Raw genomic sequence first — 486,180 nt, forward strand, 5'->3', positions numbered from 1 at the left:
AAGCAAAGAAACAAGTCCCCACGGTTACATAACTGGATGGGAACAAAAACAAGTACGGTATTGGCGCTCCCGTCTTTGAAAAGAAACACATTGATTTTGGGTCTCATTCAGGCACAAAACTGGATTGCTTTTAAAATTCTCCAGCTGAGAATATTTCACAAGGCTGACACCCTCCTGTCTGCCCTGGGAAAGTCAATGAGCATGATAAATATTCTATAGAAAGTGCCAGCCCAGCCCATACAATAAACCGCAGATACATTAACCATCACCATGGTGTCGGGCTTTTAGGCAGGGAGACTTTTATTCACATCTGTACCTTTTTTCATCATCAAGATAGTATGTACATTCAATAGAGGCAAGGATATTTGTGCCGACATAGTTTCTACAAGTCTTACAAAGATAAAACTGTTACTGAATAATCATCAAAACATAGACAACCTTGAGTGTTAGAAGTGGGAGAGGCACACAGAGCAGTCCTGACTGCAGTGTTTAACTTCAGAGCCTTGTCTTACTTGGAAACAGACTCAGGACTTTCTGAGGAAGGGCTATATCAAAGAAGTTTGATAAACAAAGCAATTCATGTATTTTTCTCTGTTGGTGTTACGTCTATTTTTCAGAATCGTTTCTTTCTGGCTTAGAACAACTTTAGACAGTGCACAACTAATCACATTGAAATAAACTGAAAACTGAATGGTTTTGATGCAAGACAGTACCATGGCAACTCGTCCAATAGCTTAAAGTAAAGCTCTTAAAAAGAAATGCTTTCCACAGTTTACATTAAAATAATTACCGATTTTCCAGATGATGTCTTTTCAGAGCCTAATTGTGAGTTATCGTGTGTAAGGAAACAAAGGGGGCTTTTATTTCGTCCTATATTAAAGATACAGTTTTTGAGCATATGGAAATAAGGGGTAGAGCTTTCCACACAGTGGCAGAGGAACAAAAGACAAGGCACATTAAAGAGCAGGCCTCCCAGCACCTAGTAAACAATAAACAAAAGCAGCTGACACCGGAAGCCCACATCCAGGAATGAATGGGAAATCAAACACTGCTGAACCTTCTCCCCACACCAGCAGCAAAGAATGTGTGCCCTTCTTTCTCCTCAGGACTGTGCACTGCCCCAGGGGAAAAAAAGTAAGAACATGAAGCACTCTGCCATCAGGTGTTCTAGATACCATAGGAGGGTACTCCATGTGGGGACTGGCCTAGCAGTTCAAATGCAAGTCCCCACGGAGGAATGCCTGGTGTGACTCCCCAGTTGAGCTGCTCCTTCCAACTTCCTGTTGATGCAGCCCCTGGGAAGTTGGGGTGATGGCTCACATAATTGGGTTCCCATGTGGGAGACCTGGTTTGAGTTCTCTGCCTTTGCGCGCTGAGCTGCCTTGGACCTTTGCAGAGTGAAGCAGAGGCTGGGAGTTCCCACCACGTTTCTGGGTGTCTGCCTCTGCTTCTCAGTTCTTTTATTATTATTTTCTTAAGCAGAGTACTTCAGATAACCTTTAGAAAAATAGAATTGAAAGGCCAGTTTATTTTATTGCATAAAATTCTTGAAATCCACACATACTTTTTGGGGTAATATGTTTTTTCCATGTTCTTTTGGAAGTCTCTTTACAGAATTTCTCCTCTATAAAATGTTGCTGAAAAGAGAACTGCTGATATAATTTCCTTCTGTCAAAAAACTTAGTTTACACACAATCTATTGGCATTTCATTTTCAACTCTGAAGGCAATATTCTTGAGTTTGAAAAAGCTTTACTCATCCAAAGCATTTGCCTCAGCTCCACGAGCATGCACTTGAGACCTCTGAGTGTGACACAGCGCCAAGAGCTAAGGGTCGGAGAGATCCTAATCATGAGGCAAGTATTTCTCAAGTAGATGATGGACCATCACCTTACCGTTATCCAAAGTCTAATGAAAATGAACAGTCCTGTCCCACCCCAACTACATTGAAAGAGGACCTCAGAGATGCATACTACAAATTCTTACAATGTCCCCAGAGAGCTGTGTGTGTGTGGCTCTGAAAAGGCAAGCTCTGGTAAATGCTTTTGAAAGGGGTAAACAAGATATGAGGGAAGGCAGCAGAAAGAGACACATTTTAATCGTGCCCGATCTGATTTCTTTTTTTTTTTTTTCTGATTTCTTATATTTATAGTGTGGCCCATCTTCTGTGTCTCTACCTGCTTTTCAACATCGCTGATAATTAGGGAACAACTTCGGAACACCATGTAGTGCCTTCTGCCAGGACCTCTTGGTGTCTTCTGTAGTCCTGGCTGGAGTTCTTAATTCCTCATCAAAGACACAAGAGCATAAGAAAACAGGGCTGAGTATCTGGAAACCTTCACTTTGATGGTAAATAAGGTCTTTCATAAACTCTGAATGTGTTGTATCCCTCCCCACTTGCTCTATTGAAACTTTAGGCTCTGTCTGCCAGGAAAAGGAAAGCAACAACTAGAATGATGGACAGGATCCAGGTTCTCCTGAAATACTAATGAGGCTGAAGTATCTGGTGAAAAGGAGACGAGAGAAAAGAGGATAGAACAGGCTAAGTCGTAAACCAGCTCAGCCATTAAATTTATTTCATATGCACAAGCGTACTGTGGTTAGAATCTATGATTGCAAGGTTCAAAGAACCAAAGCACAGTGCACAGTAGGTTTCTTTTGGTCAGGCTCAAAAGACATCTCTTGGAAGAAAAGGCTGAAAAGACCAAGCCTGCTTCTTTGCAAGAAGAGAAATCTCTGGTCATATTTCATAGAGAGGCCATGCCATTTCAGTACTATTATTTGTCCTTTTAAAGCATCAGATCAAGTAGAATGTTGAAGATGCACCACATGAGAAAATGGAATGATTGCTTTATTACATGGCCAGCTCATTAAATAACGACCTCTAATTGTCAGACTGTTCTTTATCTTTGAGTAAAATTGATTCTATTATTTCCTTCACTGCTCTGTCTTATAATAGATGAGCTTTGATTATATTGGTATAGAAAAATATTTTACTAATATTAGAGCTGTATTAACGTACATAAAAGAATCTCAAACAAAAAAGAAGTTCTAAAAATATGTATTAATTTACTTTATAATTAATGTGAAAACCCTCAGTTATTTCTATTTAATTTTGGTGGCAATTTAGTCATAATAAACAGATATTCTGGAACATGCTATTAATATTTTTCATGACAATGTAAAAATTTTAGAACATGTTATTGTATAACCAGACAAAGCAGTGTTCATTAACTATGGTTTGATTTCTAATATAATGTTCAATGACAAAAAAGGAGTTAATATTAAGAAAATATTCTTTTAGCAAGACTAAAATTCTTAAATATGTGTCATTTCCAGACTAGTTTGAATAAAACTAAATCATTCTCATAGCCATAATAAACAAGAAATCAATGGATAATGAATTTCTGATTATGAAAACTTAATACACAGCCATCCTTATAAAAATTAACACATTTATGTTGATTTTGAACTCAGAGAATACAATTATTTCAGTATCTATCTGCCTATCTAATCTTCCTTCTTATCACTTCCTTAACAAATCTCCTCCAACTCCACATACCTTTAATGAGAATGTGAAACAGACATTGGGGTTCAGTGGGTGAAGCTGCCACTCAAGACCCCACATTCCAACCTGGGATGCCTCGGATGAGCTATGATCTCCTCCCCTTCTAGTCCAGCTCCCGGCTAAGGCATCCGGGAGTTAGCAGACAAAAGGCTTAAGTATCTGGGTCCTTGCCATTCATGTAGAAGATCCGGGTTAAGTCCCAGATGTCGCTTTGACCTGATCCAAAGCTGGATGTTGCAGACATCTGGGGGATGAACCATTGATTATAAAAGATGTAGCTTGCTCTCTCTCCCTTTTTGTCACTCTAGCTTTGAAAAAAAAAAAGTTTGTTTTTTTTTTTTAAATTAGGCCTGCTGCTATAACTTAGTTGCTAAAGTCCTCAAATTGAACTCTCTGGGATTCCATATGGACACTGATTCTAATCCCAGAAACCCTGCTTACAATCCAGCTCCCTGTTTGTGGCCTGGGAAAGCAGAGCAGGATGGCTCAAAGCCTGGGAACCCCGTACCCACATGGGAGACCCAGATGAGGCTCCTGATTCCTGGCTTCAGATTGCGTCAGCTCCAGCCATTGCAGCCACTTGGGGAGTGAATCAGCAGATTGAAGAGCTTCCTCTCTGTCTCTCTTCCTCTCTGTACATCTGACTTTCCAATAAGAAATAATAAATCTTTTAAAAAAATGGAGAAGCTATTTAAAGTAAACATACCTAAAAATTTAGAAGAAATATCTCATAAAATTCAACTCTGTGGCCATAGGAAACTGTAAAAGTTAGACAATAGGCTGATTTGTTACAAGATAAAAAACTATTATATTCATATATATGTGTGTGTATATATACCTATATATATATATATATTTGTCCCTTTTGAGTTATCTCTGCTTTTTCACAAAATGTACAAATTACATATTTTCCTTCCACAAACCCCATGTTCTCAAAGAAGATCTCAGCTACTAATGATGTTTTCTATAATTAGTCTTATATCTTACAAGGTTTTAATAATCTTATAAGGTTTTATTTTCAGAAAGTTTTTTTTTTCTTTTATTTCTTGGTTTAGTTTAGTTTGATTTGATTCATTGATTTTTAGAGATCTCCTATATGGACAGTGATATCCTTTATGAACAAAGTTTTATTTATTTATTTCTTCACAAAAATTACACACCTTTGCCCTACTCAGTTAGCTAAGACTTCTGGTATGATGCTGGATGTGAGTGTGGCGAGCTGACATCTTGCTTAATTAAACTGGATTAGAGAGAAAGCATCTAGCTTCTCACTGTAATATATGATGCAAGATGTTGGTTTTCATAGGTGCTCTTTAGTGAGTTAAGGAAGGTCATATTCAGGTTTATTGTTATAGTTTTTTATTGATTTTTATTTAATGCAAATACATAACACACCCTACGATTCTTTCTTTTGAATATGTAGGTAGTATCTCTGGGTTACTCACCAGATGACAGGAGACTATTAGCCATTTTTGCCTTTCTGCCCTTCACAACCTCCCATCTCTGCTTTTGAACCTATGCCTTTAGCAAGCTTTTAATGTCTACTTTAATAATACTTAGCTTGTGTCTGTAAGCTATCTGTAAGTAACCATCATTCTTTCTAGAAGCTTGAAATTTATGATCATGATATATATTACAAAATAATTTTATTAAGACTTGCTATAGAAATCACCAATGTGGGGGCCAATACCACAATGTGGTAGGTTAATTAAGCTCAGCCTGCACTGCCAGCGTCCCACATGGGTGCCAATTTGAGCCCTGGATGCTCCACTTCCTATCCAGCTCTCTGATGGAATGTTTGGGAAAGCAGCAGAAAATGCCTGAATTCCTTGAGCCCCTGTGTTCATGTAGGAAACTCACGGGTGGCCTCCAGACTCTTGACTTTGAGCTGGCCCTTCTCTGGCCATTGCAACCATTTGGAGAATCAATCAGCAGATAGAAATTTTCATTCTCTGTCTTAACCTTCTTTCTCTGCTCAATCTTCCTTTCAAATAAAAATAAAGAAATATTTCTTTAAAGAAGTAAACAACCAATGGGATAAGACTGAATCACATTTTTCTCAGAGTTCCGAAACAGAACCTTTATGACAATCAAGAGAATGCTTCTGGGCTGAATGATTTCTATTTCATAATAACGTCAGCTGTGACAGGCATGCATGGCATCTCTCAGCTTCCTTTACATCTGAACCATAACCTTATTACACAACTTGTTTGCTTGCATTCTGTTTTTGTTCTCCATATTTGGTGGACAGCCTAAGTAGAAAGCGGAAACATCCGTTCTTCACAGTCACTAATATCATCAAGCCCCTTAGGCTAGACATTTTTTCTTTTCGATTCCATTCCTCATTCTTCTTAAAGCCTTGTGAGTCCTTTCCCAATCTGGACAAATGGCTGTAGGACCTGACAGATAACTCTCATCCTGAAACCAAGGCCAAGGCTTCTGGGTGATTTCCATCATCCCTTATTTGAAAGTGTTTCCTCTTGAGGTATTAATTTCCTAGGGCTGTCATAACAAAATCCAAATGCCTCACAGTTCTGGAGGCTAAGAATTCAAGATCAAGTCCTCAGTCAGCAGGGTGAACTTCTGAAAAGTGTGAGGGAGAGTCTGTCCATTTCTTTCTCCTTCTCAAGGCTTCAGACATCGCTTATTTCTCCCCTTAAGACTGCACATCATCTTTCCTGAAAGGTGTATGTCTATAGGTACCAATTTCCCTTTTCTAGTAAGAATGGAATCACACTGAATTATGGTTCACCTTAACGATCTTAGAGTAAGTGATGATCTGCACAAACTTTATTTCCAAATACCCTTATTCATTGACACTGAGGGTCATGACTTCCATATTTTGGAATGGATACAGTTCAGTAGACAACACAGTGCTTCTCATTTTGCTGAAGTATCTCAAATATCTTCCTCAGGAAGAGTGCATGTGATATGCAATTTCTGAGTTGTAGTGTTTCTAATATATAACTCTCTTGCTGTCATGCTCTCTTACAGGTATAACTGTAAAAAAGCAAGGTTCCAAATTATTATTCATTAGAATGTTGAATGCCTGGCTCATCATTCCCACCATTCAGTGCTGGCAATGACAGTTGGCACTAGTTTCAGTCTCCCCCTCTTTTTAAAAGACCCATTTTATCTATCTGCCAGTGCTAAGAAATTTTCTTTTCATATTTTGTTTGTTTCATATTTTGTTTGCTACGAACTGTGCAAACTCCTTCAAAGAGAAAAGATACCTTCTGATCTCTGGGTGAATTTGCCATAGTATTTCTTTAAAATTTTGTCTCATTCCTTATTACATGAATACTATTTTGGACCTCCTGCTAACTGAATTGAACTTCCTAGAATTTTTCTTTGTTTCTCTTATCTGTTTCATTTATCTACTCCATTTTGTTTTGTTCTGTTGGTCTCCTTATTTTGTCTTCTGTATGTTGTTCAAAACTTGATTTATATTCTAGATCCTAAAGTTTTCATTTGGCCATGATTACATGTGAAGTAAATATGCTAATATGATGCCCCGTCGTTTCTTTCTCATAGCATTCTGATGTTTACACTGCTGTTACATGGGTCTAGTTTCTTGCTTGGTTTCATTCATTGGAAGGCTGACTTGGGACTTAATATATGTGTCCAGTCCTGTCTAAATAAAGTGAGATCTTCAGAAGGAGTAGTTACAGAGAAAATGTTTATGCTTGAAATTCCCAGCTGCCAAAATAAAAAGTACTGGCACCAAATGTTCTAATTCTGCCTATATAGATACTTAGGATGTCACCAGAGAAGAAACCTTCAGTATCCATGAAGATTGCTGCTTCCTGTCTTAACATCAGAGAGTACAGAGAAGGCATACAAAGACATGGTCAGATTCAGGGGGAAAAAATCACTAAGTTGCTCACCATATAAGCTTCTTAATTAATGCTGTCACCTTAACACCTACAGACTCTTCCCTGTTACAGCTCCCTCCCAACCACTTCATCACTTGGTGTTACCACTTCTCATTCTTCCTTGTTCAAAAGCTTCCATCCTCTTTTTTATCTTGCAGAAATTTGTTGAGGTCTGACTGCTACATGGTTCCCATTTGTTCATTTGAAAGTAATGGCTTTGTTCCGCTTTCTCCCTAACTGTTAACTAATGATGGTTGTGGCATGATTTGTAGGACCTAAGCAAAATACAGATCCTTAGTCCACTACTTTTAACCAACTTTAACTGTATGTTTCAAATGCAATATGCTGCAGCTACTAGTGAAGTATTTAAACCAAAGGATTTATGGCAGGGTTAAAAAAGCAATTTCTTCATTTCTTGATTAATGGTATGAGTACACGATTTAATATATAGTAGAACAGAACTCCACTTTAGAAGAGGATATAAGGAAAGCTACAAAGCACTATACATGGTAGAGTCCACATGATGATTTTTTTAAAGATAAAACTGGACAGTAAGTTATGCAATGTGTGATAATTTCACTGAATGATTTGCCTCACTTATTCATTGTAGATCAATTATGCCCCTTTGCAAGTTGACAATTTTGCTCCTCTTTGTTAAAATATTGAGTCTATTTGTTTTAATGTCTTGACATTTAATTAGCCCTTTAAGTTACTTTTACCAATAAAATATAATGGGAGTGATAATTAGCAAATTTCAAAGATTAGATCTTAAAAGAAGCTACAACTTTCCCAAATGTAGGCAACTGCCTAGGCTGTCTTATAGCTAGACAAGTTTAAGTGCTACACTTCTGGGAGAGAAGCAAGTGAACCTTCTCAGGTACTGATGCCTGTGTAGTGGAAAGCATGTCCAGATGCACACAGGGGATATGACAGCCAGCTCATCTAGGCCAGTAAGGATGTCTAGTGCCTCTTCAGAGGATGGAAAGCAAAACAGGTTGGACCACTCTCCAGGTGAAATTTTATAGCGTGTCCCTGGGTCTTCGGATGCAATAAAGTGTACTTGGTCAGCCAACAGACCTTGAGAATATTTTTTCTCAACTTTTGTGCGATGAAGGCAACAATGTCTCAGAACCCCCTAAATCACTCAAGTAACATCTTTGGAATATTCTTCCCTACATCAGGATCTCTAGGTGCTGATGTAGTTTGATGGCAAGGAGCAGTCCCTTCCCTTTCTCCCTCTGTGGACACAGAAAAGAACAAAAAAAAAAAAAAGAACTGAAACATTTGTTCCTCCAACATTCCTCCATAACTCAATTCTCCCCATCCTAATCGGAGGTCCATATGGGTGTACAAGCTACTCAACTATGTAGACAACATTGAAAATAAAATAAAAACTAAAGAACTTACATCTTCTACACACCCTATCTTGGAAACCTGAGACCACCATGCTAGGCCAAAAGCCTAGTGCAAGGCATGTAGAGAACCAAGGTATCCATTTCCAGACATGAGTGAGGGAATCTAGAAACTAACAGTCCCAACGAAACTTCAGATGACTGGACCTGGGTACACAACCCTGGACTAGATCAGAAGAACCATCCACATGGTCCACTCACACACTGAGAGAAATAAGTCATTGGCATTTGAAGTCACTAAATTTAGCAATGTTTTGTTCTCAAGCGATGGCTTACCAAAACATCTAAAGTAAGTTCTGCATTTTTGCCTGTCATTGGACCATTTTAATGGTTTGTGCAAAATCTTTGAGCAATCATTATGGCTTAAAGGAATTTCATGCCCTTGTTAGCATAAAGATAAATCCTGGCTTATCCTTAAGCTAATTGTTGTAGCAAGAGATTGCCATGTTTGACTTAGGTCATTCTATCTTTAGATTTAAGAGTAAATTTGATTCAACCCAAGCCAATGGGAAAGGGAGTTAAGTGGGTGCTACAAGGCAATGTGCATGACAGGTGGTTAAAATTAACAGTTGACAATGGAGAAATTTCTTTCCTGACTCTTATTCATCTGCTACTTCTCCAGAAGGCAACATTGTCATTGCGGAAGCTATTGCCAACCTTGTCTAATTATGATGGTAGCTGAGCTGACTATAGAGAGAGTATAAGCAAAAAGACAAAGCTGGAAAAACAGAATCGCAAGACAGAAGTCAGGGACAAAGGGAAGAGGGAAAGGAAACTACCCAAACAGGTTTGTTGCCACGGTAAAGAAATCATGTGTGACTTTTAATTAGGACTAACTTTAGGGTCCAGTGCAATGGCTCTATGTCTAAGTCCTCACCTTGCATGGGTTGAGATCCCATATGCATTCCTGTTCATATCCCAGCTGCTCCACTTCCCATCCACCTCCCTTCTTATGGCCTAAGAAAGCAGTAGAAGATGACCTAAAACATTGGCACCCTGGACCTGCATGGAAGACCTGGAAGAAGCCCTGGCTCCTGGCTTCAGATCAGTTCAGTTATGGCCTTGCAGCCATTTGGGGAGTGAAACAGTAGATCGAAGATCTTTGTCTCTTCTTCTCTTTGTAAGGCTGTTTTTTTTCCATAAAAATAAAATAATCTTTAAAAATTAGTATTAGCTTTAGAGATAGCATCATAAAGGAAAAGGAATGAAATGATATCTATTTTTCTAAAAGAACTGTAAAATAGACTTCTATGGTCAAGTTCCTCACATATCTTCATATGTCCAAATCACATCTTTCATCAAATATAGCATCAACTTAACAGATTCTTCTTTATATTTTATCTTGGGGGATATGCATCTATTTCACAAGAGCAGTAAATAAGTTGTTTCAATGCTTTTTTGAAGAAGTGGTGATGGTTTCTACCTGTTCCTAATGCTTGAGTGTGTGTCAACATCCTCTTCAGATTCCCCAAACCTGGCCTACACCACCACCAACAGCCCTTTCATCTAAAATGTCTCTTTAAAATATCCAGCTGATGATGTCATCCAATATACAGACAGCTTCATTGTCGAACAGTTGGGTTTATGAAGCAGACAACTCCACTTTCTGAGATTTTTCTGTGTGGTAACTGCTATGTTCGTAATCTACTATCTAACAAAGGCTATGTTTAAAAAAGTGAGGACACAACTTCTACTTCAATACATCATGGAATAAGAAGGACTGGAATTGGCCTCTCTTCTTAAACCATTAGAAAATCGGATTCTATGTATGCGACACGGTTTTCAGTCATTGGACTTCAGGAAGTACACAGCACTAAAAAAACAAGATGAGGCCTTTGAGTTGAGAAGCTTAGGACTCACATTTAAACTCAATTCAAGAGAACTTAGGTTCAGATGACTCCTGCCACCAGAACCATCGGATCATTCTGTGCAGAATGGTCGAAGAGGTTTGAGCCCAGAATGCTTGAGTGCACATGCTGGTCATCTCACTCAGACAAGGAACGCTTTCTGGGAGAAATTTCTAAACAACAGCCTGAGTGTTGAGAAAGGTTCAAAGAGGAAGACAGTGAGAGGGAAAAGTGGCCCGATTTAGGGGCTCTGTCATGGAATGCTTAAAGGCAAGAAAACGTGCTATATATTGTGCAAAGGGAATGCATCAGTGCTTAAAGGTAAAGAAAAGAAAGAAAAAAAAAAAAGTTTCCTGATGAAGAAGGAGGCGTAGGGTCCTTAGTATCACAAACACTATTAAAAAAAAATAGCTACATATACAGCTGAGATTCAATGTGCGCAAAAAGGGAGGTTTTTGGTTTTGATTTGTTTTATTCAAGAATCATTTAATTTTATTTGAAAGGTAGAGAGAAGAGAGCGGAGAGATACAGGAGAGAGTTTTCCATCTGCTCCTTGACTCTTCAGATGACTGTAAATGCTGGAGGCAAGTCGATCTGAAGCCAGGAGCCAGGAGCTTCCCCTTGGTCTCCCACATGGGCATTAGGGCCTCAGAACTAGAGCCATCCTCTGCTGCTCTCCAAGGCCATAAACAGGGAGCTAGGTCACACGTGGAGTAGCCAGTACACAAAATGGGGTTCATATGAGATGCTGGTGCTACAGGCAGAGGCTTAGCCCACTATACCATGGCCAGGGAGTTCATTTGATGGACTCTTTTTGAGCAAATTAGGATATGAATTTATTGGTTGGGTTGCAGTGTCAGAGGTTGAGATAGGAGAGTTGAGGATCCAGATGAGATTGCAAATAGTGTCTGCATAGACACCAGTCTGGCTTGTGTGTGATTTCCTGTAGTAACAGTATGAACACTACCCCCACCATATTCTCCTTTGTCACTTTTTCCTAAGAGTCCAGCAACACTTGTTGAGTGTTGCTAAATACTATTAAAAAGAAGATGGAGAGACAGATCAATCATTCTCAAGGTTTTCACATCAAAAAGAACTACAGAGTGTTTTGTTGTGGTCCTGGATTGGAATACTCCGTGTTTGCCACACTCCTCCCATGCATCTATCTCTCTTTTCTGGAAACAGACCAGATTCATTTAATCAAGTGTGTGCTCTCTGAAGCCATATTTCTTTGTTGCCATTAAATGTAATAAATAGCATTCTTCCCTCTTTCACAGATTTTCAGTCTAGCCCTGTAGCTATTTGTGCAACACTTAGAATGCTCCAAATGTGAGAGTTAGTGTGTGTCCAGAAACAGCATCTCATAGTATGTTTCATTAAAATATTTGTGCCACTCACTGAGCAGAATTCTGAATGTAATCACTGTGTTGACTTCACCAAGACATGTTTATCACTGAAGCATGAGACAGCGTGCAGGTTGCTAGGGAAACTCTGAATGAAAATGGACTTTCCCTATCTTCTCACAGAATAAATGTAATCAAAGAAAAATAGATGATTCAGCAGGGGTAGATGACATTTTAAACTTTGTGTTCATATTTCACTTCCACACAGAAGTTAAACGCAGAAAGTGATTGCACAACAGAAATATCAAGCAAAATCAAGGTGAGGAAAGAAGTTTCTTTCTCTTATTTCATCAACATGAATGTTTATCTGCTGTTTATTTAAAATTTAAATAACTATTAGAAATCAAAATTATAGCGGTCTCTCAAGCACCTGACACCTGTTTCAATCTCTCTTGGAGGCAAACCTGGAATCACTGGGGTTAGATTCAAGAAGGAAGTTTTGTTTGTTTTACTTAAATCAGAACTGAGAAGACAAATGTGGGCACACCACCAATGTTTGAAATCTGGATAGTTCTAACAGTTTCTGTGGTTAAGACTCAGAATCAGCAGAAATAAAAGTGGCCACCTTCACCATCCCCCTCCCCGTATATTGAGAATGTGAAGAATTCTACACAACGTTTAAAAAGCATGAGAGAATGGATTAAATCCATCTTATGATTTAATTTTATTTTATTATTTAATTTTATTTTCCCTAGAGGCATGATTAAATTTAGCATCTGATGTTGGCTCTTCGGTTCAAAAGAGCTCTCCGGGGTTGGGCTTTTGGAGCAGATACATTGTCACCACTTGGGGCACTGTTTAAGTCCCAGTTCCAATCCAGACTCCTGCTAATGCATACCCTGGGAGGCAGTGTCTGATGGCTCCAGCACATGGGGCTCTGCCACTCATGAAGGAGACCTTGCTAGAATTTTAGTCTCCTGGTTTCAGCCTTGCCCAGCTCTGGATGAGCAGGCATTTAGTGGACCAACAGATGAAAGATACTTTTCTTTCTGTCTCTCTGCCTCTATGACTTTCAGATAAAATAAAAATTTATTAGTAAAAGACTAAACAAATACAAAAAAAAAGGATTCTCAAGACAAAATATTACAACTTGTTTTACATATTGAAGGATTAAAAAGATCAATTATTTAAATAAATAGTTCAAAATTATTGGTTAACAGTCAATAATGTTCCTTAAATGAAGGGTTATTATCCACCAAAAAAATGCCTTTAAAATGATCTTTTACAACACTCTGCTCTGTTTACTCAAAATTTAAAGAAGCTAATATTTTTAGTATGCATAAAACAGTGCTGTACACGTTTTAGCAATGTGTAATGGTTGTCCAATAAAATAGAGTAAAATGAGTCTTCATCCATTTTATCAAAGATAAGAACCCTTTTGGTTCATTATAATGTAACCTCAACCGTTGATTCCAAGATCATAGGTTGCACTACTTTTAAGGAAAATGCTCTTATACAATAATTAGAAATTAAAATGTGTCTTGCCAGCTATAAGAAGAAAGACACTTATTTATGTTAACTTTAATCCCTGATCTTCATGAATAGAAAAAAAGCAGTTTTCATTTTAAGTTCTTTTTCTGAATTCAAAATAATCTATTAAAAAAGGACTACTTTTGGTGATTGGCGTAGTCTTTGAAACTTTAGTTTAAGGCATCAGAGAATGTCCATGAGCTTCTTTGGAGATATCTTTGAGAAATAGCTGATACATAGCACAAGCTTCTCTTTCTTTTAACAGTTAGGAGAAAATGCAGTCAGATTGAGTGTCATGGAAAACCCATCCCTTGGTTTTATTAGGAAATTTCCAGGATACCAACTTTCTTTTTTCTTTTAAAACCAGAATTTTATTTTTTAAAAAATATTTTTATTTTGAATTTTGAATATACATTTTTGTATAGGCTGTGGTTCCCCCCGAAACTCCCCCCACCGTCATATTAGGATACCAATTTTCATTAGACCTACTGCTCATGACATAGAAAAGATTTTTCAAAAATTCATCTTAAAAATGAATACTATTTTTGTTGGACTTTAAACTGTCTGGGAAGTTTAGGCCTGGGATTTTTCTAAATTGTATGTTTGTTTTTAACCAAAAATGAGGATGACTTATGAAGTTGCTCCGGGCGTTTTTCCTGGGTTTCTCACTAACACAAAGATGAAAGCATATTTGGGAAATTCAGATGATTTTGATTTTCAAAAACTGAGTAGCTTGGCTCACATGTCTGCTAGTCAAGGACAATGTTTTAGGCACTGAAAACTCTCATTTTTTACTTGTATCTCTTTCTTTTTGTATCATCTTTACAATAACTATAATCTTTGCATCCCCTTCCCCTCCTCCACGCTTTGGTATCTGCACATTCTCTGTTTTAAGCCCTATGGTTTGCAGTCACAGGTTTCAGCTGGTTCCCAAGCCTTTCCTGACCTACGCATCCCTCAGAGGAGATGGAAAGCCACCAGTGTAATTTTCTCAAGAGTTTTCGCCCAACTTGCATCACATTGATTTGCTTTAGGCTTTCTTGATTCACACCTTCCCTTGTGACACACACAAGATCCTTGGTTTCCCAGAGCTTGAAGTCCACATACATATATATATATATATATATAAAGGAATAAATAATTTTTTTTTATTTTTTCCAAGCCAACATCAATTGTATCATTGGTCATCCTGAGATTACTGCAGATAAAAACTGAGCAAACCATGCAACCTACAAATTAAATTTGCTACTCATATCGTAAAAAACTCTGGAACCAATGACCTACTTATCCTCTCAACATATATAACTCATAAACGTACTTGCCAATACTTAGAGCTATTATTCAAACTATACAGATGATTATGAAAACAAGCATTTGCAGCTCGTGGATGTATCTTAAGTTAAACATCTATCATGAAAGCATTTATTTCAGGGCTGGTGCTTGCCTACCACTGAAGTTGCTTCGCGTGCAGAGAACCTAGCTGATGCTTGACTCTGGCCCCTGACTTCAGCTTCTGACTAGTGCAGGCCCCAGGACTCAGTTCCAAAGGCCTAAGGGATGGAGCTCCTGCCGCTAATGTGGGAAACGCACATGGAGCTCCCAGTTCTGGCAGATATCTACAAGATAAGCCAGTACACGGGCGTGCTCTTTCTCTCTCAGTCTGTCAGTAAATGTTAAAAATTTAATTATAGCTATTTCATCTCAGACAAGCAGTTAATTCAGAATAGTGTTATTTACTAATGAATGTCAACTTATTAGGCCTTCAATACTTGTGTGTTACATAAAACCATTATTAACATTATCAAATAGAAAATATTTTTTCTATTTATCAGACACATGCACACACATATTTATAACTGTATAGATTGAAAATATGAAGTGAAATAAATTTGGATAAATTTGTCTTTCATGGCAGGGTGGCTTTTTGACATTAATTTTGAACAGTGTCATTCTTTTGCCCTAAGTCATGATAAACCTTTACCTTCCTTTGTGTTACCTTCTTAATGTTCAAATCTCTATTTTAAGATGATTTCAGGGCCCGGCATGATGGCTCAGGGGCTACAGACTCACCTTGCAAGTGTCAGGATCTCATATGGACACCAGTACATGTTCTTGCTGCTCCCCCATCCACCTCTGTGTTTGTGGCCTGGGAAAGCAGTTGAGGATGGCCCAAAGCCTTGGGACCCTGCACCTGTGTGGGAGACCTAGGAGCTCCTGGCTCCTGCCTTCGGATCGATCAAGTGCAGCTCTGGCTATTCTGGCCACTTGGAGAGTGAATGAGTATATGGAATATCTTTTTCTATGTAGCTCCTTCTCTCTGTAAATCTGCCTTTTCCCAAATAAAACAACAGCAAAAGAGAAAAGGTGAGTTCAGTTTATTCAAAAATTGTGTAAATGATGTTATTTAGGAAGGTTGGATTTAGAAGTTAAGATTTCTTAGCTGCCGTCTGTTGAGTTCATATTCAGAATTGCTATTAATAGGAGTTCTCAAATGCTACCATTCGTGAGCAAGCCCCATTCAGAGATGGCAGGAAGATGAATTTGGAAAATCTCAAACTCACTTTACGTTATTTTCCCCAATTAAAGGCTAAAACTGTGTCTCTGAGATGATGGATGTAGGACATAGCTTAAAGTGAGTAACCTAATTTACAGAAGGTGATAAGTATTTTATAAGAATAAAATTGTATCTTTATGCATATATGCCATGTAAAGGAAGTAAATGCATTAAAATATCAATTCATGGAAATGAGTTTCCCTTTGCTGGCAAGTCTACTGTTCAAAGAAAAACATTACGAAGGTATTCTTCCCTATGTGAGTAGCATTTTTTCCAATTAAAAACCTCTGACTCAAAATATTCTTCAACTTCAAAGACAGTGCTAGTCAGGAAATCCCTTTGGACTCCTTGCTGACACTTCTCTCTCTCTCTGTGGTTTTTTTTTTTCCAGTCACAGGAAATTACAATAACAGAATACAACAGTGTTAGCCACTTATGCAGTAGTACTCAACTGAGGCAAGATATGAATGTTGAAATCAGGGGTCAGAGGGTGTGACTCAAAGCAGAGGAATTCAACCTGCCAACTGAAACACCAATGTTAAAAATAGAAGAATAGGGACCCGCGCGGTGGCGCAAGTGGTTAAGGTCCTCACCTTGCACGCCCGGGATCCCATATGGGCGCCGGTTCTATCCCGGCAGCCCCTCTTCGCTTCCAGCTCCCTGCCTGTGGCCCGGGAAAGCAGTCGAGGACGGCCCAAAGCCTTGGGATCCTGCACCCGCGTGGGAGACCCGGAAGAGGCTCCTGGCTTCGGACCGGCATAGCATAGGTCATTGCGCTCACTTGGGGAGTGAATCATCGGATGGAAGATCTTCCTCTCTCTCCTCTCTGCATATCCGCCCTTCCAATAATAATAATAATGATAATAATAAGTCTTTTAAAAAAATAGAAGAACAGTGAAACACTACATTTTATTAGAGTTCATGTGAGTGCATTTGTATGTGTGGGTGTTTAGTTGGGCACAATGGTATTTATAAAATCGTGGTTGACTTCCTAATTTTTGTTTCTTCAAAATTCAACTCACTATTTTGAGAGAGAATTGAGTCACTTCACAAAAAAAGAGTAACTTTCCTATGAATGAAATCAGGACTAAAATATAAAACCTACTATATACTTAGTTTACTGAACATGAAGATGTAAGACCTTGCATTGGGAGAAACAACATTCTCAATGAAGCCTTCATCTTCAAACATTCCAAATGGCACCGATGACTACAATTTATTAGATACAGGCTCCTGACCCTGTGGCATGTGCTTTATAGAATCCTAGCAACAACTCCACATAGCAGTTACTGCGCCATAAGAATTGATTGCAGAGGTGGATTTTATTCAGATTTGTTTGACCTAAAGCACATTTCTTCCTCAATGCAAGACCTTTTCAAAGAGCAGTTTCCTAATGAAAAGCAATAGCATTACATTCATCTATTTAGCGTAACAGACTTTTCATATACTGTACAAGGAAATACCTAGCTGTAGAAAGAATGAGTACTAACTTATATAAGAGAAACACTAATTACTGGAGCCAGAAGGATGGTTCAACTGACTAATCCTCCACCTGCAAGCACCAGCATCCCATATGGTTGATGTCGTGGCTGTTCCACTTCCCACTCAGCTCCCTTATGTAGCCTGGGAAAGTAACGGAGGATGACGTAAAGCCTTGGTGCCATGGCACCCACACTGGGGATTCAAAAGAAGCTCCTGACCCTAGATTCTGATTCCAGATAAGCTCAATTATGGCTATTTCTGCTATTTAGGGAGTGAACCAGTTACTGGAAGATCTTTCTCTGTCTATCCTCTCTGTAAATCTGCTTTTGCAATACAAATAAATCAATCTTAAAAAAAGAAATAGTAACTTTTATGAGACAAATATTAAAAAATCATAGAAACCATTCAGAGCAATTCCAGTGTTTTTAAAGAAAAATGGTGTTCGATGAGATAACATGGACATACTACAACAAGTATAACCTTTATCATTACTGAAGTTTATCTAGCCAGCATTCCAGGAAATGATGCAGTCAATTTCTTCTCTCCCTGTATGCATGGGCCGAGTGACAGAAATGTTTGTTTCTTCTCCCTTTGTCAGAGGAAGCCTCTATTTCTCCTCCATTCTGCAGAATAATTCCACTAGATAGTTTTCCTTCAGTGCTTTAAGGAGCTTACTGGGTTGTCACCTTTCTGGCCTGGTTCCTGATAAGAAATCTATTGTCAATCTCATTGTTCTCAGCACCTGAGTCTTCTCTGTGCCCAATACTTTCTCTTTTAGGTTTTCAATAGTTTAAATATGATGGCTGAGTTTTTAAAAGTTTTTATTTATTTACTTATTTATTTATTTATCTTTATTTGAAAGGCAGAGCAGGGATGGAAGGAGGGAGAGACACATACACAGAAAGAGGTCTGACACCTGCTGGATCATTTCCCAAATGCCAGCAAGAACATTGCATGGTAAGGACCCAACACTGAGCCATCACCTTCTCCACGACAAAGTGCACATTAATAGGAAGCTGAAATTGGAACCAGAGCACAAACCCCAGCACAGTTACTCTAAGATAGGATGTGGGCATCTTTAGTGGTTTCTTAAGCACTTTACCAAACATCCGCCCCCTTTGAATTTCTGTTTTAAATGAACTTAGACTTCAGCTTGGCATGATGGCTCAGTGCTAAATCCTTGCCTTGCACATGCCAGCATCCCATATGGGTTCCAGTTCATGTCCCAACTGCTCTACTTCCCATTCTGCTACATGTTTGTGGCCTAAGAAAGTAGAAGATGATGGCCCAAAGCCTTGGGACTCATGTGGGAGACTGAGAAAAGGCTCCTGGCTTTGTATCAGCTCAGTACCATTTTTTTACAGCTACTTGGAGAGTGAACAAGCAGATGGGAGATGCTTCTCTCTGTCTCTCCATAACTCTGCCTAATAAAATTAAATCTAAAAAAAAGAAATAAATAAGAAATAAAGTTAGGATTCTTGGTATTTCCTGAGCCTATTATATCCATTCTTTAATGTTTGTCATTGATTTTGTAGATATTCAAGCCAATGTTTCTTCAAATATTTCTTCACCTCATTCTTTCTTCTCATTCTGAGATTGCAACTGTGCATGTATTATACTGTTTTAAACTAACTAGCAATGTTCTGTTCTACTCTTTTTTCTTGTTGTTGTTCAATTTGAGTAATTTCTGTTGACTTGTCTGCAAGTGTCCTCATTTACGTCTAGGCCATCTCCGATCTACCAAAAGACATCCTTTTCTCTTGATGTTTTTAATAGTTTTTTTTTTAATAATTTGCAGAGTTTCCATTTGATTCTTTCCTATACTTTCTCTCTCTCTGCTAAAATTATTGATATATAATAACATGTTTCCTCTTCCTTTTCTGGGGAGAGTCTTTAACAAGTCAATCATAGTTATTGTAAGTTCTCTTTCTGTTAGAGCAAAGACTGATTTGTCTTTTCATTTTTTTTCTTCGCATGCTACATATGCATTATGTTCCATGTTGAATTCTGGGATAAACACTGAATTACTGACATAAACACTTTTTTTTTCTTGCAGATGAGCATCCCTTTCCTTAGTCTAAGCTTTTGGAGTGGTAGTTAAATCAGAAACTGAGGTGAGTTTGAAGTTTGCTTTTGTTATAGGTTAAATCTTTGAATTCCTGCAGTAGTATTCCGTGTTATGGCAAGGGTTCATTGGTTAGTGAACCTTCTTAACACATGCTCTCTTGATTGGCCTTGTTTCTTTGTACTTGTTTGCTACAATACATCCAACTATTCTCTGTGTTCGACCCTTGATAATGTGATTTGGGGATAAGGAATCATTTTTTCAGTTTTCTGATTAAGCCTCAGTTGTCGGCTGAATCTACCTACCAGCTTATGGGTGTTTGGTGGTGATTGTGCCAGGTAAGACAATGCTCATCCATCATTTCTTCATGTTGTCTGTGTCTCCCCAGATTTCAAATTGTTGTTTGCCTGGTGACCTTAGCTCTCTTAAAGATTCAAAATATGTCAGTGGTTTGTTATTTTCCCTGTCTTTGTCTTGGAAGAAGGAGAGAGATGCTTCATCTAATTTTCTAGTTTCTGGACAGAAACCATTCTTCCCTTCTTACAAATCCTTTGAAAATTATCTTATCTTGTGGTTGGGTATCACCAATAGTGACAGTGAACTTATATCCTAATATTTTTAAATAAACTATTAAATATTAAATTTGTAAGGCAAAATAGAGAGAAAGAGAAAAGAGACACAGAGACAGAGAGACAGAGAGATATCCCTTAAGCAGTCAACATTGTAGGACGTCCAGACTAAAAGAATGCCAGATAGTCAGCTTCCAATAACTCTCTGTTAGAGCCCTAATCTCCTACATTAAAAAAATCCAGTCAGCTCAATAGAAAGTTAGGCAAGTCACTTATAGGAACCTAGGGTACAAAACGTGAGAGATAGACTTATATTGGAATAGCCGCCCCACCTGCCATTGACAACACCCTCATGCACACCACAATTAATAGTAGCAGAACAACCACTAAACTGAGTCCAGCCAATTCACAGAATCCTGAACAACAGAAACATGGGTGCAATTTTGTGCCACTAAGTTTTAGAGTAGCTTATTATTCCATACTATAAAAACAGAAACAGTGCTCAGTGGATATTTATGAAATTTTAAAAAATTATTTGTTTTTACTTTATTTAAAAGGCAGAGAGAGAGATTTTATCTGCTCGTATTGCTACCCAAATATGATTGCCTAGGTTGTTTTGTTTACATTTTTCAAGTTTGAAAAATATAATTTGTTTATTTCAAACAAAAAACACATACACACACAAAATGGTATCAGTTTTCACTGATAAAGTGAAATGATGTCCTAGGACCTTTTCATATTAAAAAAAAATTTAAAGGATTAGTGATGAACTGAGAGACAGACATCTTTGATCTACTGGTTCACTCCCCAAATGCCTTCTATATCCAGGGTTAGACCACACCAAATGCAGAAGCCAGTTACTTGATCTGAGTTTCCCTAATGGTTTCAAGAGCTTAATTACTTGAACCATAGTACTACTATGCTTCTACTGCCTCCCAGGGTGCACATGAAGCCACAATGGAGAGCAGAACTGACCCCTGAGCCCAGATACTCATAAATGAGAGTGGCCCATACATCTTAACCACTGTGCCAACACATCCACCGCTGAATCTTCTTTCCTTGAAAAAGCCTCAGGTATTGAGACTGGCTTTGTGTAGTGGATTAAGTGTTGGCCTGTGACATTAGTGTCCCATATGGAGGCTGATTTAACTTCAGGTTGTTTCCCTTCTGATCCAGCTCCCTGATGATCTGCTTGGGAAAGAAGTGGAAGATGGCCCTGAATGCCTGACCCTGCCATCTGTTGGGAACTCAGAGTTCCATTCTTTTTGCTTCGGCCTGGCCATTTGGGAAGTGAATCAGAGGATAGAAGTTCCTTCTTTGTCTCTATCTCTGTGTCTCTAACTCTGCCTTTCAAAAGAACAGAAACAATTTTTTTTTTAATAGAACATTAGCTATCTAAGCACAAAAGGCAAAGGATCAATGAGAGAAAAAAACATCTTGGAAATGAAAGCTACTATTATTCTCCCCAATTGCTCTCAGTGACAATTAAGAGTGGGTTTAGAGATGAGAGAGTAAATGTTATCTTGACCAAAGCATGCACGAAGCAACAAGCTGTAACACTAAGCTTAGTAATGAGTTTGCATTGAACTGAAATGCACTATTTTCCTAGATTAAAACTAAAGCTCCTTTAATATAAACTCTTAAAAACAATTCCTCATAGATCATGATTAAAATAAAATCTAAACAACATTTTTATAATTGTTTTTGTAAAATTGCCCAAATTTAGGGCCAAAACACAAACATTTTTACCAACTCAGAAAATAAACTACACCACACAATTAATGCTGTTCTCTAACCATCTTAAAACATCATTAAAGTATCACAAAGAGGGTCTAATGAGATAAATGAGTCAAAGACTGGCCAGGACAAAATAAAAATAAATTCCTATAATTTAGATAAAAAAGGCAAAATTCATAACTGGGATAAAATTAGAAATCTCTCTGGAGTATTATATTAGCTCCCTTATCAATAGTCCCTTAAAATAATTCCTCTTATATATCTACTCATATCATAAGAAGAAAAATTATAACATTAGAGTTATTAGTTTTGAAGATCATACTCCTATCTGCCTCACTTTGGGTTAAAGTGAATGAAATATTTTCCAACATAGACTAATTTCTACGGCTCCAGTGAAAGGGACAGCATACTTACTCCCTGGTACTGAGAATAAAAATTTTGGACTTTATATCTAGCTTCCTGAATTTGAGCTCTGAGTTCCCATTTCCTGCAGCTTAGTGCAGTTAGAGTGACCTGCTAGATTGGTGTGCGGCTCGGTCCGAGGCTGAAGAAGGTGAACCTAGCATGCAGGATGTCTCAGGGAGCGATAGTTCGAACAATGGCCAAAACAATGACAACAAGTGAATAGAGGTAGCTGTGAGAATTTGTGCTTGGAATTTCCTGTGGAAGTTGTAGATTTTTTTTTTTCTCTCTTTTTGTAGTCAATGGTTAAGCCATTGTTTATGTGTCATAAGGCTTCCTGTACAGGTGTAGCTGAAATTCAGGGAAGAACGTAAGGAGAGTGTGAATCTACCATTTATTTTTATTATTACGAATGGTTGTGTTATAGCTGAAATTTGGAATTACTTCTTGAAGAGAACAATACAAATGTAAATTTGGATCATGAAAGTCATTTTAGAGCCAGAAGTGATTGTAGAAGAAGAGAAGAAAAAGCACAATATTTCTCAAAATCGTTTTTGTAAGGTAGTTTTATGAAAAGGTAGTTTTGTAAAAAGGTAGTTTTCATTCCTATAATTCCTACAATCATCCAAAAATACACTGATCTCATATAAATATTTTTGAGAATTTATTTAAATTGTCAAAACAAAATTATGAGAAGAAACAAGTTTCTCTAAGTGTGTTATCTTAGTGACACTGCTGTGACAGGTAGGACGCTTCAGTCATTTATTCACAAAGCAAATATTGCATGCTCCTATATTCTTGGCAGATTATAAAACTCTCAGTAGATAAAGAACCAAACTGACACTTCTTCTCAGAGAGCTTACATTCTATAATTTCTGATGTTTATCCAATTTATTCCTGGTCAAATAGCTGATATTCATTCATTCATTCATTCATTCATTCAAAATGGTGATTTGAAAACCTACTCTGGGATTGGTGCTGTGGCATAGAAGCTAAAGTCGCTGCCTATGATACCAGTACCCCATATGGGTGCCAGTTGAAGTTCTGATTGCTCTGCTATTCATCCAACTCCCTGCTAATGGCCTTGGAAAAGCAGTAGAATGTGGCTCAAGCACTTGGGCCCCTGCCCTTCATATGGGAGGCCTACAAGAAACTCCTAGCTCCCAGCTTCGACCTGGTCCAACCTGACCACCTGTGAAGTTCTAAACTTCCCCTAACATGCCATCCTATAACTCATAAAGTAGTATAAAACAGAAAATTAGTAAAATATGTAGAAAATTAATAATAACTGCTAAAGAGACACACATAAAATGAAGGTGAAACAGCAGAAGGGTTGTTGTAGCCTCAAGAGTAGCCAGAGAAGTCAGCTCTGGGACATGACTGTCTTAGGTATGATTTCAAGGAAGTAAGCAAAGGAAGCATGAAGATATCTGGGCAAAGGCGAATCTTCTAGAAGAAAAGTGGAGCCAATGTTTAGTGTTTAGGGTAGTCATCAATGGCAGTAGATGAGGTTGGGAAATACAGGGACAGTTGTGCTGAGACATGTAGATCACAATGAGCCCTTGAGGGAATGGGGAGATTTTTGGCAGTGACTTGTATCACCTGCCCTGGGCTCATGATTGGTGCAATAGCACATACTCGTTCCAGAGTAATGCATGCCTTAAAGTGCACTCAATGCAGCACAATACAAAGGCCTTGACAAGGATTTACATGCAGCACAGATGGTGCTGCCTGAAGGAAGAATAAGCTAACTTCCCTTCAATGAGGTATTTCCTGTATTATTTTCAATCTGCCCATAGCAAGTTGGGGGCTTTGGGCCAAGGGATACAACACCAAGCACCATTTTTGGCAACTGCTTTATAAAGGGGGTGTGTATTAAATTATGGGACTAAGCCTTTTTCAAACATTGGGAAAATGGATCCCTCATCACTTCTCCCACCCCTCTAGGCAGCCTATTTTTAAAGAGTGAATCACTCAAAAAATAATTACCACGGAATATTTTTCCCAATGGGAAGAGGCCAGCCTGAAAATGGTTGCTATTCTAACTCAAAGCCATTTTATATGAGCTGAGAGCCTCACTATTAAGGTTGCTGTGGTGTCTTAAGACTCCAGGTTTTGCTGTTGATGGTAATATCAATTTCAATTTCCCAATTTACTCACTTGAGAGTTAGCAAAGGTAATACCACATCTAATTTGCAACACTTTCCACTCATGAGCATCTTTAGCACAGTAGGCACTGTGCCAGGAACTCCAATGTGTGAAGTGAGAAGAAGACAGATGTCCCATTAAGAAGGGAGAGAAAATCTGCATTTTGCGGTCATTCTGTGCAGGCTCTCAGTAGATCAGATGGTGCATTCCCACACAAACGAGGGAGGATCTTCTTTAGGCAGCCTATCAATCTAAAAGCTAGTATCTTCTAGAAACACCTTACAGACACACCCAGAAATCAGCTATCTCTGTCAGCTGTCTCAGTTTAAACTAACATGAAATTAACAATCACCCAATCTCTGAAGCACAATTTAAGAGGAGATTCTGGCTAATCTGATGCTCTGAGTTTTGAGGCACAGCCCTGGGAACTACTGGGTGATATGTGTAACGCTTCTGTTTTTGGAGGTAAAGAAATATTTTCATGATTTGAGGGAACTTGATGGATCTTTATCAGGATTTTTTTTTCTCTCTCTCTCTCCCTCTCTCTCTTTCCCCTTCCCTTCCCTTCCCTTCTCTTCTGTTTCTCTTTCCTCTCCTCTCCTCTCCTCTCCTCTCCTCTCCTCTCCTCTCCTCTCCTCTCCTCTCCTCTCTTCTCCTCCCCTCTCCTCTCCTCTCCTTTCCTTAATTTTAAGGAAATGAGACAGGGAGACTGATAGGGCCAGGCTCTGGGGTTGTGGCACAGCATGTTAAACCCCTGTATAGGATGTAGCACCCCATCAGAGCAGTAGTTTGAGTCTCCATTTCTGTTTCTGATCCAGCTTCCAAGTAATACACCTGGAAAAGCAGAGTATGATGTCCCAAGTACTTGGACCCCTGCCCATCATGTGGCCAAGTTCCTGGCTTTAGTTAAGCCCAGCCATAGCTGTTGTAGCCATTTGGAGAGTGAGCCAGTGCATTGAAGAACTCTCTTTCCCACTTTGTCATTCTGCCTTTCAAATAAACAAAACATCTTTTAAAAAATGAAAAGGACAATAGAGAGGTCTAATCTGCTCATTTGTTCCTCAAATACCCACAAGTGCCAGAATGATGCCAGGTCAAAGCTAGTTGCTAACAGAACCCTACTTGAATCATTATTTGCTGCTGCCTCTGGTCTACATTAATACAACACTGGAACTGTGAGCAAAGCTAGAACTGGAACCCAGACACTCAGATATGGACCACAGGTTCTCCAGCTGGCCCCAGAGGCTGGGCTATTGGAGATAATACTTTCAAAACCAGGTAGATATGTAAGTCCAATTTCTCAGGCAAACTCCAAAAGTTTTGAATTCTGTAGATACTCAATTTTTTTTTAACCTGCATCAAGAAAAATACATAACAAAAGATCTTTTTGTCATTATCCATCCCATATCATCTCCTTTCTGGAGATAATCAATGCTACTAAGCTTAACATCTTATCCCAAGCAATACTTAGAGATGAAATATCATGTGTGGAAGGTTTGCTTTAGCAATATTGAGAAAAGCTGGAAGACACACAAAATGACCGTTGCCTTGCAAGATTTTCTTTACAGTGTTAAAATTAAACCAGAGAGAGAGAGAGAGAGAGATTACGTATATCTATGAAATTATGCCAGCCAGTCATTCTAAAAAATAACAATGAAATGCTGATATAAAGCAATAGGCAATTTATTAATTTAGTAAACATTGGCTTTACACTTTCTGACCTACTTTGCACCATATATTGGCTCAAGAGAGATAAAGGGATTTAGTGAATTTACTGTCATCCTCTTAAGAACTTACTGAAGAAGGAAGCAAAATGACAGAGAAATATACAGGCTTTCAGAGACAAGGATTAGATTCAGGTAAGCACAACGCGTGCCTAAGGACACAGAGAGGAGACATGAGTCCCAGTTTGTGGATTCACAGATACAGGCAGAATATGTTACATCCTACCTTGCTGGGACAACAGGAGGTTGCCATGGCAAACGACAGAAGCACATGGCTTACCATTATGCACGTTTAGGGTGACGAACAGTGCTTCTCCAGTTCAAGCCTACACCAGAACACTGGGAGGGCTTGTGAAAACACAAGCTGTTTGTCTCCATCCCAAGTTTCTAACTCAATTTAGAGGTGGACCCCTGAGAAATCTGCATTTCCAACAATTATTAAGTGTTGCTGATGTTGCTGGTCAAGCAATCTTGCTCTGAAATCCGTCATTACAAACAATAAATGGGGTGAGTCATCGTACAGGTTATGTCTGAAACTATTCATTGGCCTTCTGTCTCTTCCCAAAGGATCTAAGGACACAGTGAAAGACAAAATTGTGGGTTGAAATAAATACAAATGATTACTCTGGGCCAGTGTTGTGGCATAGTATGTAAAGTTGCCACCTGATGTGCCAGCATCTCCAATAAGTGCTAGTTTCAGTCCTGGCTGCTCCATTTCTCTTGTTTGTTTGTTTGTTGTTTCTTTTGCTCCATTTCTGATCCAGGTCCCTGTTGATATGCATGGAAATATAGAAAGGATCCTTGGACTCATTTAGGAGACCCAGAAAAAGCTCCTGGCTACTGGTCTCAGGCTGTCCCAGCTCCTGCCTTATAGCCAATTGGGGAATGAACCAGCAGATGGAATATTTCTCTCTGTCTCTCTCCCATTGCCCCGACAACTTTGCATTTCAAAGGCCTTTCAAATAAATACATACTTAAAAAAAATTTTTTTTCATTCTTATTCAAAAAACAAATTTTTAAAAGGATGATGATTATTTTGTGGGTGAGCTTTTTGGACAGTCTGTATCCCATATTAGACTGCCTGGGTTCAAGACTTAGCTTTGCTTGTCACTCTAGTCCCACACCAATATGCTTCCCAGGAGGAAGCAGTTCCTGTACTTTGAGTTCCTGGCTCCTAGTTTTCACGCAGTCCAGCGCCAGTTTGGGGGGTGGGGTGTGAGCAATTTGGAAGTGAACCACTGGATGGAAGAACTCTCTAAAAATCAATTAATTGATTTTTTTAAATATAAAAATTATTATAGATGCATTGGAAGCCACAGATGAGAGAAAAGTAAAGCTAGCCATTAATTTGTGACTTTATAGAAATTCAGAGGAAAAAATGTGGTCATTGGAAGTAGAGGAGCTGTTTGACATTTCATAAGAAATCAGAGTCAGAAAAATGTCCAAACTGTGTACAGACAGGAGAATCTAAACTTGTCATCACATTGACTTTCTAAGAACAAAGGGACCAGGGAGAAGAAAAAGAGGCAGAGAGGACATATGGCCGTGGGAATGACTTCCACTCATTTTTTGTGTTCTATTTTTCCTCTTCTCGGCAGGGGCTGCCACGTTAAAATAACCAAGAATGAGTGGTCTTTTCCTTAAGGAAATCAGTAGTTTAGGGCACTTTGGGAGTCTGCAAATTATTGTTTGTGTGGGAGGGCTTCCCTGAGTTCGAAAAGAATGGTACAATTCAAGACAAGTCAATGAAACTGAAGCTGAACCAAGGTGACAAGTTGCCTACATCAATACCTAACTGTTTCTCTAATCTTTATGGGGATGCTGATATGATCAAAAGTGCAATTACCAAAGTGCAGTGCAAAAAGCTATTTGTGTTACCTGTAACTGTTTTTAGAGCATTTTACCCAAACCTGGGATCAAGGTGAGGTCTTAAATGAACAGGATGCAGTCATTAAGAGAGTCAAGGAACTGCCACTTCAATTAATCATATTAATATAATTGGAACCTCCAAAAATAAAACAACTGCCAAGGGTACTTTCCTTTTAAAGAATTACTATTAGCTGGAGGAAATAGGCTTTGCTATTTTGCATTGATTTTCAAACAATAACAATTACAACGCATGCTAAGATAATGCTGTGAGTCTTCAACACGGAGAGACATACATACATACATACACACACACAGGCTAAATAAAAACGTTCATTGCAATGGTGTGTTTCTTTCTAAGTGAATAGTGTATTAAGCATTCCACTGAAGAAATAAAGTTCCTTTAGAAAATGAGTTATTTATTTGGAAGGAAATATTATACAGAGAGAGGGGGCAGAGAGATCTTCTGCACATTGGTTCACTATCCAAATGGCCAAAACAGCCATCGCTAGGCCACCCCAAAACTGGGAGCCTGAAACTCCAGCTAGGTCTACCATGAGAATGAAAAGGGCGCAACAATTTGAGTCATCTGCTGCTGCTTTGTCAGGCTCATTCAGCGGGAAGCTGGAAGTGGAGCAGCCAGGACTTGAACTGAGACCCGTATGGTCTGCTAGCATCTCAGGCTGCAGCTTACCCTGCTGTATCACAGTGCCAGCACAGAAACTAAATTCTTAATACATTTTTCATCACCCATGTTCATTTGCATATGCACAAAATAACTTGCACAAAAAGAAAGCTTCGAGTCCTTGGAAGCTACAAATAGAAAAATAGTCATAAAGATCACATTTAAAATCCCCTTAGTGTTTAAAACTGAAGACATTTGGGAAGGAATAGAAAGGAAACCTTCATTTTCCAAAAGGTAAAAGACAGCTGGAAAATTGGGAGAAGAGCAATGTGGGACTGCCATTAATGCTAATGAGAGCTGAATTCTCATCAGGAGAAATATACACTCCATCACATGCTACAAACGAAACTGCAAGCACACCAAACATAGTGAGAAAAAAACAGAGCAACTTAGAAGATCTTCAAAACTGCAAATACTCACATTTTTCAATTAACGTAACAGGAGTGCCCAAAAGCCTTAAATCTCCATTTTCCTCTTTTCTGCTTTGCCTGTTTGCATTCTGTGCTACTGCCCTGTACTTGCAACAAAGCTTCTTGAGTAAGCTCTGGGCTCCAGTAGCAGGTTTCCCAGGTGCATGGACGCCTCCTGTGGCTGCATGGGTGATTGGGATCCTTGATGCTTTCTTGCTGAGCTTCTGGGCCATTTGGTGACAGCATTGTGCAGTGTGGAAATGGAAACTAATTCTTCACCCACTCACTTTCTGCACAAACACTGGCACATGCCAGGTCAGAGAAAGTTCTCATTTGCCTTGCAACAGACATGGGCTACACTGGGGAGACTAAAGAAAGATCACTAATTTGCAAGAGATGCTTAGAATCATGATGTTAGAAGGTCACTGTAGGCCCATTAATATTTTAACTGATCTGTATAAGTTTTCAGTGATACATAAAGAGCAAGAAGAGACAGTGAGTAGTTCAATGCCAAGGTGATCACAAAACTGAGACAAAAAAAAAAAACATATTTGACTGATAAATTTGGAAGGCCTCTGGTTCATGGAACAGTTTTGTAGTATCTATTTGTTTAAGCTGAAGTTTTGATTTACTAGGCCGATTCTAATATTTCATTTTGTTTTGTTTAAATTCCCATCCACTGGTTCATTTACCAAATGCCAGCAGTGACCTGAGTGGCAGGAATTCAGAGAATTCTCAGAGAATTTAGTCTCCCACATGGATAGTATAGGCCCAACTACTAGAGACGTCACTTTCTGCCTCCCAAAGTATGCATTCACCCGAAGTTAGACTTGGAAAATTTAGAAAACGGAGCAGAGACTCTAACCCCAGCACTCTGCTACAGGATGATTTACCTGCCACTCCCAACTGGTATCTTTTTTTGAAAAAAAAAAAGCAAATTTATTGTCTAGAAATTTACATATAACCCCACCACCACCAAAGATGCTACTCTCTCATTTCCCCATCTTCTTCCTCTTCTTCAACACCTCCGATATAAAGTACATTATTACACCTTATAAACACTTCACCCAGATGTCCAGATAATGCACCGTCTATGTATTCTTCTGTATTTGCAAGCTGCATGTTCATGTACCGTCCACGGACACCAGGTAGCCCTTGTACTCCATGCCGCATTTCAGCTTCACCATCACCGGCTTTCCCGTTAACCGTTGAGGAAAGGCTTGGGATTGAGGGGCAAACTCACCACGACTTCGGGTTCCTCGCCGCGGACGCAGAGCCAAGGCCATCCTTCGCCACCGGAGCAGCTTTCCCTCAAGGCCCCAAGCCGCGCTGCTCAGGGAGAAACGGCCGCCAAATCTCCCCAATTGACTTTTTTTTTTTAAAGATTTATTTTTATTATTTTTTTTTTTATTGGAAAGGCGGATATACAGAGAGGAGAGACAGAGAGGAAGATCTTCCGTCCGATGATTCACTCCCCAAGTAAGCACAACGGCCAATGCTATGCCAATTCGAAGCCAGGATCCTGGAACTTCTTCCGGGTCTCCCACGCGGGTGCAGGGTCCCAAGGCCTTGGACCGTCCTGGACTGCTTTCCCGGGCCACAGGCAGGGAGCTGGAAGGGAAGCGGGGCTGCCAGGATAGAACCGGCGCCCATATGGGATCCCGGGCGTGCAAGGCGAGGACCCCAACCACTTGCGCCACAGCGCCGGGCCCCCCAATTGATTTTTAAAAATGAATTCAGAGGCATGCTTAGAGAGCACCTGTCCATATTGCTTACTTAACGTATTCCATGACCTTATCAACTCATACAGGCTTGGAAGTTACCCTGTATCAATCGCACATGCTAATATGTAACTTCGTGAATCCTTTCGGCTTTCAGATTTGCTTCCAGACTTAAGCAAGCACTTCTGTCTAAATATATTCAGTCCCAATGCTAAAAGAATATTCACACAGTTTGAGCACAATGTTTGATAGCATCCTGTTTCTCAGGACCTTCACCTTCAGCAGCAGGAAAAAACGTGTGCCCCAGTGGAAAATTCTACACTGGGGAGAGTTTCAGTACCAACCTTTCAGGGTTGTTAGCTCTAACTGCAGTAGAGCCCTATGGTCATTGCTGTCTTTCAAGCTATTTTACAATTCTAAAGCAATGGTAGTGATGCAATAATTGTTAGATGCGTAAGGGGAACCCATCAGGAAAAGAAAGAAGCTAGAAGACAACAGACTGTTATACGGATCCTCCTCTTGAGATAAATGCCTCTGCTTTTTGTAACATTTCAGTTAATTGTAAAATAATTTTGATTTTTCACTTGATTCATAAGATAAAATTCTAGACACATGTTTATTTTATATTTGTACAAGAATCATATTTTTACAAAATTACTTCCTAACAGAACACTTTGATTTTTAAGTATTCACAGATCACAGTGACTGAAACTAATCAAGCACATTTTTTCATCTCTTGTTTTATTCTAATGCATAGTCTGATTCAAAACAAGAAGCCGTCTTACTAACAAGCTTTCAATTTCGGTTATGTTCTCGGAGGTTTAAATTTCTATGAAGTAGGCAGATGAGAAGTCAAGCTCTGTGGGTGTATGTGTGTGTTTGTGCGGATGGGAGTACACATTGGGAGCAAAACAAAAAATAAATCAATTATGTGAGATATTAAAAGCCCAAACACAAGAGGAAGATTTAATTTGGTATATTGAAATGATTAATTATAAATTATTCAACCAAATGTCTTGAGCAAGCACAGCTAGATTAAAGCATTTGGAACAAGACAGAACATAAACAGTCTTTTTTTTTTAAGATTTATTTATTTATTGGAAAGTCAGATATACAGAGAGGAGGAGAGTCAGAGAGGAAGATCTTCCATCTGATGATTCACTCCCCAAGTAAGCACAAGGGCCCATGCTATGCCAAGCCGAAGCCAGGATCCTGGAACTTCTTCCAGGTCTCCCACACGGGTTCAGGGTCCCAAAGCTTTGGGCCATCCTCGACTACTTTCCCAGGCCACAAGCAGGGAGCTGGATGGGAAGTGGAGCTGGATGGGAAGTGGAGCTGCTGGGATTAGAACCGGCGCCCATATGGGATCCTGGCGCATTCAAGGCGAGGACTTTAGCCACTAGGTCATGCCACCGGGCCCCATAAACAGTCATTTATATCTAAATGAAGTTATTTGCAAATCTAATAGATGACTTAGTACTCTAACTACGTCCTGGATTATAATTTGTATGGCAGATAAGTTTACTATTTCGTTATCTTGACTATCATAAGTAAGCAGTCAAAGAAATATTGGGCTTTTGTCACACCTCATCATCCTTAGATAGGCTCACCCATTTTAAATATTAAAATTATATTAAGGGCATGGCATCATGCTGAATATTCTCATAGTTCATCTCCATTTAATTTCAGCCTCTGAAATTAATTTCAAGTGCACTTGAGGGTAATATAGATGGTTATCTCAAGACGAAAGCTACATATGATAGATAAAAAGAATTACAAAATCAGGTTCATATTTTAAATAATATTATATTTAGTAGGAAACACAACCATTTCAGAAATCACAAGTTCCTCAAGTAAACTTTTTAGCCTGATTTGAATTGAGCTGTGTTATTTGGGGCTACCATATATTTTCCATACATTTTTCATTTAATTGTCACTATAATCCTATCATATATACAAGCTAAAACCAATGTAGGGTGTCAAATTGAGAATTAGGCAAAGTAAATCACCTTCTATATAAATATAGAAGAATATAAATATAGAATATAACTATATTAACAAAATATAGTTAACAGGTAGCTGAGTCAGTATCTGAACTGGGGCATGGTTAGTTCTCAAGTCCATGGCAGTCTACTACTCTACAATACTGTACATCACAGTGGGTGAATTAACTGACGTTAATATTCCTCAAAGCAACTCCTTCACATCAAAAATCAATTACGATGTGTTTCTGAACTTATTCAGCTGAGACTTTCAACCTCATTTGGGAACAAGTGGTTCCCGTAGATGAGAACTCCTTCACTGAGTGGAAATGTTTAAGTATTCACACATATACAGGGGTGGAAGAAACATTCTTAGTTAATTAACATTTTTTGAAATAATAAGTAGCCATCCATGTATTAAACCAATCTACCACATGATAATAAATTGCACTGTAGAGTTTTGAGGATTTTCTAGAATAAATGTTTTAAGTAATTCTTTCAATAGGAAGCTAATCTTTAATAAATAGTGCCTGGAAGAAGAAAGATTATTATCAAGGATTCTGATGATATAACTTATTTATAAGTCATATTATCAAAAAACTTGAAGTCCTTTTAAGAGGAAGTAAGCAATGGGGTTTGTTGTAATAAATGGCCCTTTGAAGCTAAAATAAGAACCTTAAAAATAAACCCAAGATACTTCCAGTGCTATCATACTGAGTCTTGAGGAAGGACACAATATGAATCCATCAAAATCCCTCATTTGAAAGCGCTGAAGGCTGTTAAAGAAGTCCTCGTTTTAATTATTCATCCTTGCAGGAATGGCAAGCCATCCGCTCCTTTCTAGGACTACTAGCCTCACCAGAAAAGGGACTTATCAGAACGTTGATTTCATCTTTGGTATTCAAGTCATTTTGGAGGAACAGATGGTCAGAAAAACCTCTACAAAAGTGTGAGTGTGTATGAGATTGTAAAATAAGGAATGCAGAAGAGCTCAACCCCTGGCAACTGTCACCTATAGCTTAGGTTGAAAAACATAAGTAATATCCAGGAAAGGAGGCAGGGAAGGAGTGACCAGAATATTTGGACCCACTGGATTGGGTGCGTATGTTACAGAAGGAAATTGTGGTGCACTGCACTGAATAGTAACACTTTTATCTCAACAAAGGTCACTGTTGACCTCATCGAGAGTCATCTTGGTGGAATGAAGCAGACAGAAGCCAGATGGAGGGTGTGGAAGAACAAATGAGATATGATGAGGCAGAAACAGTGAACATAGAAACATTTTTGTATGTTTGCCTATAAAATGTAGGAGAAATGTGGGAAGGTTGTAGAAATCAAGTATGAAGTCAACCTCTTGTTTCTGATGGAGAAAACTGAAGCAGATTGAAATGTAGATGGATTTATCAAAACTGAAAATACAGAGGAGAGATACCATGGGAAATCAAAGATGAGAAAGTGTGGGATCCCATGTACATGGGGCCACTGTGAACCCTGCTGATAAAGAAGACTGGAGGCAGAGACTGGCAAATCTGTTGCTGGGAAAGGGAAGGAATGAAGGGAGTTTCATCCAGTGGGTTCAGCTTCTAAAATCAGGAATGGGGAGTCCATGCTATCTGTCAAAAACGCAAGAATGAGAGAGTAAGTTCAGAACCAAATCATGTTTTTTATGCTTTATCAAAAAGTATCCTATGTGTAGGCTCCATTAATTAGCTGTGCTACTTAGCATTACCTGGAAATTGTTTAATAAAATTTTTTTAGCCCTTAAAAATTACTCATTTATTCAAAAGGCAGAGAGAGAAATGGAGACAGAGGAATTTCCTTCCATTCACTGGTTCCTTCCTGGGGCTGGGCCAGGCTGAAGACAGTTTGGATCTGCCATGTTGATGCAGGAACTCAGTTACTTGAGTTATCAACTGTTGTCCTCCCAGGGTGTGTCATAGTCGGAAGTTAGAATGGAAAGTGAAGCTGGGGTCCAGCGCAGTGGCCTATGGCTAAAGTCCCAGCCTTACATGTGCCAGGAGTCATTTCATATTCCAGCTGCTCCACTTACCTTCTGGCTCCCTGCTTGTGGCCTGGGGAAGCAGTAGAGGACAGTCCAAAGCCTTGGGACCCTGCACCCGCGTGGGAGATCCGGAAGAGCTCCTGACTATTGGCTTCGGATCAAGCTCAGCTCGGGCTGTTGTGGTTGGGGAGTGAACCAGTGAATGAAAACTTTTTCTCTCTCTCCTTCTCTCTATAAATCTGACTTTACAATAGAAACAAAAATATCTTAAAGGAAAAGAGAGAGAGAGAGACAGAAAGTGGAGCTAGACCCAAACTCAGGCAATCTGCTGTAAGAATATAAGATACAGGCATGCCAAGCAATATCTTAGCTACTGTGCCAGATGCCCGCACGATTTTTTCATTCCTTTTAGTGAATGGACATCTTAAAATAGGGTCATGAAAAACCATGTTTAAAGTAGCTCATTCTGTTTTAGGAATAGACTTGTTAATGGTTTATAATTTCCTGGTCAAGAATTCAGTTAGGTATCTTCAAAATATATGTGGGATTAGTTCAGAAAATAAAATATCCATTATCATAGACATGTTCTAATAATTGTTATAAAAAGATGCCGATCATTAAAGAACATTCTCTGACACTGAAGACGAAGAAAAATAAAATTACAGCTCTTGGTATTTGAAAATTTAGCTGTGTTCACAGAAATGAGTCCCCCCACCCTTTTTTAAAAATATTTATTTATTTTATATATATATTTTTATATATATAATATATATATTTATATATTTATTTTATTGGAAATTCAGATATACAGAGAGGAGGGGAGACAGAGAGGAAGATCTTCGTCTGATGATTCACTCCCCAATTGAGCGCAACGGCCGATGCTATGCCGATCCAAAGCCAGGATCCAGGAACCTCTTCCGGGTATCCCACATGGGTGCAGAGTTCCAAGGCGTTGGGCTGTCCTCGACTGCTTTCTCAGGCCACAAGCAGGGAGCTGGATGGGAAGTGGAGCTGCCAGGATTAGAAGCGGCGTCTATATGGGATCCTGGCGCGTTCAAGGCGAGGATTTTAGCCGCTAGGTCACGCTGCCAGGCCCATGAATTCCCTTTTGAATACTGATTTGATCAGGAGCAACGGGAAGCAGTGTCACCTCAGAGAGTCTCAGAACCAACACAGAAGTACCTCTCAAATTACTCTGTTAGAATCAGCAGAAAAGCAAAAGGGAAATGTATCTGCTAAAAATAAAATGATAGAGAATCAAAACAAGACAAGGAAATGGATGCCCAACTAAGGTGTCATTTTGCTCCTTTGCTATGAGAGATAGATGCCAAAAGACGATTTTGTTTTTTTAAGATTTACTTTTATCTGAAAGGCAGAGTTAGGAAAAGAGACGTCTTTCCCCTGCTTGTTCACTCCCCAAATGGTCGCAATAGTTGGAGTTGGGCAGGTCTAAAGCCAAAAGCCAAGAGTCCCATATGGTTTCAGAGACCCAAGGACTTGAGCCATCTTTTGCTGATTTCCCACGAACATCATCAGGGAACTAGATCAGAAGTGGGAAAAACATATGTATGTAAAATGTATGTATGTAGTGTGGTACATGAAAAATTACATAACAAAGTGGTACCAAAGGAAAGCTAATTTTTGTGCAAAAATATTTGGAAATTCTAATAATTTTGGGGGGTAATATGCATATTCCATCAGCTTTTTGCAGACTCTGTATTGTGTATGGGTTTTTTGAACCAAAATTAATGTATCTTTTAATTCCATTTGCTATGAACTTTTCAAAGTTCTAATATATAAATAACCATGTTTAAATTTAAAAATGTAAATGAGCATATAGCATTTAGTAGATAGGAATAAATGTAGTACATTTGTGACACATGGATTTTAGCATCACAAAGAAGGAAAGATGGCACAATGTTCATAGGGATCAGATTTTTCAAAAGCACTCTTTTATGAGGAATGGGTCTGAGTTTTTGAAGCCTGGGAAACTCACACATATTAGCACAGACACACACAAACCTCATACTATTCATCACATGTAATTAATTTCACACAAGGTTTTCTGAAAAGTAACTAAATGAAAACCAAACTGTGGTTGACTCTGAGTATGTTTTAGGTTAAAATAACGAGAAGGAATGAACCATTAAAGAAAAAGTCACACACAAAAGTTTGTCACGTTGGTGATGTGTTGCCAGAGTTGGAGTCTACATCCCACCTGGGCTCATGTGATTTGCTGAAATGTCACCAGGGCCAAGCTTAAGTTCTGTTTCCACAGTGTAGAAATTCAAGGCCTTCCCATTCCTGGAAGAAAATAATCTGGTGATTTTGTCTGTGCCTGGATTTATCTTTCTGGGCCTAGACACGTCTCTATTTAACACCTAGTTGCTTACATATCTGGAGATGGCATTTAACATAGTGATTAAGACTCCAATTTGGATACCTGCATCCCGTAATCCCCTGGGTTAGTGTCAGCTCCATTTCCAATGTACACTCCAAGGGCAGCAGGTGATGGCACAAGTAGTTGAGTCCTTGTCACCTACATGGGGGACCTGGATTGAGTCCGTAGCTCCCAGGTGCACTCTGCTCCAACCAGGACTAAAGTGGGTATTTGGAGGATGAATTTCCAGATGCATTCAAGCCCTACTCTGTCAATTATATAAATTTTTTAAAAATCACTTTTTCCTTCAAGCCAATTTGTGCACATATTTGTAACCATATGATACATTTTAGGACTAGATGTGGAACGGCACAGTGGAATAGTCCCATTGAATAATTTCCCTGTGGTTAACAGATGGCAAATATTCAAGCTTCACCAATCATTCTAGGAAATTCTTTGATCATCCTGTTTTTTTTTTCTCCCCACATGGACGGACTGATTAACCTCATATCATCCAACGCGTGACACTTTCCTCTTCCAAAGCTCCACTCTGCTCTCACTCGGCTTGGCTCCCTCATCTTCCCCGCACTTTCCTCTCTGAAGCAGAAGAAATTCCTCCAAAATTCTAACAAACAGCGACCTTGCTCTGTGGCTTTGCCAAAAATCATATTTCTCTCATCCCCAATTCTATCTAAGTGGTCAACCAAGACATTTTCTCAAAGGCAGTTTCCTCCTCAAAAGTACACTCTATCTACATTGTAAAGAAAATAAATTCAATATTTACATCACATAAGTATCAGTGTATATTAAACAAGGAATACAACCAATCACTTCAAAAGTACATGTCATGTAATATCAACATACTGTGATGAACAGAATAGATAAGATATGTAAAAGACCTTGTTAGCTTTAAGAAATACTCTTTAGGGCCAGCACAATGGTTTATCAGGCTACTTCTCCTCCTGTAGCACTAGTCTCCCATATGAACACTACCAGCTGTTCACTTTCTATGCAACTTCCTGTCTATGGCCCAGGAAGGCAGTGGAGGATAGGCCAAGACCTTTGACCCCTGCACCACATGGGAGACCAGAAAGGAGCTCCTGGCAACTGACTTCAGATTGACTCAGCTCTGGCCATTAGGATCAGATGAAAGATGAAAGATCTCTCTCTCTCTCTCTCTCTCTCTCTCTCTCTCTCTGTGCATATCTGCCTTTCGAATCAAAATAAATATTTTTTAAAGATAAGCTTTTTGAGACTGGCAGGCAACTCCAAGGAAGCCATCCAAATCATGAAGCAGTGAGAGCTGAATGTTGTATAATGTGGATGGGGTTGTTCTTTGCTGTGTAGCCTGAACATACCCTTCCAGGACCTTCCAGTTCTCCTCCGTGTGCCTCCATGGAGATTCAGGAATAAACAACAGCTGGCTTAGCTCCTCAAACCATAGGCTAAGGCCACCTTCCTGCTGGCAGGGATTTTAAATCATGTTTGTCAGCAGTGGAGTCACCTGACTCACTGCACGCCCTCCCTTTTCTTGCTATGCAGCCTTTGTGTTGCAATTTCCCTTCATAGACAGGGGAGTGTTTTAGCTCCCCTCACACCATTTAGATGTGTCCTTTCCTGGATCCCAAGGTTTCCACATAATATTTATAATTCCTGTGAGACTCAATAAGTCTATCTTTTGTATATAATCTCTTTTCTCTCTAGTCTTCTGAGGATTTTTTTTTTTTTGGCTTTATTTGCCTGTCTGGAAGATTTTTATGGTTGGACACTCAGTGAGTCATTTTGACTTAAAAAATTATGTCCTTCAGTTCTAAGAATTGTTCTTGTGTTATTTCCTTCTTGTTTGTCTTTCTCCATTTTCATTTGGAGGTTCTTCTTATTCGGATGCTAGCACTCTTACTCTGACCTTCTAAATTTGTTTTAACTTTGTCGTCCTATTTTTCATTTCTTTTCATCCATTTTCAGAAATAACCTTCCTTTTGATTATTTTATTTAACTTGTACTTTCAATATTGAAATTACTTATTCTTCTGCTTTGATGATTTAGTTTTTAGTGACATTCTACTTTGGTTTTGTGAGTATGATATAATTTCGTATCACTTTGAGGATATTAATAAAATTTTTTTGAGTTTCTTGTTCTTGGTTGCATTTGGAACTTTGCCTTAGTTGCTTTTTACATCTTCTTCTTTCTATATTTTATGGTAGGCATCCCATTGGCATTTGTCACTGGTAGATATCAACCAACAACAAGCTATCTCACTCATTGGAATATAAGAAAATATTGGTATCTTTGTCTTTTACCATGTGTCAATGATCTTGAAAAGAGTCTTTCATTTTATTCAAGATTACAGATAAGGCTGCAGATACTCTCTGTATTATTTTGGGAAAGATTCCACCTTTCCAATCGGCAATTGGAACCTTCTTATGGGAAGATTAGAGAAGATTCCAGGAGTCATTTTCCAAATTATGAACTGGAACTTATAACTCCCAAGTCCTTCAGGGTTCTGAGATTTTTAAAAAATTTAAAAACACACTTTTTTTCATCTATTCCTTCTTAACCTGCCTGCATTTATCTTTTCCCTTTTGCTGGACTGATAAGATATGTATTTTCAATCCTTTGAAAGCTTGTAGAAATTTCTCACCTAATGATGTTTCCATTAATTTCTTATGATTTCTAAATCCATCTGTTTTAATAAAAATCATCTACTGTCTTTGTATATTTTTAATTAATTAACTAATTAATTAATTAAAACAGATACATCCAGAAATAGAAAGAGAGAGAGAGAGATTTCATTTACTGCTCCACTCTCTAGGTTTCTGAAAGAAATGTGGCTGGGTCAGGTATAAGCCATTAACCAGGAATCCAATCTGATCTGCCACAGGGTGGCAAGGAAGCAAGTAATGGATCCATTATCTGCTGACTACCAGGTTTATATTAATAAAAATATAAAATTAGGAGCACAACCAGGAATCCAATTCAGCTATTCCATTTTGGTATGTGGACATCCCAACTAGTGGCTTAACTGCTGCTTCATACACACACCCCATTTTCTTGTCTTTTTAATGGTGTTAGGAAAATAATCAGCAGTTACCACTGGGGTGGGTCTTCAACCTAGAGTTAAAACACTGCTTGAGATATCCATTATTCCATATCAGTGTGGTTAAATTTGAGTCCTAATTCTACTCCCGATACCAGATTTCTACAAAGGTGCATCATGGGAAGAAGTAAGTGATGGCTCAGGTACTTGGGTCCCTACAATTCGTGAGGGAGATCCAGATCGAGGCCCTTTTACCTGATTTCAGTTTGACTCAGTCCAACTGTTGCAAGCATCTCTTTATCCCTCTGCATTTCAATAAAGTAAAGCAAATATTACTACTACTACTACTAACCTCTTTAGTAAGAATATTTTGTTAACCAGAAATACAGTCTTTCTGTCAATCTTTTTCATTTGGTTTCCATTCTTCTTCTGTAGTGAATTTATTTCCTGTTGTGGTCACAAACAAATTGCCACTCAATTCATCGGGAATTACACTGATCTCAATTTTTGATACTTAACCTAGTTACTCTTGAAATACAGTGGGGCTGGGGGGAAGTTTAACTGATAGAACATTTGTCCTATATTTCTATTTATCATCCATTCTTCAATCTTCGACGTTTCCCTAGGGTCTTTGCTTAACTGACCTCATGAAAACCACTTGTTTTCAGTATCACTTAATAACTCATGATTTCCAAATGTATGTGGTCAACTCAGGACTTCCTTTGTGGGCTCTGACTCTTGAAAAACAGTGAGAGCCACCACAAGTATCAGCTATGAACACTTAATATATATGGACTCTGTTCTAGAATTTATATTCATTTTATGTATTTGGAAGACAAAGAAAGATGAGGGGGGAGAGAGAGAAAGAGAGAGATATATTCCAAACACGGCTGCAACGGTCAGTTTTGAACTAGGCTAAAGTCAGGAGCCAGAAACTCCATCTGTGTCTCCCATGTAGCACAAATGTTTAGGTCATTCTACTGCATTCTCAGTCACATTAGCAGAAAGCTGAATTGTAAGTGGAACAGCTGGGACTTGATCCTGTGCTCAACTGGGATGTTGGTGTTGTGAGTGATAGCTTAATCTGCTATGAAACAATACTGTTCTATTATTTTTCATGAGGTATTCTAATTAACTCTACCAGTGATATGACTTTGAAGCTATTAAATAATCACATTTTGATAGAAAGAGTAGCTGAGACATGAAGAGGTTAAATACATGCGCTAGTAGGTTGAGTCAATGTTCAGCACCAGAAAATCTGACTCCAAAATTACACTCATCAAAATGGTGCTCTGGGATCAGCACTGTACTGTTGTACTCATCAAACAATCACTCTGCGTCACTTCACTTTTTCAGTTTTTTTTTTTTTTTAGCAATAGCAACAACAAGTAACTGCCTTATTGACGTTCTTGTTTACTACTTGTCTTCCTTTGACCGAATGTAAAGTCTACAGGGGACATGGGAAGGAGTCTACATCCCACATAGGAATTTCTGGGATCAACTTCTTCCTCCACTTCCAATCTGATTTCCTACTAACAGGGCTGGAAATCAGATTATTCCCAAATATTCAGTTTGTGCCACTATGTAGGAGACCCACATGCAATTCCTAGTTATGGCTTCTATAGGCACTTGAGGAGTAGAACAGTAAATGGAAGATCCTTCTCTCCCCAGCCCTTTCACTTTGCCTTTCAAACAAACAACTACAATTTCAATGTCTATGAAAAGAGAGATCTTATCTGTAGTACTTACTGCACTACTTCTGCATCTAGACATAACTTTGATCACAATAAAATAAGATTAAATATGTTAAAATCTTGTTACTCAACATAAAATATCAGAGAGAGAGAGAGAGAGTTCTTATAAGGAAATAACTTAGGTAATCATACAGGCTAAGTCAGAAGATCTGCATTTGACAAGATGAAGAGCCAGGAGAATTGATGCTGTCATACCATTCCCAAAATGAGCATACTCAAAACCCAAACAAGAGTTGATATTAAATTTTAAAAATTTAGGCAACGCAAAATAGTGGTGACTCAAGGAGTGCATCTCTGCCATGTGTATAAACCCAGGTGGAGTTACCAGCTCCCCAAATCTGCTGGCTGAGTTCCAGCCATTGTGAGCATTTTGGGTGTAAAGCATGCACAACAGGGGAAATATTCCTGTCTCTCTCCCCATTCTCAATGTGTATCTCTACCAAAGAAAGAGAGAGAGAGAGTGAGAGAGTGAGAGAGTGAGAGAGAAGAAGAAGAAGAAAGGAGAAAGAAGAAAGTGGGGGGAGGGGAGGAGGGCAGGGCAGGGCAGGGCAGGGCAGGGAAGGGCAGGGAAGGGCAGGGCAGGGCAGGGCAGGGCAGGGCAGGGAAGGGCAGGGCAGGGAAGGGCAGGGCAGGGCAGGGCAGGGCAGGGCAGGGCAGGGCAGGGAAGGGCAGGGCAGGGAAGGGCAGGGCAGGGCAGGGAAGGGAAGGGCAGGGAAGGGCAGGGAAGGGAAGGGAAGGGAAAGAAAACCAAAGAGAAAAAGCAAGTGTGATTGATCATCGGACAGCATATAGTGGAGTACATCTGCATGGGCAGAATGAGGAGAGAGTTTCAACCAATTTGATCCGCAGGAAAATGAGACAGATTCAACTGATTAGGAAAATACAGCTCAGTGGAGGCCCCTTTAGAGTGGCTACCAATAAACATGATATAAAAGGAAATAAAACAGTAACATCTGTTTCTATCAAATTGATTAATGAGTCCCCAAAGGACAAATTATCATGAAAACCAAAACAAACAAGAAAAGGATGAAGAGCCATTTCCTGAATTTTTTAGGTTTCTTCATTCATTTTTTATTTTGTCATTTCCTATTTCTATGTTTGCCTTTCAATAATTAAATTAGCATCCTAAATTCTCACCCTGATCATTCTTTGGCATTTTAAGAATAAAATCATATGCTTCTTTTGGTCTAAGAGTTCTTGTTTAGTAAAAGAGGGAAATTCTGCGCTTTGCTTAAAAGACAAAAGTAACCTGTGCTGCAGTGAAAACAACTTGTCAACAGGCCCTTGGATTAATAGCATCAGCCTAGACAGGTCCCATTTTTCATGTTTCTGTAGTGATAAAATGCAATTTAGCATCTTCATGTAATGAGAGGATACTATAAGGCAATTTTATTCTTTGTGAAGTAGTTCTATGACATATTTGTTCCTGTAAGTGACAAAAGCCTGTAGAAGTTAAGCTTCTAGAGATTAAGGGGCAGGGAGAGCAGGGAGACTAATTATGTAATCACTTTATTTCCAAATAGGAACAATGAAAATAGCACTCTGGCACGCAAGCCATCAGGGACTGCATGAAACCCTCTTGTAACCAAGCAGCATTTGTGCTGAGAAATGTGCCATGTTTTCCTTTCAAGTTGTCCTCCTTCCGAGCCAAAAATGAGCATCGTTCAAGAGAAGGCTCACAGGTCAGCTTGCTGGAGTCTGGACCTCAGCTCTGGCCCTGCCTCATCAGCACTGAACCCCTCAGAATAACCTAGTCCTGGGGTGAAATGCAGTTCGATGCTTACCACCATGAGAGAGAACACTGTTTTGGCAATGAATGGGTAGCATCATGAAGAAAGGAGGGCAAAACTGTGATATTTTCGGGTTTAGTGGGTTGGGGAATGGAGAGGCCTGGTAAGTACCACAATGGAATACTTCAGGACTGCAGGGTATAAAAACCCAGGGCTTCGTGGTAAAGATGTGGATGAAGCTCAAGGAGTTGTCTGGGGGCAGCAGTTGAGCTTACATCCTTGGCTCACTCGTGGTTCCAGTTTCTTGTTATTAGGTACTTTGAGAAGAAGCTGTTTGGTCACTACCACCATTATGGGAAACCTGGATTGAGATCCTGGCTCCTAGGTTGTTTGGGCTTTTGGGTTTTGGTATGAAACTTTAGCATCTTTATTATTATTTTTTTAAGATTTATTTATGTTTATTGGAATGTCAGATTTGCAGCAAGAAGGAGAGATAGTGAAAGCTCTTCCATTCACAGAGAAAGATCTTCTGTCTGAGGATTCACTCCCCAAGTAGCCACAATGGCCAGAGCTGCTCTGATCGGAAACCAGGAGCCAGAAACTTATGCCGGGTCTCCCACACAGGTGCAGGGTCCCAAGGCTTTGGGCTGTCTTAGACTGCTTTCCTGGGCCACAAACAGGGAGCTGGATGGGAAGCAGAGCAGCCAGGACACGAATAGGTGCCCATATGGGATCCTGGCAGATGCAAGGCAAGTACTTTAGCTGCTAGCCTACCATGCCAGGCTCATCATCTTTATTTTCTATAATTCAATTTCACAACAAAATAAGCACAACAAACAAACAAAAAATTGCAACATTCAACTGCATCATCAAATTAAAGAGAGGAAAGGGAGTGAGGCCATTATTTTCTGCCAAAGATACAAAATAGGAGAGGAAAAAAAAATTCCACTAAATCTAAGCAGAGGAGCCAGGTGGAAGGGGACCATGAGGACACTACCCAGAGAGCAGAAGGTTTGCAAGTGGCAGTTCCTAATCTACTTCTTCCTGCACAGTACTGACTGTTGTGTGCATCTGAGAACGAACCCGTAGAGGAAGATCTCTTTCTCTCTGTCTCCCTACTTTTATTTCTTTGCCATTCAAGAAAAAATATAAATAAGTTGTCTGATGTTAATCCAAGAGCCTATGGAACTGCACCATAAATTCATTAAATAAATTTAATATTTAAAAAGGAGAAAAAGTAAAAAAAAAAAAAGTAAAGTCAACAGGCTTATCTGTTAAAATGGATTTTTCTAGAAGTTCCTGAAAGTGCGATTAGAGTTATTTTTAACTTTTTTTATCATCCTAGACAGAAACTGTCTTGAAGTTGGAGAGTTGCCATGAAATAAACAGTGGCAGAATAAAATCACAATATTATGGATGGTAAGCAGTGTTTATGTGAGAGGGAGATGGGTAGAGAATTTTGAAGCTAAGTTTCTCATTTGCAAAAAAAGTAAAATGATAGTAAATTTATAACTGATGATACCAATAAATTTTCCTGAAGAAAAGTATATGTAATGGAAGGATTAAGGGTTTGGAGTTGGTCAAAGATTCTAGATTTAAATTTATGGTTCTAGATTTAAATATGAACCATTTTTAATAGGAATGGGCCTGTTCTGTTACCACAAGAGTGATAATCATTGTAATAGAGGTATTGTGAAAATAAAACAATCTATAAGAAAACAAGGTATGGAAAATACTTTTTTTCTTTATTTTTTTTTCTTAGTCAAGAGACCCACAGATCATTCAACTGGAAGAAGTTAAGAGAGTTTGATGAAACAATTAACCGAGAAATTAAGGAACAAACAGTATGGCAAGGCGACAGTAGAAATGAGATGAAAATGCTTTGGAGGCTTCTGTCTTGCTACCTGCTAAGATCTGTAACAATAGACACAAGCCACTTGAACACTGTCAAGGACTGAAGTCATGGAGAGAGGTAGGTACAAACAGCAAATCAGGCAGGGAGCATCAGGAGGGCACACCGCGACCCGCTCCACTCCTCACTGTTCAATTTTCTGCAACAATTAGAAGCTAGAGGGCAGATGGGCCTGTATATTTCAATCCTTCCAAAACAGCTCCTCCTAGGATAGGGAGCAGGCAATAAAGGCATCATCAGAAACACACACACACACACACACACACACACACACACACACGGAATAGCCGGTTCTAACAGATGTCTCAAATCTTTGGCTGTCATTAACTTGGGAATGAAAGCACAGTTGATACAGAGGTCCTTGCCAGTATAGTGCGAAAGATCTCTATAAGGTCTGTAATCATCCAGGATAATTTCTGCAATATTGATTGCTTAATGTAGAAAGGTTTTCTTAATGTGTCAGCTCATTCTGTAAGGGTACCATTATAGTATTTTCATGTTGGCACATCAAAATATAAGAATATTCAATGCCTAAGAGGCATCAAAACACAACCTTCAATTCAAGTACCCCTTCTTTCTTTCTCTCTTTACTTTTCAAACACAACTAACCAAATAAATAAATAATTCATCAGAGAATCCCAACTTTAAGAACATCCACAGCTTTATGCTTTTGAACTTGGAACAAAAATGGGTAGATTGAATAATCATGAGATCATTCTCTGAAACAAAATATTGTCGTGCACAATTAAAGTAGAAATATTACGTGTAAAATGCATTGTTAGGTGATTTTGCCTTTGTACAAACACCACAGAGGGTACATAGAGTATAGATGGTATATTTTACTACACACTTAGGCTATCTGACCTAACACATCCCTCCTAAGCTACAGACCTATAATACTGTATTGAATCCAGAAATACAACTGTAATACAACAGTAAGTTTTTCTGCATCTAAGTATCATTACATATAGAAAAGCTACTTGAAATATGCTATAAAGGACAAAAAATAAACATACACTGGGTATATACCATGAGGGGAGCTTGAAAAACTGGAAGTGTTCCGGATAAATCAGTGTGTAGTGAGCAAAAGTGAAGGCTTATGACGTGCTGCACACCGTTGTCCACTATAAACATGCTATGCTACATTTCATTTTTAAAATATTTCTTTAATAATAAGTTAGCCTTAGCTTACTTTTTAAATTTTTTAACTAAAAACTTTTTGAAAAGATTTATTCATTTTATGTAAAAGTGAAAGCTACAGAGAGAGACAGAAAGACAGAGAATCCTCCATCCATTGGTTTATTCCCTAATGGCCACAATGGTCAGAGCTGAGCTAATCCAAAACTGCAAGCCAGGAGCTTCTTCTGGTCTCCCACATGGATGTGGGGTCCACGTTCATAGCAGGCAGCTTAGGGGACTAGAACTGGTGAGGATTGGCCTGCTATGCCACAGTGCCAGCACCTACTTTAACAACTTCTAACTCTGTTAACCATTTGGTTCTTTTGTAACAATGCTTAGCTTAAAAACAAACACGTTACACAGCACTACAAGCTTTTTTTTCTATCTGTAAATCTTTTAGTTGATTCTTACGTTTATGTTTTGTTGTTAAAATGTTAGACACAATCACACTCATCAGTCTAAACCCACACTGAACCAGAATCATCAGTATCATCATCTTCCACGATCCACATCTTCTGCTCGAAGGGCCTCCGGAGCAATAGTGCATGGAGCCCCTTCTTTGAATCCTGGCTCTGTATTATTCTCAGTTACACTTTCCTCCCTTTATTTAATTTTTAATGATTTATTTATTTGAAAGGCAGAGTTACAGAAAAATGAGGAGAAATAATGCACACACACACACACACACACACACACACACACAGAGGTATCTTCCATCTGTTTCATTCCCCAAACGTTTGCAACAGTAAAGCCTGGGCCAAGCTGAAGCCAGGATCCAGAAGATTCATCCAGGTCTCCAAAACGCCTGGGTTTTCTGCTGCTGCCCTCTCAGGCACCTAAACAGAGAGCAGTATCCAAAGCTCAGCAGCCGGGATTTGAACCTTTGTTCATATGGGATGCTGGTGTAGCAGACACAGCAACAGTTAGGGCTGAAAAAGGGCTGAAACCAGAAACCCAGAACTCTCGCACAGGTAGAGACCAAGTACCTGGCTCAACATATGCTTCTTTGGAAGGTCCAATAGCAGGGAGCTGGATTCGAAGCACGGCTGCAGAGACTCAAACCAGCATTCTAACACGGAATGTTACCGCCACAAATGTTAACCCACTGAATCACAGCGTCAGTCCCAGTTTAATAGCCTGAAATCATTTCATTATTAATTCAAAGCCTCAAAGTCTCACTAGAGACTCAAGGCACACTCTTTTAATTGTAAATCCCTACAAAATAAAAACACAATTTCCGCATCTCCCCCACCCCTAAAGAATGATGGGACTGTAAAGGCGAGAAACAGGAATAACTGGCAAGAAGTAAGACCCCAAACCAGCAGGACAAATATAAATTTTGAAGGCTTGAGGTATGTCACCTGGGAAAGCTTGTGACAGTAGCAGCCTCACAGCTATGGTGCTGCAGGTCACAACCCACACGAATGGAGTGGCATGTTACTGCTGCCTCTTCCCTTCTGGAATCTTCTCTGACTCTCCATTCCCACCACTCTACTAGCATTGCCCCATCAGGGGCTCCACTCAGGGACTCCAATTCTGCAGCACAATTCTGTCTGGCTGCTGGGGTTTCCCAGGACACTTGTGTGGAACCCACTATGCTCCCACAACTCCTACACTCCATGCCCGCTAACCTAGGAGCACCGGCACCATATCAATGTAAGTAAAACTCCTAAAGTAAATAAATCAACACAGCTTGTACTTACAGACTAATGCGAGGAAGGTTTATTCATTTGTCAAAGAAGAATAAAAGATATCAGAGTGGACAGTGGGTGGTAAAGTGGTGAAAAAGATGCTCTCTGGAGAGCAGGTGCTTCCCTGCATGCAAATCCATACTTAGTTAAGACACAAAATTCTATCTTTAGGGCAAAACAGAGACAAAGTACCATGAGAACCCTTCGAAGTCCTTCAGAATAGCCCACGTAAATACCAGGCCAGAGACACTGCTTTTACATGCCTTTTCTTTCTTATACACACAAAGCAAAAGTTCTTGAGTGACATGCAAATGAAATTGCCTCTATGGTGGGCAATTTAAATTTCCTCCATATGCTGTTTTCTTGTTCTGAGAGAATTTAAGTGTGCCTTTGCCTGAAATCATAATGTTGAAATACCACTTACGGTGTGTTTATTCAGTATGTTTTGGAGGTGAAAATCTTGTTATCCTGGGGGAAAAAAGATTCATTGTCTGAAAAGTAGTATAGCTGCACAAAATATGCCACATTGAGAAGTCAGTAACTAACCACTTATCAAGGTGAAATAAGTTACAACATATTATAAAATATGTGCTTGAATCAACGAATGGATCAGCCAATAATACAATGCCATTCTTAGAGTAGCTTTATTAATTCGCTCAGAATAACAGTTAAGTGGGTGTATTGTTCCTAATTAAAAAATGGTTTTGATTGCAACAGTTAAAGTATGTTCCAAAATTTTAACTTCTAAATGCTATTTATCCCCTTCTCTCCATGGGATTTGAAGAATTCTTGGGCTATTGTGAAGTCCTTATACTGGACTCCAGCATTTTTGCAGCAGCAACAGGGGCAGCATAAATAGGAACTCTGATGGATTTTGAAGGTGAGGAGTTTCCTAATTCTATGGAGAAGTCGGAGTGAGCAAACGGGCTTCCAGAGCAAAGATTCACACAGTCTACTTACAGCACCCTGCCCTTGCAACGTGAGATCTCGAGTAAGGGCCACATTCTGTGTGATTCTTCCGAGAGCCTTCACTCTTTTGTACGCATTGGTCTTTTTTCATTCACACTTCTTTTATGCTTATCCTGTTTTCTTCCAGGAACTCATCAAAATCAACCTCCTGTGGTTAATATTTTATGACTATTGAAGCAATAATAAATCCAAAAATTGTACATTTCCATGAAAATCATGTATTACTCACTTATGAGTTTTGATGTTAATCTTAGTGATCATCCAGGTAAAACTCTGTATCTTCTGGTCAGCAGATCCTGATGCCCACTTGATCTTGAAATTGAGGCAGAGTCTTTTCTCTGACGTTCCTTTAAATACTCTGAGACCTGCTCTGTCAAGGAGTAACACGTTGTCTTCATCTTTCTTCCTGAAATGTCATTGTCCAAGGAAACTTAAGCTCACATCCCAGACGGAAAAAAAAATAATAATAAAATTTAAAAATTAAAAACCTGTGTCCAGTGCTATAGCGTAGTGGTTTAATTCCTTGCCTTGCATGCACCAGGATCCAATATGGTAGCCAGTTCATGACCCAGATGCTTCACTTCCCATCCAGCTCCCTGCTGGTGGCCTGGGAAAGCATTCAAGGATGGTCCAAAGCCTTGGGACCCTCCACCGGTGTGGGGGACCCGGAATAAGCTTCTGGCTCCTGGCTTCAAATCAGCTCACAAACATATTCATCCTGAAGGAGTTTAACAAGTCCAGTTTGGGGGAAATATCTGATGCTACCTTCATACCAAAACACAGAGTGGCTTTTCTCTTGTTCATCCTTCAAGACTGGTTTCAACACTTCTTTAAAGTATTCCTTGTTTCTCCGAAAAAAAAAAAAAGGTGTTCTTGTTTTCCTGGCTTGTGGAGACATTCTACCTCTCATGTCACAGCTCCCAGGTAGCTCTCTTCATATTTGGTATTTGGAGAGTGGACTGTGGAGTTGAACCTTCCCTTCAGAATGAACTGGAGAGAAAACTCACAGGTGACTGGTCAAGAAATAGGCAAAAAAGGAAAAGCAATCATGATTGCTGGCCTCTAACTGTCCGTATTTGCCACTTCCCTACTCAATAGCCAGCATCCGAGGAAGTAGCTGATATCCAACTCAAAAAACACACATTGAGCATGCACTATGGTCCAGACACTGATTTATTTATTTGAAAGAAGGGGGTAGACATACATATTCACACACACATACACATGCACATACAAATACGTACATGTATCAGAAATTCGGATTGTAGCTAAATAGAACATACATATCTCATGATGATTCCTCAAATATAACGGAAAGCTTGGGCCATCTTCCACTGCTTTTTCCAGATGATTAGCATAGAGCTAGAGCAGAAGTGAAACCGCCTGGGCTCGAGCTGACACCCATTTGGAATGATAATGCTATAAGGAATGGCTTAACCTGATATGCCACAGTGCCAGCCCCAATAAATAAAAAACATACATAACAGGACAGTCATGGCTTAAATAGAGAAATCAATGTTTACATGAAGATATTTCAAACATTCATAGAAAATGGAATTAAAAGTTATGTTTATCTGAATAGGGAAATCATTTCAAGCTTATTTAAGCTTTTTTCAAAATTTGCATCTTTTCAAAATATGCATTTCCATAGACTTTAAAAATATCCCTCATATGCATGATTTTTATATTATTTTGCACAAAATTAAACATATCTTTTAATTATATTTGTCATTAACTTTTTGAAGTGTATCTGTTTTGGGTATTTAAAATAAGAGAACAGCCTTATTCCCTGCCTGTCTCAATATGGAGCAATGGATTAATTTTTTAAAATCTGTGGCAGGAAGAGGAATAATGAGTTTTTTAAAGCTTTAACCCTTGTTAACAATGATAAAGTTGGATTGGCTGCACTGTGAAAAACAACATAAAGCTATTGAACATTCATTGCCAAGGATCTGAAGAAAGAGATGCTAGGTCAGAAATCTGATCCAATCGAGTAAGCTGGAAGGTTCTCTCCAGACCATCTACCTATTTGCTATTAAATGCTTCTCCTATACCACAGAAGAAACAACGGGAAGAACAGCCAGTATTTTAAACTTCGATTAGCTGCATAGTTGTTGATGGGAGTGTGGAGATTTAAAATCCTTTATGCATCCATTAGATAAAAATGTGTGAGCTGCAAGTCATTATCTTTCATTCACACAGGCTCAGTTCTATTTTACACCCCTGTCTGTTGGCCCAATTCCCTCTGTGAACCTGGGAATCATACAAAGATTGTAGTCCATAGTGACCCTTTGTACCAGAGGCTTTGCTGATTCTAGCAGGAAATTGAGTTTCCTTCACTTGATTACAGAGGACACTGTACATGACCTTCAAGTATGTTGTGACGCTTTTGTGAGGACGGCAGCAGGGAGGCAGCAAGATTTCCCAGAACTGGATAGGTGACTTCAGGCAGACACATTAGACTGACAGATCAGACACAACCTGGGCTCCCTGCGCTGGAAAGGAAGAATGGAGGTATAACTAGAGCTACTGCTTCTCTACACTTACAGCTTCAGCGGGCTCTAAAAGGTGGAAATTATTGGCTAGCCCAGGGGTATTATTTAATATGTGAGAACTGATGGAGTTTCCTCAAATTAATGCTAACCTTCTAATTCATGGGATACCTACAGACTTTGATAATGAAGTAATCTGTGTGTGTGTGTGTGTGTGTGTGTGTGTGTGTGTGTGTGTGTGTGTATGTCTGTCTGTCTGTCTTAGAAATTCTAGCAATCCCTGTACTTTTAAAAAATATTTATTTATTTATTTATTTGGGAGAGAGACATATAGACAGAACTCCCATCCACTGATCAACTCCTTAAATGCCTAGAACAGGCAGAGAGGGAGGTCAAAGCCAGAATTCAAGGGCTCAATCAAGGTCTCTCACATGTGTGGTAGGGATCCAACTATTTGAACCATCACACCACACCATGGTGTACATTAGCAGGAAGCTAGAATTGGCAGTCAGATTTGGGATTCAACCACATCGTCTCTAATACACTTTCAGGTGTCATAACTGCCATCATGACCACTAGGCCAAATATCTGTTCCTTACTGAATAAATTTAAATACTATTTTAGGAATAAAGGAGATGTTTGTATTTACATATAAAAAAGAGTGGGGAAATTTCTTCGTTGTGACTTAATTTGTGGAGCATAGAACTAGTAACCCATGGATTAAATAGAAGAAAGGATACTCAGCCTTCAAAAAAATAAGTCATAGCAGAGTCATACACAAAGCAGGAACCTCTGAAGGGCCAAATGATTGGACTTACATGGCTTCCCAAGCCACAGAGAGGAATAGAGGCTTGGTTAGGAAGTGTCTGTGGTGTCCTGGTGGGTGTTAGTGACACGCTGGGGGAGGGGAGATGCACCTGTGCAAAGGTGGTCTTATTCTGCAGAAAAAGCATCGCAGGTACTCTTTCATGGCTGCCCTCAGGAGTGATCTAATCTCTGTCTTTGTGGAAGCCTTGGCTCGGAAACTTCAGTTGTTTCATTCTTCAGTGGCTACTCTTCCCATTCATGAAAATTCCTAACAACTGTGTTCCTTTTTGGAAGGTGAGCTTCAGGAGAAAAAGAGGAGCAGGGTGGGAGACAAAACTCAAAGCTGCCTCTAACTCATTATCACCACACCACAGACTTCACAGTATTGTTTTCTGAGCTGCAGCAAAATGCTTTGACTACCCTCAGCCATATTTGCATATTTACTTGTTTGAGAAGTCATTTCTTCATAAATTTCCTTTTTTGAAACAGTTTCAATCGGGGACAAAGCAGTGCGGTGTATCTTGTCAAGCAAGTTGCCAGCAACTCTGGCAACCCATATGGGTGCTGATTTGAGTTCCGAGGCACCAGTTCCAACCCAGCTCCTTGTTCATGTGCCTGGGAAACCAGGGTAGAGTGAGAATGCTTGGATTCTGGCACTCGTGTAGGAGACCCAGAAGCAGTTCCTGGATTCTGGATTCCACCTGGCCCTGTCCCAGTTGGTGTGACACTTTGGGGAATGAACCAGCAAATGGAAGATCCCTATCTGCCCCTCCCTCTCTGTAACTTTACCTTTCAAATAAATAAATACATGCATTCAAGAAAGCTTTTTGTTGATTTTTTTTATTTTATTTGAAATAGAGGAGAGAGATTGTTGCAGTGTTCCTACTTCTTGAGCCATATCTGCTGCCTCCCAGGAAGCCAGAAGCCAGAGCAGAGATGGGACTCGAACCAGGCCTTCTGACAGAAAGATGCAAGACAGTGCAGGCAGCTTCCTAACTACTGCATGAAATGCCTGCTCCACACTTGCATTTTAAAAGAGTTTTTAGTTAAAAAAAGTAAGATGCTTGTTAGTAAAAATGAATTTTTAAGAGATATCTTGCAGATCAGGCGAAATCTCCCACTTCCTTAGCTGTATAACATTAAACAAAATCTCAAGTCAGTTTCTACAGAAGTCTGTGAGTCCCTAGTCTAGTTTAGCAAACAGAGGATTTCTATGCCTCAGCTGAGACTGAATTCTTGACTTCAAGACTATTTATGGGCTCTGTTGAATACCCAATGGACAGTTTCCAATCCCAGCAATCAACCAGATGTTTTGTGTAATATCAAGCATCCAGATTTTATTGGAGAACACATAGATAGTTGATTGAATTTTTCATTTGTCATCAGAATATTTGGCACTAAACACACAGAGTCCTTAGAAACCACAGAAGGAATTCATTCTGCAGGCATTTCTTGTAATCTGTATTACAATGTTGTCTTTCTGTTCTGAAAGAAAGTTCCACTGTCCACTGAAAGTGGCAGCAGTGAGGAAATCGGTCAACTAGAGAAACTAGATATTTAAGAGGCTGTTTTTCTTTTTTCTCTTTTGAGAAGCTAGTATGGGTCAAGGGCTGAAGTTTCACACTGTGCCATTTAGGATAGGCTAAGTTGTGATAGCCCAAATATCCCAAATCATTACCGGCATAGTTTGTTTTGCCTTTCTGTCACATGTCCTCCATGGACCAGCATGGCAGTGGGACGGGGGAGTGAGAAAGGAAGAGTGTCTACTCAGTAATTGCTCAGAGATCTAAATCACAGGAGATCTGCTCCATATGCACTCTCTTCTACATTTGCCCATAGGGAAGAGGCAGAGCCGGTGGGCTTCCTACTGGTATTTTGTAAAATCTAAAATATGAAAGGGTCCACACCTCTCTGTCACCATTTGACACAGGGACACATCTGATTTCAAATAATCAGGAGAGCACCTCAGGAAAAACACAGCAAAACAGAATTCTCTTAAAGCTGGACTTCCCCCATGGACAAAATCAAACATGTTTTGTTCCTTCAAACTAAATGTAGGATAATGATGCATTGACACATTACTATGTGGATAAGGTCATTGGAAACACACTTCATTGGAAGTTAAAATTTTATTTCTTCCTTTCACTTGGAAAAAAAGACAAATACCTAAAATTAAGGTGTCCCTGAAACTTCCATTACACAGATGTGTAGAGATATGGGTAATATGTAGATACAGGTGTGTAAATTTCATAAGAGACACTCTATTAAATTCACTTCAGTTTCCTTGGTGGCTGATATTATATCAACACATATACCACCCTTGAGGTCTTGACACAAATCTTATAACCTCTGTTCAATAAATAATTGTTATATATAAAATCACGCCTTCAATCAACTAAAATATAAATCTATAATGAATAAACCATGATTTAGTTTCCAGGAAACCAGGTGAAAGGTAAATTGAACAAAGTGTACAATTTGTGGGATAATTATCTCATGTCTTCCAGAAGAGTTTTTTTTTTTAACAAATATTTATTTAGTTTTTTTTTTTAAAGATTTATATATTTTTGTTGCAAAGTCAGATATACAGAGAGGAAGAGAGATAGAGAAGAAGATATTCCATCCAATGATTCGCTCCCCAAGTGACTGCAATGGCTGGTGCTGCACCAATCTGGAGACAGGAACCAGAAACTTCCTCCAGGACTCCCAAGTGGGTGCAGGGTTCCAAGGCTTTGGGCCATTCTTGACAGCTTTCCCAGGCCACAAGCAGGGAGCTGGGTGGGAAGTGGACTTCTGGGATTAGAACTGGCACCCATTTGGGATCCCGGTGCATTTAAGGTGAGGACTTGTGCTGCTAGGCCACCATGCCAGGCCCTTTTCACAAATATTTAATGACAAGATCATTTCTCAATTTCTCATCTTTAAAATGATGCTCATGAATGTGACAACTGTATAACTTGACTTCAGTACTTCTTACCAGTTTGAAAAATATGCAGAAACATTTGCCACATCTTCTTCATAACACATGCTGTAATTATGTGCCTCACACGGTTCTAAGTACTTGCACAAGTTGAATACTTTGAGACATGAAAACCCTTGGAAGGATATCTATTATTGTATCTCTATTTCATTTTTCAAATGATTTATTTATTATTCATCTAAAAGGCAGAGCAACAGAGTCATTTTCTATCTCCTAGTTCACTCTTTGAATAGCCACAATGGCAAGGGTTGATCCAGACCCCACCCCCCCCCCCAAAAAAAAATAGGAGTCCGATCCTTTGTTTCGGTCTTCCACATGTGCGGTAGAGGCCCAAGTACCTGGACAATCTTCTGGTGCCTTCCAAAGCGTTAGAGAAAGCTGGATTGAAAGTTGAGCAACTTGGATTTGAACCAGCATTTTGATATAGGATACAACTGTCCTAGACAGCAATTTAATCCACTGCACCACAATGCTGGCTCCCTACCACCTCCTTTTTGGAAGAGGAGGAAGCCAAAACACGCAATTGTAACTTCCTTGCCCTAGGTCACAAAGCTGGCATGTGAGGCAATGTTGCAGTTATGGACCCCAATACTTACACTACAACATACCCTTTCAGTGTTACCCTCCCTTCTAAACTATCCCCCAAACTCACCCCCACTCTACTCCCCTTATTGATCCTGTATTTCCCTCTACATTGGTAATCTACCCTGAATCCCAAATTGTCTTCTCAACTGTCCCCCACACTGTCCTGTACTTCCTTATCTATACTGTCCCTCACATTGGCTCCCACACTCTTTCCTATCACGTGACTCCATGACGTTCTTGCATTGTCCTCCACATTCTCCCCTGTGCTGTCACATACACTGTCGCCTCCCTTTCTGTCCACGTGGTGTAAACAGTCTCCACAATAGTATTTGTTTCTGTATTTGTTTTCTGCTTCTATTCCCCTCGTCTCTCCCCAATTCTGTATTTACTCATTTATTGCTAGAATCTTTTGCTTTATTCCCATGAAAATATTTACACTTATTGCTTTATAGTTTTTGTTGCTAATTGTGCTATATTGGAAATTCTGAGATTCATTTATATTGCCTGCATTTTATTTTATGTATCAGTTGCATATTCCTTCACATATATTTGAATTTTTTTATCATGAGATAGACATTATGATAGCTAAAAAATAGAAACTCCAGATTCTGCTTTTTAAAAAAATATATATATTTACTTTCATGGATATACAGAGACAAGGAAAGACAGATCTTCTGTTTGCGGGTTCACTCTCCAAGTAGCCACAACAACCAGATCTGCGCTGATCCAAAGTCAAGAGCTAGGAGCCTCTTCTGGGTCTTCCATGTGGTTGCAGGAGCTCAAGGCTTTGGGCCATCCTTGACTGCCTTCCCAGGACATAAGCTGGGAGCTGGATGGGAAACGGGGCCTCCGGGATTAGAACCAGCGCCCATATGGAATCCTGGCATGTGCAAGGCAAGGGCTTTAGCTACCTCGCTGTTCTCTACAGCCTGCTTTGCTCCTGTGAAGTGTTGGTACTTTCCCAACAGTGAATCAATGTGCTTTTACTCAAACCCCAATTTCTGTTCTCCCCATAGTGGCAAAAGTAAAATGTCACCTTAATAATTCACCTTCTTACTGCTATTCTTTCACTGGATCCCAGATTCTGCCTTGCACATGTGTACTAGTTCAAAGATCTGTTAATTATTTGCATTTATGTACGTACTTCAAAGTTTTGTGAAAATGGAATTAAAAGATCAGCATGTTTTGGTACATTGAAATCTGTGCCAATGAGCGAATCTTCAAAAAGTTAGAAAAAATGCATATTATGCAAAAAGCACATATGAATTTTTCTTAAATTTGTACCAGAGTAAACATCCTTTAATTTGATTTTCCGTGGACTTTTTGAGGCATCTTCATACATGTTACCTAGGTATTTGGAGACTGGTAGTTCCCTCCTTGCAAAAGTTCTGTAACTGACCAGCTACTCTGTAAGCCTGAAAATATACCGTCCAAGGACACAAGTAAGATTTGGGTCAGGTACAGATTATGAAGTACTTTGAAGTAAAATACTACAAAAACTTCCATTACTTATTTTAATGTCCATAAGTCCAAGGTTAGGCTGTTTCCCAGTTCTGATTCCTTTTGGGGAAAACATATTATGTTACATATGTGCTATACAAAGATTATAGATAAATTAGATAAATAGATAACTTGTCAATATTTCAATATTGTTATCTGTGGCAGTCAGCTCACCAACCTAAACCTCGATTATAGGAGATTAGAACCTCATTTTGTTTGTTTTGGGGATTTTAAATAAATGAAATTATATGGGTGTACATACTTCAATATTTTGCTTCATTTATACTGTATGACTTTTATCATTGTCTTTGATATTGGTGTTGATTACTCCTTTTAATTGCTTATATGGACATATTACAACTTATCCATTTTTATGATAATTATGTGTTTTTAAAGACTAAGAAATTTTCTGAATGTTGGCTGCACCAAGAAAACTGGGTGACTTAAAAGAGCAGTTGTTTGGAAAGTAGAACATAAAGCAATATGGAGTTATCAGCAGTATCTGAGCAGACCTTGCTTCCTTGCTTGAAGATTAACACCTTCTCATGACAAAGAGGAGAGACAGAAAGAAAGAGAGAAAGAGAGAGTGAGGGAGAATGAGAATGAGAGAGAGAGAGAGAGAGCTTGTGTCTCTTCATCAGAGCACTATGCATCATCACCTTCACTCTTAACATCCCTATTTTGGCCAAAATTCTGTACATGAATTTATGTTCTCCAGGCACCAACTTTTTGTTACCATTAATACGATGTGAGTACATGTTTATGATGCTTTGTCAAACTGAATAAATTTCCCTTATATTTTTAGTTTATGAGAATCTTCATCCTGAATGGATATTGGATTTTGACAAATGGTTTTTCTGTTTTTATTGACATAATTGTGTGATTTCTCTCCTTTATTCTGCTCATGTGATGGATTACATTCATTGAATTTTGAATATTCAATCAAACTTTCAGGCTTGGGATGTAGTTGTTATGGTACATAATTGTTTTTATACATTGTTGGAATTGACATACTAATATTTCATTGAGGATTTCTGTGTCTATATTCCTGAAAGATATTAGTATATTGTTTGTAATGTCACCAGTTTTGGTATTAGGACAGTTCTGGCATCATGGAATTCATTCAGAAATAGTCATTCTGCCTTTTTAAAAAAGAGATTACAGAAAACTCCATTAGTTTGTTCCTGAAATACCTGTATGGTACAATTTAGCATGCAGGAGAAGCATCAAGATGTTGGAGTGGGAAAAGGGCACATTTAAACAGATGGAGAATTACTAGCCCGTGTGTAGCAGAGAGGGCACAGTCCAGGAAATAAAAGAGGACAGAACGACAGCAGAGGGGAACCTGAGACTGACAGACACGGGAAAGCAGCGGACACAGTGGTGTGGTGTTACAGTGATCATACCCTTGCAGCAACACTCAGTGAGCAGTGATCTGAACTGCATCAGCAGCCAGGACTCCATCAGCAACAAGGTGGAAGGGGCATTCACCTTGAGCTCTGGAGGTGAACCCAAAGAACTGCCTGTCCTGCTGATCTATTTGATTTGACCAGGAGCAGAGACAGAACAGCGGGTTCCAGATGGGTGGTACAGGAATAAGGTGGATTTCACAGCCCAGTCTGCTCCCTAGAGTGAATCGGGCACCATTTTGTGTAGGGAGGCAACAGCTATGGTAGAAGACCGTGCATGCATTGAGCCGGGAGTGAACTCATTTCTGGCTCAGGGAACTGCAACAATGTGGTATCCTACAGGTTCCACCCAAGATAGATCTGGCTAGCCCTCAGACATGACAGACAGCAGATCAAGAACTCTAGTAGTGGCACATCAAGCACCATTCTGTATAGTGTGGCAAAGGCTTTAAGACTACAGGGACAACAGCGAGCTGTTTCTGCTGGCAGGTTTACATGTTTTTTACAGAGTGAAAAAAAATTGTCAGTCCAGGATAACGTACCCAGCAAACTTTCCTTTGTTTTTGAAAATGAAATAAAATTATTCCACAGTAAAGGAAAGTTAAAAGAATATGCTTCTTTCAAACCTGCCCTACAAAGGATACTTAAAGATGTTCTCTTGACAGAGAAGAGGAATAGCACACATCAAATACAAAGTCAAGTTTAATGAACATCCCAGTAAAATAGCAACAGAAATCTAAATCAGACGAGATTGGGCGCGTTCAGGGTGGTATGGTTGCCAAGTGAAAGCTTATTTGATCTTGTCTAGAAGCAACAGTGGTGAAAGAATTGTTCTATACTGCAGGACTGAGCACATCTTCCATTATTATTACTTTAAAGTTTCATTTGCTTTTATTTGAAAGGCAGATTTTTTTTTTTTTTTTTTTTTTTTTAGAGAGAGAAGAGGCAAAGAGAGACAACTGAGTCGCTCCCCAAACGGAAACATCAACTGGAGTTGAGCTGACCAAAAGCCAGGAGCCATGATCTTCTTCTGGGCCTCCCACATGGGTGAAGGTTCCCTAGGGCTTGGGCAATCCTCTGCTGCTTTCCCAAGACATAAGCAGGCAGTTGGATCAGAAATAGAACAGCTGATACATGAACTGGTACACATATGAGATGCTGGCACTGCAAGCGAAGGATTAGCTTGCTATGCCACTGTGCCAGCCCCTGCCATTATCAAATTTTAAAGATTTATATTATTGATTTAGAGACAGAGTGACAGATTAATTTACAGAAATTTTCCATCTGTTGGTTCTCTTCAAATGGCCACCCTGGCTGACATCAAGATACTGGAATTCCATCCTGGTCTCCAATATGTGTGACAGTGTCACAGGCACTGAAACCAGCATCTGTTGCCTTCTTTCATTCATTAATAAGGAGCTGGATTGGATGCAGAGCAACTGGGAACTGAACTGGCACTTTAATAAGTGAAACTGGCATCACACGTAACGACTTAATCCACCATGTCACAACATTGACCCTGTAACCTTCCTGATGATGGATATCCAGGTTCACAGCATGAAGTTCCAGAGTTTGAATCGACATTAGAAAAGATGTTTGACCTTATTGGGAGGCGTTCTTAATTTAAAAGGATTTCTAACTCAGTATACATGCAATAATGTCTTAAAAGACAACAGAGATAAGATGGTAGACACTGGAACGCAATGAGCACATAGTTGTTAGGATTCAGAGCTACACATACTAAACAAGTATTAATGGAGATGGAGGTGTATGTCACGAATGATGGACTAGCAGGGTGCAGCTAAAAAAATGCAGATAAAAATTGCCCATTGTTGTATGGGACTCTTGGGATCAGAACCCAGTGAGAAGTTGGGTTTCCCACAACTCAAGCTGCCAGTTCTTCATGGCACACCAAGGAAGAAGCATTTATAGTTTTCTTGCTCACAATTCCTGGGGCACCAAGACTGCTCTGTGAGCCCACCATCATTTCTTAGACTGTTAATGACTGGGCTCACTGATTGGGGTGTGGGTGAGAGATGAGGAGAGAGTTAACAATTCTTGCTGTCCTTTTCTATTTGTGTCCCCTCAAACTCAGTAACATCAGATGTTGGTATGCTTGGGGATAGGGCCTCAAAGGAGGTAATCAAAGTTAAGTGAGGTCATAGGGTCGAGGCACTAATCCCTTAGGATTAGTGGTGGTTACAGGGATGACAGAAAAAGGAAGTCTCCACCGTGAAATGGCTCCATAACTATGCAGATTTTAATTAATGACTGGCATTGAATCAAACGCCTAGGAACATCTGCTTGGAAATCACCCTCCCCCATCACCTCTGCAAGCATTTCTGGAATTTTCCTTCAGAGGCAAGTTTTTATCTTCAGAGATGACAAATAGCAAAACAAAATAAGACAAGGAGCAGACTGATTCTGTTTAGACAAGTACTTAAACGGAATTAGTGTGCTCACACCTCCCATCTTTTAGAGCCTTGGAATGAGGATTTTCGCCAAAACGGTACTGCTTCACCCAGTGAACTGTGTCCTCAGGGACTCCATCTGATATGCCACTCCATCAAAACCAGCTCAGAAAGAGAATAATATGTGCTAACATTTCAGTTCCTCATCTTTAAGCATGCAAATTCAAACAATGGGAAAAATTTTTCTCTTAAAAACAAAAAAAATTACTCATAAGAGAATATGTTCTGTGCCTCACAATCTCCTCACTGACAATAACCATGGTCTAAGGTAATGAAGCTCCCTCTGAATAACATGAATTTACCTTCATAAAATTGGAATTATGCCTTATATTTTATTTCCTATATTAAATATACAATATTACTGAAATAACTAAATAATTCTTTGAAATCATATTTATAGCCACATAATATCAAAATTAAAGAACATATCATTTATTCTGCCATTTCCTTTTTTTTAAAGATCTATTTTATTTTTATTGCAAAGTCAGATATACAGAGGAGGAGAGACAGAGAGGAAGATCTTCTGTCCAACGATTCATTCTCCAAGGGGCCACAATGGCTGGAGCTGAACCAATCCAAAGCCAGGAGCCCAGAGCCACTTTTGGGTCTCCCATGTGGGTGTAGGATTCCAAGGCTTTGGGCCATCCTCGAGTGCTTTCCCTGGCCGCAAGCAGGGAGCTGGATGGGAAGGTCTGCCAGGATTATGAGTGGTGCCCATATGGGATCCTGGTGCATGCAAGGTGAGGACTTCAGACACTAGGCTACCGCCGGGCCCAACTCTGCCATTTTCTTTTCGGATACTTATGCTGTTCCTAGGTAAATCTGCACTTATGATTATTTAATAAAGGATTCATTGCCTTGCCAGATTGTAAACTATTTTTTTTAAATGAATTAATTTTATTTTTGATGTTTACTTAGCTGAGAAGGATGTAAGCCCAAGCAGGCCACTGATTAGGGCAGACAAAGTTAAGATATGGGGGAAGTTGAATAAGACAATTGCTTTCATTTTTTTTCCTTCCTGTATCTGGGCAGTTGCGGGGAGGGGATGAGAAGGAAAGAAGGCCACTCCCAGCAGCCTAACCCCATCAGTTGCTGGGCATGGGGGATGGTCACCCAATGTTATCCCACAGACCCATGTGGAACATGTTCCAAAGGTACTGCTTAAGTGGTTTTGATAGCTCTGAGATGCTGTTGGTTTTATTGCTCCAAGGATGAAAAAATCCTCCTGAGGTCCATTGGCTGACATAATTCACCTTAAAATCTCCACTTGGCCCAGATACTGGCTGTCAAAGCTTGACCCGGAGAGCTTTCCAATTTGTTCTGCATTCCATTTTCTGCTAGGGTGTTAGATGTTCTCTGCAGGCCCCAGTGGACTGCCATATTCTCCATGTACATCTGGGCATGTTGTCCACTGCACAGGCATCAGCAACTGAGGAGGCCCAGTTCTGATACATGCCTTCTGATGTCAGATCACAGATCTTGTTATTTTCCCTGTGGTCACAGTTTTGAGTCTAATGATCCAGTTTGGGCAGAGGAGTCCCCAATGAAACTTCATCTGAGGAGTCTCCAGACCTGATTCTTGTGTGTGCCAGCAAGTACAGGTTCTGATTTAGTATGTTACCTGTATCAGCCTATACATATACAGGTGGTTGCACTTGTTCAGTCAGTTCTGTCCCCAGCCCCATCTCATACATAAAACAATGGATGCTGCAGCCTAGCCTAACCCTGCCCAGCACACACTCAGCTCTCATACACACCAGCAGGAACTGCAGCCTCGTTGGAGCAACGCCTGGTAACCCCCACCAGGACTGACCCCAGTCTTTCTTTGTTCCCGCACATGCTGGTATGTGCAGCACATTGGTCCAGTGGGTTCTGCATCCCATTCAACTCTCATGCACATCAGTGGGTACTGTTGCCTAGTCAGCCTAACTGATCCTGCTATTCAGACCACATGTATGCCAGTGGATGTTATGACCCATTCCAGCATGGCCCATCTTGCCTCAGCATTCACCAGCAGGCCCTACAGCCTGGTTCGGCTCCATCTGCCCCAGTTCCAGCTCATACTGTCAGGTGCTGCACCCTAGTCCAGCCTGGACTGACCCCAGTCCTGCCCCTTATGCAAATTGGCTGGTATTGTGGCTCAACCTGCCCTGTCCTATACTCTGTCCCAGCTCTCAAACCTGCCAGTGGGTACTGTAAACTGGCTCAGCTGGTCTGTCCCAAACCTGACCCACATGTGTGCTGATAGGAGCTGTAACCTGACCTGGTTAAAGCTGTTCCCAATCTCGGCTCTCATGTTCACCAGTAGGGAATATGTCCTGAAAAAGTAGTCCCCAAACTCCTCTATCAGGCCACTTCCTAGTTAGAGATCTTACATATATTGGTGGGTGCTTTGCCCAGCCTGAATTGGCTTACTTCTTGTCCCGGCATTCACCAGCAGGTACAGAGGCCTTGCCCAACTGGCCCACACACATTCTGGCTCTTACCAGTGGGTGCTACAGTCCATCCATGCCTGGCTTACCCCCAGACCCAGGGCTCATGTGGTTAAACAGATGTCATGACCTAGACCAGAGTGTCCTACACCTACTCTGGCTATTGTGAGCACAGCAGATGTTAGAACCTAGCCTAGCACACCCCAGGTCCAGCTCACACACACGCTGAGGGATGCTGCAGCCATGTCAAGCCCAGTCTACCAGTCCCATTCTGGCTTTCATGCTTTCCAGTAAGAACTGCAGCCCCGCAACTGAATCCGTAGCTCCCCATCCAGATTCATTTCCAGCCACAGATCTTGCACATGAAAGTGGTTGCTCCAATACAGCCTGGCCTGGCTTGATTCATTCCTCATCTTGGCCCTTGCCATCAAATGCTGCAGGACCCAGCCAGCCCCTAGTCCCAGCTCTCACTGGTGGGTGTTTCAGCCTAGCCATGTCCAATCTGGTCCCACCTCTGGCTCTCATGGAAATGGGCATATTTGTATTAAATAACCTATATTTTAATTCTTTTAATTCCACTATCCCAAAGACCCTTTGAAGTCCACTTGTACATACTAATGTATCTCTCTCCTAAAATTCTATATTTATTACAAAAATCTTGCTAAGCAAAGAAGAAAAACAATATTTAGCATAACTATGTGCCGGGCACTGTTGCTAGACAGTAGACTATTTTAGAAGAAAGCTATGTCAAAAAGATAGCACATCAAACTTGGAGGTCATTTAGAAAAAAAAAAAAAGATCCTTAAAAGCTTTAATGAAAAATATTTCCGGAACTCTTCACTGACATCATGACCAAGTCAACCCATAAAATAGTGCAAGAGTCCCTCTCCAAAGGAAATATTTGCTCCCTGTGTCTACAGACTACAAGGGTGAGGAAGCTTTTGTTCTGTGAAGGGCCATTCGGATAATTCCTTTTTTTAAAGATTTGTTTATTTTAATTGGAAATAGACAGAGAAGGAGCTTCAGAGAGATAGATCTTTCATCTGTTGGTTCACTCCCCAGGTGGCTGCAATAGCTGGAGCAAAGCTGATCTGAAACCAGGAGCCTCTTCCGGGTCTCCCAAGCAGGTACAGGATCCCTAGGCTTTGGGCCATCCTTGACAGCTTTCTCAGGCCACAAGTAGGGATCTGGATGGGAAGTAGAGCAGCCCATACACAAACCAGCACCCATATGGAATCCTGGCACATGCAAGGCGAGGATTTAGCCACTAGGCTATTATACTGGGCCCCCACTGGGATATTTCTAAAATCATTCACTGACCATACAAAATTATCAATTCAAAAGTGAAAGCTTTCTATAGATATGTTGAATTTTAAGTTCTATCTACAGTTGCCTTGGCAGAGCACAGCAAATGATTTCCTAAGCCTAATATGGCCTATAGGCTGGATGTTCCCTGCTCATGAGAGGACAGAACCCTGGGCTCAATAAAGCACAACAGAACAACTTTAGAGGTTGATTCCTGGGCTGAAAGTTGTGAGCCAGCAGTTCAGGAATGGAAAAACAGAATTAGCTCTTAGCACCTCTGATTAAGAGGGGTAGAGAGAAGAGAGCGAGCGAGAGATGAGGACTTTGTGTGATCCTCTACAAAGGAAACCTGAAGGGTGAAGAAAGCAGTAATCTGAGATGTCTTAGCTTTGTTAACAGGTAGTATATGTTCTCATGGGTGCCTGTAAAAACAAAACCATCATTTCTTTTATTCTCAAACTGCAAGCCAGGAATAAGAGTGATTAATCATTCAGTCAAGAAAACAGAGGATTCTATTTTGGATTTTTAAAAATCTCACATATGGGAGACATGAGGACTGTGACGTCTCAACTACCAAAAGTTAACTGAAAATAATACATTTATTTTCCTTCACATCATAAATTGTGAGTAACCCTACTTTGTGTGTCATAAAAACACATGTTTAAACAGCTGAGCATGCCCCTATTCAGTTTTCATAAATGATCCCAGTAAAATGCTGTTTGATTTACAATGATAAGACAATGTATGTGAGTGATGAAGGGGATAAGGTAGAAAAAGAGTAACAGGATTCAAACAGATTCAAGGTAAAGTATATGATATTTTTCAAAATGGAGGTGAAAACAGTGCCGGGGTCTTAGTGAAACACAGCAGGCAGCATTTCACATTGCTGTAGATGAAGCAGACACCACGAGCTCAGAATAACTTTTTCCTCCTGATTCTTAATTGTTAACTGGACACTCCTATCCCATTACCTCTGTGCTGTCCTTACCTCACCTTCCACAAGGAAAGAGGTCATGGTCAAATCTGAACGAAATACCCAAGATCTAGTTTCTTCAACATAGGTGACCCTTATCTTTCTACCCAATATTTCACCATCTTTTCTCAAGTCCAAGTCCCACCCGCCTGTGTGGGTGTATCTTAAAGGCTACTCTATAGACAATTCAAGAATACAAAAAATTTACCCTCCATGATCTGTAAAAACCGTTATATATACATATATGTATATGCATTTAACAGTTATAGGTATAATAAAAATACAAGTCAATTAGCTCATTAAAATAAACAGTTGGAAGATACATAGTAACATAAAGAGAACATTTTGTACAGAAATCCAAGGGCAGGTGCTCTACAGAATAAGAGAAATAACTGGAACTTTTTTTTCTTTTTGAAATCTAGGCTATACCAAATCCTTAAAGGCACCCTGACATTTCTAGCATGAGTGATTAATATCCCAATCATCTTACATAGGAAAATATATAGATGTATTATGTACACACCCAACTCAAAACATCGCCTTTGAAGTCAACATATTTACTTGGATTTATGCCTTAATAGCAAACTACTGGGATACAGAAGAATGTCTTCTACTTTAATACATGAATTTGAAATATACAAGAGATATTCCTCCTGAGAACAATACTCTACACTTGTTACCTTCCTTGCCTAAATTTTTGATGTACTGGGAGAGGAACAAGGAAAGTTTGCCAGTCTCTGGTTTAGATCTAGATTAAAGCCATAGTACTGCAGTGCAAACTTCTGCGTCTAAAGGAGCTAAAAGGTGCTCTCTCTCTCAGGCTATTCATGTAGGGTTTCATTCATTCAGCTTGCTATCTTCAGGGCAGTGGGGCTCTGTCTCCATCATATATCATAGGGCTTATAGAAGTTTAACATAACTTCAAAAATTAAGAAATTAACCATTAGTTATTTGTTGATAAGTTTTTTGGTTTATTGGTTTTGATTTGTTTTATTTTGGGAATCCTGGAAAATAAGAGTAAGGAAAGAAGGAAAAAGAAGAAACCTTACTGGATAGCAGAATTACTGATTATTAAGAATGTCATTATGGCACTGATTCTAAGTGGTCTTTTGATCAAAACTGGAGTCAAATTACCCTTGTTTTTTTTTTTTTTTCACATTCAGACTGTTAATCTGAATGCTCAAGGTCTTTCACCTACATTTTAATTAGAAACTTTTGGTATCAGATTCTAGGACTCAGTTCTGACCCTCATCCCAGGCCTTTTCCTCTGATTCTCTACTCTAAAATCATGGGAATTGAAGACATGCTCCCTAAGTTTCATGACAGCAGGCACCGTGTCTGCTTCATTCTGTGTGGAATCTCAATAACCATCTATCAAAGAAATTTTTTGTTATTCATATAGCTTCAAATCTCTGAACAAAGTCATACCTTGGCTTCCAAGTCATAGCAACCTCTGGAAAGCTTCATGCCAGTTTCGCTTGCACTTGTTGTATGTGTATTTATAAAGCAGCATTTGTTTAGAGTAAAGAAAACAAATGAAAATAAACAACATGTTGAGCGTCCACTAACTGTTTTTCAAGCAATATCACGTAGATTTGTGTTTTAATCATGAATAACTCAATAGAAGACATGGTAGAAATAAGTTTAGATATACAATAAACCAAGTGTCTGTTAATATGCTCTTTGCCAAATTAACTCAAGCAGTTGCAATGGATCCAAAGGAATAATGGGAAGATAATGTGCTTCAGAAACATGGCTCATAGTGAGCTTTAAAAGCACCACACTTTGAGATGATGCACCTGACTTCTAAAGCTTCTGTTTCTCTGTTGCTTCCAGGAGGAGATACTAAGTATGAATGGTATGCATTCAACACTAGGACCTCTAAGAAAACACACAGTTCCTTTTTATTATCCTGGTCCAGGGAGATGCTTGCACCCAGGGCATGTCATTTATAGGGCAATGTTTCAGGAGGTGGGAAATGGATTGGTGCAAGCTCCCTGCAAGGCAGGAAGCAGAGTAACTGTCTTTGTGGCGATGTGAATTTAAGAACTACCCAGAATAGCAGCAGTGGTTAGTCCGGCAGGAGCATAAACCCATCAGAGAAGAGTGGGAGAAGTGGTGAGTCAGGACACAGCATGAACAGGGAGCCTAGAGGAGCCATCTTTCAAGAGAGCTTCAGTTCCACCAGCAGTGAATAACCAATTACAAGGAGATGGTCAGACTTTGTCAAACACAGAACTGCTTTTAGGAAGTTGCTCTTAGGGCTGCCCTCAAATGCTTTCTTTTTCAGAGCCCAGCTGGCCTGGTGAGGCTACTTCTGTCTTTATCCCCTCCTTTCTCTTTAGGTAACCTGTAAAAGCCCAAGTACATATATGCAAATTAAGGTTACATCTGGCTCTACTATTCTAGAACTATACTGAGCATACCACAACTTCATTATTTCAGATCCCACTTTCAATTTCTAATTAGTTTTCGTGGCCTACACTAAAGCTTACTTTTCCCCATAGATTTCATCATAGATTTCCAAATTTTACCAAAGATAGTTCAAGTCACAAAGAAAATAGGTATAGAAATTGTCTTTAAAATTTCAGGAGATGGGCCTAGTGCATGCCTTAGTGGTTAAATCCTTGTCCTGCACCGACAGGGATCCTATTTGGGTACCAGTTTCTGTCCCGACTGCTCTGCTTCCCATCTAGCTCTATGCTTGTGGCCTGGGAAAGAAGTAGAGGATGGCCCAAAGCCTTGGATCCTACACCCACATGGGATACTGGGAGGAAGCTCTTGGCTCCAGGCTTCAAATCAGCTCCACTCCAGCCATTGCAGCCAGTTGGTGTGTGACCATCATATGGAAGATCTGTCTCTCTGTATGTCTTTCTCTCTGTAAATCTGCTTTTCCATCAATAACTTCCTATTATCTGTCACCACCACCCCTCTTCCCAGCATCTAATAACCATTTATATTTTCCTTCTCTATAACTTTGACTACTTTAGACATGTCATATAAATGGAACCTTATTATATTTGTTTTTTGGTGTTAGGCATGTTTCACAAAACATAATGTCTTCCATGGTCATTCATGGTGCTCCCTGCTTCCACCAACGAACAGTGTTGGTGTACTGGTGGAGAGCACATGATTAAAGCTATAAGGACATGTTTCTGATTTCCCTACTATCTATGCTCTATCTTTCAGGAGAACGCTAACTAAAACACCATGTAATACTATTCTTTATGTGATAAATGGTAATTTTAGATCCAACCTACTAATTGACAATCTTCTATTCCTTTGTTCAGAAAAGTGAATATATAAGCTATGAAAGTGAAAACTTTTAAGATATTAAACCTCCATACAATATTACTTGCCTCTGAAAGGTTGAAAACAATTCAAACATATACATTTATACAAGTACACTACTAAATTAGCACTATTATCAATCAAAAAATATTTGAAGGACAAATTTTTAAGTACCTTTGCGACTCTATAGACTTTATCTGTCGTGTTTGCAGAAGTCTAAACAATTCTTACCTTCACCGGAAAGGGGAAAATCAATACCAATTTACTTTGTTCTGTGCCATTCTGGATTGAAATACATTTTCCTTTTTCTCTAATATGATGGAATACTCTCAAGGGTGCACAAGGTTATAATGGAAATCATTGAAATGATAATCCTCTCTTAAATTATACCAGAATAAGAAGCCATTTTAAAATTCAGCTAAAAATCAAAATACCCTGCAGTTATGCCAAAATCATTTCCAAACCCAAACTATATCTAGAAAGATGCTCAGCACTCAGATGTTCTGTGGTCTTATTTTTATGTTCTGTGGCTACAGCTATTTTTATTCTTTGATAGAAACTTTTCTATACTTCCACACTGTCCAATTTTCAGTGACATTTTAGTAAAACCAAACTCAAGATAAAAACCTCATAATAACATCTTTAAACTTGATCTTTCACTCTGCAAATTAAAACAGGGTTTTAAACTCTGATTCATGCAAACTAATAGGGCATTAAAACATTAAATGTCCTTGAATATTTGCATTGAACATAAATTAGTTTCTAAAATGATTAGTGAGGGCCTGGCATGGTAGCTCAGTGATTAAAATCCTTGTCTTGCATGTGCCAAGATCCCTTATGGGCACCATTTCATGTCCCAGCTCCCTCGCTTCCTATCCAGCTCCCTGCTTGTGACATGGTAAAGCCTTGGGACATTGTGTCTGTGTGGGAGACCCAGAAGTGCTGCCTCCTAGCTTCCTATCGGTTCAGCTCTGGCCATTGAGGTCACTTGGGCAGTAAAAATCTTTATCTCTGTCTCTCCTTCTCTGTAAATCTGACTTTCTAATAAAATTAATAAGTCTTGATAATAATAATAATTAGTGAAAAAAGTGATAGTCAGTTATGCCTACTTCATATTCAAAAATTAAAACCTCAAAAGATATCATAAAACTTTTACAGTATCTCAATAATGCAATGATAGACACAATCATCTATAAAAATGTCATCATAAAGTCATCAAAGTTATTTGCTGTATCTTTTCTTCAATTTTTTTGCAATTCATAAAATGTATTAAAAAATTAAAGACATACAGTACAAATGAATATTCTTTTAAGAAAATTTCAAAGCAGAAGATGATCCTTCCTTTACACAAAATTAATTGTCTAAGCTCCAGCATTATGGTGCGGTTGTAAAACTACTCCCTGAGATGCTGGCATCCCATATGTGCACCGGATGGTGTCCCAGCTGCTTTATTTCCGATTCAGCTCCTTGTTAATTGCCTGGGAAAAGCAGTGGAAGATTTCCCAAGTGTTGTGTCCCTGTCACCCATGTGGGAGACCCAGATGAAGTTCCTGATTCCTGGCTGCTAGCTCACTCTTATAAGCATTTTTTTTTAAAAAAAAATCAATTGCTCATCAGTAATTGCAAAATGAAATTATATAGGTACTGTATTAGCTTGTTTCCTATTACTGTAATAGAATACCTGAGGTTAACTAGTTCATGAAGGAAATAAGTTGTTTATTTCACAAAGTTGAAGGCTGAGGAGTCAAACATCACAGCAGTTGCTTTGGGAAGTAGCCCTGTGACCTAAATGTAACGTGGTAGGTGGCGTCAAGGTAGGACTGTGTGTGAGAGGAAGTGAGACAGGAAGGGAAAGACCCATTTTTTAAATAACAACTCTTTTCTGAGAACTAACCATGGTTCCACAAGAACTATATTAACTCCATCCAAAGGCAGTATCTCCTTCAACTCAACTAACTTATAACAGACTTCACCTCCTAGAAGCCATTCTGTACCTCACATTACCTCCTGGAGACCAGATCTCTAACACATGAACCCTGGGGGACAAGCCACATCCAAACTTGAGTAGGCACCAAAAGAAAAACGCTTCTGCATGAAAAGATGCTTATGTGGAAGTTAAAATTACAAATATTAACAGCAACAAAAATAATATTCTGTGTCTAGTAAGTACCAAGCAGTTAAAAAACATTAACAGAAAAGGAGAAACAGTCCTTTTGTGAGCTAAGCCCAAAGTATAAAATGGGGCACTGAGAATAGATTTGTCCCCCAAATTTCTGAAGAGATATCCTGCAGCACCCACATTAGAATGTTTCAAGTACTCTAATACAGAAATTATGATTATGCTTAGAAATCTCTGTATTGAGAATTTAGACAGATTTATTCATTTATTAGATACCAATGTCCTGTGATGGACACAGAACTGTAAAATTTCCCCTCCTTGGGAAATGACTTGATGGCTCCAATTGTTAGCAGCTTCAGGGATAGTCTCAAGTGCAAAACTACCTAGGGCAATCCGAGTCATCTTATTCAGTCCTGGAGACAGAATATCTCAACCATCCTAACCCTATATGGGACCACTCGGACACACCAATGTATCTCAAGAGTTAAAGCCTTAGAGCTCAGCACTGTAGTTCAGCTCTCATAGTGGCTTCCTTCCACTGGTATAGATTGAAAAGACGTTGTGTTCTTTAGGGTTCTGCTGAAAGACAGGACTAATAGAGCAGATACAGAGACGTTAGAAGACATTTGAGAGGAAGGAGCTGTCATGATAAGGGAGACTGAGGGGTCCCACAGAAGGCTGTCTGAAAGGCTGGTGACCCTGAAAGGCATAGGAGTTCTCAGAATCAGATCAAAGGCCCGGGCTACTTGTGTTAATCCTGGAGTCTAAAAACCACATAGTCTTGAGTTCTCTCTCTTTTTAACATAGTTTTTCTACACGAGGTGAACAAATTTCATGTATTTCACAATTCAGATTTAGGAGCATGGTGATACTTTACTGCACACCTGTGTTCCCACCCATCCTGTTTCCTCACTTTGTTTTTTCAATTTTTTAAAGGTTTACTTATTTTATTGGAATGTCAAATTTACAACAGAAGGAAGATGGAGAGAAAGATCCATCTGCTGGTTCACTCCTCAAATGCCCACCATGGTCGGAACTGAGCTGATCCAAAGCCAGCTTCCAGGAGTTTCTTCCAGGTCTCCCAAGCAGGTGCAGAGCCCCAAGGCTTTTGTCCATCCTCTACTGCCTTCTCAGGCCACATTTAGGGAGCTGGATGGGAAATAGAGCAGCCAGGACATGACCCAGCACTCGTTTGGGATGCTGAAGAATGCAAAGTGAGGACCCTAGCCACTATGCTATTGTACCAGGCATTTTTTTTGTTTTGTTTTTTAATTTTTACAATGATATACTTTCAGGTTACTTAGCAATCATAACCAACAGCTGGAAAGCAGAAAAGTCCCCACTACCCCTCAAAAGTGTATAGCATAGACAGAGGCTGTAAACAATAACCAAATATCAAAATGTCTTGCTCATGTGGGTTGCATCTTTGGGTACTTTGTGTGTTAGGTATACCATAGATCACAGAAGTATGATTTTTTTTTCTCTTTGGGACCGACCTATTTCAAGGTCTTATGCCCAGCACTAGTATAAGAAGACTATCACAGCACTAGGAGGGAGAAGACTTCAGATTTTCATTTCATTCAGTTCCCTAACTCATTGTGTAACTGCCTACATTATGAGAAGATCTTTACCACTCAGTCCACTGACCCAGCCACAAATTTCCTTTGTAAACACCCTCCAAGACACATCCAGAAATAATGCTACCCCAGGTCTCTAAGTAATCCTTTAAAAATGTGAATCTATACATGTACAGCAGCATCCCTATGACCTAATTTCTTTGCACAAACTTCCTTTTTAAGGTTTCATCACCTCCTAAGACTGTCACTATGAGAACCACGATTCTAATCCACGATCCCTTGGGAAAAACACTCGAACACTCTTGCGTGCCAGGAGCTTAGGGTCAAGGGTAAGAGATTGCAAGATGGAAATTGGGCTGAACTCTGATTTAATAGAAAGAAAAAGTGACAGTCTATGAACATTGGAGTGATGTGCTGCTTTTGAAAGAACCCTCTGCATGTAGTGTGGAGAGTTAGAGAGGTCTAGAGCAGAATGGAGGGGGTGATCGTGAGGCTATTGCAGCACAGATAGAAGATGATGGTGCTTGAGCAAAGATAGTAGAAAAGAGGTGACCCAATTGTTTTTCATTTATGGAAAAGATGCAAAAACATTACTGAGATCACCTATATTCTTTGTTAAGTTTCCCCAATTAGGATGTCAACACAGTGTTAAGATGTTGACAATTGATGTAGCCATCAAAGCCAGGAAACTAACATTGATAAGTCTGTTAACTAAATCACAGTTCTTTCTAGTTCTTCAACATTTTTCCATTAATATCTTTTATCATTTTCAAGATCCGAAGCAGAATTCCACATTGCATTTAGTTGATACATATCTTGGTTTCTTCCAATCTGTGACAGTTCCTCATTCTTTCGTAACTTTGAAACTTCAGAAGAATATTGGTCATTTATCATGTAGAATTTTACACAATTTCAATGTGTCTAAAGCTTTCTTGTGAGCAGGTCAAAGTGATATTTTTTATAAAGAATACTGGAAAGTGATACTATTCCTTCCTCAGGATTCTGTACCAAGTCATCTATGATATGAATATTACACTTGATGTAAAGGTGTGTACATAATTCCATTATTGAATGCTGACTTTGATCACTTGATTAAGGTGGCATCTGCCAGGTTTCTCCACTGTAGTATATTAAGTCACTAGAATATCACCTAATCATGGGGCCCGGCGGCATGGCCTAGTGGCTAAAGCCCTCACCTTGTATGTGCCAGCATCCCATATGGGTGCCGGTTCTAATCCAAGCAGCTCCACTTCCCATCTATCTCCCTGCTTCTGGCCTGGGAAAGCAGTCGAGGACGGCCCAATAATGCTTTGGGATCCTGCACCCATGTGGGAGACCTGGAGGAAGCTCCTGGCTCTTGGCTCCTGGCTCCTGGCTCCTGGCTCCGGATCGGCACAGCACTGGCTATTGCGCTCACTTGGGGAGTGAATCATCGGAAGGAAGATCTTCCTCTCTATCTCTCCTCCTCTCTGTATATCTGACTTTATAATAAAAATATATATAAAAAAAATCTATAAAAAAAGAATATCACCTAACCATTATTAGGTAAGTATAAAGTTATGTTTTCCCCTTTATAATTAATGGATATGTGTAAGTTATGTGTAATTTAGAAGCACAAGTCTAAATGAGCTCCTAGCAACTACCTAATGGTACCCACTGCAACACTATCATAACAGCAAAAACACAAGCAATCTAAATGGTCCATATGCAAGGCGTCTTCTAAAACCACACTAAGTCTGCTTCTTAATTTGGGTTCCATGGAAGAAGAGTCCAAGGCGGAAAGTATTGTGAGGATATGCTCAGGGGAAATGTGAAAACAAAATAAACGTGAAAACAAAATAGTGGGAACTCTCACGATCTAAAAGCATCAATGTAAGAAAGATGCTGTCCTCTTTGCCTTGTCCAGTGAGACAGGGCAAACATCACAAAGTGGGACAAATATCAACATCATGGCAAAGCTGGCTGCCAGTTATGGCAGAAAGAAGATAAAAATTCTCTTCTTTTCACCTGTTTTTATTCATGCATTATCAGAAGAAGCACGGATTTCTCCTTTTATGACTGACTCATTATTGTGCATAACTACTTTAACGATTAAAGTGTTCCATGTCCATGGTTTAAAGCATCTTTATGTTTGATTTTTTGGTCTTTACCATGTTTCCATCATTTTAAAGCAATATTTTACGGCATTTTAAAATTTTTTATATATATGTTCATACAGAGTTTAGTGTAAGAGTTCAACATAGACACACATAGACACACTTAATAAAACACATATGCTATATATGTAAGCATAAGCTAATCAAACCTGGCAAATAGGCTTCCCATTCCCTTATTTTTTTCTGTGTTAGTAGCCAATCAGCTCCTCTCTTCCAGTTCTTTATGTGAAATACCCATATTATTTTTGATTCATAGCTATCCCATTATGCTACGGAACACTATCATTTGTTACTTCAGCCTGATTGTGCTTTTGGAAACTGATGAACCTCCATCATTTTTTGTGACTGTTTTCTAATTTCTGACTTAACAAGGTGTTTAAAGTTCATATTGTTCCTTCCTTATCTCAGTTTTGGAGTCAATCATTTCTCCATGGAGCTCTAGTAACATCTGAGAGGGAACTCTTAGAAACAAGATCTGAGTGCGATCCATGCTTTATCCTTTTATCACCAACTCTTCCATTCTAGCATCCTCAGACATGTGAGGGCTTTATGTGATGATGGTATCACAGATAGAAACCAGGAATTGTTTCTAATCTTTCTACTTTGTAATATTTCTGCACACAGAGGACACCACAAATTCTGCAGATTTTGTTCCTTTGCTTTGCTTTGCATATGGATTGTTTCCCCTTGGAACTGGTAAGGAAATTTGATTGATATTGTGACAGTGTTGGGAGCTAAGTCTTAGGTTAAGTCAGTAAGAGGTACTAAAGCCTTACTTGAAAGAGTATGCTTGTTCTTGTTAGATTAAGTTGTTATACAGAACAGCTGTCTCACACACACATATATATTTACTTATATATCTATTGATCTTATATTTTGTATGAAGGTTGCCTTATATCAGAGAAAGCATATAGTATTTGTCCTTTTGGGATTGACTTATTTCACTGAACAATGGTTTCCAATTGGGACCAGTTGGTTGCAACTGATAGAATTTCATTCTTTTTATTGGTTGAGTAGTATTCCATAAAGTAGATGTACCTCAGTTTCTTTATCCCTTCCTTTTTCAACAGGCATTGAGGTTGTTTCCACGTCTTCACTATTGTAGATTGTGCTGCTGTAAATATAGGATTACAGGTCATATGCAGATTTCATTTCCTTAAGATATATTCCCAGAAGTGGGATAGCTGGGTCATGTGAAAGATCAATTTTCAGTTGTCTTAGCACTCTCCGTACTGACTTCCACAGTGATTGTACTAGCCTACACTTCCAGCAGCAGTGAGGGAGGGTACCTTTCTTCCCACATCCATGTCAGCAGGTGTTGTTAGTAGAGCTCTGGTTGTAGGCCAATTTCACTGGAGTTAGATGGAACCTCAATGTGGTTTGTATTTGTATTTCCCTGATAGCGAGGGAGCCTGAGTATTTTTTTTTCATATGTCTGTTAGCCATTTGAATTTTGTGTTTTTTAAAAATGCCTGCTCATTTCCTTGCCCAGTTCTTGACACAGTTGTTTGATTTGCTGTCATGGGATTTCCAAAATTCTTTGTAAATCCTGGATATTACTTCCCTTTCTGTTACATAGTGTGCAAAGATTTTATTGTAATAAATAGGAGAGTTCTACTTTCAAATTAAACGTTAAGGATTTCATGTAGGAAAGTGTCAATAATTTAGCATTAGCCTGGAAAACTGAAAGATTGGCAGATGAAGGTATTTTTCCCAAGCATGAGGAAAAGCAGATATATCATCATCTGACTATAACCAAAACTCATTTAATTGTTGAATTGTAATACATTCATAATACAAAAAGAACTTAAGAAAGCATATCTATCCTCAGTTTTTCCTACAGGGATTTCCATTCTGTATATTACATGGCACATAATATAGTGAGTAATTGCTAACATTGTTCATTTCCAATTATGTATTTCTCTTTTTGAAAAATTCTTAAGGGAGACGGCATAGTAAAGAATTTGCTGCTTGCAATGGTGGCATCTCATTAGAGCTCTGTTTCAAACTCTATTCTGCTTCCAATCTAGCTGTTTGCTAATGTGCCTGGGATCAGTAGAAGATGATCCATGTTCTTGGACACCTGCCATCTACAGGGGGCACCAAATGGAGTTCCACATTGCTAGCTTCAGTCTGGCCCATCTTTAACTACTATGGCCACTTGGGGACTGAACCTGAAGATGGAAGAGTAATTTCTACTCTGCCTTTCAAATAAACAAAAATAATAATAAATGCTTTGTGAAAATTGTTCTAAAAAGTTCCTAACTCTATTTTTTCACCTTCTCTTTTTTTCTTAAAGTGACCTACTATCACTTTGCAGGTTCCTCATTAATAATCACACATACATAGTTTGCTTTGGGACTCTCATACTTAGATTGAGAATGCTTTTCCTCCTCAGAAATTTGCCTCACATTCTCCTCACTCAGTGTCTCCTTTTTGATCTGTACTGTGTCATTTACTAACTTGGGGTAACATTCATAGAAAAAAGATTTGTCAGTCAAAATTATACTTTCAAAAATATGCTAATCAGAGGGTCTTAGGTTTGGGTTTCTAACACTATCTAAAATTCTGTTTGATTTGCCAGTTCTTCTCTCTTGTCTGACTATGTACTTGTCACTTAGCAGGCTTTCAAAGTGAGTATTTCAAAAGACCTGAAGAATAGATTTGCTGATAAAGTTGATGGGAACTTACCAAACTCCAGAAGTTTTTAATATAAGGAAGTCTAAAAATAATAATGAAGTACACTTACAATTTTCAGCTGCAAAGTCTTATCACTACATCCCTAGAAGTAACAGCAAAGATTAAAAATCTTGTATCTATAGTTTCAAAACTACAAAAATTTTATAAAACTGATTCCTTCAAGTCTAGAGATACCTACCCATTCTACCCTTGTACTAAATTTTATAGAAGAGTGGTTAAAAGCATGAGACTACATTTCAAATAAACCTCTAGCACTTCCTGATTATATGGATCAGAATGCACTATTTCATGTTTATGAGCTTCATTTTTCTAAGGTGTCAACTGGAAGTACTAGCGGTACTATCTACATCAGTGAGTTATTGCAAGGATTGAATTAGATGATATGTGCTAAACGCTCACCAGAGTCTGACACCAAGGAGGTAGAGGAAATATCAGCAAACAAAGATAAATGTTGCTTTCTTTGCAAATACAAAAAATGACAAGAAATAGCTACCCTTATTTACTACTTTCATGTCTTTGTTTTATGAATAGAATTGTATCCTCCTAGAATGAATCAACAAATATGTGTTTAAAATTATTTCCAAAGATTAAACAATCCTGTATGTATGGGGAGAAATACAAAGAACATAGACTGCTAGAACAGAAGAAAATCCAGGTAGATTAAATAATGCCATATTATCACCTGTGTTTTTAAGACACCGAGACAGGCACTTGTGGCTGACACATTTTTAACTTGTCACCAGCCCAGAAAGTTGGTATATTTTCTGCTGGGTAGCTGCTTGGATAGTGGTCACTAATAGAATAAAGAATGTAATCTCATTCACCTATGACTCCAAAACCATTCTTTCAGCTCCAAGCTCCATGCAGCCAAGCTGGGATCAGCTAGGAACAGAACATGAACATGAAAAAGGGAAGTGAGTGAGCCCTGACTCCACGAGACCCAAAGCAGTTCCCTCAGCAAGCCTGGAGCACCCATGCAAAGGGAATCCAGGAAGAAAACCTTGAGCTTTTTTATGAAATGGAGCCAGATCAAGTCGTCCCGTTTAGAGTTAGAGTCATAAAGGAAACCAGGGAGGGGAGAGGGAAACCACCTTACCAAAAAGGCTATTGGCAAGAAAATTTTATACCCACAGTTGTAGAATTGAGTTTTTTAAAAAGTCTTTTCTGGAGGCCAGCATGGTTGTATACAAGCTAATCCTGCTCCCATGGCACCAGCATCTCATGTGGGCTCCCCATGTTAGTCCCAGCTGCTCCATTTCGATTATGCTTTGTGCTATGGGCTGGCTAGGCAGCAGAGTATGGCTCAAGGACTTGACCCTGCACCCAGGTGGGAGACTTAAAAGAACATCCTAGTTCCCAGCTTCAAAACAGCTCAGTTCTGATCACAACCGCTTGAGGAATGAACTACCGGATGGAAGATTTCTATCTCTTCCTTTATCTATAATTATGCTTTCAAATAAAGTGAACCTTAAGAAAAAAAATGTTGCCTTCAAATTTTTGAACACTGATCAGATCTCATGTTGGTTTGTGGCCTGATTCATAGTCTTATCCTGGTTCTAAAAACTCAAACCAAAAGTTACAGGATAAAATATGTAAAAATTACTGTGTCCTTGAAGTTTATGTCATACTCATTTCCAGATTTAATGAAGTCTTAGAAATGCTTCTGAAATAAACAAGAAAATAAGGCATCATAAAGACTCAGAAAAAGAACTAAGAATAGAATAAGACCTGCAAAAACCCAAGATAATCAGGATTTCCAAATGTAAAATATGACATAATTATGCTATTAAAAAATAGAAATTAAAATAGAAGCAAGAGGGCCTGGCCCAGTAGTCTAGTGACTAAAGTCCTTGTCTTGCATGTTCCGGGATCCCATATGGGCACCGTTTCATTTCCAGGCAGCCCCACTTCCCTAGCAGCTCCCTGCTTGTGGCCTGGGAAAGCAGTTGAGGACAACCTAACACCTTGGGACCCTGCACCCATGTGGGAGTTTTGGAAGAAGCTCCTGGCTCCTGGCTCCAGATCAGCTCAGCTCCAATTGCAGCCACTTGGAGTGTGAGTCTTCAGCCAGAAGATCTTCCTCTCTGTCTCTCCTCCTCTCTGTATATCTGACTTTGCAATAATTTAAAAAAAGTAAATCCTTTTAAAAATAGAAGAAAGTATGAAAAATAAAGAGGAAGATTTTTTTGAGAACCAAAAGAAAGTTCTAAAATTCAATTATGTAAAACTTTAAATTTTAGAATTGTCAGAAATGGTTAAACAGCATAGTAAGAATTAGTAAACTCAAAGGCTTTGGGTAAAACACACAGAATGCAGAGAACAAGGATGGCAGAGGGATGAGAATATTAACAGTGGATTAATGTGAACTGGGGATGCAGCAAGAATATATTTATGTCATTTAAATTCTTTATCATTGCTCCAGCCATGGAAATAGAAACAACTTCCTATTTTCCTTAACTCTGATTTTTCAGCTTTCCACATAGCTTCTTAGCATCAAATTACCTCTACAATCAATTCTTTGTATGGCATTCTTTCTATCGGAAGATTGTTTTTTAAATCTGACGGACTCAGACTGAGTAAAGTTATTGGAAAGACTGACTGATTCTTTAATCTTATAATTAAGTTTCTTATTAAAAGGTGAAAATTGATCACAGAAAAAAAAGGAAAATAGTTCTTAGTTGACTGTTTTTTTATTTTTGTGTATTTTTTATTGCTGCTATAAGTTTCCATGATACCATTTTATAGATATAGAGATTGTCCCCTCCACCTCCCCTTCTTCTCTTCCCATCCCTCCCTTACCACAAATTTCCTCTATATTATTATATAGTACAGTCCTTCAGCAATAGTCATAAGTTCAATATTCCACTACGTTAGTGTATCATAACATTGTAGGTATATGCAATGGCAGAAATTTTGATATTATATTGTCAAGGTATATCTAGTAGTTTCAGTGGGATCCCTCCCCTTATGTGGGAGTAGAAATGCCTACTGCAATATATCATCAATTTGCTAATCCTCCTGCTTCAAGCGCCAGGATCTCATATGGGCTCCGGTTTGTGTCCTAGCTGCTCCACTTCCCATCCACCTCCCTGCTTATTCCTGGGCAGGAAGTAAAGGATGGCCCAAGTCCTTGGGGCTCTGCAACCGCATGGGACACCTAGAAAAAAACATGTGGCTCACAGAACATTGGCTTAGCTCTGGCCATTGTAGTCACTTGTGGAGTGAACCAGCAGATGGAAGACCTGCTTTGTCTGTCCCTCCTTCTCTCTGTAAATCTGTCTTTCCAATAAAAATAAATAAACCTTGAAAAAGTAAATAAACAAAAATGGATTAGTAGGAATGATCTAAATCTTACGGCAAAAATAGAAATTTTCATATAAGAATAAACATTCCCTTGAATGCAACGTTTCCTGAGAAACAACAAAAAAGAGAATGAAAATAAAAGGATGGAAGTTATACCAGGAAAGGAAAATTTGGATATACACAACAGATATCAGACCAAAACCTTGGGGCAAAAATTCCCTTACTCGATTGTAATAGATTTAGCTCAGTAGAAGATGAAAATGTCTAAACTCATTTACACTTTATAGCATAACTTCCAAATGCACAGACAAGTGTTCAGCCTGAGAGTGAAGACACTGATTAAGACTCCCAACATTGTAGTAACTGGGTTCAAGTCCCAGCTCCAGCTCCAAACTCCAGCTTCTAGCTAATGCAGACCCCAGGAGGCAGCAGTGAAGGCATATGCATTGGGTTCCTTACCATCTGCTTTAGAGATTGAGTTCCTAGTTCTTAGTTTTGAGCCAGATGAGTATTGGACAACGTAGAAATAGAAGAGTGAACTAAAGAATGAGAAATCTATCCATTTCCATCTGGTGCTCTATTTGTGTGTGTGTGTGTGTGTGTGTGTGTGTGTGTGTGTGTGTGTGTGTGTGTGTGTGTGTCTTACTCTCAACACACACACATATATTATATAAGCATAAAACATGGTAGAAATGGAAACATTCACCACACAGATGGCAATTTTTGACACATCTGTCATAATAGAGCATGTGGATTTTAAAAAATAGGTAAAAAATAACCATGAACCACATGATAGACAAATGTGATATAATAGATGTACAGAATTCTCTCTGCAGCAGGACACTTACAGAAGCTCCTGTTGGTTAGTCCTTCTTGTGTTACTGAGTTGAAACAGACACCCAGGTCTGATGGGATTGCAGGGTTTCCAGCAGCTTGCCAACCTGCTCCTGCCACTGTGCAGATGTTTCCACTGTACCCTGAAGATGCCCTAGCACCCTGGAGCCATCTAACTCAGGTATTTCAAGCTGTTGTTCTTGCTCCCTAACCTCCCTGAGTCCACTGAGTTCTCACAGGTGCTAAGTTTGCTTCTTGCCCTTACTTTCACAAAAATGCTTTTTGAGAAGTTTCAAATTGCCCACATTAAGTGATTTCTAGGAAATTCTGATCTGTGATTTTTCCTTCAATCATAGCAGGTGTTTCTACAACATGTATATTTGTTCTTAGAATCACTTTCACTCCCAACTTGAAAGTTCAAAGGCAAATTGGTTAAAATATCATTTCCTGCTTAGGAAGTCATTTTTCACACTATTTCTAAAATTTTCTACAAGCAGAAAAAATGATGTCTTTGTCAAATCTTTAACTATAGAGTCAGGCTGTATATAAAATGCAGTTTTGAAGGATACAGAAATTTCCATCTAAATGTCTGATATTGCAAGGCATGGAAAGCGCTGTCCAGGGGAATACCAACTGCCCATATGTAACAGCTCCACAGACAAGCAGGAGATGATGAAAAAGCTTGCTATAATGTGAGTTTGTTGAACTTCACCAGACCTCTGGGATACAGGGATAGTTGAGAAGCAGCCGTCCCCTCCAACACCCTTTCATGATCCTTTCCCATTATAAGAAATGGTGACATGATTAAGCAGCTAACCAACTAAGTACCAAGGGCCTGCCTTCCCCTCACATGTCCCAAGACTCTCCTCTGCTCTTCCTCAATGATTCGCTGGCTTTGTAAAACCTCATCTCCCACTTCTTTGAATGCCTTATTGCAATAAACCGAACTAAACAATTTCCTTGATAGGTTTGAGCATTTTGTCTTTTGATGTGTTGTAATGACTTCCACAGGATTGGTCCTGCATGCGTATTCTCACCAGGTCACAAGCAGTTGTGCTCTTGAGTTGTGATCCAGGTACCCAAAAGTGATATCAGTTCCTGATCCTCTGATCTGGGTTTTTGTCTTTCTGTTGCATGACCAGGATTTGATTTTACTCCTTTTGCGTATTTGTTTCATGAATAGTGCTGGTTTCTTTTGACTTCATGGCGTGATTATTTAGTGATATCAGTGCCAATGTATGAACCATTTATAGTACTCTTATTACTCCTGATTGAAAGGCAACAGGGAAACTGGTATGTCAGTTTTTTGCTGTTTATCTGTTTGCTATTTTAAGTTCAATTTGTACACACTGAGAAGAAAACAGCTCTTTGATGTGGACTATATTTATACATGACTCATGGTTGAAATTTTAAAAACAATTATGCAAACTACCTTTTGGTTTCTGAGTGTTTATATGCTTGTAATTAACAATAGCTTTTGTATCTCATTGGTTATATATGACAGTTCCTTCCCTCAGTGGTATTAATAAATTAGATTACAAAATCTCCTTGATACTCTATCCTAATTTATTTTAAAATAAAAAGGCACTTAAATCAATTGAATACTTCTAAAATTTCCATAAGCCAAGCAAATTCTACTTCAAATGTTTTTAATATAAAAAGGGAAATATCCTTATGAAAAATGAATTCAGAAGTGCTTTAAGACTTCAACGTCACATAATTTCTAGAAATTGACAAGAATAATTTAACCATCTAGGTTTCATTAAACACAGTCATGTATTCTCCCCTGAAGCAGTAACTATATCAATGCACTATATTAAGTACAATATAGTTTTGGTCTACACTAGAATATCTAGACTTTTGGTCTACACTAGTATATCTTTCCCTAAGCATACATGGATAAATTGGTGGACCAAAAACTAGCATCACTTTTACTGAATAGGATTGATAAATGCCCTGACAGCCATGTTGGGGGCTCTCCACAAAGAGAAGATAGGCATCCTCCCAAAGGTAGCTGTCATCCAAAAACAAACAAGATGTCAGAATTACTGTTAGTCCCAGAAGGAGGCTTTCAAGAGAGATTAGGGCAATCTCCTAAGAATGGCTTCCTGGAGAGGAAGGGGAGACTGAGATGGGTTTTATGCCAGAGTGTGGCTGGAGTGAAGTTTCTGACCTGCAGGCAGGGGCTTGCATGACTTTGAATCTCTCACAGCACCAAAGGAGGAAGTTCTTGAGCTCTTTCATCATTTTGCTTAGATGTGGAACAGAGAAAGAACAGGGAGTAGTGAGGTTTATAAACTGTCAGCAGAAGTTGGTGTTGTGACATAGTACGCTAAATTGTTGACTGTGAGGTTGACATTCCAACAGCTGCTCTTTTGAGTACCTGCTGCTCCACTTCTAATTCACTTCCATGCTAATGTGCCTGGGAGAGCAGTGTGGGAGATCCAGATAAAGTTGGTGGCTCCTGGCTTCAGCTTGGTCCATCCCTGACTGATACAGCCATTTGGTGAGTAAGCCAGTGGATGGAAGATCTCTCTTTCTTCTCCTCTCTGTAACTCTGCCTTTGAAAGGTAGGGAGGAAGGAAGGAAAGGTTTTCATTTGCTTGCTTGTTTGTTTTTAATCAAGGTCAGATTTTTAAATACATATACTATTCTGTTTTGTGGCATATCAACCTGAAGAGAGCATCCAAGAATTTTAGATAAACTAAAACTTTCTTAAAACACAGTTGTATTGTTAGCTGGCACATAATCATTCTACTTATAGAGCACTGCCTGATTTTTTTAAATGCAGGCATATAATGTGTAATGACTGGAGCAGAGCAGTTGGCATACCCAGTTCCTCAACTACTTCTCATTTCTTTGTGCTTGGAAATTTCAAACATCTCTCTTAACTATGTTATACATATATTATGTATGTATGATTGTTGGCAGCCAAGACAACTTAAAACTGTGTAGTGATATTAAATTAAATTAATTAATATCACTGGATGACTAGATTTTTTCTAAAAGACTGAAACATTAGTTACTAAGCATAATTTTAAACATATATTTTAAAACTATGATATTTTTATGCTAAAAAGGGGATATTCATTTGGGTCTGCTACAGAGTATGTTTGAAAGTGTGCCACTTCTCCTCTCCTGGGCTGTAGCTCTTGCTGGTGGTATGCATGAAAATCAGTGCTGGGGGTGGGCCTGGTTGGAAAAGGTGGCAGCACCTGTTGACACATGTGTCAACTGGTTCATGGGGTAGGGTGACCTGAACTAACCTGCAACACCCATAGATAAATATGAGAGCCTGATTGGAATGTGACATAGACCAGACTAGTCTGCTACACATATTGACATGTGCAGGAACTAACAAGGGATTTAGCACATGGACATAGTGTGCAATAGAGAGGGGTCTGTGGGGGCAGAGGTGGGAGGAGAGGTGCATTATTTTGCTCATTACAATGAATTTCTGAATATTGTGAAACGGAGATTTCATATCAAATATTTACCTGGTATAAGAGTAGAATTTGATCCTTCAAAACATTTTAAGGTTAATTATATTTTTAAAGATGTATTAATTATGCTAAAAATTAGAGTTACAAAGAAAGGGAGACAAAAAGAGAGATCTGGCATTCACTGGTTCATTCCCAGATTGTTGCAATAACCAGCACTGGTTCAGGTCAAGAACCGGAGCCAGAAGCTTCCTCTGAATCTTCCATGTTTGTGTAGGGGCCCAAGGACTTGGTGTCATCCTTGCTGTTTTCCAGACCATCAGCGGGAAGCTAGATAAGAGGTGAAGCAACCAGGACACAAACTGGCATCATACAAGGTATTGGCATCAACATCTGTGCAGTTGGCATCAGAGGCAACAGAGGCAACCTGCTAGTCCATGAGACTAGCAACAGAATCTGGTGATTTGAGAGGCAGAGAGAATAAGACAGAAACCTATAGTTCCCATTCAGTGTTTTATTTTCCAAATGCCCATTTTAGCAACAGCTGGATCAGGCCAAAGCAGGCATCTAGGAACTCAATCAAGGTCTTCCATATGCATGGAAGGAATCCAATGACTTGAGCCATCACTGCTGACTCACAGGGCGTGCATTAGCAGAAAGCTGGAATGAGGAGCAAAGCCAGGTCTTGAACAAGACACCATGATGTAGAATCCTGGTGTTTTAGCAGTGTCTGCATTGCTGAGCCAAACGTCTACCCCTGGAATTTGATACTGTTTCTATTGGCCTCCTGCAAGGAGAGGATAAAAGGCTATGTTTATCTCCTGTGCCTTCTGCTTAGAGATTCACTCAAATCTCTATTAGGATTCCATGTTGTCTAGCACCCTGCCCTTCTCCCCAGAATCTGAAGAAGCCCCAAAAGCAGAAACTTGAGTGCTAGCTAAGAACATCAGTGGACTCAATACCACAGCAGGTCATGTATTGGTGGGGTTTCTCCATAGACAACAAAGAGGGTCCCATCTGGACTATTGCAAGGGGGAAAGTACTGGGTGATGCAGGCACTTGTAAGAAAGATGACCAGGCTCGTGGACGACATTAGCCTGGGCATTGACATTCTAACTCCAGAGCCACATGGCTAACACACAAAGCTCAATGTGAAGTCATGCAGACCCTAAATACCTTCACTGATCTGGAATCTACTGGCCTGGGCATTCTCAGTGTTTACTCAAACTTGTCTGTGTGAATCAATGCCTTATAGTAACATTTCTTGCTTTCGTTTCTTATATTTCTCTTGTGAGATGTCCTCAGAAATAACTGTCCCTGTTCCCACTTTTCAACAGACGGTCTAAGTTGGAGAAATAATGTCAATAAGCATCCTGAGAGCCATTCTGCACATGTCTGTTGGGAAGTTCATAACTGCCGATCAGCCATTCAGCAAGGAAACTCTCTGAGCCCTATTCTCTCAGAAAGTGGTGAAAAATTCAAGATGTTTTCCCACTCATTAGTAGTTCTCTGTTGCAAGTGGACAACAAAGTAACAACAAAGGATCATCCTGCCCTTTAGATTCAGGGATAGGACCTACCTCAACCTTCACTCTGTAATTCTCCTGTTTTATAAAATGTTTATGTTCTCTCTCCTTCTTTTTTAGGCATTCATTGCTGATCATTCTCCCTGATGCAGTAGCCTAAATAAAACATTCTCTTAATTGTCTAGTATGTTTTGCTATCACAAAAGTGAAAAGCTATGCTCAAATTATCTATCTCGTTTTAAAGATACATTTATGTGAAAGAGAGAAAGAGAGCCAGAGGGAGGTCTTGTATCCACTGATTTACTCCCCTGATAGCTGCAATGGCTGAGGTGGGGCTGGGCAAAGGCAAGACGCTGAAATGTCCTGCGTGTCTCCTATGTGGGTGACAGACCCAGGCACTTGGGTCGTCTTCTGCAGCTTTCTCAGGTAGATAGATTATCTGGGAGCTATACTAGAAGCCTAGGAGCTGGACTTGACCTTGTTCACTGATATGCGATGCTGGTGACACAAGGTGCATCTTAACTTGCTGTGCCATGATGCCAGCCTGATATTAACTGACTTTTCGGCTTCATTCTGCTTTTGAGGAGCCATGTAGTTCTGAGATTTGAGGGTGGTGTCCAGAGTGAGACTCAGCTGTGGCTCTAACTACTTCTACTTCATGAATGTGGTTAAGAAACTTGACCTTTGTGCCACAGCATCCTCATCTGTAAATAGAGATGATTATGATGACAATGGTGCCTACATTACAAAGTGTTACATAAGAAGTTCATAACAGATGCACAGCTCAGATACCTGCTGCTACTGAAAAACACCTGCAGCTCATCAAAAATTGCTACTCCAACAACTCATTCCCTGATAGGAAAACTCACACTTACCTTTGAAATCCAGAACTTACAGATTGCAAGAAAGAAGACAAGCATTATTATAAATAAAATATGTCTGTATAATCAAAAGTAGTATTTCTTTGCACAGTTAAATAAGCTATTTGGATTCCAAGCCCCATCTTATGTATTGTGCCATTAGTGCTCAGAAAGAAGATCAAATACATTTCCCTGGAGGGAAGAGGGCTGCCAGGAGAGCGGAGAGGATTCAGAACATTGACCCCAATGTTCTGGGATCAGGGCCTCTGGGGCAGTGTAGTCTGACTTTAAATGATGAACAGTGTCTCTGGGGAAGAGGTTTATTTTCTTAGGAAAGCAGGCTTTAATGAAAAATCTAGCCAAACTGAACTGTATCGCTGCTCAGCTGAATGTAGAATACTTGAATTCACACGTTTTGCTTTGTCAGAAAGATATAAATAACTTTGAACAGGAAAGGAGGATCATCATTCTCTTCCCACCAAACGGAAACACCACAGATCCATCCTGGCCTCAAATGTGACAATACAACTTCAAGTCATTTTTTTTTTTAATCGAGCTATACTGTGATCTTCAGTTTGTGTTCTGAAGCAAAATCAATATTCCAGGCAAGGAGCCATAATTCTTACTCTGTACTGCCCTCCAGTGGATTGCTGTCAGACATATCCTCAGAGCATTATTGTAAATAATCTCCTACATAAGCTTTTTCCCAGACATGATTTCTAATCTTTGATCTATAAACTATAAATATACTTTTGAAAATATTAAACAGCAATCCTCAAACTTGCTTCCTTCAAGAATAGTCTCGTGTTTCAGCAACTTGTTTCCAGGTACAGGACGCACTCATTTTTGCTGGGAGTGTTTTCCGTCAGGGGTCGGCTGGCCACAGTGCTGATGTGGCTCATCTCTTTGCAGATGTGGAGTCCACACGGCACGTCGCTGCACTCATGCAGCATCACTCCGTCCTAACTTCATCCTACTGCACTGTTTCTACTGTCACAACAGTTCAAGGATTCATGGACAATGCAGAGTATGAAAACATACACATGGATTCCATTCTTTTTCCACCCAAAATAAGTCATCTTTTAACTCTATTAACCAGAAGCTTCTCAAAGTAACCTCGTAGCTTCTCTAAATGATGTATGACACCACTAGGTGGATAAAGAACAACTTTTCTTTTTCTCATATGAAAATTGTAAGATTTCAGTGATAATGTTTAGAAACCAAAGTTCCCCTTCCTGGGGTTCTCTGGGTGTGTGGGTGTGTGTGTGTGTGTGTGTGTGTGTGTGTGTGTGTGTTCAAACACTTCATGATTGTGACTTGCTCCACTCTGAATCTGATCTGGTAATTTTTTTCTGTTTTTCAGTGTCTACCTGATTTCACATCACCTCCGTTATAATACACAGGATGGTAGCCATTTCTCTTGTTTTCAAATAATCCCTCCAATAAAATTATTCTGTCACACTATTCTGATATTAGGAATCATCCTTTCTATTTTTTGATACACATTATATATAACATGGTCCATCAGGAATTTATTTTATTTAAGAAGACATTTATTTATTTTTATTTGAAAGGCAGATTTACAGAGAGAAAGGGGACAGAGAGAGATCTTCCATCTGCTGGTATACTCCCCAAATGGCAAGACAGGAGTCACGGGTTTCTTCTAGGTCTCCACTATGGGTGCAGTATTCCAAAGACTCAAGACATTCTCTGTTGCCTTCCTAGGCCATAGCAGGGAGCTGAATTGGAAGTGGAGCGTACAGAACAGGAACTGGTGTTCATATGGGATACTGGTGCCCCAACAAAGAGGTAGTGTGCTATTCCACCACACTGGCCCCAAGGAGTTTGTATTTGACGTATGAATGTTTCTTAGGGTGGATACTTAAGACAAATGCTAACCATATGGTAAGAGTATCACAGCAAACTAAATATACGGGAAAGAAAATGACCAGGGAGACATTTCTGGAAGAAAATACTGGCATTTTGCCTTTAAGGTAAATATGGAATAAATTGACTTAAATTCTATTAAATATAGGCATGAAATATTAAATAAAAGATATTATAGTGAGTGGAATATTACCACATTGCCATAGAAGTAATCCATTCAGATTATTGGAGAAGGAATGTGACTTTACTATTTAATAAAAATTTTGTTTGCTTGTTGTCTTTAAAAATACTTCCAAAATTTTAAAATAATGCACCTCAAAATTATGTTATTAAGGGCTGGCATGTTGTGGGGTACAAGAAAGCTCACATCATACAAGTCCAGAATGTATTAAGGAGCTTGGTGATGGCAGGGCCTATTAGAAATTAGTCCACATGGCAATCCAGTCTGAATCAAACCTCTGAAGGGGAATAAATGGTCATTGCCGTGAAGTCCATCCATTAAACTGAAGATCTACGTCCCAGCTTCCCTGGCAATATGAATTATCCTGAGAGACATGTGGTGTACCACCTGGACACAGAAAGATGCAAACATTCACCTTTTCTTGGTTTCTCTGTCCACGTTCCATTACTGTAAGGTCTTACCTCTCCTAGAACTCTTGAAAGTACACAAATTAGAAATACAAAGCATCTTAACATTTGTATCATCGCTGAATTGTCTAAGCAGTGAACAGAAGATGAGAAATACAGATACACATGGGCCATGTTCAGGGGCTACCTGTCCTTGGAGTCTGTCCATGGGAAGCCAGAGAACAGGTGGGTAATGGGGAGGCTAAGCGTCGGAGTGCCAGAGCGATGGAAGCAATAACCAAGTGAGTGAGCCTCTCCCTACCATGGGCATTTGTAAGGCTTTGCAAGCAGAGTGGTTATGCAATAACACAATGCTGCCTCCTCTCAGATTCCAGGTGATGATAGGTGAGTGTCATGGGTGGACAAAAAGGATTACATGGGTAGGGAAGGCAAGGCTTCCAAGCTCATGTCCCTAAACGACCTGCCTAAGACCACAACAGACACTGTGGTGTAATGGGTAAAGTCACCACCTGTGATGTCAGCATGTAATAGGAGTGCTGGTTCGATGGCAGACTGCTTGAGCATCTGGCCCAACTTCCTGCTAATGTGTGTGGGAAAACAGCAGAAGACGGTCAAAGAACATCATGGTCCCCACATCAGTTTGAGAGATTCAGATAACGCTGTCTCCTGGCTTCAGCCTGGCTCAGCCCTGGTCATCCCTGCTATAGGAATTAGTTTTCTCTCTCTCATTCTCTTTCTCTGTGTGTGCATGTATGTGTACTATTTGAATTTATTTTGTAAGCATCCTAAATATTTCTTCAATATTCAACAAAAGAATATAGGACATTGTTTAATTTCTAATAATATCTTCAACTGAATTTTAAATATGCCATAATCAAACTTTGAGGTACATCTCTTGACAAAATGCTTTCAGAATAATTATGTTAACCTTGAAAGTGATTTTTAATTTAACATTTGCTACAGCATAATTTGTGTACATTTACATGTAAACATTTATTCATTCTCTTGCTCTAAAACTATTCATTGAACACCTGTATCCCAGGAAGTATATAATACGTGAAGGATTGAAACACGAGTGTGACAAATCCCACTGAGCAGGAGTCTAGCGTGTAGTGGGAAAGTCATATAACTACATAGAGCATCACAGTGCTGCAGAGGTGAGGCAACATAGCTTTGTACAGGTGACGGTAAGACCATCCTTAGAGAAAGAGTCTACTGGGCATTTGTGCTGTAAGGAAGCATTTCAAATGCAGGTACAAAATGCAAACATTTCTATCCGTCTAGCCCTGGAAAGCCTGTGGGAGAGCTTTCAGGGTGGGTTGGAGTCAGAGGAAGGAGAATCTGCTGGTTTGCAAAGTAACAGGGACAGTTCTCAGAATGTAAGGAGAATAGGATAATCACATTCAATTTCAGGAAGAGTACTATGGTACTAGTGTGGAGGAAAAACTGCCAGGCCAATTTCATTAGTGGCAGGGAAGCCAGCTGGGTAGCTATTGGGGTCATCTCAACGGGAGGATGAGAAACGCAAGATGCAGTGAAACTTTTGAAGATGCACACATTACATCTTCTTCCATATCCGTAAATTCTCTAAGGTGTTCATACTAAATTGTATCAGATTGTTTCTTAGAAAAAAAAAATCCGTGCAGCATGTATTTCTAAGCAGAAACATGACCAAAAATCATAACGTAGGCACTTATTACTCTTACTTGCTTATGTTTTCTTTTTTCTTTAGGTGTCATTTTTTCCTGTATTTACCTAGGTGTACGTCTCTAGTCTGCCAAGCTAAATTCCAAACTGAATCTTGCCTTCCCAAATATACCCCTGCTTTGTCCAGGTTATTTTTTCAATTTAAAGGCATTCTTGATGGGCCAAAATAAATCTCTGAAATAGAAATGAGCAGGAGAAAGTTGATAGAAAAAAGTGACAAGAGATAATGACACCAAGGGTCACATGCCGACACTTTCACCATGACTGAAGCCATTCCAGAACACAACGCCATCATCCTCAATCAAAGCTACTCTGAGAACACTTCCGAACATATCCCACTGCTGAACCAAAAACAAAAACAAGCCCAGTGACCAACTGAATGACATTATATTGGAAAAAGAAGAAGCTAAGTGCTTAATACTCTATAATACAGCAGAATTCAACTGCAGTGAGGCAAAATAAAGCAAGAACACACCACTTACAGACAGAAATGAAGCCACACTTAGTCACACATGGTCACATTTTGTTGTATTCCTGGGTATTTTAATGGCCTGTTCTATAGCCTGGATGAAAAACGCCTCTTCTTCCAGAAAGCCCTATGACCACCAGGGTGCTGTTCCACCTTCTGCTGGCTGGGACATCCCTGGCCGCATCACACAATAGCTCCTGAATTTCTCAATCTCATCAACCTCAGAGTAACACTTCAGGATGCTTAATTCTTTTTTTTTTTAATTGGAAATTCAGATATACAGAGAGGAGGAGAGACAGAGAGGAAGAGTGGCTGCAATGGTCAAAGCTGAGCTGATCCTAAGCTAGGAACCAGGAGCCTCTTCCAGGTGTCCCACACAGGTGCAGGTTCCCAAAGCCTTGCGCTGTTCTCGAATACTTTTCCAGGCCACAAGCATGGAGCTAGATGGGAAGCAGGGATGCTGGGACATGAACTGACACCCGTATTGGGATCCTGGTACATGCAAGGTGAGGACTTTAGCCTCTAGGCAACTGTGCTGGGCCAAGGCTACTTAATTTTTTCTTCTTTTTCTTCTTTTTTATTTGTGTGTGTGTGTGTGTGTGTGTGTGTGTGTGTGTGTGTGTGTGTGTGTGTAACAGTCTGGAATATAAACCTAAACTAAGGCTTGGGCTTGTGTCAGCATACCATCTCTGCATGAGGAGCAGCTTCTCTCTGCATGAAGGTTGACCTTATGGTTACAAATGTGACCTTCGTGCAAATGAAGCACATGTTGTAGACAGTTTTTATCCAACCTACATCTTTGCAGAAGAGAGCAGTAACTCCCAAAAAGTCAAAGTCTGCCAGAATGACCTTCTGGCAATGATGGAAGAAATTCACACTACAAAAAACTTCCACGTTTTCACTCTAAAATGTCTGCCAGATACTTTGCAATTTTCTCTGCCATGGTGGAGTGGACTTTCACATCTGTGGAACTGAACAGACATTGTCCACAAAACCTAAAATTCAGATCCAAGAAGCTTTTGGCTGGTAGCTGGTAGCATCAGTCAACCTCAACCATCCATTTTTCTGTGTGTGTTCATTGATTCATTGGTTGATCTTAGGACCTGAATTTCATACCTGCTACAAATCTGAATGACAGCTCTTCCATTTTTTGTCAATTTTAATTGATTGATTTGTTTTAGCTCATAAAAAATATACATATTTCTCCTGCACAGCATAATTTAAAATACAAATACATTGTAAAGTGGCTAGATTGAGTTAACACATGCATTATTTCATAGACTCCCTTTCTATGACAAGCACATATAACATCTACCCTTAACAATTTTCAAGAATATAATACACTGTTAGTAATTACAATCACCATGGTATTTTCCCTTCTGGGCCCGACTTACTTCAATTAAGTATATGTGTTTATCCATGTTGTCGCAAATGACAAAATTTAATTTCTCTTTAGTATTCTACTTTGTGTGTATACCACATGTTCGTTATTCACCAATCCAATCAGCAAAGGACACCTAGGTTGATTCTTGGATACACTGAATCCTGATACAAGTAATGTGGGAGAACAGAGAGCCCATTCACATACTGATTTAATTCTCTCTGGATATTTATACATATACATATTTTTTTTCAAAAATGTTCTTGGATACATGTATTTTAATCAAGCTATACATAGGTTTTTAAAATTTTCTCTAAAAATAACATCTTTAAATCAATTTTTCAATTATTGCTTGAAGTAATCTTGTATGTATCAAAAGGGTTGCTAAATCATATGGCAGTTCTAGTTTTTTTAAGATTTCTTTTTATTGGACAGTCAGCTATACAGAGATGAGGAGAGATAGAGAGGAAGATCTTCCATCTGATGATTCACTCCCTAAGTGGCCCTAATGGCTGGAGCTGAGGCAATTTGAAGGCAGGATCCCAGAGCCTCTTCCAGGTCTCCCATACAGGTGCAAGGTCCCAAAGCTTTGGGCCTTCCTCCACTGCTTTCTCAGGACACAAGCAGGGAGCTGGATGTGAAGAGGGGTCACTGAGATTAGAACCAGTGCCCATATGGGATCCTGGTGCATGCGAGGTGAGGACATTAGCCACTAGGCTATCATACCGAGGCTCGGTTCTTTTTTTTTTTTTTTTAACACCCTCCATACTATCTTCCTTAACAGCTATATCAGTATACATTTTCACCAACACTGTACAAGGAATTCCCTTTTTCCTCATTTTCACCAATGCCTATGTTACTACTTTTGATAATAACTGTTCGAATAGCTACCGAATGATTTCTCACTGTAGTTTTCATTTGTACTTCCCTAATGATTAGTGAGGTTGAGCATTTTTTCTTCATGGACCAGTTGTCTATTTTTGTGTCTTTTTTTGAAAAATGTGTAGTTTTATTGGCCCATTTTGAAATCAGTTATTATTATTCTTTTTGCCATAAATTGAGCTTCTTAATCCTTTTTAAGAAGGAGGAATTTAATCTTTATCAAATGTGTGATTTATAAAAATGTGTGCACTCTGTAGTTTGGTTTTCCCTCTATTGATTACTTCCATTGTTATGCAAAATCATTTTATTTGATGCAATCTTATTGATCTCTTTTAAACATTTGTTGCCTGAAATTTTGTTGTCACAGCTAAAAAATTCAATGTCCATACCAAGGTCAATAGACATTTCTCCTAGACTTTCTATAGCTGCATATCTTTTGTTCAAACATTGAATCTATTTTGAGTTCATTTTTTATATCGTGTAAGTGAAGGATCCAATTTAATTCTTCCATAGGTGATGTTTTTCCTGGTAACATTTATTAAACATATCCTTTCCTCCTTACATATTACTGGTTTTTTTTGTTAAAATCAACTGGGCCATAAATGCCCAAAGTTATTCATGGTTTCCTTTTCTGTTTCATTGTGTCTCTTTTTATGCAACTACCATTCAGTTGGTTTTTTTAAGATTTATTTTATTTTTATTGCAAAGTCAGATATACAGAGAGGAAGAGAGATAGAGAGAAAGATCTTCCATCAGCTGAGTCACTCCCCAAATGGCCGCAACGGCCAGAGCTGCATTAATCCAAAGCCAGGAATCCGAAGCCTCCCACGCAGGTGCAGAGTCCTAAAACTTTGGGCCATCCTCAATGCTTTCCCTGGCAACAAACAGGGAGCTGGATGGGAAGCGGGGCCAACCAGAGATCAGAACCAGTACCCATTTGGGAGCCTAGTGAGTGCAAGGCAAGGACTGTAGCCACAGGGCTACTGTGCTGGGCCCTCATTAATCACTATGGTTTTGTAGTGTATCTGGGATAGTGTGTGGCGTCCAGCTTTGATCTTTTTGCTCAGATTGGCTGTTTAATGCTTTATGATTCTAGACAATTTTAGGACAGATTTTTTTTTCTATTTCTGTGAGCATCCTTATTTGTTTACTTGAAAATATTTAACTATAAACTTTAGCTTCCTTTTGAATGTTATAATCTACATAGCAAAATATAATGAAAAAATTTAATATAAGACAGTTCAACCTCCACTTTTAGAATATTTTTTAATACTTCACATTTTTTCAACTTCTATGCAACTTGAAAATATCTGAGGTTTCCCTTCATTGATATGTCTCTATAATGACTTGCTCTGAGAATATATTTGAGTTACTGCAGCTGAGAGATGGGAATTATTTAACAAGCAGACACCTGCATCCTTGGTTGGCTGAGGGCCTCCGTGTGAGTCTGGCTCCATTCCTGATTCCTGCTCCCTGCTAAGGAGGATCCCGGAAGGCAGTGATGATGGCTTGATCACTTGCTCCTCTGCCACCCATGAGGACGACTTGAATTGCATATTTGTGCCCCAAGGCCCAGCTTGACAGGTGTAATAGCTCTCCTCTTTCTCTCTTTCTCACTCTCTCGCAAGTAATGATAATTTAAATAAATAAAAATAATGACAATATCAATAATTAAAAGCCAAAGACTCTAACTTTCAAAAGAAATACGCAATGGTCTCAGTAATCTCCATAGTCTCAGGCCCAAGTGACCGCTACCGAGTTACCTACTATTCTCAGTCATTTATCAAGATAAAAACGCTCAGTTTCCAACAAATCTACCAGTACTCATTGATGTGGAGGAAGAATCAGTTGCCACCATGGTATGAATTTATTGGCAAAAAAAGATGTGTCTCTCCTTCTCAATCCCAGTGCAACTCTTATCCTGGGCATTTCATGTACCTTTGTTTAGGTGAAAAGGTTTCTTTATTTGCAAAATGGAAGTAATAATAGGTTCTTAGTCTTTTTTTTTTCAGCAAGCTATCAAGTGACAAGCACTCAGAGGAGAAGAAATTTAGTGGAGCTGTATGCTGATACAGGAAGAAGTAACCTTAGGAAAGAATGTGGATAAATTTTTTGTTAAGAAAAAAAGCCTGCTACACGCCTTTTCTGATGGTCATTCCATTTTAAGTCACAGTATTCATCTCCTCATGTACATTAAAGTCAAAATCACAGAATTTTACAAGGTCCCTGAAGGTAATTTAACAGGCCACTCAACCACACTGACCACGTTGAACTGAGGAGGCTTATGGCCAACAATAGTGTATTACTTGAAAGGAGTTACTGGCTGTTTACAGCTATCAGAAATAGTAAGGACTCAGGTGATCTTCTGGAAAAAATAAACATGCTGCTTGAGATTACCAAGGAGCTAGGAGTGTGTGTGACACCTCAGTAAGAGTCCCAAATGTCACTGCTTAGACTGTTACACAAATATAAGTGGAACCAAATTTCCTTTTACTAACACAATTGCCTTTCTGTGGATTGATTGATTTGACGTTTGGTCTAGAATCTCCTTCTCACTGAGGCTTGAATCAGAGACAGATATTACTTCCTGAAATCTTCAGATAACACAACTCCAAGTATTGCCTTATCGACCAGGACACAGAATTAGTATTGTCATTAAGCCAATAAAATGCAGGTTGTAGTATTAGTGCTTATGAGCCAAGTGCTTGGACTAGTTCATTCAGCTGTAGAGAAGTCCTTATTTAGTACTAATATTAGAGCTGCCTCCCTCACATAGCATAACTTGCAGAGCTAAATGTTTGTAACTGAGAAAGTAAATCCTGAGCTGAATGACACCTTTTTAAGACCACAAGTGGAGCTGGCCCGTGACAATCCAGTTGTCTCCCCTCATACATTTTTCATTTTCTGTAACTGCAGTCACCCATTACCAAATACAGTCCAAAAATATTCAATGGGAATTCCAGACATAAATAATTCATGAATTCTAAATTGCTCAGTATTCTGAGTAATGTGATGAAATCGTCCTCCTTCCTGCTTCATGCTGCTCAGGATGTGAATGATGCCTTTGTCCCCCATCCCAGGCTGTATACACTGCTTACCCATTAGTCACTTAGAAGCTGCTTCAGCCACCAGATTCACTTTCCTGGCATCTCAGGCTTTGTGTCCAAGTGACACTTACTTTGCTTAATAATGGCCTTAAAATATAAAAGTGGTGATGTGGGCAATTCAGATATGCCCAAGAAAAGCTGCAAAGGCTGCCATTAAATGAGAAGGTCAAAGTTATCAGCATAATAGGAAACAAAATCATATGGTGAAGTAGTGAAGATTCACTGTTAGTTATTGGTAGTTTTGACTGCATTTAATTGCTAAACTTTATCATAACAGGTACATAGAAGATAAAAAGCCCAGGTTTCAAGCATCCAGTGCAGGTCCTGCAGCATATCCCCTGAACCACCACTGGAAGTTAGGTTTGGAATTTGCCTACCACTGAGAGGGGAATCTGAACTCTGAAAATGCGGGGCATTATACCAAGCCTGAAATGCCTATGAACACTTTTACATTAAGCAGAAAAAAAAATTCATCTTGTTTTGTGACAATTTTTTTGGTCTCTGCCTTTAGTAACAACCCTACTTCCTCATAAACTACTCCATCTGGATTACAGTCCTAAAAGGGAAATGCTATTTTTCTGTTGAAAAAAAAATTTCAAAAATCTATGAGGTTTCCAGAACCACTCTAAGACAAACCTATGCTTAAAATTCAAACCCAACCTGCAGCTCTTCCACTGACACTCTCTCCACGCTGAACCCACTTAATTTAAGCTCCAGTTTTTAACAACTAAATTCAGTGGCAGTTTTGTCATCTGTAAAGTCTAGCTCAGGAAGCAAACCACTCTAGGAATTTAAAGTAAAATGGAATTAGAGCAAAAACAGTATTTCTGACAAATTCCTAAAAATTCAGAAGTTTCTGCCCTTTCAGGTGTAGACAGAAATAGGAATGAGTGTACAGAGAGGATTGGGCAATAATTACTCTGGATCCCATTCCCATTTCTCAGTTGTTACACATTCTCAGTTTAGATGCTTAACGTCCCCATATCTAGATTTCCTCATTTAGTGGTCAAAGTAATGAACACATTCACTATATTAGAATACTAGTAAGTATTAAATGAAGCTAAAAGTGTGTGAAATATTTAGATGGCAACTGGAATGTTTATGATGGCAATTATCTCTGAAATTTGTGAGCAGCCTTAATCCAAAAATCCACAATTCCTAACTTTTTGAAATTTGACATGATGTCACAGTGTAAAATTCTTCATATGATCTCATATAATGGGTGTTACAGTCAAACCACAGGTGTGCTAATAAGGCTGTGTAAATTTATCTTCAAGGGTCCAGTGCGATAACTCAATGGCTAAAATCCTCACCTTGCGAACAGCACAATCCCACAGGGGTACCGGCTCATGTCTCAGCTGCTCCATTTCCCATCCAGCTCCCTGCTTATGGCCTAGGAAAGTAGCAGTAGAGGATGGAACCCTGCAGTCATCTGGGAGACCCAGAAGAAGCTCCTGGCTCCTGGCTTTGGATTGGATTAGCTTTGCTGTTGAGGCAATTTGGGAAGCGAACCAGAGGATGGAAAATCTTTCATGGTCCTTTCTTCTCTCAATAAATTTAATCTACTTTTCCAATAAATCAATGAATAAATACATCTTTAAAATTTTTACCTCAAGCTATATGTGTAATAAGGTGTATATGCAATGAAAATGAATTTTGTGTTCAGAATTGGATCCCATCCCCAAAATACCTCATTTAGTTTAACCAAATATGTCAAGAATTTGAAAAAAAAATCTAAGATGCAAAACACTTCTAGCCCCAAGATGTTTTTACGGAATATTGAATCAGCATAGTATTATAATAATGATCACTACCATTTTTGAATATCTTCTCACTCCAAAATTCTCTAATATTTTTTTCCTAGTGGTTCCAAAGGGTGCATAGGCAACTTCAAACAACTTGAGCTAAAGTATAGACTGTTGGAGTCAATTTGCCTTTCATCTGAGAAAACCTACAGTTTATCTCTCATCGTGTATCACATTTGAATGTTGAGATTTCTAACACCTTCAGAAAAAATTCACACATATTTATGGTTAATTTTGAAAACATACTCCAGCAGAAGCTGCAAGTGTAAAGCAATAAACATGCTCCTCTGTCGTTCTTCTTCTCTCTTCTGTCCTCTCTCCAAACTCAATGAAAGATTTCCCCAATTTTTTAGTTGGCTACATGGCTGCCTTTCAACCTCTATCCAGATAATATTAGGAAACTAAGTCTGGGCAGTAGAAGTGGAAAGAAAGAGAAAGTCACTTGTCTTTAAGAAAAGGTTGCTCCTTCCCCATTCCTTTTCTTTTGTCAGTGGTACCTGCGGCATTAAGAGTTATCTTTTGGGAGAAGAATGATCAACATGCAGGAATTTTGCAAACTAACTGGTAACTATCAGGAATTCTCCATCAATCATGGCATGAATATTTGCAACATAGAAATCTGCCAACACTACAAATCAGGGCCTTTACAAATATTCTAATTATGGTCTTTTTGATTGTTTCAAAAAGTCAATTTGCCAGCCTATGCCCTTTGAGATTCTAGATTCCTCAGCAAGACATGTGGGTCTAGGTGGTGAGCACAGAGCTGAAGCAAGATTGTGAAGCAAAGGAGGACACTGGCTCCTGATGCACGACAGAGCTCCCATGATGGCTGGATCTCTCCATGTAAGAAACAGAAATTTCTATCTGGCTCAGAGGTTCCCTACAAGGAACACTTCTCCTGAGGAAGCATCTGGCAATGTTAAAAGACATGGCTTGTTGCAAGTGAAGGGCGTGGCTACTGCTGTATCTATGAGTAGAAACTAAGAATACTGCTAAACACCTTGCAACTCACAGGACAGGTTCCTCTACCAGAATCATCCAGTCCAAATGTCAACAGTTCAGAGGTTATGAAATCTGGAACTGTTTCAAGCCTCTGTTTATTATGGTGGATTTGTATTGTAACAAAAATTCTGTAATGTTAGGGACACTGATATATGTACAACCAAAATCCTCAAAGCCCTTTAGTACAACTAGAAATACATGCATAAACATGTGCATATCTACATATATATGAATATACGTGCAAATGACAAAATGCTTCTAAAATTAAAAAAAAAACATTTCTATAATAATATTTCCTAACATTTTTCTACTTTTACAGTATTCATTTCTTCCAATTTCTGAGATACTCCTCTGGCAAAGGAAGTGTTCATTTACCAAGCAAGGAGAAGAATTCAAAAGCATTAATGTTCTTTCAGGAAATGAGTTGCTCACTTCCATCCAGAACCTAATACAGGAGCAAGAGGTGAAGGTGTTAATATTTTCCCTACAGACAGTGAAGGACCTAGATTGCTCCTGTAATTTCCTTCTGAAATTACACCGAGGATCTTATTGACCTTGACCAAAAAGTTCCTCTGGTAATACAGAAATAAAAATGGGTTCTGTGGAAGTGTCCTTTGGGGAAATCAAAATGTTGACAAAGATAAAGGAGCAGAAATTCAAGCTATGTAGGCTACTCTGATAAAATGGAACTGAAAATGCATATTTCTTAGGAAGGGGTGAGCTTAAGCAAGAACGAGCAGTACATACTTCTAAGATTCTGTATGAGAAACTGTATGTTGGTTTTTCCAGCAAAAATAGATTGCTTTAGCACTAAGTATGAATACAAGTTTGTCTTTAAATCAGTTACAGAGTATGTAATGTAAATAATGCACTTATAATATAAATTATATAAATATGCTTGCATAACTGTATGCATATAAACCAAACTGATGAATTAAAAACTTATAACATATTTAGCCTGTTTGATCTTTCTTATGATCAAGGGACCACACTTTACAAGTAACAAGAAACTTTTCTTATCATTCTAGGCTCTAGGAACTTTGTTCCTTGATGCCCTTCCATCTCTCATTCCTTTCTTCCTTTTTCCTTCCTTTCTAAATTTCACCCAAGAAGCTGGCATTGTAGTGCGGTGGGTTAGGCTACTACTTGGGATGCTTAAATTCCACATCAGAGTGCTGATTGGAATCCCTTCTGATTTGCTCTCATCCAGTGCTCTGCTTAAGGCACCTGAAAAGGCAGCAGATGATGGCCCAAGTCGTTAGGTCCCTGGCACACTTGCAGGGGAGACTCCTGCCTTTGGCCTGGTGATAACTGAGCACTGTTTCTCACATCCTGAACATCCCTGAGTGTGGCACAGCTCTAGCCTCCCAAAGCCTGGTGAACACCAGTTAATCCTACAATTACCCACGCAGAAACTTGTGTAAAAATATAACTGGACAGCCCACCATCAGGGAGACCCGAGGCTCAAATAAACTTTTCTGTCTGCAATACATATATTGGATATATATAACTGGACAGACACCAGCATGGTGGCATTTTATGCTCTACCCGTGGTGCCAGCAACACATATGGGTGCCAGTTCGTGTCCCAGCTGCTCCACTTCCACTCCAGCTCCCTGCTTGAAGCCTGAGAAAGCAGTGGAGGATGGTTCAAGTACTTGGGGGTCCTACAACTACATGGGGGGATCTAGAGGAATCTCCTGGCTCCCAGTTTTAGATTGGCTTAGCTCCAGTCATTGAGGTTATTTGGGGATTAAAACAGCAGATGGAAACTTTCTCTGCCTCTTTTCTCTTTCTCTCTCTCTCTCTTTCTTTCTAAACTTTCCTTTCAAATAAAAATAAATGTATAAATTAGAGAGGACATTGATGAGAGCAGTCTCTATAACATTCTAGAACTTCAGAAGGGACCACCCTTACTTTCAATATTCTGAAGTCCTCTGCCCAAGGGTACAGCTTCTTTAGGGAACTGTCTGTTCCCTCACTGTGACATCCACTGCTGAGCCCAAATTCAGAATTCCCAAATGTTCCCAAACCAGGCTTGTGTCTGTGTCACCTCTTGCTGGGGGTTTTGCAGGCTGCTTTACCCAGTCCTCATGCCCAAATGAAAAAGCTCTAATCTATTCCTAGTTATACAATGGGAAATACATATGAACTCTGAGCTTACAAAGGCATGATTACAGTAAGTACAGTGACCACTAGAATTTAAGCTGTAGGATAATTTCCATTCATGCCTATGTAGAGAGATTAACAGGGAGCAGGTTGGAAACACAATCCCAAACCATTTACCTCCCATCTCTAATTCTCCTCCTTCACCTTTGAGTGTGACTGATTATCTGGCCTGCAAATGTCCTCTAACAGTCTTGTATTTCTGAATTAAAATGCATTTCTTAACATAGTCTCTTGAACAGTAAGATTGTCAACAATAACAGATAGAAAAACAGAACAAGCCCAAGTGGCCTAGGAAGTCCAATTAGGAGGAAATCCTTACAGAGTCACTGATTCTGAGAGGTAGTGAATGTCTTTGTGCTGCAGTTTTGGTCTAAAGTCTTTATACTTGGGTGTAATTTGGGCACAGTGAGTTAGGCTGCCATCTGCAGTGCTGGCATCCCATAAGAGCAGAGAATGTGGTTTCAGCTGCTCCATATCCAATCCAGTTCCCTGCCAATGAGCCCAGGAAAGCTGCAAAGGATGGCCCAAGTACTTAGGTCTTGCCATTTCTGTGCAAGAGCTGGATGGAGTTTCTGTTTTCTGGGTTTGGCCTGGTTGCAGGCATTTGGGAAATGGATCAGCAGATGAAAGATCTCATTCTCTCTCTCTGTCATCTCTGTCACTCTACTTGCCAAATAACAAACACATAATTTTTTGTAAGGACACGATTTGGATGCCATACCAGGAATGGTATTTGTTGCTACTTCAGTAATTACATGCATCTGTATAGTTCTATGAATATAAAATACATTGCTCAGAATAATTTTTAATCACTGCTTAGCTCTAAAGGATTTCCCTGCTCACAATTAGCAATATTGTAACTGTGGGATATTAAAGATGACAACACATTTGATTTTTGCAATTGCCTTTCTGATTTTTTTCTCCCAATAACAAGTAAAATTTTATTCAGTGTAAATTCATAAATGTCAGACTGTCAACATCCTTATTGTGGAAATGACTTCAAAAGAGTGAGGCTATGTAACCCACAGCAAAACCACCTAGCCCTGGTATCAAAAGTTTTGATGCATGCAAAAGAATCTTAGTGCCAGAAAAGCTAGAAATTTATTGCTTTGAAATATACATACATAACTAATGTGGCTATAACTAACAATGGGACAGTGCAAGTAATGGCCTTCAAATTAAATATCCAACATGCACAGGAAAGATATAATTATTGACATTATTCATAATGAAATGTTGTAATTCTTTACATAATATTCTTTACCATCATCCCTTAATAATCTCTTAAAGCTCAGATACCCATATGTGCTAATTAGGATGAGTAAATACATAACTGTTTAGGATAATAACAAGAAAAAAGAAAACTATGAACTGAAAACTTACTGTCAAAACTAAAGTTGCACTTTTTATATTTTTGGGCAGAATTGTTATGGAAGTTAAGTTTGTTTTCATTGTTTTGAATGAGGTATATTCCTGCCCAGTGTCATATTCTGTTTTCTTGCAAAGAGTGGATACTCATATTGACAACGTGCTCATCTCTAACTAACCATGCAACGTAAGGTGTGGCTTGTGACAAATGTTCTCATTTAGTAAGGACAACCCTGCTGGGATCAGTCAGTAGCAAACAGACTAGATTTACCACAAGCATCCAGACTTTTCTTTCTGGTTCAAGAGGCAGTTGGCTCTCCGGGGACTGCACTACCTGTGCAGGTTATTCTGTGCAGAAGGACTCCACAAACGTGTCTCTGGTCAGAGCTTGTCAGTGAATGTACACAAGCACTTCTTGCTAAGCGCTATGCACCAGCATCAGCCAGGTTGGGTTATTTGGACAGAAGCAAATGAATCTTTTATGCTACGTGTTTCTCCTTAAGACTTAAAATCCTGTGAGAATGGGACTTGAAGATTAAAGGAGCTTCATTCCCTGAACCATTACTTAGAGCGAGCTGCCTCTTAAGTCACTCCTTGACTCCCAAATGAGCAGGCATTTATTTTTCAACCTCTAGATTCTGGAGTGGTTTTTTTTTTTTTTTTTCTGAGATAGGGAACACAATTAAGTGGAGTGTAGAGACTTTTTTAAAGAAAATAGTTGATCAAGATGACGACTCCTTTAATATGTACAGTGTTTATGCTATCATGTTCTGTTATAAAATCACGACCTTCAATGGGTGATGTTATTATTGATATTGCTCAGTTCCTACACAAGTTCCTTTAGAACAGAAATAACTCGCCTTGTTGAGCATGCAGGAGAGATTGGAAGAGATAAAAGCCCTGTGTCACTCTCCTCACTTTCACTGAGCTTTACAGACAACTTCCAAAAACTGAGCCCAACAAGTTGCCAGAAGGCCAGAGTCACGGAAGGGTATACACTCATTCATGCTTTTGTTTGCAAGTACTCCCTCCATTCAATGATCAGATCTTATTCTATGTAGTCTAGTTAATGGTATTGTTTCAATAACTTGTACTAGTTCAATTCTTTTGATCTCCTACATCATCGAATGAGAATACAAACATGCTTTTACTTCTGCAAATATAGTCTTCCTTTGACTCACCTGCTCCTATCAGCTGTGTGCCAGTGGTGTGCACACCTTTGCAGAAATTCCTTGAAAAATTATCAGTACTCATTGCTCCCAGCTCCTTTCCTCTTACTCTTTTAAACACATTTAAAAAAAAATTTGAATCCTGTCCCACACATTTTCCCAGGAAAACTTGTCATATCAGGTGGCTTTCAATTCTCATCTCATGAAATCCATCAATAGCATTTAATGTAGTTAAAACATTTAATTTCTTAGTCTTCAGGACTTCCCATTCTCTTACTTTTCCTTTTACCTCATTATCAGTCTCCTTTGCTTTCTCCTTCTCTTCTCCTTTATGGTTTAATGTGGAGATAACCTAGAGCTTAGTCTTCAGTTCTCTTTCCAGTCTGTTTGTTCTCTTGGAGATTTCATCTGCCCAAGGTTTTAAAGATCATCTGCCTACTGACATCTCCTTCATTTGTATTTCTGCACAGACTCTTCTTTCTAACCTCCAGACTGTGAATGCAACTGCCTTACAGGCATCCTCACCTCAAATATTTGATAAACACTTCAAACTGAGTATATCCCATATTAAAATTGTGATCTTCATTTCCTCTTGAATGTGGCATAGAATTCCCTGACTCACTTGATAGGAATTATATTATTCCAGGAGATCTGGATGAGAGCCTTGAAGTATGCTAGATTCTTGCTTTTCTCCACTCCACCATATTTACTAAGAACTCATATTTGGACCCACCTAACCCAAGAAAACTAAGACTTGCAGGTGTCAAGTTCACCTGGAGACTACAACAGGTTTAGTCAAAGCTTCAATAAAGAACAAAAGATTTCATATGCATATCTTCCCTTCAAGACCCAGAAAGGCTCTGGCCCAGAATTCAAGGCATGTCCAAAGGTATGGTCTCTATTTTTTTCTCTTTTCAATGTGCTGTCACACAGAGCAGTAAGGTAGGATTAGGGCATTGTAGATGAGATATAGCTCAATCTGTCTTCACCAGGGCTCACATCTCAGTTATGCCCAAGACTTATTACTAAACAGATTTCAACAATTAAATCAGAATGAAGGTGGGCATCGAAATCATTCTTCACAGCGGAATGTGAGATTATCTTTAATTTGCAGCGACACAACATTTATTCTTATGTCTGCTTTTGCATTGGTCTTTAGCATCTTTGGTATGAACTGTCAAAATTGTGTAGGAATTAGAATAGCAAAAGGAGAAAACACATTAATCACAAAAATATTCATCATTAGATCTCAAAATCTCACTAAAATTTATTTTAGTTTTGAAATGATGACTAGACCTATTATCCTGTTTGATGTTGTCCTTTCTGTTGTGCCACCAATTTATCCTGGGCCAGTCTTTGATAATGTCGCACTCACCCTATGCCCTTTCCCTCTGGCCCCTAGTGTATATCTCATGAGCTCCCACTGACATGTGACCTGTAAGGTGCTGATTTCCATATTATAAATCCTCCTAGTCAATAACAATCTGAGCCCATTGATCAAAAATAAAGATCTAAAACCAATTACCACATGCCTCCTTAATCAGAGATACAGCCAAGACATTTGGTTCCAAAAGGTCAATGCAATATCAACACAGAAAAAGTACAGAATAGAGCTTAAAGGAATATGGATACATCCAGGCATGTAGTGGGAAGAAAAGAGGGTGACTCCTAGTGCCTGGTCTAAAAACAGTAAACAACACCCAGGAAGCCAAGTTCAACCTTGTCTGTGCAGTGGTAACCTTGTCTGTGCTCCAGCTGCACTTGCTGCTATGATCAACTCCTTCCGGGAAGGTTCCTTTGGACTTCTGCCTTAATTAGGGTTAGAATGCATGGAGCACCCATAGGACATGCAATAGAGGTCTTTGATTCCAGTCATTATCATTTCTCACAGGCAAGATCACCTTTCAAGTAAAGATGTGTAGACTCTCTAATCTTCAAAAAAAGTGGTCCAGTCAGTTAAACTAATTCCCCTCCTTTATTACAATCTGAAAATTACTTCAAGGCACAAGCTTCAGCAGATGGATAATTGTACTTTGTCTCACTAAAAGATAGAGCTGAGATCAATAGTGGCTTTTGGCATTTGAGGAAAAAATTAAAATAAAAGTGTCCCTCATTGAGAAGGACAGACACAGGGACCAGAGAAGAAACACTGGCCCGTCATTTTAATTAGATAGTGCCCTCCCCTCCCCCCCACACACATTATCTGACACAAGTCAATTATGTAAATTAACATACACTGCAGGCTTGAAAAGTATCAGAAAAAGAGCCAGCAGAAATCAAGTATGCATAGAAAGCAGAATTCAGGCACAGACAAGACAGACATTTTGACCACTAAAATTATAAACCTTCTTTATGACAAAACATAATAAGCAAATTTTAAAAGTAAAGGAATAATTATGATTGGTGTGTGAAACTTCATGAAAGCTAATGTACTCAGTAGATGAAAAGTTTTTACAAAACAATAAAAAATAAAGAAAATACAGTATTCCAGATAAAAATCCAGCAAAGCCAAAGTGTTCGCAAACTTCCTCCTTAACCATGTTTTCATTTTTACATTATTTCCATTCCTTTCAGTTTTGTGTTCCTCAAAGGAACAAGACTCAGCAAGGTGATGGCCTTACCATCAGAATTCACTTGGTTGGAGCCAGACTCTGCTTCTAACTGCCTTTGTCTAGGGATGGTCTCTCAGCCCGTCAACTTCATTTTCCTCATCTAGTTAAAGGGGATAACCATGCAACCTACGAAGGTCATGGTGTTACAAAATATATGATATATGATTACTTAACACTGGGCCTGCCTCGTACTGAATACTATAACCGGGGTAATTCTCATAGAAACTGTTGACACATAACCATTATGCACATCTCCATATGTTAGTGACTATTGATACTTTATACATACGAATCTAAAATGGCACTGCTGCTGATATGATATTGGCACCTCACATACAACCAGCATTGTCTTGCTTCCATGATGAATAGAAATGCTAGAAATATTTTGGAAAATATCTTTAGTTCCTACCAGATGAAACACATTAAATAAATTATAACATCCATATAGAATTTTCTCCTGCAGCTCTTAAAATTGCATTAAGGATAAATAACAAGTTGTATTTAAATGGTGCTTACCTGGACCTTGGCTTTCTTGCAGATCTACATTAAATAGAAATTATTCTTAGTCACTTGGAAGTATTTTTATCCACCCACCTTTTCTATGGATTCATCAAAGCAGACTTTGGAGCACAGAATAGACTCAAAGACATTTATCCACACTGAAATAAAACATATGAGAGTGAAAAGGAGAGATCACCATGACATATTGATACCAAAAGAGTTCAGCTATCATGCTGATGTGAATTGCTATGCCCCAGATGTTAAGCAATGTGGTGGTGCTGCAGGTGACTCCATTAAGTTCAAGAAACTCTCCCAAAACATGCTGACAAAGGTGGGATCAGTGAACCTAACCTCCAAGTCTCAACAAACCAAGGCCTAATCCAGGGACCAGCAGGAAGAGTTCAACAGATATCTGCCCATCTAATAGAAGAGAAAAATATTTCATTCCAGAAATTTGCCTTTAATCTTGCCATTCAGTCAGTAATATCTGGAAAACCATGAACGAAACCAAACAGATCAAGTAAACACCTTTTCTCAGGGACCAAGTGGGAGAAGGTCCCCAGGTTTGGAGACAGAAAACAGTGCTCTATTGTGTCCAATAATGCAGCTTCATTTTGTTTCACTGTTGCTATTTCCTGTGTGGCATATTCTTTAAATTACTGCATGTACTTCCTGTTGTTAAGTTTTATAACAAGTGTTTTAAATTCTGTTTCCCTCATTTTCTCCATGTATTCCTTAGTTAACTCCTAAGTTGGCAAAGGCTTTTGCTCCTTTGCAGGGGAGACTTCAGTTATAGTCATTGTGCCTCTGTCTCTTCTTTTGCTCTTGGTCATGTACTTCTGGTTAGCAGAGTCTTTTCCTTGGAGCAGGTTTCTAAGCTGTGTCACCCACAGATCTACAATACGATTTTATTTATTGCTGTTGGTACACAATTCTTTGCTTGTAGCCACTTGTGCTACACCCTCCAGCAAGTTTCAGATCTAGACTCTTATGTTAGACTTATATCATGATCTCCATAGTTCCAGCTCTTGGGTCAGCACTCTATCTCCTGTGATCCCATGCTGTTGTTGCACTGCTGTTTGTATAACCCTACTCTCACTTCCAGTTCACACATTTCCCAAGATTATTGAGACACAAGGCGTTCTTAATAACTAGGTTGGTGGTGGTACTGATCTTGCTGGAACCTGTTGGCCATTAGGTCTGAAGACCTCACAGACCTGTTTTGAGTCGTAAGATGCCAAAGTCAGTATTATTTTCCCGGTGGAACCAGTGCAATGCACTGAGCTCAGTGAGCTCACTCCCAGCTCAGTGCATGTGCAGCTCACTGTTGTCCCTGCAGCCTCAAAGTCTATGCCATACTCTACAAAATGGCACCTGATGTGCCACTGCTGAAGTTCTTGTATGCTTGCTTTGAGTTCTGAGGGCTACTCAGACCCATTTTGATGGAACCTGTAGGATGCCACATTGTTGCAATTCACCAATCCCGAAGTGAGTTTGCTCCTAACTTAGTGCATGTGTAGTCCTATTCCATAGCCTTTGCCTCCCCAGATAAGATTGTTCCTAATTCAGCTTTACTGGGAATCTGGTCTGTGAAATCCACCCTGTTTCTATACCACCTGTTTGGAATATGCTATTCTTTCTCTGCTCCTTGTGAAATCAAACAAATCAGCAGGATGGGCAGTTCTTTGTCTTGGTTCACCTCCTGGTGCTGTGACATTCCAGGCACTGGCGCAGCTCAGATCACTGCTGCTGGCTGACTGCTGCTGGGATGTCTGGTCACTGCAATGCCACTCCATTGTTTCCAATGCTTTCCTGTGTCCATTAGTTTGCAGGTGTCCCTCTGCCGTCGGTCTGTCCTCTCTGATTTCCTGGAATGTGCCCTCTCTGCTTCACTGTGGCTACTGTTTCTCCATCTGTTTAAGTATGTCCTCACCCTATTCTGCCATCTTGATTCTCCCTGACAGTTGGCAATTTTCAATGTGTTCTAACACTCAGTCTTCACTCCCATCCTGCTGACTGCAAAATCATGTGACAAATAGAACCCATCCTCGAACTTCAAATCCACAACAAAGCGCTGCAAAAACACCCATTCCAGAATGTAAATCTGACATTTTCTTGCATTTGAAATAAATGGCATTCAGCATTCACAGTTTGTATTCTTGTTACATTCCTGCTTCCAACCTATGCCTAAACATCCTCCACAACAAAGTGTTCCCACCTTTTTCGTTCCATGAAAAACATGTAAACCTGCCAGCAGAAACAGGAAGTGGGGAGGCCATTTCCATCTCCTTGCAGTCATTCAAGGGTCAAGCCATCTGTCTTGTCTTGCCTCCCACCTCCAGACACTTTATTTGAATACTATAAGCCCAGGCACCAGCTGTCCTCATACCCTGGTTTTTCCAAACAACTACACCCTGAGACAAAACTTGGCAAAGCAAAAAAAAAAAAAATTTGCCATGCAGAGCAGGACCAAAATGAGATAGAATCAGGAGAAGATCTCTCCTGATTGCCTTTCTAATCTGCATTACAGAATCCTCCCTTCATCCATGTCATCTATATCCTATCAGCCCTTTCGGTCCTCATTCTGCTCTGGTCCCTGAAGATTTTCACTGCTGGGTCCTATCTACATCTGTTCTGCTCCTGTTTAACTGAATAATCCTCTCCTCTCCTAACAAATGGAGTCAAGTATGAGACAAAAGAGTTTCACAAAGTTCATAGAAAATGGAATTAAAACTATGTGTTTATTTTGGTGCAAAAAAATGCTTGTAATAATTGCATCATTTTTTTATGATTCACTTTTTCCTTATATAATAGATGAAGTATTTCAAAAATTGTTGCACCAAAACAGGCTGATCCTTTTAATCTGATTTATCCATAAACTTGTAGAAGTCCATTCACATTTCTATTTTTACCTTATTTTTTAAAACTTTAGTATTACCTAACTTCTCTGCAAAATGTGTTATAATGCAATTAAAAGGTACTGTTAAATTAGTGCTATCTCTATTTGAAGAATGCTACCTCTACTTTTTTTTTCATTTTTCTTAACTTGCTGATCTGTATTAAATACAATGAATAAATCCCAGGAACAAAAATGAACAAATTATGATTTCTGTATTTAAGGAGCTTTACATTTCAGATAGATAGAAGCATGTATCCCAAACACTATGGGTTATTAAGTACCAGCTCCTGTCCCAGCTGCTCCACTTCCTACCACCTCCCTCCTTATGGCCTTGAAAAGAAGTAGCTGTCATCAAACAGGTCCAATACATTTTATAGTTTTAGCCAACATTTATTTGTTAATTAATTTGAACTCTATTAAAATTGCTTTCTTGTAACATTGCTATTGATGGATTTGTTGTTTCCAAACATGTGTGAACGTTAAGCTGCAACCTATTTTATTATATCATCATTCTTTTGGAAGTGCATTTTATCCTTTTCCTAAAAATCTCCAAGAAGGCAGGGTTCCTCAGACTGAAAGATATTTTAAAGTGGTGTTTAAAAAAAATCCTACTTCTTATATGGAGAGTTGGAATAAAGTCTGTATCAAGCAGTGGTGATCTGGGATTGAACTTGACCCTAAATACCTCTGCCACCAGGGGCACCACAGGACCTCACAGGCCCAAGCTATGCTTAGAATATTAGCTACGGGAGACAAAGCCTTCATACAATAGAGTTGCACCCAGACAGCAGGACTTTTCTGATACAGCAAGAGGAAAGGGGACGGATAAAGAGATCTGCTCCTCTTTCCCAATGTCTTGGTTCATTTGTGATGCTCTAATTGTTAGAAAGATAGGGACAATTAGAAAAGGCCAGAAGTGCCCCATAAGCATTGTCCAGAAGTCAAGGGCCAAAAAGGGCATTTTCACTTGTATCAATTTCTTTTATGAGGTAGGGAGTTGTGCCCTAACTAGATATATAGACAAGGTGTGATCTGGGCAGGGATTTTGGTAATTACATGGGACCTGCATGTGGGCACCATGGCATCTCCTTTCTGGTTCTGAATGAGTAAGTGTACATTGTGGAGCAGTGAGGTCCTTGGAGAGACAGGAAAGGATGTAGTGTTACAATGCAGTGCTACATAGAACTTAACTCCCTGCCTAGTTCCCCAATCCAGGATTTACTCTTCCTTATCAAGAATTCTAGGCTCAAGGCCACCATGACTCACCAGTTTTCCTCTAACTTATAGTCCCATATCCTTCCTCTTCCAGAAAAGTCCTTCAAGCTGCAAAGTGCCTTCTTTCCATCCACACCAACCCAACCATACTTTAATGCTGAGACCCCAGGAGGATAGAAGGCAGTGCTAGAATACAGCCTGTGAATTCTTCCACTTACAAACTTTCCCAGGGGCTAGAGTTATACCTATATTAGTGGCAGCAGTTCAATTATTCCCTTTGCCTTTTGAGAGATTAAATCACCATTAAGAAAAAATTCAATATTTATCATATTCCCCATTAGAGGCAGTGAAAGAACCCTGGCAAGGACAGCAGAAATCTCTACTTATTATTATTTTTTATTCCTGCGCCAGTTTTGAATGCAGTTTTTAAGGAGCTGTCAGTGTCACACCTCTTTTCCTTTGGCTTTCTTCAAATTTGCTTCAGTAGGTTCTTCCTTATTTTAAAAAATGATTCACCCCAGCAGCCACAACGGCTGGAGCCAAGCCAATCTGAAGCCAGAAGCATCTTCCGGGTCTCCCACGCAGGTGCTGGGTCCCAAAGCTTTGGGCCATCCTCGACTGCTTTCCCAGGTCACAAGCAGGGAGCTGGATGGGAAGTAGGGCTGCCGGGATTAGAACCCACATCTATATGGGCTCCGGGCGCGTTCAGGGCGAGGACTCTTGCAGCTGGGCTACCATGCCAGACCCTCAGCAGGTTCTTTCTAAATACCCCCGGCTCCCTTTGAGTGACATCTCATTCTTTGGAGTTACAAGGTGCTGCTTATCACTGCCCTATAGTATCTGCAAGATCCTTTACACATGACCCTGTCATCTTCCTTGCAGAGTCTGAGATTGGTTCAAGACGCAACATATAAGAAAGAGAAAAACAGGGAAGTCTTAGCTTAGAACACACTGGCACACTGATTGCTGATGTGGGCCCTGGTGTTGGCTAAGGAGTCCCTACACATATACTCTCCATTCTCAGCAGTGTGGAATAAAACCAATCTGGGTCCAAATCTGGGATTTTCTATTTGCAAGTTATGGGACATCAAACAAATTATTTTAGCTTTTATTTCCTTACTTGAAAAGTTAGATGAGAGCTACCTCAAAAAATCCCTGCAATAAAATTAATGCTAGCAGGGATTCATGATGGCTGAGTAGTGAGAAAAGACTAATTTTAGCCAGGAGAAGACACTGAAAAAGCAAAGATGGGACTATATTCCTAGGAGACAGTTTGAGCAAAATTCACGCTTGAGAATCGACTGGACAAAACAGAAACCTCATGGAGCAGTGAGGAGAATGGATAGACATAGCAGTGAGCAACACTCCCCAGAACAGAGGAAACACTACCTCCTCAGAGTGAGGGGAAAGGAAGCTGCAACAGCCAGTGCCACTAATGGTTTTGACTGAGAGAGAACTCCACTGTCCCTGCTGGCATTGAGTCCATAAAGGAAATCCGGCAGGTGGCAAGAGTGTATACCTAACTGCATGATGGAAGGCCTCATTGCTTCCCTCCTCTCCTCCACACCTCCACACATCCACACACATCCACACAACCAAAGCACCAGACTCAGTTTTCTGAAGTAGAGCTCCAACTGAACTCTGTCTTGACTGAGAGAACTATGGGTGGTTCATTCTGAGGATGGGGTAGACCACAGGGTAGAATAGAACCCCAGGGACAGTGGAGTCTTACACCCTGTGCTCATGGGAGTCCCATGACTGTGAGTCACATAGATTGTGGAACTGAGAATGCTATGGGATGTGGCTCGTTCTTGGGCACTTACCCGCTTTGACTCTGGAAATTTGGAGCTCCCTGAGTACTGGGGACAGCCTCATGGCCTCATGGACAGTGTGGCAATCACACTGCAGAATGCATGTGTGCTCTGTGTGGGTCATGTGCCTGATGGATTGGTGCATGTGAACACTGTGGTAACACTCTAGGCAATGAATCAGCAGCTCAGAGAAAAAGGCTGAGGCTGTGATCACCTCAAGCAGTGTCACCATCCCTTTCCACTGCTGTCTAAAGTCAGAGGAGATCCATTCTACCCAACGTGGATGTTGCCCTGGACTCCTGCCCCTCCCACAAACAATGGCCAAGTTCACTGACCCCTCCGAGCACACACCTCTGAATCTCTGGCTTCAACCACAGATGTTCTGGTACCCAGAGAGGCACTTTTCCAAGAACAAAGACTTCAGAAGAGATTCATAAAAATCAACACAGAAACACAAGCAAGGAAGGTGGTATGACTCCGCAACAGGAACACACTAATACATTCATATCAGACTATAGAGACTGGGAAACTGATGAAATTCTGAAAGGAAATTACAAAAAATGGTTTTAAGATTATTCAAAAACATCGGGAGCATTTGCACGAAATAAGTCAATCTGTACATGATATGGATGAGAATTCACCAAACAGATGAAGATATTGAGGAAAAATGAAACTAAAACATTAGAAATAAAGAATTCAGTATGTCAACTAAACCATACAATCAAAAGCTAAGTAACAGACATGGTGAGGAGGAAGAAAGGATGTTGGAGTTAGGGGACAGGTCTTTTAAAATATGTCCAACAAGAAAAAGGGGAAAAAAAGATCTAGAAAACCCAAAGGAAGGTTCTGGGTCTATGGGACAGCATCAAACAACTAAGTATAATCTGTCTTAGGAGTTCCTCAAGGTTTAGGAAAAAGAACATCTTAGAAAATATGTTCAATTTCCAGTGAAATACTGAAAAAAAAAATAACCCCAACTCATAGAAAGATACAAGCACCCAAATATAGGAATCATGCAGAACCCCAAACAGGCATGACGAGGAAAATCCTCATCATGGCACATTATTGTCATACGTAAGAAGTAAAATGCAGAGAAAGTGCCCTAAAAAGTCTAAAAGAGAAACTCCAGATTATCTTTAAATGATCCCCAATTACATTTAAAGCATATTTCTCAACAGAAACCCTATAGGCCATGAAAGAATGAAAGATATTCTCAGTCCTAAAAGTAAAATAATAATAATAATAATAATAACATTAACCCAAAATATCCAATGAAGCTCTAACTTACAAATAATGGTGAAAAACAGGGCCTGGCTTACTAGCCTAGTGGCTAAAGTCCTCACCTTGCATGCATCAAAATCCCATATGGGCGGTGGTTCTAATCCTGGCCACCCTGCTTCCCATACAGCACCCTGTCTGTGGCCAGTCAAGGATGGCCCCGAGCCTTGGGACTCTGCACCCACATGGGAGACCTGGAAGAATGTTCTGGCTCCTGGCTTCAGATCAATGAATCAACAGATGGAAGATCTTTCTGTCTGTCTCTTCCCCTCTCTATATATCTGACTTTCCAATAAAAATAAACAAATCTTTAAAAATTTTTTAAAATGATTGTGAAAAGACTTTCCAATGCAAGCAATTATTAAAACAACTTATCATCATATAGTCATCTAACAGATTATAATTAATAATGTCCTACCCACAGAAACAGAGAAAGATAATTAGCATCATGAAAGAATGTGAAGGCAGAAAATGTGTAAGAACAAAAGAGATGGATCTGCCCTTGTGGCATAGTTGGTAAAACCACCACCTGTACCACCAATATCCCTTATAGGAGCTGGTTCATGTCCCAGCTGGTCCTCTGCCAATCCAGCTACTGACTAATGGCGTGGTAAAAGCAACAGAACATGGCCTAAGTATTTGGACCCCTGCCACCCATGTGGAAAACCCCGGTGAAGCTCTTGGTTTGTGGATCCTGGCTTTGGCTCTCCCAGATCTGGCTGTTGCAGCTATCTGCACAATGAAAACATGCAGAGAAAATACATATCTCTCTTTGTTTAATTCTTCCAAAATGAGTAAATAAATCTCCTTTCTTTTTTTTTAAAGGAGATTCAAAAGAGCCCATTGAAATAATGGCAAGAGCAAGCCATTGCTCACCACTTATAACTTTGAATATAAATTATCTAAATTCTTCAATTAAAAGATACAGACCAGCTGAATGAATTAAAAGCCAAATCCTTACACTCCCTACAATAACCACATTTCACACTTACACACAGACTGAAAGTGAAAAGATGGAAAACTCCATGTAACTTGGAGAAAAAATCAGGAGCAACATGTCACCACTACTGTGATTACTATTGGAAAGTAGCCACAGAAAGAGCTGGTTTTAGAGCTTGTGTTTCTGTCTCCTACTCCAGCAGAACACCTTGCTGTCCTCCGTCTTAACCGATGTGTTCCATGCAGTTGGGTAATATGTTTTGCAGGATGTATACAGGTGAAATTCAGTGACCCAACAGGTCCAAAATCAGGACAGATGGACTCTCACCATGTCAGAATGCACAAAACAAGAGCTCCAACAAGACCTCTAGAGACTGTTGGAGGAACTTCTTTGGCTTTGAATATAGTCATTTAGAATCAAGCATGGTGCCTAGCAAAGAGTAGATACTCAGTTGATGAAAAATCAATGACATAAACACATGTTTCATTTCCAATTATGTGCCCCAGGAATGCCAAAATATTAAGAAAGAGAAAGCAGTAATGCAGTTTGTGATCAGAATTTCAAAAAACTTAATGTCATAACCAATGAAATCTAACAAATGTTTCTAATTAGTCCTTGTATAACAGTAAACATATTTGATTATTTTTATCTCTGATTTAAAAGCCCAGGCTATTTATTTGATAGACAATTACTAGATCTAGAAAATTCAAATAAATATAACCTAAGAAGTCATTTTTAGAATTAGTACATTTTCTTCAGTTTCATAAGTTAAGATTCATTACAATAAAATTATCTACTGCAGCCAGTGCTGTGGTGTAATAGGCTGAGCTTCAAACTGTGGCACTGGCATCCCACATAGCAGCTGGTTCAAATCCCAGCTGTTTCACTTCCCATGCAGCTCCCTGGGAGAGCAGCATACACATGGCACATGGAAGACTCAGAGGGAGCCCTTGGCTCCTGGTTTCAAATTGTCTCAGCTCTGGCCACTGCAGTCATTTGGGAAGTGAACAAGTGGATGGAAGATCTGTCTCTCTCTCTCTCTCTCTCTCTCTTTCTCTCTCTCTCTCTCTCTCTTTCTCATGACTCTGCTTTTCAAATAAAAATAAAATAAATCTTAAAAAAGTAAACTTATCCACTCCCTCATTCTAGAGTTTTATAAAGTATATACCCTGAAATTATTTTAAAAAGTAGAGCCATTTGCAATCTAGTCAAAGTCAGCAGCAACACAATGACTTTCAATTAACAATTTTTTTTGAATTCTTAAAAATTTGAGTAAGCATTGAGAGGGAAGGATAGAGAGAATTCCAAACTCCTCTCCTGCTCTGGACGTCTGGCAGCTGGATGGCAGGACCTCCCTACAAGAGCCATCATTGCTGCCCTCCCAGGGTGAGCGTAGGCAGGAAGCTGGAGTATGCAGCAGAGTTAGGTGAGGAGCTCAGGAGCACAGACAAGGGCTCTTTCCCAGCACATAAACCTAAAGGCCAAATGGCCATCCCTATGTAGCGGTTATGAAGTCAAGCACCAAACTCTGAATCAAAATTTTTTACCACACAAAAATGGAAAAACATTTTTGCTGAAGTTTAGACTTCTAATAAAAGCCAGACTTTCTCAGATTTCCTTGCTCAACTTATCTAAAATAGTTTTATTTGCTGATACTAAACCATGCAAAATTTATTCAATATAAAGGCAGGAGTGCATTATTTTTGTCACTAGAGGGCAGGAAATTAAAATACATTATCTCCTAAAACTCTTAAAGATAAATATGCTACATTTAGGGAATCGTGGTTATTTCCTAAAAGAAGGAAATAATTCAGTAAATAAATATTACCCTAGTGAATAATTCATAAGTAGTAATAAATGTAACAAATGATAAACTAAATTTTGCTATAATTTTATAGGAAACAAACATGAATTTTTATTGGATGGTAACCCAACAAGGAACATTTCTTCTAACACTCAATACATCTTTTGTTTAATGGTTTAATTTTGTAATCATAATAATTACTTTTTGCTTCTGCTATAGTTCTTTATCATTCTATGGGTTTCTTAGCTCAGAAGCTTATTTAAACTATTAACTCTTTAGGTGAATATTTACATTTTAAATACTAGACTTTTAAATAACTGTAACCTTATTTCCATGATTTTTCACTTACTGTCACATCTATCCATGTCTTCTTTGCATAAGCCTCTGGGGAGAGGTTCTGATTGGTTTGTTAACACCTCACATTTCTGAAAATACCAACTATGTGACCAATTAAAGACATTCCCTTTCTGCCCCTTTTGGATTTGAAATACAAAAGCTAAGGTTAGTAATTGAAATACAAAATAATGCCAAAAATGGCCAAATATTAATTCAAACCAAAACTCAAACCAAATGATCTTGGGCTTTGACTGTCCTCTTGTGTCTGTGCTGGTGAGGTCACAGAATCTCGGTCTCTCAGATACCTCTTGATGTATCACCTTCCAAGGAAAAGAAGGTTGAGGTGAAGGGCAGAGAAGTGCAAGTTCCTTGATTCTCCAGGGGGACCTGCTCTAATAACACAAGTTCAAAAATCAGAAAAGGAAGCAGAAATTATAAGAAAGAGATAATGCGATAGAACCAGATGAGCATATGCGAGAAATAATTGATCCACCTTGCTGTCTTTGGAAATGTAGAAGGGGAAGCACAGCCATGTGTGGCCTCTGGAACTTAGCATGCACCCTCAAGTGGCACTCTCAAAAGATTGAGGACCTATGGTGCTCTGACTGCAGGGAACAGAACTCTACCAACAAGGAATGAACAAGGAAAGAGATTCTCCCTTAGAACCCCCTGGAGGGAGCACAGCCTGGTCACATCTTGATTTTAGGCTAGTGAACCCTTTGTTAGACTTGTGTCCTATAGAATTGTAAGGTACAGGTTGACTATTCGTTGTCCAAAGTGCTCAGTGTTGAAGTATTTCACATGTTAGATTGGGGGGGGGGGTGATTTTTAAATTACTCTTCATACATGTAATGAGAAGTCCTAGAAGTGATAGCTAAGTCTAATTATGAAATTAATTCATGTTTCATGTATGCCTTAAACATCTGGCCTAAAGGTAACTGCATATGATGCTTTTGGTGTACCTGAGTTTTGACTGCCATCCATCACATGAGATCACAAGTGGAATTTCACATGTCAGCACTTACAACATTTCCAATCAGAGAATGTTTTTGGTTTTAGGTTTTCAGCTCAGTGTGTGATGTGGTTTAAGCCACCATGCTTGCTACACCTCCCTTGGCAGATGAATCTCCATCTCCAGATCCCATCCTGAGTCTCAGCTTTCATTCCATTTAGCTTCTAGAAAATGTCCCATACCCACCGCTGTTTTTTTTCCATTTTACTCACCACTCAGCCAAGGTTCTCTGCAGGAGGTAGTACAGAAATGGACTCTGGGAGGAGGAATTATCCAGAAAGAAATTTGAGCTGTTTTTGGCAGAAGAGACAATGTGAATAAAGGCACAAAGATGGGAAATCAGAAGCTGTGTGGGCAGAAACTGAAGGCTCCTGCGTCTTGAAGAATAAAGTAAAGCAGGGAGCATGAAGCATGAGACAGAAGAGCTAGGCCAGGACCGTGGCAATGAAACACACAACTTTACATAGCCTCTAAAACTGGGGGTAAATCAGGGCCATTCACTGATTTTTAAGTGGAATTAAAGGAAATAAAAATGATTGTCTTTGCAGCTGTAAGGAAAAAATGGGGGCGGGGGGCTAAAAATAATGCATTAGATTTTGGGGGGAAGATTTATATAGTTATTCAAGAAGGCAGATGACAGAGAGGGAGAGACAAAGAGATCTTCCATTTGCTCATTCACTCTTCAGAGGGTCACAATAACTGGGGCTAGGTCAGATCAACATCAAGAGTCAGGAACCCATATGATCGGAGTCAGGTCAGCTCACCCATAGGAGTCAGAGGCCCAAGCATCAACTACTCTCTAGGCACATCATCAAGAAGATGGATTTGAAGCAGAAGAGCCAGGACTTAAAACCAGTACTCTAAAATGGGACTACAGTGTCACAAGCATAGGCTTAGTTGGCAGTGCCACAGTCCCAGCCCCTAGAACATACTTGAAGACGACTAGGCAAAGACAAAGCCTGACCCAAGACAGCAGCAATAAAGCAGAGCTGATTGAAAGGAATCTAACAAGTATTTAACCCATAAAGTGAGAGCTGAGTGGTTGAGTAGGCTTGGGATTTGTATGACAGGAAACAGGTGACCCCTCCCAGTGTCTGAGTAAGTGATGGTGCCTCCAATGAAGATGAAAACATGCAAAAAGAGGAACTCCAGCAGGAAGATTGTTATACACTATTTTTTTTTTTTTTGGAACTTGATTGGAACTTGAGCTTACCTATGCACTCTCAAGAATGAACTGTCTAGCACACAGCTAGCAATTTGAATCTGAACTTCAGCGGAAATGTGCAGACTATAAATATAACCCATCATGATGTCTTTGACATACAGGAAGTAGTGAAAGCTGTAAAACTGACAATAATTCCCACAATGAATATATAGAATGGAAAGAAGCAAGAATCTCACATTAAACATTCGAGTGAAAATTATCATGGGCATGGAAAAAAAGAACCCAAAAAGAGTCAGAAAATATAAAACATGATTGAGGAGAGCAAAGAAGCAGGAGGAATTCCAGCAACAGAAAAGTGGCCAGCAGTAAGGTCAGCCTTAAGTCCTGGCATGCATACAGCACTGAAATTGTTGCTGATCTCCTGAACAGTATTTGTAGTGTGTTGAAATAAGTAAACTTGAACTGATCACATAGCCCATGAGAATATAAAGAGAGAATATTTCTTCCCTATTATCTACTGCATTGTCAGTTCTGACATATATGTCCATTGTCTTACAAAGACGTGGAATCTTTTTACTTCACTGAAACACAGGTTTACGAAGTAGTGCTCACTGCAGTGTTTTTGAGTTAGAGAATCAGGAAGAAGGCAATGAGTAACAGGATGAAAGTTCTTCCTCTTAAAGGAACTTAATGATTTAAAAGCAAGATAATCAGACTCTTTTGGTACCTTTTACCCAGCTTCTACCCACCCTCCTCTTCTAACCTTCCCCAGCCCCTAGTAATCACTATTCTGCAATTAGATCAACTGATATGTTTCCAGCTTCTTCCTATGAGACAGAGCATGCATAATTTTTTCCTTCTGTGTCTGGTTTATTTCACTTTACATAATGACCTTCATGCAGTTTCATCCATTTTGCATAACAAGCTTTAGTGTTCCACAGAACAGTGGGGAGCCTATAGTTCATAATAATGAATTATATACTACAGACAGAACTGGAAGAGCGAATGTCCCCCAACCATAAATAAAGAAAATGAAAATACTAACTATGCTAGTGACCTGAGGTATTGCATGCCAATAAAAAGCTTGAATAAGTAAATGAAGTGCTCATTATCTCTTAAAGTTAAAACAAACATGAGCTGATAAAAAAAGAAAAGGTAATATGATACATACTAACAATAATAATTTAAAAAACAGCAATCAGCTATCCTTTCTTGAACATTTCTGATGTGGCAGAAACTGATTCTTCCTCTTTCTAGAACACCTCTGAAGGACACTTAACCAAGGTTCAAACAGGCAAATGATCATAGGTGACCACTCCTTCCGCTATGAGGGTAAACACTTTAAAGGGCTGAGTCAAAATATTGTTAGAGAAGGTCAAATAAGAAACAAGATCTCATGTAAGAAAATGGTATTAAAGAGCAAGTTAAGGATGAGCCTGATAAATATTTAGCTCATGACACTGGCAAAATAGTTATCATTATTATCTAATGAAGAAACCATTGCATAGAAAAATCACATAATCTACCTATGATCCCTTATTGCATAAATATTCACTTAAGTACTCAATTTAAAAAAAAAAAAGCATTTAAATTCAGGATGCCTGACTCCAGATGGTAAGCTATGACATGCGACCGTAAAGAAACTTTGGTTTGGGCTCGGCGCGGTGGCGCAGTGGTTAAGGTCCTCGCCTTGCACGCCCGGGATCCCATATGGGCGCCGGTTCTATCCCGGCAGCCCCGCTTCCCTTCCAGCTCCCTGCCTGTGGCCCGGGAAGGCAGTTGAGGACGGCCCAAGGCTTTGGGATCCTGCACCCGCGTGGGAGACCCAGAAGAGGCTCCTGGCTTTGGATTGGCATAGCATCGGCAGTTGCGCTCACTTGGGGAGTGAATCATCGGACGGAAGATCTTCCTCTCTGTCTCTCCTCTCTGTATATCCGCCTTTCCAACAAAAAAATAATAAAAAATAAATCTTAAAAAAAAAAAAAGAAACTTCGGTTAAACTAGGGGTCAAGAGATGTGGAAGCACTAACCGCTTCACATTCAGAGGAGACAGACAAGAGCTAACAGAGGAGCAAAGGGTTCACAAGCAAGAGGCACTGGGCTAAGCCTTGGTGCAAACACGAGGCCCGAGAACCGCACGGTGATGTGTTTGAAGGAGCAAGGGGGATGGTATGCGAAAGGCACGTGGCTGTTGTATGCCCAGTTTGGTGTAGAAAAAGCAACAGCAAGTAATAGGCATGAAAGGGACATATGACCTTGTAAAAACTGAAAGATGTACAACACTTTTTGAACACAGGTAAGACTATGATAGGTAGCATATATTTAGGGATATTCATGAAGCATAAATATTTAGGGAGAGCTAAAATATAAATTTCTCTAACCTCAGGTTTCTCTCAACGCTTCCCCGTTAAAGGCTGTGCAAGATTCTGTGTGCTTTTTCTAAGGCTCCAAAAGGAAATTTATGCAGAGTTAGGGGTTTATAATACATTTATTCTCTTGTAGTTCTGGAGGCTAAGGAGTCCAAGATGAAGCACCAGTAGATTCAGTATCCTTTGAGCAACTGCGCTCTGGGCCACATGACAGCCTCTTCTCGCTGCTTTCTCATGTGTGGAAAGGGCAGAGGATCTCTGGGAGTGCTTTTCTCAAAAATTGTTGATTTTGAAAATTAAAGATGCAGAGAGAGGAAGAGGGAAAAGGAGAAAAAGAGGTCCTTCATCTGCCAGTTCCTGCCACAGCCAGGGCTGGGCTAGGGTGAAGTCAGGAGCCAGGAGCTTCTTTCAGGTTTCCCATGTGGCTGGCAGGGGCCGTGGTGATGGGACAGCCTCTGCTGCTTTTCCAACCCATTAGCAGGGAGCTGGACTGGAAGTGGAACAGACAAGATGCAAATCAACGCCCTTATGAGGTGGTGGCATTCTCAGCAGTGGCTTATGCACCACCTCACAGGGCCAACCCCTGTGAGTGTTGTTCTTCAGATTTGTTTTTTATTGGAAAGTGGAAAGACAGATATACAGAGAGGAAGGAAAACGTTCCATCCGTTGATTCACTTCCCAAGTGACTGCAATGGCCGGAGCTGTGTCAATACAAAGCAAGGAACCTGGAGCCTCTTTTGGGTCTCCTGTGCAGGTGCAGGGTTCCAAGGCTTTGGGCCTTCCTCGACTGCTTTCCCAGGCCATAGCAGGGAGCTGAATGGTAAGCGGGCTCACCACAATTAGAACTGGTACCCACATGAGGTTCGGGTGCATGCAAGGCAAGGACTTTAGCCACTAGGCTACTGCCCCAAGCCTCTGTGAGTATTCTTTTAAAAGATGGGCAACTCCACGCATTTTTTGGCTCCATCCTCATGCTTTCATATTATCACATTTAAGGTTCGGCTTCCATTATAATTGGTTGGGGAGTGCAAGACCTTCAGGGTACCTGTATTGATAAATTTTGGAAACTGAAAGAGAAACTATTTTGGAAACCAAACCATCCGGGCTTGTGTGTATATCAAAGTTCTGGAATAAATCAGATGGTATTATCAGCTTGCATTTTTTAAGGAGAGAATTTTGGTGAGGGGTGTGTTTGCAGTGGTATAGACAGAGCCAAGGAAACCGTTAAAGGGGAACGAAGCACATGGAAGGGCTACCAAGAGCTGGAAACCTTTATCATCCATAGGATTGAAGGACTAAGCAGAGAAAGTCATTTCTTGAATCAGAGAGGTTGAAGGTCTCTGGAAAACAGAATTATCATCACATTTGCCAATCATGTACATTTTAGCAAAACTTGGAGATTTTAAGAACTAAGATATAAGCAATTTAATCCCCCGTAGTCGGGGCTTACAATATCCTATCTAAGCTCTAAGATTTGGCCACAGCCCTGAACAAAGACCATATATTGTAGTGATCTCCCTTGAGACACCTTCAGTGTTAGCCAAGTGCAGGAAAGAATGTGCCTCTTAGCAACACTGTGTTTGCCAGAGCTCTGGATTGTTGGGACATGGCCTGGATAAGGTTATAGCAGCCTGAAACAGGAACAGGCCCACCTGGGGACCCAGTCCTTCCCTGGTCTCTGAATGTGTCTCATTTACATGATTCAATGCCACGAGAGTCCTTTCCACATGCCTATAAAGCAGAGTCTTGAATGCAATGGCTCCAAGGCAGGGCCTAGGGGTGAGGGGAGCCTGGCAATCCCTTGGGACAGCAAACCATCCTTCTAAGACATGAACTCCTAAGACGCATCCCTCAACAGTAAGACAACAGTTCTCAGCAAGAAGCACCTTTCGAGATAATTCTGTGTATTTCAAATGAAAATGTGAAAACTCACACCATTTTTCTTCTTCTTCTTCTTACTTTACTGAAATCCTCACGGGAACATCATCACATATCAGCTCAATATTGTTTTTGCAGCTTTTCAGTTCCCCCATCAGGTCTCAAGGCGGTAATTACAGAGGCAAATGAAGCCTTTTCTCTTCACCTCCTACACACGGGGCAGCCGGTCCCCTGGGAGGCATTTGGTGTGAGCCACATCTGAACAGAAGAGGAAACCAGCAGGTTTCATTCTGGCTTTGGAACATATGGTGTGAGAAATTATCAGCATGCAGTCTATAATTAAGGCCACAGTTTCTCAATAATAATGTCTAAATGCGCATGTACTTGGCTGAGGATTAACTTCTGGAATGAAATCAGATACGGTCAAGCTTCAGTATGGGGACAACAGTAATGCTTTAGGGATTGTAATGAGCAGGCTCTGGATTATAAATTTCTCTCTTACCTACCCCCATGAGCCCATCAACAGCCAACTGGACTTTCTTAACCCGCAATTTTCATGCTTTGTATTATATGACCCCATTATCTTGGCCACAAGCAAATGGGATCAAGGATTAAGGTCTGAGTCCACAGCTCTGATCAGCAGCGCTATGAAGTCATCTAGCCCAAGAATCCCACAGAGACCCTCTGCACTGAAGAGTGTCAATCCACTGCAATGAGATGCTCTCTCTAGAGGAATCTCAATGGAAGCAGAAGCCAGATGGCAGGAGCAATCAATGGTAGGCACAAGCCATGATGTAGAGAGAAGGAGAATATTGCAGAAGGCAGTAGGAAGTGGCAGAGAAACTGTAGCTTGGCCTGCAGCCCTGCCGCGGGAGCTGAGGCTGCCAGAAGAGTGCTGTAATTAGAATGAGAGCAGGGAGGAAGGGATGCCTGGTTCTGACTCAGCTACTGCAGCACTCTGAACACCCGTGGATGAGATGTACCTCCTCAGAGCTGGGCTTGGGAATTGTGTTTCCCTTAGCATTCTTATAAAAACTCCTTTCACTGAAACATCTTCAGATCTTTGTATCTTGCAAATGAACCAGAAAGGTGCGCACATCAGAGTTTTGGTTGAAACCTCAGTCATACACGTGAAGGTCATTACCATCAAAGATATTCATTGGGCACACATAGCACACTAATGGACAATAAGGGATTTAGAGAAGCTTAGCATCTACTGCTAAAGCAGCAAGCTCTGCATTTTAGTTCTACCAAACTAGCTGAGTATCTAAACAGTACTGGAAACTAGCCTAGGACAAAACTGGTCACAATCCAGGAAAATTGCTATAAATATTTTGGAAGAGCTAGAGAATTATTACAGGTGTTTTTAATTCCTATTGAATTTAACAGCAATATATATGTATTTATACCAACACAACTGCATTGTGGGTTCCTTGAGTACCAGAAACACCTCTCAGAGCTCTTTATGTCTATGTACGACCTTGATTGTGTAATGATGGCCCGCCACTTGCTAGGTCTGAATTGTCAATGCCTGATTTGGCATTGTAAGTCATGAAATGGCCATGCTTGGAATTTAGAGGTGTGTAGATCTTCCCACCTGAAAGTTGGCAAAAAGACAAATGACAATATTTTCTATTGCAACTGTCAGCTTATATCTCATTATTAAGAGCAGCAAAAGACAGCATTCACCACTTTCTTGGTAGAAATTTTGTCAGGGTTTGCAATAGCAGTAGCATTTCTTCTTGTCTAGGCCAGCTGGTTGACAGATCACTTTTAACATAGCAGCAAATTCTGGTGAATTCCCCAACAGAATAAACTCTCATCATCAGTTGTGCCAATTCACAAAGATGGATGAAGAATACAATTTATTAGTTTACGTAGAGCCACCAGGTGGCAGCCATTCACATCTGCCTAAGCAATAGGTGCATGGACTGTCATATTGCAGCCTGTTACTTCATTTGAACAGATTGAAGAAAAAGGAACAGGCACATGGTTTTATGTGCTATGACATCAGGCTCCGTTGCCTGGCTGCCTTCCACTCTGCTAGGCATGTGGGTTCACTGGAACAGTAGGGCACTTTCCCTTCCTCCTAAGCAGGACTTACATGCGCAATAGCGCCTCTTGGGGGCCTCTTCAGTGCCTTTGTCATGATACAGGGTCAGGAATCCTGTTTTATTAGCCACTAATCCTTCTGGCACCCCAGTGCGCATTTTAACGGAACAGAATATTGTAAATACATAAAATGATACAAAAGATTACAGCTGAAACTTATGACAAAAGGAACCACCCCCTAATGGTCTGATAACTGAGTGTGCTGATATAAACAAATGACAGATTAGCAGGAGAAAAGACAAACAAATTTATTAAAGGCACAGGAGTATCATAAGAATGAAAAGTGAGGATCTGGCAAGCCAGTAGGAGTTAGAAAGTTCAATATTTCCTTCTAGGGGATAGGGGAACGGGGGCTGTAGGTGATTTTGGAGGAAGGGCAATTGATCTTCAGGAGGTCAAGCCCAATGAACAGACAATAGTACAAAGTTGGTCTGGACTCTGGCGCAGCCTCAAGTATAGTAGTCTTTTTCCTTCAACTTAATCTTACCTCATGGGAAGGACCTCATAATTATTGCATTTGTTCTGAAAAAAACTTCTCTGGTCAGCTTAGGGAACTGCAGAGAACTTCTCACCCTCTGCCTTAAAAGTCACAGAATGAGAGAAAGGTGGGTGCTGGGATGGGAAAGGTCAGAGAGACCTTGGGTCTGACACCAATTCTTTACTTCAAGGTACTCAACCTATCCAAGAGCTGTAATTCAGGATATCATTCCCTGAACCCCAACAAACCCAGTGCAATAAAACACTCAGCTTAAGATTCCTTGCAACTTGAGACATCCATGCAGTCTTTCTCCAAATCAAGTGTTATCAAATGGATTACATTTCCCTGTACTGAATTAAATTCATATTTTTGCCAGGTCTCTCAGAGATTATTTCTAAATTATCTTAGCTAGAGTGCACTATAATTCCAACCTTTCTATTCTTCAGCAGCAGAGTCACAAACTGCTTCCTGATTATAGCTCACATAGCTGACATCAACACCTGGCTGCCAAAATCTGTCCTCTCTTCGATCTCTGAGTTTTTGAGAGGTTCCTCACCGTCTTTCACAAGCATCAATATGTAAAGAATTTTCAAAGAGCTTATGAAAAATACATACTTTGGATAAACTATGCATGCATTTCTTTTTTTGCACTAAATGTATCTCTCATGTTTCACACTTTTTGATATGATCTTGTATAATATAAATTCTTTTTATATGAGAGAGGTGAAGCCAAAGCAGGATTTCTCTAAAAGGACTAATTTATTTGAGAGAGAGAGAGAGAGAGAGAGAGAGAGAGAAATTTATTCCACCATGTGGTTCACTCCCCAAGTGAACCAAATGAGCCAATGACCACAACAGCCAGGTTGAAGCCAAGAGCTGGAAACTCCATTCTGTCTTCCAAAATGATTTGCAGGGCCCAGGACTTGGATAACTCTATCCAATGGTATTAGTAGCAGGAGCCTTAGAAGGAAGCAAGCTCAGAGGCAGAGCAGATGGGGCTTGAACCAGCGCCCCAGCAAGGAATGCTGGCATCCACAGTGGTGGCTTAACTCACTGCATCACAATGCTCACCTCAGAACAGAGAATTATTAAGAATCAGTGTGGTATAATGATAAGAATTTGGACTGAACTCCATCATTTTAGCTTTCCCAGTATTTACTAAGCTGTGATTACACACCAAAAACATGGAGAGTTTTACTTCCTGCTCTCCAAAATATTTGGAGTCCAGAGATCTGTTTTGCAATTCAATCTTATCCCCCAAGATACTCCAGGCAAATCACTCATGCCTCTGCACTTCGGTTTACTCCTACGTAATATATGTAAATAATAGCAATATATTTGGGGATTGTTCGGAATGAAATAAATGGAAGGATGCATGTGGAAGTGTGGTGCATTACCGAAAAGGGAACTGAAACATAACCACCTATTTTTAGGATATTTATCGCAACTAAATGCAACTGTTGTTAATTACTGTTGAGTGGTGGACCCTATCCTTTTCACAATTTCCTTTAAAGTCAGAATCATCTGGATCTTAGTCACAAACATGTACACTAGAATTCTTTACTAGAAAGTATTAAAATAATATGTTAAATAATGGCATCTTAAGATATCCTCAGGCCTCCTGGGATATGTTAGCCCAGAAAGCCATTGCCAGTGGTTAAGTCCAGGATGTTCATCAGCTCCTATTGACTTCTCTCAGACTGAGCTCTCCATCCTTAGAGGTGGTCAGGCAGAAACTTGATAAGAATCGATAACAGTACTGTGTGGGTTCAGCTGCTGAGACCAGCATTCTAAGAAGGCAGCAGCCCACACTCCTCTGTTTAATAAAGGCTTCGGGAACAATCTGTGTACTCTCTATCCAATGGGTTGTTGTTAGGTTTGTCCCTCTTTAGTCATCCTTGCAGAGCGCTTCATTATCCATCTAGGAGTGTCATGGAGGAGTTACATGCTGCATCTTCTTGCAAAGGGATGAGAGAATAACCTAGGAGAGCTTAATCCTGTAAATCACTGATTATACACCAGCCATGTAGAAATCCATCCCGAAAAGCTAAAGCCTACTACAGTGGAGAGGATCTTAAGAGCTTCCCTTTGCTCTCGTTCTTTTATACAAGATAAAGCTGATTTTCATTTCTCACTCTCTCCAAAGCAAACTTATGGTTATATAAAACATATGGCAATCTTACTATAATCCTCATCAGTATATTAAACACATTGAGAGAAATTCTCTGCTACTTGAATTTGATTCACAGGAAATCAGTTCTGCTAACTATAACATCAGGCTCCCAGAAAATTAATATCTTCCAAAAATAAAATCCACCAAACGATCTTATCATGCCATGATGAATACAACAGAGCACCTTGTATGTCATAGAAAAGAGACACCTGTTGCCTCCCATTACCCTTCCAGCCATAGTTGTAATTGCTGAACTCCTACCTTTTGGAACTGTAAGCATTTAGCTTTCTAGCAGGTGTATGATGTGGTTTAAGGATGTGTGGGACAATGTCCCTACCATCAGGTGATTTGTCCATGGACAGCTATTGATATGGTTATCATCTCACACCAGCCATGAACCAATTTTTTTCTATAAATAATACTACTAATCACCTACAGAAGTTAGTAGATAGTTTTACTTCTTATTTTAAATTAGAATACACTTTAAATTGCCCCCATTGTGCATGGGATTGTTTTGATTTGCTTGCTTGAATGGGACAGAATCAATGGATTTACAGAGACGTCTGAATATTCCATGACGGACATGTGAATATCACCTCTCATGAGTGACCAGGAAGATGAATAAAGGTTGAGAGCAGCTGGCTTGATATATCCAATGAAATGCTGGCCTTCTGATTACAAGAATGTGGTTTGATTAAGACATGCACCTGACCTTAACAAAATTAAAATATAACCAGCAGGATGTTTTTCAACACACATTCATCAGGTATCCATTTGAATAACACATATTTAGGAACTAACAGAATTTGGGGATGTAAGTGAAACAACAGAGCTCACTAAAAAATTACTTCAGATCAATCTTGGGACAACTGCAGAGGTGGAAAGACTCTAAGATTTGGGGTGGATGTGGTTGGACTGGGCCACTGGCCTAACAGGTGAAAACCAAGCAGACAAGAATACTGAAGAGGGATGGGCTTCCTCCAAGCTGAAAATGAACAAGGCTGGTTCAGGCATCTTCCTGCACTTCCACTAATTAACTCATAGCCACAATGCTCATCAAGTCAAATCTCAAATACATCCACCTCTCCTCATCCCCTTAGCCTTTCACTTTAATATTGCTTGTATTCTTACTGCTGGCTGCCTCAGATCTTTTATCTACAGAAGACTCTTCCTTATCAAATCTATCTTGGAACTCACTCCTCTTGCTTCAGACAACTTGATGACTCTCCCATTTCCTCAAGAGAAAATCCAGACACAAGACCTTTCACGGGGCAGTTTAGTTCACCTTTTCAGTTTCCTCTCTTGCCTTTTGCTACCGTGCTTTCCTCACCTCCAGGCTTAACCTGCTCACCAGTCTCTGAACCACATTTCCAACACGACACCATTCATCTCTACAAGCTCTCTCAGCTACCCATGCCTTCTGCAAACCACTTCTCAACCACCTATATGCTAGCCCACTCATCCACACATCTGTTGTGTGTGTGTGTGTGTGTGTGTGTGTGTGTGTGTGTGTGTGTGTGTGTGTTTTTGGCCAATTCCATTATGGAAACACCTTCTGACTCAGTTCAGATTGGGTTAGGTATCCCTCCTATGGGTGCCAGTGAGGTCTCAGTTGCCTCCATTAGCGCTGTCCTGCAGCTGTCCGAAGCAGAATTGTCATTTCCCTCAGGAAAAGAGCAATATCTCATCCATCACTATACCCCTAATGCTTCATGCAGTGTGTGGAATGTGTGGGTCACAGGGGTGAGTGAGTGATAAGGAAGGTAAGACCATGTTCTGGGAAAAATGCACTAGAAAATTTAGATTTATTAAGTAAGTAAAATGGAGCTCTTACCTGTTCTTCAGCAGAAAAATATAATTTAAGTGGATTTAGGATTTGGTTAGAAAGTTTTATTCAACAAAAATAGGGGTTGACCGAGGAGATCAGCTGGGGAACAGCATAATATTCCAACATTCATGTAATGATTCTGGAATTACTAACAATTGTACTTAGTATTTGTTCAGAAGTTGCTGTGTGCCAGGAACTGTCATGAGCATTTTGGGCATATTAATTTACCCTCACAACAACCTCAAGTCAGGGAATAAAGGGAAGCTTCCAGAATGGGAAAAAAACCTCCATTTTAACACATTTTACATATGAGGAAGCTTAGATACAGAGAAGTTCAGTAAATTACCTACCATAGCAGAGCTAAAAATGGCAGTGATGAAAGATTAACTGTAAGAACTGTTTTAATGGTAGTAACAGTACAGCTTGGTATTAGAAGAGAGTAGAGGGACATGGTGTGGTAGGCTAGTGACAAAAGTCCTTGCCTTGCACAGGCTGGGATCCCATATGGTGGCAGTTCATATCCTACTGGCCTGGCTTTCCATTTAGCTATCTGGCTGTGGATTTGAATCAGCTCACCTCCAGCCATTGTGGCCTCTTGGGGAGTGAATCAGTGGACGAAACATCTTCCTTTCGCTCTCGTCCTCTCCAATAAAAATGAATACATTTTTAAAGCTAGATATCTAGAGAGAATAACAAGAGAGTCGAACATGACTTTAAATGTTTTAATATAGGAAAATAGAAAACAGTAGGATTAGAGAAGGACAGGCAACCGCCTGGGAGACACCATGATCACTGGGGTGGTGCCATGATCTATATACAGCTGAATATCTCTCCATGAAGAAAACACAGAGAAGGTATACATTATTGAAATCCTGACACTGTGACTGGATGTTCCTGTGGACATATCAGGTAGATGGTTATACATATTTGAAGCAACCCCCAAAGATTTCCTGAAAGCCTGTCATAAAATACTTGTCCAAGCATGAAGAACTGCGAACAAAGATTTGATACATTTTTAAATTACCAACTTAATTATATTCATTACACAAAGGGACCTCAGGGAAGTTTTTTTTTTATTATTATTTTTTAAAGATTTATTTTATTTTTATTGGAAAGGCAGATATACAGAGAGGAGAGACAGAGAGGAAGATCTTCCGTCCGATGATTCACTCCCCAGGTGAGCGCAACGGCCGATGCTATGCCGATCCGAAGCCAGGAGCCTCTTGCGGGTCTCCCACGCGGGTGCAGGGTCCCAAAGCCTTGGGCAGTCCTCGACTGCTTTCCTGGGCCACAGGCAGGGAGCTGGATGGGAAGCAGGGCTGCTGGGATTAGAACCGGCGCCCATATGGAATTCTGGGTGTGCAAGGCAAGGACCTTAACCACTGCGCCATTGGGCCAGGCCCAGGGAAGGATTTTAAGCAGGGGAAAACCATGGTTTCAGTTCACTTGGATAATCAACTTTTTCTCATAGGTTCAAATAACTTCATTATTGAACAGAATATGATAATTGTTCTGTTATAGATTATTATTGTTAATCTCTTACTGTACATAACTTTATAAGGGACATATATGTATGGAAAACTCACTACATATGGAGTTTGGTGTGAACCAATTTCAGGGGGGTTTTGGAATGTACATACACAATCATGACTACTCAGATGACACCAGTTCATCTCACTCAAAAAGGACACGACATTTAGAAATATAAGCCCCCTTGAAAACATTTTCAAGTTTATAATGTAAGTCAGAATTTTTAAGTTTTGCTTTCCATGTTTCTCTTCCATAGAGTCAATAACACCTATGTCGGTACCCTGTTTACAGCTGAATATCCCTGCATGAAGCAAAACACAGGGAAGTTACACATTATTGAAATTGCTTTCAGGGGGTGTACAATGTATTTGGGCTAGCCATAAGATGCTTCTGGGGCTGCCAACATCCCACAGTGCAGGGCATGGGTTTGAGTCCTGGCTGTGCTCCTGCTTCCAGCTTATGACTACAGAACTCTGGAAGATGCCATATGACAGCTCAAGTAGTGAGTGTGCAATGCCTGTGAGACACCCAGACTGAATTCCCAGCTCTTGACTTCAGCTTGATCAAGCCTGGATCATTGTAAGCACTTGGGAAGTGAACTGATGGAAGTGGACTAGTAGATGAGATCTCTCTCTCTTACAAATAAAATATGCTTTGCTTTTCTGAAAAAAAAAATTAAATGGGGATCAGTGTTGTGCACATAAAGCAACCACCTGTGATGCCAGCATCGTATATGGGCAACTATAGGACTGCTCTACCTTTAATTCAGCTCCCTGTTAATAACCTGGGGAAAGCAGCAGAAGATAGCCATGTGTTTGGACTCACCACCCATGTGAGAGAGCCAGAACACTCTTATGGCTTCAGTCTGGCTAAACTCTAGCTATTGGAGCCACTATGAAGTGAATCAACAGATTGAAGATACTCTGTGCGTGTGTGTGTATCTTTTCCTCTCTCTCTCTCTCTGACTCTGGATTCCAATATAAATTTTTAAATCTTTTTAGATTACTTTTAGTTTTTTGAAAAAAAAAACAAAATATGCCAAATATAGGTAGCAAAATTAATTTTAGCATGAATTGATTAACAATTCTCTCCATTGCCATGTTTATTTTCCAATGGTCTCCTTGTTTAGTAAAATACCAAGCAGTCTTGTTAACACATGAGCTCAGTATACAGAGTTCTTATCCTTAGAGGGAAATCACACACGGGATAAGAGACCACATTGAAGTTATTTCTGGAGCTGAGAAAAAGAGGCATCAACACATTTCAGGGACATTTTCCCTTGGGAAATTGTGCCAGGCATACATGCCACACATTCAGTTACTAAGAAAATGATTATCTTGAAGCATTAGACCTAAATTAACTTCAGTGCTCTATATTAACACTCCTAAATCACCCTTATCAGATGAGGTATCCAAAAGAAGTGAAATGAAGCTTTCTAATTTGCTTCTTTTTAACATTTTCTTTTAATCCAAGGGAAAAGAGTGTACTTTCCCAGAAAAATATGAACCCTAACTTAAAAGGAAAAGAATTTGTATGGAAAAACAATCTATTCATACAAAATTAAATACAATAATCACATTATAAAACAATACCCTTGATTTTATGTACCAAAAATAATGGGGACTATAATAGCATCTGACAATGTTAGCAACTTTTATTTGTCCATTAAGAAGAATGATGTTCAAACCGTGGAAAGGGCTAACAAACATTGCTAAAACAGAATCAAATCCTAAGATCAGAGAACACTAAAGTGTATTTGGTCATGTAAACATTAAGACATTTCCAGATCAATATGTATTATATCTCAGGATACAAGAAGAGTATGCAGTGAGATGATGGAGAAACAGCATCTTAAAGCTCTAGTAGATGCCATCTTTTCTCTTCCAAAAAGTGAACCCTAGACACTGCCGAAGAATAGACTTCATATAACATCTAGAAACATCATAAGGCAGTTTATGGCCAGCCAATATTTAGAGAAATAAGAAGTGGTTAAGATGATTCATGGTGGGCTGGCACCGTGGTGCAATAGGCTAAGCAGCTGCCTGTGACACTCACATCCTTTATGAGCACCAATTCATGTCGCAGCTGCAGCTGCTGCACTTCTGATCCAGCTCTTTGCTAATAGGCCTGGGAGAGCAGTGGAAGATGGCCAAATTGCTTGGACTGCTATAATCCCACATGAGAGACTGGAATGAAGCTCCTGACTCCTGGCCTCATCTTGGGCCAGCACTGGGGATTGCGGCCACTTCGGTAGAGCAAAGAATAGATGGCAGACACTTCTTTCTTTCTCTCTGCCTTTCAAACAACCAACTCTTTAAAAAATTATTCATAGGATCCAGAAAGGTTCACTAAGAGAAGAATTACTCAAGTAAACGGCAGTGATAGTGTTATAAACATACGACACCATGATTTTAACAAAATTTCTCAGAGAAATTCTGTGAGCCAAAGGCATACTGGCATATTCAGTGTAGGGGATTCATACACAGTTGGATAATGTTAAACGTGAATAAAATTAAACATGGAAGCAGGTCCCTGGTTTTTGATATTACACAATGTTATCATGATTTGAATGTCTTCAAGGCATAGAAGTAATATCTACCCATTAGACAAGAGAAAAAAAGACTTTAATAGACTCTGCCTTTTCCCCCCTCAGACTGACAAGAAAATTTGATCAAAACAAATAACATGAACATTTTGAAATTCAATTAGAAAATTATATGTGCTCGCACAAAGGGAAAATAGTCAAGGCTGTTCTCATTTTATATTGCTTTCTCGGGTCGTTAGCAGGAAGCTGGATCAGAAGTAGAACAGCTGGAATTTGAATCCATGCCCATAGGGTGTGCAGACCCACAGGCAGAGGATAGCTGATACACCACAGTGAACTGCTCCCTAAACCGCATCTTTAAGGAACCATTCTAGCTGCACTGAGAGAAAAATACAGAGAGGCAAGATAGATGCAGAAAGAAGATGTCTGTGGGCCTCTAAGTGAGAAATGATGACAACTCATTTTGCCGACATATGTGGTCAGAAGAAGTGGTGGGATTCCAGAGATACTTTGAAGAGGAGAGCCAAAGGTGTTTTTCTGACAGAGTCAATGTGCTTATAGAAAATATGATTGAGAAGAATAGAATCACCATCAACTGAAATGCAAACTTCTACAAGAAAAGTTTTGGGCAAGTTCTTAGGATAGAACCACACATTCTGTTTTAATCATGTTAATCCTTCATACCTATGAGACATCCAAGTACAAACACTGAATAGGGAGCAAGACTTAGAAATCTAGCTTTTTGGAGAAAAATTCTGAGCTTAAAAATATTAATATAGGAATACAGGAAGGGTCAGCATGTAAGTGGTAATTTCAGCTATGATCAAATTACAAAAGTCACGAAAAGGATAGAAGGAATGAACAGCCAAAGAGAGAGGAGGAAAACCAGGAGAGTATAGTGCCATGGATTCTGCCGACTTGCAGTCTTGCTTCTTTGGGATATCAAATGTGTGGCAAGGGCAAGGCGTGGCTCCTACAGCTGAGTCAGAAGGAGGGTGCAGTGGAGTCATGACTGAAAGGTAGCTATGCAAGGACACTGTGAGACTACAGATCCCAGTGAGGACAAGAGGTGGGGCATGGCGGGAGGGTAGATTCTGAAGTTATCTGCTTCCAAATTCCTGCTCCACCACTTATCATCTGCAGGATCTATGGAGGTTTTTTTTTAACTTACTATTTTATTTTTGTTTTTATGGTACAATTTCATAGGCTCTGGGATTTCCTCTACCCAATCTCCTTATTCTCTTCCCCCCCCAACTGATATATCTCCCATATAATTATAATAGTATAATACTTCATAAGCAGTCATAAGTCCATCATTCTGTTATTTAAGCATGTCCTAACATTGCTGGTACAGACAATAGCAGACAGCGCAGGATGCCATTGTGCAGATGTATTCAACAGTTTCCTTGCGAGTACATCTTTGATTTAGAAGAGGAGATGCATACTGCATTGTATCTTCACAACTGGATATGACAGTCTTCATTGTGTAGTTACTATACATTCCCGTAAATGAGAAGCCAGTCAACAAAATCAACAAAAGGAATACAGTTAAACCAAAAAATTTACAGCACCATGGAGTTAAGTAACATGCTACTGAATCACCAATGTGTCGATTAAAAATGAAAAAGAAAATACAAAAGTGTCTTGGAGAAAATGTTACTGTGGGATCTATGAGTCAGTGAAGTAGAACAGAACAGAACAGGAATCAATGCCCACATGGGGTGGTGGCATCATGGGTGCAGTTTACAATCCGCTATACCACAACACAGGCACTGTAATCTATTTTTAGTCTTTCTTTCCTGTGAAGTGTATCATTGTAGAAGGCCAGTTAGAACAGAAGTATTTATCTGGCTGTTCATTGCAATATACCCAGTGCCTAGACCATACCTGCCATATCGAAGATGAACAATAAAATCACTTGAATGAATAAGGAATAGTAATGTACTACTACCTCACAACATTGTGAACATTAAGTGAATCGACATAGATAAATTATGCAATGATTCTCAGACTTTGCTGAGCTTTGGAATCACTTGAGAGAGTAATGTAATAATATCCAGCTCCTCCGCAGACACATTCTGACAAGAATTTTAAAAATATCCCCAAGTGAAAAATCCACTATGCCACAGTTTGGCACACTCCAGCTGAGAGCAGTTCCCAGCATATAGAAAGCATTTGCAACGTAAGCAGAGCAAGCTCATGGAAAGAGAGAGGTAGAGAGGGTAAAAATCAGTGTGCAAAAGACAACTTACATGCACAGGATAATTATAAGTTGTATACTTTTTACTTTCAAGAAGCCCCGAAAATGCACTTGCCAATTTTTTCTCATCTAGTGTATTAAAATTTTGGTCTTTATTTCTGTTCAGCTCCTGCAAAGAAGAAAAGAAAGGGACCCTAAGAGTAAAACTTGTCCATTCAAATGGTGGGAAAGGGAATAAAGTCATTCTTTGTCTCTGTTAAGATGCAGCAAAGGTTTCTAAGCAGTTTTGAAAACTACTCCTGCCATCACTCCAGGCCCATTGAAGAATTCAGATTACAGATTGGTTTTGTTTCTTCTCTAGTCCATGTAACCCTATCCACATTTTTTTCTGCCTCCTAGAAATCTTGCAGCTGTGAATTTAATGCCAAGTCACCTGTTTCAAGCACAGTTCAATAAAGAAAGCTAACTAACTCAGATAACAAGTATCTCCATGAGAGTCTATCCAGCAGCTGTTGAAATTCTGATTGCAGATTTGACATTTTCCTTTAACTCAGAAAAGCATGTAAAGCTCTCAGGGAAGCACTAAGATTGATTTTCAGTTTAGGAATCCCATGTCCACAGGGCTACTCAGAAACAGTTCAATAAAATTTTGTGAACAAATTTTCTGCTCCAGCAAGCAGATAAAATGGAGTTAGAAATGCATTCTGGACAAATGTAGAGCTTGCTTATGATAGAATAAGGCTCCATGCAGAAGGAAATGTGGATATAATCAAGAAGTTAATCAAATGGAACTTCCCTAAACAGAACATGAGGACCCACATGTTAGTAGGGGGGATCGGAGGTTTGGAATTGGGGTAGCAAATTATAAAGAAAAGACCTGGAAAAGGGAAGAGATAAAATGAGTGAGGTCTTAGATCTTAGAGAAGGAGCAGATAAAATAAATAAAAAGTAAATTCAGGGAACAAGAGACAGAAGCAACCAAAGGGTCAGGTAAAGAGGCCATTTTCTATGAAGAATTGTGGAGCTGGCAAAGAACACGTGAACAAGATGCCGAATCATGTTTGGGTTGGGAGCCTGGATAAGGACAGCTCATGTTCTGTCTTGAAGGGAGAAAGTGGAGGAGAAAGAATCAAAATTATTGTCCTTTGCCATTATTAATGGTTCTTTAAATTTTTAGGGCAAAAAAGGAAAAGAAGACCAATGGAACAGAATAGAACCCCCAGAAGGAAGTCCACGCATGTACAGTCGATTAATCTTTGACAAGAGGACTGAAAATAATCCAGGGGAAAAAGTTTGTCTCTTCAACAAATGCTATCGCAACAATTGGGTAGCAGGCTGAAGAAGTCAAAACCAAGATACCCACCTCTCACCTTACACAAAAATCAGCTCTACTGCCGTGCAGAAACTAGCGTCATCGGAACAACAACCAGGAGCCCTGAGCGGTCTGCAGAAACAGAAGAATAGTAAACTTCCTTCGGGCCTAGGGAGGCGAGCTTTCTCTGGTCCTCGCCTAGCTCCGGCTCTGGGTCCCCACCCTCCCTCACAGTGACCATTAGGATCACTCCAGAAACCCCTCAAAACAACTGAACAAACATACAAATAAAAAACCTAGAATGGACAGACAACAATAAAGAAAGCTTAGAATCAGACAGGAAATGGTCAGCGTGGATTCACTTATACCTCACTAGGTGGGACACAAAGATTAGTTACGCCTTACTGGGGTACTGGGGATTTCTCTGCACACCCCTCCTAAAAAAAAATCAGCTCTAAATGGATCAAGGATCTAAATTTGTACACAGAAATCATCAAACTATTAGAGGAAAACTTAGGAAGCATTCTCCAAGATATAGGCCTTGGTTAAACCTTCTTAGAAAAGTCACCAAAAGTATTGGCAGTCAAAACTAAAACAAACAAATGGGACTACACCAAACTAAGAAGCTTCTATACAGCAAAGGAAGTGACCAACACAATGAAGAAGAAGCAACCAACAAAATGGGGGAAAATCTTTTCACACTATACATACAACTAATAAGGGACTAATATCCAATATTTACAAAGAGCTTCAGAAACTCAACTACAGCAGAACAAACAACCCTATGAAGAAATGGGAGCAGGAAATAAATAGACATTTTTCGAAAGAACAAATTCAAATGGCTAGCAGGCATATTAAAAAATGCTCAGACTCCCTATCTATCAGGGAAATACAAATGGAAACTACATTAGGATTCCACCTAACTCCAGTGAGATTGGCTTACATTTGAAATTCCACTAACAACACTTGCTGGTGTGGATGTGGGGAGACAGGCACCCTCCTTCACTGTTGGTGCGAATGTAGGCTAGTACAATTACTCTTGTTGAAGGGCTATACTATTGTAACATATAGGGAATATCTATTGGAGGAGAATGAGAAGGATGGAAGGGAGCATCCATGAGCCTAAGGAACCATATCATGAAAACTAAATTAAAAAGAGAAAGAAGCTGTCTAGAGGTAAGTCACAAGGAGACACACCAACTTGGCAGGACATGGGTAGGAAGACCAGTCAGAGATGGCCATTATTACCAAAAAAACATCAGAAATAGAAACAAAGGAAAGGAAAAACATGAAGTATCCAGCTAATGCTGAGAAAAACAAAAAATGAAAAAGCATTCCAAAGTCCTCGAAGGTCAAGTTGAATAGCCTGAATATGACTCTCTTATCAGGATCTTTTTCATCTGCACTATGTTCTTCCTACAGTTTAAACAATTCTAGTACTCCAGATAATTTTAAGATCGTTGCTTAGAAAAACTGAAATCTATAGCACTTTTTTCTTTAACATGTAACAGCGTGTGTGTCTTTAACATTTTTCTGCCATTGGTGAATACAGAGTAGATGCAGTTTTAGATACACAGAAAGATTTACAGTAGTTCAGCGGGCTCTGCAGTGGACTTTGTTGCACATGCTCTTCCCTTGACTTGCAATGTCCCCCACACCAGCCTGCTCCTGCTAGGTTGTGGTCCTTCTTACACTTGGGTTTCAAATGTCTCCTTCCTCAAAATGCATTCTGCATATGATCCAAGCCCACCTTAACTTAGCATCCATGATTTGTTTCCATAAAATTAATTGAACCATTAAGTTTAATGGTTAATTTTTCTGTGCAGTTTCTTTTCCAGCACTGAATTATCAAACAAGCCAGAGATCTCATTTATAGTGAAAAGTATCAAGTTGCAGCAAAAGCCAAACACAGATTATTATAAGACATCTCTCTCTCCTCATTCTCTCTCTCCTGGCTATTTCAAAATATACACTGCAGTATTGACTACATTCTCCCTACTGTAACATACTAATAGAACATCAGAATTTAATACTACCAACTAATTGTATTTTTGCACCTACTAACCTATGTTTTCTATCCTCTCCTTTCCCCAATCTCCACATCTTTAATAATTACTTCTATACTTTTCATTTACACAAGATTAACTTATTTAGACTCCATATATTAATGAGAAGATGTGGTATTTTTCTTTTTTTTTTTTGTCTGACTGATTTCACTTAAAGACAAGGATCTCCAGTTTTTATGTATTTTGCTGCAAATGTCAAGGTTTTACCTTGTTGAATGAGAGAATTATATTCTTTTATTGAAAACTGCCTTATTTCCTTACCTGCTTATCTGCTGACAGACACCTATGTTAATTCCTTCTCATGATTATTGTGAATAGTGTTGTAATAAACATGGGATTCCCCTTCACATACAGGCTTCCTTTCTTTTGGATATATACACATAAATAGGATAGTCAGATCATTTTTCCCTAGTATTTTGGTAGGATTTTTTCCTAGTATTTTGAGTAAAATCTATACTGTTGTCCACGATGGCTGAAGTACTTCACATTCTCCCCAAAAGGCAGTAAGAGTTCTCTCTTCTTCACACTCTTACTAGTTCTTACTTTTTGTCTTTTGAGGGTAGTCATTCTAACTGGGGTCAGAGGATGCCTCCTTGTGGTTTTGATTTCCCTGATAATCAGTGATGTTGAACGTCTTTTCATAGTCTTCTTGGTCAATTCTGTATCTTTAAAGAAATATCTATTCAGATCATGTACCCATTGAAAAAGCATCTTATTACTCTCTTGTTGTTTAATTGTTTGGGTTCTATATGTAGTCTAGATACCAATCTCCTGACAGGTGAATTGTTTACAAATGTTTTCTTCTAATTCTTCACCCTGTTATGTTTAATATTTAATAGTGTCATTTTTAAAATGCCTATGCTCTTAGAGACATATTTAAAAATTTTTCCCTATATGAATGTCCTGAAGTGTCTTCCCAAGTTTCTTGCTAGTAATCTCATAGCTTCAATTCTTACCTTTAGGTCTTGATTTGCTAAGAGTTGAATTTTGTATACTCTTAAAGATGGAGATCTAATTTCATTGAAACAACTACTTTCTAAGTAGAAAAAAACGGAAGAAGGAATAGCAGGAGAGAGAAGAGAAAGGACAATGTCCAATTCTAAGGGAGAAGGGGGTTTCAAACAGGAGGTGGTAGCCAGCCTCAGCCACCACATGGCTAGAAGTGGAGAGAACAGAGCAGACTCTGAGCAGGCAAAGCCTCAGCTGGTGGTAGGCGAGGAAAGCAAATTGTCTGCTTTCAAGGATATGCTCTTAGGCACTCTAGAAAAAAAACAACAACAGAGGTGACTTGCCTTCAAGAGAGGAAGTCCCGGGGATGGCTGATCAGAGGAAGACTGAATATACACAGAGTTCAGCACCAGGAGGGATAGCTCTTGGTGGGTGGGATAGGGTTGGAGGAAGGGCAGTTAGCAAGCTGTTGTCAAATGATACATCAGAACACCCCTTCCAAACTGCCCAGACCAAGTCTAAGCTGTTGAGTTACTTTCACATTTGCTATTTTCTCACCCATCGCAACAATGGCAGCAAGCCATCAAAGAGACCCGAGAGGCATTAATGTCTATGTTAGTAAGACACTGAGGAATGAGCACAAATCCAACTGCAAAGCGGGGAGCGTTGCTAGTACTGCAAACTCAACCACACCCACTTATCTCCTCCAGACATCTTTACTCAAATAAATCTCAACAGCTCTCACTCTTGTACTTAACAAGGGATTTGCGAAATCTTCCCCCATGGCACCATAGAATTTCAGATCTGAAAAACACATTTAAAAATAATCTAATCATGCACAACAATAGTTCCCAAACAAGGATGACATTTTTTTCTTTTCCAAATGTGCTTGCCTTTCTTTCTCCACATGATAGTGTTTCTTTTAATGAAGTTCATTCTTCCACTAAGACATGACAGAGGTCTGGCCAACAAATAGAATTTCTTCCTAGTTCTAAATCCCTCACTGTTTAATAATTCACTCCCTCCTCAGTGCCTTAAAACTGGAACTTTTATCTTTGAATCCATCTGTAAAGCTATTCTTTTCTCCTCCCTCTTGCTAAATGGACTCTATTTATCACCCATTTTATGGGAGCTTATCTCCTCCCAGAGAAGTTTAATCAGATAACCTGGTCCTTCAAAAAAGCAGAGGAAGATTGCTAGGAAGGCTTCTATTGTTTGAGAGCCTCTCTTTGATCTGAAAATTTTAGGAAGGTTATAAGATCTCTCCCAGGTCTATTGCAGTTCTGATGGTCCAGGAAATGACTACCTTGGTCTCAGAGTCTAGAGAACTCTTTCCTGAACAGGCTCCCTTGGTCCCTTCATTCAGGATGATCTGAAAATGAACTTAATCCCTGGTCAGAGACTGAACATTCCTAGTTTAATGTTGTGCTATAATATGACAGATTTATACATTGTTCTGGCATAATGAAATTCAAAGAGATAAAGTATTTTATTTACACAGTAATCCCTCATTTTAACAACGTACTGGCTATGGTATAGGCTTTTCTGGCCTGATCAAAAAAGTTTCAAAAATCAGCAGGAGGCTCACAGAGGAGCCTCACCAGTGCAGAGACCAGGGCACTAGACTGCAAGCTCTGGAAGAAAACAGCAATGTCAACAAATGAGGAAACAAGCCCAGGAGACCCAGGAGACTCCCCCTCTCCTAAGGTGTCTTTGCTATACGGAGGATCTTTCCCGTCTCTGGAGGCAGAGCCACAGAGCAAATGTTTGTTGAGTGAATCTCTTCCCAGTTTCATCATTCACGCAACAGACAGCTGACCATTGATTCCTTTAGTAAACGGTGTAATCCCCCCAGGATACAGAAGGGACTGTCTGTGTACAAAGGCAATAGGGATGCATTCTGCATTCAAAAGAGAAGGCAGGGTTGTGAGGAAACCAAACAAAACCGACTTCAATGGGCAAAGCCCTGGAGTAGAAGATGTGCTGGATATCAGGGAGACAGACACAGGCAAGTGTTTAAAATAATGCTGCAGGAAGTGAGGAAAACCTTGAAGCATCATTTTGAATAAAAATCATTTCTGCTCTGTCACAAACCTGAACTTGAACACCTCTAAGGAGTTTTATTCAACGGTCTAGAACAGAAAATGGGAAAGATTTGGTGCTTTCTCTTTGAACAGGTACTCAGCTTATCAGATGGGTAAATGTAGGAGATCTTTACCATGGCTCTTCAGGAAATTTAAGCAGCAAATGAATACGATGGAGAGATGTTGGTTCACTTTTGCTACCAGGTTTGGTGCAGGGATGACAGGAGAAATCCTAGGTGGTTCTGTTCCTATTTAACAGAAATAGATACATTCTGCAAAATGGGTTTTCTAGTATAACAGAATAGGAGAAAATGGATGCAAAAATTAAACAAAAACTTTAAAAGTTCTCTTCATTTCCAACATGGAAATGTTACTCTGAAGTTTATTTGTCTTTCCCTGGTCTTTACAGAGAAGAAAAGGCAGATCTCAGAGGCCGGTGATGGGGCGATCGCTGCCACCTGTGCTGCAGCCAGCCCAGTTGGGCACCAGTTTTGTGTCCTGGCTGTTCTGTTCTGATCCATTCCCTGTTAAATGGCTTGGGGGGGAAAGCAAAAGATTTGCCAAGTGTTTGAGCCCCAAACATCCACATAGGAGACCAAGATGAAGCTCCTGGTCTCGCCCAACCCTGGCCATTGTAGCCATCTAGGAAATAAATAAGCAGATGCTCTCTCTCTCTCTCTCTCCCCCACCCTCTCTCATTTTCACTCTCTCTCTCCCTTTCTCACTGTGAAATAAATGAGTCTTTAAGTCTTGTTAGTCACAACATGATTGAGAGGCCAGTTACACCAACTTTACCTGGAAGCTTGTTCAGAAGGTCCAATCTCTGGCTCTAGGTGACTGCATCAGGTCTCAAGATCCCGCAGGTGTTCTGCATGCAATTTACGGTGCGAAGCCCCGCACCAGACCAGCATGAACACTGAAATCATCTGGAGAGCTTTTACAGCAACTGATCCCAACCCAGGGATTCTGATGTAAGGGATCTTTCTCCTAAATGATGCAGACATGCAGCCAAGGCCGCCTTGAAGGTCCCCTTATGCCCTATGAGTCACTCTACACTCAGTCTAGGAGCTGGGGCAGCCCAGTAGAGCTGCCGCCTCCTCACTCACACTCAGGAGCAGATAACCAAGGCCAAATGTGGTGGCACAGGTGCTGCAGCTTGCCCTGCACATGTACTCACCGAGACTATTCATTGTGCCCTCAGCCTACTACAGGTGTAACAGGGTGTGAGGGATGAATGGCACAAGAAATCTTACCAGAGATGGGAGAGCATGTAGGCCTCATGGTTAGCGGAGCACCATAATCTCTTTCCTGTGTCTCTTTGGGATTCCAGCCAAACAGCATTTTGCAGTTACTCACTTAGACAGAATGTAAGCTCCGCCCAGGTTAAGAGCAAGCCATCAATTCTTCTCTAACATGTTTCCCAAGAAACAGCACTGAAATTTGTTTTGATTTGGGGTTTGTTTTGTTGTTTAGAAATAAGATTTATTGCTTTATTTGAAAGGCTTTACCCCACCCCCAACACACACACACACACACACACACATATCTTCCATGCACTGATTTTCTCTTTAAATGACCAGAACAGCCAGGTTTGGGCTACATTAAAGTCAGAACCCCAGAACTCCATCAGGGTGTCCCATATGGGTGCAAGGACCCAAATTCAGCCTTCGCAGACATATTAGCAGGAGGCTCGCTGGGAAGCAGAGCCTCCAGGACGACAGCTGGCACTTCGATAAGGGCTGTGGGCTTCCACAGCACTGCCTTAACCTTCTGTGCCACAACAGGAGTCTCACCTGACACCCCAAGCGTATCAAAACCATCTTGTTAGCCGACCTGCAACCAGCTCCAGCCTGGCGCAGCCCTGACTATTACAAGCTATTTAAGGAGTGACCCAGCAGATAGACATTCACTTTCTTTCCTTGTTTCTTTGTTGTTTTGCCTTACAAGTAAATCTCAAAATTAAAATAAAATGAAAACATAAGCCTGAATTAGTCTATGCCTGCTTGTTCAGCCCATCCTCAGATAAATTACTTACCTTTGGAATAGGGTTCTCCTGCAAGAAAATTTAGTAGAATAAAATGTCCTGAAAAGTTACGGGGCTCAGACTGGGAAAATAAAACTAACAGAAGCAGAGAGGAATTACCTCAAGTCAGCAGCACCCAGAGAACCCCTACCATGAGTCAGCACCAGGGAGGCCCGGCCCCTGCAGGGGAGTCTGATTAAGGCTCAGGCTCAGCTGCTGAGCTGGGCTGGGCTGGGCTGGGCTGCTCTGCTGCTTGGCGTCCCAAGACCAAGTCTTTAAGAGCAACTTCCCTTCCTCAGCTGCCTAAACTTTTTTTTTTGTTCTTGTGGCTGGAAAGAAGTGGCACATTTTGCTCCCTCCTGAGGCTGCTCTCCCACCCCCCTGGCAGAGAACTGCAGCCTGCCGTGTGGGGGGGTGCTGCCAGCTACCTCCAGCCTCACCCGGAGGAGAGAGTGCTTTAAGCAACTTGTAAGTCCTCTCACCGAACTACTATGAAGTTTCTGGGGAAATCCAGTCGTCAGAGAACTGTTTTTCTGCCTCTTTGCTGGCTCCTTTTGAAGTTTCTGCAACCTGGACGCTGCCACCTTTACAACAACCGCTATGCTGGGTAAGTGGAAATGGATTCAGACTGTACATGGCTATTCTTGGGGGAAGCAGGGCCTGGGGTGCTCTGGGGTGTACCCCACTTTGTCTGATGGGGGTCTCTGAATTTGCACCGTTTCCTGGCCCCCTGTATGAAATATACAGAGAATTTACAGCTTTAGTGGAGCTCACTGAGAAAAGCCAGTCGGCCCAGGTCTGCTTTTCTTGCCTTCTTCTTTTTTTCTTTTTTCTTTTTCTTTTCTTCTTCTTCTTCTTCTTTTTTTTTTTTAATAAAGTGCTAACTTCAGCGGCAGACCAGGTGTTGAATAAGAGTCTATCTCTGGAGTAGCCATGCGCAGTGCACGCAGTATTTGCCTTGGTGGGTGCTCAATGTGAAGGATGCTGTTGTACCACGTGAATTACCAGGTGAAAAATAGAGCCTCCTCTCCAGAACTGTGTGCAACGAGAGTAGTTGAAATTCACCCATGATTCATGTAAGAACTAAGTGTGTTTTTTTAGGTGCTTATTAATCCACAGAGTGATTATTAGAGACTTTCAAACCTCAGCAATGCAAATTATTTGACTTAAAATAAGCAAAAGAAAAGTAGCCAGTTATAAAACTATGGGTATTTTTTTTTTCTGAAGGAGAAATACAGAATGAGAAAAACAATCATTCCCCACTCCGCCCCCCCCCATAGGTTAGAATAGACTGTGTATGGCTTTGTTAAGCAGGCACAGGCCTGGATATAAAGCAGTGTGTTGCTATGCATGTTCTTATTATCCCGAAGGCTTGCTGTGGAATAGGCAGCATGTGCTTGGCTCAGATTTGCAGGGGGCCATTCTTTGAATCTGGAAATTATGGCATGCCTGCATTTTAGAGTTGGAAGAACCTTAAATAATGCCTCTAGCATTATTTTACAGAGGAGGCAAGCCAGGACGTTAAATCTTTTTAAATAGCTCTAGCTCAATAATCACTCTTTTAGAGAAGTTTTCACATGGATCTGGATTATGAAGGTGGCGCCCAGTGACTTAAAGTCAAGTTGTTATTTTAGAAAGAGTGCAAAACAGAATTTGTTGTAAGTGTTGCCTGGAAAAGAGAAATATGTTTCCCTTTTCCAAATAAGCTGCGCACTTGCCTTAAGGGTTCCCTGGGTTAAAAAAAAAAATGACTGCAGGGAAAATTTCAACACAATGTCCTACATTTTAAGGGATGTGGGATGTTAGTTGAGTTAGGGGTAGTAGACTGTAATATGATCTCAATTTTCTACCCTCCTTAACATCGGAGGGGCTCTCTTTAGGTTTCCTGAAATACAAGGACTGGGGTTTTACATCCTGCAATTTGTCATCCGTGTTAGGGATCTGGGGGTAGAATCTGATGTTTAGTGATGGGCAGCGCAGGCTATGGGTGATTTCTGATGTTCCTGGATGATGTCAAGTGATGTGATAAACATTTGGCACGAAGTTAAACATGCCGGTGGGATAGTGGCCCTCACTCCTCCACTCAGCTGCAGCTCTGTCCATAATTATTCCCGTGCATGATACTTCTTGATGATCATTTGCCAGGCCTGCCTCAGCTGAGCAGGTGTGCGTCCTTCCCTAAGCACCGCTTGATAGAGTAAATGAGGCCAAAGCTGGCACCTTTTTAATGTAGGATTTTCTGCACCTGGATCCTTTCTGGAAGAAGTCCTCCTATCCTCTCTGTTGTTCTGAAATGAAAGTAATAATTGCTATTTTTTCTTGAGCTGCTACACAGTCCCCAATGTATAAATTACCAGCTCCTTCAGGGGTGGAAGGAAAGACAAAATAATGCAAAGCAGAATAAATGAGCCTTACCTATCCATCACAATAGAAGTATAGAGTTTTTTTTTTAAAACAAAAATACTTAGGAATTCACCCGTCATCAAAAGTGAGGGGGTTGAACTTTGCTCCATAAACTGTGTATCATTCTCTTGTCACCAGACAAATGATATTCTGGTTGAGAATATTTTGTTTTGCTTATTCAGAATGACTTTAGGTAAGTTTAGATTCTCAGTGGGCAATGTTCTGATAGGAAGGCATATTAGAAAAGTGTTCCATATGATTTCTGATTGCCTTGGTTCGTCAGGAGTTGCTACCTTCAATTTTTTTTTTAATTTTCTTATTGCTACTTAGAATAGCTCTGTTTATTGCATCCTTGTAAAAAAAAACACACACACACACGAGAGAGGTTCTCAAGAGTTGATGGTAAATGTATATTCTGACAAAATCTGTGTGTGGATCTCAAATAATTTACACAACATAATAAGTTCATCTGTTAATGCCATTTTCTCTGTGAATTCCCTGAAATACCCTCATACTTCTGCAGGTCTTTGTTGAATCTCATTATATGTGACTATCATTTTATAGGACCCTAAGCATGAATTAAAAAAACAAAGGTAGAACCTGCAGTGGAAACAGAACACCACTTAAGAACAGTTATAAACTTGGTCCTCTTTGTACATAGGTTACTAATAGAGGTGTCACAGCACCTTAGTAAATGGTAAGTTCAAGTGTCTCAGAAAATCGGATGCTAAAAGCTGATACATTTTAGGATAGCCATATTAAATTACACATTCATAAGCGAGGTTTAAAAATACACACAACACATTAAAATGAAAGAACTACTTGACTTCAGATGATATTTGCTGATAGTCTTCTGCTGCAGGACCTCAAGGACCACAAATGCCAACTCAAACATTGCTGTGATAAATAAATGGCAGGCAGTGAGTGAGTCTGCTACCCAAGCAAACATCACTTTGAGATCTCTCCTTGGCCCACCCCATTTTCCTAGAAGCAGACCTGCTAATTATTACTGCACTGTGATACTGAGCACAAAAACAAATAAAAATCTTCTGCATCACAGGAAATTAGGTAAGAGACCTTTTTTTAGTGATAGTAAGCAATTTCACCTAATAAAATAATAAATTGTAGGAACACCGTGGAATTCCTATAGTTATGATTTTTTAGAACTTCTTAGTCATCATCTTCCTTCTAGTCAATATAGCAGAAGTCCTGAAGTGCAACTGCTTGGGTTTCAATTTTTGCTTTCCTGCAATTAACACCTGTTACCTTGGGCAAGTTCATTAGCCACTCAGACCCTTGGTTCCTTTATCTGAGATAATGGAGGTATTAAGATCCATTCTTACTAAGTTGCCTGTGAAGATTAAAGCAACAATATGGACACTGCATGGCTTTTGGCACTTAGTAAGTATCTAAAAATTGAATAAAATGGCTAATAGCACCTAATACTTAAAATAAATAGTTACAAAGTCATTACTACTGCTCTTCATCACTTTACAAAGAAGGTGCCTCATTTTATAGAAATGCCAAGTAAAGTCCAGGCTGAGTAAACTGAGTTCAGAGCTAACCAACCTGAGGCCAATTGCTGCAGCACAACTGGAATTTTCATGCACTCTGCTTGACTCCACAAACTATACTTCCCAATCTTCCACTCACCTAGACATAGGCAGAATTTGCTTTCAAGATGAGTGAAGATTTAATCTTGTTCCGGGAGCTGATAATCTCAGGACAAGAAAAACAAGAAACAGTTTATGTAGGTACAACTGGAAATGTTACCCTAGTCACTTTCTCTAGGGTGATAATGAGCCACTGATGATGAGTCATTATTAGAAATACAGATAGAGTCCATAAAGAATAGGGAAAAAAAGGTAGAAGAAATTTCAGTCCTTAGCACATGTGCACCCTATGTATGTCTCTCTCTGTCTCTCTGTCTCTCTCTTTCTTTCTCTCTCTCTCACACACACACACTTAGGTAGCACATAAAATGGTGAATAATGTATGCCTCCATTCATTCAACAAGTATTATTTCAATTATCTGAGTGCCTATGATATGCCAAGAATGTTAACAAACAAAAATGCCTAGGATGGTCTGCAATTTGGGAGAGAGAAAAGTTTATACATACAAAAAAAAAAAAGCTGCAGTTAGATCTTCCTGTCAAAAATGTTTGAGACCAGAAATGTTTCAGAGTTTTTGCATACTTGAGGATTTTTGCTTGGACTTTATTGCTTGAGCATTACTAATGTGAAAAATTTGAAATGCCACTAAATCTACATTTTAGTGTCACATCCATACTTACAAAATTTCTGAATTCAGAGGCCATATTTTTGAATTAGAAAATGTGTACAATGAGTAAATGCCTTCTGGCGTGAGTAAAGAACAAAGCTAAATGAACCAAGAAAGGGAGGTTGAAATCTCTGCTAGGGACATGGCAAATGTGGTCACACAGCCCTACTGTGTCTCAGTGGGGGCACCACTGAGAACTGGTCTCCTACCATCAAGACTGTTACTTGAGATTTGAACCTATTTGTATTGGGTCTACTAACCAAGATGCATGGACCCCTGTTGCTCTACCCCAATCCTGCACTTAACCAAAAACTTCCCTTGTCCCAGCAGAGTTTCCTCTTCTGTTTCTCTGGGAGCTGCTCCGATGACAGCATTTTTTCTTTTACCACAGGTACATGCACGGCTTAGTAGAGTCCACTAACCAGGTCTATGGATGCATTTTGTATGTACTGTCCCTTACCCCACCACACACACACACACATCTACTCAAGTATATTTGTCCCTAAGTTCACTATTCATGTGGAAACAGGATTTGGAGATGATGAGGAGATGTAAAGAAAGTGGGATTTCTAAAAAAAAATTAGTTTGCTCTTGAGCTCTTATAAGCAAAGAGGCTCCAAGCTAGGAAGTGGCCTCCCAGGAAAGAGGGGGTTGTGAAGAATATGGTGAATCTGCAGTGCTGATTCAACTTCAGGGACATCAAGCTTGTTTTCCAAGTTACCTCCCTGGCTCATCCTGCTCTGTGTCTCAACAGTGATTTTTCATTTTTTCATGCACGACTGATGGCTTCCTTTGAATATCCACAGTGATTAGCAACTCTAAGACTAGAGTGCAAAGATGAGAGCTGATCACAAAAATCTGTATTGCTGGTTAAAGTTCTTCTTAGACATGAGACTATTTATGAAGAGCTATGCTATAGTAGTGATATAGGGGAATTCAGTGGGGGGGGGATTTGGAGAAGGGGCAGAGGAAATATAAATAAACAAGGATTATGAGAAAAAAAAATTAAGTTCTTAAGTTCTTAGGTAGGACAGCCATGAACCCTGATCAGTCAAGATTGTCCCTGATTGCCCAGGGAGCACCCATAGTAACTGGCAGTGCACCTGTCAATCTGAGAAAACTCCTGAGTTGGGAGGGGAAGTGTAGAGTCAAACTTTGTGCTCTGCATTGTTTGCTTCCTCAATGAGCTTTCCTGAATTTCCTCATTACCCTCTTACTTCATTGCTAGAGGACAAACTTACCTTTAGCTCCTTCCATTTCTGTAGAAAGCATTCCATTTTTCCTTTGCTCTCTCTTGTAAGGACTGCTAGCCATGTCCAGGGCTGCTTTCTCGTTTCCATTTCATGTATATGTGTATGTTCACACATACACGCACACACACACATACACACACACACACACATACACACACTTTTTTTTACATTTACTTGCGGACACATACGGAATCTGTAATCAGATCACCAGGCTTCCCTGCCTCAATTTCACCTTCTTTCAAGTCAAATTTGGAGAACTACAGCTTCATTACCACACTCTTTACCAAATCAGACAGCAGGCCCCTGTCACAAATCAAGGCCTAAGACAAGCAGCTGTCTCAACTCATGATTTTTAGGTTGACATGGGTACTGTCTATATTTGGGGGACATTGGGAGCTTAAAGAATGTAATGTATGTTTCAAAATTGGTTTGTGTGGGTGTTTTTAAGGAAATAAACCGATATGACAGATCATTTTTTCAAATAAATTGTTTTTCATGATACAGTTCTTCGGGCTCAGGGCTTTCCCTTTCCATTTTCCCCCACATTCTTCCCTTCACTATTTTCCCTATATTATAACGATAGTTTAGTCCTTCAACAACAGTCACAAGTCCATCATTCTGCTGTTCCAGTGTATCCTGACATTGTAGGTAGAGAGAATGATATAAAGTCCAGCACTCTAGTGTCAAGATATATTTAACAGTTTCATTGGGAGTCCATCTTTTTGAATCTTCCCATCACCAAGTCAGTATGTGGTTAATGAAACAGTTCACCAGTATCTGCTGGAAGTTCCTTTTAGTTCTTGCCCCTTAGTAACAAAATATTCTTAGCTTTCTTTTTGTACTAGTTCAAAGAAGTACAACCCTTAAGTGCTGATTGTTTGTCAGCTCATTATACCAAAAGCCTTCTTCCCTGTGGTATGTTCTCTGTGTTAGGACCTCGTGCTTTGCTTATTAAGGACATTCAATGCTGCAGCTCTCTGTTTCTCTGACTCCAACTTCTAGACAGGCAGTATTCGATGCAGCTCACAACTCTACCTGCCACATAACTGGTAGAAAGACAAGTGTTTGGGATGCTTCTGAGCTGCTTTCTCATTGGAGCCCAATCTGATAATGGTTCCTTTATTTTATAGCACCAGGATACTTTCTGGATAACACCATTAAGCATAATCACTTCCATCCCCTGAAGAGCAGCAAGAGATGTTAATGTTTCCTGACTTCACAGTCTATATTACAGGCTATAGAGCTGCAAAAACATGATGGGTTTTTTTTCTTTAATAAATGGAATTACTGAACAGAAAATAGAAGCCCCTTTGGTAACATGTTTTAGAGTCTTCATTATGATCAATCAGTGGATAACTGGTTTATTGGATTAGCATTTGCCTTGCTAAATAAATGCCTGTTCATTCTGCCTCCAGGCATTAGCATATTTATGATGAAGCAAAATGCAGAGTATATTACTTGATGATCATGTTTTGGCTGGTGTTCTAAATTTCCTAAAAGCTATTGTTTTAAAATGTTAATGTAAGCTTTTACATGGTTTTATCTCAGCAAAATTATCTTTGTTCCTTCTTTTCAATGTACTTCAAAAACACTAAAATGTCTGGTTTTATGTCATAAGCAGTAAAATGTCTAGTAAAATGTCTAAAATTCTATTTTAGCAAGAATATGGTTTTTCATTATTATTCATTGTCATGGTGGTTATTGTTTTACTGTGACAAATAACCCCAAACCTCAGTGGCTTAATGAGGAAATTCTTATGTAAAAATACAGAACATCTAAGGCTGGTGGTAGCAACAAAGAATCAGGCCTCTTTCTGTCTTAAGTTTTTCCAAGTTCATTAATTACCTTCCAAATATGTCTCTCAGGGTCAGGCCAGCAGGATAGTGGAAAAGAACAACTCTTCTTCCCTTTGAAGCCAGAAACTTAAATAGCAGGTCCTACTGTTCAGAATTAGGTAGACATCCTTAGCTGCAAGGGAAGCTGTGTAAAATAATCTTTAGCCAGAGGCAAATTCTGAGAGAATGTGCCAAGAGCTAATGAGCCATATACCAGCGGTCATGCTCGTTATTGACAGACTACCAACTCATTCTTCCTTTTACTTAGTTCTCCTGAGAGAACAATGCCCTCCAGAAGCATTTTTGGAAGTTTGCACTTCAAGCTCATTCGAAGCATATCTTTTTATTCTGTAAATGTTAGGTCACGGAATATCGTAAGTGGAGGAGACAGAAAACCTAAAGCCTAGAACTCCATTTAGATAAGTTTCAAATTTGCAGAATTACTGATGGAGTTAGAACTATGAACCAGGTCAGCAGAGTTCACAGTATTCTTGACAGTTGACAACATTGCCTTTAGTCATTCCAGAAATCTTACCCTTCACTATTCCCTGGAGTTAGTGAGGATGAAGGAAAGCAATTTGGCAAAGCTCGGAAGTGTTTAATGAGGGAGGATTTAATTTCATTTCTATAAATATTTGTAGGGTGTCTGGCTTGCTGCTAGACTGGGACCACAGAGATGAAAGAGCACTCCATGTGCACAGCATAATGAGTAACTCAGGCTGATAAACAAACAATTCAAACTCTAGGATCCCTGTGCCTGCAGAGAAAAATCTTGGTGCCAGGTGAGTGCAGGGGCATGTCACCTAATCCAGACTAAAGACTGCGGAGAAGGTCAGCAAAGGCTTCTTGGTTGAGAGATGAATCTGAAAGGACAGAAATGTGAATGGATTATTGAATATGCCATCTCTTTTACATTTTTCCTTTTAAATGACTGATATGAAAATACATGCTCCTGATCTCAGTCATCAAAACAAGTGGAAATTAGATTAAGGCTTTCCAGACCCAGGGGATATTTCTGTTCAAAGAATTATGAGTGAGAGAACTTGATTAAGTCCTGAAAGTCAGAGCATCTGAGTATGACTGACAGCAGACGTAAGTGAGGGAGTGATGCACCCATGTCTCCTAGCAGGTAGTTCTGTTTCTCCGAGATGACAGAATGCTAATGAAGACTTGGGCATGCAAATTTGTATGATGAAATTTATATACAAAAAAATTTCCTATTTTTCATCCATGAGAAGGAAAGATCCGAGTGCTGTAGATGGGTAGCAAGAGGCCTGGGTGTTATAGTGACAACAGTAATAGGAAGAAGGGTTTAGCAATGGAAAGGAAAAGAGGTAACCAAAGAGTCATTCAGGAGGCAGAATTGTTATAGTAAATAACCAAATAGGAAGAAGAAATTGTCTAAAGTGATTCTCAGAGCTTAGTAATTGAATGCCGTGCCTATCAGAGAAGTAAGCACTCTAATCAGATCTGTACAGTGTGATAGAATTTCTTGAAACCTTGAGTGTGAGACAGAAATGCCCCAATAGTCCTTATGGCATGGAAAGAGAACCCAACACTGAATAAACTGGAAGGAAAAAAGCCATAAAAGAAACCAGCAGAATGTTCTAGAAGGACATTCTCTTTAATGAAAGTAACAGATCCAGAAGGGGAGAGGTTAGTTGCGAGTAGGACCTACTGATTTAGCCATTACAGAAATAGTTTTTGTGATGTAGCCTATGGGTTCTTGTGGTGGGGTGGTGAGTAAAAATCAAGATAGGCTGAGGATCAAATGAAAAGTGAGGAAGTCAGCAGTGAGCGCAGATGATAATTGCAAGAACTTGTCCACGATGGAACAGATGGGAGCAGAGGGAAGGAAAGAGGCGGACAGATAACTAAAGTTGAAAGGCATTATTATTTTGCTTGTGCTTTGTAGGACAGGGAATATATGCAAATATTTGATGTCAGATGGTAGAAATCAGAAAAGAGAAAGGTTGTGGATGAAAAACACAGGGGAAAGTATTGTTGTTACATCTCTGTTGAGAGGGAAAGCTTTATGATCACTTGTCTGTGTAAAGCAGGAGGTATTGTACTAGTCACCTGAAAAGATAGTTGGTAATGAAGAGTCTTCAGGTGTGAGTTGTTCTGATGGAAATGATTTGCAAACTTTAGAAGGCTCACAAAGCATTCCGGAGAGTCTAGTTGATAGTAGAGATGAGGAGACTGTCATGGAAACATGAGTTTGGCCCCGTGATTATTTTCAGGGTAAATCCGTTACTTGAATGCCACCTGGGGGCCACGTCATCCAACCTTCTACATTTCCAAGGAAGGGCGAAAACATATTTTTAAAAGCCCTTACAAAGTCAAAAAACAAGTCAGACAAGATCAAAGTATGGTCTCCCTAACCCCCATCCATTTTCTGCCTTTCTCTTCTCTTTGCCTGAACGATCAACATCTCTGGACTTGGCAAGCAAATAAAAAGCAGGAAAACAAAGAGGATGGGCAGTTTTTTCTCTGTCCTTCTTTTCTGTTTATAGCATTCACAGTTATGACTGTAGCTGCTAGACTGACTATAGCTGAACAATCATTTCTGATGCACTGTCTCATCTCCAAACCAAATCTCTTGCAGTGTCTTGTCTTTCTTTCACTTGTTGCTGCAGACCTAAGGGTCAACAATTGCTGTGTGCTTCAGTCTGCCTTGTCTATAGCCTTAGCCTGTCCACATCTCTGCACATGGCCTCTTTATTAAAGTCTTTTCATTTAAACTATTTGAGCAGATTTTTTCTTTCTGTTGAAACTTTGGTGGTAGAGAGCTACAGTGAAAATGAAGTAAAAGAAAAAAATACAAATTTAGGATCAGGTATTTGGTCTAGGAGCCAAGACACCAGCTAAGATGTATACATCCCCATCTGAGTACCTGGGTTTGATTTTCATCTCTTTTTTTTTTATTGTTATTAACATTGTATTATGTGATACAATTTTATAGGCACTGGGGATTCCCCCCACCCCTCCCATACCCCTCCCCCCATAGTGGATTCCTCCACCTTACTGCATAACCACAGTTCAAGTTCAGTTGAGATTCCTTCATTGCAAGCATATACCTAGCATAAAGTTCAGCGTCTTATTGTCCAGATAAGTTCAGTGGCCTCTTGGGGAGACCTTCTCTGGTCTGAAGGTAGAGCTAACAGAGTAAAGTTCCGGTCAGTTAAAAGCCCCAACAAAACCTAGGCATCAATATACAACATTATGGAATTAATTGACATAGTATTGAGTAAACAATATGTTAAAAATAATGCAAGTTCAATTCTTCAAAACACATGGGTTGAGACAGTATCAATGACAGGTTCAAAAAATAACAAACAACCAAACAAAAATTACAGGTTAAATCAAGGCAAACATGTGGTATCTAACCTTTTGGGATTCGCTCATTTCCCTTAGCATTATAGTTTCCAGTTGGGCCCATTTAGCCACAAAGAACTGCATTTTGTTTTTTTTTTAATAGCTGAGTAGTATTCCATGGAGTAGATGAACCAAAGCTTTCTTATCCAATCTTCTGCTGATGGGCATTTCGGTTGCTTCCATGTTTTTGCAATTACTGATTGTGCTGCTATGAACATAGGGATGCATGTTGGTTTGTCGTGAAACAGGTGTTTTGGATATATTCCTAGGAGTGCTATTGCTGGGTCATATGGTATGCAGATTTTGAGTTGTTTGAGTGTTCTCCAGACTGATTTCCATAAAGGCTGTACCAATTTGCAGCTCCACCAGCAGTGGAGTAGGGTTCCCTTTTCCCCCCATCCTCGCCAACAAGTGTCGTTGGTGTTCTTTTTTATGTGGGCCAATCTTACTGGTGTTAGGTGGTACCTCATCGATGTCTTAATTTGGATTTCCCTTATTGCCAGGGAACGAGCATTTTTTCATATGTTTGTTTGCCATTTGGACTTGTTCCTTTGTGAAATGTTTGCCCATTTCCCGTGCCCATTTCTTGAGTGGCTTGTTTGTTTTGGTTTTTTGGTTGTTTTGAAGTTCTTTGTATATCCTGGAAATTAGCCCCCTATCGCCTATATTGTGTGCAAAGATCTTCTCCCACTCTGTGGGTTGCTTTTTTACTTTGTTGATTGTTTCCCTTGCTGTACAGAAGCTTCTTAGTTTGATGAGGTCCCATTTGTTTATTCTGTTCTCAACTGCTATTGCTTTTGGTGTCCTTCTTAGAAAGTCGGGACCTACTCCTAGGTCTTGCAGGGTATTTCCTACATTTTCTTGCAAGAGTTTGAAGGTTTCTGGATGTAGGCTTAGGTCTTTTATCCATGTAGATTGGATCTTAGTGTATGGTGATAGATGTGGGTCTATCTTTTTGTTTCTACAGGCTATCAGCCAGTTGTCCCAACAACATTTACTAAAGAGGCCTTCCCACTTGCTTGGACTGTCATTGGTCTTTTTGTCGAAGATTAATTGGCCGTATCTGTGTGGGTTCCCTTTTGGTGATTCTACTCTATTCCATTGATCTTCCTTTCTGTCTTTGTGCCAGTACCAGGCTGTTTTGATAACCACTGCTCTATAGTATGTCCAGAGGTCCGGAATTCTGATTCCCCCTGCTAACTTCTTATTCTTTAGGATGGTTCTAGCTATTCGTGGTTTTTTGTGCTTCCAGATGAACTTTTGAATCATTGTATCCAGTTCCGTGAAGAATGTTTTGGGCAATTTGATTGGAATTGCATTGAAAATATATATTGCTTGTGGTAGTATAGATATTTTAATGATATTGATTTTGCCTATCCAGGAGCATGGGATGTTATTCCATCTTTTGAGGTCTTGTTCAATTTCTTTTTTGAATAGTTTGTAGTTTTCTTCGAATAGGTCTCCTACACTTTTGGTTAGATTTATTCCCAGATACTTCATACTTCTCTCTGTTGTTTTGAATGGTATCCTGTTGGTTAGATCTTCTTCCATCTTGGTGTTATTTGCATACACTATGGCTGTTGATTTTTGTTCATTAATTTTGTACCCCGCCACTCTGCCAAACTCTCGTATAAGTTCTAGTAGTTTCTATATTGAGTCTCCTGGTTTTTCTATGTATAGAATTATGTCATCTGCATACAGTGAAAGCTTGACTTCTTTATTTCCTATTTGTATGCCATTGATTTGTTTTTCTTGTCTTATGGCCTCTGCAAGTACCACTAGGACTATGTTGAATAGCAGTGGTGATAGCGGGCATCCTTGTCTTGTTCCAGATCTCAATGGGAAGGGTTCTAGCTTTTCACCATTCAGTATGATATTGGCATTGGGTTTTTCATAAATTGCTTTGATTATGTTGTGGATTTTTCCATCTATGCCTACCTTGGCTAGAGTTTTTAGCATGAAGAGGTGTTGGATTTTGTCGAAAGCTTTTTCTGCATCTATTGATACTATTATGTGGTTCTTGTTTTTTAGCTTTTGGATGTGGTTTATTACATTTATGGATTTCCGAATGTTGAACCATCCCTGCATTCCAGGGATGAATCCTACTTGATCCAGATGAATGATCTGTCTGATGATTTTTTGAATTCTATTGGCTAGGATTTTGTTGAGAATTTTAGCATCAATGTTCATCAGAGAAATAGGTCTGTAGTTTTCCTTCTCTGATGGTTCTCTATCCGGTTTTGGGATTAAGGTGATGTTGGCTTCATAGAATGAGTTTGGAAGGGTTGCTTCCTTCTCTATTGTTTTGAAGAGCTTGTAGAGGATTGGGGTTAGTTCTGTTCGGAATGTTTTGTAGAATTCTGTAGTGAAGCCGTCTGGGCCTGGGCTTTTTTTTGTTGGGAGATCCTTGATGACTGCTTCAATCTCTGCCTCGGTTATGGGTTTGTTTATTTAATTCTGCAGTTGCCTCTGGACTAAGTTTTGGTAAGTGGTGGGAGTCCAAGAACTTTTCCATTTCTTGGTGATCCTCAAATTTGTTGGAGTACAATTCTTTGTAGTAATTTCTAATTATTTTCTTAATGGTTGCAGTGTCTATTGTTATGTTGCCGTTTTCATCTTTAATGCTATTGATTCTCACTTTCTCTTGGTTTTTTTTTTTTTTTTTTTTTTGGTCAATCGGGCCAGTGGAGTGTCTATTTTGTTTATTTTCTCAAAAAACCAACTTTTTGATTTGTTGATTTTATGTATAGTTTTTTTGATTTCTATTTGGTTTATCTCCTCCCTTGTTTTGATGATTTCTTGTTTCCTATTGTGCGTGGGGCTCTTCTGCTGCTGTTTTTCCAGATCCTGGAGGTGTGTGGTTAGTTCCTGTATTTGGCGTCTTTCTTGGGCCTTGACATGGGCTCCGATTGCAATGAATTTACCTCATAGCACTGCTTTGGCGGTGTCCCACAAGTTTTAGAATGTTGTATCGGAGTTTTCATTGGTTTCTATAAATTTTTTGATCTCATCTTTAATTTAATTTCTTCTCTGACCCATTGTTTGTTTAATAGCATATTGTTCAACTTCCAAGAGTGTCTATATTTCCTGGGGAGTTTTGAGTTGTTGATTTCCAGTTTCATTCCATGGTGGTCTGAGAGGGTACATGGTATGATTCTAATGTTTTGGAAGTTATTTAGATTCGCTTTGTGTCCTATCATGTGGTGGATTCTGGAGAAGGTGCCATGCACCGCTGAGAAGAATGTATAGTCTGTGGCCTTAGGATAAAAAGTTCTATATATGTCTACTAAGTCCAGTTGTTCTATTGTTTGTGTGAGCTCTGTTGTTTCTTTGTTGAGTTTTTGTTTCCTAGACTGGTCCATTGATGTTAAAGGTGTGTTGAGATCGCTTACAAGAATTGTGTGGGTATCTATGTCTTCCCTTAAGTCTGTAAGTAATTGCTTTACGTAACTAGGTGCGTAGAGATTTGGTGCATAAACATTAACGATGGTGATTGCTTCTTCATGGATCATTCCTTTCACCAGTATAAAATGGCCTTCCCTGTCTCTTTTGATGTTAGTTAGATTGAAATCTATCTTGTCTGAAATTAGGACAGCTACCCCAGCTTTTTTTTCTCGTCCATAGGCATGAAATATCTTTTTCCATCCCTTCACTTTCAGTTTCTTTGCATCTTTTCTGGTTAGATGTGTTTCTTGTAGGCAACAGATGGTTGGGTGTTGTTTGATGATCCATTCCATTAATCTCTGTCTTTTGATTGGTGAATTTAGACCATTTGTGCTGAGAGTTAAAATTGAGAGGTTGCAATTTTGCCCTGCCATGTGATTGTGTTGTTGTCTGTGTAATTGCCCTTCCTTGTGTGGGCTTTAGTTTGGAGACCTTCCTATTTGCCATCTTTGTTTGTGGTTTCCCTCCTTTTTTCTGGGATTAGCGCATTTCTAAGGAGACTTTGCAGAGCTGGTTTTGTGTAAACATATTCTTCTAGTTTTTCTTTGCTATGGAAGCATCTGATTTTGTTCTCATATACAAATGAGATCTTTGCTGGGTAGATTATTCTTGGTTGACAGTTGTTTTGTTTCAGGGCTTGGAAGATCTTTGTCCATTCTCTCCTTGCTTGTAGGGTCTCTTCGGAGAAGTCAGCAGTGATTCTGATGGGTTTTCCCCTGTATGTGATCTTTTCTCTACTTCGTACTTGTCTCAGGATTCTTTCTTTGTCTTCATTGGAGTAGAACTTGAGCAGCTTGTGTCTGGGTGAAGATCTCTTTGGATCATGTCTGTTGGGAGTTCTCTGTCCATCCTGTATGCGGGGTGGATTCGTGTTCCAAGTGTTTTGGAAGTTTTCCTGTATAATTTCATCAAGCACCATGTGCATTTCTGATTCTCTTTCTACTCCTTCGGGGAGGCCCATGATCCGAATATTCGATTTTCTAAGGTGATCTTTCATTTCTTGTATCATTTTATTAGCTTTGCTGAGGCTTGTCTCCAGCTGTTTAACTAGCTGAGTACCTTCATTTTGCGTGTCTTCCGTTTCAGAGATCCTTTCCTCTGCCATATTTATTCTGTTGGTCAAACTTTCAATTTTGAGTTCCTGGTCAGCCATTTTTGTTTTGATTTGTTGTATTTCAGGGACTGTGCGGTTCCTGAAGTCTTCCCACTTCTTCTCCTCGTCTCTGACAAATTTTAGATTTATTTTTTTTAATTCCTTTTCTGGTAAGTCTTCCATGTCTTCATCTCGTATCGCCGATATTGATAATGGCTTTTGGCCCTTATTTGGTGGGGTGCTGGCTCTTTCATCTGGAGCACAACTTTTTCTGGTGGTTTTTCCCATTGCATTGATGTATTTTTGGAGAGGCCAATGAACCTATGTGTTGAGGGGTCGTCAAGCACTTTCCTGTAGAGATTGGAGCCTGCAGGTATGGTGTTGCAGGGCGTGGGAATTTTCAAGGCACCGTTGGTGCGTTCTCAGGGCCCGGGACTGTAGGACACCACCTTGGGGGCCCTGTGGATTCCAGGCACACTCTGGGCACCTCTTCTACAGGTGTGGCACCCCAGGGTGTGGAGGGATGAAGGCGCTCCTCTGGGTGTGCCCCCTGCACGGGAATCCACAGGACGTGGAAGGTTTTATGTGCTTTCTCCATGCGTTCTCCATGCCAGGGTCTGCAGGGTTTTTCAGAGCCCACCTGGTGTTTCGCCCACACATGGGACTGTGGGTGAAGCACTTTCTGGGCGTGGCTCTTGTGCAGTGATTCCACCACGCGTGGCGTGTGGGTGTTCAGAGCCCTCCTGGTGTGACTCCCTCACACAGGACTGCAGTGGAGGAGTGACCCAGGCGCCCTGTTAAAGTGACTTCACGGCAGGTTCGCACAGTGCCAGTGTGGCGCAGGAGTTTTCAGAGCTCTCCTGGTGGGTTGCCCACGCTCAGAACTGTGGGGTGAGAGGCGAGGAGTGGGCAAGTCACTCTATGGGAGTGGCTCCTGCGTGCCAGGGTCACACAGCACTGCACGTCCTGGTGCTCAGAGCCCTCCTGGTGTAGCCCCTGTGCACAGAACTGTGTGGCAAGGTGTTAGCCAGGCGGTCTGTGGAGGTGGCTTCTGCAGGCGGGACTGCCCAGCCTGGCGCGGTGTTCAGAGCCCTCCTGGTGTGTCGCCCACCCACAGGGTATCAGGGTGTGGGGGATTCTAGACCCTCTCTGGTAGTTTCTGTGCACTGAGATGCACTGGCCCACACAGCGCGGGAATATTTGGGGCGCTTTCTTTGTGCCTTCTCAGCACCCAGGACTACTGTGCGCCACCTCCAAGGCACAGATTCGGCAGTTTCAAAGCGCTTGCTCTGTGTTCTCAGAGGCTGGAACCTCTGCAGGAAGGGAGGGTGAAAGGAGCACCCAAGAGGCTCCGGCTTTGTGCCTGCCCCTGGAATGCGAGCTGCAGAAGCTGTTAACCCTTCCCTGGCTCACCTGAACCTCAGGCTGTTGCAGTCTGCCTCTGCTGCTGTTGACGACCTTTGCCAGTGATGATCCCTCCCGGTTTCCTTGTCTCTGGGTTGGCTGCGTCTCCTGTCTGCTGCCCTTAAAGGTGACTCAGCAGTTCTGGAGCGGGACGCCGTCCTCCCTGCCTTTTGTTTTGTTTTGTTCTCGTTGTTCTTCCAAGTTGTGTGGATCTTTTTGGCTCCACACTGTCCAGGGAACTTCACGCACCTCTCCCTGTGGCTCTTTGCTGTTCCTCTTTGCTGCTTCTGTAGCGTTCTATCCCTCTCTCACTGGGCTCTTTCTCACAGCCTTCCTCCTATGTCGGCCATCTTTCCAGATCCTGTATCTGATTTTCATCTCTTAACTCCTGACTTTACCTTCCTTCTAAACGCAGCCTTTGTATGCAACAGTTACAGCTCAAGTAATTTGTTGAGTTATTTCTACCCATGTGCGAGACATGGATTGCATTCCTGGTTCCCAGTTTGACTAGGACCCAGGCCCAGCCCCTGATGCAATTTAGGGAATGAACCAGTGGATGAAATGGATGAACCAGTGAGGGACTACTCTGTCACTCTCTGTCTCTCAAATAAGTAAAAATTAAAAATAAAAACACATATTTAACACTATATATTTAATATTAAGGCAATTTCTGTACCTCTAAAGTGAAATCAAGAGCTGAAGTGGAATAGTCAAAGAGCAAAACAGAAAAGAGAACAGCTGCCATTAATTTATGTCTAGCATGAAGGAAATCAAATTATACTTTTTGTAAATGAGTATATAACATAAGGTTTTATATTAGCTAGATATTATGCTAACATTACTTGGAAAGGATCTTGTATAGATGCTTTGTTACAAAATCCACTACCTTTCCACTACAGTCTAGCTTCCTGAGGCATTAAAGTGGACAATGAGTCATCCTAACTTCTTAGCTGAGTTGGTTTCTTTCTGATTCCTTAGGTTTCTAAAAAAGTAGAGGTTCCATCTTATCTTCCATCTTTCACACTTTCCACCATTCCTCATTCCACAACACCAATCAAGTACTAAGAGTACCAGTGAGCACATGCTGAACACTATTTCTTATCCCCATGTAGGGCTAAGAATCTTCAAGGTGTCTTATAGAGAGAGTGGCTGTTTGTGAATCTTAGATATTCAATTACTGAAAGAATACATCTACATGATACACTTTCAATACCAAATGAGAACACTGATCTATTTTTTGCACTTACAAATCTGTATATTCATTTCCCCATCTCCCTTTCAGAATTTCTTCTTTATATCAACTAATTCATGAATCACCTAAATGCTACTGAGTGTCTTTTCCCGAGGCTGTTGCTACAAGGAGAACACAAAATTTGTAGCGTAATATTATGGATCTTGTTATACCTTATCCCTCACATTCACATGGGATAGCTATCTAAGTTGGCAACAAAACTGCTAAGCATATTGGATGAAGCAGGTTTTGACGATAAGCAAGTGTAACAAGATGTTTTGAGTAGTTTGTATATTTTCAGTGTCAAATCTAGAAACCCTTGATTTACAATGCAGGAAGGTGGGCATGATTGGAAGAATCCAGTACCTGGTTTTCAGACCTTTGTATAGAAGCAAATAAAAATGACTAAGTAATAATGCAATATCTGCTTTGAAAACTACTTCAATACTTCAGTTGAATAAACACAACAAAAAGCTAATAGGAATATTAATTAAAATATTTATTCTGGTGTAAATTTCTTTTAAGTTCAATTATGTGAGAAGCATTCAGAGAATCAGAGCTCCCATCTATGGGTTCACTCTCCAAATGCCCACAAAAGCTAGGCCTGGAAGCTCAGTGCCAGTCTTCCACCAAGGTGGCAAGAAGGCAATTAATCAAGCCATTATCGTGACCTCTGTCTCATGATGAGGAAGCCAGAATCAAGAGCTGGAGTCAGAATCTAACCCTGGCATTCCAGTGTGAAACATAGGCTTCCAACCCTCTGTCTCAACCACAATGCCCATCACAGTTGCAAAAAAATTTTGAAATCCATGCAGATGAGAGTTCTTCAAGAAAATAATGGAAAATGTGCATTATTAACAGAAAAACTATGGATTTCAAAATTATTTTTGCATTAAGACAACTTTTTAATTATCTTTTAATTTTGAAGTCTTATAATCTGTCTTATTTTTCTCTGCCAGAAATGAAATTTTGTTCCCTAGAAACCCAGTTTGTGAAAGTAATGGCCTCCCCACACAGCTGTTCCCAAAACTCTCCAGTTACTTTGGCCCTTCCCCTGTACTGTACCTGCCTTGTTCCCACACATGTTCCCAAATCTTTTACTGAGTCAATAATGTGTATTTGCTGATACAATGGAGACAATGCAGCTATTGACCTGGGTTATCTCAACTTTCATCTATCCTACCACCAATCACACAGGTTATTTATTCCATATTTCTTTTCTCCCAAAGAAGTAGCTCATTCTGTCAGCACTGCTTATTGAGCACCTGCCATTTACTTGAGAGAGACTGGCAGAGATCTAACTGTTCACTCCCATAGTGCTCACAATGGCCAGAATTGGACCAGGCCCAAGTCAGGAGCTCCATTTGGGTCTCACCCAGGGATCCAAGGACCCAAGTACTTGTGCTATCAGGCACTGCCTCCAAGGCACATTTAGTAGGATGCTAGATTGAAAGTGGAGGCATTCTAACAGAAAATGCTGGCATTGCAAGATGTAGCTTAGCCAACTGCACCACAACACCCATCCTACCATACACCTGGTACTTTTAAGAAGTAGATGGAATTTAGGTACTGTGAGTGTGGTACAGTTGTCAGTATCCAGGGGTAGAAGTGTTCTGTAGCATTTATGTTCCCATGGAATGGTAGAAAATTAGCATATTGTTGCATTCTGACAAGGTCAATGACAAGAGAACAACTGAGGAAAGGAAATACAGAGTATCAGTTGACAGAGGAGCCAATGAAGTGAGAGCAATCTCATTTTCCAGGTAGTGATCTATCTCCAGTCTCTTATCATTGGGAAATGTCTCAAAACTGCCTACAGCTCTCTTCTGAGCCTTTGTCCAAGCCACCCCTGTTTCTGGGAAAAACCCTCCCTCTCCATCCCTGTTCACCTTTCCTGAGCCATTGCAAGCACCACCTCCTCCTCCTATCAAGCTGCTGTGGTTGCCTGTGCCTCCCATGAGTTTCAGAGCACCTCTCCATCATTCCCAGTAGTCATAGTGAACTACAAAATGTAGTACTAAATGTAAGTATTCTAGAAGGTTTCCCTCTAGGTGATAATAAATCTAGAAGTAAAATGCTTTTATCTTACTTTTGTCTGTGTACTCACCGTCTCCCAAGGGTGTTTGGCTTAATCAGTGAAACTTGGGTGGCTAGGAAAAAATAGTAACCTTATAGGTATGAAAATGGTACTCTGAGACTTAACTTTCTGTATAGACATTTTTGAAGATTTATTTTACTTTGGTAGTCAGAGTTACACAGAGGTAGACAGAGAAAGAGAGAGACGGAGTGTCTTCCATCTGCTTCTTCATTCTTCTAGTGGCCATATCGGCTAGAGCTGAGCTGATCTGAGGCCAAGAGCCAGGAGCTTCTTCTTGGTCTCCCCTGTTGCTGCAGGGTCCGACGGCCCTGAACCATGTTCTACTACGTTCCCAGGCCACAGACAGGGAGCAGGATGAGAGGTGGAGCAGCCTGGACCAGAACCGGTGCCCATGTGGGATCTTGGCACATTTAAAGTGAGTATTTAGTCACTAGGCCATTGTGCCAGGCCCTGCACAATTTCTTAAGAAAAGAAATGGCACACCAAAGGACTGGCCACTATTGTGGCCTGTGTAAGCATGTTTGTATGAAAAGGAGTTCTTTTTGCCTGAAACATAACTGGTATACAGAGCATTTAAGTACAGGTTGAGTTGCCTCACAATAGCCTGAATGGTTAGTTGGTTCTAGGCAAGAAATCTTACGAAGAAAATTAGATGAAATGGTTAGGTGAACTATTATCAATATAAAGATTCATCCAACTCCCCTTAAATTTAGTATACGGGACCCAGAATTGCAACATTCCAACTTAGAGACTTTCCATATTTATCATGTGAGAATGCAATACATAATCAGTAGAAACTACTCGGAATCTTGAATTTCTCTGGTTATCCCTGCTTGTGATGGTGGGCAGTGGCAATGAGCACAGCTCGCAGCTAGCCCTGAGATCCTGATGAGAAATGATGACCCTATACATATAGGGTACGGTGTGGCTAAGCTAGCAAGTATGGAAGGTTGAGTGTGTATAAGACATTTCTGACAGTATTTTCAATTTACCTTTGGCTTATCAGTACTTAACACTTTGGGAGGAACATCTGTACTCTAAACCACCCTATATAAAGAAGCACACTCAGTGTCATCACCCAGTGTTGCTTCTCTAACAGCAGGGTTGCAAATACTGAAAAGGAGTATTACCTAAAAAATGGAAAATTTTGTGGTAACTGTTTAGCAAAAGTTGTCCTCTTGTATATCCTAGGACACACTGATAACAAATTATTATATAGCTTCTGGTAAACATATGGAACTTTTAAGTATTAGTTATACCCAAGTGGCTTCTGTATATGATATAACATAGTAGGTTAGGCAATCCTTCACAATAAAAAATATCCATAGTGATATTCTGACTTATAATAAGAAACATATCTCTTGATCTCCATTTCCTGGCACTTAGCTCCACAAGTCCCTGGAATTGCCAAAGGAGCATCTTTGTGTATATTAATGGGATGACTAATGGTTGGAGGCTCCTGGACATCCTCAAGATGAGGGCTGATTGCCAGGGGAACCAAATATGATTAGAAGGCTGGACCAAAGGTTAAGTTGCTAATCCATGGCTGGTGATGGAATCGAAGAGCTGCACATACAGAATCTTCCATAAAAACCCCAAAGAATGGAGTTCACATAGCACCTAGGATGCTGAACAGGTGAAAAATCTGGATTGGTTGGTACCCCTGGAGCCAGTCTGCACGTTCTAGGCCCTTTCCTACCTACCTAACCCTATGTCTCTCTTATGCTTTTTCTTATGCATATTTATAATAAATGGGTATACATATAAGTATTTGCCCGAGTTTTATGAGACATCCTAACAAATGACTAATCTAAGGAAGAGGTTGTGGGAAACCCAGGTTTTATAACTGATTGTTAGAAGTTCCAGAATCCTGTGCTTGCAATTCACATCTGAAGTGGGGGTAGTTATGTGCGAACAAGACATTAAACTGGAAGATTTGGCACTAGTTAGTGTCTGCACAAAATAAAATTACAGGATACTTGGTTGGTGTTGTAGAATTTCTTGTCGGGGGAACCCTCCCCCACCTCACATCTGTTCCCAAAAGATTTCTGTGATAAGTGTACTGAGGGAGAACATTTCTTTTTCCCCACATCACATCCATGACTTCAAAATATAGAAGTGACCAAATTTGGGTCCTGAGTGCTAGGATTTGTGACTTTATTTACCTGCCAATACCAGTAAGAACAGCACAGCTGTTGACTCAGTTCCCACAGTAATTCCTAGCGTCCGTAGAGTACAAACCCCTAATTATTTACCTACTTGTGTTCCTACAGTGGTATCCATTTTGGAATTAAACTAAGCCTTGCATATGTGTCCTTGTCATTAATGAAAGCAAATGAAAATTTTCTTCCATAACTTGTCATATCACTTTTTCCCAAATCCTCTGAGTATTTGATCAGCATTATTATTTTGTAATGTAATGGTGTAATTAATTGTTCACTCTTTCTCCACTGAACTTTCTTTGGGGGAAGAAACCTCATCTTATTCCTTTTCAATTCCAATCTCTAGAGAGTGGTAGACATCACTAGGCTTGATGATCTTAGCCTTCTCTCTATTGAAGTTGAACCACAATCAATTGCCAATACTTGACTTATAAAAATCTAACATAACAGCAATTGCAGGTAGTTCAACCTAATATAAACTTCAACTCTCAAAAGTGAGGATTTTTTTTATGGTAGATGTGGAAATACTAGTAGTTTGTGCATAAATTTTCCATGAATTTCAAGGATCTATCAGGTTGATAGTGTAGTGCCAGAGCTACTCTAATGTGGAAGGAAGGGGTTTGGCTGTATCCTGGGGCCAGGCATTTCCTGCAGACTGCCAGGCAATATTGGCATCCTGATGACTTCTAGGTCATGCTTTGAGTAGCAAAGCATTTACTGGGTGAGCAGTAAAGATGCATTAAGTTTCCATCTGTTTCACAACTTTTCTATATTTCTTGGAAAAAAGAAAAACCACTCCTGGGCATTGCTTTCTATGTCATCCAGAGATTAAATCCATTAATCTATTCTGTTCAGCTTCCATGGTCATCATACAATAGGGTCATATTCTCACATAGGGTTAGCATGTCCATGTAGCCTGAAAGTATTCGCCATCTTGACTGCCCAAATCCCCATCTTAGCCTCTTCCATTTAACAATAATTCAAGCTTGAAGTTTATTTAACTTCTCTATCCCAATTTTCTCATCTATCAAATTAAGCTAACATTGAAATATCTCACGTATGTTTCAGCAGAAACCAACACATATAAACTCAATAAATGTAAGATATTTTCAAAATTAATATTCTCTTTGGTTTCATTTCTAAGGAGCTTTCCCAAGGGAATTATCTGAAATGTAGGTGAAGATTTTGTGCATATGAAAATATTATTCTGTCAAAAGCTGGGATGTAACTGACATTGTTTAACAGTAAGAGGAATGTTCTAACACACATTATAGTCTTTTTGGTCGATTATTTGTAAACTATTTTTAATGCTCAAGAACAACACAATATGAGAAGCAGACAGGATAGAGAACAGAATCAATAGTTCACATTCCATGTGAGCTGTGACCTGAGACAATTCAATATATCTGGGAAGAAAAGCTCAGGTTTTAAGCAGTCATTTTAATCAAATGACATCCTAATGGGTGAGTTTTCTCTTCCTTCTATACTTTCTGTATTTGCTAGTTCTTGTACATAAGGCATAAATAGCTTTCATTTTCATATAAAAAGTCAATCCTAGCATATGTAAAGGCTCAGAGGAAAAAAATTTAACCTGCCAGCAAGAATTTTTAGCTTCTACGTTGCCCTGTGCCAAAACAGTTCTGGAAGCATTGCAAATAAGAATTTTAAAAATGGTAAACTTAATAATATAAGCATTCATTGCCAAACTAATGACCAAAAAGAAAAACAAGCAAGTTCCTTTTTCATTTGTGAGTGAAAATGAGATCGTTGCATATTGCAATGATGCACCAAATGGCCAAAGCAGCTGCCTTGCTGAGTGATATGTGGATCCTGGGAGACCAGAACAGGAATAGAGGTCAAGACCTTTCAGCATAGAATAATTCCAGAAACAGGATCATGCTGACAGGTGTGTTTAAGGAGATGGATTTTCAAGCAGAAATCCTTCAGTGGTCCAATACTACTGTCTGATTACATCGATATTTAGATTTCCACTTAGAAACAAGGAAAAGGCTTTTGAAATGACTGGAGAGAAACAGCTATTGCACTTTCATATGTATTAGCCTGTAACATATATTTTTTTCCACTCTGAGATAACTCATTCCATATTAAGAAGAAACACAGGGAAAATATTTGCTAGTACTTTGTCACACCATCAATTTCTTTATAAAACTGCAATAACATTGCTCGTCAGAATCTAGTTCAAGTTGAATGTCATTTGATTTGCCAAGTAACAAGGCTAAGGGCTATTTTTTCTTGCTTTGATGAGACATTGAGAGCGAAATTTGTCTGCATAAATGTTCTACTTGCTGATAAAATCCCTCATCTTTAATTTGCATCTGACTTTTTAGTGCTTTGAACTTCTCAACCAAGGAATCTGCATTACAAATGCACCATGGATCTTGACTCTCCCTAAACGATAACTTCAACCTAAAAACTAAAAAATCTTCTGAATGACGTCCACTTTTCAGTTACTTGCAAATTTGTGTTTTTTTTGGTTCACTCTCATACATTCTAAAATCTTGATTAAAGATTAATTTATTTTAAAGAACAAAGTTTAGGTTCAAGAATATTGAAGATTAAATTTGTAGCTCACTTTGTGGCAGATTGCAGTATAACTCTGGGTGACCCGTTATTATCCAGTAAAACCAAAATGGTCTCAAAAATAGGGCAGCTTAGGGAATATTATATTTCATGCTTCTTTTATATCATTTTTATTATTTTGTATATTATGCAATCTGGAGAGAATATTGGCACTTTAGTATATGTAAAAGAAGTGTAATATTTATTGAGTATTGATAATCTACTTCAAAAAATGAAAATTATAGGTGCTCAACAGTTTTACCCATGAATCTTTGAAAAGTTAAATGATGATGTTCTCAAGATTCCATTAAATCAGTCAACAGCAGCAGAAGAGATAGGGCCCCACACTCATTCGCCAAATTTTTATTGAATGCTTGTATGTCACTAATTGTTTGAGATGTGAGGAATATTGAAGATTATGAATTAGGAATAAAACAAACCAAGTTCATATCCTTTATGTTAATCATTCATGAGGGAGACAGGCAGGATACAGGTAAATGGTAATTACAGATTCTTAACAGTAGCTATGTCACACATAAATGAAATATTGTGGTATCGATTCATTCAGCACGTATTTATTAATCATTTAATATGTACCTGGTACCATACTGAATAGTCCACATAAAATAAACATGGTCCTTGCTTTCTTTGAATGTCTCCCTAATTATGCACATTAGTTACAGCTGTGATTAAAGTTATAGGAGAACAGTGTAAAGGAGCCACCAACTCAGCAGCAACTGATAACCAAAACTTTAGGGGGTGAGCCTAAACTGGGAGAGATTTTCTGAGGCTGTACTCTTTAAGACAAGGCGTTGGACCGTGAAGAGTTGGCAGGATTCAGCTGTGGCAGCAGATGGGTGCTGTTGAGAGATGAGCCATCTCCAACTTGGCAGGCAGTTCTGGATGCAGGATGCTCTTACAGCTTGCTGGATTATGACTGTGTGGTTCTGTGAGGAGCCTCACCCAGCAACTTATTCTCACTTGTGGGTAGTACAGAGAAAGCTCTTTCTCATGAATTACCTTGGCTACCCTCATCTCTGTGTGGCATACACATAACTGGTTAAATTTAGGTGTGTATAAAGGCTAGGCAGGTTCTTTTCCACAGCTGGCTGTAAGTCTGAAACTGGAGGTAGCCCTTTTACTGTAAGGCACCCCTGAAGCTGCTGCTGTGTCACTCAGTGGGGCTTTATGTACAGAGCTTTCTGAATGTAAACAATTGGCTTCCAGAGGCCTCAGACTGCTGTGCGTTGGCCACAGAGTTGAAAGGAAGCACATAGAGAAATGTCAAAAGGAAAAAAACCCAGGTGGGATATTGGGAGTTGTGTGAGGTTTGCTGAAAGCAACACATGGCATGAGGCGATCAGCCCCTAGAGCCAAGAGGCTTAGAAGAAGAGAACCACTGCAAATGAGGAGAAGGTGGAGAAGGCTGCATGGGAGGAGGCCCAGCCTCTATGCAGAGCTCTGAGGCACTGCACCTGGGCTGCATTTTGTTTTAATCTATACACTTATCTGAAAGTCAATGAGGCAGAGATGCAGAGATAGAAAGATTGTTCTTCCTCTATATCCCTCCCCAAATGGCCAGAACAGCCCGGACTGGGACAACCTTTCAAAGCCAAGAGCCAGGAACTCCATTCAGGTGTCCCACCTAGGTGGTGGGACCCAAATACTTAAGCCATTTCCGACTACCTCTCAGGGGCATTAGCAGGAAACTGAATGAGAAGCAGAAGCCGGAGGTGATTCCAGGCTCCCTGATACGGGATGTGGGCATCCGAAGCACCAGCTTAGCCACTTTGTCACAACACTGAGCATTCTAACATTTCAAACACTGGAGTTGAAGAGCAGTGAGTTCAAGCAGGGAAAAATACTCAGGGAATCCACATACCCTGCTCATTTTCCTTGTGCTTCTTTCATTTTCCGTAACAATTGTTGAGATAACCACATATTACAGATATTAATCTTCTGAGTATTATAGAAATATATATATTTATACAGTGTGCCTTTTTATCTTTACTAATATGTCATTTGTGCTCTGATTTTTCTACAAGGCAAAAGGCAAGTATACACACTTCTAATGGTTATTTAGTCAAATCTGCCCTTAACTTTTCTTGCCTTATGGGATTTAGAGGTATCTTCCTTTAAACTGCAAACTGGGCAGGAATTTGTCTTAGGGGTTAGTAGCCACGTCGTATGCCTGTTTCCCATCTCCAAGAATGAGTATATGTCCTGCCTCTGTCTGCGTTCCATCTTCCTGCTAACATGCACCCTAGCGGGCACCAGGCAATGGCTTAAGTACTGGGGTAGCAGACACCCATCTGGATGCCTAGGACTGAGTTCTAGACACCTGGCCCTGGCCTGGCCTTGGCTTTTGCATGCATGTAGGAAGAGAACCAATGGACCAGGGATTTCCTTCAGTCCTTTTCTGTCTCTCTGGCTTTCGAATAAGATGAAAATATTAAAGCTTAAAAATGAGTATCTTTGCCTCCAAAAATTACACAAATGTTCTAGGTTGCTCCCTTCTTTGCATTGTTTTTTGCTTTTTGTACGGCACCTGAAGCCACATGAATTTTTTTTTTTTGGTACTAATCTGAACTTTTCAAATTAAAGAAATCCCAATAAAAGACCAATTACAAAAATCATGATTTCTCTATTCTACGGAATAAAACTCTCGCAAGGAATGGCTTGTAAGATATGTTCATCTAGAATAATATGCATAATATATTTTTAATGAAAAAGTTTGAAATGTGTTCCTTTTTGTATTTTGGAATATTTTGAATACTGCATTTGTGTTCACTCTTTTCTGGTGATGAGAAGGAAAGGTGAATGTGTATTCTTAGAATTTTATCTATGAACTGCATTGAATCTGTTCATTAGTATTAATATCACATTAACATGAGAATTGTATGCTAGCAATTATCATGAACTTGCTGTGACCCTAAGAATCAAGTATTAATAAATTCTTTTAAAACATGAAGTAGTAAAACGGTCTGATATGCCACATGAAAGATTTAATTTTTCAGGTCCGTATGTATTTCATTAGAATTGGGTTGGGAAGAGGAGACCCGAGTTCCTTTTTCTCATTTACATGTCTTGGATATATCATTGTTTTCTTGACACCTTTTCTTCCAACCCATGTTGACATAAATAACATACCAGTTGTTCCAGAAGCCTCCAAAGTAAGGACATTATAGGGCAAAAGGATGGTGTTTCCTGTGCAATCTTTATATCTGTTTTAAGGCCTAAAATTTTCAAGTTTGTGAGTTAGTATCTCAACTTCAGCCCACATGAGAAGGGCCATCATTTGTTCAATTAATAATTAGTGCCTGGATGCCTGTACCAGGCCAGTGGAAAATATAAGCTCAGCTTAGTATCACATTCTAATTCACTTCACTGAACACAGCTAGAATCAACTGAGCAGCCCCCAATGCTGATTGCATATCAGAATTACCTACACATTTAAATAAATGCTAACACAAACACCCCAGGCATACCCATATGTGCTGACCAGAGCATCCAAATATTGGACCTGGAGACCTGTTTTTAAAATACTTCTGGGGTGGTTCTGATGCATCTTACCTGTTGAGTAGTTTTTGAGAGTTACTGATGACACCTACTGAATAAGATCAAGTACCTGCCAAAAGCAATAGAGGCAGGGATATCTATAAGCATTTTAAAGGCACTGCCACCAAAGCACATGTTAATGCTAAACTCCCATGGTCACTTAGCCAAGTGAGTAAACAATCTGAACAAGTCTGTGAATGTTTAAACTTCCTGTCGTCTTCTAGAACCCATTGATGTGACGCTTTTGTTTAGATAACTTCCCATCCTTGCCATAAAACATAATCCTGAGCACCTGTCTTTAATCTACATCTGACTCTACCAGCCTCTACCTTGATATTGGTTGTGTCATAATCTCTAGCTGCCATACATACACTTGGTTTCAAAAACTGTCATCAGGAAGGACTATCAAAACTGAAAGTGAAGCTACTTGATTTATTCCCTGCTCTTTACCTAAATAATTCTGTATGACTGATTTAAAAGTAAAAAAAAAATCTGTTTACACCAGACCCCCATTATTTGATGGCCTTGAAGGTTATTACCATTAATAAAAAGACCAAGTTGAAGGAGACCCTTTTTGACAAACTGAGACAAAAGCAAATGGCATGCATGGCTTTTCTCTTTCTCTTTGGCCTTCAAGGCAGTAAAATACCAGATGGCATACAACGAAATCACAAGGGCGATCTCATAATCTAAAAGGGGCAGCCAGAGTTCTCAGATTTAAAAAAGTTCTTTCGCTTCTAAAAAGAAGCAACTGGTACCATAAACTCCATATGTTACATTTAGGCCTTTTCTTTCCAACCTGCATTTGATTTGTTTAAATATTTGAAATGCTTACTCTGTATTCAGAGGGAAGAATACAAGTGAATATAATGTTTGTTCAGCTTTTAATGTGAGTTCTTTCACATAGTAGGCTGCTTAGTAAATATTTGAGAAAGGTCTTATCTGGTAGCTTCTAGTTGGGCAAGTGGGAGAGAAGAGATCAACCCATTAATCTTTCTGACGTTGAATGAACTATACGGAATACACACTGACTTCATTCTGTAATATAGGCAGCCAGGAAACAGTCAACATGATGGAAGAGTTCTGGAGCAGAATTGTAATTGGACATAAAGTCCCTAATTCTATAGTGTTAAAGTGAGCCACTTGATAAGGCTCAGGATATAGTGCAAACACAAGATTTCCCGAAGGCTAATCACTTTGACTGCTGCTCCTTCTTAGAAAAAATTCAGTTTCCTGGAAGTCTGTTTAATTGTTCAAGTAAATGAGGTGTTCCTCACACTTCTTTGCTGCTTATTTGTCTCCATCGCTGGATTTCATCTCTCTGCCCAGCCCTCCGGTGTAGGTTGCCACTCTTGGAACCCAGTGTCTGTGAATTCCTTCCTCTATTCCCAAGATGCTGACCATTTTCAAGGCTAAAGACATTTGCTTGTGCTGATTCCTGGCTTCTTACATGTAGCTTAGATCTGTATGTCCAGTTGGCGCTGGACATTACCTCATGAGTGTGCATCAATGCCAACTTCTTTCAGACAGTTTAGCATTTTATTCTTCTCATGTCCCTGTTCTCTATAGAAATTCAACCATCCAGAATCCAAACCTTCATCCTCCTTATTTCTCTCCTGGGTTAGTAGCTCACTAAGTCTTGTTATTACTGTCGTGGTGTCTTACCATGACTTCCTTCTCTTGTGCCACCCTCTGTGTTTGATGCCTTTGGGACTATCATAGCTTCTTAACTGTTCACATGCTTCCTATTTCACCCTCTTCAATCCCTTTTGCCATCAGTTCTAAGTGGTTCTGCCCAGGGTGCGTGTTACGGAGTTTTGTAGACCCAGAACAATTCAGTGGGCCGTGACACCTTAAAGAAACAAATCCAAATTTGTTTTTGTTCCATCACCATTGTGATTGAGCAAACGTGTAGCTTCTATAACAGCTTTTTTCCTAACTTCAGGTACTATGTCTCTGCCTACTGCCTATACCTCTCACAAGGCTTCAAAAATAACGAAGCTCAAAAGAGTTGCTGTTTCCATTAAATTCATAATCTGATCATTTATTTTGATCATGATTCTCAATTTAAAATAATGAGAGAGGAAAGACAATATTGGCAGCTAATCTAAATTTTTCTTTCCACCTAATTTTCAAACTGGGAGATACTTTTGTAAATGGGGTTTAGCCATTAGCTACTTAATTTGAGAAATCTATGCTTAAGGAAAGATACCAGCCCAAAGACAGAGAAGAGAGATTCTTGCTACAGTAAGTTTTCTGACTTTGGAACTTATGAAAATGTCTGACAGTAAAGGCTCGTGTATACTTTGTCACACTCAATGCAGAACCCTGGTCCTGGTCTGGGCAGGTTCCATGGATTTGAATGATTTTCCTCACACTGTGCATAGACCCTATCTCCTGTCCCTTCTCCAGAGAATTATTTTTAAAGTCTTCTTAATCTCAAATTTGGTTTTGAATAATCAATTGAAACACATAATTTTGTTTGCAAATAACTGAAATACTGACACACATATGCAACTTCAGGCACAAGCAGATCAATTAATCTTCCATTTACTTATTCACTCTCCAAATTCACTCTTCAAATAAGTGAAAGAGCTCGTGCTAGATCAGGCCAAAGCCAGAGACCCAGAATCCCACACTGGGTGTCCCATGTGGGTGGCAGGGTCCCAAGAACTTGTGTCATTTTCTACTTCCTCAAGTACATTATCAGGGAGCTATATGGGAGGTAGAACAGCCAGAACTCAGTCTGGCAGTCATATAAGACATCACTGCAACACAATGCCAGGCCCACTGCAACACAATGCCAGGCCCAGAAAGTCTTAACTCTTAAAATGTGCATGGGTTTAGGGTAGATACATTATTTTCTTTATTTTGCCAACCAGAAGTGATCAGGATTTAACATATCTTGCTGTACAGATTGGAATATTCAGATAATAGTAGATCTAGAGGTGGAATCTTGGAAGTCTGACTTGGTAGAGTACCTAGGTAGTGTATCATTCTTCTGGAAAATGGAAGACCGTGATATCACACACACATGCACGCACATTTCCCTACCTGCCTATCTCTCTTTATCTGGCAGTTTTACAGATCTATCATCTATGGTGTTTACCTCCTAAAAGCCTGTTTCTACCAGCAGGATGACAGTGAGATCAAAATCAAGGCATCAACTCTTATGAATAGTACCTGTCCATTGCTCTTCCAGCATCTGGTGACTGCCAATTAATGTTCACCTCTTTCCAGGCTCTTTGGCAGTAGTATTGTCTCTTCTGTTTATTTTATTCTTCTAACACCACTTGCAAGGACAGATGATTGCAGTCAAGGCCCATTCAGATCTTTTGGGGCAACCTCCATCTTGAAATTTTTACCTCAATCCCTTCTGCTCTTTCCTCTCCTTTGCCATATAAAGTAATATTCACAATTTCTGATTAGATTTTATGAAAATCCATTTTCAGTCCTTCACAATGATTTACGTATTTTGTATATATCAAATATTACATAATTAAGCCAGGTTATCAATCAGCCAGGTGTTGAAAGATTTAATATAGACCATCTGGGTAGCACTGATTTTTTTGGAAACTGGGATGTTGGGGGAATTCTCATTTCCAATAAGATGTTTCTGCGGCATTTTTCTCTTCTATAAAAGCATATGATTGATGCTTGTATTGGGGGATAAAACAATATGGAGTGAAACAGAGAAAAAGATACTCCCGGCAATATTAGACGAATCCAATAATGTCTCAGTTGGGCACCTCTATTCTTTATTTCATAGCACTGGTTTCTACTCCCCCTCTCTCCCATTCATTTTGGATTGAAAACATAGTTTAGGCAATTATATCCACACCCACATTTGCGTGGTTTCAAACTCCCTGCTGCTCCCTCTGTTGCAGATTGTTTTTCCTAATTTCCTCATTTACAGACAAAAAAAAAAAAAGACGAGAATAATCAAAAGAAATGGGAATACCTTTTTCTTTTTTTGTCTGTGGTCTGAGATCTTTGCACCTGACAAATGCATTCCTTCTTTGTACCAAAATCCCTCCCAATTGTGAAAGGGGTTTTTGTTTTGTTTTGTCTTGTTTTTGGCTATCCTGCTGTCTGTGTACCATTCAATCACCTCATCAACACAGTCTTGAAGCATTTGGCTGCTTTTTGAGATCCTTCACAGAGCTGAGAATAAAGCTATGAATAAGGTAAAAATCATGCACTTAAAAGTTCTATTATGGATACATCTTTTTATCTTTCATCCCAATCTATTTATTACTTCAGGTCCACTTCCTGGCATGGAATGCTTACCTTTCCATTGGTAGCTAATAATTTATTTTCTTTGTCTCTAAAACTTTCTTTAGCATGTGCAGTTCCTTCACAGATGGCCTGAAAGTCTTAAGAGCCCACATTTGTAGCAATCAAAGTAAACATCTTGAATTAGATGGGAAAGATATATCCTGTTGAAAGAGATTTTGTTATAAAAAAGGGCAAATTTGTAAATCCATCATTATTCTATAAATACATGAAGGAACTATAATGTCTAGTTGGCCATACCAGTAAATGCATTTATAGTTACATGTGGCAGAGGACAATGTTCCATTGTTTGGTGAAATAATTGAGTGTTTGTACATGTGTATGTAATCAGGCATTTAATTAAGCCAATTTGGCATATCACCAAGTACATTTATTGCATTGTCTAATGATGAAGGCAAACACAGCTGGTGTGGGCTTGTTGGAATAGCTGGAATATGGGGGGAGGGTGAAATGCCCAAAGCTGCCAATAAAAGGTGGACATTTAGCCTAATGGTGAAGACAGGAGAGAAGATGCTCACTTCCCACATAGGAATGCCTGGGTTTAATACGTGATTTCAGCCACAAACTGGGCATTCTGTTAATGCATATACTGGCAGGTACTGGTGATAGCTTAGGTAATTGGTTCCCTGCCTCCTGTGAGGAAGACCTGGATGAACTGCCAGCTCCAATCGTGGATCAAGCCCAGTCCCGAACACTGTGGGTATATGGGGCATTTATCCTTACCTGGATGCTTCCTCTATCTCTGCCTTTCTGTCTGCCTCTCTCCCTGCCTCTGAAATAATTTTTTAAAGTTTGTGTATTTGTTTATTTGAAAGACAGAGTTAGAGGGAGAGAGAGACGAATGCAGAGATCTTCCATCCACAGGTTCAATCTCCAGATGGCCACAACAGCCAGGGTTGGGCTAGGTAGAAGCCAGGGCCAGGACCTTCAGCCAAGTCCTCTGTGAGGGTGCAGGAGCCCAGCTACTGAGTCATCTTTCACTGCTTTTCCAGACTGCTTAGCAGGGAACTGAACGTGAAGCAGAGCACCCAGAAGTTCAAGCACTGCACATATGGGATGTGGCTTGATTCACTGCAGCACTGTGCCAGTCCCTCAAATAATATTTTAAGCTGCCAAAGAAATCATTTATTTACTTTTATATTGAAGAAAGGGATCTTTCCCCCCTGAGAATGAAAGCAGCAGAGTGGACCCTTTATAAAAGAGTATGGGAAATCTACTAGTTGGGTGAATAGTAGGAAACGTGTGGAGTGGAGATTCTCAAACTTATTCCACGTGAAAATCACCTGAAGGTCTGGTTGAAAAGGCAGACTCTGATTCACTGAGGCCTGAGATTCTGCATTTCTAACAGGATACTGATGATGGTGATGGTGCTACCTCTATTGGAGTCGAGCCTATAGATTAGCAGATCAATAACTAAGAACAACAGGAGTTGGTCAGCCTTCCCCAAGTCACTGCTTTGTGGAGAAAAAAAAAAACCCTGATAGTTTTGTGTTAAGGTACTTGCATACTCATATATTTTCATTTAAGTTGTTATCATTTAATAAATATTATATATAAGCCTGGCACACAGCTTAGAACATTACATTGATGTATATGTTCACCATATTAATTAGATCACTGTGGCTGGAGACATCTACATAGCTCCAGGACTCGGCTGAGCACCAAGAACACCAAAGCATAGGAGAATTTAGGCTTTCAGTTCCTACCCTGGCTACCTGGGAGAAGACAAGGACTAAAGATTGAATTCAATCACCAACAGCCAATGATATAATCAATCATGTTGGTGAAATGCATCCTCTGTACTAAAAACAATTCCTTAATGATATAGCTAGGAGAGCTTTTGACTTGACTAGCATGTCGAGGTACTTGGAAAGCAGTGGCTCTGGGGAGAGTGTGGAAGCTCTGTAATTCCCTGCAGTTTGCCGTGTACTGTCCTGTGTAGATGACGTTTTATATTCGGGAGGGAGAGGGACAGCTAGACAGAATGAGTCCCCACCTACTAATTTCACCTCCATTTGGGGTTGAAACTGGAAACTCAATCCAGGTTTCTCATTTGGGTGACAGAAACAGCAGCTTGTGCCATGACCATTGGCTTCCAGGATCTATAGTGACAGTAACCTGGAGTCAGGGACTGGAATTGGGCATCAAACTCTAGCTTGGGGTGCAGGTGGCACAACCAATAGGCTCAACACCTACCCCCTGAATTATAATTTTGAATGATAAACCAGTAAGTAAAATTTAAAGAAGGGCTGTAAACCTCTTTAACAAGTTAATGTATCTGATAAGTTTTTTTTGCAAATTCAACTTAAAATATTGAGTCAGAAATATGGAAGGCCAAGTCTTAAGAACTGATATCTGTATTAGTTTTTCATCAGTGTAACAAAGAACCAGAAATGGACTAAGTTATAAGAGGCTTATTCATATCACAGTTCTGGAAATTACAGGGCATGACACCTCCAATCAACCTCGGTTCTGGTGACTGCCCAGAGGCAAATGGCAATGGTAAAAGCATGTGTTAGAGTAAGAATCAATTGATAAGGAAGCAGAGAGCAAAAGAGGGTGGCAAGCATGCTCCTTTTATAGTGATTCTCTAGTGAGACCCTTCAGGTATTTGCAGGAGGAAAAACTCCTGCCTCCAAAGACCTAAGACCCTCCTCTTGGGCTCCACCTCTCCATAGAACCAGTTCGCGAATCAAGCCTCCAATCACATGACTCTCTGAGGAGCAAAGCTGAACCAAATGCAAGCCATCACGCCTCAATTAGCGGCAGTTGTGTGATACTGAGCTCTTCATCTCAGGGTCATTGCTAACTCTACGTGGCATATAATCAGCATCAGGATGGGATTGAATCATAGGACGCTTGGTGTCAGTAGAATTGGAGATTTGGTGGACCTGGGGAGAAGCCCCAAGTATTTGGTGTGAGAAGTTTTATGAGTAAACATGGCTCAGGGACCAGGCAATGGTTACCTTTCTGGTGACTTTAGCTCTAATCCAAAGGATTGTAACACTGGAGTGTTCTGTGATTGCTTCTGAGTTTTCTTCATTACTTGGTTGCCTAGGGTGTGAAACCATATGTATTTTTAAATTCCCAAGTGATACTATAAATTCACTAAGAGAAGAAACAACTGCCAACACTGCTGGATATGTCGTAAGTCTTCAACAAATGTTCCTCTAATTGATGATCGTAACGCCTCCGTTTGTACTAAACCTGGTTCCCGTCTAGGTCCAGCCTGTGAGCTGCCACTTTCACCAATAGAGCAACTCATGAGTACTAAAAAGGACACTGAATTCAAAGCTTTAAAGGTTCCCAGGGGCGACAGGCAGACTTCAGGTTGGGGCTCAGTGGTAGGATACCAGGAAGTCCTCTGAGATCCTTGGGGATTCATCACATTGTGGATATGCGGCTCTGTGTCCTCACAACCAGGCCGCCACGTCCGGTCTGGCACACCCCTCATTCAGAGTCTGTTTCCCTTTTCAATCACTTTCTCTCTGCTATGGGCAGATGCCTAAGACACAACACCAGCCCAGGAGAATCCTGTGCTCTGCATCACGGCATGTAGTGAAAACATCTTGGGGAACTGATATATGAGGCCTTGAGAAAGTTCACAGACAACACATAGGGTGAAAAATTGAGGCTTGGATTTCAGAGGTTTCTTACACAGAAGTTACCTTTTAATTCCATTTTCCTACAAACTATAAGAAGTGCTTTCATATACCACAGCCTTCCCATGACACATTTTTGTGTATATAAAAAGCATGTATGTTTACAGTCAGAATTAAAATTCATAGTTACTCCAAACAGTGAAATGCTACATTTCTCGAGAATCCTGTTTTAGACAGAAAAGTGTTAGATTTGAGATTTAAAACAAAATACTTCTGGGAGCACAATTATTTGAATCTGGAGCATGAGTTAAAAAAAAAAGATGGATTCATTGTAACTGGTTTTTAAAAGTTATAAGACCACCTGAAGTGTAGCTTGTCCTTTGCTAAGAAAAAGCAGAAAATAAATAGCAACTGGATGCAGTTATAAACTGAAACTATACAGAACAGACTATTCCATAAAAACAACTAAATAGCCTTGCCCTGGTCAATAAACTGAAAAAACAGTCTTATTTGGGAATTAAAGAAAAACTAAATGGAGCCATTTGGAGACTGGAAAGTACTTCAGAATTGCTCATTGTGTCAAATGCCTCTGATGGAAACTGCAATTATAAATCTGGGTGACTCAGAAACAATGGATGGAATATTCCCAGACTGCCTATAAACTGCCTGGAGCACTTGCTGTCTGCTTATTACACAGGACGTGCATGTGTGCCAGGTTGCACCATGCTTAATTACCACAGCAAGGAGAGATTTTTCTCCCCTTTTTATAAAAAAACAAAGCTGTAAGCTGATTACAAGGCACATATGGCTGTTAAGGCTGACCATAAAAATCTAAAATGAGGAAATGACATAGCTAAGTATCCTTGGAGACCAGCTGCTTAACCAGGGTCTCTTATTCATTTACCAAAGAAAAACTCCAGGTGCCTTTTGTATGTTAAAATGAGCAGCACAGCTACAGAAAAATGGAGTGACCATAAAAAAGGAATTGAGCTCTAGCATCTTTCTGAGTGTCCTAATGTCCTAAATCTCTGCCCCAATGACCATGACCCGAGGGTCCTCTCTGAGTTCCCAGAAGAAGTTCTCAGGCTCTTCATGAAGATTCCATGGCTTAAGCTTCCCAAAATGGTTCAGTAGTCACTCCATAGTGGATCTATGTCTTTGGGTTTGTGTGCAAGATTCTGTCCAACACTGTGGCAATGACACAAGTGCTTGAAATATGCTTCATGTGTCTCTGACCCTTGTGGGAGCATGAGGAGCTGTATTGATTCATGTGTTTTTGATGTTTCCAGTCCCTGGGAGTATTCCCTATCACCAGCCCAATGTAACTAGCAGTCAGGGACCACGCCCAAGAGTGTAACTGTGTGTCCTTAGCTCAATCTGATGACTGACTGTTAGGGCTGCTCGATTCTCCAGGAATGTAAGGTTGCAGCCTAGTGATGCTAGTCGCACCATGCTCAACTGAGGCTTCAGGGATTAGAGCTAAGACACCACTGTTTCCCCCCTTGTTCCGGAAACAATGCTCTCTTTTGAGGCTGATTTATCACTGTATGTAAGGAGCTGGGTGGCTGAAGTACATGCATCAGTTGATGTGGGTCCCTGTAGGCAGCATGCCAAAGAAACTCATATAGAACAATTGGGAAGAGATAGTTCTTATGTTGATCAACAATCTATCCCTTGAATTCCAATCTATCCCTTGAATTCCAAGTGTTACATGGCTTTGCGGATCTGATCCCAGCTCTGATTTTTCCTGGGTCAGCCAGGCAAGGGTAGTGATTGAAGTCACACTAGAATTCCTTCTCTTAACCAGCACTTCCCACCTGACATTGATCATTAGCCCCTCTCTTTCAAGGGCTCTAACACCCTTCCACAACAAACGGCCTACCTGCTCTCTCTGATGACTGTGTGCATCAGTGTGTCCACACATGCACACCTGTACAAACTACTGCTGAAGACAAGGTTCAGGTTACACATGTTCCCCCCTCAGTCTACCCTGCCTGCAGCCAGCAACCTTCTCAGGAGGTGTGAATCAGCTGAAGCAGACAGCGTGGAAGGTTAGTGCCTACTCCCCATACTAGATGTATTTGACCTTGATCCTTCCCCAAAACAGGGCCTCTGCTCACATTCCCTACAGTCTAGAAAAAGAGTAATGCAATGAATAGTAAGTTTGTTTCCAATGCTTTATAGAAACCTCTGATGAATCAGGTATTTTCTATACTATCTATCGCAGTCTAGCTTTCTAACAAATTAACATTTCAATTGTGTATTAAGGGTTTGCTGTTCACAAGTAAGAGAAAACCAATTCCAGCTACTTTAAACCAAAATGAGTATCTTATTGTAAGGCTCAGGCCCTGCCCTGGGGATTTCAAAGCTGGACCCAAAGCCTTTCCTAGAGAGCCATGTGCTTATCTACACCTGCCTTGTAATCTCTCTGTATCACAAGTTCTAAATTCTGGGCAGAAAGAATTGAGTATCTGCCCACTCATGCTGCAGTCACCTCAGCCCTGGGGCAGCTCCAGGAAACTCAAGCCAGACGCCTGAGATCCTGCCTTGTGCAAAATGTACAGAGATGGGAACATCTGTGCAGGTCCACAGATCTACAAATGCTATCAAGGGCATTGCTTAATATTTTTCTTAGTAAGGCAGCAGTCATGACTGAGAGACAATTGTACTTAATGATTCATATGAGACTATTATATGTGCTTTTCCAAAGGGAAAAGAATCTTAAAAATATTCACATTGATTCTGAACTTGAGTTTCCCTGGTCCTGGGAAGATATATGCAAGGATCACTTTGAGACATTCTTCAACTGCTGCTTTAGTATTTCAGAAAGGAGTTCATTTATTTGTCATGATAAAGCTGAATGAAATCAAGAGAACCTTGATTTTCTTTGCTTTCACCTAAGATGGCATTAATTGATGATATTGGTTATGTCCTAACCATGTGAATTATTTCTAATATACAGTTTTTGTGAATGAGTAGAAAGTTTTAAATTCAGTGTAGTGGTAGAGTGGGACTCACAGCAAACTCTCCTGCAGTAGGTTTCTTGGTACCCATACTGTCCTGATGTTTCCAACCCCAAAGTTTGTGAAAGAGAATAAAAACATGAGTCATTAGATGGCAGGGAAGATTGAGAGTCCTGGACTGTGAAGTCACTGCATTTAGAGTTCAGCCTCTGCAGTAATATTGGGGCATAAGTAAACAGTCTTAATCCACCCTCCCAAAATTTTCAAAAATGAGCCTTCTCTTGTTTGCCACTTTGATTGATTCTAGTCACTGTTACAGATTCCTAAGTCGTATTTTGTTCTGTGCATAAAGTAAAGCTTCCACCTTCCATTTCCCTTGCTGTGCAGGACATGTGAATAACTGCACAAATGTCTACCATAGCTCTGTGTTGAAAGGGTGAGGAGATAGCAGTTAGGTTAGATGTGGTTTAAGAAAACATTGCATAGTGCTATTCTTTTTGTTCTTTAAAGAACTTAAGACATGTTCTCTTACTCACCACGTAGCCTCATAGTCATGCAGCAGTTTACTATTTACAAAATAAGAAATATCCCTCTGATAATTTAGATGTAAGTATTAAACACTGCCTGTTAAGTGTGAAGCAAAATTCTTTTTTGGACACGCTCCATGACATCAGAGTTGAGAAGTGGTATCTTCCCAGATACAGCAACAGAAGTTCAACATAAATAATGTGACTGCAAAGTTCTCAGTAGCCCTTTAATACAGAAGCTGTGAAATTCCAGGAACCCAGGATTGGATCTGTTTGCTTTTTGTATTCTTAGTATCTAACAGCAAATAGTCCTATTATAAGTATACAAATAAGGATTTAAAGGAATAAATTTGCTGAGCTTAATGCTTTGTCCACTACATCATGCTTTCTGTTAGATCACACTGGGATATACTTTTCACTTAAAGAAACAATTATATCAGATCATACATTATGCATATAATTACATCTGTAATGATCTGTGGTCAGAGAATCAATAGATGTATATTCCCAGAATTGTCTCATTCTTGGGTCTTGCTGCCATAAGGGAGGCCTTTGGAGAGTATGAACATAAAGCATCAGAAATATGATTAATTACGAGCATGTTGTTATTGGGATACTAAAATAGCACTGATAATTCTGGGCTAATTTCTCAGACCACAATGTACAAATGCAACTCCCTTGAAGCCAAATTGTTTTCCACTTTCACTCATTAGTATGTTTAGTTGTTGATGTTTCAGAACAGTCAAAATACACTTAATGCAAAGCCCAGCTGAAGTTGCTGAAAAGAAAGAGGAAGACAGATGACACATGTTGTAAAAATCATCCTTAGGGGAAATTGCTACAACTGTAACCATGCATTTATTTGTTGATAATATCACATTGTTTTCAATCTTGAAATTCTAGCTCTAATGATTCCTTTATCCCCTAAGAAAAATCAAAAGAATCACAACATGCGTTGATTTGCAAGTCTTTTTCCACCCACTGAGCTGTAGCGCCTGGCCTTCTCCCAGGAAAGGAGGCCCAGGGATTACTGGAGAAAATGGCTGTATTGATTCAGAACAATGATTTATGTGAGTTTAGCAAACATAGTTTAGGGTCAGTTACCAGATAGTAGTTTTTCTTTCAGAGTTTATAAACGTCCTGATATTTATAAAACTGAAAGAATGCATGCTGTTCAACCTGTAGCCATGATTTTTTTCAGTATGCCACTTTATGTAAATATATCAACATCAGGCTCCAGAGACCAGCAGACATTAGCCCTTTAGGTTGTAAATAGTGCCTCTCTATTAAAGATACTATTTTCAAGTGTCAAAACCAAACTATTCCAAAATGCAGTTCAGAGAAGCATTAAAGAAACATGCTGGTTTTATAAACTTCATGATTGTAGAAGCCAAACATAATATTTCAACCAGAGATTAGTAAACTCTTTTTGAGTTGTAGATTGCTTTACAATTCTGATGAATATTTGGGTTTAAGATTGATCTTGAAAATATTTCTACTTAAGCATTTATTTTTCATTACTTCGGTATGGTCACATGTGCGCAGAAATCTAATATTTAGGTCAAGTTGCCCAACAGTGCGGCATTTTGTGCCATGCTATTCTTTCAGGAGCTTTCCATTTCAATATTAAATAGGTTGTGGTTTTATTTTAAGATGTATTTCTTTTTTTAATTAGAAAGGAAGATTGACAGAGAGAAGGAGAGAAAGAATATTCCATCCACTTATTCACTCCCCAAATAGCCAAAATGATCAGAGCTGAGGTGATCTGAAGCCAAGAGCTTCTTTTGAGTTTCCAGTGTGGGTACAGGGGCTCAAGATCTTGAGCCATCCTCGGGTGCTTTCCCAGACCATACACAGAATTGCATTGGTTTCCTTAACAGCTTTGCTCAATGGAAGGATACAGTTCAAGGAGTTAGGGAAATGCACTTGACTGAGCAGCTGCCACCATAGGCTAGCTTTAGAACACTTCACCACTTGGAAAGGTGGCAAACATCACTCTGCTCCCACATCTGTGTGGTGAATAGCATGAAATTGGTTCACCTTATATAAATATGTTTTTTTTTGTAAAAAAGAGAAATACCCTACTCCTTTTTTTTTTTCAGTCATTTCCCAGTTCTACCCTTGGTTCCAGCAACCAAGGGTTGCTGCATTTCAGCAACCAATGGTTATCTGCATTCTGTCAGAAAAGCTTTTCTTTTCTTCTAGAATATCCTATAAATGAAAGTTTTAAGTGTGTTTTTGTATCTATTGTCTTTCACTTGCTCTGTATTTGTAGTTCATTCATGTCTTTTGTAACTTAATAGCAGTTCAGTCCCTTTTATTATGGGGCAGTACATCAGGGTTATGGTTATATCATACTTTGTTTATCCATTTGCCAGTTGGAGAACATTTGGGTTGTTTAGATTTTTTTTTCAATACTATGATGAGACGAAAGTAGTTTTATATATACTTTTTTCTGTTATTGTGACAACTGGCCAGGGGTCAGGCTGATCTCCCGCCTGGAATGTCTCAGCTCATTGTTTTATGCATGGGTCTCAGGTGACTGCTCTGCCCTGGGAGCAGCAGATTTCAGGCAATGAGCCGAACAGATGTTAGCTTCAGATACTTCAAGCTGGTAAGGTTTTTACCCTTTGGTGCTGTAGAAGGGTTATCGCACAGATGTAAACACATTAAGATTGTCTGCTTTCCATTCTTGCTAGGTTCTACGGGTTTTTAATGAGTACACATAATCGAGCAGTCAGCCATGTGTGTATGGACAGTTGATTGTATTGGCCCCACTATAACTTTCACAACTATAAACTCCATCCCAACTTTCTTACCTCTTTACCTCCACTTTAGCCAGGAATCCAAATTCCTCCGTTCATGAGGATCATTTAAGAACAGCATCATTTTGCCTGTGTGCCATCATTTGGAAAGATTTAGGAAACTATTCTCCAGAGAAAATCTTCATTGCATCTTCTAGATCTGATTTCTTTTTTTTTTTTAATAAAGATTTATTTTCTTTCTATTGCAAAATCAGACATACAGAGAGGAGGAGAGACAGAGAGGAAGATCTTCTGTCCAATGATTCACTCCCCAAGTGACCACAACAGTCAGTGCTGTGCCAATCCAAATCCAGGAGCCAGGAACTTCTTCCAGGTCACCCACGGGGGTGCAGGGTCCCAAGGCTTTGGGCCATCCTTGACTTCTTTCCCAGGACACAATCAGAGAGCTGGAAGGGAAGTGGAGCTGCTGGGACTAGAACCAGCGCCCATTTGGGATTCTGGCGTGTTCAAGGCGAGAACTTTTAGCTGCTAAGCTACTACGCCAGGTCCTAGATCTGATTTCTAACAAAATGTTTTTGGAGAAAACATTTATAAGAAACATCTTCAAAATTCTAAAAACAGAAATTTTCCTTTGTGATTACTCAAATTCTTTCAAAGAACCAATGGAATATACATGGATAAACAAAGATTTATTGTGAGTCACTGGTCCATGGGATTATGGAGATTAAGATGCCCCACAAGTTTTCATTATCTATAAGCTGGAGGTTCAGGAAAATCAAGGATATAATTCAGCGTGTGTGTATTTCACAGTCTCCTCTTAGACCAAATAAACCTCACACAAAACTGGTGGCCTTTTGGGTCACTTAGCAAGTGGACCAAAGTGACTCTCTCAAATGAGGAACAAATTACCACTAAACTCCAGAGAGATCCACAAGGTATTGTATCTCTTTCCTGGTTGTAGGAGGAGCTAGAAATGCTTTATCTTAGAAGGGATATTCCCATATTCTCCTTGCCACTAGACCTGTAGAAATTTCATCGAGGTAGAATGTCCCTGAGGTTGCATCAGAATTATTTCCCTCTCTGACACAGACATGACATAACAGAACGCTAAAAGTAGTGGCTGCTTGTTTTATTGTTGCCTGCTTGAGTTACTACAGCGAATTGCCATGAGCTATGAGACTTGTCCTAGATCAAGGCACCAGCAGACCCGGTGCTTGGTGTCTCCTCTGAAGGTGGACCTCTTCCCACCTGTCCCTCACAGGGCGCAACAGATGAGCCAGCTCTACAAGATCTCTAACAAGGGCCTTCATGACTTATTCACCTCCCTACCTCTTCATGCGAGTATGCCTCAAAAAGTTTAGGGAAAATGACATTAAAAGATAAGTTGGTTTTGATATGAAAAAAATTGTAATGTAAGCACAGTTTTTTTTTTTTCAGAGTGCCCATTAATCTAAGCTTTTTGAAGATACCCTCACCATGGGTAGGAGGATGTCAACATATGCCATTTAGGGAAAAGGCAGAGCACAAACATTGATCAACATCAACTTGTTAAGGAATTTTTTTATGCTTGTTGCATACAAGATCTCTTCTCCATCTTCCACTGATTCCAAAGGTAGAATAGAGCTTCTATCTCCAGTGTGGTCAGCCTGGTATATGCTACCTTCATTGAATATCCTGGTTTTTTTCTGTTTTATTTGGTTTGATTTTTTTAAATTTAGTTTCTGATGATGTTTACATAGTTGATTTGGGTGGGGAGGGTCCAGGATCAGGGAGAAGTGGGTCAAAACATTGTTTCTACATTTTCTTTCTCTTCTCCCTCTATCTGGGGGGAGGGGAGAGATAAAGAGAAAAGCCACACCCAACTGCCTCAGTACCCAAGGATGGGGAATAGCCACCCGATGTCATCCCAAGGTCCCTGATGTGGATCATGCTCCAAGGGTTTTGCTTAAGTGGTTTAGGAAGTTCTGAAATGCTATCGGTCTTGCAGGTGCAAGGATGAAGATATCCTTCCAAGTTCCATAGGCTGACACAATACACCTCTGAGTCTCCATTCGCCCAAATATTTGCTTTTATCCTTCACTGGGGTAGTTGATCAATTTATTCTGCCCTCCTTCCTCTACTATGGTACCAGGTGTCCTCTGCAGGCTGCAATGGTCTGACATATCTTCCGTGTGCTTCTGGGCATGCAGGCCACTGCTCACTGCATCAACCACTGAGGTGGCCCAGTTTCATAGATGCACCCCATTGTCAGTCCACAGGTCCTGCCACTCTCCCCATGGTTGGAGTTATGAATCCAGCAGTTAAGTTGGGGGGACCCTAAAAGAAATCTTGTCTGAGGCGATTTCAGATCTAGCTCTTTTGTGTGTGTCCACCACTATGAGATCCAGTTCATTCTGTCACCCATATCAGCCTATATCCACCCTGGTAATTGCAATTGCTAGGTCAAATCTATCTCCAGCCCCATTTCTTACACAAACCAGTGGGGCTGTGGCCCAGCCCAGCCCTGCTTTTCACACAGTAAGCCCTCACTTATACCATCACATACACCATGCAGCCTAGACAGAGCAACCCCAATAACTCCTACTGCGTTGCCCCCAGCCCTGGTTTCTGTGCCTGTCAGCATGTGCAGTGGACTGGTCTGATCTGTCCCACATTCCATTCAGCTCTCTTGCACATAATTGGGTGTTGAAGCCTAACTCATCATAACCAACCCCATCTTCCAGCCCACACTCCTGCTAGTGGGCACTGCCACCTGTCTAGCCAGGCCTATCCCTAGTCTTGCTTCTCATGATTGCAGCCCTTCAGAAAGGTGCTCACAGTTTCTCTACTGGGCCCCTCCCTACCCCAGATATTACACTCTCCAGTGGGTGCTGGAGTTGGCCCATTCTGGCATACTCCAGACCCAGTCCACACCCATGCCAAGGGAGACTGCAGCCAAGTCCAGCCCAGACTGCCACCAGGCCATGGGCTCACCAGTGGAAACCACAACTAAGTCTGGGCATCCTATTAGCTCCCTGACTGGGCCTGTTTCTAGCCACAGCTCTTAGGCATGCCACTAGTTGTTCTGACCCAGCTCAGAATAGACCATCTCCGGTCTTGGCCTTTGCCGTTGGATTCTGCAGCCTGGCCTGATCCAACCCACCTCCAATCCCAACTCTCACTAGTGGATGCTACAGCCTAATCCTGCCCAATCTGCTCCCATTGCTGAAAAATGCACACCAGTAGATGTGATAGCCTAGCCTGCCATGACCCACACTTCAGCCTGCCTACTGCATATGCCAGTGGGTTAAGGTTGGCTTGGGTCTGCCTATCCCACTCTCCCCAGAACCAACCGACACACTTGCCAACGAATTGAGCTACCCTGAGCAGCCTGACCAACATCTAACCCTGAATCATACACTCAACAGTGGGAGCTATGGCCCTCCAGGGAAGTTTCTCAAGTTTCCCCACTAGGCCCACCCCCAGACCCAGATCCCACACATGGTAGCAGGTGCTAGGCCCTTACCCAGCATAGTCTAACCCTTCCATCCCAACTTATGTATGAGATGGTAGATGTTGCATCCTAGCCTGCCCCACACCCTATTCTTTGGTGTGCCTGAACGTGCTGCAGCTTGGTCAAGCCCAGTCTGTACACAGCCCAAGTACCCATGAATGTCAGAGGATTCCAGCCATGCCTAGCTCAGCCCATCACTGCCCCAAGCTCTTAAGAAAACCAGTGGAAATTGCAGTTCCACAGGGGTGGCCTACATACACACCCACAGATTCTGCACCCAGATTTGATTCCTTTGCATGCTAGTTAGTGTCATGGCTGAGCCCAACATTGCTAGTCTTCTGTTTTAACTCTCTTTGGGGGGTACTGTGATCTAGCCCTGTTAGGCAGTCCTCCAACCCCAGCTTCAGTGTGCACTGATGAGTAGCATTTGGTAGTGATCAATGCTAATTACTCCAGCCCAAGTCCCCCATGTGGGCTAGAGATTCGATCTGACCCTAAAATTCTTTCCTTTAAACTGCTTGGTCTCAGCCCCTTATCAGTATTCATTCCTCACCTGCAACATATTCCTCTCACCAGTCCTCCCTCCCTCACATTTACCCACCCTCCTTCCCTGTGCAATCTGCTCTCCCTTCTCTGCTACGGTAGCAAGTGTTGTCTGCAGGCCCCAGAGGACTGCCCTATCTTTTTGCAGCTGGGTGTGCCATCCTCTGCTCTAAGCCGCTGAGGAGGCTCATATCTGCAGGAATAGGAGTCTTATCCATTCAAGTCCTGCAGAGGTCATACCTCACCTGGAAGTGAGCTTCAAGTCCCTGCATACCCCCACCTGTACCATCCTCCAGATCACCTGTGAGCCAATACCCTCAAGTCCTGCCAGGTCACCCCTCCCCGAGGAACAGCAGCCTGGTCCAACCTCACCATGTGTGCCCACCGAGTGGGCCTAGGCAGGTGACCTATATTTTTAAAGACTATCTTTATTTGAAAGACAACATTATAAAGGGAAGGCATGCGTGTGTGGGAGCAAGGGATCATCCATCTGCTGGTTCACTTTCCAAAAGGCCTCAAAGACCAGAACTGAGCTGATCTGAAATAGGAGCCAGGAGCTTCTTCCAGGTCTCCCACGTGGGTGCAGGGTCCCAAGGCTTTGGGGCATCCTCCACTGCTTTTCCAGGCACATAAGCAGGAAGCTGGATGGCAAGCAAGTCAGCCAGGAGCCAAATTGACTTTACAATAAAAAATGTTGAAACAGCAAACAGCAACTAGCAACTTAACACCTTGCTCTCCAGTGCTGGCCTCTGACTCATGTTTTAATGGTGAAGAAATAACACTAGTGTCCCACAAATAGAGCCAGGCTTGTTTCATGTTGCCACTTAGAAACCCACTCATTAGGAGTCAGCATTTGTGTGATATTACTTTGATGAAAAATACTTGCTTGTATCTGAAACAATAAAGCCAAGAACAATGCAGTTTATACAGAATCATTGCAAGAAAGATAAGCTTCACTATGGAAAATCTTAAATGGAAAAAAATACTTATGATTGATCATTAAAATTCTTGGCAGAGAAGTTTCATTAAACTCACACAGTGGTGAAATGCATTATGTTAGATTCATGAAAAGAAATTGTATTTCCAAGCAGCTGCCAGTACATCGTTCACACTTTAATAAATGGAAATGTGCCTTTATCACATTCAAGTCTCACCATTCTCTCATTCTTTAAATCTTTTTTTTTTAACTCCTGTACCAGCAATGACTGAGACAAAATGGCTGATGTGTTAACTAAATGCCTCTAACGTAGATTGTAACTGAAATATTCTCTATCAACTCAAACAGAATCTAAATAGATACCAAGTGTTTGGTGTGTTTAGTTTTAATTGATTGATTTCGTATTTTTGTCTCAAACAGATAATCATTGCCAGCAATAACCTCCTTCTAAATTAGGCCTGTACTAACACTTCATTATTTTCACTATTGTCCAATTCCCAGAAATTCGTATGGCATGTAGACAGAATAATTATATTTGTGTTGTGTACAGAAACATAATAGATTCGTGAAATGTGTGTGAAGTGATGCAGTAATGTTCTTAGCAGAGACATTTCTACCTTGAATCTAAATATCACAAATCCTCATGGGCACAGGAATATGTGACAACTAAAATTCTTCCTATTGCTTATGAATCCAGTGGGAGCTCAGGTTGCCCTGTGCAACAGTCGTTAGAAGGTGAAGACAGTGGCAAGGATAAAGTCTCTGGGCGTGAGAGCCTTGTGGATCACTGCCGCTCACAGACCAGTGTCTGTATTGGTCCCACGGGCCACCTCGGTTAAGGGAGGTCCCACACACAGTGTGTGGTGTGCTAAGGAGGGAGAAGAAAGCAGCCATAGTGGACGCTGTTCAATCCGTATCAGGCATGAAGCCATGCACTTACATAGTCCGCAGTGTGGACACTGAAGTTCACTACTGTTACTTCTAGATTTGTGAGTCACATATTTGGCTCTTATGTAAATTTCTTTGTTTCACTTTTTTGCATTGTTTTCTGGAAAAATTTCATTTTTTATTATTAAGCATAAAGGAAAAGTAGTAAACACATATAGTTCCTAGAATATAATTTTCAAATTAATGCTCAAACTTTCATCCTTCAGCAAAATACGTTTAGAGATCAGACACTCATCACTTATTGGTTTATAAGCATATGTATACTAAATCTATTGTTCATTAGCTTGGATTATACTATGTAAGACTGCTGTTCAGTCAGCCATTCACCCCAGGAGTTCTTCATCTTTAGATTCAAATGACTACAGATTGAAAATGGGAAAAAGTTGTATCTGATCTGATTATGTCTGAACTTTTTCCTTGTCATTAGTCCCTAAGCAGTACAGTTTAATAGCTACTTATTTAGCATTCCCATTATATTAGATATTACAAGTAATTTAGAGATTAAAGTGCATGGAAGAAAGTACATAGGTTATATGCAAATGCAATGCATATTTTCATGAAGGACTTCAGTATTCATGCATTTTAGCATCCTTGGGGGCTCCAGAGCCAGTTACCTGAAGAGATTACAGAGGATAACTATCTTTTAAAGAAGAATAACTAAGGGACTGGTGTGATGGCTCAACTGGCTAACCCTCCACCTGAAAACACTGGCATCTGATCCCACACCGGAGACCTGGAAGGAGCTCCTGGCTCTAGGCTTCAGATTGGCTCAGCTTTGCATTGCAGCCACTTGGTAAGTGAACTAGGAAGATCTTTCTGTTTCTCATTCTCTCTATATAAAACTGCCCTTAGGTAAAAATAAATTTAAAAAAATAAAAAAGAAAAACTTGATGATATATTAACATATCAGAAAATTTTAATTAAATGTAACCCAATAAATTAGATTTTTTTATATAGTAGGCATTATTCTAAGCACTTTATATGCATATAGTTTATCTTTTTTAACATTGCAAAACAACAGCATTAATTGAGTACTTGTGCCTTCCGCATTCTACAGACCAGCTATCTCAGGCTTCAAGGGTCTAAGTAACTTGTTTGAGATTCCCTAGTGAATGATAGACCAGCATTTAAACTTAGCCACACGAATTGAAGACTTAGTATACTTTCAAGTGTTATTTATAACAAAATGTTAATGCTGCCATAGATACTATCTCCCGCCTTATTTTTAAATAATACTTTATTTTTCATAATACAGTTCCATCAGCACAAAGATTCCCCCTAGCACACACTTTTTCCCCCGTACAAGCAGGGAGCTGGATGGGAAGTGGGACAGCCAAAACTCAGACCAGTGCTCATATGGGATGCCAGCATATACAAGGTGAGGATTTAGCCACTGAGCCATCCGGGCCCAGGTTTGTTTTGCAGTTGTTCAGTTTCTGAAGCAATTGGAAATTGTGGCTGTTAGTCCCCTTTCTGTTATTCAACACGCAAAAATTTTCTTTCATTTTTGTTGATTGTCTCTTCACTTGTTGATGGCTTCCTTTGCCATACAGAAGCTTCTTAGTTTGAGATAGTCCCATTTGTTTATTTTGGCTTTGACTGCCTGTGCTTTTGGTGACTTTTCTAAGAAGTCTACCAAGGCCTATACTCAGAGTGCTTCTAATGTTTTCCTCTAATAGTTGGATTGTTTGTAGGTGCAGATTGAGGTCTTTTATCTATTTAGAGCTGATTTTTGTATTAGGTGAGAGGTGGGTATCTGCCTGTTCCTGCTATCCAGGTGTCACAGAAGTATTCGTTAAAGACACCAACCTTTTCCCCTGGATTATTTTCAATTATAAATATTGGCTGGCTGTACATATGTGGGTTTACTTTTGGTGTTTCTTTTCTGTCTCATTGATCTTCTGCTCTGTTTCTATACCAATACCAGGCTGTTTCGATGACCACTGCCGTATAGAATGTCTTGAGGTCAAGAATTGTGATTCTTCAGAAATTGTTTTTAATTCTCCAGGATAGCTTTGGCTACTCATGCTCTCTTGTGTCTCCAGAAAAATTTTTTATACCACCTTCTCTATTTCTGAAAAAAATGTTGCTGGGATTTTGATTGGAGTCACGTTGAATCTATGAATTACTGTTGGTAATGTACACATTTTGTTGATGTTTATTATACCAGTCCAGGAACATGGTAAATTTTTTCATCTTTTAATGTCTTCTATTTTTTAATGTTTTGTAATTTTCATCATAGAAATCTTACAGATCTTTGGTTAGATTATTCTAAGGTATTTAAGATTCTTCTCTGCTACTTTAAAAGGGACTATACTTATGAGTCTTTCTCAGGCATAGAGTTATTTATAGTAAGGCCATGAAATTATGTTCATTAATTTTGTATTCTGCTACCCTGCCAAACTTTAATATGAGTTCCAATAGTCTTTTAATTGAGTCTTTTGGTTCTCCTAAGTATAGAATCACATCATCTGTAAACAGGGATATTTTTAAGTCTTTTTTGTCTTGCCTAGTAATTCTAGTTAGGACTTCAAAACTATGTTGAGTAGCAGTGGTGAAAGTGGACATTAATGTCTAGTTCCAGATCTTAGTGGAAAAGTTTGTTTAGTATGATGCTGGCATAGGTTTTTTTTTTTTTTACATTACTTTGATTGTATTATAAGATTTTCCTTCTCTTCCTATCTTAGGAATTTCAGAATGAAGTGTTCTTGAATTTTATAGCTTTTTTTCAATTTACTGATGTGCTATATTACATTTATTGATTTGTATATGTTTAATCAAGTTTCCATGCCAGGGATTAATCCCACCTTGTCCAGATGAATGATATATCTGCTGTATGGTTGAATTCTGTTGAGGATTTTTGCATCTATGTTAATCAGGGATATTGGTCTGCTGTGTGTCTATCTGGCTTTGCTGTTAAGGAGATGTTGGCTTCACAGAAAGAGTTTGGAAGGATTTCCTGCCTTTCTATTGCACTGAATACTTGTGGATGGTGGCTGGTACATTCTTCTTGAAACATTTGATAGAATTCATCAGTGATGCCGTCTGAGCCTGGGGTTTTCTTTTTTGGGAGGGTATAATTTCTGATTCAATCTCAGTCCAGGTTATAGGTCTACTTGGACCTATAGACTCAAATTTGGTAAAGTGTTTGTGTCTGAAACTTTATCCATTTCTTCTTGTTCTTCTAATTTGGTGGTATAATATTATTTATAATAGTTTCTGGTTATTTTATGTATGTCTGAGGGATCTGTTTTTCCTTTTCATTTCTGATTCTATTGATTCGTATCTTCTTCCTCTTTTTGATTAGTTGGGCTGGTGAGGAATCTGTTTTGTTGCTTTTCTTACAGAACCACCTCTTTGATTCGTTAATCTTTTGAATTGTTCTTTTGATCTCTATTTGGTTTATTTCTTCCCTTGTTTTGATCATTTTTCCTGCTAATCTTGGGATTATTTTGCTGTTGTTTTTCTAGCTCTTTTAGACTTATGGTTAATCTGTTTATCTAGAGCCTTTCTAATTTCTTGACATAAGCATTGATTGAAATGAACCTCCTTCTTAACACGGCCTTGATTGTGTTCCACAACTTTTGATTCATGTAGTATTCTTTTGGTCTCTGGTTGGTTTATTTCCTTCCCAATTTTGATTATTTCTTTTTTCCTTCTAGTCTTGGGATTATTTTGCTGTTTTGTTTGTTTGTTTGTTTGTTTGTTTTTTAGCTCTTTCAGATGTATTGCTACCTCATTTACCTGCTGCCTTTCTAGTTTCTTGATGTAGGCACTGATTGCATTGAATTTTCCTCTTAGCAGTGCTTTGGCTGTAACCCACAAGTTTAATATGTTGTGTTGATCCTTTCAAGCTGTTTTTAAATTTTCTTTTATTTTTTCTATAACTCACTGTTCATTTCACAGCGTGTTATTCAGGCTCCACGTATTTGCATATCTTTTGGGGTATTTTATCTTGTTGGTCTCTAGTTTTACTCTATGATGATCTGAGAAGATGCATTATATGATTCCAATTTTTAAAAAAATTTTGTTGAGGCCTGTAATGTGATCATTTCTGTAGAAGGTTTAAGGTACTGATGAAAAAAAAAATCTTGTCTATTGGATGAAAGGCTCTGTAGAAAACAATTAAATCCATTTATCTTATTGTCTGAGTGAGCTCTTTTTTTTTTTTTTGTCTTCCTGAATTCTGTATCATTAATCTGTCCAGTGAGGCTAGTGGAGTGTTAAGGTCGCCCATTCCTTTTCCCTTTAAATCCATTAATATTGGTTTCATGTAGCTAGATGTCCTGGCATTTTGTACTTTGTATATTTATTATGATGACTTATTCTTTCTGAATAGATATCTTAATCATTATGTGCTCTCCTTCATCTCTTAATGCTTTTCACATCAAAGCCTAAATTTCTGATATTGCAATGGCTTCACCAGTTCACTTTTCCTTTCCACTAGCCTGGAATATCCTTTCACTTTCAGTTTCCATTTTTCTTTTTTTGTTGAGATGTGTCTTCTTTATGCAACAGATACATGATTCCTGTCTATTGATTCATTCTGCCAATCTGTTTGCTTTGGTTTATAAGTTTAAGCCATTTAAATTCAGGATTAATATTGATAGCAGTATTTTCATCCTATCATCTTAGCAATGGGTTTTCTTTTGTTGTTGTTATATTATTTTTTTTATTGATTCCATTGCATTATGCGACACTGTCTCATAGGCTCTGGGATTCCCCCAACCCCTTCCCATACCCTCCCCAAATGGTGGATTCCTCCACCTTGTTGCAGTATTACAGTTCAGGTTCAGTTAAGATTCTTTCATTGCAAGTGTAGAGTTCAGCATCTTATTGTCCAGATAAATTCAATGGTTTCTTGGGGAGGCCATCTCTAATCTGAAGGCAGGGCTGGCAGAATATAATCCTCATCAATTAAAAGCCACAACGTAACTTTGACGACAATTTACAACATTATGGAATTATTTGACATGGTATTGAGTAACAAATATGTTAAAAAATGCAAGTTCTTAACCTCATCCTCTGACTACTTCATTGACATTTCAATTTTGATTTATACACACAACCAGCTGCTATACACCTTAAAATGGCTATAGGGCACTATTCAGCTGTCTCGTGACTATTTTTATTTTAGCATTCAGCAGTTTATAGTTTTGAAGCTTAATTTTGCTAAACTTGGCAGGTTTTGGGATAGTCTAAACTGGCTTATAACTCTAACAAAGCATATGTCAACAGTTGAGGCACAGAACAGTTTTAGGAGGGGTGTACAGAGAAATCTTCAATACCTTAGTGAGGAATAACTAATCTTTGTGTCCTACCTAGTAAGGCATGTGTGAGTCCATGCTGACTTTTTACTGTCTGGTTCCAAGCTTTCCTTGTTGTTCTCTGCCCATCTATTCCAATGTGTGTGTGTGTGTGTGTGTGTGTGTGTGTGTGTGTGTGTGTGTGTGTGTGTGTGTGTGTTTGGGGATGGAGGCTTCGGAGTGACCCTGATAGTCATTGCAAGATAGGGTGGGAATCCAAAGTTGGAACTAAGTGAGGACCAGAGAAAGCTCTCTCCCTAGTGAAATTTCTTTTGTCATTAATCGGACATTTTCCATGTTTGCCTTTGACTTTGGTAGATGCTATTCCTTTTCTCTTTAAGTAACATCAAATTACATCTTTAAGTAATATTCGTAGGACAGATCTAATAGAGGCAAGTCTTTCAGCTTTTGCTTGCTTTTCAAGTATTTTCTTTCATTTTTACAGCAAAGGAAAGCTTTGCTGGGTATGTTATTCTGGGCCTAATTATTTTCTTTGAGGATCTGGACTATGTCATTCCAATTTCTTCTGGCCTGTAGGGATTCTTAGTAGTCAGCTGTGAGTCTGATTGGAGTTCCTCTATAAGTCAATTGAAATCTTCATGTGCATATCTTTATGTTCAACTGAAGAGAGTTAGATTATGTGTCATGGTGAGTAACACTTTTGGTAAACTCTGTTGGGAGTTCTTTGACCCTCCTGCATTTTTCCCAATTTGTTTTCCAAGTTAGGAATGTTCTTAATTATTATTTCATCGAATACAAGTTTTAACCCAGCTTCTCTTTCTATATCTTCTGGACTTTGCATAACTCTTGTTTGGCCTTTTGATTATGTCTTTTAATTCTTAGATTCTTTTTATCGTGATTCAGTTTCTCTTGCAGCCTTTTCATTTTTTTCAGCCTTATTGCCAGAGGTGTCTTCTAATTCTGAGATTTTTTTTTTCTGCCTCACTCATTCTGTTATTGAGGCTTTCCATTGGATTTTTAATTTTCTGTATTGTTTCATTTATAATTAAGCTTAATTTTTATTTCAATGTTACTAGTTCCTGTGTAACATGTCCCTTGTATGTGCTTCTTGTTTTAAAGGAACTTTATGAAAAATTTCTTAAATTCCTTTTTCAGCAGTTCATTGATGTCTTCCTCAGTTAATTCTGACATTGACCTATCCTTTTGTTCCTTTACAAGGAAGACGTCAATAACCTCAATTATTGTGCCTATGTCTCTTTTACCCTTTGTCATTGCAACTCAGATCAGTAGATTCTTCTCCCCAAGGCCAGTCTTTAAACTGTGTGGCTCACAGGTCTACTGCCTACTGATCCTGTTCAGTGCCTGATTCTTCATTTGCCATCACTGTAGGTGATATAGATTGTAGGTGCCACTCCCTACTGCAAGTTTCAGTCTGGCTCCTGTGCTACACTTCTACCTGCTTTGCTGCCCTGGCTCCTGACTTACCACTTTACACCTCCTGTGATCCTGTGTTGTGGCTGTTCCTTTGTCTGCTTAGCTTTTCTCCCATTCATGGTTCCAGAAGTACACTGGATCAGGGAGACACCAGCTATGACTAACTAGATCACAGGGTTGCCAATGCTACTGGTCGCATGGATTTTTCTTTTTCTTTATTTCTTTTTTTTTTTTTTTTGGCTTTCTCTTCTTGCTGCAGGCTGCTAGCATTTGGTTGTGGGGGCAACCCAGGCATGTTTTGGATGGAATCTGTGGGATGCTGAGTATTTTTTTTTCCCACTGACAACCAGTGCAATGTGCTGAGCCAGACAGGAGCTCTCTTCTGATGCGCCACATGCACATCTTGCTATTGCTCCCCCTCTCCCCCCAATCTATTCCAATTTGTGTGTGTGCGTGTGTGTGTGTCTTGGGGTGGGGGGCTTTGCCACGGAAGTAAAAATGGTGCCCTACGTGGCACTGGTGAGGGTCTTGGCCATAAAAAAGCACTCTGTCCACACACCTGACTACTAGGGCTCTGCCACTCTACTTCTGCTCATGCTCAGATTTTAAAAATCAGCAGGATTCTTAGTTCTATGGCTGGGTTCATCTCCTGAGTTCCTGGTGATCTCTTCCTCCCACTTGGCCTATGGTGAGCTGCAATCACCACTGGGATATCTGTTCACTGCAATCCATGCTGCTGTCTCTGCTGCTCCCCCCTGTCTACGTGTCTCCAGGTGTCCCTCTGTTGTTGGACTGACCTCTTCTATTTCCTGGGATTGTGCCCTCTCTGCTTCTCAGCTAATTCTTCTCCATCTATTTTAACATGTCCTTATCCTATTCTGCTATCTCGCATTCCCAATACTGTCTTTCCATAGGTCTATATTATTAAAGAATAAATATATCTTGCCCTATGTTACCAGGTTTATACATGAAGCTTTTAAAAACATTTATTCATTTTTAGTTGAAATTATTTTATGATACAGTTCCATAGGTTTTGGGATTTCGCTTACAACTTCCCCAAAATTCCTTCTCTCCATCACTGATTTCCCCTGTATTGATACAGCAGTATAGTTCTTCATAAGCAGTCATGAATACATCATTGCAGGCCTGGACAATGGCAGAGAGTCCAGCATCCTATTGTCAAGATATAGTTAACAGTTTTATTGGGAATACATCTTTGATCTGGATGTACAGATGCATATTTCATTGTATCTTCACATCTGGATTTGATAATCTCCATTACACAGTTACTATACATCCCCTTAAGTGAAAAGCGACAATGCAAAATCAACAACAGGAAGAAAAACAGAAATTTTCAGTACAATGAATTTAAATAACATGCTACTGAATGACTAATACATAATTGAAACAATGAGGAAGAATATCAAGAAACTTCTTGAAGAAATGGTATGACTTATGAGTCAGTGAAGAGTTTAATGAGAAAAAAAGCTACTTTGAAGAAGTGAAAATAAAAACATCAAAATCCATGAGATATAGTTTCTGTTGATCTTTGTTGGTGCAATATGTCTCCTGTAAACAACAGATAGGTGGATTTTGTATTTTTAACCCAGTAACTAATTTATGTCGTTGGATTGATGAGTTGAAGCCATTTATATTTAGGGTTAATATAAATAGGTCGTATTTTGGCCCTGTTATTTTAGGGTTGGTGATTGTTTGATTTATTCATTTGTTGTTATTTTACTGGGATGATCTTCACATTTGCCTTTGATTTTGGTGATTACTATTACTTTGTTTTTTATGATTATATTTATATTTAGCAGTTTATAGTATTCAAGGGAGATTATACAGAACTTCATGCATTTTAGGATAATCGAAACAGAAATGCAGATTTACAGAGAAAATGGGAGAAGAGTGATAAAAATCTTTCATCTTCTGGTTCATTTCCAAATGTCCATAATGGCCAGAGCTGAGCCAACCTAAACCCAACAGCCAGGAGCTCTTCTGGATCTCCAACATGATTAAAGGGACCCAAATTTGTGTCAACTTCCACTGCTTTCTCAGGATGTGAGCAGGTAGCTACATGAGAAGTGGAGCAGCCAGGACACAAACAGGTGCCTTAATAGGATGCCAGCATTTGCTAGTGGAGGATTAACCTGGTAATCCACTGCAGCAGCTCCACAGAAGTCTTAAATTCCCTGTCCTAAACGGATTCTATAGAATTGGGTTGATAATAAATTTCAACTTCCCCAGATGGAGAAGATTGAATGAGAAAATTTAATGTATATTCTTTCAAAAATCATGGTGCAACTCTATTATGTGGCATTTTCAGGACATAATAAACCTCTCAAGAGTATCTGACAGGCTTATCGAATCAATAATTGTACTAACCTGGGACCAGGAAACTAACTCCCTTCAAACTTGGAGAGATTACTGAATCTGCCTCCTCTAATTTGTATTCATTTGTTTTTCATTGTCTCTTGAAATATTCCACATTTGAAAATAGGCATTTGTCATTTTGCTATTGATAGTAACAAAATAGCACAAAGTGAGTGAGTTATCAAGAAAGAACGTGTATTTGGGCTTACAGATCTGAAGGTTCAGATCTGCCAGCCCCACCTAGAGGAGGACTTGTGGCTGGCAGAGTCCCCAAGCAGTACAGGGCATCACAGGACCAGACAAGGAGCACCAGCTTGTGTCTCTGTTACAGCTCCTTCCCTCTACTTATAATGCCACCAGGATTCCAAAATGGGGGCTCCACCATAGTAACTTTTTCTAATCTGAATTCATCTGCAAGGCCTTGCCTCCAAACACCATGGTCAGATTGTTTTCACCCTAATAACATCTCACAACGAGATTAAATGTCAGCACACGAAGCTGTGGGGAGCAGACTCACATCATACTCAAGCCACAGCAAAACAGTGATTGGAAATATTCTGTTGCCATCTAGCCGAGAGCTAGTCACGTATTAGAGTTGAAATTATTCAAAGAAAATTGTTGATTCACTTTCTGACTTGGATTTTTTTATATCATAGGGGTATTCTCCAAGTGCCTCCTCCCCATGACTTTTTCTAATATTTCCTCTTTCGTGTTCTGCATCAGCTACTCATCTTGACATAATTGCTTCTTCTGTTCTCATGAGTTGAAAAGAAGTCCAAATTTCAGAACTTCTGGCTCCTGAACACAAATATTCTTCACACAGCATGATGTGCTCATTTGAATGTGTGACTGAAAATATCACACATCTCAGGTTGCTGGAACCAAATTTCTTAACATATTAAGTCTGTTTGATGTGGTGAGAATTATTCATACAGACTTTAAATGTCTAATTTTTGGTGTTTATTAATATTCATAATGTTCTCTTGTTGTTTCCATTGACAATTTTAAATACATTAATATCTCATATCAGCAATTGATAAGAACATGAAACTATTCTACTTACATCAGTCTAGTTAGCCACCAAATCAAATATCAAATTTGACCAACATTGATTGAGCACCCTTGAGGTACAAATAGGAGTCATGTGTAATTCCTCTGCTTAAGAAACTTACACGAAAAGTTTTGAGCAGTTGGCTTGCTAGCATGTGTGTGTCTGTGGCTAGAAAGAAAGGCATGAGGGTAACATTCAAAATGAAGCTTGTGGAAGATCACTGAGTCCTTGGGGCTCTCAGTTGATGGGATTACGAAGTACAAAGAAGTGACATAAGAGCAAGATCTTGAAAATATTGAAAAGGAATTCAACAATGAATGTATGTGTGTGCATGCATGCTTGTGAGTATATGGAATAATGTATAAAGATCTGAGGAAACTATGGAAGTCTAAGGGGGACTTCTGTCTTGCATTTTATTCATATCTCTAGCTTAACCAAAAATAGGATAAGTAACATGTGTCTCCCAGTGTTTAGCACAGTGCCAGAATCAAGGGATGGTGGGATTCATCCAGGATTTTTTAAAGCAATGTTAAAGTCATTTGTTTTATTAATTTATTAATTTATTTACCCAAACAAATAACAAAAAACTAGAGGAGAATTGCTCTATCTCATAGAATCATAGCAGATGGGATAGAAAGAAATGAAGCATCTTCTAAAGTGATGTTGCAAAAGCATTTTACTTTTATACAAACTTAGAGTTAAATGATGTAGCTTGAAATAAACTTCCCTTCCTGAATGCCTCCATAGAAACTCCACAGTGATGGAGTCAGGATTTGATGTGGTTCTCTGTGTCCTAGGATTTCAGTTTTCTATAAATGAATATTGGGAGTTGATTGCTGCACTAACAAAGAACATACTCTTACATTTCCCTTAAAACATGTTTCTTTCAAAAATCACGGGTACTTCTTTTAAGGGGAGATTTTGCAAACAGAGAGTTGATTTCCCAAGTCTCTCATTACTTCACAGATTTGAGTCATCGTATATGGTCATCCTAAGGATCTCAACCATTCTGCTCATTAAACTTTCTTGTCTTTCTTGAAACAAACAGTCAAAACCACACCCCCACACACACACACACCACACACTGGTGATGGTTTTAATAAATGCACGTCTAGTATCTATTTTCAGGAGCGCCAGTTCCATCATTAAAACTCAGATAGTGGTGTATCCTGGGCAACTTGCATTCAGATGATACTTCACATTGCTACTAAACTATCTCGTCTTACTTGCTCTTCACAGTAATCCTCTGAGATTGGACTGCCACTATCTCTAGCTCCACTTTATAGATAAGGAAGCTTAGGCTTAGGGTAATAAAATAACTCGCCTCGGTTACAAGAGGAAGTAATATATGAGGCCAGAACCTAAATCCCTGACTTCTGCCCAAGGAGGAGGAAAGGCAGCCACTTACTGCATTTTCTAAATGTATCATTTGAAACAACAGCTACAGCACTAAGTATGTGCCATATCTCCATAATGTTCACTTGTTATAGTAAACATCCCTATTTTCAGAGGCTCAGAACTGTTAAGCCACTTGCAAAACGTCACAGGCTGCAAGCAATGAAAGTAGCATCTAAACCCATGTTTGTCCATCCCCAAAGCTCTCCATCCTGAATTAGACCTCATAACTTGTGAGCTGGTATCCAAGAGGAGTTTGTCCTGAGTGGCTTCCTGTTGGTGGGGCTTTTAGAACTAACAAGTCCAGGATTTGTAATCTGTGAGAGAATATTTTTAAAAATCTGTTACAGATTCTGATTTGCTATTTTGCTTCCTGGAAGAACTAACACATTGCTGGAATTAAGATGTTTTGAGACTGGCATGGTAGCATAACAGGCTAACAGGAGGGCACAAGGTTGTGTCCTGGCTGCTCTACTTCCCAATCCAGTTCCCTGCTTATGCCCTGGGAAAGCAGCAGAGGATGAGTCAATTCCATTGGCCATGCACTCATGTTGGAGTCCTAAAGAAGCTACTGAGTCAACTTTGAGCCAGGTCACCTCAGGCTGTTGCAGACACCTGAAGAGAGAACCAGCAAACGTAAGATCTCTCTGTCCCTCCCTCTCTCTGTGCAACTCTGACTTTTTAAGTAAAATACATAAATCTTAAGATAAAAGATGTTTCTTAGGAGCAGGTAAAACAGACCTTGAACATTGGTGGACAAGTACAGATAATTTGGGTAGACCAGGAGATTCTCTTGGACTCTGAAAGCTTGAAGTTAAAAAGCTGCTTTTGGATATCTATTCCATAGCAGAATTTAATTTCCAAGGTTTTTTTTTTCCCCTGTAGAATTGTATTTCTACACTCTTTCACAAAGATCATGTAAAACTCAACTCAATGTGTTTCCACATCCCATTGCTTCTTAAATTTTGATTTCTTTTGTCTGAGAAGCCACTCCCAATCCCTTCCCTCATGTACTTAACTTGTATTTATACATTCATTCCATGGCTGACATGTTGCCTATGAGAAATCGCAGATTGTAAACTGTTCTTTCACGCAGTTTGGATTGCAAAATACTAGTTTAGAGCAAACCATCAAACATGTAAGTACAACATTGAATAACGCTGTGTTTTGCATTGTTTGTTTCTAACTTTTCTTGAGGAGCCCACATCTGAAAGCAAAGGCTCTGCTGTTTTCCTTTGTGATCTAGATTGGGTTTGTGGTTATCCAGGGCAGGGTTCCTGAGCCTAGAAACTCATAATTCCTGCTGTCACTCTACTGGCCTACTTCCCGATTATATGTATGTGGGTAATTCTTACTTCCATTTTTGCCTCACATGTATACACACGTGTAAAAAGAAATTTTGTAAAATAAATTTTATTTTTATGATGTTTACATAGTTGAGAATGATGCATGTGAACCACCAATTAAGGTGGGGAGGGTCAAAGAATGGGGGAAAGTAGATGAGATAACTGCCTCCACCTCTTTTTTTCTTTCTGTATCTAGGGAAATTAGGAAGAGAAGGAAAGAGGATTGCTCCAGCAGCCCAGTCACATTAGTACCCGGGAATCAGGGATGACCACTCAATGTCATAGCAAGATCCCTGATGTGGAGCATGTTCTGGGGGTACTGCCTAAGTGTTTTTGTTAGTTCTGAGATGCTATTGATTTTCTTGATCCAAGAGATTGTTTTAAATGATACTTCATGCTGGACAAGTATGAGATTTGGGTGATACAGTCCAGCACAAAGGAAAAACTTAACAAAAAGTGAATATCTAACGGCTTGATCTTCTGTCCTGGTAAAGTCTCTAAGACAGTTGAACTGAGTCAATCACTAGAGTATTAGATGATAAAACAAGATCAGAGATCAGCAAAGCATTTTATAATTCTCTGCCTGAACCAAGGAGACTGTGTACTAATCAGAAAATGGAAGAATATTGACTCATGAATTTAAATGACAGTGACCTAGGGAAAAAATGGTTCAAACCACTCATCCAGTATTTTTTTTTTTGAGTAGCAGTTTTGTGCTAGGCATTATTCTAGGTACCTAGATCCCACCCATATCATTGAAAGCACGAAACAAACAAAGGAATTATCAGTTGACTTCAAGTATTCTAATTAAACCTAGCAGGGTAAGAAAGAGAAAGGGAAGGATGTAATGGAGTAGCAACTTGGCAGGTGCGCTTTGGAAACCCCCTCACGTCAAATAGAGATACATTAAACCTATGAAGAAAATCAGTGAGCCAGCCATCCGTATCAAATAAGAAAAGCATTCCAGGCAGGAAGAATGATCAAGATGAGGAACAATGTCATTGATTACCTGAAGATAACTCAAGGAGATGATAGAACATAACACGAACTAACACACAACCAAGAGATAACCTTGAGAATGTCCGTTCTTTTACAGGTACCATGAGCTGTTAAAACACCACAGTGGTTACCAATTCTAGTCTTTAAATGTCTGCCTCAAGTATAAAGGTCTTAAGAACCACTGGGCTACATCAAGAGGATGTCTGAGAGAGTCTGAGGAGACAGAAAATACAGTTTTTACATGTCCAGAGACACAACCATTAAGAACCCTGCTTCTTGAGTGGGCAAGTTGATGCCTGGCTAGAGCTGAAGCTCACTGGGGCTTGAGCAGGAGCTCAAGGCAACAGGCCAGTCTTGAATTATGGAGACTAAGGACTTCATGCTCTCTACTCCTTCTATACTCCTCAACTTGTCATAAAATCATTCCACAGTCACAGCTACTGAGGACTGTTTCTGAGGGGGAAATGCCAGAGAGGGGAGGACCTTAGAGGTCCCAAGCTCCATACCATGATTATCACGATATTTCGTGGAACTGCTAGGATATTCATTATCATTAAGAGACTGTGAACAGGTGAATGACCGTGAAATTTTATTAAGCTTCAATGATAAGCTGCAATGATAAGCCTAAACGCAGGGGTAATGATGTGTGGGACTAGTTCCTGATATGAAAAAAAAAATCACCTAATGAGGAAATAATACTTATGCACAGAAAATTTACTTCTTTCTAGTTTTTATTTTTCATGATATAGTTCCATAGGCTCAGGGATTTCCCTTTTTCCCTTCCCTCTTATCTTTTCCCTTGTTATTTTTTTCCCCATATTATTATAATAGCATAGTCCTTTGATTGGTAGGGCAAACAGTAACTTAGGCAATAAAAGCAAAAAAAAAAAAAAAAAAAGAGAGAGTAGACGTTTCATTGACAATTGTTTTAAATGAATGGACTTTGAATATATATATAAGGAAAAGCATTTCTTTGGAGGTAGAATAAGCTTGAGACAAAAAGACTGTGATATGCTAGTAATCTTCAGAAGCTCACTTCATTTCCCCAAGGCTGGAACAGTAAAGAGTAGTGTTGTTTTGCTTGCTTTTTAAAATATGTATTTGTTTTAAAGAGTGACAGAGAGAAGAGAAAGATATATTCCATCCACTGATTCACTCCCCAAATGCCTGCAACAGCTCTGGGTAGCCAGCATTGAAACCAGGGGGCAGGAAATTCATCCAGGTCTCCCACCAAGGGTGGCAGATACCTCTCATCTTTGGGATCACAGGATCTCGGGGCTCATCATCTCTAGGCTCCCAGGCTCAGTAGCAGGCTGAATCAGAAAGCTGGAGTACCCAGGACTTGAACCAGGCCCTCTGATATGGAATGCAGGCATCCCTATCAGTGGCTTAATCTATTGTGCCACTGTGTCCACCCCTAAAAAGTTTAGATTAACAAATAGAAGTCATTGTGGAAGTCTTATATGTCAGACTGAGAGTCTGTATTGCAGCCTATCACCAAAAGGGAGCCATCACTGATTCTAAGGAAGCTGTAATAAAATTAATGTGAATGCTTTGAAGGCAACAAAGCCTGAGGACAAGGAAGGCATTTAGGGAAAAAAATCATAATAATCATAATAATCAGTAGTTATGTGTCAGATGATGTGATGAGGTACATAGAACTGTGTAGAACCGACACAAAAAGTTAAAACATCAATTCTTTAATGACCCATAGATAACAAAGCAGCATCATTTTCTGAAAGAAGATTCTTGCTTTTCTTTTTCATTTCTTCAGTGACACATTAATCATCCAGTAGCAAATTGTTTATCTTCATGATGTTAATTTCTTTTTTTTCTTCCTCTTGGTGATTTTGTTTTGTGACTTTCATTTAAGGGGATGTATAGAAACTGTGTAATGGAAATTATCAAATCCAGATCTGAGGATACAAGGCAGTATACATTTCTACTTCCAGACCAAAGATGGACTCCCAATGAAACTGTTTGTTATATCTTGACAATAGGATGCTGACTCTTTGCCATTGTCCATGCCTGCAGTGATGGACATATGACTGTTTATGAAGAACAATATTATAGTAATAATATAGGGGAACCCAGTGATGAGGGAGGGAGTTGGGAAAGGGATAAAGGAAATCCCAGAGCCTATGAAACTGTATCATAAAATGATATAATAAGTTAAATTTTTAAAAATATACACACAAAGACAACTGGTTCTGATGATGATGAAGCAATGTGCATTTTTATATACTTTCCTGCCTAAAACAACTAAGGAAACGTGCAAAATATAATAAGAACTTTCAGGAATGAAACATCAGGCTAATAGGCCAGTGTTCATGGAGAACAGAATAAGCAAAGGCAACATCATGGTTGCTCCACCTGCTGTGAAGTTTCCAGGAAGCAGCACAGGGAGGGGAGTTCAGTCGAATTCTAGTTATCTTCTGCGTGAGCAGTTGCCTTTAGGAGCCCACAAGACAGCAAGATCTTAAAGAAAAGAAAATGCTAGAGAGGAAGAGCGTCCTCAGACCTGCACAGCATGTCCTTGAGTCTTCAGCTGAGTATTAATCAACAAATAGGAGTTGTCTTCAAAAGATTCATGGAAAAAAATACATATGAGAAAGAAAGTTCCCCTAAAAATTTATTTATTTGAAAGGCAGCATTAGAGACAGACACAGAGAGAAAGATATACTATCCGCTGGTTGCTCCCCAAATGGCTGCAATGGCCAGAGCTAGGCCAGTACAAAATCAAGAGAGAGGAGCTTCTTTTGGGTCTCCCATGCCAGGTTAAGGGTCCAAGGACTTACATCAACCTCTGCTGTTCTGTAGTCCCTGGCACATTAGTATGGAGCCAAATCAGAAATGCAACAACATGGACTTCACCCAGAGCCATGTAGGATCCTGGTTTTACAGGCATCTGTTTTACCCACCATGCCACTATGCCAGTTCCAAATGTCAATATTTTTGTACCAAAATAAATTCATCTTTTAATTCCATAAACTTTAAATTTCCCTTGTATTTGTCAAGAAAGTGTCCAAGCTGGAAAAGTAGCCACTGGAAAAAAAAAAAATAGAAGGAAGAGTAGAGTACATATTAAACAGGCACAGTTCATGTTCCCAAAGACCAGGGTAGAAAAATCTCTATAAATCATAGGATTTCAGAAAAGTCAATTTTCAATAGCTAACACAAAATTAGTCTTAGACTATAATGTGTTTTAACAGATCCTACCAAACAAAGATTTTAAGAAAGTCTTAGAAAAATTAGGTAGCAAATAATTTTTCAGAATAAGCTCAAATATAATTATAAGAATTTTTTTAAAGAAGTTCAAGGCTCTAAAAGCAAAATTGCGCATTCTGACATTTAGCTAAATCTGACCAGACATGTAAAAGAATAGGAAAATATGAATTATAATTGGGAGAAAAAATCAATAGACCCAGACTTAAAAATGTCCTCAATTTATAAAAATTAACCCTGTCATAATAGTATTGCATATGTACAAGAGGAAGAAAGATAAAAGATTAGACATGGAAATATGAAATAGATATACAAACTAAAACTAAACAAGTTGAAACTGTGATGCTGGAAAAATCACTGGATGGGATTAGACAAAGGCTGGTGAACTGTAATAAAACATCATGGTAAACAAAACTGTCTCGTGTGAAAAATGCAAAGGAAAGATTGAAAATAAATAACCAACTCACTATCAAACTATGAGAAAAAAATCAAGCAGGTATTATATGGGTAAACTTCTCGAAAGTGGGAGAGGAACAGGCAAAATGTGTGAATAAATAATGTCCAAAAGCTTTACAAGAGGAATCAAAATCTCAAAGCTCCACACCCAAACACCTCAAGTCCTTGGGTCCCTGCAGCCACCCATGTGGGAGACCCAGAAGAAGCTCCTGGCTCCTAGCTTCAGATCAGCTCACCTTCAGCCATTACAGCCACTTGTGGAGTAAACCTGCAGATGGAAAATCTTTGTCTTTCCTTCTCTCTATAGTTCTGACTTTCTAACAAAAATAAAAATCTTTTTAAAAAGAAGAAAAATGAGACAAATTATGTATAAAGAAACAAAATTCAACCATCATGTTTTTTTTCTCTCCAAATTGATTCAGTACAGTCCTGAATAAAGTTCATTAGCATTTTTAGGAGCTGCCACATTTATTCTAAAAGTTGTATGGAAATGAAAGAGCCTAGAAAGCCATTCAATCTTGAGAAAACAATAAAATTGAATTATGAAGGCTCAGTAATATACTGTGATATTGACATAAAAGAAGCCAAATCACAATATAGAATGTTCAGAAATAGAATCACATAACTGTAGCCAAAGAATTCCCACAAAGATCTTAGAACTGTGAAGTGAAGAAAGGATATAGTCAACAAATATCCATAAACCAAAAAAAAAGGCAACTTAAATCCATGTTTTATAGTATGTGTCTATGTATGTATTTATTTACTTATCTTAGGCACCACACAGAACCCCAAACCCCCAGGGCAGACCCAGCAGGGGAAGACTGCATGGAGATGGGTTATACCATTTATTTTTTTTTTTATTAACACTACAGTAAAAGCCTAAATGTACAACTATAAATTATAAAACTTCTGAAAGAAAACAAGATGGATGAAGTAGCAATTTCTCAGCTATGATACCAAAAAGATAAATTGATTTCATGAAAATTAAAAATATCAAATCTTAGGAAAAAAAAGACAACAGTGTAAAAAGGCAAGCCACAAGTTGAAAGAATATATTTGTAAAATATGCACCAGACTAAAATAGTTAATAAAAGATTTTTTTTAAGTCCATATATATATATAAATAATTAAAACTCAGTAACTTGAAAACATACTACACAGTTTAAAAAAATGGGCAAAATAGTTAGACAGTGCACCAGGCTAACTTATGAATGGGGCTGAATATAATTGGTCCAGTGAAATGCAGATTGTAACTAGTGGGAGGAAATGTGACATCAAGTTCTGTCCCTTGAGTAACTGGAAGATCAATTGCATATATGATTGATAAAATCATTAGCAAAATAGAGGTGGAAGTAAAAGAGGATTTTTAAAATGTTCTTTTGAGGTAATAGGGATATTCAGAGTGGAAACATCCAGCAGGCAGCTGAAAATTCACGGCTCAAACCTGGCAGAAAGTTCATGTATTTGTACATGAGTGTTTAAAAAGAGTTGGAACATTACCTATATCCAAATGACTTATCGTTCTTGTGAATAGTTGCATGTGCATTTTCTGCATACTCATGGATATTTATGTGACAAATCTATAAAATTACTTTTTTGGGAATGGACATTTAGCTTAGTAAATACCCCCACTTCTCATATCCAAGTCCAAGTTCCTATATTTAATACTTGGCTCCTAACCCCAGCTTCCTGTCATTGCAGACCATGGAAGGCAAGTAATGACGGTTCAAGTGGGTGACCAGAATAAGCTCTTGGCTTGTAGCCCTGGCCCCACTCCAGCCCAGAGCATTGCAGACATTAAGTAAGAGCTACTTAGTTCTTGCTCTTGCACGCAGGCAGTCTCTCGCGCTCGCTCGCTCTCTCTCTTTCTCTCTCTCTCTTCCCCCCCTTTCTTTTTCCCTTCTTCCCTCCCTCTCTCCCTCCCTCTGCCTCTGGTAAATGAGTAATTTTTAAAATTTTATTTATTTAGAGGTACTAACCATTCGATAAATATTTGTTAAATTGCTAGTATGGTTTGGATAGGAAACAAGCAGTATTTTCCACACTAATCTATTCTTCTATTCAGAGAGATGTGAAGATTAGAATCCTAGGAAACCTCATATTATGACTAATCTGTAGAAAAAGACAAAATAGCTGTAAGTCCAGTAGTCTGCATGCAAATCAGTTGTCGTTTGTATGCCTCCGCCTCCATGGCTACCACCAACAACAATGCACAGCCCTCTTAACACACCCACCTCCAAGTCGTGTTATGATCACCATCAACAATTGTAGCCAAGTAACGACAGACTGTACCACTTGGAGAGGAAATGAGACAACGAAGCCCTAACATCCTTGGAACTGAGCCTAATGTTAGATTGAATAAAGGAAATGCTCTTAAAGTAGCAGACAACCCCTCCACCCGAAAAAACTGGAACAATTTTGGTAGCGTACTGCTTGATTTTGTAAGGTTGTTCAGGTCAGGCAGCTCCCTTGCAGGTAGTTTCCTATCTGCTTTGCAGATAGCTATGGATCGTGCTAGATTGTTTACAACCTAACTGCTTTATAAAGACAGAGATTTCAGCTCTGACCCCCAAAATATCAAATTCCCAAAATACCCATAATCATGAGTACAAGCACTTTGTTGATATCTTGGCTATAAAAGGCATAGTAATATTTGAGTCAGTGGTATGAAATTGAAAGCTTAACTTACCACGTTATCAATAAAGACTCTCAGAGATATTAAAATCTTCCCAAAACAGATGCCTTGAGTGATTTTCTTCTTCCTCTTCCAAATAGCAAGTCAGGTTTTCAACATGGAGGCATATGGTTACTCTAAGGAAGTGTTCTTTGTGTTAAACTCAGGGCAATCCTAAGGACTTTACAATCCTGAAGTTCTCGTACATAGAAGCATATGAAATGTTTTGGGAAGCAGGTATAGTCAGCCTAATAGCTGAGATACTGACAAAGACACACATGTCCCATGTAAAAGCACCTGGGTTCAACTTCCAGCTCCAAATCGTTAGCAGTGCAAATCCTGAACATTAGTAATTTTCTTAAGGAACTGGGTTCCTGCTCCCCACCTTATGGAACTACAAATTCCTGGATCACAGCTTCAGTCCCTGGCCACAATCGCTGCAGGCAGTTCAGGAGTGTTAATAGATGAATCTCTCTCATTCATTTATTCACTGTCTCATTGCTTCTTAAATTAATAGAAAACAATTTCAACAAAATTGCCTTTGGCTCTCAGGATGTTTGGACTATGTTTTTATGTGAACCATTCATTGGTGCAACATAAAGTAATGGAATGCAAAATCATACATGTTAAAGGACTTCAGAAAATGAATATAGTAATCTAGTAACCGAGTCAAGACACAGCACATTACCAGCACCTTGAGGTTTCTTTGAGTTTCTTCCCCATTATTACTTTTCTTTCAACAAATAGCAACCACCCTGGCTTTTACCTTAGTGACATCTATTTCTGGATGTTCTATCAGTGGATTCATACTTTTATGTCTGTGTTCTGTCATCAACATTATTGTCAAGAGAAATGCCTATGTTCGTGCAATATAGTTTATTCTTTCTCATGCCACAATATAGTCAATATATTTTTCTAGACATTGGGTTGTATTCTGTTTAAAGCATTGGCAGTTATAATTGTTGTAAATATTGCCATTTGTCTAATGGAAAATGCATGCATGCATTTCTGTTGGATGTGTGGTAGGAATTGTTGAGTAATTGGGAACATTAGTCTTCCAAAATAGTTGCATTAATTTATGCCTCCATCATAAGCATTCAATTTGCTCACCTGAGCTAATTGTTGGTGATCTGTGCCTTTCATTTGAGTAATTACTAAAAATGCAAAATGCTTTTACATAGTTTCAATACACATGTGTTCATTGGTCATTTTGTGTATCTTCCTTGATAAAGTGCCCATGCTCATATTTATCCCGGACTTTGAGTTATATAAGCCATATACATATACATATACATATACATATACATATATACATATTCATATTAGACATGAGGTCTTATTGGATGTATGTTTTGTAAGTAAAATTACAAAACTATTTATAAAATCTTGTGAATGCTCTTCCATATTTTGATAAATAATTTCTTTATTTTCAAATTATTTTTAAAACTTCATTTTTCTTTTATTTGAAAGACAGATGGACGAGACACAGTCAGACAGAAATCTTCTGTCTTCTAGTTCACACTTCAAATGCTTCTAACAGGGTTTGGGTCAGACTAGCGCGAGGAACCAGATAGCAAACGTGAGGCTCCCACATGAGTGGCAGAGCCCCAGGTACCTGAAGTACCAGTGCTGCATCCCGAAGTATGCATTCACAGGAAACTGGAATTGAAAGTAGAGTCAATACTCAGATCTAGCATTTTGATGTGGGTTACAGGTATCCCAAGCAGCCTGTTAAACACTGTACCAAATGCCCACTTGGATAATTTCTTCATTTTAATGCAGTGTATTTCATAAGACTTGTTATGACTAGCACTTTTCATTTTGAAAAAGTCATTTGTCTACTCTGAATATTTAAGGAAATTCTGTATTTTTTTTTCCTAAAAGCAGTATTGTTTTAATTTTCCCACTTACAGCTACAATTCTCCTGGAATTCATTTTTTAATGTTATGTGAAATAGAAAGTCAACATTCATTTTTTATATAGATAACCATTCTTTCCTATATGTTCACGGCCTTGTGACTATTTCTCTGGTGGAGCAAGAATGAAAACTCCCAAGGAACAACATGTACATCTACCTTCTGTATCAACATCACGTGGCTGAGTACAGACCCAAATGTCCAATTGTGAATTGACTCTTTATGATACTCAGTGTTTTACTGTCTAACTGGTTAATCTCAGGAAGGTTCGGTTGCTAATGGGCAGCTACACTCCCAACTACACTGTACAATATTGGGGAAAGTTCCACAAAATTCAAATTCTGAATCCCAGGACAATATTATTTGTTTCAGTAGGTCCAAGATAAAGTGATGTCTTGAAAATGAATAAAAGATTGACTTCGATGGGAATGACTATGAAATCATCACAGTTGTGACTGAACAGTAATAAAGCATTTGCTGGTGACTTGTGGAAAACAAAGCATTTATTTCTGTCCAATGTTCTGAATCGAGAACTAATAACGTCCTCCATGACAGGGAAAGAATTGTATTAGCTTATCAAATTCTGAAGTTTGTACACTATACAATTTATGAGGGAGAGACCCACATTAGCAGACTCCATTGTGGACAATGCAGTTGTGCAAGATGGGTGAGTACGGTGATCATGACGCATAGGTCCACATGCACGTGTGCACATAAGCACACACATTTTCCTATATTTGGGAGGAAAGATTGTTGTTAAAATTGTAAGATCAAAATTTGCTTATACTACATCCTTATTAATTTTCAGCATTCAAAGAATTTTATACTTGACACATTTTAAATAGTAATATAACTTCAAGCTAAATGAGCTTCATCTTTTACTCCTTCTGGCTGTAAAGTACAGTGCACTGAAGGAACATCTAGTAGGTATGTAAAATCTTGTTTTGGAGAAAAAAACCATACGGCTGGTAATGGCTATTTCTGTACAATTAATCTTTGAAAATTGTGTAATATAGTTGAGTATCTGAGTTCAAAGCTAGAAATAAACCTCTTTCCAAACGGCAACACCTTTAAAAGTTACTGCAGAGGTACTATTATTGACTTAAAATACAGAATAGTATCTGACTTACCCAGTTAAAGAGTAATTAGCAAAGGATTTAAGAGAAAATGTAGACTTGCCTGAGCTTGATATTTTACTAAATGAGATCTAATTTCTTTTACATTTCATTTGAACAAGGGTGAAACCTTACCAATGCAGGCTATGTTGGATGTCACTTCGAGCGATGTAAAAGCACAGCTGTCTCTCTGTGTTTATTAACTGTCCAAAAGAAACATCTCTACACAGATTAAATCATCACAAATGTTCTCAAATGCCCCCTGACATCACCCTATTAAAAAGCAAAATACTCATCTGCTGATACCGTTGATGGAGTAAAGTGAGACATTTTCTATCTAAAATCTCTAATTTATGAATGATGCTGTTAGATTTTGCTGATTTTGAACTGAAGAAGACACTTATCTCTGTGTTAGCTTCCAAAGGGGCAAATGTGGTTCAGAACAATGGTACCCTTTAGTATGACAACTAAAATAATGCATTTGTGCTGTATTTAAGGACCTCTGCAGTTCCACAAATGACTTTCATATCCAATTTAACTGAGTTTTCACTGCTAAAAAGTCATTTTCATGAGTTGAGGAATAGACCTATTATAAGAAAAATGCCCCAGAGAAAGTTCCCAGGGAATCACTGAATGTATTTGGAAGTTGAATCCTGGCCGCTGCTAAGAATTACTGGATTACTTAGTCAATTTTGATAAAAAAAAAAAAGGGGGAGTGAAAAGACAAGATATGTGAGTAGTAAGAATTGAATGTGAAGAATTCAATGTAAATTACAGGAAGTCATGATATGAGTAAAAAGATGGTTATACCACTTCAAACAAGCTCTGATCACCACCACAGCCCCCAGAAACTGACACAGGCAGCCCTTGTGAAAAATAGACTAGAGCAGAAGCACAGAGAAGTATGAGATCAGCAATGAGACTGTTATTTGGTTGGAAAAGGTGTACAGAGTCTAAGATGACTGAATCTTTGAATGTTCTACTCTCAAAATAGTCATGCTGTGTCTATCCCTACTCGTGGCATTTTATCTGGTCAGATGCCCTGCTATTGATGTGGTTGTGGGGCTATGGTTGGGTGCCAAATGTCCACAGAGGCTCACATGCTGAAGGCTTAGTTACCAGGATGGCATCACTGGAAAGTGGTGAATTGTTTCAGAGTAAGAAACCCTTAGGTCACCAGATGTGTGCCATTTTAGATGTTTCTCACTTTTAGATAATTCTCACAAGGATGACTATAAAATCCTGAGTTGAGAGTTAACCATACACTATTCAGACTTTAAACTTCCAAAACTATGAGCTTCATAAACCTGCTTCAATGGTTTCATTATGTTGATAAAAAAAAGAAGTGGACTTTCACTGTGAGCCTTTGACAACCAATCAGCTTGTAAATATAGCTGAGTGACTTTAGCATTAAAGCTAATGATGTTGGAGTTCTAGTATAACCAAGGTCCCAAGTAGGCATCTTCTCTGCATTATGCCTGGGAAACAGTCTTATCAGTACAGCCTGTCTCTTAAGCCTCAGCCAAGAAACAAAACCTCAATTCAAATCACTTGATGTATGAAATTGGCCGTGGACTAAGTGTCAGATTTCTTAACTGGTGTAGAGATAACATGTGCAGTAACAGAGTGTTGCTCTACAAGCTAAGTGAGTTGATGCATATAAAATAGCATGCCACATGCCTATGGTTGCTTTTGTTATTCTCTGCTCAGATAGTCTACCTTTATTCATTTTGATGAGACAACTTTGCTAAAATGTTTCACATATAACAATTATATTAAAACTTTCTTGAGGGGAAAGGCCTTTATTTATTCAAGTGTCTGTTCAACACAAGGCTCTTAAATAGTGCCAGGCACATAACACTTAAAACTTCATTGAAGAAATTGTAATGAATTAAACCGATTCCATTCAATAGAAGAGCTAATATGACATTGTTATCTGTGGAGTCAAATTATAAGTGAAAAAGAATGCAAAATGATGCAACCTTAAAATTCTAGGCCAAATTTTAAACCATCACATAGCCTAATATTAGAAATTTTAAATATTCTTTATTTTCCTCATCAGGTTCTGGGTTTAATGCTATGGAACTTAGTGAAACAGCAGTAGCAGATAAAAGAAAAACAAGACCCAAAGAATCTAGATCTGGTGTGATAGCCATGCTTCTTTCATTGAGATTTTTTGTTGCCTTCTCCCTTTTTCACAATTCATCTTTTTATGTTTTTTCAATGGACTAAAGTTGATCAGCTACCCAGTATACCTGCACTTTCAAATCACATGTAGCTGCATTGTTCCTTCTTCCAGAATTTCCCTAGTTGCCATCATCTTCAATTTTGAAGCTCACTCCATCATATCAGGAAAAAAAAAAATGATTTTAGAACACTTTCTCTGGAGTTCCTTAAGTGTCCTTGAAGCTTAAAGCAAATGAGGCAATTAGGGCTTATTCAGAGACAACTCTGATATTTCTTTTCTTATTTTTTTTTATAGAATTTAATTGGCATTGGGCTCTCTCTTACTCCTACCCCTCCCTCAAATTCCCTTCCCTCCACTCTGTTCTCCCCTCTAGGTTCATAATGTGTGTCCATTGTGAATTTTCCCAAGTCCATCATGCTTCCACTGGAGTGTCTCCCAGCCATGTAGGAGACTTATTTTGTTGTGGGTTCATTCTTGTATCCTGAAGCCCTAAAGCAGGTACAATGAGGATTAGGTCTTCATTGTTTATGGGCAGTACTAGTAACAGTGATAAAGGGGACATTGACCATCTCAGGTGATTATAAACAGTCAACCTCTTGTGCATGGTTGATTAATGAATTATATCACAAGTTCTTGTTCTATTAGCTACAGGTAAGTATGAAGTGACATGGAGTAACAGAGTAAGATTCACATATGTTATCTCTAGATTTGACATCATATATTATGAGCAAACATATGATATCTGACCTTTTGATATCAAGACAACTCAGATCTGGCATTTGATCTATTTTAAAAGCAAATTAACATTTTAGGGGACTCATAATAAAGTGTCTTGCTAGTATTCTGAGCAGGACTGTAGATGGGTTTAGTGTCTAGGATAATGGTGTTTCAATTATTATGCTTTCTAAATGAAATATAGATTACTCTAGTTTTTTGTCCCTATATGCTTATGCCAGGTTTCAGCTCTCTCTAACAAACTTCCTCCCAAATATTCAGGAGGCCCTCAGGGTATTGCAGAGGCATGGATGGATTGACTTTATACTGGAGGTAGGGTGAAAAAAAAACTTGATTGTGGATACGATGAGCAAAAAGAATAAAGGGCACCTTCTAGGCTGATGGCTTGAGCACTGAGGTGGAGAATGATGCCACTGGAGGAGATGAGGGGAAGGAAGTGGGAAAACTTAGTTTTGATTGTACAAAAATATAAAATGGTGAGTTAGAGAGTTTGGAGGCACTGGAAGAAAATACTAGGAAGTGAAATGAATAATGTGAGTTCAAAGAAAAAAAATGACATGGAAGTTTTATAGTTCAGTGATACTTAGGCCATTTTTTAATATACCTCCAAATGTGAAATATTATATTCATTGCCACTATTAAACTTAAAATGAAAAAATGTAAAAGTCAATTTAAAAATGTGTGAGTATATAGTTCTTCAGAATTTTTTTAGAGAATACACAAAAACTTCTGAAGACCACTGCAGAAATAAACCTAATGAACAGCCAAGGCTCTGCAAAGAAAACTAAACATCAAGTGATTTTCTGAGCCATAGAGAAATAAAACATTTTCTAAAGCTGCCTGTCCTTGTGGAAAGTTACGCATTAGGATATTTTAGAGTTAAGGGCAGTATGTCCTTTTATCAACAGGCAGAACTGGTGCCACAATATAAGGACAGTTCAAAGTGCTCTTGCAAAATGCAGTATTATCATTCACATTTTAAGAAAAATTTTAAATACTGTATTTGAAAGAGAAAAAGAAACAGGTACAGAAAAAGAGAGAAAAATCTCCCACTTGCTGGTTTATGCTCTGAATCCCTGAAATAGATGGGGAGGGCTTGGCAAAAGCTAGGAGATAGGAATTCAATCTAGGTATGCCACATGGGTGTCAGAGACCCAATCACCTGAGCCATCACCAACTACCCCCGTGGTGTACATTATTAGCTCGAAGCTGGAAGCAGTGATGAATCTGCCCAAGCAGTGTCTTAACTGCTGTGCCAAGTGTCCATCAATTTCATATATTTTCACAACTTGTATAGTTTGATCTGACCTGTAGCCATTTCCATTAACATCATCACTGGCCTCTACTGCACATTATCTGAAATTAATGGAACAGAGAGCATGATCTGGCTGCTGCTATGAGAGCATATAGTAATGTGATCCTGCTGGGCAGAACCCTCCTGAATGGCTCTCTTGCTGAGTGAAGTGCAGTGGGGAGAGTGTGAGGACGTAAGATAAAAGATCAAAGAATATTGCATACTCTGTGACAGTCTTGGAAAACCAGTATGCAGACAGATTTTTGGTTTTGGCAGTACTTAATGAATGCCTACTTGGAGCTGGGCAGTGTTTTGGACTATCAGCTAACATTGAGGTGATTTTTTTCCAAGGCTAACCTCATGATAGAACATTTTGAAAAAAACAGCTCTGGGCTGTTAATAATCCATCAATAATTACTTACATCAGTGTAATCTGTGTATGAAAAGACACTAGTCTTCCTTACCAATGAAAACTGAAAATACCCACTCCATCCCCCAGTCACTCTCTTGAATTGTCCAGAGGTCAATGATGGCAGAACACATGTGTTTGTGTATAAGGATGAATCATTGACATGCAGGTATTTTCTTTCTCAGAATACTCAGAGTCCTGACAATGATGCAGGTAAAATGTTTACTATAAAACTGTTGATTGAGATATCATTTTCAGTATCCCTACTAGATTTCCTTGCAACTTCTCCTAGCTACTTTTCACTTTGTCCTTACAATACTCTGTCTGTATTACTTTCCATCCCACAAAGCATTCAGCTAAAGAACATGAGTAAAAACACACACTTAAGGTTGATGTGCCTCCATTACATCATTGCTAGTCATTAAAAGTAATACCAGAATCCAACTATTTATAGATACCACAGTCTATTTTCTTAGGAACTGTGATAAACTTGTGCTGTATCTGTCATTTTTACTCCCAAGCACTAGGAAATACTGCACATGAGGAAGTGGAACTTTGTCTAGAACAATAAGAAGTGGCTTGTAGATCTAACCTGTAAATAGACTGCCTTAAGAGCATTTTCTTTAACTGTGTTAATTTGCATGTTTATTATGTCTTCCATTGGAGGAGTTCCCATAGACTCTCTCATATAATGTTCCATATAGTTTCCCAGAAGATGAGAACAACATTCTCCCTTTACCATTTTAGAAGAAAATTTTTCTTAAAGGTAAACACAACCAACAGCAAGCAGACTTGACGTTTAACTTTTTGTGACTGGGAATTGTAGTATTACTTGTCGCCTGATTTCCATGACTCCCTGCTGTTATTTCTTCTCTGTTCCCAGCAACATTAAGACAGTAATCCCCTTTACCTTATGCAATTGCACTTTCCATGGTTTCAGTCATCTCTTGTCACTAATGGAAAAAATACTAAATGGAAGATTTCAGAAGTAAGCAACTTGCAAGTTTTTAGAAGCTTTTTACTGTAATGCATTATTTAACATTATCTATTGCTATTCATCTGCTAATTAAACATCATAATAGGTATCTGTGGAAAAAAATAGCACAAAGTAGCTTCAGAAAGTTCAAGGAAATGAGCATTATGAAAAAAAAAGCTATGTGTGGCTTAGATTCCAAGTATTTTTTCACCAAAATAAATTTATCTTTTAATTACATTTTCCCACAAACTTCTGAAGCATACTTAAGTATAAGGGCTCCATGTTAACCATGGTTAACCAAATATCCACTGGAGATCTATTGAAGATCTTTAAGAACATTCCCCACAGATAAAGGGAGTTCTATGCAAGCAACAGTCAGATGCCTATAGCAAATTTGGTCCCTTCTGAATGTCTGCCATTCTGAGTTACTGTAACTGTGATAAGAACTGAGAGGGACGCAACAGAAAGGGCATGGAGGAATAGAAGAAAGTTGTTGTTTAAGGAACTATATTGCCTATTAGAATTCTTTGCAGATTAAATATAAATGATTGTATTACTTCAGCCTAGATTCTATAGTTTTGCTCTTGCCAGCTAGTAATATTTTTCCCTCCTCTCTTTTCCCTGGGAGAAGGTAAAGAAAGGCTCTGTATTTAGATTTGCATGAATAATTGTACCAAATCAACCACTAACTCTTTTTTAAAATGTATTTGCCTTTTACCCTATTTAGCCCACAATGAAAGAAACTTTAGCAACAATAGTCAGTTTTTTATGCATGGCTTTATTATATTACCACATGTAAGAACAGTCATAAAAGTAACACCTTCCAGGCCCAGTGTGGTGGCCTAGCAGCTAAAGTCCTCACCTTGAACTCACCAGAATCCCATATGGGCACCAGTTCTAATCCTGGCAGCTCCACTTCCCATCCAGCTCCCTGCTTGTAGTCTAGGAAAGCAGTTATGGATGGCCCAAAGCCTTGGGACCCAGCACCTCTGTGGGAGACCTGGAAGAAGTTTCTGGATTCTGGCTTCTGATCTGTGGTCACTTGGGGAGTGAATCATCAGACAGAAAATTTTCCTGTCTGTCTCTCTTCCTCTCTATATATCTGACTTTGCAATAAAAATAAAATAAATCTTTAAGAAAAAAAAAAAGTAACAACTTTCAGAGGCCAGTGTGGTGGCACATAAAACTAATCCTCTCCATTCTGCAGTGCTGGCATCCCACCTGGACACTGGTTCATGTCTTGGGTGTTCCACTTCTAGTCAAGCTCCCTGCTTGTGGCCTGGGAAAGGGGTAACCACCTCCAGGAATAGAAGCACCCAGTGAAGGAGGCAGTAGTGAAGTGTGCATTTGTAATTAGCCCTGGAGTGAATCAGATAATAATTCAGAGTATCTTTCCTAAATGCTTTTGGTAAAATCCTTTGTGTACTTCGGGAAGAGAGATGATCAATACCTGTATCAGTTTATTAGTATATGCTGCAAATATGTGTTTACCGACATCTACATCATTACTCCAACATGCAAATTGATAGTGATTCCTGGCTCAGCATTCATCCATCTCCTACTGCTTGCTCTCTTTCTTTTGCTACCTATTGGCTAATATCTACCTTACATCAAATCCGGCTCTTCAGAAGTTTCCCTCCTAGGAAGGTTTGGATGCTGTTTCCACTTTTGTTCCCAAAGCACTTCATACATGTCAGTAATACAGCTGTAAATTTGCATGCCAGTTCCCTCTATTATTCACATTGTTTTCATTTCTACACAATTAGAAAAATATGGGAAAGGTTTATGGGGATAAATGGAAAAAATTAAGCTTATTTGCATGCAAATAATTTTGAAATTTTTTAAGATACACATTTTCCATGACTTTTTTTTTTGAAGATTTTTCACATAAGGCATAATGATGGTGCTCAGTAGTACTTAGATACTTTTTTGAATGACTAAACATAAAGAAATTTGTTATCATTAAAATTCCAGGAGCAGATATTTAGCTACCAGTTGTGACACTGATCAGGACAGCAGAATCCTCTATCAGAGTGCTTGGGTTGGATATCAGCCCTGACTCTTGACTCCAGCTTCCTGCTGATGAACTCTGCGAGAGGCAGCAGAGGATGGTGCAGGTGGATGCACCAAGGTGGGAGACCAGGATTGAGTTCTGGCTCCTGGCTTTGTCCCCTCCATCAACCATTGCGGACATTTGGGGAGTGAACTAATAGATACAACGTGAGTCGGGGTGTGTGTGTGTGTCTATCTCAAAATGAAAAACCCAACTCCTGAAAACCATGAAATAAATCTGTTACATCTTCCAACAGGTTTTTATTTTTCCTGTCATAGCGTAGTTTCTGTGTGATACAAGCTGTAAATCATTAAGATATAAGAGAATATTTAGGTAATGCATCGAAAAATGCAACTAGAACATGTGTCTGTTTTGGTTCAACAAGTTTTCCTAGATTTGTCATTTTTCATGAACTTTTGACTTACTATCAAATAAGTAAGTCCTCTGATAGTAAGTCCTCCAGTTCTGTGACTCCCATATTTGGAGATCCAACCAGCTACAGATAGAAACTATTGCAAAACAATGTATCTGTATTAATATATATATTTTTTTTCTTATCCATATTTATTGAGTATGAGTATATATTTTAATGCTTTTTTATTTTAACATATTTAATGTGATTTGTTGATACAATTTTAGGAGCATAATGGCATTCCCTTTCTCCTTACCTCCCTCCCACCTTCCTTCATTCTCCCTTTCTCAATTCTTTGCTTTTTATTTTAGTATTACAAATATTATATTTTAAATTTAGACTACAGTAAAGAGACCTAGTACTTCACTAAATGAGAAGTTTAAAATTAAAAAGAATTCAAATTTAAAAGCAGAAAGATCTTAGTTCAGTGGAAATACAAGCAACAGCTTAAAACAATATTTGAATGGAAAAATGACCATTTCTCTCATATACAATGAATTTTTAAATAATCACAGATCATTAAACTTAGAAGTGCAACAATTTTATTAGTTTGATAAAGGTATGAGACAAAGTTGTTGTGAAACTAAAATTGCAGCAATACTGATAAACATTTCATTGTCTCTTGTTTTTCTTTTTTAAATTTTAGCTTAGCTCTCACATAAAAGGCAAAACAGGCAATAAATGTCTTTCTGGGTATGGCTCATTTTACTAAATATGATGTCCTTGGGGTTCCTGCCCATGATAGAATTTTATGTATTTTCATAATTCTAACTATGCAAACTACTAATGTAGATAGAGAATACAGATTTATAATTCATAGAAGGATAATTAAATTACTTTGACAATATGTCTTTTACCAGTTTATTCTAGCAAAAATAATTTCCTTGCAACAAAATGACTCACTTTAAACTTTTTAATTGTGGTAAAGCATGTTGAACAAAGCCTTCCTAGTCAAATTAATAATGTCACCTTGTGCATGCTCACATAAAGTGGTCCATTCAAAGAGAATGCTCTTAGTAATACATGAATATGGCTATTTTTAAAAATTATGTGCATGACCAACACCTGTCCAAATCAAATATTGGAACACTTTCTGTTTGTGTGGAACAGCCTATGTCAATATCACAGGAAGGCTACCTTTTGATTTGTGGTCATAGTTACAGCTGGCTAGCCATCTGGTATTTGAGAATCTTGTTTCCTCCCCACAGCCTGGAAGGCTGAAGCAGCTGTGTTCACCACTCTCACCAGTGCTAAGCACCACTGGATCCATTTTAGAGTGAGAAGCCTGGGAGCAGGAGGGCAGCTACTGCCGGCTGGGTGTGTGGTCATCTCCTATTCCAAGCTGGGTCACTTCAACTAAATCTGAGACTTATCTTGTTATCAGTTGAGAGTAAATTTATTTTAGCTTCTCATTCTGAAAAAAGAAAACATGGGTGAGAGATCAGATGATTCCAAATGTAATCCCAGCTTCTTTCCTTGTTCTTGCTCAGCCTCCGTTTTAAAAACCTGTAAGATAAGAAAGTTTAACCAAAGTCCTCTAAGACCCCACACAACTTTAAAATCCTTCCATCTCTTACATTTGGTGGGGAACTTAGAAAAGAGCCATGAGTGATGCTGGCATGGGAATCTTTCCTATAGACTCATAGAACGCTAAGGTCCTTGACCTGCATTTGATAATAGCTTGTCCTGTGACACTGATCAACCAGTTCTGGTTGAGTACAGGTAAATTCAGAAGTCCTTTACACATCTGGAATTCAAGGAGCCAATAGCCAAGGCTTGTAACATTGTTCAACTTGGAAGTGTTCACCACTGATCAGAAATGATATTGGTACTATAAACCCTTCCTGGATACTCTGGACTGATGACTTGTGTTCTCAGGGATCATTAACACAGCAATGACAGTCCACATTTCAGTGTTTTCAAATGCCTACTCAAAAACTATACAATGAAAGTTCCAAGTTCTCTTTTTGACTGCCAAGTGCAACCGTTGATTATTAATTCATGATGTATCAAGAGTAGCTTGCAATAAAGCTTAGCTTGGGCTGTTAAGAAAATTTGGCTGGAAGGTAAAAATGCCTGATGAAAATAGGAAACAAATTACTAACAACTGCAGTGAGGTGACCAAATTTTCTAAAGTATTATTTCCTTTCAGGAAATAATAAGCAGGGCCTTTGGAAGTAAAAAGTAATTACCATAAGGCTAAGTCATTATAGAATATCCCATTTTAATAAAATGGACTCTCTCCCTGTCTTTCTCCCCTCCTTCCATTCTCTTTGTCACTCTTTCACATAAATAAACACATTTCTTTTTTTGTTAAGCAGTGTTTCCAAGATCTGTCTCCCATTGGACAATACCACACATTTCTTTCTTCCCATTTTCAGTAAACAAAAGGAATCAAAGAGAACTTTTTGCCTTGCTTCAGAGTTCTAAATTCCGAAATCATCTCCCTTGTACTGGTTTCGGCAGTGATAATGAGACTCTTAGGCCTGCTTTGCCACCGCCTTGATCCTGAGATCTTCTGGCACTTGTTTTTCCAAGGGAATGAGCACCACTGTACTTTGAGGAATTTGCTATAAATCTCTGACCCACTTCTATGATTCCCCTTACCTAGTAAGAGCTAGAATTACTCATAATTTTGCATGTTCCACAAGGTCTACACAGAGCGGAAGAATGGTAAAGATTGCCTAAAGGCACTATGTAAGAGAGAGGAAGACATCATTAATATCAGAACAAGAGTAAACTCTTGAAGAAGTGATATCTTGAGTTAGGTCATTCAAGATGAAAAGGAGCCTGCTCTTCTACACAGAAGCATCAATATAGCATGTTCATGAATTTCTAAGCAGTTCAGTAGCTCTAACATGCAGACTCTGAGAACAGCAAGAGATGAGTGCATTGGGATGGGGAAAATGCACAAGCCTTAGAAAATGTGCATATTTTAGTAATTACCTGTGGGAAGTTTAACACTTATCAAGAATAGCTATAAACCTTTACCTTTAAATTAATCTATGCCACAACCCAGTGCGAAGACGCAACATTATCATTCTTCCCATTTTATAGATGTGGAAACTGGGGACTATATAGATGAAGTCACTTGTCTAGTAACACATAATTATCCGTGGAAAGACTAGAACACAGACCCAGATCTTTTAGCTTCTAAAACTCATCCTCAGACTTTATTGCCTGCATATTTGTGAGTCTTTATCATAGCAAATACCATCCTGTGGCAGTTCTAGGAAAAAAGTAATAGTACAATTAAAACAGAGCTATATGGAGTAGCTTCATAAGGTTCATGGAAAAAGCATACTATTAAAAAAATTTGGATTTCAATTTATTTTTGCACCAAAATAAACTTATCCTTTAATTTCATTTTCCATAAACATTTTTAAACACTCTCTGAGAAAGAAAAATATCATGTGTTTAAGTATGAGAAGCTAAAAATAGGTGAGAAAATCAAGAAAGAGGAAAAACACAGTGAATTTTAACTTTGTTCTGTAGGCAATAGGAGATCATAGTCCATTTGATTGGTTTGAAGATATTACCCTATTTATCATTTTTAAAATATGTCCAAGACGGTTATACTGAAACTGTATTTTCCATCTTATCTTTCCAGTCCTCAGAGTTGGAGGCATTGACACTATTTCTTAACAGATCTATTCCCATTCCTTGTTTTCATTTCATTGGTATCACACTACTCAATTTCAGCAGTGGAAAACAGCAATTATAACTTCACGAAGAGAGCCGGTCATGTAGGGCCTCAAGCACCCCTTGAAATACGTGTGCACCTAGTGAGGCCCCCAGAAGAGAACAGTGGCGTCAGAGCCTGGGAGACTTTTCATCTGAACTGCGTCAAATGTGGCTGTGTTCTGTCTTGTTTCGCTTTGCCTTGTTTTACCTGAAAGAAATAGAAAATTTTGCAAAGAAAAGCCATAGAGTTGGGATTGATAGTCTACTTAACTTCAAAAGTGAAAACTTGCCTAATCTTTTCCTTTAGAACAATAAGCTATTTTAACTTCTGAAATAAGAAAGGTAATTGCTTATGGCTTACTGTTACTCTGAGCATTTTCTTTCTGCTTTCCCCTTTCTTGGCAAGTGGCTAGATAATGTAAACCTTTTCCTTTGGTGTGCAAATTAACGAAGTGTTTGAATGTAAAGTTTCTTTTCTATTCTTTAACATATGAAGCTAGCCTTGAAATAAAATGAGATTTTATCTCCCAGGTACATGCAGAATGGTAAATGTTGCAAGTATTAACCTTTTCTACAGATATAAGTTAATAGTTGATTGAGACAGATCCAGATCATTGGTGTCAGATTCTGCTCTTCCTCATCTGAATCTCATCTTGCTCGAAATGTGTCCCTTCCATTGACTGTTTTGGTGATTCAGGACCCTGGAATTCCCAAACAGCTGCTGAGCCCACTTCTGGAATCCACTTAAACTTTCAGGCCTGGACCCCAGTGGTAAGAAGGAGCATGAGTTCATGGGGACTGTATTTGGAAGTTAAATATGTAGACTGGGATATCCATTGCCAGAAATAAAAGAAAGCAATAGGTGGGCAGCAGGCTATGAGCCGCAAAGTACTCCTCCATAGAGCCCAAGACTTATATATTTGCACCTGGACTCCCATGCCTTTTGGAAAGTTGACTCTTTAAGGTCACAGAGTAGAATGTTGTCAGCTTATTTCCTTCATTTGTGACTTTCAATCTTTATACATTTGGCATGGATGTCTCCAATTACACTCTGATCCAATCTCTGCAAATGTTAGGGGTAGGATCAAGATGGACAGCCATCCTCAGACCATTGAATCAGATTCTCTTTCCTTAGAATGTAGCACGTGCGCATGGCAGTTTCATTTTCTGTTCGTCACTGAACTGATTCCATCATTCACAGCTACCACAAGGAATGTCCATAAGCTTTTGATATGAACTTTAGAGGAATCCTGATTGCTTCTCGGTCCAAGCTTTGGTGGCTCAAGTCTTCCTTAAGCTCTGTAAGCTTAGTCCCAGCATCCTTCCTATAAAGGCCCTTTCTTACTACATTATTTGTCAAATGACATCATTATTTTGTCTGTTTTCAACAGACAGAAAGAATTAGCAAATCCATTGCTTATTAGCCTAAGACATAGCATTAGTCATCAAAGTTTTAAAGTATCTGGTTGGATGGCTCTTATAACTGTCTATTAACAGGCTGAAAGAGTTATTGTTTGGGTTCAATGAAATCTACAGCACCCACATAGTGTAACTGACAAAAAGTTCTTCACTGGCTTTTAATTGTTACTTATCTCATTTGCTTTGAGAGTCAGAACTCTCCCCTCTTCCCCAACATGGCAGTGTTGTACATATCTTTATTTTTTATTTTTTAGGTTCTGAATATAAAGCTTTCTGTAGAAAAGGCAGGCAGGCAGGAGCTGCCCCTCCTGCTGGTGGAGAGGCTGAGCGGATGGGTTGTGTCACCAACTAGAAATCCTATGTGCCTCTTTTCTTAGAGACGTATTCAGTTGCACCAGTTCCTGCTTTTCTTCTCCTGGCTTCCCCTTGCCTGCTTTCTCTCATCTCAGTGTGACTCAGCTCTAATTGAGGTTGTCAAGAAACTGCTTTGTTCTGAGGGTTAGTGGGGGAGAGATCTGCTCTGCATTCCTGACATCAAATAACTTCCCAAGCAGCTTATTGCAAGGCATTCTGTCCCTTTGAAACACACATTCAAATAATGCAGCAAGAAAGTGCTTTATCCTAAAACCAACTAAGCAGTAAATCAGTAGATTCAGAAGTAACATGCCATATAGTTCAAGAGTTCATATTTTAGATCTCCATCACTAGTTAATCTTTGTTCCACAAAACCTAAAGAGTAGTGCTGATGCCTGAGATGGAAACAAAATTGGGATGGACTTCCCAAGCAGGTTGCTCGTTTCTGGTCATCTCATAGATTGTCTGTAGTTTAATTTACTCTTCTTATTCCAAGAAGAAACTAAAGTCAACAAGTATAATACTCTCCTATGCCACGCTCTGTAATTGCACACTTGGAGCCAGTGATGCCCATTCTAAACTGCCTCCTTTCCCCAGGCACTGGTTTCCTTCCTCCTTCAGGATCCTTCCATGAGGAAGTTATGGTCATGTGAATGGAGGACTGTCCAGTCTGTGATGGTGATGCTGGGTTTAACAGGTGGCCTGCAAAAAAACAAAAATATTTTCATGCAGTAAATGAATATCTAGTCTTAAAATGAATAACATTTGTCACATGGATACCCCTTGAAAACATTATGACAAGTGAAATAAACCTGGCACAAAAGAACTAATAATGATTCCACTTATATGAGATACCCAAAGCAATGAAATTTATAGAGCCAGAAGGGAGAAGGGTAGCTGACTGGAGCTTGGGAAGGAGATGAGGAGTTATTTTTTATTCTCTAAATGCCTATTTGTCCTGTTCCAGATATCCCATTTCTCAGAACTTTCTAGAATATATTCTCTGTGCAATGGTGCTGAACATATAGTTTTACCTCCAATTCCTTCACATTGGTAGCCTGCACATTGAAAAGGTTTTGTAGTGACACCAAATTTGCAGGAGACTCAAGGACCTCTTGGGGTACCTGAGGGGGGAGGCTGTGAAGGGACCCCCACGAGGGATTCAGGACTCACAGATGACAAGCTTCTTGCCATATGAAAGGGAATCTTTGCTCTATTCAGTTCACAAACAAACTCCTTCTTCTTGATAAAACCCTTGGGTGACTACCTCACCCACTGGGATTAAAAAAACTGAGGATAAGGGAGTCGTCAGAGGCATCCTACCGTCTTGGCTTGTCTGCCCCTGGCACACTGGCCTCCCAGGACTCCTCAAATGCTAGTCTTGCTCCCAGGACTGGACCCCTGACGTGCCCAGAGACTTTTTCACCCATTTTCTCATGTCTTTCCTCAGGTGCTGCCTTCTCAGTTACATCTCCCTTGACCACCACACTCAGAGCCGAAAGGCCCCCATCTGGCTTCATGTTTTTTTCCCTTGCCTCACTGTCTCCATCATGCTTCTCACTGAATATTCTACTAATTTTATGGATACATTTCCTCCCTGACAGAGATTGGGGATTTTTGTATTTTTAGTGTTCGTTGTTTCTTCTTTGTCTAGAACAGTGTTTCATGTTTACTAAATATTAGAATATATGACTAAATAAAGGGATGAATGGTCTAGTGCTTTGCTTCCAGTAAAGTTTAAAAAAAATGCATGCAATTATACAAAAATTTCCCTCTCTTTGTAATGGAATTGTAATTGGAAGTTGAATAAATCTGGTCTATCCCAGAATCCTGTGACAGCCAGGGAATGTTAATCTAGATTATAGGTGAGAACCAATGTGAAAGTCACTGAACTCTCAAGTAAACCCTGACAAGATAAACCTCTCTTTCCCAGAAAACCCACCCAGCCTCTGAGAAACTGTGGGAGTTGCATCACCTGCAGCTACTCAATGATGTAACAACGGCAAGTGAGTGCTTTTCTGTGAATATATAGTATCAGGAGAAGACAGAACACTTCTTGTCATTATAATTCCTTAATGCTGAAATTATTAACCTATATCATATGTCAAGCACTACACTGGAATATGTGGTCATTTAAATCTCACCACCTTATAAATAAATGTAATGTTCTCCAGAGAAACCTGAGGGACAGAAAAGTTATCTTCCCAAATCTGTGATGCTATAAATGATTCAAACTGAGATTTTCTGAATCCAAAATCCCAAACATTTTCATTGTGCTTCTTTTTCTGAATAATACAACTAGACCACTTGAGGTTTGTTTTTGCTGATCCCAAACTAGATTTGAAATTACAAAACTTTCTCAGTAATAACCACTTTACACCTGAATCATTAAAACATTGACTAGCATGATGAAATTTTCCACAGTAGAGAGAATATTTTACGGTTGCTATCTTTTCTAATTCATTTTTTGCAAATCATTTTGTCTTATCACTGGGAAAATCTCTAAGCAATAACAGAAATGCAATGAAGAGAATGGGCAATGTATCATAAAATGTGCTTTGTATCGTGATAACATGTGATTTATTTATTGCTCATGACAAATGTGAAAATAAATTGCATTGGTAGAATTCATGAATAGGATGTTCTGGTAATGGGAAGTCTTGCTTCTAGCATTCAGCTGGCTGAATACCCTGTTGAAATAGAGAGTAGGACCTCAGGGTGATTTTGCAAATATAATTAGGTTTGCAGTTTATTAAAGTGTGGATTTGAAGTTCTCCAGTATGCATTTTCAATAATAATCTAAGTGCTGGGAAATCCTGAAGAAGATTGCACAGTAAATGATAATATTTTATTAGTGTGCATCAGAGAGGGAAAGGCTGTCAATCTTAGAGCAGTAACATTATAACTTTACTCCGTTTTTCCAAGATAAACTATAATCTAATAACTCCATCTAATTTCAATTCAAATAAGTAGAGAGGAATATTCCTTTCCACCTTTGTAAGTGCTAAGTTATATATATGCATCACATTACTTTGTCTCTTTCTTTAAATGCTTTTATTTTTGTCTGTACAAAAGGCAGAGAGAGAGAAAGACGAAGGAAGGAGGAAAGGAAGGAAGGTGAGAGGTATGGAGGGAGAGAGAAAGCCTGGAGCGTGAACCATCAGGTACTGATCCCCTGGGTGTTATTAATAAAAACCTCTCTCAGAGACAGAGGTGAAACTCAACCCCAAGCACTCCAATATTGGATGCAGGTTTTCCAAGCAGCAAATGAATTTACTGCAGCACAATACCCTCCCCTGTTTTATTTCTTAATTAACAATTTCTCTATCTTGACTTATAACTAGCAGCCATGGTATCGTAAGTGGAATCTCAGGATCCCCAATGACTGGCATAATCAGAATTTTAATTGTATTATGCATCTGTTTTCATTTGGAGCAGAGAATCCTGGCCCATTATGGATATATTAAAAATGTCCTGGAGCATGAAGACTGAAGGATTTAAGAGAGGCATGGACAGGAAAGCAAGGCTAACAAGGAGTGGGTTTGAAGACCATGCTAAAAAGCTAGAGTGGACGTTTGCTATTTTTTTAAGGTTTATTTGCTTGTTTCACACAGAGAGTTAAGAATCATGGGAGAGAGAGAGAGAGAGAGAGAGAGAGAGATGGGGGGTGGGTATCTTTCAACTACTAGTTTACCCCTCAAGTAGCCACAAGAGCTGAGGCAAGTACAGACCAGTCAGGAGCCTGGAACTCCGTTGTGTCTCCTATGTGGGTGGCAGGAACCCAGTCATTAGTGCCATCTTCCACTGCTTCCCCAGGGGCAATAAGAGAGAACTGGATTGGAAGTGGAATAGCCAGAACTCAAACCAGCACTCTTGTGGGATGTCAATTTCTAAGGCAGTGCTTAATGTGTGATAGCACAAGAGTGGACCTAGTTTGATCTTTCATGAATGGAAATATTTTAGAGAGTTTCATGCAAAGGAACAAAGGTTGCATTAGTATTTTTTTAATATTTTTTTATTGCAAAGTCAGATATGCAGAGAGGAGGAGAGACAGAGAGGAAGCTCTTCTGTCTGATGATTCACTCTCCAAGTGACTGCAATAGCCAATGCTGCACCAATTCGAAGCCAGGAGCCAGGAACTTCCTCCAGGTCTCCCACACGGGTGCAGGATTCCAAGGCCTTGAGCCATCCTTGGCTTCTTTCCCAGGCCACAAGCAGGGAGCTGGATGAGAAGCGGGGCTGCTGGGACTAGAAACGGAGCCCATATGGGATTCCAGTGCATTCAAGGCAAGGACTCCAGCTGCTAGGCTACTGCACTGAGCCCGCATTTGTGTTTTTAAACAATCACTTTGCCTGCAGTGTAAGAGGTAAAATGGTAGCAGAGAGACTGATCAGGAGCTTCTATAGAAGCAAAGAAAGGAAAAAACAGTAGAGGAATTGTAAGAGGTAGAAATCAATAAAAACTAAATCACATACAGAATACACTAGATTTGGCAATGGATTAGATGTTGAGTTGAGGAAGAAGGAACTTTTGGAGGTAAGACCTTGGTTTCTGGTTGTGTAGAGGTTGGGAGGTTGGGTGGGGTGGAGAGGTTTCACAACATTTTATTTATATATGATTTGGATTATAATCAGACTCTGTTGAGCCATACCTTTCTCCGTCTTAGTCTGACTCTAGAGATCCCATGTGCAAGCAAAACTTGTTTGACAATAAAACATGAGGGTGGGCATCAGCACAGCTGGTTAGGTCACCACTTGGGACAGCTATCTTCTCTCTATTAGAAGAATTGATCTGAGTTTTGGCCAGTTCCAGCCCAATTCCTGTCAGTGTTCACCCTGGAGTATATTTGGGTTGCTGCCAGCCAGTGAAAGATGTCCATGGAGACTCGGGCTCCTGGCTTCTACCTAGCCCAGCACTGACTATTGCAAGTGTTTGAGAAGTGAGTCAGCAAATGGAAAACAATTTTTCTCTTTATCTGCCCATCTGTTCATTCATTCATATTCTCTCTCTCTCTTTCATTTTTTTAAAATTTAATGAAAAAGGAACTAAAGGATAAGATTGGAAGTAAAGTAAAATCCTTCAGTTTTTGATTTTGTATTTGAGAGGAAATGGCATTGTATTGCCTAGTTCCCAAAAAAATTTAGTCTTTGAGTCTCAACTTCTTGGAAATGTTTCTCATAGAACCCTCAGCATGGGGAATTTTCATTTTTTTTGCTATGTTGTATTCCTTGGATCATGAAGAAATGCCAACAAATTCATGAAGATCATTCTTAAAATCTCAACATCTGCAGACCCATACAGATCTTCATTTTCACATGATATTTGAGAGTTTTGTGAAGCGCCATCTCATCATCCTCATTAAGGTCTCCCAAGGCTCTGTGGGCCAGGTCAGGTTTCACTGTTTTATAGATGGCAAATATTCAGGCTGTCAAGAGATTGAGCCAAGTCTTGAGATGGTGCTGATGTCCTGAACTGAACTGCTCTTTCCACTTCAGCATGATCATAAAATCAGGTTCACAGTGAGTACTGCATGAGGACCTTCTATCACCAGGAGGCGTCCAAGTACGTTATCATGATGTCCTCAAGAAACACTAAATTAGAAGTAACCCACATATAGGGCCACCAGTGATTCCTGTGTTCAACCAAAATTCCTGTCCTCTGACATTTGAGGCGATATTCTAAAGGGGAGCCAAGTGGAATACTGAAAACTACTTCAAACAACAGTGTCTAGAGTTAGGGGTTTCCTGAGAAGGTCAAATAGCTTCTGAAATCAGAGGGATGGGAATCAGCTGTGCCTCTGGGTGATGACCTGAACAGGAAAAGACATCCCAGCTGGCTCTGTCCTCTTCACACTTATTTTCTGGCCCAATTCCATTTTTGTCTGGGCAAACGATGGACAAAAACCAAAACTGCAACTCAGCCAGTTATTTGCCCTTGTTTTCCCCTTTGCTTCCACATAGAAGTAGGAAAATTCCTACACATCAAAAGTCCATAAGCCTCATGGTAATTGCAGCATCATGTATTCTGTGTTCAGGAAAGAAGACAGGTAACACTTAATTGCTGGAAATTGGAGCCAGTGCTTTGAATGAATAGAATATTCCATACCAAGATTTAAGAACGAAGTATCTTTTCAGATGCTTCTATCTTGCCTTCTATGAGCCTTCCAATTCACATAGTAGTCAAGAATTGCAGAGTAAGTGCTTCCTTATGATTACGCTCTTACCAAGACCCACTCGGGGATCTCCCTGCTGTTTCCAGGTATGCTCATCCACCCCTGCTCTTGGAACTTCTGAACACGCTTCCCCACCAGCCTACCGCTTCCCCACCAGCCTACCGACACATACATGGCTACATTGAGGGACTGTTCCCTTCCTTTTCTTCATAGATGCTGGTGGACGTGAAACAAAGTAATTTCAACAAGATAAGATGTTATTTCTAAGCAGTTTAGAGCTTGTCAGAGCCAATCATTAGGGGGTTTTAGAATTAATGTGTATCCTTCTGCTTTTCCATCATACTTCATGTCTCCTGATAAGAGTATCATCAGGCATTCTCTCTTCTGCCCATTGGAACAAGTAAAAGCACATATACCATGGAAAAACAAAGTTGATTTGTATTTTTAGAGGTTTAACTACTATTCTACTCCTATGATAACAACCCAAAGAATTATATGTTTTTCCCTCAGAATCAAATTCCATAAAATAGATATTCTTAGCACTCTTTTTCAGCATGATCAAACCATACCATCCTGAAAATATGAATTCTTGTTACAACAAAGATACCTGACATATATTCAAAGACTGCTGGGTTGAAACACTCCAGGCCATTTTATGTATTTGAGAGATTAAATACTAATTCTCCTTCATGGTGTAACTTTGCATTCTCCAAAGAATACCTACTTGGTACTTACTTACTTTAATCTTACTGCTGGCTCTGTAATGAAGCAGCCACATTATCCATGACCTACCAAAGGGCACAAGGATGAGATCATTTACCTCCAGTTTCATCACTAATAATGAAAGGCCAGTTACAAGCACCAACAGTGCAAAAATAAAATTAAATGAATCTGACCACTTATTATTGTAAGTCCTCAAGGCCTGGGGTAGAGTAGAAAAGAAAGGAACCAGTTTAAATATCAAACTGGTCTCATGATGCCTACAAAGCTTTGTTTGCAGCCTCTCTTTCAGAGGTTTCTTTCATAGAGATTTGTATAGATTAGTACCGGTCTTGTACAAAACTCACTCTGTCAGTTGTTCTCAGTTCTGTTCCATCCCATATTATCTCTTAAGAAGAAATAAGGTGGATTTGCACACAGGAGGGAAGCCAGTCCAAGGGCTAAGGTCTCGATGCTTGCCATCAGGAGCTCTGGTCTCCTTTCAAACCAGTGCAGCACAATTCATACAATGCCATTTGTACTCTAGAAATCTCCCATTATTCCAAATCTCCAGAATCCCATAACATTTTAAATCAGTGTTTCTCCCAAAATCTGACACCCACACATCAGAGAATCCTTTACCATATAAATTTCACTCATGAAATGGAGAAAAGTAAGAACCTAAGAAGAAAACACTAAAAATTGCAACCTGAAGAAGAGTATATTGGAAAGTAAATTAAGTAATCACAAAGCCATTAAGTTTTCATGCAGATTTCTTTGGGGAAGACAAAAGAAACGTTTTAGTTTTTTTGCCTTTGAACACAGCTGACAACAATTCCTTGACTCTCTGGCTTCAGAGTTAATTTTAGATTGCTAATATTAACATCCCCTTACTGATACTTCTTAATTAAACTTATTCTTGAGCTACTGCTAAATTTCAGAAATGTACATCCTCAAAATATTCTTCCAGAAAATTTCGACTTGTTGGAGCCTAATAACATTATTTTCTGTTTGTATTCTGCACATTGCAGGCCCATTGCATTAAGGCCTACCAAATCACTCCCAGTAGGCATCCCACCACCCTGTGCAATTTGAGAGACTATTGGACAAGAGTGCTTAAGGCAAGTGCAAGTGGAATTGTTTCTGATTTTTAAAATATTTAGTTACTTTTATTGGAATGGCAGATCAGATTTACAAAGAGAAGGAGAGTCAGAGAGAGAAAGATCTGCAATCCGCTGGCTTATTCCCCATGTGGCCACAACAGCCATAGCTGAACTAATCCAAAGGCAGGATGCAGGAGCCTCCTCTGAGTCTCCTACATAGGTTCAGGATCTTAAAGCTTTGGGCCATCATCTGCTGCTTTCCCAGGCTACAAGCAGGAAGCTGGATAGGAGGTGGAGCAGCTGGAGCACAAACTGTTGCCATTCAAGGAACTTTTGATCAGACTGAGCTTAAATGCCATAGAGGTGTTATTTCCTAGAAAGTTCTAGATTCAAACAAAGTCATTACAGATAGTAATAGCATTACAGTTGTCCTGTAAATGATTGCTTATGCACATAATCAACTTTTAGACACTGAATAACTCTTGGCAAAATTCAACTCTGGTTCTTGATGTCCTTGTATATACACAGATAATCTTTTCCTGCTTTTGCTATTTCCTCAATTCTTATAAGGTAGAAATCATCAAATATGTTATAAGATATGGACAATTACTAAAAAAAAAAGTTAGAAATGAATCAAATGAAAAGCCCATGGAAGAGGCCTGAAAACAGTAAGAACTAAAAAAGCTGTTGATTTTTTTCATTGTTAGGACTAAAAAATATATCAAACATTACAATTGGACAAGTATGTTGAAAACCATTCAATTTGGCCCATTGTTCCAAATCTAATTATCTTTCACAAAAATCAGACATATTCACTTTGCACTCAGATGTTTCCCATGTGTCTAAAAATAAATCCTGGACATCTTTTTCAACATCCTAAAGGTTTTTTTTTAAGAAAATATGGAAGGTATAGCAATTTATAACTATTGAAATTTTATTTGATTGTCTTATCTCTGCATAACAAAAAAATTCAATGGCTGTACTCCTGATTTTGCATTCTGAGTGAATTATATAGGTACTAAGCATTAAGAAAGTCACTTCCAAAGTGTGAAGGCTGCTCATATCCCATGATGTGCATACATTTACCAAATAAAACATGTTCCCTTCTCAAGCAAAACTGAAATAACCAAAAACAAAGAAAATCCCTGAAGTGAGGCACACATTTGGCAAGGATGGAAAGAGATCTTGCTTTGTTTTCCCAGTTTCATTGATGATATCTCCCAATTCTGTTCTTAGCGTCATTTCCACCAACTTTTATTTTTGGTTCACAAATAAAGACTAGTTTAGCAAATAGGATCACAGCTCCCAGGGGAGTTTTCCCACAGTTTTCTGCAGTTCCTTTATTCCTTTCACACACCAGAAGAAAAGAAAACTGTGCATATAATTTTCAAATAAAAGTTCTTAGAAGCTGTAGTAGAGTTAAAGCTTCACAAAGTAACAGCACCTCCATTTTCCTTAACAATGTGGCTGACACTAGGCTGGCTTACCAGTCTCTACTCCTACTTCCTGTGTGCCTTTGAAGGCGGCAGAGAATACAAACAATTCCCAGCTCCCTTTTAACAAGGGTTCTTAGATATGATTTAGAATCCACTTGCTCAAGACTCAAATTTGGAGCTAAGCAGGGAGAAACAGTGCAACAGCAAAACAGCATTCTGTGTCTGAGGGGTGCCTGACAACTTGACAGTGATGCTTTGGTCTACCTGACTCCCATTGTTCTTGTGATTTTCGCTGGAAATGCAAATTCTAATTTTAAAAACAGAATGGATGAACAAGTAAGAAAAGAGAATTTTTGACTAAAAGAACCTCTTAGAGGATTCAAATCTCATTTCTGATATTCTATTCTGTAAGCATTCTATGCAGCATTGTAGACAGAGTACTCAGTGACACAAGTGTCATGGCTTTAAATACTAACCATATGTTGCATCAACTTAAGTTTTTACCTACAGTCCTAACTTCCTGCTGCTCACCTCCAAGTTCAGGTTTTTTGGTGAGTCCTTAAGACTGCTGTTCTCTGGGGCTGGTGTTTGGTGTAGTGGTTTTGGCACCATTGGGGACTCCCACGTTCTGTTTTGAAGTACCTGATTCTAGTCCCAGCTCTGCTTTCAGTTCTGGCTTCTTCCTATTGTGCACCCTGGGTGGCAGCAGATTGCAGCTCAAATCGTTGAGTCCATTTGACATGAGAGACATAGCATTGGGTTCCTAGTTTTGGCCTGCTCCAGGTGTTCGGAAGCTTTTACTTTCTCATTCATTCTTTCTTTCTTTCTTTCTTTACCTTTCTACCTTTCACATAAATAACAAAATTAATTTTAAAAAAAACAACAACACAAACATGTCCACTATCTTTCAAACTTAACATGACCACAAAGGTCAAGGAACTCATATTTCCTGCCAAACCTGGCTGCAGGTTTCTCAGTAGCTAATGGAGAAAACTCCGGGTGTCCTCCTGGATTGCTTCTCTGAAAGCTCGCCTGTGGTGTACAACCTCAGCAGAGGGTGTGTGGCCACCCCTATGCCTCGGATCTCCCTGCTCTCTCCCCTCGACTCATTCCCCAGCTTTCCCTGCCTTCCATTCTCCAGACAGCAGCTAGGATGGAACAGAGAAAACACAGATAAGATGTGCTCCTGATTAAGATGCTCCAGATGATTCTGTTGCCTGGAGCTTATAAGCCAAATTTCTCACAGCATTTGCAGGACCCATAACATTATGCAGCCCTGCATGTCTCCCCTGCGTGTCTCCCCTGCGTGTCTCCCCTGCGTGTCTCCCCTGCATGTCTCCCCTGCATCATCTCTTTCCACTCAGCCACAGACGCCTGTCTTCTTGTCCTCAATCAAGCCACCTGTGTACCCACTCAAGACCCTCACACTTGTGTTTTCTTTGCTTGGAGTGCTCTTTTCTTGACTCTTGCCCCAGATGGCCCCTCACCATCTAGGTTTTCAATAAAAATTGAGTTGGAATCTCCTTCCTCAATCACTACACTCCAGTTATGAGCAAATACCTTATTGATTGCTACCACCATTGCCTGAAATAATGCTGTTGCTCTCTTATTATCTGTCTTCTCTGTTGCAAACCAGATGATATCAGAAAACATCTTGTCTTAGTCATTGCTGTGTCTCCAGCTGCTTACAAAATACCGGCAGTAAATAATAAATGAACAATATCTTACTTCACCCAATAGATTCTTTCTCACCTTCAGCATGAACATCTGTTTTCCACTTCCATCTTCTCCCAAGATCTTCTCCTGACTACTCCACAACTGGCTCTGAGAGGCTTTCTTAGTTCCAGAAGTCACTATCTTCTCAGAGATGTGAAAACCGGCGCAGTTAGCCAAAAAACTGGTCTCCCGAATTAATGTCCCTGCAAAAGAAATCTGAGAAAGAATGCATCTTTTATCCATTTTTGTTTAACTTCATATCACAGAGGACTTGACAAAATTGAAATATTACAACCTTATATCTTACAACCTTATAGCTATTTCAGCAAAATATTATGTGACAAAAATATATTACATGCTTTTTGAAATGTAATTTCCTCTGAATCTTCAAGCTGCAGGTTTACAGCTCATTTTAGAAACTGTATATTGTACCATCGAATTCACAAAGGCAAACCTCATTGCCAAACTGGCCAGATCAGACTTACTTTCTATCCGGAAAGGCAGCCTCCATCTTTCAACTCATACTTTTGTGTTAATACACAGGCCCTTTGCAACCCCTTTCCTTCTTAAATTGAATTTTTGGGTTTATGAGCAGATAAGCTACAAGGCTCTGTCATAGCCTGTTGCTTGGATGAAATATATGCAGTAATTGTCAGCAGTTTCTCTGTTGCTATTTCTTCTTCTTCTTTTTTTTTTTTTTTTTTTTTTTTTAACTCTCAAGAGTCTCACCTTCAAGAATAAAGTATTTTCTTAGTAGGTGATAGGAGAAGAAAAGGAGTCTGGTAAATGTAAATCGCCATCAATTCAGGCCTCACTCTATGACATTATCTGAAAACACACCGCCGTACCCTGTGTTTCACAATATGTCTACCCCTGTGCAATGATACAGCATGATCTGATGACAGAGCAAGTCATGAAGTCCAGCCATCCTGGGCAATGGTAACCTGTTTAATTGTTGCTTTATGTGAGCCACCTGGGTATTTGTTATATCATCAGAGCAATGCACTATTGGAAGACTAAAGGATTTCTCCTTTATTTCAAAAAGTAAGAGATGTGTTACACTGAAGGATGATGAGTGTGAAAGAACTAGTAATGATACAAATTCAGTGCTATGTGCATTCCTGAGTCATGGATCCATTTTTTGGAAGGGGTGTGTGTGTGTGTGAAAGCTAAAGTGCTATAAATTCATCAGTTTATCTATGCTATCCCCCAAACCGAAAGTCTCTATGGCGTGCAACTCCTTTTCATGATACTTAAATATAAACACAACTAACAAAATGAACAATGTTGCAAGAGATTTGCAAGCAGGACTGGACTTATCAGAGTTACTTTGCTCTTGGAGCTTGTGTAAATTCTCTCTCATTCCCTCTTTCTCCCCACCACCCCAATCATACATGTATGGCATGCACACACACAGCATAATTATACCCACAGCATGCTAGACATACTAAGGTGATTATAATGGGTTGGACCTACCCTAGTGTCTGGGCTGTCCTCAAGGTACTACTCCCCTCCCAATAGGTTTCATGACATGAAGAGTGAATGAAGTCACTTTCCCTCAGTTTGCTGAGCCATCTACTATCATTTTTTTTCTTTCAATTTTTTTTCTGTGCCTCATATTTGTTATACTAAGCCAGTGTCTTTTTTCAACGTGATCTATATACTTAGCCGCTTTGTAATCACTGGGAATGTTTTATAAGATCTAATGAAACAAAATTTGTAAGGATGGAGTCTGGAAATCTCTTTTCTCCAGTGGCACTGATTAGTACCTTTGAGAAAGTATCATATGTAAAACAGTACATATAAATATACTTTAACAAATAGCTATAAAACACCTGCATGTATACCAACCATGCCATGTGTGCTCCCTCCCCAATTACATCTATTTTCTGTCTTCCATCTGACATCTTCCCAAGGTTACTTCTACCCTTAGTTTATTGTTTCTTTATGTAAAAAATAGTATATCTTTTTTCAAACAGACTAATTATTTAAATTTATGTATTTAATTATCTTCTCCCCATTTATGTCTTGTCATTGACTCTCTTTATAATGTATTTTGGTGAAAATAGATTCATAATTTTAATATAATTCAGTTAATGCCCTTATGACGTTTTCCTTGTTTTTAGTCAATCTTTCCCTGTCTGGGGTTACCTGGGATTATGTGGGATTGAGAGCCACCTCTGCCCTCAGTTTAGGTGTCCTGATAACACACACCCTGTAGACAATAAGCATTGGGCAGCAGCTCAGGTAGTTGAGTCCCTGCCACCAACATGGTAAACCCAGATTGACTCCTGGCTTTGGCCAGGCTTCACCCTGGACACTGCAGGCATTGAGGGGAGTGAGCCAAGAGATGGAAGTACTGTCAGAGCCAACGGCTCAACTTCTGATCCAACTCTGTGCTAATGTGTATGGGAAAAAGCAGATGATGGCTCTAGTGTTTGAGTCCTTGCCACCCATTTGGGAAACCAGATGGAGTATATGTGTCCTGGGTACAACTTGTCCCAGTTCTGACTGTTGTGGCCATGTAGGAAGGGGCTGCATGTAGAAAATCTCTTGGTGTTTCTTCTATTATTAATGCAATTAGATCCCAAAACTTGTTACTCCTGCCAAACTACAACATAGTACTTATCAACCAATGTTTCCCCATAACTCTTCCAATTTTCTTCCTTCCTCCTTGAAAACAACCATTATATTTTTAACTTCTGAAGATCACCTGTTTGATTTAGACTCCACATGAGTGAGATGGTATGATATATGAATTACTGTGGTTGGCTGGTTTCACCTACCAGTTTCACTTTACTGATCAGCAACTCCATGTGCATTGTTGCAAATTACAAAATTTCATCCTTTTTCTAGCTAAAGAATATTCCACTACATATATGCACCACATTTTCTTTGTTCATCTGTGGGTGGACACTTTGATTGTTTCCATTCCTTGTTAGTATGAAGAGTGATATGGCAGTACAGTTCTCTCTTCAGAAAATGGAATTTATATCCTGTGGATATCTACTAAGAAGAGGGATTCCTAGAACACTTAGTGGTCCTGTTTTTGGTGCTTTGAAGAACCTCCATACAATGCTTGGCCCAGAGATCTTCCCTTTCTCCCTTGCCATCTCACTTCCCACCTCCCAACTGTTTCCTCTGTATTATAACAATAGTATAGTCCTTCATCAACAGTCACAAGTTCATCATTCTTCTATGAAAGTGTATCACGACGTTGTAAATATAAGAAATAGAAAGTCCAGCATTTTATTGTCAAGATATGTTTCACAGTTTCATTGGGAGTCTATCTTTTATTCAAAAGTAGAGATGCGGCCACATGGCTCCCTGGTAGAGCAGAGCTCTCAGGGGCCTGTGGGTTCTCCCTGGCCTGGAGGCTTTCTAAACAGCACTAGTATGGACAACCAAGCAGAATGGCTCCATGGGGAAGAGAGACTCAGTGGGCTTTCAGGTTCTCACTGGCCTGGAAGCTTTTTGATTGTCACAAGTGTATTCAGCCAGGCCACGTGGCTCCTGAGGAAAGGCCTGGACAAAGCCTTCGGGTGACTTGGCAGTGTACTCTGGGGGCTTGGGGGTCTGGATTTGCAGGGGTATAGGTCATCACACAGGTGGTAATGAGGGATGATTTGTGGGTTTATGCCCAGGTGAGGGATTACAACTGAGGGACTTCCATAAATTAGGCCACTGCATGTGTAGGTAAGCAGGGGGCTGAGAGCAAATATTTTGGAGGGAAGAACAAGAGGGCCTTTAAGGGTCAGGCCAAAGTGCAAGCATACATGGGAGACCCAAGCTGGCACACATAGTATGTGAGTTAAGACTGGGGCTACTGGTGAGAGTCGAAACAGATGATGAGTGATGTTAGGAGGGGTCATAACAATAACTAGCACATGAGAGAAGTGGGTCTGGTAAAAAGGATCTGTGGAGGATATGTGGGCTTACCCTTGTGAAACTGCAGTCTCTGCTCGCATGCCCAAGAGCTGTGGGTGAGAACAGACATGGCTGAAGAGCTAAGGGGACACCACTGCTGACTGGGGCTCCAACTGGTGAGGACAAGAGCAGGATTGGGGTCAGGAACCTGAACTGGACATGGCTACAGCCTTCCCCAGCACAGGTGTTGCCTGGCTCTGGGGGTTGACAGATTGGGCTAGACTCCGGCACCCACCGGTACTTGTCAGAACCAGCTTGGGTATAGAATAGGCTGGGCTATATCAGCTCCCAATGAATTACATGAAAGCTGTTTATGGGCATGGGCCAGGTGTGCCTGGGTTGCAACAAAACAGAATGGGTGTGGGTCTGTTGAGCAAGGCTACTGTTCCTGCCAGTACAAGAGGTTGACAAAGTTAACCTGGGCTAAGGACCCACTGGTGTGTGTGAGATCTGCCAATGGAAGAACAGACAGAAGAGCTGGTGAAACTCCTTCATTGGGATGCAGTCACTGCAGATAATCACAAGCATCAAGGCAAGGACCAACCCAAACCATGACAGGTAATAGTACCTGTTGGCATACATGTGGATCAGGTCTGGGGACAGATCAGTTGGGCCAGTTTATAACAACCACTGGCAGATTTGAGAACCAGGACAGGGTGCAAGAGGCCAGATTGGGCCACAACGCTAATCAGTATACATTAGGAGCAGAACAGAGATCAAGCTGGGCAGAGATAGGCTGCAAGAACTACCAGCACGAGCCAGAACAGGGAGCAGGCTAGACGGGGCCAGGCTGCACAACACGATTATGGATGCTGAGATGAGACAAGCCATGCCAGTCTGGTGTCAGAGGGTGCCAGGTTCGTAAACTCCGGGCATGAGAGATGTGGTGGGGCTTGAGTCACCTGACTTATGTTCTGGGCTCACCTATTATGCAGGGACTGGGCTTCTAAACCCAGGGGTAGAAGATCTCATGGGGCTCAGACAACTTGGCCTGGGTCCTAGGGCCCATCTGCTTAGTGGGTGCCAGGTTCATGAACCCCAAGATTGCAGGATACAGCTGGGCTTGGGTTACCTGGCTTGGGTCTCTTGACCCATCTGAGAGGTGGGGAGCCCCAGTGGCAGGGAATCCAGTAGGATTTGAATCGCCTGGCTGAGTCCTTGAGCTTGCCTGCAAGAACATGTCCTCCTCAGTGAAAAAGAGCAGTAGACACAGCCCCTGACACAAATGGAGAATGTGGCATTTGAGACCATAGCAGAAGAACAGAACAAATCGGACAACTACTCCAGCCAAACAATGACAGCAAAAATCTCAGTGAAGCGAGATTTGAGATTGACTATGTCAGCCAATGGACATTGGGAGGACTGCATTATCCTTGGATGGATGAAATTGACAGCATTTCAGAACTATCCAAACCACTTTGGCAGAACCCTTGGAATATGCACACATTGGGACACTGGGTTGATATCAAGTGAGGTTCTCCATCTCTGGGTACTGGAACATTTGTAAAGTTGGGTGTGGCTCTCCCCCTTTGTTTCTCCTCTTCCTACAGAAACAAGAAGAAAAAATAGCAGATTTGAAAACAATGAGTTCACTCAGTTTTCCCTAAACCTCAATCCTTCCCACCCTGATCAACCATGTAATCATTATAAAAAATGAAACAATTATTTTTTAAAAGGTAGAGATGTGCTACAATATGTCTTCACTTCCCAGTATGCTAGTCTCCATTATACAGTTCATTATGAGAATGTATATACATACATATTTACCTAAATATAGATTTTTGTGTTTTGCATGAATGTTGCCTTGTATCAGAGTGAACATAAGATATTTGTCCTTTTGGGATTGGCTTATCTCACTGAGTATTTTTTTATATATCTTGGCCATTTGTATTTCTTCTTCTGAGAAACATCTGTTTATATCTACTGTCTACTTTTAATTAAATTATTTGCTTTGCTTGAGTTCCTTAAATATTCTGGATATTAAACCCTTGTTACATGTAAAGTTTATGAAAATGTTATCCCATTCTGTAGGCTTTCTTTTTACTTTGATGATTACTTCCTTTATTAGACAAAAACTCTGTAGTTTTCTACAATTCCATTTGTCAATTTTTGCTTTTATTTCCTCTGCTTTTGGTATTTGGTATAGAAAAGCTTTGTTCATTCCAATGTCCTGAATTCGTTTTGCTGTGTTCCTCTTAATATTCTCAAATGTCAGGTTTCATATTTAGGCCTTTGATCCATTTTGAATTGATTTTATATATATAATGAGAGATAGGCATCTGGTTTTATTCTTTTGCATGTGAATATGCAATTTTCCCAGTACTATTTATTTTAAAGAGTATTACTTTCCCAATGCACATCCTAAGCACCTTTGTCAAGGTTCCATTTGCTGTAGATGGATTTCCTTCCAGAGCCTCCATTCTGCTACATTTGTCTATAGATCTGCTTTTATGACAATGCAATGCTGTTTTAGTTATGACAGGTTTGTAATATATTTTAAAATGGCACAATCCCTCCTGCCTCCTGCCTTATTCTTTATTGCTCAGGACTGTTTTCATAGGGCAAATGTTATGGCATGATGGATGAAGCCACCATTTGGGACACCACCATATTCCATCTCAGAAAGTGTCTAGGCTGAATTTGTGCTTCCATTTCCAACCCAGCTTCCTGATTATGCACCCAGGAAGTGGCAGTGGATGCACTTAGTATATTTGTTCTTAAATGCTGGACTGGAGGCCCAGGTACAAATCCTTCAGACTGGTCCAGTTTAAGTTGGTGCAAGGATTTGGAAAATGAAGTCATGAATAGAAGACCTCTAACCCTCTTCCTCTCTCAGTCCCTTGTCATTAAGTAAAGTTTTGTGAATATTTTCTTCCATTCTACAGATTTTCTTTTTCATGTCAATGAGTGCTTCCTTTGCTGTACAAAAGCTCTTTAATTTGGTATGATGTAATTTATCCATCTGTGCCTTTTATTTCCTATACTTTTAAATCCTTTTATGAAAAATGTCTTTTGGTTAAGTCATTGAACAACTTTATAAAGGTAGCAGTGCTATAGAAAAAAACATTGCTCTGACTATTTGAAGTGTTTTGTGGTTTCACACAAATTTTATTAGTGTTTTATCTAGTTTTGTAAAATCTGTCATTGAGGTTTTGAAAAGGATTGCATTGAATTGGAAAATTACTTTTGGTAATGTGAAAATTTTGACAATATCAATTCTTCTACTCCATGAATGCATAATGTCTCTCCATTTATTTGTGTTGTCTTCAATTTCTTACATCAAAGATTTAATTAAAGGAGTAGTTAGCCTCTTTGATTAAATTTATTCCCAGGTTTTTTCATTTGTTTGAGTTTATCTGTTTTTTTTTTGTAGCTGTTGAAAGTGGGATTACATTCTTGATTTCTTTTTCAGACGATTCACTAAATTCCTTTGTAATTAATCATCTAATCTATGAAAACTGGCAATATTGTCTCTTTTATGCTATTCCTTGCCATTTGTGATAGAATTAATAGAAATACTATAGTATCCTTTTCTTATTGTGATTTTTTCTCCCAGTTCATATAATTTCTTGCAGTTAACATAGAGCTTAAAAATTCGCCAACACATCAATAGTACAAAACTAAATAGCATTATAAGTTACTCCCCCCTCTGGAAAATAAAACACACTATGATTGTCAAAGCTAGATGTCAGCCTAAGTTTTAGAACAAAGGAAGAATGTGAAACTAAGAAAAGAAAAAAGCAATCACTCACAATGACCACAAAAAGAAAATCCAAAACCAAAGTCCATTTTCTCACATTGTTTTCTTTAAATTAATAAAACTTATTTTAACATAAACTGTATTTTTTTAAAAACTAGAAATTCTTCAAGTAACAAAAGATAATGCTCCAAGGCCATTTTCACTGCTTTTTATATTTGTTTGTTTGCTTTAAATGCCATTACAGCTAAATTAATATACATTTGACCAAATATTTCCATAGACAAAAATTTGAGTTCCTTGTTGAGTATGATGTTTGCTGATGAGAAACAGAAAAGACTGTCTCATTCTTCCTCACAAAACGTTCAGTTCTTTTGAGTCTTGCACTCTGGTTTCACCCTGCACTCCATTTTCAATTAAGTGCTTCAGATTCAGTTTTTCACTGATTTTTTTTTTATCTGTACCCAATCCACTATTTTGCCTGCTCACTAAGTTTCCACTTTATTATTCCATTTGATAAGCTTCATTTGGTCATTTTAATAGTTTATCAATCTTGTTTTGGATTCTCTCATTTTCTTAGACTAATAAATAGTTATACAAGTATACCACAGAAAGTTAGTAGAAATTCTAATTAACAGAGTAATTTATTTTGATGCAAAATAAATTGTAAATCTGTACATACAAGGGTCTTCAAAAAATTTGTGAAAGTGTACATGAGGAAAAAACATGAATGGATTCTATAATTTTTGTGCCAAACTAAGCTCGCTATTCTATCATATTCTATGTGAGCTTTACTCAAACTTTCCCTTCCTATTTTCCTTTTTTTATTCTTTCTCTTCCATCTTTCTTTTTATTTCTTCCTTCTCTCTCTTTTTGTTTCTTTATTTTGAATCGCAGAGACACAGAGAGATCTCCCATCTGCGTATTTACTTCACAAATGCCCACACTAACCAAGCTGGGCCAAACCTCAATCCAGATATCCCACATGGACAGCAAAGACCCAAGTGTTCGGTTGTTTTCTGAGGCATGCATTAGGAAGATGCTAGAACAGAATCAGAGGAGCCAGGATTCGAGCCATGCATTCCAATATGGGAAGTGTACATCCCAAGCAAGACCTTAACCACTAAACCAAATGCTCACTCCAAATTTTTCTCTCAATTCTGTTTTCTCATAAATGTTTTGAAATCCTCTCATATTTATCCTAAATTTTACAAGTTAGCCATCCATCGTAAATAGGCCTAATCCAATTAAACCAAACCCATTCCAAGCAGATTTTGAAGTTTTTGGTTTTTAATTGACACTCAGCCAAGCACCGTTATTTTAAATCATTGATTTTATTTATCTAATGTGAACAAATATTACAATATAGACTTAGAAGCATAGTCAGGTAATCCAGCCTTCCCTCCCACCTGCCTGTGCTCCCCACCCACCAGCCACCTTCCTTTTTCTTTTGTACAATTGCATACTTTCAGTTCATTTCTTATCCATAAACTTAAGACTCCACTAGCTAAAGGTTTCAACATGCATGAAGTAGAAAAAAAGACCTAATGTTCCTCAAGAGTACAGATTAAAGTCTGATTGAAATGTCAATCTTGTGCATGTGGATTACACTTTTTCTGCTTTGCGTATTGGTTGCCAAAAATGAGAGTATGTGAAATTTGTCTTTTTGGGGATCAGCTTATTGTGCTTCTTTCACATTAATCTTGATTGCTCTCACATCCAACATTGGGAGAACTAAGAGGTTACAACAGACAATATGGTCCATAAGCCTAAAGTAAGTATTTGCCATCTAAATGTTTAAAGAACACAGAATTTCCCACCCTTCCTGTATTTGACAATTCCAATATCAGTAGGCTGTATATATCTAAACTTGTTCTCTTTTTACAATTTGGTATTATCATGTAATTCTTACACATTTTTTAACTGTGTACTATTTCAATACATGAAATATGGTGCAAACTGGCAAAAATGAAGCAATCATTATTTCCATTTCCTTTTTCTTGAAGTGTGAAGCCTGCTGGCTTCTATACTCCAATTCTTTATACATAATATGATACAATACTATGAACTGTAGTCATTCCACTGTGCTGTGAAATATTAGAATCTATTACTTTTTACTTTGCTTTTTCTTTTTAATGTTATCTGTCTTCCTTTCATCTACCTCCTCTATTCCTTCCCATCCTTAGTCACTGTTCTTTTTACTTAAGAGATGCTAATTTATTTAAAAACACCTCCACCACTGGTAAGCATGAGATGGGATGGGGGCAGACCACGCCGGGCAGGGCTACAACACATGTTTGCCTCATGTGAGCTGAATCAGGGAAAGCCAGAATGGGTTGATAGTGGGTGTGGGTTGGTTGGGCTTTGCCACAGCATCAGCTGGCAGAAGCTGGCATGGGGCACAAACTCTGTCAAGTTAAACTGAAGAATGCAAGATCCTGGAGTGGGCGTTGGGCACATTAGTGAAACAGTGGGCACCTCCCTCTTGGGTTGCCATTCAAAGTGGTGAGCATGAGAACCAGGACTGGAGCAAGCATGGCTACACAGAATGGCACCCACCAGCACCAGTGTAGACTACATAGTTGGATTGGTTGGGTTGAACTAGGCTTCAATCCCCATTGACATGTATGAGAGCTGAATCAGATATGGGACAGACTGGACCAGTCTGCTGTACCATACTGGCAAGCATGGGAACCAGAGCAGGGGGTGCGTCTGTGGGGGTTTTAGGGATCACTCTGACTAGGCTGCAGCTCCCACTGGTATGCATGTGGATCTAGTGTGTGGTGGGCAGGATCAGCTGGACTGCAACACCCACTGGTCTGTGTAGAAGACAGGGATGGAGACAGAACTGACACTGCAATTGCAACTACCAGTATGTGTATAGGCTGATTTGGGTGACAGACTGTGCCAAACCCTGTATTGGAAAGAAAAAAACAAGAATCAGATCTAGGATCACCTTAGGTGAAGTTTCTTTGAGGATCCCCAAACTGAATGCTGGACTCAGAACTCCAACCATGAAGAGAATAGCAGGTTCCAAGGTCTGACCATGGAGTGCATGTGTCAGAGCTGTGTCTCCTCAGTGGCTTAGACTGAGCAATGGACAACATATCCAAGTGCACATTGAGGATATAGCAGTACATTGGAGCACATTGAGGATATAACAGGACACCTGGCACCCTAACAGAGGACAGAGGACAGAACAAATGGATTAACTGCCCCAGCCAAGGATTGGCAGTGAATACCTGGGCAAACAAAGACTCTAAAGTGGATTGTGTCAACCAGTGGATTCAGAACTGTTGCGCTAACAAAACCTCTTGAGCAGAACCCTCAGAGCATGCCCCATATCAGGGACCCTGGGGTAGTCTTGGTGGCTGTCTACTGTCCCAGGGTACGGAGGCATTTGGAAGAATGAGTATGACTTCTCCTCTTGTCTCCCCCTTTACCCACATACAGGAAGGAAAAAAAAGAATGTGGAAGTAATGGTCTCACCCACCTTACGTTAGCCCTTGACCATTATCACCCTAATAAACTATGTAAAAATCATCAAAAAAATAATATTAAAAATAGGCAAAAAAAAAAACCACTCAAAAAAAAAAAAAGAGAAGGAGAGACAGAAATATCTTCTACCACTGGTTCTCACTCCAAATGGGCACAGCCTGGGCTGGGCCAGGCAAGTCCAGAAGCCATGATATCCAGCCTGTTTGCCACATGGCTGGCAGGGACCCAAACACGTGGGACATCTCCTGCTGCTTTCTCAAACATGTTAGCAGGGAGCAGGATTGAAGTGGAGTGGTCAGGACTCAAACTGACTCCCTTATTAGATGCTGGCATTGCAAATGGTATCACAATACCAGCCCTTATAATCACTATTCTAAATTAAGATTGAGTTTTTTTAAATACTTCTAGGTATAAAGAAAAAAGGCAGTTTTATCTTTCTTTATCACATTTTATGCATTCATTTATTAATGGACACCTAATTGTGTCCATATTGTGGCCATTGTGAATAGTGCTGTATCAGTAGGAAAATGCAGATATACTTTTCCTAAGCTAAGTAGATTTCCTTTAACTATATATAGAAAAGTAGAACAGCATATCTATAGTATATCTATCATGAAAGAGATTTATTTTTAACTTTCTTGGAGACCCCTACACTGTTATCCATAATAGCCATGCTAATTTACAATCCCATCAATATTGTTTAACAATTACCTTTTCTATATCTTCATCAGCATTTATTTTTGTTTTTGTCTTTTTAAAAAAAATTTATTTATTTGTTATTGCAAAGTCAGATATACAGAAAGGAGAAAAGACAGAAAGGAAGATCTTCCATCCGATGATTCACTCCCCAAGTGACTGCAATGGCCAGTGCTGCACCAATCTGAGCCAGGAGACAGGAGCTTCCTCCAGGTCTCCCACATGGGTGCAGAGTCCCAAGGCTTTGGGCCGTCCTCAACTGCTTTGCTAGGCCATAAGCAGGGAGCTGGATGGGAAGTGAGGCTGCCGGTGTTAGAATCAGCACCCATATGGGATCCCGACACATTCAAGGCAAGGACTTTAGCCACTGGGCCACACTGCCAGGCCCTGTTTTTGTATTTTTGATAACAGTCCTTCTCACTACAGTGAGATTGTACCTGATTTTGGTTTTGATGTACATTTTCCTTAAGTCTGTGAAACTGATAATTTCCTTATATATTTATTGACCATTTGTGTTTATGCTTTTTTAAAAAGAATTATTTATTTTGCTTGAAAAAATTGCAGAGAGAGAGAGAGAGAGATCTTGCTTCCACTGCTTCACTCCACAAATGGCTGCTACAGCCAGAGATGGGCCATTCTGAGGCTGGGAGCCGGGAGATTCATCCAAGTCATTCACATGGGTGGTGTCTTTGGCCATGCTCTGCTGCTTCCGAAGCCTTTAGCAGGGAGCTAGATCGGAAGTGGAGCAGCTTGGATGTGAACTGGTGCCTGTATGGGATGCTGGTGCCACAGGTATGGATTAGCCTTCTACACCACTGTGCCATCCCGTATTTGTTTTTTCTTTTGTGAATATCTATTCGTATTTTTTTTTCCTAGTTGAGGTTTTGTTGTTCAGGTTTGCTGTTGTTTCTTGTATATTCTGTGTAGTAAAACTTTTCAGGTGAATAGTTTGAAAATATTTCCCCTCTTCTGACTCAGGTGATCTGTTGATTCCTTTACTGTTTAGAAACTTCTTAGTTGGATGCTGTAACATTTGTCTGCTTTTATCTTGTGCTTTTGCAGCCTTATGAAATAAAAATCTTTGCATCTACCAGTATCTTGGAATGTTTATCCTGTGTTAGTGGTTTCGTAGCCTCAGGTATTGTATTTAGGTCTCTGAAACATTTTTAATTGATTTTTGCACAGGTGAGAGGTGGAGGAAGGGTCATAGTTCAATCTTAGATATCCAGTTTTTTCAAAACCCAATTATTAAAGAGACTGTTCTTTCTTTCTCCAGCATATTTTTGATTCATTTGTCTGTTGAGGTATGGATTAATTTCTGGATTTTCTTATGATTTTTTAATCTATTTTTATGCCAGCACAATATTGTCCTGGTTACAATAGTTCTGTAGTATGTTTCTAAATTAGGGTTGTGATGCCTCCAGCTTTGCTGCTTTCATTGAAACTCTCTTTGGCTATTCGGGATCCATGTTGCTTTCGTATCTGTATGTGCAACTCCATCAAGCAGGTGATTGAAAACTGATCTGGAGATTCTCTCCAGTTTTGCCTGTCTCCAAAGTCTTTACTTCCCCTTATTTGTAAGGGGTATCTGCTAGGTATAGTGCTCTTCAACAGCAGATTTTTTTTTCTTTTGGAACTTGAAATATATCATTGTATTTCCTCCTAACCCATAACATTTCTTCTGAAAAAAAAAACTGTTCATCAACTAAATTTTATAATTTCCAACTAGCCATGTATTTTTGTGATTTTGACTACAGCGTGTCGTAGTGAAGTTCTTTTCTGACCTTGTCTATTTGCAGTCCTGTGGGCCTAATGTATCTGCATATTCATAGCTTTCTCCAGTCTGGGAAAGTTTTCAGCTATTATTTCACTGAGTATACTTTCAAAGCCTTTATTCTTGTCTTCTTCCATGTTCTCCACAATCCTGCATTCAACTGTTTCATGGTGTCTCAAAGGTTCCTAAGGCTTTGTTTCTTCTTTCTCCTTCCCTGTCTCTCCTCCTCCTTCTCTTTCCCCTTTTGTCTTATCTTTCTTGGAAATATCAGCGTACATTCTTTTATCTCATCTATTGTAGTTTTCAGCTGTAGTTGGCATTTTACTTGTAAGCTATTTGATTCCTTTTCAAGATCTGTATCTGTTTTTTTCACATCATACATTATGTTCCTGTTTTCACTCAACTTTCTGGAGTTTCCTGAACATCCTCCTAACCATTCTTTTGAATTCTTTATCAGACATTTCAGCAATCATTTTTAGGCGGAGTCTATTACTAATATATCCTTTGGAGACATCTTATGCTGCCTTCCCTTTTTCATACTTTCTGTCTTTAGATAGAAATTCGTCCATTTGTCCACGTGGTGGGTTGCTTCCTTTGAATCTAACAAGTGACTTTTAGAATGAAAGTTACTTTTTTTCCTGAAGATGTGTTTTCAAGTGTTGGAGTGATAGGCTGTTTTGTCTTATATTCGAACTGTGTATTATAATATGTCTCCTGTGTCTTATGTAATCGACAGTCTGTGTGCTACTTCCATTATTCCTAGCGGAGGTATGTTGGTCTTGGTTCAGCAGCATGCAGGGTGGGGTCTTGGGAGACTAATGCAGACTTTGACCCGAAGCTGTTGCAGCCAACAATTGATGATGTTGACTGGAATATAAGTGTAGGTAAATGGGGTCCTGGGTGTCTGCTTGGAACCACTGAAGGTTCATTCAGAGGCACTGACCTGAGGACAAGGACCATTGATATCTGCCCAGCAATGGTCTTACCAATATCTAAACATGGTTCTGTGCTCATTTTGTTGACCCAATCCCCAGGGGCTACAGTCTTGCTTCTGGTGTCTAGCCAAAATTCGTGAAAAGGGTGGTGAAAGGAGTGCCTTGGCCATGCAGGCTGACACCAAACTTGTTTGCATCTGTGTGAGCCAGAAGATGATACAGTCCAAAATCCTCATCCATACCACAGGGATGTAGGTCTATACCTATGGCAGAGCAAGGCTAATGACTAATTTGTAAGTACTGTCCTGGGAATAGAAGCCTCTTGTCTGCATCTCCTGCTGCATTTTACTGCAATTGAACTGGCACTGAACTACAAGGCAAAATGCTAAGCTCATCTTCCTGTCCTACCCACCCTGCCCTACCTCTGCCTGTGGTTAGATCCTTGCTTTCTCTGTGCTTCAGGTTGTAGGACAAGTAGTGGAGGCAGTGCATTGGTTCCCCAAGACTGACACTAAGTTTGATTACACCTGAGCCTCAGATTCGCTGTCCCCTGTGCAGTCAGTCCTAGGGATGATCAGCAGGCCTGGACCTAGATTTCTTTATTTCTTTTTACTAAGTTTGGGTTATACTGATGTTTCTGATGTGCCTTCTTTTTTATATGCTTTGTAATTTTGAGTCATGAGGTCCTATTTATATGAAAAGATTATTTGTGAAAAATTTTGGATACCAATTAGAGGATTCCTAAAGAAATTACTTGCATTTGTTCTAGGAAGCACAGGCAATGCATATCATGGGGCAAGGTCTCCAGGAAAGAGATTCTGAAAGGAGGTTGTCATGGAGGGAGTGTTCTCATACAAAGCATCTGTAAGAGGAGTAATAAGACTTGAGCAGAGAGAGCCTTGAGCTTCAGTGCAATTTGAACAGATTTTATAAAGGGAAATTTAAAACAGGATTGGCCCTTCAGCAACTGCTTGAATGAACACAAAGTGGGTCAGGCCATTGTATGTTCACATGTGGGCTCCCCTTGGGAAGCAACCTTCAGCTTGGTTAAAGCACTCCCATCAGCTGAAGGAAACTGCTTCTGATAGACTCAGTTGTGTGCCATCAGCAGCCCTCGCTTTACGGTTAGGAGAATGAACACCTTGCTGCCTCAAGATGTAAGCAGCTGACTGCAATATGGCAAAACAGGAAGCTCTTCTCTCATGGGTTTGGAGACCACATAGGTATTTTTAATGTCATTCCTAACCCTATTAGAGGACTCTCCGTAGCTCTCAGTGGTGACTTTATTTTCTCTATCTAAAGCCAAAGCCATAACAGACAAGGCTCTCTACAATCTTTCATAAGTATTTTTTAGTCATCCTTTTATTAAGGTTGCAACCTTTATGACTCCTTATGCGAGTATCTAGGTTGAATTCCTACTTTGCTCAGAGCTGCTCTTAGAAACTATCAAGTTGTTCCCTGATCAGCGTAACCTCTGGTGTCAATGTAGGAATAAATTATCATTTGGGACTTCTTAGGAATTTCCTTATTCTATTTCCATTCTACCAATGCATATAAAATATACTAATCCTCTAAATTTTACTGGAATGGGTTTGTTTATTATTTTTTTGTTGGAAAGTCATGTTTACAGTGAGAAGTAGAATCAAAGAGAATGATCTTCCTTCCATCTGCTGGTTCACTCCCCAAGTGGCTACAATGGCCAGAGCTAGGCAGATCCAAAGCCAGGAGCCAAGTGCTTCTTCTGGGTTTCCACATGGATGCAGGGTCCCAAGGCTTTGGGCCATCCTCTACTGCTTTTCCAGGCCACAAGCAAGGAGCTGAATGGAAAATGGAGCAACCAGGACATGAACCAGCACCCAGATGGCATCCCAGCACATTCAGGATGAGGTTTAAGGCTATTGTGCTAGTGGCATTTATCTCAGTCTCAGAGCCATTCTTAAGAGGCTTCTGCTGATGGGCATTTCGGTTGCTTCCATGTTTTCGCAATTACTGATTGTGCTGCAATGAACATAGGGGTGCATGTTGGTTTGTCGTAAAACAGGTGTTTTGGATATATTCCTAGGAGTGCTATTGCTGGGTCATATGGTATGCAGATTTTGAGTTGTTTGAGTGTTCTCCAGACTGATTTCCATAAAGGCTGTACCAATTTGCAGCTCCACCAGCAGTGGAGTAGGGTTCCCTTTTCCCCGCATCCTCGCCAGCAAGCGTCGTTGGTGTTCTTGTTTATGTGGGCCAATCTTACTGGTGTTAGGTGGTACCTCATCGATGTTTTAATTTGGATTTCCCTTATTGCTAGGGAGCTGGAACATTTTTTCATATGTTTGTTTGCCATTTGGACTTGTTCCTTTGTGAAATGTTTGCCCATTTCCCGTGCCCATTTCTTGAGTGGCTTGTTTGTTTTGGTTTTTTGGTTGTTTTGAAGTTCTTTGTATATCCTGGAAATTAGCCCCCTATCGCCTATATCGTGTGCAAAGATCTTCTCCCACTCTGTGGGTTGCTTTTTTACTTTGTTGATTGTTTCCCTTGCTGTACAGAAGCTTCTTAGTTTGATGAGGTCCCATTTGTTTATTCTGTTCTCAACTGCTATTGCTTTTGGTGTCCTTCTTAGAAAGTCGGTACCTACTCCTAGGTCTTGCAGGGTATTTCCTACATTTTCTTGCAAGAGTTTGAAGGTTTCTGGATGTAGGTTTAGGTCTTTTATCCATGTAGATTGGATCTTAGTGTATGGTGATAGATGTGGGTCTATCTTTTTGTTTCTACAGGCTATCAGCCAGTTGTCCCAACAACATTTACTAAAGAGTCCTTCCCACTTGCTTAAGCTGTCATTGGTCTTTTTGTCAAAGATTAATTGGCTGTATCTGTGTGGATTCCCTTTTGGTGCTTCTATTCTATTCCATTGATCTTCCTTTCTGTCTTTGTGCCAGTACCAGGCTGTTTTGATAACCACTGCTCTATAGTATGTCCAGAGGTCCGGGATTGTGATTCCCCCTGCTAATTTCTTATTTTTCAGGATGGTTCTAGCTATTCGTGGTTTTTTGTGTTTCCAGATGAACTTTTGAATCATTGTATCCAGTTCCGTGAAGAATGTTTTGGGCAATTTGATTGGAATTGCGTTGAAAATGTATATTGCTTGTGGTAGTATAGACATTTTAATGATATTGATTTTGCCTATCCAGGAGCACGGGATGTTATTCCATCTTTTGAGGTTTTGTTCAATTTCCTTTTTAAATAGTTTGTAGTTTTCTTCGAATAGGTCTCCTACACTTTTGGTTAGATTTATTCCCAAATACTTCATACTTCTCTCTGCTATTTTGAATGGTATCCTGTTGGTTAGATCTTCTTCCATCTTGGTGTTATTTGCGTACACTATGGCTGTTGATTTTCGTTCGTTAATTTTGTACCCCGCCACTCTGCCAAACTCTCGTATAAGTTCTAGCAGTTTCTGTATTGAGTCTCCTGGTTTTTCTATGTATAGGATTATGTCATCTGCATATAGTGAAAGCTTGACTTCTTCGTTTCCTATACGTATGCCTTTGATTTCTTTTTCTTGTCTTATGGCCTCTGCAAGTACCTCTAGGACTATGTTGAATAGCAGTGGTGATAGTGGGCACCCTTGTCTTGTTCCAGATCTCAGTGGGAAGGGTTCTAGCTTTTCTCCATTCAGTATGATACTGGCGTTGGGTTTTTCATAAATTGCTTTAATTATGTTGTGGATTTTCCCATCTATGCCTACTTTGGCTAGAGTTTTTAGCATGAAGAGGTGTTGGATTTTGTCGAAAGCTTTTTCTGCATCTATTGAAACTATTATGTGGTTCTTGTTTTGCAGTTTTTGGATATGGTTTATAACATTTATGGATTTCCGAATGTTGAACCATCCCTGCATTCCAGGGATGAATCCTACTTGATCCGGATGAATGATCTGTCTGATGATTTTTTGAATTCTATTGGCTAGGATTTTGTTGAGAATTTTAGCATCAATGTTCATCAGAGAAATAGGTCTGTAGTTTTCCTTCTCTGATGGTTCTCTATCCGGTTTTGGGATTAAGGTGATGTTGGCTTCATAGAATGAGTTTGGGAGGGTTGCTTCCTCCTCTATTGTTTTGAAGAGCTTGTAGAGGATTGGGGTTAGTTCTGTTCGGAATGTTTTGTAGAATTCTGTAGTGAAGCCGTCTGGGCCTGGGCTTTTTTTCGTTGGGAGATCCTTGATGACTGTTTCAATCTCTACCTCGGTTATGGGTTTATTTAATTCTGCAGTTGCCTCCGGACTGAGTTTTGGTAAATGGTGGGAGTCCAAGAACTTTTCTATTTCTTGGTGGTCCTCAAATTTGTGGGAGTACAGTTCTTTGTAGTAATTTCTAATTATTTTCTTAATGATTGCAGTGTCTGTTGTTATGTTGCCTTTTTCATCTTTAATGCTGTTGATTCTCACTTTCTCTTGTTTTTTTTTTTGGTCAATCGGGCCAGTGGAGTGTCTATTTTGTTTATTTTCTCAAAAAACCAACTTTTTGATTTGTTGATTTTATGTATAGTTTTTTTGATTTCTATTTGGTTTATCTCCTCCCTTGTTTTGATGATTTCTTGTTTCCTATTGTGCGTGGGACTCTTCTGCTGCTGTTTTTCCAGATCCTGGAGGTGTGTGGTTAGTTCCTGTATTTGGCGTCTTTCTTGGGCCTTGACATGCGCTCCGATTGCGATGAATCTACCTCGTAGCACTGCTTTGGCGGTGTCCCACAAGTTTTGGAATGTAGTATCAGAGTTTTCATTGGTTTCCATGAATTTTTTGATCTCATCTTTAATTTCTTCTCTGACCCATTGTTCGTTTAATAGCATATTGTTCAATTTCCAAGAGTGCCTATACTTCCTGGGGAGTTTTGAGTTGTTGATTTCCAGTTTCATCCCATGGTGGTCTGAGAGGGTACATGGTATGATACTAATGTTTTGGAAGTTGTTTAGATTCGCTTTATGTCCTATCATGTGGTCGATTCTGGAGAAGGTGCCATGCACCGCTGAGAAGAATGTATAGTCTGTGGCCTTAGGATAAAAAGTTCTATATATGTCTACTAAGTCCAGTTGTTCTATTGTTTGTGTGAGCTCTGTTGTTTCTTTGTTGAGTTTTTGTTTCGTAGACCGGTCCATTGTTGTTAGAGGTGTGTTGAGATCGCCTACAAGAATTGTGCGGGTGTCTATGTCTTCCCTTAAGTCTGTAAGTAATTGCTTTACGTAACTAGGTGCATTAAGATTCGGTGCATAAACATTAATGATGGTGATTGCTTCTTGATGGATCATTCCTTTCACCAGTATAAAATGGCCTTCCCTGTCTCTTTTGATGTTAGTTAGAATGAAATCTATTTCGTCTGAAATTAGGATAGCTACCCCAGCTTTTTTTTCTCGTCTATTGGCGTGAAATATCTTTTTCCATCCCTTCACTTTCAGTTTCTTTGCATCCTTTCTGGTTAGATGCGTTTCTTGTAGGCAACAGATGGTTGGGTCTTGTTTGATGATCCATTCTATTAATCTCTGTCTTTTGATTGGTGAATTTAGACCATTTGTGTTGAGAGTTAAAATTGAGAGGTTGCAATTTTGCCCTGCCATGTGATTGTGTTGTGTGTGTGTTGTTGCCTATGTGATTGTCTTGTTTGTGTGGCCTTTAGTTTGGAGACCTTCTTATTTGCCAACTTTGTTTGTGATTTGCCTCCTTTTTGTCCGGGACTAGCGCATTTCTAAGGAGACTTTGCAGAGCTGGTTTTGTGTAGACATATTCTTCTAGTTTTTCTTTGCTATTGAAGTATCTGATTTCGTTCTCATATACAAATGAGATCTTTGCTGGGTAGATTATTTTTGGTTGACAGTTGTTTTGTTTCAGGACTTGGAAGATCTTTGTCCATTCTCTCCTTGCTTGTAGGGTCTCTTCGGAGAAGTCAGCAGTGATTCTGATGGGTTTTCCCCTGTATGTGATCTTTTCTCTACTTCGTACTTGTCTCAGGATTCCTTCTTTGTCTTCATTGGAGTAGAACTTGAGCACCGTGTGTCTGGGTGAAGATCTCTTTGGATCATGTCTGTTGGGAGTTCTCTGTCCGTCCTGTATGCGGGGTGGATTTGTGTTCCAAGTGTTTTGGAAGTTTTCCTGTATAATTTCATCAAGCACTGCTTGCATCCCAGATTCTCTTTCTACTCCCTCGGGGAGGCCGATGATCCGAATATTCAGTTTTCTAAGGTAATCTTTCATCTCTTGCATCATTTTATTAGTTTTGCTGAGGTTTGTCTCCAGCTGTTTAATTCGCTGGCACCTTCATTTTGTGTGTCTTCTGTTTCAGAGATCCTTTCCTCTGCCGCATTTATTCTGTTGATGAGGCTTTCAATTTTATTCTCTTGGGCATCCAGTTTGGTTTTGATTTGTTGTATTTCGGTGATTATGCGGTTCTGGAGGTCTTCCAGCTTTGTGTCCACGTCTCTGAGAGATTTTAGCATTATTTTCATCAATTCCTTTGTTGGTAACACTTCCATGTCTTCATCTCGCGTCTCCGATATTGATAATGGCTTTTGGCCCTTGTTTGGTGGGGTGCTGGCTCTTTCATCTGGAGCACAACTCTTTCTGGTGGTTTTTCCCATTGCGTTGGTGTGTTCTGGTGAGGCAAATGGACCCGTGTGTTGAGGGGCTGTCAGGTGCTTTCCTGTAGAGATTGGAGCCTGCAGGCGTGGTGTTGCCGGGCGTGGTAATTTTCAAGGCACCGTTGGTGCGTTCTCAGGGCCCGGGGCTGTAGAGCACCACCTTGGGGGCCCAGTGGATTCCAGGCACACTCTGGGCACCTCTTCTACAGGTGTGACACCCCAGGGCGTGGAGGGATGGAGGCGCTCTCTGGGTGTGCCCCCTGTGCGGGAATCCACAGGGCTTAGAAGGTTTTATGTGCTTTCTCCCTGCGTTCTCCGTGTCAGGGACTGCAGGGTTTTTCAGGGCCCACCTGTTGCGTCTCCCACACACGGGACTGTGGGTGAGGCACTTTCCAGGCGTGGCTCTTGTGCAGTGAATCCACCACTCGTGGTGTGTGGGTGTTCAGAGCCCCTGCTCCCGTGTGGCTCCCCCACACAGGCCCTTAGCGGAGGAGTGACCCAGGCGCCCTGTTATAATGACTTCACGGCAGGTTCTCACCGTGTCAGTGTGATGCAGGAGTTTTCAGAGCTCTCCTGGTGGGTCGCCCACGCTCAGAACTGCGGGGTGGGAGGCTAGGAGTGAGCAGTTCACCCTATGGGAGTGGTACCTGCGTGCCAGGGACACACAGCGCTACACTTCCCAAAACTGGGAGCTCTCCTGACACCTGACACCTGACACTTGTGCTGCGGAGGCGGCTGCTGCAGGCAGCGATCAGAATCCTCCACCAGGCAGGATGTGGGGGACTCCAGATCCTCGCCAGCAGCCTCTGCGCACCGAGACGCACTGGCCCCCCTCAGCGCTGGAACATCCGAGGCGCCTTCCCTCACCACCAACACCACTGCGGTACACTTTAGTATTATATAATGACTTCATTCAATTTATAGCAAGTCCTTGAGACATACTAAAGATAATCTCTTACCGTAAGAAATTAATTTCATGGCAGGATTACATTGTATTTCTTTCTCTCTGACTTGTGCTAGTGGAGGAAGAGGAAATTCCTGAAGATTACAAAAGGAGTCAATTTGAAAGTATTTAGAAGACGTTTTCGCTTTCAAAAAGTCAAGTCCAGTTCAGTTCAGCAAATCTACATTGATCATCCATGATGTAGGAGATACCATGGCAGGTTTTCTGACTCGAGAGCATTTCTGTGACAAAGGAAAGGGCCTCGCTCCAGCTTTTGAAGCCTGTGCTTTTTTTTTTTCTTTCCTCTGTTGTTAAAAAACTGCAACAACAGAATAAGAATAAAGTCATCACTTGTGCCTAACTTGAATCCACGAGTGAAGTCTAATTCTTCATGTCCTAAGCAAACTGCCACAGGGAGATTCTTCATGTTCTGAGCACTTCATGTTACAACTATAAACCAAAATCCAAGAAAGGAGGATCCATTAGCTCTCCAGAGTATGCTCCACCAAGCTGTCTCTTATTTATTGCTTTCTAATGAAATTCTTCATGTGCATCAAAACACAATCATTCAACAAAGGAAATGCAGTTCAGAGACCCAAGTGCTTTATAACATCAAATCTACATGCGCACATTTCTTTTGCTAGATGGAATTACGTAATGGAATTTTTTGTGTGTATGCTATGGAATGAGTTTTTTTTTTTTTTTTAAGTTGATGAGCAACCTAGTATGAATTCTTTCTCAGATTCAGGCTTTCAGACAGTTCAGCAAATATTATGAAGTGTGCATTTTTTCCCTAGAATATAAGTCTGAGCTGTTGTGCACACTAAAGCTCCTGTCTGAAAGCATACAAAGGTTTTTAGCCTGCCATTAAATTAAAGGAGTGTGATTATCTACTTAGAATGGCACCTATGAAATACATGAACTATGTTCTCTTTATATTAAAAAATGTTTTTTTTTAAAAAATCCCAGCTTTTCTTCAAAAAGAAATTAAAGGTGTTTTTAAGACAGGGACTTCAGGAGGCAATGAAGATTATCGACATATAAGTGCCTCCATGAGTTAATTATTCTCTTGATTTTACTCATTCTAATCCTGTAAAAATAGCCAAGCTCAGGAACACTTCTATCATTGTACAAGATGCTGTGGGTTACCAGTAAGAGGAAATCTGACTCCAATTGACCTATATAAAAAAGGAAATTTATTGTATTATGTAGAAGGAATCCCAGCAGTGGGACCATTGATGTTGCCCACCCAGGCTTTTGTGTCTCCCCTCAACAACCCCAGTAAACCTGAGTGAATCTGCTGACCCTTGGTTTATTCCTCCCATAATTACAGTTAGCCAGTGGTAAGCAAGATTATTTAATTTCTAGTTTACATTCAATGAAAAAGCAAATCCCTACTCTTTCTACCCCACCTCTGCTGTGGAATGTTGATTATTCCTTTGAACCTAACTATGTTAATTTAAAACACATGCCCAGTCCTGGACAAAGGTTGCCAGTGAATATCCAAGTTGTGTGTCTCAGTCTGTTTCCTCTTGGTGTAACAGAATATCTGAGACTGGGTCATGAATGAAGACAGGATTCTGGAGGCTGAGAAGTTCGAGGTTGGGTGCCAACATTTATTGACCTCCAATGAGTTCCCTCTCACTGTCCCACAAACTGTGGGAAAGCAGAGGGGAGAGTAGGTGCATGCGCATGAGAGAATGAGGACAGGATTTACCCAGTAGTTAACACATGCCCCTGAGGAAAGCATTAATCTCATTATGGGGAGCAGACTTCTTCTCCCAAACTCATCACCTCACTTTTCAGGACACTTACATTGAGGAACTAAGCCTCAACATAAATTTAGATGAGAACAGATTATGTTTTAAATTGCATCTTGTCCATAATTCAATTTTAACTAAGAATGGGGTGAATATCTCACCAAAAATATAGGTTCTGGTATAGTTTGGGGGGGGGGATAGATTTGGAGGAGAAGCTCAAATCATCAACTATAGCTTTTTATTTTTAATATTTATTTTCTTTGGAAAGGTAGGTAAGATTTACAGAGAAGGAGAAGCAGAAACCTTGCTTCTACTGGTTCATTCCACAAATGGCCTTATGAGCCAGAGCAGAGCCAATCTGAAGCCAGGATCCAGGAGCTTCTTCTGGGTCTCCCACACAGCTACAGGACCGTTCTCTCAAGGCTTTGGGCCATCCTCTACTGCTTTCCCAGGCCACATGAAGGGAGCTGGATGATAAGTGGAGAAGCCAGGACACAAAAGGCACTCATATGGGATTTTGGCACTTGCAAGGTGCGGGATTTAACTACTTAGCTGTCATGCCAGGACCCAACCACTAGTTTTGCATTTTTTTGTGTGTTTTGATTTTTTGGTTTCTGTTTTGTTGTTGTTGTTACTGAAAGGCAGAGAGACAGATAGGGAGACAGACACAAAGGGAAATTTTGCAGCTGTGGACTGCCTCCCCAAATCCTACAACAGCCTGGGATTGAGAATTCAATCTCGTTCTCCTGTGTGGGTCACAGGAGTGCTACTACTAGACCCACCTCCTGCTGCCCACAAGGGTTGGCACACATTAGTTGGAAGCTAGAAGCAGGAGAGCATCTGGGACTTGAACCCATGGACTCTGCTCTGTAGAGCATGTGTGATTTACAGCAACAAAGAAAACATCTCGACATAACTTCCCATTTTATTTTCTTTGTTGTGTTCTATTTGCCCAATCACTGCTGTAGAAATTCCAAGACCCACTAACAACTGTGTTTCCCAGTTACCAAAACGTTGCCTAAGAAGGAAGTAAATAGTCACAATTGTGAAAACTTGACAATTTTATTTGACTCAAAAATTTATGAAAAGTTCAAGAAACAAAACACCAACGGCAACAAAAACAGGGGATGGAGGTGTCCACAATATGGTTGCTGGTGTTCTTAGTAAAACACACTTGGAAAAGCATCAACTTCTAACATTTCAGTTATTTTTTTAAAGACTCTCACAGACTTTATTTTTATTTGAAAGGTAGAGTTACATGAAGAGAGAGATCTCTCATACACTGATTGACTACCCAAATGGCCACAACAGCGGAGACTGGGCTGGGAAAAACACAAGAGCCTGGAGCTTTTTCTGGTCTCCCAGCTGAGTTCAGGGGCCCAAGCTCTTGGGCCATTCTCTGATGATTTCCCATGCCGTAAACAGGGAGCTGATTGGAAGTAAAACAGCCAGAATTTGAATCAGTGTCCATATGGAACATCAGTTTAGTCATTGGCTAAACCCACTATGCCACAACACAGGCCCCAGAAGAGTACTGGAGATTATCTGTACTGGTTTGTATTCTGTCTGCTCTGCTTCCCATCCAGTTCCCTGCTTGTGGCCCAGAAAGCAGTGGAAAATGGCCCAAGGCCTTGGAACCCTGCACCTACATGAAAGACCTGGAAGACGTTCCTAGCTCCTGGCTTCAGATCAGCTCAGCTTTTCTCATTGTGACCACTTGAGTAGTGAACCAGCTGCTGAAAGATGTTTCTCTCTGTATCTCCTTCTCTCTGTGTATCTTCCTTTCAATATAAAATTAAAAGGGTTTTTAGAGCCTATCTTTATATGTAGTCTCTAGATTAGAAATAGCTGACATACAAACACACAAGCATACAAACAGGTACTTGGCTAACAGTTTCAACTTCAACTTGCATTTAGCACTTTGATTTTTTCATCTTAATTATGAAGGATAGTCAAGGAGTCTTAAACTGTTATTACCATCTAGCAGGCCCTGATGAGTTATAAAGAAAGCCTCTGACATTCTTTGACATTGTGTGCAGTTATTTTCCTCTTCCAAATTCCAGTAGATAATTCGGTACCCGAAACCTCCCTGCTCCTACGGCTCTATTGTTCATCATTCCAAGCAAATAGTAGCTGTCAGATTTAGAGACTAAGCTTTTGGTTTGTTGAAACAAATGGAGCATTTGGGGACCGTGAGATGTGCTGGACCAACTGAAGTGCTCTTGTTCGGCTTTGGCTATGGCTTATTCCATCAATGTAATTTATTGGTTTACACAAAAAAGTATGACGTGCCATAGACTTTCGAAATAGCTTTCCTTATCCTCTGATCTTTGATAAGCAATCAAATAACAATAAATCCATTCCTATGTCACATCTGAAAATTTCTAAAAGCTGGGATGAAGTGAACTTTTTGTGTGATATAAATGACAATTCTGGGTTTGATCAATCATTTTCAGTGCTAAATAATCCCAGGGGTGTTTCTTTACATCCTGCACACACAGAAGAGTAACCTATTGCCAAGGTAAATTATCCATCTTTTAAGTTCTTTTCACTACTGTGAAACAGCTACAGATTGCTTTCTTTGCACTCTTGAGGAGCTGACAGGGCCCCAGATGGAGGTGTTTTTCAGCAAGCTGTCAAGTGATCCATCCATCAAAGCAGCCATATCATCCAGCAGAGTTTTCTTTCTCTGCCAAGAACTATATTGGGTCAGGTGGGAGAGGCCAGAGTATGATGAATATTGGAAAAACAAAGGTCAGAGAAACGTGTACCAGAATGAAAGAATTGTGATTGCATTCAAATTCTGCAGGTGATACTTAAAGTTGTTTTATTGTGACAGGATGAGTTTTCCCCTCTGCATCCTTTGTGTTCTTTTGTTCTTCCTGGAAATATGGAATTCATGACATTAACACTTAAGATGTTGGCTTTTTTTTTGTGATTCAGGGGAAATTAATCTTCAAAGCTCTATTGTAGTAGCAGGGTCTATAACATAGTAAACTCCCATCAACAATCCAATAGCATCTATCTTAATTTACAGACTTAGAGAAGATGTAACAGGGTCACTTGGATTATCAAAGCAACAGTGATTGGAATATCCAGCCTTAGTAAAATCAGAAATTGCCCTGAGAGTCTTGTCTTTTCTTAGCAGCATTCCCTCATCCTGGAAACTCCTCTTCTCCTAAATACTAAAAACTATGGAAAAGCAGACAAGTTCTATCCTATTTCTGGATCACTTCTGAGTCTGGAGTGACCCATTGTGTGACCCATTGTGGATAAACCAGGAAGGGTTTTGTTTTCACTTTTATGTATGAGTTTGTATGAATTGCAATTTTTTTTTTGCAAGGTTGGGTTATTTGGCCTGGTAGTTAAGATACTTGCCTTCTATATGAGAGTGTCTGGATTCAGTTACAGCTTCAGCTCCTAACTCAATCTCCTTTCTAGCGAAGACCTTGGGAGGGAAAAGTGCTGGGTTAAGTATTTGTGTTCCAGACACTCCTGTGAAAAACGGGATTGTGTTCCCAGCTTCCAGCTTCAGACTTGGCCATTGCAGGCATTTGGGAAATAAACTAGCAGATGAGAACTGTCCTTTTCTCCCGCCTTCATATCCCGCATCCCTCTTCCTTTCAAATAAGTAAAATAGATTGATATTTATATCCAAATTTATATTTTAATTATGTTTTCCATGTTTTAATGTACCACTGTGTCTACTATAATATTCTATCTTCAGTCATTGTGAAATGGCAAAAAAAATTTTTAATATTTTTATCAACTGTAGGTAATTTCTTTGATTTTTTTCTTACACTTCCTTTAGAAGACAATTACTCTCAGCAATCTCCCTTATGCTAATCCATTCATAATTACTTAATAAGCATCTGCTTTTTCAAACACATTGAATAGATAGATAGATAGATAGACAGATAGACAGATAGATAGCTAAAGCTGTGCTTCTTGATCTGCTCTTCATTCATAAAACACTTGAAAACTGATGACACCTGTCTGACACACCAAGACAGGAAGTTTCTCCCACAAAAAACTCCATGACTAATGGGGCAGCACCTCAGGTTATCTAAAGTTGTCCTTAAGCCTTTTAAAGGAAGAACATTGAAGAATGTTCAAACAAAACTGATTTTTAAAATATGTGTTTATTTATTTGAAATGCAAAAAGATAGATACAGGGAGGCAGTGGAGAAAGAGAGAGAATGCTGCCATTTGCTGATGTGCTCTCCAACGGAGGCTGGTTCGGGCTGAAGTCAGGAGCCAGGAATACCATGTGTTTCCCATAGAGATGGCAGTGACCCGAGTACTTGAGCATCACCTATGCTTCCTAGGAGCATCAGCAGGGAGCTGGAAAGGAAGCAGAACAGGTTTCAAATATGGAATGCAAGGGCCCTAAATGACAACTTAATCCATGCCACCACAACACTCACTCCCAAATATTATTTTAAGTGCAGTGAATTATTAATGATTGTAAACAGATTTTAAAATATGACATCAATATCTCATTGATTTCTGTTAACCATTAAAAGCATCCATCTTTGGCTGGCACCTGCCAAGTGGACAGTTCTGTCCACCTAAGCAAGTGAAGTTTCTCACAGAAATTGGATTCTCTTTACTGTTCTACGTGTGAGAAGAATTCCATCAAGGTTCTATAGTGGACAGACTTCACATGTCCTATAATTGAAAGTCATATTCTTTTTCAGCATTAATTTTAGGGGAAAAATGAATTTTTAACTTCTGTCATCAGGGATTGTCATTGGAGATTCCTCTTCCCTGTTACTTCTGATATCGTGTTTTTTCTGTATCTTTATCACTAAATATGAGTTCACAACCAAACGAAGCCAGAAATGCCACAGTTTTTGTGCAAGGGGGAAAAAGACCAGTGCAATCTTAGAATATTAAGAACTATGTAACTCACTTACAGGTTAGTGAAAAGGTTTGCTGCCTTCCTTAAACAAAGAGGTAAGAAAAAGGATAATTAATATACCTATTCCTGAAAGAGAATGACCACCTCTCTTTGTCTAACAGTGATAAGGTGATAAGACTCCTTCCCAAGACAGAAGGGCAAGTACATGCACTGAAGAAGATGTACCACACACTTCAGGTAATAGACCATCCACTCATTTATCATGGCATTATTTTTCTTGGGATGTGTTTGCTGGGCTTTGCTGACAATATTGAATAATTGGAGTTAATTAGGCAGAGGAAGTGAAGACTAAGGGCTTGAAAGAGCATTTGGAGGATAGTTTTGAAAAATCATCTGACTCGTAATCTATTCACCGGTTCATTTATTGTCTACCTCCCAACTACAACATAAGGTTCCTGAGAGAAATGAGCTGCATCTACTCATTACTGTATTCCCAGACAGTGTTGGAATATTCCAGAGATTCAGGGAGTATTTGTGTGTTTCTTTAATGAGTGCATGGATTTTGTTGGTGGATTTTTGGAGCTTCACTTTCCCTTTTAAAATCTTCCTGGTGATAACTCAAACACTTTTTCTCTAAGCAGGATTGAGTTACAGAGAAAATAAGAATTAGAAAGTGAAATTGATTAATTCTGCCATGTTTCAGTGAGTCTGATGAAGAGAATTTCATTGGTGAAGGTCTAATTACTCAATCTTTGATCGATTGGATGGAGTTAGAATTTTTGATCTCCCCATCATTTAAAGTAATTTTGTGTTAGCTTTTACTAAAAATCATGATGAGAACTGTGGTAATTGGCTCTAGTCCATGCCTAAGAACAACAGCAGAAAATCTATAAAATATGTAGTGGGTAGATACGGCTTTATTTTAATGAACAACAAAGCTCTCTGGGCATTTTCTAACCATCTCCTAAAGAAACCTCCACATCCATGGCACTGAGCTTAACTCTTCACTGGGCATGTTTGTATGAGCGTCAGCCCCATGGTGTCCTGCCCAGTAATCAGATCTAATCAGATCCAAACACTCCAGTGACTCACCAGGAACTTAAAGTGTCAAAGAAGCAAAGCAAGTGTTGAATAGAAGTTTCCATCTCCACTGACACTGTGTTTAAATGTACTAATGGAAAAAATAAAACATTTGTCATTTTGGAAGCCACTGATTTAGGGGATGGATATCCGAATCAAATATTGAGACAAGACATTTTTATCTGATTTGTGCTAAGCCCTACAATGTGTGAACCTGAATTTGCACAGTTACACAGATAAGGGTAACTCACTAATGTTGGTGACAGTACAATTTTGTAGGTGAGGACTCCAGGGGTTACTTATAAACTCTCAGAAAGCATCAACAATGGAAACCAAGCAGGTGTGGAATGGAGCTACTGGCATTGATGAACACAGATTTATATTGGGTCCTCATTTGTAAGAATTAGAAGGAAAACATTCGTGCATATTTGTCTTCACTTAGTGCTTAAGGTAAGGAATAAATTAGAGGAGGAAATGGTTTGGATGTAAAGGAGCTTAGTGGAGAACTGGAAGAAAGACATGGGAATAATGGGAGAGAGTAACAGACTGAATGGAAGAAAGGAGGTTAGTACTAAAATGTTGAGGTTGCTCCAGCCATTCTGCTCCATAGAGAAATGTATCAAGCCCTTCTTGGTCACTATGATTGAGCCACAGTGCTGTTGTTTTTCTAAACATTTTTCATTTTAACAGTCCTATGCAGTACATAGTATTATTATTGCTATTTTACAGATGAAACTCAGAGCTTAAAAAACTTGCCAAAGTCACAGTGTGGAACATGCATCTAGGATCAGTGGAAGGCCTGCCTCTTGCCTCTTTTCTGTTTATTCTGATCATATTTGCCATGGAGAGGACTAAGCCTGAGTTGGCAGAGCAATGAAGCCTAGACACACAATATGAGTATTCTCATGCTCTCATTTACTGTGATCCCCGAGTCAGGGTTTGCCAAGATCATCCCCAGCTTGGGTGATTTGCAGGAGGCCTCACATGACACAGCACACAGTCCTCCTCAAAGCAATGATTTATTTCAGCAAGAGAATACAAAGTAGAATCATCAGAGGGAAACTGTGCATGAGGTGGAGCCCAGGGGCAACCAGGCACAAGCTTCCAGTGAAGTTTACACATTTAATTCTCCAGCATAAGTATGATAATACATGTGCGATGGTATCTGGCAGGAAAGCTCATTAAGCTCATTAATCAGAAGCCAGGGTTTCATCATTGGCAATCGATGTGGGCCCTCTCTGCCTTGCACATGCCAGCATTCCAGATAATCAGGAAAAAAAGCAGATGTTTGACATGAACCATATCGGTTGTACAAGCCATTTAGGTGCAGTGAGCCACTCTTTCCAATTAAGATGGTATGAACATTCTTCAAATTCCAGATGTTTTCCAATACCAATTTTTGCCAGCAGGTTATTTAGAGAAAGCATTGTCATTCCCCAACTGTTACATCTTTTCTACACTTTTCTTCATTCTTTGCACTAAAGCAGTAGTTTTATTGGACTGGAGATGGATGTATTAAGCCTGGCTAAGTTTCAATCTAAAAGAGAGCCATTACTTTGATACCATTTTCAATTCAAATGACTTCAAGTGATCCATTTGCACCATGGAATGCAGCAAGCATGGGTAGCCAGAGAAAGCATCCTGCAGTTAGGAAATAATGTGACTGTCATCTTCTGTCCTGTGGAGCTTATTGTATAGAATCAGAGCCATCACCAAGAGCATCTTTGAAACCCCTGTGCAGTGCCTCCAGAGGGGGAGAGGAACAGTGTCGGCCAGAAGTCTATTTAGCCGCCTTCTTCCCCTAAAGCATTGTATGGTAGAATTCTAAGAGAGCCCTAGACTTTTGCCTCCTGTTGTACACAGCCAGTGTAATGGCTCCCTGAGCATGAGCACAGCCCTGGAACATGCTGCAAACATCATTCCCTTGATAATGTTTCATGATGCGGTAGAAAGGAAATGCCCAAGAGTGGGCTGGTCCTGAACAAGTGAGCCTGTTAAGCACAAAGAATTTTCTCCAGCATGAAAATGGAAACATAAGTCCTACAACCAAGAGAAACAGGGTTCTGCCATGGCCAAATAAGCTTGAATGAGGCCCCAGTGAGAACGCAGACCAGCACACACCCTAATTTTAGCCCATTGAGACCCCAAAGAAGGGACAAATATTCTTGCACTTCTCACCCACAGATCTGCTGGGTGACAAATGGGTGTTTTTTTAAACTGCTAAAAATCTGTGGTAATTTGAAGCTAAAAACCTACTTTTTGGCCTTTGGCTTTTCATTTCACATATGAATACTTCACGTTAATTTTCCTAATTTCACTGGCTTTACCCAAGCCTTTTTGAAAAAATGAGAAGTGATTGGACTTCATGCTTAGGCTATAAATTCACAATGTCTTATCTGAAACACGAACAAATGCAATATGTCTGCAACATGGAATGGAATCTGAGACTGTACTGTTAAAGCATAGCTAATTAGACATTGAACTGCTGTTACAAAGCTGGTTACTCTCCTAATTAAATTTTATGGTTTTGCTGAAGAATTGAAACAAGAAAGTTAAACAGAAAAACCATACCCCCAGAGAACTGGATGGAGAAAGCACCATCCAATTAAATTGTTAATTAAGAGCATAACCATGATTTAAATAAAGTTATGATGAAAGGGGAACAGTTTGAAGGTGAGTAAAATTAGAATCTGAACACTGTGTTCTGCCTACATTTCTTCATATATCCCTTGTCCTCTGAAGGAAGAGCAATGGCTTCGTAAGAACAAAATGTCTTTCAGACAGCTGACACATATTTGTTGAGAGAAAAATTAAATGACTTTGCTGTTTCCGGTTTTCCCATCAGAGAGCTGTAGAGCATGAAACTATCCTGTTAGTCGAAGAGTTTGTCATTGTTTTCAACCAGAATACTACCCCAAAAATGTTAGCCTTTTTATTGATTATTTTTAGGTGTCTTTGAGTAACATATCAAGAGTTATAAAATTCCCATGTCAGAAAACTGCATGTCTTGTGAGGAAGACTTTATTCCTCCTTCTTACCTTGAATGTGACCATTGCTATTACAGTCCCAGGAGTGGCCTCTCTCCACAGTGTTGTGTTGCAGCTGTAGCTGTCCGGTGTCTACTCTAGTCCCCTTGGGTACACCCCAACAGGAGTTTCAGAATCCCTGCTATCCCTTGCAGTTCAGAAACTCATATGTACAACTGGGTGATTAAAGCTATTAAGAAATTTGTGAGCAGGACAATGGGAGGTAGCATTCATACTATGGAAATGTCTAACTGTATAAGTAGGGACAGGTATTTAGCTCCAAGGTTAAGATTGACACTTGGGATGCCCACATGGTTGTGTCAGTGTACCTGAGTTGTAGTCCCAGCTTTGCTCCCAATTCCAGCTTCCTGCTAGTACGCACCCTGGAAGATAGTGGTAACACAACTGTTTGAACCTCTGCCACCAAATGAGAGATTTAAATTGACTTCCAAGCCCCTGGTATTGCATTGGCCCAGCTCCAGCTGTCTGTCTGTCTGTCTGTCTCTCTCTCTCTCTCTCTCTCTCTCTCTCCCTCAGTGTGTGTGTGTGTGTGCCTGCTTGCCTTTCAAATAAAAATGAATGTAATGAATGTCTCAAAAAGAAACAATATAATTATAAAATGTCTTATTGTAGTCCCCAAGATTCTGGGTTCCTGAGCACACACAAACACTTTTTCCCAGATAACCCTTGATGCACTAAGCTAGATTATTGCTACAAAAGGATTTTTGAAATACAATTATAGTTCCTAATCAGTTGGCTCTAAAGTAAGGAGATTAGCTAGGCAAACCCTGCTTAATCAGGGCAGCACTTTGAAAACAGGTGTTTCAGCTGGTTGGCTAGAGAGAAAACCAGAGAGAATCACTTTTGATGACCTGAAAGAAATCAAACATCCACACTCTAAACTTTCACAAGACAAGAAATTACACTGACTTCTAGTTGCAGAAAGCTTTCCTAAGCCTACACCAAGTGTAGACCTCACTTCTGCAACCACAAAAAAAAAAAAAACTAATTTTACCAACAAACTGTGAGAGCATTCTGAGCACCATACAAGACCACAGCCCCCCCAACAAACACCTTTATTTCAGCCCAGTGACATAGCTGAGAACAGAATCTAGCTCTATATTTCCCAGAACTCTAATCTAGAGAAATAAAGACACAACAGAACTGAGCTAATGCTAGTGGCAATTCAGCAATAGAAAAGTAATACAATGGCCTTAGACAGTCAATAAATTGATGCAGTGGCTAACGGTACATAGAAGAGCTATGAATGATACTAGGAGGTAAAAATAACAGACTTTTGTCTGTGTTTGGAGCAGACATCCTCATTTTGTTAAGAGCTGTATGAAGTAACAAAGCAATTTCTTTTGTTTTCCTCTGGCATGATTTTTGAAAGAGAGAGAACATAATTTTTGTCCTGGCTTGAATTTTGCTCCATCTGTGTGGCTATTGATAATTAGCAAATCAATAACAAAGGCATATGAGGAGCAACCACATAAGATAAAGACAAAATTACATTAGAAAGATCCTTTTTTTTTTTTTTTTTACAAATGATTCACTTATTCATTCATTCATTTGAAATGCAGAATATCAGAGACAGGGAGTGAAAGTGTTAGACATGGACAGAACCAGAAAGGTTCCATACTCTGGTTCACTTCCAAATGACTTCAACAGCTAGGGCTGGGACAGGACCAGGATCCCAGAGCCGCTTCCAGCTCTCCAAATGGCCTAGGATGAAGCTCTTAAGCAGTTAGCCATTACGTCCCCAAGCCCATGAGTCAGAGCTGAATCAGAAGTACAACACCAGGGACTACAAATGGCTCTCAGATGTGGGATGCCAGTGTCAAAACATACTTCTACAGCTAAAAACATTTTTCATCCCATGATGATGATATCAGTGATTCTTAACTAAACTGAACATAAACTTGGGTTGGTAATAATGTTTTGAGTTGAATATATTTTGTTTCTATTTTAAAATTTTCTAGCTTCTAATAACCTGCTTTTTTCAAATTGATTTTTTTAATCATTAAATTTGATTGCTTTTGTTGGTTGGTAGTAACTTTCTTTCCTAAGGGCCTTGAGAGGATGTTTGAAAGCTTGGGTCCAGCACAGTCTCTCATAGGATATCTCAAGCAGGTACTTTTGTGGATCTTATATCACTTGTTCTTGCCCCACATGCATGATTGGTGGTCAGCAGGCTGTAGGCAGAGGTCACAAGACAGTGGATCATGGGTCTCATGATCCAACAGGCGAACCAAGGCTAGTTTATTCAGGAATCATAATTCCAAAACTGAGAGAAAGCAAACTCACAAAACTCTTTAAAGCTTGGAGTTCAGGTAGTCACTTTCATCAAATTCTATTGACCCAACAAAGTCACAGAGCCAGTTCAGATTCAGAGAGTGGGAAGACAAACTCTAATGCCTTATGAGAGAATTGTAAGTTCCATTATCTGATTTGTTATCTATAGACATGGACAGTAGTGATCATTTTTGTAATCCATCACATCTTCTAGTACACACACACACACAACACACACACACAACACACACACAACACACACACACACACACACACACACATCCTTACCCTCATTCAAATTTGTCACCAAATCGCAGATGGACATGACAGATATATATTTGTACTCCACACTGTAGCCAGGATGATCTTTCCGAAATGAAAATTTTAGGCTGGTCTTGTGGCACAACAACCATCTGTGATGCCAGCTTATACCAGATGAGTGCTGGTTTGAGTCCCAGTGGCTCTGCTTCCAATCCAGTAGTGGAAGACCTGGGAAAGCACCTGATTCTCTTCAGATTCTTCAAACTTTCCTCAAATTGTGAACAGTTATACCCTGGTACCTGCATCACCTGGAGCTGTCTCCCTAGCACCACCCCTATAGACTGAGTTTCCACAAATCTGAAACACAATGAACCTCTTGTTTGTGCATGTGTATAGGGAAGCTTTTATAGAAGAGAAATGACTCACCCTTCGGTTAGTGATAAAAGATGCTTCCATTCAATCATGCCCTTACCTCTGGAACCACAGCCCAGTGAAGAGTTAGAACACTGCTCTTTTCTTGACTCAGCCATCTAGTATCTATTCCTTCCATGTCCTTCCTCATATGTATCCTGATTTCTACTCAAATGTAACAGACTGTAGAGAATGACTTGTGCTTTGTTAGATATGGAACTCTCACCACTCCATTTTTAAAAGAACACTAGCATGTAATCAAACATCGAAATAGAAGTTGCTTTTACAAGGGCACAGATGGTGCTTCTTAGGGACTAAGAGGTTTTCCACTGAGTATACAAACAATACATTGGTGCCTTTTCTTGGACCCATGAACCCAGTCTGCATATTCATCAACTGTAGCTAGAAAGACCACTTGATTAAAGATGTTTCCTATTTTCAAATATTTCGCATATCTAACTGTGTATCTGTAGAGTGATTTCCCCTGCATTGCTTGGTTTTAGAGGTTTTTATTGGTGACAAGGGTGATACTTTGGCCTTTACATCCCCCTGTTAAAGAAAGAATCCAGGCCCAGTGCGATAGTTTAACTGGCTAATCCTCTATCTCCAGTCTCCAAGATCCCATATAGATGCCAGTTAATGTCCTGGCTGCTCCACTTCCCATCCAATTCCCTGCTTGTGGCCTTGGAAAGCAGTTGAGGATGGTCCAAAGCTTTGGGACCCTGCACCTGTGTGGGAGACCTGGAAGAAGTTTCTGGCTCCTGACTTTGGATCTGCTCAGCTCTGGTCATTGTGGCCACTTGAGGAGTAAATCAGCAGATGAAAGATCATTCTATCTCTGCTTCTCTCTGTAAATCTGCCTTTCTGTGAAAAATAAATAAATTTTTAAAAAATCACCATTGCTGATATGAGAGCACAAGTGCATAAATTTAGATAAGCATGTGAAATCTTGTAATATCAAATACGGAAAGCATTTAGCATGGTAACAAAGAATTACCTATTGAATTCATATCCAGTACTTCTGTGTATGGGATGTAGTTTCTCTGTGCCTATATTTCTTGCTCTGTAAGGTTGGTAAGTCTAGGAAAAAAAAACCTGTATCACTCTCAAGTGTGCATTTATGTAAGGCTGAATTGTGTATGTATACATGGATACATTCACATATGGTGGTTATTTGTCCACACATTTTGTCTTAATTACCAGATTGAGAACCCTATAAGAGAATGGACTACTTGCTATTCTTCCTTGGGTAGGATCAGTATCTGACTCATCCTTGTTTATCCAATGCCTGGCAGGAGTAGGCATGCAACAAATAATTCTTGAATGAATGCACAAATGTAGTTCACTCATCTACCTACTTATCTGTAATTGTAGTACAAGCTACCCTAATTTGAATTCTCAAAAAGAATGTGTGGCTGAATATATTTTTAACAATATTTTAAAAATGAGAATGCAGATAGAACTAAGAATTAATAGGTTCCCCATGGTTGAATGATGGATTAAGGGATTACTGTGGAACAGTCTAGAATATAAAGTATAACAGATTCTCCATTTCTTCAATTACTGAGAAAATTTTATGCAGGAAGTAGAATTTGTGTAACGGTTTTGTGATAAGTTTGAGAGAGGTACCTCAGAGATCTTCAATCTTCCACCAGAGCCTCACCTAACTTTTAAGATTTTTGCCTTTGGGTAGCAACTAACGCATTGAATACAATGAAGCTGATGATCAGGAACGTTTGAGTCTGAAAATCAGTGGCTCAGGTGTTCTGAATCGGATTCAATTTGTGGTTTAATCAAAAATGTCTGTATCTCTTTAAGCCTCTGACGTACTTGATTAGCAACCCATTCCTTATAACCTAAAAAACAGCTATCAGGGATGCATATGGGGCAGTTCTTTGTGCCCTAAAATATTCACAGCAGTCTCTGCATATTCATCAGTCACAACCACAAAGACTTTGCTTGATTAAAGAAATTTCCTGTTTTCTACCATTTTGTTTTTCTAGCTGTATAAATCTGGAATGATTAACATTCCATGGTCCCACAAATATATTTCTAAGATTTTTTTGTCTGATAATTGCATCTGTTTTGCAGCTATCTGGTTATAGAATTCCTTCTATTCTCCTACATTTCGGTCACATTTTAGATATGACTTGTGATCTAGACTAGAAGCCAGCATTAGAGTATTGAGAAAGAGGAAAGCAGAAAGTATGAAGATTATGGAACATAATCTAGCAGGGGAAATCCATTGACCAAGTCCAGGCAATGTGACCTTGGAGAGGTTTTATCACAAATCCTGTTCATTTACTCCCTTGCGGAGATGTTGAGAGCATAAGCTGTGATGTGGAATTACATACTCAGGGAACAAGCCTTGACAAGCAGTGATCTGATGGATGTATAACAAGCAGAATATAGTCTTTCTGCTCTTTTAACATTCCCTATCCCTCTCTGCTCAAATACTCCAGCCACCATCTCCAGAGCCTGATTTGAGGTAGACAGCCCATTCATTTCATTAACAAGTTGTATTTAGCAACCAAAGCAGTACAGATGCGTTTGACAAACTGAAAAGACACCAACAACTTGAATAACCATTACTACTGCAGTTATATTTTGCTTAATGACAAGAATATATTCTGAGAATTGGGCTATCACATCACTTTGCAAATATCATAAGAGTAAGTCTTCAAAATGCAGATTATATAGTCCACCACACAATTAGGTATAAAATACCATTGCAACTCTTGTCTGTCATTGATGAATAGATCATTATATACCATATGACTGCATATAGTAATATTAACTAGTAAAGGGTGATTAATATTGTTTAAAGCCACATGAGAGGAAAAGCAGGGAATACCTACTACACCTCCGAGTGGGAAAGAACACCCCAAGGAAAGGACTATGAACTAGTTAGAGAATCTACCCTTCTATCCCAAGGGAGAGACTCAGAACTCCTTAGAATCAATGACTCATTGAGTGAGGAATTTGATGGCATATCAGTAAGTGAGGAGTGATCTCTTGCTTTGGTATCAGCAAATTATGCCAGAGAATAAGTGCTCCTAGGGCTCCAATGTGACACCGGAATCCACAATTGGAAAGGTATGTTAGAAACAGAAAAAGCAGCAGCTTCCTTCCCTGTGCCTTAACAGTTGCATCACTCTAATCTCTTCTTTTGGCAAAGACTTCCATTAAGAAACCACCAAAGGAGAAGAATCTACAGGGCCCAGCCTGAGTATATTAAAACAGGACTATAAGAGGATGGATCTAGAGTTGAGAGACAATGTCATAATAATAGACACAGCATTTTCTTTGGTCCCAGAGCTATGGCAGCTAATCAGTTAGATAAAGGTCTTTATTCTCACTAATCCTGCATCTAAAGAGAATAGAGAAGTGATAAGACTATAGCCAAGGGTAGATATGATAGCATGACATCAAATTACTTAATTCTCAGAAAGAGATTTCATAGTTATTAGTCACTTACTATATGATAAGAATTCTACCAAATATATGAGAGCACATCCAAAAGTTTCTGAGGAAATTAAATTTTTAAAGGATTTATTTTATTTAAAACTAGATGTTCAAACAGGAGGAGAGACAGAGACAAAGATCTTCTGTCCATTGCTTCACTCCCCAAGCAACCACAATGGCTGGAGCTGAGCTGATCCAAAGCCAGGAGCCCGGATCCTTTTCTAGATCTCCCACACAGGTGCAGAGTCCCAAATTTTTGGCCCATCCTCCACTGCTTTCCCAGCCAACAAGCAGTGACCTGGATGAAAAATGGGGCCACCGGATTTAGATCCGGCGCCCATATGGAATCCGGGCATGTGCGAGGTGAGGACTTTAGCTGCTAGACTACCACGAAGGGCCCAGTAAAATGAAATTTTTAAATGAGTTTATTTTAGCACAAAATATTTGAATCTATACATACTTTTTTTTATCATAGTATAGATTTCCCATGGATGCTTCACAGCACTCTCTTTTGTGTGTATTAGACTAAGACACAGACATAGAGGAAAAACCTGCATCTACTGTTTTACTCTGCCAAATGGTTGAAACAGCTAGTGCTTGATGAGCTGAAGCCAAATCCAGGAATTCAGTCCAGGTCTCCAGGCAGGAGGCAAGGATCCAACTATCTGAGCCATCAGCAGCCACCATGCAACATGCACATTAACAACAAGCTGGAATTGGGACAAGAGCTAAGATTCAAAAGCAGGTACCTAGAGGGGGGATACATTATTCCAAATGACCCTTCCACTGCTAGGCCATATTCCCACTCCAGAAATACCTTCATGTATTATTTCACATAATCCCACTTTTACAGGTAAAAAGTCTTAAACCATCTTGTTTCATTCTGCAGAAAACTTTCCATTTTAAGAAGTTCCTTTTTTTGTTACTATTGTTTAAAGAGATGTTTCACCTGAAAACTTTATTAGGTTAAAAAAAATAACCATGACTATTTGATTGGCAGCTGAGGACAAGGAGGACACATTATAGTGTGGTGTGCTGAGGGCAGAAACCGGGACTGTGCTGCGGGCAGACATAGATCCTTTTCCAATGTGATCCATAAGTGGTTTGCACCTAGCCAATCAGACATATCTCCTACAAACCTATCTAGCTTCTTATTTGAATAATAACATGTTAACCTGTCACAGCTTTTTTCATCTTAATTAGCAGCAAACACTAAAAAGTTATTTTTCTCAAGTGAAAATGAAAGCAATTGAAAAGGTGCTAAGAGATGAGATGAGAAATGAGAAAAATGACAGTGTATCTATTTCAATACATCTCTGATCAACTACGTATCACAGATTTCGTTGTTATTAAATAGGTGACAAAAATATACATATTATAAATAAAATATAAAATTGATTTTGGAATAGCAAAAGCATAAGTGCCTTTAAGCCAGTTGGTCAAGGTTGATCAAGATAAATGACAATGACTTTTATAAGACTTGGGAATTTGCTTAGCATAATTTACACTGCCTAGCAAAAAATTGTACAAATAAGGTCTATACCATACAACAACACAATTATAAATAGATTTGAATTCAAATAATAAATACAAGAAAGATGAGCAGTGAAAGCTCTTTTTATTCATGCTATCTTTGAATATTAGACATAGAGAATGTCTATGAAGCCAGAACCCAGAACCTCAAGGTTAATTAAGCAGTTATTTAAGAGGCTTATAATTATGATTCCAAATAACTTCATATTAAACAGAAGAACGTGCTAAGCACAGAAATCAAAATTATCACAAGGACTAATGCTTCCAAACATTTAGACTATTAGATACACGAAAGGCAAGAATCACAGGACTTAGAGAAATGGGAACCGTGTCATGAATGGATAGAGTAGAGTTGATGCATCCATAACCGGTTTACTTGAGGGGATGTAAGGACTCAGCTGTAAGAAATTCCTGAAATGACTCTTGTATGGCAAACTGATTATGACTCAACAAAGTCCTATCTTTTCTTCTTGGAAACTGTATGTGCCAACCTTCCTTGTGGTCACCTAGATGTGTTCATATAACAATACAACCAATGGATATGAGCCATTTCTGAGCTACACTTTACAGAATGGAAATTTTTGTCTCCATACTATGCTCTTGGGCTGCTGGAGTGACCGAAATAATAATAATAATAATAAAACAGGGTTCAAGAGGAAAGAGGAACCAGATTTGGAAAATTTCTGAATGCCTGAACATTATATAGAACAGAGCTTCCCACTCATGATAAATATCTGCCTTACTGTGTAATGTGATGGAGACCTAGATTTTTCAGGTATTTGAGGCATCATATAATATTAAAGCATCATTACAACTGAAACGGAAAATGGTAATTGAGGTAAGTCAACAGAAATGAAACTATGGCATTAGTTTAGCCATGGGCAGCCAGGGGAAGAAACATAGGTATCAAGATCGAAAAGATCAACGTTCAGTGATAAAACACTTATAAAGAAAGACAAGTCTCAACTGACCCATAGCACTAAGGATCATAGTTGGAGATATATAACATGTTAGCATATGCTAACTTCTTCCTTCTTTTTCTCTTTCTTTTCTTTTTCTTTAAATATATATATTTTTTATTAATTACATTGCATTATGTGACACAGTTTCATAGGTTCTGGGGATCCCCCAACCTCTCCTTTACCCTCCCCCCATGATGGATCTTTCTTTCTTTCATGCTTATAGAAAGATATTACAGGAAAGAACTGAGTTTGGACATAAATTGGTTCATTTTCAAACAGAAACAGGGAAGGAATTTGTGATCCAAAAGAGTAAAAATATCACAGCCAGCACTGTAGCATAGCTTATGAAGCTACTACCTACAGTAATAGAATCCCATCTAGGTGTTGATTTAAGTACCAACTGCTCCAATTCTGATCCAGCTCCTTACTAATGTGCCTAAAAAATCACCAAAAGATGGCCCAAGTGCTTAGGCCCTTATACCCACAAAGGACACTCAGATGAAGCTCCTGGCTTCTGGCTTTGGATATATTGAGCCCCTGCTGTTGCAGACATTTGTGGAGTGAATCAGCAAATACAAGGTTTATTCTCTCCTTCTCCTCTCTTCTCTGTCCACTCTTTACTCTCTCCTCTTGCATCTAACTCTCCCTTTCAAATAAATTAAATAAATCTTTTTTAAAAATAAGAAGGGACAAGAAAATAAGATGATCTGGACCTTAAACACAATAAAATAAGACTTTGAGCAAAGAAAGTCCACTGACATTTCTCAGTTTCACAGAGTGACTTGAGATCAAGGAATTTACCTTTTGCTTCTATCCCAACCTACTGTTTCAGTATCTCCCATTAAGTTATAGATTGGGAGCAGTACATGGGAGGGGAGTAGATGCAAGAAAATAATAAAATACACTGAGGAATTATATCTAGGATAGAGTTTGGGTTATGGTCACTTACTGAAACTCACTGGAAGAAGTTAAAGCCAAAGCCCACCTACTTTGTCAGAAATGGTTCAAAAATATCAGAAGGTAAACTATTGCCAGGTAAAGCCTTATACAATTCTCAGGACCCATAATTGAACAAGCCTGGAGCAAAATGCAAAATCTGCCTGCCTCCAAAGAATTCATATTCACCAATACCCATTTCAAATGTGGCGGCAAACAGTAACAGACAAAGGAGAGGCTTCTAAGCAGAACTAGAGAAAATCATAGAAAGTTAACCCATCCCAGCAAGTAAATTCTGTGCCTAACCAAGGAACTTCCTCCACTGCCACAACAGGGGCTCTTTACCATCCCCACTGACACGTGGGAATATGTGACTGTATACGACTCCATTCCTCCTGTTCCAATGGAATACGTCATTGCAGAATTCCTTACTCTAATCACCATTACACATGGGGGAAAGGGAAGGTAATTCACCCTTTAATTTGTACATCTGACAATGGGGTCACATTCAGACTACTGGAGAAGACTATGGTTGTGGAAGAGACTTGGGTGGTTTCCCTAAGACAGAACAACTAAAGAACAGAGGGACCGGGTCCAAAAAGCAGATTTTCTGGGCCCATATTTCATAGTCTCCTTAAAGGTAGATGTGAACAAGTACATGAGTTCCTTCTGATAGAGGGGAAGCAGAAATGATGAGTGCCACCTACAGTCCAAGACTGTGTAATTCCTGCTGCTCCCTGCTCACTGGCAGTACAATGATGGTGACAAGGTCTCAGAGTGTAGTGGAATTATAAACAAGGCCTGGTCTCCAAATCATATGGTGGAAAGTCACCCACAATGAGAAAGACAGCTTCAGATATGAGAGAAAACAATATACATTCTGGCCTATTCATTACCATTACTGGCATTACTTTAACTAATAAACTGAATCTCTAAAAATGACTCTCTTGGATTCCTGGCTGTGACTTCTGAGGAGCCACTGACTATAAGTAGTTCAAGTTCTAAAAAAAAAAAAAAATAGCTAGCATGGGATGAAATTACAAGCACACACTTTCCCTCAAAAGACCTTAATCACGTACCCTGTCCTGGATGTTAAATAAATCTCAGGTTGTACTGTCAAGATACATTATAGAATCATAACTAAACCTCAGACAAGAAGCTTAGAGATATTCATTAGGTTATTCAGATGGAAAAAAACTGGTAGAACCTCTGTAAGATTATTCAAATTTTATCTTTGTACATATTTCATGATGTAACCAAAATGAATTATTATCGTCTGACTGTGCCCTATATTGCCCATTCTCTAAGCTTTGTTTACTGGGAAACATATTCCACAATTATTTTTTGAATAACTGTTGTTTGATACCAAGCAATATTCTAGATGCTGAGGGCTTTGGCAATAAACTCAATAACCCTTGCTCGTATCAGACATACTCTAGTGGAAAGAGATTGGAAAAAAAGGAATAGATAACAAATTACACATTCATAGTTTTAGGGGAACAGAAAGCAGGGAAGAAAATTGAAGGGCCAAGAATGGTCAGAGAAGATATAATTGAAAATGGAAAACAAGTGAAACGCTGAAGGAGGTGAAAGTGAACTGTGATCCACACATTCCAGGAAATCATCATATTTTCTTCATGTCTAGTCTTGCACACTAACTCATCAGCTTTGGCCAACTGTCAGGATTGGATGTGCCCTTTCTCTTCTTGAAGTCCTGGAAGAACTTTGTTATTCTCTTCTACAATCTGCTCTCAGATTCTTGTTCCCTTACAGAATGCTGTCATTCTCTCCAGGGTTTTGAAGAACAACAAACCATTTTGATAAGGGTAACCCAAGGTTAATAAATTAGAGCTCTGTTTACTTTCATCCACATAACCTCCATCATCAGCCAACATATTTTGAAATTGACACTTGACATTTTTCTCAATATCATGTCAAAGAGTTGCTACAATGACAAGTTTGAGATTAATCCTGCAACCATCTTTACTTGAGGAGTAAAGAGTACATGTATATAATTGAAAGCTTACAGGAATCCTGTGTCCTTGATTTTGAAACATTTTAAGAATACAATTCTTTTCCCATGTGAAGGTCAATTCATAGAAATAGAATGGTCCTTGCAACTAAAAGATTTTTGTTTAAAGATACAGGCGACAAAAGTCAGGTCAAACCCCAGAAACCAAAATTGGTATAATTCCAGTATTGACACCTAAAGATCAATTTTGGGTCACACACATATTTTCTTGCTTATCTGAGAAGGCCATTGGCTTTGAATTTTGATGTTGTTTAAAGAAAACAAAACACAAAATTACAGAATTCTACCTATATAACTCTTTCCTATCAAGGGGTTTCAAATTTTTTAAATGTCACTTTGCTTAATTCTCACAGCTCCCAAGTGGTGTTTATGATAGGCACTGTCTTTTCTGCTGGGGAAGGTGAGTCACAGTTATTCTGAAGCTGTTATGGGGAAATGGTTTCCTGACATCCGGTTGAGGCACTAACCTGACCTCATTCTGACACTGTTTGGCAGTTGTATTTCAGTCTTGTCTTTATTTCATCTGGCAGTGAGCTAACTGTAACAGACCTTCATGCAGAACTTGATCAGATAAGGGACAGAAAGGAAATCTTTTAATAAATACCTGTTTTTTTCTACTGTAGGGGAAATACATATTTAGGCTAGTCTCATTGTATCAGAGAATTTATTTTTGTCTTCAGATACATAAATCTCAAATTATTTAAAAATTAAATCTTAATAGATATAGGTTTGTAAAGTGTTCAAAAGGTAAACATGTTTTTAAAGCTTCATCCTTGGACCAGTGCAGTAGCCTAAGCTAAAGTCCTCGTGTTGCACATCCCAGGATCCCATATGGGCGCTGGTTCATGCTGTGGCAGCTCTGCTTCCCAGCTGACTCCCTGTTTGTGTTCTGGGAAAGCAGTCGAGGACAGCCCCAAGCCTTGGAACCCTACTCCCATGTGGAAGAGCCAGAATAAGCTCCTGACTCCTGGGTTCAGTTGTTTGGCTAAGCTCCAGCTATTGCAGCCACTTGGGGAGTGAATCAGCAGACAAAAAGATCTTCCTCTCTTTCTTCCTCTCAGTATATCTGACTTTCCAATAAAAAGAAATAAATCTTTAACAAACTTCATCGTATTCCTCTTCTCTAGTCATTCAGTTCCTCCCACAAAAGCAACCAGAAAATCCCTAGTTTCCAATGGAGTTATTGCGTACAAATCCAAGAAGAGGCATGAAGGAATGAAGGAATGAAGGAATGAAACAAGGCAAGGGCAAAGCCATGTCAGTGCAGGATCCCCAGGCCTTGGGCCATCCTCTGACTGCTCTCCCAGGTGCTAGATATCTGAATGGAAAGTGGAGCACCCAGGACAAGTACCACTAGCCATACGGGATGCTAGCACTTACCCTTGGAGGATAAACTCTTGCATTGTCCCCAATTTCCAATTGTTGAAGAAGGTAGTGTTCTGTCAAAGGAGCCTTACATTTTTGTAGACCACAAATTAACATAGCTCAGATATACCTTTAAATTTTTTTAAATAAAACTGTTTTAAAGTTTGAATCATATTCCTTTCCCAATGACTGTGGCTTTGCCAACATAATTCTGTGTGGCAGACTTCTAAGCTTCAACCACTTGCCAAGTTGTTTCACAAGGTACTTGATACCAATAAAGCATTTTCAGTACTCAGGGAATCTTAACAACAAATTGGAGCTTCTCGGGCTATGCTTTGAAAAGCTTAGGTAAAAATGTGGTTATAAGTAGAAATATTATTTTATGAGTTACATTTTAATGTATATATCCATAATGGGATTAAACAATATATATATGGGTTGGTGTTTGCAATATTAAAGCTAAACTAGAATGTCCCACCAAATAAGAAGTTAATCTTTACAGTGATAATTTTTAGTTTGTGAGTATGTTGCATATTCCAGCACAACTGGTCTACCACTCATTGTTATTTAATATCCAAATATCTGATATTCTACAATAAAACTTATAGTCAAGTATATGCTATGTCACAAGTTATTTTTAATTGGTTTTTTTTTGTTTAAGCATACATGGACATTTGAGGATTTTCTTATTTACCTGCTTGTGCATGTATATCCCCATAATAGTAGTGTTTTCAGAAAGTACTTTTTCAATTATTTATAAATAGTTTATTAGTATTGTAATCTCATCATTCCTGAAAGACGGTTTTTATTTATTCATAGTCATTTCTTAAAGATCTTTGTTCTTACAAAATGAAGTTCTTTGAGGAACTGGTTTATACCAAACTGGAATAATTAAAATGTGTCTGCAGGTTCTTACACAAGGAATCACTGGATTTGATCACAAATCAGGAAGAAACGGGCTAAGTGCCTTTATTTTTTTTTCTGGAGATGAGGCAGGATAAGAAGAATAGAGTTGGTTAGTTTCAATAATTTTGGCAAAAGTATAGGAATGGGTCCCTGGCAGTCTGGCACCTGCTTGTGACTGTATAAAAGAGACCATCATTAAGGCAGGCATAACATAGTTTACAGTGTAAGAGCCTGAGGAGTCCAACAAGGGAGAAAGGCCCAAATGTGGACTATGAATTGGCCAGAATAAGCATGCCAAGGCAAGCAGACCCAGGTCAGTAGCCAGTTGTCCAGAGCAAGGTGTATCCAGCACATGCATGCAAAGAACATGCTAAAACACAGGTGGCAAATACAGTAATACTGTCACTATGTAGCCGAGACCACCAACTCTTTACTATGGCTTTTAAACCATGGCATATTAACCAATTATTCTTAATATTTTTATATGCAAATATATAATAAAAATGGATTTTTGCATACAGTGAGTCCTAAGTCAAAACAAGGAGACAGAAAATGCATTTATGTTAAAATACCACAAGTAACTATGGAGTATTATAATTCAGAAAATTATTTTCAAAGTTCTAACCAATTCCATATTGCACAAGTATTTTAGATATAGACTATTTTAAGATAGCTATTGTACTTCAAAAATAACATTTTAAGGAAGTTATGATGACACTTTGTGTTTTTGCTTTTCTGTTGTTAAAAATGAAAAAAAAAATCCAGGCACATGCTATATTAAGTATGAAAGGGTATGTAAATTAGGAATCTAAAACTTCTCAGCTCATTACCTAGAAAAAAGTATTTATTTGGACCCAGAATATTTTAAAAATTGCTTTTTAAACTCAAAATTCAAGAATCCTAAGCATCAAAGCATGATAGAAGTTTTTGCCTATTTTTATGGCATCCCAGGGAAATAAATTTCTACTACATTTTAACATGCATTTGATATCTGAATAAGATCAATACACTATGTTACTTGAAAATATATGTCAGCAACTTACACTGCCCTTAGTCAACATGTGCTACTTGCTAAATATAAAAACTCAAGATGTGTTTTTCCATATTATAAAAGACTGAATTTAAATTTATTTTATAACGTACAAACATTAATATTCTCTTCTACAAAAAAAAAAATTATGCTACAGAAAACTGTCTGAGTAATGTAGACCAGGGCATTTAAACTAGCTTGCATTGAAATCTAGGAAAAGATGAAAATGCAAAAAGATAAATCCCAAGTTGATCACTACTTTCTTTTAATTTTATTTATTAGTTTTGGACTTTTTGTATGATCCTATTGTTTTTTATTTTGAATTTTTGGTACAATTCCATAAGGTCTGGGAATCCTCGCCCTTCCAAATTCCCAACTGGAATTCCCCCGTATTATTACAATAGTATAGTTCTTCATAAAGCGTCATAATTCCATCCGTTATTTAATTGTACTCCGACATTGCTGGTACAACAATGTGAGAAAGTCCAGCCTCCCATTGTCTAGATATCCATCAATTTCATTGGGAGTCCATCTCTGATTTGGAAGTAGGAATGCGTATTGATTGTGGCTTCATATCTGGCTATGGTAGTCTCAATTATGCTATCTTATGCATTACCTTAAATGAGAAGTCACGAAATAAAGTCAACAGGTATGAAGTTAAAACAAAACAAAATTATAGCATCATGGAGTCGAAAAAACATGCCACTAAAAACCAACACATGGGTGACAAAAAGAAAACACAAAAGTCTCTTAGGTAAAATGATGCCTCTATGCGTTCTATTAACCAGCTGCCCCTGCCCTGGTTCCCGTGTTTGCCAGTATGTACAACAGACTGCTCCAGTCTGTCCCACATCACATTCAGCTCTCCTACGTGTCAATGGGCATTGAGGCCTAGTTCAACCCAACCAGCCTTACTATCCAGCCCACAACATGTGCTGGTAGATGCGACTCTGTCCAGTCTTGCCTATTCCTGCCCTGGTTCTCATTCTCACCAGTTGGAGTGGCAACCCAAGACGGAGTTGCCCATTGTTTCCCTAGTGGGCCCATTCCCACTCCCGTATCTTGCATTCTCCAAGTAGTTCTGCAGTTTAGCTTGACAGAGTTTGTGCCCTGTGCCAGCATCTGCCAGCGGATGCTATGGCAAAGCCCAACCAACCCACACCCACTGTGGCTAATGCAAGTACCAGTAGGTACAGTCCAGCCAGCCTGACTTGTCCCCAGTCTAGCTTACATACAGGCCCACAGGTGTTGTAGCCCTGCCTGGCCTGATCTGCCCCCAAACCCAGCTCTCATGCTCACCAGTGGGTGACCTGGGGAAGTTGCTGCATAAAAAGGACAGCTAACAAGTTCATTGCCATTTTGACAGTCTCAAACCTTGCAAAGGAAGAAACACTGATAAAGCATTCTGTGCTTTGGACTAGGATGCTAACAGAGTAAGTGTGAATCAGAAATAAGCAGTTTTTCTTTAAGATGTCTCAGTGATCCAGAAAAATCTCATATCCTGAAATCAGCATAAATTGATCTCAGATAGCTAGTAACTCCAGAAAGCAAACAAAAATCTGTGCGAGGTAATATGCAGGGGCCAGTAACGTGGATCAACAGGCTAATCCTCTACCCTGTGGCACAGTATACCATATGGACTCTGGTTCTAGTTCCGACTACTTCACTTCCCATGCAGCTCTCTGCTTATGACCTGGGAAAACAGTAGAGGATGACCCAAGTTCATAGAACTGTACACCCATGTGGGAGACCCAGAAGAGGCTTAGGATCAGCTCAGCTCTGGTTATTGTAGCCTTTTTTTGGGAGTGAACCAGTGGATGGAAGACCTTCTCTCTTTGTCTCTTCTCTTTGTAAATTTGCCTTTCAAATAAAAATAAATAAATATTTTTAAAACATGTAACACCCACATATAATCAAAGATAGCTAAACATACAGAACAAAAAGAGAGAGTGAAGATGAACAGCTTACAAAGGAACAAAAGTAGATTCATAAGGCACCAGACACAGGAGTCACCAGACCCAGCACAGCATCCAAGCTTACTGTATCCTCAGAGATCAAAACTGAAGCTTTAGAAATAACAAAAAACTACCAACCTCATGAAGTCATATTATAGAGTTGAAAACAATAGAAAATATATAACTGAAAAATACATTAAGTAAAATTAAGAACTCAGTGGATAAACTTAATGGTAGCTTAGACACGGCGAAAGAGAACATTGGTTTAAAAATAGAGAAAATTCTCTGAGAGAAGTATGACTAAGTGGAAGAAAAAGTAAGCTACAGAATAGAACACATTGATGAACAATAAACTAAATAATTGGAGTTCAGGGAGTAAGGAAACAATAATTGGAGAAGTAATCATAGCCATAAATTATACACTCACCAGATATTTTTGCAGAAGGAAAATAGTACATTTTCAGTGGGTCAATTAGTCAGACGCCACATTAACCAACTGTTTAGATTCATATCACCAGTAGTAGGATAAGTAAACATCCTATACTTCCTGAAATGATATAGAAAAGGCAATTACATTACAGATAATATTCCTATTTTTTAAAATCTTAATCAGAATCTAGTCTTGTAAAAATATAAGATAAGCACAAATTCTTTTTTTTTAAGATTTATTTATTATTGGAAAGCCAGATATACAGAGAAGAGGAGAGACAGAGAGGAAGATCTTCCATCTGATGATTCACTCCAAGTGAGTGCAACAGCCGATGCTATGCCAAGCCGAAGCCAGGATCCAGGAACTTCTTTGGGGTCTCCCACATGGGTGCAGGGTCCCAAAGCTTTGTGCCATCCCCGACTGCTTTCCCAGGCCACAAGCAGGGAGCTGGATGGGAAGTGGGGCCACCAGCATGTTCAAGGCGAGGACTTTAGCCGCTAGGCCACACCGCCAAGCCCAATACAAATTCTTCAAAATAATTGACCTGTACTCTTCCCAAGTATCAAGGACATAAAAGAAACTTGAGATTGAGAAACTTCCATATTAAGGCAAGAAAGGGCAGTGACATAAACTGCCACTTGGGATGCCCACATTTCACTTTTCAGTGCCTTGTTCAAGTTTTGGTTATTTGGTTTTCCATTCTGGCTTCCTAATACTGCATCTGGGAAGATGAAGTTAATGGTTCAGTTACCTTGGTGCCTGGCATCCATGTGGGAGATGCAGATGAAATCCCCGGTTCCTGGCTTTGGCCTGGCCCAGTCGCAACTGTGAACCACTGGACTGAAGATCATCCTGAGTAACTTCTCCTCCTCATGCTCCCAATGTCCCTTCTCTCCCTGGTCTCTCTCCTCTTCCCTCCTACTCCCTCTCTCTGCCTCCCTCCCTCCCACTCCTCCCTCCCTCTTCCTTTCTTTCCTCCCTCCCTCTACCTTCCTCTCTCAGCTTTTCTCCTTCCCTCTATCACTTTGCCTTTGAAATAAAACAAAACGTCTAAAAAGGTTAAAAAACAAAAAAGGGCATGTAAATGTGTCCAGTAAATGAAATTCTGATCCCAAACTGGATCCTAGTTAAAAAAAAAAAAAGACATAGGTTAAATAATTTGCAAAAACATAAATAAGCATTAGAAATTAGGAAATGGTACTGAATAGATTTTCATAATTAAACTATGGTTATATAAAATAATGTCCTTGACTTGAAAAAATACAAAATATTACAAAATAAATAGGTATCCTTTCAGCAAGCTAACATTCCAAAGGAAAATTTATAAAGAAATACCCAAATGTAGTGAAATTGCAGAAATCCAATGACAGAAAAAACAAAACAAAACAAAAAACACTTTGAACTAGGAAATTGGTAATGGGAATGAAAAATGTAAATGTAATTATTTTCATTGGGTAAAGCAAAGTACTTAAAATAAGACCTCCCAGTTGAAGCAATGGGAGCCAGAAACAGTGCAATGAATACTTTGTTTTATTTTGTTTATTTCTTTTAAAAGGTAGGATAACAGAGAGACCCACTATAATGAATCTGTCATCTCTGTTCCCCCCTTCTCCTCTCTATCTTTTGAATAAATAAAAATAAATATCTTTTTTTAAAAATATGAAGAAAACAGTGAGTGAGAGTGACCTCGTTCAGAGAAGACACGGGAGGGTTTTCCTGGGTGGGACCAGGGACCCTAGGAAGTGCTCTGGAACAGCCATGAGGCTTTGTTTTCGAACTTAGGTGAGGCTTATATAGATGTTCACTTAATAATAATTCTCTAAGCTGTATTATGTTTTGATGTGACTTTTACAGCCAAAAAAAAAAAAAAATGTAGCTTTGAAACTTGGTGACTCCCCACAACCTGTACCACAAAAATGATTAAATGGCCACTCAGATTCCTGAAGGAGCTCTCAACTCTAGGTAGATTTGGGGGCCAGGAAAGGCTTTTAGATATGAACCCCAGACAGCTGCTCCCGGAGGCCCAGACATGATCTATTAGACTACAGTCCCACATTCCTTGCTTTGATATTAAATATCTGCATTCTCATCTCCTTTGTGTATTGGTATACAAGCCTTTGAAGCAGTCTTTTTAATGTTCATTAGCAAGTGTATTATCACATTTGTACAATTTTCTTTTGAAGACAGACTGTCCTGCTGCCTAGAAAGATTTGTCAAGTTAGTTTTGATCAAATCCTTTAAAAATAATATTGATTTACAGAAGTTCTGAAATACGTTAAAAAATCATATGGAACACTAAAATTGTCACATTGCTAGCTCCCTTCTCTGAACACTCTCTGCCAAAGCTCCAGGAAGTATGGCATCTCATCAATCTTTAATGTAACCCTGGGCTCCAGCCTCCATCAGTGTTAAGCCTGATGAAATAAACCACACATTGATGCTGAGCCAAAGTGAAAACTCAGAATGTAAGAAAAACTGACATTCCGATTCAGCAAACTACTCTGATATTTGAGAATAATTTTTGAGTTGCCCGTTTATTATATTTTCTCTTTTTTAAAAAATAAAACAATCTTGAAAATGTTACTTGGGTCTTGGCACAGTGGTAAAGATGCTACTTGCATTGCCTATATTCCATATTAGAGTACCTGAGTTCCAGTATTGACTCTGCTCCAGATTCTAGCTTCTTAGTAATACATACTCTGGGAGCAGATAGGTGCTGGGGATCCATCACCCACACAGTACCTGGACTGAGTTTCTGACTACTTGTGTTGGCCCTGCACAGCCCTTCACTGCTACACACATTGGGAAGTGAAACACCAACCTCTATATTTCTATACTTGTCTTTCTGCCTTTCAAAATAAGTTCAGTAAATTAAAAAAAAAAAAATTAAAGCACTGCTAAAGTAATCAGTAGAGACCTATAGAATTCCTGTCCTGATTGCTGTGTAGTAACCAGAGATTATATTTCTTTCAAATCTCTGGGTTATTTTTTTGAACATTTCTTTCTGCCCCTCCCTTTTTTACCCTTTGTTTACCTTCTTCCCTCTCTACTGTATCTTTATTTTAGGTTTTTAAGACATTAAATCTCAGTTAAACAACTGTATGCAACATCAGCATCCCATAAGGGTGCCAGTTCAAGTTCAAGATCTTCCCCTTGTGTAAGCTCCCTGCTAATGCTATGGGAAAACAGTAATCGATGGCCTAAGACTTTGGACTCCTGCATCCATGTGAAAGACCCAGAAGAAACTCCTGGTTTTAGCCTGGCCCAGATCCAGCTGCTGCAGACATTTCAGGAATGAGCCAATGGGTAGAAAATTTCTCTCTCCCTCTGTCTCTCTCTAACTCTGCCTTCAAACAAATACAAATCTTAAGACGACACTAAATCTCTTGAATGAGAAGACTAGATTCTAAATAATATTCTGGAGGTACTCCTATAGTTCTACTCATGAGAGAACAAAATGACAAAGCTAATAGTAACCAAATGATTAGACCTTTGCACTCAGGTAAATGATTTTATCTCAACTTGTGCTGGTAGGAGAAGGATTAAACAAACAACCCTTTTCTAACACTTTCTCCTGAGTGCCTATGCTTAGCCAAAGAGGATTTTTCTCCCCTTTCCCTTCTCTTCTTTCTTATCCCCATTTTTTGCTTTTTGTTATATGTTGTTGCATGGGTAAATACAGAAGACAGAAGACTATAAGTAATACTGTTTTAAAACTGAGAGATAAAAGAAGGGGCTCTCATGCCCTAGTTCACCACCCAAATGCCGATAGCAGGAGGCGCTGGGCCCCATGTTGGCCAGGAGCTGTCTAGGCCATGTGTTGGTCACTCTTGGCTACTGACCAGGAGCCAGACCTCAGTGCTAGTATCCCATTTGCTAACACGGACCCAGATGCTATAGGCATCACCAGTAGCATCTAAGGGTGTCCATTAGCAAGAAGCTAGAATTAGACACTGAGTAGGATTTGAACCCAGGTACTCCAACATGGGGTGCTGGCATGCTAAGAAGTGTCTTAATCACTGTGTCAAATGCCTGTTCTGAACAACCTTTCAAAAGAAGGCTCTTTGTCCTTGGTTCTCAAGTTCCTGGAAGTGATATTTTATTATTATACTTAATTAGAATTTCATTTTCAAGCACAGCATGACTTCCTAAAATTTATTTATTTTGTCCTTTTGGGATTGACTTATTTCACTGAGCATAATAGTCTCTAATAGGGACCAATTGATTGGAAATGGTGGAATTTCATTTTTCTTGATGGATGAATAGTATTCCATGGAATAGATATATCACAGTTTCTTTGTCCATTCCCCTTTTGATGGGCATCAAGGTTGTTTCCATGTCTTTGCTATTGTAAATTGTACTGCTCTTAATATAGGATTACAGATCCCTTTCTCATATGCAGATTCCATTTCATTTGGATATATTCCCATCTATGGGATAGCTGAGTTATACTGCAGATCAGTTTTCATTTGTCTTGGCACTCTCCATGGTGGCTTCCATATGGTTGTACTAGCTTACACTCCCACCAACAGTGAAGTAAGGTACCTTTCTTCCCACATCCATGCCAGAAAGTGTTGTTAATGGAGTTCTGAATGTAGATCAATCTCACTGGAGTGTGTTCTTTCTGATATAAGGCAACCTTTATGCAAAATACAAGACCAATACCCCTTTCAATACTGTTTTTGTTACATCTCATGGGTTTTGGTATTTTTGTTTTCATTTTTATTTCATTAGGAAAGTTTTTTTTTTGTTATTCTTGACTGACTCATAAGTCATACAGTAGCATCATTTGCTTCAAGAAGGTTTTATTTTCTTTTTCATTTCTCCAGTGACACATTGGTCATTCAGTAGCATGTTATTTCATGTTGTTGAAAATGTTCTATTTTTCTTCCTGTTGTTGATTTTGTTTTATGACCTTTCATTTAAGGAGATGTATAATAACTCTGTAGTAGAGACTGATATGTTCAGATTTGAAGGCACAATGCACCATGCATCTCTATATCCAAATCAAAGATGGACTTCCAGTGAAACTGTTGAATTTATCTTGACAATGGGATGTTGGACAGTCTCCTATTGACCTTACCTACAATGTCAGGATATACTTCAGTAGCAAAATGATGGACTTAGGACCATTTATGAAGGACTATAATATCGTAGAAGTAAAGGGAAATTCAGTTGATGGGGGAGTGGAAAGGATTTGGAGAGAAGTGGAGAGAAATCCCAGAGCCTATAGAACTTTATCATAAAATAATAAAATAAATAAAATAATTTTTAAAAAGATTCAGAAGCTAACCCAAGCCTCAGCCATGTTAAAAAATATGTATTTATTAGGCCCAGTGTGGTAGCCCAGTGGCTAAAGTCCTTGCCTTGAATGTGCCAGAATCCCATATGGATGCCAGTTCATGTCCTGATGGCCCTGCTTTCCATCTAGCTCCATGCTTGTAGCCTGGAAAAGCACCCAGCTTGGAGACCCAGAAGAAGCTCCTGGCTCTTGGCTTTAGATCGGCTCAGCTCCAACCATTTTGGCCACTTGGGGATGAATCAAATGATGGAACATCTTGGTCTCTGTCTCTCCTCTCTGTATATCTGACTTTGCAATAAAAATAAGTATGTTTTTTAATTATTTATTTTTTATTTAGAAGACATAATTTTGAGAGAGGAGAGACAGAGAGGTATTCTACCTGCTTCACTCCCTAAATGTCTGGATCCAAATGGAACTGAACCAAAGCCAGGAAGTTTATTCTGAATGAATAAATACATCAAAGAGCAAGAGAATATAGAATTATTATTTAGATATGTATTTACAAATTGAACAGTAAGATTTATATGCTGAACTTTCAAATTATGCAACATATTCTTAATGTAATGCATGTTTTTAATTATTAGTAATCTGATATTTCTTTCAAATGTGATTGAGATTATTCTTTTTGTACAAAAGCTTGTTATACTTCAAAACCCATCATAGCAGAAGTTTGTTTTACTGGTTAAGATGTGTGTGTCTCCAAATAAATGTTCCTGTTTCCATTTCCATCTGTTCCAAATTCAAGCTTCTTGCAACTGCCAACCTTAGAATGCTGATGGCTCAGGCGACTGGCTTCCTGACAAACTCATGGGAGAACCGGAATGTAACTGGTCAAGCCTGGCCCTGACTAGTACAAACACCTAGGGAATGAGCCGGCAGATAGCTTTTTTTTTCTGTATGTTTGTGTTCTCCCTCCACCTTTAAAAAATATTCCTTATTATTAAATAAGTAGTATCCACAAGATACACATGACAAGAGTCCAACTGGAATAGCCAATCCATCTTGACTGTCAAAGTGCTGCCCACTTGGCTGCTTGTGATATTGTACCAGCCTAGACTGTGCCTGCGATGCTGAATTTGCCTAGTGTCTCCGCAAGATGCACTCTTGATCCAGATGAATAGCCAGGCATAGCCAAACCAACAGCCAATCCAAGGACAATCACATTGGGTATCCATGTAGTGTCTTTTGAATTTTCAGCATGATGCCTGCCTAACAGCAGTCACCCAGTATTCCTAACAGCTTGAGAAATAGCCTCTGCCTAGAAATGTAGTATAGAAAAATGGTGTCTATCCGATTCTGCCACCAGATTAATCCCAAATCTTTTCTCGGCACATTTAGAATAGAGACTAGCAAACCACCATCCACAGTGAAAGTTGGCCTGCCATCTGTGTTTGCACAGGCTTCAATCTAGAAATAGCTTTTATATTCTAAAATAGTATATTAGAGATCAAAACAAGAATAATATTTTTGACACATCAAAATTATAGGCAATCTAATTTGAGCCTCCCTAAATAGTTTTCTTGGAACAGAACTGCCATCCCTGCCTCCACAAGGCATTAGCATTTCCTTTTTGGTTGCTTTCATGGTGGCAGAAGTGAATAGTTGCAACAAAGACTAAATGGCCCATAATGTCATTTGGTTCTTCACAGAGAACGTTGTGCTAACCCCTGCTCTAGAAGAACAGCTTTACCATCTCAAGTGAGCTTAGATTTTAGGGAAGTTCAAATTTCCCCCCAAAGATATGTTCCTGAAACTAAGGGTCAACAAGCAGATGAGTAAGATGAAAGGCCATAACAAATACATAGTTTTGCATGGCAAGGAGCCTTCCTCTTGAAGACCCTACAATGGACTCTCCATCTTCATGTGTTGGGTGTGATGAGACATGTACATCCATATGGAAATGTGATTTGACCAAAAAGCTGTGATCTGATTATAACTAGACAGTGTGGTGGAGCATCCAGAGAGATAGACCTGTTCAGATTCTTCTTGGCTCCCCTAAGCAGCATTTCTTCCCCTCACATATAAGGCAGAATGCCTTCTGGGTGGGGTGCTATATGACTTAGAATCAGACAAGGAAAATCAGGAGCTGTGCATTTATGGCCAGTTCTCACACAGTAGGGCAAGGGGATGTTTAGGTAATATTTTTTTAGGTTTGATTGCTGGCATTGGTCAAACGGGTTATTGTTTCTCTAACCCACCTTAGGAATGAGGAATTCTGGGTTCTGTGATCTGCCTTGAGGAAGAGTGAGGAGTGAGAGACAGAAAGGCAGGTGGGGCTCAGACAGACATTTTGCACTGTGGGTACCAATGCCAGATGAGCTGAGATCACTTACTGGCCAGAGGCTTGAGGCTTAGATACAGCACCGAGGTGGCAAACATCCTGGGTGGTTCTGCCTGACTCTTCATTCATGTTACTTAAATGGTATTGGTTTCTCCTGGGATTAAATTATTCTCTTGTGGAATTATTTTTATCACTTGATTTAGCTGTGACTTACAGCATATCTCTGGCTTTCTTTCTGCTCTTAAGAAATTTCAACATATCCTCTGATGCAAAAAACACTTTAATGCTCTCAATGGATCCTGAATATTTTATACGTTTGCCTTCTTCAGAGAGAGTAAGAAAAATGCCTGTTCTTCAGTTATGATCAAGGGCAGAAGATAGCCCCTGCTAGATAAAATTTTTGTGACACATGAAAGTTACATGCAATCCAATTTTGCCCTCCATAAATAGATTTTTTTTTTTTTTGAGATCACATTCAAGGCAAGGCTGAAGATTCTAGATGAACAGTGAATTGGCTATTAAGCTAATGAAGTTCGAGCTGTATGACGCCTCCCATAGATGGGCCCTCCATGGCAAATTGTTTAATAGCAGCTTGATGAGATTTTTGTGAATTTGTTGTGTTTTATTGCATTTATATTTAGCCTCTGTCATTCACTTTCTCATCTTGTACTGTGGCCTTTTAGGTATCCAGTTAAAAGGACATGAAGTTTTGAAGTGAGGTTCTACTTCTAACAGTGACTTTGTGGCAGTGACAGAGGAAATGGTGCTAAGTGACACAGACTCATCCTGTAGCACTCAAAATCACAAGTATAGTTAAAGAAACAAGGGTTTTAATTTATGAAGGCATAAACTGCACTGTAGAAAGTTCTTCATATCATCAAATAAGCACAGTTGTAAGTAAACGATATCTCTCATCAAGTGAACATTATCTGCCTACCAGGAATATGTTTAACATTGGAGTACATACAATGATTAAATTGATCAGGTTTTTATAGGATTTGTATCAAATAAAATGTATGTATTTTAGAATTTGCAATTTTTTTTCCTTTTTTCATTTTAACAAATTTTATTTTGTTTTATGATATAGTTCCATAGGTTTTGGGGTTGCCTGTGCCCTTCCCCAAACTGCCCCCCACATTAATTTCCCCTCTAGTTTTACAACAGACGTACTTCATGAACAGTCACAAGTCCATTGTGTTGCTGAAATGCTTGCCAACCACATAGGCATGGACATTGTCAGGGGGTCCATCATCTTACTGTTAGGGTATTTTCAATTCTTTTACTGAGAGTCCATCTCTAGTCTGTATGCATAGAGACATACAGAGTAAAAGAGAATAAGAAAAATGCCTGTCTTTTTTAAGCACTTTGTCTTTATAACTTAACATATCAGTCTTCACTACACTTCCACTATATATCTCCTAAATTATAGAACCAGTGGGGAGGTTCCATGATGTGATTGTGAGCACTGTGAATCCAGAATTTTTATTTTTAGAGCATAGCCTGGAACACCTCTACAAGCAGTGAGAATGTCTATGTGAAAGGTCCCATGTTTTATACATCCCAGTATATTTCAGCAAATCTCAGTGCACATCTAGCACTTGTATGCTGATTCCAGACAAAATGCTTTATTGTGAAACTGCCACCAAGACAGTTAAATGCTTCAATGAAGAAATGCGTTGATTTATGAGTTAATGAATGTCCTACAAAAAATTATCAGATTATACATATGTGCAGCTCAATGTAATAACTGTCAATTTTGAAATGCGTTGATTACTTTAGAATTTGTGTTAATTCTGTATTTTTTAACCAGACATCCTCAGGTGATACAAGACTCAGGTCTCATAAGATGGATCAAGCTAGTCCAACACATTTGATAACCTGTATGACAGTTGCACAGGTCTGTCCACTCTCTTTGCCCTATTGTCTAAGTAAGTGATAACACATATTATTGAAGAAAGAGGTGGGGGCAGAAAGGCTACCTCCTTACTGTAATCTTCCAATTCTTAACTCTTAAGTTATTTCCATTCTTACCATTCAGGTAGGATATCAAACTCAGATCTCATGCCAGGTCACAATTGGATCATCCATCTATATCTCTGAATTCTATACTCCCAAATCTAACCACTGCTAAGCAAAAAAATGTGCCAGAAAAGGAAACTGCATCTGTATTAAACCGCAAGATTTTTTTTGTCAGTATTCTCCAAACACAGTGTAATAATTATTTACATAACATTTCCATTGTATTAATATTATAAGTAGCCTAGAGAATGTTAAAATATACAAGAGGATCCAAGTGTGTTGTATGTTAATATTACCCCCTCATGTGTTCGTAAGGGAGGTGAGCGTCTGTGGATCTTGTTATCTGAGGGGATCCCAGGGCCAGCCACCAAGGCCATAAAAGGAATACTATATAGAGTAGTCTATATACTATATAGATTATTGAATAACAGTCATTCTTACAAAATGAACAACTTTCTGGCTTGCCAGCATTGCTTGGCATCTCATTTGATCATCTGTAGTATGAGAAAATTAAAGAAGACATTGGGCAGCAATATCTCGCCAAGGTTCTGGTCATGTGGAGGAACCAAGCTCTGCATTCCCTTTGCTGCTCCAACAGTTCCCTCTTTCTGGGCACAGGGAGGAGCAGGTTAATTGGGGCATTGGAGTTTGGTGCTATGTGTACAACAGCACAAAAGTTAGATGAGATTGTAGGATAAATATCTTTTTATCCAAAAATCAAAATCCAAAATTTTCTGAAGTTTGAAACTTTCTGAACTTTACATGAGTCTTCAAGAAGTTTCCAGTTCTGGATTTCAGGTTAGGAATTTTCAGATTAGCAATGATCAGCCAGTAAGGTCAATGAAACTATTCCAAAATTTGCAAAAACGTCGATGTACTCCATCTCCTTAGCATTTTAGAAAAGAAATATGTGATCTGTGGGCTAAATAGAATCAACAACATTGTCCACTAAAGGTAGAAAGAAGAGTGAAAGTCAGTACAGAACTGGAAAAGACAGAAGGATCTAGAGACTAGGTAGCTAAAATTAAAACCCAAAAAGCTGAAAACATAGGCAGGAATTTGTGACCCAGATGTGATACAGTGGAATTTAAATTTCCAGGGGTGACTTAGGTGGTTGTCCTTAAGCTGGATGGCTGAAGAGAGATACTTACTGCATGGGAGATGAAACAGTGGAATCCGTATACACATTCATGGCTCCTATGAAGGTGTTTCTAGGCGGGGCACTGAACAGACTGCAATGAAGTGCCCCACCTTAGGGCCGATGGAAGGAGACTACATTAGAAAAGGCTGTCAATCAATCAGGAAAAAAAGCGAGCAGAACTAAAATCTATGTAGCATTGTCTTTGAAAGACAATGTTCTTCTAATGGAAACCCAAAGAGTGATAGTGCTGACGCATCAATGGGGAGAGAAGAAAAGAGAAGGCTGAGTGAGAGAACACTGAGGGAATTGGTTACTTTCTCCCCTGAGATTTGAGATGCTCATACAGAAGTGAAAATTTACCTGTTTAAATCCCACTCAGATGTTTGGCAATGAAAGGAAGATCACGAATCAGCTGTAACTCTGTAAGAGTGAATTCCTTACTAAAAATTAAATTTGATCTTAACAACAGCCAAGGAAATGTTCACTTTGCCGTGGTGATCTATGTGAGTCAAAGGCTTCAGAATCAAAACTTCACTCCCCAAAAGTCAGAATGTCTGAGACACCTCTATGTTATAAATCAAGCTGCATTTTCAGAGAGAGAGAGAGATGTCCCTGATCCCAGACAGATGATCAATACCAGCTAATGACTTTTTTTTTGCTAGAAGGAAAACTGAGCGTGATCACTAGTAGCAACCACTGGCTGTGCAGACGTAAAGATCTTTTCCAAAGAAGTTTATCCTTTGAAAACCACAGGAGTAGTACTTTTGTGACAGAGACTGGTGGTATATCCATTTGCTACTCTGTTGCTGTGCTCCAGTGACAGCATGTGCCCATCATGCACTTCAGAGGTAGCACAAGGTGCTTCCTTTCATCTGTCATGTCAGCAGCAAGAGAGGGCTTTATCTTACCAGAGTTCTGACTGTAAGAACAGACTTCAAAGTGAGTGAGATTCTCAGAAATAAGCAGATCCAGCGGACTGGTATGGGTTTGATAGCGTGCTGCTGAGAGAGTGTGTCTTGTTGTTTTTGTTCTTCTGGGCTCCATTACTCTTCTCATCTTCCTCCTTTGAAGTATTTGGGCCCAACCTCAGTTTCCACACCTCGATTTTGAGGGGATTTGGCAGTGCTTTATGGAATCCCTAACAACAACACAAGAACCTCAAGACAACAAAAACAAACAATATAATGACCCAATCACAGGGTTTTGGCTTTACTCATCTCCCATGTGCTCACTGTTACCTAATGACCTTGCTTTGAGGTCATCCTGATGGAGATGTCCTTCTCCAGCTGGCACTGAAATAGCACAACTGATCCAACCACAAGCAGCAACTAAATGAGCTAGGAGACCACACCACGGTTCTCAGATCATCTCTCAGTAATCTCAGTGATATTTTTGGCATTAAGTTACATAATCCTTACAGAATTCCTCTGTGACATGCTTTCCTAAAGGTGATTTGTCATAGGACAGGTTTTCCTGTTCCTGTTTCCAACTCATTGTTCTGATCATGGTTTAATTGGAAGGAGCATATTTTCATATTATAGATCATTTTACATAAAAAGAAAACGCACTTCTATTGGAAATTTTAATCCCTAATTAGAATATATTGGCATCACACATAATGTGCAAAAATAAACCGAACTGACCCTTTATATACATTTGAAATTTCACCTTATACAGGAATAGCGGTTGGAAACATGGACATTGATCTCCTCTGATAGACAATGATTCGTGTAAACACTTTACAAACATCATAGTTACAAAAGCACCCTAAGCCTTTGATTCGGCTCCTTGTTGTTCTTCTTATAAACTTAAGAACTCACTCATGTAGAATTTGTGTTTGTAAAAGGATGTATTCTTAAGGCACAAGTGAGAACCTAAATTAAATAAGTTACCACCTTCCATTCAGTCCTTCATTTCTAAATAATAAAAAACAAAACAGTAAATAGCTTTAACCACCACTGTTTAAACAAAATTTCCCACTGTTTATCTTGCGTCCCAAAGGAATAAACAAAATCACTACCTAACAAAACAAACAAAAAAGCTTCCCAGGTTCAGGTATTGATGAGAGAACAAAAAATCTGCGTTTGACCACTGCATGCCTCTACAGCTGGAAGATGGTGGCACAACTGCTTCCTGTTTCTTACATATTCCAGCTCATCAACATGATAGTAAATTCCTCTGGAACACTTGCAGCACTAAGCACTTTCCATGTAGCAGGTACAGTAAAAGTGCTGGTGATAAAATTGTAACAAATATTTGAAAATTCCTGCCCCAGGACTTCCTAACTTACATTTAGTGGAGCTACACTTGGACCAGTGGAAAGTACCACAACATGCCCTTCTTTCCTGAGAGCATCAGAGAAGTGGCTTACCAATAAACTCCCCAAACCCCAAATGCACAATGGCTTTCCAGCTTCAGAGGCCTGCTTCAGTCATGGGAGGGTCGTTAATTCATTTTAATCATGCCCCAGAGAATGTGGTAAAAATCCGTTAAAATTAGCCTTGAAGGGACAGACCAGACATGCAGAATTGCAGCATCACAGGGCAAATGGGAAGAAATATTGGAGGAAGGGGGACTTATGGAAGAGAGAAGTAAGCTCCACAGCCATCTTTGATTGTAGACAATAGAAGGAATAACACAGAGGATTATTTTCTCTTCGTCCAAAACACAGCTGAGTTGCTGTGATGAGTTTCCCAGCCAAGTCATCCTGAAGGAGAAACTCCTGAAAAGAATTTCAGATAGATATGATTCCGTTTTCTATCTAGGACTTCCATGAAAGTGTTATCATAGTAACTCTCCTTCCTAGAGTTGTTACTGTTCGCTGGGTAGTCTATTTTCCGTACATGTAAGATCTCAATTAATACAGCAGCAGATCCATGACTCAAAAGCAACTCAGGCACCTGTCTCCACATCTGAGTTCTGAAACACCACACACGTTTCCCCAGGGAAAGTTACTTCAGGTGTTAGTCAATATCAAAGCGTATGTTTTTCTGGGCCCTGTTTTATAGAAGTAAGGAAATCATGCTTTGACATTCTGTTGGGTACCTTTTGTTTTTTTTTAATTGCCATCATCCTAACTTTTGATTCAGTTTAGTTCTAAAGCCACTCAATGAGTAGCTACACTACACTCATCACTGGACATTATTGTAGAGACACAGGGTCTGCCCTGGTAAACATTGGCAGTCTTGTGAGTGAAGCAATGTGTTTACCAAAGAAACTAAGAACTGCACTATTGTGATGTATTTTATTGGCCAATATAATAAGATCTGATACAAACTGTCTTGGTCCATTAGGGCTTCTATCGCAAAAAGGCCCTAGACTGGGTGGCTTACTAGATAAATATTTCTCATAGCTCTGAAAGTTGGTAGTCCAAGGTTATGGTACTGGCCAATTCAGTGTCTGGTGGGAGCCCATTTCCTAGGTCACAGATAGATGTCTTTTTGCTGTATTCTTATATGGCAGGAAAAAAAAAAAACAAGAGAGCTCTTTGGGACAATGTATTTTAAGAGGCAGAGAGACAGAAACATGGACTGATAAAACATTCATATCTGCAGGTTCACTCTCCAAATGCTCATAATAACTAGGGTTGAAGCCAAAGCCAGAAATTAATCCCAGTCTCACATGCATGTGGCAGGAGCCCAACTACTTGAGCTGTCACTATTGCCTCCCACGTAAACAGGGAGCTGGAATTGGGAGCTGAAGCAGGAATGAACTTCAGGTACTCGGACTTGGGATGCAGGTATCTTAACTGCTAGGCCAAATATATACCACTGATACCACTTTACCAGCATTAAATTAAAATATAAAATATATATATGTATACATATAATATAATATGTATACATAATATAATATACATATACATATTATATACATATACATATACATATATGTATATATAATATATATTATATATATTATTATATATTATATAATATATTATTATTATATTATTATATATTATATTATATTATGTATACATATTATATATTATATATAATATATAATATTATATATTATATATATACATGTGTATATATATACATATAAATGTGTATATATATGTATATATAATGTATATATGTAATATAATATAATGTATAATATTATATATACATATATTATATATTTATATAATATGTATAATATTATATATTATACATATACATGTATTATATTATATACATTGTATACATATATATATGTATATTGTATACATATATATTATATACATGTATACATTGTATACATGTATTATATATTGTATACATTGTATACATTAATTACATTGTATACATTGTATACATATATTACATTATATAATATCATATATTATAATATTTTTCTATATTATTCTATATAATATTGTATTATATAATATATTATATATTATATATTATATATTATATATTATAATATGTATATAATAATTATATATTATATATACATAATATATATTATAATATATTAGAATACATGTATTATATTATATAGACATATATTATATTATATATACATATATTATTGTATATATTGTATATATTATATATTATAGATATTATATTATATTATAGATATTATTGTATTATATTATATTATTATATATTACATATATTACATATAATATATATTATATTATATACATATTATATATATAAATATATATATAGAGAGAGAGAGAGAGACTGATTAGAATACAACTGATAGATGAGACAGGCATCTCAGGAAAGAACAGAAAGCTCCATGTGTATTCAGACTAGTTTTTATGCTTCTGGGTATGGGCCCCTCTGTTTCTTCTCAATGCTCCCTGTCTGAGATATTGCTGGGTAGAGGGCTTCCTGGATGTATAGCTCATTACATTTCTCTGAGAACTTCACAGTGGACTTAATAGCCTCCTTGCTGCAGAGTGATGGGGAGTCTCCCAGCCTTCCCCTTAGGAGAGGGCTGGCATAAGTTCGTTTAACAAGGGTAAGACTTGATGTGTAAATGCAGATCTGCTACTAAGGGTTGATGCTCTATTTCCCCCCCCTCATTGAACCACACAAAAATTTCTATTTTCTTCAAAGAACTGCAGTTTTCTTTGGTCCATCTTACACACATAGGTTAATGCTCATCTAGCTACATTAATCCCCCCTACACTCCTGGCCAAGAGAAGTAACACATAATCTTATGGAGGTAGCACAAAATTATGCCTTTTTCTTTGAGCTGACATAGAGGCATACAGCTAGTTATGTATATTTTCTTGCTATCTGTCCGATGGTACTTGAGGATGGCTTGGAAATGATTGTCTTGTGTGCTCCAGAGGGCTGGTTATGTCATAAAATGAAATAGGCTAGAAGCCCTGTCTATAACCATCTTAGCCAGATGGTCTACATTCTGTTAGATACAAAAAGAATGAGTACATTAAAGACGCATAGTCCAAAGTGGAGTTGTGAGAGTACAGGAGCTATAGGGCCAAGGATAGGCAACAGCCCCAACTCTCACAAACCAGCGATGAACAGAAATTCTAACTCTGTTTGGCATGGTCCTGGAATTTTCTGGCCTTAGCCAAGGAACAGTAAATATAGTTTCATAGCTGTTCAATTTGAATGACTTGAAAACAACATTCTTCACTGAGCATAGTTCAGAAATCCTGTTGGACTACAGTAAGTATGTCTAAGGCCTGCCTGTTTTGAATGGACTCAGAAAGCCTAGCATGAGGACCCTTATCGTGCTATTCTTTTACTCTGTGGCAGTGGTATAATCATCTTTCCCAAAAATGAGGACCCTGTCATGCTTTGCTTTTGAGAGGCCAATTTAGGAGCTTCACTATTTCTCCATATCTAGGGATCCATAATAGTACAAGAAATGTCCAGAGTTGTATTAAGGTTACAAGAGTAGTAATTTTCTGCATGGCCTGTATCCACTCAGAGGACAAGCCCCAGATAATTAACTTTCTGGAAAATTAACTGTTCTTTCTCCTTGGATATCTGGAAGCCATGTGCTGCCAGGAAATGGAGAGTGTTAGTGAAGAGCATTAGTGAAGAAGTCCAGAGTCTTAGGTTGGGGAAAAACAAATGAGCAAGTCACTACAAACTGGATTATCTTCCCATCCTCCTCAAGAGCTAAAGTTCTCCGTGAAGGTCTTCCCAAACAGATCAGAACTGTCCATGTTAGCCATTATTTTACATCCTGTTTGCTAACCGATTTAAAGGCAAATAGGAACTTCCAGTTTTTCAGGCTCAATAATAATTAGGTGAGATCGAGAGGCAAGAACCTGTGTGTTAACCTAGAGATACCTCTTCATATAGGATACTATGAGATTTTACAAGGGAGGTGTGAACTTTGGGGAAGATACCTTGTTGACTCCCATTGCTTGGCTGAACTGGGAATAGAGCTGGTTTGAATAGGAGGCTAACAAGGTAGGCAGTTACTGTATTTTTAAAGTTATTTATGACTCCCATGGCACCTGCTAAGTCAACACTGAGCCTAGGCTGTGCTCCCTCAATTTGGAGTGTTGACTTGGGGGTCAGGCAAAACAAAGGGTTTACGCATGCTAGAAATCCTTCAACCCTTTGGGTAGTCCATTTTTCAGTGGCCTGGTTATGAGCACAGAAGGCATGGCTTCCATAGAGGTCAACCTCTGTCATAACAACTCCTTAATCAATGTTTGAATTTCCACATCAGTAACATGTGACAATTCTTTTACAATGGCACTAACACAATCATAAAGGCTCTACCTTTCATGACTTCAGTGTTTCTCACTTTTGTTTTTTATTTTATTTTTAATATTATTTGCTTAGTTGAGACAGAGGCACACCTATGTAGGCCTCCAATTAGGATGAGGTGGATCAAGCTATGGATGAGGGTGGGTAGGACAAATGTTTCTTTTTTTTTTCTCCTGTGTCCACAGTGGGGGCATTCCTTGTTGTCAAACTGTATCAGAGGGATGGATAACTATCATTTGATGACACCTTCAGGACCCCAATGTGTGGAAGAATGTTCCAAAGATGTTACTTGGTTTTAATAGTTCTGAAACATTTTCAGTTTTATTGTAAGAGTTGAGAAAATCTTCAGAAGTCCAATTCAGTGTGCATCCATAGACCCAGATACTTGCTTCAAATCTTCGTCAGGAGAATTGGCCAATCCCTTCTGCTTTCCATTCTCTGACGAGGCAGTCAGTGTCCCCTGCTGGCCTGCATGATCTGGTCATCATGTCCCCCATGTGCATCTGGGCCTGCTGTCTACTGCACAGGCATCAGCAAGCTGGGGATGCCCAGTCCTAATAAATGCTCTTAAAGGACAGACCACATATCTTGTGACTTTCACCTCTGGCTGGGATTTGAGTCCAACCATCTAGTTGAGGAGACCCTCAAGAAGCCTCACCTGGAGCAACCTCAGACTTGACTTGTGTGCACCAGCTAGAGCAGGGTCAGGTTCAGTCTGTTTCCTACAGTAGCCAATGCACATACTGGCATATCAAGCTACCTGCTCAGTTCTGCCCCTAGCCCCATCTCATACAAATTGACAAGTGCTCTGGACAAGCCAAACCTAGCACACCACAGGCCCTGTCTTCCTTCATGCATACCAGCAGAAGACCCCAATAAACCCCACAAGACCCGCCACCAGCCCTGGTTTTTGAATATGCCAATATGTATTGCAGTTTAGCCCAGTTCTTTCCACATCCCATCAGGCTCTCATGTATTACCCATAAGTGCTACAGCTTAGTTCAGCACTACCTGCCTCCATACCCAGCCCACAAGCAGGCTGATGCGTGTTGCCAACTTGACCAGTCTGGCTCACACCCAACCCTGGCTCTCATGCTCACCAACAGGGCAGTGCCCACAGTTCTCCTACCAGGCCTACTCCCAGTCCAGGGTCTTGCACCTACCAGGGACTTTTGCAGCCCAATCCAACGTGACCTGCACCTAGTCCTGGCACTTGCCAGCTGGTACACAGCCTATCTCAGCACGCCTACACTCACTCTGGCTCTCTCTCATACCAACAAGTATGGCAGCCTAGCCCAACCTGGTCTGCCCCCAAATAAAGCCCAAATGAAGTTCCCCTACCAGTTTACTCCTATCCTGGATCTGTGCATGCCAGCATGTCCTGGGGCCTAGCACAGCCTGGTCTGTCCCCAGATCTAGCTCACACAAACACTGAAGAGTGCCACAGACTTGCCTAGTCTGGCCCACGGCCAAGCCCTGGTTCTTGTGCTCCCCAGCAGGAGCTGCAGGCCAGCAGGGGAGTTCCTTAAGTTCCCATACCCAGCCATGGATCTCACCCATGCCAGTGGGTAGCATGGCTCTTCTTAGCATAGTTTGCACTCAGTACTGGTCTTTGCATGTGCAGCAAGTGCTTCAGCTTGGCCCAGCCCACGCTCCTCCAGCCCTTACTGTCACAAGTGTCAAGTAAATTCTACAGTCCAACCTAGCTCAGATTGTCACCACCCCAACTCTCCAAATAAATCAGTGGGTGCTGTAGTTTTACAGAGGTAAGCCTATAATCTTCCCTGCAAAATCTGCCCCCAGATATAATACTCTCGCATTCTGGTAGGTGCTATGGTCAGCCTGATGTGGCCTACCTCCTGTGCCAACACTTACAAGTGGGTACTGTGGCCTAGCTCAATCAGGTATGTCTCCCAGCCCCAGCTTTCATGTGCACTGGTGTAGCAGGTAATAGGCAATGCTGATTAGCCTAGCCTAGACCCCTACATGATCATGTGTGCCCCCTCAAACTCCCAACAACCCCACCCCACCTGAGAGCCAGGGTGGCTCAATATTGTCCCAGCCCAATATTCCCCACCTTACCCACATATCTTTTACAAAAATAGACAACTATGGTGGCACACTGGGATAGTTAACACAAATTTGGCATTAACCAGGTCCAGAGTGCCTGCCAGCTATTGGCTGCTTTTCTCCCTGCAGTATAACATTTGCCCAAGAATAAGCAAACTTAAGCCTTTTACAGCTGTGATCCCAAACACTTTCTAACACCACTACACTGTGGTTAGATTTTTTAACATGTAAATACAGAGGGCACAGACAGTCTCTAGAACCTCCTCTGTGTAGAACTACAGAATGAATGCAATGAATGGAGTCACATTTGTAATACCATCAGCTTGAGAACAGTTGTTGGGAAGCTTTCCAGCTCTAGAAATGGCATAAATAGAACTTTGGGAGTATTGAAGAAGAATGTGGAAGGAGAAAGGGACAGAAAAAAGGGAAGAATAAAAATGTAGTAAGAAAATAAAAGACAAGATAGTAGAAAAAGACTTGTCTGGTTTTGATTCAACTTAGGCACTTGAAAAGGTCCAGGTGGAGGAACCAAGACTCTTCTCTCCTGACCTTGTGATTCATGTAGCAAAGATCAGCCCTGTTCACTATACCTCAGAGCAGTCTGTAACCCCTGGGGTTCATCCTCAAGTCAAATTTGCTGTGTAAGCCTACAGAATGACCCTAACAAACTCATGCCTGCCTCCTTCCTTCCATTCTGACAACCATCTCCTTTCTCATCCGTACAAGTGCTAATAGGGTCTAAGATCTCTCTGAACAGTCCTACACCACCAAGACTGGTGACCTCAAACTGTAGTTCAGATCAGCACCATTACCTTCCATCATCATCTTAATTAATGCTAGCTCTGCTATGCAACAAGAACTGGGTTGGGCCCTTTTTATGTATGCACACAATCTCATTCATTTTGACTCACACAACACCAGCTTTATTTTTATATTATGGATTGTTAAACTGAGGCTCAAAAGGGTCAAAAGATACATTGCTAATTTAAGACAAAATCAGTATTTAAATCTTGGAACATTTGAACCCTAGCCTAAACTTCATGCCCATCTTAGCCATTTTTAAATATGCCCCTCATTTCCTTGTGCACAACCTGGGAGCAGGAGTTTGGCTTGACAGTTCGCTATTTGAAGATGCCTGCATCCTATACAGTAGTGCCTGAGTTCAATTCTCAGCCCACTCTTGATTCCAGCTTCTTGCTAATGTGTATCCTAGGAGGCAGCAGTGACAACTGAACACTCAGGTCTCTGACTCCCACATGGGAGACCTAAATTTAACTTCTGGTTCCCAGTTTCAACCTGGCACAGCCAAGGTCATTGTAAGCCTGTGGAGCGCTCTCCATCTAGATCTGACTTCTGTCCATCTGTCTGTATCACTGCCTGCCAAGTCAATTTAGAAAGTAAAGAATAACTTTCTTTTGTAAAAAAAAAAAAAATATATATATATATATATATGCAAGTAATGTGGTTGAACATACTATTTTTTAACATGAGAATATTTCTTTCTATATATCTCTGTATCAAATTCATTTCTTCCACAAAAACTGTTCCAACTACAGGCTCAGCTAAAATCTTTGCATTCTGCCATATAGGAGAAACAACCTGCTCTTAGAAACCCCTACTTTTAAAAATAAGCTGAATAATATGAGGTACAGTATATCTTTCTAATAATTTGTTTTCAGTTGTGAAACAGACATTGAAAACAGGAAAGTACAAAGAACTTCTTTTCTAACCACATGAAAGTCAGTTGCCCCATCACAGCAATTTCTTGACAAAGAATTTCCTTCAATAGGGTCACTCTCTTAATTACTTCATAGGCCCCTTAAAGTTGGAAATTAACACTAATGCATGACTTGACCCTGCCAGCCCACTCAACATACTCACCAGTTCTCCCAGTGGTGGCCTTTATAGTAAAAGCATCTTGTATGGAATCATGTAACTGGATTGCTTTCATGACCTTGATATTTTTGAAGCTTTCATGCCAGTTATTTTACAGACAGCTTCAGCCTGAATTTCTCTGATGTTTCCTCTCGACTGGAATTTTTTCATGCTCCTTTGGCAGAAGCCCCAGAGAATGATGCTGTGTTTTCATTGTATCCTCTCAAGTGGTCCAGGGCTCACTGTGCCCCAGGACTGATGATGTTCCCTATGATTTCTTGATTGAAAAGATGTTTGCCAGGTCAGGCATCTCTGCTGTTTTTTTCTCAAGGCACTTTGAAATTATATGATGTTCTCTTCCAAATTCAATATCTTCAGCAATCCCTACTGATGGAGTATCTAACATCTATCTTTTAAGACTAAATTAATGGAAAAATGTAAATAACAAAAAGAAAAATTTTGGAGTTCGTTCTAAAAGCAAGTTGTAGTAATTATAAATTTAGAAGTATGAAGAGTGTTCTAATAGAAAAATTGGACAATTTCCTGTATGATGAATTAGAATAAGAATAAATAGTATGGACATAGAAGCTGTCTCTGTTTGATCAACTATAAAGAATATTCCACATTTATGTGTTCATAATATGATTATAAATATCAAAGGTTTGGCATGCCAAGTTCCACTCATCCCCCAAGTGTGATAAATATTTATTTTAGTGTGGGTGGATGAGATAGTTTGGGTTGTAATGTCAGCACAAACAGAAGACTAGTTAATGAGGATAAGCAAAAGTAGAAGGAAAAAAAAAAGGCTAAATCACAAAAATGGTAGGGACAAGCCAAAGGTAGATTTGCCTAGGTGACCTTCACAATTTGATGGAAAGAAATAAACCTAACATTGCAAAAGTGTGGTAAATAGAAGTGAGTCCAGTAAGACAGGAGATTGAGAGATACATTCAAGAGTAAGTTCACAGAGGCCCTGGAGGACAGGATAAAAATTCCAGTTTTCATTAATAAAAACTCTGAGAATCCACTAGAACCCTCATTTTAAGTAGAAGTGTAAGTCACCTAATATTCTTGCTTCTAAGAATGAGCATTCTTAGCTATGATAAAACTAATGCTGAAACTAGCTTACTCCACTTTGAATAGAAGCATATTTTCTCCTGAAAATTTATTACAGCTAGTGTCTAGTATCTGTTCCACCCTCAACAATTGGCACATGAACAAAGAGAATAAGTTAGGATTATTTGAATTTAGAAGCTTGCGGGGAATCTCCTGCAGAGCCAGAATCCAGACCCCTACGGAAGGGCACTAACAAGAACGCCTCAGGATCTCTGAAACTATATGCTGCAGAGCTGAGATGAAACTTCTGAGGATGTGGGGGTTGACTGACCAGATTGTGGTAGCCCCTCTGAAACTGCATAAAACTGCTCATTTTCATAGGTCAGGAAAGACTACAAATTGTTACCACCTACTGCTGTGGAAATCGGCTGATGCGGTAACAGGTGCAGAGAGGGCAGCAACAATGCTATTTGAATTTTAGGAAGCAAAATTGTAGTTGTATATCACATTCACTCATACCCTTTTGATCTAACAGGCATAAATAAATTTGGGAATAAACACAACGGACTCCTGGTAGCATGCAAGTCATCTGATGAAAACACAGGTGCACATATGTGTGATAAAGTGATCAATGGGCCTCAACTGTGCAACAATTCCTGGGCACTCATCAGTTTCCTTCACAGGGAGCACGGAAAGTGTCTATCAATCTGACATGTTGGTTGACTGCAATATAAAATGTCTTTCAAGATATATTCTAACCTGTGATTACTCAAACTTCACTACTAGTCTATGCCCTGAAACAAATAATTATTTTGTACAAACTTAGTATATAAAATATACCCTATAAGTATACAATCAATAGGGTGAGATATGTACTTACAAGGAGTAAAAGGCTTTTTATTTTTTGTTATGCTTTTCTGACGTTAGTGTTGCATTAATCAAAGATCAGATTTGATATAGTTCATAGACACAATGCTAAGAATATAGATATTCCCTTTCCTTCACTTACTTGCTTTCCTTTCTTCCTTATTTTCTCTTTCTTCCCTCCTTCCTTCTTCATTTTCTTCCTTCCTTCACTTCCTTCCTCACTTTTATTCCCCCATTCCCCTCCTCTTCTTTTCCTCTCTCGTCTCGCCTCTTCTCTCCTCTCCAGCAGGCCTATGCTGAGAAGACACTGAGAGAAGGATTCTACAAAGCTCAGCAATCCTCTTATCATATCAGATTGTCAAAAATGCCACCTTGAACCCTTCATTGGTCCATTTCATTAGCTGCACACATGACAGGCATTGATATAATAATGCCAGTTGTCTGTTTACAGGTGTGCAACTCCTTGTAGCACACACTAAAATAATTCTCCAATGTACCCACTCTTTGCCAGTTTTTAAAATAAATTGTTATGTGTTTGGTTGAAGCCAAATACAGTATTATTCATCATAAGGAGTTGGTTTTCTTTGTGGCCATTATTTGGAGCATGTCTGAATTCTGGAAGGAAGGGGGTTGAATGAAACAGTTCAGGACAGCTCTCCCTTCAGAGAAAACGTGTTTGCATTAGTTCCAGATTTATGTTGAACTATTCCTTCCCTTTTTTTCTGGGCAATAAATGCCCAGAAAAGGACATGCAATTGTCAAACAAGCACATGAGAAGATGTTCCTCAGTGCCAGGCATTAAGGAAATGCAAATGAAAACTACAATGTGATATTGCTACACACCCGTCAAAATGATTACAACTAAAATAAGAATAATGTCAAATGCTGGCCAGGATGCAGAAAAAAAAATGGCTTACTTATGCACATTTGTACTACTGGTGAATGGGAATACAAAATGAATAATTCCTTTCAAAAAAAAAATCTGTCAATCTTTTGTAAAGCTAAACTTGTACTTACTATCTTGTCCAAAACAATTGAACTCTTAAGAATTTACCCCAGAGAAATGAAACTTATGTTTAACCAAAAATCTGCACATAAACAGTAATAGTAATTTTCTTCTTTCAGCTCCAAATTATAAATTACTCAAATATCCTTCAGTCACTGAATAATTGAAGAAATTCTATATGTTAGTGCCATGGAATACAACAGAATAAGTAGAACTGTTGAAACCTTCAGAATATTTTAATTGTATTACAAAATAGTTACACTGAATGAACTTGCAAAAGGTTATATGCTGTATTTCATTTATATAACATTTTTGGAATAACAAAATTAATACTGGGTAAAGAGATTAGTGGCTCTCCAGGGTGAGGGTGGAGGCAGTGGGATATGTAACTGTAAAAGGACAGCATGACAGATCCTGCAGTGATGGGACAATTTATCACCTAACTGTGGTGGTGCTTGCACAGATTTACACATGTGAGGAAACTGCACAGAACTACACCCACAGCATACACAACAAGCATCGATAAAGATGATGACATGTGAATTCTTAAAGCATTAAGCAGAATATTAATGTTGGAGGAAAATTGGCAAAGAGCACATGGGTCTCCTTTGTTCACTTTATGTTTTTGTATTTTCCTGATAAATCCATAATTACTTAATAGTTATGTCTAAAAACTACTCTGCACAGAAAAATGGGACTACACTAAACCAAAAGGTTGCTACACAACAAAAGAAACAAGTGAACAGAGTGAGAGGGAAACTTGTGGAATAAGAAAGCATTTGTAAACCAGTTATCTGATAGAATTCCCGTACAAAATGTGTAAGGAACTCTTGCAACAGCAAATGTCAGAAAACTTAGTCTGAAAATGGGCTAAAGATCTGAACAGAGATTTCTTTAAAGAAGACATGCAAGTAACTAGCAGGTGTGTTTGATGTCTCTAGTCTGAGGGTAATTCAGATTAATATTACAGTAGAGCATTTGTCCACACTTGTCAGAATGAACATTTTAGAGTGCAAGGAACCTGCAACACCTGTGAGAATATAAAATGATACCTTTACAACGACAACACTATTGAACTTCCTTTTAAAAAAAATTTAAAAGAGAGCTATCACATGATTTAGCAATTACCACTCACTTAGTAAGATATAAAAAATCTAAGTATAGTCTCTGAGTCCTGGAGGCTGGGAAATCTGAGGCCAACCTGCTGACATCTGGTAAGGCTCTTCCATGGGGGAAAGCAATAAAAGATCCAGAGATTAGGCCTGCAGTGATGAATCAATAAATAAATCTTCACCCTGCAAGTGCCAAGATCCCATATGGGTACCAGTTCATGCCCCGGCTGTTCTGCTTCCCATCCAGCTCCCTGCTTGTGGCCTGGGAAAGCAGTAAAGAATGGCCCAGAACCTTGGGACCCTGCACCCACGTGGGAAACCTGGAAGAAGCTCCAGGCTTCTGACTTCTGGCTGCTGGCTTTGGATTGGCTCAGCTCTGGTTGTTGAGGCCATTTGGGAGAATGAACCAGTAGATGGAACATCTTTCTGTCTTCACTCCTCTTCATAAATCTGATCTGACTTTCCAATAAAAATAAATAAGTTGATTGAGCTTGCAGCATCCAACCCTTTAATATTCAACACACATCTATTCAAGAGAGCAGGGCCCTCATGTTGTAAAGACCTCTAAGTTGGGCCCACTGCCCAGCAGTTACAATGAGGACTAAGTTGCCTTTTAGGGAATATGTTCAAGTCCCAGCTTGATGGAATTGTATTCAGCCTTCAAAAACAAGACTATGACAACTTGGATAAACCTGGGAGACACTATGGCAAGGGGAAAAGCCAGATCCAGAATAGCAAACACTGCAATCTAAAATAACCACATTCATAAGAAAGTAGAGAATAGACTGGTAGTTAACAGGGGAGAAATGTCCAAGTGTAGTTTCACTAAGGCAAGTAAATCATAGAGATATGTTCAGCACATTGCCTACAGTTAATAACAAGCAATTATGTACTAAAATTCTACTTAGAGAGTAGAATGTATAGTAAGTGTTCTTATAAAAAAAAAAAATAAATAAATACATAGAGTAGTGTTGCAGGTGTTGGAGCTGGTTCCTGGTTTTACAAGGATGAAGAATCATGTCGCAGACATTAAGGTGGGTGAGCAAAGCAGGTGAAAGTAGATTTTATTGAGAAAGAGAAACTACTGACTCTGTTTGCCAGAAGGGGTCCTCAAGGAGGTGACCCCTCAAGGTCTGAGTTTGGAGAGTGAATATAAGAACTGCATATCAATCATTCAGTTCTTCTATATAATTTCAATATATCAAAGGTCTTCTTTGTGTGGCAGTCATAGTTCTTTTTTAAAAGTTTTGCTTATTTTATTGTGAAGGGAGATTTACAGAGAGAAGGGGACACAGAAAGAAAGATCTTCTATCCACTGGTTCTTTCCCCAAGTGGCCACAATAGCCATAGTTGAGCCAATCCAAAGCCAGGAGCCAGGAGCTTCTTCTGGATCTCCTATACAGATGCAGAGTTCCAAGGCTTTGGGGCCATCAACTACTACTTTCCCAGGCCACAAACAGGGAGCTGTATGGGGAGTGGAACATCTGGGGCATGAACCAGGACCCATATTGGATCCCGGTGGATGCAAGGCCACTGAGCCACTGCATTGAGTCCAGCAGTCATAATTCTTGACTAACAAACATTATCATGAAAATCACAGAACAATTGTTGACCTGACCTGCTGAGGCAGGCTATAACTACCTGATCTATTGCTAAGCACTTGAAACATGTTACTTTGTGGTCTGCTCACGTATGATGCCAGAACCTAGTTCTCATGTGGTTAACAAATAGACATGGAATCCATCGTGTTCTTCACCTATCAGTCTCTTCATTTTCTTGGGTCAGTGCATTTTGGTAATTGGCTGATGCCAGATTTTCTGTAAACACTGGGTTCTTTATTCCCATAAGAGCCTTTCCTGACTATTAACCCTTATAACTCCTCATAGTAGGATGAAACTTTTGAATATAATGGATATGTTTCTGGCATAAGCTGTGATGATTTCACAGATGTATACTTTTGTGCAAACACACCAAGTTGTACACATTAAATGGGTACAATTCTTTAGCATGTTAAACACACCTCAATAGAGTGGTTAAAAAAATAAAATAAATGATCCTATTAGTCAAACTGCTTATAATCCAAAATTGTTTCTTTCCATTTTTTCTCTTCTCTTCCCTTTTGCTTCCCTCTACTTTCTCCACAGGAAGTGATCTCTACTTAGCTAAGACACAAGTAGTGTGTTACTGATTATTTCAGGAGGTGCATGTGTTATTACTGTAAAATTTTTTAAACTTTTTCTCATTGAACTACATTCATGCAAAAAATATTTCCTAACATTATGATCTACTTCACCTCCATGTCATATTTTTATGTGCCTTTTCAAACTATATCAGTCTCAACACTATAGTATAGATCATGAACACCATGAAATTCACATACATACTAGCCATTTGTGGAATGAACCAACAGATGAGTGATCATCTCTCCTAATCATCTCTCTCTCCCTATGCCTCTCAAATAAATTAAAAATTGTAAGAAGCAGAACTATACATGACACAGTGAATTATATGTATACTCCACATCAAAATATACTTAACAGATTTGCCTTGATAAAATTACATAAATTGACATTTACCAGAGGATAAAGCAGCATGATATCTCAAGAGAAAGGTCATCTAAATATTCCTAGAGTACTGTTGACTGAGATTATTCTGGAAATGTAAGCAGCTTGAGAGTGAGGGACATCTGGTTTGGTGCTTAAGCTTTACAGTGACTATCAGACTTCATGACTTATTCATCACCATTTAGTCAGAAAATCGTTTGCCTGAGTTTCCCCAGCCTAACTCAGTGCTCTGTCTGCTACACACAGCAAAATGATGTGATGGCTGCTCCGGAGCTGGCACGAGCATCATCAGGGGTCCATTTGGTGAAGGATGTATTGAGCCACCTGAGATTCTGACAGCACGTCCTGACTATATTACTACTCTTGGGATCAGAAATATTTCCCCATTTTCCTGTATTTATCTCAAACCTAATTATGGTTAATTCCACTGGCTCCCTGAAATTCTTTGTGACTCTATACGCTGAATGTCATTTTAGTTATTCACATAACTGCCACCTGCTCAATTGGCAAATATTCAGAATTTTTGAAAAGTAATCATGAAGAGGAAAAAAGAGATAATTTTTTTCTGGAGATCATAAGTGTAGAAATATACTTAAAACTGCTGAATTATATATGTAAATATTTTAATAGTAATATAATTTAGTAATAGTGAAGAGAAATTTTCATTCATACCATGAAATATGTCATTTAAGAAAAATCAATATCTTAATAGGTACTATAGAACTTCACAAAATCTCCAAGAAATTTTCCTGGTTCTTGGGAGTTTAATTTTATGTATGTCAAACAAACTTAAGATTGCATTCAACTGACATATTTACAATCTGAAGATTAAGAAAGAAGTATGGTGTATTTGCTGTCATCGTATAATTTACAAACCAGACGCCTTGATTTAGTGCAGGAAAGCAATGCTTAATACTTCCAAATTTTAAAAAAAATGGTTCATTCATATGCATTCCTGTTTTCAGCGAGAAAAACAAAAGCACAAAAAAATTTCAAACAGAATATAGCTAGACTATCATTTCTCTTTTTTAATTTTTGTATTCTTATTAGACTTCATTTATATAAAGGAAATAAATTTCACATATTAAAATGTATGTGGTTGTGAGAGCACAATGATACTTCTCCCCCTCCTTTCCCTCCCACCATCCTGCCCTCCCATCCTTTGCACTCCTTCCTTTCCCATGCTTCCCTCAGTTTATACAATGACGTGCCTTAAAAGTACCTGTGCCAGACCCTGTACTGGCAAGCACACACAAGAATCAGGTTTGGGATCATCTCAGATGAAGTTTCTTTGTAGATCCCTCCAACTGAACTGCTGATCTCAAACCCCCAATCATGAAGAGACTATGTCAGCCAGTGGATTCTGAATAGGTTTTATCATGATTGGAACAGCGAGATTGGCAGCAATACAGACCTGTTGAACTGTCAAAACTGCTTGAGCAGGCGCCTCGGAACATGCCTCACATCAGGGACCTGGGATGGGTGGGAGGCTGGGTGGGAGACTGGGTGGGGCTTTTCCCTTTGTTTCTCCCCTGACCCCAGATACAGGGGGGGAAATGACATTAGTGTGGAAACAACGGTATTACCCACTTTCCTGTGGCCCTTGACCCTTTGCACCCTAATCAACTAAGCAGGATCATTTAAAAATAAATAAATCGATTTTTAAAAGTACCTCACAATACAAGTATAACCCTCTACTAAGTAAAGAATTGAACTAGTTGTAAGCAGAAAAGCCACTGATCCTCCTCAAGGGAATAGACAAGACCTATAAACAAGTCAGCTATCAAAACGTTGGTTTGATTCATATGCATTACATTTTTCCTGTACTCCATATGGTAGTTACCACAAATTAGGGAAAATGTGGTATTTCTCTTTTGTGAACTGGCTTCTTTCACTGAGCACAATAATAATTCCTGTCTTTTTAAGATTTACAAGTGATTTTGCTATACTGCAATGTATGGATTCCAGTAGATGCATTATACTCTAAAAGTAAGAAGGCTTTTGAGAAAAAATGCGTAACACTTGTGCGATAGAATACCAACCATAATCATCAATGCTCATAAAATGGTAGCAAAATGTAAAAGCTATGTTAAATTCTAATGATTAAATATTGTAATTTATATACATATGGAACATAAAGCTATGCTTTTACTATCAATAATTACATTAAATAATATCAGCTTGATGGAAAGGTGAGACAGGAGGGTTGAGCCACTGAACTTTGTAGTAGCAAAGACAGTATTCAAAAGGATTAGGAACTTCAAACAAGGGGAAATGTCTAAGCATTTGTCACAATGAGCCAACAGGGAGAATATGGGGCCAGTGGAGGTTGTGCACAACCCTGTATGCGCTGTTGCTTGCCATGTTCTACTGTACCAGGAATTGAAGTTCGGCTGTTGTTTCTTACTTGATGTTGTAAAACTAGTACACTAGGCAAATCATGCATGAACCAATGCACACTTGGCACTCTGATGAAATTATGTTATCAATCGTGTCAAACCTATTTCATGTCGAAGAAGTACACATTGTACCAGAACAGCCTGCATTTGCATTGAAACACTCTTCGAAAATATGAGTCAAAACAAATCAAGCATTGACTTTGGTCCTGTGCCTCCATCAGTATCCCAGCAAATCCTTCTTTGTGGTCGGATACAAGGGCATTTCAAAAGGTTAATGGAAAATGGGATTTAAAACTAAGTTTATTTTGGTACAAAAAATTTAAATCTATGAACTTTTTTTTCCCACAATACACATCTTCTATTAACTTTTAAGACCCCTCATAAATGAGATTTCCTCCAAAACTGACTTAAAACTTAACCTTTCTCAAAGAGTCACCACTGAAATAGAATAGTTGGTGGAGTGTTTCTAGATATAAAAAGTAACTATAGAGAATTTGAATGTTGTAAGACTATGGCTATGTTTAATGTTAATGCTGATGATTTGACAAGAGTACTCATTAAAGGTGGAAGGCTTCATAAAGTGTGGCTCCCAGACCTTAGGCTTCAGAATCACCATATTCAGGAGGAAGATTTCCTTGGGCCCAGACTGGGACCCTTGACATCAGGATGGTGGACAGAACGCCCCAGAAATCTTCATTTTGTGCCCAGATGAATTTGAAGTTTGAGAACCAATGACACCATGATTTCTTGCCTAAGAATGCAAATGAATATTGATAATGAGTGCATCCTAACCTCTTTTATGGGCATGTAGTAGCTAATACATCCTGACAATAGGCACTAAATGGGAGCAAGGCATTGCAAGAATAGGCAAGTGTTACCTGAGAGGGGATTTTATTCTTGAAGCATTGTACTGCATTGTGTAGGTATTCTCTGAGTTGACTTCAGGAATTAAATTCTCAGCTCCTGGCTTCCGTGTCCAACCTCAGTAATCATGAATATTTCAAGAATGAACTAGTAGATGGTCATTATCTGTATCTCTGTTCCTCAAATAAGCAATTTTTTAGAAACTAAATCTTATTCAGGTGAATACTTGAAAAATTTGCTTCCTTTAAAAAAAACATTTTCCCTCCATTTGAAATAACTCTAGTTGAAGCATGTTTTACTTTCTAACTCTTCCCTCTTTATAATGATGCAATTATTCTCTTGTTCCAAGCAGATAGTAACCTGACTCCAAGACGGAAGTTAGATTAGATTGTAAGGTTCATAGTCCCTTTCACCTATTATCCTATTCAAACTGTGCTGAAGTTCAACACTGAATTGCTTTGCTCTAGTTGAACTGTAAATGAGAATGGCTGCAGAATCATTTTATGATTATCTAAAGATAATCTTAGCTTTGTCAAGCCCAATACTTGAATTAGAATGAATCATTGTTCAGCTGGCAAGAACACATCCTGATCAGCAAACACAGCACAAGTCACACATTGCAAATACAAACTGACCAAATACAATGAGTTGGCCTGAAAATTTCCAAACTACCCATGCCTGTCTTCTTATCAAAACTTATCACTTGCCATTCATATACTTTTTTAAAAAGCAAGGAAATATTAATTTCATGATATCCATTTGATGAATACTAAATATTGGATGGGGAACAAGTTATAAATGTAACAATAGCCCATTTTGTTGAATATAGTTTAGTAAATTATTTTTTAGAAATTATCAAATTTGCTTAAGCTTTTATACTAATTATCATTTACAGGACTCACTATCTTTTAAATTTTATCAGCCTGAATTCATGTCACTTTCTCTTCACTAATATTAGTCACTCTTCATTATTTTGTTCTTAAGAAAATTTTCTAACAATTATTTGTATTTGAAAGGCAAATTTTTATATATATAGAGAGAGAGCTCTTCCATCTGCTTGCTTACTCTCCAATCACAACAGCTAACACTGAGCCTATCCAAAAGCAGGAGCCTCTTCCATGTCTTCCACATGGGTGCAGGCACCCAAAGCAGGGTCCTCCACTGCTTTCCTACATTATAAGAAGAAAGCTAGATCATAAGTGGAACAGCCAAGTCTAGAACCTGTGTCCATTTGGAATGCTAGTGCTGCAGCTAAAAGATTAGCCTGTATGCCACCACAACAGCCAATTCTCATTTAAAATGTTTTTCAAAGACCGAGTTTTGGTTTTGTTGATCCTTACTGTTTTATGTTCTATTCATCAGTTTATAATTACATCTTTACTATGTCCTGCTTTCTGTCCTTTTGTAATTTTCAGTGCTGTTACTTTTCTACCTTCTTGGTTTATTTATCCTCTTTTTGGTTTTTAAAAAGTATATAGTGCACAAATTTCATTATACTTCACGATACAAATTTAGGATCATGTTGATTTTTCCCACCCTCACCTCTCTTCTACCTGAATCTCCTACTTACCCTGCTTCTTCCTTAGTTTTGTTTTCAGATTTTTACAATTGCAGACTTTATTTTACCTCACAATCACAGTTTTTCCACTCCAATAGCTAATGATATCAACATATAGAAAGTTGCACATTTTAAAAATCCTACTCCCATAAATAATAATTCTTATAAATTCCTAAAATACTTAACAGTAACAATCCCAAAATGGCCATCAAGCTCTTATTGATTACATTTTTGCACTCTGTTTATTAGTTGTGATAGATCAAGGAAAGCATATGATATTTACTTTTTGAAATTAGCTTATTAAGAACAATGGTTTCCAATTGTATCTATTTAGCTGCAAAGACAGCTTAAAAAGGACTGAGTAGGATTCCCTAGTTTATATGTCTATGCTATTTTTAAACTTTAAAATGTATTTTAAGTGATACATAAATACTGTATGTATTTACGGGGTACAAGATGATGTTCAATACATGAATATATTGCATAACATTCAAATTAAGGTAGACCTTTTTATCTCCTCAAATGCGTATCTTTCCTTTGAAGTGAGAATATTTAAAAATATTTCTTACAACATTTTGTTTCTTAGAAAAATTACAATATACTACCTTTTGTCCCCCTATTGTGAAATAGGATATCAGAACTTCTGTCTCTTATCCAGCTGTAGATTAGTGCCCATTGATCAATCTTCCCAAATTCCTCCAACTCTGTATTTTCCCCAGACTCTAGTAACCACCATTCTACTCTCAAATTCTAATAGATCAATATGAGACACCTTGTACTTCTATATCTTATCCTTCTGTACTTAAATTATTTTACTTAACATAATGATCTCTAGTTCCAACTGAGTTCTTACAAATGACAAGAGTTCATGCTTTTTTATGGCAGACTAGTACTGCATTATGTATGTGTACCACATTTTCCTTATCCATTCAGTACTGGGTGAACATTTAGGTTGTTTTAATTTACATTTCCACCAACAATGTACAAGGATTCCCTTATCTCCATGTCCTCACTTTTTTTTAAAGATTTATTTATTTGTATTGGAAAGGCAGCTTAGATTTACAGAGAGAAGAAGAGACAGAGTGAAAGATCTTCCACATGCTGGTTCACTCACCCAAATGGCTGCAATGGCAGCAATGGCTGCAGCTGAGCTGATTGAAAGCCAGAAGCCAGGATCCAAAGCAGAGAACCCAGGCTTTAGACCAAGACTTTCCCAGGCCATAAGCAGAGAGCTGGATGGGAAGTGGAGCAGCCAGGACATAAACTGATGCCCACATGGGATCCTGGCACTTGCAAGGTGAAAATTTAGCCATTGAGTCATTGCACCTGACCCTTGCTTTTAGTCTTTTAACTCTTGAATAATAGTCATATTCACTGGAATGAGGTGATATCTAGAAAAATAATCAAAGATTTGTATTTTTAGATGATTAATAATTGTTTTTTCATTTATATGCTGGGTACTCACATGTCTCTTCCTTTGTACAACCTTGTAGATCTGTTGCCTGTTTCTTAATTGGATTATCCATTTTTAGTTACCAAATTCTTTGAGCTCCTTCTATATCCTTGCTATTAATACCTTGTCAGATGGATAGCCTACAAATATTTTCTATATTCTATAGGTTGTTTTTTCAATCTGTTCATTGTTACCTTTATTGTGCAAAGGTTCTTTGCTTAAATTCCACTTGTTTTTGTCTTTTGGCCTCATATGTATTTAGAGTCTTATTAAAAAAAGATCCTTGCACAGTCCAATATTCCATTTTCTCTGAGTTCTCTTCTATCAGCCTTTTCTCTGTATTCTCTCCTAATAGTTTCAAAGCTTCAGGACTTATATTTTAGTCCTTAATGTATTTCCAACTTATTGTTGTGAATAGTGGTAGGTGCCTAGTTTCCTTTTTGTGCGTGCAGCTACCCAATTTTCACAGTGTCATTCATTGAAAATATTATCATTCCTCCAAGGAGTATTCTTTGCACTGTGGTTAACTGTTACCTGGGGATGTGTGATTCTCTTTCCCAATGGCCCATGTGTCTTTTCATGCCAATACCACACTGTTCTAATTGCTGTAACTTTGTGGTGTGAAAATCAGGTATCGTAATATCTTCTATTTTGTTTCTTTTTATTCGAGATTGCATGGGCTCTTCAGGATCTTCTGGGGTCTTGTAAAAAATGTTGATGCTGTTTTCTCTAGTTATGAAAAGAAAACATGTTAGGGATATTACGCTTGGGATCACATTAAATCTTACATCTGTGTAGTACAGGCATTTTCATGCTAGTATTTCTTCCAATATATGAGGAAGAAATGTCATTATAATTATTTGTGGCCTCTTCAGCTTCTTTCATTAATGTTTTAGAATTTTTATTGCAGCCACTTTTCATCTTTTGGTCATAATTATTTCAGAGTTATTTTAGTAAGGTAACTATTGGTTTAGACACAAAACTCATCTGTTCTCTGTCTTTATTCAACTGTAACATGAACATTTAGAGTAATAAATGTCTGAAATGTCAGTCCCGATTTTACTGCAAGTTATTTAAACTTGCAAGCCTGGTTTTAACATCTCTAAATATAGAACATTCTAATCACTGATTTCTAAATTTAATTGCACTGTAATCAGAGAACATTTGTTTGACATCAGTTCTCTGACACTTGTTAAAAATTGTTTTGTAGCCTGGAAGTGGGTCATTTTTCATAAAAATTCTCTGTGTTCTTTGGAAGAGAATATAATCTTTCAGTTACTTAAATATAACTGAAGAGTTACTACTTATAACTCTATGATACTGTCATATATTTTGAGGCTTTTGCCTCAATATCAGATGCACTCAGGTTAATATTTATAACTTTCTTTTAAATGTTTAATTGTTATACAGTGATGTATGAATTACAAACCTATGCCTATGTGTATATACATATACAAACATATACAAATACTTCACAGAAGTTGAAAATAATAGATAATGTTTGATAATTTAATTTTTGTAAAATGTTTTTAAGTCTACATAGGATATGCAAAAATTTCATGGAAATGCGTGTTCTGAAAAAATATGCATGAATTTCAAAAGATCGCACAAATGCAAACATCTTTTAGTTCTACCACACACTTTCTGAAGCACCCACACATTTATATATACTATATAGTGATATAATATTACTGACGTGTGTCTGTGTATTACTTTTTTATTGTATTTTATTATTTTATTTTCCACAATACAGTTTTTTAGCTATAGAGATTTCCCACTTTCCTCTTACCTCCCTAGTTTCACCACCCTACATGTTGTCTTAAATTACCACATTAGAATATTCCTTGGAACAGTTACAAGTTACAATCTGCAATTGGAGTGTGTCATGGCATCATAAGTATAAACAGTGGTACAAAATCTAGTATGTCTAACTATATTGCAGGGCATCTGGCTTTTTATTCAACAGTAGAGAAGCATACTGCAATGTGCCTTCACTTCCCAGTATGCTAGTCTTCACTATAAAGTCCATCTATGAGAATATATACGCATATTTGCTTATGTATTTCTTTTGTATTTTGCATAAATGCTGCCTTATATCAGAAAGAACATATGAAATTTGTCCTTTTAGGGCTGATTTATTTCATTGAGCATAATGGCCTCCAGTTGGGACCATTTTGTTGTAATTGGCAGAATCTCATTAATTTTAGTGGCTCTATAGTATTCTAGGGAGTAGATGTACCATGGTTTCTTTATCCATTCCTCCTTCCCTGGATTATTTTCAGTTCTCTTGCTAAAGATCAGTTGGCTCTACATGTGTGGGCTCCTTTCTGGGGTTTCTATTCTGTTCCCTTGATCTGACTCTGTTTCTGTGTTAATACCAGCCTGATCTGGAGACCACTGCCCTGTAGTACGTCTTGGGGTCTGGAATTGTGACTCCTTCTGTTTTATTTTTACTGTAAACACTAGCTTTGGCTGTTCATGGTCTGTTGTGTTTACAGATGAATTTTTGATTCATTTTTTTCTATTTCTAAGAAGAATGTGGTTGGAATTTAATTGGGTCATATGGAATCTGCATATTACTTTAGGTAATACAGACATTTTAATCATATTGATCCTGCCAATCCACAAACATGGTAAATTTCTCCATCTTTTAATGTCTTCTTCTGTTTATTTTTTAATGTTATATAATTTTCATCATAAAGGACTTCCATGTCTTTGGTAAAATTTATTTCAAGATATTTAATTTAAGCCATGAAGTGGCATATGCCAGGACCATCGATTTATGTTCATTTTGTTCCCTGCAACCTTGTAAAATACCTATGAGTTCTGATAGTCACTTATTGAGTCCCTTGGTTCTCCTGTGTATTATGTCATCTGCTAATAGGGATAATTCAGTATGATGCTGACATTGGATTTTTTTCATATATTGCATAGTGTGTTGTAGAATGTTCCTTCTATGTGTATTTAGCTTAGAGTTTTAGCATAAAGCGATGTTAGATTTTATCAAATGCCTTCTCTGCATGTACTGAAATGATCACATGAAGAGCATCACATTTATTGATTTGCAAATGTTAAACAATCCCTGCATGCCAGGGATAAATCCCACCTGTTCCAGATGAATGATCTATCTGATGTATTGTTGGATTCTGTGTTTGGTATTTTGTTGAGGATTTTTGTATCCACGTTCATCAGGGATATCAGTCTGTTGTTTTCTTTCTCTGTTGTATTTCCATCAGGCTTTGGTATTAAGGTGATGTTGACTTCACAGAGTTTAAAAGGATTACCTCCTTTTTATTATTTTGAAAACCTTGTGGAGAGTTGAAATAAGTTCTAGAAACATTTGGTAGAATTCAGCAGTGAGCCAGTTGGTCCTGGGCTTTTCTTTGTTGAAAGGGACTTACTGAATCAATCTCTGTCTTGGTTATACTCTATTTGGGTAATTAATAAACTCATGATTCAGTTTTGGTAAATTGTATGTGTCCAGAAACCTGTCCATTTCTTCTGATTTGTTGGAACACTGTTGTTTGTGACAGTTCTTGACTATTTTATATGTGTCCAAAATATTCACTGTTGTATTTTCTTTTTCATCTGTGATCCTATTGATTCATATCTTCCCCCCCCTTTTTTTTGATTAATTGGGCTAGTGGGAATCTATTTTCTTTTTTTTTTAATAAGGATTGAAATTTTATTTTATTTTATTTATTCATTTTTTGAAGATTTATTTATTTTATTACAAAGTCAGATATACAGAGAGGGGGAGAGACAGAGAGGAAGATCTTCCGTCTGGTGATTCACTCCCCAAGTGAGCCGCAACGGCCGGTGCTGTGCCAATCCGATGCCAGGAACCAGGAACCTCCTCCGGGTCTCCCACGCGGGTGCAGGGTGCCAAAGCCTTGGGCCGTCCCCGACCACTTTCCCAGGCCACAAACAGGGAGCTGGATGGGAAGTGAAGCCACCGGGACCAGAACCGGCGCCCATATGGGATCCCAGGGCGTTCAAGGCGAGGACTTTAGCTGCTAGGCCATGCCGCCGGGCCCAGGGAATCTATTTTCTTAATTTTCTCAAAAAGCAGCTCTTTGATTCATATGTGGTTCTTTTGCTCTCTATTTCCTCCCTTATTTTGATTATTTCTTTTTTGCTTCTAATCTTAAGATTATTTTTGCTGGGCTTTTTTTCTAGCTCTTTCAGATGTATAATTAGCTTATTTACATGGTGGCTTTCTAATTTCTTTATGTAGGCACTGATAGCATTAAACTTTCCCATTAGCACTGCTTTGACTATGTCCCACAAGTTTTGGTATGTTGTGTTCATCCCTTCATTCATTTCAAAGAGCTCATTAATTTTCTCTTTGATTTCTTCTATAACCCACTGTTCATTCAGCAGCATGTTTGGTTTGGTTTCCAAGTATTTGCATGTCTTCTGGAGCATTTTGACTTGTTGGTCTCGTTTCTCTCCACGATGGTAGATGAAGATGCCTGGTACTCTTTTGATTTTTTTTAATTTGCTGAGGCTTGTTTTGTGGCCTACAATATGATCAATCCTGGGGATTGTGTTAAAAGAAGTTTTCTGGGGTGGATGTTGTGGCACAGCTAGTTAGGCTGTCACCTGATATGGGCATCCATGTGGTCTCTGGCTCCAGTACTGATTGCTCCACCTCTAATCCACTTCCTTGCTTGTGTGCTTTGGGCAGCAGAGAAGATTACCCAAAGACTTGGACCACTGCCAATCATGTGGATGACCCAGATGAAAGTCTCTCTCTCTCTTTATATATTATATATATATTATCTCTCTCCTTTTTTATCTTTTTTAAGCTTTTCATTTTCCTTTTCTACATAGTGCATATCTAACTTCCTTTAAAGTCCTGTAACCCCTCCTGCCAATAATACACTTACCTTAAGTTTCCATTTTTTGGTTTTGGTGGGTTTTTGTTTGTTTGTTTGTTTGTTTTTCTGGAGATAATCTGATAGCCCATATGCTAATTCACTCCCTAAATTTCCACAACTTCCATGGCTGAGCCAGCTAAAGTCATGACCCAGAATGCAATCCCTATTTTAGGAACTGAAACTTCTTTGGCCATCCTCTAATGCCTTCCTTGATCACAAGCAGGGAGTTGGGTGGGACGCGCATCAGCCTGGACATGGTACCCATATGGGATACTGACACGTGGACGTGAAGGATGAACCAATTGATGCACCAGCCTCTAGTATTTATCCTTCAAGGTCTTGTTTTTATGAGGTGTTGAAATGATTGGAAGAGGTGGAATGCCACTTTTTCATTCTAACATTTGACCTTAAAAAGGTTGTTCTGCCAATAGAGAAGAACATCAGTTAAGTCAGGATGAATGTGGTGGAAACCAGTTAAAGGAACTTCTGTTCTTCTAACTTGTCATATAAATGATGAGTGGACTCTTGTATTATACTACCAAAAAAATCAATCAGCATTTAGATTAGTAGGACCTATTTGAAAGGGTTTTTGCAAAGGGAAGCAATTATTTTCAAAAAGGAGATGGGATTAATTTTTTGAAGATTTTATTTTTATTGGAAAATCAGATATACAGAGAGAAAGAAGAGACAGAGAGGAAGCTCTTCATCTGATGATTCACTCCCCAAGTGGACGTAATGTTCAGAGCTGAGCTAATGCAAAGCCAGGAGTCTCTTGTGGGTATTCCAGGTGGGTGCATCATCCCAAGGCTTTGAACCATTTGCTACTGCTTTCCCAGGCCACAAGCAGGGAACTGAATGGGAAGTGGGCCACTAGGGTTAGAACGGCCCCCATATGGGATCCCAGCATGTACAAAGCGAGATTTTAGCCAATAGGCTACTGTATCAGGCCCATGAGTTAGAATTAATTTTTTAAAAATAGAATGGGGGTAGTGATTTGGTCTAGGAGTTCAGATACCACTAAGACACATGCAGCCCACATCCAGGCCTAGATCTGATGCACAGGTGCACTTTAGATTCCAGCTTCCTAATCATACAGACTCTGGGAGTCAGCAGGTAATGGCTCCCAAGCATTGGCTGTCTCTCACTCACACAGATAACATGAATTGAGTTCCCAGCTCCTGGAAACCCCTAGCCCACCCATGAACACTGCAGGCATTTGTGGAGTGAACTAGCAAATTGAGAGCATTTTGTCTCTCTCTCCCAATCTCGCTCTCCCTTTCCCTGCTTCATTTCCTCTCTCCCACTTTCATTTCTTCTCTCCCCATTCCTCCCCTTCTTCTCCCCTTTCTCTCTTTTCCTTTCATCCTTCCCTCTCAAATGAACTTTGAAAGTTGACTTATTATATTGTTCATTCATTATTTATTAATTTATTATTTATCAAATCTGACCTAAGAGGTAATATAAATAATACAGAAAGGTAATGCTAGTGATAAATTGTTCAATCTTTCCTTTTGAATTTAAGGGCAGGGAAAATATATGAGTGAACTTTAGAAATATCTTTCCAGGAAAACGTAAAGTTTTCTTATTTTTAAAAAGTATATTAAATCTGGCATAATTATAGACTGTATGTAGTGCTTGGAAATCAAGTACTCTAAACCATTTATTTATAATTAAGCAAGTTAATGCTCTAAGATGTAACACATCAAAGTTCAGATAGAACCACAAAAGAACAGCTCCTTTCATTTCTCCAAGACAATTTTTTTTCAGTAAGTGAACGATGAGTTTTGTTTGATTTCTTGAATTGCTGAGCCAGCGTCTAAAAAAAAAAAATGAATGCATAGCAAAATCTGAAGTGATTGCCAGTAAGTATTGAAGTCTAGAAAAGGGTCAGATTTTTAAATTCAAGTGCAATATCATACTGTCACTTGGAGACTAAATGGAATATTTCTGGATGTGCTGATCAAATATGCTGAAAAGACACCAGGGATAAAATACGTCATCATTAAAAGAGGAGCGAGGTAAATCTGTTACTTGATGCCTTGCAGCCCAAGGGCTCTTCAGACATCTTTCTTATATGGAGCCAGGTGACATGCCAGTTGACTTCTAATTATTTCCACCCTACTACAGACCAGACTGAAGATTTTCAGTCTCAAGTACAAATTGCTTTAAGCTAACAAAACAGGGTAAAATATTATTTCCATCTTGTAATGAGTTCCTTGAGTGATGGTTACATTGTCAGAGCCTCAAGCCTAGAGGTGAGGAACTTAAAAGTCCTCAAATGTTCACTTAGAGGGCAGGAACTGAAGGAAGGGATGTTGTTGCCTTTAGATGAAAATGATGGTGACGTCAGTGCTATATAAGATACAGGGTGCCAAGGTCAGGTGTAAGTGACTTTGTCATTCCTTGAGGTGGACCAGCACAGGTGGATGTCTTCATTCTGTAACTTCGGAGAAGAAAGGTGCAACTTCTTCTCTATTTTCTGGAGATTCAATAGGAGAATCTGCAAACAGACTGACCACAGAGAAAGTAACAACAGGAAAAGCACATGGGTTTATTGCACGGACCAAGGTATCCCCGCAAACTGAGTGCCCAATAACCCAATGAGATTTAGAAACTTGCCCCTCAGCGTTAGTGGGTTAGTGTAATAAATAATTTTAAGCAGAGATGAATGAGCCCACATTAGGATGTGATTATCAGTAGAAAACAATGAAAGAAACATGATACTGTGAAAGGGGATAGCAAGGGTATTTGGCCTAAACTTGGAAGTCAGGCAAACTTTGAAAGAGATTATCAAGATCCTAACAGAGAACTCAAAGGAAATGAGTCCCGACCAAAAAGACAATATTCAGAGTAACTAAAGGAGAGGGCATTTGGCAAAGCAGTTAAGACACTACTCGGGATGTCCATATCTCATTTCACAGTTCTTAGGTTTGAGTCCTTGCTTCACTTCTTATTCCACCTTCTCACGTTCATCCTTGCAGCCAGCTGGTAGTGACTCAGGTGCTTGGGTCTGTGTCACCCACATGGGAGACCCAGATTCAGTACCGGGCTCCTAATTTCAACCAGATACAACCCTGACTGTTGCTGATGTTTGGCAAGTGAACCAGTGAATGAATGAAAGATTTTTCTCTATATCTTTCTCTGCATTTATGCCTCTCAAATAAAGTGAAAAATAATTAATTTTTAAAAGAGTAACTAAAGGAAAAGTGGTGGGCCTGGTGATTCAAATGCTATCATTCCATATTGGAGCATTGGATTTCATTTCCTGCTCTGTTCCCAATTTGAGTTTCCTACTGACGCAGACTGTGAGACAGCCATGATGACTGAAATAGTTGGACCTCTGACACTCACATGGAAACCTACATTGAATTACATTGAAGCTCCTGGATACAACCCCAATCCAACCCTTGTTATCAAAGCATTTAGGAAGTAAATCAGCAGAGGAGAGCTCTGTCTGTCTCTATTTTCTCAGGTAAACACAATTTTTAAGAACAGTGTATTTGTATGTGTTAATATCAAATTAGGGTGATTCCGTAAATTAAATCAAGCAACAGTCAACTTCATACCTAATGCTAAGTTATCTTACTTGGAAATTTATTATATGGCACATGCACTCCCTGCTTAGCACTTTTCCAAATCAACCAAAAATATAGAACAGGAGACTTCTTTTCCATGCTATTCCATTATTCGGAGTGGCTGAGACGCCAGCCATCTGTTACAAGCTGAGAGAATACCTCAACAATTCCCACACCCTTAGCAGTCACCCTGAAGTTGCTGAAAGACAATGAAAGTTATCCTGGTGACACTGAAGTAAGTGGATGGGCAGCCCTGACCTAAAAGACAGAAGTAGGTCAGGCCAGTAAGTAAGCCCAGCACAAGAGCCAAGGAATCCATAAAATCTGTGCCAAACTAAATGGTGATTATTTTTTAATTGCAAGAAAAAAATGCTTCCTGTTCTTAAAAACATTTGTCATTTACTAAATGCTCACAAGTCACCAGCCAGTGTTGAATATATTGTATGCATTGATTTTACACACTTTGTATTGTTTGTGTATATGTGACTTACACGCATTAATTTGTCAGGCCTAAAATATTATGTATCATTTCATGTTACATAAAGCACAGAGAGCTGCAGGAAAGTGTCCAAAGTCACACAGGTAATAAGCAGCAGAACTGGGACTCAAATTCAGGCTGCCTGGCCCTGGTGCTTAATTACAGCTGTAATCTCTACAATGATAATAAAAGTAACAACCACAAACATTGTGAAATAGTATAATGATCATCTTCCTTTTACTAATGAAGAAAGTAAAACCAAGAGAGACCTTGAAATTTGTCCCAACTCACATGTACACTAAATGCCAAGGCTAAATTAGTTCCTAGCAATTCCAGAACCCAGGAAATCACCACTGCAGTGATTTCAAATCCAGCTACTTGGTTTACTTTGTGTAGCTCTTTACCCCGCATCCGTACATTCACTCCAGGTTTTTGTTTTCCTGACCATGCTGTTCATCTTAACCAGAAACACCTCAAGCAGAGCTGTGTCTTTATTCCTTTCAATTCTTCCCTTTCTATGCTTTTCAAATCACTGTCATTTTTTGAGCTCTTTCTACATACCACGCTCTCCGCTGCATGCTTTACTTCCATTACTCCTACTAATCCACCCCCGCCACAAGCCTATGGGTTGGTTTTAAAAATGACCGTCGCATGAGGAAATTAAGACTTGGATTCAGCTAAAGGGACATGGCTGATGCTGCCAGAACTAGCATTCCATAGCTCAGGGAACCGGATTCCAAAAGTCCATACTCTTGACAGTGACACTAAACTCCTCCACCTTTTAAAGAGAGCTGAATATACTTGTATGTGATTGGCAATGATAGAAAAGAACACTTGGGAGCAGGTGCCACATTCCAAGCACAGAAGATTCTCCAAAGGAGTAGCTTTTCCTGCAGAATGTCAGGTGGCTGTTCTCAGGCAAGCCCTGAAATAGTGAACAGCTTGGAACAGTCTCACCAAAGTCGTTGATATTTCACTTATGTTGTAATCCAGAGACACACAGCTTGTTGTTCAGAGCTGTTTGTCTCTTCATCCAGATGTGGATTGGTCCCATGGATATGACTGATATTAACCATCCTCAGTGGAATTCTCAAAACGTTAAAATGCCTGGCTGTTAATACATAGGACAAGATAGCCTCTTAGGAAAGACTTCAAGATCTACTGAGCAAGATCACCTCAAATGCTAACCCTGAAGTTTCGCAGAAGCTTATTTTTCTGCAGTATTCTCAGAAGGTCCTGAAATCACTGGATCAGTAAATTGTGGGCACCAGAGCCTAGCACATCCTTATCAACCGTTCTGTTGCTCTGCCACTAGAAAGTGACTTAGCCACTGTAAACCTGCATCTTCTTGACCATTAAATATATCTGTACTTAATTCCTATACCTGAACATTATTGGAAGGTTGGATTGTCAGGTGGATGAATGAGCGTTTTACCAATCTCAGGTTACTGCTATTCCCCGTGTGTTGTAGAGATGTGGGCTCTATGCACAGACTAAAACATCCATGCTACCTATCCATGCATCCTTGCCCCAAACATGATTGGAGAAAATTTGAAAATTCATTTTAATCTACTCTTTTTTTAAATTTTTTTATTGTTAATAACATTGTATTATGTGATACAGTTTTATAGGCACTGGGATTCCCCCCACCCCTCCCGTAACCCTCCCCCCATGGTAGATTCCTCCACCTTGTTTTGTAACCAGAGTTCAAGTTCAGTTGAGATTCCTTCATTGCAAGCATATACCTAGCATAGAGTCCAGCATCTTATTGTCCAGATAAGTTCAACAGCTTCTTGGGGAGACCTTCTCTGGTCTGAAGGTAGAGCTAACAGAGTAAAATCCTGGTCAGTTAAAAGCCCAAACAAAACATCAGCAACAATATACAATGTTATGGAATTAATTGACATAGTATTGAGTAAGCAATATGGTTTTTTTTCTTTTTTATTACATTGCATCATGCAACACAGTTTTACGGGCCCTGGGATTCCCCCCTCCTCTCCCAAAAACCTGCTTCCCCCCCCCCCCCCGTGGTGGATTCTTCCATCTTTTGCATTACCACAGGTCCAATTCAGTTCAGATTTTTTTCCTTGCAAGCATCTACAAAGCATAGAGTCCAGCATCTTATTGTGCAGATAAGTTCAACAGTTTCATGGAGAGGCAAACATGTGGTATCTAACCTTTTGGGATTGGCTCATTTCCCTTAGCATTATAGTTTCAGTTGGGCCCATTTAGCCACAAAGAACTGCATTTTGTTTTTTTTTAATAGCTGAGTAGTATTCCATGGAGTAGATGAACCAAAGTAATCTACTCTTCTAATACCACAACAAACCATAATCCTAGGTTTTACAAATTCTTTCCATTTGTGTGTCCATTAAGCCATCTGCTTCCTGGTGGCATGTGAGTCTCCTGGGAAGAACTCCCAGGGTCTTTATGGAGGGTATGTCCCTTCCATGGATCATTACTGCAGGGAAGACACTATCTTCTCTTGGAGAAGGATTTTTAGCATTTACCTCAAAGACAGTACCTATGAACTCATCTATAGTGGTGATTAATTTTATTTTAAGTACCTGGAGCTCTCCACTTTTGAATATAGCAAAATTTTCTTGTCACTACAGGCATTTAGAGATGACTGGAAACTGTTACCTTGAACATCAAAAGTACATTTTTGTAATGGCTAAAGGTGTAGAAAACCCAGTATATGAACCAAGGTGAAAAATATAAAATGCTTCAACTCACAAAGGCAAGAAACCTGTCAGTCTTCACTGAAGACTAGAACAAGAACACATGACACTGTTCTACAGAATAAATCATTAAGAAAAACAAAAAGTCTCTCAATCATGTTAATTGTGCAAGTGAGACAAGCTAGAATATTAACTCTCCTCTTCTGGAAACTTAAAAGATGTGTTATGAACACATCTATTAAGGACAGTGCAGTGTAGTCCTAGATGTATCCTTGCCCAGGGGCTGACAGATGGATGCAGTAGCCTCTCAGCATCCCTCCTGAACCCACATTTGTGTGCTCTTCCATGACTGTTGACTGACGTATTAGCTGACTCGGGTTTGCCCTTGTCAGTGGGAAGAGTTAGCTGCTGGTAAGAAAATAGGTAAACTCTCTGTCCCTAAAATAAAAGTCTCCTGATACTGTTCCAGGTTGAATTATCCCAGTAGAAGGATATTTCCTTGAGTCACAAAATGTTTTTGGTCTTCTAGAGTTTCCTTGCAGCATGCAGACTCTGAAATCTCAGGGTGATAAAATAACTAAAGCTTACCAGATAAGGGCTTAGCATCCATTAAAGATTCCTAACAAAACCACGAGATGCAAGAGGAAACCCAAAGCAGAGAAAAGAAGACAGGACTGCAAAAACCATGTCCAACTGGAAATGCTACTCTAAGCTCTTGCAATTGATAAAGTCCCTCTGCCTTCCATCTTTCAGTCCTTCTTTGAAAAACTCAGGGCTCCTACCAGCTGCAGAATGCTGAACAAAGCACTGGGACACTTACAGTATGGGAAACAGATGTGGATCCTGCTTTTCTGCAGGAGTGAATGTGTAGTGAAATGCCACATGGAACGAGGTCGACAGTCATGCATCAAAATAATGATTGAACAGATAATATGCCCTGGGCACTATTTTATACACTTATCAATGGGAAGTGTCTGTTCTCTTTGGGCAAACACTTTGCTGTCATGGATTTTATATTCTGGTAAGACAAAGTTTCATCATAAAAGAAGCACAAAGTGATTTAAAAACTATAGCAAGAAGACCTTCTCAATCTTTGAAAAGGGCTGTTTCTATTGGCGTGTGAAGGCTGACTTGGGGAAGGCAGAGGCACCTGGAGAATGGTCCATTTAAAGTTATCCGAAGTGGGGGGTTTAAGTTATCAAAAGCTATCAAGCTACCACAATTTGCTTTGTGTGATAGAATGAAAGAAAATAAATCTTTCTCCTTCTTTCACTTATTTAAATATTTTCACAATAAGTAATATCAAAATAATATTGAAGTTATTGTTGAACTATTTTATCTCCTTTTTACCATGTGGCTTTAACATGTTGATCTTTGAAGTGTTAGTTTTAAATGATGATCAGATTATCCATGGATATGATAAAATTCAGAGACCAAATTCAAGACAAAAGAGTTTGACCTTGCTTATACGACCTTTTAGTCTAACCCAGAATGTATTCTTGTTAATTCATGAAAACAAGATGATGTGTTTGACATTGTGACATGGATTTTTCCCCACCTACATTGAATATGAATTATAGGTTGGTTCCTGCACTACAGGTGGATTTGTGGCAGCCCAGCAGCATCTCCTATGTATCAGAAGGAGCAGTTGTTGATGTCCATATTCTTCAAAATGCTTCCCAAGCCTTGTTAGCCTTCTTACATGAGGCCAACATCCAGTACACGTGAGTATTCTTTTTTGCTTGCTTTAAAATTCGCTTGTACTAAATTAAACCTAATTATGGCTGTATTCAGGTTATTTGTCAAGTACTTACAACAGTATTATAGCTAGGGTTTCTTCTTATTAGGAAATCTGACCTGACTGTATTCCCTCTTGATGAGCTTATTGATCTAATAGTGGAAGGAAACAACCACATCAACACATCATTTCACTGTTGCTACCGAATGATCAGTATCCACATAGACTTTTCCTATGAAGAAAAGAGAGAACAGCCTAGAAAGACCTGGAGTGGATTAAAAGGAAGGGGCAGAAAAGGATTCCTGCAGGAACTGTGTCAACCAGAAAGCAGAAAAGACCTGGGTTCTGGAAGGCAGAGGGAACAATAAGGAACAGAAAGAAGCAACAGAGAAGTTCCATATTATTTTGATACAATGTCCAAGTCAGAAAAAAAAAAAGAAAGAAGACACTGGATAAGCAGGGGTAGGAGTTCAGAACTCATCTTGTGGATGGTGCTCCCCACGGGAAAACGTAAGTAATACAGTCACGTATCAGTAGAGAATAGGGGAATATAGTGAAAATCCAGGTAGGAATGGAGTGAGGCTCCGAATTAGAACCAACATAATGGGATCAGAAAAGCACACAAAAAGACATCCTGGAAATAAAATTGTCTTGAGCGCTCCACACAGTTAGAAGCAGATGAAAAGGAAAAGGTCAAAGGATGATGTTAGTTTTCTAGTTTGAGTGATTCAATAGATATATTTGAACAAAATTAGATATGTTGAATATTTTTAGGAAATTATTAGAACAACAGAGGACAGCAAATGGAAGATGGTCACAGAGATCAGAAGAAACAAAAAACTTCGGAGAAAGGGAATACAGCACATTGCCAGGTGCTATCGTGACATCCAGCACAGAAAGGACTAATCAGACTCCACGGATGTTGGTGATGAAGAGTGTATTGCTAATGCTGCTGGCAGGATTAGAACATTAGAAGAAGAAAACAAAGAGGTTGGCAGGAGGTGAGGACCTGAAAGAGTAGAGTGGATTATTGTTTTTCAAGTTACAACAAGGTGGGAATCAGAGATTGAAAAAGGACTACAGTGTGATGTAACAGCATTGACTTCCATTTGAGAGACTGGGGGCTTGGATAACAAGGCCAGGTTATATTACCCACTGGTATATGTATAGGTCATGTCTGGGAGTGAGCAAGGCTGGACCAATTCATAATACCCACCAGCAGATCTCAGAACCAGGAGAGGGTGCAGGACAGGCCTCATTGGGCCACAACACTAGCTAGCTCACATTAGGGCCAGGACTGGGGGTGGGCTGAACTGGCTGGGCTGGGCTAGGCTGCAGCTCCCACCAGCATGAGCTGGAGTCAAATGCAGACCAGACCAGGCCAGGCTATACTAACCAATGGCAAATGCCAAGGTGAGACAGGCTATGCCAGACTAAACCACAGCACCCATCAGTACACATGAGACCCAGGGGGAAGGATGTGAGCCTGGGTAGGGGGCAGCACAAGATATGCCTGCTGGGCTACTGCTCCCACTGGTGAGCATGAGAACTGGGACTGGGAGAAGACCAGACCAGGCAGCTTACAACACCTGTTGCCCTGTATGTGAGCTGGGCTAGGGGGAATATGGTCAAAGCAGTATTAAAGGGAAGTTTATAGCAATAAATTCCAATATCAAAATATAAAAATGTCTCAAATAACCAACATAACAAAAGATGTCAATGATCAAAGAAAGCAAGAACAGATTAAACCCAATGTTGATAGAAAAAAAATCAAAGCAGAAATAAAATATATTTCAAAAATGTAATATGTAAATGAAATTAAGTTAGTTATTTTGAAAACATAAATAAAACCAACAAACCAACTAAGCGAGAGAGATACTCAAATAAATAAAATCAGAGATTAAGAAGTCATTACAACTGATGTCACAGAAATACAATAAATCCTTACAAATTATAAATATATGCCACAAAAGTTGAAAACATTTTTTAAAGATTTATTTATCATTATTGGAAAGGCAGATATGCAGAGAGAAGGAGAGATAGAGAGGAAGATCTCCCATTTGTTGACTCACCCCCGATGTGGCTGCAACAGCCAGAGCTGCGCCAACCCGAAGCCAGGATCCCAGATCCTCTTTCAGTTCTCCCACGTGGGTGCAGGGGCCCAAAGCTTACAGCCATCCTCAACTGCTTTCCCAGGCCACAAGCAGGGAGCTGGGTGGGAAGCAGGGCTACAGAATACAAACTGGCCCTCATGTGGGATCCCAGTGCATGCAATGTGAGGACTTTAGCCGCTAGGCTACTGTGCTCAGCCCTTGGTTCACTCCCACGTGGTCACAATGGAGTATATCTGAAGCCATGGCTCAGGAGCCTCCTCAGAGTCTCCCACATAAGTACATGAGTTCAAGGCTTTGGGACATCCTCTAATGCTTTCCCAGGTCACAAGCAGGGAGCTAGAAGGGAAGTGGAGCAACCAGGACACAAACCAGCACCCGTATGGGATCCTGGCACATGCAAGGCAAGGACACAGTCACTAGGTTTGCACGCTGGGCCTGAGATAAGTGAATTTCTAAGCACACACAGCTTAACCAAAATTGAATCGTGTTCAGGCATAGAAAACCTGCATAGATCAATAGTGAGGTCAAATCAATAATCAAGACTACCAACAAATAAAACCCTAGCACAAGGTGGTTTCACTGCTAAATTCCACCAAGTAATTATTTTCAAAGTATTCCAAAAGCAATTTTTCCAAATCTTTCCAAAAAAGAATGAAACCTCCAAAATTGATTGCTTGAGATTAACATTGCCCTAACACCAAAAAAGCACACAATAACAACAGTAACAAAAAAGCCACCATTTAGTCCCCCTGATGAACATAGAGATTTCAGCAATTTACTAGCAAGTAAAATCCAACAGCACTTTAGAAACATAATATACCATGCTCAATTGGGATTACTCCAAAGTTTCAGATATAACTCAGCATTCTCAAATTAATAAATAACACATCAACAAAATGAAGGATAATAGACTATACAATCATCTCAACAGATGCAGAAAAAGCATCCTATAAATTCAACATCCAACCATTATTAAAATTCTGAAAAGTTTAGCTACAGAGGGATCGTATTTGAATATAATAAAGGCCATAGATGACATAATAAATGCTTTGTATGACAAACCCACAACCAACATCCTGATGAATGGGAAAAATCTGGAAACATTTCCTCTATAAACAAACTGGAAAAGGATGTCTACATCTACTACTTTTATCCAGTAGTATCCTGAAAGTCTTAGAGAAAATAGGCCAAAAAAAAAATACCAATAGGAAAAGAGGAAGTGCAATTATTTTTTGCAAATGATAGGACTTCAAATACAGAAAAACCTAAGGACTCTACAACAAAACCATTATATCTGATAAGCACATCATGTTATGAAATCAATACATAAGGTCAGTAGCATTTTTGCTCAAAAATAATTAACTCACTGGAAAACAAGCCAAAAAAATACTCTCACTTATAACACTCCCCCAAAATACTTAGGAGTACATTTAACCAGGGAACTTTACAGTGAAAAAAAATAAAGCATATAATGAAAAGTATAAAATATAGCGTCCAGCTACAGTTCCAGCATACCATATGGGTGCTATTTCAAGCCCCAGTGGCTCCACTTTGGATTCAACTCCATGCTAATGGGCTGAGAAAATAACCAAGGAAGGCCCAAGTCCTCGGTCTCCTATAGGTATGGGGGAGACCTGAAAGTGCTCCGGGCTCATGGCTTCAGACTGGCCCAGCTCCAACGATTTTGGATATTTGGGGAATGAACTAGGGGATCTAAGATCTTTCTCTGTATTTCTCCTTCTCTTTCTGCCTTTCAAGTAATAATAAATAAAACCTTAAAAATAATTAAAGAAACTGAAGAATGAAAGAATAGAATATCATTTCATATTTGTAGAATTATTAATAGGGTTAAATGTCCATACTACCCAAAATAATTTACAGGTTCAGTGAAGACCGTCAAAGTATCAATGACTTTCTCTACAAAACTAGAAAAAGTCTTGACATTTTTAGAGAAGCACAATGTATCCCAAATAGCGAAATCAATCCCCAGCATAAGCAACAAAGCTGAAAATATCACAGTACCTTCTCTAAAAGCTTACTACAGAGCTGTAGTAACAAAAGCAGCATGATGCTATGATAAAAACAGACATATTGACAAATGGGACAGAATAGAGATCTCAGAAATAAATTCACACAGATAGAGCCAGCTGACATGTGCTAGAACTAAATGGGATGTGGGACAGACTGGTCAAGCCTGCAGTACATACTGGCAAGCATGGGAACCAGGGTAGAGGACAGAAATGGTGGGGATTATGGGGAGTCGCCCCAACTAGGCTGCAGCTCCAACTGGTTTGTGTGAGGACTGAGTATAAAGTGGGTAGGATCAAGGTGGACTACAACACCCGTTGGTTTAAGAGGAAGACAAGGCTGGGAACGGACCCAGCAATCGCAATGACCAGCATGTGCATAAGCTGATTGGTGTGACAGATGGTGTTGGAGTCTGTACTAGCAAACTCATGCAAGAAACAGGTCTGGGATCATCTCAGATGAAGTTTCTTTGGAGATCCCTCCAAATGAACTGCTGATCTTAGAACCCCAACCATGAAGAGACTGTTGGCCAGTGGATTCTCAGTAGGTTTCATTGCGATTGGAACTGCGAGATTGGCAGCAATCCAGAACTGATGAACGATCAAAATTGTTTGAGCAGGACCCTTGGAACGCGCCTCCCGTTGGGGATCTGGGATGGGTGGGAGGTTGGTGGGGCTTTTCCCTTCGTTACTCCCCTAACCCAAGATACAGGAAAACATGATAATATTAGTGTGGAAACAATGGTATTACCCTCTTTCACCCTGTAGCCCTTGACCTTTTGTACCCTAATCAACTAAGTAAGATTATTAAAAAACAATTTTAAACAATAAACAAATAAATAAAAATTTTAAAAATAATAAATAAAAACGTGCCACATGGGCCTGTGATGGCCGCTGAAAGGTGCTGGGGTGGGCTGATGCCTCCATGGAAAGGACCTGTCTGTTTGTAAGGGTGGGACAAGATACACAAAATGACCATGGCATCCTGGTCCACACAGGTACAGCCATGCTAGAAAGATATTTGCAGTCTTGTTGAAGTACTGAAGTACTTTTTACAGAAAAGTATTTTATTTGTGATTTTAGAACAAAGTCACAGCTGTGCATAAAGTCATTCTTCATACAGGACACATTTTATTCACTGCTGTAGCATTGTAAGCTTTGATTTTCCAAATGCCTGGCAGAAAATAGCTTGGCAGTTATACCCATAGGTACTCAGTAGCAACTCACATGCTTTATTAATCATTTTTCAGTAAAAAAAGAATATACCCATTAGTTTAACAAGTTTCTATTTCCTGTCATTAAATATAGCTCATGTGAAACTGATACAGAATAAAATATCACACTGTGTGTCACAGAGAATGGAATCTTAAGAATGAATGTTTGAAACCAGTTGTCTCTCTTAGAGAAAAATAATTTTGAATTATGAATTTTGTTAGTCCCAAGATAATAACACATGAGACTCAAATAAATTCTGTGGTCCCAGTAGGTAGAGATCATTTTAATTGACAGTTATTATTGCAGCCTGGGGTATTTTCAAAGGATTATCGTTCACTCTTTGCAGCTATAGATAATATGTAGCTACAGTGATCTTTGAAGTGGGAATCGTACCCTTTGGTGACCAACCCTTCTCAATAAAAATATTCATTCTGCTGTAAAAAATTGTTTACCTTATAATTATCTGTAAAAATAACTGACAATGTGACTCCCACTTTTGAGGATGCTTCCCTAGCCAGGAAAGGCTGTTTTGTTCTGAGCACTTGAAAAGTTTTCCATAGTTCTCGTCACTGTTATAGAAATGTACACAATCGGAGTAGGAACTGCAATCAACCATTTAGACAGCTAGGAAAGTTCCACAATTTAGAGAGACTGTTTGGGACTCAATTTCATATCATTCTCACCAATCTGCTGTACAAAAAAAAAAAAAAAATGAGGCTGGAGCTGTCCTAGTAGCTACTTTTTAATTTAAACTTGGTCTCTTATGGCTTGATTTTGGGTGCATCCTATATCACTCAATAGACTCTATCAGTTTGCTGGGGTTGCCATACAATGTTTCATAGATGTGTTAAGCTAGAAATTCAGGAGATTCTTGTACAGATGGCTGGCTTTGGCCAATTCATGATGTTTTTTTTCCCTTAGTTTCCTGGGACAGAATAAAAGTAGCAGGAAAATGGATAGATGGTCCAATGGAAGGAAACATCAGAGGGCCAGCTGTAGTGACTGTAACCAAACCCACATCCCTCTTGATCAACCACAGTCCCTGCTGGCACAAGGAAGCTCAGTCACTGACACAGCTTCAGCAGGCTCTGAATCCTTACCTTATAACCTTGACAACATTTTTAGTACATGAAAATCCTATTACCTGTAGTACAACTTCAATAACTTCTTAAGGAAGGAAAGAAAACACCAATAGACAGTCTTTAGGGCTTGATTAATGCTCCTCTTTGCTTTGGAGCAACCCCAACAGTTGCTGAGACTTGACCAATTTTCCAGCCAGCTCCTTGGATTTCTAGAATGTTTTCCATTTTAAAGTAGTTTTTTTTTTAAGAAGAATATATGGATGATCAATTACTTGTTAAATGCTTATTAAATTACAAGTTTACATAGAGTTGGAAAAGGGGCAGGCAGAAGGGCAGTCCTGACAGTACTTTCACCCAACAACAACATTGTGACAGGCTAATAGATATGTCTATCTTTTTGGATCCTCCAGTGAAATTAAAGATCAGGAAGCACAGGAAGCTATGTTTCAGGACAAACTCCTCACATGCTGAAAAGCAGGATGAATGATATATTTAACTTCCTAGAGTTGTTTACCAAGGAAGTTCTAGCACAGTTCATTAAAGAGGCAGAGAAGAGATGCTGAGGTGTAGCCCATTGCTCTTGCTGCGTGTCGAGTGAATAGGCCATGTTGGGGTCTCAGTTAAACAAGACTCCTGCCAGGGTTCCTCAAGGGACATGGTGTGTCATGTGCCTATGACTTCCTATATGGGCTAGGCAGGCAGGGATCCAGGGGTGCTCTCCCACAATGAACAATGAAAGCAAAAAGAATATCCTGAGCCCAGCATGACCCTAAGTATATTTGCTTCCCCCTGGGATCAAAAAGTATTTGTTCAGGCAAGTCAAGCTATTTTTTAATGGGGTGGCTAGATAGTTCAGCCTTGAAAGTCATTTAAAGATGCTATTACATGTCTTTCGATAGCATTTAAACCATTAAACATTAATTTCTTTTAGGAAAGATAAAATATGAAAGCAGAACCTTTTAGCTACCTATAAGGCTAAGAAAAATGAAAAATTGCAAAGGATCTCTTAAGTAAAAACAAATCAAAAAAAGTTTACAATAATGCACCAAATAACAATTTCTTAGAGACTACACTTACAATGTGTTCCAGTGCAGGCATTTGGCCTGGTAATTACAATGCTTGTTAAGATGCCCATGCCCAAGCAGGAGTGCCTAGGTAGAGCCCTGGCTTCCACTCCCTGGCTTCAGCTGATCTAGCCTTCTGCTAATGCAGACATGAGAAGCTGCAGAGATATTGCAGTCAGGTCCCTGCCATCCTTGTGGGAGAACTGGATTGTGTTCTGGCTCCACTAGCCCAGTTCAACAAGTGATGTCATTCACTTAAAAAACAACCACCACCCTTAAATATTTTTTTTTATTTTTATCCTATTCATAATACGTATATTCTCATATTATGAAAAACATGTTCTTTGAGAAGCCTTCATATAAGCATGGATGCCAGAGTTCTTTTTCAGGGCCAAATTAAGCTTAATTTTAATTCAATGTTCTATAAGCATTTTAAATTCCCCTGTACAACAATGGTCTCAAAATCAAAACATAGCCTCAGGGTAGACTACACCATCTAGGTCTGTGTGTATACACTCTGTGGTATTTGTACAACAAAACTAACCATAAACAAAATTTTTCAAGATATATTCTCATCTCAAGCAACATGAGTGTACTATAAATGAGTGAAGAATTTGTTTATGATACTGTGTATTCTGGATAGCGGAGTCTAGCAAGTTTGAGAAAGTCAGATCGATCTTAGACATCCACCAAGAAGGCTACTGACACAATTCAGTGAGTTTAGGATCTCCTACTGTGGCATTTTCCTGATGCATTCACTTTGATTAGCAGAACTTGTCTTCCCCTGGCACTCTTGACACTAGCATGCGGAGATGGCTCTGTCCAGCTGTGGGCACTTCAGTTGCCTCTTGAGGACTGCAGTTTCTTCCCCCTTTTCCTTTTTATGAGTCTCTCGTGCACGCTAGCCAATGGTGAGAGCGTTTCTCGCCACAAAGAAAGAGGTATGAACTATAGATGCAGCAAAAAAAAAAAAAAAAAGAAGGACATGCAGTGGAATGCGGAGAGTGGGGGAGCAGCTGATGCTGTTTTCATGATGTCACTTTGGGGCCTTGGATTCTCATGAGTGAAACTGGGTTCACAGTGCAAGGTCAAATGCTGACCTTGTACTGACCAGAAACAACATCAGCAACTGCTGAGCACTCTAAGGCTCTGTTTTCTCGTTTTAGAAATGGTGATAACTTAGGGTTATTAACCAAGTCATGAGTATAATATACATAAAACTTGATTCCTGAGAAGTACTCCATAGATGTAACTGCATGTTGCTATCATTCAATTGCTGAAGTCTATTCAAACAGTGGTAATTAGTACTACAGTTATTACTTGGTGATTTTATACTTTCAGTTCATTATAATATTCACTTAGCAGTTTTTATTTTGTGAAACAATACATTTTTCTAGCATCTGGTATCTTTAGACATGTCAGTCTTTGTGAGCCATCTTCACAGATGTATGAGATGTTTATTTATATTACCTGATTTTGTTACGATCTTAGTCTAATTTTCATCATCTCTATCACTTCAAATCCAGGATCCTCATCAAAGATCTTCAGAAAACACTGGAAAAGGACAGCAGTTTGAGAACCCAGAGAAATCGCAGATCCCTCTCAGCCTATAACTATGAGGCGTACCACTCCTTAGAAGAGGTATGCAATTGAAGGAGCTTCCAGAACTTTCGTTTTCTGAGTATATTTTTTTCTGCTAGGTCCAAAGATTAGGAGAGACGTGTAAAGACAAAGACTTACATGTCTCATAGGACCCAAACCTTCAGTTCACTCATCTTTTCCATTTTTTTTCTTTGGATATAGTGCTTCTTTCATTTTACTTAGATTTGAATGGCAGAGAGAAGGATCTTTAATGTACTAATTCACTCCCCACATGTTCACCACCAAAAAGGTTATTCCAAGTCAAAGCCAAGAGTATGGAATTCAATCAGAATCTCCAGCAAGGCTAACAAGGATCCCAGTACTTTAGCCATCACCTGCTGCCTCTCAGGGTACACATTAACAGAGCTGCAACTCAAACCTAGCCAATTTGTTTGTGATGTGAGTATCTCAAGCCACAGCTTCAGTGCTGTACCAAATGCCCAACTTCCAATTAAGTCTTTTCTTTCTATGTACAAAATACAAAAATCAGTTCAATTCCACTTATTTTATCCAATCTACCCCTGAGAAGTGCAGTGGAAGAGGAAGTTGCTGTTTCCATGATCAATAAAAGCACTAATGGAGACACATAGGAGAAGTAGAACGACCCAGAATTTGAGGGAAATGCTTTGATGTGGGGCAGCCTTGATGCTTGTCCGCACCAACTCTGAAGTTGAGGCTCCAAATGCCCAAACTGCATCTGAACTTTTTAACATGCATCAATTAAGTCTGGCTGGAAAATCCACAGCAATCTCATCTTCACTGTCATATCCTTGACTGTTCATTGAAGCAACTTATTTTTCAAATCTCTGCTTAAACAAGAGGGCATATGTTTTCTACTCTTTCCAATTAAATCTAACCCATCACCAGTACAGCCTATGTTCCCATAGCACATGGATGTGTTACTTATCATTGTGCTTAATTATGTGATTATGTAGTTAATGCTTTCTCCAGTAAGCTGCAACTTGCATTTCTTTCTTGTCTGCCACTATATGTATACAGAGAGGCACTATATGCGCAGATAAACAAAATGAATGAATATGTGCATTTTCCATGCTTCTTACTAATTTCAAAGAAATGCCAGCTATAAAAGTAATAAGATCCCATTGTATTCTTAAGAATATTTTTGGTTCTCCTGATGACAATTCTCCTTTTAAATGACATCCATACTTTTCAGAAACTTGCAATTAGAAGCAAAGTGGAAGTTTCAGCTAATTTGGTACAAGGAAGTACTATTAATGTGCACTAGTAGGTGGATTTTTAAAATGTAATAATGCATATACAGATGTAAACACATATACAAGAGTTTTGAAAAGTTCATAGATAATAGAATTATGAAATAATGACAGGGCTGGCACTGTGGTATACTGGATAAAGCCACTACCTACAATTCCAGCATCCTATATGGAACTGAGTCGTGCCTTGTCTGCTCCACTTCCAACTAGCTCCATGTTAATGACTTAGGAAAGCAGCAAAGGATGGTGTGAGTGCTAGGGCCCCTGCTACCCCCAGTGGGAGATGAGATGGAGCTCTGGCTTTAGCCAGGCCCAGGCAGCCACATAGGATTAAACCAGGAGATGGATCTATGAATCTCTTTCTCCACCTCGCTCTCTTTTTCTTCTTTGCCTCCTCCCTGTAACTCTGATTTAAAAAAAAAAAGTATCTTAAAACAAAAAGTTGATGAGATTTTTCATGAACTTTTTGAATGTTTCGTGTGTGTGTGTGTGTTGCTCATCATATTAAATAAAATAGAAAGAAAAGAAAATATAGGTTCTTCCCTAAGTATATTTATTTGTTTTTTTCAGCACATATCCTTTCATATATGGAACATTGGGATATTTTTGTGTTATTTATTTCTTACAGGGCTTTTGAGCCTAAAATATCACCCGTTTTTCTATGCACCTTAGTCATCCACCCCCAAAATACCTTCTCTCAAGGATAAATAAGCTTGTGTGAATGAATCAATGCGAATACATCACTATCAGTGAGGAGATTATTCAGCATATGCCCTCCAATTTGTGACTCAGAAGAATAACCTTTAAATGCAAAAGTTAATACCTCTTACCTCTTTCTTAGTATCTTCTAGTTAATGGAAAAATTTGTAACATATGGGGCTTTAAAAACACTTTCAAGTCATTTAGGTAGTTTTCCTCAAGGTGATTTCTTTCTTTTCCTCTTAAATACTTGTGGGAAAATGAAAATAAATTTTGATCTTGAGAAAGAAACCAAAGCACATCAGTTAATTTTCTATAGAACTCTGCCATCAGTGTATGAATGGGACATGGTAGTAAAGGCTTGCTTTAGAAGGGGAACAGTATAAAAGCATAAGCCACCCTCCATAAAAGGAGAAGAAACTGTAATGTTAAGTGTCTCAAAAATAAAAATGGAACACTGATTTTTGTGTTCCATTTTTTTACCCCCATACACTCTGAATCCCGAGCCCCATTGTTTGTTTCCTTTTGCTCTCTAAAATCTCCATTATTGTGAGACAGTCTGATATGCACGGTTCTTTATTTGCTTTTAGATTCAAGATTGGATGCATCAGCTGAATAAAACTTACACAGGCATTATTCACATGTTCTCTATTGGAAGATCATACGAGGGGAGATCTCTTTTTATCTTAAAGGTAAAAATAGCAAATTTTTAATTAAATACAACCTGCTTACAAAACGTTTATCTTTTTCAACTGTAATTTATGGGGAAAAAAGGAGGTAATCTTTCCTAGATTCTAATACATCATCAGATAGGGTTTTTTTTTTTAGAACACCTAATTTTTTGAACCGCATTTAATTTTTACTGAAGATTATTCCAGTTAATACTGGTGTTAGCATATTCAGAGTTACTGTTGTAAATCATGTATGAGCTGGCAACTTGCAATGAGCAAAAAAATTTTTAAATGTGTTAAAATTAGGCATTGTTCTCAGAGCCTGAGTCTGCCTTCTTTTCTCACCTTAGGATGCTCCCTGTCCTTTTTCACCCAGATTCTTTAAATGATTTACCTGTAGTCACTGTCTCTACCTCCTCCCTTCCCACTCAAGCCTGGTCTCACTGCTTTGGCTCCCACAGCTCCTCCAGGGCTTCTCTCACCCACATCAGTGATGACTCCAGCTTCATCTTCCACCTATCTTCTCTGACCATTCTCCCCAGTTCATGCACTGGCTCCTCTTGCCTTATCCTTTCATTATGGTTTGATCAGCTGCAGGCTTCCACCTTCAGCTCTGCCATCACTACCTAAATAAGCTTGTCTGCCTCATGGTTTTGACTATCATTCTAGACCTTTCTATCCAGAGAAATCCACACTTTGGGGCTTTAAATTCACACATTGCTAGTTGCATATTGGCAAAAGTACATCCAACTTAGAATGGCATCACTACCCTCCATATCCAGAAACATGAGTTTCATCCTGAATTCCCCCTCCATTATTTTATCCACTTATTTTAAATTTACCACCAATGGAGAACAATACTTTCTTCTATATATCTTTTGTTCTCTCAATACACTTCTCTTACCCACACAACTGTTGTCCTAACTTAATCCCTGTTATCTATTTTGCCAAACTATTAAATCTATTACCAAACTATTACAACAATAAGATGAGTCCTAAACTGTCTTTCATTGACCCTATCATCCTCTACCGTGCTGTCAATGGGAGCTCTCCAGCATGACATTCACAAGCAGGTATTCACACACAAAGTCTCCTGGAGAACACAGGATCAACCTTCATCTCATTCAGTATTCATGGACGTTATGTGTTCTCTGGCTGCATGTTCAGTTTCATCTGCCATTTCTTCCACATGCTGCAGAAGTAGTCCCTAAATATGGTGTGCTAAGATTTCCCTCCAATCTCAAAGTGGCTTTTCCCAACTTATCTGCCAAGCAAACTTTATGTCTTGCCCAATGCCCAAATGTTCCTTTTCTGGGAAACCATCTTCTATTCCCCAAGTTGGCATTCTACCTAATGTTTCATGGGAACTTACAGATACTCACATCAAAGCAGTTGATTGATTTACACAAGTTTGCCCTCCCTACTAACATAGAAGTTACCTGTCTTTCCACATGGGAATCTGCAGTACTGGCCACAACATCTGATCTTATAAATTTCCTGAAGCATTAGTGGAATGAATTAGTGATGAATGAAAATTAGATCCCCATGAATATAACACCAAGAACTTCCTTTTGATTTTTGGGTTGGAAGGGAGATTAAATATAATACTATTAAAATCAATTGCAAGGGAAAATCTGTCATTTGATTCTACAAATCAAGTTGTTTTATGGGGGGTATTCAAAAACTGAAAAAAAATAGGCATGGATTTCAAAATGTTGTGCACTAAAACAAACTATTCTTCTCTCCTTGTTAAAGTACCCTTGTGTTTGTCCATTTTTATAGTGTAATAAAATTGGACTCTATCCATCTATTAAAATACAGCTATTTCTTTAAGAAATATTTCTTGGGAACATTTAAGAAAATATTCTCTGGGGTAGAAAAAGATGGAGAGAGAGAAAAATTGAGCTTTTTACTTCACAGTCACAGGCAATATTAAACTGGAGAAACAACCAGACTTAAACATTGCCCTTGGCCTTGTATATTTTCTAGCTCTTTGATTATAATTAGGGCAATAAATTTATTATTTCTGCATGGACAAGCCTGGTCTTCCAACATAGATGGAAAATCTCTTTATCTTTTGTGTGTGTGTGTGTGTGTGTGTGTGTCACTTAATGAGCCAAACTATAGTGAAGAATGATGCTGAAACCTTATTAAATTACACTGGTCAGTGAATCAAAAAATAAAAGCCTGAGTTAGTTACTGAGAATGCTCTTATTTTCAGCTGGGCAGAAGATCACGAGCTTACAAGGGAGCTGTTTGGATAGACTGCGGTATTCATGCAAGAGAATGGATTGGCCCTGCCTTTTGCCAGTGGTTTGTAAAAGAAGTAAGTTAAAACCTTCACACACTGTGCAATTCAGACAATTGGTGGATCTGTGTGTTTTTTATTCTGCTTGAAGAGCAAAGTGGGAATTTAAAACCAGTGATGATCTTATCACTGGTTGTCTTGGGTTTTGCTTACATGGTGACAGAGACATTTCCTAGCCCTGCATTAGTTTATCTTCTCCTCTGCCTTTGGCAGTTGGAATTCCTAGACATTACTGAAGGGAAAAAGACTGAATCAAGCCTCTATGAGTTTGTGACAAATTAGGAACCAGTGATAGCAGCAGATATTTAGTGAAAGCTGAAAAATTCCATTTGTGGTATTCCAAAACAATTTCCTATTTTATATCCAGCTCAGAAAGTTCTGCATCGTTTGACTTCCCCCTCAAAATGATCTCACATGTGCTGTGAAGATAAAGAGGTGAACAAGCAATGATGCTCCTGCTGCAGGTCTATGATTGAGAACATTTAGTATCTGTGTCTTTGATATGCTCAGCTTCATCTGTTTTTTTAGTAACCCTCGTTGCTGATGACTCAATGTGATTTATCATTTTCCACATGCTTTATTTGAATCATAAGCCCCTGAGGTAGTATATTGAGTGGGTCCCTTTCCCAGCTCTGGGCCAGCCTTAAAGATCAAGACCTAAATATGTTCTGATATTGTTTTATTCTTTCTCAAGAATATAGTGACTTGTATGGGGTATTTTTTAACTTTAAAAACCAGCTATCAGTACAGGTATTGAAAGGAAGAAGTCTGATGAAATTATGGCTCTTTACCAGAAAATAGCCCAACAAATTTTACTCCCTGCACTTAAAGAAAATCTTATAGATGCAAAAAATTTCTGAATGTATTGCAGTTATATTTCACTATGTTTTTATAGTGGAATTATGTGCTCTAGTGATATTTGTGGCTCTGAGAATTCTCCTAAATCTCCAAAAATGTCCTTCAGAAAAGTCAAGAATGCACCAAATTTGAAAAATCTGACTTTCTACCACTACCAAACCCATAAAGCCATCCTTAATTTTATGGATATTATGTAAGAAAAATTTCCAACAATCCCTGTTCAGTTGATTGAGCTATTCATATACTTCTAAGAAGCCACTTCATCCCACTAAGGTAAATACAAAAGCTAATAAGAAATCGCTAACTCTATCAACTTATTAACTATCACATATTTATTGGATACACAGCAGCATATTATTTGCTGTTTCAGAATTGAGGAGGAGCACAGAAATCATCAAGAACAGAACATCAATTATTTGTAGCTGCTGATCCCATGTGTTACTGAAGGACATCAGAAAGTATCTCCAAGGCAGAAAACCTCTTCTCCTCAACATCTAGATCTCCCAACTCCAAGAGCAGAGACTCCAATGATTTGTTCACTGCCCAATCTCCAGTACTTAGAAAAATAACCTGGCACATAGCAGGTGTTCAAATATTTGTGAATGAATAGAAATGATGAGATTCCTGTGGGAATGGTGTAAAAAGATTTCTGAAAAACCAATTGCCAAAACATCTCCCAGGATGTGAGTGCCAGCACCTGGGCTTCTGCCGAGTACAGCCTGCACAGCCCTGTAACTTTAAGTTAAATTTCCAGTGAACACAAGGTGGCTGTGTGGTCAGGAGGAGGCATGGACAATCAGCGTCACTGAGAGCAGTTGGCTTGGGAGCAAGAACAAGAAACATCAATTAAGAGTAGGCTTCATTTCTGCAAAGATGAGTGAGGAGAGGATTTGTACTTCTCCTCCTCCTTCAGCAGTGTTGTCACATATGCAGCAAAGTTTGGCATTTTCTGTGCTTCTCCTATCCTCACCAAATTTTGTTCACTCTCACTGGTGATCGCTGCCACTTGTGCCTCCACTTCACCATTTCCATCTCAGAACAGCAACCAGAAATGCAATAAAACAGATCACTCACCCCAGTGTATCTGTGGCAGCAATGAGGCTGTAAGCGTGATCCGGTAGTAATAACTGGAACACGTCCATTTTCCCATGCTTTGTGGATTATATGTTAGTAAATACATGTCTTCATTGGGTCAGCATTTGACATAGCAGTTAAGACACTCTTTAGGATGTCCACATCCCATCCAAGAGTGCCTAGTTCAAGTGCCAGCTCCACCATTCGTGACTCAGATTCCTGTTGATGCACAAACCATGTGCTAAACAAACCATGTAGATGCTGGCCAAACTACCTGGATCCCTACCACCTATAGTGGGAGACATGGGCTGAGCTCTGAGGTCCTGGCTGAAGCCTGATCCAGACCAGGTTGTTCCAACAAGCATATGGAAGAATTTTTTCTCTCACTTCTCTCTCTTTTCTCTTTTTTGCCCATTTCCTTTTTCTCTCTCTCACTATGGCTCTCTCCCATTTCTGCCTACTCATGCTTTTTTTTCTTGGAACATTTGCTCTCTTGTTGACATATGAAAATCTTGTGAAGATCAGGCATTGTAAAACAATGGTTAAGCTGATGCTTTCAACAACTGCATCCAAAATTGGAGTACCTGAGTTCAAGTCTCTGTTCTACTTTCAAGCCATCTTCCTAATAATGCACACAGTGCAAGACGAGAGATGATGACTCAAGTGTTTGTGTCTTTGTCCCCTTATAGGAGACCTGGGTTATGTTATGTTTGGGGCTCCTGGCTTCAACATGATCCAATCATGGCTTCTTGGCCATCTGGGAGTGACCCAGCGGACAGAAGATGAATATTTTTTTAAAGATTTATTTTTATTATGTTTTGATTGGGAAGGCGGATATACAGAGAGGAGAGACAGAGAGGAAGATCTTCCGTCCGATGATTCACTCCCCAAGTGAGCGCCACGGCCGATACTATGCCGATCCGAAGCCAGGAGCCTCTTCCGGGTCTCCCACGCGGGTGCAGGGTCCCAAAGCTTTGGGCCGTCCTCGACTGCTTTCCCGGGCCACAGGCAGGGAGCTGGAAGGGAAGCGGGGCCGCTGGGATAGAACTGGTGCCCATATGGGATCCCGGGCATGCAAGGCGAGGACCTTAACCACTGCGCCACTGCGCTGGACCCAGAAGATGAATATTTTTTTTAAAGCCTCAATTTCTTCCTTTTAAAAATGTTTACTTGGTTTTATTAGAAAGGCATATCAGATATATGAAAAAGAGAGACAGAGGGCAAGATCTTCCATCTTCTGGTTCACTCCACAAGTGATCACAACTGCTGGAGGTGAACTGATTCCAAGCCAAGAGCCAGGAGCTTCTTCTGGGTCTCTCGGGCAGATGCAGGATCCCAAAGTTTTGGGCCATCCTCTACTACTATAAGCAGAGAGCTGGATGGGAAGTGAAACAGCTGAGACATGACCCAGAGCCCACATAGGATGTCAGCAATTGCAAGGTGAGGATTTAGCCTTTGATCTGTCTTTCCTGGCCCAGAAGATAAATATCTTTCCATCTCAAATAAATAAACTAAAATAACTTTTTAATGACTTATGGTGATGTCCCCCATACCCATTTTTTTTATTTTAACACATTTTATTTTGTTTTATGATATAGTTCCATAGGTTCTGACGTTACCCATGCCCTTCCCCAAGATCCATCCCCATGCCCCAGCATTAATTTCCACTCTAGTTTTACAATGGATGTCCTCATTGAATAGTCACAAGTCCATCATGCAGTTGTTGAAGTTTTTTCCCAACAATGTATATATGGACATTGTCATGGAGTTCATCATCTCACTGTTAGGATAGTTTCAATTCCTTCACCGGGAGTCCATACCTGGTCTGTATGTATGGAGACATACAGCACATTGTCTCCATATCTGAACATATCAGTCTCCACTACACTTCTATTATATAGTCCCTAACTTATAGAATCAACGTCCACAGGCTTCATTGGGGTGAAAATAGTAAGTTTTCATCAACATGAAGTTAGCAGACATGCTACTAAAATAAAAACACATCACAAGAGTGGTGAAAGCAGGAGTCAAAAAACTTGTAGGAATAGATGCCAGTGAATGGCTCTTGTAGTGCTGGAGGAATTACAATTAATAACTAGAACTCAATATTCATAAGATGTAGCAAAATATTGTTGAAATGGGTGTTTATAATCCCAAGTGTTTATAAACAATCCATCTCTTATGGATGATGATCAACTAATGAAGCACAAGAACTTATTGGGACAAATAACTAAAAAGTGTGAAAAGATAAGATTTACAGCAAAAATAATTGTATTTCACACTACAAAACTGCAAATTGAAACACCAAAGAGTCATTTCATACATGAGAAAAACAACACCTAACCATATTGGCATTGAGAATTTTGATAACTATCTCATGTTAGAGTAAACATGTGGTATCTGACTTTTTCGTATTGGCTCATTTCCCTTAGCAAAATGTTCTCCAATTTGACCCATCTAAGTGCAAATGATTGTATTTCATACACAGCTGAGTAGTACTACATAGAATAGATGAACCACAGTTTCTTTATCCAGTCCTCTGTAGATGAATGTCTAGCTTGTTTCCAAGCTTTTGCAATTGTTGGTTGTGATGCAATGAACACATGGGAACATGTTGCTTTCTCAAGTGTCAGATCCTTTGGATGTGTTCCAAGAAGTGCAATTACTGAGTCGTATGGTGGATGGATTCTCAGTTGTCTGACTTCCACAGTGGCTGCACCAGCCTGCATTCCCACCAGCAGAGAGTTAGGGTTCCTTTTTCCCCACATCCTTGCCAGTACATATTTTTGGTAGTTTTCTTTATGTGGGCCATCCTTACTGGAGTTAAGTGGAACCTCAGTATTGTTTTTATTTGAATTTCTATTTTTTTGCTAGGGAGTTTGAGCATTTTTTCATATGTCTGTTTGCCATTTGGATCTGTTCCCTTGAGAAGTACCTACTTATTTCCATTGCCCGTTGTTTCTTTTGTTGTTATGGTTATGCTGGAGTTCTTTGTATATTCTGGATATTAGCTCCTTGTCCCCTATGTAGTGTGCAAGATTGTCTCCTATTCTGTTGGTTGCTTTTTTACTTTGTTGATTGTTTCCTTTGCCGTGTAGATACTTCTTAGTTTGATGGATCCCATTTGTTTATTTTGTTCTTGACTTTCTTTGCTTTTGGAGATTTTTCAAGGAAGTGTAACCCATAAAAAAATGAAATCTGTCTTTTGCAACAAAATTAGTGCACCTTGCAATTAATGAAATAAACCAAGGCAAAAGTATCATGTATTTTCTCTAATATATAGTAGTAATAACAGACAAAAAGTACATAGGAAAGAAGCAAATTATCTTGAGATCCAATTATTGATTTAGCCATTGTTTATACTCCTATGAAACAATGATGTTTTTTATATACTTTTAAATATCATGATGAGTGTTGCATTAATCCTGTGATTATAGAGTGGACTAAAATTATATTTTTCCAAAAGATAAAAGGTAAAAGATAAAAGAAAAAATAAGAAAGGAAGGAAAGATAAGGATTAAGGAAGAGGAAAAGGAAGGGAGGACAGCATGGTTGTATTTTTAGAATTGTAATTATGAAGTATATGAGACATAGTCTCTTTATATTAATAAAAATTTTAAGTAAGAAAATCGGCAGAAATATACAAAAACTCAACAACACAATCAACCAACAGAATAAAATAGGTGCTTACAGATCAGTCAACCACAATGGGCTACACATTCTTTTCAAATGCCTACAGAACATTAACTAAGATACACGATAGCTTAGACCCAAAAACTGACCTCAAAAGATGTAACATAATTGAACTCATGCAGTATGCTCTGTAACCATAATGAAATCAAATTAAAGAATGATAGCAGAAATATAAAAAGAAAATTTCTGAATACCTGAAAGTTAAGTACACATATAAATGATCCATGGGTCAAAGACAAAATCTCAAAGAATTCAAAATGTGCATGGTACTGGATGAAAATGAAAGCAATGTATGTCAAAATTTGGGGGGCATGGCGAAAGCAATGCTGAGAGGGACGTTTACAGCAGTGAATGCATGCACTCAAAAAGAGGAAAATCTCAAAACAATAAGCTCTTCCAACAGGAGTCCAAAAATAGAATAAAATAATAAAGCCAAAGTGAGCTAATGCCAAAGCAAGCAGAAAGAAGGAAATATTACAAATTGGGACAGAAATCACTTAAATTGAAAATAGAAGCACATTAATGAAAATAAATGAGACAAAACTTAAGTATTTAAAAAAAATACATTAACAAAGCTTCAGTAAGAGACAAAAAAAAAGACTGAAATGCAAATTTCTAGTATCAGCAACAAAACGGGAGTTGTCACCACAGATTGCAACTATCAAAAACATAATGAGGGAATACTATGAACATCTCTTCATGAATACATTAGACAGCTTTTGCAAAATGAAACAATTATCTGAAATACATAAGTCACTAGGAAATACAATTTAAATATACCTATAACTGTTATGGTTAGTGAATCCATGACATTAAAATTTATTTTTTTAAAAAAAAGGAAATCTCAAGGGCAGGGCATGGTAGCCTAATGGCTGAAGTCCTCACCCTGCATGTGCCAGGATCCCATATGGGTGCCAGTTCGAATCCAGGCTGCTCCACTTTCCATCCAGCTCCCTACTTGGGGCCTAGGAAAGCAGTCAAGGACGACTCAAAATCTTGGGACCTTGCACCCACAATGGAGACCTTGAGGAGGCTCTGGGCTTTGGATCAGCTTGGTTCTGGTCCTTGCGACCACTTGGGGAGTGAACCAGAGGATTGAGGTGCTTTATGTCTCTCCTTTCCTCTATAAATCCTCACTTTCCAAAATAAATAAATAGATCTTTAAAAAATCTCAAGATTCAGAACATCCCACTGGATGCACTGGAGAAGCTTATCAAATGTTTATGTAAGAATTTATACCACTTTTACCTTATCTCTTTCATAAAGTAAAAGGAAATGTTTCCAATTCATTTTATGAAAACTGATAACAAAGCTAAACAGAAGCAGCACAAAAGTAAAACGTAGATCAATATCATTAATAAAAAAGATGTAGCAATCCTTAGTCAATTAGCAAAATTTTGCAAGTTATGAAAAAATTATGTATTATGACAAAGCAAGGTTTATAAGGCTACTTCAAAAAGTATGTGGGAAAAAAATTAAAAGGGTGCTATTTTGGTACAAAAAATAATTTGAAATCCAGGAACAATTTTTCTTTCATGATAAACACTCTAGCAATCTTTTGAAGGTCCACTGATGCACAGGGGTGCGAGCCCAATTCAATACTCAAAAGTTAATGAGTGTAATACTATACAAAGAGAGCTAAAAAGAAAAATCAAATGAACATATAACTGACACGGAGAAATTATTTGGCAAAATTTAACATAAATTCAAGAGTAAAACTCTCAGGAAAAGAGGAACAGAGGAGAACTTCCTCAACTTTGTAAAGGGTTTCTATAAAATCTATTGCAAGCATAATAATTAACATAACGCATCTGAACAGTTTCTTGTTAAGATTAAAAACAGGGCAAGCATGTTCCTGTCATCTGTCCTAACCAACACAACACTAAAAATTCTAACTGGTGCAGTTATGCAAAGGAAAAAAAAAGAGAAAGAATGAAAGAAAAAGAAAAGAAACGTAGAGATTGGGGAAACATAAGCAAAAATGATCCCTATTAACGTCATGATGACCTACCCAGAAGAGCCCAAGGATTATCTAGAATACATTTGTAGTGAATAAACTGAGTAAGATCGTGGGGTTCAAAATAGAATCTACTGTGTTTCTGTAAACCAGCAAGCAGCACATGAATGTTGAAGTGTAAAAACAGTGTCACACAGAGTTATTAAAAAAGGTGAGATGCTTAGGCATAAATCTAGAGATGATTCACTGAATTAGCATGCTAAAAATTACAAAATGCTAATGAAAGCAAGAAAATCTAAGTCAGTACAGAGACATTTACATGGATTGGAAGGCATTATGTGGTAAAGACAGATTCCTCCCAAATCCATATTCAAGTTTAAGGCAATCCCTATCAGACATCTAGCAAGACTTCAGAACAATACATTAGGTTATTCTAAAACTCATATGTGAAAGCAAAAGAACTAGAACTAAAATGACTTTGAATAAAGAACAATTAAGAGGAAAGAATTATTCTATCCAATTTCAAGACATACCATGTATCTGTAATAATCAAGAATGGGTAACATTGGTAAATGCAGTGATTGGACAGCCAAAAAGAAGGAATCTCAATCCAAGCTTCACGCCTTTCACAAAAATTATATCAAACAGACCAGGAACTTTCTTATAAAATGTAACACTAGGAAGGAATGTCACAGGAGAAAATCTAAAGTCAGCAGGGTTATTGGACTTGACTACAAAACTGCTCCGCAAAAGGAAATGTTGACAAATTGTACATTATCAAGCCTAATCAAAATTTTACAGTTTTGTCTCTGAATGAGGATGAAAGTCAAACTACAGAAAGAGAAAATGCATGCAAACTACATGTCTGGACCCTTGTTTGGCATGCATAGACTGAAAACCATAAAAAGCAAGAAATTAAAACATTGCAAAAGACATGAGGACACATCTCACTCAAAAGTATGCATTCAGATGAAAAATAGACACATACAAAAAATATATCAAAGGGAAACTCAAAGTCACAATCTCTGTCATTGCACACTGGTCAAAATGGCTAAATTTAATTCATATATAGAGGAAGTCACTGAATGCTAAGGAGGATGCAAGAAGCCAGATCACTCATACACTGTGAGTGGAAATGCAAAATAGTAACGTTACTCTTGAAAACAGTTGGAAAGCCAGATCAGATTTATGGAGAGGAAAGACAGAGAGATCTTCCATCTGCTGGTTCATTCCCCAAGTGGCCACCACAGCCAGAGCTGAGCCTATCTGAAGCCAGGAGCCACGAGTTTCTTCTGAGTCCCTCATATGAGCCGTGCAGGGTCCCAACGCTTTGGAACAAGGTTCTACTGCTTTCCCATGCCACAATCAGGGAACTGGATGGGAAGTGGAACAACCAGGACACAAACCAGCACCCATATGAGATGCCAGCATTTGCAAGGCGAAGATTTAACCATTGAGCCACTGCACTGGGCCTGGCAGTCTCTTTTAAAATTAGACATTCTCTATGACCCAATAGTCTGTGACCCAATAATTGCATTCTTGGTATTTGTCTCAGAGAAATTGAAACTTACATTCACTAAAAAATCTGTTCTTATATGTTTAAAGAAGTCATGTATGATACCTGAAAACTGGAAATAACCCAGATACTGTCAATACCACAGTGAATAACTCAACAGTAAAAAAAAAAAAAAAAAAAAAACCTATTATTGCACACAATAACCAGTTTAAACCTTTAGAACTCCAAAGGTCTGCATTGACTGAAACGGGAAACCTCAACATATACATATGTTAAAATTTCAACTATTTATTGTTCTTGAAATTTAAAAAATTATGAAAAACAAAAAAACAGTGGTTGCTGGGGTTGAAGAAGAAGTGGGGGAGGAAAAAAAGGGACCATGGCTGTGAAAATGCAACATGGGAGATCCCATAATGAGGGGGGTCCTTGACTGTACCAATGCCAGTACTCAGATTGCCATATTTCTCTATAGTTTTACAAGATGTTACATTGAAGAAAGTGGGTAATGGTAGGTGGTATCTCTGTTATTTCTTATCATGACACATACATCTAAATTTATCTGAAGATAAAAATTTTAATAGACAAGTAATAGGCAGGCTCCACGCTCCTGGTTTTCATTTTCTTTGGTAGAACTGCCTACACAGAGAGGCAATGCTACCCTTGCCCTCTCTTTGCTGCTGAACATTGTTGTCAAATGACCTGACTCTCTGTTGTGCAATCAGATATTTCAAGCTCTGGCTCTTAGGTTCATTTCTTCTCTGACCACAGAGACTGTGACATGTCATTTCCTGATAGCAGTCCTCTATCTGTCCCCACTCTAACTTATCAGATAGAGCCCTGGATGTTGATTTTGGAAACACAAAACTCAGAAGACAATGATAGAAGCAAATTAGACTTAAGTGACTGCTAAGCTGGTCCTGAGAGTTTTATTATTTTAAGAACTACACAATCTCAGCAAAGAATTAGTAACTGTCAGTTGGTGCACATTTTTTTAAATGCAAAGCATCCCATAAAATTTCTGGCCTTTAGACTTTTAAGTTAATAATCATTTACTTATTTTGAAAAACACGGAGCTATCGCTTTTCTGATTCCAATACTTTTTATCTCTCTCTTTCCTAATATTCATGTGTCATGTAAGCAAAATAAAGGGAAAAATAGAGGTATGTATGGATTGTAAAATCTCCCTTGTTGAATTATGCTTATGCTAAGTTGACAGAACTACTACTAATGTTGTATCATATTTAAGGTACTATGGGAATGTATTGAGGGAGCAGAAGTAAAACATAGACTTAGTAGGCTTAGTATCAAAATGTAAATTAAAGATACCCAAATGGAACTTTAAGAAGCTGACCCTTTGGTAATAAAATTGTATTTAATCCATCATGGGCAAGAGGCATGACACAGGCATTAATTCATCAGTGAAAGAAAACTGGACTAGATACTAAGGAAAAGGAAGCAAAGAGAAAAATATTGAACTTGGAGGTTGTCTTTCTGCAAAAGTGAGGAGACAGTATTTATAGGAAGGCATAAGGTACGTCTGAGTCCAGCCAGAAGGCAGGGAGTGAAGACAATAGACTGCAAGTAGACACCAATAAACAGCAACACTCACAAACCATGAATGGCTTTGATATTAGATTTTAGAATAAAGGAAATTACCAAGTTAAAATCAGGGTTAAAAAGTTTGACATTTTCTCAAAGAGTTAAATACAGAGTTAACATGTGGTCTAAAATTTTTACTCTGATGTATTTTACCACACGAATTAAAAGCATATACCAGCACAGAAGTTTGTTCATGATTGTTCACAGCAGCATAATTCATAATGATCATTATGTAGTTAGTAGATACTTGAATTATCTGGTGAATGGATTAATTTGAATGTAGTGTATCCATACAATGTAATGTTATTGGCCATTGAAACAATTAAGTGAAAGATATAACATAGATGAACCTTAAAAGCATTATGCTCAGTGGAATAAAGCACAAATTATACCCTTCCATCCATTTTAAATGGAATTTTTCAAAATCTATGCAAATAGGAAGTATACAAATATCTTCCAAGGAAAGATAGGAGGAAAGAGTTGAAGCTTATCTTTAACAGATATAGTGTAACTTTTTTCAGGATGATGGAAGTGTTCTGGAATTAAGTGATGATTATACTGATGATACCTGTACAAAAATGCACATAGACCAAAGACACACTGAATTTTACACTTTAAAATGGTGAGTTTTGTTATATGAATTACATCTCAGTAAAAATTGAGTGAAATATTGATACATGCTAGAGCAGTGATACATACATACAATATTAAGTGAAATACTGACACTTACTAAAATGTAGATGAACCTTGATGATAGTGAAAGGTAACATTCACAAAACACCATATGGTACATTAATTAATTTTCATGTAATACGTAAGAAATGGACTTAAAGCATGGGTTGTCTGGCTGAGGAAGATGAGAGAGTTATGGGGATGATGGCTAAAGGGCAAGTTGTAGGATTTATTAGATAAAGACATAAAGTTACATAGTGGCAATAGCTACACAACCCTACAAGTATACTAAAAGCCATTGAATTATTTTTTTAAATGATGGATTATAAGGAGTATGAATAGATTCTAATAAAGCTAGCAACTAAAAAAGCAAGTAATAAGTAGTGTCCTCCTAGAAGAACTCTAGTAAGTCTAAGTTTCTTGTTGGTCACATGTTCAGCTTGTCTTACAGTGTCAAGGCTACTATACTCACGGCATCCATATTCTGTTTGAAGATATTTGGATATTTGTTCATCCCCAGGAAATAGCACTAGCAGTGTGTTTGGGGAGGCTAAAATATAATGCTTATAGTCCCTGAAGGGATTAAGGAATCAGAATCAGTGAAGATTAAAGAAGACAATTTGGCAAGGGAGCTTTGTGGAGAAGATGAATCTCGAGCTAGACTTTAACTGAGAAGTAATTTGATCAAGGAAATAAAAGAGTGTTCCAAGAACGGGAAATGACTCACATTGCGAGGGAACATGGTATGAGGATGTGATTGTAGATTAGCAAGACAACAGCTTATCATCTGCATGAGAAGGTTCTAACACAGCAGGAAACTAAAAAATTATAGTAAATCTTGGAAGCCAAGCAGAACTTGGCCCAATAAAGTAAAATGAGAAAATACTGATTAGCAATGAAAGCATATGCTGTCATCAGAGTTAAGATGAAAAAGCAATGATAAATGAAGAAATGAAGTTGGAAAGCCTCAAGTAAGGACAACAACTGCAAGCTTCTAGGACAGGAATCTATATATTGGCAGGAAATATATGTAGAAATGCATAGTAAAGACAGTGTAAATAGGGGGAAATACCTTTGTTCATTCTACCAAATGCTTACTAAGCATTCCTTTCTATGTGATGGCAGCATGCTAAATCCTGTAATGGTGCCCAGTTTCATATGTAATGCCTGAGACATTGCTTCTATCCTCAATTCATTTACAGTTCTTCTGGAAAATGAGACACAATTGCAGAAGATGGCACCAATGAGGGAAAGTCTTTAAGAATCGATGATTGCCTTGATACTAGGATAAAAGGGCAACATTAGGCAATATTGGTCAAAGGTGATGAAATGCTGAAAAGGAAAATATTGTCATTGAAGATAGGGTACATCAGTTGAAGTTAGCGATATCAGCTAGCGATATCATTAGTCTGGAAAGAAGAATCCAACACTACACTAAGCAGGTGAAATAGTTCATTTTTTCACCAAGCCATTACTAGAAGCTTACCATGCATCAACCCAGGCATTGACGAGGCACAACAGATAGAGGGCAGAGGAGCAGATGGGAGGAAAATATCAGTAACTCTGCTCTAATGCCACTTGATTCTTATGAACTAAAAGAGTGAAATTAGGTCAGGCCACTCAGTGAAGTGGTTAAAATGCTGGTTAAGGTGCTGCCTCCCCACATCAGAGTGCATTCGTTTGATTCCCAGCAACACCTCACTCAAACTTTTTGCTGATGCCAACCCTCAGAGGCAGTGGTTATGAATCAAGCAATTCCAGCTCCCTAAATGAGAAACCCAGATTGTGTTTCTGATCCTAGGCCATCCCCAGCCACCTTGGGTATTTGGGGACTATAAAGTAGTGAATGAGAATATTTATACTGGTATAGAAGTAAGGTCTCTCTTCCCTTTCTCCTCCCTCCCCGCCTCTCTTCCTCTTTCTCTCTTGCCTTTTCTCATTCTTTCCTTCTCAAATTCGAAAGAAAAATGAAACACTCTTTGGTGAGAGATAAAAGATTGAACAGGGAGCAGAACTGAATGAACACCTGACTTACAGCGCTAGTTTGAGGAACAGATAACCAGACATAACTCAGTACTTATAATGAAATTGTTTGTAAGTGCTTCTCTAATCTATAGTACATAATTCCAGGAAAGAGAATGGAAGACTTGAGCAGTTCACTATTGAGGTCCTAACGCAAATTCACAATGAGTAACAGAGATGTGCAGAGTAGTCAAGTAATTGTCACTGATAGCCTATTTTAACATCGTGTGTGTGTGTGTGTGTGTGTGTGTGTGTGTGTGTGTGTGTGTGTGTGTGAAAGCCAGTTTAATTCTTTGCTGCTACTGCAGATGGATTAGCATTTGTTTCATTTTTTTCAGAATCACTTCCTGGTGAATGAGGAATGTGGGGCATTGTTCACTTCTGAGACTTTGAAATAATCAATCTCCCACATTGGGTTTCTCAAGCCACAGCTGCTACTTTTTGGCCCAAGTAATTATATATAGCATTTAACTCTTACCTCTAATCATTCCATATTGCTGAGGAAAATCGGGCTACAGTGGTGTTTTGGGTTTTTGTTGTTGTTGTTGTTTGTTTGTTTGTTCCATATTTTAAAAAGAACTCAGGGAAATACTTATTTCCAAGGGAGGAAGATTTCTGAGCATAGGAGCAAAAAGAGAAGACATGAAGGAAATGATTGATAGCTCTAGCTATTGGAAAATATTTTAATGGAGCATTTAATGATGAAGAAAACTATGCATGACACACTGTTCTATCAAAACAAAGCAAATACTGCTTTTTTATCAGTTCAGTATCTGAGAGCCAGATATACATGACAAGTATACCAACTCCTGAAACAAGACAGAACTGCAGGGGATTTTTATTTCCTTACTTATGCTTTGTGAATTTTCCAAAAATTTTTATATTAAGCAGGACCAAACCAATGATCATTTTTTGAAGTAAATTTAACCCAGATAAAATGTGATTCATTTTACTAGTGGGCAAAACTCAATTATATTTGAGTTATAAACTCAAATATGTATGAATCAGTGACTCAGGGTCCAGCACAATGACTCAATAGTTAAATCCTCACCTTGTAAGTGCAGGGATCCCATCTAGGCGATGGTTGATGTTCTGGCTGCTGCACTTTCAATTTAGTCCCCTGCTTGTAGCCTGGGAAAGCAGCAGAGGACAGCTAAACACCTTGGGTTGCTATGTCCACATGGAATATCCAGAATAAGCTCCTGGTTCCTGGCTTTGGTTCAGAATGGCTCCAGTCATTCCAACAGTGTGGGGAGTGAAACAGCAGATGCAAGATCTACTTCTATATCTCTCCTCTGCATTAATCTGATCTCATTTTTCAATAAAAATAAGTAAATCTTGAGTCCGGCATGACAGCCCAGTGGCTAAATCCTCACCTTGCATCTGCTGAGATCACATATGGTGCTGGTTCATGTCCTGGCAGCCCCACTTCCCATCCAGCTTCTTGCTTGTGGCCAGGGAAAGCAGCACCGGACAGCCAAAAGCCTTGGGACCCTGCACCCTTGTGCCAGACCAGGAAGAAGCTCCTGGTTCCTAGCTTCAAATCAGCTCAGATCTGGCTGTTGCAGCCACTTGGAGAGTAAGCAAGCAAACTGAAAACCTTTCATTATTTATCTCCTTATCTGTATAGATCTGCCTTTCCAATAGAAATAAATAAATCTTAAAAAAAAAAGAAAACAAATCTTTTTAAAATAAATTTCAAAAAAAATATGTGGCTGAATCCCATTCACAAAGACAAAACGAAGACCACGCATGGGTCTCTGTGAAAATGGCTGGGACTCAGCTGCTCTGAAATGAAAAGGTCTGTAGAGTTTGAAGATGTATACTGTGTAAATGGGTCTAATTTGAGCTTGTGACAGATGGACACACACACACAAATTAAAACTTCCTTGGTTCCCCAAGTGAACCACAATATTCCTTGCTGAATATGTCCTGTGAAAACACCCTGCTGATTGTACCAGCAAATCTTCCCCATTGTGTGTAGCCACCCATTGACATTTGGGACCACCAGGATGACTGAGCCTAATGAAAAAACTGCATGTGATTCGGATGTACTCCTAGATGATCAAATATCCACAGAGAGGAGTAGGAGAGTTTCAGATAGTGTAAGGAACAGTATTTGGAGGTCATGGTGGTGCCCCAAGGAAACTTGAAGCAGTGATTGCAGGAATCTTCCAACAAGAAGCCTTTGCAGAATGGAAAGGCCCCTCCCAGGGTCCAAGAAATTTCCAGGGAATGTGCCATGGGATAATCATCTCCTTTGGCTTCATTGTGCTTCCCTGAATTAAAGGTTAAATGTAATATGCTTATATAAGCTTCCAAACATGGGTGTGCCATGTTTGTGTCAAAGTTTGGTTAAGAAATGTATTGCTAAAAGTAAATCCTTTTCAGAAGAGAACTGAAATTCCATGTATAAAATGTGCAAAAAAAAAAAGTATATACACAGGTAATTGAGATAGCTACTGAACCCATATTAAATATCTAATGAGTTCAGCTGAGTAAGCAAGTCTGGCTTTGTTCTCAATTACATAATGTAACTGTTTTTGTTCATCATATGAAAATGATCCCTTTTTTAAGTTATCAGATTCTGTTTACCATATTCTGAATAATTAAAGTATATTTTTCTACTACTGCTGTAATACCCTTAGCTTCCTTTATAACCCTCTCCTTCTCTTTCTCACAATCTTCTCGTTAATATTCCACATCCTCCAAACTATTTCTACTCTCTTATGAAATTGATAATGTCTTATGTATAGTAGATTCCATATTAATTTTATTTATTTTCAATCTAAATAAATTGAAGCTCGGGGGCAGTTATTTAGCCTACCAGTTTATGATGCTGGTTAGGACACCTGCATCCCAGATAAGAATAGCTGGATTTGATTCCCAGTTCCCAGTTCCAAATTCCTGCTACACAGGTCCTGGGCAGCGGCAGTAATGGCACTATGGCTCCCAAGGGGAAGGTTTCAGCTTTGGTCTCAGCCCTGCCCAAGATACTGTCGGAAGTTGGAGAATGAACCAGCATTTGGTTCAACATCTATTCTCTCTCTTTCTCTCTCCCTCTCAGATACATTTTTTCATTTAAAAAGTGAAATCCATCATGTATGTGGTATTCCAACTCTAATAATTTAGAAAATTCTTACCCCTTCATTCTCTATCTCTCCATATGTACATATGAGTATGGATAATGATACAGTCAGGAGGAGAAAGCGAGAGGGGAAAGGGGAGAGGGAGAGAGAGATACACACACACACACAGGGAAGTCCTCTACCCAAGAGCACTAGACTACAAAATGTTGCATGTGTTGAAGCAATGCAAAGCAACCATTAACAAAGTTGTTCTGTTATCCTTGTAAACTTTAGCCAAAACATTAAAAATTATATCATTCTCAATAATCAATCTATAGGAATATAATTTTTATAATAGTAAAACTGGTATTTCATATGTTGTAATTTGAATCATGAGAAATATTTGTTAAAAAACCAAAGTATCAAGGTGAGTTTAGATGATGCTTGCTTGCTTCTTATCAGGAGTAAATGCAAGTTATCATGTTTTAGATTTCCTGACTGTAAATTTTTTAAAGATTTTATAGATTTTTATTGGAAAGAAAGATATACAGAGAGGAGGAGAGACAGAGAGGAAGATCTTCTGTCCAGTGGTTCATTCCCCAAGCTGCCACAACAGCCAGAGCTGAGCCAATCCAAAGCCAGAAGCCAGGAGCCTCTTCCTGGTCTCCCATGCAGGCTTGACTGCTTTCCCATACCACAAGCAGGGAGCTGGATGGGAAGTGGGGCTGCCAGGATTAGAACAGACACCCATATGGGATGTTGGCTCATTCAAGGCGAGTACTTTAGCCACTAGGTCACAGCACTGGGCCCTCCTGAGTGTAAATTTTAACAAATAGAAAGTAGTATGGCTTAGAGTGACAAAACATTCCAAATACAATTTCTATTTATAAATATAAATTAAATGTAAATTAATAGACATTTCTCAGTCTTCACCTCCCCTGTTAGACAAGGTGGTTGGTTCTTAGTATAAACTAAGTATCAAATGCACAAAATTTACCAGGTGTGCATATGGGCATCACTTCATCCTTCATTCACAGAGTCTCTTAGTCATGTTGCTTTTAAACCCGTTGTTTGGCCATCTTGTGCTTAACAGGCTTTTTAGAGTATGACATCCACTGTTTTTACTAATTAAGCTCTCTTTTCTTTATTGACCTAGAAATGACCCCCTTCTCTAACTAATTCAAGTATTAAATTTTAAATACTTCTTGTGTGTTGAAATACAAACACCTTGGTTATGCAAAGGTACAAAGCTGGTTGCCCTTTCCCTTGTCTTCTGCTGTAACACACTTGATTCTCTCCTTGTGCCTTTCACAGCATGTGTATTATTTTTAGCTCCCCTTCACAGATTCTAGAAAAAACTAAAATACCAGTAGATGGATTTTGGAGAGCTACTTTTTTTTTGCGGGGGGGGGGGTGGGGGGGGAGCCAACATTGGTCCTCAAAAACAACACCACATTCCAGGAGCTGCAAGAAAACAGTATCCAACAACAACAACAACAGTGAGGTGGATGAAAACACCGCTACATAAATTGACACATCTCACAAAGACTTAAATAATGGCAAAATTCACCTTCAATTTTGATCAAATTGTATCTGATAAATTCTGACATATGATAAGGGAGAATGGGGGATACTCACGAAATTTTCTCTTTTTTTTTTTTCGAACATAATTAACTTCAGATTCTCTAAGCTAGCACCCAACATATCGTCTCCCTGGAAGAATGCTCAAAATTGTGGCTCTTATTTGTTTATTTACTTCAAATCAATTTTGGTGCTGCCTTTGAAAGATGTGAGAGGAGTGTAGTTCCCAGGGACTGCCACACTGAGGCGTGTGGTGCATTGCTTTGTGAATGGCTTTCCTATTGGAATGGAAGTCTTCCTCATAAAATACCATTAAGAGACAAGAAATTAAACCCAGAATGTCCAGATGTGGCCTGATGGGCAGGCATTTCCCTTTCTGTGGACATGGTGGTGTGTCTTGATTGCTAAAAAGAGCTCTGCATTAGAAGGAAAGCACCGCCCTATATTCTTTATACTTTTACAGATTAGAATAAAAGGAAATAAAAAGACACATTGTCATGAATCTTCTAGAAACCCCCACCTAAACTATAAAAAAGAGATGATCTGTGTCCTATTATTCAAGGCATTCATGCAAGGTCTCTCAGTCATCCCGTTTGGAATTTAACAGTCATCACATCGTGATCATTCTTGCTTTGTCTGGCCAGATGGAGAATAGCTGCAATTCTTAGAAAGTTATAAAAATCACAAATGTGGCATATGTAACACCATGGCACTCTGCTTGTTTATCAGAGCAAGAACACGTTCTGGAGAGTGTTGGAAATTAAATCTATTCCAGAATAGAATACTAAGGAACAGCTTCCTTGAATCATATATTACCTAGAAATTAAGATCATTAAAACGATATTAAGGGCCTCAAAATGTATGAAAAACAGAAATTGTTTGAATATAAGAAAATGTGATAAACTAACAAGAGTTATTTTGACAGAATTATCAGTGATTAAAGTAGTAGAAAAATTCTAATACAAAGATAAATCCTTAAAGTAAAATAAATTAATCTAATAAACACATGTAGATTCCATGCCCAGTAATTAAAGAATGCATATTCTCTTTAAGCACAGTTGGAACATTCTCAAAAACTGACTATATACTGAGCCACAAAACAAGTCTCAACAAATACCAATAATCTATGTTATATGGCTCATATTCTCCAACTGCAATGCCATTTTTGAAAATGTTATTTTAAAGGTAACTTCACATTCATTTATTTAAAGATAAAACATTTATAAATGACTCATGATTTTATCATGGGAAGTTTTCAAGATTTAGAAATGAATGATAACAAACTTCATCTTTGTCAAAGTACAGAATGTAACCAAAATGGCAATAAAGGAGAACTCATGGTTTTAAATAAATAAATGAGAAAAGAATTAAGTCTCAAATGTGTGAGCCAAGACTTTCTACCCAAGAAGCCAGAAAACAAGGGAAAGAATCAAATTAAAAAGAGCAAAAATCAGGGAAATAAAAAATTGAGATACGTCTCTCCTATTGTGTCTTTCTTTTCTAATTAGCTCATTTCCACTCTAGGCCTGAATGGTGTTGAGGTAAATTCTACCATTCAGAAAAACAAATAATTCAAGTACACTAAAAAAAAAAAAAAATCACCAAGTCACAATAGACTAATAAAGCCTGAATACCAAAAGCAGACAGACAAAATAAGAGAGGAAATTCTAGGTCTATTTCTCCTAAAGTGTAGACGCCAGTGTTAGCTACCTGAACCCAGCCAACACATTAAGATGGCCTCATAGCCAAACAGGCTCATACCAGGTAAGCAAGGATCTTTTAACAGCAGAAAACAATATTGGTAGAAACTTATTATAAGAATAAAGCACTTACACAGAGAAAAATCTTTTACTAAAATTGAAAATTATTAATGATGAGAACAGCAACACATGTACAAAACAGAATGACAATGGACTCAACCCCTTGATTTCAAAACAGTTTCAGAGACTGGAGTCAAACATGGCCAAGATAATTTGAAACTAGAACAACATGGCAAGACGCGTCCTACAGATGTAAGCCATAGTGTGAACTGATGAATGAATATAGACTGAAATTTATTAAGTATGTTAAAGCAGTTTTACTCACAAATGGAAACTTGTTGTTTGTCGGAAGTGGAATGTTAATTCACTCTCAGATAATTCAGGTTACAGTGTGTTATAGATTTAGAGGAAAAAACAGTAACTGCTAATAGAGTTGAACATTTGTAAATCCATGACCTAAGAAATACATACCTAGACTTACTCTATAGACTCTCACACATGTTTAAGACAAATGTGTCAGGATGTTCATTGTGCGATAACAGTGAAATATCAACCCAACCTAACTTACCAACAAAGACTCATCATGTTTTATGTTGACCTATAACAAAATATTATTTTGCTGCACTTACTGAAACTCAAAATTATATTAAGAAAGAGAGCAGCAATGTGGCTCAGTGGGTTAAGCCACCACTTGCAACACTGGCATCTTATATTACAGTGGCAGTTCAAACTGTGGCTACTTTACTTTCAATTTAGATTTCTGTTAATGTGCTGGGAAGGCAAAAGAAGATGGTCCAAGTTCTCAGGCAGCTGCCACACACGTAGGACATCTAGACAGAATTCCAGGCTTCTGACTTCAACCTTATCTGGCCCGGGCTATGCAGCCATTTGGAGAGTGAATCATCAGTTGGAAGATTCATTCTCTCTCTGTCATTCTTTCAAATGAACATTTTGTGAGTGGTGCCACAGGCGGTGACTTTACTCACTACACTATAACACTAGCTCCACAAATCTATTCATTTTTGAAAGGCAGAGTTACAGAAAGAAAGAAGGAGAAATAGAGATCATCTATTCACTGACTCATTTCCCACATGACCACAAAGCCTGGAGCTGGGATGGTCGAAAGCCAGGGGCCAGCAGTTTTCTCCAGGTATCTCAAGTGCGTGTAGGGACCAAAGCATTTGAACCATCCTCTATTGCTTTCCTAGGCGCATTAGCAAGAATCTGGATCAAAAGTGGAGCAGCTGGGGCTCTAATGACACCCATATGGATGCCACATGCAGCGGCTCTGTGCACTAAACCATACTGCTAGTGCAACCTTCTCCACCACATTTTTTTAATATTGAGAGGAAAAATCAAACTCTGAAGTGATGCATCACAGTTTCATTTACATTAAACTTTATAGCCTGTTGTATATGTTCATAAGCATATATGATGGTATGTCAAATCATTGATGGAGAGTGGAATTAAAAGTAGTTTTTTTGGCCCAAGTTGTTTAAATCCTTGCATAATTTCCTCCAAATGCATGATGTCTGTAGATTGCTTTAAAATCCATTATAATTGTTCATTAAAATAAGCTTATATTTTGATTTCAACTTTTATCAGTTTTGTGAAGTGACCTCATACAAGCATAAATAGGGGGAATAATGTAAAGTTTAGGATAACAGGGCCCAGCTCAGTGGCTGATGGCTAAGTCCTCACCTTGCACATGCTAGGATTCCATATGGGCGTGTGCCTAGCTGCTTCACTTTCCATCGAGCTCCCAGCTAGCAGCCAGGGAGAGCAGTAGAGGCTGTCCCAAGGCAGTTCAAAAGGGGAACATATGACAGTGAATACTTACACTGAAAAAGAAAAATGAAGCTGGCCCAGTAGTTTAGCACACAGAGCCTCTGCCTGTGGCACTAGCATCCTAAATAGGGTATCACTCAATTCCCAGCCGTTCCACTTCCTGTCCAGCTCCTCACTAATGTGCCTGGCGAATCAATGGAAGAAAGTCCAAGTGCTTGGGCCCCTGCAGTGAGGTGAGAGCTCTTGAAGAAGCTCCTGGCTGCTGGCTTCAGACCAGTCCAACTTCAGCTATTGCAGCCATTTAGGGAAAAACAGCGAATGAAAAATGTCATCGTTGCTCTCGCTTTGCTCTTGCTCCTGCTCCCTCACTTGCACTGTAACTTTGCCTTTTAATAAATAAATAAATCTCTTTTGGAAGAAAAACAAGAAAGATCTAAAATGAAAGTATGGCATTATGCCTCAGGAACCTAGAAAAAGAAGTATGTACTAAACTCCAAGTTAATAAAAGCATGGAAATAATAAAGATGAGGACAGAGAACAGAAAAAGCATTGGGGGAAAATCATTGAGATCAAGGAAATTCTTGGGTTTTTTTGTTTTTGTTTTTGTTTAGAAAAACAAAATTGGCAAACCCCTAGACTAATTAAGAAAAAAGAGAATATTCAAATAAATAAAACCTGGAATGAAAGTGAAGACATTATTTCAGAAATAAAAATAATCATAAAGCTATTCTGAATGATTATGTGCCCACCACTTAGATAACAGAGAGGAAAAAATCCTCTAGGAAATAAATCCCTAGAAAATTATAGCCTATCAAAATTGAATCAAGAACTAAAAAGCTTGAATGAATAAAAAAGTTTGAAGAAGTACCTTAAAACTTTCCAACAAAGAAAATCCCAGGACCAGATGACTTAATTCATTCAAGGATTTAGCATCAATACTTCACTTCTAAAATTAGAATTAGAGGAAATATTTTTGACAACATTCTTTTTTTGGTGGAACCAGATTATTTTTTAATTGTATAAATTTTAGTTCTGATAATTTTTACAGATTTCATTAGTATGCGAAAGGTCAAGCACTAGAGGAAAGTGGGTGAGACCATTGTTTGACATTCTCTTTTTTACTTACCCCCAAGACCCCAGAGCTCGCCACTGAGTTGCTAGCAGGTAGAGCCAGGACCCTTCCCCTACCTAACAGCAGTGGATGGGAAGCTGGGATCCCCAGCAAGAAGCCTGGGCTGGCATAGGTGCCCCCAGCCACAGCCACATGACTGGGGGATCCAGATACCTACGTTGCTGCTCAGACTTACTTGGACTCTGCCCATGAACATAGTGGCAGTGGGCAGAGCCATGATCTTGAGCATGCCCAAAGATCCATGCCCAAATAGCATATCTGAGATCCATCCCCAGCATGGTCACTGTGGATGGAGGAAATTCTCCAACCTCAGGCTTGGACAAGCCCAGCACCCTCGCCCAACCTAGCAATGGTTGATGGGGAACTAGGATCCCCAGCAAGAAGCCTGGACTGGCACTAGTAACCCGCAGCCACAGCCACATGGCTGGAGGATCCAGAAACCAGCGCTGCTGCTGTTTTGACAACTTTCTAGGAGCATCACTTTGACACCTGAGTCAGACAGAGAACATTACAGGGGAGGGAGGGAAGGAGGGAGGGAGGAAGGGAGAGAAGGAAAGAGAGAAAGAGAGAGAGAGAGAGAGAGAGAGAGGAGGGAGGGAGGGATAGGGGGAGGAAAGAAGGAAAGAAGGAAGGAAGGAAGGAAGGAAGGAAGGAAGGAAGGAAGGAAGGAAGGAAGGAAGAAACTTTTTCAGATGAACACTGAAATTAAAAAAAAAAATCCTCAACAAAACACTAGCAGATTGTGGCTAGCATTGTTGTACAGTAGGTTAAGCAGTTACCTGCAATGCCAGCATCTTACACAGGTGTCAGTTCAACTCCTGGTTGCTCCACTTCCAATCTAGCTCCTACCTTATTGCCTGGAAAAGCAGTAGAATGTAACGCAAGTACTTGGGCCCCTGCACACCTGTGGGGAGGGTTGGATGAAGCTCCTGACTCTTGGCTTCAGCCTGGCCACTTTGAATGTGAAGAAGCAAATGGAAGATATTCTCTCTCTCTCTTACACACATAAATCAATCTTTTCTCAAAAAAAAAATAGCAAATTGAATTTGGCGCACCAAAAGATTATGCATTATGTTTAAGTGGGACTTATCTCTAGAATATAAGATTTTTTTAAACATATATAGATCCACCAGTGTATTTTTATAATAATTACAGACTGAAAAAAAGGGAACCATCTCAACTGATGCTGAAAACATAGACGATGAATTTCAGTATCTTTCCTTGATTAAAAACTCATAATGGTCCAGATACAGGAGAAAAATTCCTCAGCATGATAAAGCTACAGGTGAGACTAACATAATCAACTGCGAAAACTGAAAGCTTTTCCACTAAAATCTGGAATAAAAAAGATACTCGCTCAGCACTTTTATTCAACACAGTTCTTGAATTGAATGTATCAAAATTCAAATTAAAAAAAATGAAATAATCCCCAAAAGTATCTTTTAAAAGTCTGTGGGGCTCCATATTATCAAGAAGAAATACATAGATTCCAAAAAAACTTAAGTGGAAATTATCATTTTTAATATAAAGAACTGAGTTCATGTATTTTATAGATGAGATTCTTAAAGTCAAAGAAGCCAAACTTCATGATCTTGCTCACATGTGGAATCAGAAGAAGTAGAAAAAGTATAACACACACACACACACACATACACAAAATCTTTAAAAGTCAAGTATACAGAGAAAGAGAGCTTTCAAAAAGTGGTTACCAGGGGCAGGAGGTAGCAGCTACATAAATAGGAAGATGTAAGTGAAAGGATAGAAAATAGCAGATATACAAGGTGAATAAGCCCACAGAGAGAACATGAGAACTACACTCAATAAAATTTTATTTGGAAGTTTCATGAGTAAGTAGATTTTAGTTACTCTTGTCACACACAAACCAACTATGTGCGATTATACACATGTTCATTTGTGTTACAACAGCAAACATTTTACCATCTATTTATTTGCCACAAAGTCATGTTGAACACCTCAAAGTACATGTAAAAAATTACAAAGTAAAAGAAGGTTAATAATAATCATTGAAATGTAAACGTTCAAGAATCACTTGCATTGAAGGAAGTGGGGTGATAATGTTGTCCACGCAGGCCCCTGGCAGTGGTCCTAGAGGTGCTAAGGTGGTCTGCTCAGAAGAGGCCAGCCTTCCTCCATGGGACTGAGGTAACCAAGCTCTGTTTTGGAGGGGAGAAAGAGAAATTGCCTTAGCTTTTACCCATCTTTTTACCAAAGCTCCTTTGCCTTTCCATTTTTTCTCTCCTTTTCTAGAATAGCAAGAAAAACACAAGTCCTGAACTTTAGGGAGGACTGTAGGAACCCCCAAACTCTGCTCCCACCACACCCAGCTGAAGACTTCCTCCAAGTGCTAGGAATTTCTGCTTATTGAAGAAAAACAAAATTACAGGATTTATCCAATTTAATCACACACTCAATCTTTCCTTCCAGTTTGCAGCATTACATGGATAATAGAAATTCAAGCACACGTGAAAATTCTGCTGAAGCTAGTTGGCCAATAAATTATTCTTCAGTCTTAAACAAAAAGAAACCAAGATGTAATTGTATTAATGCTTATTAACTTGTATTGCTCTTAGGAATACTTAAATAGCAGGTAATAAAATTTGCATTTAACTCTTATTTTTTTAAGTCTTTTCCTTTATTGTCAGTTTTAGTTCTAATACAGCAATACGTTTTAACAAATAGTATTGTTGGATTGCTCTCCAAATAGAATCTGTGTAAGAACAGAAAGTTCCCTATGATAGAATCAAAAATCCTACTTAACTAGAAGTAAAAGATTTAAATTTTAAGGATTGTGTTTTACAGTGCAGTAAGTAGATAAATTTAAGAATTACTTTACTTGGAGAAAGGGAATCAGGGAGGTATTATCAAAAGGGACCAAAGTTTCAATAGTATAAACTAAATCCTAGAGTAATACTGGACAATAAAGGGTCTATAGTTAACAATATTGCAGTGTGGCATTGCATACTTGAACATTTGCAAAAAGGGTATATGTTTTAAAATATTTTAATTGATTCATATGTGTGTATATATATATATGGATTAGTGTGGCATTTCAATATATGTGTATAGTATGTAACCTTAAACCTTTATTGTTTCTTTGTATTAAAAACATTCAAAATCTAAAAGAATAGGTCCAATGTTCAGTGTTCACAAGAAAATAATAAAAAGGATAGGAGGAAACTTTTATAGATGATGGACATGATTATGGCACAGACTATTTTGATGGTTTCACAGGTGTATGCTTATTTCTAAACTCACCAAATTGTATACAATAAAAATGTTCAGCTTTCTTATATCAATCATGCTTCAATAAAGTAGACTTAATAGCTAGTTTGACTTACGCTTTTAATAAGGCAAGAGTTCAAAAGATCCAGATGGATATGAAGTGAAAAGGAATTCTCTTTCTTTTTCTGCTGTTACATACCTTCTGTGCTCCTCAAAAATATTCTACAGATAAATACACATCAAAAATAATTTTTAAAGTCCATTTGACAGGAATGACGTTTCAAAATATCTGTATCCTCAATTTAGCCCTCAACAACACTTTTCTATTTTAGGTCAAAGCTAAAGTAAATAAGGCTTGTGGTCAGCTACAATCTAAGGAAAGAGTATGGCTTCAGAAGAGCCACAGTATGGATGACAGTATGCACAGTATGTGCATTATACTTTTCATGGAAAATTCATAAGACGGTCATCTCTATGTATTAAGTTCTAAGACTTCAGGCTGGTACCAATTCGATAACATTAAGTGAGAGAAAACTACTCTGTGCTACAGTGAAACACAGAAAGATAGCAAATGTATTTAGATAATTATTTCGTCCCTAATTAAATGAAATCTAAAATGAACTGGTTATGCAAAAGCATAGTGATAATGTGATTGTCTCTTTCCTGGCCTAAAAAAAGCTAGCCAGACCTGAAATACTGCAAGAGGTGCCTAATTAATTTATTTTGCACTTTTGTTACAACATTATGGGTAATAAAAAGCTTAATTTTGGCAAAAGCCATTATACATAATGTATAATGAACAAGAGCATAGTTGCTAGCTACTTCTTATTTTTAAAAAAAAAAAATTAGTTATTTATTTTCAAGAGATTTTCCATCTGCTAATTCGCTTTCCAAATAGCAACTGCCAGGGCTCAACCAGACTAAAGTCAGGACCCCAGAGCCAGGCCTTCCACACGTGCCACAGTGATTCTACAAGTGCCATCAGCTGCTACTTCCTAGACTATGTGTGGACAGGTAACTGGAGTTGAAAATGGAGCCAGAACATAAAATAGGACATCCCAATATTAGATCCCATGCAGGAGCTTAAGCAAACACCTTCCCTAGCTTCTTGCTTTTTAACCCAACATATAGTATTTCTTATGCTCTTTTTTTTTTTTTTCAAAATCTATATTTGGGAACAGTTTATAAGAAACAGGTCACTTTTGTCTTTTAGGCTCTCCTAACATATAGAAGTGACCCAGCCATGAAAAAAATGTTGAACCATCTGTATTTCTACGTTATGCCTGTGTTTAACGTCGATGGATATCATTTTAGCTGGACCCACGTAAGTTGCTTTGCCTAACCAATTAAGAAGAGAACTGAACAGGCTCTAGAAAGTGTCATAGGATAGAAGGGAATTTCATGGACATCCCATGGAGTGATTCCAAGGAGGCGCAAGTGGCCTTCACTTTCTCTTCAATCAGCATTTGCTTTCATTTTCACAATTAATAAATAAGATTCATACTTAAAAATAAAATGTGAGAAATCACTGGTCCATGCAAACCCATTCCATTTTCCTTACAAAGAAATGAAGCCAAGAGAAGACAGGAACCAAGAAGTTGGTGACAAAAACGGAAAACATGAACCTGGATCTCCACAACTGCCTGTACTGCTCTGTTCACAGAGGAAACACTCCCCCTCGCTAATATGACTCATTACTGACCAAGCTACTAAAGTGCATACAAATAGCCTTATAATCATTTTTCTCTGCACTTATTTCCTTAATCATGTCTAGGATCGATTTTGGAGAAAAACAAGGTCAAGGAACTCGGGATTTCATTGCCGTGGAGTTGATGCTAATCGTAACTGGAAAGTGAAATGGTGTGGTAAGTTAGAAACTTACTGAAATTTATATTTGCCAATGCCACAGATTTTATCCTGAAAAAGGACAAGCCTACTGGGACTGCATGGGGAAATTGCTTATTTATCTGTTTGTGCAAAATCTAAAATGGATACAGATACATACATTGTGCCTATAATTTGCTATAATTCTTTTGCATTTCTTTTTAAATTTGAAGTTCTTAGTAATTGTGACAGAGTTGTCCCACCCACCTGATCATGGTCCCAGATTTCTTAACAGTCAGGGCTGGCCCAAGAGGAAGCCAGGAACCAACAACTTGGGCCAGGTGTCCCACACAGGCGGCAGGGACCTACGGACTCACCAGCACCACCTGCTGACTCTCAGGGTGTGCATTAGTGGGAAGCGGGAGCAGCAGCAGCACATGAACTTGAGCCAAGGCACTCTAAAATACAATTCAGGAGTTCCCAGCAGCATCTTAATTTCTGTGCCACAGTGCCCAGGTTCTTTCTTAATACATTAAATCCACAATTTCATTCTGTCCACCCAATCCTGAAAATTACAAATTTAAACAAAGCCGTAACAGTGAAATCTCAGGAATATTTGTCATTCATAAAAATAAAGTGGAACCTGTGATATGTAGTCTAAATGCAGACAAGTTCTTTCACCCTTTTTTATATGACTGACACTGATCTTACCGTCATCTGTCTGTAGTGATCAAAGCTGTCCCATCCTTGTCTAGCACCTAACAATTTGCCAGTCATATGTTCATTGCCACTCACACCTGGGATGCTTCTGCACTTGATGCCTTTCAAGTAAGGGTGGATGTGCAATCCTATTACAAAATAAAGAAGCAGTCAAGCATCAGAGAAATAAAAATGATAAAATTACCTGTGGTTTGTACTTACAGTGGAAAATGGAGAGAGGAAAATGTATTGTCAGGAAGCAGCAGTAGCAAGCTGCCTTTTTTGCAATCTGCATTTTGTTCTCTCAAATTGTCCAACAGGAAGCTCTCCTGTAGCACCACAGAGGCACCATCCCAAACTGATTCAGCCCACTGGGCTTTGGGTTCTGTTAAATGGTGCTACTCCCATCCCCACCAGCATGAGAAAGAATAGTTGGACAAAGATCCAGACTCCTTCCCTCCACATTGCCTTCTAAGTCGCAGCCCTCAATCAATTAGAATTGCCAAATAAGAAGCTGTCATAGCTGAAAGACTTGTCTCTACGCTACAACAGATGGGTTCAATTTTACCATTATATACTCAGTGATTTAGGCCCTTTCCCTCCATCTATGAAATTATAATAACATCCACCTCATGGGATTCTTACAGAAATGAAAGAAACTTGCATGTGTGAAATGCCTAATTCATTTAAAAATTCGTTCCAAACAGGAGACTAAATATGATCAATCTGTTCCTTCCACCCTACCTTCAAAACACAACCAATTAATCCCTAAGCCCCAAATCAAGTGGTAAAATAGCCTCTCTCGTTACGGGGATATCGTGATAAGGAGCCATAGTATAGGTTTAAAAGTGCTTGAACTTATGAAAGAAAAAAGGGCGTTTTATAAATATTATAATGTGGCTATGTAAGTTTAGGGATGAATTCCCTAAACTTATTGTATTGTGTCCTGTGGTAGGTGATTGGATAGTGAGAGTGGTGCCATTGTGAACTGGTGTTCATATGGAAGAGGCCAAGGGAGCTTTTCATCTCTTCTGCCATGTAAAGACACAGTTAGAAGGTGCCATCTGTGACCAAGGGGCCCTCCCAGATGCTGAATCTTCACATCTTCATCTACTTCCCAACCTCCAGAACTGCTAGCAGTAGATCTTCCTCATTCATAAATTACCTAGTCTATGGTATTTTATAATAGCAACTTAAGTCAACCATGATATCCCCTAAATTTATTTTTTTTAACTCACTTTCACCATTGTCTCTGGTGAGACTCTATAAATTTGTAGCTACACGGATATTTTACTAGTTTAGCCAGTGCCTGGATATGTACACAAATCACGTGAGTGACTGAATGAGTAACTGAGCTGGGTAACAGTAGCAGCCTGGACAGCTCTGCCTCTGTAAGTTTAGACTCTTGCCTATATCCACTTACAAGTGACTCTCTTACTCAACATCTAATTTTTATGTTTTCCTTGATTCCTAGTTGCAACTGGCATTTTCAACTAAATTTCTTTGTGGCATTTTTTGAAATTTTCTGATGTTTCATGTGACCTAACACTCCAGATGTGCAGGAGATTATGTCAAACCTCGGTTATAAAATGATCTTGATAGATTCTTAGAAGTGATGTGGAGAGGCAGGGACCTGGCTGAACTATTTGTGAGCCCCAAGATGTCCAGAGTGAATTGAGCTGACCTCTTGGACTGGCAGATGTGGCCTCATAAATAAAATTCAGAATAAACACTCATAGTCAATGCCCAGGATGATTTGAAATACTGCTGAATTAACATTGAGCTGGCAAAAATAACTGTTCTTTTCTCTCAAATGAAGGGGTCTCATAATTAAAGAGCAACACATAACACCGACTTTTACCTTGAAAAATCCATGTCACTGGTGACAATTTCATACAACAGTACAGTGTACTCGGTCTAGAGCATACCCTTGGAAACAGGTAATCCCTTCCGATGCTTCATACCCTCCTAAGGAACCTTCAGCTTGTGACAGGAATGTCACTACTCTACGGAAGTCCAGCAGAAGATGTGAAAAGTCAGGGTAGTGATGAAAACCAAGAGTAAAAACGTAAATTTTATTCATTCATTTGGCAAGTTAGCTGAGTACAGATTCTATGTGAGGTCTCGAAATTTTTCTCTCTGCTCCATGGACTCCATGGAATATTATATGAGCACTGGCTTTTTCTAAATCCGAATAAATCCAGGAGAGAGGAAAATAGCTTAGATATTCATACTTACCTCCTTAGTAATTCAAATGTTACCTAAACATATTTTATGATTAGAAAAAAAACCCTACAGAATGGGAAAATATATACGCATACAAGTCATATTTGTGACAAGGGACATGTATTCATGATATGAAAGATCTATCCCAACTCAACAATAAAAGATAAATAACCTAATATTAAAATGTGCAATTCATTCAAAGACACCTTTCTCCACCAAAGATATTCAAATAGAAATAAACACATGAAAAATACTCAGTGTCAAAAGTCATCAGATAAATACACATTAAAACCACAGGAAGTTACCAGTTGACCCCCACACAAAAATGGCTATAATGAAAACCGCAGTGACAAGTGATGTTCGTGTTAAAAAAACAGAACATACACACTTGCTAGTGTCAATGTAAAATCTTACAACCATATTAAAAAATAGACTGGCACTTCCTCAAAAAGTCAAGAGTAAGGTTCCTTATGGCCCAGCAATTCTAATACAAGGTATAAACCCAAACGAACTGTAAGTATTTGTTCATAAGTGAATTTTAAGAGCTAACAAATAAACGTAGCTCAACTGTCTATCAATTAATGAATGAATTTAAAAAGTGATATATCCACACAATGAAATATTATTTAGCCATAAAATGATGCACTGATACCTGCTACCAGTTGATGAACCTTAAAAACTTTATGGTAAACACTATAAGCATGTCATTGCAGCCCAAATGTCATATGATCCACTTATATGAATTGTGAAGAATTGATAAATCTACAGAAGCAGAGTAGCTGCTGATGATGGCCTGAAAAATGGTCAGTGGGTGCAAAGCTTTTATGGAGGATGATTAAAAATATTCTGGAACTAGATAATCATGGTGATTTGAATGTACTAAAAATGATTGAATTGTATACTGCATTACGTGAAGTTTATGGTATGTGAATTATGCCTGTTATAAAAATAAGCAATAGTTCCGGAGGGAGATGACAGCAGCCAAGAAGCAAAAACAAAATAGGGAGGGGAAGATCAGACACTACATCCTGGGGGGCATCTTGGAGGTTAGCACCTTCGAACTAGCAAATGTGAATTGAGTGAATACAAAGTTGCCTTCATGATACTCCAATGACAAAACGATTTGAAGTCTTGATGTGGAAGAAAAAAGTCACGGAGAGATTCAGACCTTAAGCTTTTCAGGCATTGTCATATAATTAAATTGTGCCAGGGCTTCAGCTCAGTATAGATATTCTCCTGGTGAGACTATGTCTCAGAAGGAGAGCTATTGGATTATAGCTGTAAAAATGGAAGGGTAAGCAGTTCTGATTTAATTCTGCATATATTTTGTAACTCCCTTTATTCTTTGTTAGCATTGTAATGTCAGAAAGTAATTTTAATAAGTATATTTAATAACCTGTGCCTTTGGGTATTTGTTGTTAAGAAACGTAAGCTATTTAGAGTTAGAAAGGACCTTAAAAATGATCTCCCTAGCATACTTTCATAGATGTGGATATTGAGCATCACAGTTTAATATTTGGTCAAGCTAAACTTATTTATTAATGAAACAGACTTAGATCTCCGAATTCATACTCCTCACAATTTATTGCTTTGGGGATATACAAATTTTCAATATGCATCTTAAAATATATTATTTAATATTTTATTGAATTATTAATATCTAGACCTTACTAGTCAACACTAGCTATATTTAGATTGCATTTACCTTTTGGTTTCAGAAATCTAATGTATCTAGAGTACTAACAAAAGGCTTCATGAAGGAGATAGGAACTAGACTTAAAGATTTAGAGGTGGAAGAAACCTCAGCAGACATTTGGAACAGTACCTTAAGTTAACCAATATTTTCAAAGACTGAACCCCATCTCATGCCCTTATTTTATCTCATGGCATGCACAACCCCCTTTATGGAAGATCCATATAATATTGATGATACTGAAAAGGAAGTTTCTCTTATTTCAACTCTAAAGGTATTTATATTATTCCTTAATTCATTCTACATAATGTTTTAAAAAAACGTTTTGGCTCCCAGCTGTAGGCAACTGCCTAAGTTGCCTTGTACTTAGGAACATGTTACACTACAGAAGGAAAAGTAGCCAGTATAAATCCTCACCTTGCACTTTTAGGATCCCATATGGTCATCAATTTGTGTCCTGGCTGCTCCACTTCCCATCTAGCTCCCTGATTGCCTGGAAAAGCAATTGAGCCCAAGGTCTTGGAACACTGCACCCATGTGGGAGACCTGGAGGAGGCTCCCAGCTCCTAGGTTTGGATTGGGTCATTTCTGGCTGTTGTGGCCACTTGCGGAGTGAACTGGTGGTTGGAAGATCTTTCTCTCTGTCCTTCTCTCTGTAAATTGGTCTTTCCAATAAAAATAAATAATCTGAAAAGAGAGAGAAGAGAAGAGAAGAGAAGAGAAGAGAAGAGAAGAGAAGAGAAGAGAAGAGAAGAGAAGAGAAGAGAAGAGAAGAGAAGAGAAGGAAGAGAAGAGAAGGAAGGAAGGAAGGAAGGAAGGAAGGAAGGAAGGAAGGAAGGAAAGAAAGAAAGAAAGAAAGAAAGAAAGAAAGAAAGAAAGAAAGAAAGAAAGAAAGAAAGAAAGAAAGAAAGAAAGAAAGAAAGAAAGAAAGAAAGAAAGAAAGAAAGAAAGAAAGAGAAAAACAAAAGAAAGAAAGGAAGAAAGGAGAGGGGACTGGAGGGGACTGGAGGGGACAGGAGGGGAGAGGAGCCAGTAGCTGGCAGGCATTCCACGGACTAGGCCATTGCACTTGCAGATAATCAAGGGGACTAAGAGAGTAATTTAGAGAGAGGAAACCAGAGGGCATGTCTGGGTCAGGCCAAGGCAGCCACACATGTGGAAGACCTGTGCTGGGATACATAGCATTACCCTTGGCCCACTGATACATGCAAGAGGTAGGACTGGGGGCATGCCTGGCCTAGGCCTCAGTACCCTCCCACAAGTGACAGAGCAGAGAGTCCCACATCACCCACCAAAACAGAAAAAAAAAAAAACAAGATCTTGGGGCAGATCTTGTACGGGATTTATAGGCTGATCTCTGTGGTACTGCAGCACCTGCTGATTTACATGGGGAGCTGGTGCTGGTGAAGGTCCAAACCAGGTTCGACCACAGAACTCACCTGACAGGAATCCACCTGATACTCATGAGAGTTGGGGCTGGGAGGAGGTTGGGTGTGACCAGGCTTCAATGCCAGCAAATGCAAAGGCAGGGACTGAGGGCAGGCCATGCCAAGCAGGGCTGCTGCACCCACCAGCACACATGAGGTCCAGGGCTGGGAACAGGCCTGGTAAAGGAGCTTGGGGAACTCCCCTCCTAGGCCACAGCTCCTGCTGGGGCTGGAGGGTGAGCCTGGTGGGGATTATTGCAGATTGCCCTGACTAGACTGCAGCATCTGCTGTGTGCATTAGGATCTGATCTGTGACAGGTTGGCTGGGTTGGCCCACAGTACCAGTTGATTTTCATAAAATATGGGGCTGGGAAGGAGCTTAGCAGCAACTGCATCCACTTACCAGGGTACATTGGTTGGTGCAGGGGACAGACTGCACCCTTCATTGGCTGGCACACAGAAGGGTTAAGTCTGAGGTCAACCCAGATAAGATTTCTTGGAGGACTCCCCAACTAGATTGCTGGAGGGATTTAGCTCTGGGGTGCAAGGATGGTTTAATATATGCAAACCAATAAATGTGAATACCACATCAACAAAATGAAAAATAAAAGCCATATACATATTTCAATAGATGCAGAGAAGGTATTTGATAAAATCCAACATCACTTCATGCTAAAAGCCCTAAGATAGGCATAGAACGGACATTTTACGACAAAATCTATGCAACATACAAAAAAAAATCTAGTGTCATCCTAAACAAAGACTGAAAGTTTTGCACTGGGAAATCATTGCACACTATACAACCATCAGGAGACTAATATGCAGGATTTAAAAAGTGCTGCAGAAAAACAACAACAATGAAACCAAAAACCCTGTGAAGAAGTGAACGAAGGAAATGAGCAGACATTTTTCATACAAACAAATTTAAATGGCTAATAGGGATATAGAAAGTGCTCATGCTCTCAAACTGTCAAGTAAATACAAAAACCACATTGAGCTTCAACCTAACTCCAGTGACATTGGCCTATATTCTACTAATTCTATTAACAACACTAGCTGGTATGGATGTGGAAGAAAGATAACCTACTCCACTGATGACGGAAGTGTAGGCTAATGCAAACATTATGGAAGTCAGTATGTAAAGTACTGAGACAACTGAAAATTGATCTGCTGCATGGCGCAGGTGTTGCACTCCTGGGATGTATCCAAAGGATGTGATATCTGCATATGAGAAAGTGACCTACAACCTTGTATTTATTGCATCACAATCTACAATAGCAAAGATACGAAAACAACCCAGATTCTCATCACAACAGAAATGGATAAAGAAATTGTGGCACATCTTCTTTTTGGAACTATTCAGCCATTAGAAAGAGTGAAATTCTACCATTTGCAATGAAGTGGTCCCAACTGGAGGCCATTATGCTCAGTGAAATAAGCCAATCCCCAAATGACAAATATTATACGTTGTCTCTAATATAAGGCAATATTCATGCAAAATACAGAACAAATCAATATATAGGTTAATGTGAATATACATATATTCTCATAAATGAACTAATAATGGGGACTAACAAACCAGGCAGTGAAGATATGTTGCAGTATGCATCTCTACTCCCAAATAAAAGGACTCCCATTGAAACTGTTAAATATACCTTGAAAATATGCTAGATTTTCTAACATTGCCTATACCTACAATTCCATGATATAATTAAAAAGAAGAATGATGGATTTGTAACTGTTGCTGAAGGATATACCATTGTAACAACACAGAAGAAAATTGATGAGGGTGAGAAAAGGGAGGAAGGAAGGGAAGTGGCATGGGAAATCCCTATACCTACAAAATCATATCATGGAAAATAACAAGAAGAAAATACAAAAAAAAAGTAACAATGCTAGACCATCTAGAAAGGGACTTTGGAACTCAAGGATGTCTAAGGAGGATTTTAATTAAATTTGGCTATAAAGTATAATAATTCTGTTTAGTATTCCTTTTTTATAATTTTTAGAGTTATATTTGGAAATTCAGAGTTTGAGAGAGAGAGAGAGAGAGAGAGAATCTTCCATCTTTTAATTCATTTCCCAAATGACTACAATGGCCAGAGCTGGGTCAGTCTGAAGTTAGGATCCAGGAACTTCTTCTAGACCTTTCATATGGGTTCAGGGACCCAAGGACTTGAGCCATGCTCTGCTACTTTCCCAGACCATAAGCAGGGACCTGCATGGGAAGTGAAGCAACCAGGACACAAACTGGAGCCCATATGGGATGCCGAAGCCAGCAGACAGAGGATTAGCCTGTAATGACACCACGTCAGCCCTATTTAGTGGTTTTTTTTTTTACAACCACCATTTAATATTCAGCATAATCTATTCCACTTGCAGAAGAGGTATGGAGTTGGGACTGCTACCTGAACATGTGGTCACATAGGTGTCTAGCCCCCTAGGTAAGCTTAGGGAGAAAACTAATCTACATAAAAAAAATCACAGGCAAGAAACTCAATAAAAATGTGCCCTCCTACAGGACAGTGAGCACAATCCAAAAAACTTGACAAAAAATATAGTTGCAATTAAACATCAAGCAGATAGTTGAACTAGGTGTCTGAGATTTCTGCCTCTGTCAGTGCAGACTGTAAGATATTTTCCATTAGTCCAAAAAGTTTTTAAAAGATTTATTTTTATTTTTATTGGAAAGGCAGATATGGCTGGAGCTAAGCCGATCCAAAGTCAGGAGCTTCCTCTGGGTCTCTCATGTGGCTGCATGGTCCCAAGGCTTTTGTGCCATCCTTGACTGCTTTCCCAGGCCACAAGCAAGGAGCTGGATGGGAAGCGGGGGCTCTGGGACATGAACCAGCATCCATATGGGATTCCAGTGTATGCAAGGCAAGGACTCCAGCCACTAGGCTACCATGCCAGGCCCAATTAGTCCAATTTTAAATCAAAACAAATGTATCAAGCATTCTTTATGGCATAAGTTATTATAAATTCAATCAAAAATTTCTGAAAGACTTAATGCCATCTTTAAGCTATCAAAAATGCTGGCTCCCCATATGGGAACTGGTTCAAGTCCCAGCTGCTCCACTTCTAATGCAGCTCCCTGCTAATGGGCCTGGGAAAGCAGTAGCAGATGGCCCAAGTATCTGGATCCTTATCACCCATGTGTGGAAGGGCCAGGTGGAGTTGCAAGCTCGTAGCTTTAGCCTGGCCCAGCCACAGTCATTGTAGCTATTTGGGAAATGAATCAACAATTGAAAACTGAATCTCCCCCTCTCCCGCTTCCTCTCTCTCATCCTCACCCATTCTCTTTCCCTCTCTGTAACTCTGCCTTTCAAATAAGTAAATCTATCTTTAAAAATTTAATGAGGGGCCACCATGGTGGCATAGCAAGTAAGTCACCACCTACAACATTGACATCCTTATGGGCAGTGGTTCTATGTCCTGGCTGCTTCACTTCTAATCCAGCTCCCTGCTAATGGCCAGGGCAAAGCAGTGGGATCAGATATCCCAGGTGCTTTGGGACCCTGCTACCTGTATGAGAAAAGATACTGGCTCCTGGTTGTTCCTTGTCCCAGCCCTGGCCCCCATTATCGCTAACTGGAGAGTGAACCAACAGTTGAAACATCTCTCCCTCTCCCTTTCTCCCTCCTCCTCCCTCCATTCTCCCTCCATCGCCCTCATCTCCTGCCCTCCCTCGCACCCTCCCTGGCTCCATCTCACTCTCCCTTCTCATCCATTCTCCCTCTCCTTTCAAATAAAGAAATCTTTTTTAAATCTCTTTAATAAATGAAGAAATATGTTTTAAAATATTTGATGAGTTAATATCTAGCTACTTTCGAATTGTTTCGAATTCAGGATAAATGTAAAAAGAAAATCTACTTGCTTATCTTATTATTTGCTAGACTGTAAAAAGAAAGAAAGAAAGAAAGAAAGAAAGAAAGAAAGAAAGAAAGAAAGAAAGAAAGAAAGAACCTTTCCCTAACATCTGTGTAGTCTTACAGAGAAATTTTAAAACGAGAAAATCAATGAGCTAAATTATTATGCTGAGTTGTGCTCTCTATAAAATTCTATAAAAGGAATTAAGGGCATAGAATCCTGGAGATGAACAGATTTTAGGTCATAAGGCGTTTTCTCATTGTTATTTTTTATGTAAAAATAACATTTACTAAGGCTTCATTATGCGCTGCGCACATACTAAGTGCTCAACGTGAAATCCTCCTTGGTAGATGCTGTTATCTTCCCTGTGTCACTGATGAAGAAGCCAAGAATGAAAAAGCAAGTTAGGAAACTCACTCAGGACCACAAGAGTTGAATTACAGTGAGAAGTTAGATCTGACTGACTTCAGTGTCCTTGTTGCTAACCGTTCCTCTAAGCTACTAAGGGGTACTTTATGTGAGGTGTCTTTTCTTTCATGTTGATAGAAGTAATTCATATGTGGCTGCAAAGAAATAATCTGGGCATCAAAACAACAATAAGACTGGGATTTTTAATTACCAAATTAGCAAACAGAGAAAATGAAAATTTGGGAATGTATGTAAGAAGAGGAAATAAAGATTGCCTAGGTGCTATTCTTATTTCTGATCTTGGACCACACATATTATACAGGTAACGTGAATTTTCAAATGCATGTGATGACAAATATATGATTATGAATTATCTGGTGAATTTTTTTTCTTCCTCATGAGAGGAAGGCAGGTTTTTTTATACCCCACATTTCTACTGAAAGTGTCACACTTTGAGTTCCAGATGTGTGTCTGGATCCTATTCCCTTGATACCTCATCTCCTCCACAGCTAGCTATGGAAACGGGCCTAAGGACACAGGCCAGCACATCCCCAGAGCAGGCCTGCCAAGTTTTTGGCTTCAACTTTAGTTGCTTTCCTTCCAGCTCCTTCATGTTTGTCCCATCACCAACATTTTTTGAAAAAAAAAAAAAAAGGCTGTGTATTTAAGATAAGCTCTTGATCATTTAGAGTTGTGTTGCAAGAGCTTTTGATAGTGTCTGTCACGGTTCTAGAATATTGCCAGAATTTCAGACATTAACTCAGGACTAAAATTGGCCTGCTTCATGTTGATGGATCTTCTATTGTTCCCTTAATTATGTCTACAACAAAAATCTTAATGTGCAACTGATCATACAGCATCTATCAATGTCAGGCGTGTTCCAATTGCATCGACTCTGCTAATTTGTCTTTTTTAAAAAATACTTGTTAGAAACATTAGTAGGCTATTATCTCTATCTCCTTAGCACTACTTAGCTAGAGAATATATTGTTAATTCCTTTCAATGCCCCATGTAACACATCGACCTTAAATATGGTTTTGCAAACTTCATTCTTTCCAGGAAAGAAGATCATAGGCTCAACTCAGAACCCTTTGTTTCCAAGGTTTAAAGAAAACACAAAAGCCTTTCGTTTTCTTCTTTTCATATTCAAACATATTTCCCAGCCACTGTGTCACTGTGAAGAGCTATTTTATCTTTTTGTGAAGTTGCACTTGAGCCCTTTTTTTAAAAAAATCTAGGTACTGGTTACACACAGAAATCATTTCATGTCCCTGTTTTATATTTCATGTTCCTAACACATAGCATGCCCACATATTTTTAAAAACGAACCTTTTATAACCAGATTATTAATAAAACTATATTTTTCTCATCATTTATGTAAAGATGATGGACAATATCTGGTTTATTTATTGTTTTCAATCCAACCTTATTAACACATACCTGTGTTGAAAGGTTTGATAATGGTATAACAAACATGATGTTAAAGCCTTTTACACGTAACTCAACTGTGAAAGCCACTGCCGTCAGCAGCATATAAAAATGCTATTTTTGATGTTAGACCTGATTTAGGTAGCAGAATCACTCCCGTGGCTGTTGGGACACTGAGCTACTTGTTTTTTATTCGGTGCTGATTTTTATTGCACCAGTTTCACAGGTCATCTCTCATGCTGGTCAATCTTTTTGGAGGCCTCTGGTCTTGTCTTGGACATGTGAATTAGGTCTTTAGAAAGATTTTATCTACTAATTCCTTTTCCACTATATTGGCTGCTTTCAGCAATACTACATTCCAGTTTGACTGAAATCAAACTACAACTCTCAGATATATTTCCCCCAGATGAATCATTTGTAGTTGAGAAGTCAACATTTTTATAATTTTTCAAACATTTTATGCATATCTGTTTTGATTTTTTTCTCTTGTTACAGTACTGTTGTTAACATCACATATATTATAGTGTTCCTTCTGGTTCACTACTACTAATGAATTTTGAATATTTTCTTTGCTGTTAGATTCCTAATGTCATTTTAATTTACATACCCCATTTTAAAAAGTAAAGACTTTATTTATTTATTTATTTATTTACTTACTTACTTATTTTATATCTGAAAGGCAGAGTGAGACAAATATCTTGCTTTCAATGGTTCACTCCCCAAGTGGCCACAACAGCCAGCGCTGTTTCAGGCTAAAGCCAGAAACCAAAAACTCCATTAGATCTCCTGTAAGGATGTCATGGGCACAAGTACTTGGATTATTATCCCCTGCTTTCCCAAGCATATCAGAGAGCTGGATCAGAGGTAGAACATCTGGAATTTGAACTGACACTCCAATAAGAGAGGTGAGGTCTTAACCAGCTATACCCTAAACCTGGCCCTTGGAATGTCTATTTTTTATTGCAAATTCCTTTTGAAGTAATGTTTCTGATATTAAACTAATCTCTCTTGAATGCTATTACTGCATGAAGATATAGGTGAACAGTGATGTTTACCACGTTTTAGAATTGTTACACGTTGGGATTTGCTGAATAGAGGCAAGAAGCACATCAGGACTCACCATGTCCTTTCGCTGTCTCCTAGCATTTCCCAAACTGCACAAAACCCTAGTGAATTTCAGAACATTACTGAATACAAAGGGCACCCCCCAAAAATGATATTGATTATGGATTTGGGGGGGCATAAGAGGAAATGTTTGCAAGAAAAAAAAACACAGCCTATATGGTGATCACTTCAAGTTATGAGATACATGCATGAATTGAGTCATTCATTTATTCACTTATTGAATCAGTCATTGGGAAAATAACAATGAACAAAACAAACCCAGGCTGTGGTAATGGCAACAAGATGAATGTCAACACCAGAAAAGAGAGCTTCACCGGGTGCTGTGAGTCAGCTAATTTAGGCTGCAAAAGGAGCCCACTCCAAGAAAACTAAGCTTTACAAGCAGAGGAAGTCAGTTCAAAGCAATTGCAGGTGGGCAGAACAGCAGTATCAAGACCCATGGTGGGTCCCTTTGCTGAACTGGAGACAATAAGGAGTTGGGAGTGGAGTGCCGCATGACTGGCATCACAGGAGAAGCAGGAGATGAAGTCAAGTAGGCAAACCACAGGACTTTGGAGTTTGCTTTGAATGGAGTGGGAGAGCACTGGAGAGTTTCCAAATGTGGTACAGGACGACCTGACTCACTTCCAGAGATGCATCCTGGCTGCTGTGGACTGAAGAGCTGTTGAGCACAGATATGTGGATGCAAAGGCTGCTTTCCTGTCTGAGAGCACTACTTAAAATCATGTTTGATGCCAGGACGATGCCTGTGTTATCATTTACTTACTTGAATTGGTGTCTTGGAGGTTTTTTTACATTTTGTATGGGCTCTTCAACATCATTTTTATTAAACAGTGTTTGATGACACAGTGTTTGAAAACCTTGTTTTTGAAATACAATCAAAGGTCAACCTAACTATACTATAATTAAAATCCTTAAAACAATCATGGCATATCACTCAATGACTACTAACTGTAAATATATCTTTATTACATAAAGAATTAGCTTTTGCCAGAATAAAAATAGAAATGAGAAACTATGCAATAAAAAATATTTGTATTTAATATGACAGAAATCAAAAGCAAACATTTCAGAAGAGGAATATTTTGAAAAGTCCATAGACAAAATAAAGAAAAACTCCAAGACTATAGTAGGCTAAAAATGTTTTAAACAGACACCAAATCCTAGAAAATAAATGACAAAATGAACATCCTCCTAGTATCAAAAATAACTTTAATGGACATTCTAAATTATTTCCTTAAATTTGTCAACCAAAATGCAAGCTATAATAACACAAGAATAGCATGTCTTGGGGTATTTAAATCACAGCAGGTTGATGAGGCACATTAAAATCACTATCTGTACTTCTATTCATTCAGACAAAAAAGGAGACTGCATGCCATACTCTGGGCTAGACACTTGGAAGCAAAGACAAAGCCCCAGATTCCCTGTCCTCATGGGGTTTACAACCATTCAGAACAGGGTGGATGAAGAGAAGGATGAGAAAAGCACACATGAAAAAGGAAAGGGCAGAGGTGAAGAAGAGAAAGAATTGAAATTTTACAAAGACTGCATTAATCAAGGTTTTGCAGAGGAATAATGCCAATAAGGGGAAAAAAAAAAGATTTACTGTAAAGAATTGATTGACACAGTTAGGAAGGTTGCATGTCCAGCATCTGCAGCCTGAGCTGGCAGGCTGGGAAGCCAGGATGAGTAGGTGTTGCTGTTGAAGTCTGAAGGTCATTTGCTCAAGGACTCACTGCTGTGCGTGCATCAATATTTACGTTCCTGTCAGACCTTCCTCACATCAGATAAGGCCTTTCTCCATTGTGGGAGGCATCTTGCTTTCCTCAATGTCTGCTAATTTAAATGTTAATGTCACTCCAACACACCCCTACAGGAATACTCACAATTGCATAACCTAATGTTATCTGGGCACCATGGTTTATTCAGACTGACACATAAAATTAACTATCATTGATCCCATGGCAGTAACACACACACATGCACACTGTACTTAATAAGGTCAGAGTAGACCTTAATAATCTCAGAGTAGACTTAGCAGATTGCATGTTAAAAATACATCTATTATCAGGTAGACTGAAGTGACACAGAAAGTAAATGAAACAAAGCATGCAGAGTTCAGGGACCAGTGGAGGTAGAAGAGGTTGGGAGGCCGTGAGGAAAATAGGATAGAGCATGAAGGGCCTGAGGAGCCCTGCCCGGTTAAGATGAAGCATGAAAGGCAGCACATCCGCCCTGCTGAACTCTGCAGGTTTCATTCTGGAAGCTGTGCTCTTGAAGCTGGCATTAGAAGTCTATGGGAGATGTCACTGAGAAACTCACAAAAAAATGATAGCACCCTTTCTAAGCATATCACTTTCATGGAAAGAATCTGAAAGGAGAATTAGTTTATGCAAAAAAACAACTCCAAATTTACAAGTGAATGAACTGTATGATTCACAGGGCCTTTTAAGATCCCAACTGGGAGCTGTGGTTGGCATTTGGAGAGTGAACCAGTGGATCGTATTTTCTTTCCCTCTGTCTCGCGCTTTATTTCTCAAATGAATTTAAAAGAGAGTGAAGACAACCCAAATATTCTACAATACAGCAATGAGTAAATATATTAATATACATTCATTTGTTGAACTTTTAGGAAGCCACTCAAATGGATTAGAAATTCATTTTGAAATAATGAAAGTTTATGAAATAATATTGAGTCTAATATCACTATATATATTTATTAAAATTACAAGCCTATAAAATATTTGAATCTATATATACTATGATCAATGTGTGCATATGAGATACATACATTTGCCTACTAACATGGGAGTGGGCACCAAGACTAAGAAAAAGATATACCAAAGTAAAACAGTTGGAAAACTATTGCTGTCTTTCCTTTTATATATATATATTAAAATTCACTTATGTTCATTTTTTTTCCATATTGTTTCCTTAATATATTTGATGTAAAACAGGGTATTAAGGGAGAAGCCCCACCCAGTCTCCCACCCACCCCAGGTCCCTGATGTGGGGCATACTCCAAGATTCTTGCTCAAGTGGTTTTGATAGTTCACCAGTTATGAATTGCTGCCAATCTCACCACTCCAAGCACCATGAGGTCGTTGAAGAATCCACTGATTGACATAGTCCATCATAGAGTCTCCATTTGCCCAGTTTTTCACTGCCAACATATAGCTGAGGTGGTTGATTGACTTGTTCTGTCTTCTGTCTTTTCTTGGTTAGCGTTTTGAGTCTGGAGGCTCGATTGGGGAGATCCCCAAAGAAACTTTGTCTGAGGTGTTCCCAGACCACATTCTTGTATGTACTAGCAAGTATAGGGCCCAGCACAGTCCATCACCACCACCATTGCTGGTGGTTGCAATTGCTGGGTTGGTTCTGTTTCCAGTGCTGTCTTCCACTGGAACCAGTGGGTGTTTCAGTCCAGCCTGGTTCTGCCCAGCACATACTCGGCCCTCACATAAACCAGTGGGAGCTGCAGCCTAGTCGGAGTGACCCACAATAACCCCCACCAGGCCCATGCCCTACCCTGGTTTGCCAGTATGTGTGGCAGACTAGTCCAGTCTCTCCCACATCCCCTTCTGCTCTCATACATTTCAGTGGGTATTAAAACCTTGTTCCATCTAACCAGTTCAACTGTCCAGCCTTCTATAAGTGTTTTCTAACCTTAATTTGAGAACTCTACTTTTTTAAAAGAGCAAATTTTTATTTGTGCATGTTCCATTTTTATTTTATCTATACTACTTGTAAGCAATTAGCCAAGTGACCAGTTAAGTTGCAAGTATTTTCAAGATGCACATATTGAAACAAATCCAGAGTTACATACCATTTAAATACAATATCTTGTTGCCACCATGAGACTTTAAGTTATGCCATCCAAATATACTACTGAGAATTTCAAAAAGCTCAGTGAAAACAAAGGAGTCATCCTATAGGCATTTCTTGAGCACTTGCTATTTGCAGCAAACTGGTGTTCCTTTGGAGTGCTTGTTCAAGCAGTATTCAGATCAAGGAAACAGTGTCTAGTTTTCTTCTCAAACTATATTTTTCTCTACCTATGTGCAAATGATGCTAACATCAAAGCATCTTTCCTAGCAGTCTAACTTACCAATTGATAATTGTTACAAGTTTATTATATATCACCATTCTGTGTGTATATAAAAGAGAAATATCCAGTAGAATATAAGAGATCATTAAAAAAGCTCATGGAAATGTGTATTATGAAAACTATGCTTAGATTTCAGAACTTTTTGCACCAAAATAAGTGTTTAATATGATTTTCCATGAATTCTTTGAAGTTTGTATTATTCAAGTCATAATGGAACAACTGTCTTATGTCTGAAGTGGGAAAACCGCCAGGATTATACACACAAACGCACACACACACACACACAAACACACACACACACACACACACACACAGTTGAACAAAGTAAGATCAATAAATGCAAAGATTACTGCTATTTGTGTAAAAAAGATATTTCCCACATAGGGATAAAATAAGACTGCTTTTATGCCTATGAATGCATAATTTATCTCTGGGATTAGACAAAAGAAGCAGTAAAAGTGATTACTTTTAGAGAAAAGTAGACAAGTAGACAGATGAAAAAGAGAACAATTTGCATGTCATAGCACATTATTGACCCCTAAAAAATCAAACGGTACAAATAAGTCAGTATTGTTTATGAAAAAAATTTAAAACATTTAAATTGAAATCAACCTCCAGCGTGAACTACCACTATGCCAAAACTTTATCTCCTCCTGTTAAATTTGATCATTCCATTTAATTAGTTCCTGACAGTAAAACAGAAGTGGGAGGCAGAAAGAGGCACCCTGCAGGCCTGTAGATAAATCAATTCTCCTTCAGTCCCATCTCCTCACTGCCACCACTCACAGCTGGCACACATAGGGACCCCACAAAATCGGATGCCCATATGATCTCATCTAACCAACACCAAATGGACTAGCTCCTATTCTTCTCACCTCCCCCATCATCTCTCTTGGTATTGCTATAGAAGTGCTGACTATAAAAGTGAGAATAAGTTCAAAACTCAATACTAATTCAATTTTTTTTCAAAAATGTATTACTTTGTTGTGTGGAATGAATAGAACATGTGTATCAGTAAAGTGTTTTAATCAAAATGTTATATTGCATTTTTTAAATTTAGTTCCTAACTGACTGATGAAATTGTAGATATATTTATTTAACTGACAGATAACATGATGCTTTGAAGCACATTCTGTCTTGGAGCTGGCATCTAGTTAAACGGAAGTCCTTGCATGTTATTCTAACCTGTGTAATTCTGAGAGAAAGCTTCCAGACGTTCCAGAAAATTCCACAATAAAAAATAGCACTTATTAGCCTTATTCACTACCCCTAGATTTGGAAAGATGCAATCCCAGATAAAATAGGAATAGTTTTCAAAACTAGATTCTCTTCCATTTTTATTCATTCATATTCTCAAATATTTCTCTGCCTTTTATGCATATTTTAAAGGTGTGACAGGGTGCAAAAAAATCATTGTTCAGGCTCTTGTGCAATCTCTTGCCTTTTATTATAACCTTAAATTATAATAACTGGCCTTAAAAAACACAAATGGAATTTTGATTGGGATAGACCAAGAAGGATCTTGCTGCGGGGCAGATTGATTCACTCAATAAACATTTATTGAACTTCTGCCTCAAGCAGAGCACAATATCAGGAAAATAGAAACCATATTCAGCTCTTGTTCTCAGGAACTAGCAGTCCAGTAGGGAGTCTGGCGTGTAAACAGCCAGCTGTGATCTGGAGCAGAGTGAAAGCTGATAAATAGGGGTAAAGCACATCACACTCACAGAGGACGGAGGAGGAAGGAGACATTCCGACTTGGGATAGTTGGAAAGCTGTGGACAAGGGCTTTTTGCTTTTTCAAGTCCATGTTTTTTAGAACAATTTTTGGTTCATGCGAAATGAAGAGCAAGGCACAAGGCTTTCCATACAACCTACCGCCCACATCTGCCCAGCCTCTCCATTACCCACACCCCAACCAGAGCAATACATTCATTGCAGTTGGTGAACCCAGGTGGAACATTGTTACTCCAAGTCCCTAGCCTTCAAGAGAGTTCACCCGGCGCTTTCTGTTCAATGGGTTTTGAGAAAGGTGTGATGACCTTTCTCCATCACTATCACATTACCCAGAGTAGTTTTACTGCCCTGAACACCTGTGTCTCCTGCCTGTTCCTCTTTCTCTTCACCAACCCCTAGCAACCAGATCTGTATTTTAAAGTGTATCAGAAAGTCTATGGAAAATAAGAATTAAAAGATGTTCATTTCTATATGAATATTTTTCAAATTCATGCATAGTTTTTTGATGATATACATTTTCACAAACTACTTGAGGATGTCTCATGTAAATGATTTATGCATCCCCAGATTTTGGATGTTCAGAACAAATGCGACTTTCTTCCAGTCTTTTCAATCTGTTGTATCAACATGAGATCCACAGATAAAAAGGGCCTACTACAGTTGGAAGCGTCCAATGCAGCCTTCTCACAGAGTCTTCTTTTTTTTTTTTTATGACCATGCATTTGAGGTTCTTCCCTATCTTTCCATTGTCCAGTAATTGGCTCCTTTTTAGTACTGAGTAATATTCCATTAGCCAGATGTGCCATGGTTCATTTATTCACCACCTGAAAGAGATCTTAATTGCTTCTATGCTTTCGCAATTATGAATGAACTTGCCATAAACTTTCAGGTGCAAGTTTTGTGCATATATAACCTAATCAACAGCAATATGGGATGCCAGCCTCTCTCAAGCAGAGGTTTTAACTGCTGTGACACAACTCTGGCCCCATTTTGTAAATGCTTTTAAGGGCAGACTGGGGGGAACAGAAGATTCAAAATGGAAAGGATATAAACTTTGCCCTTGCCCTAAAGAAAATTGGAAAAGTATTAAAATATCGTGAGATTCCACTATGATAAATGTGTAAAGATCCATGAAGGTGCGTGTCAGTGTATCAGTTTCCTTCTGTAACACATTGTCACCAATTTGGTGGTTTGCAACAATGCCCAGTTATCCCCTTGCAGTTCTGGAGTCCTGAAGCCTGATAGCTTTACTGGCTTGTGGCAAGGCCTCACCCCTGCAGAAGGCAGGCACTTGGGGAAAAGCTGTTCTCTCCTTCCAACTCCTCAAGCCCTTGTGACCACTTTTGCCACCTTCAAGGCCAATGGCAGTGTATATTCTCTTTCTAAATCCGCCTGCCTCTGCTTCTATCTAAAGTCCAGTCTCCTCCTTCCAAAGATCCTGTTATGACATTTAGGGCCTGCCCAGATAATGCAGAAAAATCTCTACATTCTTAATTTATCACTTCAGTAAATCTCTTCCTATTAAAATAACATTCAAAGGTTCCATGGATTAAGAACTGGTGATCTCTGTGATCCATTATTCAGCCTACTACCAACAATATAGAGAAAAAGGACTCTCAGCCAACCCTTCGTCCTGAAGGTGGTAGTGAACTGTTGCAAAGGCTTAAGCAAAGAACTAGCGTGTTCAGATTTGTATTTTGTGAATGTGACTCAGGCTTTCCGAAGATGTATATTTTTTAAAAGCTCAAAGTCAGGGCACCTTAAATAGTAATTCAAGAGAAGTCTTTGCCTAGAACATCAGAAATGAGCAGGCATATTAGAAATTAAGAACAGTGACACCAAAAGATCTTTGCAGATTTCTGGATTGATAATCCTGTATGATGATTATGATGGTTTTCAATGATTTCTGGTTTGAATAATTGGGTGCCTGTATGCTAAGGTTTGTAGTACAAGGAGAAACAGATCTATAAAGTGGTTACAGGACCTTGGGCAGGAATGGAAGTCTTATTTAAGGAAAGGTTGTTCTCAAAACTAATTAAGTAAAATTATTTCTTTTTGCCTTTTAAAACTTTTATTTTTTCATTTAAAATTTTTTATTTCTAAAAATAAAATTAATTTTTAAAGTTTTATTTTAAATTACGTTTACATAATTGATCAGGGTGGAAAGGATCAAGTGTTAGGTAAAAGTGGATGTAGTCATTGTTTCCAAATTTTCTATTTCTTTATCTCGTTTCTGGGGGAAAAGGGAAGATAAGGGGAGAAGCCATTCCCAGCCACCCAGCAGCCACAGTACCCAGGGTCCCCAGTTTGGCACACACTCATGATTCTGCCCAGATGGTTTCGATAGTTCTGAGATGCAGCTGATCTTGCCCATCCAAAGATGAGGAAACCCTGGCAATGTCCACTGGCTGACGTAGTCCACCTTACAGTCTCCATTCGCGCAGATTTTTGCTGTTATCCTTTGGCTAGAGTAGTTGTCCAATTTATTCTGTACTCCTTCCTCTGCCATGGTACCAGATGTCCTCCGCAGGCCCCAATGGACTGCCATATCCTCCATGTACATCAGGAACTGCCATCCATTGCCCTGTCTTTTCCACTGAGGAGGACCAGTTTTGTTTGCAAACTAAGTCTTAGAGTGCAATGCATCCTTAGAAACTGCCACTAAGAATAAAAACAAAATACAAATCAAGTTACATGAATTTGCATATATTTTTAATTTATTATTTTTATGTCTATTATTTTCCATAATCAAATTTTATAAGTGTAAAGGTTCCTCCCTTCCTGTTAACCCCTCCCACTGTTTTTTCCACCATATTATCGTAGTAGTATGATCCTTTAGTAACAGTTACAAATTTAAGTTTCTGCTGTTTAAGTGTTTTATGACATGGTAGATATAGGCAAAGGAGGAAAATCTAGTATCCTATTGCCAAAATATATTTAACTGTTTCATTGGGTGATCTTTTTTCTGGGAGTGAAGAGGCATAGCACAACATATCTTCACTTCCTGGTATTCTAGTCTCCATTATACAGTTCATCGGGTAAATCAGGCTACATGATTCCTATTATTAAAATTTTCCATCAGATACATAGGAAATAAGAGTAACTAGGTAATTACATTGGCATTTTTACATTTTGACTAGAACCATAAACTACTGAGGCTGCAAAGAATCCTAGCAGTCATTTTATTTCCTACAAAATGTATTTCTATTTGACACATGGTAATTGTACATGTTTGTATAGTGCAGTGTGACATTTCAATGTATGTATATAATATGTTACACTAAGAGTAACTGACATATCTGACAACTCAGAAATTTATCATTTCTTTGTACTGGAAACCTTCAAATTTCCTTCTGCAAGCTATTTTGAAATGTATAATTAATTTTCATTGCCCATACTTATCCTACTGTGCCATATAGGACATTAGAAGTTATTCTTCCTGGAGCCAGTATTGTGCCATAGCAGCTAAAGCCATTGTCTGCAACACTAGCATACGGGTAGCGGTTTAGGTCCCCACAGCTCCTCTTCTGATCAAGCTCCCCGCTACTGCACCTGGCAAAGCAGCAGAAGATGAGCCAAGTGCTTGAGCTACTCATGTAGGAAACCAGATGAAATCCCTGGCTCCTGGTTTTGATCTGACCCAGCACTGGCCATTGCAGCCATCTGGGGAGTGACCAGGGAAAGATAACTGTATCTGTCTTTCTCTCTATCTATAACTCTCTCAGAATAGATAAGCATGTGGATACTTTTAAACAAAGAAGCTTTCCTCCTGTTCATCTACAACCCAACTAACAAGCAAACCCTCTGTCCTACCAGGAACCTCTGACTTTTCTTTTTTATTTGATTTATTTATATAAAGTGAGTAGATTTCATGGTTTTTTAAAAAGGCTTATTTATTTTTGTTGGAAAGTCAGATCTACAGAAAGGAAGAGAAAGATCTTCCATCTGCTAGTTTGTTCCCCAAGTGGACACAATAGCCAGAGCTGAGCTAATTGGAAGCCAGGAATCAGAAGCTTCTTCCAGGTCTCCAATACAGGTGCACAGGATCCCAAGGCTTTGGGCCGTCCTCTACAGCTTTCCCAGGCCACAGGCAGGGAGCTGGATGCGAAGTGGAGCAGCTAGGACATGAACTGGTGCCTATGTGGGATCCTGGCAGTTGGCAAGGATCTAGCCACTAGGCTATTGTGCCTGGCCCAGATTTCATGTTTTTCACGATACAAATTCAGAATCATAGGGGCTCCTGAATCCCCCTTTCCCACAAATCTCTCCTTTTTCTCAAATTATTTCAGTGGCATACACATTTGCTTCAAGGTCATGAGCTTAACATTCAAATATATAAAGGTATTATGACATAGCAAGTGGAGGAAAAGGAAAAATAAAAGAAAAATGGAAATTCTATTATTCAGAAGTGTATACTGAAGTTGTAAATAACAGTTAAATCCCAGTTAATTTCACTTATAGAGATTATTTTTTTTGTAGTAGGTGTATTAATTGTCACGACATAGAGAGAACGTATGGTATTTGTCTCTTTTTGGAACTGGCTTATTTTGCTAAGCATAATGGTTTCCAGCTGGGTCCATTTCATTACAAAAGACAAGATTTCATTCTTTTTGTGTCTCAGTGGTATTCCATAGTGCACATGTACCACATTTTCTTTACTCAGTCATCAGATGAAGGACATCTGGGTTGGTTCCATATCTTAACTATTGCTAGAATTATACTGCTTTAAACATGGGAGGACATATAATTCTCTCATATGCAGCTTTCATTGCATTTCATTTGGATATATTCCCAGGAGTGGGAAAACTAAGTCATATGGTATATGTACTTTTAAAATGTCTGCGGACTCTCCCTACTGTCCAACACAATGGTTCCACTAGTTTTTATTCATGCCAACAGTGAATTAGGGTAACTTTTCCCCCACATCCTCATCAATGGTATTGTTTTTTGATTTCTGTATGATAGCCATCATTTTAATCCAACCATTCTCTTTTGTCCCCCACTGATACTCCCCCTGTAGATTATAAAAACTCACTTCGACCAAAAACTCCAAGCACACCTACACTGATTTCATATAATTTTCATCTCCCTTTTTGCAAGCTACATTAGAATAAATTGCAAGTTGTTTATTAGGGAACCAAACAAATATTTTAGTTATATAATGTTATAGTGTGCACCTTAGGGCTGTGAGCTCTCCTCCCTACCAATAGCAGCACCACGTTCCAGTACCTCGGTGGGAACAACTGAATCAATTCCTACATCTGCCAGAACAGATGTAACCATAACACGGCCTGTCACTAGGCCGCTAGCACTGTGGCAGTGGCTGCAGCCCAGCTTCGTGAAGCACAATCCATTGCTGCTTTACGAGCTGCTCTCTGTGGTGTTGCTCCAAACTCATCTTATCATTCAAAATCACTAAGGCACAAAGCAAACCTTTCGCTCAATGTCTTCTGTGTGTTGAGCCCCATCCATCTTGAGCTTCCCGCAGTCTCTTCTCTACCATTACAGCTTCCCAAGGGTTCCTAGTCCTTCCAAACCCTCTCCCTCGTTTGTGCTCTCATGCACTTATGATCTGTGCTGCATACTTTATGATTATATACTATCTTACATCATCTTGTCCTCTGATTTCCTCATACGAGAGTGTCTTATCTCCATTCTAGATTTATGAGGTCCTTGCAGAGTTTTACATGTCAGTGCTCTGAAACTAAAAAGGTGATATATGGTGTGGAAGTTAAACTGCTGAAGTGTACAGAAAGGAGATGTGTGCTGTTTCAATTGACATAACTCAGATCTGTCCACTCTGCACTGCAATCTACAGTTGTTCACATACATATGTGGAAGATAGGAAAGAGACTCTTAAGTTCAGAAACAATATATTGGTTCTGGTAAGCTAAGGGAAAACTAATAACCTTTAGATGCTCGCATTCCTGAAGCATGAAGTGGTGCCTTTGATGCTTCTTGCACTTTCCTCCAAAAATCATATCATAGCTTCCTGATATTGAGTCTTTTTTGTTGCTTTTTGCTTCTTTCCCTGAAATGCCACCTCCTGGTACATTAGCTTTCATTGCCCTTCTTTAGCTTTCACTGTCTTTCAAGAAGATAATAGATATTTCTGATCAGAATCTGTGTGATTGAGGCCAGAACCGCCCAGAACTCTTCAAAAAATATATTCAGTAAGGATACATAAAATCCTGAAGGGATTTACTGTTCAAAACTATTTGTGAGTTGTTTCTTGTCAGTTCAGTAAAACTTAAATAGTATCCTCAAACACTATAAATAAAATTAGACAGATTTAATAATCTTTTTTCCATCTGAATTAATTAATTTTCATGTTAGAGATTCAGCTATTCAGGATTTCAATTTTATTTTGTAAAAGCAGGATTAGTGTAAAAGATGAGAAAAGCAAAAATACAAAGATAAGTACTAGCAAAAAAGTTTGACTGTGATATCCTATTCTGTGGCTGAATCAATACTTAATTTGTGGCAAAAAACATTGGTGGGATGCCAACCCATAGAATGCTATAAAATATCCTAGTCCCTAATATGTTTAACAAACAGTACTCATGGTAGTCTTTCAAGGTACGGCCCATCTCAACATTATACAGTTTATTTAGCTCATGTAGGATAATAATGGATTAACTTTTTTTAAGATTTATTTATTTATTGGAAAGTCAGATATACAGAGAGGAGCAGAGACAGAGAGGAAGACCTTCCGTCCGATGATTCACTCCCCAAGTGAGTGCAACGACCGGTGCTGAGCCAATTAGGAGCCAGGAACCAGGAACTTCTTCCGGGTCTCCCACACGGGTGCAGGGTCCCAAAGATTTGGGCCGTCCTCGACTGCTTTCCCAGGCCACAAGCAGGGAGCTGGATGGGAAGTGGAGCTGCCGGGATTAGAACCAGCGCCCTTATGGGATCCCGGGCATTCAAGGCGAGGATTTTTAGCTGCTAGGCCATGCCGCTGGGCTCAATAATGGATTAACTTTTTAAACATTTATTTGTTACATTTTGAAAGAGTTACAGGGAAAGCAAGAGAGATCTTCCACCTGCTGGTTCACTCCCAAGATGACCACAACAGCCAAGACAAAGCCCAGAGCCACAAGATTAGTTTGGGTCTTCCAAATAGGTGTAGGTTCCCAAACATTTGGGCTGCTTTTCCCACACCATTAGCAGGGAGCTGGATTAGAAGCAGAGCATCCAGGACATGAACCAGCACCCATGAGTACTGGCATCATAGGCAGCAGCTTTACTGAGTACACCAGAACCCTGACCCCTAGAGTGGTATTTTTGCTTCACTATGAATTCAGAATTCATCAAACACTGTTGCTTGGACAATGGAATATGAAACCATGAAAGTGTGCAATTTTGATGGAGCATACTAAATTGTGTAACGAATGAGTATCAAAAGTGTTACAGGCTTGTATAGAACACCTAACCTAACTAGGAGTTGTGGGGAAAATGCCAAGAGGTTATTGTATCTTCTCTACTTGTTTCCTTATTCCTTTCCTGCTTCCTGCTCTCTTACTGTTGAAATGCCTAGATTCAGTCTTGGTCATTCTTTCTGTCTACAATCATTTTGTTTGCATGCATATGACTCCCAGACGAACATCTCTAGCCCCAAAGTCTCTCCTATACACATTTGTTGGCATTCCAGCTGGGAATCTGATAGACAATTCAAACTCAAAACATCCCAAAAATGATATCTGCTCCATCTTCACTCTACTCCATTTTCCCATGGCCATTTTGCATTAGGCTGATGGCAACTTTATCTATACGGTTGCTCAGGACCCAAACTGGAAGATAATCTTGAATACTTCTCTTTCTCTTACACCCTACATCCTATCCATTGGGAAATCTCTTGAATTTTACCTTTGGAATTGTCCTGGATTCCAACCACTTTTGACCATCTCTGTAACTATATCTCTGCCCATCCCACCATTATCTCTCACCTCATGATTGCAGCTTCTTCCCTGGTCCCCATGCCACCACCACACACATACACATACACACACACACACACACACACACACACACACACACACACACCCCTCTACCTCAGCTACAGTGAACCCTTTAAAATGTAAGTCAGGTGATAATAATCCTCAGCTCAAAATGCTATGCTTGGATACCATTTTACTATCCCCAAAGGCTTAAAATGGCCTATAAAATACACAGTCTGGACCCCTGTTGATGGTGGGGTCTTACCAGCTTTACTGTCAGCTTAGCACATGGCTGAAGCCACACTGACAGGCTCATGCTTGCCTTGAAGTATTGGCACTGGCTATTTCCCAGCCCACAACACTCTTCCCCAGATGCCATAGCTGAGTCCTGTGCCCTACAGGTCCACTCAAAGCCAGTTCTGAGTAGACCCTTGCATCATCTTTACACCTGCAGCCCACCTTCCTGGGATTCCTGATCTTTCTTACATTGCTCTCCTTTTTCTGTTTTCTATCATACATATCTACTAATCTAATTCACATAAACATGTGGTTAGTGTTTATGTCTCCCTACCATTACTGGACTACAAGATCTATAAGGCAGAAACCTCTGATGGCTCATGGATAGATGCAAGTATGTGGTACCTACACACTGATGTAGTGTGCATAGCTATTACTTGCTGAACAATTCCAAGGGTCCGCATGTAAGTAGTAGCAGAGGAGACAGAAGACTGCAGAAAATGGTTGATAAAAGCACAATTAGGTACCAGTTCATTTACAGGACTGATAGAGAAAAGGAAACCCAAAAAGGAGACTGGAAGGAAAGAACAGAAAATTTGGAGACACATATAAGGGAACAGTGTTCAAAACCCAAGAGAGAAGAATAGTTTTATTTTTTATTTTAATTACATAGTTGATAATAACATAGTTGAGAAGGGTACATGCCCATGTGAACCACTGATCAGGGTGAGAAGGGTCAAGGAAGTAGAGTGTGGATGAGACCAATGTTTCCAATTTTCTCTTTCTTCTTCCTATATCTACGGGGAGGGGGAAGAGGAGAGAAGACACATCTTAGCCACATCAATACCTGGGGACTGGGGACAGCCACCCAGTGTCATCCAAAGATCTCTGATGTGGAGCATGCTATGAGGGGTCTGCTCAAGTGGTTTTGACAGTCCTGAAATACTATTAATTTTGTTGTCCCAAGGATGAAGAAATCCTTCCAATGTCTACTGCCTGACATAGTTTACCGTAGAGTCTCCATTTACCCAGATTCTTGCTGTCAAAGTTTGGCTGGGAGAGCTGTCCAGTTTGTTCTTCTTCTATGGTACTACATGTCCTCTGCAGACCCCAATGAACTGACATATCCACCATGTGCATCTGGACATGTAGTCCACTGCACCATCTTCAGCAACTGAGAAAGCCTAATTCTGATATATGCACTTCACAGTCAGCCCACAGACCCTGTTATTTTCCCTTTGGTTGGAGTTTTGAGTCCAGCAGTTCAGTTGAGGGATCCCCAAAGATCTCACCAGAGGTAATCCCAACCTGACTCCTGTGCGTGTCAGCCAGTGCAGGGTCTGCCTCAATCTGTCACTCACATTAGCCTACACACGCACACTGGTGGTTGCAGTTGCTGGGTCAGTTCTGTCTCTGGGCCCATCTCATATGCAAACCAATTGATGTTTTGGCCCAGCCCAACTGTTCCCACCACACACTTGGCCCTCATGCACACCAACAGGAACTGCTGCAGAGTGGCTCCCAGGCCTGCCCCCTGCCATGATTCCTGCACACGACAGTATGGGCAACAGACTGCTCTGGTCTATCCCATATCCCACCCCCAGATCCAACACACATGTATGCCAGCAGGTACTATAACCTGGTCTGATCTGGGCTGTTCCAAGTCTTGGTTCCTGCACTCAGCTGCAGGGTCTGTGTTGTGAAAGAGTTCCCCAAGCTCCTCTATCAGGTCTCCAGTGGCAGATCTCGCACACACACCGGTGGGTCCTTAGCTGAGGCTGACTTAGTCCACCTCCTATCCTGGCAAGAACAGTAGTCTTGCCGTTCAACATGGGAGAGCCCACTTATCCCCCACAGAATCTTCCCACAGACCTGGTTCTCTCACATGCTGGATAGTCTCATAGCCCAGCCTAACATTACTTGTACCCTATTCCTACACTTACTGGTAGGTACTGTGATCTAGCTCTGCCAGGAAGGCTCCCAGCACTATTGTTAGTATAGTGGTGGTCAATGCCCACTAGCCTAGCTCAGGCCTCCCATGTGGGTGGGAGCATTGACCTGACCCAGAAAGTTTCTCTAGCTTCCCCCCTCCAAACTGCTCAGTCTTAGCCCCCTCACTTACCTGCAAGTACAATGGTCTTGTTGGTGGAAGTCCCCCAGAAGTCATTCCTCACCTGCAACGTACTCCTTCAGCAGTCTTACCACCCCTTCATCCCCATATCCCCTTCCCTGAGCAATCCATGTAGTCCTTCTGCCCAGGAGTACATGCATTCCCCAGCCCAGTCGTCCCAAGCCAAGTCTTCTGATGGCATTGTGTGCCGGCCTGGAGCTCTACTCACCAACCAGGAACCCAAGCTCAAAGATGAGTTCCCAGACCCTGTGCTCTGGCATACATGTCTGCCTTGGACCCTACTCCTCTGCCCACCTGAGACCCAAGCCTGTTCACAGTTCCTCAAGTGCAGTCCATCAGCCAGCATGCTAACCTAGGGCTCTCCCCTTCTGACCCCTCCACCTGCTTCCCACCTAGGATCAAGCACATGCAAAAATCCCCAGGCTTTTTGCACCTGCCTGGACAAGAGCTTCCAGGTACCAGCAAGCCTGTACCTGTGCCATCCCTATTCCCTCTGCAAGCGCATACCCTCACATTCCCAGTAACCAGCCCACACTGGTGGAAGCCAGGTGCTAGCCCTGTGGGAGAATATTTTTAGCAGAATGCCAAGTCTTGGGGTAGGGAAGGTAATCTATGCCTCCCTACCCTTCTGAAACCAGGACCCTTTTTTCCGGCCTTTCATCTTAGCCTATGTCTTTTTTTGGTCCTGCCCATCCTCCACAACTCTATTCCCTATTTATTCCTTAGCATGCCTGCTCTTGCAAATGACTCTCTCCAGTTGCATTCATGTTATGGAGGACAGCTCACTTTACAAAATTTAACAGTTTTATACCATGTAGGAGGATGTTTAATGGCTCAATTTTTTTTCCTGTATGATTGTGAGTCATGAAGATATCACTGTGTATGAAAGGGAATGAAAGGGAATTTGTATGCATGTGCATAAACAATTTGAGGCTAATCACTTTTATACAAAGATTAAATGTATTAATTCCTTTCTGAAATTGTTAACATTTGTTCAAGTAACTGTAACCCTTATAAAGCTGAGCTGTGTATTTGAAAATATTCAATATCTAGATGATTAAGTATTCTCACAGACAAAACAGGCTTTTTTGAAGTTGTTTGATATTGCTGTTGTTACAGCCGTCTTATGTCCTCAGCCTTCCATGGAGATGAACCACAGTTATCTAAGCAAAGACCTAAGGGGCAAGTGTTTGGTTTTATAAATGAGATATCCATCAAGACACATGCATTCAGTATCAGAATCCCTGGGTGTGATTGCCAGCCTCGGACTGCAACTTCCTGATGATGCAGAATGTGGGAGGCAGCAGTGACAGCTTAGGCAACTAGGTTCCTGCTGCCTGGTGCTCCCCATTTGCAGCTTCTGGATCAGCCTCAGCCCTTCCCCGGTAGCTGCAGGCATTTAGGGAGTGAACCAGCAAATAGGAGCTCTCTGTTTTCATTTCTCCCTCTCTCTCCATTCCTCCCTGCCTGCCTCCCCAGTGGTTTGTTAAACGACTTGAATGTTAATGAAATCATCTACAGCATAAGCACTTTCTCTGAGTAGAATCCGCTCTGCTTGATCAACAGCACTTAAATGGTAGTGAGCAGATCCATTTTACTAGGTACCAGGGAAATAATAGCCCATCAATCTCTGTCTTTAAGAAGCTCATCCACTATGGACCTCCAAGAAAAGACTCAGTCAGCTCTAAAACAATTCTGTATTCCACGCCTTGCCATTCTCCCCACAATGTGTTGGGTCTGTGCCAACACACTTAGGCTAGAATAGGTTAGTACAAAAAATCCACACCTATTCAGAGAAGGTTGCTGTTGGCTGGACCTAGTGAGAAATCAGGATAAAGCAAGACGCATCTGATGGAGAGGAACATTTCAGTGGGGCTGCCCAGAAAGTGGGCGCAAGGCAAGGTGTATTGTCATCGTCAGTTTCACATCTAGCCTGATTGCTTCACGTTCCACCAAGATGGCAATAGCACTCAAAACAGAGAGTTATCCTTCTTTTATTTATTTAAGCTTAGCAGTTTATAGTATACAAGCAAGATTTTACAGAACTTCATGCATTTTAGGATAATCAAAACAGTTTTATAACTCTAACAAGCCATACATTAACAATTGAAGACTAGAAAAGTCTTAGGCAGGAAAGCAGAGAAATCCCCCAGTGAGGAATAACCGAACTCTACATCCTACCTAGTGAGGTCTAGGAAAAGTCAAATTGGGAGCCTGACCAGTAAAGTGAAGGCAGAGCAATTATAGGCCAGTTGACATTTTCCTGTCTGTTCAAAACTTTCTATATTACTCTCTCTGTGTCTATCTGAGCTAATTTTGTGGCTCCTGAGCACCCCTGAGAGTCAGTGCAAGAGAGGATGGGGTGCCAAAGATGAAACTAAGTAAGGATCAGAGCAAGTTCCTCTCCTGAGTCTAGAAGGAAATTTACAATTCCTTTATCTCTGAGAACCACCTCAGCTCCTAGCTGTTGTTCCAATGTCACCAGACCCTGTAAGGAGGGTACTGGGCTATTTCAATTCCATGTGGGAAATGTGATAGGAAATAACTGATCTCAGAGTTCTCAGCCTGCAAGGGTACTCAAATTCTCTGTGATCTCCTTGGCAGTTGGGATTTGATCCTTGGTGCCCATCCTGACAATCCGTGTGAAATATCCACTGCTTCTGTAGCAAAAGCCCTTGGCAGGACTCTGGGGGTCTCACTGGGACTAGGACACAGACCTCCTTATCCTCCTGCCCCTCTCTGGGATCCCCTCCTGCTCTGTGCACATCACCTCCTGTCAGAGGCTGTCAGGGTTGCTCACGAGTTATCCTTCTTGCCACTAGCTCTTGAAAAAAGAATTAGTAAGTTCAGTAAGTGTAGATGTTCTTCCCTTAAAAAGGATGAAAGTTCACAATTTCACATCCTTTGTTAGCTGAAGTACAGGTCAACCAAACGCTAGCTGCTCTGAAATTTGGAAGTGTCTTAGTCCTAGCTACAATCTACAGAGAATGAGAAGTGAGATTATTTCCTCATTTTTTAATCCTCTGTTTTTGCACTTTGAACAAAGCAAATAATTTATCTTTAGCATCCTAGAGTGTCTACTTATTTAGAATAGGGTCTGGATTTCTAAGGAAATGCCAAAAGAACTGTTACTCATTATCTAAAGTATGAAATGAGCATGTTGTCTTTAACTTATCAGGAATTTTTGTAACATTCTAAGTGCTGTTTTGATATAGTGTATTGGGTTATAAAAATGTGCTCAGTGGATCATATTTTTATTTTGATAGCACCTACGTCTCCAAAGTGAAGTTTAAAGAGATAGTTCTGGTAGCCAACTCCCCAAGGAACTGGGTGGCCAAGGGGGAGCACAGGAAAGGAAAGTATTGGAGGACTGTTCTTGTATTGTGAAGTGGCTTCTCCTGCAACTGTTCTCAGACTACAGGAAAAGCAGTAATCCAGAGTAATTAGGGATAATGATAAGGGCAGTAATAACAATTTAGTAGATGTGATCAAGGAAAAGACTGAATCAAGAACCTGAAACATAATCTAACAAAGAGGATGGCATAACCTGTCTCTGGGCTAGAGAATACCAATCCTCCCAAACTGACATCAATTAAATATTATCACTGTTAGAATCTTATTGAAGTTTTTTTTTTTCTTTCCGCATTTAGGAATTGTATTAAAAGGTCATAAAGATTATCTGGAGAAATAAATGGATCAAAATCAGTCAGTAAAATTGTGAAAACATATTCATTAGGAGAATTTGTCTTACCTGATATCAGAACATATTTTAATGCTGCCATAGGTTGCTAGGGAAACCCAATGAGGACAAACAAATAAATAAGCAAGCAGAACACAGAATTTAGGTACAAACCTATGCATACATCACCAAATTGGTGTTTGAGTCAGTGGGAAATGGTAAGATATGTACCAAATGATACTGACAGAATAGGTATCCACTTAAAAACACTGAAGAGGTAACCACAAAAAGAGTATTCAAGAAGTTCATGGGAAATACACAATATAAAAGAATAAGCATGGATTTTAAAAAGGTACCAAAATAAACTCATGTTTTGATTCCTTTTTCCTGCAAATTTTTGAAGTCCCTCATATGCTACATATGGACAAAAACAAATCCAGAAATACTAAAAACTCAGATGGAAAAATAAATTGATAAAATTCTTAGAAGAAAATCTAGAAACTTACTGAACCAGGAAGGGAAACACAAAAGCCACTCAGAAAAAGACACAATGTTTGTAAAATAAACAAATAAATAAATAAATGTACAGTATTAACAGTTAAATTGAAAAATATAAATTTTAAGGTAAAATGCAATAGAAAATGACAAAATACACAAGGCCCATCTGCATATAAATAAGGAAAAACTAAGCAACCCAATGGAAAATAAAATGAGCTTTAAAAGCAATAAAACAGTTCAGAAAGGAGGCCAATCTATAATAAACATAAATCAGAATATACTAGTAGTAAGAAAGGTAAGTTAGCATTATGTCATCAAAGTGACAAAATTGTAGGGTATTGCTGTGGGACTGGGGAGAAATTATACTTCTACACTTTGCTTGTAGAAGAATAAATAGTAGCGATATAAGTGAAAAATATAACAAAAAACTTTGAGAATTAAAAACGCAACATTTAAAATTGTTAATTTTATTATATTAATTTATCCTCAATAAAAAAATGAATTGTTAAAAACACATCCTTCTGTAAGTGGATATTCAACTTTGTGTTTAAGCTGCTGATTGGGAAAGCTGTTGAGAATGCTTCAGTTCATGGGCCCTGCGCAGTGGCACAAGTGGTTAAGGTCCTCGCCTTGCACGCCCGGGATCCCATATGGGCGCTGGTTCTAATCCCGGCAGCCCCGCTTCCCATCCAGCTCCCTGCCTGTGGCCCGGGTCAAGCAGTCGAGGATGGCCCAAAGCTTTGGGACCCTGCACCCACGTGGGAGACCCGGAAGAGGCTCCTGACTTCGGATTGGCATAGCATAGGCCATTGCACTCACTTGGGGAGTGAATCATCGGACGGAAGATCTTCCTCTCTGTCTCTCCTCTCTGTATATCTGCCTTTCCAATAAAAAAATAATAAAAATAAATCTTTAAAATATATTAAAAAAAAGAGAATGCTTGAGTTCAAATCCTGGCTCTGCAACAAATTTCAGCTTCTTACTAATGTGTGACCTGGGAAGCTGCAGGCAATAACTCAAATACTTGGGTCCCTGCCACCCACACACCCACAGGGGACAGCCAGATTGAGTTTCCAGGCTCCCATTTTCAACTGGTCCAGTCATAATCATTGCAGGCATTTGGGTAATGAGCCAGCAGCTGGAAACTCTGATTCCTTTTCAATACTCACCCCCCACCAAACCTCTTTCCTCCCTTTACCTACTTCCTCCTCTCCTACCACTGTTCTCTTATTCTGTCTCTCTTCCTCTCAAGTATAAATATATATATATATAACTTAAATATCCTTCAACTCTGTGTCCTAACCCTATAAATCTTTTTCATCAAAATAAAAACACTCAGACTATGGATATTTTAATATTTATTACAACATTGTTGCAATTGGCTCAGTAGTAATGTTCCCAATTCCTTGATTATAGTACTCTTCAAAAACTCAAAGAGAAATAATCATCATTATTAATACTACATAGGAAGGGTACTAACCTATGTGATAACTATTTCTGAATGAATTTAAAGGAATGAAAAAAAGTTGATGCAAGAAGAGTTTCACAAAATATCACTGAAGAAAAAAAGGCAAAAAAAAACACCTGTGTAATAATTATCCCACTTTGAGATCAAAAATAGCTCCTGCCCATGTAAGACTGAATAATTGCATGCAAAGAAAGATACTCTATGCATGTGCATAGGTGTGTGAATACTTGTGCATACACACACATGTGTTTATGTACTCTGTCACCAACCACACTTAGTTGCTGAGATAGGTTGTTCAGGAGTTAGGTTGAAAATGGAAGATGCAAATGAAAAACAGTATTTTTTTCTTCATCCCTTTTTTAAATTATATTTTTGACAATCTTTACATAGTTAGTTAATTAGGGTAAAAAGGTTCAAGGGCTACAGGAAAGTGGGTAAGACTATTATTTCCACATTGTTTCCTTCATGTATCTGAGGTAAAGGGCAATGTTGAGGGAGAAGGCCCCATCCAATTTCCCACCCACCCCAGGTCCCTGATGTGGGGCATACTCCAAGATTCTTGCTCAAGTGGTTTTGATAGTTCACCAGTTATGAATTGCTGCCACTCTCACCGCTCCAAGCACAATGAGGTCGTTGAAGAATCCACTGATTGACATAGTCCATCATAGAGTCTCTATTTGCCCAGTTTTTCACTGCCAACATATAGCTGAGGTGGTTGATTGACTTGTTCTGTCTTCTGTCTTTTCTTGGTTAGGGTTCTGAGTCTGGAAGCTCGATTGGGAAGATCCCCAAAGAAACTTTGTCTGAGGTGTTCCCAGACCAGATTCTTGTATGTACTAGCAAGTATAGGGCCCAGCACAGTCCATCGCCACCACCATTGCTGGTGGTTGCAATTGCTGGGTTGGTTCTGTTTCCATCCCTGTCTTCCACTGGAACCAGTGGGTGTTGCAGTCCAGCCTGGTTCTGCCCAGCACATACTCAGCCCTCATATAAACCAGTGGGAGCTGCAGCCTAATCAGAGAGATCCACAATAACCTCCACCAGGCCCATGCCCTACCCTGGTTTGCCAGTATGTGTGGCAGACTAGTCCAGTCTGTCCCACATCCCATTTGGCTCTCATACATGTCAATGGGTATTGAAGCTTAGTTCCATCTAACCAGCTCAACTATCCAGCCCTCACAAATGTTATTAAGTGCCTCTCTGTCTAGCCACCCCAACCCCTGTCCTGGTTTTCGTGCCCTCCCCTGGAAGTGGTAACCCAAGAGGGAAGAGCCCATTATTTCCCTCCCAAGTCTCTCCCACTCCCAGAATATGCACTCTCCAGGTGGTTCTGTGGTTTGACTTGACAGAATTAGGCCCCAGTGCCAGCTTCTGCCAGCTGATGCTGTGGCTAAGCCCAAACAACCCTCACCCACTCTAATTTTGTTTGCACCAGTAGGAATAATCAGCCCAGCCTGACTTTTCCCTGATCTAGTCCACATGAGGAGCACAAGTGTAGCCTGGCTTAGTCTGGTCTGCCCCATCCCAGCTCACACTTCCCAGTGGGAGTAGCTGTCCAGCAAGGGAAACCCACCCCCTTTATTCCCCCTGCCGGCTCTGCCCCCTCCCTTCCTGGTTCTCATGCGTGCTGGTTGGGCTCTGTGGTCACATCCGGTACAGGCAACTCCACTTTGGCAATCCATATTGTGCACTGGTTTTTTGTTGCGACCAAACCCGGCTAGACCCACACTCTGTGCTGGTGCTTGGATTTTCCAGTGGATGACGTGAACTGATTCAGCCTGGTCTGCCCCAGACCCATGCCAAATGTATGCCAGTGGAAAATTTTCCATGATCTGTTCTGGGCTGTTTCCTATCTTGCTTCTTGTGATTACCTGCCAGGTCTGTGTCCTGCCAGAGGAGTTGCCAAGGCTCCTCCATCAGAACCCCTCCCAAGAAAAACAGTATTTTGAAAACTATAATTTTTATAAGCTTAATGGTCATGTGATTCCATTTGTGAGAAATTTAAAAACCAAAATTTAAAAAGGGAAATAAACACTGAAAGTGAAAATATATAAGCAATAACAACATGTCCCAACAGCTACAACTCCCCCTACCCCACAACTTGGGAAAATCACCAGTTGTACCTCTCACGTCAGTTTCCACAGAGACCAGTGGCAGTCAAATGTAAAATAAAACCAGATTTACCTACTAATTTTCAACTTTTACGTATTCCTTGTTTAATTTTTTTTTTTAGCTTTTCCTTCCTAAGGAAAAATCTTCCTAAGGCGATTTCAAAGATCCATATTTTTCCTTCCCTAATACATATTTTTCTACTTGTAAACTTGACATTATAAATTTAAGAAGACATTCTGGGGGAAAAAAGGGTAATATTACCAGCCTAGCAGGCTACTATTGCTCTTGAATGTGTTTTATTATTTTTCTTTCCCTTATGGATATTCTAATCTTCTCATGGAAGTAACTGTAGGTTTACTCTTTTCTCATTAAATATTCAGATATACCTCTTTCCATGTATTTGTTGAGCTAACTCTCCTCTGGTTATTCTTGGAGAACTAAATGATTTTTTTTAAGATTTATTTTTATTATTTTTTATTGGAAAGGCAGATATACAGAGAGGAGAGACAGAGAGGAAGATCTTCCGTCCGATGATTCACTCCCCAAGTGAGCACAACAGGCCGATACTATGCTGATCCGAAGCCAGGAGCCTCTTCCGGGTCTCCCACGCGGGTGCAGGGTCCCAAAGCTTTGGGCCGTCCTCGACTGCTTTCCCGGGCCACAGGCAGGGAGCTGGATGGGAATCGGGGCTGCCGGGATTAGAACCGGCGCCCATATGGGATCCCGGGCGTGCAAGGCGAGGACCTTTAACCACTTGTGCCACCGCGCCGGGCCCCTAAATGATTTTTTTAAAGATGTCTAGAGAGACTGTAGAATGTAGTGCACATACTTTAGCAATGAAATTCCAGTTAGCAGATCAATTGAGTTTTTCATTTTTTTATACAGTTTATATCCCATATTCACTTAGGAAAAATAATGCTTGGATGCCACCAAAATATTCACTGGATTTCATCCATCTTTTTCATTCTTACTTTAAAATAATTGGTGTTCTTTCTGCACAGATATTAAAAAACTAAAATGTTGCAATTACTGTTTACTTCTAAACCATTCTTTCTAAACTTTCATTTCTATGGTTCATATATTATTTCACAATAAAACATATACACAAATTGAAAATAGATGAGATGAGTAACCGAAAACATTTGGAAAGAATGAGAAATGAAAAATCCCAATGCTATCACAATTCGAAGTCTGTGACTCCATCTAGTTGTTGATCCTCCCATTCACAACCTTTCTAGAACTTTCTCCCATGAAACAGTAATTTCTTTACTCTTTTTTTCCCATTGTTTCTATAATATACTTGAGTCTATCTAGGTCAAAAGGCTTACATCCTTCTGATGACCTCAAACTTACCTCTAGCCATCACTCTATATCTTTCCTTCTCTGTGAAGCAAGCTTTCTGAAGAAAATAGTCCATATGAGGGGGCTTTAAAACACCCAAGGAAATTTTGAATTATCTCCTTAATTTTTTAAAATTTACTTGAGATGCAGAGAGACACAGAGAGAAACAGAGAAAAGTCCCATACATGCTATAGAACCAAGCAAGTGCCAAGGCCAAATCAGGGTGCTTGGACAGGGTTTTTTGTCGTTTTTCCTGGTTTTGTTTTTTTGTTTTGTGTGGGTTTTTTTTTTTTTGAGGATTTATTTATTGTTTGCTTGAAAGAATTACAGAAAGAGCAGGGGAGAGCAAAAAAAGATAATCCATCCATTGGCTTATTCCCCTAATCCCAAATGGCAGCAATGGCCAGAGCTGGGCTGGTCTGAAGCCTGGAACTTTTGTGTTGTTCAGTTCTCCAATATGGGACCAGGAGTTTTGTCCTGGAATTTTGTACAGTTCTCCAATATGGTGACAGCAGCCCAAGCACTTCAGCCAATTTTTTTTTTTTTTTTTTTTTGCTGTTTTTCCAGGCATATTAGTGAGGAACTGGATTGGAAATAGAACAGTTAGAAGTTAAATCAGTGCCCATATGGCATCCCACACCACATATGGAGGTTTAATGCACTATACCACAGCACTAATTCTGTCCCTTTGCCTTTTGAAAGGGAAAAATCCCAAACAGCAGTAGCAATAAAACTCTCTTTAAAACAAGGATAAGGCTGTTGTGTATCAGAAATATATGGCATCCCTTTTGCCCATGCTCCTCCCAAATCAGTTGCCATTCCTTTTTTAATCTCTCCTGCCTCGCTCTGTCTCGGTTCTGTGGTTCCTGAGGTCTTTGGCCCCAGGAACTGCATGGTCCTCAGAGGGCTCAGGACTCTGAGCTGGCTGGCCAGCCAGTATGGTACTCTTCAGGATTGTAGCACTGAGATATAGCGGGCATAGGCTCAGGGACAGGAGCCATGGCAGAGTTGGGACTCCTCATAGGAACTACATTCAGTGGGCCCCATCCTGTGTGGTGTCAGCCATTATACCCACTGAGTGCTTTAGACTATGACTTGGTGTGACAGCTTGTTACATGTCCCTCTCTTTCTCAAATACACACTGGTCTTACAGAGATGCTTGCTGTTTGTTGGCCAGCAGTTCTCCAGCTATCCTGTTTGCTCTGGGTCTAGCTAAATTTTTGCCCTGAAATCTGGGGCAGTAAGTAGACAAAGCTTGGAAAACCTCCCATGTGCATCCAGATGGCCAAGCTGTCCTCATTTAGTTACCATCTTCTGGGTCCAGGGCTGAGCTGAAAACACTAGTTCCAAAATCCTCCTCCTTCCAGGCACTAGGAATTTCAAGAGAAGAAGACACTGCTTTTGAACCCTGGCTAGAAAAGCACTGTTGTGTCCCTCTCCTTCTTTGGCCAGATGGACCAACACCCATCAGAGTGAAGAGCACATGTGCACAGAAGTGAGCAGCTGCCCAGGTGCCCAACTGTGCCCACAAGGTAACCTTGCCATCCTTCCAGAATCTTCGCTTGGACAAAAAAAGATGCGCTATGATACCTGAACACAAAGCCACAGAGATGAATTAAGTCTGACTCTAGAGCCCTGAGTTTGCTGCCAACGGGTTTCCAAAACATGGACGGTTCCCTATGAGCATAGGGATCTAGATGGGCAGGACAAAAGTTTGGGCAGCAAACCTTTATGCTGAGGTGTTTGGTCATTTCACAAAGACCTACAGAGGATGCTGTGGACCATTCCACATGATAGAATCTGCTTTCATTAACCTCCCATGCCACTGACAATTTTTGCTAATAATTCATGATATACATTCTGTAGTTGTAGAGGATTTTCTTCTAAGGGGGAAAGAAAAGTCCAAAATTTAAAAATATAAGTAAAATTTTAAAGCAGATATTCAATGTATTCGCTTATACCACACATTTTGTTGTTGTAGACTTGATATCGCTGTTTTTACTTTTTATGGAAATATCAATCATTTGGTGAATTTAATGTATCATTAGCCTTATAACATTATCCTTATAACATTAAGACTTATTTCTATCACCTTAATTCCTGCCATTTCCTTTTTTCCTCCTCTACCATTTCCTCCTATTCCATTTCCTATTGAATGGGAGAAAGGTAATGAAGTTCATGTTCTATTGTTCTTTTCTTGAAAAAATAATTTATTTGAATGGCTAGGAGAGAGGGAGATGGAGAGAGGGGAAAGGGGGAAAACAGGGAGGGAGGAAGAGAGAAAGAGAGAAACTGATTTTCTACATGGTAGTTCATTCTGCAAAAGGCCACAGAAGCCAAATCTGAGCCAAGCTGAAGCCAGGAGCCAGAACTCGATCCAAGTTTTCCAGACGTGTGGCAGAGACCCTAGTACCTAAGTCATCATCTACTGCGTCCCCAGGGCAGTAGCAGAGTTGGATGAGAAATGTAGTAGCCAGACTCAAACCAGACACTGCAACACAAAGGGCTGGCATCCCAAGTAGAGGCTTAGACCACTGTGCCACCACACCTGCCCCTGTTTCATTGCTCTTTTGCTGATGGTGGTTATTTCTCACTTCAGATCCATACATAGGTGTGGGGGGGGGAGGGTCACATTAATTTCTAAACTTAACTAATATCCCCATCTGCTTTTCAAAAGAAACCAACAGGTGCGTCTCAGGACAGGGCGGCTCATGGCTGGATCCCTGACAACAGCCACCATATGCATGTGGTGAGCTGTCCCCAGGCCTGCCTGGGCTCCGGGGGCTGCTCCCTTCAGGGTGAGCTGTCCCCAGGCAGCCAGTGTGCCATTTGGTGCCAGGCTACACCTGCTGGCCGCCCAGTCAGGGAGCTCTGGGTTTTTGTTTCTTTGAGCCACTGCTTAGTTAGCTCCAGGTTGAACCCACTGTGCTTCTAGGACGTAAAGCATTCGTAAAGATTCTGATTGGCAGTAACTCTTCCTTTGCAAAACTTGTAATCACTGAATATGCTGAACACCAAATACCAGTCCATGCAAAAGCTATGGCTCGGTGCTTGTCCATGAAAATCATGTCATGTTACTTGACATGATGATGGATCAGGAGAAGGGTCACATTAAGCAGCGCCATTATATTAACTAACACTCCAGAACCATAACCGGAGGTAGATTCTGTGAGGGATGTGTGGGCCAAAACCTGTGGAAATTCTAGCCCCACTGGTTATCTCAAGAGTTGGGCTGATGATGGACTAAGCTAGTTGTGACCAAGGAGCCTGCCATCAATTACAGGTAAAGGAACCCCCAACGATCTGGACTGGTCAGGGCAACAGCACCCGAATGTGCATCCTAAATAGGATGTGGGGTGGGCCGGGCTGCAACGTTCACCAGCTCATACAAGGCCAAATGGAAGGCCAGACTTTGCTGGAACCTGGCCTAAACCCAATGGCATGTATGAGAACTGGGTCTGGGAGTGGATTAAGTGGAGGATCTAGGGGAACTCCCCTGGCGAGTCATAGCTCCCGCTGGTGAACATGTGGTCCAGACCTGGGGGTCAGACAAGCTGGGCAAAGTAGCTCCAACAGCTGGCAAATGCGTTAACTGCTAATGGAACAGGGTAGATCAGGCAGGACTAAGCAAACCCTAGCCCACAAGCAAAACTAGAGACCAGGACGGAGCACAGGTCATGCCTAGCTAGGCTTTTGCACCTACTGGTCTGCATGAGCCAGGAACACTAAGCCACGGTGTCTAAGGACAGGTGAGGGGCTGTGCCAAGCTGAGTCAGAGCAATCACTGGCATGCGCGTGTTCTACGGCTGGGAACAGGCCCAGTTGGGGAGCTAAGGGGACAACCCTAACTGGGTTGAGGCTCCCACCAAGGAGCGTGTGGCCTGGAATGGGGGCTGCGTTCTGAACAGGAAATGGCTGTAGTCTTCCTTGGCACAAATGTGGACTGGGATTGGATGCACCGAGCCAGGCCAGACACCAACACCCTCTAGTGTCCTGGAGGACCAGGGTAGATGTGGGATGGACTAGGCAAGGTCTCAAACCCCTACTGAGCCATGTGTGAGCCAAATGTGGGTGTGGACAAGCCATGGTTGAGCTGAAACATCCAACTTCAAGGAACAGTTTGGGTTGAAGGCCAGTCAGGAAAAGCCACTGTTCCTGCTATGACTGGAGGTGGACTGAGTAGGGCTGACTCATGGACCCACTGGAAAGCGTGAAACCTGGCATTGGGAGAGGTTCTGATGGAGGAGCCTGGGCAACTCCTCTGGCAGGACGCAGACCCACTGGTAAGAGCAAGAAACATGATAGGAAACAGCCCAGAACAGGCCATGGAAACTTACCCATTGGCATACATTTGACATGGGTTGGGGGCAGACCATGCTGAATCTGTTCATGTCATTCACTGGCAAATCCAAACACCAGAACAGAGTGGGTCCAGCCAGGTTCAGTCACAACAAAGACTAGTAGCCTGTACCGGATGTGACCACAGTGCCCAACCAGCATGCGGGGGCAGAGCCAGCAGGGGAATAAGGGAGGGTTCCTTTGCTGGACAGCTACTCCCCCTAGAGAGCATGGGCTGGGATGGGGGCAGAGCAGATTAGACAGTGCTACAACACCTTTGCGCCTCATGTGGACTAGATCAGGGAAAAGTCAGGCTGGGCTGATTATTCCTACTGGTGCAAACAAAATTAGAGTGGGTGAGAGTTGTTTGGGCTTAGCCACAGCATCAGCTGGAAGAAGCTGGCACTGGGGCCTAGTTCTGTCAAGTCAAACCACAGAACTATCTGGAGAGTGCATATTCTGGGAGTGGGAGAGGCCTGGGAGGGAAATAGTGGGCTCCTCCCTCTTGGGTTACCACTTCTAGGGGAAGGCATAAAACTAAGACAACAGCTGGGGTGGAATTGGGTGTGGGACAGACTGGATTACTGCTACACATACTGGCAAACCAGGGTAGTGGTGGCCTGGTGGGGGTTATTGTGGGTCGCTCCAACTAGGCTGCAGCTCCTACTAGTTTATGCAAGGGCCAAGTATGTGCTGGGCAGAACCAGACTGGAGTGCAACACCACTGGTTCCAGTGGAAGACAGCACTGGAAACAGAACCAACCCAGCAATTGCATCCACCAGCTGATCAGGGCAATAGACTGTGCCGGGCCCTATACTTGCTAGCACATATAAGAATCAGGTCTGAGAACAACTCAGACAAAGTTTCATTGGAGATCTCCCCAATCATAATGCTGGACTCAGAACCCTAACCAAGAAAAGAGAGCAGACAGAACAGGTCAACCAACTACCTCAGCTATATCTTGGCAGCAAAATACGGGGCAAACAGACTCTATGATGGACGATGTGAATCAGTGGAATCCTCAAGGACCTCATCATGCTTGGAGTGGCAAGATTGGCAGCGATTCATAACTGTTGAAATATCAAAACCACTTGAGCAAGTATCTTGGAGCATGCCCTACATCTAGGACCTGGAGAGGTTAGGAAATTGGGTGGGCCTTCTCCGTTAATACCCCTCTTTAAACATGAAGGAAACAATTTGGAAAAAATAATAGTCTTACCCACTTTCCTGTAGCCCTTGACCCTTTTTACCCTAATTAACTATGTAAAGATTGTCAAAATAAATTATTAAAAAAAAAAAAGAAAGAAACCAACAGTTCATCTGTTTTACCTCTTTGGCCTCCTGCCTTCCAACATTCCATCAGCTGGCTCTCTCCAACAATTTGATACCCACATCCTTTTTTTTCCCATCCCTTTGGAAAGCATATGTTACTAAGTTGCTTACATTCCTGTAATTCTCCTACAGGTAGCCTTTCTGAATTCTTCATCATTTTGTTGGAATACTTTCTCCAGGAGTGTTTACAGAGCGAGGCGGTTTGCAACCTAACTTTGAAGCCTAGTATGCCAGAGATCATCTTTCTTTCACTCCCATGTTTCAGTGAGAGCTCAGCTAGATATGAGAGTCTAGATTCAAATTTTCTTCCTCAAAAATACTTTGAGCATACTCATCTAGCATGGCTGCTAAAAGCCAAATGTGACCTGCTTTTTGCTCACTGGAATTATTTTCTTTTTTTAAATTTCACTTTAGGCTGTCAGAGCATTGATATTTTACCCTTTGTCTCTTTTGTTCAGTGCACAAGAAGTCTCTTCAATTCTTCCTTAATTATGAAGAAATGTTAATTAGCAGTTTTTCAAATATTTGTTGTCACCTTCCTTTCTAGATCCATTTTTAACCACATATTGATAGTCAGTCTAATTTTTACGTCCTTTTCTGCTCTCATTTTTGTCATTCTTTATCCCTTCCTGTTGACTGCTGGGAAAGTTTCAAGCCCTACTCTATCTCATTAATTCATTAACTATATTCATTCAACCCTGTGAGTGAAGCTTTTTGTTTCTGTGACATCTGATTGGTATATTATTATAATTTCTTGTCCCTCTTGGTCCAGTGTCTGCTTCTAAGCTCTCTATAACATCTACTAGGATGGTGGCAAATTCTTGTTTTCCTTGGCTTCTTTTGGAATGATTTGCTATGGTTCTAATTACACCTTCCCATGGACTTATGCTGGTATTCCACAGAAGCTTCTTTATGTTTCCCAATCTCTTCATGGCATCATCTATAGTTTTTGTATGGTGTGCTTGTTCATGAGGAATCTCCATGAGGAGATTCAGGGGAGAGAAACCCCAGTTGCTGTAAGTTCCCCTGTCAACTCTGCCTTTTCTACGGTGTAAACAACACTTCATGTCCTTAAGAGTTAGCCCTATTAGCCTTGGCTGTCTGTTCACACTCAGTAGCCAATTCGACTAATACATACCACCAGCATTTTCCATTAGTTCATGGAGAGAATGATTGCTTTCTCAGAAAGAGAGATGTGTTTTTGGAAGAGAGATATAGAATGACCCAGGATGGCAAATAATTACAGAAATCCTAATTATTTCCAAAATTTCTTAGTACTTCCAAATTTTCATGGCACTTTGGGGTAGGTACAAACCTCTCAATAAGTATGCCCTAAATTTATAAATTTGGGTTTATAAAAATATTGAAATCTAGCTTGGTGCAGGCATTGGAAATGGCCCACCTCCCATTTCAGAGAACCTGGATTCAAATCCTACCTCAGTTCCACATGTAAGCTTCCTGCTAATGCTCACTTGGCAGGAAGTAGGTGGTGACTCAAGCAGCTGGGTCCCTGTCATTCACACACGGAAAATCCAGATTGAATTCTTATTTCCCACACATTTGGGGAGTGAACCAGTGGATAGGAACTTTGTCTGTCAATAAAATAAGTCAAAATTACTTTTTAAATTTCAGTTTGGAAGATATTCTAACTGGCCCAAACCATTGAAGAAGCTTCTTGACTTTTACAAAAATCAATTTGGATATTGTTGATTTCAAATGTAAATAAAATTGGTTAAGCATGTCCTACAGGATTATTTCTGACCCCATTTCATGTTATTATTGTAGTAACATTTTTATCTTATCTGACATCTTATAGATGTCTAGGCATTTCTTTTGATCTGACATTAACTTACTCAACCTGTATTTGTTGAACACTTGCCACATTACTGTTCTGACAGATAAGTACCCAATAGAAGAGACAGATGTGTTCTCTGTCTTCACAGAGCAGAGTCTAACAAAGACTCTAATGCAGTTGGGTTCTATTAGAGCAGGGATTTTGTTTCCCCTGTGTGGTTTCTAATGTATCCCAAGCACCCAAAACAGTATAAACCTTGGTTGGATATTAAATGGGCAAATATTGAACATTAATTACAAGTGTGTTCAATGTTGTAAAGTGAAAGTACAGATGTTGTGGAGAATTTAAATGGAGAGCTTAGCCTGCTCTAGGGGACTATAGAATTAATTTTCCAGCAAAAGAAGATAGCTGATAGAGTCATCCATTTAAAATCTTTTGCCAAAAATGAAAAAGATATTTTGCAAAAATTCAGGGAAAAAATAGAACATAGATCACATTCAGGCCTCCTACTATTCAGAGGAACTTGCATCAGTCTTGAATTTTCAGTATTGATTTCTGTAAATAAGAAGCTAGGTGACTTGCTTAATAAAGCCATATGTTTTAAGAAATAGAAAATCAGTTTAACAATCCTTATTTGTGTCTCAATTCTTCCTACCCCTCTCCCACCGCGTTGTCTTTTTTGCCTTGCAGTTGAAGGAGCTTCTATGCACCCTTGCGACGACACATATTGTGGTCCTTTCCCAGAATCTGAGCCAGAAGTCAAAGCAGTAGCCAACTTCCTCCGAAAGCACAGAAAACACATTAGAGCTTACCTTTCATTTCATGCATATGCTCAGATGTTGCTGTATCCCTATTCTTACAAATATGCAACTATCCCCAACTTCAGCTGTGTGGTAAGTATTCGACCCTGTAAAGATGTATCAGATGTAATGTTTCATTTTCAGTGATATGACTGTTATAATTAGCAATAATAATAGCCACTATATATTGTGTTTATTCTATTAAGTATTTTGTGTATATAAAGAGTTCATTTACTCTTATCAATCATACAAAGTATTATTCGCCCTTTCATGAATGAAAAATGTAGGAAACAGAAATGAAATCAACTGAGAATGCATGGCTACTATGTTTCATAGCCAGAGTTCAACCCAAAATCCAACTCTAGAATTATTATTCTTACCCACTGTCCTGCTTCTCATATAATCATATCAAATCTATCTAAATCCTTACCACAGGTTATATGTAAAAGGTCAGAATGGATTCGATTAGTCTTAGAGCTTGGGTCACATATGCAGAGCTATAATTAACTTTATTGAGTAAATAATTATTCATAAATTATAGCCTGGCTCTCATTAATTAAAAGCAAGTTTTAATTACAAACACTATTTACTTAATGCTAGTAAGTCCCTGGGCATGTATTTGACCTGTTGGTACTAAGAATGAATAGACTTTCAGGCATAAGATTACCAGGAAATGAAAAAGCAGAGTTCCTTTCTCTCCTTATTTTGAAAATCCAACAAGTGATCCATTGCAAGACACAATTTATCATAATGCAAATCAGAGTATCTAAAGTTCTATAAGATTTAAAACCAAGAAAAACAAATACTGTTAGAAGTTAGAATAGCAATTACCTTTAGAGAAAAGGGAAGTAGCTTGGTGACTAATCGGTAGGCCCGAGAAGGTTTCTGGGTCACTAATGTCTTTCTGTTTCCTGGCCTTGATAGTGGTTACAGGAATGCATTTAATTTGTGATCATCCACTGAACTGTTGATTTAATATTGGAGTACTTGTCAGTATATATATATTTGGTTTTTTCTTTTTATTTTTCCTTCTTAAGCCAAATGTGTGGTATCTCTTTTAGTATCCCTAATAAAAGCTTTATATTTCTGATAAAAGCCAGATGTCCAACAATTCAGTTCCATCCTGACACTGACTACCCAGAGTTAGCATCAGACCCTACAAATCTGGGGACTCAGTCCTCCACAACTATTCTCATAGCTGCTGTGAGTCTCATGTAGAAGGGGATGCAGGCTACTCGCACAGCTCTCCAAACTGGCTACAAAGTCCTAGAGTCCTACCTTGTGTTTTGGGTTTTTTTTTTCCCTTTGTTATTTTGCCTTTTTTATTTTTTTAATTTGAGAGGCAAAGAAGCAAAAATAAGGAGAAAACTCTCTTCCACTGACTCACTCCACAAATGCCTACAGAGGCTGGAACTGGACCAAGGTCAAACCTCAGAGCATGGAATGCAGTGCCTCCCAAGTCTCCCATGTGGGTGGCAGGAACCCAAGCCCTTGAGCCATCAACTGTTGCCTCTCAAGGTACACATTAGCAGCAAGGTAGAGTCAGAAACCTGATAGGGAGATCAAACCCACATACCCTAATATGGGAAATAGCTGTCATAATTGCTAGGCTAAACACTTCACCTGTTTCAAAAGCCCACTAGAATGACCTACAGAGCTTAGGAATGTACTTTACTTCCCTCTACCAGTTTATTATAAAACACAACTGCAGTAAGAGACGCTTAAGGCAAAATGAGGAGGGAGAACAGGTAAGCACTGAATAAAGCTCCCATGCCTTCTCTGAGCTCTCCTCCCCAAACTCTGGTGTATTCACTGGTGTGGAAGTTCTCCAGACCCCATTGTTTGGGAAAATCTATGGAGGCTTTATGACATAGACACATTTGATTGAATCTTTACATTGGCCATGAAAATTTATTTCTGGTTCCCCCCCACCACCTGAGAGGTTGGGATTCAGTATAAAAGTTCCAATCTTCTAATGATATAATTTGGATAACCCCATCCTCAAGCTATCTAGGGGCTCCCTACAAAAATCATCTCATTAGCAGAGAAAACACTCATCATTCTGAAGATCTCAAAGGAGCTATGTGCCAATAATCAGGGACAGAGACTAAGGATTTATTTATTTTATTACAAGCCAATGCCATACTTGAATGAAAGCTTTTGTAAAAGAGAAGCAGTAACTTTCTGCATATACCTTGGATTCCAAATCGTGCGTGCATTTCTTGGTATTTCAGAAATCCTTGAACTAGATGTGCAAGTCCTGGAAGGAATGGGGGATATGAGGAGGGCAGAAGAAGTCTTAGGGAATGTCCAGAGAGCAAATTGTATTCCTCATTCTCATCATTCCCATCATTGCAAGAATTCTGAGAAAAAATACCTCTGTTTAGAAATACCATACAGGTGGTAATTATTTCTGTGGTGTAATTCTTTAGTTGTTCAATGGGCCATTAGTTTTCTTTTTGTTGGTGCTGCAATAGTTTTTGTTGACTGGAATTCAAGGAAACCTGTACGTCAATATTTATGTAGTGAAATATTTAGCCCTTTCCAATGGGCACAGTATTCATGTTCATACAGCAGATGAGGTGGAATATGCAGTATATGAAAATGATTACAAGAGAATGTTCTGCATTTTTAAAATTCACCTTCCTACCATGAGTTGTCTTTGATTAGGGAATGTAAGAGTAGATTAGTTCTTTACAGCCAAAGATGACTTTGCCTGCCAACAGACATTTAGCAATGTCTGGAGATATTCTTGATTATCAAAGGAGTTGTAAGGGAGCTTATACTAGCATCTAGTGGATAGAGACCAAGGATGTTGCTCAACGTTCTACAATGCACAAGCTGCTTCCCTCACAGGAAAGATTATTCAGCATCAAACTGTCAATAGTGCCAGTGTTAAAAATCTTGGTGTGTGTTAAGCATAAACTAAATCATGAATCTAAGATTACAATTCTCAAAAATTTTTGTAGTCCTGAAAATTAACTGGAAATCATTAAATTCTATTAAAATCCTTCCAAAATATCCCATTATGTTAGAAACTTTATTTTTGCTGACATTCAAGTCATTTTTAAAGTTGCTTTAAATACAAAAAGGTTTAACTTAAAAATATAGTCCTTAGCCAAGGACTAAGAAGGGAGGGGTAGGCCCTATTTCAGGTAACTTAATATGGAAACAATGGAAAAAGAGAAATCACCAAGTTATACTTTTTTTGAAAATATGTTTATTTCATTTATTTGAAAGGTGGAGTGGGGTGAGGTGAAAATATTCCATCTGTTGGTTTACTTCCCAAATTGTTGCATTGCCCGGGGCTCTTTGAAGCCAATGTCAGGAAATTGGAGCTTCATCCAAATCTCACCTACATGGAAAGCAAACACTTGAGACACTTTATACTACATTCCAAGGCACATTAATAGGGAACTAAATCAGAAATGGAGCAGGTGGGACTCAAACCAACACATATATGAGATTCCAGCATCACAGCTCAACCCACTATTCTATGGCATTGGTCCATAAGTAAACTCTTTAAAACAGATATTCAGTTCTTCTACCATGAAAATAAGTCATGGGAAAAACTGGTAAAATTTCACCTTTTATTGGGTCACTTACCAATATGCATCTGTGCCTGAACAACAGAAGTTCAATGATATCAAAGTCCTAAAACTGTGCGTATATTTTGTGTAAAAAAAAGTTAAGACAGTTATCTTTTTAAAATAGTTTTTTTTTTTACTTGTACTTCATCATCAAAACAATGAGGCACAAAGGTCTCCTCATCGGCAGAATGCAGTAATCTTCTAAATGTAGAAATATCTGCTTTTGTCATGGAATATTGCTAAAACTGTTGGAGGAGCTGTTAAAATCCCAGAACATTCTCCACAATGATACATCATTATGATGTTTACATTCTTTTTCTGTTGGCTCCTGTGAGAAGAATGTCATCATCACTGAGTTCAATAATAAATAGCTTGCCAGCTCCTGATTTCTGATCCCTGAATATTCACCAAGGGTGACATTTGCTGCAAATACTGCCTTTGGCAACTCTGAGCTGAAAGAGGACAGCAGCATGAAGCTCGGTCTGGTGCCACCGTGTTGTCCAGAATGCTTCAATTAAAGTATTAAATTATTCACGGGCAAATTGAAATGGGAGATTTGTGTACTGGTTTCAACATACTTCTTTTTTATCTCCCTGGTCATTCAATACTTCTCTAACTCCTTGCTGAAACTAGGGCTTTTATACCACCTGGAAATGTTTTAACGGGAAGCCAGGCTCATTCTAGTTCATATTAAAATATTCCCCTTTTTAGTAATTAGACTGTGCCAAGTGTTTTTTTTTTTTCAAATCCATAACATTAGTAGGAAGAGTAACTTATGCATCTAAGAAGGATCTGCCTAAGCAGTGGGAGAACCTTGGAGGTCATGTTTGAAATTATTGTTTCCATTCCCAGGAAGAATAATTCTTCCCAAATTGAAGATTTTCTTATTTGGACCAATATGTTATAAATACTTTGTACATATCCACTGGAATGTATACTCAAAAATCAATGTAATTCTCTTTTAAATTTTAAATTTTCTTACTAATTTTTGTTTATTTGAAAGGCAGAGACATAGAAATTCCCCATTTACGTTTTTACCTTCCAAATACCCACAAAAGCCAGGTCTCGCCATAGCAAAGCCAGGAGCCCAGAACTCAACACAATCTCCCCCATGTATTTCATCGACCTTGGGCAATCATCTACTGTCTCCAGAGGTTCGTATCATCAAGAAGCTAGACACAGAAGTAAAGCTGAGAGGCAACATCAGGCATTCTGATAATGGCAAACAGGTGTCCCAAGCAGAGTCTTAACTAGTGTGGCAAACATTCATCTCCAACATGAGTTATCTTAATACCCTTGCAAATTTATGCTTATGCATCATGTATACAAGATATACTTAAGTATCTGTTATATATAGGCACATTGCTAAGTATGAGCTATGTGTAAAATTCACATCATGCCTACCCTGTCAAGCATTTTGCAGTTTGTAGAAACATATTTCCTCAAACTAAGGTAAAGACTACAGAACACCAGATGGGTGTCAGAGAATACGGGTACTTATCCCAACCCAGTAACTCTGCTGTGTCACCCCAGCATTCCCATTTAACCACACTGAGCCTTCCTTTACTCATCTGTAAGGTGGAACTACTACTGTTCACTAGTTTGATGTGAGGACTAGTCAAGTGATGTATATGTATTTTAAAACATATTACAAAATAGAGCATAGGACATAAAAGTAATATGTTATAAAATACTGCTGTTGACTAATGTGTGTCTCATTGTTCTCTGTGTTGATAACCCATAAAACGCAAACATGCTCGTGCTTCTGAAAGTGTCAGTGCAAGAACATAAAGCCTGTAACTTCTCCACTTTTCATCACAGGAATCTGCAGCTCATAAAGCTGTGAAAGCACTTCGGTCTGTGTACGGGGTACAGTACAGATATGGACCTGCCTCACATACATTGTGTAAGTTTCCTGTGTACATTGTGTTAATAGAGTCTGCTCCCTTGAACCAATATCCTGTGTTGTTACTTCCCTTTAAAAAGAAAAGAAAGTGTGTTCTCCATAAGCAAAAGTTTTGGGGACTTTCAAATTAGCCAAGGAAGATAGAGGGAGTTTACATCTGATTAGCTTTACACAGCTTGACAAAAATCACTGTACCAATTTAAACAAATTCTAAGCAAAGACTATGCTAAGCTTGCAGTAATGACTCCAAGTTGAATTGAGATCTATGACAGTGGAAAGTAACAAAATGGGCTCCTTAAGCAATTGCAGCTACTGTAAGGATGGAAATGGGCCTTGGAAAGATAATGAAGTAAATGTTTCAGTCTTACAGCAGCTTCCCTTTTTTTCCCCCACTGTTCTTGTTAGGAAATGGTATTTCTAATCTTGCTCCTTCAGCTGAATTTTCCCTCCAAAGGTGATTCTAAAGTACTTCTCCTTTTAAATGAAACAAGGAGCAAATGGAAATATGGAGAGAACTTGAACAAGGTGTCTTAAGATGCGGATTGAGTCCTGGTTCTCTGGGGATGTCATCCTGGCCAATACTTCTCAGTCCTGGGCTTCTGCTCCTGCCACTGTAACATGAAGAATTGGACAAAGTCAGTTCTCACGGTCATTCAGACTCAATTACTCACTGACTGTATTTAGCAAATCTAATGAAAAGTCATAGATATCTGAATGTCAAGGAGTGGATAGGAAAGTGAACAGACATACATGCTGTTGGGTACATCTATATTTATGTATATAGTGATGTCTTATTATTCTCCCAAATGAGGTAGCACACGTCTTGATTTCCTTAATCAAACTGTCATTATATTCCTAGTGTCTTACCATTCACCTTTGTTAGCCATCAGAAGAAAAGTTTAGTGTGTCAGTTAAAATTATTGTCAAATAACTTTACCCTAACAATGAGAATGTCATAAGTATAGGTAGGTTTATTTTTCAAAATCCCTGATTATTGGTTTCATGGCTGACTTCTTTGAACTGTTTTTTTTTTATAGTTCATTTTTTTTTAATAAAATTTATTTTGACATTCTTTACATACTAAGTAGAGTAAGAAGGTTCAAGGGCTACAGGAAAGTGGATAATACTAGTATGTTTTCCATATTGTTACCTTCATGTTTAAAAAGGGGAGAAGGCCCACCCAATTTCCCACCCTCCCCAAGTCCCAGATGTAGGGCATGCTCCAAGATACTTGCTCGAGTGGTTTTGATATTGCAACAGTTATGAAACGCTGTCAATCTTGCCACTCCAAGCACTATGAGGTCTTTGAAAAATCCACTGATTGACATAGTCCATCATAGCTGAGATGGTTGGTTGACCCGTTCTGTCTTCTCTCTTTTCTTCGTTAGGGTTCTGAGTCCAGCATTTAGATTAGGAAGATCTCCAAAGAAACTTCTTGTATGTGCTAACAAGTACAGGGCCTGGCACCGTCCATCGCTCCAATCAGCTGGTGGTTGTAATTGCTGGGTTGGTTCTGTTTTCACTCCCGACTTCCACTGGAACCAATGGGTGTTGCGGTCCAGCCTGGTTCTGCCCCGCACATATTTTGAACTGTTTTTCAATAGTCATGCTGATGGAGGAAAAAGTGCAGCATTTTATAAGGTCACATTACCAATTAATTGCTGCATAATATATATCAAAAGATTAGCATGTAAATTTTAAAAGGCTTACTAATAGCTCACTTTTCGAGCAAGGTATAAAAGCACAGTCATAGTGTATTTTCTGAGAACTATCTGTTACCATAGAAATGAGCCTGTCACATCCCATAACACAACTGCTGGCACACATTGTCTCTGCCTTTGGCTACTATGACTACTATTTGTTGTTCCAGTGCACTCTAACAAGAGGGACACAGAAGCCACAACCTGTCTTCTCTCTTTATCCAAAGCAAAGGGAATCTGAGAGGAAACAAGTCATTTAAATGTCCCTGTCAATATAATGATTCCAATTCTAGCTCAATATAATCTATTTTATTATATTTAATATAGTATATTAGCATAAAAGGAAATATTTGAATAAATGAACATGCTCTATAAATGTAATAATAATCATGTTATTTCAAGCCAGATCATATAAATTTTAGGAAAAAAAATACAAAGATATTTCTATGATCTATTTGTCCTTCTAGTAAATGACTAGGAGTCTATTATGCTGCAAAAGGAACACACTACACATTTTTAAACCACCTAAATGTCATGTAACAGCTACTATATCCTAGGTACTTTCAAGTGTTCTTCCATTCATTTTCACAACAACTGTGTGTAACTAGTATTAATTTTCTTTTTCAAAAATGGAGGGGGCAGGTGTTTGGCACACTGGCTAAGCCATTTCTTGGGATGCTGCTCTCTTATACAGAGTACCTGGGTTGGAGTCCTACCTCTGCTCCTGATTTTAGCTTGTTTTTAACACACACTCAGAGAAGCAGCGTGTAATGGCCCAAGTCATTGGGTCCCTGCCACCACATGGGAGACTCAGGTTGAGTTCCTGGCTCCTGGCTTCAGCCTGGCCCCTCCCTAGGTGTGGGCATGTGGGTAGTGAACACGTGAATGAAAGATTTATTTCTCACTCTCCCTCCCTCCATCTCTTTCTCTCAGCTTCTCTTTGTCTTTCTGCCTTCAAATACATAAAAATAAAATTTAACTCCTTAAAGAGAGTGAGAGAGACCATGGTACAGAGAAGTCAGGTAGTGGGAGCAGGTATAGCCCACATCAGCAGTCTAGCTGCAGTGCCTATGCTTTCTTCTGGGTGCTAAAACAGGGGAGTGTGTGAGGTCACAGGAGCTAGGAGGAGAGCATTGCCAGCACAGATTGTTCAGCCATATTAAATTCAGTAATATTAAGTGCAATGGAAAAGTACCAAGGAGGACCTGAAAGGAAAGCAAAAACTAGAAAAGAAATTGGACAGCAATTCTTGGCAACTTTCACAAACAAAATTTAACAGGTAGATGGAGGCCCTAATCTGACTGAAAGTGGCTCAGAAGTTAAAAGCAGCATTGCGGAAGAGCAGGTCAAGCTGCCACAGAGGGTAACCACATCCCACGCTGGAGAGCCTAGTTCAAGTTCCACCTTCTCTGCTAATCTAATGCCTGTTGACGTGTCTGGAAGGCTATGGATGCTAAACTGATTGGGTCCCTCCCACCCATGGCAAACCTGAATGGAGCTTCTGCCTCTTGACTGGCACAGCCCACAGATATTTCAAGTGTTTGAGAAATAAGCCAGCATACTGAAAATCTTACTCTCTCTCTCTCTCTAATTTTCAAATAAATAACATTCTAAAATGCTGATTTCAAGAGATTATATTATGAAAATAAATAAAATGGGTCTTTGAATCTCCTAGTCAATTCAGACACAAGAGAAAAGGACTGAATCCATGAAACAAGCTCCTGGTAAAGCAACCCTCTATCTCAAAGCCAGATAATATGGTAACAAATGAGATCAAGAAATGACACATGCAGAAAACAAGTGATTTTTTCCCTTGAGCTAGAAAAAGTCAGAGGGCTCTGATGTCAGCAGATGAGGTGATAGGGAAAGTGGTAAAGCAAAGGGAGAGACAGGAGGGAATGAGAAAAGTCCGTCAGTGAAGGCTCTACACAGAAGCATGTGAAGCACTGAGGGAAGAATAGGACATTGTGATTAGACAGGTCTGCTTAGCCAAACCTTTCTCTACAGGCGGGTATTGGATGCAGCAGTTTAAGTCACCACTCGGCATGCCTGCATCTCATACTGCAGTGCCTGGTTCAAGTCCTGGCTCATTTGCTTCTGATTCAGTTGCCTATAATATGCTTCCCGGGAAGCAGCCATGATGGCTTAAGTACTTGGGTCCCTGTCATTGACATGGGAGCCCGGGAATGAGCTGGCTTCATCCTAACCAAGACCCAGCTCCTCAGGTATTTGGAGACTAAGCCAGCAAATGAAAGAGTCTCTCCTTCTCTCTCTCCAACTTTCTCTCTCTCTCTCTCTCTCTTTCCCTTTTGGATAAAATGAAAATAAATAAATAATCATTAGGAAGACTTCTTCTAGCTTCTTTATGTAAAACTGGAAACTGGACTTGGGGTTGAAAATGAGCAAAAATAAAGGCAGAAAAGAACAATAAAGTCAGTTTCAGAATCTGGTGAGCAACTCTGTAATATAATTGACCATGACTAAGAAAAGAGCCAAGAAAACAGTTAAGGATGCAGAGAGAAGACTGGAAAAGACAAACCTGAGCAAAAAAAAAAAAAAGAAAAAAGAAAAAAGAAAAAGTCAGCAGGAGTTGAAAACTAGGGGAGGAGAAGAATGAGGTGTCTTGAGATACGCAATCTTATTCTCAAAACTTGAAAATGGTAAGAAACTAGAAGATAAAAAAAGAACAATGGGGAAGATGTTTGACCCAGCAGACAAATTGCCTCTTGGGATGCCCATGTCTGATAACAGTGATTCCAGTTCCAGCTCCTTCACCTCTGACTCAGCTTCTTGCTAATACATCCTGGGAAGGGCACATGATGGCTCAAGTACTTGGTTTCCTGCTACTAACGTGAGAGACACCAGCTAAGTTATAGGCTCCAGGCTTCAATTGTCTCTTGTAGGCATTTTAAGAGAACCAGCAGATGCAACATCTCACTCAATCTCTGTCTCTCTCTCTCTAATAAATACTTTTAATGTTCTTGATATAAGTTGTTTATTGATAAATATAGTGAAGGTACAATAAATATTGTCATAATTGAGGTTCAATTTTGAAGCCATCATACTTGCAAAGTATTGGTGCTTAGACTATGGTCTCAAAGACGCTAGCAAGTATGATTTACGAGTTCCACAAACCAGATACCAAAAGTGACTATTAAATCATACTTTTGAAGGGATATTTCATTACCAGAATTTAGTGCAGCTTAATCAGCAAGTCCTACATGTACAGTTAGAAAAATTGCAGAAACTCTTTAGTGAGGCTAACTTTTTCTTTTTTTAACTTTTAGACGTGAGCTCTGGGAGCTCAATGGATTGGGCCTACAAAAATGGAATTCCCTATTCATTTGCATTTGAGTTACGTGACACTGGCTATTTTGGATTTTTACTGCCAGAGATGCTCATCAAACCTACCTGTACAGAGACCATGCTGGCTGTGAAGAATATCACAATGCACCTGCTAAAGAAGTGTCCCTGAGAGGCACCAGTGTCAAGTCAACTTCCAGAGAGTGTTTCAGCTTTGGCTGCTTGGTGCTGGTAGAAAACATTTTTAAAGAGAATGGGAAACAGACACTGGGATTCGGTGGGTTAAGCTGCCACCTGGGACATCTACATCCCATATTGGAATGCCCGGGATCGAGTTTGTCCTTCACCTCTCCTTCAAATCCAGCTCCCTGTTGATGCATCAGGGAGTCAGCAAATGACAGCTCAAGTACTTGGGTCCTTGTCATTCATGTAGAAGACCTGGATTAAGCTCCACATCCCTAGCCTTAGTCTGGTCCAGTGCTGGATGTTGCAGCCATTTGGGGAATGAACCAATGATGACAAAAGATATCACTCTCTATCTTCTCACTCTTATTCTCTGTCTCGAACTAGCTTTCAAATAAATAAAATATGAACAAACTTTAAAAAAAGAGATAAGCTAAGAAGTTGTTTAAACTTATCTATAAATTTCAAAGGAAATTTCTCATAAATGTCAACTCTCACAACAGAAAAGAACAAAAATTAGAGAGTAGCCTAATTTGTTATAAGAGAAAAAACACTATTTTGCACACACACACACATACCTAGCCCTTTTGAGTTCTCTTTGATTACAGAGGAAGGGATGCTTGCAAGTTCTTTTTCACAAAATGTACCAATTAATTGAAGATTTTCCTTCAACAACATCATGTTTTCAATAAAGATCTAGGTTACTAATGACATTTAGATACTTGATTCTCATTTGAAATGAAAATTTTTGCAATGGAAAAGACCAACTCTATTTCTTAATATAGTAAGCATATAATGTATCAGGACCTCAGATTATTTATATCCTCTTTATTTCCTGGTTTTTGTGTGCCATATGCCTATAATTAAATTTTTTTGAAAAGGAGGAACAAGTCTAAAGACTTCAACAATGTCATATGAGCAGACCAGCACTAAAGCACAGTGAGTTAGGCTACAACTCCAGACATCACCATCCTATATCAGAGAACCAGTTTGAGTCCAAGCTGCTCTGCTTCTGATCCAGCTTCCTGCAGATATGCCTGGGTAAAGCAGCAGAGCATGGTCCAAGTGTTTAAGCCCCGGCCACCTTCATGAAAGACCTGGATGAGAACAAGCTTCTGTCATGCCTTGGGTCTATCCTAGACCTAGTTGCAGCAGCCATCTGAGGAGTAAACTAGCAGAAGAAAGATTCTCTCTCTTTTTCTCTTTCGCTCTCTCTCTCTCTCTTCCCTGTCCTCCCTCCATCCATCCTTTCTCCCACCACTGTATCTCTGACTTTGAAATAAATAAATAAATATTAAAAATAAAAGACAAAGTAATTTTTTTTAAAAAAAAAGAGGTATATCTTGGAGACCCCTATACTATTTGAAGTGGACCTCAAGAAAAATGGGTCACTCAAAGTTGAGCAAGAGTGGAGAGAAACTGCCACTGAGAATTTAGAACAATCAGTCTGCCTTCGCACAAACATATGGTTCAAAATCAGACAGTCAAAATGGTGTGATAAACCTGGAGCCTGGAATTTCATACATATCAAATTTGGAGAGTAGTACTCCCAAGTATTTGATAAAAGCAAATACAAATCCTCTTCAGCATCTGTCCATCCAAGACTATTATGACCTGCAGTATAAAAGAAATGAGCCATCATACTTCCCGAGTGAGAAGACAAGATAGCCCACAGAAAGAGCCATGAGGACCTTCCCAACACCACCAAAACTTGCCAAAAAGGAATGAAAAAAAAATGTCTTCAGAGGTGTGAGAGCATGTCATACAAGAATATCAGTGACATATGAAGGTTGCATATAGATACATTCACAAAAGCAAGCTCCCTGCAGGCTACCTGGGAGCTGCTCATGGCTGATAACTCAGCCTCACCAGTGAGGCTACATCAGTGAGCAGAACACTCTCCTAGAAGACTCACCTTCAAAACACAGAGGGTCTTTACAGCATCATGAAGCCAAACAGTCCCAAACAGAATCGTGGCAAATCAGGAACTATCTGTAGAATGCACTCAAAAAACGATTTCACCATGAATTGTGGTGTGGGGGAATTGTTGAGAGCTAGATCCTCATATTCTATAAGAGGAAGGCTGTAGTCCATCTCGAAGACTACAAAACCAAGAAGATCCACTTGTGCTTGTTATTTAAGACAATAATCACTGGATGACAACTAAAAAGATTAAAAATTATTTAATCTTTGATTAATGATTAATGAGGGAACTGAATGTAAGAAAGAATTAGGGGACAGTTGTTTTTGTTATAAGCTTTGTCATATTGACTTGTTTTATTTTGAAATTAGGAAACACTCACCAAATATTATCTACCTTTTAAAATAAAATGACCATTTTTAAACTCCTAGCAACTCACCACCAAACCTTTTTATGTTGATGAAATGTATACTGTTTCTGTATCAATATTCAGGTTTTAAATATGTGAACTACAGAGCACAGAAGTTAGAATGTCATAAACAATCAGGAAATGTTAGTTTTGTCTATGTTTTAGAAATTTAATGTAAATTCTTTACCTTGTAGTTCCAGTGATGAGGGGGTTTTCACAAAGTTAATGGAAAATATTAAGAAAATTTGATTTTAAAAAATAGTTTTTAATTGTGTTGAAGACAGAGCTACTCAGAGGGAGAGACAGAGAAAATTCTTCTGTCTGCTGATTCATTCCTCTAAATGACCTCAACAGCTAGGTCAAGGCCAACTAAAACCGGAAGCCAAGAACACCATCCTGGTCTCCCACATGGGTGGAAAGGGTCCAGACACAAGAACCTTCTTCCTCTACCTTCCCAGGTACTGTAGCAGGAAGTTGGATTGGAAACAGGGCAGATGGGATTCAAAATCAGCATTCTGATGTGGGATGCCAGCATTGCTAGTAGCAGTTTAACTTCTGTGCCAAATGCCAGCCAAGCATTTCAAATTCTTTTTTATTTCAAATCTTCATACACCAAAATAAACTTATCCTTTAAAAAAATAATTATTTTTTGGAGCAGCATAGACACAGAGAGAGACACAGAGAATTTCAGCTGATATACTCCCTAAATGTCCACAACAGCTGGGGCCAGGCCAGAACTCAAACCAGGAGCTGGGAACCTAATCCAGCTGTAGATCTTCGATGGGAAACTAGAGTTTGGAGTCAGAAATCAAACCCAGGGATTCTAATGCCAATATGGCATTTCAACCACTAGACTAAGTGCTCAGTATTATAAACTTGCATTTCAGTTTTATTTCTCCATGAACATTTTGAAGTATGTTTACAGAAATGCATCTTGGACAACTTTGAGGGTTAGTCCTAATAATAAACGCACCAACCAAAGAATTAGAACTTAAATTCACCCCACCTAGCACAAAACACTCAAAACTGATTATTCTGGGCACTTTTGGCTTTTGCCTATTCTACTGGTGGAAACAGCTGGTATAATAACAAAGACCTCCAAGAGTGGAAAGGTATTACTTCTCAAAGGACCTGAAAAAATGCACGCCAGTCAGTATCATCTGGTGATTTTCATGGAACTTTTAAACAGGAAACTCTTCCCTTTGATTGGGAGCTTGCCACCATGGTCCTTGCTCTGTTAACTGCCTATGTACAAATTCTTGGCTATTGTCCACTCTCATCTTGAAATCACCCCTGTGGCAAAGTGTAATCAACTCTTAGTTGTTCCCCAACAGTAGTGAAAAGTGGTTGGGAGAAAGGTTAGAGAATTTACAGAAAATTTCCCCAAATTATTGTCGTGTTTCTGCCCTGATCAAATATTGCTTACATATGCTAGCAAGTTAATACCAGGAACCAAATTGTATATTTTTATTTGTTCCTACCTATCACATAATCTAGGTATTAAAAGTATATTTTTCAAAGTCAGATCAGTGCAATGGAAAACATAGCTTCTGAATATCTACTAACTGCAGGGTTTAGAGTCTCTTTATTATCTATATATAGATTCAAGATGAAATTCTTTGATGAACCTTATGTGAATTCTTTCCAATGATAACGCTCACATTTCAGTAGCACAGTACACATTTTATGGATCAAGTTTGATAAGTGGTTATCTTACTATTTATAGCCTATTTTCATTTTTAATCTTTTTAAGTTAAGCCACAGAATATATTGCGGAATGGTTTATGTCGAAGGCACTCTGCTAGGTGCTATGCATGAGGAAATAAAGTGTTTTATATATATATATATATATATATATATATATATATATATATTTATTTATTTATTTATTTATTTATGTCAATAGTGGCTTTGAAAAGTCTTCTTCAACTAAAAATAACTCACACTTTAAAAAAATAGCTTACTATAAATAAATAAATAATTTTAAAAATAGCTTACAAGAAGCTTTTCCCTCCACTATTATAAAAAGTAATTTGGGGGACTCAGTTTATTGCTGACTTTTAGTTCTCAATTTAATCAGTGAAAGTGAGTGAGTGTTTTGGTTTCTTTAACAATCTGTTACAGATTGGAAAACAGAACAGCACACCTTTACTCTCTTACAATTCCAGAGGCTAGAAGTCCAAAATCAAGGTGTCAAGTGGGCCATGTTTCCTCTGAAACCTTTAGAGAAATCCTTCTTATTTTTTCCTAGTGTCTGAACAGTTGTCTGCAATATTAGCATTTCTTGACTTAGAGCCACGTGACTCCATTCTCTTCCTGATGTCACATGGTGCTCTCCCTTTGTGTCTCTGTCTTCATATGACCTACCCCTATGTGATTTCATCTTAACTAATTGCACCTGGAATGCCCATTTCCAAACAAACCATACTCTGAAATACTGATGAGTAAAATATTATCAATGCATCTCTTTTGGAAGGAATGAAATTCAACTGATTATAGTGAGCATAACAACTGATGTTAGTAACTGTCTTTTCAAAGCCAAAATTGGTAACTGCTGCTTGAGTTTAAGATTTTGCTCCAAAGTCTATTAAGAAGTAGACACAAACAATTTTTAAATGTTTAGATTATAACATTTTCAATGAGCTTTTTAAATAGACTATTTATAGAAACAAAATGAAACAGACTAATAATGAAACTTTATGGTTAGCAACTTTAAATGATAAGAAAGAAAAAGTGTAGTTCACAGGATTATGTACGCTTACAAAGAAAATGTATTGGTTTTAGAGCTGTATATTACTTTCACTTTCAATAATTACTTTGGTTTTTTTTTAACTTTTCCCATTTTTTAATTATATATTTTTTACAGTCTTTACATAGTTAATTAGGGTAAAAAGTTTCAAGGGCTACAGGAAAGTGGATAAGACTATTATTTCCATGTTGTTGCCTTCATGTGTCTGAGGTAAAGGGGGATATTGAGGGAGAAGGCCACCCAGTCTCCCACCCACCCCAGGTCCCAAATATGGGGCATACTCCAAGATTCTTGCTCAAGTGGTTTTGATAGTTCACCAGTTATGAATTGCTGCCACTCTCACCACTCCAAGCACCATGAGGTCGTTGAAGAATCCACTGATTGACATAGTTCATCATAGAGTCTCCATTTGCCCAGTTTTTCACTGCCAACATATAGCTGAGGTGGTTAATTGACTTGTTCTGTCTTCTGTCTTTTCATGGTTAGGGTTCTGAGTCTGGAAGCTCGATTGGGGAGATCCCCAAAGAAACTTTGTCTGAGGTGTTCCCAGACCACATTCTTGTATGTACTAGCAAGTATAGGGCCCGGGACAGCCCATTGCCATAATCAACTGGAGGATGCAATTGCTGGGTTGGTTCTGTTTCCAGTGCTGTCTTCCACTGGAACCAGTGGGTGTTACAGTCCAGCCTGGTTCTGCCCAGCACATACTCAGCCCTTACATAAACCAGTGGGAGCTGCAGCCTAGTCAGAGAGATCCACAATAACCCCCACCAGGCCCACTGCTGCATCATAAAAAGCATTGGTGGCTAAGTTGTACTCGATCAAATCCAATTGATTAAATCTGAATTCTTGGCAATGTTAATTAAAGTATGTTGTAGATTGAGCACAGTAATTACACGAGCAATTGTATTTAATGGAATATTTTCATGAATCAGAATATTTCATAATAAACCTAAAAGCAGCTACACTGAATACTTAATAGATTTTGCAAAACACATTGCACTAGGGGGCTGCTAAGACATCTGAATAATGCACATGAAAATAAGGCAGCTTGGAGATCTTCCAAGGTAGGCCTTCCCTATTTCCAACTTCCAAACTTTTTTCTGCAGTTACAACTTCTGGGACTATATTCTCTTTCCCTAGTAGAAGCCTATGAGAATCTATGCCTCCAACCGCTGTAGCCATCATTGGTCCACCAACCCAGATGAAATCCCTACATCCACTTATAACTCTATATTAATGTCTATACCTACAATGCCATGATGTATTTAAGTAGAAGAATGATGGACTTGTGACTTTGTAAAGGACGATACTGCTGTAATAGTGCAGGGGGAAACAGTGAGGAGAGAGCAAATGGGGAAGGTAGAAGGGGAATCCTTGAGCCTATGGAACTGTATCTTGAAAAATAAAAATGTTTTTTAAAAATGACAGAACAATTACAGTATATAGAAACTATATTGGGCCTCATTGCTTAGTTATGACTAAAACTGAGAGGCTAGTTTCATGGCCTTTCCATATTATACTGAAACAGAACTGAAAAGTTAGAGCAACATCCAACTACGTTAAAGCAAGCCCACCTTCTGGCATGCCTGCTCCAGAGGAAGACACAAGAAAATGACTGGTATTGAGTTTAGTTATTCCTATGGTTTGAGTGCTTTTCCTGAAATTTCATGGAATGCTTAATCCCCAAATTCCTATGTTCAACCCATTTGGAGATAATTAAAATTAGGTGAAGTCTTGAGGGTGGGACCTAATTATAGCATTTGTGGCTTTATAACGAGAGAGAACACCTGCTGTGTCTTATGGTGTGATGATGTCCTCCACCACATCATGATGCAGCAGGCAGGTGCTCACCCCATGGCAGACCATGCTCTTAGGCTTCCAGAACTGTAAGTTAAACAAAAGTTTATTCTTTATAAATTATCCAGTCTGGCAAATGCAGCTATAGTAACAGAAAACAGAGAAAGTTATTGAATTTCTGTTACTATTACACTTTTGGCTGAAGCGCAGATCCCTGCTCTTCTAGATAGAATGCTTCAGTAATTCAGAGCAGTATTCAATATTCTCGAGAAGACAATCAGGTATTTGCTAAAGCAGAAGTAGTGTTGTGGATGTGTTTAAATCTAGCTGACTATCTAGCAATATTGGCCTGAAATATTGTGTCAAGTTTTCATTTGGTGGGGCAGCACATGTAGATAGCTTTAATGACTTTGTGTCAGGGGCAACAAGATTTCATGAAAGAGTAAATATTGAAAGATAGCGTCACTGCACCTGTCACAAACTATCATGTGAGACACATAAGGGTATTTTAAAGAGGCAGCACTGAAATAATCTGGAGTGTCAAAAAACCAATTAATTATCTGTGATGATAGTCTCTCCAAATAGTATTTACTCACAAATAATACATTATGAGCACTTGAAATCAAACTAACATTCTTTTTTATTCTAACAGGTATCTTTAGTTTGAAACTCAGGATTCTTATCCTTTTTTATCATTTTAACTAAATATTTTAAAATGTACTTACTTATTTGAAAGCCAGAATAACAAAGAGAGGTGGGGAGACATTGAAAGAGAAATTTACTATGGCTAATTGACTTCCCAAATGGCTGGAACTGTCAGGGCTGGGCTAGGCAGAAGCCAGGAGCCTGCAACCCTCCATGAGCCTCCTATGGAGATGACAAATACTCATGCACTTGGGCCATCTTCTGCTGTTTTCGCAAATGCACTAGCAGGAAGCTGGATCAGAAGTGGGACAGGACTCACATCAATGCTCACAAGGCACGCTGGTACTGTAGGCAGCAGTTTAACTCGCTGAGTCACAATGCAGTTCCCTGCCAAACTGCTTTCATTTCAAAGACGCGTTGAATCATAAGCAACATTTTACAGATCTCAAAGCAATCTGTAAATACCTGTTCATCCTCCTAGGTAGCACTTAAATATCATTCAGAAATTGTCTATCCTACAGGTGGGTATGAGCATTTAGTAGACCGGTATTACATTTTGAACAGAATATGACTCCAACAACTTTATGCAGATGTTTAAACCTGAAGCTCTGTTCTACGATTGAATGCATTAGCATTAATGGTTGATGAATGAAGCATGGAGATTTGCTCTGTGTATGGATCCAGGAGGTGCTGTTAGTGGCAGTCTTTGAATCCTTTGGGGTTACCTCTTGAAGGTGGTTCTCATGAGAGGATTGGTTGTGCAAGTAGAGTACGCTCCTTGTGTGCTCTGCTCCTGGACTCGCCATGCAGTCATCTCTCCACTATCCCCTGGACTCTCCAGAAGTCTAAAGCAATATTCTACCCACTTGTCTTTCTCTCTAAAGGAGAGGAACTCAAAGGTTCCAATCATAAATAAATGCCAAGAAGACAGAAATGCTGATTTCCTTTATTTGTTCAGGATACATTATACACCATGTACAGAAATGTCACACCTATACCCTGTAAGTATGTATTATAATTACGTGTTAATTAAAAAGAAGAGTATATGTCCTGCTAAGATGGAACCGATGAACCATAGTTTCCCAGTCTCTTTTGTAGGACTCGGAGATGTGATTTAGTGTCACCCAGTAAGATTTGATCAGAAGTCAGAGCTGCTACTCAATGGGTGTAAAGTTTCAGTCTTGAAAGATGCACAAATTCCAGAGTTCTGCTATACAACATTGTCCCTATAGTTAACAAATCATTATAGCTATGGTTAATAGTACACTTAACATTTTTAGGGATAAATTTCATGCTAAATATTCTTCCTATATTAAAAACGATCAATATAGTATTCACATAATTTTTTAACTAATGATAGTAATGAGGAAACTTAGGAGAAGATACCACACAGAATCCATATGGTGGGGGGAAATGGAGACACAGAAATGGCAATGGTGGCTGAGACAGCAGCCGTGTGCTTTTGCAGTAGTAATGAGGGCCATCGTTAAACTTCTCAGGCCAGTTATGTAGTCTGTAAAGGGTCATCTTTCCTGGGTTCTAAGCCTAAAACTAGTAATCTCATCAGTATCCATGTTTTAATCATGCTTAATCAGCCAGCTCTAATTTCTAGCAGGATATGATACATTTTATTAAAACATTTATTGAGTTCAATATGATAATAGATAGTGTTATTTATAAATTTTAATCTGTGGTTTTTAGTTCTGGTCCACTAGCAAAGAAAAAAATATAAGATTCTGTTTCCAAAAGCTTAACAAAAAAATGGCAAGAGTAGAACATGAAAGATGTTTTCAAAGTCCCAAGTGTAATTGCTGTAGTGAAAAGAGAGCACAGTGGGGTGAAAGGTTTAGCTTTTCATTTAGAAGAGAGGAAAGGTCCTGATTAGCAGTCCTGGGGCTGCAGGGGTGTCTTCCTCTGTTTTTTATGTGAGAAATAGGAATAACAAGAGTCCTTTTACAGGTATAATATGAGGCTTAAAGGAGGTGACACTTGGAAAACAACAACTAAGGACCTGATTCCACAGTGTCCATACCAGGCAAGGTTTTCCAAAGTTCACAAACATGTAAAAATACATCATAAAGGATGCAGGTCGGCCTTTGGACTAAGTAGGGAAGGAGACACTCATCTAATCAAATTATGCAGGAATCCTCATTGATTGTGCATAAGTGATTTTGAGGATTCCATGTTGATCTACTTTTCTCACACTCAACTAATCAAGATGTGCATTTTTTTCTGCAGTACCCTGCAGACAAAGTATATCCATTTGGGAAAAGAGCTTTTCCAATATCTTCTGTAGATAAGGGAAAATTTACTTAAATATGTTTTAATGGGAGGAAAATATCTATCTGATACTCTGGGTAAAAAGAATTTAATCTTAAAATTCTTAACCAACCTGAAATTTTAACTGGATAACATTTACTAATCTGTGCCTGTGGCAAACAAGCACTTCACCAGGAAAAAAAAAAATCTACTCCCTGAGACAATTTACTCAGTAAACGTTTATTGAGCAATTACTGTCTGATTAATACTGCCCCTGTCAAGGCAGCTCACAAGCAAAATCGTAAAGAGAGTGAAGTTCACATTAGCACCTCCTTTCTAGGCAACTTCTCTGCTCACTGTGGGTAACCTAGCATTCTACTGCCTTACAAAGCTCAAGAAATCCCACCAGCACCACAACCACCACCCTCAGCCCCGAAGGAGGTGCTGTATGCCACATACAAGTGGTGTGCTCAAATACCCTGTCTTCACTTTTCCTACGCAAACTCAACCTCCCCAGCATGCCCCAGCAGGAAGTGTTCTCACTTAGCAGCGTACAAGAAACTTAGGTACACTACACACTATGAAAGGATTTTAACTTTGAAGAGAATACACCCCCTGTTAGGGAATAGAATATAATTCCCCAAAATGCAGATAAATATTAAAAAGTAAAACTTTAGTCATTCCTGGACCTAAACCATACCCATTACTCAATTCTGGCAATATATCACCCAGCCAGGGTTTGGATTGTGTTCCAGAATTTTTAAATCATTTATGTTTCTGCACATACAGCAACAGACATACAAGTTGCGTGTTTTTACCCCTTTAAGTTTTTCTTTTTTATATTTACCTGCCTTTGGGGGAATTATTTTAATGTATAGTAGATACAGATGGTATTTAGAAATCTTAAAGGTTGCTTTGCTTTTTCTCCAGAAACAAGACGTGTAATGTATTGCTTCTTTTTTTTTTTTCCTCTCCTATTCTCAATGTAAGAGTCTGAGCAGCTGCCATCTCAGCAGACACCTAACCTAAAAAAAATTATTCTTAAACATGAATAACAAGTCTTTGGGTATCTTTATTTACCAAAGATCTGCACTCCACACATTTTGACTCAATTTCAACAATTCTTTGGATACAATTCCTTGGATCTTGTGATAATAATACTTGAAAAGTAGTTTCATTTTTTTTAAAGTGTGTTACACTGCTCAGGTATCTGTCAACATACCTGGGAGTGGAGGTACTGACATGAGAATGCTACCTACACAGTGAGCCTAGCTCAGTGGTGACTTGCTGGTTGAGTCATTGCAATATGATCATTTGTAAATTTGAAGTAAAGGATATTTGCAGGATTTAATTACGGTTCCTTGTCCCGTTTATGGCAAAGTTATGGACACAAGCCAAATTTCTACACTTTTTCAAACCCATTACTGAAATGTTCAAACATACGCAAAATAGTATAGTTTATAAACCCCATTGCCCAGTTTCCACAATTATTAACATTTTGCAAAATGTATTTCATCTTCCCTCTTACAATTTTTTTCTTGCTGCAGCATCTTTAAAAAATTGTAGAACATAATTTTATCCACAAATACTTCAGGATATTTCTCTAATAAGATAGTCTTTAGATTTTACATGCATTTGTAGTCAGGATCAAGAATCTCCAAATAGTGGCCTGAAGACTCAGACACCCAGTAAAAAACTTCTAGAATCTTTCTTTCATTAATTCCCTATGTTTCTCTCCTGTGTATCCCCTCCCCTCAAAATTGAAATCCAAATCAATAGACTAATAATCAGAAAAATCAAAAAAATCAAAACAAAATATCACTCTTGAGGGTAGAAATGTAAAATGCCATCTTCACAATCACTTTAGAACACTCCAGTATTTTCCATTTTTATGGCTAGCACAAACAAGTATCTTTTTTATTTTCCTCTAAGACAACTCTATCCCTTGGAAATATGATGTAGACACTCCATTCTGGGTCCCCCTAATATCCTGTGGTTGGAGGAAGGTTGTATATATATATACACAATTTGCTGTGCAAGTTGTAGTGGTTAATAAAGCATAAATAAAATCACTAAGTATATCACTTTGTTAAATATTTATTTAGTATATAATTTAACAAAAAATCCATATTACTATTTTATGGGTTTATTAAAATTTAATTCTATTCTCATTTTAATGTGTAACTTTAATTTTGTTCTCTTTATGAGGTAATCCATTGGCTATAGGGAGCAAATAGCTTATGTGTAGTGAGTATAGACTCCAAAAACATGAGCAACAATACATAATACATGCCTTATTGATATTACATTACAATACCTAATATGTTTGATGTATTGTCTCTCATTAGCAATGCATATTTTAATGTGCTAGGCAGAAATGCAATGAACAAGGTACATTAACACAGCATTTCTAACCATCTATGAACATGCATATATGATACATCACCCCAGATGAGTATTTCTCAGACATGATCTCTGGAATCAGCAAGATCCATAGAAACTGGCGATGCTAAAATGCTAATGCTGGGAGAGCCTTAGCCCAGACCCACTGAATCACTAACAGTCTGAATTTTAACAATCTCTGCAGGTGATTCTGATGTAAGCTAAAGTTTGAGAACTACTGACTCAGATTATTTCTGTTTTCAATTTTCACTGGGGATAAGAAGCCTGCCGCCTTGGTGTATTCCATAGTTGCCACACATGGCTATAAAAACAGGACATTCAGTGAAATCTAAATTTCACAAACACAAAATCAAATGTTTCAGTATATGTCCTTCCACACACACACAAACACATTTACGTATATAAGGAATATGAAAGTGTTCCATGTATATTTATACTACAAAATTATTTGTCGTTTATTGTATATTGAAATTCAATTTTTCTGACATCCTACTTTTTCTGACATCCTACTTTTTCTGATTTCCTACTTCACTGGGCTACATCATCAAATTCAATTTTAAACATTATTCTACCAGTCCTTCACCAGTCTGGGGTCACAGTATTGTTCTCAGAGTGACCTTATTCCCTTGCCAAGTGCAAATCCTGAATGTAGTCAAACAAGACGGGATCCCTTTATTTCCTGTCAAACAAGATTTGGTCCCCTAATTTCCAAACACCATGGCTAAGTTTCAGGTAGAAACTGAGTATTTAGCTACAAAAGGCCAAGGAAATGTATAGCAAATCTCATCTAAGCCACCTTTAAGTTATGAGATGTGCACTTTTCCTCTGTTCGTAGAGCTTTATTTCATGTGCAATACTGGACTTGTAATAAGAAATAATTGACTATGGATTAGAATGCATTTATATTCCTGAGTAGAGCTACATGTTGATGGTGGGTCTTTCCTATTTAAGTCAGAAAATGTAAAGGCAACAGTTCTAATACCTAAATCTTCAGTGAATGAATTGTTACAGTCACTTCTCTTTTTTCTGATTACTTGTCAACCTGTTTTATCTATTTAAATTTTCATAAAATAAAATGCACAGTCTTTCAACATAGTTAAGTGAGTTTTGACACACACATCCTCACTCCCATAAAGACATAGAATATTACCTTCATTCTGGAAAAGACCTTGCAGTTAAATGCCCTCTCCAGAGATGACTATCATCCTGATTTTTATCATCATAGAAACTTCTGGTTTATGCTGGAGCCTCGTGTGCACGCAATTGCTATCACTGTTTACATACTGAAAACCTACTTTGCTGTTCAACTGAGTATTTAAGCTGCAGATTTTTAAATCATTCTGCTCCACCCTGTCTCCGCTCCCCCCCCCCAAATAATCTTAAAATCCCAGAAGCACTGTCCTTCTCCAAACTCAAGAAGGAAAGAAAACTCTCAGGTTCATCTGGCCTGAGAAAGGAGCAGAGAAAGGGACCTTTAGGTCAGGGCTCTGTACACCTCACCCTGATGTAGAACCCCAAGTTGGGAAGGATTTGAGGCAGGGGACCTAAGCAGCCATGCCTTTGCTTTAATAGCCATGCTCATGACTAAGGATCTGGAGACCTGCTAAGAAGAATCATGCCACTCCCCATGTCCGCAGAGATGTCCTTCATGGGAAAGGATCCTCAGGTGGGAGGAGCTTCTACATCTGTAGCTTGGAGGCAGCTTGGACCATAGTAGTACAATAGCGGAGGCAGGGAAGCTTTCTCAGCAAGGGCCACTTGAATATTTATAACATTATTTGTGGAACATACAAAATTATCAACTAAAAAATCAGCCAACTATACGGATTGCTTGAATTTCTAGTCTTGTCTGCGGTTGCCTTGGCAGGTCCAGATAAAAGGATTTCACAAGGCTTACTCAGTGAGGGCCGGATGTTATCCACCAGTGAGGTCTAAAATAAAGACAGAGTGTAGATAACCCTGTTTAAACTAATGTAAGTTAAACATTCACCAACTTACTTAACATTTTTATGCTTTTCAAAGCACTTGCTGGAGTAGCATTTACTTATCATTTAAAATGCCTACTGCCCAGACAGAACATAAAATTTTAATTACCAGTAGTATAAAATCTAATATTAACCTCTATGGAAAAAATACCTCTATTTCTTAATGCTCACATTCCTGGGTGATCCCAGGTATAAATTCAAGAAGCTATAATACTAGTATGGCAAAGTTGTATGTGTGTGTATCTCAGTATTATATATATATAGATATAGATAGATAGATAAATATATCAGTATTATCATTTGAGACAAATTTAGAAACGCACAAAGAATGAAATACATTTGAAATGCATCCCAAAATGTTGATGCTCATCACAAATTGTCACTCTCCCTGAGTTGTTCTCGGACGACCAGAATCTCCCAAAGGCAAAACTGAGTGCAAATGCTTCTATGAGGACTCCGAATCTCTCTCATTCTCCATGCGAATAGTCCATATCTATCAGGCCACAGGGGCCTCACTTTCTTCATGTTCTAAGATAAATCTGGTCAAACCATTACTCAGGAAGAATTACTCAGGTTACTGTTAAGGAATGTTGGGTTTTCCAGGACCAGGTCTTGACTCAAAATTGAAGGAACAAGGTGTTAATTCAGGGTCAACACTTGTGAAAGGAAAACAGCAAACCGATTAGGCTGAGGAAGCAGGGTAATTTCTGCTCAAACCCTGTAGCAGGTAAGGCTCTTAGTTGCCCACCAGAATGTCCTGTGGCACAGGACTAGACCTCTGCATCCCTGCCTGCTTCAGTCAGCAGATGAAGTCTGCCTTGGGAAGGGTATGATCAAGTGAGGCATAGACCATCTACAGACCACTCCATCTAGAACTTGAGAAGTCCTTCCTTGAAAGTACATTGAGGTATCTACCTCAATTACATGAGTACTTCAAAGCATGCATGCGAAATGCAATGAAGCAAATTGCAATTAAAAAGTTTAATTACATTTTGGCAATTGGTCCAGTCGTTAGATGCTATCCAAGATGCCCACAAGCCTTACTGGAGTGTCTGAGTTTGGGTCTAGGCTCCACTTGCAGTGTCAGTTTCCTGCTAATGTGCACCGTAGGAAACATCATGTGGCTATAAATCAGGTACCTGGATACCTGCCACCCATGTGGGAGACCCGGGCTGAGTTTCAGGTTCTTGGTTTTGGCCTGGTTCAGCCTCAGTTTGTATGAGTATTTGGGAGATAAACTAGCAGAGAGAAAATCTAAATTCTCTCCTTGCCAATGATTATTTAAATTTATTATAGTGTAAGTTTGAAATCCATGTATGTGAATTCATGGAAATACATATGATGGAAAAAATCTATACATGGATTTCAACCTCTTTTGCATAATAAACTTCTGTTTAATTGCTCTTTCCTGCCACTTTTTGAAGCACCTCCAGCTCTTTCTGCAAGAGCTATATGGATTTCTCTCAATCCTCCACAGCACTAGGCTCATTGCATCACTTAGAATGAGTTTGTGTGCCTAGACGCTTTCCTCTCTCACCTGGTAGATCATTTCCCAATCTTTGGGTCTTTAAGAAGGGCTTCTCTCACTCACTCCTTCATAACTCTCATTTCACTTGTAATTTGTTTAATGCCTTTATTCCTTGCTTACATAACCTCAGTGAGAGTAGGTACAGCCGCTATTTTATATGTGCTGTATCTTTTGCATTAAAGATTGCAGATGCTGCTGCTTATATAATAAATTAACTTAATAATCTCAGTATTTTAGCTTGGATTCCTCCAGCAGCTGATCCCAGAGAAAGGGTTCAAGTGCAAGCACTGTATTTGAGAAATCATCCTAGAAGTACCAACTGGAAAGTAAAAAAATACGGGAAAGAAAAGGTGGCCAGGTAATTAATTGCCTTTTGCCATTGTAGACAACCAGAGCTTAGTCCTGCTAGGGCAATCTGGGAATCAGCATTAAATATGTATCTTGAAGGTAACCATCCATAGGATGACAGACATGTATGATTCCATATAAATGAGAAATCTGAAATAGACATCTTGGCCAATTTATGGAGACAGAAAGTAGAAACAGATAGCAGGGGAGAGAAGATGTGGAGTAGAGTACCCACTAATGTGTCTAAAATTTCTTGGGCAATGAGGTGTCGGGGAAAAGAAGGGAAAGAAGAGTTCTGGAATTAGTAGTATGGCTGTACAAAATTGCAAATACAATGAAAACCACTGAACCAAATGCTTTAATATGAATCATTTCATAATATGTGAATTACATTATGTCTAGCTAAAACAAATTACCAAAAAGAAATGTGAAGGAACTAGAATATTTATATACCAGTTGCACTTATGAGTGAAGATTGACGAGAATTGGTGGTATAATTTCTATAGCATTTCCAGCTTTCCTGAGCACAGATAGAACAAGTTCCAGTGAAAAGGGCACATCTTTAGCAAAAGGGTGCAGAAACCAGCAGTTTAGAAGGCAAGATGAACTGAAATGAGAAAGAGGAGAGATACAGGCAGGGCACAACAAGGATCTGCTGTATTGGGGGAAGGAGAGGCAAAGTTAGTGAACCTGCCTGGCATATTTAAGTGCCAGCCATTCTGTGTGAAAAGGAGATGCCTTCAGAACGCTCCTGATCCAAGACATTACTATTCTAAACTGATTCTAAGCCAGATCAATATGTAAATGATATGTCTGGAGAACCCATTTGGCTCAGCTGTAACACCAAATCAAATAAAGCTGTAGAAAGAGACAAAAACTGTGTTTTCCATGGAAAGTGGAATTTTGGTCAGCTGAAATGATTCTCCACTCAGCATGTCTATCATCTAGTCCTCAGAGGCAGTAAAGTTTCACTTCGCAGGAAAAAGAAAGTTTGCTGGTGTGATTTGGTTAAAGATTTTTGAGATGAGGTTATTCTAGTTTATCTGACTGGACCCAGATGAGTGGCCCTTATGAGAGGGTGAAAGAGAAACCAAACAAGGAGATGTGATGAAGAAAACAGAGATTAGAATGATGCACTTTGAAGTTAAGTAACAAGGCTAAGCTAAGGTATATAGAAGGATGCTTTAAAAGGAAAGCTCCACCCATCAGAGCTTCTAGAAGGGACTAGCTCTGCCAACCTTTGGACTTCAGCCCAGGGGAAATGGTTGCAGATTTTTTTTTTTTTTACCTCCACAACTGTAGGTCAAATTTGTGCTGTTGAAAGCCACAGAGTGTTATAATTTGTTGCAGTGGTGACAGGAAACTAATATGAGAACTCTCTGAGAGTACTTTCCCAAATGGGGTTAAACACAATAGGAAAAATAATGTATTAGTCTATAACACTGCAGAATAACAATGATTGACCACAACTAATTATATATTTCGAAATTTTCAGTGTCCCCATTACAAATAATATGAGGCAATGGATAGGTCAACTGCCTTTATTTGATCATTACACATTGTATGTGTGTATTAAACTATCGCACTATAACCTGTTAATATATACAAATATTAGGCCTCAATGAAAAGGAAACCATCATCACTGCAAAATTTGGAAGGATCTTAAGTTACAAAAAAAGAATTTGTATTTTGGCCTTCTGCTGCTCAATAGAACTAATTTAATTTATAATATTAGAGAATATCACATACTTGTTTTTTATTATTCCTTTTTAGAATAGACAAATACTGTCTGGAATAGAGTTTGTATTTATTTTAATAAATTGAATGTTACAATTTACCTTTTAGACTTGAATTTATAAATCATATCATGCCAAGTAAAAATTCTGACTAGAATATTGGCATATTTTAAAAATTTGGATGAACTCCCAGGAAATAACATGTTTACAATGATAAAATTCTGAAAAAAATAGTAAATTAAATAAAAATATTCTTACTATGTATCAATACGTATCTGAGCATAGTCAGTGTGGGTTGAAAAAGAGGGTTGCCAAGCCTAAGGATGAGGTCATGAGGTCCTTAAACACAAGAAGGGCCATACAGTACAATAAGATAGTGAAACCTAGAGAGAAAATGAGGGAATTTAAAGTATGTAACAGAAGAGAGGTGGTTCAAGCATTTAGCCTCATAGTTAAAGACTCCAGATAGGATAGCATCTCACATCAGAGATTATGGGTACCATACTTGACTCTTGATTACAACTTGCTGTCGGTGGAGACCCTGGAAGGCAGTAGTGGCAGATCAAGTGACTGGGTTTCTGCCACCAGATTGTTTGCAATCCTGGATACTGCCTTCTCTCCAGTTCATTCCCAACTGTCACAAGCATTTAAGAAGGGAACTAGTGGATGGCAAGGCTCTCTTTCTCGCTCTCTCCTTCTTTCCCTCTCACTACTCTCCAATAATTTGTGATATTCCAAGATCACCTTGTAGAAGAAACATGGAGCTTATTCCTGATTTCAGTCTACTTTGTATTACCACCAGATAGCAAAAAATAAAATTCAATCAAGTCATTCTGCTTAAAATATTGTACAATCTGTGGGCTTAAAATAAAAGTTATATAATGTGGGCCCGGCGCGGTGGCGCAAGTGGTTAAAGGTCCTTGCCTTGCACGCCCGGGATCCCATATGGGCGCCGGTTCTAATCCCGGCAGCCCCGCTTCCCATCCAGCTCCCTGCTTGTGGCCTGGGAAAGCAGTCGAGGACGGCCCAAAGCTTTGGGACCCTGCACCCGCGTGGGAGACCCGGAAGAGGCTCCTGGCTTCGATTGGCATAGTATCGGCCCATTGGGCTCACTTGGGGAGTGAATCATCGGATGGAAGATCTTCCTCTCTGTCTCTCCTCTCTGTATATCTGCCTTTCCAATGAAAAAATAATAAAAATAAATCTTAAAAAAAAAAAGTTATATAATGGCAAAAAAAAAAGTTTGATGATTGGATACCAATTTACTTGGTTAGCCTTCTGTCTACTAACCCAATCTTGCTAGACTCTTCATTGTCCTTCAAAAAGCTGTGTCTCTCATGCCTCAGGGTTCTCTCTGACTGCTGTGAGTCCTTTCTGTGAGAACTATCCATCCCAGTCTTTTTTGTGCATCATCTTGCTACATTTCTACTTTCTAGAAGAGGAAATCGGTTTTGGCCCTAATCATGCATCGTTGCGTATTCCTGCCAGGTGTACCAGGGACACAAGGATCTAGTGCTCTTCACCATGGTCACTTGTCACTGCCACAGGACTCAGGGACCCTGGGAACTCAACAAACACATGCTGCTTTCCAGGCTACCAGCAATGAAGTCATTGATCTATGACTTCAGAATCTCAAGTCTTCTGACATCCATGAAGTATTTTGGCTGATTAGTCTGAAAACAAAGTAAATTGCCAGGTTCTTTCTACATCTTGATAGTCCCTCACCTCCTCCACAGATGGTGTATGCCCTCTTCCATATGCGATCTCATAATATTTGTTCAAATAAAATTTAGTGTGATATTACAAGAGAGCATGGGTTGTTAGCATTAAGAGGTGTTCAGAAAAATGTCTGTGAATATATGAAAGAGAAGATTTTCATATCAGTAAAGAGCTCTGCTCTGATTGCTGTTCTAATTATCCATACCCAAAACTAGGCCTAGTTAGGTGGAACAGGCACAGTCAGGCACTGGTCACAGTAGCTCCTGAAATGACTATCGCTCTGAAGACTTGGAGAATCCAAGAATGACAGTATTTAGCACTTTTAATCTTTCCTCTTGACAATTAAATTTTGTTGCCATACTCTTGTTAACAATCCCCAGACCAAAAAAAAAAAAAAGAATTCTTTCTATAGTTCTGAGAACATTTTGAGATTTTTGAACAAATTCTTTTCTTATTGCTGTAAACAGAAAATAGAAGACTCATTAATTATTGGATTTCTTTTCTAGTGATTTTTATCATCTTTTTGCAGCCACGAGGCATGGAGCACATTAATAAGCTTTAAAAGATGCATAAATAGAATTATGTTTCATTGTGAAATGGTGAAGAGAAATTGAGAAAATGCAAAGCAGCAAGCAGAAGCAGCTGCTCAAAAGCCCCAGAAGTGAAGGTGACAGACGTCTCTCCAGCCAAGGGCAACCAAAGGCTTGCAACAGGGAAGCCATGAGCTGCACTAATCAATAGTTATCGTCCCACCCAAGAGGATATCCTCCTGCCTCAATTAAAAACCAGTCGAAAGGTTGAGTGCAAATTGAGACGTGCACTCAAAGGTTCTAACATTTGAAATCAGATTGATGAAATGTATACACACACTATGGGTAGTATAGTACTGTCCATTCTCTGCTGTAAATGGACCTTGGCTGAATAGATGTGATCAGTCCTGCCTTCTGTCCCTGCTGGCACAGTGATCTGGGAGCCCACACAAAGATTACAGAACAAGCAAACAGTTCAAAAAAGCAGATTCCATGTATTCTCAGTTTTATCAGCTGTGTGGATAATGCCTCCAGAAGGAATGCTTGGCTTGTATCATGGGACACTGGAAGGAGCTATGCCCAAGCATTCAGTACTGTTTCTACCACTCAGGAGAAAACAGAAAAGTAGAAACAAGGCCCCAGCCCTCACTTCGGCCATTGTCAATGACCATTGTCACGGCACTTGCCCTCCTTACTGCAACTTGGAATAGCATGCGCCTTCTATTGTAAAGTTTCCCGTGTCAGCTAATAACGCTGTCCACCTACACTTTCATTATCAGGTACCAGAGAAAAGTGAAATAATGTTGAACCTTTATCCTTCAGCAATTATGTAGCTCATTCGGAAAACTCTAGCATTATAAAAAGGGGGAGGGGGAAATGCTATACAACATAAAACATCAAGGAAAGAGAAAGACAACTCTAGTCTCAACACTCCTCTCTGCCATGCTTCTTCCTTCTGCAAGATGAAGGCCTTTACTCAGACTCCAGGTCTTCTCACCCTACAGGTCTCCATGGGCATCTACTAGAGGAAATACGGTTAAGGTTCTAGACAACCAGAGAAGCACGCTTTAATGTATTTCAGGCTAGAAACCGATCTAATGATATGAAAAGCAATCAGATCATTCCCTGTGCCATCTTGGGTGTAAGATGAGGGCCATTGACAAAGACTTCATCAAAGGCATCCCCCAAAGAAGTCTGGGGCACCTGACTCAGGTTCATGCATCATAAGGAAAGTTTTTTAATTTTATCATCCTGGTGTATGCTCTGTCTACTGAATAGTGAGGCTGGGCTATTCTGCGGTTTTTGTTTCAGTATTTTTCAGATTAAGGAAATAACAAGAGAAAGTTGTTTTTCACTTCCTCATTCTTGGCAAGAGAAATAATAGGGCTCAAAAATCAGAGTCATCTGGTTATTGCTCTATTTAACAGTTACCTGCTTGCACCTTGCGTTTTGTTCTGCAGGCATCTGCATGAACCTACCCCCTCCCCGCCAGGATGGAAGAGTGGGCGTCACAGTCTCACAGACTCATTTCCCAGGAGAAGTGAACTTACCAGCCACCAGAGACTGGCAAGTGGTTTACAGTCATAACTTATTTACCACATCCCTGTTGCCAAAAGGTATAGTCCCCAAATATTTCTTCTTAAAGCCTATAGTGATTTAGATGTTTTTATATTAATGGATTATTTTTTAAATGTAGGTAAGTCACCTATTTTTAAAATTTATTTATTTTTATTGGAAAGGCAGATATACAGAAACGAAAAGAGTCAGAGAGGAAGATCTTCCATCTAATGATTCACTCCCAAAGTGACCGCAATGGCCAGAGCTGCGCTGATCCAAAGCCGGGAGCCTGGATCCTCTTCTGGGTCTCCTACACAGATACAGGGGAGGGCCATCCTTGACTGCTTTCCCAGGCCACAAGCAGGGAACTGGATGGGAAGCAGGGCAGCCAGGATTAGAACTGGTACCCATATGGGATCCTGGCACATTCAAGGCGAGGACTTTAGCTGCTAGGCCACCACGCCAAGCCCGTAAGTCACTTGAAAAAAAAAAATTGTGGTGCTAGTGCATTGGTTCAAGTTCCTAATCCTCCACATTCAAGCACCAGCATCCACTATGGCCACTGTGCTCATATACCCTGTTTGTATCCCAGCTGATCCACTTTGCTTCCTGTTCCCTGATTATGGTCTGGGTAAATCAGCAGAGAATGGCCCAAAACCTTGGGATCCTATATCCATATGGGAGACCCAGAAGAAAATCCTGGCTCCTGGCTTTGGATTAGTTCAACTTCAGACATTGCACTAACTTGGGGAGTGAACCAGCAGATGAAAGATCTTTCTCTCTGTGCCTCCTTCTCTCTGTAAATCTGCCTTTCCAATAAAAATAAATAAATCTAAAAAAATTCATTTTAGGGGAATTATATGTGAAGCATTATGAGGAAAAAAACCTATTTTTTACTAAATTGGAGTGTTGCACAATATTTACTATTCCAAACACTTTTATTATAATTGTAAAACTATTCCAAAAGACAACATTAATCTTACTGAATTTAGAGCCACCATTTAAAATTCAGTTACCTTGAGCCACATTTCTCAAGCAATCCCAGATAGCCATTATTGCTGACTATCCTATTTCTGCAAATAGGATAGTGTTCTGTTCAACCAAGCATAGAATGTCAGATCCATCTTTCATTCCTTTTCATAATGCCCCTGCCTCATATTGCCAAATCCCACATTTCTTTAACAAGAAAACCCATCATGTCCTTCTCTACTGAATCCCTGGTTCCACTCCTAATAATAACTGTAAATGATTACCCAACACCCATTTTATATACAGCAGCTTGATTCTTCTGCTCAAACCATCGCTTTGGTCACAGGATCCACTTATTTAAATATCTTTCAAGACTCTCTATGCCTCTAATAATGGTTTCCATCTGGTAAAACATAGAATTGTTCGTCTTATGCTTGGCAAACATCCTACCACCTCTGGATCAATAGGTAAGATCTGCTTTTTTCTGATGTTCAAACTTTTAAGAGCTATTTCTGTCAAACAGAATGCTGATCTGAACAAAATGTGAGGTAGCCAATAGAACATAACTTTCCATAAGAATAAAAGGAAGAGACTTTAGCAATAGGAGTACACCAAGGGAATGAGCTGGTGCTTTTGGAACTTTGAGAACATTGCCTATAAGTATACAGTCCAAGAGAAACATGATGTTGAAAGTCAACCAAGTAAATAATGTGGTGACTATGAGTTCTTTTATAGACACTGTGAGACTATAACTACACCATATGAATGATTGTACTACAGTTGCAACTGGCTTATAGAGTGTTTCCAGACTTTTAATCCTTTCCACTATCTGCCAAAAATTCTAGTTACAGCCATGTACTAGAATTAATGCTTAACGATACAGAGATGCTCTGAGAAATGCATTGTTCACTAATTTTATCATTGTGCCAACATTATACAGTGTATTATACAAATTAACATGACTGTGATGTCAGTAGGTGACAAAATCTTATGGGGCCAGAGCACAGATATGTGATCTATCATTTACTGAATGCACTCTGAGGTGCATTGCTTGTATTCAAAGACATTCCACAAAACCCCAAGATTAGAAAACATAGGCCAATAAGAATTAAGTCCAAAAGCCTTAGCACAGGCATGAGGTCCTTCTCATCTAGAACCCACCTTTCACTTCCAGACTTAATTCCTGGTACTTTTAGTGTCATACTTGGTTATTTGACCAAGCCAACTCATTCGTGTCTCTGGGATTTTATATGCAGCAGAAACAATTTTTTCTGTACTCCTTTACTAAGATTCAATTTCAGTAATATATTAGTATTTTTGCTTAACTCCTCCAATAAGAGGTAACTGCCCCCACAGTCCTTTGTGTCTTCATTACAGCACAGACACTCAGATTCTGTGAACAATGCATTCCACCTGTATCCAAGACAGACAGTCAGGTGTCTGAGTGCCCAAGAGCACAGGATTCACTTCACTCATCTATGAACTCCCAACTCCTAGGCAATTATAAACCCTTAGTAAATGTTTGCAGGCTTGCTAGTTTTTTCCAAGAGTCAAATCACCTATGACTTATTGTTAGCTAACCTTTCAAAAATTACTTGCCACAACTCTGCTTCACACTCAAACTGAGCTATTGGTTAAATATAACCTATTTCTTCCCACCCTACAAATGTGCTCACATGATTCAATTATCGTCTGAGGAGGGGAGGCAGTTATTCATTCCCAATGAAGCCCTCTGTAAAACCCAGTCTGTCCCTGAAAACCCAGTTCAAATTCATGTTCTCCAAAAAAGCCATGTCATTCTTCTATCCAAACTAAGCATTTTCTCTGAACTCTTCCATATCTTACTAATATAGTTCTCAGGATACTAGGCCACTTGGCACAAACAGTAGTTGCTTGAGTGTATTCTATTAACCTACAAAAGGATACTATCCCTGAAACAGAAAACTTTTGGTTTCTCATTGGCAGCTATGCAATATGTTGAACATAGAAGATACAGGATTTTCCAAATGAATTAATTGGACTTTCATGAATGAATGAAATGCTGCATATGTCCAGTGTATCATATAGTAACTGTATTATATTTGCATATAGTATTATATACTGAAATTAAAGAATGGCTTATGAGATAGGGTAGTTTCAACATTTCCTTAGTGTATTATGCAATTGTTATTCTGTGTAGCAAACTTGGTATCATACTTTCAAAACTATTGTAGGGATGTTTGCACAATGAGATAAAATGTGAAAATCCTATACAGACAGTGGTCTTTACTCTAGGATGTAAAAATTCTAATCAATGAAACAATAAAAATAAATCCTAATATGAGTAAATTCCCTTTTATCTTCCACTAGGAATGATTAGCTTGTCTTTTTTGCTTCAAACATGTCTATTATTGCAATTATTTCGGTTGCCTTATAATTATGTGTTTTCACATTTATCTTCTCTGCCAGATTTTGGGTTTCTCAAGGTTAAAAACAGTATCTTCACTATCTTCCCATTAATTGGTATGTAATAATTCATTTACATATACTTAATTCCTATATCAATATATACTTGGCATTTTAAAATAGATATGTATATATCTATCCAACTAAAGAGTACTAGTAGAAAAAATTGAAACAAATATATTAATGTTCATTGTCCACAAAATAATAATTGAAAATTCGTGCAAAATACATTGAGCCTGGCATTGAGGCACAGTGGTTAAAGCTACTGCCTGTAATGCCAGCATCTCATATGGACATTGATTCATGTCCTGGCTTCCTGGCTGTTCCACTTCTAATCCAGCTCCCTACTGATGGCCTGGCAAAAAAAGGGGAAGAGAGCCTGTTTGGGGCCCCTGAACTCACATGAGAGACCTGGAAGAAGCTCCTGGCTCCTGGCTTATTTCTAGCTTAGTCCCAGCTGTCACAGCCATCTGAAGACAGAACCAATGGAAGGAAGATGTGTGGGTGTGGGTGTGTGTCTGTCTTCCCCCCTCTTTCCATAGCTTTGACTTTCAAATAAATTAATAAATCCTCTTTAAAAATCTATGCATTTTAATAAAAATCAATAGGCAAACATGATTTAATTTTCACAAACTTTGTAGATTGGTTCATTGTTTGATATTGGCTAGCTGCTGGGGTAACATGATGCTTGAATCCAACAGACTGAAAGATTTGTTTTAATTTAAATATGTACATCTTAGGATTTATTAATTTTTGTTGAAAGGCAGATTTAAAGAGAGAAGGAGACACAGAAAGAAAGATCTTCCATCCACTGGATCACTCCCCAAGATGCCTCAGTGGCCAGAGCTGAGCCAATCCAAAGTCAGGGGCCAGGAACATCTTCTGGGTCTCCCACATGGAGAGTGCAGGGTCCCAAGGCTTTGGGCCATCCTCTACTGCTTTACCCAGGGCATAAGCACGGAGATGGATGAAAGTGGAGCAGCCGGGGCACAAACCATTACCCACAAGGGATCCCAACATGTGCAAGGCGAGGATTTAGCCACTGAGCCATCATGCTAGACCCTAAATATGTAAAATCTTTAAAAATGTTCTGTCTTATGCTTGTTACAGTCCTCCTACAATTTTAAATTTAAAATAAACTTATGCATCAAATGCAAGTAAAATAGCTAAATAATCAAAATAATGACAACAATTTGATAGATTATGTCCTTTTGTAGAAATACTGTTCCATTTACAGAAGATTTTAGGTCCCCCGTATCTAGGCTGGGCTTTCTTGGGTTCATCATACCTGTTCTGTCTAAGTGTATCCTGGCTCAGAATCATTCCAATCTTCTCCTGTCTTTTTCTTTCCAACTGGCATTTTTTTTCTTTTTGCAAGCATGTAATAATATCATTCGACCTTTATTTTGCACAAATGTATCATTTATCCAATGACATATTTAGCTACTCTTTTATCATTAACTCTGCGAGTTAGAGAACAGTCATATTTTACACCTACCCAATAGAGAATGCAAAAGTAAACACTGTCATGAAATTACTAAGCAGTACTCTGTTATAAAGTGGTCATCCTGGTGATGCATAAGAAGCACTTGTTAACATTTTTTGAAGATTTACATTAGTTTGGAAATGATCTAATTTGACCCAAGGACTCACCTTCCTCATGATGATAAGTTTCAAAAACCCAGGTCAACACACACATTTCCTGGATATAAATTTTTCCATGTTGCGTTTCTGTTGGAATAGTCTGGGGAACTTCAGCAATGGTCATATGGCACAGAAGTTAGGACACTGCTTGTGATACCTGCATACAATATTGTTTATTCTCCACTCCAGTTTCCTGTTAATGTCCACGTTAGAAAATAACAAGTGCAAGATAACAAATTCTTTGGTCCCTGCCACATCTGTGGGAGACTTTTAGCTTCCAGATCCTGGATTTAGCCTAGCCCAGGCGAGGTTGGAAGCATCAAAGGGGCTAACATGTAACGGAAACGTTTCTCTTTCTGTGTCTCCATTTAAAGTAAAATATATGGGCCTGGCGCGATGGCCTAGTGGCTAAAATCCTCAACTTGAACGTGCCAGGATCCCATATGTGCACTGGTTCTAATCTCGGCAGCCCCACTTTCCATCCAGCTCCCTGCATGTGGCCTGGGAAAGCAGTTGAGGATGCCCAAAACCTTGGGACCCTGCACCCGTGTGGGCGACCTGGAGGAAGTTCCTGGCTCCCGGCTTCAGGTCGGTGCAGCAACGGCCATTGTGGTCACTTGGGGAGTAAATCATCAGATGGAAGATCTTCCTCTCTGTCTCTCCTCCTCTCTGTATATCTGACTTTGCAATAGAAATAAAAATAAATCTTTCAAAATAAATAAAGTAAAATATATATAAATTTTAAATTATTTTAATTTATGACAAAAAGAACTTTAATGATCATGCATAACATAGCACTTTTAAAGGCAATAACAGAAAGTATGGCATCTGGATGTGGGCTTGAGTTTCTTCTACTAACTCTAGTTTCTTCTCTCTCTAGTCATTTTCCACTGTATAACTCACCCTTCCTACTTTCTAGTCCCTTCTCCTTTACTTATGAATTATATAAAACTAAAGCATGCTTCCAAATTATTTTAGAGATGCCCTTGACCTCTGATTTATTTTGTATAGGAAGCTTTGCCATCTCTGGCACAGTGAGATGTATGGGCTCTAACATTAAGAATGAATGGTTTTTGTCCTAGCCCCAGTTTCCCAATTCAGCAGTTGCTCCTGGGTTGTTTTCATTGCATGCAAAGTAAAAACGCATTCTCTTCCTTCTAACTTTTCCATGCAGTTTAATGGAAGGACTGAAATCTCCTCTTAGATGTTACTGAAGATACTTACCCAGGAACAGCATAATTCCACTGAAGACAGGCCTTCTTCATTCATATCACCAATGTTTCTACACTTCTACAGGCTATGTAGGCTCAGCAGAAAACAATACCACCACCACCAGCACTCCCATAAAGCCCTGTGAACTCCAGAGACAACCCTCCTTTTTCTAGCTTTCCACACATCACAAGGCTAGCAAGGCCAGATGACCTCCAAATCCTAACTCCTCCACAGGGAGGAAGGCTGTCTGCTACACAAGTGGCAGCCAAGTGTGACGACAAAGAGATGAGATTGATTGTCCTGTGGTTCAAAACAGGATCTAGAGGCAGTTTCTAAAACACTTTGATTGTTGACTGTGTCGGCAGAATGCAAACATGAGCTTCCGTGAAGATTTCTTTGAAGAACAAATCTGGTAGTTTCTTCAGCTTTTTTTTTTTTTAGTACACTTTTGATAGGGTTCTTTGTAAAGCTTACCTTGTATTTTTTTCTCCAGATTTATTGTTCTTTCCTTTTTATTTCCATAAATATACTTTCAATACTTTCCATCCGACTTCCTGCTGCAATTAGTAATTTAAAAATTATTATAGTGTGAGATCCTTGAAAATGGCATTCAACTGTATTTCATATTTGCATCCCTCAGGTTCTGGGATGTGATCATAAATGCTAGGTGATCAGTGCGTGCTTGTTGATGGGACTAAAAATCCACCCGGTTGCTATTTTGCCCAAGTGGTTATAAGACTTGTGGGTCAATATCACACAGTCTTTAAAACTGGCTATGCCAGTGCAAGAAGTCAGATTTTCTAATGGTGCTACACAGCTACTTACTTTTTTGTTTTAACATAACCACTACCTAAAGTTTTAGGACATTTTTGGAAACCTTTTATCCTTGATGTGTATGAAAGCACTTTGGAAACCATAAGACATTAATGGTTACTGTTAGGTTTTGAAGTGAACAGAAGGCATAATGCTTCTTTGGATAAGTAGATCAAAAATGTATTTGTGTTCAGTGTGGTGATTTAAAAGAAAATGTGGTGCAATAAAATGTCATTGCTCTGATTAATACATTCTCCACTAAAATCAGGACTTTTCATTAGGATCGTATAAGCTGAAGTGTATCATTACTCTACCAACATTAAAAGATTTTGCTATTTTTTTAAGAAAATGGAACAAAAGAACAAACTGTTTGCAAACGATTTTAATAGCTGAAATATACAAACAATAGTATAGCAGTGGCTGTTATAAGAAAAAAAAAGCTTTTTGACAAAAGCAAGTACTGAGGAGTTCTTGCTAACACCTTGACACAATGGAAGGATATATCTCTATAGCTACTGTATCTGAAAGAATTAAAGCTGTCTACCTTAAAACTGCTTTTTATTAGTACTTTTCCCCCTAGAATAATCAGTAAGGTATAATAAATTCTCCACCATTTATTTAAAATTGTTATGAACACAAACTATTGGAAGACCTAGGAAATCTAAGCTTGTTTCTACAATAGTGACAGAAAATGATGTCAAAAAGGCAGTAATGAACAAGATAAGTAACCTTTAGCTTTGGATGACGTACAAGAGACTTATTACATTGATAACAGCCTACTGTTGTAAAACATGACATGAAAATATAAAATTCAAAGGATTCTTGGGAAACTAACAGAGTTCAGAAAGACCAAGATGGCTAAGTACTTTAACCCGCTGCTACAGTCAGGAAACTCTAAACACTGCCCACTGACATCCAGTCAGATGTGCTGCAGTTATTGAATAACTACTATGTGAGGGACTTAATGCTTTACCCAGTACTAACACCTTGGACAGAAAGAATTGAATTTAAGGCTAACATTATGCAATGCTTTCAGAACAAATCTACAGGAACAATGACTCATAAAAATATACCTGGAACTCAACTATATTCCACTGAGTTTTAGTTTTGCATTCCTTAAAATGTTCTATTTAGTTTTGTGTTTAAAGATTTATTTATTTTATTTGAAAGTCAGTTACTTAGGAATTTTTCATCTGCTCGTTCACTTCCCTGACAGCTGCCCCCAACAGACCTAGTTCAGTTCAAAGCATAGTGATTCCTCCAGGTCTTCCACAGGAGCCATCCTCCACTGCTTACTCAGGCTATTGGCAAGGAGCTGGATCAGAAGTGGAGCAGCTGGTACACAAACCAGCGCCCATATGGGACGCCAACACTGCAGGCAGAGGATTAATGTGCTACTCCACCAAACTTGCCCCAAAATTGTTTCTATTGGAACTTTTAAGTGCAATTATCATAGAAATAGTCTCTAATCCTAATTCAGAAAATGAAGCAAGGCAACACAGTTAGTAGAGCCCCTAAAAGCTGGCATGCAAGTGAAAAAAAGTTCAAGATGGGTCTGAGAAAATGTATAAGCAGGGCCCGGCGCGGTGGCGCAGTGGTTAAGGTCCTCGCCTTGCACGCCCAGGATCCCATATGGGTGCCGGTTCTATCCCGGCAGCCCTGCTTCCCTTCCAGCTCCCTGCCTGTGGCCTGGGAAGGCAGTCAAGGACGGCCCAAAGCTTTGGGATCCTGCACCCCGGTGGGAGACCCAGAAGAGGCTCCTGGCTTCGGATCGGCATAGTATCGGCCCGTTGCGCTCACTTGGGGAGTGAATCATCGGACGGAAGATCTTCCTCTCTGTCTCTCCTCTCTGTATATCTGCCTTTCCAATAAAAAATAATAAAAATAAATCTTTAAAAAAAAAAAAGAAAATGTATGAGCAAAGACGAGGAAGGATACCTGCAGAGAAAAGAAAAACACTATGAATTTTAATTTGAAGTAGTTATCTAATGTGATCACACGTTTGATTTTGCAATATAAATTTTATGGAATAACATTTGCAATGTGCTACAAAAAAAAAAGTATTCACATATTCAAGTAGGTAAATACAGTTCTTGGTAAATGCCATAACTGCATACAAATACTTTTGCTATCAGGCAATATTCTGATCTTAAATCTTGTGACATTATTTTCATATGCTTTTTGATTATTCAAATAGAAAAACTAAAAAATATTTATAAATAACAAAGTAGAAAAAAAATCTCTATACCACTAGCATCCAAAGATATATGTATAAAATAGTGTCCTTTAGATACATACATTATACTGCAACTTGATTTTTTATGGATTATTTACATATTAGCATATTTAATTGTACATGCTATCATTTTTAAAGGATTTATAGTCCTACTATACCCTATACTGTAATTTATTTAACCAATTCTGCATGTTTAGGTTATTAGAAAATATTGCAATAGAGGCTGGAATTGTGGAATAGTGAAAAGAACCATAGATCGTAGCACCAGCATCCCATACAAGTGACAATTTGTGTCCCACCTGCTGCACTTCTGATTCAGTCCCCTGCTAATGGCCTGGAAAAAGCAATAAAAGATGGCCCAAGTGTTTGAGCGGCTGCTAAGAAACCTGGAAGAAAATCGTGGGTCCTGTCTTTAACCTAGCCTAGCCCTGGCCATGTGGGGAGTAAACCAGTAGATGGAAAAGCTCTCTCTCTCTCTCTCTCTCTCAAAAAAAACAAAAAAACAAAAACTTTTTAAAAACTATTACAATAAGTAATCTATTATCCTGCACTTCAAATGATCTTTTGAAACATCAATCAGATAAATCCCTCTCCTACATATAACTTTCTCTTACTCTTGCTCAAAAGACCCTAACTCTACCACATGGCCTACATGACTCTACCCAAACACTGATTTTTAGAAATCAGCGGCCTTAGAATTAAATGACTGACTTCACTTTACACACCTAAGGCCCAACAAAATGGCAGGCCATCCCTAGGTTAAAATATCAACAAGCAATTGCCTCCTGACCCCACATCAGGAACCTCCCACCCCAGTTCCTGCCACTTCCTCCACTCCCACTTGTCTTTTTCTGTGATCAGACATACTGTCTCAGTAAGGTCTCTAAAATGCCTTTCCCCTGGCTAAACACTCTTCTGCAAGCTCCTCACACCCCAGGCCTCTGCTCAGGAGCCCTTCTTTGGCACAATGTCCCCTGACCCTCACCCTGCCACCATTTTTCAGGTACTTCACTTCACACTTCACAGCAAATCATCATTCTTCATTTTTGTACACTTTCTGCCACATTGATATATTCTTATATATTTGTAAGTTTATATATTATACATTTATACTGTATACTTACATATTAATTCTGTACGATATATTTATAAATATATTTGTGCTTATGTTTGTATATTTAATATGAATATCTATATATGTGTTTATTTGTCTAATAATATTTATATAACATTTATTTTTATGCACTTATGCTTATACATTGTTTATTTACATATTATATATATATTTAAACCTGATTTTATATATAAGTGTCACCTACTCTTGACACAGCACCAGACACACAAAACTACTTCAATAGTTGTTTATTGAATTAGTTGGGCCATATTTCCTATTCTTTTTTATCATTTTTCTTTTATTTATGCATGTAAGAGGCAGAAAGACATACACAGAAAGCTCCCCTCTGCTGACTCAATCCCCACCCCCAAATTCCCACAGTGCTTGGGACTGGGCCAGACCAAAGTCAGGAACCAGAAATGTCTCCCATGAGGGTGATGGTAAGAATACAATTAATTGAGCCATCATCTCTACAGGGTTTGCATTAGCAGCAAACAGGAGCCAATCTCAAGCTTAGACACTGTGATTTGGGAGGCAGGTAGATTGACTAATGTCTTCATCACTGGTCCCACACTTCCTCTTCTTGCTGTCTCTTCAGAGGCAACATTTATAGAGAAAATAAGTGACCTGGGAGGAAGCCTGCCTTCCTGAAGCCTGTGGTCCTTCTATATCATCAGGCAAACCTCCCCTCACCCCTTATTTCTCTCTCTTTTCACCAAAATGATGCTCTCTCCATAGTATTCAAGAATTTTTCTCTGTTGCATTTACCACAGCTGCTAATAAATTATGTACATCATTCTTTGTTTAAAAATTCCTCCTCCTGGAGACTGAAACTCCATGAGGGCCAGGGTTTTGTCAAATTCCCTGCTGTGTTCCCAGTTCTGCAATAATATCTGGCATAAAATAAGCACACACAAAAATATTTGTGGAACAAAAGAAATGCTAGCTTTCTCAGGTCTGAAAAGACTTGCATTCAAAATAAATCACACAAGGTTGAGATGTTTATGATCTTAACAGCTGGCACTTGAGTTCTTCCCAGGAAGACAACGGTGCCTGGGGAAAACCTTTGATAAGCCATTTGGAGAAAGATAGCACCTGAGAAGTGTAGGAAGGCACCGAGGCAAGGAAAGAGATGGCACCTGGCTTTGCATCACCAAATAAAAGGAATCTGGCCCTTTAGAAGGAGGGAAACAGAATCAAGTGAATGATACAAAACTGGGGTGAGATTCAAAGAGTCTTTCAAAACTTCAGTCAAGTCCACTTTGCACAAAAAAATGCCTCATCAGAGTAGAATGGTGTGTGTGTGTGTGTGTGTGTGTGTGTGTGTGTGTGTGTGTGTGTGTGTGTGTGTACACAAAGCAAAATTTGGAACCAATTGCATCTCTGAGAATGTAAATGGTCTAAAACAATTTCTAAAAATCAGTGGCCTCAGAATTGAAGCATTGTTTTTATCTGATACACCTTAGGTCCCAGAGCAATGCCAGGCTACCCCTGGGTTTAAGCATCAACAAGTAACTGGCTCTGAAAGGACACATCTTACTTCTCACCCCATTTCTGATTTTCATTTTTTTTTTCCCCTTTCACTAGACTGGGATTCAGAATCTGCAGAAATGTGAAAAAGGAAGAAAAACACACAGGAAATGTTTCAATGAGAGATCCTTCTCCCTTTTCATCATGTAAGATAAACTTTGCCTAAATATCTCTTCCCACCTCTCTTTTACACATCACAGTAATTTAGTGATTTAAAGTCTTTGGGGGATAGGTGCTCTATCAAATAAAATATCCCCTGGCATTGACAATTAAGTCACCCAAAGTAAACTACAAGTGATTTTCTTGATTTTATTTGATGACTCAGATTTTACTGGGTAGCTAGAGCTGAGCCAATCCAAAGCCAGGAGCCAAGAACTTCTTCCGCATCTCCCACACGGGTGCAGGATTCCAAAGCTTTGGGCTGTCCTAGACTGCTTTCCCAGGCCACAAGCAGGGAGCTGGATGGGAAGTGGAGCTGCCGGGATTAGAACCAGCGCCCATATGGGATCCCAGCTCCCTTTAGGCAAGGACTTTAGCCGCTAAGCCATCGTGCTGGGCCCTGTTTTGTTTTTTAAAGGATCGTTTTAAATTAGAAATTCAGATTTACAGAGAGAAGGAGAGAGAGAGAGAGAGAGAGATCTCCATCCACTGGTTCACTCCCCAATTGGCCACAACAGCCAGAGCTACACCAATCTGAACCAGAAGTCAAGAGCTGCTTCTGGTTTCCCACATGGGTGCAGGGTCCCAGTGTTTTGGGCTGTCCTCAACTGCTTTCTCAAGCCACAAGCAGGAAGCTGGACGGGAAGTGGAGCAGCCAGGACATGAACCAACACCCATATGGGATCCTGGCACTTGCAAGATGAGGACTTTAACCACCAGGTTCTGGATTTTACCATTTTGTCATTTGTTCTGATTGTGAATTGCTTTACTGCTCATTCCTTATCTAAAGAATTGCTCGTCTATGAAGACAATCCTATAAAAATCTTCCATGATGACTCATGAGTGACCTGCCAAAAGAAAATGTAACTTTCTTTATGTCTGTGTATTTTTAGAACGCTGAAGGAGGAAGAAATGGGGACCAACCAGACACAAACTATTACAATAAGTGTGCACATAGGATCCTTTCTCCACAGAACTCAGCAGCCTGAGTCACACAAGGCTGTGCTACAAATGTAGACATATGCATCCTTCACTACTGCCAGTGACTCTTGTTTTAATTGGAATATCTCTTGATTCTTCCCAGAAAGTTTTCCTGTTCAAGCTAAATATGGTAAACTCATGAGTCACATCACTTAGCATACTCCCCTTCCGTTGGCATCTGGCTAGGGACTCTTCAGGATCCACTTGTTACAATGAAAGTACCTTTGTTGATTAGTAACTGAACTAAAAGCAGAGCTTGACCTCTTGGTCTACAGTTTCTCAGAAATCTCCACTCCCCACAGGCACTCATCTCATTTTTAAAGTGGAGGAATAGTTTGTTAATTTATATTACTTTGTTCCCCCATATACTGCCTAACCCATTTGCTATTACTATGACAAAGTACCTGTGGCTGGTAAAGAAGAGAGTTTTATTTAGCTCACATTTTGGAGTCTGAAAGTCCAGTGTGAGGCGGTACCATTTCTTTAGCCTCTGGTGAGAGTTTTCCAAGTTACATCACTACTTGGTAGTTGGCATCACAGATGGATCATGTGTACAAGGCAGAAAGCAGATCCGTGGTGAGATTGGAAGCCAGAGATTCAAGACCCAGGCTCATTCTCTTTATAACAGCCGCTCTTGCAAGCATTAACTGGCTTCCTTGAGAACTCCACTACCTGCCCATTTGAGGACATGCCTGCCGCTAGGCCCTCACTCTTGCACCACCATTCACATTACCACACTGACAACTGAACTTTTTGCCCATGAATCCTTGGGGGACACAGTAAAACCATAGCCAAACCATTGCTTATGCAACCTTAATAAGAATAAGCCAAGGGCCCGGCGTGTTAGCCTAGCAGCTAAGGTCCTCACCTTGCATGCGCCAGGATCCCAAATGGGCACTGATTTATGTCCCAGCAACCATGCTGCTCATCCAGCTTCCTGCCTGTGGCCTAGGAAAACAGTTGAGGATGGATCAGAACCTTCTGGCACCCATGTGAAAGACCTGAAAGAAGCTCCTGGCTCCTGACTTCGGATTGGTGCAGCTCTGGCCATTGTGGCCTCTTGGGGAGTAACCATCGGATGGAGGATTTCCTCTTTGTCTCTCCTCCTCTCTGTAAATCTTTCTATTAAAATAAATAAATCTTTAAAAAAAAAGAATAAGATAATGACCTCCCTAGGATGTCTGTTCCCTGACACCTCAAACCTGTGAACATGCTACTTACATGTCAAGGAAGAACTAGAATTGTAGGTGATAAACAGTCAATTGGTTCTTCTGAATTATTAAGGAGGCTCAGTGTTAATTATCGGGATCCTTAAAAGTGGCAGAGAGACTCAGAAGAGAGTCAGAGCGGAGATGTGACTATAGAGGAAGAATGAGAAAGACACAGGTGAGGGCTTTAAAGATGGAGAAAGGTGGATAACGCTTCAGGATGTGGATAGCCTCCATCAGGTAGAAAATGAGCCTTCACAAGGAACAGGTGCTGCTGGTACCTTGCTTTTCCCCAGTAAAACCTGGGTCAGTCTTCCAACCACCAGAACTGCAGGATAATAGGTTTTTGTTCAACACTCAAGTTTGTGATGATCTATTAGAGCAGCAAAAGGAAACCTATACAATGTAAGTCTGCTTTTTGTTTTTCTGGGAACTTTGAAAGGAAGAGAGTTTGATTTTTTTTCTAAATTGTTTTATGTATATGTATATGTGTATATATATATATATATCCTTGTATATCATCTATAATGTATAAGGTAACTAATGAATAAAGTACTATAACATGTTTATATCTTATATATATAATATTTACACATTAGTTACCTTCATTCTGAGTTACAAGAAAGTAGAAAAGATATATTTGTATCTTAAATACATAAAATCATTTTACATTAGTTACCTTTTTTTTAATTCCAAGACCCCCACTAGATTTTAGAAGCTGTGGATAACACTAAACCCTACGTATATTGGTGTTTCCCCCTTATTAAATGGAGAACTTTCAGCTTTTTGCTTAAAGGAAACACTTGGCCACTTTCACACAGCAAATTGTAAGCATTACTACTCTTGGGTTTTGGATCCATTATTAAGTAAAATCAGGTTTACTAGAACACCAATACTACAATTTTACCACAGTCAATACGATATGAAAGAAATGACTACTAAATAGCATATGTAGTGTGGATACACCACAGAAGGAATGGTTCATATCTGTGCACAGAGGGGGATGGTGTGAGCACTTATGCTACTGAGAATAGTAATGTAAAGTTCACAAACTGTTTCTTCTTGGGATTTTTAACTTAATTTTTGGGGGCAGTTGGTTGACTGTAGATAACCAAAATAAACAACAAACCTTAAGACAAGGGGACACTATTGTAAGCAGGAAAAGCACATGCTTATCTTTTGAATGATACTGAAGCGGTAATGAGGGCTGTGATAGAAGATGTTAAGAGGTCAGGATCAAATCTAGCAGCACCCCAATTGCTTCTTGCCATTCTTAACCCCACTTACTCAGGAAAGGGACTTACAAAGATTCATACAATAAAAAGCAGAGTTTATTTTAATCCAGACCTTATAAAAATTAAAATTTCATTTAATAGAAATTTGTTGAGGATTTGCAGAGTACCAGGTGCCATCTGGATCCACCTGCTGCGTCTTGGCCTCACCAGAGCTACAATGGTATTTCCCAGAGGGGTGGCGTGCAGGCACTTCATTTGCTTGGGCTTCCTTAGCTATGCCTGGTAGCCATGGTATGATTTGTTCAGCAGTGGGAGCTCCTGACAGTGCTGCTGTTGGCAGACTGACGTGGCAAGAACTGGAGTGTTGAGTGTGAGGTAGACACAGTGGAGGTAGAGTTAATGCTGCTGGGAGAGATGATAGCACTGGTTGGAGAGAAGTCTGGGGGAATAGAGGAAGCAGAGTTTCACTATTCATTAATTAGGACACTGAGGTACTTTCAAAATGCTTTTCTCTATGGCAACAAGTTGATTTCCTTACTCTCCTTCATTATTATTATTATTATTATTATTATTATTAATCAATGGGTCAAGTGACAGGAAAGGAAACAAAGAGCTCCCATGTACTTGTTTACCACCCAGAGAGCTACAAGAGCTGGGACTGGGCCAGGACAAAGCTAGAGGTTGGAACCTTGATGCATAGAATTATGGAGGTGGCGGATTCAACTACTTGAGTCCATCCCCTGTTGACTCTTAAGGTCTATTGATGAGAAGCTGGCGTCAGGAGCTGGAGCACAGGATCATACTCAGGACCTATAATGTGTGACGTGGGCAATCTGACATCTAAGCCAAATACCCACCCCTGGATTTTTTTTTTTTAAACCAGGCCAGTTAGACCAGAGAAAAGACAATAAAGTATCTGAAAGAGTAGACAAAATAACCACCTTTTCCTACACTTCCTCTAAACTCTGTGGCATGTTTCATAATATCCTGGGACTTTATCTAATGTAACTTTATATTTGCTAAATGCTTCATTCCCTACCTCCCCTCTGAGCCTCAAACTTTATCTCCAAGCTATCTCCTGATTATAAAATTCTTTTATCCTTCAGAGTATAAAATTAAATGCCAACTGCTTTTCACAACAATAAGTGAAAACACATGCTAACGACTTTCATAGTCATCATATAATCTGTTCCATTTTGAACCTTGCTTTCTCATCTTACAGTTGTGCACATTTAAATCTGGAATCTATCCTAGAATCTACTACTATTTGGTACTGTACCAATTACCATTTGGTGCTGCTATGAAACACTCACTCTTGCTTCCCTGCTCCCTCAGCTCTGTGGGTAAGTCTATATTACCAATTATTTTATCCTGCTTCATACACTAGGCTATTGTTTTATGTTTGCAACTCCCTTTGGATTACACTATAAGCTTTCTGAGTATCTTGTCTTACTTATCCTCCTGTGAAAGCTTATATAACAGGCTTTCTAAGACATGTGGTTCACTGTACATGAAGAAAGTATGTATATGTTTAATTCCAGAATAAGGATTTCTCCCACATATTTTTCCAGCTTTAATTTTTGACAAAGTCACAAAGTTCTAATAAGTCTTGAATTCCACATCCTAGTCCTACCTTTGAGATGTTTGTGGCAAGCTCATGCATGACATGGATTAAAGTTAGGAAATGCTGCTAAAACTGTGGTTTCCTGGTATAATTTTTTTAAGGCTTTCACTAGCAAGACTTGTTGCTTAATGAAGTGATGAAGTAATGAATTTTTTAGAAATGGCTCTAGGACTTCAAGTTCAAGGTGGGGTAGGTGGATAATATCACTGAGGAGGAAATCATTAACTTCCTCCTGGATCCAGAGGAGACCACTTTGTCCCTTCCAACTGAACTCACCTCTACCCTAGAAAACTGTCATGTTGGCTGTAACACCCTGACAAATGAGGCAAGGATAGTTTCAAACCAGACTTGAGATTTTTTGCAAGCAGTTATGGAAGTGTTTCTAGGCCTTTATAAAGACTCATTGATACAAGTCAAGGCTGAATTAATTTCATGGAAACACTTCTGGTCGTTTGAATAACAGTAGAGTCTTAATGATTCTTTTTAAAAAATTTTTTATTTTTTCTTTTATTATGTTGAAGGATTCTTAAAGGAAATAACTTTTTTGAATTTTTATTTTGAATTTTATGGAACAATTTCGTAGAGTCTGAGATCCCCCCATGCCCCACCACAAAATCCCTCCTCCAACTGATTTTCCCCAAGTTATAATAGTATAGTCCTTCATAAGGAATTTGATTCCATCAGTCTATTATTTAAGTGTGCCCCGTCATTGCTGGTACAGACAATGTCAGACATTCCAGCATCTCATTGTCTGCTCATGTCCCACAGTTTCATTGGGAGTCCATCTTTGATTTGCAAGCAAGGATGCATAATGCAACTTTTTGATGCTCTTTAGGAATAATGGCTTGTTAAAATACATTCTAAGTTTGCCCCTAGATGAGGTAAGACTCCAGAACATATTGCATGTTTCTAAAATAAAAATCCTAACATAAGATCTACATATTTCCAAATTTCAGGATTTATTTTTCTTTGCCTGTACACCTTGAAAAAAGAAACTGTATATGTGGGCATGTGTGAGAGAGTAAAGGTTTTTCATTTGTTTTACTATATCGTATATTTTGCAAAATTGTATAAGCATTTGAGAAAGAGAAACATGAAAATCTATTTTCCCAAAATACAGAGTTCTTATAGCCTTCTTTGTTGTTGTTTTCTGGAGAAAAATGTTTCCCAAAAAAGAAGCTTCTTTCTGTTGAATGTTTTTCCATTTTCAAATGAAATGAAGAGCTAAAGGAACCATTGCCCTTCATCATTTACTCAAGAGAAAAGTAGAAAACTACAGTTGCTTTTCCTTTCCCCTCTTCCAGTGACCTTCCTTTCTCTACCCAGAGTGAATGACTGCCGACTTCCCCAGCATCCCTCCTGATCTCTGCTGATGAGCAGTTAGAGGCTGACAAGGAACTGGTTATATATTCTGGAAGAAAACATAAGAAATCTTAAACTATAAAAGTAGACATGAAAGGAAATAATTTATAAACACTGTCATTCTTCCATACCAGTCTTTTCTTTTTTTTAAAACATGTTTCCAGTTACAAAAATGTTAGCTACAAGGCGTATTTTGAGATATTCAGGAATGCTTTAGAGGGAAGCTGAGGGATGAGAACGTATCTTTCTTTTTTTTTCCTCAATTTTTTTAAATTACATTTTTGACTATCTTTACATAGTTAATTAGGGTAAAAAGGTTCAAGGGCTACAGGAAAGTGGGTAAGACTATTATTTCCACGTTGTCTCCTTCATGTATCTGAGGTAAAGGGCGATGTTGAGGGAGAAGGCCACCCAGTCTCCCACCCACTTCAGGTCCCAGATGTGGGGTATGCTCCAAGAGTCTTGCTCAAGTGGTTTTGATAGTTCAACAGTTATGAATTGCTGCCATTCTTACCACTCCAAGCACGATGAGGTCGTTGAAGAATCCACTGACATAGTCCATCTTAGAGTCTCTGTTTGCCCAGTTTTTCACTGCCAACAGAGAATATATCTTCTAAACCCTGGAATCTGCTTATTCTTTCCAATGGTCAGTGCTGTTACTGGGGTTCAGCAATTGAGTTAAAATTTCCAAGCCTCACTGGTGATTTCCAAGACTGTTGGTGGGCCAGTATTGTGCTAGTTCTCATTTTAGAGAAAATACATTAGGGAAAAGGGCAGATGGAAAAAGAGTAAGAGAAGGAAATTTTACAGACTCATTCTTCAGGTTAATGTTCATTAACATAATGAGACTTCAAGGTTAAGTTAACAACTAACCAGTCCTGATTATATTATTACATGGAACAAATTTAACTCTCTATAGCAGAGGTTCCCAAAGTTCAGTGTATCCAAAATACCATGAGGGCAGGTGAAAACACAGATGGTTGGGCTATAGCTTTAGTTTTAGATTGAGGTGGGACAAGCATTTGTGTTTGTAACAAGTTCAGAAATAACAATGCCATAGGTTCAAATTCTGTTCTTCGATGACCATAATCCCTGAGCACTTTTACTTGATTTTGAATTTACATCAAACAATTCTTGTAATAAAGCTTTTACACAATTTTGATACCCACACCCCACCTATTTCCACTAAAAATAGAAACTCTAGGGTTGGTCTTGTCAAAGACAAATGAAGCTGGACAAAAGTTAGAGAATGCAGTTAACTGATAAAAATTTTAATTTTTTTCTTAATGTTAAGAGTACTAATATATTAATAACTAGTGCAATAGCAAAGTGGGTCCAATGCGAACTGGAAGTCAATTTAATTGGAACGAAAACAAGCAACTTCTTAAAGATTTAACACACATTTCCAAAGATGTATGCTAAATGAAGGGTGCCACAAAAGTGAAGGGGGGGCCCAGAACGATGGCGTAGTGGTTAAAGTCCTCGCCTTGCAAGCTCAGGATCCCATATGGATGCTGGTTCTAATCCTGGCAGCTCCACTTCCCACCCAGCTCTCTGCTTGTGGCCTGGGAAAGCACTAGAGGACAGTCCAAAGCCTTGGGACTCTACATCCATGTGCGAGACTCGGAAGAAGTTCTTGGCTCCTGGCTTTGGATTGGCTCAGCTCCAGCCATTGCAGCCATTTGGACAGAAGATCTTCCTCTCTGTCTCACCTCCTCTCTGTATATCTGACTTTCCAATTAAATAAATAAATAAATCTTTAAAAAGAATACCTATAAGAAAGTGAAGGGGACACTGGACCATGCGGTGAGGATATCTATCTTGATAGCTGGTATTTATCAACTGCTGGTATCTTTCAAAATGAAAAGTAGTAGTGTTAGACCATTGAATCCATGAAGGTTCGACACTTACTTTCCTACAGGGACTCAATTAGGAATCAGAAGTGTCTCCTTGAATGTTTGCTTTTCAAAGAGAAGGTTCTCAGATCCTTGAGAAGACAGTTTTGTGTGATGGAAGAATATATCTTAAAGGATCAGAGAAGGAATTTATTTACTTTTTTTTTTTAAAAAAAGATTCCTTTATTTTTATTAGAAAGGCAGATTTACAGAGAGAAGGAGAGACAGAGAAAGATCTACTACCTGCTGGTTCACTCTCTAAATGGCTGCAATGGCCGGAGCTGAGCTGATTCAAAGCTAGGAGCCAAGAGCTTCTACTAGGTCTCCCACGCGGATACAGAGACCCAAGGCTTTAGACCATCTTCAACGCTTTCCCGGGCCATAAATAGGAATTGGATTGGAACCAGAGCAGGCATGATATAAACAGGTGCCCATGTGAGATCCTGGCACTTGCAGGCAAAGGATTTACTACTTGAACCATTGTGCCATTGTCCAGAGAATTTATAACCGTAAGCTTTCAAAACTAACTGCTTGAAGAGGAGATCCAAGTTCCTATCTGACCATCACTAGATCTTGCTTGGAATAAACAGTAAATTTTCGCATCAGCAAACTTTTCAAGGGGGATTGGAGTTGCCTTCCTGGAGGTGTGGACTTGAGCTACTGCAAGCCATGCTGCTGTCTGTTCAGGTTTGTTTCTTGGGCTGTTGGAGTATTGGGTCATTTGTGCTGAGACAAAGTGCTTTCTGCAGAGAGCCAGTCCCTTCTGTCTGATTTACAGTCCTACAATATAGGTAAAGATGCATATGTTCCTTTTACAAGTTGCTCCTACTACTTACACAACTGCAGAAGCAATCAGCAAACAGGAAGGATTTCTGCACTGTGGCATGGTGTGCACATGTTAGCATTTCAAAGCAGCACAGTTACAATATGTTTTACAAAGCAACATTTCACTTGCATTCCAAGGGAGATATGGGACTGAGTATTAACTACCTCAAATGTCATGAATTATTTTTCTTTTAAACATAGAGTCAGGAATATCTGATTATTGACTGAGAGTTGTAACACAGGCTCCTGATTGTCCTAGCATAGAGTCCCCCGACATGTGCTCAAAGAGAATCCTATCAGACAGCACAACCCATGGCAACAGCATTTCTGTCAGAGGGATGTTCTTTTTAAAGACATACTAAGTACAGACTTAAATGAAAGACATCTTGAAAGCATAATTTCCTTGGTGATGATAGAGGTGAACTGGTTTTGAGCTCTCCTCTGTACTGAGTGTGCCCCACCCCCCAAAACAAATTCATATTTGAAGTGGTAACCCTCAATGTATTGGTGTCTGGAGGTGGGGCTTTTAGGAGATAGCTAAGATTCTATTATGATGGGATAGGAAGCATTAAAAAAAAGAGGAAGAGAAAGAAATACGTCAAGGAAAGGCCATGTGAGGACACAGGGAGACAGGAACTACCATCTTGGGACAGGGCTTAGCCAGCTTCTTCATCTTGTTTTTCAGCCTCTGGATCTGTGAGAAATATTTTGTTTTGTGTAAGCTACTTACTCTACAGTGTTTTGTTATGGCAACCACACAAATTAAGACAGGATGACTTCTCCCTACATTCATTCATCCACAATTCTTCTTTCAGGCATTAGAGAAATGGCAATAAAGTAGAATAAAATGCCAGCCTTTGAGACACTTATGTTCCAGAGGGGGAAAAATAAACCAAACTAAAGTAATAATAGAATGAGAAATGGTGAAAAGTGTTTATGGGGAAAAGGAGCAGGAAGACAGAAAATGCTTAAGCAGGGACCTGAAGGAAATGAACCTGAGTCATCTGGAGGAATAGGAGCCTAAGCTGAAGCAACAGGTGCAAAGATGGAGAAGTAGAGCAAGCTGCTAAAGGTCTGGGGAACGACAAAGAGACCAGTGTGGGTGAAGCCAGGAAGAAAATAGTTGTAGTTGAATGACCACAGGGTGTGAGGTTGTGTTCTCGGTGTGTTAGGGCTGCACTTCTTACTCTGAATACAGTGGGAAGACATTATAGAGTGTCAAACCCAGCAGAATCATTTTGGCTAAGCTTCTAAAGAAGTGTTTTTACTGTTCAGGAAATGAGAATGGGCTAGAGGAAAAGACAGAAACAGGGAAACTTAACTGAAGGTAACTAGATACTTATCAAGAGTTTTAGTTTATTTTTAATTCCCTTTTGTTGTTGTTGTTTAAGAGAGAGAGAGGGAGAAAGAGAGGAATAGAAAGAGAAAGAAAGAAAGAGTGAGCACTCCAATCCTCCAATTTGCTGGTTCATTCCCCAAATGTCCACAATGGCTAGGCTAAGGCTGGGCTGCAGTCAAAACCAGAGTTGAGGACATGATTGAGTTTCCCAGATGAGTAGCAGGAACTCAATTATGTAAAACATCTTCACTGCCTCCCAGGGTCTGCAGTGACAGAAAACCAAGGTAGCAGTCAGAGCTGATAACAACCCAGGCACTCCAGTGTAGGATGTGGGCATCTTAGCTGCTTAGGCATTAGTTGAAACGCCTACTTCTTGGTTTCCCTTTTGAAACAGTTCATGAATGTATCTGTGGGCCTTCACGATGGCTTTGTATTATCGAGTTATTTATGGATTACATGTGAGATATATTATGTTTTAATTAATCCAGGAGCCAGGATTCCCTTTTGACTCTTTAGTTTTAGGGTCTTAGATTTTCATTGGTTCTTCAGCAAACTTCATGGAGCACTGCTCAGTGACTTTTTGCTCTGTACCCTTCAAAGTTTGTACAAAGATCCCCAAGGAGACCTTGTTACAGAGCTGATTCCGATTAAGTAGACTGGGAGGCAGGGAGCAAAATGTATGCATCTTTAGCCTGTTCCTAATGGCTGCTGGTCCTGTGACAACACTTTGTGTAGCAAGGTATAATAGCACTGGAAAAATCATATATTCTTGAGATATTTTTTTGTGGAGAAGACAGATATGTATAATGAGAGTATATTTTTCTATGCATTTCTAATGAGTGAGAATGTTATATTCTTAGAAGGAAACTGAATTATCTATTCTTCTTTTCTAAACCAGTTATTTTAAATAAAGAATTGTAGATATTTTTATTGAAAGAGGGAAATAATTTTTTTTAAAGGATTTATTTTATTGTTTTGAAAACAAGGTTACAGTGTGAGGAGAGATCTACTGTTTCACAAACATTACTTCCATGTTAGGGTTGGTGGGGCCAACATCCCATAAAAAGCATTGGTTCAAGTTCTGGCTGCTCTATTTCCATAACACCTCACTGTTAGTGTACAGAGAAAGCAGCTGAAGATGACTCAGATACCTGGGCTAACATTTGGATGTAGATCTGGATGAAGCTCCTGGTTGGAAGAATGAACCTATAGATGGAAGGTTACTCTCCCTCTTTCCCTGCCATTGTGCTTCTCAAATAAAGAAATAAGTAAATCTTTAAGGGGGGGGGGGAAGAAAAGAATCCAATGTTTATATCTTCTATTAGGTAAGGGATTCTCTTGGGGTTATGATGTGTTGGGGAAATATGGACACTTTTTCAG

The 486,180-nt window shown here is 39.3% G+C and overlaps 1 protein-coding gene and 1 pseudogene across 1 annotated transcript; one reads left to right on the top strand and one right to left on the bottom strand.

Annotated features, from left to right (window-relative positions):
- Positions 1–30,135: 30,135 nt before the first annotated feature.
- Positions 30,136–127,895, bottom strand: LOC121164853 (annotated as a pseudogene).
- A 19,580-nt stretch (positions 127,896–147,475) lies between these two features.
- Positions 147,476–440,609, top strand: CPA6 (carboxypeptidase A6). Its single transcript, XM_040994660.1, has 11 exons — positions 147,476–147,591; positions 272,548–272,623; positions 341,564–341,688; positions 350,731–350,845; positions 353,367–353,468; positions 355,669–355,773; positions 382,932–383,042; positions 383,493–383,583; positions 429,829–430,031; positions 435,350–435,434; positions 440,422–440,609. The coding sequence occupies exons 1-11, from the start codon at positions 147,476–147,478 to the stop codon at positions 440,607–440,609; spliced, it is 1,317 nt and encodes a 438-aa protein (XP_040850594.1).
- The last annotated feature ends 45,571 nt before the right edge of the window (positions 440,610–486,180 follow it).

The sequence above is a fragment of the Ochotona curzoniae genome, unplaced genomic scaffold (assembly GCF_017591425.1).
Source record: "Ochotona curzoniae isolate NIBS_2020 unplaced genomic scaffold, NIBS_Ocur_1.0 contig_1071, whole genome shotgun sequence".
Taxonomy (NCBI): domain Eukaryota; kingdom Metazoa; phylum Chordata; class Mammalia; order Lagomorpha; family Ochotonidae; genus Ochotona; species Ochotona curzoniae.

Coding starts and splice junctions, on each gene's coding strand:
- CPA6 (XM_040994660.1), top strand. CDS start 147,476: ATGAAGTTTCTGGGGAAATCCAGTCGTCAGAGAACTGTTTTTCTGCCT. Junction 430,032..435,349: donor TCCCCAACTTCAGCTGTGTG/GTAAGTATTCGA, acceptor TTTTCATCACAG/GAATCTGCAGCTCATAAAGC. Junction 435,435..440,421: donor ACCTGCCTCACATACATTGT/GTAAGTTTCCTG, acceptor TTTAACTTTTAG/ACGTGAGCTCTGGGAGCTCA.